Source organism: Crassostrea angulata, chromosome 7 (genome assembly GCF_025612915.1).
Source record: "Crassostrea angulata isolate pt1a10 chromosome 7, ASM2561291v2, whole genome shotgun sequence".
NCBI classification, from domain to species: domain Eukaryota; kingdom Metazoa; phylum Mollusca; class Bivalvia; order Ostreida; family Ostreidae; genus Magallana; species Magallana angulata.
Window position 1 is genome coordinate 11,801,691 of NC_069117.1, and position 571,429 is coordinate 12,373,119.

General features: G+C 34.1%; 31 protein-coding genes, 2 long non-coding RNA genes and 3 pseudogenes across 60 annotated transcripts in view; 14 read left to right on the forward strand and 22 right to left on the reverse strand.

Annotated features, from left to right (window-relative positions):
* Positions 1-5,498, reverse strand: part of LOC128193067 (heat shock 70 kDa protein 12A-like) — a 16,596-nt gene extending 11,098 nt beyond the window's left edge. Inside the window, exons 1-2 of the mRNA XM_052866291.1 lie at positions 5,107-5,498; positions 4,783-5,010 (exon numbers count right to left, since the gene is read on the reverse strand). Of these exons, the coding sequence (XP_052722251.1) occupies positions 4,783-5,010; positions 5,107-5,487 (609 nt within the window). The 5' untranslated portion in view covers positions 5,488-5,498. The remainder of the gene's footprint in view (positions 1-4,782; positions 5,011-5,106) is intronic.
* A 6,166-nt stretch (positions 5,499-11,664) lies between these two features.
* LOC128155636 (heat shock 70 kDa protein 12A-like) lies at positions 11,665-23,780 on the reverse strand. The gene is made up of 5 exons (XM_052817447.1): positions 23,547-23,780; positions 21,076-21,470; positions 16,709-16,936; positions 15,514-15,679; positions 11,665-15,027 (listed from the first exon to the last, which is right to left on the reverse strand). The coding sequence occupies exons 2-5, from the start codon at positions 21,454-21,456 to the stop codon at positions 13,955-13,957; spliced, it is 1,848 nt and encodes a 615-aa protein (XP_052673407.1). The 5' UTR covers positions 21,457-21,470; positions 23,547-23,780; the 3' UTR covers positions 11,665-13,954.
* Positions 23,781-33,850: 10,070 nt separating this feature from the next.
* On the reverse strand, positions 33,851-37,371 carry LOC128157229 (heat shock 70 kDa protein 12A-like). The gene is made up of 5 exons (XM_052819681.1): positions 37,258-37,371; positions 36,649-36,995; positions 36,310-36,531; positions 35,422-35,572; positions 33,851-35,319 (listed from the first exon to the last, which is right to left on the reverse strand). Exons 1-5 carry the CDS (start codon positions 37,313-37,315, stop codon positions 34,253-34,255), a joined length of 1,845 nt encoding a protein of 614 aa, XP_052675641.1. The 5' UTR covers positions 37,316-37,371; the 3' UTR covers positions 33,851-34,252.
* A 2,541-nt stretch (positions 37,372-39,912) lies between these two features.
* LOC128157287 (heat shock 70 kDa protein 12B-like) lies at positions 39,913-43,647 on the reverse strand. Of its 2 annotated transcripts, none has more exons than XM_052819764.1 (5): positions 43,518-43,647; positions 42,694-43,269; positions 42,257-42,475; positions 41,698-41,851; positions 39,913-41,462 (listed from the first exon to the last, which is right to left on the reverse strand). In XM_052819764.1, the coding sequence occupies exons 2-5, from the start codon at positions 43,219-43,221 to the stop codon at positions 40,393-40,395; spliced, it is 1,971 nt and encodes a 656-aa protein (XP_052675724.1). In that variant the 5' UTR covers positions 43,222-43,269; positions 43,518-43,647; the 3' UTR covers positions 39,913-40,392. The 2 variants fall into 2 exon arrangements, with proteins under 2 accessions (XP_052675724.1, XP_052675723.1); XM_052819763.1 differs by having other exon boundaries at positions 42,694-43,283.
* A 2,454-nt stretch (positions 43,648-46,101) lies between these two features.
* Positions 46,102-61,063, reverse strand: LOC128157288 (heat shock 70 kDa protein 12B-like). The gene is made up of 5 exons (XM_052819765.1): positions 60,893-61,063; positions 60,265-60,712; positions 59,920-60,138; positions 47,757-47,910; positions 46,102-47,501 (listed from the first exon to the last, which is right to left on the reverse strand). The coding sequence occupies exons 2-5, from the start codon at positions 60,637-60,639 to the stop codon at positions 46,420-46,422; spliced, it is 1,830 nt and encodes a 609-aa protein (XP_052675725.1). The 5' UTR covers positions 60,640-60,712; positions 60,893-61,063; the 3' UTR covers positions 46,102-46,419.
* Positions 48,417-50,705, forward strand: LOC128157289 (uncharacterized). Its single transcript, XM_052819766.1, has 2 exons — positions 48,417-48,485; positions 49,026-50,705. Exon 2 carries the CDS (start codon positions 49,295-49,297, stop codon positions 50,246-50,248), a length of 954 nt encoding a protein of 317 aa, XP_052675726.1. The 5' UTR covers positions 48,417-48,485; positions 49,026-49,294; the 3' UTR covers positions 50,249-50,705.
* Positions 61,064-61,783: 720 nt separating the features above from the next.
* LOC128157286 (extracellular matrix protein 3-like) lies at positions 61,784-91,927 on the reverse strand. The gene is made up of 25 exons (XM_052819762.1): positions 86,735-91,927; positions 81,254-81,343; positions 77,020-77,163; positions 76,684-76,764; positions 75,607-75,756; positions 75,257-75,385; positions 74,586-74,834; positions 71,137-71,286; positions 70,513-70,722; positions 70,026-70,223; positions 69,541-69,708; positions 69,199-69,381; positions 68,757-68,887; positions 68,284-68,439; positions 67,846-68,053; positions 67,475-67,639; positions 66,957-67,245; positions 66,716-66,815; positions 66,308-66,500; positions 66,052-66,165; positions 65,538-65,662; positions 64,998-65,259; positions 64,552-64,739; positions 64,103-64,246; positions 61,784-64,010 (listed from the first exon to the last, which is right to left on the reverse strand). Exons 1-25 carry the CDS (start codon positions 91,755-91,757, stop codon positions 63,537-63,539), a joined length of 9,324 nt encoding a protein of 3,107 aa, XP_052675722.1. The 5' UTR covers positions 91,758-91,927; the 3' UTR covers positions 61,784-63,536.
* A 194-nt stretch (positions 91,928-92,121) lies between these two features.
* On the forward strand, positions 92,122-128,829 carry LOC128192400 (uncharacterized protein K04H4.2-like). Of its 11 annotated transcripts, none has more exons than XM_052865034.1 (49): positions 92,122-92,221; positions 92,535-92,630; positions 96,484-96,535; positions 96,624-96,692; positions 96,798-96,837; positions 99,345-99,442; positions 102,108-102,233; positions 105,616-105,741; positions 108,516-108,635; positions 108,811-108,933; positions 109,226-109,354; positions 109,610-109,765; positions 110,195-110,285; positions 110,486-110,613; positions 110,728-110,883; positions 110,987-111,013; positions 111,234-111,359; positions 111,501-111,620; positions 111,994-112,122; positions 112,311-112,430; positions 112,681-112,800; positions 114,828-114,947; positions 115,260-115,508; positions 116,491-116,634; positions 117,799-117,936; positions 118,054-118,209; positions 118,360-118,515; positions 118,651-118,788; positions 119,156-119,290; positions 119,385-119,525; positions 119,958-120,116; positions 120,220-120,363; positions 122,012-122,155; positions 122,407-122,586; positions 122,669-122,839; positions 123,028-123,059; positions 123,310-123,373; positions 123,718-123,885; positions 124,010-124,051; positions 124,169-124,324; positions 124,794-124,976; positions 125,382-125,540; positions 125,686-125,922; positions 126,035-126,125; positions 126,462-126,525; positions 126,727-126,828; positions 126,960-127,166; positions 127,277-127,327; positions 127,590-128,829. In XM_052865034.1, exons 6-49 carry the CDS (start codon positions 99,385-99,387, stop codon positions 127,656-127,658), a joined length of 5,655 nt encoding a protein of 1,884 aa, XP_052720994.1. In that variant the 5' UTR covers positions 92,122-92,221; positions 92,535-92,630; positions 96,484-96,535; positions 96,624-96,692; positions 96,798-96,837; positions 99,345-99,384; the 3' UTR covers positions 127,659-128,829. The 11 variants fall into 11 exon arrangements, with proteins under 11 accessions (XP_052720994.1, XP_052720993.1, XP_052720992.1 ...); XM_052865033.1 differs by having other exon boundaries at positions 92,132-92,329; XM_052865032.1 differs by having other exon boundaries at positions 92,132-92,256.
* On the reverse strand, positions 127,757-134,903 carry LOC128192402 (epidermal growth factor-like protein 8). The gene is made up of 8 exons (XM_052865041.1): positions 134,608-134,903; positions 130,728-130,850; positions 130,524-130,642; positions 130,164-130,259; positions 129,958-130,077; positions 129,755-129,843; positions 129,464-129,647; positions 127,757-129,117 (listed from the first exon to the last, which is right to left on the reverse strand). The coding sequence occupies exons 1-8, from the start codon at positions 134,715-134,717 to the stop codon at positions 129,059-129,061; spliced, it is 900 nt and encodes a 299-aa protein (XP_052721001.1). The 5' UTR covers positions 134,718-134,903; the 3' UTR covers positions 127,757-129,058.
* A 3,423-nt stretch (positions 134,904-138,326) lies between these two features.
* Positions 138,327-150,326, forward strand: LOC128155497 (telomerase reverse transcriptase-like). Of its 3 annotated transcripts, XM_052817230.1 has the most exons (31): positions 138,327-138,471; positions 138,681-138,798; positions 139,267-139,317; positions 139,522-139,634; positions 139,839-139,924; positions 140,532-140,639; positions 140,831-140,999; positions 141,120-141,187; positions 141,519-141,696; positions 141,919-142,054; positions 142,153-142,240; positions 142,411-142,481; positions 142,711-142,821; positions 144,623-144,719; positions 144,927-144,964; positions 145,153-145,281; positions 145,415-145,471; positions 145,595-145,695; positions 145,789-145,885; positions 145,996-146,175; positions 146,520-146,594; positions 146,746-146,953; positions 147,076-147,174; positions 147,546-147,626; positions 147,759-147,828; positions 148,066-148,108; positions 148,370-148,499; positions 148,615-148,676; positions 148,785-148,831; positions 148,928-149,042; positions 150,182-150,326. In XM_052817230.1, exons 1-31 carry the CDS (start codon positions 138,377-138,379, stop codon positions 150,251-150,253), a joined length of 3,093 nt encoding a protein of 1,030 aa, XP_052673190.1. In that variant the 5' UTR covers positions 138,327-138,376; the 3' UTR covers positions 150,254-150,326. The 3 variants fall into 3 exon arrangements, 2 of the variants coding, with proteins under 2 accessions (XP_052673190.1, XP_052673191.1); XM_052817231.1 differs by lacking the exon at positions 140,532-140,639; XR_008239609.1 differs by lacking the exons at positions 148,928-149,042; positions 150,182-150,326 and having other exon boundaries at positions 148,408-148,499; positions 148,785-148,833.
* LOC128155496 (uncharacterized) lies at positions 150,184-160,047 on the forward strand. Of its 2 annotated transcripts, none has more exons than XM_052817228.1 (14): positions 150,184-150,281; positions 151,971-152,180; positions 152,457-152,612; positions 152,741-152,875; positions 153,170-153,241; positions 153,443-153,581; positions 153,892-154,063; positions 154,267-154,371; positions 154,703-154,805; positions 155,101-155,301; positions 155,673-155,815; positions 156,252-156,386; positions 156,510-156,728; positions 158,115-160,047. In XM_052817228.1, exons 2-14 carry the CDS (start codon positions 151,979-151,981, stop codon positions 159,435-159,437), a joined length of 3,105 nt encoding a protein of 1,034 aa, XP_052673188.1. In that variant the 5' UTR covers positions 150,184-150,281; positions 151,971-151,978; the 3' UTR covers positions 159,438-160,047. The 2 variants fall into 2 exon arrangements, with proteins under 2 accessions (XP_052673188.1, XP_052673187.1); XM_052817227.1 differs by lacking the exon at positions 150,184-150,281 and adding an exon at positions 151,151-151,323.
* A 1,216-nt stretch (positions 160,048-161,263) lies between these two features.
* LOC128193276 (uncharacterized) lies at positions 161,264-175,220 on the reverse strand. Of its 2 annotated transcripts, XM_052866623.1 has the most exons (4): positions 175,119-175,220; positions 172,717-172,895; positions 162,632-162,731; positions 161,264-161,838 (listed from the first exon to the last, which is right to left on the reverse strand). In XM_052866623.1, exons 2-4 carry the CDS (start codon positions 172,723-172,725, stop codon positions 161,417-161,419), a joined length of 531 nt encoding a protein of 176 aa, XP_052722583.1. In that variant the 5' UTR covers positions 172,726-172,895; positions 175,119-175,220; the 3' UTR covers positions 161,264-161,416. The 2 variants fall into 2 exon arrangements, with proteins under 2 accessions (XP_052722583.1, XP_052722585.1); XM_052866625.1 differs by lacking the exon at positions 172,717-172,895 and having other exon boundaries at positions 175,119-175,193.
* Positions 167,166-170,098, reverse strand: LOC128193278 (dual specificity protein phosphatase 1-B-like). 2 transcript variants are annotated; one of them, XM_052866629.1, is made up of 3 exons: positions 169,795-170,098; positions 169,567-169,692; positions 167,166-168,010 (listed from the first exon to the last, which is right to left on the reverse strand). In XM_052866629.1, exons 2-3 carry the CDS (start codon positions 169,643-169,645, stop codon positions 167,589-167,591), a joined length of 501 nt encoding a protein of 166 aa, XP_052722589.1. In that variant the 5' UTR covers positions 169,646-169,692; positions 169,795-170,098; the 3' UTR covers positions 167,166-167,588. The 2 variants fall into 2 exon arrangements, with proteins under 2 accessions (XP_052722589.1, XP_052722590.1); XM_052866630.1 differs by lacking the exon at positions 169,795-170,098 and having other exon boundaries at positions 169,567-169,783.
* Positions 169,084-176,608, forward strand: LOC128193277 (dual specificity protein phosphatase 1-A-like). 3 transcript variants are annotated; one of them, XM_052866626.1, is made up of 3 exons: positions 169,084-169,156; positions 176,018-176,089; positions 176,206-176,608. In XM_052866626.1, exons 1-3 carry the CDS (start codon positions 169,099-169,101, stop codon positions 176,592-176,594), a joined length of 519 nt encoding a protein of 172 aa, XP_052722586.1. In that variant the 5' UTR covers positions 169,084-169,098; the 3' UTR covers positions 176,595-176,608. The 3 variants fall into 3 exon arrangements, with proteins under 3 accessions (XP_052722586.1, XP_052722588.1, XP_052722587.1); XM_052866628.1 differs by lacking the exon at positions 169,084-169,156 and adding an exon at positions 173,810-173,916; XM_052866627.1 differs by lacking the exon at positions 169,084-169,156 and adding an exon at positions 174,989-175,069.
* On the reverse strand, positions 173,273-174,970 carry LOC128193275 (dual specificity protein phosphatase 19-like). The gene is made up of 2 exons (XM_052866622.1): positions 174,615-174,970; positions 173,273-174,026 (listed from the first exon to the last, which is right to left on the reverse strand). Exons 1-2 carry the CDS (start codon positions 174,826-174,828, stop codon positions 173,611-173,613), a joined length of 630 nt encoding a protein of 209 aa, XP_052722582.1. The 5' UTR covers positions 174,829-174,970; the 3' UTR covers positions 173,273-173,610.
* Positions 176,609-177,782: 1,174 nt separating the features above from the next.
* Positions 177,783-180,237, reverse strand: LOC128193279 (uncharacterized). Its single transcript, XM_052866631.1, has 4 exons — positions 180,120-180,237; positions 179,665-179,761; positions 179,371-179,454; positions 177,783-177,998 (listed from the first exon to the last, which is right to left on the reverse strand). Exons 1-4 carry the CDS (start codon positions 180,209-180,211, stop codon positions 177,903-177,905), a joined length of 369 nt encoding a protein of 122 aa, XP_052722591.1. The 5' UTR covers positions 180,212-180,237; the 3' UTR covers positions 177,783-177,902.
* An 875-nt stretch (positions 180,238-181,112) lies between these two features.
* Positions 181,113-184,198, reverse strand: LOC128193274 (inhibitor of growth protein 1-like). Its single transcript, XM_052866621.1, has 4 exons — positions 183,942-184,198; positions 183,458-183,661; positions 182,810-182,973; positions 181,113-182,270 (listed from the first exon to the last, which is right to left on the reverse strand). Exons 1-4 carry the CDS (start codon positions 184,081-184,083, stop codon positions 181,983-181,985), a joined length of 798 nt encoding a protein of 265 aa, XP_052722581.1. The 5' UTR covers positions 184,084-184,198; the 3' UTR covers positions 181,113-181,982.
* A 4,024-nt stretch (positions 184,199-188,222) lies between these two features.
* On the reverse strand, positions 188,223-192,986 carry LOC128157164 (cilia- and flagella-associated protein 97-like). Its single transcript, XM_052819586.1, has 2 exons — positions 191,907-192,986; positions 188,223-189,524 (listed from the first exon to the last, which is right to left on the reverse strand). Exons 1-2 carry the CDS (start codon positions 192,900-192,902, stop codon positions 189,168-189,170), a joined length of 1,353 nt encoding a protein of 450 aa, XP_052675546.1. The 5' UTR covers positions 192,903-192,986; the 3' UTR covers positions 188,223-189,167.
* Positions 192,987-193,000: 14 nt separating this feature from the next.
* On the forward strand, positions 193,001-198,602 carry LOC128157161 (dentin sialophosphoprotein-like). 2 transcript variants are annotated; one of them, XM_052819582.1, is made up of 6 exons: positions 193,001-193,062; positions 193,976-194,557; positions 195,103-196,555; positions 197,042-197,395; positions 197,493-197,587; positions 197,928-198,602. In XM_052819582.1, exons 2-6 carry the CDS (start codon positions 193,980-193,982, stop codon positions 197,998-198,000), a joined length of 2,553 nt encoding a protein of 850 aa, XP_052675542.1. In that variant the 5' UTR covers positions 193,001-193,062; positions 193,976-193,979; the 3' UTR covers positions 198,001-198,602. The 2 variants fall into 2 exon arrangements, with proteins under 2 accessions (XP_052675542.1, XP_052675541.1); XM_052819581.1 differs by having other exon boundaries at positions 197,493-198,602.
* On the reverse strand, positions 198,108-203,111 carry LOC128157165 (zinc finger matrin-type protein 2-like). Its single transcript, XM_052819587.1, has 6 exons — positions 202,953-203,111; positions 200,232-200,384; positions 199,572-199,642; positions 199,355-199,428; positions 199,115-199,260; positions 198,108-198,807 (listed from the first exon to the last, which is right to left on the reverse strand). Exons 1-6 carry the CDS (start codon positions 202,968-202,970, stop codon positions 198,673-198,675), a joined length of 597 nt encoding a protein of 198 aa, XP_052675547.1. The 5' UTR covers positions 202,971-203,111; the 3' UTR covers positions 198,108-198,672.
* A 172-nt stretch (positions 203,112-203,283) lies between these two features.
* LOC128157162 (protein FAM114A2-like) lies at positions 203,284-210,634 on the forward strand. Its single transcript, XM_052819583.1, has 13 exons — positions 203,284-203,442; positions 203,854-204,612; positions 204,844-204,931; positions 205,094-205,225; positions 205,453-205,676; positions 205,892-206,141; positions 206,479-206,640; positions 206,834-206,928; positions 207,925-207,987; positions 208,148-208,287; positions 208,611-208,683; positions 209,150-209,200; positions 210,449-210,634. Exons 2-13 carry the CDS (start codon positions 203,857-203,859, stop codon positions 210,536-210,538), a joined length of 2,124 nt encoding a protein of 707 aa, XP_052675543.1. The 5' UTR covers positions 203,284-203,442; positions 203,854-203,856; the 3' UTR covers positions 210,539-210,634.
* Positions 210,635-211,261: 627 nt separating this feature from the next.
* On the reverse strand, positions 211,262-234,060 carry LOC128157163 (sodium- and chloride-dependent taurine transporter-like). Of its 2 annotated transcripts, none has more exons than XM_052819585.1 (13): positions 233,477-234,060; positions 223,851-223,982; positions 223,063-223,414; positions 222,739-222,877; positions 221,918-222,052; positions 217,819-217,922; positions 217,530-217,654; positions 216,815-216,927; positions 216,555-216,692; positions 216,325-216,424; positions 213,394-213,494; positions 212,836-213,015; positions 211,262-212,593 (listed from the first exon to the last, which is right to left on the reverse strand). In XM_052819585.1, the coding sequence occupies exons 1-13, from the start codon at positions 233,655-233,657 to the stop codon at positions 212,414-212,416; spliced, it is 1,980 nt and encodes a 659-aa protein (XP_052675545.1). In that variant the 5' UTR covers positions 233,658-234,060; the 3' UTR covers positions 211,262-212,413. The 2 variants fall into 2 exon arrangements, with proteins under 2 accessions (XP_052675545.1, XP_052675544.1); XM_052819584.1 differs by lacking the exon at positions 221,918-222,052 and adding an exon at positions 222,125-222,259 and having other exon boundaries at positions 233,477-234,059.
* An 8,664-nt stretch (positions 234,061-242,724) lies between these two features.
* LOC128157424 (uncharacterized) lies at positions 242,725-244,399 on the forward strand. The gene has a single exon (XM_052819970.1). It carries the CDS (start codon positions 242,818-242,820, stop codon positions 244,303-244,305), a length of 1,488 nt encoding a protein of 495 aa, XP_052675930.1. The 5' UTR covers positions 242,725-242,817; the 3' UTR covers positions 244,306-244,399.
* Positions 244,400-244,466: 67 nt separating this feature from the next.
* On the reverse strand, positions 244,467-274,802 carry LOC128157423 (sodium- and chloride-dependent taurine transporter-like). 2 transcript variants are annotated; one of them, XM_052819969.1, is made up of 17 exons: positions 274,635-274,802; positions 265,589-265,828; positions 263,397-263,528; positions 261,615-261,918; positions 259,293-259,425; positions 258,619-258,753; positions 255,660-255,763; positions 255,331-255,455; positions 255,126-255,238; positions 254,846-254,983; positions 254,385-254,484; positions 253,130-253,230; positions 252,572-252,751; positions 252,161-252,367; positions 245,688-245,798; positions 245,365-245,488; positions 244,467-244,590 (listed from the first exon to the last, which is right to left on the reverse strand). In XM_052819969.1, exons 1-17 carry the CDS (start codon positions 274,690-274,692, stop codon positions 244,493-244,495), a joined length of 2,403 nt encoding a protein of 800 aa, XP_052675929.1. In that variant the 5' UTR covers positions 274,693-274,802; the 3' UTR covers positions 244,467-244,492. The 2 variants fall into 2 exon arrangements, with proteins under 2 accessions (XP_052675929.1, XP_052675928.1); XM_052819968.1 differs by lacking the exons at positions 244,467-244,590; positions 245,365-245,488; positions 245,688-245,798; positions 274,635-274,802 and adding an exon at positions 267,324-267,478 and having other exon boundaries at positions 251,454-252,367.
* Positions 274,803-281,606: 6,804 nt separating this feature from the next.
* Positions 281,607-291,188, reverse strand: LOC128191773 (uncharacterized). The gene is made up of 4 exons (XR_008244459.1): positions 290,905-291,188; positions 283,469-283,545; positions 282,774-282,824; positions 281,607-281,749 (listed from the first exon to the last, which is right to left on the reverse strand). It is a non-coding gene; the product is annotated as an uncharacterized LOC128191773 (long non-coding RNA).
* Positions 291,189-295,646: 4,458 nt separating this feature from the next.
* Positions 295,647-345,944, forward strand: LOC128156939 (eukaryotic translation initiation factor 5B-like). Its single transcript, XM_052819280.1, has 25 exons — positions 295,647-295,843; positions 297,763-297,873; positions 298,325-298,424; positions 298,702-298,824; positions 299,906-300,424; positions 300,868-300,958; positions 301,445-301,560; positions 301,698-301,814; positions 302,188-302,338; positions 303,035-303,124; positions 303,229-303,441; positions 304,098-304,312; positions 307,565-307,672; positions 307,814-307,924; positions 312,356-312,423; positions 313,038-313,179; positions 313,520-313,651; positions 319,384-319,566; positions 324,756-324,917; positions 325,883-326,014; positions 329,978-330,109; positions 330,452-330,528; positions 332,264-332,567; positions 339,836-339,997; positions 345,385-345,944. Exons 1-25 carry the CDS (start codon positions 295,797-295,799, stop codon positions 345,490-345,492), a joined length of 3,714 nt encoding a protein of 1,237 aa, XP_052675240.1. The 5' UTR covers positions 295,647-295,796; the 3' UTR covers positions 345,493-345,944.
* A 2,162-nt stretch (positions 345,945-348,106) lies between these two features.
* LOC128156940 (protein sprouty homolog 2-like) lies at positions 348,107-351,386 on the forward strand. The gene is made up of 2 exons (XM_052819281.1): positions 348,107-348,609; positions 348,874-351,386. The coding sequence occupies exon 2, from the start codon at positions 348,883-348,885 to the stop codon at positions 349,642-349,644; it is 762 nt and encodes a 253-aa protein (XP_052675241.1). The 5' UTR covers positions 348,107-348,609; positions 348,874-348,882; the 3' UTR covers positions 349,645-351,386.
* An 8,847-nt stretch (positions 351,387-360,233) lies between these two features.
* LOC128191643 (uncharacterized) lies at positions 360,234-369,824 on the forward strand. 3 transcript variants are annotated; one of them, XR_008244446.1, is made up of 6 exons: positions 360,234-360,398; positions 361,141-361,213; positions 364,156-364,258; positions 368,125-368,263; positions 368,434-368,551; positions 369,368-369,824. It is a non-coding gene; the product is annotated as an uncharacterized LOC128191643 (long non-coding RNA). The 3 variants fall into 3 exon arrangements; XR_008244445.1 differs by having other exon boundaries at positions 368,125-368,241; XR_008244447.1 differs by lacking the exons at positions 360,234-360,398; positions 361,141-361,213; positions 364,156-364,258 and adding an exon at positions 365,634-367,255 and having other exon boundaries at positions 368,125-368,241.
* A 13,890-nt stretch (positions 369,825-383,714) lies between these two features.
* LOC128191558 (uncharacterized) lies at positions 383,715-385,898 on the forward strand (annotated as a pseudogene).
* A 4,713-nt stretch (positions 385,899-390,611) lies between these two features.
* Positions 390,612-467,100, reverse strand: LOC128156088 (triple functional domain protein-like). 4 transcript variants are annotated; one of them, XM_052818086.1, is made up of 65 exons: positions 466,928-467,099; positions 465,860-465,934; positions 465,405-465,519; positions 465,057-465,147; positions 464,790-464,891; positions 464,309-464,422; positions 463,136-463,361; positions 461,379-461,554; positions 459,080-459,202; positions 458,156-458,347; positions 455,195-455,326; positions 454,232-454,360; positions 453,948-454,049; positions 453,660-453,782; positions 453,378-453,569; positions 452,521-452,690; positions 447,393-447,451; positions 444,463-444,578; positions 443,535-443,696; positions 439,686-439,868; positions 438,595-438,714; positions 437,728-437,919; positions 437,186-437,332; positions 436,849-436,966; positions 436,576-436,691; positions 436,231-436,353; positions 435,807-435,995; positions 435,531-435,640; positions 435,289-435,355; positions 435,054-435,163; positions 434,729-434,798; positions 434,498-434,587; positions 433,967-434,101; positions 433,413-433,478; positions 432,221-432,481; positions 431,325-431,599; positions 430,689-430,815; positions 422,500-422,740; positions 421,209-421,266; positions 420,727-420,835; positions 410,063-410,242; positions 409,353-409,430; positions 406,808-406,926; positions 405,500-405,566; positions 404,769-404,872; positions 404,173-404,242; positions 403,902-403,991; positions 403,565-403,657; positions 403,114-403,242; positions 402,556-402,753; positions 402,198-402,375; positions 402,027-402,063; positions 401,532-401,916; positions 397,281-397,492; positions 396,833-396,962; positions 396,495-396,710; positions 396,113-396,209; positions 395,429-395,731; positions 394,511-394,595; positions 394,219-394,419; positions 392,599-392,737; positions 391,813-391,988; positions 391,282-391,461; positions 390,965-391,100; positions 390,612-390,772 (listed from the first exon to the last, which is right to left on the reverse strand). In XM_052818086.1, the coding sequence occupies exons 1-65, from the start codon at positions 466,992-466,994 to the stop codon at positions 390,740-390,742; spliced, it is 9,009 nt and encodes a 3,002-aa protein (XP_052674046.1). In that variant the 5' UTR covers positions 466,995-467,099; the 3' UTR covers positions 390,612-390,739. The 4 variants fall into 4 exon arrangements, with proteins under 4 accessions (XP_052674046.1, XP_052674047.1, XP_052674048.1 ...); XM_052818087.1 differs by lacking the exon at positions 433,413-433,478 and having other exon boundaries at positions 466,928-467,098; XM_052818088.1 differs by lacking the exons at positions 463,136-463,361; positions 464,309-464,422; positions 464,790-464,891; ... (2 more) ...; positions 465,860-465,934; positions 466,928-467,099 and adding an exon at positions 462,523-462,539.
* A 35-nt stretch (positions 467,101-467,135) lies between these two features.
* LOC128156089 (U6 snRNA-associated Sm-like protein LSm5) lies at positions 467,136-473,881 on the forward strand. Its single transcript, XM_052818090.1, has 5 exons — positions 467,136-467,267; positions 468,719-468,814; positions 469,283-469,310; positions 469,496-469,568; positions 473,716-473,881. The coding sequence occupies exons 1-5, from the start codon at positions 467,225-467,227 to the stop codon at positions 473,746-473,748; spliced, it is 273 nt and encodes a 90-aa protein (XP_052674050.1). The 5' UTR covers positions 467,136-467,224; the 3' UTR covers positions 473,749-473,881.
* Positions 473,882-478,810: 4,929 nt separating this feature from the next.
* LOC128155845 (probable G-protein coupled receptor 158) lies at positions 478,811-498,295 on the reverse strand. The gene is made up of 10 exons (XM_052817723.1): positions 496,591-498,295; positions 492,053-492,161; positions 491,546-491,884; positions 489,806-489,874; positions 486,739-486,848; positions 486,207-486,442; positions 485,495-485,633; positions 482,557-482,662; positions 481,484-481,663; positions 478,811-480,882 (listed from the first exon to the last, which is right to left on the reverse strand). The coding sequence occupies exons 1-10, from the start codon at positions 497,397-497,399 to the stop codon at positions 480,565-480,567; spliced, it is 2,415 nt and encodes an 804-aa protein (XP_052673683.1). The 5' UTR covers positions 497,400-498,295; the 3' UTR covers positions 478,811-480,564.
* A 14,847-nt stretch (positions 498,296-513,142) lies between these two features.
* LOC128155906 (heat shock 70 kDa protein 12A-like) lies at positions 513,143-517,919 on the reverse strand. The gene is made up of 6 exons (XM_052817792.1): positions 517,611-517,919; positions 516,709-516,828; positions 516,166-516,462; positions 515,834-516,058; positions 515,072-515,231; positions 513,143-514,973 (listed from the first exon to the last, which is right to left on the reverse strand). The coding sequence occupies exons 1-6, from the start codon at positions 517,662-517,664 to the stop codon at positions 513,922-513,924; spliced, it is 1,908 nt and encodes a 635-aa protein (XP_052673752.1). The 5' UTR covers positions 517,665-517,919; the 3' UTR covers positions 513,143-513,921.
* Positions 517,920-531,715: 13,796 nt separating this feature from the next.
* Positions 531,716-532,653, forward strand: LOC128155907 (uncharacterized; annotated as a pseudogene).
* Positions 532,654-533,151: 498 nt separating this feature from the next.
* On the reverse strand, positions 533,152-534,685 carry LOC128155908 (uncharacterized; annotated as a pseudogene).
* A 5,768-nt stretch (positions 534,686-540,453) lies between these two features.
* LOC128191595 (glycine receptor subunit alpha-2-like) lies at positions 540,454-556,646 on the reverse strand. Of its 2 annotated transcripts, XM_052863738.1 has the most exons (9): positions 555,859-556,646; positions 555,742-555,762; positions 555,465-555,529; positions 555,315-555,382; positions 549,169-549,392; positions 542,201-542,283; positions 541,858-541,989; positions 540,970-541,394; positions 540,454-540,866 (listed from the first exon to the last, which is right to left on the reverse strand). In XM_052863738.1, exons 1-9 carry the CDS (start codon positions 555,942-555,944, stop codon positions 540,690-540,692), a joined length of 1,281 nt encoding a protein of 426 aa, XP_052719698.1. In that variant the 5' UTR covers positions 555,945-556,646; the 3' UTR covers positions 540,454-540,689. The 2 variants fall into 2 exon arrangements, with proteins under 2 accessions (XP_052719698.1, XP_052719699.1); XM_052863739.1 differs by lacking the exon at positions 555,742-555,762.
* Between the last annotated feature and the right edge of the window lie 14,783 nt (positions 556,647-571,429).

Genomic DNA, 571,429 nt, shown 5'->3' on the forward strand with positions numbered 1-571,429 from the left:
AGTACTCTAGCCTCGCCTTCTATAAAAGTAAAGTTAAGCTACATGTGTATTCGGAAAACAACAAAACATTGTAAATTATGCAATTTGATGCATGTCGTAGTTTCGGCATAACATTACCTTATTTCATAATACTGACAGTTTATATCACATGCCGATCATTTCTTTAAGAGGAATACTTTGTTTCTGTAATGTTTACCAACAAAATGTAAAATTTCGACCCACCCTACCCCCGTTGTCAATCATGATTTTAAATATTTTTAATCCACACTACCTGAGGATGCTTTTACATAAATTTCAGCCTTCCCGGCTGATTAGTTTCTGGCAAGAATTTCAAAGATTTTCTCAGTATATTCCAATGTAAAAGTCAACCCCTCATTGTGCCCCCCCCCCATTCCTTGGGGGACATGGTTTTCACAACTTTGAATCTACACTATCTGAGTATGCTTCCACACAAGTTTCAGTTTTCCTGGCCAAATTGTTCTTGAGAAAAAGATTTTTGAAAATTTCTCAAAAAATTTCAATAATTCCTAATAAACTACTTTTGAAAAAGGGCGTGACCCTTTTAAAATTTTCACAACTTTGACTCCCCTTTACCTAAGGGTGCTCTGTGCAAGGTTTGGCTGAAATTGGCCCAGTAGTTCTGGAGAAGATGTCTAAAATGTAAATCTAAAATGTTATCAGAATAGCTCACTTGAGCTTTCAGCTCAGGTGAGCCAAAAATTGTTGGAGTTAAAATTTGAAATGTAAAATTTGAAGAAAAAAAAACAACCACAAAGACATGGCCATGCATCTTAAACATCCATCAAAATTATTTCATTTTTTTAAGAATATATTTTTAACTTTTTATTTTTCTTTAGTTAATTGTTTATGTTTTTTACAGTACTTTAGATCCCTAATTAAACGTGAGGAATTAATATCCACGTAAAATCGCGAGAAACACCCTTTGCGGATTTTAAAATCTCACCATTATTTTTGGAGAGTTGAGAACAATAAGAAATAAGGAAAAATTAAGTTCCACATTCGCAATTTTACATTCTTGCAATGTGATACAAAACAGTGAGATCGCGGAATTAAGTACTCGCGTTATTTAAGGAATTTACAGTATACCCGGTAATCAACCTTATCTGTAGACACCTTTCATTAACTGGATCTTGATCTTGCATGAGCTAACAGAAACAGAGTCTGACATTATACATTTATTATACTTTTATGTAAACTACTGAAATCTGATTGGTTTAGTCCCGCAGTTGATAATCCATTCTATTACCCTCAGCATTAGCAACACACTTGGCAACGGGTAACACAACAAATTGTTACATGCGCATAAATTCGGTTCGCCGTAGAATTCACGTCATTATTAAATGAAAGCAGTAAAATTTTCTCTAATATTAAGACATTCAGTATAATATAATAAATAGTGCCTGTTTGAGAGGGTAACAATGGTTTTCTCGGGGTGTCAATTTCAACAGTTACCCTCCCAAACAGGCACTATCTCTCTAACATTACATGGTTTTGAGGGTGACATACCAGATTGTTATACCCTTATAAATATTCGTCCTTTTAATTTTAACTAATAACAAGAGGCCCAGGGGCCACATCGCTCACCTGAGCAACAATTGCCTTAATTCTGATCAAATTAGCATTACAGTATCAAAATATCTTGACAACTGAGTACAGTAGATCTTGCTAAAAAAAAATTGATAATCTGCCAATTTTTATCCACCTCTTAATTTTGGGTAAATACCAAGCCCCTTTTGCTGTTGTACCTGTAAGAAGATTTTTCTCTATTCCTATAAACCCCCCCCCCCCCTCCCCATTTCATGGCCCCACTATTCTCTAGGGAATCATGGTTTCATCAAACTTAAATCTACCTTTAATTTTATAACCTGTGCTTTCACACTAAGTACTGAGTTTTGGACCGAAAACTTTCCCAGAATATTTCTAAAGATTGTAAAACTTGATCCCCCAATTGTGGCCTCACCCTACACACAGGGACCATGATTTGAACAAACTTGAATCAACACTTCCTGAGGATGCTTCCATTTTAATTTGAGCTTTTCTGGCCTAATAGTTTTTGAGAAGAAAATTTTTAAAGATTTTCTCTATATATTCCAATGTAAAACTTGATCCCCCAATTGTGGCCCCACACTACCCCCGGGGACCATGATTTGAACAAACTTGAATCTACACTACCTGATGATGCTTCCACTCAAAGTTGAGCTTTCCTGGCTTAATAGTTTTTGAAAGAAATTTTTTAAAGATTTTCTCTATATATTCCTATGTAAAACTTGATCCCCCAATTGTGGCCCCACCCTACCCCCGGGGACCATGATTTGAACAAAGTTGAATCTACACTTCCTGAGGATGCTTCCATTTTAATTTGAGCTTTTCTGGCTTAATAGTTTTTAAAAGAAATTTTTTAAAAGATTTTCTCTATATATTCCTATGTAAAACTTTATCCCCCAATTGTGGCCCCACCCTACCTCCGGGGACCATGATTTGAACAAACTTGAATCTACACTACATGAGGATGCTTCCACTCAAATTTGAGCTTTTCTGGCCTGATAGTTTTTGAGAAGAAGATTTTTAAAGATTTTCTCTATATATTCCTATGTAAAACTTGATCCCCCAATTGTGGCCCCATCCTACCCCCGGGGACCATGATTTGAACAAACTTGAATCTATACTATCTGAGGATGCTCACATTTTAATTTGAGTCTTTCTGGCCTGATAGTTTTTGAGAAGAAGATTTTTAAAGATTTTCTCTATATATTCCTATGTAAAACTTTATCCCCCAATTGTGGCCCCACCCTACCTCCGGGGACCATGATTTGAACAAACTTGAATCTACACTACCTGATTATGCCTCCAGACAAGTTTAAGCTTTACCGGCCTAATAGTTTTTGAGAAGAAGATTTTTGAAAAATACCAACAAATTTTCAATAATTCTCAATTATCTCCCCTTTAAAAAGGGTGTGGCCCTTCATTTGGACAAAAATTGAATCCCCTTCACCTAGTGGTGCTTTGTGCCAAATTTGGTTGAAATCTGCCCAGTGGTTCTTGAGAAGAAGATGAAAATGTGAAAAGTTTACAACGACGACGACGACGACAACAACAACGACGACAGACAACGGACAAATTGTGATCAGAAAAGCTCACTTGAGCCTTTGGCTCAGGTGAGCTAAAAAGTCAAATAATATGAATGTTATTGTAACCGATCTGACAATTCGATGTTGATTGGTCTACCTGACAACATCGTCCCAGCCAATTAGTTTTCGACAGAACTTGGCAGCTAGAACTGAAATAGCTGAAGTTTAGTGCAGAAAGAGTTGTAGATTGATATGATACAAAAGGTGGCGTCACAAGCTTATATTTACATTCACTTTCTTTCTTCCTATTAAATTGCATTGATAGATTTGAGAGATATTTACGCATAACACAGAAGACCCAATCACCAAATCTGGTGCGTATGAATACAATCAGTCTTCCTTCAGAACATGACAGACTCTCCTCCCGACTTCAAACCGGATCACGACCTGATATTATACTTGGGCTGATTAATATTTCATGGATGTAAATATTTTTTAAAGATTTAAATGAATTCAATTGATTAATTTCTTAGTATACCAAAATTAAAGTCAGCAAATCACAGAATGAAAAAAAAATCGTGTTATTGGAATTTAAAATGCTGTGCACTATTTTTGTCAGCATAATTCGGCTGTTCCAATGGCTCTTCCGTAAATTGCGCATTACTCGTTGAATAAGGCCAAGATTTTTTAAAATAAATCATATTTGCAGAAAGAGAACACATGATAAAAAACGTAAATATAAGCATTGAATCATTATTTTTTGAAAGATGTGGTCTCATAACTGCAACGGTGTGTGCAAACAAATATTCATAACGCGCTAGCGTTATTCAATTTGTATGCACACACCATTGCAGTCATGAGACCACATCTTTCAAAAAATAATGATTCAATGCTTAATTAAGGGCATATAATTTAAGTGAAGGGTATAACAAAACAGTTATTGACTGGGATTCGGGCAACATATGAATTCTTAGACCTGAAGGTGAAAATTTTGCTTTGCCTGAGACCTTTAGGTCCAACAATTCATTTGTTGCCCTCATACCCAGTCAATAACTGTATTATAGATATATTTGCCCCCACGTGACAGGAAAGCCCTGGAGCTTTATGCTGCCTGATGCCAAAGGTAGAGGGCGACATAACACTCCAGGGCTTTCCTCTCACTGAGGAACAAATACTCTGGTATTATCACTCTAGAAGACATGTAAAAAAAATATAACATTTTTAAAAATCAAAATCAGTTTAAGAACATATTTACCTCATTAACAAGTGTATTCTAATTATTAATGCATCTTCATATCTTATTTCAAATCAATGTTTTGTAAAATGTCCATTGGGGCTTTCAATATTAAACTAGATAATTTTTCAAATAAATTAAGTACAGGTAAGTTCCTCTGAATACCAGACACTGTCCTGACATTTTTCAAGGAATTGTTTTGCTAAGCTAAATTTCAAACTCAACGAAATTAATATGCAGAATTATTGCATGTGAGGGTGATACAACAGTTTCGGGAGGGAAATATAAGTAAACTAATATTTCCTGTGATATACAACTGTTTCCAATAGGGCAATATAACTATTTCCAGTGTGATTCAGCAATTTTAAATTTCAGGGCATAGTAATAAAATTATCTCACTTGTGACATAACAAGAAAACTTATTCAAAAATGTTATATACAATGTTTATGTATAAATACCTTTTCTGCAGCTTTTCTCATGAACTGTTTTGCATCGTCATCCCAAATAGCTGGAACTGTCAAAACCCAACGAATACTTTCCGCTTCCTCTGCATTCTCATCATTTTCTTCTTTAAGCTCTTTAAAAAGGCAGTCCTTCATGTAATTTATAGCTGCAGAAAATACATCAATGGCAGGCATCTCATCTCCTTTGATGTCACGTATCATTGACTTAATAGTGAGACCCTTCTGATAAAAGTAGATGCACAAACAATAGAACATATTGGGTTATTAGATTTTTTGGAATTTTTCTTAAATTTGTTTCCTTATTACATCACTTATTACCTTTTTTCTCCTATCTTCGCTTTCAGTAAAAAGATTCATTTTGAATCTTTGGAAATAATAATAGTCCTGGTGTTTGTCGTCATCTGTTAATTCTGTGAATTGCTTTTCAGCCTCATATCCAAATGCCACTAGTTTCTTATCTTTATTGAACAAAGCACATGTTGGAGTTTTGTGTGATTTTAAACTTTGACTCCATTTGTGTGCCTTAATATTGAGAGGATCATTAACAAAATCAACTCGTGATGAATATGCATAACCTGAGTATGCGGTTCCAAAGTCAATGGCTGCTACTAGAAGATTTGGGGAACATCTCGGTTTTTCTGTTGTTTTTGTATCAAATTTTTGATCATCTGTTTGACTTTGTGGATACTTTTCAGCCATATTCCTTCTTGTATCTAGATAAAGAAATAATTACAAAATTTAGATTTAAAATAATAGGCTATCATAAAATATATTGTATTTAAAATGTATTTTAACCCCCATCCAATTTACACATGTTAGGATGATGACACAGAAAGGACCAATTATCAGTACATTTCAGCACAACAGTTTAGCCCAGGCAATCTTTTTTATGAATTTCCCTAAATACTGAAAAGGGGTAAACTTTTACACAAGTACAAAGCTGTCATGCAAAGTACAATCTATGTCAGATACACCTAAGTGGTATACACACAAGATATTTCTTAAGTGAACTGTGAACATGCTTTTTAAAGGGGCATGGTCACGATTTTGGTCAAATTCTATTTTTCTGTTTTTATGCCTTTCTAAAGCATTGTAAATTATAAAATCAAAAAAAATAATTTTTTGACCAAAATTGTTACCATGCCCCTTTAAAGATGGTAGCTCCAGAAAAGTTTCAAAAAATTGTTTTGACTGACCCTTATCCAATTCAATCTTAATAGGCGGAGTTAAGACATTACCGCTTGTGACTTACACAGGAGAGAGGAGAGAGAAAGAGAGTTTTAACATGAGGTATATTGTAAAATTATAGGTGATTGTATCATGCAGAGGAACAAATTATTTATCATTAGTATATAATTAACTGGTATATAAATAAAGGTCTATCATATTTTATATTCAAATAACTAAGAGGCCACAACAAAAGATTCTTGATCCCTTACGCAAGATCAGATACATACAAACATTCCTTCTTCCCAGCGACCATCAGGCTGTGGAACAGTTTACCAACATGTGTAATTGAGTGCAGTTCCATCAACACCTTCAGGAACGAGCTGCACAATGTCCTATTTCAGTAACCACCATCTGGATGATTTTATGTGTATATAGTGCCACCATGGTTTTTAAAATGCACCTGTATATAGATGGTTCGCTCACACCGCGCATTAGCGCAACAGTTCGAAATTACACCAGATGGTGGTCTGAACTATACCGGAAGAAGAAGAAGAAGAACTAAGTGTTTTGCAGTAAGAATGTTGAAATTTCTTTGCCTGATGACACCAATGTCATAGGGATAACATAAAATAAAAACATCTTAACATATTGATAAAATGAGCTCTACTTTCCCTGAAAATATGGGCATTGAACATTTTTAAATCAAAACAAAAGGTGATTAATACATTTACATATTGTGTTTCAGAAAAGACAACACAGGTGCTAACTTTGTGAAGGAAATTAAGCAATGGCACTCCTGAGCTATAATTTTGAAACCAGAAGGGAATAAACACAACAGCTAGCCTGAAGAATTAAATGGTACTAATTTACGAAAATTCAGGGAAACTGGAAACGAAACATAAGTGGAAGCTTAGACCGTCTTCGGTTCCGACATTTACACGTTTTCCAGAATCAAAATATGAGGGTGTGCGAAGAGAAGTGGATGTAGGCTATGCCTGTCCACATCTCAAAAGAGAATATATAATTTCAACTAGTGTATTTTCAACATTTTTTTAAGCTCTAAATTTACAGAACTTTTTAAAGTTAAATTTAAAAGTTTTGGAGGTGAGAAATGAATAATATTGCATCATGAAGTCCTTTAATTGCATATATAAAATTGAATTATCTTGGAATCCTCCCCCCCCCCCTCCCCACACACTTTTTGGGGGAGCATGTAATAAATTGAACAGTTGAATATAGTTGAAATGAAAAGTCTGAAAATTAACAGTGAAAATGAGTTATAGAAGGTATACACCCACACACACAAACACCACACAGATGGGGATTTTAATGATTTGTAAACTTGCCTTTTTTTTCTCTTTGTACTTACCTTTTTTATTTTTTTATTTATTTAATTTTTTTTCGCTTGTCAATAATAAGTCTACTCCCGTCCCCTTCAAAAAACGATGCTATTTGCCTAAAGGTACAAGCACTGAACTGAACAGGTTTCCCCCTTTTTAAACATTGCAAAAAAAGTAACAAATAGGCCTATTTGGTACGAGTCATAGATAGGAGGGTAGGGTGAAATTAAACAGAATCACTATACCAGTGTATCGGGTTCATTCATGATTGACCCATGAACGTACACTTAATAATGATTTCTTGACTCTTTTATTATAAAATAAATAAGAGTAACGGAAACTCCAACCAGTGTAAACCGAAAGTAGAATTTTCATAACACTATATACAGTGGGAATATAAAATAAACTTGACAATATCAAACAATGCCAATAACAATAGCTTTAATAAATATTACTTACAATAATTTAGAGCTTTCAATCGCTACACGGCCTTATTATGAAGTCAAGCTACGTAGTACGTGCATACAGAATACTTACATATTGAACAAGAGTTATCTTCTCATGTGGGGTACGCGACGGGTTCAAATATCATAACTATAACGAATGTGTTATAAACAACTGATAAAGATAACAGATAACAGTCGAAATATTTGTTTTAAAATTTTATAATTCAAGAAAAAATATAGGCATTAAATAATTGTCGCTCGAGGATTTTCCAAGCAGCAGATAAACGAAAAATATTTTCCAAGTATTATGAATTGTGATTTTCCATTGGAAACGCTTTTTGACTTGAAAATGTTTACAGTTTATTTTAAAAATGAAGAAAGGTCCAGTTTCTGCCCACGCAGTATCAATATAAAGCTTTTTTATATGATTGATGAATTTCTAGCTCTCTGATTGGCTCACATCCAATTTATCTATCTGCACGTGCCCTAAGAGGTCCTCTACATTGAACTAAAAATAGATCGTCCAATAAAATATTGCATTTCTCAATTTGTTCGGCTGTGGCTTCAAACTAAAATGTTCGAATTGATACAGACATATATTAAATTGGGTGTTATCAAACATTTTTTTAGTCTGAAGCTACCTTCGTTTATCTGCAATTCATTTATATAAACAGTAAACTTTTATAGGGCTTTACTAGATTACTTTATACTTCAGGGGCCCGTTTCTCAAAAAGGCGTAAATTTGGGCCTAAGTTAGTCCGACTAACAAAGTTACGCCAATATTTAGTCGGGTCTAAGTTGCGTTTCTGAAAGATGCGTAAGTTAGGGTTTAAATGTTTAAGAGCTTAGACATCTCCGCTGAGTACTAAGCATGCGCATATCGTATTTTGTTTTGCTTTGAGGCTATGATTATATGTGGTGGATCAATTTTCCAATTCATAGTACATGTAGTACCCGAAAGTACGCATGTTATATCACTGAATGTGCATAGTTCAAGCTGTTCATGACATTTTATATTAGTAAAAGTAGAACAAATGCCTATACACTTCTTAACATAATGAAATGTTAGAGAAAAACAGTTGATATGAAAGCGTCATATATAAGAGGTTTCAGAAACCAAATATGTGACAATTAAATGCATTGTAGATGATATTGAGGCACAATCTTACATATTAATTGAACGAAACAATACATAGAAATTAACTTCAATGTTAAAGTAAACTTCAAATATTTATAGAATACAGGGACAAGGTACAGTGGATATGCCCCAATACGTCTGCAGAATAAGAAGTATGCTTCATAGACACTGTAGATCTTTAGACATGTTCAGATGCTGGGATAAGGCTTGATTCTTTTTTATCAATTCACTATATTATTTATAGAAAATAATATGACAATGAGTAACCAACAGCAACCAACTGAAATTGAAAATATCTTTTGTATAAATAATATTACATGAACCTTGTCCATCCTCTGTTCCAATATTGAAAGAATGTAGTCAATGACATGGAAACGATTCTTGATTTTCTGCGATTCAAATGATAATAGTTTCGAAAGATATTAATAGTCAACAAGACAGGAATTATCAACATTTGAGGCCGAGGTCTCCCCATCTCCCTTTCCTGTATTTTGGTTTAATCGATCGATTGTTTTGTTTTGGGTTTTTTCGGGGGGGGGGGGATTGAAAGTAATATACACCATACATAAACAGGGAATAATTCGCCCTGTTTAATTTACAATCATTACACCCTCGTTGTCAGCGGGCGAATTTATGTTGATTTTCAATATCTAATATTAAGTAACTTAAGTAACAGCTGTGACTGGGCGAAGTCACGACAGAGTGAAACTGTTTGCAAGTGTAGAAGGACGGATATTACACGGGACCAAAATAACCCTGTATACAGTATCTTGATTAAAATAAAGATATAAAAGCAGTTATCTAAGAACATCCTTCCTATTTAAGGAAAGTTTTATAAATAAAAGGTTTTTACAAGTTTAATGGAAAAGGCATCGAAAAATCTCCAACCCCCTTCCGGATAAGACATTTTGCATCTTTGCGGTTTTAACAAGTGCATGTGAGTTTTACTTTTTTTCCTATTTGCTTTGGGTTATTGGGGTGGGGGTGTATACAATTGGTTATATAATAAGTATGACAAATGCAAGCTAGTTAAATTTGTAAATAATGCACACTGTTGTAAAACTGCTATAACAACGCTTTTGTATTGCAAGTCGACAACTTCGAAATTAAAAAAAAATCCCTTGATATACGTACATTTTAAATATGATGAAACAAAACTATCATGAATTCATGTAATTAAAGATCCATTCAATTATATGAGTACAAATAAACAATGCATATGAATATGCACGAAGATCATTGATAGTACATGTGCCCCATACCTATTTTAATAGAATTACGATCGATGTTAAATATGAACGCAATTGATCATTTCATCCTAGAATTAATAAGATAAATGAATTTGATTTCCAAAAATTCAAGGTGTGCATGTAAAATTTTATAATATTCGATAACCTTGACAAACGCTTGTCAACAGATCTAAAATTGATGCACACTCTGCACGCTTCTAAAACATATTTATAAGTAATATTTTAACAAACAAAAATTGATTGTATCTAAATGTATGCGAGTTCATAAACATTCCAAAATACATGTAGCTTTCATACGATTTTGTAAAGATACTAGGAGTAAAAAAATGAAAATGAGAATGCATACGTGTTGTAAAGTTTTCAGTAATACATGTATAGGTAAAGAACAAACAACCACACACAAGGACAAATTACAAATGTAAACGTTTTGAGTTGCTCCTATTCATAATTTTGAAATCAGTTTCGTTTCACTGGTTCAAATTTGATTAGAAACATTAAATTCTAGTACATGCTTACTGAGTATTGATTAAAAACATCAATAATATATTCGTACTTATATACATCTATCTTGTTGGGGAATACATGTTTAATTTAGAAATAAAGCATCTTTTTAATTATTGTGTTTATATCATTTATCGGGGCATACCCATTCTTCACACTTTAGGTAAACATTACGAGTAGTAATGTATATAACATACGTTTAATGAGGTGAGCCCATTATTTATCAAATTGATTTAATCTTAATTTATTTAGAAATAGAAACAAAAGGTATTTTCTAAAGTTATATGTACATGTACAAATATTTAAATAAATGTGAATGTTTTCTTTAATAACACATAAAACAAACCAAAAAATAAAATTCTCCGTACATTTTGCCTTAGAAACAAAACACTCGCCATTTTTGTGCACAGACTAAGGACTTACGCCTACCCATTAGCAGGCGTAGATTTAAACCCGAATTTAGTCCCGACTTAGTTTCCGCCTTTTTGTGAAACGCAACTTAGTCTGGTTTTGAGGTTTAGCCCTTGATTTAGTCCGGACTAAGCTTACGCCTGGACGTAGGCCTTTTTGAGAAACGGGCCCCTGTTGTATAGTGCAGGTCTAAAATAATTCGAAATTAATTTGAAACAATAGGGACAGCGGTAAACTTATTATTAACGTAATACGTAGCCCTGGGTGATATTTAATAAAGAGAATAACATTTCCTCGAAGGGTAGAAATAACATGTCGAATATTCCCCGCTTTGATTTCATTGAATCATGGATTTTATTGCCGATCAGTCGCATGGTGCCTAAACTACCTTGCACTATTTTTCCATTTGTTGGACAATGGTTATCGCGTGGATCCAAATTATTCAGGAAAAGCACGTAGATAAATTCTTTTACTAAAGTAACAGTTTCAAGGATACGTATAATTTCGTAGACAATGATCCTATTTATATACAAAGTTTTGTTTGCTGCACGACAGTTATCAAAGAAAACCTAGAATTACTTGACCCATTTCCTGTATTTGTTAAAATGGAATGACTTAACTACCGGTTTTCATCATATTTATTGTGATATTTTAAAAAGATTAATTCAATGAACATAATATGGATTAAAAGTGTGATTCTAAATATACATAAAATGTAAAACAAAAACAAAACGTCGTCTTCATTATTTTAAACACATACAAAGGAATGCGTGCATTGTAAGCCAATGGCAATGGGACAATAAAATGCAATCAAACTCTTTAAAGGTACAATATCAAAGTGAAAAATGATTTCATTTGATATTATTCACGATTTGTACTTTGCAAGACATAATTATTCTTTCTTGGTAAATGAATTAAAATTATTATAGGAGAAACACTCAAAACTCAGAAACCATTATAAGTGGATCGGATCTTGCATGAACAAATATTTACAGTGTGACATTCTTATGCAAACAAATGAAAAACTATTACGTTGTTCAATATATCAATGACAATGAAACCATAACAATATAGTATAGTCAACAACATAGTAAGATATAGGAAATGTATTAAAAAAATGAAAAAAGCATAGTACTTTAAGGCACAGTGTTGTTTTATCAAGCTTTAGAGACCGGTCCCTGTACCTGTATAATAGAGTACAAAACTACTGAAGAAACAGAGTCATAGAGAATACAGATGGCTGGGTTTTGTGTACATTGATACCGTAGCTAACATATGTAATAACACCAATATAATAAATTGTCAATAAAGCAACAAAATTTTGAATTTTGTTGCTTTATTGACAATTTATTATATTTTTCAAGTAAAATGAAAGAAAAAGTGGGCAAGCACATATACCCAACGCTCCCCAATTACTTGACAATGATACACAATCATTATGAATAGCAAAGTTTGCATTGAATACACAAAATAATTTGATAAGGGTATAACTCGCAAAAATGCACATCTATTCCTTTGTCTTTAACAACTAAAAGCATTCTAATTTCAAAAGGGCCAAATCTCCAGATAAATAACAGAATCTAAATTTCCTGTTAATATGCACTTCTACATGTTGTGTCGTAAATGCCTACAAAGTTCCACTAAATTCCACGCAGCAGTTAAAGAGAAGTTGTGCTTACGAACTATTTATTACTATATTCAACATAGGGCCAAAATTCCAAATTCAAAAGGGCCGAAATTTCCAGAACAAGAGATGTTTGTGAAACACTTACATGTATGCCCCCCTCCCTTGGAAACATCCACAAAGAAAATGAACGTAAACTGCAAATATTTGGAATTTTTCTAAGTCCAAGGGGCATAACCCTGTTGAAAATTGCTCTATCATACCCAAAATCAAACTTGACCAAGATATTATTTAGATAAACCTGCATACCAAATTTACTACATATCAATATGTGCACCCTCTGCGAAGAAAATGAGCGGAAACTGCAAATAACTCAAATTTTTTTAAGTCCAAGGGCTATAACTCTGTCGAAAATTGCTCGATCGTACCCAATATCAATCTTGACCTAGATATTATCATGATAAAAATGTATACCTAATTTCATTTCAATATGTTTATCCTATGCTAAGAAAATGAGCGGAAACTGCAAATAACTCGAATTTTTCTAACTCCAAGGGCCATAATTCTGTCGAAAATTGCTCGATCGAACCCAATATCGAACTTGACCTAGATATTATAAAGATAAACCTGTATACCAAATTTCATTTCAATATGTTTATCCTATGCGAAGAAAATGAGCGGAAACTGCAAATAACTTAAATTTTTCTTAGTCTAAGGGCCATAACTCTGTCGAAATTTGCTCGATCGTACCCAATACACATTTAGTCCTAAATGCCTATGAAGTATCATGAAATTCCGAGCAGCATTTCAAGAGGAGTTGCGCTTACGAAAAAACATGACTGACGAACTGATTGACTGATGGATTGATTGACTGACTGACTAACCATTCAAAACACTTACCGGTACATTGTATAACCCTCGCAACTTTGTTGCGCGAGGTTTAAAAATATAAACAAAAATATAATGAAACTAAATTATATAAATTGTACACCTTCCAAGTAAACTATAATAAAATGCATCCACTATTATAGCAAAAATCATTACAATCATGATCATACATCAGATTAGTGTTAAAGCTTTTCTGAGTGATGGTCCAAGTGAGCTAATTTTTTGATGTGATGAGAATTTTAACTGTGTGTTAAATGGGAAACTGATAAATTTCTCTCTATTCTCTTTCCCTTCAATTTTATGTAGTACATGTAAATACAAATGATTTTGTTGACATAGACAGAAACATGGTGAATTGTTTCGATTACTATTAAAATAAAAGTAAAATAGCTTTCTCATCAACTTTCACCCCTTTCAACTGCCATGCCAAAACATTCTTCTTCTGCATTTTCAGACCAATCAAACGTGTAAGGTGTGATTTCCCCATTCGCATCTTCACATTCAAATTTGATTTCTGTTCCTCCAAATATAAATCGAACAACTACCTTTCGATCAGTGCCATCTGTGGTGTATGGAATTTTTACATCAAAACTTCCCAACCTCTTGCAGCCATCTACATACTTGGGGTTTTCCTCTTGGGAAGAAAATACACTGAACTGAACTGATTTCTGATCTGGGTATATAGGGAAGTAGGTTTTTTCCTCTTGAGCCTGACCTATAACCAAGTCATCACCCTTTGTGACATGTTTGCTGAAAACATTTTTCTCATACTTTACTCCATTGATAGTTCTTATACGACTTTTGTCTGGAACGTCTCTTTCATCTTGAATTTTTGATAGTGTATTTACACCATAAGTTACTTTGGCAACCCTGGAATCAACTATCTGAGGATTATGTCCAAACAAAACTGCACCTTTCAAAACAGCCAAACCAGCTTGATTTGGAACAATAATATGTTTATTAGGAAAAGCTGTTTTTACTGTTTCTTGCAGAAAGGAGGATTCAGAAAAACCCCCAACCATTAAGATACTTTCAATATTGCGTTGCTTTTTTTTCTGTTCTTCAAGTAACTCTTCCACATGGCTTACAATAGAATCACATATTTCAGAAAACCATTTCTTTATGCCCGGCACCTTTAACTCCAATTTTCCTTTTTTACATTCCAATATCTCAGGGTTGTAATCCTTTGGTATCACTTGAGCCAACTGATTAGGAATTGTAAAAGAAATTTTGGTGCTTTCAGTGTTAATTTCTCGTTTCTTTACTTCTAAATCTTTACGTAAGTCATTGTAGCCGGCAAGGTCCTCTTTTTTGAATGATTCAAATTTTTCTTTTCCTACAGCTTCTTTTATAATATCAAAGAAATTTTCATCCACATATGTCCCTCCCCAGGCTCCTCCGCTGGCTTTGTGTAACTCTTTAATACGGTCACCACTCAAAACTTCATGAACTGTAATATCCACTGTTCCACCTTAAAAAGAAATGATAGACTAATGGGTCACATCACTTAACAGAGCAACAATATTTAATCTTTGATTCAAATAGCTTACCATGCAATAACAATTTATTTTAATATCTACCTGTCTCTATATTCACCTGTATAGATGAATTACTTGTTCATGGGGATAAAAGCATGCTAACCTCACTTTTATTCCCATAAAATTTTACTTTTACAAAAGGGATATAGTGGGAAAGTAAGACTTAGATCAAAACATCTATGACAAATCTTGAAATTGTCTTATGATTTTAATATGTTGTTTCCATAATTACTGGTAATTCATATATAGTAGTCTTAGACTGTATTTTTCATTGAATTTTTTTTTCTCAAAATAGATTCATGTGATATTAATATTGACTCCATTTGTGGCCCCTTTATGACCATCAATAATTATCACTTAGAAATATTTTGACAGAAGCATACAGCTCACTCTTGGCTAGTTTGATATGTAATGCATACCTCCTGCATCCAAGACGAGGTACTGATTGCCCTGACTGAAGAATTGAAATCCTTCATTCTGAACTCTTAAATTGTCATTTAACATCTCAATTGGCAATCGTTTGCAGTACATCGATGCTGCTTCTGGTTCTAATGCTATGGTCAAACAATCACCTCTTATACCTGCCTATAGTAAAGAGAGAAAACATGCAACAAAATTTGTAAATCAAAACAAGATCAGCAATCTTATTCAAATCAGACACAACAGGTTTTGCTTTATAAGAATCATTGCTAATGATAAAAAAAAATGTCAGTCATCTTTTGTTAATATTTTTTCAGAATCCTTCATACCTCACATTCATTATTTCAGGTATAAATGCCTATATATAAATAGTAATTAATAAGTGTAATTATAGAGTGTATGGCTGCTCAAGTACCGTACCTTTTTCACATAATAATTTTCGTTAATATATTCATAAATAATTTAATTATGGTTGTAACGCAGCATTTGATTGGATAGAAAAATTTAGTTAAATTTGTATAACCTGGTTTGCACGTCACAAGACACGTCACAATGCACCAACGTATTAATTCACTTGACGTTACGTTTGAATTTTGAACAGATTTATATCATTTTTAAAAGTAAAACGGACTCAATTTGTACAGCAAATTCCAGAAAATTAAATTATAAGGAATGAACTCAATATCTACCCAAGTTATACTCGTATAACCTGGGTTGGAGCAATTTACGCTTTTTTATAATCCGCTTCGCGGATTATAAAGCGTAAATTGCCCCAACCCAGGTTATACGAGTATAACTTGGGTAGACATTGAGTTCATTTCTTAAATAACACATCATACATGTAGTAAAAATAATGCTTGAGTAAGCATGCACTTGATGTTTCCTTTTCAAAAACATGACATGAGATGTCCAATTTTTGCTCAAAAATATTAATTGATTTATAAAAGATATCTACATTTTGGTGTACTTAGGATTATTAATTAATCAATTATTTAATTTAGTGTAAAATGCATAATGCCACGTAGTCCTTTGTGTGTCCCTGCGGTGTTTCACATATTAATAGTTTATGCCATCTTTAGTAATAAGAATGAGATACCTGACAATGTTTGATTAGATATCACGCACATGAACCTCACTTGTGAGTCGTGACTTTGATTCTGTTGAGCTTATCAACAGGGACAAGTATACAAATACCTTTATGGCAGATTCTCTCATGAAAGACTTTGCAGTGTCATTCCAAATTGCAGGAACTGTCAGTACCCAACGAATTTCCTCTTTCTTTGTTTCTGTATCTCCTGTTTCACTTAGTTTATGCAGAAGATGCTCCTTCATGTATTTTATAGCTGCAGAGAACACATCCATGGCAAGCATTTTTTTTCCACTAATGTCACTTAGCATTGACTTGCTGTTTATGGGTAGTTGCTGAATGAATAAATGTGTAAGCTTAAGGGTAAAATACCATAGATTATGTCTTTAGTAAAAATTTATGCAAAGGATGAGAAAATTAATATCATTAATATTCATTACTAAAAAGAACTAGAACTGTCCTAATGGGACTAATACCCCCGCAAGGCTAATTTCAAATGGGACAAATACCGGTAATTGAAATGAATAATAAAGGTTTGGAACACACACAAATAACAAAAATTCTAGAATTATAAAAAAAAAATTAGTTAACAAAAAAAAATTAAAATCAAAATTGTCAGAATAACCCCTCCCTTTGCAGTAAATGGAAATAAAGGTAGCCAAGCAATGCTCTTCTGTTGATAAAACTTTGAATATCTTTCTAATAAGAGTCTTGACAGATGCAGTTACATGTAGTTGTTTCAAATTTTCCTCACTTTCTCCTATGGTACAATGGAACTCCATATCAGAAAATTGATCCCATAAGACTATGATTTTTTTGATGAGCTTGTTAAATTCAATAAACTCCCAAAACATTACCATAATTACCATACTATGTAAAAATATGTAAAAAAGAAAATTTAATATTACAAACAATTTTAAAATTGCCAAAACACTACAATCATATCAGTAATTTTGAATTTTATTTAAATTAATGCCCTATAAGGTCACTTCAATTTACTTGACTAATAAATTTAAACAACTTCTAAAAATAGTTAACTTCTTTATTAATAATGATATTATCTATTTCCTTATAATGATAGAAACTTTTGGTTTACATGAAACAGTTTTAAAATAGCCCCAAAACCACCACCCATTTTACAGATTTTCAATTTTCCCTAAACACATGCTCCATCTAAACCATGGCTCAGATAATAGCCCCCTTGCGACAAATGAATTCAGCCACACTCATCTTTGATGTTCTTATTAGCTCCTAAGAATTTATCATTAACAAACAAAAATTTTGCATTGTCAGTTGGTAGAATACTTATAAAAAATTAATTTAGTTAAGACATAAAGACATAAAACCTCCATCTGGATGTATTTATATTAATAAATATATTTTAGAGTGTTTTAATACTATTAATTAATTCATTAAATCTGTAAGGATAACCCGTTACTTTTCAACACCAGTGTACAAAATATAGACTAAGGAAAATGAAAACTGTCATAAAATCATTAAATCTTGTCTGATCTTAAAAAAAATTGCAGGTGCACATCTTCAGATGGTGATCAACATATGCACAAATTTTCAGATTTCCATATGATATACATGTATTACAAACAAGAGGCCCATGGGCCACATCGCTCACCTGAGCAACAATAGGCATGATAAAATCAGCTTAATGGAGTCATAATATATGTGGACAATGAGGTACATGTAGATCCTGAATAAATAAAAGTCCATCCCCCCCAATATTCTTGTGTTTATGATCCAGTCCAAGAAGATTTCATAGTCATATTATGTTGAGCATTGCAGTTCTCAAAAAGATCCTAAACAATTGTTTATACACGGGATATAAACCTTCAACACACTCTGAACCCCTTGTGAGGCCCAAGAATCGTCCATGGGCTAAAGTCTAAACAATTTTAAAGAATCAGCAATATGTCAAAATGCTTGCATATAAGTAAAACTGTACATGATTTAATGTTTTGCTTTGTACAACTAGATCCCCAATGTGGCCCCACCCTACTCATCAAAATTTTGATTTTAACAAATTTGAATCTACACTATGTGAAGTTGCTTTCACTTAAGTTACAGCTTGTTTAGGCAAATTCATAGAAGATTTTAAAATTTTTCTTTATATATTACTACGTAAAAATTTGCCGCCCCCCCCGCCCCCAATCCTACCCCGGGGATCGTGATTTGAACAAAATTAAATCTACACAACCTGATGATGCTTCCACACAAGTATCAGCTTTCCTGGTTGATAAGTTTCTGAGAAGAAGATTTTAAAAGACTGTTCACAACATACTCCTATGTAAAAATTTGACCCCCCATTGTGGCCCCATCCTACCTCAGGGAGGCATGATTTTCACAACTGTGAATCTACACAACCTGACAATGCTTCCACACAAGTTTCAGCTTTCCTGGCCAAATGGTTCTTCAGAAGAAGATTTTTTAAGGATTTGCTCTATATATGCCTATGTAAAAATTTGACACCCCCCCCCCCCCATTTTGGCCCCACCCTTACACCAAGGGTCATGAATGATGATTTTTACAACTATGAATCTACACTACCTGAGGATGCTTCCACACAAGTTTCAGCTTTCCTGGCCAAATGGTTCTTGAGAAGAAGATATTTAAAGATTTAGTCTATATATTCCTATGTAAAATTCAACCCCCAATTGTGGCCTGACCCTACCTCCAGGGGTCATAATTTTCAAAACTTTGAATCTACACTACCTTAGGGTGCTTCCACAAAAGTTTCAGCTTTCCTGGGCAAATGGTTCTTGAAAAGATGATTTTTAAAAGATTCATCAAAAATTTTCAATAATTCCTTATTATCTCCCTTGTAAAAGGGTGTGGTCCTTAATTTTCACAATTTTCTCCTTTGCCTAAGGGTGCATTGTGCCAAGTTTGGTTGAAATTGGCCCAGTGGTTCTGGAGAAGATGTTGAAAATGTGAAAAGTTGACAGCTGGACGGACAGACGGACGACAGACAAAATGTTATCAGAATAGCTAGCTCACTTGAGCTTTCAGCTCAGGTGAGCTAAAAATGATTTAATATCATATTTCTATAGACAATGTATAATATTTTACAATATCATATCATATGATACAATATCATTTGATTCAATATAAATAGGAATTATGATAATATATATCATATATCAACAATCACATCTATCAAGCAAGTTTGTGGGAGGTAGGACAAGGTTTTCTCAGCATCCTTGATGATGGAGATCATGCCCTGTATCTGGGGCTAGCCTTACATGTATGTTTCAAAACCAAAGTTAAATATACCGTTAAATCTAGTCATGATAATTTTTTTCCGAGAATCAAACCTGTATTTAACTACTCAAAAAACCTCTGCTCCAGCGTAAAGATCATGAAGATCAAGCTCAAAATCTGAAGCTATCTCTATTTACACACCCATAGTTATATCAGCTCTTTAAATCTGACTAGGTACGAACAGAATTTACTACATTTTGTAACCAGCACCAAGACCCAAACACAATTTATGTTGTTCTAAAATTTTAGAACTGCCTACGCATCTAGTTAATTAAGATCACTCCCTGTATCAGAAGCTACCTCTGTGATTCATTTACATAGTTGAATTTATACCATGTAAGTTTGCATTAGTACTATTATTTACATAAACATGTGACCAGCTCCAAAAACCTTAACCTCCTCCAGCATCTGAAACGTTTGGTTCAGATTCAGCATCCAAGCCTGTGGAATGCATCAGTATAACAAGATGCATTATCTACCCATATCTGGTAAAGATTGAATCAATAATAATTAACAAACATTTGTCTATCAAAGGGCGCCTTAAACTCCTCCACCATCCAAAACTTTTGCCTCATATTCAGCATCTTAGCCTGTCAAGTGCTTAGTATAATAAGACACACTATCCATGAAAGTATGATGAAGACAGGACCAGTAGTAACTGAGATACTGTCATCATAGGGCACCTGCTTCAAAAACTTTAACCAGCTCCAAAAACCTTAACCTCATCCAGCATCCAAAACCTATAGCTCAGATTCAGTATTTAAGGCTGTATAGTGCATCATTATCACAAGATGCACAATCCATTCAAGTTTGGTGAAATAGAACCAGTAGTAACTTTGCTATGGCCATCAAAGGGCACCTGCTTCAAAAACTTTAACCTGCTCCAACATCTTAACCTCCCCCAGCATCTGAAATTCATGGCCCAGATTTAGCATCCAAGTATTTCAAGTCCATTATAGGTCCAGATGCATCATCCATGCAAGTTTGGTGGAGATAAGACAAGTGATAGCTTAGATATAGGACCTGATCCAAAAACTTAAACCAGGTCCGGACACCAACGCCAACGCCAAGGGTATAGCATAAGCTCCCCCAAACTTTGTCTCGTTGAGCTAAAATTGAATTTCCATGAAAATTAAAATCACCATGAATGGTACCATCACAGCAAATCATGAAATTTAAGACAGTACATCATTATAAATACCTTATTTTTGGCATCTTTATTATGATGATAAAGTTGCATTTTGAATCTTTGGAAATAGTAGAAATCCTCATGTCTGTTGTCATTTGATAACTCTGTAAACTGCTTTTCTGCCTCATATCCAAATGCAACAAGTTTCTGATTATTATCGAACAAAATGCTTGTTGGATTTTTTTCCGATATTAAACCTGAGCTCCATTTGTGAGCTGTAATTCTTAGTGGATCATCATCAAAATCAGCTCGTGATGAAAATGCATAACCTGAGTATGTGGTTCCAAAGTCAATGGCTGCTACTAGCAGATTTGGAGAGCACCAAGGTATTTCTGTGGTTTTTTTACCAGATTTTTGATCATCTGTTTGACTCTGTGGATTTTTTTCAGCCATATTCCTTTTTGTATCTAAATGAAAAAAATAATTACAAAATTCAATTTTAAAAAAATAGGTTATCATAAATTATAATGAATTTGAAACATAATTTATCTTCCCTTTAATGCATTTGAAACATAATTTATCTTCCCTTGTCCTCTATTAGCCTGAAAATATAAAAAGGCTTTTATAATTATAAAAAATTTAGCACTTACAACTGACAAGAATTCATAAAAGTATTTGGTCTTCATATAAGTTTAGATTGCTCATCAAATGCTACTTTACAATGAAGGACTTCATTGTAGGTCAATATGTGGTTATATGGACCCATGTCAAGTGATATTGATCAAAGGCATAGAAAGCACAGAAAGTGATATCAACTGAGCTTGCAAGGACGATATCACTTTTTGTGTCTGAGGTAACCACCACACAGACCAGAAGTGCAGGCAATCTCAACCACATACAGGATATAGACTTTATCTAGAGGAGTTTTTGTACCTACTGGAATACTAGGTAGATGTGCTACTCATCAACGATCAGTTGAAGTCATGGAGAATATTGTTCTGCATGGGACCTTACTACAATAGGGTGGGGGTAAGAGGCGTATTTTTAGTAAATTTGCTATGTGAAGCTTAAAGGTCCAAACCCTCTAGGCCCTTCTCTAGATCTGTGCATGGGTTGGAGAATGCGAAAGGCAAATTCCTTGTGAATGAATAATGATAAACTGATGTTGCATTTTTACATTATGATGAAATACAGTGAAGTCGCCAATTCCATGTCGTCCCCAATTCCGGGTCACTTGTGTGTATTTCATGTCACCTTGTTTAAATTGAAGCATAAAAAACTTAATAAATACATTTACAGACCCTCCGAGAAACGAATTTAGAAAATCAAGCGCTTTCGAGATGGAGATTTTCACACATCTTTGACATGCTATTTTCATTATTATTCATTTATCATTATTGCAGCATGGTTGATGTGAAAGTTGTGGGAGGGTGTTAATGGATTAAAAATATTGCACATGCATTCAGTTATATGTCAACAGTTATTCAGAATGATAACTGCTCAAATAAATTTACACCAATTAGTTAATCAATCTAAAGGAATTTCCCCAATTGCAGGTCACTATACCTAAAACATATTTTTCTGCAGATTTACGAAAACGTGAAAGAGAGAAAAAGAAATTCAATTGAATAAAATGATCCATCCAGCTCAGGTGTCATGTTATTTTTCTTTTTGTCACAATGATGACATAATGACGATCATTTCATTCTGAATCACGACTGTCATTTACATTTAGAAATTGGTCCCTGTTACTTGACAAGACTGTCATTTACATTTAGAAATTGGTCCCTGTTACTTGAGTATCAATAGTTGTAAATTTATTTTCTGATCAGCATTATTTTTTATATGCTGCAAATTTATAAAACTATTGTTCTGAGACGATTACCAGACATTAATGACACTTTGAAGTCACATGACCCGAAAATGGAGAGAATGATTCGAAAGTGGGGAAACCATGCCTTGTTGAAATGCCTCTGAAAATATTGTTTCCGGGAATCTATTTTCAAAAACAAACAAGATGCTTAATAACTCGATAACAAAATGTACTTTCAATATACATATTGTATAAAATTTAAATAGAACAGTTTTGCAAAATATCAAAGAAACAGTCTGATGTGATCCGGAATATGGTGACTTCACTGTATGTTTTCATTTGTGTCAGTTTCTCTGGGTTAAAAAAAGATGACATGATTTTTTCCCGTTGTATTGATTTCATTTTTGCTTCCTTCCACAGATACTTATAATAAAAGTGCGTCGGTTATTATGTGCTGAAATGACAGCAGAGAAAAATCTAGTGTTTGAGTTTCGAAGACACACTACTATATATAGCTACATGTATATAGCAAGATATAGAATATAACATGTTAAAAATGTGTCGTCTAAGCAGGCACTGAGCAGAATTCTTCTTTTTTAAACGAAAAAAGTTACCAATATTAAATCAATGTTTAAGTTTTTGTCAAATGAATACCCTCTTTGGCAATATAGAATAGATGCACAAGGCATGCAAACCGAAAGTACACTTAAAATTTATCTAATAAACTTACTTGAACACCCTGTTTACTTCTAAAGACTTTTCATTGCTACTCCAAATTGCATATCAATAATGTCATAACAATGATACCAATGGTTTTCAGGATGATGGACAAATGAATTAACGGGTTTTCCACTAACATACAAGAACTACTCGGCTGTCTCCGTTTATTTACGATCAGCTAGTGAATCTAATAGCGGAAATTGCCGAGTAGTTACGATTGTAGATAGCTCTACCAATCGCAACTTCTCTGGCCTTTCCGGCAGACTCGGACTTCTCTGGCCTTTCCGGCAGGCTCGGGAATCTTACTATCTAGGACTAGGCCTGCCGCGCATGCGCGAAATTTTGTAAACATCCTGTAGTTCGAGTTTGTTCAGATAGAATCGAGAGTATGTCGGTATGTTATGCTACATCCATTTTAATGATTTATTACACATAAACCTTATCTTAAATAATAAATAAACATTGTTGGTAACTCAGTGATCTATATAATGTACCCTTTTCGATCTCGAATGACCCTGCTCGAATGTATTAACGTTACCGGATGTTAGAATTTTATACAAAATGGAGTCGCTTCCTATTAAAATAAGTTTCGGCTAGAAAACCTTAAAAGTCGCTTCTGTGTTATATTTTAGGGTATATCATTTACTTTAATGAAGTCCAGCTTACATCTCAACAGATCGTAAAATGTGTTATATTTATATCAAGTTTTATAAAAAGGGGGGTTGTCATGTTTTTCCGAGCCTGCCGGAAAGGCCCGAGAAATTGCGATTGGAATGTATAATTAACATTCGAGGTGTTTTTCCGAGCCTGTCGAAAAGGCCAGAGAAGTTGCGATTGTAGCCCTACGGACCCGGTTTAAGACCGCAGAACATTAACTGGCAAGTTTGGAAATATGTACAGCTTACGTCAATTTCACATTTGAATTGGCGGGGATGAATTGACGCTGACGTCATTCCATACATAATTGCATGTGTGTGTGGGTTTTTTTTATAATGAAAGACCATGCACTGTCTAGAGAGTTTGTAATAAACGTAAACCGCTTCAGTTTTATTTTAAAAGTCTCACCTGACACGTGCCATGGTATATTTATAATGTTCCATAGGAAAATAATTTCCGTAGGAGATATTTTCAATAATTTAATCTTCCTGCAGGAAATATTGAAATTACCAAACGATTATCTATAAATCTTATGTAGGAATTGTGTATCCTTACGAAATTTTATTCAAACAGGTAGTGTTTCAATGGGAAATTAAGATTTCTTATCGGATTTTAAAGTTTTGTTCAAATCCAAATGGAGTTTTGTTGAAATTCTATCGGTATTTTAATTAAATTCCCAAACGAATATCTTTTTATTCGGTTTGAAATTCCAATTAGCTCGATCATATGAAAATTGTTTTTCTAATGGGAAAACTTATTTTCCTGTACGAATTTATGGTTTATAGGTAATTGTACCATAGCTTGGCGAGATTTCTATTGTTAACAGTGGGGGTTATATGTACACACCCCGCACTTTTTTTAAAACTTCGCCCACTATCTCGAGTAAAAACAACATCAACAAAGTTGTTTTTTAGCGCATCCATAACAGTCCACAGTAAAAGCTTCCTCCAGATCAAAATTGCCAAAACTCAACACGGATAAATGACTCGACTAACTTAGTTCGTCAAATAAATCTAATTTTTAGCTCGAGACAAAACAATATCGGCAATGGCTTTGTCAAAAAGACTTATTATCGTTTTACTAACAGCGTGCCAGTTGGCTTGTCGGGCCGTGCTAAAATTTCGTATGCTGATTATCATATAACTCATCGATTGGTTGTTCGATTTCATTGATGTGAATGCTAATTTGCGTATCAAACACCGAACCCTGGAACGCACTGACCAATGACATTCCATGATTTTTGTAGTGAAAATCAACACGTGGACAATCCGAAGCTTGTTGTTTTTTAAAATCTATTAAATGTACAACCAGTGAATTCCACCATAAGTATACATAAATCGGTATCATAAAATCGGCCATCCATCTATCGTTAAATAAATATAAAAAAAATATGAATTATAATTAAGTGATCTTTTTTTTATCTACGAATGGCATCGGACGAACAAACAGAAGTATTTTTCTATCATGAAAAGATTACACTTTTTGCTTTTGAACGTTAAAGAAAACAAGTAAACATGTTGCGGGACGTTTATTTCATTTGATTACATTGACCATCTTCCCTTTCTAACGCTTTTTTAACGGCAGATGAGGAGCAGCAACTGAAAATAATTATATAAATATTATCTATAACATCCACAATTTTTATTTCAGCTGGTTTCTATTGCATGAACAATGATTGAAATTTTATCTTTTTTATATGAAATATCTATTTCAGCTCTTTGTTCAGTTATAGAATTGATACATAATATCAAAATCACATACCTTTGTTTTGATAAGTACTGTCAGGGTTCGGATGAGTCGAAACGGGAGGACGTCTTGGGAACTTAACAGGGAAAATTGTATTTTCCTCTAGGATGCGTTTTGCTGAATTGCTTCCAGTGTTTCTTGAAAATTGTGCGTGCTCTCTATCAACATTAGAAATGATATTTTCGAAAAAATTTGACGCGATGTCCAAGTTATCGGGACACTTTCCCTGATAGTATAATCGTTTTACTAACAGCGTGCCAGTTTGCTTGTCGGGCCGTGCTAAAATTTTGTATGCCGATTATCATATTCCTCACCGATTGGTTGTTTGATTTCATTAATGTGAATGCTAATTAGCATATCAAACACGGAACCCAGAAACGCACTGACCAATGACATTGCATGATGTTTTGATAGTGAATATCAACACGTGGACAGTGCAAACCTGTTGTTTGTTAAATTTATTTCTTTACGTTTATAACTTCGTAAATATCTGATAGTTTTCGTAATACATGTATTTGGTTTACTTCAAGACTGGTTATTTCATGCAAGAGCGCTTCCGCTCCCAGTATAAATAGATAAACCGGGGAGTATTCGATGAATGCGACGTTTATTTCATTTTATTACATTGTCCATCTTCCCCTTTCTAGCGTTTTGTTACCGATATGAAAATTGATGAAACAGTATGTAACTTTTAGTACCATATGCAGAAGACCCCGTCAAGGAGGTCCGAGTAAAATGGTGTAGGCATACTACTATAAATCACTTATTTCTAGGCATATACATTCAATACATTTAACAAACAACAAGCTTTGGACTGTCTACGTGTTGATATTTACTATCAAAACATCATGCAATGTCATTGGTCAGTCCGTTTCTGGGTTCTGTGCTTGATATGCAAATTAGTATTAACTTCAATGAAATAGAACAACCAATCGATGAGTAATATGATAATCAATATACAAAATTTTCGCACGGTCCGACAAGCAAACTGGCACGCTGTTAGTAAAACGATAATATTTTTCAAGTTTAGCTATATCGCAATTAACGATTCCTGAGCGAGGAAGAAAATTTCCATCCGACACTTGTACTAGATACTTTTGTTTGTTACTGTTGATTAAATGACATCTAATTTTTTCAGAAAATGAGTTTTTGACAGATTCGGAAGCTTTAAATTTCGTTTCGTATTCTACAGTTTTTGTTTTGAGTTCCTTTTGTATTTTTCTCAACACATCATTTGCTGATTCAACCAGAATTTTTTCCTCCTGATGTTTGTTTATATCTCCACACTGTTGACTAGAGACACACTTCTCCAGTCTACACTGTCTTGAGTTATGGTCTAATTTTAAATGACAATTAGAGCATTGTTTCCCAAATCCGGGAGTAATATTTCCACAAAATTTGTCTTTTAAATTTTGTAAATGCTCCAAAGCACTTTCGCTTTGAACTTCAAGCTCCAAAATTTCTTGATTTAGATTATTCATCGAATGTTCAATGGGCGTTTGATAAGTGTAGTTTTGGAAAATATCTGGAGCCTTTTCCTGCACATATATCTGAGTTTCAGGCATACTTTGAGGAGTTTTCTGCATGACTGGCTCGGAACACCCATCTATGACTTTAATATTTATATTTGCATCCGTTGAGGATACGAATTTCAAAAATCTATTGTAATGATTTCCTGTAAGGTCAACGTAATCTCCTTCTTCATCGCGGTAAGCTAATATCGGTGAAGACATAATACCTATAGCTTTTATTTCAGCATAAATGGCACTTTTTAATCCAATAAAGGAAGTAAGTTCAGAAAATTCGACCGACACCGGAGACACGCGTTTCACTCCATTACATTCATGATGTATTTTCAAGTAAACCTCCCGAACACTTTCTTCGAACACCGCCATAGTTTTCACGTCCTATTTTTCCTGCTGCTTTGTCATTCAGCTTTTTCCTTACTATGAGTTATTGTGAAACATTCTATTGAAAAGCAATGATTACATAATATCCAACCTAGTTTACCTTGCTAAATCCGAGCATAGCAAGCATGAAAAGGTTAACCATCCGTAAAAAATAAACAGGTATGTAAACGTATATCGTAGTAAGTTATTGATTATAATAGCTTTATTAATGACAACAGCAATTATGTAGATTAATATGTAGAAATTTGAATTAAGGGGGTCGGATGAGTTTTGAAAAGCAGGAGCGTTCGAATAATTGGTTCCCCCTTTCAATACGTTGAATACCCCCCCCCCCCCCATCATGAAAACATACTTATATAATTTTATACACCCTTTCCAATATTATTTAATTGCATATACTAGAGTGATATTGAATGATTAAGTTGTATTATACATTATTGCACATTTTTTCAATTTCATAAGAAGAAATCATCATGGAAAATAGAAATAAATTAGGAAGATTTTTTGTAAACGGAAAAGAACTGAGTGAGGACTTAAGAAGGATTGTAATGGACAACTTGGTAGAAGGAGGAGCCAATGTTTCTGATCTTCAACTGCCGAGAGGTCTACGCCAACGGGTCTCAAAAAAATTTGGTATCAGTGCAAACTGTATTTCCTCAATTTGGAAACGTTATGTAACTGTTGGTACCGTACGCAGAAGACCGCGTCGAGGAGGTCCAAGTAAAACTGTGCAACAGGAGGATGTAGATCATATTGCTGTTTTGAAAACTATTAATCCAACTATGTCGCTAAAATCAGTCAAAGACAACATCTTACAGTACTCAAATACACTTCAAAATATAAGTTTGCCTACAGTGTCAAACATTATCAGAAAAGATCTACATATGACACTTAAACGGGTCACATTTTGTCACGGTAACAGATTTACTCTTCCAAATTTACAATACACTCAAAGATTTTTACAATATGTGAACAACGAGGACCCATTTACACTCAAATTTATGGATGAAATGGGATTTGTTGTGTGTGATGGAAACAAAGTTTATGGTCATTCTGTAAAGGGGACCCCGTGTGTCGCTGTTGCTAAATTCAATGCGAAAATTCACTTTACTATCAGCCTGATAGTTGGTGTATCGGGTGTAAAATTTGTAAAAATAGTTGAGGGTTCCTCGAATTCTATCGAATTTTTGCATTTCTTAGGGGAGGCAGGAAATGTAGCTACGGATGAAGGAGAAAGGGTTCTGCAACGAGGAGACAGCCTCATAGTGGACAACGCACCCACGCATCGTAATATGTCTGAGGTGGTTCTCAGGAATTGGCTACCTACAATTGGCGTTCAATACATATTCCTCCCAACATATTCTCCTGACTTAAATCCAGCCGAGTTGTGTTTTAGAAAAGTAAAAATCTTATTAAAAACAGAAAAATACACCGCACTTTTAGCCCAGAATATAAAGGTTGCTTTGTATAGTGCATTTAGCGAAATTACTGTTCACGACACATTGTCATTTTTTCGAGCAACGGATTATATAGATGTTTAATTTCTAAATGATTTATTAAACGATGATTGTAGATGCTTTTCTGACTTTGGTATTTTTTTCTAAATCATTATGACAATTTAATTTTGTTATAAATAAATAAAGCAAACCGGGGTTTAGACTGACCACGTGTTGATATTTACAACAAAAATATGTAGTAAACAATCTTGTAATATCATTGGTCCATGCCATCTTGGGTTCTGTGTTTGATATGCAAATTAGTATAAACATCAATGAAATCGAACAACCAATCGATGAGTAATATGATAATCAGCATACAAAATTTTAGCACGGCCCGACAAGCCAACTGGCACGCTGTTAGTAAAACGATAATAATATTCCTCTCCATGTGTTCGGACAAGTAGAGAAACGCGTGTTAAATGAAATAAGGGTATCCTGTTTAAAGGTTTTATAGAAAATCAGTCACGTGAAAAGAAGGCGTTTGAATAGAAAACTTGTTTTGTGGACTGAGTGAATAGCAGTAGCCAATCGAATTTGACATTAACCATTCACGGTTTCGCGACATGCATTTCTCAAATAATTTTTTTTGGTTTATTAATTGATTTTGTTCAAAATATACATGTACATGTTTTTTCAGCCACTTAAAAAAAAACATACATTGATACAGAGTATCAAATAAGATTTAAAAAAAACTAATTACCTTCAACAATTTAAATTTAATGTCAATTATTTAAACAGATGCATTGCATAATTTAGGGTTCGTACATACATGTATATAATTGTGTTAATAAGTTTAATTCTTTGAAGCAAATATCGATACAATAAGTCGGAAAATGAATGAATATGAAATAAAAATATAACAATGAGAAGTCGATCTATTCATTAGGGCTATGAATGTTTTAATTCACGAAGTACAATGTACATAAATAAAGACCAACGATTTGGCACCGTATTGTTTAGACGCAAGTGCCCTCCCATAATAATAAGATATAATGAATAATCGTAAGCTATAGTACACGTAACATGCCCCATATAATATTGTTGATTATGTGCAGATACCCGATGGGCGTGGTCATAACGACACTAGGGAGCTTTCACCTGACGGATAAGATACATCAATAACAAACGTGGTTCAAGCAATGGTCTATCATATATATGATATATGACATATTTCAATTTTTTCAATTAATACAAGCACCTTACACGGGCACAAAAATGCAAATGCTGGAGAAAACGTACCCAAAAGTAAATGTACCCAGGAGAAAAAGTACGCAATTCCTAGGGTATGTTTTCGTACCCAGTTACGTCTTCTCTTCTCTTGGAGTACTCTTTGAAAATCATAAATGATAGTTTTTTTCTTGGATGCATTAAAATGAATTATACAATAAATATTTGTATCATTCCTTGCTTTTATTTTCATATACACAATTACGTAAATTAATTAATTAGACAATAGTTGTGTTATATACACATGCACAAACATTGCCTGTCACCTTAACATTGTCAAAGTTATCCGGCACACTGTTAAAGATCAAGCTCATTCCTGATACACACGAACCGTATTTCGTATTTTTAAAATTTGAAGTAATATAATTTTCTGGGATTTAATATTTGTGTAATGTTTTGTATATTGTTCCGCCAGTTAAAGGGGCATGGTCACGATTTTGGTCAAAATTTATTTTCTGTTTTTGTTATTTGCAATGCTTTAGGAATGCATTTGTAATGATTACCCAAAATTTTAGAGTCGGTTGTAAAGTTATAAGCAAGATACAGTGCCCACAAGTCTTTGTCATGTAAACAACGCTCGTGCCCTGTTTTTGTTTACATATGTTCAATATACCACAAAGGCGGATCCAGCAATTTGAAAAAGGGGGGGGGGTTCCATTTGATGAAAACCAGTATGTGCAAAATTCATCATTTGTCAATAAACAAGGACTTTTTAAACGTTTTCCATGCGGATACAACTGTATTTAATAAACATTTATCTCATCACTATCTATTTCACATCTATTTCAACAGCAGAGTGCACTGCATTATTGAGCGTTTTGCCGTTTTGGTTTAGGTAAGGAAGATTTGCATAATATCTAACCTCAAGAAACTCAAGTGTCCAGCAATGAGAAAGTGCGTCTATGCTTGATAGAAAAGAAACACTAAGAATAAAAAAATAACTCAGACTAATTACGACAAACTATTATAAAAATGGATGTTTTGGTAAAAAAAAATTATGTCTTTGATGTTTTTAAATTAATTCTGAACTATTTATCAATTTTGATTTTTTAAATAAAGGTCTAAATGATAGGATATGACAAAAGAATGGGAATAGTTTATCTGCTGAATAAATGGTACGTGTGTAATACAGTGGTAAAAGCAATTGTCGTCCCAGGGAACTTGATGTCATCTCTGTAATGGGTGCGCTACATCATCCGGCACTAGTACAAATGCGATCATATTTAGAAAAGTTTTGAAAAGTTGGGCATTTTCATAATGGTTTACATATAAACCCTTTATACGGTATTTTTGTAACAGAATTTCGGATTCTTGGGAAAAAAAAATTCTTTTGTGTTTCATGTGGGTATGAAGGTAGCTAGCATTCCAGAAAAATAGCATAACCCGCATAAGCGGGTCATGTAATTTTCTTTGTATTTTTCGTATGAAACGAAGTAAAACTCATCTATTATAATTACTTTAGTTAGTTAACTAAACAATACATTTGAAATCGGTTTTAAAGTAAAACGAATGCGTGTACTCGTACTTGAACGTCGTTTTACTCGATGGCTTGACAGTTCAAAACTGTATATGAACTATAATAAAAAAATTTTAAAGAAATAGAGTAGAAAAAACATTGTGGATGTTATTATAAATCTGTGTTTTTAGCCATACTGCTTATCTTTATGTATTATTTTCTTTAATTTTCCACATGTTTACTCAGTGTAGTAAACACCAGATGCTGAAGGGGAGTACAATGTACTTTATTTCGATACAAAATCGGTTAGTTTTTTTCATGTAAGAACAAAATTATGGGACGCAGTACGAAATTCTTTAAATAAGCAATTTTAAAAGCATTTATTTAAGATGATAACAGTATTTCTATTGTAAATGGGAAAAATTGCCTTTAACTAGGCATTAAACGTTTTCAAAAAAATTCATATGTCCCAAAGAAAGGGGGGGTTCCGACCCCCGGAACCCCCCCCCCCCCCCCCCCCTGGATCCGCCAATGTACCACTAACAATTTTTTTCAACCTGATATATCTATTTTCTTATTCATTCTAAGCATAAATAAACAGTTCCTAACGTTTAAAACATTCATTTTAGGTCTAAAACGGGCATTTTCTTTTCAACGTTCAAAATGTAAACAAAAACTTTGTTTACATAGCAAAGAATTGTAAGCTCTGTAACTCGCTTATGACTCAACAAATGACACTCAAATTTTAGCTGCTTATTAAGAATGCCTTACTGAAGCATTGTTAACAATAAAATCGGAAAAATATTTTTTGACCAAAATCGTGACCATGTCCCTTTAAAAAAAAACGGTCTCGATGAAAATAAAATAAAAGAAATTAAAGGCATCTATTTTTAAAGTGTCAATAAACAGTATTGAACAATACAGAACAATACAGATGAAACACAAATGTTGAATTCTCTGATTGTGTCTTTCATGAAACTGGAAAACACAGCCCACCCTCTCGATGTAGAGCTCACGTCTCGGATCAATCTAATTAATTAAAATTATACTCTTAGATTGCCTCACTACGATAGACATTACACCAATAAAATATTCATAATATCTTCATCATACACAATGATCTATTCTATATCACCTCGGTCATTAACTTGTGCATACTAATATGCATGTAGTAGTCTAAATAATCTTTTAATTAATTAGATTTATGATGTAAAATCCTCATCTATTCTCACACGAAGTTTCAAGGACAGTAAAATTTATCCCCCGTTGTGGCCCCAACCCTTAACCCGGGGACCATGATTTGAAAAACCTTGAATCTACACTACCTGAGGATGCCTCCACACAAGCTTACGCTTTTTTGGTCTAATAGTTTTTGAGAGGAAGATTTCTAAAGATTTTCTCTTTACATTCTAATGTAAAAATACATCCACTCATTGTTGCCCCACCCTACCCCGGGGGCCATGATTTGAACCATCTTGAATTTATACTACCTGAAAATGCTTCCATACAAGTTACATCTTTTCTGACCTAATAGTTTTTGAAAAGAAAATTTTTGAAAAATACCAACAAATTTTCTATAATTCTAAATTATCTCCCCTTTAAAAAAGTTGTTGCCCTCCATTTGAACAAACCTGAATTCCCTTCACCCAGTTATGCTTTGTGCCAAGTTTGGTTGAAACTGGCTAGTGGTTCTGGAGAAGAAGATGAAAATGTGAAAAGTTTACAACGCCAATGCCAATGACAGACAACGGACAAATTTTGATCGGAAAAGCTCACTTGAGCTTTCAGCTTAGGTGAGCTTAAACCAAAGGAAGAACCCTATTACAAAAATGATATTTGCACATTTTATTTAAATCATAATAGATATAAGCAAAGAGTCACTCTCTGTCTCTGTCTGTCTCTCTTTCTCTCTCTCTCTCTCTCTCTCTCTCTGTTTATTATTTTTTTTTATCAATGATATAGGTAAATGATTAATGAAAACTAGATGTAATATATGATGCGATTTTTTAGATAAGAGGTGACATATCTTTAAACATTTTTTAAAATGTTTGTGTCCTCTCCCGACTTCCTTTTAAAATTAGGTTAGTAGGTTGGAATTAAGAAACCTTGGTTGGGAAAACAGTATCTTTTTTGTAGAAAGTTCAAATATCACACTTATTGATATCAATACCGGTATAAAGACTGTGGTAGTCAAACAAGGATATTAGAATCATTTTGTTTACTATGGTTGATTTCCGAGGAAATTAAATGTAGCTGATGTCTCTGCATTGTTACTTCTATTAACTGCTTTAACGCAAAGTTCTGTGCCTCCAAAAATCATGCAGATAAAGACACCTCTTTTCTTTCCTTTCACGGGTTTAGGAAGGTCAACACTCAATGTTCCCAGGTACTGACACCCTGGATCCGTCACGTATTTGGGGAAATCTTCTTCTTCTGACAAATATACGTCAAAGTCCATTACCATTTGGTCGTCACGATTAGGTTCATACTCTTTTTTAGACTTTATTTCGTCGTTAAACACTAATCTGGAACCTTTTCTTACGTGAACATCAAATACATCCTTGCAATATTTGTTGTCTTTCTTTTCTTTTTTATGAATTGTGTGATCAAATTTTTCAAATGACGCAATACCATATGAATATTTTGCCACCCTCTCTGAAATTATATTAGGGTTGTGTCCGAACAATACTGCACCCTTTAGAACGGCCAGTCCAGCTTCATTGGGCACTACAATTCTGTGGTCGGGGAATTCTTCCCGGATACGCTTTTGTAGAATCGGGGACTCGGAAAATCCACCAACCATTAATATTGTATCTATTTTATGATATTTTAGTTTTTCTAACAACAGATCCCTAACGTGGTCAACAATGCCAACGCATGCTAAAGAAAAGAAATTTTTAAAGAACGCTGGTGTGATTCGCAGTTTGTCTCCCTCCCACCTCATGCTTTTGTTATATATAGAATTCTTAATTGCTTCCCTTAATTTCCGATCTTTCCGATCCTCATAGAATCCAGAGAGCATTCCTGGCATTCTCATTGTGACCATCGTTTGATTTTCAGATAATGGCGTCCTCTTTTTCATTTCAAAGTCTCGGAAAAGTTCAATATATTCCCCGGTATACTTTAAACGAAAGTCTTCCATGAAATCGTCACCAACAACCTCCATCAGTTTCTTTTTGTAGTCGTTGTCCACAGAGGTTCCTCCCCAGTCCCCGCCGCTTGCCTTCTCCAGCTCCTTCAAATTGTTGTCTTTTGTGACTTCGTGTACAGTGATATCTACAGTCCCACCTTAAACAAATTTAAAACAGACATGCGTTTTTGTTGACAATAGTTCATTACAAAATGGGAAGCTACATGTCACACGGTTTCAATTTCTTGAACACAAATTACCTCCTGCATCAAGGACCAAGTATTTTTTGCCTGCTTCAAAAACACCCAGACCACCTGCCCCTTCCAGTTTGGCTAGTGGTAGTCGGCTACAGTATATGGAAGCTGCTTCGGGCTCCAAAGCCAACATGAGCTTGTCTCTCGAAATTCCAGCCTTAAACAAAAACAAAAAACCAAAAAAAATTATGACTTGAAGATATACTTGGATTTAGATGAGATAGCTGAACAAAGTTTATACTTTAATGAATTCGAATAAGAAAAGATAACTGGGATCAAGGCCAACATGAGTTTGTCTCTCGAAATTCCAGGCTTTAAAGGGGCATGGTCACGATTTTGATCAAAAATTATTTTTTCGATTTTAATGTTTACAATGCTTTAGTAAGGTTTTTTTATAGGCAACCAAACTTTGAGTGTCATTTGATGAGTTTTAAGCGAGTTACAGAGCTTACAATTCTTTGCTAAGTAAACAAAGCGGTTTTTTTACATTTAGAATGTTGAAGTAAATTCCAGTTTTAGACCTAAAATAAATGTGTTAATCCTAAAAAACTGTTTATTTATGCTTTAAATGAATAATAAGATAGACAAACCAGCTTTAAAAAGATATTTTACTGGTATATTGAACCTATGTAAACAAAAACAGGACACGAGCCTTGTTTACATTACGAAGAATTGTGAGCCCTGTATTTTGCTAAAAACTCAACGACTAGCACCCAAGTTTCATTTGATCATTAGAAATGCATTCCTAATGCATTGCAAATAATAAACACAGAAAAATAAAATTTGACCAAAATCGTGACCATGCCCCTTTAATGGACAAAAACAGAAAAAAAGATTTATTAATTGATGCAATACTTCGATTGAGAAGAGCTAGATAAATAAAGAACAGTCTACCTTCTGTGCTGCTTCAGTCATGAACTGCTTGGCTGGATCTGACCACATGGCAGGAACGGTCAGCACCCACCTGATGTCCGTGGTTTTCACTCCTATACCTTTCTTATCCACCGTGTATACCATCAGATCTCGGAAGTACTTGATCGAGAGACTGAATATGTCGATGGCCAACATTTCTTTTTTTTCTGTTATGTCTTTGATCTTTGTGTTCATTGTTAGTCTCTGTGTAAAGAAAATTGAATGTTAAAACAGAAGTGACAATAATACTCATTGATATATCATATGTTAGTCATGCCATTTCTTTAGTGGTTCAGATCCAATGTGTAAAAAAACTATTACCTCTACTCCTTTTCTTAGCGTATCGTACAACAACATTTTGAATCGTCGACAGTAGAAATAATCATCATGTTCTTCGTCTTCTGCGAACTCGGCATATTTAGACTCGGCTTCATATCCAAATGCCACAAATTTTCTCTTGCTGTCCAGAAGAATGGTTGTTGGGGTCTTGTAAGAAATCTGTACAGATGACGGGGCACTCCAGTCATGGACGGTGATTTTCGTTGGATCGTCCCGATATTCGCGTTTTAATGAGTAAGCAATACCAGAGAAGGTAGTCCCAAAGTCAATAGCACAGACTAAGGAATAGTGATCCGACGATATGGCCATGGAGATGTATTCTACTAGTTCTATATTTATAAATAAGCAAAAATAAAAAGTTTAAGCTGTGTCATTATTTTAAATCAAAACTTGTAATGACATACACAAAATTAATGACAAATATGCCTGGGCATGTTGCCAGTTTCTCTTCAATACTATATAAATTCTATATTAACTGATATCATTACTAAACCATTAGATAAAAAGAACCTATTTATCTTAATTGCTAATGATTTTCTAAATAAATGCTAATATTTGTAGTTTATGCTTTAATATTTAATAAATACTTACCTGTAAAGAGGGTAAAGATTTTCAAAACGAAAGTTGTGTCTTCCGGTGCAGTGCGCATTACAGGTAATACCTGTCAGTAATTTAGTGATTTAAATAACCTATGTAAATAGTGCATATCAGTTTAAAAACAAACAAAGAACCAATAGAAACCGTGCACAGAAATTAAATCACCATTTCAAACTCACTAATAAAAATATATCAGCAAATTATTTTACTACCATACTCGTACTGTACCATTTTTGTCCATTCTTAAAATACGTGTTCTCCAGAGACTTATGTAAAAAACTGAACTCTATTTATTTTACAACGATTGATAAGCAAGTTCTACAACTTATATTAATTAAGACTTATGTATAAAGACATTTATCTCTAACCAGTAATGCATAAAATTAGGGTGGATCCAGGGATTTATGATTAGGGGATTTTTTTAGAGTCAGTGGGGTCTTTGAACCGTCTTGAGACTCCAAGTTAGTCCATGGCAAATGAACGGATTTCAATTTTTCGAGGTAATTTTTGCAAACTGTTGCATTATTGTTTAAAAAAAAACAACTTTTTAGTTAAAGAAGATATGCAAGTGAACAATCGGGATATTTTCAGTCTGTTTAATTATGTGAAACTGAAATTACATTATTTTTATGTATAAAGGACATCTTTCCTTTATATGCATCATAACTATGATTTCAAAAATACAAAACCTTATTACTTGGTTTATTGCATAACTGCATAACAGTGAATCTTTGGAAAACCTTTGTACACGAAAATCCCTGCTATGTACTAGTCGTTTGTATAACTTTTACGGGTTTGTATATATTTCTTTCTTCATCACACGACATATCTTATTAAGGCCTTCCGTTTCCAACGGAAGACCTTATAGTTTTCGTACTGTTTCTTCTTCTTATTATTTTTTTCCACAAATTTTGTGCACGCGATATCTCGATAACTATTCGGCCGATTTTGACAATTTTTTCACAGATGATTGCCAGTGGTCATAATTCTATAAGTTTTTTTAAATTTTAAATCGTCACTTCCGGTTCCGATTTACGGCCGATTTTGTAAATTTTTACGACAAATTTTGTGCAGACATAAACTCAGAGACTATCAGAGATATGAATATAAAATTTTCAGGATATGTAGACTATAGTTTGAAGTTGTGCACAATGCAGTTTTTTATGCCAGTGGCGCAAAGTTTAGGAGCTCGCCTGGGCTCGAAAATTGGATACGAATATTAAATCAAAATTTTCATACGTTTTGATTTGTATCTTTTTATCAGTTAATATTTTGTTAAGACATATAAAACAAAAGTGGTAGATAATCATAAGTTCTTTCCAACAAATTCAAGAAAAAGGGGCTGGCCCTTTTATTTAGGGGCCAAGACACTTGTAAACTCTAATAATACAAATAACTTAAATACGATAAAGATTTTGTAATGCATTAAAGAAGAAAAGTTGTGGATCGTAACAATATCTATTGGGTAAAATCATTGCCACGCCCACTTATTACGTAATTAGGGATTTTTAGGGGCCAAAGTACTTAAACTCTGACGCAATATATACAGAGAGGGAGACATATTTTGTTTTTTATTTAAAAAAGCATTGTAGAAGATAAAATGCCTGCATTGATGATATTAAGCGATTCCATTAATCAAAACACCGCTGTCTATCCCCATTAAGGATCTAGAGGGCTTGCCCAAAAAATATATAATCATTTGTATCTCAAAAATGATCAACAAGTATAGATAGGTGTAAGAACACAAAATGTTAGTATTTGTGAGACTTTTCAAATGAACTCAAGAAAAAAGGGTTGGCCCCTGAAATTAGGGGACAAGACACTCGTAAAGTCATTAACCATATCTTAAAAACGATCAAGATTTTGTGATGCATTATAGAAACAAAATTGTTGATCGTAACAATAGCAGTTTGAAAACATCATTGCCACAGCAGAACACTTTGTTAAGCATTTTAAAGGCTATTGACAATGGTTTACATTATTTGAAAGGGAGTGGTTGAGGGGAAATTTCATTGATATTTTAATCGTATCATTTAAAAATTGAACGGAAGACCTACTCGTTACTCGTAACGAGATCGTATCTAGTTACTTCTTATAATTATATCGAATATTTCTGAAATAATTTATAATATTTCATGTTACAACTCTTTATTTTTTTTTTATTACCTTCATCATGTTCAACATAGAAAAATCACGATAATCTAAAGGGGCATGGTCACAGATCAATTTTTTTTATTAATCGTCGAGTTCTTAGTGAAATACAGAGCTCACAATTCTTTGTTATGTAAACAAAGCTCAAGTCATGTTTTTGTTTACATTTTTTAATTTTTTAGGTCTAGACACCTAAAATGAAGGTTTAAAATGCTAGCAACTGTTTATTTATTTTCAAAATCAGCAGTTAGAAAAATCAGTATGAAAAAGCCTTTTTATGAAATATTGAACCAATGTAAACAACAACATGGCCTTGTTCACATAACAGAGAAATGTCAGCTCTGTATCTTGCTTATAACTCTACAATTGACACTTAAAGTTTATTTGATCATTAGAAATGCCTTACTAAAGCAAAGGCATAAAAAAATTGACCAAAATCGTGACTATGCCCCTTTAAAACAAACTACCATATTCTCAATCGATCGTTGAATTTCAATTAAAACAAAACCAGGAAAGTCGAAAATATTTTTATTATTTGAATTGTTCTTTGCATTATTCGAACGATTGTCAAATATTTGGGATATTTTCTGGTAAAAAAAATGAACTTAAATACCATTCTTTTACATTCTGGTCTGTGAATTCATAATATATTTACAAAACAATTTGCATGGTTTACATACATGATACATTTCATCAATCTTAATATTAAAATCTTAAAAGCTGCTTTTTTATTGATAAAAAATCTTGAGCACCCCAACCCCCGTTTATATAAATGAAGTTGACAAGAATATTAAACCGAAGTTTTCAATTGCATGTACCATAACCAGTTGTTTCAATAATTTTCATAAAATTAAAATTCTTTGATGAATGAACATATCATATATTTTGTCAAGATGATTTTTTTTTTCATTCAAAGTTAAACATGTTTAGAATAGCAAAAATTACTAGAATATATATGCATCATAAATATTCAATTCATCAAGGTTCGTCGTCAAGGAAATTAAATTCTGCGGCCGCAGTCTCATTTGTACGAACGTTTCTGGCACTAACAGTGATCTCTGTTCCCCCAAACTGAAATTTTGCTTCAAATCCTCGCTCCAACCCGCCAGTAATGTCGGAAATGTCCATTTCCAAAGTTCCCAAAAGATTACAACCAGGTTCATCTGTGTACATCGGGTTCGGTTCTTTTGACGTGTAAACAGGGAATGATATGGTTGTTTGATCGGCATAAATTGGATGATAGACATGTTTTCCTTGATCTTCATTTAAAATCAGAACATCTCCCGCTTCAACGTGCTTGCTAAATATACAATGACATCTCTCTTTTCCATCTCTTTTATCCTTCGTTTTTCTTTTGGGGTCGTGTTTTTTCGGATCAAATAGTTCTGAACAACCTATTCCGTAGGTGAATTTTGCCACCCTAGATGCAACAACGCTTTGATCATGTCCAAACAACACGGCGCCTTTTAGAACAGCTAGTCCTGCTTCATGCGGAACCACCACTCGGCATTCTGGGAAAGCTTTTCTGACAGCATCTTGTAGTATTGCCGATTCAGAAAAGCCGCCAACCATTAGAATTACTTTTGTCCCTTTTACTTTTGGATTAGATAAAATCTCTCCAACGTGATCGACTATGTGTTTACAGGACGGAGTGAAAAAACTTTCAAACAATTCTCTATCCATTCGGATTTTGTCTCCTTCCCATTTCAATAATTTTGCGTACTTGGTATCCTTTGTTTTTTGTGAAATGCTTTTACTATTTTTCTTCTTAAAGTTTTCCGAAAATGTCGGTGAAATTTTCAAAGTGACCAGTTTTGTTTCTGATTTTTCACGTTTCTTTATTTCAAAATCTCTCAATACATCAATGTAATCCGCCGTGTTAAAACGACAATATTCCTCCATAAACTCCTCTCCGACTATGTCAATAAGCATCTGTTTGAAGGTTTTGTCCACCAATACACCGCCCCAGTCTCCCCCGCTGGCTCGACTCAGTTCGTGAAGTTTCCCTCCAGACTTCACCTCGTGTACAGTCATGTCAATGGTCCCACCTTCGCAAAAAAATAAATGATTTATAGAAATAAAAAGCAAAAAATATTTCGAAATTATCTTAGAGGACGAATCTATCTCTTATTATTACTAGTATTGTACGACGGTAATTATATGTTGCAGGCATGCACATGAACATTCACAACACACGAATTTTATTTTATCAAATTAAAGAGTTTATGATAACATCCCTTTAGCAAATTTTATTTAGTTTTTGAAGAGTCGTTTTATTCTTACCTCCTGCGTCTAATACGAGATATCTCTGTCCAGGTGAAAACACGTTAATACTATCAGAACCATCCTCATATTTCGCCAACTGCAACTCTTTACAGAGGATAGATGCTGCCTCAGGCTCCAACGCGATCACTAATCTATTGCTGTCTATTCCTGCCTGGAAAAAACAAAACAATGAAAGCCAACTGATCAACGACCCCAAAGTTATTTGAAAATCATAAAAACATCAGGACATCACTTTAACCAAAATTCACCGCGCCAAGTGAGAGATTGTCAATGAAACAATAATTTTTCTTGAAGGGAATTTCTATGTCAAATTATGGTAATGGTAAAACTATTTCAAAGGCTAAACATTACACTTATAACACACATGATAATTTATAAGTTCCCTACATTTTCGTCCAAAATGGGTTGTATAAATATTGTGAAAAAAAACAACCATGAAATCCAAAAATTTTGTTCGAATGATATTGTTGATTTTTTTCTCTTACCTCATGCAATATAATTTCATGGTTGAACAGAGTTCTAGATAATAAGAATACTTTAGAAATTGCAGTGTTACCTTTTCTGCTGCTTTTCTCATAAATTGTTTCGCCGGATCGTCCCAAATGGCCGGGACAGTCAGTACCCAATGTATATCCAAGTCTTTTATTGACGTGCCTCGATCTTTGTGCTCCTTCAGCAAGTGGTCTTTAAGATATTTAATTGCATGGGAAAATACGTCTACAGCTAGCATTTCTTTTCCTATTATGTCGGAAACTGTTGTCTTGGTAGAAAGTCTCTGAGAAAATAGATAATGATTTTTAAAATAAAGACCTAATTATCAGATAGACAAAAACCATGGTCATAAAGAAGTAAATTTTAAAATGTAAAGATATTAAAATAAACTGTTTTAAAAAGAATTTAAGGTTTTGTATCGATCAAGGGGTTTTCAGGCAAGTTTACTGAGTTAATTATACAATTTATCCACTGATATTTAAATATCGCATGAAAACGTACTTCTCCTGATCGTAGTTTATCATACAGGATCATTTTGAATCTTCGGAAATAGTAGAAATCATCAGAAGCATCATCTTCAGCTAACTCAAGGTATTTCTTTTCAGCTTCGTAGCCAAACGCTAGAAAATTCATCTGTTCGTCTAGAAGTACAGTAGTAGGGGTCTTGTAAGAAATGAGAGTGGTGCTGCCTGAATGCCAATGAGGGCAATATATTTTAATTGGATTTTGCCTCGTTGAATATGCGTAGCCAGAATAGGTTGTTCCAAAGTCGATTGCACATACAAACAACTTTTCTGACGCAACAACTGGTCTGTTGTCGTCTCTTGCAATTACCGGTCTGTTGTCGTCAGAAACAGCTACTGGCCTGTTGTTGTCAGAAACAGCTACTGGCCTGTTGTTGTCAGAAACAGCTACTGGCCTGTTGTTGTCTGACACAGCTACAGGCCTGTTGTCTGAGGCGATAACTGGTCTGTTGTTGTCAGACACGGCAACTGGTCTGTTGTCTCCCTTCTTTGGTAACCTCGACATTTTGGTTTATATGTTGGTATTTTAGTCCATCTCTATTTTTGTTCTTCTCTTTAATGAATAATCTGCGAGTTAATAAACTATTTATTTGTCTGTGCAAAATATGACATAATCATCTAGAAAGAATGAAAGTAGCAGCGCAACGCTAAATACACGTATAATACTCGTTTTAAAATATGCAATATTTTTTACTTTCGTTTTAGCCAATTCTGTAATTACTGAGATTTGAAGAGACTATTGTCCCAGTCAGACCAAACGACACAACATATAAAATAAAAATAATTAATTTATGTGCTTACTAGGAAGTCCAAACTTCTGAGGTGGTTTTTTCCTCACTGGGGCTTGGTGTATTTTGGACTCGGTTGTCACACATTAATTTTGCTACCTGGTATACCGTGTTTATATCCACGTGACAGGAAGTGCAGAAAATACGGTACGCGAAATCGATCTTGATTAATATACCTTTATTAATGTACCTTTAAAATCGCACGAAAACTAAGAGCAGACCTAGGTATTTTCGTATGGGAGCCAGTGTATCAATATGCGACACTTTATATGCAAGTTATTGAATAATGATGCGTGTTACCGATTGTGAATCTTTTACACCTCATTAATCGTAAACCAGGTAAGCTGTTTGCAGTGTCATAGCTGATGGTCTAGATCTGTAGCTCCCGGTTTAAAAAAAAAATCGTCCATAGATGGGAGCTACAGTTCCATGTTAAAAAGTTGCAATTTTACTGCGCATCAAAAATTGCGCTAGATTTGAACTGATTCGTATTATTTCCACACAAATTATGCGGATCGAATTTTTTTTAGTATTTTTCAATTCTTCAGGCAATTTACTCCTGATATCGTTACTTTACTTATTTCAGACTTTTTCTTTAAAAAAAAAAACACTCTTACCTACCTCAAAAAATAATTAAATTTCGTTAATTCGTGGCCAGAGTTGTTTTTAACATTTAATCAACGCAATTTGTTGTGACTGAAATGGCTCAGTTGTAAAAGCACCACGCTAGATACTTGGTCTAGGTATCTTATATAACTAGACTTTTAAGGTTGTAGGTTTAATACAACCAAAACGTAAGGCAATACTTTTTTCTTATCGTAGTATAATTAAAAATTCTGCTTTTGCAAACTTGTATTATAACGCAATTAAATAGATTTGAATGGAAAAATTATTTGTTATGACTTAACCAAATGGTCATTTATCGTCTTCAAATAACCTTAAGTTTTGGTGGTATCGAATTCACAACCTAACTAGTTACATAAGGGCTACAAAATGATGTAATATTAAATATATATTTGCACGCCTTATCCACCTATCTAACGTTTTGTATATACAAATCAGTATATCTTCAAATCAAACTAGGGTGATTTACTGTTCCTTACAGCAAAAGCTTAAGATTAATAATCCCCCCCCCCCAAACAAAAAAAAATATCACATAAGCCATTATATTTGAGCTCATGCCATAAACACATTGGACATTAATACAAATACACCAAAAGTAGACAAAAAAGGTAATATCATGGCTAAAAAATTGATAAAGCAACATGCAGGCATTGATAAGATAAATACAGAGCTTCTCACTGGCAAGGAAAACTAGTACTATACATCTGCCATTTTGATAAACATCTACAAAAGATATGGGAATCAGAGAGGACAACAACATTCTGGAAAACAGATCTTATCGTTAAAGTACTTAAAAGGAGACCTCTCTAATTGCAACAACTATAGAGATACATGTATAATGCTGTTATCGGTCACCATAAAACCCGAATATAATCTCCAATGAATTGCTGTATATAGAAAATAATATCATCCCACTATCCCAGTTTCACGGTACGTAAGAGAAAATGAAAGTGGATAGAACGTGTTTGTAGAATGCACCTAAACTCCGTCCTAAAGGTAACAATGAATTGGACACCAACTGAAAGGAGAAAGAGAGGAAGACCAAACGTGACCTGAAGGAGATCAGCAGAAAGAAAAAAATGAAAGGTAACAAATATTTTGGCATGGGGACAGGTCCAGAGATGGACCCAAAACAGACCAACATAGACGTCTCTGGGGGATGTCTTATAATCTGTAATATATGTTCTGACCAGCACAAAGAGGACTAGGTAAGTATAGCTAGAGTTCATAATGTTCTCATTTAAAGAAAAGTTGAATCTTCACCTGGCTCCTCGAAACTTTAATACATGTTTTATTTGCCATACTTTATTTTTTTACTGCAACGGGTAAAGAGACTCGCATATTGTTTCTCATTCCGTTTTTAATATATCATATTGGGGTCTATCTGCATTGTTTTTGTAGTTTTGTTAACGACTTACTTTTTAACTCTTTTTCAAGTGTTTAATTTTTCTTTATTTTGAAATCTCTCTATAAGAAATGTTAGACTAGTACTTGGTATTCATGAAAATATATCTGTCTATATTAATTTGCATCGGTTGAATGTCTTGTCCACTACTGCACATTCAATCACGTTTTCACATAGGCCTTTCTTTTCACAGATTATCTCGATTTCTTACTTTTGATTTTGAGTAACAGTTACTCTTAACATGGACTTTTCTTTTTTATGATTTTGTTGTATATTAAACAGTGTAGCGCAAGGCATGTAAAGTATAAGTTCAAGTCATCGGAAGTTTTACGAATACACATGTACTTAACTACAACATAGTTACCGCACGATTTCTTGAGAAAGTGTTTGAGCAAACCTTTTGGGGGAAAAGGGGTATTTGCATTGGAGGATTTATGTTACCATTTTCAGTACTATATAATAGTATCGTTTTCTTTCTATCACAGTACATCGTAGTATTTCTGGTGTATATCCTGACACACCATTCACTCTTTTTACTGACCAGTGCACATATCAGTCTCCAAGAGTAAATCTCTCATTGATAGTGGATACGATAATTTATTGGAAAAAAATCTAGTATTCAATAGATAACTAAATAGAAAAACACCATTATTTAAATAATTATTAATAAACAAGTACGTGGAAAAATGCATATTTAAGCTTTTTAATTGATACATTTTAAACTTTAATTATTCTCTTTCATCATTCCTTCTCGATGTTGAATGAAATAAAAATAAAGAGTAAAAACAACAAAATGTGTTAGCATTTCACAACCACGTTCACTCTGTTCGCATTCTTGCATAATGGTCAAAATTAAACAAGTTTTGCAATTGACAAAAAATCAAAATCAAGGTTCGTCACTTAGAAAATTGAATTCTGCGCGCGCAGTTTTGTTTGTACGAACGTTTCTAGCACTAACATTGATCTCTGTTCCTCCAAACTGAAGTTTTGCTTCAAATTCCCGCTCCAACCCGCCAGTAATGTCGGAAATGTCCATTTTTAAGGTTCCCAAAAGCTTACAACCGGGTTCATCAGTGTACGTTGGATTCGCAGCTTCAGACGTATACACGGGAAATGAAATGGCTTTCTGGTCGGCATGTATTGGATAATACGAATGTTTCCCTTGCTCTTCATTCAGATAAAGAATATCTCCTGTCTGAACGTGCTTGCTGAATATACAATTACATCTTAATTTGCCATCTTTTTTATCTTTCGTTTTTCTTTTAGAGTCATGTTTTTTTGGATCAAAAAGTTCCGAACATTCTATTCCATATGTGAATTTTGCAACTCTAGAAGCAACAACGCTTGGGTCATGTCCAAACAACACGGCACCTTTTAGAACAGCTAGTCCTGCTTCATGCGGAACAACCACTCGGCATTCTGGGAAGGCTTTTCTGACAGCATCTTGTACTATTACCGATTCAGAGAAGCCACCAACCATTAAAATGATTTTAGTTCCTTTAACTTTTTGTTCAGAGAGTACTTTTTTTACATGACTTACAATTTCCTCACAAGATGGATTAAAGAAACTCTGAAATAGGACTTTATCCATTCGCATTTTGTCTCCTGCCCATTTCAGTAATTTTCCATAACGTGTTTCTTTTGTTCTTTGTGAAATATTCAAACCAATTTGTTCTCCGTATTTCTCCAAAAAAGTCGCTGAAATTGCCAAATTCATTTTTCCAGTTTGTGATTTTTCATCTAGTTTTTGGCGTTTCTTCATTTCAAAACCTCTAAACAAATCAATATAATCCGCAGTATTAAAATGGCAAAATGTTTCCATGAACTCCTCTCCGACTATGTCAATAAGCATTTGTTTGAAGTTCTTGTCCACCAATACACCGCCCCAGTCTCCCCCACTGGCTCGACTCAGTTCGTGAAGTTTCCCTCCATCTTTCACCTCGTGAACTGTCATGTCAATAGTCCCACCTAGGCAACAAAACCAAAAAAACAAGTACATTGTATACGATAAAAAGTACAAACACACCTTGAATACAACGAAGAGTTTAAATTTGGTCTCGGGTTTAACCAAATTTAATACTTGGTTAATTGCAACAAAAAACAGAGAGCTTCAATATCAACTAGGTCCCTCTGGAGTTATAAAGAATATTGTAGTCCAGCAAATATTTTAGGTTTCAATTCATTACACGAAGACTCCCAAAATATTGTTGAAGTTATTTTTACCCCCGGCATCCAAGACAAGGTATCTCTGTCCAGGAGAAAACACGTTAATGTTATCGGATCCACCCTCAAACTTCTCCACCGGTAACTCCTTGCAGAAGATGGACGCCGCCTCCGGTTCCAACGCGATCACTAGTCGGTTGCTGTCTATTCCTGCCTGAAAATAGAACGAAATGAGATAAAGGCTTGCAATACTATAGTATACTATCACGGAGTGAAATTTCAATGAACTATAATTCAAGACATTTTGTATAAAACTTCAAATTCACATTCCATTATTTGTTATCAAATTGCTATAATATCTTTATCACATTTTGTCTTTCAAAACATTAATCCCAAAACATATGTTTACGTAAGGCGTAATTGCTTAATCGTTGTAAATTAACTCTTAACTTTGTGGACTTGATATAATTGACTCACTCAATTTGAAGTTTTACTCCGTGTCATCTGTCACTCATGCTTATAGTGCTAATTACTATTGTTTACTATTCTTATTTATATCATTTGTTCATTATTATCATCAGTCAAGAATTAGGCTTCGGATTGTTCGGGTGTAGTTTTTGGATTTCCAGAATTCACCCTACCGACCTAAAGTTCAAATAAAGTGCTTTTTAACATCTAAAAAAAAAAAAAAAAAAAAAAAAAAAAAAAAAAAAAAAGAGGTAAAAAGGTTGTTTGTTTATAATACATGTCTAACGGGATCATAAGTGTTAGGATGTTCGCATTAAAATTGTAAGTTAAACACTTTATTGATTGCGTCAAAAAAATTGTTAAATCCCTTATTTCAGAGTAAGATTTATTAACCTCTTCGAGCTAAACGAGTAAATATTAAAGGAAAGTGGTTAGATAGCGAGATGTTTGTAGTTCGAATTGTCTCTATTGAATTATTGAATAGGCACTGCGAGACTGTCAGCTATTATATAACTTTTTAGTTTAGTTGAGTTAGTTCATAGTTTGTGTGATAAAAAGTAACAATTAGACGGGTTGCCGTTTTATGAATTTAAGATGATTTTCACTTATTATAGTTCACTATGATCATGTAATTTTAATTAATATGCAGAGGGATTTTTGATAATTATTGTTTTACCCTCTGTACAGTCACCAGATTTTATTAAGTATCATTATACGTAAATTTATTACATTGAATACTATTTTGTAACTGGTGACTGTGTGTTTATAAAGATATTTTACACTTCCATCGACTGACGCCATCCTAAATAAAACATCTGATAACAATTATTATACTTATATCTCCTTTCTTTGGATTTCCAGCCACCGTAGAGGACGAGCCATATTTGGAAAGCTCCCACGAGTAGAGCTGTTAATTGATCCAACAAGGATAATATCCCTCAAAGCGAGTTATTTCCCCTTTTATAACGAAAATAATAATAACACGGGAAAACACCCAAAGTAACAACGTGTTAACTGGTGGAGAATCCGGGTAATTCACCCGGGGCTGCTGCATAAACTTTGTAGCAATTAGATTCCGTGTACCAACAACAAAGCGAGTTTCCCCGAGATTGTTATTCAACGTCTCAGAAATGCAACCCAAGAGCAGAGGATTTCCCCGCTCATTTCGACCATCAAACCAGCGTCGCTGCTTTTCGAGTTTCTGGACACCCCCAGGACTTGCACGACTACACTCCAGACCTGGATCCTGTCCAGCATGCTACAGGTGCGGGAATACTTTTACCCGCGGACACCTGTACTCGTGTCCAGCTACACGTTCGGAGTGTTTCGTGTGTGGATTACTTGGCCATTATGCTAAAATGTGCTTCTACGCAACCATTCCTTGCCATTCTCATCCGCGGAAAACTTACCCGGTGGCGACCAACGACAAACGTTCGTTCAAAAATGGTTCGGCCAAGGATGGAAGGACCTGCAATCGGACAGTATCGTCTGTAGGATCGACTGATACCCAAGCAGGATCAAAACTCGACCCTACTGTAGGAATTTCTGAGAAAAAGCCTCAAGAAGTTTGTGTTGCAATTGCTGATATTTCGCAATGTAGAATGCACCTTGCACAAACCAAGACCTTAAGCAAACGACGCCGGGACGCAAAAAGAATTAAAGATTATTACAACCGACTGGAACTTGTGAAACAGCTGCCGTTCCAGCACTTGAGTCCAGAAGACATTCAAAAATTATTTAAGCCTGTTGTAATTCAAGACCACATGACAACGCTGAGAAATCAAAATAAAATGCTAAAGAATGTCGTTAGCAATCTAAGCACCGACTGCTACGATTTAGAACAGTGTCTTAAAGACCTAAAGCAAAGACAGACCATCGCTAACCAGAAGATAGCAGTCTTAAACGACATCATCACCTCTCAAGAATGCGACATTGCGGCCTTAAGGAAAAACTCAAGTTCAAGAAACCGATTTCACAACACTCCCGCGCCCAGACCAAGGACCACGGAAAATAATCAACGACAATTTTACCAGTCCGTCTACTTCGGTCAAAGGCCGCGTGCACCCAGCAATCCTCATTGGTGAGCTTTGAGACGAGGACGTCTCATTTTCCGGAGCGAGAGGGAATTATCACGGAGTGAAATTTCAATGAACTATAATTCAAGACATTTTGTATAAAACTTCAAATTCACATTCCATTATTTGTTATCAAATTGCTATAATATCTTTATCACATTTTGTCTTTCAAAACATTAATCCCAAAACATATGTTTACGTAAGGCGTAATTGCTTAATCGTTGTAAATTAACTCTTAACTTTGTGGACTTGATATAATTGACTCACTCAATTTGAAGTTTTACTCCGTGTCATCTGTCACTCATGCTTATAGTGCTAATTACTATTGTTTACTATTCTTATTTATATCATTTGTTCATTATTATCATCAGTCAAGAATTAGGCTTCGGATTGTTCGGGTGTAGTTTTTGGATTTCCAGAATTCACCCTACCGACCTAAAGTTCAAATAAAGTGCTTTTTAACATCTAAAAAAAAAAAAAAAAAAAAAAAAAAAAAAAAAAAAAGAGGTAAAAAGGTTGTTTGTTTATAATACATGTCTAACGGGATCATAAGTGTTAGGATGTTCGCATTAAAATTGTAAGTTAAACACTTTATTGATTGCGTCAAAAAAATTGTTAAATCCCTTATTTCAGAGTAAGATTTATTAACCTCTTCGAGCTAAACGAGTAAATATTAAAGGAAAGTGGTTAGATAGCGAGATGTTTGTAGTTCGAATTGTCTCTATTGAATTATTGAATAGGCACTGCGAGACTGTCAGCTATTATATAACTTTTTAGTTTAGTTGAGTTAGTTCATAGTTTGTGTGATAAAAAGTAACAATTAGACGGGTTGCCGTTTTATGAATTTAAGATGATTTTCACTTATTATAGTTCACTATGATCATGTAATTTTAATTAATATGCAGAGGGATTTTTGATAATTATTGTTTTACCCTCTGTACAGTCACCAGATTTTATTAAGTATCATTATACGTAAATTTATTACATTGAATACTATTTTGTAACTGGTGACTGTGTGTTTATAAAGATATTTTACACTTCCATCGACGCCATCCTAAATAAAACATCTGATAACAATTATTATACTTATATCTCCTTTCTTTGGATTTCCAGCCACCGTAGAGGACGAGCCATATTTGGAAAGCTCCCACGAGTAGAGCTGTTAATTGATCCAACAAGGATAATATCCCTCAAAGCGAGTTATTTCCCCTTTTATAACGAAAATAATAATAACACGGGAAAACACCCAAAGTAACAACGTGTTAATACTTTAACAAATGTAAACTCGGGATTAATTTACATATTGCACATAGCAGAAAATTGTTAATGTTCAAAAAAAGCTCTATCTTGTAGTAAAATATTCATTCTTGTATCTACTTATTCAACTGATTTCACCTATTCGAATAGGTGACATCAGAGACAATATGATTTATGTCGCTGGTGACATTACCTAATCAATAAGTGATATTAACTACTAGGATTTAATTACGTGACATAACCTTATTGAATTTTTTCGTAGAGTTACGGACCCGCAGCTAGTATACAATAAAACATTAAAAATGGAATCCTTTGCTTCGTCGTGCGGTAAATTTATTTGTAAGCCATTGTCTTAAGCGATGTATCTATTATATTTTAATGACATCGGTCTTCGAATTTAGGTTGTATCACCGATTCAAAACTAATGGGTGTTGTAATAAATTCAAAACGAATGATATTACTTACTCGAATATGTACATGTAGCAATGGCATCGGAAGCAAATTGAAAGGGGGGGGGGACTCGACTAATCCTAAAAAATATTGAAGAAAAAAACCTAATTCCCAAAATCATCAAAATCCTAATCCGTGGGGAGGGGGGGGGGGGGGTTTCAAAAGAAAAAATCTTACCTACCAAAGTTTTATTTCTCAAAACATGAAAATCCTAATCCGGGGGGGGGGGGACCTATTACACCAATAAAAAAAATCTTACCTACCAAAATATTTCTTTTCCAAAATCATGAAAATCCTAATCCGGGGGGGGGGGGGGGGGGGGGGCGCTAGTATGCCTATTACTCCATCTTCTCAATCTTTCAAGGTAAATGAAGGAACAATCATATTGCCAGCCAAAAAAAGTGGGGGGGGGGGGGGGCTGAACCCTCTATTCTGCTATGTGCCTAATGGTTACGTTTAACTTTGCAAAAAACTTAAATAAAGTGTGGGGGGGGGCTTGCCCCCACCCCCCCCCTACCCCCGGTTCCGACGCCTTTATGTAGTATAACCTTTTCAAATAGGCGATATCAGTAAATGACAAATACTTTTAAAACGGCATTTTATAAAAACGATTCCTACGCGTATCGTCTTCACATTGGATATATTTAAGGAACAATGAATCATTCTTTGAGTATTATGAGGTGATAATTTCGGTCGGGGCCAGGCGTGAACAAATCCAATGATAGATAACAGATTTGATCACACCCAACCGAAATTATCACTTCATGACATTAGAAGAATGATTCCTTATATTTCTATAATTTTCAGCAATTGTACAATTTAATATTTGAATTATTGGACTGTGTATTACAAAATCGATACGTAGTGTTATCAAAGAATATTTACATTCAGTGTATATTTCCCCTTATGTTTGCATTGAAACTCTGCAACGTTCAATTTTCTATATTTCCATCTACCAAGTATTATTCCCTCTATTTCTTACGGAAACTTAAAGTTAATTTATAGCTCTATAGAAACAGCCAGACTGAAATCTACACGCCCCGTTTATCTATTGGTCGAAATTTACACCGGCTGAAACTGACAAGAAAGTGACAGAACGAAAAATGACACGCCCTGTTGATCGATTGGTCGAGACCTACGACAACCTATGAAAAATCACGGACTGCACGAAATAATCATGATGATGTCAGACTCAAAGTCTCACAGAACTAACGGGGTTTATGTATTTTTTCTGCAATGTCGCTACCTTCATATCCCGAATGAATCACCAAAGAAGGCATTTTATTGTTTAAATGCTAATTCATGCGCCGTGAGCACAAATAATATGTTTTACGGTGCTACCGTTCTGGCGAGCGCAGCAAGAATTACACATACCTTGCATCATTGTCAACTTATAGTTTTATTTCGGTATCAACAAACGTCAAAGAATTTTTGCTCTACAATAAGTATGCCAAAGGTACTGATTTTAATGGTTATGATACATACAGCGCAACCCCCTACCCAGAGAGAGAGAGAGAGAGAGAGAGAGAGAGAGAGAGAGAGAGAGAGAGAGCCCTGTACCTGTTTGTAGGTGTGTAATTTCCCACTTTTAAATTTAATTGTCTGACTATATGCAATATCTACATAATTTTTTACCTGTTTATTTTTTCATTTTATTCCTTTTTATTTAGTTCTAAATGTCCTATTGTTTATTCCCTCCCTACTCATATACTTACCTGCCTACTGTACATGCATGCACAATTAGCTTAAAATGGGTCGATATGACAGTAAAGTATGGCTTTTGCTAGTATATATATATAAAATCTCTATATAAAAAAAAGATTAAAAACAAATCATATGTCAATAAGCAGATAAGGCAGGTATCGCAGTCTATACTGAAATAGCCAGTACACTCATTACAGATGTTTGATCCACCTCTAAATTTTTCGCGGGAAATATAGCGCGAGTGCACTGTGACGTCATCCACGACTTTGTTCGTCTTTGTTTACGTTTCTCGACTCAATACGAACGTATGGAAGCATGCAACAAATCTTTTGAGTCTGGCCAAAGCATATGCGGTACTCAAAACGTGTCTTCAAACTTAAAGTCACCGTAAATTACGCGTTAAAAGTCGGCCATTTTTGGCATAGCACCACGGGTGAAAACATTAGAGAGCATTATGGGACGTAGACAAAAAATTTTGTTTGATGAACTGTAGGTTTAGCTCGTTCTTTTTCCCGCGCACACTGGTTCTTAGAGCTCGCTTCGCTCGCTATAAACGTCTCCAGGCCCCGGGGCCATAAAACTTAGCTAGCTCAGATCTGAGACCGAAATTTGACACGGTCTCAAATTTCGGTCTAAGTCTCACACTTGGTGTGCCATAAAAAATTCTTGTCTCGGTCTCAGTCTCGCTTTCTTAGTTTGGTCTCACTTTTGAGCTCAGAAAGTTAGACAAGTAAATAGGTGTCTAACTTCTTAGTTTTTGCTCACTTTCAATATGGCTTCCGTGGGTGCGAGATTGAATTTATACAACATCATTCAGCGAAGAAGAAAGACGCCCCGTCCAAGAGTTTTTAAGGACAGAAGCAATCCACTGGAAGAACTCCCCGCAGATGAAGTTTTTAGGAAGTACCGTTTTAGGCCAGACACCATTCTATTTATAGTTGGTATGTTCTTCGAAGACTTGGTTCATCCAACATTAAGAAATTCCCCTCTGCCTCCTTTGCTACAAGTTCTGGCTGCCCTGAGGTTTGTGGCGACAGGATCATTTTATAACTTAGTTGGAGAGTCCCTGGGTGTAGCCAAATCTACTCTTCCGTATAGCCAACTATTTTTTTATACGACACATTCACTGAAAAGCTGATCTTGTCATATTCACGATTGCATCGAGCTGCTGAACCAATAGAATATGCATATGAGAAAATTATTTTGAAAATAAATATTGTGATTATACTATTTTATTTTCAACAAGTTTAAAAATAATTAAGCGACTTACGCATTAACAACGTCCGTTACTTCAAGCCAGGCTCGGTTTTTCTCGGCCTTACCGCTACTCGCCCCTTTGAACTTTCCATCAATGACTTCAATTCTTTTGGAAACTTCTTCATAGAGAACTTCCCTCTCCAACGGAGTCCAGTATGGCTCGTTTTGAACCTGGTTCATCGTTTGTTCGACGTTTTTGCTTATGAGATAATCAATTTCCCGTTCACCCATATCGGCTGCTACGTTGATTGACGCTGATGACATCAATTAACGTAAAATGACGTAACAATATGCATACGAACTAGGAAAAGATAACACTGAATAGTATTTACATTTATAAAATTTATTTTCATACTTTTTCATGCATATATTTTTATTGCGCAATATAGTGGGCGTGGCACTGCCATGTGTCAAACAAAGATCATCCACAATTCACTTGATATCCTGCTAAGTTTAGATCTCACTTTCTGTCTCAAATTAGACATTCTTAAGTGAGCTTAAACTTCCTTTATGGCACACTCTAAGTGAGACGAACTAAGTTGAGATCAATATCTGAGATTTTTTTTTTCGGTCTCAGATCTGAGCTAGCTAAGTTTTATGGCCCCGGGGCCTGGTCTTTGAGTATATTAATTTTTGTAAGATTAAATGAAAATTTCAATCTTACATAACCAATTTGATATGTACATTTGAAAAACTATCATATATATATATATATATATATATATATATATATATATATATATATATATATATATATATATATATATATATATATATATATCTACTCCTTAATAAACAAGGTTTTTCTCCAGTAAGTTTCTGACACTATATTTAGCTCACCTGAGCTGAAAGCTCAAGTGAGCTATTCTGATCACTTTTTGTCCGTCGTCCGTCCGTCCGTCCGTCCGTCCGTCTGTCCGTCCGTCTGTCTGTCCGTCTGTAAACTTTTTACATTTTGAACTTCTTCTCTAAAACCGCTTATCCAATTTCAACCAAATTTGGCACAAAGCATCCTTATGGGAGGGCGAATATAAATTGCAGAAATAAAAGTCCGATCTGTATTCAAAGCGGAGAAAACCTTGAAAATGTAGAAAAAGGGGGGTGCATTTTTAAAAATCTTCTTCTCAAGAACTACTGATTCCAATTCAACGTAGTTTAGCATAAATTATCCTTATGGGAAGGAAAATATAAATTGCAAAAATTAAGGTCTAATTCTGTTTCAAATCTGAGTTATTACGAAAATAATAATAAAGGAAAGGCGTATTTCAATCAGTTTAATAGCCTCGGATTCGGCATCCGGTAAAATGGGTAGACAAGACTTGGCCTGGGCAAAACAAAAGATAAGCAGTTATTAATCTGCCAATCTCATTAAAATTTCAGGATATTTGATGGACCAGTATATTTGTATTTGCTGTAATTATTGCTGCAAAATAATGCGTATTTGGAATTGACGATTGCCGATCTGCCCCGGCTTTTATTTTGCCACTGCCCGGTTTTGCTTACCCATTTTACCAAGACTCGTATTCCATACTTCTAAAACGAGGTTCTTTGTTGAAAGCAGCCATGACATTATACGAAAAAGGGTCGATCTGACTATGATGAATTTGCTTGTTGTAGTTCGCGTATGAAGGGAAATTTTTGAAACATGAAAAATATATTGGTGCCGATTTTGTGAAGTAAATTGAGGCTAAATATTTCAATGCGTTGACAGTTTTCACACATGACGTTGATGTTAGCTTGTTCTGATTTTCGTTTCGTTTTCATTATTTATGCTTTGTAACCTGGAAACTGTCGTCTGTATTTCGTGATTTTTACGTATCAAATCAAACAGGGACTTCGGTAAATCAAACAGTTACGTTAACTGTTTACCTGCGCAAATTAACCAAATCTGATGTAGGAGTACTGAAATACAATTCATTCTATCGGTAATTCGGCATTATTTTTTGCGTAATGGTAGATTAATGCAATAGGTTTTTGTTGAGATGCTCGGCATTTTCTCTAGTTTATTCAGTTCAAATAGAGTTTGATATCGCTTACGGAAATATGTAGGTATATACATGTATATATATGATTCATTTCGAAAAAATAAATTGTGTTCTTTATTTGTTATACATGAAGTGCATGTTTCTTGTGTTTAATTGTTAACAATTTCTATTTACTAACCATTTTTTAGTGTTTGCTTCGAATTATAAGCAAGATACAGAGATCTGCTACAATTCTATGTTTGTACACAGATCTTAAAAGCTAAAGATTAAATCAAAGTACTGATAGTACTGAAAAGCGCTAACCCAGCTTCTGTATGTATATAACAGATATATGTATATAGCATTTCAGCTTCTGTATACGCACTATATTTCCTCATCACTGCATGACAGTCCCTGCAATGATGTATGTAAGCCCCGTACATTAATTTCACAATAACCCATAAATTAGATTCACAATAGCCCGTGCAGTTATGTGCATAAACCCCTGAAACTGGTTCCCTAACCAGTTTAAATGATGTATACTTTTGCTTATAGGGGGCGGTTATTCGATGCACCGGAAGTTGAAGTCTAATGACAATAAAGGGCTGAGCTATGCTTAGCGCTTTAAAAAGTAAAAAAAATTGTCAATATTTATTACGAAAATTTTCAAAATCTGTTCTTCCAGAAACCAACTTATTGAATTGTAAACTTAACCTTTTTAGCTCACCTGAGAATGGGGCCACAATGGGGGGGTCGAAGTTTAACAAATGAATATATAGAGTAAATCTTTAGAAATCCTCTTCTCAGAAACTAATCGGCCAGGAAAGCTGAAACTTGTGTGGAAGCATCCTCAGGTAGTGTAGATTCAAAGATGTGAAAATCATGACCCCTGGGGATAGGGTGGGGCCACAATGGAGGGTCGAAGTTTAACATATGAATGTAAAAAGTAAATCTTTAAAAATCTTCTTCTCAGAAACTAATTGGCCAGGAAAGCTGACACTTGTGTGGATGCATCGTTATGTAGTGAAGATTCAAATTTGTGAAAATCATGACCCCCGGGGGTAGGTTTGGGCCACAATGGGAGATCGACATTTTACATAGGAATATACACAGTTAATCTTTAAAAATCTTCTTCTCAGAAACTAATCAGCCAGGAAAGCTGACACTTGTGTGGATGCATCCTCAGGTAGTGTAAATTCAAAGTTGTAAAAATCATGACCCCCGGGGGTAGGGTTGGGCCACAATGGGGGATCGAAGTTTAACATAGGAATATATACAGTAAATCTTTAAAAATCTTCTTCTCAGTAACTAATTCGAAGGCAAAGCTGGAACTTGTGTGGAAGCATCCTCAGGTAGTGAAGATTCAAAGTTGTGAAAATCATAACCCTGGGGGTAGGTTGGGGCCACAATGGGGGATTGAAGTTAAACATATGATTATATACAGTAATTCTTTAAAAATCTTCTTCTCAGAAACTAATTAGCCAGGAAAGCTAAAACTTGTGTGGAAGCATCCTCAGTTAGTGTAGATTCAAATTTGTGAAAAGCATGACCCCTGGGGGTAGGTTTGGGCCACAATGGGAGGTCGATGTTTTACATAGGAATAAACAGAGTCATCTTTAAAAATCTTCTTCTCAGAAACTAATCAGCCAGGAAAGCTGGAACTTGTGTGAAAGCATCCTCAGGTAGTGTAGATTCAAAGTTGTGAAAATAATGATCCCCAGGGGGTAGGGTTGGGCCACAATGGGGGATCGAAGTTTAACATAGGAATATATACAGTAAATCTTTAAAAATCTTCTTCTCAGTAACTAATTCGAAGGCAAAGCTGGAACTTGTGTGGAAGCATCCTCAGGTAGTGAAGATTCAAAGTTGTGAAAATCATAACCCTGGGGGTAGGTTGGGGCCACAATGGGGGATTGAAGTTAAACATATGATTATATACAGTAATTCTTTAAAAATCTTCTTCTCAGAAACTAATTAGCCAGGAAAGCTAAAACTTGTGTGGAAGCATCCTCAGTTAGTGTAGATTCAAATTTGTGAAAAGCATGACCCCTGGGGGTAGGTTTGGGCCACAATGGGAGGTCGATGTTTTACATAGGAATAAACAGAGTCATCTTTAAAAATCTTCTTCTCAGAAACTAATCAGCCAGGAAAGCTGGAACTTGTGTGAAAGCATCCTCAGGTAGTGTAGATTCAAAGTTGTGAAAATAATGATCCCCAGGGGTAGGGTGGGGCCACAATGGGGGGGGGGTCAAAGTTTAACAAAGGAATTTATAGGGTAAATCTTTAAAAATCTTCTCAGAAACTAATCAGCCAGATGATTCTTTATAATTGTTAAGACTTTGGCCCCAGGACAATTCTTTGGCCTCACCAGAAGGTTGAGAGTTTACTGTACGTTTATATCCCATATATAAACTATTGTTAGGGATCTTTTTGAGAACTGCAATACTCAACACATGATATGACTATAAAATCATCCTGTTAGAAAAGGGACTAATGATTATAAACATAAGAATATCCAGGGGAAAATGGATTTTATTTATACAGGATTTACATGAATTATTGTATATTGTCCAGATAGTTTGTATTATGACTCCATTGAGCTGATTTTATCATACCTATTGTTCCTCAGGTGAGCGATGTGGCCCATGGGCCTCTTGTTTTTTGTCGCGGAAGCAAACTTAATAACATATATTGATATGGCTGTTCCATGTATGTTTCATATCCCTGACTAAGAGCGTAAAAATGGCTTTATAGCAGTGATACATAGTTATATTATATTCAAACAGACATCAGTATAAAAATATAAATATATGCATTGAATGCTTAACAAGGACACAGAAAAATGTAAATATTTTGATATAAAATTATGGAAATTTAGCGTCGTGTAACTTATGTATTCCATTTGTCTCATTTGACTCTTACAATATATGAGCATCATATACTTTCAAAGTGACAAAGGTTCGTATTTAAAAAAGATGTGAACAATTGGAAGAGCATGCAAGAAAACACGTTAGAATTAAGAGAATAATAATGCCGTACTGAATTTACCTTTTCTGCAGCTTTTCTCATGAACTGTTTCGCCGGATCATCCCAAATTGCCGGAACGGTCAGCACCCAATTTATATCTGAGTCTACTATTGTTGTGCCCCGATTTTTATGTTCATTGATCATATGATCCTTTAGATATTTGATGGCATGAGAAAAAATATCCACCGCAGGTAATTCTTTTCCATAGATATCTGCAACTGTTGTTTTGGTAGAAAGTCTCTGGAAAAATATTGAACACTTATAAAAAAAAACAACCCTTCACAATAAAAACATACAACAACAACAACAAAATAGTAATAAGGACGTTCAAATACAGAATATTACTTGTATTGAGTAAGATCATACTTCTTTTCCATCTCTCAGTTTATCGTAGAGAATCATTTTGAATCTTCGAAAATAGTATAAATTATTAGCCTCTTCTTCTTCTGCAAATTCCAAAAACTTTGTTTCAGCATCAAAGCCAAATGCTATGAAATTCTTCTTTGCGTCTAAAAGCACGGTAGTTGGAGCTTTGTGGGATATGAGAGTGGTACAGGTACTCGCTGAATTCCAATTTGGACAGAATATATCCCCAACATCTTGCCTCGTGGAAGACGCGTAACCGGAATATGTTGTTCCAAAGTCGATTGCACATACAAACAACTTACAATCTGTGCGACTGTCAGGCACGGCAACTGGCCTGTTGTTCCCCCTAGACTGTGTCCCTGGTTTACTCGACATGTTGATACTATCATTTATATAACTTCATCTCATGATTTCAATGGAAGAGCTGGTGATACCAAAAGGAGCTTGGCTACGAGTTAACATAAGAGAAATGTTACACGTTATTATGTCATCTATAGAAAGCTAACTATTTAACATAATCCAACTATTATTAATTTATTAATTTACTTTCGTTTTGAAAATTGTTAAAAATTATTTATTTAATACCTGTTTTACTAAATCTATGCGGTACAACAGATGATGTACTTACTGAGAAATGAACGCCCTGTGGTTGTTTCTTACACTCCTGGGGAGAGAATGTCTTTTACCCTTTCGTCACAAACTTAAAAATAGTTGAACCTTTATTTACTTTCGTTTTGAAAAACACCTTTGAAAGGTGTTGTTAACTATTTATGTGACACCCGCTTAATTCAATCTAGACAACACAATATATGATTTTACTGACAAAAAAATCAATGTTTTGTGGGTTTTTTTTTCTTCCTTCAAAAAATGAATTGTTCGATTTAGTTAAACAATGTACGCGTACCATATTTAATGCACTGTAAGAAACGTGACTTATTCAGTTACAATGTATGTGCAGTAGTCTGATATTCTAGCTTTTGTGTTTTAGCGTAAACATTTACAAAGTAAAAGATACAAATAATGCAGTATGAACTGAGGCATGAAGAATTGTAAGAAAACTACAAGACATATTTTGTAATGTGTTTTCGTATTGATTACTACGCACTTTAAAAACCATATTATAATCACCAAACATTTTAATTCAAAGGTTTATACAAATCTATTTCCTTTCATCCATATAAACTCGGTTATATAGACTAATTACGTTTCGATTACTCGCAATATAATCTACGAGTATTCAACTTTGAAACAACATTATTGGTTTCAGGAATTTGAATAATAAAAGCTGTTTCTTTTGAAGGGTGGCAAATGATAAACTGAAAAAAAATCAAATCTGTACATTGTTAGATTAATGTGGATGCAATCCATCTGGATGGTCATTGTTCGCCATTCAGTATTTTCTCCTTCCAAGAGTTATATTCCTTCTTTCATGAGGTATGAGCAAAGTGGCCAGATTTACTAAAACACGTATTCTACATTTCGTTACTTGTTTTGTAAGCAAAATAAATCAAAAAGTGAATTAAATTTTTATGCATGTAATTTATTATCATTCATAATTGACAATTCAATACACCATTGACAAGTGTACATCGCAGCATACAACAAAACAAATGAATAATGCATGTGTATAGCACTTCATCTTACAACAAACACGCTGATTTCAAGAAAAAATAATAAAAAAAGACATACATATGTACATAAGAACAAATAAAAATAAAAAGAGTTCATTGTGCGTTTTGTCTTCTCACTTGCACTGAACACTACACACCATTCCATATAAAAGTTGACATATTTCAATGCGGTTAAAATTAAGCAAATATTATATCTATCACCTTAGCTGCATCAATGTAGGTAAGCTAATACACATGTAATATGGGAACTTTGTTGATTTTAATATAATATTTTAAAAATTGGGAAAGTCTGACAATACCATAATCAATTTTAATTAACAATTTTAGCATCAAACGTTTTCCCTGTTCCTGATGTTCTTACCCCATGTTGAATGGCACATGGTCAATAATTGCAGTTCACATAAAAACATTTGATACTTATTAAGAAGGAAATGTAATTAATTTTTTTTTTTTTGTCAACCAAGAAATGAAGTCAGATGGGTTGTCAGGTTTGAATTCTGTAAATAAAAAACATGGCAATCATTATCAGTATATTTTTAGCTGCGTTCAAACACAAACTGTAAACATATATTGTCCAACACCAATGCAGAAAAAATATGGCAATCAAATATCAAAAACAAATATAGTCTTTGGTTTTGGCTTAAAAAAACACCAATAGGCACATATTGATGAAAACACAGTTTAAATACATTTCATATTATACAACCTTGTGTAATTAATGGGATGAGTGTACATTTATATATCACTTAGACATACTTAATTTTATAAAACAGTAGCCTACAGTTCACATTATAAATAACAAAGAGAAGATCTTAATTTATTTACTATGGCGCTAGAGATATCAATGACTTTGTATTCAAGAAAACTTCGTAATAATGTTAGAGATATCAATATCTTGGATTCAAATCATAAACAATCATACAACATACAGAGCCAACTTTCCTCTGTCAAACATCATTTCAAAGGAGTTAAAACATTCATACAACCATGAACATGAATTATTGGTAATCGCTGTTTATCTTGGAATGCAAAATATTTCAAATCTGTGTCACATGATCATGAGATATCAACAGCTTCTACAAATATCTGACATCTTACATATAATTACTTAACACAGCAGTTGATCTACATTATGTTCTTATAAGCATACATTTATGAATGCATATATACATAAACATATAAAACATCACAGAGACAAAGCCACATTCATCAATTAAGGCACACTGACAATAAAGACAAATACCAAACTAGGTTTGAAACATTATAACATACCACACAACAATTTACACAAACAACCAGTGGAATGCAGACTAGTAGATCATCAATGCTATATGTAGACTTAAATACAACAAAACAGAGTGGACTTTAATTGTGGTGTTAATATCATGAGGTATCTCTTGTTTTTGTCTTTTCTGACCACCAATATCATGTGACAATAATCTAATTACTAATATGCGTAATCTTTTATGGTTAAAATATCTGGATTTCAATATCACTTATAATATCAACATTACTTAAAATATCATTTCTAGATTAAATCAGAATTTGATTGTTGCATCAGAAAATATGAATTTTGAGCTGATTTATGAGTATTAATACATTTTCTATGAAAGATCTGTTGATAGCAAGCTTATATTTGTGCTACACTTCTGTGAAGTCCCCATTAGTGTCAATTTTCACCACAACCTTGCGGGGCCCCGAAGAGACCACCGTCATCGTACTGTCTGGTGTGGGTGGGGGTGAGGAATCCTTCCTCTTTTTTCGGATAATGAAAACCAGCAGTATAAGAGTAAGACACAGTAACACCGCTATTCCTACGAGTATTGGAATGAGTGAGGACCTCTCTCCTCCCTTGTCCTCAGAAACCTCGGATATTCCCGCTGTGGTGTCTTCTTCTTGATGTTCCTCTGTGAGGACAATTCTAATCATGTTTGTGCCCTTTCCAGCCACACCCAACGCCTGCATGACATCTGGAGACCTCCTTTGTCTCTTTTGCCATGGGAAGGATGCATCCTCCCCGGGCAAGGAATGATACGGTACAACCCTGTCGTCTATGGAATTTGGTGAGAGTAAATTGTAAATGACGTGGATGAACCAAAGTCTGTCTGGGTCACTCTGTTGTTAAAAAAAACAAAAACAAAACACCTATATAATAAGTTTGACAACTTTTTAGATCAGTTACAAGTATATAATTGAACAATTCTGACCTCAAACAATGGCTCTGTATCAATGACAAAGCCATCAGCCCCAGGTTGCTTTATCAACGTCAGGGCACCTTCATCTTCAGCCAATTTAGCCGTCAAAGGAACTCCATTCAAATCTCTGTCGACTGTAAAAGGAGCCAAGCGGTCCTGAAAAAAACCCAGTAAAATATGAACCTGTTCTCCCTTTTTAAATCTACAGGGCACAGGTACAATGAATACTGTATACAGGGTTAATTTCACCCAGTGTAATTTTCTCCTTTTTACACTTGCAAGCAGTTTTGCCCCGTCTTGAATTCGCCCAGATGCAGTTGTGTTAAAAGATATATCATTTGCAACCAAGACTTCGCTCAATCTTAAATTCACCCTCTGACAACGAGGGCGAAAGGGGCGAAAAAATAAAACGGGGGCGAATATTTCCCTGTACACAGTATAAGCTGCATTTGGATACTTACAATAACTTTAACCTGGTATTCTAGATTTTCTGACTTGGACAGACAGCCATACTGCCCATTTTGAGGGTCGTATGTTGGAATGTATCCATCCTTGCCCGAGCACAGGAACACCTTCTCCAGCGAGATCTTCACATGATCTCCCATCGTCTCCACAGCATTCATGTCTATACGCCCATAAATTTTCTCCCCTTCAAGAGCATTGAAAATACATGCGATCAGTAAATATTAATTATGAGTCAGTTTCAAAAACTGGTGGCTTTAATTTATATCAAATCAAAAAATTAATCAGTTGTAAATATTTTACTTAATAAACTCTTTTATTTTGAAATTTATGAGGTTGCTTCTGTGAGATCATTATCTAGCATTCAAATTTTCTTCAGACAGTCACAATAGTCAACTGCATATTATATAATTATATTATTAATAATGATGTATTTTGAAATTACCAGGAGCAAAAGAGGATCCAAGTTTATGTCCGTATTTCAATGGTTTCTCTGAGATCCACTGGTCTCTCTTCCTTGTTAGGCTGAGGTCTGTATTGAGTGTGTACTCAACAGGTACAGGGTTACTGATTTGTTGGAACTGGATCGGGAGGGAGAAAGAAATTGGGGACTCAGGATGGCAGGGAGTGTCCAAGGTGTAGGCCTCGTACACAGGTGTGAGGCAGGGAATCAGTGTGATGTTGTATATACCTGTATAGTCGTCAAGCTGTTTAAGAAAAGAAAGTCACGTTCAGTATTCATAATGGCACAATATTATATTTCATTAAACAGATATTGAAATTCTAAATATCAAGTGTCATACTTGTATATCAAAAGTAAATAATAATGTATAAATAAATACAATATTAAGTAAATTTTCCTTTTGTCAAATTCACACATATAAGAGGATACAATTAGAAATTTTAATCATATTTTTTGGAATGCCGGGTATTTGTTTTTAGCAAGCCCCTGGCAATATTTTATGACATAAAAGTATTTCCTTACTGCAGTATCTGACTCAAATTGCCAGTGCTGTTCTGGCTGACTGAATGTGGAGTCCCCCCCGAGGAGTTGGAGGGACAGACCTAATCCTGGGCGGTCAGGAGACGTCACAGACGAGGAGGTGAGACCTAATATAACACAAATATATCACTAAATTCATACTAAGATGTCAACTGTAAAAAAAAAACCTGCAAATAAACCTCTTTTAAAGTGACACAACTAAAACATGATATGATTACTGGTACATTCCTAAATTGTGCAAACTCAGAGCACAATGAAGTAAAGATATACCCATTATTTAAAAACTTGTGAACTATTAACCAAAAACTATATATATGTTAAATTTATGATGTCATATTTCTAAACTAAGGGCATTTGGATCAAAATGAAAATTTTGAGCTATTTCGGAGATATATCTGTACAGAACAAAGAATTACAGTAAATATGATTACTTTAAGGGGGCCATTTTAGACCGTTATCATATACAGTCCTTTGCCATGAATGTATGAATGGATACCTTGAAAGGTGGAATGCTGCATAACAAATTTTCCATTAAAATGAGCTCTGGTAGTAAAAGACACATGAAGTCTGCCATCTTTGAGAACTCTCATTGCTGACAGATACAAATTTCCTGAATATGCAAAGAAAAAATATTTAACGAATGCATGCAATACATATCAAACAATAATTTGATACAATTAATCTAAAATATTTGGTGTGTCTTATTTCAGACATTTAGAAAATAATGAAAAGTAAGCAACATATAAATGTACCTTTAAGGTCTACTTTTGAAGGGGACACAATGCCATTTCTCCACATGATGCCTGTATTGTACACGAAGGTGAGGGGTAGGTTTATCTGGTGATCCTGGTGGAACCACGCCCCTGGGACAGAGGGGGAATACCGCACATAGGACACAAAGAGCCAGACATCCAAAGTAATGGCAGACATCGTGGAGGAGATGGACTGTAATGACAGGAAATATATTGGTATTCATTGGGCAATTTGTGAGGAAGACATACATATACACTGGGTAACATTTTTATGGCAAACTGCCAGAAAAACAAATTTGGATTCTAACAGTCAAAGAATTTGAAGGAGTGAAACTTACTTCACCATAAGCAGAAAGTCATTGTAAGAATTAAGTTTTACCCTATTTGATTGTATTATGCAATGCATACCTGTCCATCAGACCTGATGTGACCTCCACATTTGGACAAGAGTTCTGACATATCAAAGTAGCCTGTGATGTCCCAAACACAGGACTCTAGGTCCAAATTCCTGTCAAAAATTATTCAAGCAAATTGATAAAGTAAATTCAAATGTACCTGTACATGTAATGAGCAATTTATGAACAATATTTTCTTGTTTGATTTATTTTAGAGTAGTATATAAAGGATGCAATTCATCGATCTTAGTCACCTATAAAATCTCAGCGTTCGGGCTGTGCGTAACTCCACGTCATGTTGGTAAGGCTCAGAATCTCTTGGCGTATTCCTGTGGCGTGTGGCATTCGAAGTGAACCCTCCCTGGTGTTCTGTGGCGTCCAGTAAATTAGAACACTGGTGCTGAGCCACCCTCAGGCTGCTGGGGGTCAGGATATAGTCAAAGTTGGATGGCTGGTATGTGGAAACCACTGGTAGGAGCCCGTCATTGTGAGGAATAGTGACAGATATCTTTACTTTGTTGGGGTGATCTGTGCTTTTAGGTCCTTAAAATATAAAGTTTTTACATTCATAGAACCATCTTTATTTTCCTTCACAGTCTGATTACCAAATTAAAAAATTCTTTTATATCAAATGTTTAATCAATTATTTCAGACATTAAAATTTGGTTTTCAAAATGTGGTTTAGAAATTTAAATAGACATTAAGAAATAATTAAATAATTGCTTGAATTAATAAACATTTTAAAAATGTACAACATATAGTTTCATTGAACCTTGGTATCTGATGGTTGCCTGGTAGGGACTGTTCCCAAAAACTCCATTTTCTTTAGGCATGCAGATTCCATTTTCAGAATCAATAGTAACTGGCTCACTGTCCACTTCCTTGCCTGGGTGACCCTGGGAGTTGAAGGCTCGGGCAATACATTGTACTCTGCTTCCTGTTAGAGAAAGTCAATAATTTCTCTAAAATCTTTTTCAAATATTCATACTTTACTACCAAATCTTAAATTGCATTTACAACTTTTTAAAAAAAATTAATTACCAAAACCACTGTACCAAGACTACAGGAAACAAAAATATATCATTTGTACAATTCATCAAAATTTAATTTGTTATACATTTTTATTTCTCTCCTCCATAATACCTGCAGTAAAGTATATGCTGTCAAGAGTAATCCCAGTTGAGGATGCAAAGAAGGTGGTAGATTTAATGTCCTCCAGTGGATAGGTCACTCCACTCTTGTGTGTTGGAGCCGCCACTTTCCAACGGAACCGTGTGGCATCATCATTAATTCCAAGGCTTCTGCAGATCTGAGACAATTCTGCATACTTAGGATGCTTTGGATTACATGCCTAGTATATAAAAGAAGAAAATTTCAAATTAAGGTGTTTAAAGGGTGAGAGTTGGAACAGCAACAGTTTTCCAGCTGGTTTTAATAGATTTCCATAGCTTCAATTAGAATCTGTACAATACTTTTCTTATGCTGAAGATTTAAATACATTAAAATACACAAACTTATCCAGGTATAAATTTCAAAATAAATTTAGCACATGTATATGATTTAATTAGAACAACTGCTTACCGTGACACAGATGACAGGGTATCCATTGATTGGATTGCTCTCCGCAGTGGCAGCTTGGTCATAGTCACGAAGTGACACCACGAGCGGTTTAAGTGGGAACACCACATCTGCCAGGCGGTTTTTCTCCTCTATCACCACCTGAGCTCTGTCATTACGCTGTAAAAATGGGCAAAACTTTCATAAATCTAATGTTTGATAACTGCCTAGCTCTGTAATATCAATGTCAAAAGATGTTAAACTTTAATAATGTTCAATGCTTCATTATAATGCTATATTTTAATACTTAAGCTTTACTGTAACTGCAAAACATCAACAATATTTATTTAATATTATCCAAATATATTCCATTTTCTAAAACATGTAATGTAAAAAAAATTATCATATGAATGTAAAATAAGGATCTAAATAAAAAAATTTGTAATGTTTTCTTATTTTGCTTCTCTAAATCAAAACCTCTCCTTAAAACATATTACCTTAACTTCTGCTATTAGATTTCGGTCTTGTCCAAGATGAACAGTAAAAACTTCACTTATCTCCCTTGCAGCATCATACAGGATAGAAATCTCCATGTGTATGGTAGTCATACCAGGATTAAACAAAAGTTCTATAAAAACAAAACCAAACAAGTTTATAAATCCATCTTCTGTATAAAATTATGGAATTAAAAACAATCATTAATCCATTTTCTGTACAATATTATGGAATTAAAAACAATCAATTAAAATTCCTAAATTCATTTTCTGTTTACCAGGAAATACTTAGGATTAAAAACAATCAATTAAAATACCTAAATTCATTTTCTGTTTACCAGGTAATACTTAGGATTAAAAAAAAAATCAATTAAAATTCATAAATCCATCTTCTATATATTATGGGACTGATATCAACGTATGAAGAGTTGTGTGTAATTATTACCATTAGCAACCGGATCATAATCAGTCCCACTGACCGCTGAACCATCCTTGGTGTGGAACAGAACCCTGGATACACCAGAGGTGTCCCCAAGCCTTAACACTGGAATCAGCACCTTGGACACATCCCCGGGAAGCAAGGGCTCATTAACAAAATATCTTGGCCGAGAAAATTTGATAATGGGTTCTACAAGAAGAAAATGCTTCAGATTTTTACCAGGTGAAAATTTCATACTATGTTTTTCTTAGTTTAAGAATAAGATATTTGAGTGTGCATTATTGGTTATTTCATTTTTTATGTACTGTTAAAAATGTTGAAAAGCTATGGATAGAACAAGTATCTTACTGTCTGAATCATCATTAATCCTGACTAATGTTGAGTTCATTCCTCCAATTTTAGCTAATCCAGCTGCTTGGCTCTCTGGATTACCTAGCACAAGCCTAAATACCTCTGGATTTGGCTCGAAAGTGTTGTCATTCACAATATACACTCGGCATCTCTTCTGTTTTTCACCTGTAACAACACAATAGGAATGTAATTGTAGGAACTGAACAGCAATCCAATCCATACAATGGTTGTTACTCTGCACAAATACAAGAATGCTGTCAAGTATTTCAATTATATAACTGGATTTCCTTTTTCTTAATTTACACTGATGTTTAAAAGATACAAAGACCATTTGTCAATGATTCTGGTTAATCATAAGTTAATAAAAATTTATTTGATTTGTAACAATATCAAATTTTTGCCAGAAATGAATTTGAAAAGATCATTTTTTTTTAAAATTCAATCAGTAGAATATCAAAATTGACCTCAATAAAAATGTCAACCTTGTTCAAAATGGACTCTCGAGCTGTCACTGTCCATTCTTTCAATGAAGTCCTGAGTGACCTTGGCTGTGTACTGCCTGGTGTAGCATCTGACACTGGAGTCATGGGTTAGGTCCCCTGACCTCACAATACGGGCCTCCACGAAACCCTTCTCCTCATTCACAAAGTACTCCGGATCCTCAAACTCCATGGAGGGAACTGACAAGATTTACAAATCAAGTGAAAATCTATGTTTGTACTACATTTTGTTTTTATATATCTGAATCTTATCATAAAATCAAAACTGTTCATCTTATACTTATGCAAAATAAAATAAATTTGAGAACTTATGTACATTTTTCTCATCCATAAGACATGGTCTTAACATTTTAAAATGAAAACACATGGGACAATAAATACAGTGGCACTTCATCACCTCCAATATATTCTATTGGTTTACAATAGATGACAGGTGTAAAATAAATATATATTTGAGGGTAACCCCTACCATCTGATACACTGTCGTTTATGTAAACCATGGCTTTGTCTGGTGACCCCAGTAACCCTCCAATTGTAGACTTCAACACAATCTGGAAGTGCTCGACCCCTTCCAGATGGGGTCGGCCCAGGTCATCCAGGATCTGGATTGATATTGTGTTTAAGGTAACACCCGGAGCAAAGTCCAGGATCTTATTGACTGCAATATAGTCCAGACCAACTGAAATAAATAAAATACATCATTTTACAAATTAATGCATTTACTGTTTACTCTCCTAATAATAAAAAATTCAGAAAACTTGAACACATCTTTCAGCAAAAGTTCAAAAACTGATTTTTTTTCTTTTGGAGTTGTGTTTACAACCAAACTTTGAAATCTTTTATCAGGTCAGATGTTTAATCTCTGGGTTTCTTTTATTTTTTTAATTTCACACAGTTTTTCTGTCAGACTGTTTTCCTGTCAGACTCCAGGTTGGTCAGTTAACACGATGGTATGAACTTCTCACCTACTGTGTAACATACAACTGTCGGCCAGTCTATCTCCCTCTTCATGATAACTATCTCCCAATTTGATATATTTCAACCCAATTAACTCTTTTTTATTCTTCAATACAATTCAAGCTTAGCTGCTGACCTTGAGCTGATTTGGGATTGGTCATGCGTGAGCGAATGGTCACACTGGACGGTTTGGAGAGGTCTGTCCCGGTTCGCCGGATCCCCACTTTTAGCTGCTGCTCGCTCTCATCAACCATGTATTCAGATCTCTCAAATGAAAACTGGGGCTCTGAATTAAGATTGACAAAATTCATCAAGATAATGCTTTAAAATTCATTCAAAATAAATTAATCTAGAACAAAATTATATTTCAATGAAGAATGGGAGGATTTTATGTATTTATCTGCAAAAAATGTAACAAAATTGTAATGTACATGTTTCCAATTATTTTATTAATTTGAAGACCATAATCAATACATTTGTGACACTCACTAGTTTTTCAAACCATATGACTAAGCATGGCTTTGTAAGTGGCAATTAGTTTTTCTTGCTCATATATTATGTTCATTAAAATTGTATGAAAGGGTGGAAATTGAAAGTATTTCCTCTCAATAAACTTTGAATTTGCACGTAAACATATTTCTAACACAGTTTTAAGTACCAAGGAATAAAAAGCAAGCACAAATAGAAAGAGCAGTTCAGACTGGATGAAGTGGTAGTTGCATAATATAAGTACATTTCTTCACCAAGCTCCTAATGACATTTGAATGCTAGTGTTACCAATTAAATGCAAGATTTTTTCTTCCATTTTCTCTTCCCTTGTAATTAAGTTTTGTGTTCCTGTTTTTTTTTTCTAACAAGACTGACAAAGATACCAAACATTTCATCTCTACGTTCCCTTGTCATACAAAAATCTCTTCATCCGGAGAAAGATGAAATAAAAGTTCTCCTGCGTTATCTAAGGTCAAATTAAACAAGGGAGAAAACTGCGACTGATCCCGATAAATCCCAGAAGCAGACGACAGTTCTCTCAGTGAATTGTCAGCTGCTCGTCTCTCACACAAATTACCATCACAGCTGCAGACTGATGGCTCCCAGCCATTGTCACAGATAACCTCTATCTCAATTCTTATTTTCTATCATTTTCTTGGATAAACTTTTTACCAACTTGCCATTCACAGTAATTTTTCTGAATTCTTTTATTTGTAACCACTGTGGCTAATCGCTGCCCCCTAACAGCAGGGTGCAAATGAATTTTTGTCTGCAAGCAGTTCTTTTATTATACAAATAAATAATCTTTTTTTTTTTCATTTTTATGACAGTTAAAGCAAAAAAATATAATATCAGAACTGTCTTAATTACCTCAACATGAATCGACTTCTCTCCAAGGTTTTCAACATACACCAACTTTATGATTTTTTAAACAATTATGAGAACAATTTTTCAAATTTTATCTCGATGCTTTACAGCAGTTGACTCATGCCTCCACATAAGTAAGCAATTTTAAAAGTCATAAAAATATGCTATAAGTAATACAATACCCGTTAAAAGTCACAACTGTGGGAGATAAATATTGCTTATCTCTATATATTTTGAAGTTTTCTATTTCATCTTGCCAATACATATAGCAATTCAAAAGATAATTTCACTGGTTTGCACTTGAAGAAATATTCTTTAATTGCGGAATACAGCCCTAACCACTAAGACTTCTCCTCCATGAGCACTGAGCCAAGAAAATTTATAGAACTAGGTTCTGATCTGCTTGTCAAGACTACTTCATTTCAAAAAGCAGCAAACGGCAGATATAACACTAGAAAAAAGAAAAGTCAGGAATTCAGCGGAGATAGCTTTGTCAATTCTGCCTGACAAGCTTTTTTGTTTTCCTCTCTAACAACAGGCAATGCTCACCCAGACCATCCCACATTGTGAATACAACAAAAACAAAGGATAAGGAGAATATTGGAAAAACATATGTATCTTCTCTTTGGATTTTTTCTCCCTCTCTATTATATATACAAGATCTTTGCAATTCTTACAAAAATATACAAAAAGACAGAATCAAAAAAAGCTGTCCTTGGAATCACACAAGAAGCAGTTCATTTTCTGTTTTAATGAATAACTTTTCTCACCTCAGGTGGTCATAACATTTGTTTAACAGAGTTCTTCTCTGTGGTTTATCAAGTCATGAATCACACCCGCGAGGTGAGAGGGGAGCAGCAGATGGGATATGTGATTTCTGGGATCCCCCCATCAATCTGACACCTTGATTCTCTCCACTGTTTGCCCTATCTCATCTTTTCTCTGCCCGTGACTGACCACACACTAATAAATGGTTATCTTGTCCCCTCAAAACCTGAATCCTTTATCTATGGCAGTTGGCATTCAGGGTTAATAAGAAATTAATTTCCAATGATAAAATATCAAATCCTTCCAAAAATCGGATAATTTGCATGGGGAAATTTTTCATATGCAGGTGTTGGAAGATATTTCAGAAATAATTATGGGCTAAAAATACATCTCTGAACCTTAATATTTCTAGGGGAAAAAAATATCCACCCTTTTCCCTGTAGTGCTACAGTCAGTTAAATTAATGTCAAGTTGGAACCCACCATCCATGAATATCGTTTATCTAAAGTAGCATAATCCATGAATATCCCTTATCCAAAGTAATGAAACTGACAAGCCCATTCAAATGGGACCCTTATAATTGTCTAAACAATACAGTAGATGCTGTGTCATTTAATTAGTGCTATATGAAGTGTTGGGTTGAGTGCATATGCAGCACAGATGTTATTACACTCAGGGGCATTATTTAATGTATCCAAATCAACTAAACAGGTCAGGACATTTATCAAAACATCTTGGGGGGTTTCCTGCAATTTAGCCAAACCTTGTAATAAATATGATGAGTAATATAATCTTTAATCTCTCGTTCTCTGCCTCTCGTTTTCTTTCTCTCTCCTCTAGTTCTCTCTTTTTATTACATACATCTCTCTTTAATATTTTTTGTTGTGAAATAAAATTTGCAAATTTGCAATCTATACTGAGAAATTCACCTGATTTTAAAACTTGGCTTTAACTCAGGCATTTTGCATGATTACACTGTCATTTTTTGGAGCATCAGATTCTATGTCAAGCTAAAAATATTCCTCTTTGATAGGTTTTTTTACTTTCTCTTAATCCTTTCCAAAAGAGAGATAAGGACAGAAGAAGAATAAACAAAACCCAAAGCATGACATTACCCGTATAATTCAATAATTGCTTTATCGTTTTACAATCCTCAAGATCAAGCTCACTGAAAAACTGCAGCAACACAGATTAAATTCTTTCTACAGTTATTTAACATTTGAAAAATATGGGACAAAAAAAAACATGTGTCATGAATTTAAAGGAAATCAACTGGGGCATGGAAAAGTGGTCCCAACCCAATTTCTGACACACAGCAGACATCATTTGAAAAATTGCAAGAAAACTTGCACTTTATAACAGTAAAAACTTTCATCTAACTTTTTTTTTTCTTAAAAAAAAAAATCAAAGATTCAAACAAACTGTAGTTCTAATATCAAGGTTCTAACACAAAGTACTTACCATCTTTTGAATCTGCTTCTATGAAGATAATGGTTTCATTTTTAATTCCAATCAGTCCACCCATGACGTCTGTCAAAACAACCTTGAAACTTTCCTCCGCCTCATAAAGAGAGTCATCAATGATGGTCACCCTGCAGTGTCTGTCCCGTTCCTGGGGACCAAACCTGACCACGCTGCGCTGATCAAAGGGTCGGCTGAAGAAGTCCGACCCAGACAGAATATGTCCTGGTGGGGATCCCACTGCCGTACCTTCATAAAAGTGAACACAAAATCAAATGTTTTCCTTTGTTTAAACCAATCATTAAGCATCAGACTATTTGATCTAAGGAGGCTGGGTGCTAAACAAATTGCCCACAAAATCCACATACCAGTATTAAATGATTTTTACATGTAATCTACGGTAATTCTTCTGACTATAAAATATCATTATGCAAGAATAAATATTTTGCTTTCAATTTCAATGAAATACGGATATTTTACTTCATTTTGATGCACAGCTGTTTTTTCCCACAAACGTCTAAAATTGTCAAGACCATCTAGCTTTTAATTAAGTTAATGACACATATAATTTTCAAAGCCTTCTATGACATACATTTCTTTAAAGATGAATACTATTGTATCAATTAAATTCATTGATAAGTACATGTAAGTGGTGCTACTTCTGTCCGTACCTGAAACCGTTCCACAAATAACGGTGAGTTCATTTCGTAAATCGCCAGATGTCCGGCGAACAGGGACAAAGATTTCTCCAATGTTTTCAGCAACGCGTCTCTCTTGCCACATCAATTCCACCACTGGTTCTTTAATAAGATATAAAATGTCACTTTCTGTACAGTGTAATTTTATTTGAGCAAAAAAAAGTTGAAAAATTAATTCAATTAATGAATTTCTGATACACTTAATTTAAAAAACAGAAAATTCATAAAATTTCTTAGCTATTGTGGTCATGTAAAGTTTGTGAAGAATTTGAGTGCACTGATTAAATGTGGAGGACATTGGAATCAATATTTCATTAATTTACCATCCTCTGGGTCTGTAATGAAAAAGTTGGAAATTTGTGGGTACTCTAGAATACCCAAAACAGGGTCACTTAGTCTCAGCTGAAAATCTTCTGTCCCCTCATATCGATTGTCATTCACTATGTGGAGAGTCCATGTTTTTAATGTTTGGCCTAAAATGATATTGTTAAATGCATGACTTGAATGGATAAATTCACCACTTTCTGATGAATGGATAAAAATACAAATTGTTAATGGATGCATGGCGCCTTTCAGCTTCTAACTCGTATGAAACTGCATGGATTACTCATGCATTACTTCAAGATTAATAATAGAAGAACAGATTTTTCTCAGTTTATCTGAAGTATAAATTGACACCTACTTTCTGCTATTTAAAAAAAATATTCTTAATGAAGAAGTCTAAAAGATAAACTTTATTTCATAGAGAGGAAACTGAAACTTCGGCCCAAGGCTAAAGTATCATGAAGTATCAGTCTGGTGGTAATGTTTCTCTGTGGCTCTGCATAAACCAAAGCTCATGTTTTCCTTACCTACAGCTAAATATTTACAATAAAATTGGATACAAGGCATTCAAATGTTTCATTGCATTCCCTGAATGAAGCAGCTGTTTTCACAGACCAGAATGACACAACTGGTCTCGTTGGCATGCATAATTAGTCGACTGAATCATCTCACCCATTTACCCCTTTCCTTATTGATTCATTCACTCACTTTTTCCACTCCGGGCAACATAACACACCTTTGTGTATGTGTGCCCAGGCAATCACATCATGTCAACCCCTGCCAGAATAAGCAGCTGCTTATTTCTGATAATTCAGCAATTGGCAGTTGGCAACTGATCTTAATGTAATGCATAGTCCCTGCTCTTGATGATTTAATTTGATAACTGTCCAGACAATAGAGATTGCAGGTTCCTATTTGTTTCTGGGTTCTTGAGATCAAAGGAGCAGTAATTACTGGCACTAAATCTACGACCCTGTGATCAATGTCAGTCATCAGCTTTGTCTGCAAGTAGCTGCCATCCAGGATGAATGCAGTGAGCAGAAAATAAGGATGAATTAATTTTTGATGAAGCATACCTGGGTTAAATTGAATTTGAGGATTAAACCATTTATGCGTATCAACTCCGACTTTGGCGCTTCCATTAACTGCAATTATTGCTGAAAATAAAAAATCAATAAATACAATCACCAGCATTCAAAATTACCCATTTGATTTTTTCAAGATGACACATTAAGGGTGAAATACAGCACTTTTTGTGCAATGAAACTGAAAATTTCTTTTGTTGGCTTGCAAAAAAATTCAAAGACAGGAAATTATGTTTGTGACGGGCTTCTGCTTAATCAACTTCTCAAGGAATAAGAGAAAGGTTTCCAATTAATAAAACAGTGATGTGTTTGTATATTGTGACGTACTGACGAAGACTGTCTCCTGAAGATACCCCCTCCTTTGTAATTCTATTACTAAGGTGTCTGTTTCATTAACTTCCTGTCTGTCCGCAGTAAATGATATGAAGCACCAAGTAAGATGGAAAGGCTGGTTTGGTAAAACATTTCCTCCTGAAACAACAGAATTAAAACACATTGATTTATCATTTGTTTGCCAACAAACCTATATTAAAAAAAAGAATTTCAATTCAGAAATGTTTTCGCACCTACAGCAAACTCTTGTTCCCATTTTGGGGATCAATTAAAGGTTCTTGGTTTGAAAAAATCTAATTTTTTTTAGTAAAACTATAATTATAAAAATACTTCTTTTTACCCAGAATTAACTCATCTGTTCTGACCCAATTATAAAGAAAGCAAATAATAAAATGATTGGACACACAGCTACTTAAGTTGTGCTGTAGCTACTTTATGCATCTTTCTATATATATGTCAGATATGGATGGTTCAAATACATGATGTCTGTTTTTGTGATAGAAAGCTGCCATAAAAACCAGGTTCTGTGTGACTGCATATCAGATACAAATTATTGTAGCCAGATTCTACATACACCACATTTTACTGTGATGTATTGTTCGATATTGCTGATACCCTGGACATTTATTTTGTATTTCTTGCCGATTGTTCATCTGTTCTTGATGTTGGCTGCAGTCCATTTGTCTGGAGATACCTAACCCACATGTTTTCTATTTTCACATGTCGCCAAATATCTGCAGGTGCATCTCAATGTGTATTGACATAAAAATGTCTCATAATTAAAATACATGTTGTGCATCTCAATGCGAAATAACATAAAAATGTCTCGCAACTGCAATACACGTGCATTTCAATGCAAAAAAACATAAAAATCTGTCATGATTGAAACGAGTTTCAAACAGAATTCCAAAGAACAAGCATTACACAGCATAAATTCTTGACTCTGCCAATGTCAACCCAAAATTCTTCACATTGAATTACCTATTTTTTCATTGATGCTTGATTTTTAATAATGAGACGCTCATTCAAATATATGCTTTCCAGACAGACCAATAGTCAACAAAATCAAAACCTGACTAAAAGCATTTATCCATCGGAAAGTATGCATGAACATTACAAGAAAAAAGAATTCACAAAAACTCGTCTAAATACAGGGTGTTGCATGAACACAACGGTAATTAAGCTCAGCATAGACAAATTTCCTACTATCAAGGGTGATAGTTATGTAACCGAGAGGAAAATTAATTCCTAAGATTATTTATGATTAGATGACTATTTTGCAAAATAAATTGAAAGCAGGAAAATTAATTCACTACCTACAAACTTTGGGAATTAAGTATGATAAGAAAATGCAGTGAAATTTCTCTGATGAATAGTAGCATGCTTTTTATTTTTCTGTAGTGTGTTCAAATGGAAAATTACTCTCTTTTATCTTCACAACATTTCTAGATTTGACAGTATATATATGATTATTATTTCTTCCACCACATCAAATAAACACTCTCAACCTGCATTTATTCAGATAAAGAAACATCATGAACCATTTCCATTCCTACAAATGAACACTTCAAAGCACTACATAAATCTTCCAAATTTTCATTAATGCATTCCATAGTCCAATAAACCCCTTTCTTGTCCTTGATCATCAAAACCTTGTATAATTTCATATTTCATTTCTAATTCATATCCACTCCCATCCTAAATGATCATAAAGATGTTTTCAAACAGCCATTGAAATTACAGGAAGATTCTCCCCCAAAATCCAAACGAATAATAATATTCAACAACACCCTGGTCACTGACATTCACCTAACGTGTAAGCAATTACCTCCCCTTGTCGTAGTTAATTACTTTGTGGCAGTGACACACTTTTTTATCTAAGTAACTGTCATTTTAGATTAACTGAGGTAGACTTCTTTCCCCCTGTATCTCTTAGTCACTTCAAAGCTACATAAATATTTACTTGCTCACCCCTTGGCATAGAGTACAATTCTCCTTTAAATCCATTCATTACCTTCCAAATGAAAGCTGAATACTATGATACTAGTAAATAACAACACATTGTGTGGAATTAGCAACGACACGCTGCAGCTATTTAATATTTGGCATATTAAATGTACACACACATAATTATGGCATAAAGTTGGATCACATGATTTATTGATTTTAATAAAACAATTCTGAAAATTTAAACTTTCCGCTGTACGTGTCGTTCTAAACTGGTATTTAACACCTGAGTAATTCTTTATATAGCCTTGCTAATAAACCGGTTCTTAAGAACCAGGTGACACAAACAGGTATTCGAATGAAAACCTTATATATCCGGATAATTAATTCATTATTATACCAAGTAGAAATTGATTTCTGTCTAATTCGTCCCTCAAACGAAAGAAATCATATTTTCAGTCAGAATTCATTTCATAACGTTCCCTAGTGTTGAGGGGTTATGATTGAGTTGCAATTTCCAGTATATACAAAATAACCACAGGTCCACTTCAGACATGAGGATCCATTAAAATGTTATTAACTTGTATACATTGTACAGTCACTCTAAGAAGTATTTTTTATTCCCTTTTGACAGTTGATAAAAACTTTAGAGTTTGTTTTCGCATTTCCCTCCACCTTATGATTATAATCTCACAAATGATATAAAGTCACTGACTAAAGACGCAATGCTCTTATTTTATCAAATCTTTTTAATATATGCTGAGGAAAGATAAAAATAAACAATATTTTGAATTTAAAAAAAAACGAGAAGATGAAATGTAATTCTGAAATTTCAATGAAGATTACACCTTGGGGATGTTGACAGACATTTGCGATGGTTGATAAAAAGAACTCAAATATTGATGACAGGTAGGTAGAAAGATAGATCTGCAACTTCAAACAGCCCCTGTAATCCAGTGACAGACAAACCCGATAAAATTATCTCCAGCGGTCCTATCTTTGTAATCCGCCTTTTTATCTGTTACAAAAAAGCTTGTAACTGGTATAGATACATGTATAAATTATTGATTGAAAATATTCTCCAAGAATGTTCCCCCGAAATGAGTCAGCGTTAACAACTCATGGAATTGTCTGATCTATCGCACTGATTTTCTTCTTTTAAAACATTTTAACTACTACATGTCACTTAAGTGTAATAAAAAAGTGCTGGCACCCTGCAGTTGCCAAAAGACCCCCAAAGAACATTAAACAAAATTCAAAAAGTGCATTAGAAGTTTGGATGCACTCCATGTATTTATTGCAACAAAACTGAATGGAAAAAAAAATACCCACTGAAGAAGAAAAAATATCAGCAATGAACACCAACATAAAGATACACATCTCCTAATTGAAATTCAATGACCAAAAAGTTTTGGTTCTGATAAAATCTCAAAACAAGCCACTAATAGCACAATCAATGTAGATCTTGAATGTTTTGTGTAATGTCAGACCAAGGGAATCATGTGCAATGGAGAAGACCTCTGAGGAACAATACTATAAACTAGGGCATCAGCTAAACCTCAATCACCACTATACACCTTATTGTAAAATTTTAAACAACAGTGTGATACAACAGATTTAAAGTCTAAGTAAGATATGCACACATACATTTTTTCTTACATGTATACAAGCTTAGGTATGGAATATATTTTGGCCCTAGCTTTCATAAATGAAATATATTTTCTAGCATAAAAAATGAAAGCGCATATATATACATGTATCTGTACATAAAACTCGCTGTAACATCCTCTGATTTGACTCTCATTTCCTTAATTCCAGTGGGATTAAGTGGGATTATTTGCAGGGAATATCATAGGACCTCAATGGATTTCAACTTTCTGTTCACTTCTGATATCTATGGAGAGAATCATTACCCTCCATAAATCTCTATCTTTTATGAGTTTTACACTGAGTGAAGGATAAACATTAGTAACTTCATTACATGCACTTGCAAAACCTTAAAATATTGCATCACTTGTGTTGACACACACGAGTATGCAAGAACTTTTAATCATTTAACATTTGTACTGATATAAGCTAACGGAATTATTCGGTACTTCCAACACATCATACTAAGTTGCAACATACAATATAAATAATTGTGTATCAATTATCAATGGCCTGTCAAACTATTTAAACAAAATTTTTAGCATGATATCTGGATAAATTGACATCTCTTCCTCTCTTAAAAGGTGTGTGTGGTTCTGTGATTTCTTTAGATTATTGTATGAGTAGACTATACCTTTATCTCGGAGCTTGAAAAAGAATGTATCATCAGTAGCATTGGAGGCTGCGTTCAGCAGGTAGTAGATTCGGCCCTCGTTTATGTCTTCTGCAAGAACAAATCAATATTACAATACATGTATTACATGTGCTTTCTTTTTCAGCAACTTCAATTTAAAATCTGCAATTTCGTCTTTATTTCTATCAATTATTTTCACTCAGTATTACAACAATCTATGCTCTGCCCATTGCACAATCTGTTTTATTATTTGATATTCAAAACTAAATTTTAGAGATCAAGCAAAATCTAGTAACTAGAATTTAAAAAATTCCAAGATTTCTATCTTGAAATTCCCTCTCTCGTGTCAAAATAAAACTATAGATGCATCTAAAATTAAAAGTCTACAAATGAAGAATTGAGTAAGCTGTGTTAGAGAACTTCAGAAAGGACTAAGGATGTAAACTTTTTTTCATTATCAATTCTTGTAGTCTTGTCAATTTCTTCAGGAAAAATGGGGGGGGGGGGGGGGGGGGGGCAAAATATAAATGAAAAATATCTTGTCAATTGTTGTTAATTGGTAGGCATTTGTATTTTTCATGAAAATCCACAAAAAGTGAAGGAAATAAAAACCGATGACAGGTATAGATAGACTATAACATTTTTCAACCCCCAAACTTTGTAAAACATAATATGGCTTATCTTGATTCTTTTAACATTGATACCATTAGTTACAATCTGTATGTCAATTTAAAACTTACATTTCATGGTCATGTCATTACCAATTCGAATTACGTAATCAAAGGTCATAAGATTATCATGTTTTAAACCATGCAATTACATCTACCCAGGAGATTTGAAGAATTGCAACATAATCATGTATGGGGACAAGTCAACCAGGTACAGAAATGTGAAAAGTGGCACGTAAAAAAGGGCAGATACAACACCAATCTCCTCTCAGAATTCAATAAATTTCAGTAAGATATGATACTGATATTGAACTTTCTCAACTCCACTGCCCATTAAATCATAAATGCGTAACCACCCTTACTGAAAGAATCTTGTCATATTTCAAACTGATAATTACTGCTCTTTTCCCTACATCTGCAATCAGTCATATGGGTACAAGAAATAAAGCTCCAATGATTAGAAATAGAAAAATTCATATAACAGCACTTCAGTACACCAATGGTTTATGCAGAGAAGAAAAACACATTTCAAATATGTATCCGAAATGCACCGAAATCTACAAAGTTTTAAAGTGATTGTGACAAAGGTACGCATGGATTCGCCACGGATTAGATATCTTTCACAGTTTTTATCATCATGTTTTGTCACAATCTTGAATTCATCAGCTGTAACAGCAAGGAAAAAATAGATTTGGGAATGCATTGAAAGTTGGCGCGATACAATACCTCTTTATTGCCATATCACGTAACTCGGATACAGTTTGTCATATTTCAAATTATCTGACAGCAAATATTTTTTCTTGACTCTTTTTTTAGCTTATTAAAAGGTTACAATCAACCTTCTGTTATACCCAGAGAAAAGAATGCAAAAAAAAATTCCAAGTTATTAAGAAATTCCGAAACAGAGGGAAAGTTTTTTTTAATAATTTATTCTAACAAGTAAGTTACGGACAAAAACTTGTCTAACAATCAGAGATATTCCTGTAAAAATTTGCAGAAACAGATGACATTGAGGTCACTGGGGACTGAACCAAGCATCTGTAATCTACATACATTGTAGAAACAGCAAGAGACAAATACAAGAAGTACATTAACCCGATGTTCAGTCAGTGTGTATTTATTCAGGGACATCCACACAAAACACAGAAAAGACTGACGATAGAAGAGAAGAGCACCACAGTGCATTAACCATATATATTATTTACAATACTATTTACAATAACATTTATGTAATCACATAATGTATTGCAAATTGGCAGAAGAAATGACTGCATCTGAGTATTCCTGGAGGGATCAAAGCATCCCTTTCTAAACATAACTCTCCCATCTAGAGGAAAAACACAAGTGATACATGGTCTACCATCTGCTCTTAGCCCTGTGAAAAGTGTTAAAATTAAACCACAAAACACTTCTTTATGTCTTTTAAAGAGTTTTGTAACACTTTAAATGTTAAAATTCTATGTCTTTTAACACTTTAGATGTTCATATTTTCAAGATTTTTTCTCTTCAGTAAATGTATTCACTTTTAAAAATTGGATTTTATTGACTAGCAGTTTATACCAGGCATTTTCAACAAGAAATGTATCGGAGATAACATAATCCCTGTAGATATTTTTAGATTAATCTGGCAGCTTTACCATCTATTTCACTAACACAGTACATAGATGCAATATTTTAGTTCATGGAAAATGAAATCAAATTCCATGCAGACAGAAAACTTTGGTAGAGATTTTCAAGTTCAAATTTATTTGAAAAATTTGTTACTTGTTGAGGCACATGAAATAGTAGGGATGCAACATTTGACTTTATTATTTCTGAGTACATCTACATTAGACATCAATTTTTGCATATAATGCAGTATTAAGAATATATAAATACTCTAGTAAAATAAAAAAAATTAACTTTAATATTTTTTTGCAAATAATTTACTTTTAAGCATTTGTTCAGTTTGGATATAACCAAAAAAGATGTTTCAAAAATTCCATAAAAAGGAAAAAATAATTTAAAAATAAAGTGTCGATGGAAAAAATCCCCTCAATTTCTTGATAATACATGTATATAAGTATTTAACAAAGTTGTAATTCTGATGTAAATTCACACCAATTTAACTGACGCCAGTAGGACTTCTTATGGGGGGCTGATTTAGTGCACTGTACAACATTATCACTCACTATTACACTTTGCTGCAAGTCGTTATAGTGCAAGAATATGGGTGTTCTAATAAATAAAAAAATAAGGGGAATAGTTACATGTGTAGCTATTAAACTGCAGTGGCCCAATAATCTTAATAATTATCCAGGACACGCAGTGCTCTACAGTAAGAAAACCTCCCACTTATCAACACCGTACTGAATGATTTCTTTGCAAAGTATTTAAAAAGTTTTGATAAACGACAGGTTCCCCCTGTAAGTGAAAGATTGCAAATTCTAGTAGTCTTGGAGAGAAATGGAAGGTCATGAATCAATTGTAGAAACAGTCGAAAAAAAATTTCTTTTTTTTTTGCCTTCACTGTGGGAAAGCTGATTCAAAACCCTTCCTTAAATAATCAAGCACTTCACAATGAATATACTGTTGGTAAACCACTAGACATCGTAAAAACAATGGCCAAACTCAAAGGAGCTTGTAAAAAGATCTATGGATACTCTTTACTCTAATCTGATTGTTACATAATGTAGCCAAAAAGTTTCTTTATTAATGACAGCCCTGTCTAAAACTGCTGTAATCTTATTTATTTTTCTCAAACTTATATAACAAAGTCAAGTAATTCAAGTCCTGGGTTATTTCATCAATGCAAGGCAAAACTTTCAATTTAAGGAATAAATCAAGAAAAATAAAATACTTTGAGGTACTTGAACAGTATTGATGGGTAACTAAGTAACACTAAGTTTACAATAACAATAACAAAAACTCTGTAATTACAAATAGTGAAAATGGATGAACAATGTGCATTTCAAAAGTGTCTAGATAAGAAATATTTTGCAAAACACACATTTAGACAGAATACGTTTTTCAAGTAAATGGATAAATGTTACATTGCAGTCTGCTTTAAATGAACTTTATCATTGTTTGTTCACATAGATAACACTCTCTCCACAAACAATTTGTGATGAAGATAAGCATAATTAATTGTCATGATACTGAAACTACTGCTCTTGATTTATCTCCATCCCTCATTTTTGTTTTTCCCCTCTAGATTTCAAAAATAGGAGATTGATTCAGTATTTGACACACTTAAAATTCACATAACATAGATTGATGCTGGATTGAGCTTATGTACCCAAATGACACCAATGTAAATGTAAATTGGAGACAGATTACGGAATTTAGGCAAATTACTGGCCAATCTCAATGGACTGACCTTTGGGCATCGAAAATTGCTTAGGTCATCATCCATTATACTTATCATGTCCATGATTAAGTTTTGATGGTCTACCTGATGTTCATGTAGAGTCTGTGTTATACAGTTAAACCATACAACTTACAAGGACTATGAAAAAACTTTGCACTATCCAAGGATGAAGAAATTGAGTTTAAAACTAAACATAGAAATTGCAATCACATTATTGAGAAACTTACCTCTTTTTTTGTTGTTTTGGAGTGTAATAAATTAGAACAACATAATAGTAGATATAAGAATTGTAAGAGACAAGATCTAGTGACTTAATTTATATCCTAACTACCATCTGCAAAACAAAATGTTGTGAATGCTGATTAAATTCAGTTTATAATTAAGTTTCTTCTGCACCATTCTCAATTATTTTCTATTGTTTATTCATATTAAAAGAAAAATTTCAATTGCAAATGATACAAAGTACCATGCAGAATATGCAATTTTTATTTAATTATGGATGTTGAGTGATATAGACCATAATAGCTAGCCAAGGGTTTACGATCCCTTCCTTCTCTCTATGGGATGAGGAGCAGCCCATAAACCCTTAGGTCACAAAGATGAATATAAACTTGTCAGGACTTTGATGGGGAGGGGGGGGGATGAAATCCTATTGCAAGATCTTAAAAATAAGCTGCTTTTGAAAAATCTGCTACTTCTTTGAAAAAAATGAACTTAAAAATAAGCTTTTTTTTTTTAAATTAAGACAAATCGGTTTTTAAACAAATAATTCTTGCAATTTCTGTTAATTTGTAAGAATCTTCTTTTTTAATATAAACTAAGCACCACCAAAATTGGCCGAAAATTGGGCATGGCAAATCTTTACAGGTACAACTATTATTTTCAGAATAATTTCTAGTAGTATCATTTTGCTTCATGTCAATATCTGGGCTTATACAGTAACATAAGGTTCTATCAGGGATAAAGTATGATCACTGAACATTTGGAAAAGATTGGAAGAAGTTGCACTGGGGATTTTAAAAAATCATATTAAGCCCAATCACAACTTTGCAGAAATTGATTAAGATTTAATGACATCAACGAAATTGATTATCCCCAGTCCAAAGTTGCAAAAATAAGAATACTGCTTTTACTCAGTGCTCCATCAAAATGGACCCAAAGGGCAAAATAAACTAAATTTTGTAAGCAAACTCTTGCTTTACATAACTTCATTAAATCTTTGTTAATTTAAATGATGAGACAATGAAATTGAATATGATGGTAAATTCATGTAATGGAAAATGGAGTTCAGAGAATAATGCAGGGATACAACCTTGTAACAATTATAGAATATATGAAGGGTACATATTATCATAACAGCAAGAAAACTTTACAGATTATGCAATAGAGAGAGAGAGAGAGAGAGAGAGATCTTGTATACCAGTAGTTCTTTTTGGGTATGTTACAAAATTTACATATATTTACCTTGAGTCCATGAGCTTATGGCTTCACTGCCCATATTCATGTTGATGAGATGCCCATGGTCAGGAAGAACAGTCAAAAGAAAGGTTAAACTGTCTGCTGAGCTGTCCCTGTCTTCTGCCTGTAGTACCTTGCTAGTAATTTTTGCCCCTATTCTTCCATTAGGCAGGTAACTCAGGAAGGTAATTCCTTTATTTATGGACACATTTGGAATTCCATTGTCCACAGGGACAACCTCAATGGTCAGAGTCTGAGGAAGTCTAGTAGGAATGGACATGTCCGACAGGATGTAGAAATCTACATTAGTGTTATCTGTGATGGTGAACGAGAACTCATCTTTAGTCGTCTCAGTTCCGTCATGCTGATAAGTAATAAGGTTTCTCACAATGTCATCATAGGTAAAGGTATTCACAGTCTGGGAGAAGTTTTTCAAAATATTGCCATGTAGAGGAACCTGTGTGATGTAAAATGTGATTCTTTTGTTTGGTGTGTCCAAATCTTCAACCCGCAGTTCGAAAGGGGTAATGATTTTATATCCTCCTTCTTGAATTCTGAGATTATTGCAGAATAGCACTGGCTTCTTGTTGTCAACATCCGTGATTGCTATTCTAAAAGTTCGCATAACAGGGTTCCTCCCATCTGTCACTTCAAACTGGAAACCATCCATTTTGATTTCTGAATTTGAACTGTGAACATATCGGATCTTGCTACCAGCCAGGTCAAGTTGAGTAAATGTCAGTATGGGAATCCCTGGTCCGTCGGTAGATTCAAGAATACCATGGACGGGAGCTTGAGTAACAGTAAACCTCAGGTCTTCATCAGGAGAGTTGATGTCAGTGCCACCTATCATGTCTGTGGTCAAGGTCACAAAACCCCCCTCTGGTAACTGCACCCCTCGGCTTATCACCTGGGGATAAATGGTGTCCAACTCTGCAATGGTCACATAAAAGTAACGGTCCACGATTGGGTTCAAGCCATCTGTTACGTCTAGCTTAATGATGTCTTGTCCACTTTTACTGCTAGTGTGGACATACCAGATTCTGTTGTTGTCTATGTCAAACTGGGTGAAGTTCATGTGCAGGGTTAAATTTCTCACAACCCCATCATGTCCTCTCTTCATAACATATCCATATCTAGGATAGCCTCTTATAATGAATGTGATTTTTGAATCCTCTGAATCAATGTCCTCTGCTCTCAAATGATTATTAGTGATCAGTTTTTTCCCTCCTACTACCTCAATATCCAGTCCATTGTTTACAGATAATCTGGGTGTCTCATCATCTATTGGTAAAATCATTATAGGAATGGTACGGGTGATGTTAAACTTGCCATCAGTCAGGATAAATTCAAAGGAATCTCTGAGCGATTCAGAATCATCATGTTTATACATAATAGTGGAAGACTTAGCTATGTCAGTTTCACTAAAACTTGACACTGGAAAAATGCCTGCAATGGTCCTTTGTTGTATGATCTGACCATGATGTGGTGGCCTTGAAATGATATAGGTCAAGGACCCTTTGGGATCATCTTTGTCCACAGCTTTTAGAATAGGGGTATCAATTTTCAACTCCATGCCTTCCATGACAATGAACTCCCTAATATACACCTCAGGTTCTTCATCGTTTTCTGGATACACAACAATTGGAAAACGTTTAATGGGAGACTGGTTAATTCCATCGTTGCAATAAAATCGAAACTCATCCCTTCTGATTTCAACACCTTTATGAACACTTTGGACATAGTTTATGTTTCCTAGCCTCAGATCCTCAACATAAAAGGCAGATATTGGGATTCCTTGTTGCGATTTCTCTGATCCTGCAGCAGGCGACATATTTTCCAAATAACCATATGACGGTTGGTTTGTAATAATGCACTGTAGATAATTGTATGAAGTATCCTCATCCATTGCATCCAAATGGCGTGGTAATATTGGGGATTTCTCACCTTCATTGACACCATATTGGGCCCCTAAAACTATGCTTGGGGATTTATCATTGACTGGTGAAATTTGGATTTGAACTCGAACAGTCTTTACATTGTTATTTTGGACTTCCAATTCCTTAGAACTGTCAATCAAAGCAAGCTCAAAACTATCATTTGCAGACTCCATTCCTATTTCTCTACTTGTATGTCGATAGAAAACACTTTTGTCCACCAAATTCTTTTGTGTAAAAGTAGCTATTGGTTGGTTGTTCAGCACAATTCTACCTAGTTTTGGTCGAGATTTGATGGTGAAAGTCAGATCCAGATCGTTTGTATCTGGATCTGTTGCTCTGATTTCTTTGTTCCATTCAGCACTGCTTCCATCTTCATTTATCTGAACAGTGACAAAAAGGACATCTGATTGGTTTCCTATGAAGATTGGGGGTTCATCATCCACAGGGTCAATTTTGATTGGAATCGCTACAGGTACATGATGAATACCATCTGTAACATACACATAAAAACTGTCTTCTGTGGCTTCACTCCCTGAATTTTTATAAATGATGTTTCCACTCATAATATCACTCAGTGTGAGATTGTCATTTTGAATTAAAGGTTGCTGGAATTTTTTTAGAATTCCGTGTTTTGGTAATCGGGTGATAATGACTTTCAGCAGAGAGTTATCGGTGTCTGGATCATTTATATTAAGTACATTTTGATTGATGGCAAATTCTTCATTTTCTAAAACTCTAAAACCTCTGCTTTTAACTCTTGGAGGCTTATTGTCCACAGGGTAGATTGTTATTACAAATCGTTCATTATTCAGAGTATTTTCATGCATATCTTCCACTGTGAAATAAAAGAATATAATTCTTTTTGAAATTCCTGACTCTATGATGGGAGGCATATAACAAATTTTCAAGTGGTTTATTTGGGATTGGGTAAAACTGTTGATTGCGGTTGAAGGAGTATCACACAGTACTATTTCTCCTGCTGGTATTTGGGCATTTTGATCCGTATCAAATGGCTGTCGAATTATCCGATATCTGAGATTCCGATCCTCGGTGCTCTCATCCGTGTACCTAAGATTCTTTTTCTTGATCACTGTCATTTGAAATTCGTTAACATTAAGCTGAAGTGTAGTTGCCTCTGCGAGTTGTGGAGGAGTATCATCAACAGGCAAAATTTTCACCACAAATGTGTACTCTTGAGACTGGTTTGGAGGGTCCATTCTATCAGACAATATCAATCTAATTTTGTCTACAATTGTCCTTGTCATTCCAGGCCCAAAATGTTCATAAAATATTTTGCCATCAACTATATCTTCTTGCGTAAATTCATCAACAATTTGCTGGTATACTCCATTGATGTATTGCCATTTTGACAGATCTGAAGGCGTTCCAAACTGCCTTTTAAGAAATCTGCCAACTTTGGAATATGGAGGTTGTAATAAATAAAGAATTTTAGCATCTTCACTGTCAATATCTGTCGCACCCAAAACAAATCTATTTACTTCAACAATATCTCCCTTTTTAATTTCAAGTCCAAGATTTCTATTTAAGATTGGGGGTTCATCATCAACTGGATATATTGTTACAGGAAATAAGAATTCTACATCATGTTTGCCATCAGTCATTCTGAAAATGATATTATCACTATAGGTATCAGTGCCATCATGTTTATAAAATACTGTCCCATCCTTGAGATCTCTGGGAGTAAAATACTCTCTGTTTCTAGGAATCTGCAGATGACCATGTCTTACTCCATCTACTACAAAAACTTTCACTTCACTCAAATTATTTTCATCAGAAATCTGCAGATTATCTGAGTGAAGAAGCTGTCTAGACTGGCCTTCAAACATTTGTATCCCTTTGTTAAGAGTGACAATGGGTGACAGCGTATTCATTGGTTTTACAGCAATTAGGAGAGTAAAAGGCGCAGACTTCATCCCATCCCCATCAATTACTTGCAATTCAATTTGGAATGACCTTATATGGTCCGAGTCAGTTTTTGGTGGTTTGTAAGCAATTTTCAAATCAAAAACGTCTTTTTGGTAGAATGATCTCAGTGGTTGATTCCTATCATTTGTGCTGACTAATTCACCTTGATCAGGTCCTAAGGGCTTAGTAACATTGAAAATCAATTGATCAGCGGGCGTTTCCTGATCCTCAGCTGCTAAAATTTTAGAGGAAATTGATGTCATTATAAACTGATCAATAGTATTACCTTGACTTACGTCCATGACTAGAAGGGCATTAAAGCTTGGTCTGGGCCTTGTATTTTGAAGACCTGATTCAATAATTACTGGCTTTTGAAAATATTCTTCATGCATCACATCACCATCTGTGTCTATAATTTGTACCACTAACGGAATGAAATCTCTGTTTGGTGAACTAGCAAATGCAAAAATTTTGTACATTATGCTGAGTTGTAAAAATTTATCACAGTCCATCACAGTTAACTCTGAGGTGTCATTAGCAATGTATCCATTCCGAGGTAATCCAGTTTCGAGGGATACAAGCATCAGCTTGCAGTGTTGATTGTCTTTGTCGTAGGAAAAAACTGTATTGTTGTTGGATAAACCATCACTGTATTCTGACAAATTTCTCACATAAAGTGGAGTATTTTTGGTCAGTATTTTATATTGCACATTCTCAATTCGAACATTAAATACAAACGGAATGATAAGGGTTTGATTGGAAGATTCATAATGAATCATTAAATGAAGATAATCTTGTTGGGGTTCTTTGGCTCCGTAATGAATGTAGTAAACTGAATTTTCAGGAAAGGCACAAGGAAATTCTTTCGGTATTAAAATCCCTGGTCTCTGAGACAAAAGATCACTTTGCAAAACTGTCACCCGACATTTGTCAGAGTTACTCACATTTATTTTCAAGTCATTTTGAGGACTCACAAACACACGGCGACCAAAAGGGACATTCACACCTGCGTTTTTCACTAATATGTCTTTTTCTGTTAATGTCCCTTGACAGTTTTGCACACTAATCAACAAAAGGATTGGGTAAAAAACCCAGAAGTGAAGTTTGGTCAGCGGCTCGCATTCTCTCTGTCCTCGTGTGACCGCTCGAACTACGGTTGACATCGCGTTCCGCACATCAATCCAAAATGCAATGTTTACATATCACGCGCCGCTAGTCGAATACGCGTGCACGGATGAGTATGTAAACAAATCGCCACATGCAGTCTCTTGACTCCTCCTCACAACTCAGCCCATCGCTCAATCTGATTTGTTGACATCTGCGCATGAATATCCGGCTAACACCTTATTGAAATACATTAGCATTTAAATAATTAAAATATCTAAGGTTACTATATTTAATTCCAATACTTTCAATTTCCATATTTTTAGATTACAAAAGAATTTGAGACATACAATTTTTTCTTTAAATGAACAGAAATTGATTTTTATTCTATATCTTGCGTAATGTTTGTGAAAAGTCTTTTGAACTCGAACCCGATTTTCAATTGAAACCGCGGGAAAAGTAGACTATTGTTTGGAAATGGGACATGTCTGACAGAAACAAATTAAGACCTTCATGAAAAGATGTAAAGGCGTAGATCTCTATCTTGTTTACTAGAAAGTAGGCCTTGATGTGCATATTTAAGGGGAAGCGAGAAAATCATCTGATACCAATGGATAATGATTTAATCTGTGTATGATGAAGAAAATAATTTGAGATGTCTGATACATTAATTATGTCATTTCAATCAGTGTTTATATATAAACTTGTTTATAAAAAAGGGTATACAGACGGAATCTTTATATTAGAATATGAATGCAATGACAAGTAATTGAAGTAGTTGATGAATATTTCTAGGAAAAAATAAATGGTATACTAAAATTCACCATTTTCTCAAGACACAATCCAGAGACTGCATCAGAAAGAGGATTGATCATTGTGGGCATGACTATGAGCAGGGATAATTGAACAGTGCCATGAGAAGAGTAAGAACGGTACGGTAAAACATAGCATTTTTTTAAGGGAATTAACAGATAAAGGGAGGGCTTTGATTAAGAATTGCATATTTTTTTTCAATTATTTTGCTCAAACTGCTGCTAAAAGATTGTCCTGTAAATGTTTGTTCATATCATTGTACATTGTGTGACATAATAAATTAACTCAAATGTTTATTTCTTAGAACACATTAGATATTTTCAGCATTGGCATCACAGCAAGAAATATAACTCTTAAAGTGACTTGTATGTATTTTAGTTGAACAAAAGTTATCCCCCATTTGTAGATTGTTATGCTGATCGACAACCTATTTATCCCATATTTTCACAAAATTATTCAGGTGACCCATTTTATTTCATTTACATACTGGTATCTATCATTTTTGAAATTGAATTTCATTAAGACTGTGTTTTAGAAGGGGATGGCACCTTTTTAGGTAAAATTATGCAAGCATCATTTTAATTATGGTGAATGATACTCACAGGTCATTCAAATAGTCAATCTATATTTTCTAGAAAAATGAACAAAAATCTACCATCTTCTTGAGCAACAATCCAAAAATTAAGCTAGACAACACAGCTGAAGAACCATGTATGATAAAAATCAATGTTTCTGTAGGAAATGTTTTTTCAACCATTTTTCACTTTTATTTGGATTCAATGGCAGGAAACTTTTCTTTTATTCTCTCCCTTATCTGACAAAAAAAATATTGCAATTTTTTCAGGAGTTTTCCATTTGATTGGATTTGAATTGAATATAAATTGCAATCATTTTGATGATGTGAAATGAGATCCTCAACTGCAGACTTCTTCTTTTGTTACTGTTAGTACAAAGAGCTGACAGCAATCATTTTATGTGTATACAGGGAATATGTAATGAAAAAGGACTATGTGCATGATAAAGTGTTTAATGCCCCAAAATTCAGAGTTATGAATAGAGCTTTAGAAATTTGATGAAAGATAGATGAAAAGATTTCTAATTAAAGTTTATAAAGATAAATCATCTCATCGATGTTATTTAAACAATAAAATGTTTTCTTTGGTGATTCATTGGATATGAAGGTATAGCGACATTGCAGGAAAAATACATAACCCGCTAACGCGGGTTATGTAAATTTTTCCTGCAATGCTCGCTACCTTCATAACCCGCATGAATCATCAAAGAAAGCATTTTATTGTTTATATTAACATCTTTCTTTCACTAATTAGTAAACTGATTATGAAAAGTTAGTAAAATTCACTAAATTACTGTTAATGCACAAAAGAACGTTAGCTAAAAGAAACAGCCAAATCGTCTCCTGTGAGACTTTGAGTGGCATCATCATGATTATTTCGCGCAGTCCGGGATTTTACTAAGGTCGCTGTAGGTTCAGACCAATCGATAAACAGAGCGTGTCAATTTCAGTCCTGTCACTTTCAGCCGCTGTAGATTTTGACCAATCGATAAATAGGGCGTGCAGATTTCAGTCTGGCTGTTTCTATAGAGCTATAAATAAACTATAAGTTTCTGTAAGAAATAGAGGAAATTATGCTTGGTAAATGTAAATATATAAATATGTAATACAGTGTATATTAATGTGAGCTAATTTCACAATAGGACATATTTTAGCCATTATTGGGATATTTCCTGGGAGTTTTTGGAAAAGGAAATGTCAAGTGCATGCTTGCTCCAACACCATTATACCATATGCAAAGTACTATGAACATAATAAAATTTATTATTATTAAATGTGAAAATTGTTTGGAGCAACAATGCGCTCTATACTTTCTTCTGTTGAATATGAAGAAAAACTGATGAATTTTTCATGCTTTTAAAGAAGTTGGGGGAAATGGCCCATTTTCATGACGTCATAGAAGCATGATGAAAGATCGATGTTGTAAAACTTCTAGATTTCTGTAACTTACACAGTTTTATGTTTTGTTAAAATATCTATATGACCATTAAAATTAAGGAAGATTTCATAACTACAGTATGTTTCCCAGTTCTGCATCCAGGCTAGTTTCTGAGAGAAAAAAAATGACATTTGAATTTTACATATACATGTATTCTATTAATTATTGTATCATGTATGTGGAAGTAATTTTTGAGAGTAAACATTTGATGTCATAAATTGAGTAACATTCTTGCTAAAGCTTAATTCCATTGGCATTGAGGAAAGACTTAATTTGTATTCATCTTTTTATTTCATCTTCTAAAACTCAACAACCTGGATGAGAGAGAGAAAAGGTCAAAACAAGCATTAGGTTGTGTCTATACTACACACACGTAATTCATATGCTGTATTTTTGACTAAATTATCATAACTTTAATAGTAATGATAATTCTGATTTTAATATCTTTTGTTTAAGAAAAATAATTACAAGTTCAAAATGACTGTTGGATGATGAATGACTTGAAATAAATTAATGAAATAAAAAGGACAATTTTACTGGTAATGTTTTAAAGATTGTCTTTGAAGCAAGATTTTATCTGTTATTCAGTAGAACTAATTTTAAAGTAATTTTAAAGCCATGAGAGAAATTAACATGATAAACTTAGTCTGTATAAATAGTTAAAAGTAATCTTTTTCATAGGCTACTGTTAAAATCAGGCAGTTCAAATTCGTGTGTGAGAAATCAAGTTGATAAAGTGCTAATCATGGATTAATGTATTTCTAATGGTCAACTGGTGACTGGAAGGCTTTTGTTTACTGCAGTGTGTAGGCACCTCTCCCACTCCATATGGTATCTTCCCTAAAAGGCCTGGAGGATACCTTTCTGAGATCTTCTGATAAAAGGGACTGAGAGTTTGTTTATTCTAAAGGCAGCCATGGCTTGTTATATTTTAGTGACTCATGTTAGCTGGCATGCTGTGAAATAAAAAAAAAATGGTGTTCTCTCTCTCTCTCTCTCTCTCTCTCTCTCTCTCTCTCTCTCGATAGATTTACATAGAAAAAAAGTTATCTCCCTTTTTTAACCAATTTAACTCTGGAAAGTAAGTTCTGAGGTCTGACAGTATTAAGTCTGAAAATAGATCCTTCTAGGGAAATATTTAATTTTTGTTTTTATTTGATTCCCTGAGACTGACTTTTATGACTTGCATTTGGTTTTTAACAGTTCTGTGAAGTCTGAACACCAACAATGTTTAATTGTAGGGAAATAACTAAGTAAAGTTCTCTTTGAGTCTGAAATTTGAAATTAATATTGTTTGTGATAGTAATTTATTATGGGTGAACTACAGTTATTTTTCTCACGTATTTTTCTCGCTGAACTTGTAATTCTTGTTTTCTTTTTGGCAGAATCATGTGTAGGGTTGGTTTCAAATTAATACGTAAAACATTAATCTTTCAAACTTTAGTTTGCAGTACATGTATTATCATGGCCATAATGAAAGTTAACTTTTTGGATAAAAAGGAAAATAAAACAAGAAAATCCAGTTTTATAAGGGACTAGCTTTGTTATATAATGAATCTATGAAAGTAATGTGCAAAAGATTAATACATGTATTAGTATTCAGTCACTTTAATGCCTTGCCCAGCTATTATTTATGAATAGATATTGAATAACAAAGTTGTGAACATTTTTGTTTTTCTGTTGTTTGAAGTAAATGTAGTCAATTAAATACAAAATAAAACTTATGATTTAAATTAGTTAAAAATGTACAAATGCTAATTAAGAAGAAAACCTGAGTTTTCTAATCAAACAAATTAGCATGTGTATTATATTTGTGAATGAAGCAACAATGTATGAATGAGATTTAACCGTAAAGAAAAGGAGACATCAAATAATTACGGTATGTAAATTAATGATTATTCATTATACTGCTGTGATGTTAAAAATTTTCCCAAATTAATACATAATAATTTTATTTTAGATATATGTGTAAGAAGGATTTTGATTCTGTTGAACAAGAAGTGCAATAAAAGGTAACAATTAATGCATGAGATTTTCCTGGTTTAATTAGAGAGTGGAATATATATTAAAAGTCAGATGATATTCTTCTCTTACTGGCAGGATCTAGAGAAATCAGTCATGCATAGCTGTTGAAGATTTACTGGCCATTGGCCTACATTATGGTCACAGGTAAACGAATCAACCATATAACCAGTAGCATCAAAGTCCTGTCCATGTTTACTTCAGCTTTGTTTATGTGTTTACTGCAGGCACTGTGATTTTTATTTTCTACAGGAGAGATTCTCATTTGTGTTGTTTCCTAATTAATTGGCAGGTAAGATACTTGAATTTTGTGCACTTTAATCTTTTTGTTGCTGTTGTAGATATTTACTATAGAGTAGCTTGAAGATGTCAGTTGCAGAGTTGATAGTAGACTATGTAGGGTATTGAAAGAAGTTATTAAGTTGGGGATTAGTCATCTAGGGTTCAATAGAAATGGGTAGCTGACTTTTAAGACCAGCTAGGGTATAAACAAGAGTATCCATATATGTGAGTCAGAGAGATGTATTAGTACATTTCTAAGATGATTACTAGATGAACAATTCAATTTATTCTCTAAAACCATTAACATTCAATGGTACATGAGGTACATAAACATATTTGTGTTAAATATATTGTCAATGGTATGAACTTGAGTAAAAGACTTGATTAGATAATTATAAAAACAAACCAAACAAACATATAAATTGATAGTTATATGCATCATACCAAACTCTGAAGTTTGAATTTATTTTCTTTCAGAGGCAAGATTTTTTTTTTGAGATTATGAGGAATGATTGCATTGAGAATACTGTAGAAGCATCAGTTATCACACGAAGCTGCATTGCGAATCTGAAACTTTAAGTGGCTTTGCTATAAATATCAATAGTCAGCCATATAGAATAGTATGTCTTAGAAAAGATTGAATTCTGGCAACAATATCCATTTAATGAGATATTTTTATTTTTAAAAATGAAAACGTTTCCTGCAAAAGTGTGAAATAAAAATATTTGATATGAAATTTTGTACATGAGAATTGAATTAAATAAAGGTAAACTGTCAGAGTACAGTAGTACAATGTTTAAGGAACACTGACATATTTTACTTAAGTGTGGCCTTGTTAGGATCCAAATTTAATATCTTTACACTCCACCTACCTTTTGTTTCTATCATCAGACATGATGATGTATCCGAAGGATCCAATCAATTTGAAAATAATTAACGTGTAAAACATTGATTATTATTTACCTTGTAGTGCATGTTAATTTGCTTAATATGAAGAAGCACTTCTGTTGTCAGGTGAAAATTATCTGGTATTCTACATTCAATTAAAATATCCTATTACAGAAAATTGTGATTATACGTTTTAAGAGAAATAATACTAAACTGAGGACAAAGTCAGTATACACAACAGATAAACAGGCTTTTTTTAAAATGATTCATTACGCAGGCAGTGGCAATTTATCAATTTGATGTCATCATTTGATAAGCTTGGGACACTTGTTCAGAGGTAGATCACAAATTGTGTTACACAACACATTCAGAAGGAGGCCTGTATGATTTTATTCTCTGATTTTGATCATTGTTTGATCGCCCAGGGCTGTATAATGGATAGTGTTAATTTTTATCCTGGACAAGATCTCTCATATAGAAATTCCTGGGTGCTATAGGCGAGATATGTCAGGAGCCAGTTGTGCTTGTTTATGAGGGATTTTTGATTTTATTTGCTTGAAATTTCTTCCAGATTTTTTTAATGTAAGTATTTATTTTATATTTTAAATCTGATATCTTTTTAAAAAATTACTTTCCCCCCCCCCCCTAAATTATTATCTTAAAATTAAAAAGAGTGTAGGAAGACCTTTCATTCCTCATCCTCAATTTTGGAAGCATTATTTAGGATTGTGATTATGAATGTCAAATAACTGATGAAAGTAATATAAAAATAGTACGTCAATTGTTACCCTTTATAATCAATGATCCAATGCAATATTTATTTAACACATAAAAATCTCAACAATATTTTGTAAATATGTATAAAATTTTTTTTAGCTTTGTTATATAGCTTTATTTACTGGAGGAGGGGTGTGTGTGTGTGACAAATTACCAGAACATGTAAAACTTAATCCAAAGCATGTGACAATTTTGTGAATCGCCTAAGCTCATAACATTGTATGTGTACTGGTATGTCTTTACATTCTAACCTGCAGACAAAGACAAGGACAGGTCAGGTACAGCAAAACTATTATGTCTGACACCTGTCTCCTGTACCTGAATTCACCTGACAACATGCTGTCTTCTTCAAATTATATGTTTCTCTTTCTCATAAATTCAGTTTGTTTTAATTATCTGTAAATCGTTTTCTTGATGAGTAATTAAATTATCACAAGTATAAGAAACTTATAAAATAAGGAATATATATACATTCCTATACTCTACTGTTTTAGAAATGAAGAACATATCAGAAAGTGAAAAATGAAATAAATTTACCTGAGAGTGGTATAATTAAGGTGTCTGAATACTCCTCACAAATTGTTTTCAAACTGGGGAAGGAATCCTGGTATAATACCATTATATTGGTGGTACATCTGCACTAAAAGGGACCATGCAGTGCTACTTGTAATAGAGTTTTGTCATCTATAGGAGTCCATTTAAAATATTGCTTACCATTTGTCCATGGCTGTGTTAGGGTTAATGTTTTGCCAACATTGTGTCTTTTTATTTTAGATGTGATGCATGGTTTCGGGGTTTGTTTTTATTATTGAAATATGTTAGTTTATAGAAAATATTTTTGTTTCTTTTCAGTTTTTTAGATCTAAGAGATTTCCAAACTCCACAGAAAACCATGTGGAGAAAAGTAGTTTGGTGGAGTTTTCTTCTTGGGTCAGTCTCAACTGTGCAAGGTAAGTGCATAATTTACTTTGTTGACCATCCCAGCTGCCTCTGATTCCTTTAGATTATAACTGTGTAGGAAAGCCTGGTCATTTAAAGAGTTCATTGTATATTGAAATATATTTGTATATATGAAAGTAAAATGCTGTGAATGTTGTAGCTTAGTGACTTAATCTCAGTGATGCTGTGTTCTGGATGTGTAACTTCAGTCACTAAAGATCATTATTGTACAATTTAGGGGTCCAGTTTTGTCTTGTTTTCAAACCCACTGCACAAAAACAAAATTTCCAGCCTTTGCATAAAATTACACATTCATAAAGGAGAATGTGGTATGATTGATCATGCATTTTCTTTGAAATCCCACTTTTAAAGAATATTTTCTCGGAATCATAAGTTGATCAGAGGGAGGAGGAAGTCAAATATATAGCATGCATCCAATTAGCTTATTTTGTGTTGTGGAGACAGTCTTAAAAATTATATTGCATAAATCTGAGTATTTTGATTTAAGTACCATATTTGGTTTACTCTCTGACTCCGAGCAACCACTGTAAGGGTGTTGAAGGTTAAAAGTTGGAAAAACAACCTGTGATAATTAATTACCAATTGTTCTTAGTTTTATTTTATCCTATTCATCTATACACCACTCTGCAAAGGGGGGATACTAGGACCTTGAATCAGTCATATTGAAAGTCAAGGTAGAAAAAAAATGTTTTTTTTAAACAGAATTAACTCGAGGTTTATTTTAGTCAATGTTCTGAAGCCATGAGGAAGTAGATTTTTGGTGTAGATTTTATGTTTGTAATTGTAAGAAACATATGCTGTTAGATTACAAATTATTTATTAAGATCATTTTGTTGCCTCAAAGACAATACCACTTGTATTTTTTCTTGGGTCCAATTGCATGTTCACAGTTTTCATTAACTGATGTTAAAAAATTTTTTGCCTTAAGAACACTGATAAATTCCAGTTTATATGCACAATTTATGTACTTTAAATTCAAGGTGTTGTTTTAACAATTAGCAGCAGAACTGCACAATTTTTAATTCACATATTCTACTTTGAATTGATAATAAGAAGAATTACCTTTTAACTTAAAATGCAAATTAATGAATTGTTTACAGGCATTTGTGCTCTCATAAAAAATCATCGTTTTTGTCTTTTTTTTATTTTAGATTATGTTCCCTCATGCATCATAAATAATGCATTCACAATGACAAATGAAGTAATTTTTCCTCATTTAAACAGGGTGCTCCTTTTAGTGACAGGCTATCCTCCATCTTCATCAATCATAATGGCCTGAAAGTGTTGAACTTGATAAACAAGCTACTCATGATATGATCTCAAAGGTCATAATTAACACCTCACAAATTATTAGATAAATGTATTAGCATTTTCAAAAGCCATAGTTTAGGTTTGCTTATACCTTATACCTCTAATAAAGCATGTCCACTCTGTCTTATTTTGTGCTCCACTTTTCCCACAGTGACATCCTCTGGATACCAAGAGGTCAAGGCTTCAACCAATGTGAAACTAAATCATGTCGGTATCACTATGTCAGTAGTTTCTACCATTTCATAATTGTTGCCATTTGGATTAAGTATGCTTGTCAATAGATGGATGTGTTAAGGTATATGGCATGGTTCAAAAGTTGTAGGCAAGATTAAAGGTAGAGTAATCAAATTAGCACACAGACTGCTTATTGAAAGAGCAAGAACTCTACAATTTTCAAGGGCAAAAGCCATGGTAGCTCTAGACTTGAATTGAAATTCCTTGTCTTTAAACCATAGACAATACACAGACTATGCAGACACGGATAGGATCATACTTGAAGCATAGGTTATTTATGGCCACAGAATGAATCATTTTGCGTTTAAGGTCAAAGGTCAAGTTCATGCTGTAAGAAATTCCTTGTTTAGAAACCTTGTAGGCAAGACACAGACTATGCTGAGGTCATACTTGTACTTGCTACACTGGTTGCTTATGACAATAAGGTAAACCCTGTTAAATTATTTAGCGTAGGTGAGAGTTTAAAGGTTAAGGTTTCAAGACTTTGCTATTTCCCTTTGACAGAAACAAACGATTGCTGGCACTCTAGATCATTCCATATCTGGGTGACAATATGATTTCAGATGTCTAGTAATATCTTGCTCCTAGGCTTACTGTTATAAAATTCTGTTGATAAATCTAGATAAAAATAAAACTAATCTTATTCATGCGCCTTACCCTTAAGGAATATCATGAAAAGCAGTCACTGTTTTACATGTACAGATACCAGCCAGTACTTTCATTCAAATAAAAGTTACCATAAATTTACAATGTCGGTAATCTTTGATAATTCAGTATATGCCTGTATCAAAAGTGATTTTTGGACCAAAATGCAATTATTTCATTTGATCCATTTGAAAAGCTTGCCATAAGAGTAAGATTTTACTGATTGCTAGTATTATAACATTGTCCAACTTGAATATTTTATAATCAAAATATCCTTAGTTAGGGATTTTACAAAATGCTTAGCAATTTTTTATAAAAGGCCACCCTAAAAAAAATATTTGTTTTGCACTTGCGCTTTATCTTCCAACTCAGTGATTACATTAATGAAAGTCACCTATAGTAAACTGCTTCTGCAAGACTTCATTTAATACTTTATTCATGCTGTATAAATCTGTTAATTTACAGCTAACACACTGTGTCCCAGTGGAAGCCCTTTTATTGTCAAAAAGTGCTCAAATGATAGCGCATGTTCCACTGTGTCGGAATATTGTCACCAGGGCACCTGCTGTCCCAAAGATCATGTTAATACAGGTAAATTAACTATTTGTAAAGGCTTTCACCAGTAATAAAGCATAAATGAACCAGGTACAGAGCAATAGGAGGCCAGTTTTTAATCAGTTTACCTTACTTTCTCATGAGAAAATTTTTTGTTTTTCTTCTGGGTCTTTAACCCACAAATAGTAGCCAGTCTGTGCTGTGTTTTTGTTAGGTCATAACTAGTACATGTATATATTTAATTTAAAAGGTGCACTAATTTACACTGTTCTGTTTTGTAAAATAATTTGATTTCCAATATTGTAGAAATAACATGTCAAAATGTATATATTTTAAAATACGTTGCAAATTAGTAATAGCAAATATGTGTGTCTGTCTGTGTGCAGTGACCTTGAACTAGTTTCTAAGTCAAATAAATGTCATGGAATTGGCATTTTATTGACTCTGTTATCCTTCTTCTTGACTGCATGTATGTATATGCATTATAATTCTTGTATAGAAAATTGTGCATTGATCTTGAATTAAATTTTTAAAACAAGGCCCTTCGAGAGGGTCACCATCTAAATAATGTCTAGGTATTTCATGTAGGGTAAGGTTAATGTCAAATTTAAGTTATTTTCTTTATTGGATTACATGTACAGTAAAACTTGGTCATAGCGAAGTCCGTGGGACCATTGGATTTACTTCGTTATATCCGTAATTCATTATATCAGTACACCGAATTCGGAATAATAACTATAGCGAATTCACTATATGCATGTTTTCTTTCACCAAACTATGATTTTTAGGTCACCTGAGCTGAAAGCTCAAGTGAGCTATTCTGATCACATTTTGTCTGTCGTCCGTCAGTTTGTCTGTTTGTCTGTCCGTCTGTAATTTTTTTTCTCATTTTCAACATCTTTTCAAGAACCATTGGGCCAATTTCAACCAAACTTGGCACAAAGCATCCTTAGGCTAAGGGGATTCAAAGTTGTGAAAATGACCACGCCCTTTTACAAGGGGAGATAATTAGGAATTATTGAAAATTTTCGAGAAATTTTCAAAAATCTTCTTCTCAAGAACCATAAGGCAAGGAAAGCTGAAACTTGTGTGGAAGCACCCTCAGGTAGTGTAGATTCAAAGTTGTGAAAAACATGACCCCTTGATGGCAGGGTGGGGCCACAATGGGGGGTCAAATTTTACAATTTTTTATAAATATATAGAGTAAATGTTTAAAAATCTTCTTCTCAAGAACCATTTGGCCAGGAAAGCTGAACCTTATGTGAAAGCATTTCCAGGTAGTGTAGATTCAAAGTTGTGAAAAGCATGACCCTCCAACATTGGGTGGGGCCACAATGGGGGTCAACTTTTTACATAGGAATATATTGAGTAAAGCTTTAAAAATCTTCTCAGAAACTATTTGGCCAGGAAAGCTAAAATTTGGTACAATGATTGCTTGTGACCTCTAAATATGTCTTAACTTGAGCTTTGGTCATTGGTGCTAGTTCAATGTCACTATAAGAAGAGGAGCATCCCTTATTTTCTAATATAGAAATACTTCAGTTTTGATAATTTTATGAGCAGGGGTTGTCATTTGTGAGCTTGCTAACAGTACCTCTTGTTTTGTTTTTTCAATGAAGGGATGGGCTTCTATTTAAGTTAAAAAAGTAAGAAAAAAAATTTAATTAAGTAAACGGTCTCAAAAATTCATTATTGGGAATGGTTAAAAATGATATTTGATTTTTGCTATGCAAGGCCATATATAGACTGAAAATGATAAAATTTAATTATAAAATTCTGATTAAAAATGTTTATTGTTAGATTAAAGCTGTTTTGTCATATCAATTTGACAACATAACTGAATCAAGGTCATTTGGTAAATGTCAATAAACATTAGATTTCAATCTGTCTGAATTGTGTTTGGTTCATTACCTTATATTGGAGCAGAGTTAGACAGTAGGTACATACACCTGGAACAGACTGCTTTTAACCTGAGGGTGGGTGGTGACCTTTTACAAAATTTACTTAGTCAATAATATGCTGTTGTTTGAATCAATTTTTGATTTCATTTACAAAAAAAAGTTCTGAATACTTGAATTAGATTAAGAAATATCACATGACCTTAAACTATGATCATTTAGTGCTTTGAATCTGATCTGACAAAGTCTGATTATAAAAACTGTCTTTTGAGGATAATTGTATTAACATTCTTTGTATATTTCTTTTTTATTAACCGGGTTTTCCAACGGAAAAATCCGGTTATTAAAATGGTGAAAATGGCGGGCGGGCGGATGGGCGGGCGGGCGGCTGCCAAAAGGGTACCCTCATTGTATGGATAACTCCTCCTACAGTTTTCAAGATAGGAAGTTGTTCTTTTGCAGATCAAATGTGCATATATCAGAGGTGTGCATATTGCTAGGATTTTGATTTCCAATAATTTATAGAAAAAATACCAGCTTTTGAACTTAGTCATTTTTTGGCAAAATATTGCATATAGGGAACCCTCATTGTACAGATAACTCCTCCTACAGTTCTCAAGATAGGAAGTTGTTCTTTTGCAGATTAATTGTACATATATTAGAGGTGTGCATATTGCTAGGATTTTGATTTCCGATAATTTATGAAAAAAATACCAGCTTTTGAACTTAGCCATTTTTTGGCAAAATATTGCATATAGGGTACCTTCATTGTACAGATAACTCCTCCTACAGTTCTCAAGATAAGAAGTTGTTCTTTTGCAGATCAATTGTACATATATCAGAGGTGTGCATATTGCTAGGATTTTGATTTCCAATAATTTATGAAAAAAATACCAGCTTTTGAACTTAGTCATTTTTTGGCAAAATGTTGCATATACATGTAGGGTACTCCATTTCACTGGATATGGGTTGACATGGATTATGGATACAGTTTACATAAAAGAAAACCCGGTTTGCTGTCACATTGACAGCTTTTCACTTGTATAAATTGTAAATCAGAGACATTTGTAATTCCATTATATTTGTCAAACCTGATAATGTATGAAATGTATTGAATAATATACATGTAAACATTCTTAAATTTTACTTTCTCTATACATTTTTTGATAAGTTCTTGTTTTAGTTAATAAAACTTTTGATTTTATTTATCCTAAAAGTGTATGTATCTTTGGGCTTCAGATGTTAGAGCCTCAGTTTTCCAGACGCTTCAGTTTTTTAGCAAATTTATTTTTGAGACCAGTATTGTCATTTCATAGTTGAAAGTGCTTTAAAATGACTTTTGTAGAATTTATGTAATCTGCAAATAATATCTTGGTTCAGATATTTCATTAAGTGTGCCTCACTAGTGACTATTCAACTGGATCAGGGTTCATGGTCGCTATTTTTTCAACATACTGCTTTGAAAAGGAAATCTATGAAACAAACGCTCAGACTTAACACTTACTGATTTTTTCTTTCAGCTCAAGCCCGTTGTTCCTATGATGCCATGTTCGTACCACAGACAGAGTGTAAAGCTGATCCCAATGTCTGTCGGGCGGGGGATATATGTGATCCAGTGACAAAGTGGTGTTGTCCCCCTTTGAGAGGTATAGGCAGATATAATGTTGAAATAACTTTGTACAATATGGTTGTCATATTACATATAAAAGAAAGATGGCAAAAATACACATTTGGTAATACCAACATAGTTGAATAATTGGGGTTTGCAACATCTACTTGTTCAAGAATCCAACTACAGATGATATTGCTGTCAGCTATTGTCAATACCACATTGTATTGGTATTTCATACTAAATAAGAAAACTAAAGTAATTTGCATGTATTACATATTTTTTTTTAATCAACCACAATCTATAATATAAGTTATTTTCTTTTAATCAACCAAAATATATAAGATTTGATGAACAACATAAAATGACTGCATTGTAAACAAATGGGATCAGAGGAAATTTACCTACAATATACCAGGGTAAAAATCATGATGTAACTGACATCACTGTGTGAAAATCCCAAAATATGAAATTGAGATCAGATGACATTTCAAGTTCATTTGTTAACTTAATTTCAAATGATTGCACCTTAACTATAGGTGGTACTCGAGTACTCTAGAAAGGTGTATAGGAGTGGAGGAGGCACCAAGCAGAGTTCTTGAAATCTTTCGGTCCTGTCTGCAAGACCGATAAAAATAACCATGGACCAATTACTTGAGGTTGCCTGTCAGTCCAAATGGCCAGTAGATGTTGACATAGAAACTTGCAAAAGTACGACTAAATTCGTACAAAAGCAATGAAGTTGATGCAAACTCTTTTAGTAATCACTGAGGAGATCTGAATGCATACGATAATCGCAGATTTTTTGCTCTCTCAAGACTGATCATATGTTTTCGGAACATCTTAGTAATCTATACTACTATATTAAAATAATAGACTCGAATTTTTGGTCTTTAATACCGAGAAATCGGAAGAATACTGTCTTTTGTTTTATATATTTTAAACATCATTGGTACTTGAAGATTACCAATTTGTTTTTATTTTTTCTCAGTTAAGCTTCGCTAATTAATAATCAACGAAAATTCCTCAAAAAATCCCGGAAATCACCTTGACTTTTTCGATTTTACAATCTTGCGCTTGCGCAATACATTTACGCTAACGGGATCTTTAGTTTATGTTTCCACAATATCACATCTGCATGAATAAACTCAGAAATGATAATACAAATACGAGTAAATTTTCATTGGACTTTTGCTAATATATACACTGTATTCTGTTCATATAAATTATTATATTAATGATTTCTAATGAGAGAAAGTATAAAATAACAAATATACATTTCAGCTAAGTACTCAGTCTTACTTTTATATTCGTGAATGATGACAAAAAATATTTGATTACATGCAAAGAAATTAAAGTTACATTATATTTGTTAGGAGAGTGAAGATAGAATATGTTTTATCGTAAAAATGAATAATGTCCTACGGACCCAGTTTTACAAAGAAAATACCTGTACGTTGGTGAAAAGGTGTTGAATTCTTCCATTCTATGGATTAAATTTTTAGTTGAAAGGTATTTGCAGACTCAGAAAAGTTTGTTGGGATGAATTTGACTGTTATTTTCAAGGCAACCTTATTAACTCTCTCCAAAATCGTTCCGGAGAGATTCTGCAATTTTCTGCTACATTACGGGTATAAGGGAGGCATTCTAACTGTGGTGAGGGCTATTCGTTATTAATACACAATTAGATTATTCAAACAAAGGAAAGAGTAGTGAAATTAACAGCATTATTGTAGGGTTATAGCTTTGTTATGTAAATTTCAAAAATAAGGTATGTCGATGTACCTATTTCGTAAATGTCCGATAATATGCAATGTCAACCCGTGCACGCACGGGTCAAAATCTAGTTATATATAGAATTTACGTCACTTAAATGTAAACTCCTGATGCTTTCGATAAGTTTGTGGAGTATTTAGTACAGACTGACATGGTGCGTTTATAATACAGCTAACAGATGTAGTCAGACAATAGGAATAACTTGTCTTTTGAACATTTTCCAACCTAGATATCGTCAGAAATCACTTAGAGAAATAAGAACTTGTTAAAAACATAGCGTGAACTGTGGGCCCCCTACAAAATCAAAGATGGCAAGTGTTGTCTCTTTACGTTTTTATAATGTACATTGAATACACTAAAACAGGGTTGCCAGTGAATGTTTTTATTGCAACACACACAATGATACCAATTTTAATCATTTTTGTCCTCGGGAACACATAATCAGAACTCCTCTATCCGACAACCAAACCCCTGTGGCATGATGTGTGCAGAAAGAGAAAAAGAGAGTGAGAAAGAAAGAGAGAACAAGAGGAAAGTTAATAATGAGAGAGAGGGAAGGAAGTTAGAATTAATGAAGTGATAAATAAGAATGTGTACGTAGGAGCCACAATGTCAAAAACAGGAGGAATCAGATCATGGTAAAAATGAGAGAAATATGAAGGCTTGTAAGTTAAGAATGAAATAAATTGATAATGAAATTCAAACATAGTTTTTTTTTCATCTTTCTATTAAAAATCTGTCTGGACTGAGAAACTTCAGATGGTAGTCAGTCAAAATGACTGACAGCAGAAGAAAAATTTCAAGAACTCTGACCAAGGATCTATGATTTGTTAGCACTACACAATTTTGTATAACACGATAATCACTCAGAAATATCAGGAACATATACTGTAAACAATATCTGTGTCTTAAATAAAAAGTTCTTTCATTGTGTTGGTAATTTAGAAATTTGTGAAACGATAAAATTTCCTCTGGAGAGTTTAATGATGTATGTTTGTGTGAGGATTTCTAGAGGCCAACAAATTTCTTTTGCAGAAAAGCGTTGTCCAGAAGGATACCAGGTTCAGACATTTTGTCGGAATGGTGAGGCTTGTCCCGGAGGCATGGATTGTATAGATGGCTCATGTTGTCCTGTTCCCTTGAACTCAGGCCCAGGTATACATAAATATAGTATGAGTCATCATTGATTTGTCTAGTTATGAAATTGAAAATGATATATTGTATGTTTGTATTGGCATTGCATGTAAAACAATGTAAATTTCCTATGTTACATATTGCATCAATAAATTTTTGTTCATTTATCAAAACCTATCTATCTGTTACCTTGCAGTCTTTACTTGCCCAGGAGGTAATCCTGTGATCATAAAGTCCTGTGCTAAAAATGAATCCTGTTCTCAGACAGAGTTCTGTCATCTAGGAACATGCTGTCCCAGCGCAATCAACAAGAAAACAGGTACATACATTAAGAGTCACATTTAGTTTATTCACATTACCAAAAAGAAGCCCAAAACTCAGATGTATATCATTGTGATTCAATTTTCCTTTATTCATGGGTACTCATTATGAAAGCAACTTAAGGCAGCAGCAAAAGAGCTTAAAAAATTTTAACACAAATTTGAAATATTAGTTCCTCCGTTTTTATGTAGATGAATTATTTCAGTTTTAATTAAAATTATTTAACTTTAATGAAAAGACCACCTTAGATGACTCCCCCTCTTGATTATGCTATAAGTATTGTGTTTTAGGAGACTGTCCTGCGGTTGCTGATGGTGTCTTTGGTATATGTGTGGAGGAGTGCTCTAATGATGCTGCCTGTGACAGTGATCTGAAATGCTGCTCCAATGGATGTGGTCACACATGTCAAAAGCCTACAAGTATGTGGGAGAGTTCTGGTTCACTTGTCTAGTCTTGATGTATATTATGGCTACATTGTATGGCATGTTGAATTATTTGGCACTTGTTAAGCAGAATTTATGAGCTCAGTGAACTGTTTGGCCTGTTTCCTATTATTCTGATAACTTGTCAACAGTTTCTGTTTCTATGTTAATGAATTGCCTAATACTTTAAATTCATAATGAATGAGTTGATATTTGTCAAATTATGGGAGTTTTAATGTTTACTCTTCAAAGTCTTGAAGACTGGTAAGTGTCCTGCGAGCCTGAACAGACTGGGTGGGCTCTGTATTGGACAGAAGGATGTGCCCAGCTGTAAGAATGACCAGGACTGTCCAGGAAAGGAGCTGTGTTGTAGGAGTGAATGTGAGGTCAATGTCTGCTCCTCACCAGGTACATATAGTATATGTATTAATTCTACACATTGAAATGTGGTATTCATGTTTTATCCCTTCCCTAGCTTTTAGTGGACACTTTATATATGAACATGACTATTGTATACAGTAAATCTCAGTTTTAGCAAACATGATTATAATGAACTTACATTTAAAGTGAAATCAGTTTCAATTTCTTTAGTCTTAAAACCTATCGTAAACTTATCTGTACTGAGGAATTACTGGGAGTAGTTCAATAATGAATCTAAATTGATGTTGTTGGCACTTTGTTATGAGTATGGGTTACAGTATTTAGTTTAAGGATAATGATTCCAATATGTTGATATAATGAGATTTCCATTTAAATTGAATGGATAACTGTTTTAACAGATTAATGATAAGATCATTTTGGTATTGTTAGCCATACATTCCATTTTTCAATTTTCAGAAGAAAAAACACCATGCCAGAGAGAGCTGGAGGCTGCCACCATACAGGTGTTGTCCCAAGTAGACAGTTGTAACCCAGTATTCATACCCAGGTCAGTGTCCAGATCCATTATCGGAGTTGAACACTAATGCAAAATATATTTCTAGTGTTTGTATTTATTGATGAATTTCCTATTTATGTAAACAACCTGAGCAAGTTTAATGTCCCTCCAGCTTTTCTGTTGATGTTTATATTCATCAATGTAATATTTTTTATTTATTTGATTGATGGTTTCAAAATTATTTTTTTCAGGTGTGACTCAAATGGGAACTTTCACAGAACTCAGTGCTATGATCATAATGGAATGTGTTTTTGTGTTTTCCCTAATGGAACAAAAATTCCTGGAACTGAAGAAAGGGGAAATCCCGATTGCTCTCGAGGTTTCTTTCAGCAAATATGAGCATTAATTTTTGAACATTTGAATGGTTTACATTTTTAATATATATAATTGTGTTGATACAAGTTTTTCAGTAGTTTTCCTTCATTATATTTAGCAACTAAACCAGGAGTTTGTCCTCACTACACCACTCTGCCAGCTATAGATCTTCGGTGTATGGAGACCTGTCAATCAGATGACAGTTGTCAAGGTGACCAGAAATGCTGTTCTAATGGGTGTGGCTACCATTGTATGGGACCTGTGGGCCACAATAGTAAGTCTCTTGCATGATGTAAAGTTGAATTAATTTTTTTTTAAATCAAATAGAATTTTTTTGATTTTCCATGCTTGTTTTGAATGAATGATTTGTTTTAAAGGTGTGACAACCAGGAGAAAAAGAAATGGTGAGTTGAATTGTTCTGTTTTTATTTTTATTATTTGCTTTTTATTTTTCATCAGAGTGACATTCAAGTGTTAAACAATGCAAGTTTTGGTTTTCTCAATGAATTTTTTCATTTTAAATGGTTAACCCAAGTACCAGTACATAAAAGAGCTTTGTATTGTAATATGTTTCCAAAGTTTACAGAAGTGTTGTTCTAAGGACAGTTATTCCTTTTATTTCAGCTCAAGCCCGTTGTTCTTATGATGCCATGTTCGTACCACAGACAGAATGTACAGCTGATCCCAATGTCTGTCGGGCGGGGAATATATGTGATCCAGTGACAAAGTGGTGTTGTCCTCCTTTGAGAGGTATGCAGAGAACATAACATTGTACAATTTGGTTTACACTGTTGATAAAACACTTTTTGCTAAAGAAGAACCAAAACTTGTAATACACAGAGAAACAAGAGCAATTGTTTGATAGTATGTCCCGACAAATTCCTTTTGCAGAAAAGCGTTGTCCGGCAGGATACCAGGTCCAGACATTTTGTCGGAATGGTGAGGCTTGTCCTGGAGGCATGGATTGTATAGATGGCTCGTGTTGTCCTGTTCCCTTGAATTCAGGCCCAGGTGAGTGGTGCTTCCTTTTGTTTAAGAACAGCAAGTGTTTTTGGAGGTCATTAGCTAAAGATATCATCTCATCATGCTTAACCAAAGAAACCATTACATATTGTTTAACCAGAGAAATTATTACATAATGTTTAACCCTAGAAATTATTGAATTATAGTTAAACAGAGATTGCTTAACCAAAGAAATCATTACATTATGTTTAACCAAAGAAATCATTACATTATGTTTAACCAGAAGGCGCACACAATGTTCACTTTCCTATGGACACCTTATGACCAGATTAAATGAGATTCTCCTGTTTATTATTGACCTCTAATCCCAATAATACCATCATTTTTTGTTCCTTTCCTTAATGACTTCTTTTTTTTTTAGCAATGTTAAGCTACTCCTGTACGGCAGATGGTATGGTGACATCAACAAGGTGTGACCTAGAAGGAGGCTGTACTGGTGCCTTTCATTGTGAAAGTGGCTTCTGCTGTCCCACCAGGCTGAACGATGGAGGTAAGTTGGTTTGAGTACTATGGCTTGATATTGGGATAAGTCTTCTTGCGAAATGTCTTACCTACAATTAACACCTTAAAGATATTTATGAATATTTTGCTTGTTTTGCCTTGAAACTAAATATATGTGTGTTGTATGAAATATTTCAAAGAACTGCTAATTTATAAGTTAATCTTAATTCCCTGCAGAACATGTTTGTCAAGTGGACAGCTACAGGAGTACACAGCGCTGTGATTCAGAAGGAGGCTGTGCCAGCGGCTCCCACCATTGTGAGAGTGGATACTGCTGTCCTACCAGGCTGAATGAAGGTGTGTTATTATGCCAGAGTACTTTATTTAAATAGTCCTCTTGTCAATTGTTTTACCACAATTTTACTACTAATTAATTGCCAAAATGTGTGAACTTTCACAAAGAATTAAAATTTTCTGTAAATTTTAATTATATAGATTTATGTTTGACAAATACAAAAGTTATTTTAAGTATTTTATTCACTTTGCCATTGCATGGAATATTTAAAGTTGCTATAGATATCTAAGTTTATATTTATATTCTCCATAGGACACGTTTGTCAAGTAGATAGCTACAGAAGTACACAGCGCTGTGATTCAGAAGGAGGCTGTGCCAGCGGCTCCCACCATTGTGAGAGTGGATTCTGCTGTCCTACCAGACTTAATGAAGGTCAGTATGTCTGTGTAAAGTGGCTTCATTTTTTAATAAGGCTTGTTTTTTTAGCTCACCTGAGCCAAAGGCTCAAGTGAGCTTTTCTGATCACAATTTGTCCGTTGTCTGTCGTTGTCGTTGTCGTTGTCGTTAACTTTTCACATTTTCATCTTCTTCTCAAGAACCACTGGGCAGATTTCAACCAAATTTGGCACAAAGCACCACTAGGAGAAGGGGATTCAAGTTTGTTCAAATGAAGGGCCACGCCCTCTTTAAAGGGGAGATAATTGAGAATTATTGAAAATTTGTTGGTATTTTTCAAAAATCTTCTTCTCAAAAACTATTTGGCCTGAAAAGCTAAAACTTGTGTGGAGGCATCCTCAGGTAGTGTAGATTCAAGTTTGTTCAAATCATGGTCCCCTGGGGTAGGGTGGGGCCACAATTGGGGGATAAAGTTTTACATAGGAATATATAGAGAAAATCTTTAAAAATCTTCTTTTCAAAAACTATTGGGCCACAAAAGCTCAAATTAAAATGGGAGCATCCACAGGTAGTGTAGATTCAAGTTCGTTCAAATCATGGTCCCCGGGGGTAGGATGGGGCCACAATAGGGGGATGAATTTTTACATAGGAATATATAGAGAAAATCTTTAAAAATCTTCTTCTCAAAAACTATTAGGCCAGGAAAGCTAAAATTTGAGTGGAAGCATCCTCAGATAGTGTAGATTCAAGTTCGTTCAAATCATGGTCCCCGGGGTTAGGGTGGGGCCACAATAGGGGGATGAATTTTTACATAGGAATATATAGAGAAAATCTTTAAAAATCTTCTTCTTAAAAACAATTAGGCCAGAAAAGATCAAATTAAAATGGAAGCATTTTCAGGTAGTGTAGATTCAAGTTTGTTCAAATCATGATCCCTGGGGGTAGGGCGGGGCCACAATGGGGGGATCAATTTTTACATAGGAATATATATTAAAAATCTCCTTATCAAAAACTATTAGGCCAGAAAGCTCAAATTTAAATGTAAGCGTCCTCAGGTAGTGTAGATTCAAGTTTGTTCAAATCATGATCCCTGGGGGTAGGGTGGGGCCACAATTGGGGGATAAAGTTTTACATAGGAATATATAGAGAAAATCTTTAAAAATCTTCTTTTTAAAGACCTTTTGGCAAGAAAAGCTTTAACTTGTGTAGAGGCATCCTCAGGTAGTGTAAATTCAAAATCACAGTCCCTAGTGGTAGGGCGGGGCCGTGATGGCGGTTTGAATTTTTACATATACATGTATAGAGAAAATCTTTAAAAATATTCTGGGAAAGTTTTTCGGTCCAAAACTCAGTACTTAATGTGAAAGCACAGGTTATGCAGATATAAGTTTGATGAAACCATGATACCCTAAAGAAAAGTGGGGCAACAAAATGGGGGGGGGGGTATATAGGAAAAGAGAAAAATCATCTTACAGGTACAACAACAAAAGGGGCTTGGTATTTACCAAAAGAAAGAGGTGGATAAAAATTGGCAGATTTTCAATTTTTTTTTAGCAAGATCTACTGTACTTAGTTGTCAAGATATTTTGATACTGTAATGCTAATTTGATCAGAATTAAGGCAAATGTTGCTCAGGTGAGCGATGTGGCTCCTGGGCCTCTTGTTATTGTTTTTTTATCACATTTTTACAAATCTTTTGACTTTTGTAAATTCCTTATAGTACACAAGTACTTAATTCCGCGATCCCGCTGGTTTGTATCAAATCGCGAGAATATAAAATCGTGAACGTGGAATTTTTCTCCTTATTTCTTATAATTTAACTCTCAGGATATAAAATCCGCAAAGGATGCTTCGCGCGATTTTACGTGGATATTAATTCCTTGCATTTAATTAGAAATATACAGTATACTTTGAATTTCATACTTTAGTACATTCTTCACTTCTGAGCAAAGGTTTTATAAATCTCTAAGTTGTTTAGACAAAAATAGAATGCTTAAGGTAAACTGTATGCAATGTTTAAAGGTTTTGTTGTTTTTTAAGATATATATATAAATTCTCTGCAGAACATGTTTGTGAAGTGGACGGCTACAGGAGTACACAGCGCTGTGATTCAGAAGGAGGCTGTGCCAGCGGCTCCCACCATTGTGAGAGTGGATACTGCTGTCCTACCAGGCTGAATGAAGGTAAAAGTTGCATTTATTTCAATCCTTCTATTTTTATCACAAAGTTTGGATGGGATTTTTTCAGTTAGAATTTGCATAATCAATTGCATGGTTAAAATTCATTTTTGGTATTATTTTTATCATTTTTCTTTGTTTTTCATGTTTTCTCTGTATCATTTTGAGATATATTGTTTTTGCATGTGAGGATTTGTTTTTGCAAGAAGATAGCCGTTGGAGCCATGATTTTTAAAATGGCCAGATTTGGAAAATAGGAAATTGTTTTTTGAAGCTTATCTTAAATCTTGTAGCATAATTTGAAGTGTTTTATTTCAGGCACAATATGTTTATACCGCCGTTACATAGCAACCTCTGTGACCTACATAGGGTCAGTTGCCTCGGGAACCATGCCTTCTGTGGAGGCATGCAAGGCAGCCTGCGACCGTGACACAATTAGCGATTGCATCGGGGTCGTGTATCAAGATAATACTGACAAATGCACAAAGTTTCCCGACACAAGTCATTTAACAAAAGTGGCCAGTGCCAACTCTGAGTTCTATGAGAGGCATTGCCAATTTTCAGCAGGTATTAAGTGTATAGATGGGGACCTAGCTAGCTATCCTGCAACTGTCTCATCTCTGTCAAATCTGTCCTGCCTTCTTTGTCCTGGTGATTGCTATTACATGTAAACTTGCAGATGTAAACATGTTTATTTTAAAACTACAAAATGATTCTAAGCCTTTCTAATTCTAGTCTACAGGTCATTTTGTTTAATCGTTTAATCAAGTGGACAATTGCCGAAATGGATACAAGACATTTCCTATCTCATCTGTTTGTGTGATAATATTGTGGAGTACTGTGGAATCACTAGATTTCGTGGTGGCTCAATTTTCGTGGAATTTGTGGGTACCTCTCATCCATGAATAAACATCCTCCACGAATTAATAAATTAGGATAATAAAGTCATATTTCCTTTGTACGCTAAAGAGAATACACGAATTTACGTCCCCACAAACCTGTAAAATTTAATCAATCCACAAAAATTGACCCCCATGAAATTTAATGATTCCACAGTAGATACAATTTCCTTCTCTCTCTTTCAAAAATTGTGCATGTATTTTTTGTGCATGGTTTTGTGATTGAATTTCATAAACATTCTGTTATTCTTTGTTATGCATGATTAAATCTGGTATGGGAATATACCGGTATATGCATGATTAAATCTGGTTAGGGGAGAAATGGTCCTGTAAAGAACATTACACTATGAGAACATCCTTTTACTGGATATGGTAAATCTATCAGGAGGAACTAAAGAGCATAGAAAGTTTTAAGCATCATGTTTCACGCCAAGCCCCAAAACATTTTTATATATAACAACATATCAAATTTTAACTTACAATTCCAGATATCATTTTACTTTTCTTGAAAAAATATTTATAACGTTTATTGTTTGGACATAAATGTTAAAGGAACACATGTACTTTCAAGTACTTAAGTCGACTATGTCTTTTAATAAGAAAATGTATGCTTAGTTGGTCCACTGATGACCTCTATACTTTGTTAACAGGACTGTGCCCAGACCAGGACAATGTGCTACTGTCGGACGGAGTCCCCAAGACCTGCTATGTGGACACCGACTGTGAGGTCAACAGCTTCGGCTGTATCAAGGGTCACTGTTGTCCCAAAGGTCAAGTCAGCACTGTGCCACCAGGTACATCTAGCTCATATTTTAAAAGTACAGTGAAACTTGTCAAGCTTAATGTTGTGCATTGTAGCATGTTTTTTTATCTATCTAAATTATTTAGTCCCTGAACATGTCCTTATCATTTCTGTTTGATAATATTGTTTTGAACTTCTGGATCTTCTTTAGTCTGCAATCCATTGGGGACACTAATACACTCACTACTCCCAGTAAGTGTAAATTATCTCCCATATCTGGCTGTGTTTGATGAGGATCCACAAACAGACCTCATGCAGATTATTCATCTGGCAATTATAGTTTATTCTCTCTCTCTGCATTAATAATTCAAAAACATTGAATTCAAATCATGAAATCTGCAGCGGTGCTTTGTAAGCATGCAAGCAATCATTACACTCATTTATAACAAATTCTTTTGTTAGAAAAAGAACTAAATTTATCTTTAGAACAGAATTAGTTTTATTTATTATCATTGCAAAAAACCCTAAAGATTTAAAAACCTTATTTACAATGATCCACATACATTTTGAAATGGCACTAGTCTTTTTGCATTAAAAGTTGGAGGAGAGACAATTTATATAGCATCACTGATTTAAATGAGGATAAAATTCTTAGATTAATATGAGAGCTTTGATTTTTAAACAAATTTACTGGTATGGGAGAATTTGTATTACAAATTTAGTAAACCATTTATCTAGCATTAACTTAGCTTGGAAGTACATAGAACCATTTTAACAAGAGCTTGGACTTTGGATAGTAGTGTCAAACAGCAATGTGACATAGGCCTGTCTATTTCATTGCTAGCCACTCAGCCATAGCTCTTTGAAATCAACAAGATTTGTCTGGCTTTTGAACTTAGACTACACAGTAGGTGCATATTTTGCTTGAAACTGCGCCATTTTTAACTTGTTAAGATGCAAGAAATAGATAGCTATGTCCTACTGAAGGTCTTGTATGAATGGTCCTATATACTGGAATTTTTCAAAGGTTAAAATCAATGCTTTTCAATCCATAAGTTGTTTAATCTGGCAAAACATTATAGAACTGTGATCCTTGGCTGCCTGGATTGGGCAAATTGTAGAATTTGGCTGAAGCATTTTGCAAACATATTGCATGATGGTCTGTAAAACACCATGTTGCTGTATTTACACATAATTTGGGACAAATTTTCTTCAGTAGTGACAACCTGCTCCAATGGGGCAAATCCTGCTAAAAATGTGAATGGATTCACTAAGACATGTACAGTGGCAAGTGACTGTGGAGAACCAGCTACCTGCGAGAACCAGATTTGCTGTCCAGCTCCTATACAGGAAGGTAAGTTTCTTGGTAAATGGAGATGTTTTAATAGAATTTGAGAGGATAATCAGATGAAAATTGTCTTTTAGTACAATGAAAAGCCCAGTAACATATCAAAATGATTATGATTTACAGAGCTTTGTCCAAACAAAAGCTTGCCTTTGATGGAGAATGGCAAACCCAAAGCTTGTATGGGCATTCTGCAGTCGGAGTGCGGCAGTTCTGGAGACTATACCTGTAAAGGGACTGGAGACTCCAAATACTGCTGTCCTGCCAGGCTGAATAACAATGGTAATTAAATCACTCTTTAACATCTACTTTCAGAATGATCACTTTAGGGTTAGAGCAATATGGGTTTGAATAAGTTGAAATTAGTATTTGAAAAGAATATTGTGATCAAAGTTGTAAGAGTTTTAATTGTAATTGGGTATTTCCTTTCAGAGCTTTGTCCTAACAAAGGGATGCCTTTGCTGAACTCTGCAGGGAATGCCCAGAGATGTGCGTCGACCATGGATTGTGGAGATGGTACCTACAGCTGCCAGAGCTCCAATATTGATGGCTACAAGTACTGCTGTCCCGCCAAACTGCTCATCACTGGTACTGTAATTTACTACACACACAAAATTATGATCCCATTAGTTTTGCCTGTCTGCAAATTTGTATACATGATTATCCCCATTGATCACAGAGATGTGTAATTTTTTCTTGCAATTCTTTTGTTTTTCTTGTCAGAAATGTGTCCAAACATTGGGTATGTTTTGGTCCATGATGGACATCCAAAGAGGTGTAGCCTGGACTTTGAGTGTATCAGCTCCAGTGGAGAGTTCTCCTGTGTGAAGAATTACTGCTGCCCCAAGGACCCTAGTCAGGGTAAGGTCAAACAGCAGTCTGTCTGCTTATTCATGCTTGTAAAAATTCCACACCCTTCAATGCTTATGTTCCCCAATTAAATAAATTAAGCCAGTCAGGTCAATTAAGTTTTAAAATTATTACATTTCTTCCCTTTTTAGTTAGAATTTATTTTACCACTAAATTTCAGACATTTCAAGTGTTACTGTTGGATCTGATATTTACACACAGTTTACAAGTTATGATAAACATCTCATCCTTTCACAGAGGTTTTGACAGTTGAAAAACTGCGTTATCTTTCAATCCGTCACTCTGATAAATGAAAATTTTCTGTTTCTCTGCCCTCTTGCACATAAATCAAGTTAAAGCTTTGAGCCCTCTCTTGTAGCTGTGTGCCCCAACAATGGAGGACTGCTGTTGGATGAGGCACAGCAACCTAAACTCTGCATGGAGATTATTGAGTGTCAGGGATCAGGAAAGGGAGCCTACTTTTGTAATAATGGCTACTGCTGTCCCGAGTCAGGTAAGTGGGTCAATCAGCTGATTTTGATTGCATGATTTCCTATATACTTGTGGTGGCAACTAAAAGCGCATGATGTTATAGATTTTTTTAACAGGTTCTCTTGCTGTGTGCCCCAATAATGAGAAGATGAAGCTGGTTAATGACAAGGCAGTGACTTGTGTCCATGATGCAGACTGTGGAGAGACCTTGTGGTCGTGTCAGGGGGGACATTGTTGTTCCCGCCCAGTCAATACAGGTGTGTGGCTAGGTCTAAATATCAGCCTATATTACAGATTCAGACAGCCATAGAAGATATAGTTGTAGACTAATTCTAAATTGTCATAGTTTCGTGTAAATTAGTTTGAAAATGGTCAAAAAACGTTTTAAAAAAAATGTTTACCTCTTGAAAATACTACCTTACTCTTCAAGAGGATATAATTTTAGAACATAGCAACAGAAAATACTACATAGCTCCAGGTATAATGTTTGTACTTGTTAATGTAATGTGATAAATACTACATACTAGTGAAGATTACATTGGAAATCTTTGATTATTTTAAAACTTTGTTAGGCCTTTGCTTGAACTTGGGTCAGGAGTGGTTATATCCAATATTCCCTTCACCTAGCATGCAATGTTTATTTTTCACTCATTTTTGTCCAATTTATGTTTTGTATTCTGTCTTTTCAGTTTGTCCAAATGGAACTGCCCCTATGTGTTGCAAGCTAGATTTGTGTGTTCAGAATTCTTGTCCATCAAATCCAACCGCCAAGTGTCGAATTAATCCGTGTGGCGGGTGTAAAGTGGAATTCTATGATGACAAAAATACCCCTGTAGATTGTGATTCAGGTATTATGCTTCCTGAAAAAGTTGATCATCTGTCTTTTATTGCATAAATATGCATGATATTTGATCATTATGAAGTCTTTTAATATGATATTTTCTGTATCAGCTTTATCCAGATGTGAAAAGTTGAGATTAAAGGCCCTAACAGTTAATGCCTTCTGGATGGATACTGATGTGGAATATTCCAGAATGTATCTTGGACAATTGGAATCACAGAATGTTCAGGATAACAGTTTGCAAGTTGCAGAAAGTAAGTAATTTAGTTTGCACCATTGATTTAGAAGGCCAGTATTGAATGTCCACCCATTTTATTGATTAAAAAGTTTACAATGTTTATTCTTTTATGCCTAATTTCCATTAATAAATAGGGATACATGTGATATCTATGGTAACGAAAATTCTGTAGTCTGTACAAATAGTATCCTATCGTAAGGACAACTTCGTATAAAGGGTCTTCCGTCTTCAGCGGAAGACCCTTCTATTATTCTATTGTTTCTTTTTCACTTTTCTTATTATTCTTTTTATTCTTTTTTTGTCTTACAAATTTTGTGCAGGCGATTTCTCGAAGATGGCTCATTCGATTTTCTTCAAATTTTAAGGGTTGATGTGTCGGCATCTGAAGTTTGTACCGCCATTTCAATTTTTTGATAACCACTTCCGGTCGGAAGTTATCGCCCGTTTACGATTTTTAAAAGTCAATTTTGTCGGCTAGAGATCCAAAAAACGAATAAAGATATAGGGCTGAAATTTTCAGTGAGGATAGACATCAATTGTACCTGTTGCAACATGGTCATAAAAACGTCCGCCGTCACTTCCGGTCGTCACCGGAAGGAAAGATAAAAAATCAATTTTTTCAACTTTTTGCTTTTAATATATTTTTCTAACGGGTTGATAGAGACTCTTTTACTGATTCAGAATATGTAATTTGTTTTGAAATTGATTGATGTGTTCCCGAGATATTAAGCATCAAAGTCCTGAAGTGAGAGTCTGAGTAGCTCGGTCATTAGAGTCGTGGACTTGTGCCCAGGCGACCCGGGTTCAAGCTTCGGGTGCCAAAATTTTTTTTCCTAATTTTTTTTGTGTTGATTAACAATTTAGTCTTAAAAATAAAGGATTTTATCTCATTTATTCAAAAATCGGAGGGAAGACCCACTCGTTGCTCGCAACGAGATCGTATCTAGTTATTATTCTTTTTTTGTCTTACAAATTTTGTGCAGGCGATTTCTCGGAGATGACTCATTCGATTTCCTTCAAATTTTCAGAGCTGATGCCTAGTCATATAAATTTTATACTGCCGGTACAATTTTGAAAAATTCACTTCCGGTCGAAAGTAATCGTCGTTTTACGATTTTTAAAAGTCAATTTTGTCGGCGATGTTTCTCAAAAACGAGTAAAGATAGAAAACTGAAATTTTCAGAGATGGTAGATCTAGCTATTTCCTGGTGTACCTCGGTCAAGAGAATGTTGGCCGTCACTTCCGGTCGTCACCGGAAGCAAATTTAAAAAAGGAAAATGTTCAACTTTTTGTTTTTATATATTTTTTCCAATTAGATGATAGTGACCCTTTTACTGATTCAGAATATATGTTATTTGTTTTAAAATCGATCAAGGCATTTTTGAGAAATTAAGCGTCAAAGTTCTGAAGCGAGAGTCTGAGTAGCTCAGTCGATAGAGTCGTGGACATGGCCCAGGCGACCCGGGTTCAAGCCCGGAGTGCCGCAAATTTTTTTTTTACTATTTTTCGCTTAGATCTACAGATTTATCTTTGAATTGATAAGTTTGATCTAATCTATTCAAAAATCGGACGGAAGACCCACTCGGTGCTCGCAACGAGATCGAATCTAGTTATCTGTATTTTTCTATTAATTGACTAAGATTAATTGGTATGATTTCTGTAGGGGTGATATCCTCAGGTAAGCCCGGGGAGTGTATGGGTCTGTCTCCCACAGCTGTCAGGGGTTTAATCAACGACTGTACGACTGATGAAGACTGTCCCAGCACCAGTAAATGCTGTCTCAACAAGTGTCAGGTCCCCATTAACAGTAAGAGCATTTTTCATTGAAAAATATGTGTTTCTTTCTCCATACCAGATTCTTTAGATTTATACAAGTTGAAAATTATAACCAATAGAAATTCTCTGATGTTACATGTATTACATGTTTCTAAATATATTTTTCATCAAAGATTTAGATCATTTCCCATTTATTCACCATTCACTGCCCATTGCTCATTAAATATCATTTTTGGATAAATACCTTTTTCACCTCATTTGAATATCTCTCTCTATTTGTAGTTTTACCGCGACAGAATGCATGCGATTTGCTCCCAGTGGCCGGCCCCTGTAAGGGCCGCATGGTCCGCTATTTCTTCAATTCAGCCAACAAGCAGTGCCAACAGTTTGTGTATGGTGGTTGTCAAGGAAACGATAATAACTTTGGGTCTCAAGAAGCCTGTGAGAGAGCCTGCTCTGCCGGTAAGATATGGTAAAATTTGTTAAAATTGTACCTTGATACTCAAATACATGGTTATACTTCAATAATTACAATATTTGATAGCTGGACTTCCACCCCAGTGCTTGCCTGCTCCAGACCCTGGGAGATGTAAGGCCCAGATTCCAATGTACTTCTACAACATCACCAGCAATCGATGTGAGAAGTTTGATTATGGAGGCTGTGATGGGAACAGAAACCGGTTCTTGACCCTGACACAGTGCCTCAGTACATGCAGTGAGTGACATTGGTGCCCTTTAGCAGCACCAGTACTGAGTAGTATGAGGAATCAAAGACCTTAGTTTATTTTCAGTTTTTGTCAACTTGTAAAAGGACATGTTTGTTTGTTAGTTAATCAGAATGGCAACAATTTAGTTTGTGATAAATGGTTAACACAGATTGTTATATGATTTCTCCTTTTGCAGGTTCAAAGGATGTACAAGCTGGGCCTTGTGAGGTAAAGTAACTTTGTGTTGTCTTAACAGCTAACTGAAATTTATAGCATAAATTATTAAAGAGTTAGGAAATATATTGAAATGTTACATTGAAAGGAAAAGCTATTTATCAGTGCATTTTCTTGATATCAGTTAAGCCCTACTAATATGATATTCAATCAATTTAGATAAAATAGTGGGTTCTCCACATAAAATGCATATACTTTTGAACTATTTTACACATTACTAATTATTGACAATATTTTGTTTCAGAAAATACGATGTGCAGCTGACACCATTTGTTTGCCTGTCAGTGGTACCGAAGCCAAGTGCATATGTAAGTACAATTTGAACAGATTTCTCTGCACAATACATGTATTTGTTGTCTGTGATATCATATATTTGAGCCTTGTGTTGTTTTGAAAACTTTTACCAGCAAAAAATTTTATTTTTTTACTTACGAACTGTACAATATGAAACTTTATGTACAGTTATACTTAGGATCAAGGTTTAAGGTTATTTGAATGATTGGCTACTGTTAATTATGATCATACTCTGCATATATACTGCTACATCTCATTTAAGTATCTGTGATAAAGCACCATGTACATGTATGATTAAAAAGTATAGATACCTAATTTAAACAATATCAAATGTGACTTCACTGATGTCTGTTTCCAGCTGACAAAGTTCCCCCAGTTGTGGATGGGAACTTCGTCCCAGACTGTCTGGAGAATGGTGACTTTGCCGAGATGCAGTGCTTGGGTTCTCTGTGCTGGTGTGTGGATGTTCATGGGGACATGAAACCCAACACTATGAGAGTGGGGAAGCCACCTTGCTACAAATCGGGTAAGTTTACATGTGGAATATTGTATACAAATTATAACTTTTGAAAAGTCTTTATATGATAAACTTGTCATATAATAGATGGATATTTTTTCAACAGCTGATAAAGCCTTTGTTTTATTTACAGTTTCAGGGGTCACAGGTGCTGATGAAATTTCCAAAGTACCAGGTACGTGTAAAAGAATGTATTCAAATGCAAGCACCAACAAATTTTATCTAAATAAGAAAAAACCTTCTGTTTATGATCCAGACTATTTTTATGTTTCTGGATTTTAATACTTTACAGTGTGTGCTGATGGCAGTGCTCCAATGCTGTGTGATAAGAATGAGTGCAGGACAGCTAAGTGTGAGGGTCGGAAGGACGCCACCTGTGTGGTGGACCCCTGTAACAAATGTCAGGTCTCCTTCAGGGACTCCAACAACAAACCAGTCACCTGTGAAGGTAAGTAGTAAAAAGTCTGTGGAGTGACTAAATGGTAGCTAAAAGGAGCAATAATTTTGGCATGTCTGTTCATGTTTGTTTACCCTTTAGATAACTATGTTTTTGTCGAACTGCCTGCAACTTTAACTTTACAAGATAGAGATGAATCTGAAAGGTCAATGTCAATTTAGGGTCATGGCTATTACAAGGTCATATTTGCTTCCTTAAGACTTTGTCATTGCATCTTATAAAACTAACATTTTCTCAAACTTAATTATTTGTTATTTTGATTAAATTTTTCATGAAGAACAAATAGGTACTACTCTAATTTATTAGAAAATGTAACTTGATAATTTGTCACTTTGAATATGACTGGCATCTTATCCATCTATTATGTTTATACATGTACTAATTGTACTAAATTCTGCAAAAAGCTGTCTACGCAATTTTTCATTGAAATACTCATTTCTGTTGTTTTTCAACCTTATAGTCGACAAATGTTCTCTGAAGATTCCTATTTCTGCATCTCGGAATAAGCAAGGCTGTGGAAATTTGGTTCAGCGCTGGGTGCATGATGCAAACACTGGAAAATGTGAACACTTTCTGTTCTCTCCTTGTGATGGAGAAGATGTGTATTATACGAGTCAGTGGGAGTGTAGATCCAAATGTATAGGTAAGTTGGGCACTTCACTCATTCATAATTACTGGTAAGACCTACGTTAGCTTAATTTCATAATGTACAAAAGTTTTGACTTTTAATTTGTATTTCCACTAAAATGTTAAGGAGAGACTTGGGAATCATTTAAATTCATGGGGGCAAATTTCATGGATTGTGAAATGTAAGATTATTGGTGGTGTCCAGGATGTAAATTTGTGTGGGAAGGCTACCCTCGAAGTGAGCCACCACGAATTATAGCTCCACAGTTTGCAAACAACTTTTTTTTTCTCAGCATATTATTTGTTGCATTTTTCTTTTTCCCCTGAGAATGACAGTACTTTCCTGTTATTGTCCACTCAAAACTGAAACAATTTTCTACTATATGTGTAATGTTTATCTTAGATTTGTTGTTATTTTAAGGTACCATCTGTGATGGTAAAGGTCCCAAGAGTTGCAGCACTAGTTGTACTGATCAGGTGTGTCGTCGATTTCCGGCCGCTCAGTGTCAGGTACACCCCTGTACCTGTGATGTGGTCTTCTATGACCTGGTCTCCAATGTACCTGTAGACTGTGATTCAGGTATTAAGTAGTCCTTTCAAAAAAATAAAAACGTTAATAATTTTATCATTTTGTAAATGTACAATGAAATCAAATTAACTAAGTAGGGAATAAAATCGTAGAATTTGCCTAAAATGATATTTCTTTTGTTACTTATGACCCACAGTCACTCCACTATGCCAGCTGAGACGATCACAGGAAAAACGGAAAGCTTTGATGCAGGAGATGGACAGCTCTAAGGTGTCAGAGTCGGTGCCCATCTCTGTGTGTGATGCCAAGGGGGAGTTTACTCCACAACAGTGTGACACAAAAGCAAAGAAATGCTGGTGTGTGGATGGCCTGGGGAACCAGCTTCAGGGATCAGAAAGAATTGGAACCAGTCCAGGACAGGACATTGGTTGCAGTAAGTTATGTTCTTGTGTAATTTATTTGTGGCTAGAATTTTTGACTGTCAGAATAAAACGATAAGTTTAATTTTATTGGTTCTACATTTGTGAGCTTTCTTTATTTTACAGAGCAGAATAAAACCACTTCAGCAGTGGTATCTTTGTTATTCAACTTGGATTATAATGTGTATGTCCAAAGCAAAGAAGACAAGCTAAAACAGTAAGGCTTTATTCCTATTCCACTAAAAGCATTCTACGAATGGAATTTACAATTTGACTTCTGTATTACAATTTGGTTAATTCTGTATTCAATACTATTTTCATGGATTTCATGAAACAAATGTTTATAGAGTTAAATGTGACATACCGGTATTGAAAACTAGTGACAAGCCAAGTGTCCTTAAATTTTAATATGCATCATCTAAAACTTAACTTACATGTAACTTAATCCATGAAAATCAATGCAAAAAAATGATAAATCACAGTTTAAAATGAACTACTTGTAGTTGTTTAATGTTTATGTGGTTTTTACAGTATGGTTATTTGGTCATTTTAGGGTTGTGATGGCAAAATTAAAGGAAATATCTCCAAAGATGGTTCAATATGTCAAGTCAGTGAAGGTAAAAATTTGTTGATTCATGTATTAAAGTTGTAATATACATGGAGAGATTAACAGAGCAGTCATGACTTACAGAGAAAATCACATCATGAACCTTGTACAGTAACTGTAAATGCTAATAGCTTTTAAATGAGGTAAAGTCTTGAACAATATAAGACATTTAATTGATCTTTGTTTAATGAACCTGATACTTTCTGTGTAGATAAGGAAGGGCAGTGTGTATGTTGATGTTGAGTTCGGACAAACTATGGCTTCTACAGAACCAGTGGACATTGGGAGCCTGGTGAATGTCCTGGAGAACGAGGTAAACACAATGAAATCAGAGGCTGAATATATTGTTAGACTTGACTATTTTAAGTAAACTTCAATGAATTCATCTTGAATACTGTTGACGCACTTCTGAATATAAAGTGTTTTAAATTTCCCATATTGTAGGTATACAGCGGACTGGACATGAGATTTGAGGGCCAGACTATAACAGCGGAGCCCTCCGTGTCTTCCTCTTTTACCTTCCAAGCTCAGACGGCAGGAGATGTGTCCAAATCTCCAGCAGACGGGAGCAACGACAGCCAGACAACAACCATTGTTGTTGTTGTTGTTATCTGCGCTGTTGTTTTAATCGCCATACTGGTGTTCTTTGTTGTATGTATTACTTTGAAACGTCGCATGCTAAAAATATTTTATTGTTTTTAAGTTAATTTTCATTTTTTTTTAGAATATTTTTAATTACTTCGAAAATTTTCATATTTTAGATTCGTAAAAGGAGAAGTCAAGAAAAGGCATTTTCAAACCTTAATACAAGTGTAAGTTGTTCAGCTTTCATTGCAACATTTTACAAGATTTGTGTTGCTTTTGTTTTTTTTCATTGTATATAAATACACGGCAAAGCTAAATTATAACTTATTTTATTTTTACCAACCGCATATTAAATCCTTTGTTGAGATTGTGACATATGTTGTTTTTATAGTTAATGGTGTAATATTATACTTTGATGTTCCAGAATTCAGTCATGAAATCATTTTAACCAATCATATCGGTATATAAAATTAAATCTGGATGTTGCAGGATCCTGAAGGAAGTCCCATAAAACAGAATTCAGTGTATTACCAAAACAAGGCTTGTGACAGAAAATAATCCCTAAAGGGGAGCAACTCTTCAGAAATCCAGGAAATCCAGGAAATCCATCATTGTTTGAGACCACCTTGGAAGTCATCATTTTGCTCATAATGTGCTATGTATATTTTTCACATGATTGTAAATGAAGTTTATTATATTGGATTTTTCATGATGAGAAGTAAGATTCTGAAATAGAGAATTTAACTAAGGGAAAAACACAAAAATTATAAATGATAATTTTTATTTATTAAATGAAAATTACCATATATATACAATGTAACTTAGGTAACATATGACTCAATATATGAAATAAATAGATAAAATAAAATGCATTATTATATTAAGAAATAAATCAAAGAAGTGCAAGTTAATACACTTTTACAGATAAATAATATGTTGATGTCAAAATTATTTTGTGTTCAATTTATGAATATGAAATAGTTCTTCTAAAGAGCATTTAATGGTTAAAATATCCGTTTGTATCAACAGCCTGCCATGATTTAATTGGAATTTAAAATGTCAGCATCTGTTATGCGTAATAAGAAGTAGGCTTGAAGCTTATACTGAAGTGCATCTACTTATTTATAATTAGAGCTACCAAGTTTTAGCTCTGACAGTTTTCAAACAATGAACAAATTTACATTTGAACAAGAAACAATAGCTACTTTGATTCTGTTTTGTTTTGTCTTATTACAGGCAAATTTCATTTTTTGACAAAATATTCATTGATTCAAGTATATTACAGTATATACATGTAAACTTAAAAGATATTTCATGACATTTTTGACAATTTTAGTATCAAAATATACACAAGTTGTTTGTATAATAAGCTTTACAGCACTTATAACAATTTATAAATTCTTGTGCTAGACATGTACTTTGTAGCTTTTGTACTTTTCTATCTCTTTGTGATGTTTAAATCGTTTACATTCCCTACCAAATTGTTAGATTTTGTGTTGTAAATATGGACATCTCAGATGTATACCTCACTGTGTATGTTGTGCTATATAATGTAACATTTACATGTGGTTGCTGGTTCATCCTAGTGCATAAACTCATACACAAAACACACATACATACATACGCTATTGATGGCATGGGTAAGAAATCATTTCTAAAATTTGTTGAACTTTATTTAATGAATTTGTGATGTTTCAAAACAAATCATGTAATAAATTTGGGTATCAAACTTGTTTAGTTATAGTTGTCTATGTATTTGATACGTACAATTTTTAAAAATCAAAATAGGCAAATCATGCATCCAATTTTGATCTTAAGATATGCCAATATGAGGGATTGCATGGAATGAAATTAAATTTCATTTCTTGGTTTTTATATTGTTACGTTTTGAATTAAGAAATAATTATATAATTGACCATCATAGACTAGAATATATTTATGGAACTCCTCTGTTTTATTCATCTTCCATTTCTGTATCTTGGCCTTCTTGAGTTTCTACCTCTAGAACCGCAGTCACCTGTTAAATAGAAATTTTGAATGGTACTTGTTGGTAGTGTAAGTGCTTGAAACAGGTACATGTAATATGCTTTTATAATAAAAGGGGGTTGGAATTGAATAATTTCTACTTAGCTAATTAGGAAACGATTTTTGACTTTCTCAATGTCAAAGAAAAGAGGATCAAATTGACCTGGAATCTTGGCTCTTATATAACCCACTGGACTATTAATTAGTCTGCCAGGCATGTTCATGAACCATGCCTTCCTTTCTCTTGGATTTGGATAAAAGGTTTGAGTGGCGAAAGGCACTTACATGGGGATGTGTGGTGATAGGGACCGAATGTGTATTCTGTTAATTGTACTCACATGACCCAATTTTTTCTTCTAAGTGAGAAATCTGATCACTGAGGGAAGAAATTATGTCAAATTCGTATGGGTCTTCAGTTGTGGTCGTTGGTGGCGGTGTTGTGTAGGATTTCAGTTCCTCCACTTGCACCATGGCATCATTGTAGTACCTCTCTAACACTGAGAAATTACCCCGCATCTCCTCCTGCAAGAGTGTGCACAGTTGTGAAATACCCTTAAAATGTACCTGTAGAAACCACTATTATATCAAGTTAATTAATTAAAAGGGTGATTATAATTACAGGTACTTACTTTTTCTTTCTCTACCATGTTTATTCGACCTTGCAAAGTGTTGACTTGGTTCATCATCGTTTCCAACTGAGGCAAACACAATGGGCAAACTAACAAAGACAAATATGAGTAACTGTAAGTATAGTATAGATATTAATGATGCATGGGTAATGTAAGGATGAAAGGTTACTTTATAAGTATATTTTTCCAGGTTATTTACTTACATTCGCATTTATAGCTATCAACTGATTTGAACCCATGGAAACATCCACATTCAAATCCACCGATCGTGTTTTTGCAAATTTGTTGACAACTGCTTCGTCCTGTCAAACACTCATCTACGTCTACAAGGAAGACAGTCCAAATTTACTCACATTATCTTAATAAAACTCTCCAGAAGAGAACATGGTGGGCTGTTATGTAACCTTACCTTTCTCGCATTGATGTCCGGTGTAATACGGTGGACATTCACATTGGTTTGGTCCAACACAAATTCCGCCATTTTGGCACCCGTGTCGACAAATTGCTATAAAATTGATATGTAACGAATTTAATGTGTTTCAATTATAAAAATACGTTTTGCACTGTAAAACGAAAGAAAATATGTGCGATTTAAGTGTTTACACTTTTGCATACACCAAATGTATATAACTAACAAATAGACCAACAAAGCTTTTCAAGAATACATTATTTTATAGATTTCAACGATGTGCCGTTTTAATGTGCGTTACTAGATAATGTTGTTAGAAAAGTAACAAAACTCCATATAAATTAATAGGTCTTTTCTTACGCGCCAAACAAGCCAAATCTCGTGGGTTCTCTTTGGTCCATCCCGGACAGCATCGCTTGTACTCCCCCGGAATCACTCGTTTGCGGAACACTGTTCTATAGGCTATCCTCATGTAGACCCTGATAATTATGAAATTAAGATTAATATCAAACATATTCCAATATCGTAACCCGTGATGGTGCATCTGTTAAAACTTGGAAGTACCTTGTGGAGTTTTCACAAGTATCGTTATTCGAACACAGCTTTGGGCCGTAAAATGGCCGTCGGTAGGATTGCCTCGTTGGTATTAGTTCGATTCTATCGCCTTGGTACGTGCAAACCCGTCTCCTACAATAAAACAAGACCACAATCAACTGAATTGACGATATATACGACGAACACTCGGATAGGACAGTGGCAAAAAACAAAACCAATAACGAAACTTTTTCCATGTTTGTCTTTACTTTTTATAATGTTATAATTTAAATAACTTAAAGTTTTTGACATTCGCCAGGTGTGCACATGTAAAGGTGGTAAGCTAAGCGCTGTTTTGGAATGTTTCTTTTTAAGTTGGAGGATTTATTCCGTCAATATGAGAGAGAGAGAGAGAGAGAGAGAGAGAGAGAGAGAGAGAGAGAGAGAGAGAGAGAGAAGAAAGATGGTGGTATATCTGCGTTGTCTTGTACAGTGACACGGCTTCTGCGACCTCTAGACACTTCTACAGAGAAACAGAAAAAGGCACTTGAACTAATTAAAACCACGATGAAGTGGCTGCTCCGTGGCATACTTCAATTTATGGGGCATATCTCTAGCGGGCCACAGTGTGTTATCGACTTGTTGCATTTACAATTGTGCACCTTTCAACCACAAGGTTAAGTGCAAAACTCCAAGCATTCCAGTACTGCTAGTCCGACTTACAACAGATTTCTAAATTAGAGCTACTATCCTACAAGGAACAAGGAACATTTGTTCTCGTATTCAAGTTGAGTCGTATTTTGTGGTTAGATACTCGTTCATTCGTTCAATTAGGGATAAAGTTCGATAGTTGGTACTACTTAGTCCCAAAAGTCTGCCGAACCTGACCAATTGAAATAGTGCCTATTACTGGCCAATTGTGGTATTTCTGTGGAGATCACATGAAATATCACATGTAATATTACATCATGCTTAATGTGAACGTGTCGTTACCCACCTACCCAACCATCCACCCCCCCCCCCCCCCTCGCCCACACACACACACCCTTTTATATGATTTGATGCTCACAAACGTGTGTGTCATGTCACACTCTCCCTACCCTTCGCTCTGGTTCAAATACATTCAGTTTATTAGTAGATCCCCTTCAATTCGAATATGTCCTCTTTAAACAAATTTCGATTATTGGGAATTAAAATGTGTTTGTCATGTACAAATTTTGATTCCTCATAATCTAAATTTATGTGAAGGACATATGGTATGCTTTCCAAAGTTCATACGTTATAAAGAGTGTCGGAAAGCTTGCCTCATACCCAGCGACCCCTTTATTTAGGCTTATGTCATGGTCACGGAAGACGAATAGTGTTACTTACATGTAAGAATAGTTTAATAAATAGTATCTTGTAATTACATATAAACAGATCCTTATTACGACACAAAAATTTAGACATTTATACGAGACGAGAATATAAGAATTAAAACAAGTCTTACATATATTGCTGAAACAGTGCACATGGTTTAAAAGTTATTGTTATTTTGACAAAACGTGCATAAGAAAATGTTGCGTCCCGACAATTCTGGCAAGCCATGAGGACTGTACTATCTTATATTAATTTTCCAATTCAGCGCCACCTTGATCAAAATATTTCGCACTACATGGTTTATTGGTTTATCATTTTAAAAAAAGCCAGGTTGTTAATTTCATCTAACATATTTAATTCAAGATTTTAATTTACAGCACACCTCGTATGTATTTTAGTATCAATATGTTGAGAACATGACTTAGTTGTCGTATTACCTGAAAGTGTTGAGGCAGAGACCCCATAGGTACCTGGTTTGAACCTCGCTGTGGTCACTTACTGTTGTGTTGTGTCATTAGACAAGACACTTTATCTACATTGTCCACTCAGTTGCAATACCATTGCACGTATCGATTATGTAATGGTTTAATTTAAGATGGCACGGTGGCACCGACTTCGGGAGCCTATTGGCTCGTAGGAGGAACTACATGTATTACAATTGGTTATTATTGTGTTACAGAAAAAGTATTCAATCCATTTGAATTTTTAGTGTAATGAAATATATTGATATCAAGTCAAATACTTAAACCGAAATTGTTTGATCAGAAAATTGTATGTTTTCATTTTTCAGGTACCGTTATATTCCATGGAAGACAGACTTTCATATTTTTAATATATATCTGGTACTTACCGCATTTATTTATAATATATATATATATTCTTAGAACTTTCCTATAATTTGTGTTTAATGTCCCTGAACACAATTTCGAACATTATGTTTCAATCGCTTCGTTAGCAATCTCAAACTACGAATTTCAATTATACTATCTAAATTCTCCCCACAGGTGAACATTCTTAGAACTTTGCATCTAGATATATTAAAGTGTACCGTAGCTGTAGGAGAACACAAAATAAATAGTCTTCTATCTCTACTGTCTTGTGTTTATGTCGTGGTGTACCAAGATTATTCTATTTGATTTTAATAAACATATATTACTATTGTCAGATGTGTGAATGCCTATAGGGAATGTGTTGTTTGAAACTTTAAAATTAGACATTTTTGAATTGATTTATTATCTTTGGGAAATTTCACTTTTAAGTGCAAAGTTTATCATCGTATCAAAAATTTCAAAAATAGCAAACTTTTCAGAAAATGTAAAAGATATCAAATTTAGTGGAACGAAATCTCATTAATGTAACGGGAGAAATCTATCTTATTTATGACTAAAGCGTATGGGTGGGGAGTCAGAGTAAACAGGAAAGAATATTTCAAACTCCGTTTACGAAATTGTTCATTAATTAATCAAAACACAATGAGCCTTTTTTATGCACACGCCCTACATAATCGTATTTTACCCCCACCAACCCCTTTTTGGGGCGATGAAAAGGGAGGGGGCGGGCATGCACTTTATTCCGTTTTTTGAATATGCTGTTATTGACACTTGAAATAGAAAAATAACGCTGTTATTCATGATCATTTCCGACAAATTATTTTATTTTTCTTGATATTAAATGTATTTTTTTTCTATCACGAGAGATTGTAAGTATGTACACCCACGTGTATTGTAGCCATGCATTTCCGCTACTTTGATACGTGTGTTGCTCTTGATATGTTCAATATGGTCTTTTTCTTTTCTTAACGCTAATTACGTGTAAAAATATGTTCAAAATCTTAACAATCTCTCTCTCTCTCTCTCTCTCTCTCTCTCTCTCTCTCTCTCTCTCTCTCTCTCTCTCCCTCTCTCTCTCTAAAAAAATAACGAAAAATTATTAACCGCCTAAATACAAATTGTTCTAAGAAAATTTGTCGAGACTTTAAATTCAAATGATGATGGCTTTCAATTATCCAGAGCAAGAATTATTTATAATTATATTAATTATGTTTCACATATAGTTCATAACCCCACCCCATCCCCACCCCCACCCGCACCCCCTCCAAGAGATACTGAAATCCTATTAGACAATATTTCAAGATTATCAATATTCGTCACACTACCGTTTTATCCGTTCTTAACAAAAATAAAAGACATTTCATTTTACGCTTCTAATAATTGAATAGAAACAATTTACATGTAATTGGGGCTGTTTTCGCCGATCCTAACAAATCTCCTTTAAAAATGTTCTAAAACAAATATGCATGTACTGCAAGACTTCCGAATAAAATTGAACGCGTTTATGTTTTACCTTGACATATTACTACTCTGTATTTTTGTTTTGCAATATGCCATATTTTCTGGTTGGTTTAACTTAGAATTTAGAAAATATGAACTGGCCACAAAAGATTTTTTTCACTATATTTATTCATTTATTTTTATTGATTTTTTTTGGGTCACTTTTAAAAACTAAAAGCTAAAATTTTCGAGACAGTTTAAAGTGAAGCCTTTGTACCTACCCATCAGAGTGCACCTTCTCCTGGGGTAAACTGTCCACAGCTTCAAAGGTGAACACAATAATCAAGAACCCCCAAATCAGCATCTCTTTGTTCACTTCCTTTTGCAACATTTTCCTTACTTCTTCTCTCCTGTTAGAACTATGGATGTGTGATGTCGACTTACTATATTGCTTGCTAGAACAACCTTTTGAAAAAATAAGCGTGAAAGCGTAGACTGCTTCAGCAACTTGAACTTATCTGGTTACGCATGACTACACGTTTGGTAAAGAAGTCTGCCCCCAAAGCTACAGTAGAGGGACCTCCTCATAACGTGTGTGTGATACGACAAGGGACGACGTACTCTCTCTCTCTCTCTCTCTCTCTCTCTCTCTCTCTCTCTCTCTCTCTCTCTCTCTCTCTCTCTCTCTCTCTCTCTCTCTCGTGTAAAAGAGAATGGTAATATTGCAGAATAAAAAAAACATCAAGCACGTAGCATCTGTGGAGGGTGGTGGGTGTGTAGGAGAATTTCGTTTGAGGCATTTTCCGTTTCTTAAATAAAACAAGGACGGGAATCATTTACAGGTATGAACACATTACTTATAAAAAAAAAAATAAAACGTAGTTTACAATACTATACATGTATATACCCTTAAACCCCCCCCCCCCTTCAACACACCATGGAAATTTATCTGTTGTAACATGTACATGTATGTTGATGTTGTTCCTCGTACCTCTGTATTGTCATTGGGCTAAATAAATAATTAAGAATAAAAACCAACAACAAACAATAAATTAATGGAAAAAAGAACATCCTGCAATCATATCACTTGACAAAAACATCGTAAAAGTTGTAAAATCAAAACATTAACGTAAAGCATAAGCGATATTTCCTCTAATCTAAGTTTGTGGTTTGGTCTTTGGATAAGTGTTTATATCAAAAACACGGATACAGATGGACTATGTGTACATAGCGGAAGCTGAAATATCTGAAACCAGTTTCCAGAGAAAAATCTCGCGGCCTTAACCTTGATGACCCAAATAATTTGAAGGTCACCCCTATATCTACGTCTCTACGTATCTCAAAATCTCTTGACGACAGGAAATTAAAAAATCTAATTTTCTAGGATAAGAGAAATCTAAAAAGTGAAATTTACAAATTTATGATCTGACCACCCCCAAGACCTTATGGAAGGCCAAATATGAAAAAATGGTCAATTTTTCAAAAACCTTTTTCGCTTCTCCCACACGTAAAAATGCATGGTTAAGATACCCATCCCCAGTGAGCCCTAGATACCAAAATTGTGAAATTCGTAGCCCCTATGTCAGGGGTTCAGGCCCATTGGGCGGAGCAAATATGGCCATATAGTGAAAGAGTATTTAAGGTGGCCACATGCAGTTTATTCCAATTTTCAATAGAAGACCATAAAACATATACTTATCAAATATTAAAATGATGATAGGGTTACTATAGGTATCTTTAAAGAATTTTTTAACGTTTTTTCGTGTTTTTGTAAAATATTTTTTTAAAAAGACAGCTATTAACAAATTGAGAGATTTTTTTTTGTCATATGATGGATATTTCCCTCGGACACATAAAAAAACCCCACTTCTTAACATTCAAAATTGTTATTATTGCAATTTTTGTTAGTATTTCCCCAAAACATAATTTTTCATATTTTCTTACTCTGTTGACAAATCATCTGAAAAAGTTGTTTGGTGTTATAAGAAAATGTATTTTAATAAATGTGACATAAAAAATTGAATGAAAATCATTGCAAATAAACACCAAAAATATTTTAAATTTTATTTGGTATGAAAGTTCCTCAGGTAAGGGTTATCGTTCCTAAGTCCCAAGGCCCAAACACCTTGGGGACTTTTCATTTCTGAGTTGAAGAAAATTTCCTAAATATAATGTTGGAATGATAAATACATACATATTTCATTATTGGCCTGTATAAGTGAATACAGGCACGTAGCATCAGGGGGGGCCAGGGGGGGGGCTGGCCCCCCCACTTTTTCTCGCAGCAACAATTTTTTTAAAATTTACATATAAAAATATGAATTATAATGGAGTTGGCCCCCCCACTTTTTTGGAAGTTAGTAAAAAATTGATATGAAAATAAGGAAATGAGTAGTAAAATTGAAGTACCCCCCCCCCCCCCCCACGGATTAGGAATTTCATGATTTGGAGGGAAAAAAATTTTGGTAAGGAAGAATTTTGGAAGTATAGTTGAGCCCCCCCCCCCCCCCCCCCCCCCCCACGGATTAGGATTTTGAAGATTTTTAGAAACTTGAAGTTTCCCTTTTTCTTTTTTTTTTTGCTTGTCAAGATTTTTTGGATGGGTCTGGCCCCCCCACTTTCAAAAACGATGCTACGTGCCTGGAATATACTCGCTTTAATGCAAAACTAAGTCAAATAGATAAAGGGGGAAATTGACTAGGCTAATAGGATTTATGTATCCCAACCTGAGAAAAATTCAAAGCAACGTACCCTCCCATCCCCTTAAGGTGTCGATATTAATGTGCATTAAAGTATATTATTATTGAAACATTTTCACCGGTTTAGAATTTTCTTTCACAGTATTCAACCAAAAAATACGTTTTAGAAAATTTTGGAAAGTTAAAAAATTTATTGTTCTTAACGGGATTCGAATTCATGACATCCAGATTTGTAGTGAACCCACTAACCCACTGCCCTACGGTGTAACATATCGATAATGAGAAAGAAACTATTTAAAAAATTATGCTTGATTTTATTGTTTATTTCGATAAATACCACACAACGTGAAGGTGTCACATACCACATTACTTGTATGTGAATTTTCCAATTATCAAATTAAATCTATTCATTAAACAAATTTTTGAAAAGAGCGGTCCCCATACTATTCGCCAGTTTCAGCCAGTACCGGAATTGCATACTTCCAGATTTACTTTTTTGCGTACTGCGACATCAAAAAGTGGTGTATAGAGCCACCTTAATCTCACTTTTTTTTTCTCCGCTTCCACAGCAAGGGGTACGAAATAAACTGAATGCACGGTTACGGTGACATGAAGCCCTCTACGTGTATATCGTGGAATTCATGACAGTTTACAATTTTTGGCCCCTGGAACTGGTAATCAAAGTATACCACAGTAACATCTTTTGTCCAGTAATATTTACATATTTTTAAAGGAATAATTGAATTAATCATAAAGAGCAAGTGAAAGTAAATGAAATATTAATTGTTAACAGTGGTTAAGGTACAGTAAATTAGACCGAGTACATTAGAGGGAAGCAATAGTTAATTATTTTGACATGGGAATTTGAGTCTGAATTCCTCGTAATTTATCACAGTCTGCAGAGACATAAATGTTATTTATGTCTCTGCAGTCCGTTAATTTCTATTTCGTAAATTTTGGATTATATGTCTGGTTGGAACCATCGTCGGAGCCCACGGGTTTTCTATCCGTTACACTGCTTTAGAAAACCCGTGGGTTCCGACGATGGGTTGGAACTGGACCGTGTAGATTTCAACCTTGTCTGTTCAGTTTATAATGCAATGAATCACAATCGGGTTTCTTTAAAAAACAAAAATAGGGGAGAAAATGTTCAGTAGAAGTAAATATGAAAAAGTACCTATATATATGTAGGCCTAAATATGTAACAACAATTTTTAACCGTGAATTTTTTGGGAAATACTGGAGATGAATTCGCGGCGGGTATTAGCAGAGACGTACGGGCGCCAAAATAAATAGCATCCATGGCACAAACGGGAAACCGTACGAATTTTTAGCGCCATACGTTTAAAACATGGACATCATAGGCTCGATGTTTACATTTGCAATGCCTCTCCAGGAGTGGTTGTGTTCGTTTGGAACCGTGCACAGCAGCAGTGATTCCGACAGGTAGATACCTGACTAATTCATGTTCGTAATATTAGCTATTCAACTAATCCAGGTACTACAGGCTAGGAATGGGTGGGGGTAATCATGGTAATGGACTTATAAAAACATAGTAATATAACTTTACCTGTTTTTTAACTTTATGCCGACTCATACTCCCTCCCTTTGTTTATACAATCAGACATAAACTGATTCACCAGTATGTCCTCTAGTTACATAAGGAACCTTCAGACCACCATGGTAGCCTTCGATGTTGACGTCAGAGACAAGCTGGTGGTGAACTCTTCCCCTCCCTCGGACACCACGGAACTAGTGCTGCGGGTGATTGAGGTAAACACACCTCAGGTGTTCCCTCTCTTTGTAAATAAGGTTGTATGGAACACCTCCATATAAACCATACAATCAAGAAAAAATTGATAAATGTTATCTTTCTCAATATTGTTAGCTCTAAGGGCTAGAGCATTGACTACTAATCAGTAAGTCATGAGTTCAAATCCCACTGGGGCTTTTATAATAAAAAAAAAAAATCAAACATTTTTTAGACAAAAACATTTTTTGTTACAAATATTGTAAAATTTGAAAATTCTATACTTGTGAAAGTATTTTAATTTTAATGTTCTTTTATCCCCATTAATATCGACAGGTGTCCTGGCCATACCACCTTAAAGACCCCAGAGAAAAATAACTCTGTATTTGTTTTCTTGTAACTTGAATAAGACTTTGCACAAATTAAACTGTAGACTGTATTTGTAGTTGTATATAACAATTTGTTACTTTATCATATATTGATTATTGTAGAAAAAGATACGACAAGGGGAAAAGAATGTCCTGACTCAAGGGTTTGGAATGGTAATTAAGTTCACCAAAGTTAATGTTAACTTAATACATTGTACATGTACTGGTTGTAAAGACATCTAAATCTTTCGATGGTGTTGATTTTTAATCTTTTCAAGGGTGAAAGAAAACAATACTAATTGCTCTGTAAACCACAACCGAATAAATGTGTAAACCTTATGAACACTTTCTTGACTTTATAATTTTGGTTGTCAATAGATGTCTGATGACCCAGATGCTCAGGTGTCGTGTTTCACCAACATAGAATACAGACACCCCAACTCCAGCGTGAACCTGCTGCAGCGCAGTGTGTGGAAGAAGCTACACCACTGGTGAATTCATAACTTCTCATAGGTTTCATGTTGAATGCTGCAATATTATTGATAGGGGCTTAAGAGATTTCAAAGTTGAATATTGAAATTAAAATATTGAACTATTAAGATTTTTTATTTAATTTGTCAAAGTGAAGAATATCATATTTATGTATGTGAAGAGAATGGTTTTCACAATTCCTGTCTCTTGTTTTTATTGTACAGTATTGGTGATGTCTGGATGAGAGCATTACTTGAGGAGACTGCCATCTTTACAAAGTGTAGTCAGACCTGTTACATTCAACTGACAGGTAACTGTTACATTCAACTGACAGGTACTTGTTACATTCAACTGACAGGTAACTGTTACATTAATCGTACAGGTAACTTTTACATTCAACTGACAGGTAACTGTTACATTCAACTGACATGCAACTGTAACATTCAACTGACAGCTGACTGTAACACCCAACTGACAGGTAACTGTTACATTCAACTGACAGGTAACTGTAAAAATTTTATTGACATGTTACTGTTACTTTCACTCAACGGGTAATAGTCACTTTCACTCAACAGATTACATTCAACTGACAGGTAACAGGTAACTGTTACATTCAACTGACAGGTAACTGTTACAGTCAACTGACAGATAACTTACATTCAACTGATAGGTAACTTTTACATTCAACTGACAGGTGACTGTTACATTTCACTGACAGATGAATTATTTAGATCTTTATAGTTCTAAAATTCATTTTTACATAACATCAATGGTAAAAATTATTAGTACCTATACTGTATTAGTGTAAAACTATATAAAAGTATTAGAATTGGTGTCATTACATGAATGCTCTCTTTTGTATCATTTAAAATTTTTCACAATGACTTTGCTTTAAGGGTAGATTATTTTCTTTTAAGGTACTCCTGTTTTTGTGAAATCCAAATCTGAAACTGGATTATTTGTAAAGAAAAGTGTCAAGAAAGATAATCAGGGTACTGGGAAGCATCACAGGAAGGGAAAACAAGGTCATCAAGTTGTGTGATTTATTGTGCTCATAACAATTCTGAAATTACCAACGAAGATGGCTTATAGGAAGAAGCTTGCATTACATTTTGTTGTGTTATGAAAACAATGATACCAAAATCAAATTTGCTTTCAGAAGAGTTATCAAGGAGACCAAAGAAATTAAAGCCATCATAAAATGCTTTATTTAAAGATTGGCAAGCAGAGAGAAGAAAATGTCAGAAGAGACGGAGGACAGAAGACTTGGAGGAACCATGTGCCAAAAAGATGAAGATGATTGATGATGAAATTGTACTTGTTAATCGTCCAGAGGCAGAGAAATTACCTGCTCAAGAACCGACACCTTCGTTTAATCCCTACAAGTAAGAACTGTGTCTTTATTAGATGTACAAGTACAATGTAATTGAAATAATTACAACAAAATAAAAAACTGACAATGAAATATTATAAATAAAATATTGGGGAAGATTTTCTTCTTACAGATATCACTTGTACCTGGCCCAGTCATACCTCTACTCATCCGATTATAGAGAAAAATTCCCAGCATCTCGTGAGTTTTCATTGCTCTGTTTTAGTTTTATTTTGATTCATGTTCATAGTTTCTTATTTCCTTGCAACACAGTTAGAGGGGTGTGGAATGAGCATGTATATGATTACCATAAGTAACAAAGCAGATGAATGAGTAAATGGAAATTTCATCAGGATCAACTTCATTTGCAAATCTAGTTGTGTTCAGTGATGTTTGGAACTGCACCACTTGTGGTGCCTTTCTTGGAAAAAATGCTTTACATATTACATGTATACTTTATAAAAAATGATAACTAGGTGTCAACAGCCAATTAAAAATTTTCTTCTCTAAAACATAGCTTTTTTTTTTTCAGACGTCCTGTCACAAGCTCACTTTTGTCTCTATGAGGAGATATGTACCGTCGATGTGACAGGTAGTATGTCTCCTCCCTATGATACCAATGGCCATCCCCCAATATCTGCACCACGTATCACTGTCCCCCATCTGTTATCCTTGGAGGAATTGCTGCAAAGTCTGCAACAGAATCACGAGTAAAATACATTTGTTGTATTTCAAAGCTTTTGTCTGTTAATTAAACTCAAATAGTTTGAAATTTTGGACTAGCATGCAATCCTTATTTCTAAGTGTTGTGGTCTTTGCCATTTCATAGCATGGTGCTTGCAATAAGATTGTAACTCTCAATTATTGAAGGGAACATGATGGTTTTAAATGGATTCAATCAAAATATTTCTTTTATTTTTTAATTTTCTCAGAGCCTGTATGTACTGGACCTACTTAAATACATGCTGTCCTGTTGTCTCTGTGAAGAAAAAACTTACAAAAGGACGGAGAATGAACCTTAAGATACCTGATCATGTTCTCCTTAAGGACTGTGTGCCGCCTCAAAAGGTATCACTGTCAGATTCATAAAGCTGCATACCTGAGTATTTTAAAGTTTCCTGCAGTACGATAAAAACTTTTTGAGCATATGCTTCTATTCTGAACAGGTGTACATTTTCTTAAGAAAAGTTTTCATCGAAGTAGTTCCCCTGCAGATAGTTGGCTGTCTGCATAACAGAAACCATTTCCTGAAAGGTAACATTGTACTGGTACTCTGTACCATATACCATACATGAATGAAAGACATGCTGACTGTATTGAAAACAGCAGAATATGGCCGAACTTGTTGTTTAAATTCTAATTTCATACAACTACAGGTATCCTACATACAAATTTCACTGCTTCCATTTTCTTATAATTTAAAGCTATCAAGACATTGGTGTATCTAGGGAGGTATGAGAAAATGTGTGTAGGTGACCTCTTGAAAGGAATAAAGGTATTTAACCATGGAATTTATTTTACTACCAATCTTTTCTTACCGATTATAACACTGATTGACTAAAGTTTTAAAATATAAAGGTTGAAGGTCATTGTGCAGACTTACATCTCTATCTTCTCATCTTGCATCTTTGTTCACTATTATCTTTCTTGTATTAATCTCCCATTTGTATTAGCTAAGCCTAATAAAGATTTGTGTAATTCAAGTTTAGTAAATTTTCTTTCAGACAAAGACAATTCCATGGCTTAAAACTGTGTCTCCTCACTGTTTAAAGCTTCATCTACTGGCCAAAGTTCTCTACTGGTTAATGAATGACTTCATAATAACTTTAATCAAGGTAATCAGATTCAATAATACATATTTAAGGATTATATAGTATAACATTCTATATTTAGTACAGTGAAGGTGTGTTCTAAGCATTTAGATTCATTCACCACAAAGTTCAAAGAGGAATGCATTGACCTAGGCCTTTAACCTTGACCAGGTCAAATGATCTAGAGCACCAGGTCTTGGATTCTGTAGTCATACCTGTTAACCTTTCAAAGCTGCTATGTGGGAGAATCTCCCCCTTACCAACTTGGCTTAGGGGGAGATTTTGCGTAAATGACGTTTTGTCACGTGAAATGCAAATATATATTAAAAATACTGTTAGATACCTTATTTTTCCATTGTAATTAATGCATTTGCAATCATTTTAAATTTTATTATTTCTATGACTACCAGTGTGCAATTACAACTTTTGTTGCTGTACAAGTTCAGAAAACTATTATTTTGTTTGCTTGGTACAATACAAGAAGTCAATAGTGCCACTTTTTATATTAAGTCTTTCTATTGTTCAGTATTGAACCATCACTGCATGCTGACATCTAGGGTAAACACAGAAAATTTATTTTGCCTATTTTGAATTTGCAGCGAAACCCAGAGAAAATACCAGAAAATAATATTCATTAAAATTAATTTTTGCCTTATATATAGGATACATGTAGATTTTTAATTCACAAAACAATTTTAACATGTATTTCTCCAGTATCATTTAAAAATGATCTCTGTTGTAATGTCTATAGCATCCCTGTAATTCATAGTACCGGTACTATAAACTTTAAAAACTCTTGTGAAATGCTTTTACACTTTTTCCTCGAGCTTCACTTTATTGGTAGCTTGTATAAACACTCACTTTGATTTTTACCGACCGTGCTGGCCAGACAGAATTAGTCACGACTCACTGCACGTGGCTTGGGTGCTTTACCTGTGCGCCTGTTAAGGTGCCTCACTACACCTTGAAATAGTTTCTCAAATCAGCAGAAAATTACTTGATATTGATAGAAAGCATGATGGATAAAAAGTACCGGTATGTATATCAAATAGGCGAAAAAATGTGCAATTTTAGATAAAAATTAGATTTTCAAAAATTTCATTCAGAAAACATAAACAAAAACCCCAGGTGGATTCAAACTCATGAGCTGCGGTTCACAAGTCTGATACTTTAACCACTGAGCTATGACGATATACATCTGAATCGATTGATACAGACAGTTTAACAAAACATTTAAATCGCCATCTTGTCACGGACGTATTGTCTTAAAAAGTATAAGTCTCGGTGTAGTGAAGTACCTTAAGTGACACCACTGGCTGTTATTGTTTTCTTTGGTGTTACAGGGTAAAATCAAGATGTTTTAAGCTTTCACTTATTTTTTTATAAGGCCTATGCATAACTAAAAACGTAAATGATTTAAGTCAAAACCGAAAGTAATCGTAAAAAGTAAACTGGGCTATAACATGTCATACTATGATCAGGGTAGACAGTACTTGGATAGATTTTGATACTAGTATATTCAAGCTACACAGCAGCTTTTTGAGTTCAAAATCAGAGAAAAACCCGCGGTGGATGTTGAAATTTGCATGTAAAGATTCAGAATTGGGGGGAAGGTATGGGGAAGACAAATACGATTGAGGGAGAAATTTGTCTCCCGCGCGGGAGATAGGTTGGATGCGGGAGATCTTAGATTTTTAGGTCGTTTTGCGGGAGTCTCCCGCGCAATGCTGGAGGGTTAACAGGTATGTGTAGTTCAGGGATGTGAACTCTGTTGGAATTATGACAAGTTGTGACTTGTGAAGCATTTGATTGCTATGTTTTACAGGTCTTTTTCTATGTGACAGAGACAGCAACATTTAGAAATCAACTTCTATTCTACAGGAAGAGAGTTTGGTCAAAGTTACATTCTGATGGAATTAAAGGTATATAGAAAGTTCAGTATGTTCTATCCACCTGCAGTGTGAAAATATAGATTTAAGATCATGAGAGCTTCACCTGCTTATGATAAGAGAAAACCTATTATAAATCTTGTATTTTAAAGACTTCATTCAAGTTCACTTGGGTTGCCTTTTGTTGTGAAGGATTTTCTAAATGGAAACTATAAATTATTCTGTATGTTTGTCTTCCAGATCTCAGGAAAAAAGGAGTTCTCACAAGTGTTAAAAAGGTATTCCTTTGGTTTAATCAGGTCTCTAAGGAAATGTATTGATTATAATGTTAATATGGTTTGTATGAATTAATTTGTATATTAGTATCAAATGGTATAACTTGAATTAAGATATGTAGTGGTGACAGAGAAATGGCTTGGATAAGATATGGAATTGCTGAGACTCATTTTAATCTGATTTTCTGTAGACTGCAGTGACAGCATCATTACAGAATGGGAGCTGTCTAGGAGAGGCTTCTATCAGATTTCTACCCAAACTGAGATCTCTACGTCCTATTGCTAACTTGGGGAGACAACCTCCCCCCATTGCAAAATCGGTCTGTTGTGTTTTTAAAATGACTTAAATTAGTAACTGATAGAAATTGAGTTGAAAACATGGATTTATGTGCTGGTAGTTGAATTATACAATAAGCGTTTCACATTTAAGAAAATTGATTTTTTAAATTTCAGGCTTTGCCAATTAACAAACAACTGATGAATGTTTTGACAGTTCTCTCTTATTTGACAGTAAGTTTTTTTTCCTGTAACAAAAATACATAATGAAATATTGTATCAATAGATTTGTGGTTCAATCCTGTATAGTATAAGCAAAGAATTAGATGTTGTACACCCCGAAATGTTGGATTTTAGTCATGTGATCCATCTTGGATTGGAGCTGCCAAATTTGGAACTGATGACATCTTCTTAGACTGGAAAGAGTTTGCTTTAAACTGGAAAAAAGATCCAGAGAGGTTTTGTAATTTATTGCAGTGTTTATGAATCCAGTTGTGCTGAATAGGCATCTATCGTGAAATAGTTTATTCTTATGAGTTTTCTTTTTTCAGGAATCATTTATATTTTGTCAAAACAGACATAAAGGCATGCTTTGATGGTATTTTACAAGAAAAGCTTTTAGAAATCATAGAAGATTTCCTATCACAGGTATAACAGATATAGTAGAATAATATACATACCAGTGGTATATCTAAGCTTGTAGTGCACATTTGTATAGTCTTTTAATAAATTTATTTTTGAAATATCCTGTGGTCTAGGCACCAGATGAAGATGTCATTGTAAGGAAATTTGTGTCTCACTATGCGTCAGACTGTAAAGTGGTGTGCAAGTTTAAGAAAATTGCCTCTGGTTTTGATGGATATATATCAGATTTTGAAAAATTCATCCAGAAGTTCATAGAGGACAACAAGCTTTGCAACATAGTCTTTGTGAATCAGGTATTGAATTTACATTAAATCATAATGATTGGTGTAAAATATATTATATGTTGATTAAGAAAACAGCATCATAATTATCTCCAAACATACCAGTATTCTCAATATTCTTCAAAATGCACAAAATGAATGTGTGCTGAAAATCAGATATATATTATCTGTGATTTGCATGAAACACTTGAGAGCTTGAAAACTAGCTCTTTATGGCAAATATTTTAGATCTAAAACCTTAATGAATTCCATTGAATGACATTTATGACATTTAATGTATGTAAAACATAACTGAAATAAGTTTATGGTATGCTATATTGTGAGATTTTTTAAATATATATAATTTTTCCCAACAGATGATTAATCAGCAGATGCATCTAGAAGAAGTATTTGAAAAACTTAAATGCCACATACAGAATAATATAATCAAAGTAGGAAAAATATTCTCTCTTAAACATTTCCTATGAATGATAAAAAGATTTTGTATTTAAGTTTAATGTTGCTTTTAAATGATTTTCATAAGATTAAATCAATGAATCTTATTCTAAGCATTATTCTAAATAATTTTTAATGTGCATGTAGATTGGAAGACAATACTTCAAGCAGTCGATTGGAATCAGCCAGGGATCAGTGCTGTCCACCCTCCTGTGTAATATCTACTATGGACAGATGGAGAGGACGTTTATGCCTCCACAGGACGATGAACTTTTGATGAGAATGGTGGATGATTCTTTATTTGTTACACCCTCAAGAGAAAGGGCAGAGCTTTTCTTGTGCAAAATGATTAAAGGTATATTGAATGTTTTTATAAATGAATTTCTTTCAAATACAAAATGTATAAGCATGATGCATTCTTTGACTTCAATTTCTTGGATATTTTAAATGCCAGATACAATGCTATGTTTTGATTAGGGAATTCGGAGTACAATTTTTCCATCAACGCAGACAAAATTCTAGTCAACTTTGATTATCAGCATGAAACTTGTGGAATGATGAAGAAAAATCCTGGAGGTATGATGTTAGTAGTTTTAAGGGTCCTCACACCCCTCTAATCATCACTTAAAATTACTGATATTTGCACTTGAGTGCAAATAGAAAAAAAGACAAAAAAAAAACTAAAAAAAAAAAAAAAGAAGCAGCAATTTTGAATGAAAATCAAATTTTTTCAAAATTCTACTGCAATTCATGTCTGCCACCTTTGAACTTGAATCGGGGGGTCCAACTTACAAGACTTCATTCACTGAACTATGAAGTTAGACAAATCCATTCATGTTAACAATTTTACTAGACATTTTAAAAATCTCCATGTTATGAGGCATGATCATAAAAAGTATAAGTAAGTATGTGGAGATGATAGTTAATAAGTCATCCATTGGTTTTAGATTGGTTCCCTTGGTGTGGAATGTTATTCAACACAAAGACATTAGAAGTTGGCAGTGACCTCACAAGATACCAAGGCATCAGTATGTATTACTTGTGCTGTTTTCATAGATCTATGCAACATGACGTAGACCCAATATATTATTGGAACCTTTTACATCGATTTTACTATTGTTCCTTTTATATATATTTTATATATATTTTGATTTCCACAGGAATGAGGCACACCCTCACAGTGGATGTCTCGGTGAATCCAGGAAGGACAATGAAGAGAAAATTGTTGATGTAAGAATAAGATACTGTGCAATTAAACCTCTAGTACTTTTTTTTAACACAATAGTTAATGAGTAAAACAATGTATCTAGAAGTTTGGCTCCAATGCCACTATTGAGGAAGATTGTGCTTAATTTTGATTGTACTGATATACAGTATCATTAACATTTTTTGTATCATTTTGTATCATTTTTCTATAATTCTCTTTTCAAATCTTCGCTACATTTTCATCTAAATTTTCTTTTTTAGGTCACTTCGTCCAAAATGTCATGCCATTTTTCTGGACACAGAGGTGACTATCATATTCTTTTAGATACCTTTGTACTAATAAGATATAGATACATTTTGATATTTTCAATTAAGACTATATCAAATTTATTTTTGTATGAAATCATCTTTAAATGTTTTTCGGTAGTTTTTACCAATTTTATCAAAACTTGCTAGCTACTAAGATTCCATGTATAAAGAATTTTACAGTAACTTAATGATTTATGCCCTTATTCTTTCACCTAACAGTGTAAATACTTTTACCAATGTTTGGTTCGTTCTCCAGTTGAACTCTACTGAGGTTTGTGTGTCTAACTGCTACAGACTTTTGCTGCTAACTGCATTCAAGTTCCATTGCTATGCTTCATGCCTACCAGACAAACAGAGGGTTAAAGACAACCCAGAATTTTTTCACAGTAAGTTAGTACATGTATTCTGTTATATTTATGTCAAGAATTGAAGTTGAAGTGCAAATTTGTGTAGTTTCTGATTGTGTTATTGTTGTAACCTGAAAAATTAATTTGTTTTCAGCTATGATTTATGACATTGGTTGTTACTTTTACTCTCGGGCGTCAGTACAGAGTGTGCGAAAGGTGTGTATGATGCTTTCAAACAAATTTATATGCTAACAGTTGGGAAAGTTTGCCAGATAGTTACTCACATATATATTAAGCATCATTTGTATTTTTTTTTCTTTTCAGTTTGGAGACAAATTTCTCTTTGATGTCCCATCAGATGTGATGCAATGGTAAAAAAGATCTTTCTAACAATTGAAATTTGCACTATGTTTTGTGAAGGTAATAATGATTTATGATTAATGATGAAAGGATATTTCTTGTTAAAGGTTGTGTTGGTATGCTTTTATCATGAAGATGAAATGCCACTCCTCCAGTTACAAAAGACTCATTCAGATGATGAAGCAGTCTTTGAAGTCTACTGAAAAGTTGCTGAGAAAGAAGGTACATATGTGTATATCAAAACTGAGTTTTACATGTAGTCTCAATCTGTTATATCTCTGAATGTGCTTTGCAGGCACCATATAGTCATCATTCTCTCCATCCATCCTTAAATCTGTCCATCTGCCATCTCTTTTTCTGAGGTATACTTACCTGTACTTATCTCTTGGCCCAACCTGGGTTATACTTCACCTGCATAGTACCTTTGGGTAAAGAATGTGGAATGATCTTGAACAAAAGTTAAAGGTCAAAAGTCAATGTTATGTCAGTATCACATTTCTTTATAATATCCTTGTGCTGATCATGTATTCTCTCTCCTTGATTCTACTTGGCTCATACATCAAAATTATAAAAGTGTTTGTGTAAAAAGGGCATGCAGTGACCTTGAACCAGTTTTCTATATCAAATTTGATTATAGAAGAACCCTTTGAAACCCAGTTTTGAACCATAATTTATCATTCCTTTTTTTCAAACTATATCACAAGACTAATTGTATGTATGTGATATGCAGTGATCCTGAATCAAGTTTCTTTGTCAAAGGCCAAGGTCATTGCAGACCTCAGCATAAAATCCATCTTCTCAACCCTATTGTTCTCCTCTTGACCCTGTCTGCTGTATGCATCATCCATAGATTGTTTGGTCAAGGATGAGCAATTATTGTGCATTTAATGATAAGGTGGAGGTTAAGTTCAAAGCAAAATTGTCTAAATTATGCTTTTCATCCTAAATGACATCTTCACAAGCCAAGGGTTTATGATTCACTCTGTTCTTCTAGAGTGGATCGTAAACCATTGGCTTTCAATGATGCCTAAATTATGTCCTATATTGAATCGGTGCTCTTTGAGATGGGCTCCCTCTCAGTGATGTTTAGATTAAGAGATTTTTATCATACTATGCATAATCTTCTCTGTCTCTTACATGAGTATGTTTTGATATATTTAGCAAAATTTTTCTGAATATTTATTGAAAACCAGTCCTTTAATGACAGTCATATTTAAGATTATCTTCATTGGCTCAGTTATGAAAATAAGCCACCTCAGACCTGTTCATACCAGGTCAGTTGTGAGTCAAATCAATTTTAATTGAAAAAGGTGGTGGACAATCTAACAGGTACTTTTTGATTCTTAAAATTAATTTTTCAGGACAAAACCATTGCCAAATCCCTCAAAAGAGTGTGTGGAAGAAATATTCCAGTAGAAGTGAAGGCTTTATAATTCAATAATCTTTATAATTTTGCTGTTGGTAAATATGTTCGATGATTTAAAATAAATTTTACTGAATTATTAATAGATCTGTTATGTTTGTTCTTGGCCTTATTATGACCTTCTTAATTCTGTTTCCTCCTCTAAAACCAAACTTTGTAAAAGGCATCTCTGGGGACATTGGTTCATGTTGTTCAAATAAGGGACCATGTCCTCTAACAAGGGGAGATAAAGATGTACCAAAATTGGCAAAATTACTTAGCTAATACATGTACCATTGAAACTGTTGGGGAAGCTTTGTTATATAAGACATGATTTGACACCATAACTGTAACCCTCAAAATTTGAATGGGGGTGGGCTAGTCATTATATAAGCTATTTTAGCTTGGCTATAATATAGTTTACATTCTACAAAGTAAAGGTGTATAACTGGTTATAAAACCGTCATTTTTAACTAATTGTACAATCATAATAGATAATACATACTGCTCTTGCATATAATAATATAAATATTTATTTTACTATTAGAACACTATATATTTATATAATTATATTCAATCATTCTTCTATTCTCAGCTCACTTAATTCCTAAGGATCAATCTCATCAGTAAAACAAAAATTATTCTTCAAAAGTTGTAGGAACAAACCAAAACTTTAATTTTCATGCATTTTACAAATCATTTTAACATGACAATTAAGTCAAACCTGCACTGCATCTGAACAAAGTTTTCTAATAATTCACTGATATTTAAAGAATTATCCAAAACTAGATTGTAAGTACAATGATTGTAAGCAAATAATTCAGTTCTATGATAATTTTATAAGTGATCTAACTCATCAATACTTGCCCAAGCTAAAAACTAATTTCCAAAAATTTATTTTAAAAATTCAATAATTGTGTCAATTAGGAAAAAGAATAAATATTTGATTTTAAATTCTCTGTTTTACATGTTAGATAATTTCTTTAATAAAGGATAATTCTACATAGTATGCATTTTAAAACTATTTTTATACATCGGGCTCGATGTACCACAAATTAAAATCGCTTGGGAGAATTTGACTTGAGGCAAACGAAAACAAAGGCAAGATTTTCATTTTAAAGGCTCTTTAGCGATGCATCTAGTTACATATATGCATATTAATGCACAAGAAGCTGAATAATTTAATATTCAATCAATAAAAAAAATGGAAATGCATTATTTACATGGTAATTTACCTAGAAATAGGGCGTGTTTATCATTTGGCCATGTGTATCATGTATGGTGTGGCAAACTGGCAAGAAGGACCCCCTTAATGATCAATTCCACAACCAGACTTAAATTAACCCAAAAACGTGTTTCTTCAGCATGAAAAAGCTTCTAAATTATTGGAACAGACGATCTGTTATTTTTCTATCTCCTGTTACCTTTATGAGTATATAGTGTGTGCCCTTGCGCGGATCTAGATTAGGGTCCAGATTCCCCTCCCCCCCCCCCCAAAAAAAATTCAAATTTCTTAAAATTACATTATTGAATTGCGAAAAATATGCCTCAGACCCCCCTGGCAAACTCAAATAATTATTGGACCCATTCCCCCAACTTTGAAAATTTTTCTTGATAGGGGCATGGGATCTACATGATATTCATTGATTAATACTACTGTAATATGTAAAAGGTGTAAACAGAAAATAAATACCAGTTTGAATCGGTTATGAAAGTGTATTCATTGTGAATTTGGTTTTAATAATAAGATTTCAACATGGAACATGATGAAATAACCGATGATGCTACAGATGAAGACGATCAGAAACCACAACCAAGTGAAGACATTAGAAAAAGTGGAAGGAAAAAACGCCCTCCTGCTTCATATTCCCCTGAGCGAACAGAGATAAAAAGAAGACGTGTATTTAAAAAAAATGCCGTCAACTCTACGAATAGAAAGTGTGATTTGCTTCCAAATGGTGGGCTGCTGACATCAATATAAAATTTATGATTATGTAAATAGAGAAATGTATAATGACATTTTAATGTGATTTAAAGTTATTTTCTATTATTGACATGTGTATTCATTACTAAAAATATTAGTCTATCATTGATTGAACAGCAATAATAATCATTAATGCAGCACTAATTTTTTTTCTTCAGTTGGGAGAATTTGTTACACAACAAGACATTGACAAGGATGTCAAGGGTACAAAATATGTTTGCTTTTTTTGGATTATTTTGATCTTGTATAGGAGAACCATTTAGCTGTGGCCGATGTGGATCACCTTATGTGGTAAACAAGAGAAGTAAAACATCCTTGAAGAATTGTCAGTCTAGACATCGACCAATGCCATATGAGATATATGACCCTATTACTAAAAAAAATCTCCTGATTTGTAACTTTTGCTGTAAGTAGCAGTACTGCATATGTGTTCCAATTGTTTTTTCAGTAGTTAACATCAAACATGCACATCACATCAATTATGTCCAAATCATATTTTGTCATATTAGTTCTCAGTGTTTTTCTGGATTTCAGACCTTATTTTTGTCAAACAGAGGGCCAAGAGAGCTTCTTTGACCAAGAAGCCAGAACCAGAAGTAAAAGAACACTATTTACAGACTTGTCAAGTAGAAGCTCAAGCACTGGCCAACAGGCTGCAAAAACCAGAAGGTATACATATAGAAAAGGGGCAATAGGGTACTGAGATGTGTTATTGAATAGTAAGACCCTCTTTAATATCTGTGTAGCATGTTTGCTGTGGTAAACTACAATCAGCAATGAACTCATCAATATAATCAAGCGTTTTCAAGAGAATGATAATGTATGCATAGTTCACCATATAAGAGATGGGGTCAATGTTAGTCAGATATGATCTATATGATAAGGCCTATTTGATGTACTTTCATCTATTTTTTTGTCTTAAACTGTCTCATTCCACCCATATTGCTATCTTTCATTTTTCAGCTAATCGGTTGTTTTGTCCTGAATACTCAAAGGAACCATGTGGCTGTATACAAAAGTACTTAAAGAATCAAGGTAATTCCAAAATCAATACCTGTATATATACTATATATACATGTAAAAACTTCACCTTTTCAATTCAATTTTCCTAAAATCACCTGTTTTTCTGAATAAATGGTTTTATGAGTACTAGTAAATACATGAATTTATTTTAAACAAGTTGCATCTTGATATTAAGAATATGTTGAAATTATAGAAATTGTAAACACTATACAGGAGACCCAGGCCAAGCAGATGTAAGAGCAAGAGAATTATGTGATTTACTGCAGAGAGCACTTCAGCTGGCTAAGCTGAAATTTTATCCACTTCCTGAGTTGGACAGCAATGATAAACCCATCCGGAAGAATGCAAGAAAGTGAGATTTTTAACTTAAAGTTATGATATTCTTGGATAATGAATTTAAATTCAGGGGAACGATTTATTAAAACAGACTCTTTTCATAATTTTTTGACTTACACAAACTTAAACAAATTACTAGTATTAAGATGTCAAGTTAAAAAGTTTAGTGTTTTGTATACATATACAAGTGAATTGTAAAATGTGACATTTCCAGAAAAGTTTAAACCGATGACCTCTAGGGAACTTATTTTATATGAATCATATTTTAATACATATACTACATGTAGTCCCCAGTATGTACCATATGATCAACGTCTTTTTTATAGGAAAAACTTTGTGGGACTTGGAATGGGCCACAAGAGGTCCCGAGCCTTTGAAGCATTTGTAATGGAGAAGCGTCAGTATTTGAGGAACATAGTCAAGTTGTGCGAGAGAGGATGTCAGAAAGTTCTTGCATACTCAAATAACTTTCTGCATAAGCGACTCAGAACAGAAAAGGTATATGCCTGTGTATATATATAAATGCAATAATTTCTTCACAATGTTTAAATTGACCTTGAATTTGATCATTGAAAGTCTTGGGATTTCTCACCTGCATTTTATTTTTCATCATTCCAAGACTTACAAGTGTATCTAAATCCTTTTCTCCACAAAATATTTTTGCAGGAAACAAATTTGAAATTCATTGAATTTTTTTTCAGGATAACTGTCGTGTGGTTATACAAAGAAGCAAAAGAACAATGGGGCTGTTGACTGCCTTTGAGGAATTTTCCAAAAATAAATGTTGTGTTGATAATTGTGTCAAGGTAAAACTTGCTTTTGATACATGCGTTTTGTGAATGTACATGTAAATTGGTTTAATAGCAAAGGTTGTTTGTTATATGTACTGTTATGCAATTAAAATACCTTTAATAAGATGGAAATTATTGTCCAAAAATTACTGTACACATAAATCTAAAATGAATCTCTGTATTTACATACTGGCCATACCAGTTATTTAGCACATTCCTCAGTGAATTAAGTCACATAGTTTACCAACTAATACCAAGTATATCAACATTTCAGTATTCTTTTGTTTTTGTTGTTTGTCAAATATGACAAAAGGTACCTTTAAATTATATTTTTCTGTGTTTACAGATGGCAGATACTCATAGGAAGTTACTGGCAGACTGGAGGGAACGAGCCAGAACCAGCCAGATAGAGGCCAGGAGGGTGATCGCCGAAATGTTGATTCCTTCAGGTATCAACCTCAAGTTTTTAAAATGTCCCGCAATCATGTTTTGGCACAATTTATTTTAGGATTTTCCTTATTGTTTTAATGGACTGTAACTGACAAAAAAGTTTTCTTGCTATGTAAATTTTTAAAGAATGATTATTCGTCAAGTTATTTGATACTATTTATTCACAGTTACATGTAGATACCCTTTTAAAACAAATGCCAGTGATTTTTAGAATCTCATACTGTGCTTTATTTCAGATACCAGTAATAATTCTATGTTCATATTCCGTAACATAAGATTTTTTGTAACTTTTAGCTGGGTGCAGTAAAAACTGTTACAACTTTATTAACATGGTGACTGGGTCCTCTAAGGGGGTCATCTCAAAAGTCAGTCAGCAGATGCTGTGGACGGGTGGAGACAAAGAACCTCCAGTGCATGGTCTGGTCAAGAAAGCAAACAGTATCAAGGCCGAGGACCATACACAGAGTCAACCCCAGTCTCTCATAAAAGCAAATAGTGTGTTATCCAACGTTTAAAATATACCGATGAAAAAAAATTTTGATGAAAAAAAAGATAAAAATTTCTTTGATAAGATTGAAAATTACTTTGTGTACAAAATGTTTTATGAATAACCATCAATCTTTGTGATTTAGATATACCTGTATCAGTACATGTAAATGAAAAAATTTAGAAAATATATTGGTTATGATATTCAATATGTTTTAAATTTCAGTGTAATCATGGAATTAAACAAAACTAATGACATATAATTCTAAAAATAATTCATTGAATTCTTAATTATCAAGAAAAATTTGTAAGTACACACAGTAGTACGGTAAGTGCCTTTTCAAGTTGTTTATATAAATTTCTATATTTTTAATTTGCAGCTGATGTCTCTAATGTTGTCAATCCTAGTCTTGATGTTCAGGACATCTATGGTCAGCCCTCTGGAGAGCTAGAACAAGTCTCAGGGCATCCTGAGGGTCAAACTCACAGCCAACCAGATCCCAAACAGCAAGCTGTTATCAGTGTAAGCTATGTTTTTTTTTTTAGTGTAAGCTATGTTGTTTGTAAGACTAGGAAGCAGTTCAGAGTGTAACCTTTCAGTCCTTTATCTATTTTGTTTGTAATACCGGCTTTGTTTGTACACATGCATTATGTGTAAAACACAGCTGACAAAATTCTTTCTACTCAGAGTTTATTCATTTTAATTTTAAAAAAAAAATAGAGGTTATTAAAAAATTGCTTTGGTATACTTGTAAAAAAAACAAAAATTTAAATTATGATTACATAATTGCATCAACAAATAGAATATATTGCCACTACAGATAGCAACCTTTAGCTGAAAGAGAATATGGTAATAAAATCTAATTTGCTGCTGATACTTTGAATTGCTGACTACTAGTCATTATATATCCATTGATATACATGTACTATATTGACATGATGTCCCCTCTGTCTGACAGCCGGATTCCCAGCAACAGCAACTCCTGCAGCTCCAGCAGATATTTGAGCATCAGCAACAACAGCTCATCCAGCAACAGCTCCTGCAGCACACGCTGCTCAACGAAAGAATGGATAACTCTCCATGTACTGCACAGGTAGAGAATTGTGTGAATTGAATCTAAAAATGTTTAGTTTTCTTATGTAGACTGGACAATTTGCATTATTTCTTTTGTGATTTCTGTTGTGATCATAGTAAAATGCAAGATTTATTTTGGCAGAATGTTATCTCAATACAACAGTTAATGGACCAAATGAGTGTCCAGGTAATGAATACCCAACTACAGCTTCAGCAGTCTTTGCAACAACTGATTGCCATGGGAACCCAATCCAACCAATCAGAATTGTCAGTACCTACTGTCAATCAAAGTCAGCTGATATTGCCAGCCAATCAGCAGCATAGAGGTGTGATAGTTAATAACCAACAGGAAAACTTGCAGGTATTCTTCTTATTCATCTTACTGTTTGGTTGTATACTGAAAACGTCTTTAATTCCATGTGTCTAAAAATTCATGATTTCCTGTGTAAGTACCTTTCACAGTGTTTTTAATTTCATGGATAATCGATTTCTTATCCTATAGAAAGGTAAAACCTGATTGTAAAAAAGTCTGATGAGTGATGAACCTGCATCATGTATTTGCATTATTTTCTTTTGAATAATGAAAAATAAAGCCTTATTCACGTTAGGTGCTATGAGAATACTGTGGAATCATTTAATTTCATGGGGGCCACTTTACGTGGATTGTTGGATTTTTGCTTGTTCGTGGGGATCTAATTTTGTGGATGAGTCAGTTTTCAGTCTCAGTAGGTAAATCAAACCTTTTATGAATAGTTTTCGTTGAGGATGTAAATTCGTGGGCGAGGGCTACCCACGAATACCACGAAAATTGAGCCACCACGAATTCTAATAATTCCACAGTAATAAGGCAAGTTTGTATTGAATGTAATAAGCACTGGTGTAAAATGCGCAATTAATATTTTGGGCATGACAATTTGGGGGGAAAACATACATGTAATCTGTACATGTACACCTTTATAATCAATCAATCTTAAAATGAACTGCTCAATATGAATGTTAATCGCAGACAACGTCATGGTTGTACAGGATGTCCGAGATAATAAATGACAGTTAGCAGCTGATTACCATTTATGTTCACAATGGCTTGGATAGGGCTGCAGAGATAAAGGTGAAACGAATCTTCCGTTATAAATAGTTGTTTAATTATGATATTAATTGTATTAAATTAAAGTAATACTCATGCTTGCTATTTTTAACAAGTTTTTAATTTTCTATGATTACAATAAACAAGTGGTAACTTAGGCCCTGCGCATCCACACATGCATCTGTAATGGCGGCGTACACGGAGATGGTTAATGTACAGCTCAATATTCACGGTGGCTTAATGTTCAAGGAAAATTGTCTGACCGTGAACATAGTGAAATAAAAAACACCGTAATGTTTTCCACGTCTACGGTAAACCAAGAAAATATTCACAAAAGAAATTACTGAACATGTTCAATGATTTAAAATTTAAAGTACATGTGTATACTTTGTTTAAATTTTATGGGTATCACTCAAAATTTGATATACTGAATAACTTATTTATGTTTGGGGAATTTTTTGAATTTCATTGAAAAAGATAAGATTGAAATATTGGTGATCTTCAGGCTATATAGTACATCTTTTAAGACATTTCATTTGGCAAAATATTTTGATCTACCGAAATGAATACCGGTATTTTACAGCAGTCCAGATTAATTCATAATAATAGTTTTCTTTTAATTTTAAGTTTTTATTTCATACCTAATTTTTGTTGTTATTCCAGGAAAACACCTTGATTAGACCTCCACCAACAGACCAGCACACCACTGTAGACCAGACTCCACAGCCTGTGTACATTCAGCTAAATCAATCAGTGGGACAGACCTCTTACATCCAGGGACTCCCCATGACCCAGCCTAATTATCTGACCCCAGTGGGTACCTTTGTATATTCCAGGGGAAATTCCACCTTCATACCTTACAACCAATCTGGCATCAGTTCAAGTAATAGTGCCCAGACAGGTGTGTCAACTGTCAATTCTTCTTTCAGTCAGACTGCAAACATGCAATGTACTACAACAGCTAGTACTGCCAGAGCTATCAATGGAGGTGACAGAATTCAGAGTAGTTCATCAGGCTCTGCTTTTGTGACAGTGTCTAAACCTACAGAAAATGTGACACCAAATGTAGTGACATCAGTTACTAAGAGTCAGCCCTCACAGATAACAGTTGTGTATCCTGGAACTAAGAGTTTTGTTAAGCAGAAAGTTCCAGCGTCTACAAGTTCTAGTTCTGTGGCCAATGACTCTACTGTGGGAGTTCTTAGAAGTGGTGTGAGAGCACTGGGAGATACACAAAATATGAGGTATTCAGTTGCTCCTACTGCCAGACAAGTCACAAAACCTGCAAAAGAATCATTTGCAACATATGCAACTTCAGTGCCTTTGAATCCAGCCAAAACTTCTGACCAAGGGCAAACAGTAGCATCATTCCCCATTTCAACCCCGAACTGTGTTCCTCCGTCTTCAGACAAAGTGATTCAGGTGCAAGCTATTACAGACCCAAACATGCTACTGAAGCTGTTGGAACAGTCCTCTTGTGTTCAGACACCTAACAGTACAACGAGCACAAAACCTGCTCCAGTTACTTCAACTTTTATGGGTGAAGCAGACAACACAAGAATAAACTCTGTTGTACATATAAATCCCAATCAAGGTAACATTCTTGTTCAGGAAAACCACTCACAAGTGATTCATGTTTCCAGTGTGCCAACTGGGATCACAAATAGCACAAATGTAAACCCACCTTCATACACCTACATATTTAACCCCACGACCCCACCCTCCCAACCTGTTACAGTCGATGTTGGTCATCAAATAGAGCAACCCCCAGCAGCTGTTGCAACAACCATGAACTCAAACATAGCTCCAAATTCAGGGGGTGCAATGAACTGTGTGAACTCGCCGAATACTGGCCTTGCTACCCAAAACCTCCCAAACCCTCAGTTAGTGGCCATTGACCCTAACCTGTTAATCAGGCTGTGTCAGCAAGCCTTCTCGTATCAAGCCCTTGATCCCAGTAAAGACAGGCCCAAGAAAACGCAGTGAACATCTAGGAATTGTTGAAGGTATATTTTTGTAAATCATAAATATATATGGAATTTTTGTTTATATAGATCTGTTGTGAATAGGTTTATAAATCAATAGATTGTTAAAAGTATTTTTGCCAATTTGTATTAACACACTGTTGCCAAGGTGAATCAATATTAATAATTTCATGATTTTAGTATTTGACATTTGTTAGTTATTCATGTTTTGTTTTTAAAAAAGCTGTTCAACATTGTTATTTTTGTGCTTTGATATTTTTGGTTAACGATTGTAATCAATAATGAACATTTAAATATGGCACATATGTAGACTATGTCTAATTGCTTTGAAGTTAAAATACCTACATTCGTGGACAAAGGAAGGGCACCTATATTATTATATGTGTACGATTTTTAATCAGAGTATTTTGTAATGGTTTAGTTGTATACATGACTATTTTGCCATAAATATTTTAAAACAAAATTTGCCTTAATTCTGTTTAATTGAAGAAATTCCCAAACTCATGAAATAAGCTTAAATGATATGACTCTGATAAAGCATTGGTTTAAATTGTAATAATCGTGTCGAAAAACAAGAGGCCTATGGGCCACATCGCTCACCTGAGCAACAATACATGTAACAATAATATAATCAGTTTTATGACTCATATATACAAAATACCTGGACAATGTAGTAGAATAAATGCTTGTATAAAAGGGTTTTGAATTTTTCTTCATATATTAAGCATATACTAGTAGCCCTTTTTGTGACCAGAAGATTTTGTTGGCTTTTGAAAAGAAGATTCGGGAAAAAAAATCTCTATATATTCCTATGTAAAATTTCGACACCCCCCCCCCTACCGGCGGGCCCTTTCGTACACCCATGGATCATGAATTGAAAATCATCACTATCTGGGAATGTTTCCAAAAAAAGTTAGGGCATTTTTAAAGACGATTGAAATTGTTTTTCTTTATATATTTCTATTAAAAAAAAATCAACCTCCATTGTGCTACCACTCTTTCTCCAGGAATCATGATTTGAACAAACTTACATTTACACCACCTGGAGATGCTTCCACACAAGTTACAGCTTTCCTGGCCAAATAGTTTTTGAGAAGGAGATTTTTGAAAAATAAGAAATTTTCAATAATTCTTAATTATCCCCCCTTGAAAGAGGGCTTGGACCTTCAATCTAACAAACTTGAATCCCCTTTACCCAAGGATGCTTCGTGTTAAGTGTGGTTAAAATTGGCCCCGTGGTTCTGGAGAAGAAGTCGAAATATAAAAAGTTTACAGACAGCTGTACCTCATTTTGACCTTTGCGAGTAGATTTTGACGGACGATCGAAGACGAAAAGAAAAGCAGTCTCAATTAGACATATCATAAAAAACCATCATCATAAGGAGTTTGCATGTCCTCTTCCATAAAATACTATAGACTGAGGATGGTACTTGCCCGTGATCTGTTAAAGCTTTCCACGCGCATCTAATGTACATTATCTTGCATTGCATTTTGTTACAAGATCTCATGTGTCATAAATAATCCTTTTGATGTGGGAAAAAACCAGATGCTCTCCAAACCTCTAATTGCAGTATGTAGCTGTAGACTGAAATTCAGTTAGCGTTGTATTTGCTGTGTCAATATTGATAAAGTTATAACTTCATAATCTGGCTCGATTCCTGACCGTTTTATTTTCTAAGAAAGGGTCTTTGAAATAATAGGGTTATCGATTGTTTCCCTGGATAACGTATCTACCTAATGGTGCTTCCCTCCACGTCTCCTTTGAGGTTCTGACAGCTACTTTAGACAGCTAACAAGGTTTTTAATCTAATTGTTAAAACAATACAATATTTTTAAAAGAATAATTTATTGCATATACATGTATACAAGATACATTCATACATATTTTGTTCTTCTGTGTTTTAAAAATATAAGTGTTTCCATTCAAGCCTGTCCCTAGAATTCATCTTTTAGAGTGAACTTGAGGAAAACAAGCGAGTTTCATTGTTGTTTTATTACTTTTGCTGCTTTTAACATTTCCTCATACTTTTTCAATTGTTTCATGAATCCTTCGTTAGGATCAATGGGATTCATCCTACGTTTTGACTGAGCAAACGACATAGCTTGCGTCATTGTCAGTCCTTTCGTTCTCATGAGGTAACCTGTCACCATAGTTCCTGCGCGGGAAATTCCAGCGTTACAGTGCACTAGTACCCGCCCATCTTTGCCCCTCGCGTCGTCTATGAATTTGAACGTTTTCTCAAAGTACTGCAATAGATTGGAATCTTCTAGATCTTCCACTTTGATTTGGTGGTATGTTATTAAGTCTGGGAACTGATTATCGAAGTAGGACGCCATATTGACGATGTGAGTTATTCTGAAACTTTCTAATACTTGTTTGTTTTCGGCAGGGTTGCACCCAGCTGAAAAAAGCAATGACAGACATGATAAGGAAGATTTTCATATTATAAGCATATAATTTTTGAACCGCATTGTGCAGCATCCCGCCCCAAAAGTGTTAAGCTATATATGCCGTTTTAACGCTGTTTTTGCTATGTTGGAAAACTCGACCAAAACTTTGTCAGTGTGATTGCAAATTATACAACTTAATTCAAACGCATTTAAAAGTATTGAATATAATTTCCCGTTATAAATATGCATAAGAACATTTTTATTTCTCCTTCCATAAAATCATCATAATATTCAATTAATACCGATGAATAACCTTGCACATTCTTCGCAGTGTTTTCGTTTATACAGATCATCACATTAACAATGTTTTGGTCGGGTTTCCAACAAAGCAAAACAGCGTTAAAACGGCATATATATAAATTTTGAAAATGATTTTACTTGGAAAATAAGCAAATATTGTGCTAGATTACAAGCTCTTGGTCTTTATCAAGATACAGTCCAAGCAAGAATTTTCATTCACTAAAAATTTTAAAACAATATATCCTAACTCTCTACTGGTTGGGACTTTAAGTTATCTGTATATCAAAGTTATTGTGTAACACGATATAATCTCAATTAAAAATTGATATCTCTGTGCTCCAGCGTTTCAGTTGTCAGGAGATGACAGATTCAATGCAGCAAGTATACTCAGAGGAAACGGGACAAAAATCGATATTACATTAATTCACCACAAATCTGACAATCCGAATTTAAAAAAATCAAGAAAATTACATTTTTTCCCCTTAAATATAGACGTATACTTACATAGATAGAGACCTGGTAGAATTTCGTCCACGTCCATTCGTTGATATTTGTCATACCGCGTTTGCATCATCATTTGAGGCTTGGATGAGTTCGCCATCGTCTGCAAAGATGTGCAACAGAAGTGTACATGAAGAATGTAGATGTAAGTAGGGGTTGCGCGGACCTATTGATTAAGTCAATGATCGGAACCCGTCCTCAGCCGTCGTCTTTCGGCGTCCTGCAGTGTTAGGCCATGCATCGGGGGGAAAACAACAACAACAAATGTCGTCAAATTCAAGATTTGACATAAATATCGATCACTCAGCAGTCAACCAAATGGTGAAGTTTTCTGTGGAATTGATTTTTACATCAGAAGTTCCACAATTTCAACAGCTTTATAAAACCTTAAGTAGTCAAGTGTCGGGAAATTGTTGATGGCCTTGCTAGTTAATGGTTCGACATTCTATAGCTAATGTCTTTTGATTTTTGTTCTACAGCTCTCCTCATAAAGAAGCTCTTCAAAAACCCATCGCATGGTAATTTGCAAAGTTAGATGGACTTGAAGAATAATTGATTTACCTGGAGAGAAATGAAAGTACACGTATGTACTGAAAAATTATGACTTGTACCAGATAGATCAGAGGAGTGTGGTATATGGGTGCGTTTTTTTTCTTATCGCGAGTTCCTTTATCTGTGGCAGTATCATGGGGTTTCCATTTAACACCACTTGCACGAAAGCCCTAAATTAGAACGTCAATTGTGCTGATGGCCAGTAAACTAGTCAACAACCAATGGTCAGTGAACTAGTCAACAACCAATGGTCAGTGAACTAGTCAACAGCTGTCAATATCCATACCCCGCTTCCCCGAATTAAAGAAAAATAAAAGTTAGCCGAGGCGTAAAAATGCTGTGCAAAAGATGTTGCGGTTATTGGGGATAAAAAATAACCTTAATCTTCACTATGCATTTTTGAGCATCGGTTGAATTTGGTGTACAACATGAACACATCAATTTTCTGTAGTTTTATGAAAAGTTCGTATGCTGGGATGAAACGCAAATAATACAGTTAGTGTTTGAATATATGAAAAAGTGAACAAGGCTCAGATCGCTCAACAAAACAGAAACGAAACATAGTTCTTTATCCTTTAACTCCTTGTATTGAAAAGGAGATGAAGGACGAGGACCAGAGGAAACGGACAGATTTAGCAAGATAACTAAATGCCAAACAATACCAAACTGATACCATAATAAAAGAAAAATGATGAGGTGTTTGCATAGGGACGTCCTGATTTGTGGTCAAAATGAGAATTCTTCAATCCTTAATGGTTTGAAGTAAGGGAGACCCCTATGGGCGGCCGAAAGGGTAAGAAGACATTAATGCAAAACGAACAACTATATATATATATATATATATATATATATATATATATATATATATATATATATATATATATGAAATTCGAAACAGACTTGTTTGCAAAATTAACATACACCGATGCAAAATCAACAGTCATTCATTGTATGAATTGACGCTACATGGCTCGCAAGTCTCTCTACGTCATCAGTCGAGAAACTGACTTTTTTTTCAAAGTTACATAGTAATATTTATCCTGCAACTACTAGTACTCCTTGCATTGACCGAATAAAGGCTATGCCTGTTCACTTCTCAAAAGAGAATAAGGGCAAGCCTCGCCCTCTGTCACGTTTTCTCACCCTCGCCCAAATATATAGTCTGTCCCAAGATATTTATGCAGCACATTTGGACGATTTTTAATAAAAATACACATACCTGTGAAAGAAGTGCATTTGAGATAGTTGAAAGGGATATTTTCTAAGATAATTTCATTGACACATTATCATCTTTCACTCGGAAAAATTCACAGGAACGAAAACAGATTCCTTACGGTGATTTATTATGGAGAATGTTTACATCTTTTCTCCATTCGGAATACACTCGGAATGCATCGCGCAATTTTTCAACGTTATCATCCGGGCTTGTTGCAATACAAAATCTCCGTAGACATCACATTTTTTAGCATTGTATTAAAACCTGATAAGCTACATGTAACAGGGGCGTTTTGACTAAGAATTCTTGGAAATTTTTTTATACTTTTGAATGAACATCGTTTGAACCCTGAGGTATTTATGAATATCAAGCAATTAAGCCAAATGTAAATCCAGAATATCTTGGGACAGAGTATAGCTCATATTTCAAGACAGTAACCATATATTTGAGAATTAAAGAATGGGCTTAGCCCCCCCCCCCTTTTTGGGGGGGGGGCAAAGTTAGACCTAACCATTAGGCACACGTACAGCATCATAGAGGGTTCAGACCTCCCACGTTTTATCGCAGCAAAAATACCGGTAATTGTACCTTGAAGATACCTTAAAAGATGGGAATATTAAGAAGTTAGAGGCATACTCTCTCTCGGATGGCTCTGCTCCCCACTTTCAATTTGCTTCAGACGCCACTGTTTCGTATTTCAGTATGTTTTTTTTTAAAACATTAGTTGTTCGTTTTGCATTAACCTCTTTTTTTTTAACTTTTCCGTCGCCCATACACCACTCTAAATGTATTATGAAGCGTAAAATGCCTAGCTCAAATAATCTTGCTAATGCCCTCCGTTAGTTTTACTGCAACAATTACTCGCTTCACACTCTCTTACAATGCACTTCCAAGGGAGTATAAAATGAAAACTGTCGGCGAAAAACGTCATATACAATTTAGAGAACTCGCAAATAAATTTGATCTATCGTTTAGTCAAACTTTACAGAAAAGGTGGGGGGGGGGGGGGGGGGTATAATACACATACTGAAATACAAGTACGTTAGCACTCATAGGCGTCGGAACCGGGGGGGGGGGGGGGAGGCTAGGGGGGGGGGCTTAGTTTGCCAAGTTAGACCTAACCATTAGGCACATAGCAGAATAGAGGGTTCAGCCCCCCCCCCCCCCCCCCCACTTTTTTTCGCAGGAAATATAGTTGTACATTAATGTACCTTTGAAAGATTGAGAAGTTGGAGTCATATGCATACTAGCCCCCCCCCCCCCCCCCCAAGTAGTAGGATTTTCATGTTTTGGGGGGGAAAAAATTATGGTAGGTAAGATTTTTTGTTTCGGAAGTATAGGTTTATTTGCTTCCGACGCCAGTGGCACTACTACTGGCCCCCACCCTACTGTAGATTCTAATAATCAATGTGGCAATTATAATGCGGGTGGAGTGTGCCTGAAAGTGTTAAACTGGAATTAAAGCGCTTCCCCTTTTTATGTCTAGATTATTTGAGATGTAAATGAAAATTAAACACATTTTTTCTTCATATTTTATTATTCTGGAAATTGGTCAAGCCCACGCAATTCAACACTTACCTGTACGAGTTAGTAGAGACACTTTAATTTACAAGATAAGTATGTATTTACAGTAAAATCTGTATCAGTAAGAATGCATCATACTTAGAGAATTATTTATGAAATAAGCAAAAATTTAAGACTATCACCCTCGAAAAACCAAGTAAGTTGGAGGGACGATTTCCATTTAATGTCGATCATTGCTATTTCGTACCAAGCGATATATACAATGTATTTATGAGTGCCGATTATGCTGTGTACATTTTATACGTTGTTTGATAATTTTTTTTAAAAATACACTAAAATCGTAAAAAGAGGTGTCAAGTTTTTTTTTTTACAGTACAGCAAAATACCATTGTGCACCTTATGTACGCAACAAGTTATTTCTGATGAAGTCATTGTCTTTTGGCGAGCACTTGCTCGTTTGACCAATAAAAAGATCCAACCATAAACGGCAAAATGTACATTGAACATGTGTGAATTTGTAAGTGCATTGTCTGTTAATGGGTTGTAAAACAGAGATAAAGCAGAATTAATTTAGTGAATGGGGGTTACATAGTGGTCAGCCATTGAACTGCTTAAAGAGGAGACAGTTTATCTTCAGTAGCCGTAGAACATTGTAAACGCGTTTGACCCAGTTCCGCCTCACCATAATTATAACGCTTTCAGACGTCCCGGAACGGATGATGTTACGTCGACAAAACGTAACCCGTTGGTTGTCTGTGGATTGACGTCGTCTCCGCGCTTTTAGAGATTCTCGCCACGAGCGTATTTAAATAATTTTGAAAAAAAAATAACCATCTTTAAAATCAGACTTTAAAAAATAAAAATTCGTCATGTATAGATTTTTATTTTAAAGAACCTAAATATTTGTATAGGACATTTTAACTATTAAGCGCTCAACGACAGAAAGACGGAATGGTTACTTAGGGTTTGTGGCCACGTCATATCTTCATCACGGCCGACCTAGGGCTGTGACTCGGTCCAACAGATGTGTACGGTCATCATTGCAAGCAATACAATAACATGCATGAAAATAACCGCAAAATGTCTAATGCCTGCAAACCCTATTCTATGTGGCGGATATCCATGTCCGCTGGTTTCCGTTTCAAGTTTTGAACACATGCTCAAAGGATTCTGCTGACATCAACATACCTATACCCCCCCCCCCCCCTCCGGACATTTGACGTATTTGCCGAAGAACAGAAAATGCATATAAATGACATCCATTATTCGTCCGTTATCGATATCGATGGTACGTTGAGGAAAACCGGGAAATAGTTTCTGCAAAGAAACTTACCGAAGTATAAATGACAACTTATTTTGATATCAGCAATTTATTTTCATATCGTCAATGTGACAGTGTTCTATCGTGCCATTACTGTAGAGGTTAAACTCCTGAGGTACATTCCTAACACTTGCCCATCTTGGAATAAGCAATGGTTGTCTGGTTCGAATTAAAGAACCGAACCTAGTTTTCAACTTCCATCTCAGTTTGCTCTGCAGTCCCTCTCAGTCAGTGCTAAAACGAGTGGGGAAAACGCATTGCATATTGTACATGTGGTAACATGCCGCTTGTGACGTTGCAATAAGGCGTGGGGTACCTGCATTATTTTAACTTGCATTACCACGTCTTCAAGTCGTCTTTATCACTTTCACTGCTACAAGCTGTTTTTCAAATTTCTTTAGGTCTCTTAAAAATCCATCGTTTGGAGTAACGGGGTTGTTTCTCCTTTTGGACCGCACAAATTTGAGAGCATCTTTAAGTTTGCAGCCCTTGGTTTTCATGACGTAAGCTGTGATCATGGCTCCCGCTCTTGATACCCCAGCATTGCAGTGGATCAGAACGCGGCCCCCAAGGGTCAGGGTACTCTCAATGAACCTAAGTACCCTGTAAATAGGCTGCTTAATGTCTACATCGTCAGAATCCTCGATTTCTATCTTTAGATAGGTAAACGATTCCGGAAACCTGTTTCCAAACAAGGACGCTAAGTTGACTATATGGGTTATCTGAAGTTTCTGTAGGGTTTCCTTGTCTGCCGCTGGACTGCAACCAGCTAGAAAAGAAATTATGTGATTTCCATAATGAAATATAAACACTCTTTATAAAGGATCTGTTTCTTTTTCTTTGAAACGAATCATCCATGTTGATTTGATATTTACCGAGTTCCTTCCCATAAATAGCAAGTCATTAATAGTCATGAAAATAATTAATACGGCATTATTGAATATCAATATAAAACATATATCTATATTTAAATAATTAAATTCGACTCGACTTATTTTCCCTCTAAATAACGCACTGGCAAATGTACGATGGAAAATAGACGAGGAAAAGAAGGGTCATATATTAGTGGAAGTTTATGTTGATAAAAATATACATGTGTGTAAGGCTGAATAATGTCAGTTTTAACTTTACAAAAACAAAAACGTTTATCCCCCCCCCCCAAAAAAAACCCTATAAATCTGGGAGGTCGGCCTTTGGTCGACTTGCTTAATTAACACGCATGGATATCTTTAACCAGAACGACATACCTACGTTTAACACACCTTGCCGACTGTAACTACTTTCCAAAGAGGCAAGATTTAATTTCGATTAGGGTCGACATTAAATATTCACTATTAATCAATGCTGACGCCCGAACGATTCTCTATGTCTGGTCTAAGTTTGCAGTGGTTGCAGCCATAATTAAAGTTAAAATTTAATGAAGTTTACATTTGTTGCAGCTGCCATGCAGCCCTTTCTACGCAGCCATTGCAGACTGATGTGGGAGTATATCCCGCAGACGAGGAGTATTCTATAGCAAAAATAATGAAAACTGTACCAGAATTTTATCCTATTTTTACGGGTGACAAATACAATGTTTTTCTTCTTTTTACATTAGTTCGCATAAGCTTGGTTGTCATTGACATGTATACTGTATATGAAATCAAATAACTCGTTTGAATATTGTGTAAACATGAAACAGTATGTCTTATTTAGTATTATTTGAGGATCTAAGAGGATTTAAGAGTCGATAGTGATAACAAATAACAAACCCCACCCCTAACTATAAGCCAACAGGGCAGCTTACAAAGAATCTTTATGATTCCTGCTAATCTTTAATGCTGAATGTAATATTTCTTGATATGCTCATTGAAAGGTATGGCACTTATGTGGAATAAAAAAAATCTTCAAGAACTTGTGCGCCTTTATTTACAAGGTTAGTATCAAAGTTTTGTGAGACTTCAGATTTATATATATATTATTTCACACGTCAACCTTTAAAGAGGTCCTCTTTCTTCCTTTTGTCAAAATTTTGATAACATGAAAATTGCTCTAGCTTATGCATTGAATGACTAATTAGTTACAAATACATTTACCCTAAAAGAATACGATATCACATGCGTGCAAGTCAACTATTGTTTGTTTGTTTAAGGTTTTTTGTATATTTATACTAAAATATTATGTACATATGGTTCTCGATTTTAGAAACTATAATTCCTTTTTGCTGAGCAGTAAATTATTTATTTCAAAAATTTCACATGCGAACATACGGGGTTCAGACATGCTACCTATTTATCAAATGAATAACGTTGTCAATGTTAGAAATTATTTGTAAAAAAAGCTTACATATAAAAACACCTGGCAAAATCTCATCCACATCCATTTTCTGGTAATTTACACGTTGCTGTCTCGTTAACCAAGTCATGTTACTCGTTCAGAGGAATTGTCAAATCCAAAAGAGCTCTAGATCTTCTGAAATATATTCAAGAACATTCAATGCCTAGAATACCCTGTTGAAATTAAAGAGGTCAGAGTCAATAGGCCTTAAAGAACATGGATTCCAAAGAGCCTTACCTTGAATGAGAATATGCCGTATTTAACTGGGGGTCAATCGTCCAGAAACTATAGACGAACAATGAATGGAACCGGCTGTGTACACAACATACGTATTCAATTAATCAAGCCAAGTACAGAGTAAATGTACGACCCCCGCCAAATATTTACATACAAAAGCCACGCACTTGTTTGTCACGCCAAGGTGTATATAATGGTATTGCCTACGCTAGATTGCTATGGTATACAATAACGGCGTCAGATCGCTTACCACGTTTACTAAAAATAAAAATTACTCGTACATTAAAAAATATTTTCACAATGCTCTATTTTTACACAAACATCGCTACGTTTGAACTGCATGTGAACAGAAACACCTGAGAGAATAATTTGGAAGACATGTAACCAACCAATAAATCTTTCATGCTGTCATGAAATTATGTAATACCTTTGTCAACACAAGTGCACATATATATATAATACATGTATATTAGACATTTTCGTGCGATAATCGTAGCTATTACGCAAGTGGTTTTTTTTTTTAAATTTAAGAGCACAACTGTAATGTACAATGCAGGGCTACGACTTACGACCAAAGTAATGAATGCTATCACGAACTATTTAATGTTTTATTCTATGTTGTAAAATATAGTTATGAAAATCCAAATAGTTGTAAATATGTGGTTTTATATTAATTTTCACTATTGTTTAGTAAAGAACATTCCTTGAGACTTAAAATATTTACGACTTTGTCGTAAGCTCTTTTGTAAAACGCAGTCCACCAAATTACAAATTATCAGAACAATATACAGATGATGGACGAATACCCGAGAGAGAGAAATTGTTTGATTTCCTGTAGAGGATTATAATTACACGCTAAGTACATGTAAATAACTGCGATTTTACTGTAATTGGAAGAATTGTGTTCTAACTCTGGACGTCGTTGCCATTAGCGACTGTTGACCGGTAATTCCTATAACTTTGATATTTTCAGAACCATAATACTGACACGAAAAATTACTTTCAAGACAGCAAAGAGAGTTTTGAACCAAAATATGAAAGCATTGAAAAATCAAACATATTACACGTGTATTATCACAGAGATCATTTTAGATATTATTGATTCGATAAAGAAAGTGATGAAAAGTCAGTCTGTCTGAGGCTAATTAAATAGAGAAAAAGATCATGAAAAGATGTATTAGAAATGATTCTAAAAGAATATTTTAAAAGAAACTCGAATAGCGGTTAGTTATTCAAAATCCGTGCTTTTTTATATACAAGTGGTATCTCAGACAAGCGAAAGTTCAATTAATGGCCAATAATTTTGGCAAATGGGGATCATCTTCATTAAAAAAGGTCACTGGGAATTTTGTTGGGTAGTGTATAATACATATACACGTCCATTTTTACGATGCACGACCGTGTAGTATTTCAGTAGATGGTATAGCACGTACATGCAGAAATATAACATCACCGTCAAATACCGAATACCCGTAGAACATGTAACAAAAGCGGAACGTCACTAACTCCAAGCAGCTACTTAAACACTCAGACTGTCCATTTGTATAACATTTAGTAGAAATTCTAAACAAAATCTACTACGATTTTTTTTTTTAGTGAAACGTTTAAACTTGATTGTGATATTTAGAGCAGAATTTAATGTTTTGCTTGTACTAGTATACCATTGTTACCATGTCATCAAAAAACTAGTCTTTTACTATATCCAAAAAAAAATTATATTTTGAGAATGTGTAGGGTGCAAGTAAATACGTCATAAAAAGAGTAGGAAAGTATTTTAACATGTTGAATTAATTGAGACGAGAATAACATCCAGTTTAATAAATTACTATATATACCTGCCCAAATTTTCCTTTTATTCAGATACCGTAATAGATTAGAAATAAAACTATACTGGAAATGACGTCATTAATTAATCAGGAACCTTATCGTAGGCACATAAAACAAAGATAAATACTTTGTCAAGAATAAACAGATATTATCTAAAGCGATCTAGTTCAAATCTCATTAGATTGCGGAAAACGAGTACATTAAAATCCCATTGAAGAGATGTCATCAGGAAAATGTGTACTCTGATACTTTCTTGAATTCTAATGCATTACAGAACCAGGAAAGCACAGAAAACCCAGCACACGTGTAAACATAACGTATTCATTTGTTAATACATTTCCTTTTAAAAGCATTGAATAATACCGGTATATCAAAAGTACGGAAGGGGGGGGGTGTCACATAAACATCTCCTAAAATGCTTCATGACATTTGATAGAATGGACTGGTGTTCTCAAATACATGTAGATCTGGCTGCTACAACCCTCTGGAGACGGCTCATGTAGCTATATCATATCCTCTTGCGCTATGGTGCGCAAATTGTCCCGCTCTGAGCATGCATCAAAAATTAATTTAGCTTCAATTACTGAGGAAATCACATCTTATTCTTTTATGGTTTGTTTTCCATCTCGTATATCTTAATATATTTTCTCTTTCCTTGATCCAATTTGAATCATCAAAATGGTTTTGTTTTTTGTTAAAGGTCATAGCATTTCTGTATAAATTTATACTGCATGGCATTTTTTAATTTTTCTCCCTTATTGTCTAATGTTTCATCCATAGAGTGATTGTGGGTAAAGGATGTGCAATTACCTTGAACCAAATTAATACTTATTCATGGGTAAATGTCAAAGCACATTCAGCATCTTTTTGCAGATCACAGCCCTTTGAAATGGTGTCCATTTCAATGGTGACTAGATACTGTAGATTACTTTATATTTAAGCAAGTATATATATATTCTGTGATTCAGTCGTTTTGTACAAAAATCATGAGAATTGAAATTTTTTGCTAAATTTTATATACAACTGTCAAAAAAATTAAAGTAAGATGATAAAATCAACAAGGTGTGCTTCATTCAATTTTACATAAATACTAACTCCTCGCATTCAATTGGGAATCTACAGCTCACTTTCACTGCTATGTCCCATTGATAAATAGACTAGCTGAAGGTATATTGCTCCCGGTCTGAAAACACACAATTTTTTTCAATGGATGGCACTGTAGCTCCCTGATCGTCCATCTGAATTTTTCCAGACCGGGAGTTACAGACCTGCACCTATAAATAGACATACATGTATGTGTACACACCAGCAAAAGTATTTTCTTATCAATGCATAGCAGACATTTCTATTGCAAGAATTGATTTAAGCAATTGAGATTATCTGTAATGTCAAATTCTTCAGCCATACAAAACATTACACCTTACAATTCAGTCTCTTTAAAAGATCACACTTTTCATGCCTAATGCTATCACTCTAAGAACAGCGTGTTGAATTATCCCATAAATTTCACAGTATGAGTATGGGAGTGTTGCAAACTACTCCTTTCAGAATCGATTTATGTTGGAAAACTTCCTTTTCTTGAGATGATCACAGTAAATTGACTAGTCAGAGTACATATACCGGTACTGGAATATATATATGATGACAAATGAAAATTTTAAATAAAATTTATTTCTTTACATAATGAGTATTACAGGGTCATGTCCTTAAATAAATAGATATATTTGTATACAATACTAGCATTGCCAATCTTTAAAAAATAAGATATAAAACAAGTATTGGTAATACATCAACAAATTACAAAATTTAGCCTTTAATGAATTATAATTAATGCTCCACAATAACTTTAGGTAGCTCTGAAATATAAAACTTATAGTTGTGTTTTAGGCTCGAAGCCGACATCCATCAATTATTTTTTTAAATATACATCAATGAACATCAGAGTAATTTATACTTGGTACATTCATCTTTGGAAGATAATGTTAAATTTCAACAATCATTAATCTGTCCTGAACTTTTAAGCTGTTGTTCAAAGGTTTGAAGTTGTTCTTGAAACCCTGCATTTGGTCTAATTTTTGACCTTTTTTCTTTAACATATTGATAAGCTTTGTTTAAAGGCCAGTGTTTCTTCATCATGAGATAAGCTATCACAATTGTAGATGATCTAGAAATTCCAGCATTACAATGCACCAATACACATCCTCCTTTGTCCATTCCTTCGTCAATGAACTGAAAAGCAGTTTCAAAGTGCTGAGCAATATCTGTTTGAGGGATGTCCAGCAGATCAATATTCATGTAAGTGAAATTTTCTGAAAAGGAATTCTTTACTAAAGTGGCAACATTGAGAATATGTGTCACTTTGTATTTTTTAAGCAAATCAAATTCCACTGCAACATCTTGAGAGCCTGAAAGAAAGGGGCACACATTATAAGGGAAATCTTCATAAAATTTTGTTATTAAATTATGCAATAAATACTTTTATTTTATACCCATCAACTTTCCTTTCTTGATACTGTCAGTTTTACAGAGAGTGATCCAAATTTTCGGATCACCACAATGTGGGTTTCTGATTCTGTATCACCACTCTGTGAAACTGATGCCAGGTGCATATCATCAGATAAAACTCAACACTTCGCAACTTGTTCGATCTGATGATCCGTGCCTGGCATCTCAACGCGATCTGACCCTTTGGATCAAGTCACTGTAATAATAATTTATATATATCTTTTAGCATTATCTGTACTGTATAAAGTTACAGTACTATAAATTATTATGGATTTTCATATTAATCAAAGTTAGCCTAAATATACGTACACTACTGATATTTCTTAATATTTGTTGTTCTCTCTATCCTCAGTATCCTGAAACATTATTCTTCTGTAAATCTCTGTACATGCTGTCTTACAAAAATGAGTGTAAAAGAAAGCTTATTTCAAGTTGTTTTCTTATCTTTTTTTGTAACCTATTTGCATGTAATATGATAGATAACGTACCTAATATAAGCCCTGGTAAAATTTCGCCAACTTGAATATCAGCAAAGAGGTCGACAACAAAGCCTCTGAAGTCTCCATTCTCTGTCACTTTTCTTCTCTCTGTCAATCCTTGATCGTTTTTGAATTCCACGAACTGATCCCCCGTTTCCGTTGTTATTTTTGTTGCCGTCTTTTTTAAGGACGACTTGTCGAACGTTTTCAGACTATTTAACATTGTTTGTCGGTTTTAGGAATCTCGACTCTGAGTCTTGGTGAGCAAGTTATTTGCAATGAAAATTTGAAAAATAGTAAAAACAACGAACTTGTCATTTCTAATTTTGTACACAACATGAGCAACGTACTTTCACTTTGCATACGACACAATCTTGTTTTCAATACAGAAGAGTTACCTTGAAAAAAAGATAACCCGTGAATATTGGCGTGTGATTGTGCAAGTTCTATCCCCATTTGTACATGTAAGAACATTTTGCTTTGAATTGAAAATTTGAGAAAAGGGTTTATTACCTGAACGTTTTATTTTCACTCCTCAATTATTTAAATTTCAGTGAATTGAGTCATGTACATACATAATATGTACCGACTTGTTATGGTCGTAACCAATGTAAATAAACATGGAAAACTCCATTCTCTCGCCACTAGAAAAAACTCCAAAAAGGAATTACAGTGATCACCTAAAAATAATTCTAAAATCATAAAAATGATAATGAACTTTATGAATGATTATGAAGCCATTCCAATGATAAGATACGAGTCGATAAAGTAGAGGCCTAGTTTTATTACATTCCCTTTTCAAAGTCTTAAATTCTTACTATGGTCATTGGTATTTTTAATGCTTCGTCAAATATTGAATTACAAACGAGTTACAGAAAAAAGAAAGCTCGAATCTTGTTATCATTGGCATTGTTTTCTTTTGAGAAGTGGACAGGTATAAAGGCTATGCCTAGTTTATAAATAACTTGATCTAATCTGGCTAAGGTGGCATCCTTTATATAAGCTGCATATATAAAAAAAAAATTCAAAGTATGCGATATGATTGACAATTGCTCAACGAGTTATTACTACATTTTACCATACATATTTACCTTTAAATCTAAATTCACACAGGAAACCAATTTTCCGATATAGAATATTTGAAATTTCCTACCAGATTGAAAAAAAACTTCCTGTAGGAATTTAAATTCCGATAGGATTTGAACAAAACTTCCATAGGATTTTCAAATCCAATAGGAAATCCCAAAGGAAAACTACACGTTTGAATCAAATTCCTGCAGTATTTTTTTTCTCCAATAATAAATATAATTTAACATGATTGTAAGAAAACCCTGTTTTTAGTGAAGTCTTTCTGTTTATCACATTTTAGAAAAGAAAAATTAACAATAAGATATATTCTATATTTCTTTAAGCGTTGGACGCAATGTACTATGACGGATACGATGAAGAGGCCGTGGATGAAATTCTTCCAAATCTCTATATAAGTACGAAATTAACTATTGTAGATTTTTATTACATGTATTCCTTATTTCACTTGAAATTATATATTTGATTGAAAATATGTTTATGCATCGTTATTTCATACTTCATTTATTTTCAGGTGGTTTTGTTCCCGCAAATGACTTAGATCGGTTACAAAACATTGGAATAACACACATTGTGAATTTGTCATCTTACGAAAATAATTTCCATGGAAGTTTTCAATACCTTAGGATCCCAGTGGAAGACATTCCAACCGAAGATTTGTCGCCATATTTTGACGAATCTCTTAAGTTTATAGAGGATGCTCTTGCAGGAAATGGTCGTGTATTAGTGAACTGTAACGCAGGCCAATCCAGAGCGGGGACTATTGTCATTCTATTCATCATGAAAACGAAGGATATGACTTTCGAAGACGCTAAAAAGTTTGCGCAGAGAAAGAGGAAATCGAACGAAGTTTGTCCAAATTCAGGGTTTCAGAAACAGCTCATAGCTTATTTCAAGAAGTAAATCATAAAACCATGCATGTAAAGTTATAATTTTTTTTCCTTCAGTAAAATGTATGTACATTCATTGAGTATCATAATGAATGATACATGTTGATTTTAAGACAATTTTCCATTTAAATTTTCAATGGAATTGGAAGGGGTGTCCGCACGAGTGTGTCTGAGTGTAAAAAGAGCAGCAGGAGTGATAACATTTTTTAAGGGTCCTGACACACTTGAAATCTTTCCTCTATTGGGTCGACCCCACCATCATAATCTTTACAACAACAAAACCAGACTCGTTTATTGTTTTAAATTCGGAAATTGACATAGACCAACTCTTATACTGTCTTTCACAAAAGAACGTATATAAGAAGCGTAACTTAAAACTTTCATTTACTAGTACTAGTAAAACATGTTTTAGTCACAAGCAATGATTTCCAATGTGATGAGAACTGACATGTAGCTGTCACATTTATATTATTTCCACTAAAAAAAGCTCAAAACATTGTTAAAATACTAGTAACCTTCCTTTCTAAATATGAAAATATATTCTTGAGCTCAGGTGCGATAACTCCAAAACGAGTAATAATTCACATTTATATTATTTCCACTAAAAAAAGCTCAAAACATTGTTAAAATACTAGTAGCCTTCCTTTCTAAATATGAAAATATATTCTTGAGCTCAGGTGCGATAACTCCAAAACGAGTAATAATTCAACACGCAGCTGCATGTTAGCTGCTTACTGTTCTATAGAACTCAATGCTAACTTTGTTATCATACTACACTACCAAAGCAACACGGCATTGCATGGACTAGTCTTGTTCGTGCAATGTAATTAAATAGAGATCTACATGGGAATTGCAAATGTATTTTAAAAAAACAAACTACTAGTATTCAAATAATGCAACGACATATATCATAACACGTCTTTTGACCCTCTGTGTTCGCAGAACTACATGTATCATTCAGGCTCCACCGTCAACAAAATTTTCGAATCCCTCAACTCATTTCTCAACTCAAATCCTTTAAAGAAAAGTGCATTAATTTGAGGTCAAACCTCAGATTAGAAGCTGAGTTTTTGACTTGAGGAAAGTTGGTGACGGCGGGGCCAGATGGCAGTTTGCAGTCTGTTCTTAAAAATAAAAAAAAATAAAAAAATAAAAAAATGACTTCTATCAGTTTGAAGATTTTTATGAAGTGTTGAAAACTTTATTGAATTGAAATTCTTCAGATTAATTTACAAAATATTAATTATCTGTCAGTTCTTTAAATCGACAATTCACACAATTATGCTCATTTTAAATTTAAAAAGTTCTATAGCAACGATCATCAGCCGATTAGACTTTGTTGCGCGCTCTGCACAGCTTCTGTAACAAAGTCATTGATGGCACTCTCTTCCTCCTTGTTAAATTTGAAAGCTTCGGACTAAATGAGAGAATAAGAGGCCATAAATAATTATATATATATATATATATATATATATATATATATATATATATATATATATATATATATATATATATATATATATATATATATATAGGAATGTTTGTTTTAATACAGTGAAAACATTAATTTCTTTCTAAAAAGCAAATACCGGTAATACAAATTTATGAATTTAGACTGGAGAAATGGTGAACATTTGACTAATCTGCATAGCGGTCATATTGTTATCTCAATGGCGATTTTCAGTACAATAGAATATATAGAAAGGAATGAGAAAAATCATGAATTATAAAAAATAAGAATTTAGGAAATATTTTCTCCTCATATGGTTTTGTTATTTACTACATCCGGGATCGGAATGTGCTTGTTTTGTTTACATTAGATATTGAGATGGCGGTTCCTTTCGAGTCTGAAAAATCGAAGCCCGCTTCGATTCCTTCATTGTAGGAATAAAGTGTGTTTTAGTGATGAAAGACGTCATGAAGGGATTTTGGAATTATTTTCAAAATACTTGCTATTCATATTAAAGTAAAGTTGTTCCTCATATATTTACATTGCAAACTAATTTGTCTCAGAACTTTTGACTCAAATTAAAAATGTCTTGTCGGTTCCTTTTTACTTTCAATTTAGCATTTTTCAAGATTCTTTCAGTGAGCTATCGGACTTGGAACTACAGGCATTTACGCTTTATATTGAATCATTAGGCCTATTGCATATTTTTATTTAAGAATTTTCAATTTAAATTGAATGAGATATGGTAGGTTATAAATCTATTCTGTTTCAAGCTGATTTTTTTAAAAACTGTTTATTTATTTATTTACTCATTTAACCTATTTTTAGATAATCTAATATTGTTGGATAGGGAGGCATTCAAAGTGAATTTGAAGTGTGAATCACTGATTGTAGTGACAAAAAAACATGCACAGATAATTTATGCATATTGCCCTAACTCGTGCTCGCATTCAAGAAATGACGTAATTACACAAATTTCATACATAAAAGGTATGTAATTTTCATTCGTAAGGGAGACAATTTGAAGACATGAATATTAATGAGAACAGCTAGTGTCACGTGGAATTTAGCTCATAAATAAAGTGTACGTGATTTCTCCATATGATTGAAGCGTATTCCAAATTGTAAAAGGAATCAAATATAATTTTTGATAATTTATAATACACTGTAATCTGTTTTCCAAAGTTCATCTTATAATTATCAAATCTGATGAGATAATTAAACGAGTTTATACGTTTGAATGTAATTGCATAATATAAAATATAAAATTCTTAAATGAAGCCGAAGCACGGGTCTGATCTGATATTATATCATTAGATATACTGAGTATAATACATACCTTGATTTTGCGCAGTGGCCTGCTGGGTTCCGTTAGAATAAGAACTATCCACACAAGTTCTATTATGATTAGTAATATCAGTGGCTGCAAAGAAAACACTGCCAACATGTATGGTAGGTTACAAATAAGTCAAAAAACCAGAAGTGTTTGAAGAGGGATACAAAAAACTAAATAATTTGTTATAAATTTCTATAAATGCGAATACTCAGTATAATGAAATATAAAGCTATATATTTCATTCGGAATCCAAACGTAAATAATGAAAGGACAAGGGTGTGTGTGTTAAAGACATACCTTCCACACCTCATTTCCACTGCGACATTTGTAAACTCGTTCTTCTAATCCAAGAAAATACAAAAGTGCCTCTAAAAACGATGGATCGTCTTCTTGACTGGATAATGAAAATGTGTGTATTATTATAATAATTGTATATATACTGCCGTGTTATACATAAAATTTCACATTCATTCAACGGCTGTTCACGAATTTTTTATTCTCTTACAATGAGACCACCCCTGTACTGTACTGTAAACTACACTATATGCTCGTCAGAAACTTGTTGTCTTCTAACTATTTGACCTTCTTTGTATTATAAAATACAGAGTATTTAATAGTAAGGGGTGGTCATATAGTACTGTAAGAAGACAAAATGTTCGTGACGATTCAATCAGGTCCGTGTAAATTCATCTAAAATCAACACACAATATATGTAACTCATAAAATGACTGGTAACCTCATAATGTACTCACCATTGTAAAAATTTTATCAGCGGATATAATAAAACGCCAGTAATACAAGTTTTACAAATGCCAAATGCCTCTCTAAAATCCAGCCTCATCATTTCACTTTGTTGTGGTTCAACGAAGACAATAGTATGACGTCATAAACATTAACGTCATAGATCAGAGAAGTTTGAACTCGATTGAAATTTGAGATGAAAGACAATTATTTAATTTTTGGGGTAGATCTGGAATTGTTTTCATAATTTCCTAACTTCATGAAAAAATAATAGTTTTTTTATTCTTGTTTGCCTCAAAATTCTTTAAAAATCTACCTCTCTTCAAAAAGTATGCAAAGAACTATATATGATAAGAGTTAAATTTGGCCCCCATAATTCGCCATTTTTTAAGTGTTTCGGGTACAATAAAATGCTAACTAATTTTTTAGAAGAGTTGATATAAAATATATTTTTCATCTATTTATTTGATTTATTTGCACTCACTGGCAGTATATGACGTCAGCAGTGACGCCATTTCTATAATTCAATCAAAATCAGCCAAAAATTGACATTTTTCTTATCTATTTACGAATGGGAAATATAGAGCGCATGCTTGAACAAGGAAAATTTTTTTGTCACTTATTAGTCTTGGCTAAATACATCTCTGATTAAAAAATTTTATTTGTTCAAGAATGCGCTCTATGTTTTCGGAAGGAAAAACTGCTTGAAAACAAGCTATTTTACACTAAAAATGCAAAAATGGCGGGAAAAGGTTGTCTTTACAATGTCATATTTCTAAATTGTGGGCACTTGAACCAAAATGAATATAATGTAAAGACATCACATACATATCTGTACAAAGAAAACAAAGAAGAATGATAGTAAAATGATGATGTTCATTTTAGGGGGCCATTTTAGGCCCTTATCATATATAGTCCTTTGTGGTACATTACATTTAACATGCATATTAAAATTTGACAATAAACCAATGCACTATAAAATAATGAAAATAACATCATACAAATGTGTGAAACAATATTTTTATTTATATATATTTGTAAAACTATTCTAACTGAACACATTGACATAGTAAAACATATACTATATTTCATAGAATCATTAAAGTTCTGTAGGAATATACCATACTTTTATTTTTTGTTTTTAATACATCAGTAAAAGTGCATTATACTATAAACTGAAGATGATCTTTCATTTGTTCTTGTAATAACATTAAATTGTTTATAGAGATGTTTCCATATCTGCTGTACTTCAATGATATATATATATTTTACATACAATCTGTTAAAAGAATTCATAGCTTTAGATAACAATTTCATTTGTTGAAAAGCTTAAAGGAAATCTAAAACGTAGCACTAATCTTTCAGTTTCAGCTACCCACATAAATATTCCTTTTTTAATATCAGTAACGTATAGAATTTGATTTTTATTAAAAGTGTTTTATTTAATTACTTGAAAACACCAGTATACTAGGTACATACTTGTTTCTTGTATTAGCACCTTTTACTTTGCAATTAAAACATTTTTTGGTTTTTTTTTTTACCACCAAATTTTTACATAGATCTTTTAAAAATTTCTGTACAGAATATTGAACCAGACCATGCAATAAAAGGTACATGAATATTAAACACGGAGGAATGAAAAAAATTCACAATTATGGTTTTTCTTACATATACATTTTGTGTATATAGAATTCTTTAAATATGGCAGGGATAGAAAACAGAACATAAATCTCTCAGTTGTGGTATTAGATACCTTCTTTCCATAACTGCATGAATGAATTTAACAATATACTGATTTCTTTTTCTTAAATAAGGACATTTCATGACTTCAAAATTAATATTGAAACACATTTCATTCCAAGAACCTAATTTAATCACTTGTCAAATTTTCTCATCACTTTACTGTTCTCTCCCCGGCAGTTTGGACAGAACCACTTTCCTTTTGGCTTGTTCACAAGTCCAACACAATTGAAGTGAAACCATTCAATATCACAAACATCATTGTCACAGCCTATCATTTCTCCATAGGACACTTGCTGACACAGGCAGTAGATAGGTTCATCAGGATCAATGGGAGGTTCAATAGGACTGGCAGGTGCTTGCTCTTTCTTTGACGCCTTTCTTTTCTTTTTCTTCTTTGGGCCTTTGTCAGGGATCATTTCCTACAAATCAAACCCAGTCAAATGAATTGTTTAATTCTGATGATTCAATATAATGTTGCCTAGAAGAATCAAAATCCAGGGCTAATGCCTTTCTAAATCAATCTTTTTGATATGCTTACATTCTTGGCATGCAATTGAGTACATGTACCAGTATAATAATAAGAGCAAAAGTAACAACTTATCTTAATATTCAGTAAGAAAACACACTGTATCTAAAAATATTTCAACTGAAAAATTATGAATTGTTATCAATATAAATAAGTACCGTATATCCAGTAATTTTCAGGATGATCTAATTTTTGCTTTTTACATGTTCACTTTTACAAAGCAAAATATTCAGCACCCAGAAATAATATCCAATATTTTTTGCGATAAGTAATATTTTATATCAAAAAATACAGTGTATGACTGACACAAATAAAAAAAGTTTTTATAATTTTTGCAAATTTTGTGACACACAAAACTGGATGTACAGATTTGATACATGTAGTTGTCATGACATTATGAATACATGCAAAGATATAATTTTCTCCTCCAACCTTCTTTTCTTCCTCCTTGGTTATAGATTCACTTGTTGTCTTCTGTCGCCGTTGTCGTTTCATCGGCACTTTGTCTACCTTTTCTTCTGTCTTCACAGGTCTTGATTGAGTCACTATGGTAAGTGGTTGCTCTTCTCTTTCAATTTCTCTTGATGATGTTGGATCTAAAATATAAAAAAATCTCTCACTCATCAATACACAAATAATGTAGAGTTTGTTATTGTGTGTTATAGATTTTAGATATCTATTTCCTCTTTTTTTGATATGATCATTTGCATATTGTTATACATTATTGGCCTTTACTTGCAAAAATTTGCAATTATTCACAAAAATAATACAACAAATAGACTTTCCAAAAGTACGAACCCCCCCCCCCCCCCCCTTGATTTTTTTTTGGCCCTGACATTTGCACATGTATTATATAGTTTAGAAAGAGCTGCATAAAATACTTAGCATCTTCTCTTCATTTAATTTGAAGAACACCTAACATAAACTTTAGGTGATATCAATCATAAAATCTCAGAAAAATCCATTTAATACTTTATTCTGAATTTTTACAAACCCAGCCTCAAAATTCACTGTTGTCAGGTCTTCAAATTACTAATTTACAGTTTTTATGAAGACAGGACCTGCTGCAAGGCTTCTTACCCAAGTTTTCTCTATCTTGCTCCAGCTGCCGCTGTCTGTTTTCAATATGATCTGCTATAACTGCCATAAGTCCCAGTTTTTCATCCCCTATCTCTTGACACCTTATCAGTGCCCTTTGAATAGACATCAATGCCTTCTTTTTGGTAACGCCTTCCACCTCCTTAGAGTAAATATCCTGGTGATATTCAATATCTTGCATGATATCTGCAATGCAAAATATAATTCAAAACATTTTGTTTGTAAGAATTATACAATTTTTGTTTTAACAATTTTGTTTTACTTACTGGTTTACAATTTTATATCAAACATATTACATTATAGTCAATCTATACAGAACACGTTTTGTCGGTTTGGACGCATAGAGGAAATTCGAACATGCATTGATCTACTGTCTACATTACTTTGCCTGAAACGAAATTCCGCAAACAGCTTTAAAGAAATTAACTGTAAAAACAAAACAGATGGTAAATGAAGTAATAGATACCTCTGCATTGGATGTCCAACTCGCGCATTTGTGTAACGACTCGCTGTAGATCGTTAGGTAGGTTTTCCATGGTATCGAGGTAGTTTTCCAAATACGTTGCCGAACAAAGGGCTTCCACGGCAGCTTGGTTTAACATACTCATTATGAAACTAAATTGTACGAATCAAAAAATTCGAAATCAACTAAGACATAATGATCATCGCCAGAGTTTCCCTCCACTGTTTATTTTTTCGCATATGACCTAGTTGCCTCGTTTTGGATCAATTTGTATTTGACATCGAGGCTGGTTTGGGGAATCCTTGCAAAACAAGTGGGTGGATCAAAGTTTTTATTCATATATAGCATTAATTGGTATGGCGGTTTGTATGCAAGTTATCTTTCTGTCCAATATGTCTACATATCGACAGTCATGTTAGTTATGTCAGCATGCAACATATTAAACTATGTACATTGTAGATTTACATGAATTGTATTGAATTGAACATACATGTATTTTATTGATTAAATCAAATGAATTAGACACACGTTCTAAATAACTTAGATAGTCTTCTCCTAATAATGAAATTTTATAAAATTTAATATTGCCAGTAATTAATAACGTTAGATATGAATACAAATAAATATACACGAATAAACAATCTACTACATATATAATGATCACCTTATCAATTCAGAAATATTTTGAAAAGCGACCACATTCACTCAAAAAAATTTGTACCGTCTTGAAAGTTTCAGTGTTCTGTGTATTTGTCAAAGAATCACCCCCCCCCCATAACAGTAAATGTGCATCTATAATGTCAATAGCTTATTCATTTGAGAATTCCGAGCTCTTGTACTCTTTTTACAGACAAAAAACAAATGATATGCATCTTCTAATAAGCCACACGAACAGTTTGGACTGGCTATTAAGTTACAGCAGAATAAGACAGAATTTAAAATACAGTTGTGTCTCAAACGTGTATGAGTTATGTTTAAAAATCTTTTTCCAAATGAAAGATGTTTCTGAGGCTTTACCGTATCATTGTATAAACATTTTTTAAATATTTTAATAGAGGTTGCCTCCCTTGTATTAAGACTTGGGGCATTCCATCTTCTGACAGTATCAAGAATAAATGATTTATTAAATAGTTCTAATCTAAATTTTGGAACAGAATAATCAAGAGAGTTTCTAGTTGTGTAACTTGAAACACTGCCTCTTGTATATGGTACAATGTTTTGTATGTAAGTAGGTACTAAGTTATTGTGCATTTTGTACATATTTATTAATTTAGCTCTATTTCTTCTGTATTCCAAAGGTTCCCAACCTGTTTCAAAATAAATTGAGTTTCTTGAAGCAAAACTTGTGAACCCAGTTACTATTCTTGCGGCATTTAATTGAACCTTTTCCAATTTTTCTATGTCCATCTGTGTGCAACCAGTCCATACTTCGGCAGCATATTACAATAGATACATACATTTGTGATAGAATATCCCTTGAAACCGAAAATTTTAGCTTTTTAAGTAACCCCAGTTTTTTATAAGCTTTTTTAACAATGTTATCAATATGTTCTGACCAACTTTAGTTTGAAGATAACTGTATACCAAGATGTCTGTGTTCAGTAACATATTCCAATTGACAATTTTCAAAAAATAAATTAGGAAAATGATGTACATTTTTCAAATGGAAAAATACAGCTTTGGTTTTCTGTGGATTGAATTTCAACAACCATTTTTTTACCATTCATCTAAGGTTATGATTAAGATTGTGTTCAAAAAGATTAATATTATATGTTACAATATTAATATGTACTATCTATATACAATTAAAGAACAGAGGTATGACGCCATAGTTAATATAGATTTTACAAATTAAAAAAAATTCAAGAAATTATTTGCTTACATCATACTTACATTTATTTTGTAAAATGGCCATTTATTTAGTAAATAAATGCTCTTTTTGTGATCTATGGAGTAGTAAAGTGGGTTATTGTGCGATCAGTTAAATCGATCGCTCTACACAAAGTCATGGACGTAGCCTTTAATAAAGCTGATGACACAAGAACCCACGGTAGCTCAGAGCGTATGTCTTCTGACCATATCGAATTTCTCTGTTCAACATGCCATTATATAAATAGTGCCTGTTTGGGAGGGTAACAGTTGAAATTGACACCCCGAGAAAATCATTGTCAACCGACGCGAAGCGGAGGTTGACAATAGTTTTCGAGGGGTGTCGATTTCAACTGTTATCCTCCCAAACAGGCACTATTTATTTTGTTATACTGAATGTGTTAATTTTTAAGAAAATTGTACTGCTTTAATATAGGAATAACGTGAATTCTACAGCGAACCGTACGCGCATAATTTTCGCGCATGTAACAATTCTTAATGTTACCCGTTGCTAAGTGTGTTGCTAACGCCGAGGGTAATAGAACGGATTATGAACTGCGTCTAAACCAATCAGATTTCAGTATTTAAGGTATTCAATGTATAATGAAGGGATATTGAACAATTTTGAATCATTTTAAACTAGTTAAATATGTATTGCGAGATAACAATGAAAGCGAAATGAACCAAATTCACATGACTGACAACATATAAGAAGCCGGTCATTTTGCACTTCAAAATTTTTAAAGAGTTATCTCCCCCTTGACAAAAAAAAGAAAATTTTAATTTCGTCAAAATATCTGCGGTAAGTTTTCCATTTTCTTTAATATATTAATAAAGAGAAAGTTTATGCATGTATTAACCAAGAGAGTTCTATGAATTTTAAGTTACTTTTTACAATATCTTAATAAAACATATGTTGCGCATAGACTTTAATGCAAAATTCAAGGTGTAATTAGTTGGACCATAATCAAAATTTTGAAAATTCCTTTGGTGGAGTATTTTTATTTGATAACACTGTCAAAATGATATCATGATTACGAATATCGGACCATTCATTTATTAGGTACAAAATGTGGTCGTTATACATGGAATACCTTTTTTACGTATTTCAGAACACGGGTATGTTAATGTTACACCCTTTCGATAGTTCTCATGGAATGTATATTCTTTTACATAGACGCTGTTTTAGTACTTCGTGAAACCAAATTCAATGTTATCAAAATGGAGTATCAATTAATCAACAGTTTTAAAGCCTCATATAAGGTAAAAGACTACATGTATTTAAAATCTAATGGGTTGAAGACCCCGCCCCCCCCCCCCTTCTTTGTGTAAACTAATATTAAATTGAGATGTTGTAATGCATGCAACAGGTTTTGTGCATGTTAAAGATGAAAAAAAAATAAATCATAGTATATTGCATAATGGCACGAAAACCATCTGCAATATGCAAATTGTAAACCCCGAAAATTAAAAAAGGAATTAGGTATTAAAACAATTATTTAACGCTTGAACAGTAAATAGACCAGAATTTTTTTCCCTTGGTGCAGATCTATTGCCCCCGAGGCCAACAGATCATACTGAGCTGTTCCCTGCACCTCGGGAAAAATATTCTGGTCTATTAACTGCTAAAGCATTAAATAATTGTATACTATCAACTTGAAACTGGAACCATGTTAAGGGTACCGTGTTCACTCGCTCTCACTTTTTGGTTGACATATCAATTAAAGTACATTTTCTAGTGAGTTCTATCTATCAAAGCAAAAAATGCATCGTTCATTATTCACGTGTTCCGCCTTTTTAATCTTTGATCGAGAGACAAAGGGGACCGCGTAGTTATCCGGAATGGACGCTATCGTTACGTTTGTTATGTCTGTTACAAAATATTTTAGAATACTTTCATGTTAAAAACTGAAGTATGATTGGTTCAGACGCAGTTGATAATCCCTTTTATTATACATGTACTTTCATTTATTATACTTGCTTAAAATCTATTTCTTAACTGGTTCATTAACTATGGATTCTGAAATATTGCAATTATAAACCTTTTAATTAAGCCAGATGGCATATTGTGCTCACCTTAATATTGCATAACATGGCTTTATGATGGCATGTTTGATAAATCTAGAAATGAATTTACTGGAATTAATGAATGTTTTTCAAATATCTAAGCAAATTTTAGAATAAGGGAAAATTAAAGAGTTCTGTTTTATGCAATGCTTAATAAAAATAGAGAATTACAAGATCCTTCAGCAAAATTTGTTCAACATTCAAAATATAGACACATTTGCTTGAGAGCTGGCAAACAGACGGGCAAATATACAGGTAATTTAAACACCACTTTATTATTCCAAGACCTCTGTTTTGAACAGCAACCAAGCTAGGAAACAACTTGTGGAATGATAAGAAAAGAAAAACTAACTAACATTTTCTTTATTTGAAAACGAAGTTGTTGCTAAGACTTTACAATGAAAATTTTCTCCAGGAAATACCTTCCTTTAATATAAAAAAAGCCCCGTTTACATTCACAAATATATACAGAGTTGTGGCCCTTACCCTGGTTTACTACATGTATTTCTCAATGATTACACAACCACCAATGAAAAAAAGGTTGAGCTTTAAAAAGTGCATACAGTTATATACATAATACATTACAATGTGTTGCATTTATTTACTTAGCATATGCATACAACACTCTACTCTTTTTCGAGGAAATAGATTTCAAAGAAACATTACTAAACAAATTATCCACCTGAAATATCTTTTTCTATACTGGAACTTTATGGACTCGTATCAACTAAACAAGATGAAATTTATAAATTGATTCATGATTCAATACTAGTATTACATTGATAATGGATGTACAATATTATCTTTGACAATGTATAATGATTTATCTACTAAATTCTTCAATAGAGTTATAGCCAACCTAGCAACTCGTGCACCAATAAATTACATGTAACATGTCACAAAATCTTACTGTTCACAAGGTTACTTATTTAAATCAAATCATGATTAAGTGGCAAAGAATCAACTCACAAAACACAATTCATTCATAGTTTTAACAACAAAAAACACTAATGCCTATGATAACAATCATGAGAAAACAAAATTTGTATTAAAGATCTGTACAAGTATAAATGCATTCAGGTTACTAGTCTGGGCTGAGACAGCTAAACAAATATTGGGACAGCTTATTCATATCTTTTGCAATAATTGAGCCTTATACATGTACACTGTACAAACAAAAGCAACTCTTGAGCATGCTACTCCTATTTTTGCTGAAGCCTGAATCGAAATAATGACACAGTTCATAAAATCTTAAAATCAATCATGGTGATCACAACAATAAAATTTTCCATTTTAAGAAAAAGCAAAACGATCATTCCATGCTGGACGATTGTCTACAGATCTGGATGTGGACTTTGCACTGCAAGGCCGACTGACAACACTACTAGCTATGGATTTTGCACTTCCTGGACGAGATCGGATAGTGCTGGCATTAGATTTAGCACTGCTTGGCCTTGACCTTCCACCTGTGCTCCCCATGGTAGAGCCTAGGGTAATGTTCCCCTCCCCAAAGGTCTTGTTTGGTACAGGGGATGTGTGCATCGCTGCTATAGGGACTCCGTGAAGGAGTGTGTGCTTGTATTCTTTGAGCTGTTCCGTCCTTGACAATCCCCTGGTAGGGCGGGTATGCTGCAAGCGTTGCAAGAATTGCTGGAGAGAAAAAAAAAAGTAGTTTAGTGATAAATAAAATGCCTTATGTATTGGTGTTATAGAACACATAGTAAATATACATTTAACTAGGAATTGGTTTTGATATAAAATATTGTAGTTCCTCAAAATAAATATTCAATATTAAAACAATTGGAAGTAAAGTATGCTCTGAAGTGTGGTAATTTTACTCTCTGATCCTGCTGATGTCACAATTGAGTCAAACTCCATTGAATGTTTCAGAGAACTAACGCTGCAGTGTTTTATATGGACTTTGTTCAATATCGAGTACCACTAAAATCCATTATCACTAATGGAGTGTCAGAGGAGATGGGACTAATTTGATTCCCTGACTTGTGTTGATTGAGCTAGGTCCAGTTACCATAGAATTACTATGACAACATAAAATTCTCCTGAGGTAATCCTGCTACTGCTAGATGCTTAATTGTGAAGATGGAGCTACGCTGATGTGAAAATTCCATTTTTTTTTCAACTTTCAAATCATGATACACAGAATACCATTAATTATGAGCCAGTTAGGACTATAATTTTTTTCTTATTTTAACAATATGTAACCCCCCCCCCCCCAAAAAAAAAGGTCACAAGGTTTGATCAGCAAAATGAACTAAAATTGAGCATGATTTAAGAGCTGTTGCCCTACTCTAATCAACAAAGTGGTGTCCAAATAAAACAAAGCCTTTCTACTAAAACATATCCTGACTTAAAACACTTGTGTACCCACACTAAATCAACCACGGTCCTTCATGATCTTTAAAAATCTCACAAAGCCCCATAGATCGACAGGTAGATATACCTGTTTATATCTTGGAATAAACCATTACCACAACAGCTGAACAGTTCAAATAAGGTTCCTATTTACCCAGCAATTAATACATCTTATGATTGTCTAGCTTGTCTGCAAAGATATTGATTTAGAAATTACAAGCATGAGGTAATTTAGGCCTTTTAGATCTATTCATCAAAATTTATTTCGTATTGATTGTTTAGCAAACCGGTTTCCAAGATCATTTAAACTGCAACACAGCCATAAAGATAGGTATATCTATGAACTGAAGTCCTCTGAGACATTAAATTTTACAAGGCTTTCCCACATATTGCTTACTAGTGCCATGATGCTTCAATGAGTTTTTATAGACTTCAAATTGAATTTCTTTTCACTGAGAACACCATATTTTAATATTGCTTGCAGAATGAGCGTGGGTTCAAAAATAAATGTTTATAATGCATACAAACATGATGTTACCTGTCTGAATGCCAAGCAAGGTATAAATGTATATTAAGTAAATATATGCTCTAAAACAGGTTATTCAGTCAATAAATCTTTTACACATACATTATATGCCAATTTTGTATATGAATTCTAAGTATTAAAGTACAATACACTTGTAAATGTTCGTTTCACATCAAAGCTGTGTGTGACTTGATAATTTACACTTGAACCACAGCCATAACAGTGTCACTTTTTAATCAATTTTTCTGTAAAATCTGGATTGAAAAATATATCAAAGCCATTTTTTTTCCTTCCAAAGAGTAGAGTTACCATCATAGATTAATGTACAATTCTTATAAAAGAAAGAAATGAATAACACATTTAATATTATTTTACTTCAGTTAAAGATCTACACATGGAATATTTCAGATTATATCTGCTCTCTTATTACGGTATTGATTCTAAAGTTAGACCATAGAGGTGCCAAATTCATTGATCTCCTAAATATGGACTGTGAACACTCAGTCTATTTCATTTAAATTACACTATAAGACTATTGATCCTCTAATCCCTTTGAAGCCAGAATTCAAATTCTCAGCATTAACTTTTAAGTCCACTCTTTTTATTATGCAGATATAAATAAATGGGCAACATTGTAAGAACCAGTTTTCCTCATTTTTTATTTAGACAGCTCTGCTGTTTTTGATGACAGCGTTGTTAAAAGGACTGAATACTGTTAGTAACACTAAGTAATCCCCGAGGAAATTAAAGTCATTCTGCACTACTGCTCATAGAAACTGAAAGAAAGGACCAGTATCAGAACATTCAGAGCATACATGTACAATTACGATCAGAGGGAAAAAAACCATAGAGATCTATTAACTATGAACATTTCCCACAACCATATAACAAAATTATCTATATTAATGCAACATTTCATTTCAATACATGCATCGGATGCATCCAGAGTTATTTCAAGAATTACTATCAAATATCAAAATGATTCAAACTCCACAAACAATATATCTTAAACAAAACTTTTTAAAAAGTTATTAAAAAACCTGCCTGTAAGGGGGCACCATCTTTCTTGTAATTAAAGTTTAAAGGATACATGTATATCATATATATACTGCAATACTATCATGCATACTTACCATGTTTTCACTTTCTATTCTCCTTTGGTCTCTCTGTCTGTTAATTGCTGAAGGAGTGACACGCTGTGCGCTTACTGCATGAGGTTTTGACCTCTTCTTCTTTGGCTGATTTGGTCCTATATGCCTCATAATTTCTTTCAAAAGTCTTTGGTTTTCCTTTTCAATGAGCTTTGCCCTATGAGTATCAAATGTGAAATTTGACTTGTCATTACAGTGGGATTTAGGAGGCTCAAACATCACTCTCCTATTGCTCTTAAGTCTTTGCTGTTTATCAATTTCAGACACAGCGTCCATTAAGATGCTCAAGTCCAACTGTTTGCTCTTGAGTTGAACCTCACCAGAATAATCATTGACTTGATCTGAATATTGCACATGACCATTGTCTAAATCCCTTGGGGACGGCAAAGGAGATACATCAGTCATTTCACTATCTGATCCTGATTTGCCGTTTGACGATTTGTTTTCTCTCTTGGACAAATCTTCTGTGGATGGTGTTTTCTTCGTTATATCTATTCTTTCAATTCCTTGTCCCCAGGCTTCTTTTGTTTTATCATTCGGACGATTATATCGCGACTCTTTCTTTTGAGCTTTTCTTCTTTCCTCCTCAATGATTCTACTTTCATCCCCTGATGAGTCGTCGGAATATGTACTTGAATCACTAGAGTAACTGTAAGAACCCCCTTTTTTGCTAGTTTTCTTTTGCTTGGTCTTACTTCGGATTCGTGCTGTGGATCCTTCTGAACTATATGATTTATCAGATTCCGAGTCTACATCACTATCAATCTCACTGTCACTTGATTCAGAATCAGAGTATTTCTTTTCTTTCGCTCTAAAGCTCACGTCGCCATGTTTTTCACTGCTTTTCTCAGAGTGAGGCCCTTCGTAAATTCTATTGTTCTCGTCTAATGATTCCAAAGACTCAATATTGTTTCTAGGTGTATCGAAGAAATCAAAATCAACCCTTTCTCCAGCACTCGATGTGATCATTGAAGCCATGATTGCCGGTAACTTTCTATTTATACTATTTCACCTGCACATCTTTCACACAGTTGTTTGATAGCAACACCGTGATGTCATTGATCAAAATCTCGCGAGATTTGAAGGACGAAATATCGTGGAGTCAACGAAGGCGGTAAAATACGATCAAACATATTCGGTAGAGTAAAAATCAATATTCCATTTACAATTTCTTTGTATGTAGTTATTTTTCGGCGTTATATACAGTGTTTATTTGTAAGATATTGTAGACTGGCATTACCTGAATGATGTACACGATAAGGATTAAAAACATTGGTGTCTTTATGGAGGGTACTCATAGGTGCTTGTGTGTAAAAAAGTGAGTACCTTGGAAGAAAAATAACTACTTTTCCTCCAAGGTACCCACTTGTTTAATTATTTTTTTTCTACACAAGCCTCTGTGGGCCACTTACAGAATTTTTAATACATGTATGAATAATAATTTTTTGTCATAATCAAAATAATGAACACATTGTGTGGAATATAGTCCAATCCACACTTAGCAAAAGTTGTTCCCCTTTGTGGGGTCAACCCAAAGGTCAAAAGGGAAAAAACAACTTTTCCCTTATTTAATCAACCAAATATTTGGGCTTCCTGTGAAAAAATCTCTTGGAATTTAATTTATTCCTTCGATGTGTGGGTTGCCCCAACTTGGGGCAATCAACGTTCACAGCGGAAACGGATTTCTAATGTCATATGACGAAGTTACAACACTCTAAAGTACAAAGGCTACAGTGAGAAATACATGGGTTTTTCCCCAAAGATGGCGGCCATGGGACATAACTTTTGTAAAGTGTGGATTGGTCTATTATGAAGGCTTTATACCTGGACCTATTCTAATCACAAGAGTTCGAATTTTTATCAATAAAGCCAAAAAACTTACTTTATTGACTGACCCATGAGCTATGCGTAAGCAATAGCTCATGGGTCAGTCAATAAAGTAAGTTTTTGGCTTTATTGATAAAAATTCGAACTCCTGTGTTCTAATCTTGTTACTTGAGCCCATGATTCAACTGCAGCATTCTTCCTTATGTACATCACTTTTATTTCAGAATAATGGAGATTGAAAAATGTGCATCACAAAAAATCAGCTTTAAGGTGTTTTCCAATGAACAGAAATCAAAGATGCAGACAAAATATCCATTTTTATGCAAGTCTCAGATTAATAAAAAAATTAAAGATCTCTGGAAGAAACTGGACAATGCTGAAAAATCATGCTACACAAAAACAATACTCTCACCTCCAAAAATCAAGAGAGTTAACAAACCACAGACAAAGAGAGCACAAGCAGGGGCATTCTCTCAGAGACAGAGTGACTCTCCATATGGAAGAAGATTTGATAAAGAAAAAAGAAAAGACAAATCTTTATTGTCTAATTTGCAACAAAATCAGATAAGAAAAGAGGATGGAAGACATAGCAGAAACCGGTTTACAGAAAAAAGAAAATTAGGAGAAGGAAGTCCAAAAGATGTTGTGGCAAAATCTTGCAGAAAAACAGTGCCTTGGAAAGGAAGACCAAGTTTAGGAAAGGAAGATCTATGGAGTGATTCATCGTCCCCAGAGAATGTTGGGGGAAAAGTGGCAAAACCAACAAAGAGGCAGAAAAAAGTTCAGGGCATTCTAAAGCCAAGTGGGTAAGTTGAATGACTGAAATTGAATTCTACTGAAATAAGGCTGGTTAGGGAATGTTTGTGGAGGGTAAATTAATTTACAGTAACTTAATTTTTGTCCATTTTGTCTCGATGCAAACAGTTTTGAAAAAGGCAGGGTAATGTACAAATGTACCATGAAAGACACATCTTGTTGTATACCCCTGAAAACAACCACAGTGTAAATGACTGGTACATGGAAAGTGAAAGATTTGAACTATGTGACCAAATTAATAATGCTAAGTTTTCTTTAACTACTGAATGTTTTAACAGTTTTAACACAATATCAGTGCAAGTAAAAGAAATGTAAAGGGTTAAGAATAGTTTTGAAAAGATAATTTGAATAAATAATGTACATATGCAATAAAGGGATAACCTCACATAAATTTCTAAGCAAATGTTGCATTTATTTATAAAAAGTTCTTTTGTAAAACACACTCTTGAGTTTTTATGAAGACTGGATACTGTGTCCTGGTTTACATTAATACCTCTTAATTACATTCAGATAAAAATAATTTTTCATCTTTCAGTGATGCTTCCCGACAATTAAAGACAAAGAATAGAGTATCATTTGGGTCTCCACAAAACAAAGTTCCATCAAAAACATCATCCCCAGGAAACTTTGGTGATCTAAACAATACAGCTTCCTCAGATGAAGATGACAACAGAGCAAGACTTTTACACAGAACTGATGATGACATGTATGATTTTGAAAGAATAGAAAGGTATGACTTATGTGTAGAAGAGGAAGATATGTATGTCACCATGTTTCAGCAAAACCCAGACTTAATAACAAACCAGCATTTATCTAAAACTGACAACCAACAACAATCTGAAAATGAAACAGACTTCAAGATTCCAAAGAATATCATTTCTAAAAGAAAAAGAAAAAATGAAGAAAGAGATGAAGATAAGAGAGCTGACCAAGGAAAGAATTTACTTTCTCCATTGACTGAAGAATCTTCTCAGAATTCACCATCAGACATAACTACACCAAATGTAAAACACACACTCACCAATTCACTTATAACTCCTCAAATGAATGAATCATTAATGCAGCTAAAACTAGAAGAGGTAAAGAAAGCCCCTCAAAAGGCCAAAGCATTTTCTCCTAAAGCTTCCAGTGGAACTGAGCCTGTCAGAAAAAGCACCAGAAGAAGCATAAGTTCAGGAACAAACAAGAAGTCTGATGTTGAAAAGGAAACTTCTGACTCTGAGAGCTTATCTGTAACACCACTGACAGAATCTTTGCAATCAGAAAATGAATCCACTGCCAGTCAATGCTCACAAGGAGACATCGAAGAAACCGCAAAAGTACTGTGTACAAAGAAAAAAAATCTAGGAAATTCAAACAGCCTAAGAAATCCAGAAAAATCTACCTTAGAGAGAAATAGTTTTGCTGACTATAAGTGCAAAGCTACAAATTTAGAGAAAAAAATTAACCCACAGCAAAAAAGAAAGAGGAGAGGTCAGCATATGGTGGCTGAGAAACCACAAGACGCTTACTCTACAAGTTCATCATCAGAATCATCCTCAAGTCTGAAAGAAAACTTGGAGAAAAGACATAAAATGCCCAAGCTGTGTAAAAAAGATCAGACAAATATAAAACCTCCACTGTCTGCCAATAAACCTGAAAGACAATCAAGAAAAGAACAAAGAAAAATTGAAGAAAACAGTTCACCAAAGCCTTGTAAGAAGTCAAAGAAAGTTAAAAGTCCAGTTGGAAGAATGGATGCTGACAGATTAATTTCTGAATCTCCAAACAAGATTGACAGCATCCAAAATTCCCCCATGGGAGAGTCCTGTTTATATTTTAATGATGATCTTAGTAATGACAGTGACAATTCTTCAACAGTTATGGATGATAGAAAACAGACAAATCAAGTTATAATGTCAGCAATACTTAGAATGCAACAAGCGATACAGTGTCAGGATACCACTGATACTGATGCTAGTTCTCCAAGTCTCTCAGGGATCAATGAGGTTTGTAGTTTCATTTCATTTGAATTGCTATTTAAGTTGACAATATACTTGGATAATTTATGTAACATGATGGGAGAAATAATGACAAACGAGACCAGGATTCAAATCCTGAATCTCTAGTCAGGTGCTCTAAGAAGTTAGTTATCTGGTGGCGGTAGTTGAACTATGGTAGTCTGACTACCATTATTTCTCCCATTCGGTTATATTTGGGATATGGCCAACCTCGGTAGTGACATGTTAACTCTGCCAGGGGAAAAGCCTGGGGTAATCTTTGAGGGCGAAGATCATTTAAGGAGGGAGAAATGTAAAGGTCAGACCTGTTCAAATACTGATGCCAAATACCTCAGTAGGTAGAGCTTTAGGGGGTCTGAGTTTATATCCCAGTCTGGTCCATCATTACGGTATTTCTCCCATTCAGTCACAAGTACTTCTACTTATTGTTCATATGAAATTTATTCATTTTTGTCTATGCTTTTTTTTCTGTAGCCTGTCTCCTTGACTTCTGAGGAGGATAAATTTGTGGTTACACAGAGTAGTGAGGAGGAGGGGGAGGTGGAGAAAGAGGAGGAGGAGAAAGATGATAAGGAGAAGGAAAATGAGCTGAAAATGTGTGAGGAAACAGTTCTACTTCTGAATACTCAGAATTCAATTGATGGCTCCCAGCTTCAGAGTAGTAATTTGAGCAGTCCTAATAATAGCCAGGAAATTGTAAATAGTACACATATTCAGAATCAAACTACAGCTCAGGAAATCAGACAAAGTGAGATAGAAGACAAAAATGTACAGCAAATACAAAATGTTCATCATACAGAAAAGAAATTGGACTCCACAGGAATCGATGTAGGTTTTGCTAATTATCATGTTCTGCATATCAATAAATTTACCATTTTCATAAAAAAACAAAGCAATGAATTCATGTAAAATATGTCTTTAATAGCTGGAGCAGGTTTGTGCTGGCGATGAAAAGAAAGATGTATTTCAGATGTTTTCCAAACCAAGTCCAACCACAGAAACAAATATGCAAACAAGAAGGCAAGTAATTTTTGTGTGTTTAAAAATTTCTCTAAGCAAGCCAACAACTGGGGAATCACTTCCTCATCTAATATTTTTTTACCTATTAAACCAAGGAATATATTATTGACTTGAATACCCTTTAATATTAAACTGTAAACTGCAATTCATAGAGTATAATTAGACAAATTTTATATTCCATTCAATATTAGACCAAAATAAAAATGTAAGCTCTGACACATTTTTTTTATATTATAGCCATGATCTATTCCTTTCCTCATTTACAGAGAGGAGTAATTTAAAAACCCTTGGCTTGTGAAGATGAATTTTTTCATTACATGTCTAATCTCTATGATTCCAGATTCATCTCAAGCGCCAAGCAAGAGAGCAGAAGCAACTTCACAGATTTGTTCCATGAGGATGACATTTTTTAGATTCCCATTTTACTCAATCATATACTTTTATTATCAATTATTGTATAAAAATAAGGATGAATTGTTGTTCTTGAAAATTGTTTATCAATAAATTCCAATTAAAGTATCTTACATTAAAGTAAGACGCATGTACTAACAGTTTTTCAAGTGATGTTTGAATTTGAACAGGATCAAAGTACAAATGTACATTTTATATAAATACCATAAATTCACATTTTATCAATTGTTGGTGCTACTTTGTATTTAGTTCATTACCCATGTATGGTACATTTATAGGTGGACTCCTCTACTCAAGTTGAGCAGATTTACATCACTTAATACATTGTATGAATTTTAAAGAACACACAAATTATTTGAAATTGAAATTTGGTACATTTTGTATTTGCATAATTTATCATACCACATATTTATAAACTTACTTAACTTCTAACTTATCCATAGTAAAATGCTACAACATTCAGTTTTGTACAACATTTTGAAATATAATGATTCAAAATGCTTTCAACTTGCCCACAACTTTACACACTTTTTAATAATGGTGTTTATTTTTTATGACCATTGCAATCAAAACATCCACGATAAAGTGATGAATAAACTTTTTTTTTTAAATATTTACACAATGATAACAAAATGTCAATGAATTTATTTATTGGAGTCTTTCATTGAACAACGTCACTTTTTAGACCCCCCAAATCCTGAAAATCCCATGACAGCTGCCATATCTGAAGGACCCTCGGAATCATCGGGTTCAGCTTTGCGTTTCCTTTCTTTCCTTTTTTCTTTTTTGTAGGCCTTTTGTTTTTCTTCCTATGAAATAATTTAAAAACTGTCTGTACTCTATACATTGCTTTATTACTGAATATCTATCAAATGATATACCGTAACTATGGCAGTACAGTTTTCCAATACACAAGTTGAAACGAATAATACCATCAAAAAGTATATTACAGTGTGTGATATACAATGTATATTGAAATTCATGTATACTTTTTGGTAATTGTTGTCTAAAATCTGCTTTCAAAGAGTTGCTGACTCAAAGATTTTTTTTAGCCTGATCTTTTAGTTGTCCCTGTACTTCACTTATTTTCAAATCTATAATGAGTTAATGACATACCTCTTCTTTCAGCTCTTTTAATCGTTCTTCGAAATCATACTCCTTCTTTTTCTCTTCCATTTTCTTTTTGTTGATTTCAAATCTCTTCTTAACTTGATCTAAAGATGATCTTTCGATTTTCATGGACATTCCCAAATTTCTTTGATCTTTCAAAACAATGAAAGTATGTTAGAATATTAATATAATGATAAATATGTGTGTTAAATACTGACCAAATACAGTAATTCCAAATAAACTTACGTTTTTTGCCATTGATGTGATCTAAGAAGTTAATGGAGTCTTTTACGACACAATCACAGACATTGCAGTAGTATCTATGAACAGAAAAAACCCAAATATATGAATACTGTTTATAATTCAATGTCTGTAATAAATACCTACAATACTTTTAAAGCATTTATAATCAAAACAGACTGACACAATAAATTAACTGAATCTCTGAGAAGGAGCCTCTTACCCTCCCTGTTGTGAAGCTGGAGTTGTTTTTGTGATGACTTGTGACTTTCCAAGTTTTGAATCCAAATCAACCTGTAAAAATACATATTTTTTAAATTTATTTAAATCATCTCCAAGAGCTCTGAGATAACATTGTATTTTTGTTAACAAGTGATATTTTTACATTTACAACTTTTCTTTTAACAAAATTTTACAAATATTGTGACTTCTACAGGTTTCATATTAGTCATCAATTCACATATTCAGATCTAGAGGGGCCAATGATCCCATCCCCTGATATTTTGGACATACAGATTACAGTATGTTATACACTGAATTTACCAAACAAAATGGCCTTGGGACTCCCCTTGTAAACAAAAATATCTCTCCAACCATCCTACTAAGAAATTTGTTGTGTTCTGTGCCATATTAAGAAATGGCAAGTGATAAAACTACCTGTATTGGAATCAGAACTCAAAAATTAGCACCCACAGAATAAAGTTGAACATTATTGAATGCTCTTCATTAAGTTGTTGTCAAAATATTTTTTAAGTTTGGGAAATCAGGTACAGATTGTAGAAAAACATCAGTACCGGTATTTTATGACAATTTGTCTACAAGCTTCATCTTCTTGCTTTGTAGTTGAATTTTGATACATTTTCTATGCCAGTAAAACCCTTGCCTTATATTCTCTTGGTTTTAGGAGCTCCCTTTTTTGATGAGGTTCTCTGAGCTCTTTCTCAAGCTGTTTTCTCTCCTCTTCTTCCAATCTTTCCTGTGCAAGACGTTCATATTCATCCTTATCCCACTTGCGTCTGTGGTCTCCAGGATTTTTCTGAAAGAATTTCAATTAATTGGCCTGATAGTTTGAAATATTGTTGATGATTTGACTCTTTAGCTTGACATTGAAAAGTGCTTGTTTTGTAAACCAAATGATTCCAGTTTACCAGTTGCACAATCAACACATACATGTATTAAAATAATAAGCAGACAGTTGCTGGCACTCCACACTAATGTTCTGAAGAAAAAGAATAGATGAGGATGAAAAAAATTATACCATAACTTAAATCAGTTTAAAAGTATAGGTTAATAACTTAGTTCAACCTGTACTAGCGTGCGACCAGTTCTCCCCGAGTACCATTTCTTGCCAGTACATTTTTTATATATAATTTATGTATTGATATAATGACGTCACAATGACTGGCGAGAATTGGTACTCAACGAGAACTGGTCGCATGCCAGTAATATAAATTAAAAAAAAAAAACATGCTTAACTTGGGTCACATTCCAAAATTACAAGCGATTATATAATTTAAATGTTGATATTAACTTCATTTGCCTTAACCAAAGAAGTTGAGTTATAACAATAAAAAAAACTAAAATTGAACATAATTTAATTCTAATTGTAACGTGGCATCTGATTGGATAGAAAAATTTAGTTAAATTTGTATAACATGGTTTGAACATCACAGGACACATCACAATGCATTAACGTCAAAAATGTACTAATCCTCCTGACGTTACTTTTGAATTTTGAACAGATTAATATCAACTTGATTAGATATTGGGTTCATTTCTTATATAATAAAATATATTAAAAAAAAATAATGCACCCTCTACTTAAATAAAGTACGAGTTTTCGTGAATGTTGCAGAATAACCTCCGAGGTCGAGAAATGTTGTTTTGAAATATAAAAGCTGAGGCTTTTATATTTCAAACAACATTTCGAGACCGAGGAGGTTATCCTGCAACATTCCTGATAAGAAAAACTTTATTTCTATTCTACTAACAGCCCAGTATTTCTACAGATTGTTTCTCCTTTAGACACGATCTAGGTCATTTTGACGGCTGTTCCGTGTAACCCCAATGGTTTTGTTAGTAATGTTTACATGTGTATCGATCAAAGGAATCACATGCAAACGACAGAATTTTTCTTTGGATTTTTAATACTCTTTACTTATTTATAAAATATCTTTGAATCATATTCCAAATATTTTAAGGGCAATTTAATACCATTATTACTAATACAGTTAGATATTTTATGTAAAAACATGCAGTGAAAATGTGCTAGGGAGGTCCTAGGAACGGTATCAGGAGAAAACGTACCCAAGAGAAAACGTACCCTATGAAAATTATAATTACCTGGTATACTACTTAATAGTTTTTAATACTTTTAAATACTATTTTGCATAATAAATATACAGAAATGTAAGAGTTTTATAGATACTTTATTGTTTTAAAGGGGTTGGACATATTAAATAATTTTTCAAATGCTACTTTAATGCATATTTCAATGCATAGATGTATAGAAATATATTCATTTTATGAATAATATCTTTATAATAATTGTAGCAACTTTTAGTAGTAGTTTCCATATAGACTTCAGTGGACTTGGTTTTATTAAGCAACTTTGTTTTAAAGATAAATTTCAAAAAAATGTAAAAAAAAAATAAATAAATAAATAAATAAATAATGCGATATCGACTTCTTGAGATACTAATCATTTAGTTTTCCAAATGAGATTGCAATAAAAACTAATTATTTAACGGTCTCGTTTATGGTGTATTAATTGTCAACTAATTAAATTGCTCAGGCCATGTTCGTGTATATGTATGTTACATATTATTGTCTTAATAATTTAAGTACGTGACTATGCATTTAAAAACAACAGCAACAAATGCTACAAATGTTCATTGTATATTTTATTTTGTTTCATTTAAGAATATCCATGAAAACCATTATTAATTATTTTCATAGGGTACGTTTTCTCCAAGAGAAAACGTACCTGGGTACGTTTTCTCCTGGAGAAAACGTACCCTATAAATTGGGTACGTTTTCTCCAGCATTCCTAGGAACAGCCGCATTGATCTCTTAAAAATAAACATTTGAGGCAATACAGCATGTTTTGTCTGTAACTATCACGTGAAATTGACAAAGTTTTAAAACTTTTTACGGTTTGAAGTTGTACTTTCATGGTCAGTGCGAGACAAATAGGTATTTCTGATCTGATAATTTACTGATGACGTTCGTGGTATATTGGAGAATAATGTCCGCGGCATCTCTTTGATCTCGGCAATAACTGTAGTAGAATACAGTGTACTGGCTTTGTACATGTATAGTATGAGTAAGCAAAAACAGGATAAAAATTAGGATTTTTTTTTCATAAAGCTATACTGCTTTCAATTTTTTGGGGGGGAGGGGGGCAGAAGGGACGTATATACTAACTTGTAAATTCACGCATGTTAGTTATATTGTTACTTGTAACGTCATACTATATATACAACTTAGAATATAACCTCACGTCCCTATTTTCTGCAAACAAGCTGTGCCAAAAATGTAAAGCAGATTCTTCATAATATCATATAAAAATGAGTTAAATAAAGTCATATCTAAACTGAATTACCTCATATGCGCCAGCCATCTTGGTAAATGAAGTCGTTTGTCTTTGTTTTTATTTTGGTCGACCGAATTTCCTTTCAAATCTGAAAACTAGTTAACTTGTACTTTGTCACATCGAGAAGTATAAATATATATTTTTAGAATTAAACGGAAAATATACACTCGTCTGATACATCCCATCGTAAGTAATTGTCCAGACATTTGTCTGAAAGATATGAAAATAGTATAACTATGTATTTTAAAGCTCAAACTTGTTTTTGTATAAACGTTCTTGGTACGAGTTCTTTAATATTAACCTTGACCTTTAATTTTATCGGAAAAATCAGCAGCATTTGTATGTTTTTATATAGGAACTTTAAAGAAGCAACAAAACCATCCCTGTGGTATCGACGCAATAAATATATTTGGTGGATTGACGTGTCAAATGTCAGTTTACTTCAAACATATCTGGCTTTCGGAAGAAGGAAGCCTAGTAAACATTTAAAGTGTATACAGTAGGTATTCTTTCACATGACAGCATCATGCATTATTCATTTAAAAATTGGATTGAAAGTAGAAATGAATACTTAATTTGTTTATTAATACATGTATTCATGTATATCCTCAAAATAAAAGAAACCCAGTGTGTACTTAATGATTCATTTGATTTTCGGACATTGTTTATAGAAATCTTCATAATGATGGATTACAGTATCTTAATGTTGACTTTGAAGGGGTTTTTTGGTCACTTAACATATGTGTCAATGTCCAGATGTTAATCACATGCTATACTCTAGCTAAATAATCTAAATAACAATTTCTGTAGTAAATGACTGATGTTATGTCATACTGCAGCAACTAGAAACTACTGTATAAGCATCAAGCATGTGCCTGGTAATGTAAAGATTCTGTTTTGATAACTGTAGAGAATGTCGGACTCTGAGGATGATGCAGCATTTGCCAGTGCTGATGAAGGAGAACCAGAAACTACAGCTGTCAGCAAATCAACTCCAGCCTCAGAAAGTAAAACAAAAGATTCAAAAAGGGAAAAGAGGGCAAGTGAGGACAACAACGATAAAACTGATAGTAAAAGTGGCAATACATCTAAATCAAGTGGAAATGAAAAGAAAAAAGAGACAAAGACTTCTGTTGCTTCCAAATCTAAGGAAAGTGTGAAATCAGAAGTTCCACCTGTGAAAAAGCAGGAAGAGAAAAGTAAAGGAGGAAAAGGTAAAAAGAAAAAGGGAAAACAGACAAAAGCAGAGACAGCAAGCCAGGATTCAGGGAGAAAGACAGAAAAGAATTCAGCTGGGGATACAGAAGAAAAAGAAGAGAAATCAAGTCCAACAGAGGCTGCAGAAAATTTACAGAAGAAGGATGAACCAAAAATTGACAGTTCAGAAATTGAGAGAAAATTAAAAATATTTGACTCCGATAAGTCCTCAGTAAGTGAAACAATATCAAGTGATGATATAGTATTAGCACCTGAAACAAAGGAGGCAAAGGAGAGTCATTCAGAAGAGGCTAATCTAAAAGTAAAATCCACTGTCACAGAAGAAAAGATAACAACTGAAGTGAAAAAAGAGGAACAATTTACATCTGATAAAGAAAGGAAAGAGATTTCAAAAGGTGACCAAGAAGCCAAAGCTGCTTTGGACAGGCTCTCTCAACCTTCAACGCAAAAGGTAGTTTATAAGTTACTGAAGTATAAATAATTATAATTCACTATAGTTTAATAATTAGGAAACATTATATTACACGAAATAGATAAAGTTGATTTGCAAGTTAGCTTTACTTGATAGTTGATATATTTACTTTCCAAGAAGAAAAATTCTCCTTTAATTGATAATTGACAAAGTTTTACAAGAACATTCTATAAGGATGTTTCTTTTTAACATATTTTTTTTTATATGAAGTCTGACAGCTGGAGCTCCTGGGGGAATTGGGGATCATCCTTTATGAATGTAGCCTCAACATCAGTTTCAACATTCAGCAGTCAGTTGGGTAAGACACCTGATACACAACCTTTAGCAAAGTACAATGCATGTAATTTAGAGATTTGATAGATGTTGGAAATAAAGGACCAATTGTTTTGATATTTATTTAAATCTAGTATCTCTTAAATTTGATTATTATATTGACTTCTAAATTTAATTTTGCCAAAAGGTGATGGATTCACCACTATTATGGATACAGTAGAAACAGCACTAGGAGCCCCTCCTGTAGATGAATTGGTGAAAGAAAGAGGGCCAGACTCACCCCCAGATGCTGAGAACATTGAAAGAGAAGACCAAGAAGGTATGAACAATTTTTTATCTCTGTAACAAAGTAAAACTTCGTATAATGAGTACATGTACTTATAAGTGTTTTAAGAGGGGAAAATCAGGATACAGAATATTAATAATGTGCAAAAAAATAATATTTAGTATTTTACTTAAAAGGTGTTATGCCTTGAATTGTTTTTTCATTGAATTTACATATGTTATTAGTACATTTATAAATTAGTGATTCAAATTTTTAAACAGAAACACCAGTGCCAACAAAAACAACAGATACAGGGATAGAACCCCCTGCAAAACAGGAGAATCCCCAAATAGAGCCTCAACCCCCAAAAGGAGCCGGTGGAGGGGGTGGCTGGTGGTCTGGGTGGGGCATGTCAAATCTGTCCAACCTCTCCTCAGTGGTCCACAACACAACAAATATTGTGCAGAAATCAGTCCAGAATACCAGTAATATGGTTCAGAAATCTGTAAGTTATTGTATTTTGAATTCTCTGTATTTGCATGTTATTCACTGAGATATTTAGTTGGATAAAAATATGATATGATAGATCTTAACATAATGATAATTATTTTTCATTGTCATACACCCATGCATAATTTGTGAAATGCATCTACTGTAGTAATAAAAATTATGATTTCTATACACAATGAAACATCTTTTCATCTGCTGTTCATTTGTTAGAGTAAGACTTTGGTAACTGGAGGGTTAGATGTGCTGGAAACAATAGGAAAGAAAACATTTGAAGTGATAAAAGACCACGACCCTGGACTTAGCAAGACTAAAGGAATTTTGTTTGAAAAAACGGATAAACCAAGCCTTTCACAGCTCTTGCGTGAAGCACAGAAAGAAGAAGAGGCTAAAGAGGAACGAAAGAAGGAGGAAGATGAGGCTCGACTTTCTAATTTCAAGGCCTTGTTTGAAGAAAACCAGGGTATCCAATTTGTAAACTGTATTCATAATAAAAAATTTTTTGCCAAACTTTGAGATACTGTGGAATCATCATTGTTCGTGGGGGACCAATGTTCGTGGCTTTCGTGGGTAAACCTTGCCCATGAATTTACATCCCTACGAACCTATACACAATCATTTGCTTAATATTTGTTAAAATTATCCCGATTACACTACCAACAAAATTACATCCTCACGAACCAGAAAAACTTTGGCTACCCACAAACATTGACCCCAAAGGATTTAAATTGATTTATCAGTATTAGTATACTAGATTTAGGGTCATTCTCAGAAATTGATCTGTAACTTTTCATCTGTAGGTTATGCACATCTGGAGGCCTTGGAGATGTTGTCTAACATGTGTGAAAAGACTGTGCATTCACTGCTTGAGGACATGTCTGATCGTAAATTGGACTCCATTAAAGCAGAGTTAATTCGCATCAAGCAAGTCTTTGAAAGAATGCAAGAAGAAAATGATAATGGTGAGGATTTTTAAAGATCAGGTTTAAGTTCACTTCATGGGAAAATTGATGAAACTGAATTTCAGTAAGAATGTTTTCTTTTGGAATTTGTATTCTAAATGTATATTAAAGTTGCTTTAATTGTTAATACAGTACAACACAAGTACATGTACAGTATATGAACAAAATAGGATTTTGGCCTTATTTTGTACAGATGATGATGAAGATAAAGAGCATGAATTTGGAAAACTAGTTGCTGAGCATTTGACTGAGATTCACTTAGGGACCACCCCTGATAAACTTAATAAGGTAATTAATGCCCTTATATACCACTCCCCCCTTAATAAAGAAATATCCCACTCACTCCCTCTAAAAAGATAGAAGGGAGGTTATTGTATATTTGATCAAGGACCTCTTATTAGTCCCCTACCGGTTTCACCAGAGGGGACTATAGCTATCCTCTGCGTCTGTCAGTCCGTCTGTCAGTCCGTCCATCCATCCGTCTGTCTGTCTTTCCGTCCATCCGTCCGTCTGTCTGTCCCACTTCAGTTTTCCACACTTTTTTCTTTATGCATTTGAGGAATAATATGAAACTTGCTGAACAGCTTCAAAATGTCAAACTACAGATCAAGTTTACACTTTTGTAGCGTCTGATTGACATATTTTTGAGAAAAGTAATTTTTTATATTCCAATTTTTTAATGTTCGGGTTCGTTATAGGGTTCGGAGTGTATTGAATAAACGAGGCCAGTATGTAGTCAGTAATAATATCGTGCGTTACTTGTACCATTCCTTTTATCATTTCTAACAAACAAATAAATTTTGTAAAATAGTGTTAAACATTGTGTTGTAAATTTAATCGGCAGGGGTTTTTTTTGTATCATTACAATCGGGTTCGTTGTCGGGTTGGGCTGTTTAACTGTTTGGTTTGATTCGGGGTACAGAAGACGGTAAGAAATGATATTGTGCATAACAGTGCATTGTTTTCACAAATTTTTACCAGCGAATACAGAATAGACTTGGCGAAAATACAGGAGATGAAATAAAGAGTATTACTTTACCTATTTTGTATTTAATTTCTATATCAACTATATAGTTTTAATTTCCTCTGTTCTTTTTTCTCTGATTAAAGCATGATATCTTGTTTACAATAGCTCTGAAATAGTTGTGTGCTTGGAAGCTTTCATAGAATAATACAAACCGGTAGGGGACGTGTATTGCTTATGCAATACTCTCAGAATGCTTGTTAACTATGCATTTATCATAAACATTTTTCTAATTTATGAAGTTTGATTTGATGTTTTAGACACAACAGAAAATTCGAGAGGTCATAGCCAAATACTTTACCTCAGAGGATATATCAGTTAAGGTATGTAGAATTGTGATTCTGTATATTATTGTCATTTTGAAAAAAAATTGCTAGTAATAGTTGATTCATTTTGTCAAATTTCTCTTGCGTATGATATTATGTGGTACTGGTATATAATTCTGTCGTGCTGTATGATTAACATCTTAATAACTTATCCCAGGAGCTTCATCGAACAGCCATTCAGTCATTGGCAGAGTTCACATCTAAGTCACTGGAGCAGTTCCACAAGGCTGGAGAGCTCATCATTCTACAGAGGGACACCAGTAAACACTGTGAAAGCAGGGCTCACAGCTTAGAGAAGTAAGGATGACAGAAAATTGGAGCTGCTGATAGTCTTTATTGTTTTATAGCAGTAGAGATACTTTTGTCATTTTGTTTGAAACTATTTCCCAATATGCAAGTACCGGTACATGTATTATAAATTGACAAAATGCACACATTAAAAATATTGATCTTGAGACCTGCAATGGTACAATTTTGTGTACATGTACATTCATGCATATAAAAAAATCCACAGTTTGCGAGTTTTGGAAAAGGTTCTTGGTTTACTTAAAATAATCTTCATAACTTCGATTTTTTGTGTTTTGTATTTTTTGTTTACATTTTCTTGTGGATATTTTCAGATTAGCAAAAGTATTGAGCACAGAAGTTAACATTATTGCCACCAAGTTTTGCCAATGCTTAAATAAATTGGATGTAAGTATTTTATTATTGAAAACATATCACTTAGACACATACAGTATCCAAGATAGCTGTAACAAAATCACACAGTACAATGGGTACATAGTAGGTACACAGACCATTGTATTTCCATGGCATATGAATTCAAATGAAAAGTGTACTTACATAAATTTCATTTTAAAAAGCTAATTTCATGTTAAGTAGATGAACAATGATTTTGTTTTGTAATATCATGTGAAATTCAATAATGTGCAGTATAAAAGAAGGGAGTTGGGTGGTAAATAATTGGTACGGTACATACAATGATCTTGAAACTTATTTAAATTGTCTTTACTTATTCCCACTGACATCTTTGAACAGTATAAGAAATGTACAGTAACCAAGAAGGATATTGTATAAAAATTCTATTTCAAAGCAATGCTGAATTTTTTACTTTTGACTGTTCATCAACAAGCTTTCCTATCTGTTATTTCTCTTGTAGGAGAATGAACATCCAGATATCACATCAGTGGTTACCAATATCTACTTGGAGGTATTTATTACACAATTAAACACATATCTGGTAGAATTGCATGCATTTTCTTTCTGAAAGTAAGAATTTTTGAAAAATTTTATTTAGGAAAACATGGATATACAATTAATGTTTACCTTGAATTTACTGGAGTTCATATTGGTTGTAGTTTTTTTTTTTTCAGGTCACTTGAGTCACTCAGTCGACCTATTGCTTTTTTGTCCCTCGTTGGTTGTAAACTTTTGATCATTTTTAACTTCTTCTCTAAAACCACTGAACCAATTTTAAGCAAATTTGACATATACAAGTAGCATCTGTGGGTGAAGGGGAGTAAAAATTGGGAAATTCATGGCCCCTGCACCCCCATCCCATGGGCATGAGGGGTAGAGTTAAAACCATAAAAATTCATGCAATCTTTTAAAAATCTTCTTTACTCCTGAACATCAACCAGTCAAACTGTTGGCATGATTGTAATAAACATTGTGGTCTCTACCAAAATTGTGAAATTCATCATGGCCCCTGGGTAAAGGGTTCTTGTGTTAAGGTGATGCTTTAATGATTACCGGTATATAGTGAAAATGCCTTAATTCTTTGAAAATCTTCTACTCTGCTCGTGGGTATTAAGCTAATGAACTAAGCACATGTACATAGTTATGATGAGGAAGAATGCCTCTTCCAAAATTGTTAAGTTCTTGGCCCTTGGGTCTGGGAATTTGGTGTTAGGGTAGGGCTCTAAATGATTATATAGAGAAAATGCATGAATTCTTCAAAAATCTTCTCCTCTGCTCCTGGATATTAAGCCCAAGTACTAAGTGCACACATGTAGTTTTAATGAGGTAGAGAACCTCATCCAAAATTATTAATTTTTGGGTCACAGGCTCTGGTGTAAGGACAGGGCTCTAATTTTTATTAGAGTAAAGTGATGCAATTTCGACTGATTTATTTTATTGTACTTCAGATTTTTTAAATTTAGTCACTGTATGTTATGCTACAATTTTTAAATATTTTTTTAGTATTAATAAAGTTTATTTGATTAATCAATTCTGGAATACTAAAAATGATTTTATAGCCCTGTAATTATAATGCACATGAATATACATTGCAAAAGCCACACTGCAGTTACTCAGGTGACCGATAAAGCCCATGGACCTCTTGCTATCGTTTAATGTTTGCTTTTATTCAAATTTCAAGGTTTTATTTACCAACACCTGCAAAAGATACATTCAACCCATGCTATGGATTTTAGACAATATTGTTTTCCTTTTATAGTCTTCCAACAGTATCATGTACATCCAAGACGCGCTTCAGCTCCTGTTGCCATGCCTACAACAAGCTTCGATTCAGCGTTCCTTGACGTGATTGATAAACTGACATTTGGATAGAGATACAAAAATATATCATATTTATAAATTTTGTTACAAGATTTTGGTCATTAAATTACATCCTAAACACAAACGGGTTTCAGTTCTTAATACAAATTTACTGAATACTGGTGTAACTTTAAAATACTGAATGTGTATTTATTAAGTCATATATAACAGTGATAGATGTGAAATTGTTTATGTTACAGGTACCATACAACAAGTAAACTACTCTTAAATAAGACTGTAATATATTTGTGTGTTTGAATAAAACTAAGTCTTGATGTATAAATCGATTTATATATTAGAAGGAATAGTTTTACCTGGTTCTTCTTATTCTTTTCACACCGACACAGATGAATGTGTGCTCTGGTATATAAATGAGGAAAGTTGTAAACTAATTTTTATAGAATCGGCATTGAATTATATTTAATAAAATGATTGGAAGTTTAACTTTTCGACATAAGTTCTTTTGTCCATTGGTGAGATGCACCCAAACAAACTTCTGGAGAAGATGTCAAGACATCATTTGTTGTGATATGACAAGTTATTTATCACAACAAGTTATTTAAGATCCAACCAAAATGTGAACTGACAATTTTGTGTAGGCATTTATGCTACTTATACTAATGTATTAGAGAAGTTGATGTTATGAAATGTAGTTGTCAAGCTGATTAATATCTGTAAGAATGAAATGAAAATAAAAACGAAACATAAAAGCCTCCATAAAAAACAAATTTTATTACAAAAAGAGTATATTATTATTAAAAATTGTGCTAAAATATAAACTTTCTCATCTACATTATCCCTGTATGTATATTTCTACAACCTATACAATAGATATGCAAACAAATCCATATTTTAATACATGAAAAACAAATATATTATTGCTAGGATTTAAAAGAACAGGTAAACTGTTACTGCAGAAATGTATTTCAACAGAAAAATTTGAGGGGTTTTCAGAACATATTACCCGAATTTCCCTGCAGAGCTACAATTCTACAACAATATACATTTGAAGATAGAACAGGGAAAAATTAAGCTTACTACATATAATATATTGCATAAAGCCTTGAGGTGACAAGTGGATAAGAGACAAATCCTTTATTTAACACCAAGCATCCACAGTGGATAAAGATTTCAACCCAGCAACCTTTTGGTTACATTATAACCACATAACCAGAGTTCAGGAACCCCATATAGAAATAGATGGTGCTTGTTTTATATTTTTGCTTTCTGGATAAAATTTTACAAATTTGTAAGTTGTAAATTATGCGATTTTGGGACATATATCCTACTCAGGATGAAAAAGTTTTTAAGGCTGCTCATTTTTCAGTGATTTACTTGGTAATGCGTCAGACATTAATTAATGCCCTTAGAATGTATGAAGATTTTCTGTAATTTAAAGTTTTATACAAAAAATACAGTCGGAATGCCTAAAGAGTATCTTTTTTTTAAAGAATGTTTTTTTTTAAATTGATACATCAAGGATAGATATTTTCAAATAATATTAATTAGTTTATATGATATGGATATAATACTTCAATCCATTTATTCCTTGACATGCTACATTGTTATTTGATAGGATTTCAGAAACTTTAATAAACCTAAATAGTACAGTACAAAATTTTTTCATTATACAAAAAAAATTAATTAATAACCATGATAGATCAATTATCATTACACTTTGAACTTAAAAATTGTACATACCAGTCATAAATGGAATGTAATTTAATACAAATAAAATCTTCAATATCATAGTGTTACTATAAAAATATATAATTTGTATAAAAAAAATCTGAGCAATTGTTAGTTGTATGAACACCAATATACATTTATTTACACGTAGTTATGAAACTAAAGGCTTCTGAGTTTATAACTTGGTGTTGTCGAGCGTAGAGTTGGATTGGAATCCTTCATTAGCAGTGCCCTTCTCCTGGTAGGGCGGGGGGTTGGAGGTGCGGTATTTGTCGGCAGAGGTCCCTTCCTTTTTATCCTGAGGGCGAAGTTGATGGTTCTTCAGTCCTTGTGGGGTTATCAAATAGGTGATTGTCTTTAAAAAAGAAAATGTTCAATGTTTAGAAACTAGACGAAATTTTATCAGGTGTCAATAAATATAATCTTTCTTTTTTAATAAATCTAAAACATACTTAAGGTAGCGGTATCTTGTTTGCCTTTGTTATAAATCCATATAACTTTCTAAAGATAATTTTTTTTTAAAATGTACCAACATATTACTATTACCATAGAATAGATATTAATATACATGTAACTAGAAATTGTAAAAGTCTTTACTTCTCTTGATATGCCCCTCTCGTAGAATCGATACAAAATCATCAGAGGAATCCAGATGGCAGCAAAGGCAGCCATGCCCCAGCCAATCCCCACTGCCCAGGTGGGGAACTTGTAGAGTGGCTTTGTGGGTCTCTTGTAGTCTAGTTCAGAGTAGTTGACCACACTCATGATAAAGACACACTGGAAACACAAAGTAATTAGTATTTATATATAGGGGGATAGGGGGAAAAGAAACGAAAAAAATGACTACATGGTAACCAGGTGTTCAAAGTTACCAATTGCGATTTGCATCAACCAGTTTAAAGAAACAGCGACTGATATTCTTTTAATCATACATTAAGGTCATGGAGAGTTTGTAGTTGAAGCTATACCTTTAAGAAGTATATTTCGGTGTCATGAAAAAATTCAAAAGATCGCCGACCAGTAAGTTAACTTTATGAACACCTTTTTCAGCTAAATCAAGTACCCCATTCGGTTTTTCCCCCAAAGTTACTTTACATATAATTATGGGTGGTTTCGGTTTGAAGTCATTTAAATTTCTCCGAAATGATAACATACCATACAGAAAATAGGCGAGAGAACGGTCCAGGATACCATCATGTAGGGGTTGATTCGGAACCCAAGCATCATCTCAAGGTTGTCATAGAAGCGCCTCACTCCTAAACAGGAAGATGAAAGTAGATATGTAGAAATCGAGAAAAGATTTCCATTAAATTCAAAGACTGTAACTACCGGGGTATATAATCTGGTCCAAATGGTTTTAAGAAGGTTTAAGGAAGTTTAATTCGTTATAGATATTATCTTGTGAAAACGAATTCGTGTGTTTCTCATTTTAACTAACATAGATTCCATTTACAATATAAGGTTGTTTTTTTTTGTTATAATGAGATATTTTTACACGTTACAACGAGTTCATTAAACACAAGAAAACTTTTTAAAGCAACACTATAGTGGCATATCTATGGTGGCATATCTCTGTCCTTTGTGTGCAAGATATTTTTCTATCAAATATGTCGACATGAAAGATAAATATGTTAAATGCAAGATATATATGTCAACATGCAACATAAGTATAAAGACATGCAAGAAAATTGCTATGAAATGAGAATTATAAAAAATATCACCCACACGTGACAACCAAAATGCTAGATGCTTCCTATTTATGTCGACATGCAATTATTTATGTCAACATGCAACTTAGTTATGTTCAAATGCTACTTATTTATGTCGACATGCAACTTATTTTTGTTCACATGCTACTTATATATGTCAACATGCAACTTAGTTATGTTGACATGCAAGATAACTATGTTGACATGCAACTTAGTTATGTTCACATGCGAGATAAATATGTTGACATGCAACTTATAAGTTGCATGTCAACATAACTGAGTTGCATGTCGACATAAATACCTTGCATGTCAACATATTTATCTTGCATGTAAATATAACTAAGTTGCATGTCGACATAAATAAGTTGCATGTCGAAATAAAGAAAATGCATGTTAGCATAAATAAGTTGCATGTCGACATAAATGAGTTGCATGTCAACATATTTATCTCGCATGTAAACATGAATAAGTTGCATGTCGACATAAATAAGTAGCATCTAGCATCTTGTTTGTCACATGTGGATGATATTTGGGATTTTTGCGATTTGTCAAAATTCTTTTTTGATTGCAATTTTCTTGCATGTCAATATAATTATGTTGCATGTCAACATATTTATCTTTCATGTCAACATATTTATCTTGCATGTCGACATATTTGATGGAAAAATAACTTGCACACAAGGGGCAGAGATATGCCGCCATACAACATAGCACATAATGCGACAAAATAAAGCATAGAATTGAAATCACAGACGAATCTATCAGCATACATGTAGCATCGAAAATTCATAGCATTGAAACCATAAAATCGCCTTTGTAACAAAATAGAAAAACATTCCATATCAATTTTTAGGACAGAATTTAGATTTAAATGCGCATTTGAAACAAGTATTTACCCTCTCAATATCGGGAGCCGTGTAGAAGAAGAGTGAAATGTTTTTTTGCTGTTTGTCGGTTTTTTTATGGGGTTTTTTTTTGCTTGGTTATGAAATTTTATGGAACACTGACCAGTATGCAGAAAGTTTTATCAAATCTTATAGCAAAGTATTGCATTGTTTAGCACAGTATTTTGCATGTCACTTTATAGTCAACTGGGAGATTAATGAAATGATGAATGTGTAGATGTAAAATAAAAATTGATAGATAAAGTGCTTGAACAAATACTATTCGGAAACAAGCTTTCAAGACTTAAGACAATTTTAAAAGGTTTTTGGAGGAAATAAACTATTTGTTAAATCAAAACTAAACAAGTAAATCAGTTCTAGAATGCTACGCAAGCACAAAAAAAAATTATGATTGACATGAGGACGTGAAACGAACGTCATAATGCCATTAAGTCACAATCGCCTTGCATCCACGCAAATTGGATGAAGCAAAAATGAAGCGCTGTCTGTCTTCTGCCCTTTGCTCTGCTTTGGCTTTGCCATTCTGTTCAGCAGGACCACTATCAATGCATGTATTTGGACATTTTAATGGACAAAGTGGCAAGTTTTACATTAATGGATTGCGCGACACAACCACAGGCTCAAGAAACGACGTAGTTGGAGACGGAGAATTCACTACTGTAAATTCCTTATATTACGCGAGTACTTAATTCCGCGATCCCGCTGATTTGTATCAAATCGCGAGAATATAAAATCGCGAACGTTGAAATTTTCTCCTTATTTCTTATAGGTTTCATCTCTCAGAAAATAATGGCGAGATTTTAAAATCCGCGAAGGATGCTTCTCGCGATTTTACGCGGATATTAATTCCTCGTGTTTAATTAGGAATTTACAGTATGTGGCAGGATGCCTTGATCTTCACGAGCATTCTGATGGCGATAATCTTAGCTGGAATCGTGGGATATTTCTTTGCAAAACTGAGGGAAGGTTGCAGTAATGGTGACAAAAGCGGAGCAGAAGAAATGGGTTTGAGTAGGGATCCAACATTTAAAGATAATATCGTGGATTTTACAGCAGAGATGTTTGAAAACGAAGTGGAAAAATAATGTCATTTCCGTGTGTCCTTTTTTACGAGAAACCAACGTTTCATTTCAACTGAAGCATTTTAATGTTTGAAGACTGCGATTTAGGTAATATCAGAGTTTCATTGTACTTATGATAGATAATTACAATTTGATTCTGGTTGTATCGTTGTTGTTGTTGTTGTTGTATTTATACTGTTATCAGCATGGATTGCAGTTCTTCATGTGTGTATATATATATACAGTGTTTTAAAAGTTTTTTATTATATATATATATATATATATATATATATATATATATATATATATATATATATATATATATATATATACACACACACAGACACACACACACTCACACACACACACACACCGAGAGAGAAGAGAGGGAGAGGGAGATGGAGATCTTACCGTATATCCATGCAATGGCAATGCACTCGAAGAATGCAATGAAGAGAATGATTTTACTCCCTGAATAGTAGTCAAACAGTTGGAAGACGTACATTCCGCCCTACAAACGATGTGTTAAATTGGTTAGAAAAAGTAAAACTACAGGTGATCTAAGATACTTTACTGTCTTTGGAACCTTTAGCAGAATTAAAATTGTGTCGAAGGTAGTAATTTTCTCCATAACAACTTACCCGCGAAACCATGGAAAGTCCAATAAAGAAGTTTAATATACAGACAATCCCGATGAAGATTTCCTTTCTGTAACCCCTTCGTAACAGGTTCGGCCATTGGTCGACCACGGCAGAAATGACGCCTTCAACACCCACAAACTGTAACCAGCAGATTGAAAAAAAAATACTGAATTCCACATTTGAGTAATTCTATGTGCATACACATTATTACAACAAAAGACTTAATTGAACCTCCGCTTCCATATATGATAGGCTCTCACCTGACTGTCCAGTCCTAACAGAATCAACATCAGGAAGAAGAGGATGGCCCATATCGGTGCCCCCGGCATAAGAGACACGGCTTTAGGGTAGGCAATGAACGCTAGTCCTGGACCTGAACAATAGATGCTAGCCATCAGAACCCAGTGCCAAAACATAGCAATAACGAAGTACAGTAAGCTTCTATCTTATACTTTCTTAAGAGGGCTCGATGTTCGTAGCCATTTTTAGACTTTAGAAGAAATCTAAATACAAATATAGAAAAAATACGAAAATTTAAAAGGTAAAATGTATGGATTTTTCCTTTACCAACTGATAGTTTATGGCTAAACAAATCATATCTGAACATTTTAGGAAGATCGGATGGTTAATTTGTTGACCATTCAGCCTCCATAAACAAATACGTCCAATCATCATGAACCTTGATACACTTGCAACTAAGTTACAATGTACGTTTGATAGCTATATAGAATCCACTACCGATATGAAATGACTGGATCTAAATACAAACACTGTCAGCGATAAACCGTATAAACCAATCTTACTAAAAAAAACAAAAAACAAAAACAAAACAAAAACCAAAATACAACATTAAAAGAAACCCAGTCGTCATGGTTTACTTGACAAAAACATCTTTTTATATAAAAGTTTTTAAGAATCTAACCATGCAGAGTAAACATTAGGGCACAGATTATAACAGTAAACGTGTGGACCTACCCCCAGCCGCCACGTCCTTGATGTCCACCCCTTGGACCTCCGCCATATGTCCTAGAATGGTAAAAATGATGAATCCAGCGAAGAAACTCGTGCCACTATTTGCACAGGCAAAAATGATACAGTCCCTGGAAAATAACATGGCTGTGTATTCATTTGTATATTTGCTGTTTGCTGTAAATGCATGCCACAGAGAGAGAGAGAGAGAGAGAGAGAGAGAGAGAGAGAGAGAGAGAGAGAGAGAGAGAGAGAGAGAGAGAGAGAGAGAGAGAGAGAGAGAGAGAGGTGTTACCTGTAGGAATTATGATTGAACTTGTTGTAACTTCCAAGCGCTGTTAGGGCACCAATGGCAATTGAATACGAGAAGAAAATTTGAGTTCCCGCATCAACCCATACCTAAAAATGTGAAATTCTTTAATAAAGATGCAGCATGTTATAATGAAAAATTCAAAATAACATAAAAACTCAATCTGCATGGAGATTATGACAATAAATTTTTGCTGGGTTTCTCATTTTTATCTATTATTAATTAGCAGATCTGACGTTTAAGCGAAGCAAATATATTCCGGTATATATAAAACATATAAATGAATTTTTTTAATGTTATTGGAAAACTAAACAAACGTAAAAAGTGAAATTGCAGTTAACACCAGAGTATAAACTCGCGCAGATCCAGCTGTTATCCCTCACGGGGATCCAACCTATTGACCCAATGATATGCTGTCACGCGAATAATTAACAATTCGGAAACCCCAACAGTGAAATTTAGAACCATTCAAATGATAATTATCCACAATTCATCGACAATTTAAATTGAAAATGAGACACTGGGACTGTTTAAGTCGTCACAAAATGGCTGACCTCTGATCGAAACGACATTTCGTTTTATTAAAAGGATTTTATCGATGTTAACATGTAACATACTGAATAGCCGAGTGGATAAAGTGTCAGGCTTGTGATCCGTACAACTTGAGTTCGAAACGCGAAGGGGCTTTTGTTTTTTTCTTACTGAACTGAATTTTTTAGATATTCAATTTTTATCTCCAATCTGCAAATTTTTCGCTTATTTGACATATGTACAGTTTATTTATAGTTGTATCTTCATAAGCAAATAATTTACTGTTAAGTGACTATTTCGAGGTGTGTTATTCCATCGTAAAATACTTCACATTGTTATATTCAGTAGTATATTCTCACTATATAACTCTATATAGACGATTAGTCAATAATTGTAATATTAGCTCGTCCGAAAAATATTGACTGGTCAATATTTTTTTGATATTGACCGGCTAGGAATAATAACTAGAGAACATTCCCTCTATTTCAAATAATCGCCTCTGATTAGTTGATTCGCAAACGATGACGTAAATAACTCTTCACGACTCCAAAACAAGGTGACGTCATAATAGACAGTCAGTCAAGGCAAGTAAACAATGGACGCGCAATGCAACGGTTTGCTATCATAACGGATATAAGGATTTGCGAATTACTGTGAAGTAAAATCAGGTACATCTGTATAATATGTTTTACGGTGCTACCGTTCTGGCCAGCGCAGCAAGAATTACAAATGCCTTGCATCATTGTCAACCTAGTGTTATTTAGGTATCAACGAACGTTAAAGAATTTTTGAGAGTATTGCTCTACAATAAGTATGCTTAAGGTATTAATTTTAATGGTTATGATACATACCACGCAACCCCCTACCCCGAGAGAGAGAGAGAGAGAGAAGAGAGAGAGAGAGAGAGAGAGAGAGAGAGAGAGAGAGAGAGACTCTGGTCCCTGTTTGTAGATGTGAAATTCCCCACTTTTAAATTTAATGGTCTGACTATATGCAATATCTACATAATTTTTTTAAACTGTTTATTTTTTCATTTTATTCCTTTTTATTTATTTCAAAATGTCCTATTGTTTATTTCCTCCCTACTCATGCATGCACAATTAGCTTAAAAATGGATCGATATGCCAGTAAAGTATGACTCTTGCTAATATATATACATAAAATCTCTATATTAAAAACGATTAAAAACAAATCATACGTCAAAGAGGCAGGTATCGCAGTCTTTACTGAAATAACTAGTACACGCATTACAGATGTTTGATCCACCTCTAAATTTATCGCGGGAAATATAGCGCGAGTGCACTGTGACGTCATCCATGATTTTGTTCGTCTTTGTTTACGTTTCTCGACTCAATACGGAGGTATGGAAGCATGTAACAAATCTTTTGAGTCTCGCCAAAGCATATGCGGTAATCAAAACGTGTCTTCAAACTTTAAGTCACTGTAAATTACGAGTTAAAAGTCGGCCATTTTTGGCATAGCACCACGGGTGAAAACATTAGAGAGCATTATGGGATGTAGACAAAAAATTTTGTTTGATGAACTGTAGGTTTAGCTCGTTCTTTTTCCCGCGCACACTGGTTCTTAGAGCTCGCTTCGCTCGCCGGCGCTGCGCGCCGGCGAGCTGCGCTCGCTATTAATTCTTTCTGTCGGCGGAATATCACCAGTGACCGTTTGATGCTGAGGATATTTTGGAAATGAACTTTGCACAGAATTGAATTCGTGAGTTCTTTGTTGAGCCGAGAAAATTACAGCGATCTGTTTTCAATTACTTTCTTAATTTTGGTTTGTTTCTTCATATAACAAAACAAATGTTGACTGTGTTTTCGGGCAACATTGATTATATTAGCCCCCTTGGGACGAAAATATTGCCCTCCGCTTCGCGTCGGGCAATATTTCGTCCCTCGGGGGCTAATATAATCAATGTTGCCCGCAACCCCAGTCAATATTTGTATAATATTTCACGTCCAGTAGGCATGATGTTCACAAAGTTTAGAACTATGGTACGTCCTTAGTACGTCTTAGGATACGTCTTAGTCTAAAGTATGTTTCTCGAAGCTCTTCTTAAAAGGTTATAAAATCATGTTTTGGGAATCTTTGGATTTTTGTTAAGACCGGTAAATAGAACAATCTTTTTTACAGCTTCGGCATTTCCGACAAACATCCAATTCTTAATCCGGGAGGGGGACATAGTAATTATTCTATCTTGTACGTTTGTTTTAACATAATCTATGTGGAGAGAGAACCCGAACCCCGCACCTTCATGGGAGCTAACAAATTAAACAATTTCTTTTTTGGTGTTTTTTTTGCAAATACTGTCTCTGTTTGGCAAAAGAAAATTATTCTTTTATTCCAAATATATACACTAAATAAGTTACATTCATTGTTTTGATTACTACTAATACTAGTATAGGTAAAATATATTCAAATGTCCTTGGCTTAAAGGGTAAATCTACATCGGTTTATATAAGAGTAATGCATGATCATTCTTAATTTTTATCACCTCATTCTGAAAAATAATCTTTAAAAAATTCGTAATGTATTTTCGAGATCGATTACAACTTATTTCTTATTTAACCTGTACGTGTATTCTATATATTGCAGATTTAAGGGTAATTGGTTATTTTTGTACGTGTAACGTTTTTAATGAAAAGCGTGTGCATATGTGTTACTTGAATGACAAAAGTATCAAATGTTGATTTACACTCAAAGAATACACACGAATAATTGTTGTTTAAAGAATAATAATATCTGCTTGTAAGCCGCCCTGATATATATTTTCCATACCAACAAAAATACCCGGTAATAGTTATTTGGATTTCTGGGTTTTTGTTACTGTTCACTGAAATACCGGTATGTCTAAGTAAATAGATTTAAAATTACTGGGTTTAGGTCTATCGTGTTATAGATACCTGTAATTTTCTCTGGCAAAATGTTAAGGTAATGATTTATCCTTAACAAGTCACTCAAATTTTATCTGAACGAATTGATGTGAAAAATAAGAATGATTTTAATAGGTTAGAATATCCTAACTTAGATTTTCCTAAGTTACCATCGAATTACATTATTGATCTAAGGATGTTGCTAACGTTTTTTTAAGTCATACCTGACAGACTTAGGTCATGTCTTTATAGGTAAAATTCATGAACATTCCTGCAGGACTGTAAAATGATCTAAACTGGATCTGCATTGTACACTCTTTATAAGCATCTACATAGTCAATACACAAAGATAGAACTATCATTTTCTCCTTATGTTAACATAATGTTTTGTATTTGATTAAAAGCCTTATATAGCTGAATATGTGAATAAAGAATTTACTTTGCATAAACACCACTTTCTTTTTATTTTTTAATAGTCATAAGCTGTTCGTCACGTTTTATTTGTTCTTATTGCTGATTATAAGAAACTAGTTTAAGCCTTGTTCTATTTAAAAAAAGCAAACCTTATAAAATGTTAGTGCATGTAAATTTGTAAATTTCGTGTTTAACTGTGGCCAGTGACCATTGTTTCATATACAAGGTGTTACTGTTGCCATAACAACAAGATCTACCTCCATGTCGTTCAGTTTTGAGAGATCTGGCTTTAAATAGAAGATGACCCCATTCAGGGAGCCCGGAAGAAGAGCGTTCCGGATAAGCAACGCCGCCATGAACAAATATGGCGAAGTAGCAGTCACATACATGACCTAATTAAAACGAGAAAAAGAAAGAAAATCTTCCTCAGTATCTAGTTTACAAGATTCAATATAAAAGTTTACCTCTAAATCGTTCAGTCTACTCCAGTCTGGAGTTAAATAAAACAGAATTCCGGTCCTTGCACCCGGCAATAAGCAGTTTCTGATGAGGAGAGCTAACATAAAGAGATATGGAGATGTTGCCGTGATGTACATCACCTGAAATAGTCAGACTTGTTGGCTATGGAAACACACATTCATACAGAAATATACCAAGCAGCAAATCTGCCAACACCAAGAAACCCCTGTCTTTGGATAAATCGCAAAATTGGAGGACTTCAAGGTACATCGCACTATAATAGCGTCCGGATCAAAAAAGATTAATACAGTCTTTTAATGACAACACTTCCAGAAACGCTATCTGTATAGTTTAACAAAGCATTGTATATTTTCAGGAACATTAAATTCTATATAAAGTAAGTTCCTCGGGTTATAACAAGTTCAACTCTAGGTGAAAAAAAAATCAAAATTTATAAGATACGATGATATGATTTAAACAAATATTCATGGTTCAAGTGGTTTGCGACTGATGTGAATACCTGCAACCCCGACAAGAACAACAAAAACAATACGAATTCATTGAATTCAATTCAACAATACATCGAGTGGATGCTAAAAAATGTTCGGTCTATGAATACCTTTCCTGAAGACTTGATGCCTTTGCAGATGCAACAGTAAACAACCACCCACGCAAATAGTAAGGTCAAGGCCAAATCCCATTTGATCTCACCCATATTCTCAGGTTCGATTCCATCAGATATATTGAGGACTTTATTTCTGCAATAAATAGAAATTCAAAATTAAATCATGCAGAACTTGGATAAATTCTAAGAAATTGGATCAAGCTTGTTGCTCAAAAGAGGACTCTCTCTCTCTCTCTCTCTCTCTCTCTCTCTCTCTCTCTCTCTCTCTCTCTCTCTCTCTCTCTCTTCTCTCTCTCTCTCTCTTAGTGAAAGACTTACTCCCAGAACTCTTGTACGGAATCCAATCGTAAATGGCTTGGCACACAAGCAGTCGAATAGCTTTCGTTACGGATGGTCCCACTCTCGTTGAAAATCGCATAATACGTTTCTGTCGCATTGCTACAGACAAGTTTTTGAAAGTTGTCCATGCTGGAGATATTTTTGACAAACGGGCTTTCAGCCGCTTCGCTTGAGAAGTCGGTACAATATTTCGAATTCCAACTATTTCCACATGATACCCATGGAAGCTCAAGGGCGAAGGAACTAAACATGTAGTAGAAGGACCAGCAGAGAATAATGTTGTAATAACAGTTCAGGAAGAAGACAACTATTGTGGAAGATATTCCAATGCCTGAAAACATATTAAAATTATCTTTAAAAAAATTAACAATATTTAAAAGCAATTATATATTTTCAAAAATTATTCTTACTTATTATAATGAAAATTGTGTTTATTTCTTTAACTTAATACTTTTACAATACACACGTTCTGTCAAATGCAAATCCTTTAATTATCATTAAGTTGGACAAAATTCCTGGGTCAAATGATACAAAGAATTTTAGAAAATCAGGTTTGTAAAAGAACTGCCATTATAAAAATCCGTTTTTACATTTGTCCGCTATTTCTTAAACTTTTATTTTTCTCCTTTTCTGGTCAATTTCAAAAAACTTAAAACAATACCGGTATTAGTACTTTGTACGATACCATGAAACAATGAACTAAAGCCAAGTATACATATTCATTGGATTGCAAACGAAAAACAGATAAAGAGGTTAAGATTACTGACCTTGAAACAAGGGACAGATAGACCAGGCCCTGAACCCGGACACGCCCATAAACTGTCCCACCGAGCATTCCAGGAAGAACAGGGGCACGCCTCCAATGATGACCAATATAAAGTACGGAATGAGGAAAGCACCTGCAGAAAAAGGAGAACCTTTAAAATAGTCTTTGCTAATTGGTTATATTCATGCTCAAAATCAATTCATCAAATAGGATAATATGTTTATAAGTATGATCCAGTGTGTTTGCAATTTATGTCAATAACCAAAAAACAGGTCATTTAACAAAACAGGTATCGAGTGAAAAGTATCTTTAAAAGTATGTTCGAAAATCTAAAATACAGGACTATTTTCTTTATTGACCAAAGTAGAGTATGACATTAGGACTCTGCCACCTGCAGATAAAGACACATTTTCATAGTTCATCCAAAAAATAAGCGATTCAATGAAGAATCGGTGGGGTGAAGTGGAACTGAAACATTAATTCTTTTGATACATCAATATCGGTTGTTTTCTTTAATCTTATCAAAATCACATTCATCTTTCTTTGCTAGGTTTTGTGTTTTCTCTGTATTTGCAAACCCAGACAGATATTGTCATTATTTACTGGCGCGTAACTAGCTTTATTCTTCTGCAAGCAATTATATCCAGAGAATATTGTTCAAAAGAGAAGAAAGAACCATGCAGTACCATGACATTCTGTATATGATATTTTTTCCGATTTTGCAACGTATAAACGTTTTATTTTAAATAAGTCCAGCTTTTGAACTGCATGCGATAGGTACATCTGAAATACCACCTTTGTTTAAATATACATTTGACCAAAAAAAAAAATCACGAGTATGCTGTACAAACGAAATTTGAGAGGGCGGAGTGGGTTAATAGCATAAGAATGATATTCAGGGCATAACCAGTGACAATGAAAATGCGCCGCCGATTGCTTTTTTAAAAGACTACCAGGGACTATTCAAAGAGCAACAGTTCATCTTAAGTAGGGCACTACTGTATTTACAGTGACCTGCAAGAACTCGTCAACAACTATTGCTATCAACATGCGAAAGATTTTGTTGTTTTCATATTACTTTTGGTAATTCTTCTATTGACTAAAACTTTTGTATGAATGGCTATAATTTCATTTGTCTCTGATAACTTAACTAAATTTTATGCAACGAGTAAATGCATTGTACTGGTCTCCTTTCAAAGCAATGACAAATGTCTGAGGGGAACTCTCTAGAAATGGAACAACGCGCTGTATTTAGTATTTAGTTCGTATTGTGTAACATAAATAAATTTTGAACTTAGATTTGACGTACTGAGTAATTTATTTAAAAAAAAATTGGCAACAGTAGCTCAGTTGCAGTAGATCTTATTTTGCTTTATAGGTTCTCTGTTTGAGCTTCGGCTGCTCAAATCACGACAGCAGTGAAGCAACGCACTTTGAAATCAAAGTACTGAAGTACTGACGGGAGTTGATTTTATCGATTATCATTTATTCAAAATCAACGATATGTGATTTTGCATGGCAAGTAGTATCAGTAATCGAAATATTTCTAAGAATTTGTATGGATCCAGGCAAGATATAACTCTTGTCTTGTTCAACCAAACGCTCGACTGTCTCCGTTTATCTCCGACAAGCAAGATAGGCTCTGTTGTGTTGGATATTAACGGAGACAGCCAAGCGTCTGGTTGAACGAGACTACATTGAACTCTAGCGTAGGAATACATACAACTTTAAAAAATATCTAAATTGTTTGTACAATTTAAAATCTTACTATTTTCATGGTATTAATGAATAAGTTTTCTTGAAAAACAATGCTTCAGAATACATAGCATCGAATTTATCGATTATTTTCAAGAACTAAGCGTTGTTAGCGGTATTGATTTGTGCTTAGGTCTAAACACTGTTTCACTTTAGCTTTGCCCGAGTAAGTGCAGAGGAGAGTTGATTAAAATCAACTCCCAAAAATTACACACTTTGAACAAAAATTCAAAGTGCGTAATTTTTCAAAGTGCGTTGTAACACAGCAATTAACATTTTTTCGAAAATCCAACAATGAAACTTGATTCTTAATTCTGTTAAATTAGAAGATAAAATGTGGAAAGCTCGGGTTTATGTCTATGCCTGTCTATACTATAGACTATAGTTTGCATTGTCAACATCCAAGGGCGATGTCAGGGATAGGCTCATTAACCTCGGCTGCGAGTTACAAAAGAATTTGCGACTTAAGGTTTTACTTTAAAAAACATATACATGTATACATAAAGAGATTGAAAAAGTATAAATAAATCGTTTGATCGAAATCTTGCGCATTGGGATAAATCTCGAGACTGAATAGATATACGAATTAGTCGTAAGTTTTCTAGTCTAAGACATTGACTGCACGAGTCGTAAGTTTTTTAGTCAAAGATATATTGAGTCGTAAGTTTTTTAGTCTAAGATATATTGACTGCACGAGTCGTAAGATTTCTAGTCTTAGACACAGACTTGCACGAGTCGTAAGTTTTCTAGTCCAATACAACGACTCGCACAAGTCGTAAGTTTTCTAGTCTAAGACACCGACGTATGAATAAAAGGGAAGAGTCAAACTGACATCAGATAAATCTCTTAACCGTGCGCCATGTATTCAAATTTAACTCGCCCCAACCTAGATACCATAAATTTTGTCAAAAAGAAATTCTGTTGATAGTCCTAAATATAATTTGTTCTTTTGAAACGAAGGTCAATGAAAATTAAATGAAATAAAACCTACGGCAAATGTTTGATCACAGACTCTATGGGTACAGACCTGAAAAACTATGATCTACATGTATGTTCAGGAAACTCCCATAAATAAAGGCATATTTGCTTTTTGCACTGCATTACATTATATATTTTCTAAATAAGTTCTACAGTCTTCCGTTTTCATGATTTCATGGTTATTGAATTTTCCATTTTTACAATGTCTAAACCTATTTATATAAAAAAAGAAAACTATATGATCATTTTATGTATGAATGCATTTGTTTTAAGTTCGTTGCGCAAAACAAATTAACATATCAAAGTGGAGCTTCGTCGGCCTAACAGTCAATATTCAAGTAATTATGTACATGATGCAAGTACAATCGCTTCGTTTTGATTACGTCATATGCGTCATTGACGTGTTATCAAGTCAAATTATGATCGTTGACCTAAAGACAAAAATGTTGTCCACTGTCGATAGTAATGTAATGTCAACTTCCAAACTATAACTGTTTGGATCTGTTTTACCCTTTATCGGGGTTCCAGCTCTGCTGCTAAATCCGTTCCTCCGAGATTGAACGAAAAATAATGCGGTCCAACAATTCTGGAGGAGACCGATTTTGTTCATGTTTCGAATTTTTTATTTGGTACAAAAATATGTAGAGTTATTAATTATAAGACAATGCCAAAAAAGTAAAATACGACATATGTAAATACTCAAGGTTAACGGTAAGGTACAGTACAGTATATATTTTGGTTTAGGAAGCTTAATAACCCATCTATCAAATTGCTAAACTGTTGAGGACATTGCTATAAATAGAATAAACGACCTATAAAATAACGAAACTGGGAAACATCTTAACGATGTTCATGAAACACAATCCTAAATAACCTGACGTTGGTACAGAAATTTACGCCCGTGCTTTGTATTTCAGAGAGATCATTGCCTTCAAACTTCCTGGGTTTTTTTTTTTGTGGGGGGGGGGGGGGGGGGGCATTCAGCAGCTGTAGCCTAGTGATATTTCAGTCATTGATGAGTAGTTAGTAACATACTCTGTTGCCAAAGAGTTTTACACATTCTAGCTTACTATTTCAGGAAGGCGTTCGACTACATCAAGGAAGTACTGAATACAGGGAAATATTCGCCCCCGTTTTATTTTCGCCCCTTTCGTCCTCGTTGTCAGCGAGCGAATTTAAGACTTGATGAATTGTACAACGAGACAGAGTTGTCTCTATTGACAAGACTGTGTCTTGGCGAATTTAAGACGGGGCTAAACCGTTTGCTAGTGTAAAAGGGCAAAAATAAAACGGAACGAAATAACCAAGCATACAGCATGCAGGGCCTACTTTTCATATAACTTTGCTCTTTGTGGTCATATAACCACCAATTCAACGAACTTAAACCAGGAATTAAAATTTCTCTTTAAAGGTCCATTAACCATCTTTAACATAACTCAGGTTTTTACGTACATTGTCCACTAAATACTGTTTTGTGCATTAAAGAAGAAAAACTGTTTGCCAACTTTTATATCTTCAGGGTAAATGGAATTATTCAAATTTCAATATCAGATTCAGATTGAAAAACATTTTTTGGAGGTTATATTATATGCTGTTTGGTGTATGTAAATAAGAAAATAATACCGAGACAATCTCCTCCATCAGCGTAATCCAAGAAGAAGAAAATAAAACTTTTTGTCAGTTTCACAGAGCTTTGAAACTACAATTTGGAGTTTTATTTTCGCATGCACCCGGTAAAATGAACAATTTTACTACAAGGCCATCCGTTCCGGATGGATTCAAGTCATAGCTGTACTAATGTATCAAGCTTATTGATATTCAACTCTAACCTAAATCAGGCGATATTTCATGGAAAAGAAAAATTTGCCAAATCTTTGACAAGTTCCAACCGATGAGAGCAAAGACCGTTGAATATGCTTAGTAAACTTGAGAGACTCGCTAATCCATCAATGTCGGCCTGTTTCAACGTAATATTTATTTAAAGACGTATGTCAAGATTGGAGTGTTCCGGTCCATGATCACAGCTTGGTTACCAGAACTAACAAGCTCTATATCGGAAGCTACACATCTCCATTTTACCGAATTCCAATAAAGCCCAAGAATATGTCTATTTCAGGTCGCCATAGAGTTAAAATAAGGGCCGGTAGGTATGTATGTTTTAAAAATTTGTTCGAATAATCACATCACCCAGAATAATAAGCATTTACTGTAGTACATTGTACATGGTGTGGTTTATAGTTTTGGGCAGGTGGTGAATGTCCATTCCGTACTTTATGAAAGGACGCTTCAATTCGCAGACTCCTAAACTGGACTGCTTTTTACAATGAAACTTAACTAATCCTTGTATCTTTAACAAGTAGCATTTCAAATGGCTCGATGTACGAATAATGAGTATTTATGAGTTTTGTCTAAAGTTCTTTTTGTAAAACGCATTTCAGCTCTCTCAATGTTTCTCAATAAAAATGTATAAAACACGTCTTTTTTCTTTATTTTTAAATACAGCCAACTTAGGCAGTGGCATAGACGATGCACAACGATAGCAAAGCTGTTAAAAGTTTTAATGCCCTCATTCGTTATAATGTGGTTTTGTTTTTCTTAAATATCCTTTTCTTTATGACCAAATAAGACTAAAATGCAAATGGACAACTATCAGATGCATGTCTTTTTATGTTGAAGGAGTGATAAATGACTTTCTTTAAAGATGAAACTCAAAAATGACAGATTAACCATATAATGTTAAATAAAACTGCACAAAGTTAAGGTGCAAAAAGGATTTTCAATATGTTCGCCCTTTATTCATTATCAGATGGCGAAATAGATCGTTTCATGATCAATGAGCAAACTGGATTTGAGTTGGCATCCATTTCGATTTTCACAAATGTTAAATCTAACATGCGAAAAATATGTTACTTATTTTTATAGATAACAATACTGAGAAATAATATCGCAAATCATAAACCGGTCATAAAAGTCGATAACATTCACCCCCTCTGGTTTGGTACCGGGGGCGGGGGATCACTGAAATAATCGTAAAATACACATCCTAGTGACAATTTCTTTGATAAAATAGTCAATATACAGGAATTCTATAAACTATTGTGTCGATATCTTTACTGCAAAAATAAAATCTTAAGCGAAAAAATAATACACATTACAGCATTGCAAAAAACTGTCCAGTGAATAATAAAGTTAATCAAATACTAGTCCATCCTTTTGTCACATTAATAGTTTTCTGGTACAAATAGCATTCCCGTTTTCAGATGTATTTACTCTTAGATTAATACTCATTCGATCAGTTTATCTGGACCATGCCTCTATCCCAGTCATGCAAGCTTTCATTGTTTTACATGTAACTCTGTTCACGTCACTGCCTTTTTTATGTGTTTTAACCCTTGGGATTATGATATACGAGGGTTGTCCCAAAATAATGTAGACAGGACACATAATTTATAAATTGTTCACTGCAATTTCATTAGACTTATATGTTTTCTTAAATGACCCTTTGGCAAACAATACTGAAAAATTCAAATATGTACTTTATTCATTTCTCGAGAAAATAAATAATTATTAACAACAAGTTTTGTCAGGCGGCGCAATGTGCGACGTCGAAAATTTCCAGTTTTACGTTGTTGCTAAACCCTCCACATCGTTTTACGATAATATTTACGTTTTATTTCCGAAAATGTCTTAGAAAAAAAAATCATCTTTGAACATGTACCCTGAGTGCACAATCAACATATATTTCTAGTTTGTTTTTTTTTACGATTACGTACAAACGATCTGTCGCCTCCAAACTTGTCCTGTATTACTTGTTGTCTAACGTCCGTCTTACCGAAATGTGTCGTTCTGCATTTTGACGTCCATTGATATCGTTCGAGGTTTCTTTTTTTCATTTATTGTCATCATACTTGTTCAAATATTTTCAATGATGTTTAACTACTTATTCACAAAACGCATTTCTTATCGATTTTGTTAATTTCATTCACTTCCAAAGCCGCTTAGGATTTATTTTATGGTTTTTACAAAATTGTATCAGTTACTGCTGCGCTGCCTTTAACGCTGACATCGTCATTTATTACGAGTTAACTTTTCAACTTGTCACAAAACGCGCTATATAATATTTAAAAGTTTTGTTATAGCCGAAACATTTTCTGAGTAACTAATAGAATTATTATCAAATATCAATGTATGTTTTATTTGAATGTTTTCATTCAAAAGTACTTTTCCTCGCAATTTTCATTTCATTATGTTAATTTTAACTTTTTGTTTTTGACATTGCGCCGCATGTCGAATTTCTGATCTAACATGCTTTCATTTCACTAATTTAATCTCAAACAATATTTGATTTTAAAACATCATTTGAATGCAAATATCTTGAACCCTTTGTGGCACAAATTTCATCTTCCTTTGTCTTCAATTAACTGAATAACGCCACTTATCTACGCTATTTTGGGACAACCCTCGTAATAACAAAAAAAAATATTCTTTTTATTTTACTTTTCAGAAAAGTCCATAATATTTAAAGAGAACCAATTTAACCCCAGCGCATAGAAGAAAGCAGGATAAATTTCTACCCTGGAGATTATTACACATTCAGCCTACTTTTAACTACATGAAAGATGACTAAACACGCCTGCTATTAAATCGAAGGGGCTTAAATTAAAGAAGTTTTGTAAAGAAATACAAGAGTATGTTTTGTAAAACAGCGATAATTGTCTGTGAACTTTTCAACTGGAAAGTAATACTACCTATTCATCGCAATTTTATAGACACCTTCAAAAAAGTTTCTCATTTGCTCCACTGGCTCTTAGATCGTTCTATAAAAAACTGCATGTTGTACATGAACACCGCATGCTATAGGGTTATGTTTTCGTAATATATGGGTTGAAAACAAACTGTTCCCAATATGCTCAGGAAAACCCCCAATATTTACCCACGAACTTGTTTAATTAACTCTCAAAATCACGTGCAATTTTAATGCTGGCTGTTCATATACACCACTAGATATCAAGTGATACATAAATTGTTGGCCAAAAAAATGTTCGGTTAGAATATACCCTTCCTCGAATGAGGCTAAAAAAAAAAAGTTAAACTGTGAAACGTAACGGATTGCGATTGCAAGCCTTTTCTCTTCGTGCCTTTGACTTCGTGTCTTTTCAACTTTTACTTATCAACACCCCCTCTGCATACATCATTGTTATTCAACCCATGGACAGCGCGAATGACTCTCATAATTTCCAGCCGAGACCGAATGTTTAACGATCTCAGGTCACGTTTCTTCTGAAGTTTACCCTGTATACACAAATATTATTCATCGAACCAGACTTGGAACGGGGATCTGAATATTTTATATGGGTACATATATCTGGCAAAAATTTTACGAGATTTGTTAACTTTGATGATTTTGCAATTCAGCACATAAGTTTTTTTTTTGGCAAACCAAGGAAACAGTGTAGTAATGTACTTTATATCCTTAAGTACATTTAGAAAATCATAAAATAGTACAACGTTCGTTTAAGACGTTTTCAATAAACCATGAATTCAAATTTCATTACTTTTATGTCATAGCTTGTATGCATGTCAAATAGAACAAGCCAACGAGATGCCCATTAAATTGTAATATAGCAGCAGTATACAAGCTCTATTAAGATGTCATTTAATATCCAAATGGGTTCTATGTGTGCTTTAAAGCACTCCATAGCCAACCAAAAAGGACATAACAAACAAGAGAACAAAGGCTGGACAATGGAGAAACGTGAGACCGCGAAGCAAAGGTTGTTCCCCAACATAAACGACGGGTGTTGGGTGGAATACTTTTGGAAAAGGTAGTCAATCGACCATGAACCCATACTGTGTTTGGTGGTGATGTCAAATTCTTGCTGGGTCGTTGGGGAAAAACCTCACTTTACAAAAGAAACATATACAAGTACTGGATCTTAAGTCAAGGTTTCTCCAGCGAGTCGTGCAAAAGAGACCGTGCAAAAGGTCAAGATTGTATTAAATGACACTGAAATCCCTCGCTTGACCTACTGAAATATTGCTTTAATCCTATTGGCTGCCAAGTGCAGAAATAAAATAAAAAGATTAAGATATGTTTCAAAAGAAAAAATTAGCGCTAAAATGAAAAATCTTTACAACAAAATTGAACACGAGAGTTTCAAATAAAAATGCATTCTGTATTTTAGCTTTCCAGTCAATCTTTATTATCATCCAGTAACCATGAAATGCAGACTGTTGTAGAAGAACTAGAAGACTGTCCCTGTTAACCTTTAAGTTTTCTCTATACGGTTTGTTTATCTCTGCTGATTAAACCCTATTTTCAATTGAGGAAGAAAAATAAAATTCGCCTGCAATAAAACTTAAGGTGCAGTATTTTTACGTCATGTAGATAAACTTTCATGACTGGTAGAATTCTGTTGTCAATCGTGCCACTGTGATTTAGATGGAAAAGGTAAAACAAATAAATGCGGATACGTCACGACAAAAAGGATCGTCAAAACATTGCTAATAACATATGGCTTTTCAAGAAGTCATTAGTTAAAAAGCATTTCCCTCTTTCACTCCTTTTTAGTGTTGCTCTCTATCAAATGTACTAATGTGTAGAGTATAAATATGGATGACCGGTGGCCGCTGTTTGGACATCCCATTATTTATACTTATGGGACAGCGCGCACCTCATCTGAATACGACATTCTGCTTAAGGCTACAGCACGTTATATTTACATATTTTAGGTATGAACACGTGTTGGCGTCCCAAAACAAATAAAATGTCTTTTTGGTAAAATATATTCATCTAAACATGTAATTTGTTATCCCATATTGAAAAGGTAGAATAATTAACAGACTCTTAATTAAAGGAAAATGAAAATATATACACAAACACACAAATCTTACCTCCACCGTTTTTATAGCAAAGGTATGGAAAACGCCACACATTTCCTAATCCCACCGAAAACCCAATACAAGCGAGCAAGAAGTCGATCTTGTTGGTCCAAGTTTCCCTCTTTCTGACACCATCAGCATGCTCTTCTTGAATTTCCATATCCACACCATTGCTTTTCTTATCCTTTCCCATTTTTGCGAAGTTTAGGAAACACACCAACAACGACAACCACCCCTAAGCTAGTCCCGTTAAAAGTTCTTGGCGTATATATCCACAATGCGATATTCCCGATGAAATTAAACGAAACCTTTAGTCACTTGGTATATGTGTGTGTAAATTTAATATGCACAGATAAGAAAATCAGCCAAGCTTGCAAAAGGGCTTCTTTCCCAGATTTTGACGCCCTGGAAGCTCAGCAAAGCAATCCACCCATTAAAGTGAAATGATCTATTGATACTTTTCCGTACATGAAAAAATGTTTAAAACCGGTACACAAAGAAAAAAAATTAAATATCCCAAGGAAGGGAGGGTCTACTAGATCAATACCCTACACAGTGTCCCTAGTGCTCCGTTAGTTTACCTGTGCACGGCGTAGCGTGCAGTCAAACGTAAACCTTCGATCAACAGGTTATATATGTAATTATTCAAAACAAGGACTCATAAAACATTGCAAAATAATTTATTAAAATAAAACATTACTTTAAATATTTTTATTATTTCTGCTAAAAGGTAAGTTGAGTTGCATAAGCGACGCAAGATTGACAGTAGATATATTCTACTTATGACGCTCTTTAACAGGAAAAGAGTTCAGAGTCGAATGAAAGTTTCCATTACGTATCGCATAAATACAAATGCATTGATGAATAAATACAAAGCGTAGAAATTTGTATGAACTCTATTCACAAATTTCTTCGGACATTTAAATTTCGAATCTTAGGAACTATGAAAAGATCCTTGATGCTTTCAGTTCTATATTGAAAATGTATGCTTTAGAAAACAGCATACATGTCACTCTTTACAGGGTAGGAAAAAAACGACCAGCCGATGTAGACAGAATCTAATCTTTAAAAAAATCTTAACCTTGCCGTTCAAATCGCATGCGCCTACCTCGTGTGTTTTAACACATAAACAACACATTGTACTCTCATGAATATTAAGAATTTAAATCTATCCACAAAGCAGTTTGATTGAAACTGTTATTTTAAAAGTACGGTCCGATATAAATAATTCAATGTTTGAACCAGCCATTGTCTTTGATTGTACAGTACAGCAACATTTGTAATACATTTCAAAACAATGCCAAAATACAGAGTCATAAACCGACATAGATTAAAAAGCATGGCATAGTGTACCGTGTGATAAAAACAGAGTAGTTGAACAGGGCCCAATACAGCAGAAAAGTACGTGTCTGTCTAACGTGTAGAGAGAGTCAAAGTGAAATATAGAAATCTAAAAGACAACGACAACATATAAACAAAATCACAAAAAAACGGACAACAACTCGAATGCCAGAACAGCTTTTTTCATACATTGTACACACAAATTACTGAACTGTGAAAGACCTGGCTCCGGGATCATGAAAGAATCTTAGACTTAAGTCTAAAATTTACGGAAGCCCTGGGAGGACATTGACTTACTTCTTAATTGTTATGAGCCCTGGAAGGACATATTGACTTATTTCTAAATTGTTATGACTTATTTTTATGACAAACATGTACATGTAACTATTATTTGATAAAAAAAAATTGAATTTCTAGCAATGAATAACACGTGGCGGTGGCGTACCGCTCAACATGGACACTGATACCAACACTAGTTCCAGCAAAGAAGATTGCTTTTTATTGATATAAAGAATATATTTTTTTATAAATGCACCCGAGATCGAAGTAATTTTATAGGGGGGCATATATGGTTTTGATAATTCAATCCGTAATTCTGTCACTGTCATGTGCCAACAAACTTTACCTTTATTTTAGAATAAATACAGTAAAATTTTGTATGAGAACTGAAATATTTTTTATACTACACCGGTCTTCAGTTTTGTTCATTTTGAGGGCAAAAAAATATTCAGTCTAGTATTGTCTTTTGTATTAACTTGTTCATATATGTAGATGGCTTCTTTCTGGGACACTTTGTTAAATACAAATTCATCTTAATATTATTCTTTCAAATTGTTAAAAATCTGAATTTGCTGACTTTCTGAGGGTAAAAAAGCAGTAACTGCTCTACATTCAGGATACTGTCTAGCTTATAAATCAACTGATATGTAAAAAACCAACTGCTCATGATATATTATGATAATTCTATTTATTTGTATATGCATTTATTTTACAAAATCTTGAATAATAATTTACACTTACTAACAGTTATTCATTTGAATATTTTGAAAAGTTCTTAAACAAGGATAAAAAATATTAGAAAGTCAAAAGATAAAAAAAAAACCAGAACATTTTATACCCAAGAAAAGGGGTTATCATACATGAATATTTTTTAAGCGTTATTTTTAAACTTTGCATGCATGTATCTAGAAGGTTGAAGATCTATAAGACAGATTAAGATTATAAGTTACCCTCCCTTTTGAAAAATTTGAAATATCAAATTTGCATAGTAAATTAACTAAAAAAGATATTAGACTCCAAGCCAACCTCCAGTAAAAAATTGTTTCAAGCATAATTTTGGGTAAAACTGTAATGGGCTGTACTTTCAAAAAAAAAATACTTTTACTATGCATACATTTACTAATTGGCTCGTACGGGAAAGATGCTTTTTTTTTGTTATCCAAATGAGATGTATTTGAAAATTCTAAACATAAAAAACCACAATAATACATGCATTATTACTTAAACATTCTTATTCTAAGATACAAAATACATATGCCAATATCTATAACTTTTCAGACAGCCATTCAATTAAATTGAAATACTCATTAACTTGGACTGTCATCACACGTTTAGGTATAAAGACCTTCTATACGAGGAGTATTTATGTTCAAGTTGAAACACATGCTTATATCAGTTAATAGTAAACTGGCAAAGCAAGTCTTAATTAAATATTTGGATTTCTAATCATGATATTGGAGCTGATTGTCGTAGAGATGAAAAATTAAAATGAAATTAGAAATAACTAGAAAATAACAAGTAAAACAAATAAGCATTAAGAATTAATAAATAACCAGTAAATAATAAGTAATAACAATTAAGAAATAAAATTTAACAATTAAGAAATAAAAGTTAACAATTAACAAGCAAGTATTAAGTAATAGGTAGTAAGTATTAAGAATTAATAAATAACTACTAAGTATTAAAAAACAACAAGTAAGTAATAAGTACAAGCAAGAGACAAGAAGTATATAGCTTGAGTCCTGATTGACTTTAAATAACTTTGATATATATGTAATATCCATTTAATTTATTTTGAAAATTACTGTATTAGTTCTTTATCATTTTCAGAAAGAGGAATCTGATAACATTTTTTTCATAAATATCACAGAACAATGAATAAATCAAGATATATCGCTTGGTTAATTCAAATTTACGCCATTATGAGAGCTATGACAAGATAATTTTTGGCATGAAACAGCTCAATTTCATTTGATTTGTTTGCTCCGAATTGAATACAGCTTTTGCTATTCGTCATCAAAGTGTAGTACAATTATTTTTATTTTTAATATAATTTCCTGATATTTTAATTACTTCATTTCATTTTTTTTTTTAGATTATTATCTTTTTTTATCATTTGAGATGTACTTTTGAGGTCAAACTTAAGAATGTGTAGATGATGTCTTAACCATGATAATTCCTGTGATTCGCTATTCTCTCCAAATCAGTTTGCAAGACGTCCATAAAGAAAATTGCAGACACTCTTTCACAACTGAATTGTCTAAGTCGAACATCTCAGTATCCACGATATCTTCAAATAAATTAATCCACCATTGAATCCCAAGCTTCTTAAGAACTCCACACCACGCCTCTATTCTTTGGTCGAACGTACTTTTTCCATACATAAAACGTTTAACACCATGCAGCCATAGAATCATTTGAATGGAATTAAAAAAGAGGTTGCAAGCAACTAACACTTTTATTTTTTGTTCCCCTATCATCCTGTAAAACTCTTGGAACAAATTTTACATGATGTATACAATAAAGAAAAAATTTGACAATAACAGCCGGACTGTTATTGGTAAATGCAGCTAAATTCTAACTACATAATTCGTCTACTGTGTTACTGTATTATAATGTATATCCTTATATTTTATTATAGCTCTATAATTCACAAATAATATACGTAATATGTTATTATTTAAATACATGATTACAGTTATATAAGTATAGCGTCCTTTATAATTCTAAAAATTTATATAACATGACCTATTATACAAGAAGAGGGTATACATAGGGTATGCCTGTTGTCCAATCCTATTGAATTTATTCAATAAAATATGTTTTAATTTAAAAATTCGTCTACTGTACCTAAAAAGTAACAAATAAATAAAAATTAATACTGATAAAGAAGTAAATCAAATGTCCTTCCAGGGCTCATAACAATTAAGAAGTAAGTCAATGTCCTCCCAGGGCTTCCGTAAAAATTGTATACTGTCACAGTGTCTCTTGAATAAAAATTCGGACATAATTCATAGGCTATTAAAAGTGTCTTAATATAATGCTGTTAATTACAAATTTCAATTGTCATATGATAAACAATCATTTTATGACCGACTGAATTTTTTACTTAAGTCTGAAATTCCTTCATGATCCTGAGGCCAGGGATGACTTTCGAAATACTTAAAAAGAACAGCACAACCAAGACCTGAAGAACGTGAATGATGCTTATTACATAAGCATAAATGCATTGCAAAATCTTCATGTGTGTAGTTTCCAGACGATTTCCCCTAAATTTATAACATGTTTTGAACAAGGTGAAGCCCCTTCAAGTTTGACTCTGCATGATATTAAACCATGTGGGGTCCTGTTCACTCACCTGATTAAATGTACATTGTGTAATACTAGTACGTATTCTCAACAGTCGATGTGTTTTCAACTAAGCGATTTTTTAAAGTTTTATTTTAGATTGACACTCATGTAGTTTGTAGATGTACACCTGGGGCACCACTGCCAAGTATTATGACCTAATAAAATTAATTATATTTCAAATTATTCTGCTACACTCAGGACCCATTCTTTTACACAGGGTCACAATTCATCTGTACTTATAAATTAAGACTTTTTGCAAATAAACTACAAAATGCTGCACCAGAGTAACTGCTTACACATTGATATTCCAACACGTATGAGATAATGCCCATAAACTATAATTGAATCGTGCCTAATAAGTAATTTTGTGAAATTAATTAAAAACATACTTTCATTTTCTGTAAACAAGACCGAAATAGCAAAAATTAGAGTAATATAAGGTGGTGGACACATTTTGGCGGATCAAGTCAGGGGAAGTTTGCATCAAAATGCATGCTTGCAATGAAATAATCTTGAATGATTACGCAAAAAGTAAATACTTATTTAGAGTATACATATAAGTTAAGATTTGACAAATGTTGAATTAGGGTGGTAACGGACACTTCCATTTTGTGACGCGTGGTTCATCGTAATAAACAATAAAACCAAGTGTAATTATACAAGTAGTTTCTTTTCCAACATCGTTACCTATCAGCGTAGTGCAGTGGATTAGAGCGTTTACTATGAATCTCTAGGTCAAGATTCGAATACCGATGGGGGTTTTTACAATTTTTACCTTTCCAAATATTTTTAAAAGCTATTTTTTGTTACATATATTGTATAGTTTGAAAATTCGTTTCTTGAATGCGCAATTTTAGTTTTAATGTGGAATAACACACCTGGAAAGAGTCACTCAAATTAACAGGATTTTTTTTTTTTGATAATGAAAGATATAATGATAAATAAACTTTACAAAGGTCAAATAAGCGAAAAATTCACAGTTTGGGGATAAAAAATGAATATCTAAAATAATTATCCCAGTAAGTAATAACAACAGACCCTGTGGGATTCGAACTCGGGATGTACAGATCACAAGTCCGACACTTGATCCACTCGGCTATGGAGTAACTTATATAAATAATAAGAGTAATAATCTAATCCATAAAATCCTTTTAATAAAACGAAATGTCGTTTCGATCAGCGGTCAGCCATTTTGTAATGATGTGTTATTCCACCTTAATCGCTTGCGATGCACGACATCTGGCGAGAGAATGGGATAGAACTTTCCAAAACGGGGGTGCTTTCCATTTAATCGGCATCGCCGGATTTGCCCTCGTTGCCTTCGTCGCCGAATGACGGAACGCGCGACGCCGGCGAGCGATTGTGGCAACGCCTTCTATCATTGCCGTGTAGACTTTGTATACCCTTTCGGATATAGTTTGAAAATTTTATCTACCGCAACACAATGAGATACTCTTGTGTTTAAAAGATTAAAGATTTTGCAAATATTTCTTGAGAACATTAACATTTTTAGACGGTGCTATGTATACTGGGTAATTTATTTCAGTTTTATGCCCTTTTCGTTTATCTTTGATATTAAAAATGTATCTTTATTCTTTATTGACCAAAGGAGCCATGCGGCTCATAGGCATATAATACATACAATTAACAGGAGAATGGCGGGGGATTCTACATGATATATATATCAAATGGTGTACAATATTATTAATATATAATAGATATGTAAATATACGTAAGACAGATAACATCATAAGGAATTAACATAATAAGTTTTCTCTCAGCTTCGAAGCTTTCAATGAATATTGGCAAAGTTTCTGAGAAGATTTGAAATTATCATAACTAAACAACTGTATAAATTTGAAAAAGGAAGGTTTCTTATAGTAGTAAGGTTTTATGTATTTTTCTCGAATATTCGAAAAAGCAGGACATATCAGAACAAAATGAAATTCGTCTTCTATCTCTTGAGAATTACACAAAGTCATTTCTAGGTATGTTTTTATACCTTCCGTTTTCAACGTTTAAGGAATGCGCTGATATTCTATATTTACATAACAGACTTTTCTTTATGTGACAGCCGTTTCAAAAGATATTTCTGTAAACAAAAATGTGAAGCTATTTCCTTGTACACTGTACATTTTGAAGAATTTTCAAAAACACTATAACAATTCTGTATGAACGCGTCCGTAAGGCGCTGTTCAACTAGTAGAACAAATTGTATAACATTAGTAACTTCTTGTTGTTCCCAAAAATTTCCAAGTCCCAGACAATAAAGTTCATTCCTAACGAGACTTACCCATTTTTTACATTTTTGCTGTTGTTTTTCATATTCATATAACAATTCCTTATAACAGTTCTGAAGTATACAATTATTTGTTGTCACCAGTATTTCAAAATACGAAGTATTCTTTGTACTTACATAGGATATCTACCAAATTCAAAGTAAACCATAAAATTATTTGTAGATTTTCGAAGCGACATAATTCTTTTCAAAAAATCAGTATCTATTTTTTCAACTTGTGGGGCTTTATGAAAACCCCAAGTTTCACACCCATAGTTCAGAACAGAACTAATATATGTATCAAATAAAGAGAGCGTGGTCTCAACATTTAGACTATTTTCTTTAACCCTTTTCAACAGTAAAAACAAACATTTTTTTGCTTGTATTGCAATTGAGTTTTGAGTAGAGTCAAATTTGCCATTATACTTGAAATTAACACCAAGATAAGTAAATACGTCAACAATTTCGAGCTCTGTGTTATCATAAAAACATTTTTCAGAGCTTTTTATTTTACCACCATATCGAAAATCACTACATTACACACACACACACACACACACACACACACACACACACACACACACACACACACACACACACACACACATATATATAACCACTTTCACAGAACAAAAAATAGCCTTTACTTTTTCTCGGGGGGGGGGGGGGGGGTTGGTAGATTTATGTGCAAATTTCATATCTAGATTTCGAGTTTTGCACCTTTCAGATAATGGATTTAGAAACCAGAATACCCCTATTCCCTATGATAAGATTAGTAAATGACCCAATCCTTTTCCTATTTATCGACTTTCAAAGGCGTTTGATTCTTCATTGATTCTTCATCCAAAGTCAAATGGCGTCATCTATGGAGAGTAGTTGATCTGTTTATGACGATGTATTTCATAATAGTTCAGATGAGATTTCTAGTAAAGTAAACAAACTATTAATCATGGAAAAAGCTAAATAAATTTGGAGAGAGCAAGAGTTAGAAGATTGATATGTTGATGTTTCTTCGGATCTCAGAGAGAGAGAGAGAGAGAGAGAGAGAGAGAGAGAGAGAGAGAGAGAGAGAGAGAGAGAGAGTATTTGTCATATAATAAGAAACCAGTCTTTCCCTGCTACCCGGCTTCTCCTCATGTCAGCTCAAACTATAAAAAAATCCTAATCCAGACTGATATAGGTATGAGGTATTTTGGGCCGTGTTTTATTTCTGGTCTAGTACTGTTTTAACAGCGTCACTGCAGATATGTCACGGATTACCTGCAAAGGAATATGAAATTAGATTACTGGTATATATGTTATTACTACCTGAATCCATTATAAGACCTTTATCATTTATTTCCTGCTATGTTAAAGATCTACATGTGTAAAAGGGGGCTTTATGGTCAACAATTAATCTATCCTATTATCTTAGTGCAAAACTTGTTTAATCCACTTTATTTGTTACAAACTGACGTAAAAAAAAATACGCATCATGCATGCTATAGACTCTACAAGTACATAATTATATGTGAAGCTAAAATTCGTCAAAGCAGGAAGTTTAAAATAGGATCCCTGCCCACGTGTAATATAAACACTTTTGTATGATCTATGTTTCATATATCTGTTCATTTTATGATAAATAAATCAACGACCTTCCCACATTTTTGTCGATATTTGAAGGTTGTGGTCAGTATGATACGGATTCTATCATAATCACGCACGTAGCAACATGTCGAGGAGGGGCAACGCTTTTTTTTGCCAAACAAATTTTTCCTATCATTTTTTCCATATAAAAATATACAGCTTCTTCATTTTAATAGAGCCAGTTAAAAAATAATACTCAAAGTTGTTAGAAACATCAAATTTTAAATTGTGAGGCAGTAACTCGCTCCCCAGGTTTTCAAGATGTTAATGATGGTTGGTACGCCCCTTCAAACGATGTTACTATGCCGAATCTTTCCTGCTTTAAATAATACCACCCAGCCCCCAAATTGTTATTAAGGGATGTAGCTTGAAGCGCGCTTTTCCGGAAACATTTGAAAAAAATATATCCTGTTATGAATTATATTAACAGTAATCTCTCGATCGTTGAGTCAAGATTTATCTAGAAACTATTAACAGTATGGCAGAATCAGATGTTAAACTCAGGTTTGCACAAGATGTTGTACCAACTTGTGAGACACATTATGAACAATGCAACAACTTTTTCTGCAACGACTGCGACAAGTTCATCTGTATCGAGTGTGCCAAGAAAGACCACCGCGAACATGACTGGAACACAGTGGGAAACATATCAAAACAACGCAAGTCGGACCTATCTAGGAAAAGTCAAGAAATCCGAGAGGGGCATCTTCCTAAACTAACGGAGAAGATGGCAAAAATAGATTCCCTGATGGAGCAAAACCGTGCACACCGAGACGCCGAGCTTTCTAGACTTGAAACCCACTATCGAAACATTGTGACGAGTTTGACACAGGTTGTTGAGGACCGAAAGAAAGAACTGAGTAGAGGACTGGAAACGAAGAACAAAACACTGGCGGAAATTCAAAGAAAGTTAAAGACGAAGGCCGTCAAACTCCAGGATACGATGGATGATTTGAAAAAATCCAATTTTCTATCCGACTATAATTTACTGAATGTAGATTGTGCGCTGAACAGGGTTTTGCCGATTTCAGATGGTGAAGATCTTGAGGATCTTAAATACTCACTTCATTTTAAAGAGGGGTCATTAACAAAGGAGAGTGTAGAATTACTTTTGGGTACAGTGAAGGACTACGACGATTTTACTTTGACCAAAATCCGCTCCTTCCGCCATGACAAGAGTGACATCATCTGTCTGGAAGTTGACGTCTATTCTAATGCTGTGTTGGTGAATTCAAACCAAACCTACTGGGATACAGTAAATACAAAGGGGAAATTAAAGAGTCGGAACGAGTTTTACAGCCAAATCAATGATTTTGCGGTGCTTCCCAATGGCGATATCATTTTTTCGGAGAATGAAAGCCACTCAATTCAACTCCACACCATTCAAATGTCTGCCAATGACGCCACAAGAACTGTGGCAGACACTTCCCCGCTTACACCGGAAGGAGTTTGCTTAACAAGTGAAGGGGATATATTGGTCACAATGGCCGACCCAGAAGATGAGAATGCCACAGGTTTGGTAAAAATGTTTTCTATGCGAGGAAAAGTCAAAAGAAAATACGAATATGACAGCAGTGGAGAGAGACTTTTTAAGCTGCCTTTTAGAGTAGCACAAAACAAAAATTCTGATATTTGCGTTTTAGACAGCCTAGACACTGAACACGGAGTACTTCATACGATTTCGAGTGAAGGGCACACCCAATTCATCTACAAGGGCGTGAAGAGCCTTCAGCACCCGCTCTATGCTGCAGACATAGTGTGTGATGATATCTGCAATATCATACTGATGGATGCTAAGAACCATCACATCCATCTTCTGGACTCGGCGGGGAATTTCTTGAAGTTCTTGACAAGGGATGAAGGAGACAGAAGACACTCTCTGTCCCTTGCTCTTAGTGGGGATATATTGTGGGCCGGTGGTCACAATGGCTATCTCAGTGTGTACAAGTACACCAACAATTCATGATTTATTTTTACATTATATACTAACTGAACAAAAAATTAATCATTAATGAAATCATCATTGGGTACTTCATTTAAAATAAAATCATGAAAGTGTCTTTTCTTCACTTTTTTAAAGCTCGCTGTTCTGACTTGATCCAATAAAATCAAAGAAAGAAAAGAACATTTTCATTAAAATAATTTAATCATGTTCAGTCATCATAGAATGCTGGGAATCTTTTCCACATGAAGTTTGAAACAGGATACATTCTCTGCCTTTTTGGTTGGGGTCGTAATTCTGGCATCAGCCCTGTCAAGAAAATCAAAACTCTTATAAAACTTTGAGCAAGAAGTTTAAACTAGTTGAATTAAAGTACAATAGTTTTACTAGCAATGCAAGTCTTTGTTTGATTAGATCAGTTTCAACTAGCACTCGGTTACAAGCTTTCCCTATCTAATTTTTTTGAAAATGGCAACTAGACACAAGCATGACAGAACCAGGCATTGACAAAATGAGAAAAACCAAAATAATTTTAAAAATCCTAAAACTCGTATAATTACTGAATAATTGATGATTCAGGAAATAACTTTTGAATTGACAAGATGGAAGAAATTGAAATATGTAAGTATTGCTCACAATTTCCTTGTTTTCTTCATACTAGTATTTTATACCAAAATTGAATGAAATGGATTTATTAGTTACAGTCATTGATTGTTTACAATCTTTCTTCAAAAGCCCCATTCCCAACCTAAAAAAAAGTAATTCTTTTCAAAATTGAATGTTTTAATTTTCCTTAAAGCCATTTCTCCCCAAAATTTATGAAAACATACAAAAAATGCAGTTAGATGTATAATAAGCAAATGTTCTATTCTTATTCCTCTGCATTCAAAAACAAACATTCAGTTCATAACAAAAAAGTGATAATTATCAAAAATTCCCAAAAATTCCCTATTTTCCTAATCAACTCCAATTCGGTCCCTCAAAACATTGAGAGAGCCCCATTGGTTTTTCATCAGAAGTTTCAAGCTGATTCAAGATGCTGTAGAGAGACGCTCAGTTTTCCTATCATTACTAGCAACATACCTGCTCTTTGGGCTTTGTGAATGGCATCTTGAAGTTCTTTCTGAGATTTCTTACATACACCAGTAGCTCGTCTTGGAAGCATACCCCCCTTTTCAGTCATAAACTGTCTTAAAATTAACACATCCTGAAAAATCATAACTAACTTTAATTCTGCCATCTTAATAAACATTCCTGGTTCTAAATTAATTTTACAAAACATGGAGGATAAAACTACAATCTACATGTAATTCATAAAAACAGGATTATACTGTTTTCTATACCCAGTAATCCATTTTTATTTTTTATCATTTTGTTAACATGGTTAACAGAAGTTACAAACTTACTGTGTATTTAATATCTAAATTTAATCGACAGATTGGACAGGCATCATTGTTCAGTTCATCAGATTTCAAGACTTTGCCTTTCCAGGGAGACTCAACTTTTTCTCCTTCAATCTGAAAAATATGTTTTGCAGGATATGTATAGGTAATTTTTGCATAAAACTATTAAGGTTCTCCAACCCTCAGCCGCAAAATACTTTTTTTATCATAAAAATGTTACTTGTCCTTCATACTTTGTAAATGAAATGAAATAAAAAGAAATTTATTGATGGTATCCATGCATTAACAACGTTATTGCAAATTTGTTAACAATATGGTTAAAGTTAAAGTTGAGATAAAATTAAAAAAAAAAGGTTGTACTGGTGCAACGGAAGCTTGAACCCATATACAGTACCTATGTGTATTAGATCTCTGTTGAACCACTGAGCACTGGATTAGAGGAAAATGCAATTAAAAATACTGCCCATATTTCCATATTATTCCATGAATTTTGGTGTCCTGTGGGGACAGTGTGATTTGGGTTGAAAAAAAAAACTGTATTTTGCTAATATATATCACATGTTTGGGGCAAAACACCCACTTGATAATGGGCTGAGACAAGGAAATACTGCACTGAAGGCTGATGATACTGCTAGCTTCAGATTGCTGTCATCTATAGTCCCAAACAAGCATATCAGGGCTAATACACAACTAGGTATATAATACGGAGCACAGCGAGAGGCGGGCAAAGCCCGCCTCACGAAGCAAGGATTAATGGTAACATGTTTACATAAGAAAATCAGTTAAAAATTAAAGTTGAATCAGGGGTACTAAGGCCCAAAAAATTTTCTTCCAGCCCTGGGCGCCGCCATATTGGCAACCTTTTTGTTTTTAAAAAGTTAGTTTGATCATTGATTGACTGGTACTTATCGATGTTTATTGCCCCTAAACTAGATTAAAATGTTCCAGTGTTTCAACAGAAGGTAATTTGAATTAAAAGAAATAAAAGAAGACACAAGATCGGTTTCAATAGTGCTTTAATCAAGATCAAAACATGACCAGTTCTATGTATGCCTTATCAAATTATCAGATGGAAAATAAAAACATTAAAATCAAGGAACTGATCTTTTAGATACTGAATAAATGTATTCAATTTTATTACCGCACATTTATTTGAATTAAATTGATAAACAATGAAAGAGGAAATAAAAAAGTTCCGAATAACATTACTCTCTTCGGCTATTTCCGAAGACAAAACGTGTACGTTTTAGGTCTGAAACATGACGTCATAATGTAGACTGGGCACGCAACGTTTAGTTAAACTTTGGCTAAATGATTTGAGTAGGCAACCAGGCGGATCCTACTGTGCGTTTCAAATAAATTTTGTTCTAAAAAAACCAATCTGCACTGTGTTAAATCTGCGCTCGGTCCAACAGTCACACTGTTTACATATTATATAATTCTTTTACTGTTTCATTGTACACTGACACCTCTAATGTTGGCATTTTATACACATCAAAAAGTTTTAAGGAAATCATGGATTAGGATACCCTTGTTTCAAGGTGTCAGAAAGACGGTGTGGGTTTAAGAACAGGTAGAAATATATATTTAAAAACTTACAATAATAACATCTTTTGACTCCCTCGTCTCTTTTACTGTAAATAAGGAAAGAAACAGATAAATGCTATCTTTACAATGTCATAGTGTACGTTAAAATCCATCAAAGTATTTCTTTTAAACATATAAATTCTAATAAAATGTTTTATGTTCTAAAGACACGCACAGTTTATCGGTACACAAACCTTTAATTGCAAATACACTCTGTGACGTCGAAAATTGTCTTATCATTGAACGTTGTAAAACATTTCTAACAAATCTCACTGCCATTTTCTAAGCTTCACGTCTTATGCGCGTTTATGTTCACTGATATGCAACGGTATTCGATAAAACATATTCATGAAAAAGATGCGGTCTACATAAAAGAAAAACCTGATTCGGTCGTACTCAAGACGAATAAATGAATGTTATAAGGCTTAATTCATCGAGTCATCTGTGGACTTTAATATGAAGTAAACCATTATTTGCCACGGGATGGAAATATTTGGAGTCTATTAAAATGTCTTTAGGGTGTAAAATTTATTTTTAATAGTTTCTGTATAGGCTATCTAATAATTATACATATAGGCCTATCTTTCCACCAAAGCATTTACTAATAGTTTTAGTATTTACTTTTTCATTTAAAAAGGTGCTTGTTGCAATAGATCTTAATGCAATCTTCATTAATTAATTACTGTTTAGTTAATCACTACGTAATGTCTCTTAATACAAGAAGCTCACCCAAAATACAACTGAACCAGTGAATGGAAAGGATGTCAAAAGCACATCCCATTTTACATACCTTTTTACATGCCTTTTACATACCTTGGAAGGTAAAGACATCAGAGGGAGGTGCTGACAAGGATATAGTAGGAAGATTAGGTAAAGCCCGAGGAGCCTTTGTCAAGCTTAAGAATTTATGGAAATCAAGCAGCATCAGCAGACGCACTAAGATCAAGATATACAACATCTGTGTACTATCTGTCCTATTGTATGATGCTGAATGCTGCCAGTGGATGACAGAAAGGGACATAAACAAACTATCAAGTCTTCATAATGGCTGCCTCAGAAAAGTGAGAATCATATGAGAATCATATGAAGGGGCATCATATATAAAAATCACATGAAACATACATAATCTTAATTAAGACATTACTTAGAAAATACAGATGAAGATGGATAGGTTATGTATTAAGAAAGCCAACAAATGACATCACAAGAGTGACACTAAGATGGACTCCAGAAGGAAAAAGGAAGAAAGGCCGTCCAAGAACAACATGGAGGCGAACTGTCGAAAAAGAACTTAAGGACATGAACCTTACCTGGGGAGAAGCGGAGAGGATAGCCAAGAGCAGAGAAGAGTGGAAATCCCTAGTCCTTGCCCTTTGTGCCTCCGGGTGCAACAAGGACTAGGTAGGTAGGTAAGTTGTTTATCATATTTTTTGAAACTTTAGAAAAAAATATTTAAAACATAGTGTATATTCAAGGTTAGAAATATAGGTCCTGATATGGATCGGATACCTTAACACGAAAATTCGTTTTGGATTTCTTATCATATTAGTCAGGCAAAAACCAAATGGTCTATCTTAACGAAAAGACATAACTTCCTTTTATTGTGAATGTGCATCCTGGGTTATTGATATGTAAAAATATCTCATAATGAGGAAATAATGAGGGAACAATTAAGATTCCCAGAACGTTACATAACGTACCAGTCTTTCCCTCTAAAGGGCGTATTATGGCGAGACAGAGCAGCGCATTGGAAAATAAAGAGGTTTTCTAACATGTTATTAACGAATTATGAATCATATTTAATATTTTAAAGGGACTTGGACACGATTTGAGATCAAAAAATTTATTTTTATTTTTTATGTATAAAATGGTTTATTGGTGCATTTTAAATGATTGACAAAAATATTTAATGTTAAAGTCAAGTTACAAGCAAGATACAGAGGTAAGAGTTGATAGTTATGTAAACAAAGCTCGAGTCTTATAGTTGTTTACATAAAATGTAATGTAGAGAATTATCATTTCTTAGACAAAATGACATGTAAAAAACAATTTAAACTTATTCAATATCTTCTTAAATAATATTATCAACAAAAGAAAGTTACATTTGATGGAAATTTACACCAATACAACGAATATGTAAAAAATGACAATATTCGAGTTTTGTTTACAAAACAAAGAATTATAAACTCTGTATCTTGCTTATAACTTGATATTTGAGTTTCAAATTTTGACATAGCATTATAAACTTATAGATTTATCATGATTAACATTGAAAATGGAAAAATAAAATTTGAAAATTTTAAGTCAAATCGTGTCCAAGTCCCTTTAAGTAATGTCTGTTCTTTCTTATATGGTGTGGAGTCTGAACTTACTAGGAATAAGTTGACGGTATGTGGTGACCTTGGCCGTGGACCTCAAAGACTTTTCCTCCTTCTTCTAGATGGCATAGTAGTCTGTATCTTGCCCACAACGTGTGGCGTGGACAGACGGACCGACAGTAAATGCTAAATACATATTTACGTTGGTAAAAATACAGACACGCACGAATTTACCGGTGAAATATAAGAGGAAAGGGTGGGAATTAGGAAGACTGCAATCGTCAAGTATGAGCAAAGTTGTGCAAAACTCCAAGAAATCCAATCTCGTGATAGGGGTTTAGGATATATGTAGATTTTGATGTACATGTATAAATAAACATGTAGTTTTTGCAATATGATAAACAACCTCGGCCTAAGATTGGAAACGCTGACAAAGGTTGCCTGATTTTTTTATTGGTAAAGGCCGTTTACAGTAGCTTATTGTAAGGATGTTTAAAGAGATTTTTGAAGATAGCATTTACTTTACTAGTACTAGTGTAACATATATTGTCTATGGTAAGGGTCAATAATTTAAGATTCTCTTTTATGTATGCATGTAATTACTAATTTTGGGCTTCGAAATCTAGAAGTAAAAAATCTGGACTTTATGTCTGGATTAAGAAGTCTGAATACTTTCGCACCTGTTTATTTTAGGTTCAGTTTATTCACGATGTCCCCCTTCATAGATGCACTGAAAGAAAAAGACAGCAAGGTCCCCTATATCTTGACAATGATAAACATAATGAATGGCAAAGTATGCATTAAATACACAAAATAATTTGATAAAGGGCATAATAAATAAACTTGCACATCTATTTTTGTCTTTTTTTTTGTCTTTTATTACTGAAAAATTTATTTATTCAAAAAAGGGCCGAAATGCTAAAAAAAAAAAAAATCATTAAATAACACATTGTGTCCTAAATACCTATAAAGCAAATGGCCAAAATTCTACGTCCAAAAGGGCCAAAATTTCATAAAAAATAACGCAATCGAAATTTCTTGGAAAATATGCACATCAACACATTGTGTCCCAAGTGCCCATGAAGTTTCGCTAAATTGCATGCAATGATTTAAAAGGAGTTGCGCAAACTGGTCATTACTATATTCAACTTAGGCAAAAATTCAAGTTCATACGGGTCGATATTCTGAGAAAAATAACGGCATTGTGATTTGCACACCCGAAACCTACGTCTCAGATTCAGCTTTCAAGACTGTCAATTGAATAAGTAAATAAAATAAGACGCACCATCCGTGCAATTAATTGAGGATAAGACTAAGATCTAGTAATCAAAGGGCACCTGCTCCAAAAAAACATTAACCTCCTCCAGCGTCTGAAAGTCACGGTCCAGATTCAGCATCCAAATCTTTTAATTCCAAAAGGAGATCCAGATGCACCATTTATGCAAGTATGATGAAGATAGGACAAATAATTACGTAGATACAAGACCTGCTCCAAAAAACTTTAACCAGGTCCGAACGCCGACGCCGAGACGCCAGGGGTATAGTATAAGCCTCCCCCTTCTTCGTCTCGGTGAGCTAAAAACATGCATATGACTGACGGTCTGTCTGACGGACCAGTCAAAAATATATTTATAAATAATGTGTACATTTTCATATCACAAAGAAAGTGGTACAAAAAGCGAGTTTATTACCGAACGTGGAGAGGACATTGAATCATTATTTTTGATGTGGTCTCACAACTGCAACAAACTGAATAACGCGCGCTAGAACTCCATATCTCTAGGAACATTAAAGTTTAGAAATGCATTCGAACTTTTCCCAAGGTGCAGAGAACCCTTAATAAAATATAAAACAAAAAGAACAATGAAAAACGCAAACTATTTTTATTCGGAGAGAATTCTCCCTCATAGGATATCAAAATTAAAATAACGATTAAAACTTTTGGGAGTGATTATTCAAAACGAACAAAACGTTATTCATGGAATGCCCTACAAGCTTAAAAAATTGTACATAAACATATACTGTTTATATGGTATAAAATCATACTGTATTAAAATATGTTTAGTTACGAAGGAACAGAAAGTCTACACATATCATTAAAACATATTACAATAGTGCAGGTTCATAGAAACCACTAAAAATATCGTCCAATATAAAACAGAGCACAGATCTAAAATCGTTGTCAGTTTAGAAAATTAGGAAAGTGTTATAAGACAAGGGAAACGTAATTAAAAGAATAACATGATTCATTACAAAGTTCATTAATTACTGCTACTATCAACACGTCTAGAGTGTATGGAGATCAAATGAAACAGGTCCTTGAGTTTCCGGGGAAGCTCTCAAAAGCAGTCCAGCAAATCTGTTGTTATAGGAGATATTTTTCATGTTTACGAGGCATCTGCACTACACACAATCTCACTTAATGCTGCTGCCAATAAACGTTTTTAACAGTTTCCTTCGTCACTCCTTTGAAATGACAACTGGTGAACATTATCAATTGACTTTGTACATGTGAATGATGAACAAAAGTTGCATTGAGTTTTTTGTACAAAAGTTGAACCACAACTATACACCATTCGTCTCATTCCTTTTTGAGTTCTCAATCTTCTGTAGTTCAACACTGTTAGCCAACAAGGGCTCGTCACGGGGGTCCAACCCTTGCAGAATGGGGTCATCAGGGTCAAAAGAGCAGCTCTCGTCCAGGACCACTTTAGTCAGGTCCTCGCCCTGTCGGAGCTGATGGCGCTTCAGGATGGGCCGTGTAGTGGACAGGAGTCGCTGTAAAGGTCCAAAGTATATATGTATCACGATTAGTATACCCAATATACAGAATAAAAGTACACTGGCCTAAATTATAAATCTGCACAGTTTTAAGAAAATAGACCATTGATTTTCCGAATGAATACAAAATTTAACGTTTATTCATTCAAAGATCTATAATCAAATATAAACAGACTGCGGATATTTGGCCGTTGAGTATACCTGAGCAATTGAACCCTCAGCGTCTATCACTCTCTTGAAAAAGGTAATTGGGATCCAGATAACGGAGACCAGGGCCAGCATCCAGCCAACCCCGATAGCCCAGGACGGGTACGTGTACTCGTAGGTCTTCCTCTTGTATGTGAGTTCCGAGTAGCTGATGGCCCCCATAATGAAGATCGTCTACAACAGATAGCCCCGCTGTGTCAAACCGGAAGTTTATAATTCATATTTATATCATTTTTACCCAGTTCTTAAACAGTTGTTTCTTGTACTAAGAAGTACAAAAAGCAGGTTTGAACAAATGGAAATAAATTTTATTCAAGACGACCGTATTTGCGAGAGTTTTCAAAATTCCTTATGTCCACAAAACGTTTGAGACTGGCGATCTACAGTACTAGTACTTCTCTTAGAGGGGTTTTCGGTAAATTTTAACCAGAATACTAATATACTTGTTGTTATAAATTGGCTACGAAATTATGACATATTTGAGCCAACATGCATTATTTGTCTTGGATGATTTGGCATAACCTGATTTGATCTGAATAGCTTGTAACTTACAAGTGAGAATAGAGGCGTTACAAACATCCAGCAGATTTTCATGACTGGTGCGATACGGAATCCGAACATCATTTCTAAGTTGTCATAGTAACGATTAATACCTAAAAGAGAAAATGAGAAGTGTGAGTTCCTTGAAAATGGATGGTACAGAGTTAAGCTCATTTCAGTCTGTAAATAATGAACCAGTAAAGAAATGTTGTTATTCGAATAATAAAAAGTGTGGTTTCATAAACGGTAAATTTCGTTTTTAAAAATCTGTAAAATCAAAAGCAGGATCTGTTATTTGCTACAAACAAGCTTTCACAAAGGTTTTTTTCCTAGAATATTTCGGGGAAAAAACCAATGTTGCATATAAACATAATAGTAGTCTGTGGTTACTTTGGTACCTACGTACTCACCCGTGATGTCTGACGCTTGATTAGAAAACTACATGTAGTAGCCCCAACAATTATCAGAAGTGACAAGAAACGTGAAATGTGTCAGAAATAATGTTAACCAGACACCAAAACCACTGTGTTTATTTAAATTTAGATCTTTTTTTTTATTTGAATGATGACAACTGAGAGGAGATGAAGACCTGTACCACTGATGATGCTTGACAACGTCTGGTGAGGACTGTGGTCTCTCGCCACAGTTCCTCGATATCCTCAAGCTTACACCAACAACAAATCGACTCTCAATCCCCAGAACTGTGTAGATTACATGGTATAGTGAAAGCCACACAAGCACACAATTAAAAGGGGGGTTTTGGTTGGAAACTGAAAGGTGCTCCAAAAAGAATAAAGTGTTAGTACGATATATAATTCGTCACTGTTTATACATGGATGTTATGCAGAGTGCAAACTGTTAATGAACCAGAGACTCTCATTAATTGTCCTAATACCCTCTACCAAAGTACATCAAAAGTAACACAGAATCCATTATGCAAATATAAACACATTACGTTAGGCCTGGCGAAATGGGGGACCTCACAGTCCAGGGGTTAAGTTGGACTATGCTATATTCTAACTTTTCAAAAGGCGAAATGGGTGACTGACCAAAAAGGGTAGGCGGCTGGCGAAAGGGGGACTTAAATGGGGGATTTAAAAATAATAATTGCCGCCAATATTAGAAAATCCTCCACACTTCCCGTTTTATTTAAAAAATATTTGGTATTTATGAAACGTAAAATGATAAAAATTCTTAATTTAAGGGGAAATTTTAAAAATTCTGTTCGTGACCACGGTGGTGGAGGAATTTCTTGGTGGGAACATACCGTAGATGTAAGCTACCACGATGCACTCGAAGAAGGCAACAACGAGAACAATTCTGCTGGCCGAGTAGTAGTCGAATAACTGAAATACATACATTCCGCCCTATGTGGACGGAGTTATCTTTTAGTGTGAACATTTAACAATTATTTGACTTTTTTTCAGTGAACAGCCTACTTTGAAAAAAAATTCCCCACCCATTAATATTTTATCTATTTTCTACGATTCTTTTTCACAACCACCCATTAAAATTATATCTATATTTCTTTTCTACGATTTCATATTCCTTAAAAAAGGAAACCTTTAGTCACGATTAAAAAAATGCAGCGCCAAAAATTTCATGAACTTACCTTACACATATATATGTAAGTAATAATTATTACGAAAAAAAATGTAAAAATGAAATTTTATTTAACATTCATGATATTTTGGTAAATGAATCGCAATGCTGACGGTTTTTCTTTACCTCTGTCACCATGGATAGTCCTATTAAGAAACAGATGAAGCAGACGATTCCAGTAAAAATTTCCCGCCGCTTTCCTATACGCAAATAGTGAGGATACATATCAACGCATGCAGTAATGAAACCCTCAACACCAACAAACTGCAAAAAAGCAATATATATCACATTTACTGATTTTCAATTACTTATAAAATGTAGTGAGAAATCGACTGAAATTTTAGATTAATTCTTATTTGGTTAGATGTAAATTTCATTTTGTTACGTCACCGATAGACTGTAATACCTGGCTATCAAGTCCTAACAAAATAATCATCACAAAGAACAGGACCGACCACAGGGGAGCTACAGGCATCTGAGCCACGGCCGTGGGGTAGGCGATGAAGGCTAGGCCAGGACCTGCATTGAAGGAGAAATACAAACCCTGATCAAAAACCAATGCAATCTGCATTATCAAGGGAGATATGCATACGACATAGAATTATACCGACCCGACTCAGCAACATCTTCAACGGATACCCCCTGCTGTTTCGCCATAAAGCCTAAGACGGAAAAGATGACGAGCCCTGCCAGAATACTGGTGAAACTGTTGACTCCCGCAAAAATCATGGCGTCCCTGAAATCAAAGACCCAAGACACGGTGACATTACATTGAGTATACTCTTTATTCTTTCCTTAACACTTCATTTTATGCATTTTTGAAATAACAAAAGAGAAATCAATGTTCAGAGTTATTACTTTTATTCTTAATGGGGGTGGGGTGGTCTTACATTACTTTAAATCATATAATTCCAGATAGATCATCTGAACTCAAACACACCTGTAGCTGTTGTGCCTGAATTTGTTGTAGCTTCCAAGAGCGGTTAATGTTCCCAAGCTGATTGAATAGGAAAAGAAGATCTGTGTTCCAGCATCTACCCAAACCTGTTTTGATCAATGTCATAACAATACACATGACTATGTACAATTGTTAACGATCTGTCAATGATGCAGACCATTTAAAATCAAAGACTTTTCTTGAGCTCTTTTTCAGACATCTTTCAAAATACAAGTATATGCAAGTAAGCGTATGATAAAGATTTAATTTGGCTTCCATATTGCACTTATGTACAAACTAACTTTTGAGAGCATTATTAAAATGGTTACTATGGTAACGAACCAGTATTCGCACAATCCGATCTATACATTAGTCATAAAGAATATTTATGGGCGATCGATACATCTGATCGTCTTTGCTATTTAGGTCTTTCCACCTTTCAGGTGAAAGACCTTTTGTTTTTCTTATGTTTTTTATTATTATTATTATTTTTTTTTTTCTTCTCTTTTTTTCCAGGGACAGCTTTTTTGTTTCAAGAGATATTGAAGCATTTTTTTCTTTATGTGACTGGCCATTAAACGTTATGATACCAAATGACCCTTTGGTTGATCACTCCCAGAACTTACAAAGTTTTTGCCCTTTGTGTACGAAGTGATTGTTATCGCTACTCCTCTGAAACCATAAGAGATAGAGACTTGAAACTTTTATTAACGTCTGTAAGTCACTTAGACGCTCTTTCAATCTATTCATACCGAAAGGTTCCGAGACCCCCTTCTATCAGTTATTGCCCCTGAAAGTATTTCAATTTCCATAAAATCACTTCCAATTTTTTTACTATTTGTCACAAAGACTTCGGACCACTTGGGATGGAAGCGTCTTCCATGGCCGATCAAAATGACGTAAAGGTCAAAGGTCAAGGTCATCTGAAAACCTGTGTATTCATGAGTTTTCGTATCTCTTTTGTTTAGGGTGATATAGAGAAATTTGATCAAGGATGTAGTAGGACGTCTTAAGACATTTCAAAATGTAGCCCTTCAGCTCCCGTCTTGTAATAGTTAGTGAGTTATTGCCCCTTTTGTTCGAAATGCTTGTTATCGCTACTCCTCTGAAACCAAAACAGGTAGAGACTTGAAACGTTTACCAATGTCTTCATTACACTTAGAAGTTTCTTCAATCTATTGATCCCAAAAGGGTCCAACGTCCCTTTCTGGCAGTAATTCCCCTTTCAATTTCATTGATTTCACAAACACAATAGAAATAAACACCCCCCCCCTTTTTTTTTTATGAGTGACCTTGACCTTTGACCTTGACCTTTGACCTTTGACCTCTTAGGACTGGTGTGTTATAAGTATCTGCAACATCTATCATATCAGATTCATTTATATGTACGAATAGCTCTTTCAAACACAAATTCACCCCCCCCTTTTATTTTTAGGTTTGACCTTGACCTTTGACCTGACCTTGACCTTGACCTTAAAGGACTGATGCGTTACAAGTATATTTAACATATACATTTCAGATTCATTTATATGTGCAATAAGCTCTTTAAAACAACCAACCCCCCCCCCCCCTTATTTTTAGGTTTGACATTGACCTTTGACCTTGACCTTGACCTTTGACCTTGACCTTTGAACTCTTAGAACTTATGAGTAATAAGTGTATGCAACATATATATCGGATTCAGTTTTATGAACAATTTGCCCCCCCCCCCCCTTCTTTTATACAAGGATTGAATTCTTATATGAACATGACCCTCGATATTTGAACTTGAAATTTAATATTCCTTTTTAAAATAAAACCTAAAAAAGCGTTACAACCGTTTGTCAGAATTTTTTAAAAAGGTGAAAAACTGCCTGCCATTTGACTCCAGACCGCGTTTTAGACTACGCCTCCAAATAAAAATTCCAGCTCCAGTAAAACTCTGTAGAACTCGGCGAAAATTCATGGGACTGTTCCCCACACCTGAATCTAATTGCCTGCCAAATTTCAAACGAAATGAACCCTATTGAAGAAAGTTATCCACCTCAGCGGCATCGAACCATCGTCCCGAGAAACGAAATTTCAACGCTTCGATATTTGTATCTAATAAATTCATGCTCAAATTTCACTGAAAATCTTTGTTTACATTTCTATCGGCAACCTGTGACGACTTGTGTTGAAGTGCAACGAAAGATAACTCTTCCTTCCCAGACCCCGATTTTAGATGAATTAAATTTACATTTTCTTTCAGTTTGTTTATTTCCCGACTTGGCTGAAATACATGACTGGCCTTAATTCAGTTCCGATTTTCCGTACTTGTAATCCACGAATGCATGACAGTTAGTAGATTTATAAGCACGTGCATTTCAAATCACAGGGAGAATTCGCATCAGCTGAGCAAAAGTGACGTTCCCACACCTTCAAATACCCGCCGGCGACCAGAGTTTGACCTGACCTGTTGATTTCTTAGTCAACGCTATCCGGCCACATTGTTTACAAGCAGCACTGATTTTTATGAATAAACTGGTGAACAAATACTGCCCTCCCAACCAATCGCTAAGCCCCTATCTATTCTAAAGGTTCCTCAGCGTTGGGTATCAATTTTAGATGGACAGAAGAACGCTTCATCTCTTCTTTCTATCCTCATCCAAATTCACTACACAACTCAACAAATTTTACCTCCGATCAGAAAACAAGCGAAATAGCGTAGTGGAAACACACTCGCCTAGGAATCTAAGGGCACTCGGATCGATACCACTGTGCGGAACCAATTTTTTTTTTTTTTTTTTTTTTTTCCCTTCAAATTTACAGATGTCCCGCAAATGATTTGAACAAAACAAGAGGGCAAATGAATGGTGTAAAGACCTCCTAATTGTTCCATGAACAATTAGTCTACTAGTTTTATAATTATATTCGGTATGTTGCCTTTTTTCTTTAATGTTGCCAAGCTCAATCAAATGTTAATACTCCTAGACATTATCACCTGAGCTTCCTGCAATTTTGACCAATCAGGAAGCAGATAGAATTTCAATCCCTCAGCAGCTCCGTCAAGTGTTACCCCACGGATGAGTAGAATCAGCATCAGAATGTACGGACTGGTGGCGGTAAAATACATGACCTAAAAAACCCAAGACATTGGATGAAGACAAATGACTCAATAATGTTACACTCTTTATTTTGAAATGTCAATTATTCCTCAAAAGATGGATCAAAGTGATTTTTATTGATATGATAGTTATAAGAAATTATAAAGATGCGAGGACTTAGCAGGTGATTTGTTTTAGGTATTGTCTTATTGCTTTAAGGATTGAGGAGCCAACTTTATTGTCATGCAAATTTGTATCGGGAAGCATCTTATTGCTTTAAGAAGCAAAAATTGAAACTGAAAACAAGAAACAGTCCAACGATGCAGGAGGTGTCATAGAAAAATACATTCTTGACACAAAAATTGTGGAACCTGCTCAAAAAACAATTAGATTAACATCAAGTAAAACTGGAAGACATTGGATGTCTTGGTCTTGGGGAGATGTCGAATATTGTATCAGAGGGTTTGCTTAGCTCTTGGATACTGATTCACAAAGGGAGTGAAGAAGTTTCCGTGTCGTTTATGAATCCCTCATATTCGAGAGGGTTCTATATGCCGACACTAGTGATCACCTTTCCCGAGGATTTAATGCCCTTCCAAATGCAGCCATAGACGACTATCCAAGCTAAGAGCAGACAGAGAGCCAGATCCCACTTGACGGTCCCAGCGTGGTCCACACCGCTGGATAGTTGCAGCACTTTTCTCCTGAAGAACGTGATTTCTGTGTGTTATCTTATGCGCAGTAAACTTTTGTATACATGCGCCTTTTTTTCAGCCGCGATGAATACATCGCTTGCAATTAATCAGAAGGATATTTAAAATATTTCAATAGCTTCAAACCCCGACGGATAATGCTGTACAAAAATTATTCAGAGTCAAATTCTGAAAACAAAAAGATATCTCTCGCAAACAGAATTACTACATCCCTTTTTCCCCCCTTCACGTCAACCATTTTGTTTTCAAAATTGCTGGTTATGAAGGTTTTATATTGACAGTGTTTGAAATATTTCTGCAATTCCATTTAAGAGTAAACTGAGAGATTATAACATTAGTACCTTTGAGATTAAGTTTACAATATTATTATAGTTTATGTACAGTGTACACATTAAATATCTGCTAAATAGTTTAATATTTCTCCTCCTGAAATACATTTATCATAATTTTAAGGTGGACCGTTAGAAATGCGGTGTTGAATAGCAACTTGTAATTCAATCTTGTTTTAGAAAAAGGGTCACTTTTCATGAGGAGAACTATAAATAAAACTGCAGAATCTCCCAATTTACTGTATGAAATTTCTAACAATGGGTAGCAGAAGGCTTGATCATTTTTATTATTTCTAGATATAGATAACATCATTATTTCATCAAAATTCCAAAACTATAAATATCCGATTCTTTTCGGAGACATCGGAGTTCGATCTCCATTACCATTTGGAATCTAATCATTCCTGGCAAACATGCTTTCAAATTTATCAATCCAAGATAAACTTCAAACTCTGAATAGTTCTGCATTTCACGCTTTTGAAGATGATGGCCAAGAATGATTATTTTCCGCTCGCAAGGAAAATTGTACTGCATCTAGTGGCCTGGGGAACGGTTAATGCTTACACCACACAGCGCCAACCATCAAGTCTGTTAACTATTTGCGTTTGACTACATCACATTTATAAAGAGCTTGTGGGGGCAATAAAATGCCAAAAATATACCATTGATGTCTTCTGTTTTTCCTCGGTAATCATAAGAAATTGATTAAGGTTTATTGATCGTTGGCGTTGAAGCCGTACATATAACGTAAGCATTAACCAACTTGCAGGGACGAGGTTTTTCTATCGGGTTTTAATCTGGCCAACAGAAAAAAATTGAAGACTGCTTGCAATTAACTGTCATCATTCAAAACTAACGTACATGTAGTAAGACACTCGCACATGGGGCTTATATTCAAGTTCTGACCAACGTTATGTTTAATGCCAGTTTGAATATCATCGAGACAGGGTATCTGTAGTAAACCAATAAGCAACATTTTAAAAATTCTTGCAGCTTAATATACGCTGCATTCCCTTCTTTTCTAGAGACGAAAATTTGCCAATATCCCTGCTTTCTGATTAAGCTTTAAACACAAGTTAATCAAAACCTGGCATGCCAGATAGCGTATAAAATTATCAAAATGCAAACCTTCATAACCAGCGGTTACTCTGACAAATGAAAAAAATATCAACATTTTTTATCATACATGATAAAATGTATAACCGTTTACAAATTATATTGCTCCATCAAGTCTTTTGATACATTCAACAATAATAAATTTAATTTATAGTACAATGAATATGATAAATCTGACTTTATAGAATTCTACTCTACTTATTGAATAATTGCGTGTGATCATGTCAAATGATCAAATAAAATGGCTGATTGTCACACAACAATCATCACATCCCATTTCACTAGAACAAAAATAAATTGCTATGTAGTATTCACAAAAAAGTGAGGGAAGAAAGGGTGTCTCATCGGCATCATCTAGCTACCAACGCGATATGATGTAGTTTGCGTTGTGCTGTGAGAGTATGAAACACCCTTCGTGTTAAGAGCCACAGATCTCTGCCCACTTGTCGATGTTCTTACCTTTATTAAAGGTAGTAGCTGAAAAGAAAGGGGGACAGATTGCGACTCTCAACACTTAACTACAAGAAAACAATCATTAATATTGTATCCATATATTTATATACATTATCTTTTGCAAGCTTTACAGCACTATCCGTCAACTTGTTTGAAGCAAATGAATGTGTTTTGAATTTTAAAACACAATTTAGACAAAAAAGCCTTTGATGATATTTCCTAAAACCAAAACCCCAACACCCTGAATTTAAGCAGGTAAAGAGATGAGAAAATAATACGTACTCCCAGAATTCCGTGACAGGATCACACTTGGTCGTGTTTTCAGTAGCAACAGTGTATGCTACTGTGGTCATCGTGTCGTTAAGTTTAGATACGACACTGGACGCCATCTTGGAGGAGTTTGACATGAGACTGGACGCCATCTTGGAGGAGTTTCGACAGAGCTCGGAGTTCCACTCGTTGTCTCCTTGTGACCATGGCAGCACGGTGTTGAATGAGGAGAACAGGTAATAAAACGTCCACGTGAGAATGATGTTGTACTCACAATTCAGAAGAAATACGATTATGGTGCAAGCGTAACCGATTCCTGAAAATAACAAAACCACGCATGTGGTTAATTAATTTTATTCATTGATTCAACGCTGACCGAACTGTTTGTAGAATATCATTTTTATTTCACACTTCTATTCATTTTTTAAAAATTAAATGTGCCTTAAAGATGGTCTCTGAATTTCTTCCTATTTTTGCATTTCGAACAATCTCCCAAGGTGAACTTCAAGCTGTTGCTATTATGATTAATTAACAGATTCTACTAAAATCGACGCTTAACTTCATATTATACCAAACTGAACTAACAACCCAGTGACTTTTGTCTGTTATTTTCTGACGTTTCGTTGATAGCAATTTAGCTTCATTAGCAATGCACATGCAGAGTCTACCTCTCATCGGTATTCATCGGTCTTTTTTTTTATTTATTTATTTTTTTGAAATACGTCAAACTTTGGACTCCCCTCCGAGTCTCCATCTAGAAACCTAAAATAATCGCGTATAAGTCGCGCACCGGCGATGCAATTTCAAGGATTACAAAAAGTGCAAACAGCATAATATTTTGTTTAAATAGAAGGCGGTTTCGTATAATTTTTTTCAGATATGGCCTAGAGTTCATCAAAGTTACCTAATATGCAGGTATTTAAAAGAGAGTGTCGTTTCATTGACAGACACCGACTTCACAGTGAATGGTTGCAAAAAGGAAAGGTAAACACTATCTGTGGCATCCCTGACGATGTCTCACCCCTATAACAACAATCGTCAACAGAGGCACGGTCGCCACCCTCAGATAATGTAATATACGTACGCATGGAAAAGATCCAAAAATATTACTGTAGTATAGAAGATAATTTTTTTTACGAAGTTTCAATGAGTTCTTTTGAAGAGACCAGCTAAAATCGATCAGCTAAACGGTTCGATTATTTTAGATGTTAAATATAAAAAAGTTTCTATCACAAGATTATGTATGGTATCGAAGCACATTTTGTTTTTAATAAAGGAAAAGTGGAAGCCGACTGTGGAATTTTTTATACCCTTGAATTCTAAAAGCGTCCTAGAGACAATGTTATTAAATACCCGTTCTTCAGAGTACATAGAAGGATTGGTATAAACACTGACGTCAGAGCGACGAAGAGGGTGTTATTGTCTTTTCCAAGAATGCTCTGATTATACTGGTTACGATATCAGTTGATATACCACATCAACTTCTCATTTCATCAAAACAGTTCGAATTTATGACAATATCTGGTCTTGTCAGTCCTCACAGAGGATAACAACACGCAATAATCGACTACAGTCCCATACATGTCTATGCGCTCAATATAGTTGATGAATTCACTTAGTGTACTCCGGTGTTAACTTGTTCAGATTGATTATCGAAGAACCAATTGAAAGCATTTTTTCAAACTGTCAATTATAGAATCTGTTATGTGAAGCAAACAGGAGAGAATAGTCGACACACTGAGCCTGCAGAGTATAGATTTTTTGTACGAGACTTGAGTTAATTGGTATACTTGCCTTGGAACAAGGGTGTAATCTTCCATGTTCCTATTCCACCCTCCGACATAAACTGTCCCAATGATACTTCCAGGAAGAACACGGGAATTCCACCCAGCAAAACGGCCGTAAAGTACGGAATGAGGAAAGCACCTTAAAAAACAGAGAAAAAATTATAATATTTAAGCAAAACCGACTATATGTAGTTTCTGTAATGTCAGATGGCTGGACGGGTTGGGAGTCAAGTACTCAATTTGTTGACGGTAATATTGACAGCTACTAGTAGTTATCCATTGCAAATATGAATTTGTTGGTGCATTGAGCATGTGTCATGCAGTTGTTAATTATCAAACAGCAGGGGATAACCACATTGTAACGAATTTAACTCTTCAATATTTACACATAAAACAGTTAATGTAACCGATATATGAGCTTAGAAAAATTAGGTCATAATATGGATCAGATACCTTAAGTAACATGTGATACTACGATGAAACGCACACGGTGTATATGCATTAGTCAAGGTAGACTAACTTCAACGAGTTCAAATTGATCGACAAAATGAATTGTTAATATGAGCTTTCAGGTTTGAAATAATGGATGTCCACAACTCTTTTTTTAAACTTCAAAACTAAATGCATTCTGTTCATTGATCTTTCAAGCTTTTAAATTAGTGGTCCTGGGGAAATGAGACAAGAATTAACTACGTTGGACCTTTCAAAGACTACTGAATGCGCCCAGTCATAACGTTTAAAGCATGGTGCACCTGCAACAGACGTGGGCTCAATATCTAGTGGTTTTCCTATACCGGATAACACATCTGTCACTTTCAGAAAACTAAATTTATTCATAGATTTAGTGACTGCGATTTTCACCCAAATGATCGAAGAAAAGTGAAGCGATTGGTAGCAAAAGGAAAAATTAAATACCATGCATAGAAACATAAGTACATGGTTATCAGACCAAGATTATCTTAAAGTCTTTTTTTTTTCTTATATGTTATTAGCGTCAGGGTTGAAATGGTAAATCCTCATCGTGAAGGTAAAACACAAATAAAAGCAATTGGATGGTCGACATTTTTTTTTACTCGGGCCAATAGTTGAAATTATGGGCGCATAAGTGACAAAAACTATTTACTGGAAAGAAAAGTGGGGAAGGTCCTTAAATGTGACATCCGACAGTGCTAACGTTCTTAATTACAATGCTCATCCCTGTGAGTGCAATTAGATTTCATTGCCTGTTAACGCATATTTAACAGAGTAACTAATACCTGTGCCTGTGGGACAACCCAATGTTACAAGGGTCAGGGCAGGGTCTTGTTAATGACATCTCTTATTTATTGGATGCAGACAATGGATGTCAACAGAGCAAGCGCCGAGGTGTAACCTGGTTTCATCGTTTGTCAGTGTCTACATTGTACTCATAACTTAACGTTCATCTACCTCCAAGTCAGCTTTCAAATACAAAGAACGCCCCATATTTTTCATTAATTTTTTTATATATATAAACGATAAAACATATGAGCTGTTGTGACACATAAAAATGTTAATGGCCCTGACTTACAAAACATTCTGTATTTTTCCATACGTCCGTGACTTTAAGCTACTTATATTTGTATACCTCATAGATGTATCATCGCCATCCGTTACACAATTTCAATTATCCATGATTAATTTTGCAACCGAGTTTATTACACAAGTGCATGCTATTTTTTTTTAGATCATACATCTTTAAAATCTTCGAAGATGCATATCTTGTGACTTGTGCGAATATAAACAACATATGCATGCAATAATCACTTGTGTGTAATTACACTCACAAGCGCGTGCAGCATGATTTCCTTATATTTTCCCGGCCCGACTAAGTACTGCCTTTGTGTTTTGTTCTTTTAATATCGCTTTAAATCGGCAAACTTTTCACTTTTATCAGTACACGGTATTCACAGCATGCTTTAATACCGTGAAGGCAAATTTTCTGTTTAAATACGTCCTGAATATTCAAATTTTTTTTGGTAAGATTTGTATACCTGGTATAGAGCTGAGCAAGACAAACATATACAAACCTATTTCTTAAATGTTCTTTCAGATTTCTTTTCTCAGCTTTATATTATTGATATCAGTAAATTTGATAGGTAAAGATTCCATAATTTCATTCCATGACATTAAAGAAAGAACTGATACTCCCCTCCCATGAAGTGTACATGTAAAACATACCTCCTCCATTTCTGTAACACAGGAAAGGGAATCTCCAGACGTTACCAAGCCCCACTGAGAAACCAATGCAAGCCAATAAAAAGTCCAGCTTGTTGGCCCACACTTCTCGCCGCTTCATCTTCGGCCCCTCGCTGGACGTGGTAGCAGAATCGTCTGATGACAGAGCTTCCGCTTCTTGTTGTTTCCATGACAACGGATCTCCATCGGAAGAATAACCGTTTTGTTTGGAATCATTCATTTCTAAGTGAATAAAAAAGATAAATTGACTAAATCTAGTTTTGATGTACACAACTCTACAGTATCTGCTATTGATCAGGGTTTATTTTTCCCCGAGATGTGTAATATTGATTTGAGGGTAAATCTACTGTCGCTGTCTTTGGCATCGATAACCTGGCAATAAGCAGTGTGAAAGCTTTAATGTCATACATCCTGTTTACCTAGTAAATATTTATTCTGCTGCTGAACTTTGGATAAAAAGCTTCAAAATCGCAACAAAATGGCATTGTTGATACTTCTATTAGAGTTCTATAGCGTCTTTACATAAACACCAAAAGGCCATTTAATTATTTGCAGAAATAAAGTCAGTCTATTGATTTTAACCTGAATTTTTGATATCATTTATCAAGTACGTGGTTTTGTTTTAGATTAACAATGTAATCGACTGAATCGATGCAAACCACAAAACAGTCAAATTATGGTTAAACTGGTATCGATATGCAGAATTGCTACACCAACTTGTTGGGTACTGGACAATTCAAAAGGTATGTTCCGTGCCGTCAAATGGAAGCCAAGAAGCCATAATATCGTAAACCAATGCAGTTGGTTGTGTTCATGTTTGTGTGTTTTTACGCCGTGTTCTTTTATTCAATGGTTTATATCGGCATTTAAAGGACTTAGAGCATTATTTATATGTCCACGGGTATAGGTAACTTACTGAATGGTTTTAAACATAGTTTTCTCCACGCAATTGTTATTCTTCAACGTTACACTATTCATACACATTGTAGATATCTTTGTTTACTTTGAAGCAGAAATCATTACGCAAATGCAGTTGAAAGAAAAATTAAAAACGATATATATAGGATTGATTACTGGTGTAAACAGTACACGATAGATGATCACGCTATCTATGGCAATGCATGGAGGAATAAGGAGAAACTGTAATAACAGAGTAAAATAGTAACAATAAAGGGAAACTCTTCATGATATCCTAGTCGATACAACAGTTGTACACTGGCAGTTCATTCTTCCTCGTGTTAGGAGATCTTCTTCCTTTGTCAAAATATGTAATAACACGCACAAAAAAACCGATCATTCAGTTATGGATGAGAATCATCTATTCTGTGTTCTTCTAAGTTATACAGAGAGAGAGAGAGAGAGAGAGAGAGAGAGAGAGAGAGAGAGAGAGAGAGAGAGAGAGAGAGAGAGAAAATGAGAGAAAGTGTTCTATTTCCGACACAATAGCCAAATATCCTCTACACCCTGACCAGCTTAATGAAATCCCCATTGACGCCTAGGTCAATAGTGGGTCGTTCTGGACAAGAGTATTAATATAGTTGATCTTTTCGGGGGTTTTCTTTTTTGCATACATGCTTCTTGACGCGGAGTGGAAATTTACCGGCGTTTTGTGGGAATATATTAAAAATCGATTTCGTATACTTAGTAAGGGATTGTTTTTAAAAGTACAGAATATACAAAAAAATATTTTTTATGTTATGAATGAATCTAATCTTACCGATGTTTACAACAGCGTAGTCTTCCTTCGGACGGTCTAATCACACTGCTCGTCAATTTACGCTGGCAACTCGAAGCTGCGAGGTATTATAATAAATTGCTCCACTCGCGCAAGCTTTTATAGTCACGTGGTTTCCATTCACACATGTGTAGGTTAACACAAAGGGCAGTAAAATGGGGGACCGAGTGCTTTCTGTTGGAGTACCGTTTTGACGCATTAAGTATGAATATGAATAGTAACTAACTAGTCAGTTGTGTTAAAACATATAACGTATATAACTTAGTTATTTTGAAATGTATGTGATATAAAACCCGCATAATGAAACATATACAACAGTGGAGATCTGTCCTAATCCCCTCTTCCTCCGCTACACAAAATTTTTTGCGGATAAAATACCAATTAAAAGCTTTAACTGATATAGTTTTGTATGGAAAACCATTATGATTAAGGTTGTAATTGAATGTATTGCAACCCATTACTTATTTGAATAGTAAAATTGACAAGTTTAAAGCTAAACTCCATGGAATACAATACATAATTAGAAATATTAAAAAAAACTAGACCCCATGTGACAAAGTAAAGACTTTTCATGAACTGAGATTATTACTTCCGGGCGAAAGTTACATGTATCTGTAAAATTAATGTTTCTCAAGATATTAAGTACACAATATGTATTAAATTTTGAATGTCCAAAAAAGTTTGATCTTTAACCCAAGAATCAAAAGCCGTTCAAAACCTTTAAGGGGTTCCTCTGAACTCTTTGAAATATAATGTATGTTTAGCAAATGGTTCTAAAGATATAAATGGGACAACATGTAGTATGTCAGTCGATGTCCAGATATGTTTCACCTTTGACCTCTGAACTTTTGACTTTAAAAAAAAAGAAAGGTCATCTAAGGGGTACGTGTGTACCCATTTTTATGACTGTATAGCAAAGGGGTCTCAAGATATTGACCATGTAACACCTAGTGATCAAAGAAGTTGATCCTAGGCATCTGCCAAAAATGTTCTCTATAGATATTAAGTCGACAACATCTTTCTATATCCAAACAATTTCTGCCCTTGACCTCATAACATTTAAAACAATAGGAGTCGATGTCATTTTATCTGTACACAAAGTACGAAGGGAATCTAGCGTAGAGTAATATGCACCGCAAAGCGCTAACTATAATGGTTGATGTCTAGGGTATTTTGACCCTTGACCTCGTTATATAAAAATAAGAGAAACCATATTCATTGTTGTGCAGCAATATTTTGATTGAAGTAAATTATAAACCAAAGTTGTTATTTCATTGCAACTACAGAGAAAACAAAACGTCTTGAATTTAAAATACCTATTGTTTAAATGGGTCGTAGGTTGAAGAGAAAAATGTTTTGGAGGGACAATTAGTAAAAAAGTTTAACATGCACACGCTATGGAATCGCGTTAATGGAATGAAATCATGCTAAAAGAACAACGGTTGCACTCATTTCTATGAATGCACATGCCCTACATGCACACTCTTTGACATCAAAGAGAATACGGATAGGAGTACATGTGTAAGTAAACTTGAAAAGCATTGATCCAAATGAAGATATGCTAGATATGCATTGGCCATACAGGAGTTCCATGTAGGATGTCTCCCGATCAATAGCTCACTGTTTTCTCTGGAATACTGATGCTTCCAGACTTATCGATTTCATCATAGCCATGTTCGCCAAGGATAGAAATTCCAGATTTTTGACAGTTTTGCTATTCAAGCAGTTTTTGTTTTGAACATATTTTATTGATTTAACAAAAGGATCAGAAACAAGTTCTAACAACTTACAAGTTCCTCTCCTTAAATATAACAATAGCTGTCATGCATATGAATATAGAACAAAAGAAAATGTAATATAGATATACACAAAGAAATATTATTTAAATCTCAAGCATTCGTCTATAAACTTTTGTACAGAAGCAAAAATGCTTTTGTTGATATGTAAAGGTAGGTTGTTGTTGCCATATAAAAGTAAATAAGTATCAATTTTGACTAAATCTAACATAAACAATTGATCAAACAGGTTGTTTCTCGCTCTAGAGTATTTTTTATAAGAAAAAAAGAAAAGAAATGATACACATCTTCTGTTTGACCACATAAACACAACGGATTATTTATAATATTACGTTTACAAAGATCATAGTTTAATACACAGTTATGTCTCAGCTTTGTATGAATAATGTTGGTACAGCGTTTACCAAGAGAAAAATAAATAGGGGGTTTCGTAACCTTATGCATATGTTTGCAAAACAAATTGATTGAGGTGGCTGTTCTGGCTTCTATATTTAGTGAAGATCAAGCAGTATACACTGACAAAAAACACAATCCTGCTAAATTTAAATAATTTAAAGAATTTTTAGTCGGCCTACTTGTATATGACCTTTAATGTTTAGAAAATAAACAGTACTTGAACTACAAAACGCAATAAAGGCCTTTCTGGTTGCATTCAGAAATCATCGAAATGTTTCAACATGGATGATTAAAGGCGGCTATGTCGGATATTATGTTAATCTAATAGAGAAGCTGTCTTTACTGCTATGAACCCTGCTTCAGGATTGCTTCTCCAGATTTGCACGATAATTGCTTTTGAATGAATTACATGTACAAGTGTACACCTTATATTTATTATTGTAAACAAGGTGTTGTATCAATAGAGGGTTGACCTCCATTTTTCCGCATACGGATCTATTCATAGTCACACCTAATAAAAGTTTGTGTTAGAAGTGAAACGGTTACCAACAGGAAGATAACATTTGCTCAAAGATCAGGTATTTAAGAAATGAACATAAACATAGCAGATGGGATGAGGGGGCGTATGATTATTTCGAGGAAACGATATGCTGAAAATAGCTAAAATGCTAGACAAAGAAGACGTATAAAGTTAAATTGTGTTTCATTACTTTTAAGACTAAAGGATTTAAAATTCAAACATTTAATAAACTTTCAACCCGGATACTAAAATGGAGTGCTATAACTATATTATCGCTTTGATAGTGTGTGATTTATGGTTCACCTTTGATCATTTGATAAAACAGACAGTACTACGTATTTTAAATAATGTGTTATAAAAAGAAAGAGTGGGATGAAAGAAAGAAATAGAACAAGAAAGACGGGTACTAGAAAAAATCCTAGGCAGAAATGTAATATTCTGAAGCTCTTAGAAATGATTTATTGCACTCAGTCTTAATCAGTCTTTTGAAAGATGCTTTCAGTTAACGTAATGATTACCAGAAATCGTTCATTTCTACAGAGATGCTGCAATGATCATGCGTCAATGAACCATTATAGTTACATAATAATAAAATGACAAAGCAGGGAAAGATACTTGTAACAGTATGATGTCATATTTAAGATGAACTTTCTATCGAACAAAAAGATTTTCTGTTCCAGATGTCTTGAATGGAATCGACATTAACAAGATACAATATATACATCATCCAATCAAAATTGATAATATTGAGACATAATGATGTAGTGGTTTCCTCATAAATCTATATGACGATAACTGCAACTGTATCATTACTGCGCGTTTCAACAAATTTTGTTTCTACAGCTTCAAACTGGACACGTCATGAAAACAGTATGAATCTAAAGATAAACGTAAATTGTTTTTGCTGTCATGTTTACTTGTTCTTTCATTCAACCAACTATTGGACTATATGATCTTGAGGCGACCTTATGAGGATATGAGAATTGATGCTAAGATGGTGTTTGGTGGCATTAAGGTCTTTTTTCTTTATCCCACAAACAGTAAATCATAGTTGCTGACAACAGTTTGCTTGATGACACTGTCTTTGTTTGCAACTTTCCATGGTCAAAAACGCTACCCGTTGGTTTTGATCTCAATTCAAAAATAGATGTTATGCATTAAAAATTTTTTTTTAAACTTTAGCAGAAACTGTAACAGTTTGTTAAAATTGATTTTGTAAACTTTTAATGCATCACATACACTGCAATCTGTTACTGATGTAAACAAAATCATTCGCATATATTTCACATGGAAGTTGAATATTTTACGTGTAAGTTGAAATTTTCACGTGATTTCACTTTTAATATATGAATTCAAAGTAAATGTCTTGTGAAAAATACACATTTGAATTTCAAATGAGAATTAATCACGTGTAAATTTTAATCTGAATTATGCAAGGGACAACTTTTGTCTAGTTATTGAATTGCTTAATTCTGAACATTCAATCTCAGACATAGGTCATCCCTATCCTACGAATGTTTTATGCATTTAAAGATTATCATTTTCTCTTCTTTTCCACTGTAAATTAGTTCATTGCTGTTAACCATCTTGGTAATCACAACCCAAACAAGGCGCTACCTTACTATCATAAAATCCGTTTATCAAAAAAGGATGCCTGAATAGTATGGAATAATATATATATACAAGTATAATACATACAATGTATTGTTGTTTTTGAGATCTATTTAAGGTGGTATAGGACACATCCATATTATGTCGTACTTCCAATCGAAATAAACAGTAATATCAAGCATAATTTATAAACTTTTTCTTTCCCGATATTGTAACCTAACAGCGTAGCGCCATGGTTTAGAGGTGTAAGTCATGAGTTTGAATCCTGCTGGGGCTTTTATAAATTTTACCTTTCCACAAAATTTTAAAATAGTACTAGTGGTTTGGTCAAACATTTTAAAATCTGAAAATTTTGACAGGGTGAAAGTATTTTGATTATAATGTACTTTTATCATCAATAATATCAACATGTGTCCCCTATATGTTCTATTATGTCCCATATATGTTCTATAATGAGAGGATCTCAGCCAGCTGAGGTCGATGATGTAATTTATGATAATTGAATTTACGGTCACATCAACCCGGCAACACCAGTGGTGCAGGGTCCACTAAGGCTGTTGGCCCTATATAGTTTATTTGAGGGAACTGGACCTACATAGTCAGTTGAAGTCCCTATGCCTGTCTACCTTTTTAACGGGATAAATTCTGTGGTGTTTGACACTGAGAGGAAGTAGTTACAATAACTTAAACTTCTGTACTAAACAGTAGAAAAGTTACATGTGACAGCTGTGGAAAAAACCTATTGATTGCTTGTCAACTGAATACAAACGCGTGCAACTTCTAGTATTAGAAAGCACACACAAATTTAAAACCATGTGTGCAATTTTTCAACACTGCGTAAAATGAGCAAAAGTTTAAAAACCAAGTCGATATCAAATGTGGGACAGGCCATGCTGTTTGCTGCATTCTTAACCATGTCTGTGCAGTGTGATTATATAATAGTTATTTTTCAAAGTTATAAGTTATTTTGAAATGTTATGTCCTTGTTCAATTATGAAGTTAAAAGTGCAAAAAATACTTCTTCCTTGAAATTGTATTTAAAACTCCACAACTCCACAACAAATTTTTAACGCATAAACGTTTTTAATATGCCAGAACGTATTATGCGCTCAATTTAGAAACAAAACTAATATGATATCATTTTATTTGTTTACAGTCATGCTGCTAGCCAATGTGCGATGCATAACATACAAACAAATGCAATATGTACTTAGTAAGCCACTGGCACATGTTATTTCTGAAAATGTTAATTATCCGGCACAATTTTTTTTTTTGAAAATAAGTAAATATTACAAATCACGCAATGTACATTAGGAAACAATATGTTGTAAATACATGCATCTTTAAAAGTCAACAGAATTCAATGGTATTTTATTGCAATTCATTTGAAATGATGTAATGATATTGATGTGCCATTGTAGAATTCATGAAATGAATGAAATTGATCTTCACTAAATATAGAAGCCAGAACAGCCACCTCAATCAATTTGTTTTGCAAACATATGCCTAAGGTTACGAAACCCCCATATTTTATTGCAATTCATTTGAAATGATGTAATGATACTGATGTGCCATTGTAGAATTCATGAAATAATTTTATTTGAATTCATACGTCAAGCTTTATGTAAGCATTTGAATATCTAAATATGATGTTGACAAAACATGATGTAGAGTGAATACATAAACAATCACTCACCCCCCCCCCCCCTCCTTTATCTGTCTACACACGTCTTTGTCTTTCTAAAAAAGTATGTCTGATTCAGAGGTGGCATTTAAATCAGCTTGAACTCTGCACTTAAGTCAATGTCTTTTTCAGGTCAGGGCCACTCGGAAGAGAAGAAAAAGCCTTGGCAACTTTAGCGAGCGATTGCCTTAGCTGTCATTACTGCGGTAACACCCCCCCCCCCCCCCTTAAACACAAAACAAAGCATTATTTACACCTACGTTCGGTATGTATGTAGTTACGTACCAAGGAACAGGTTCATCAACCGAGCGATGAAGAACACAACGTACAGAGCAGCGGAGAGCAAGTATAGCAACCCAAACTTACACAGAGCTACCCTAGTGTAGAACAGCGTTGGATTTTGTGTTTGTAGGTTCGTTAACCTTTTGCCTTGTCTCCATACACAATCATCACGTATTTTTTAGTGTAATGGGGTGTAACCATAGTCGAGAAGTAATAAAGTGTGCGAGTACAGCAATGCCTCGTGTGTTTATTTTCAATTAAGTTCATGTTATTTGAGTCATTTTGATTATCCTTGAGTTAGGGTGTTTTTCTTTCGATTTCCCTTAATTTTAAGCTTTATTGACTGAAATTAGATTTTTCAAAGGAATTCTCTGAACACACATTTCCGTGACTTTTACAAAAAGAATGATCCATATTGATAATACTTGTATCTGGCATACAATTGTTTCAAAATACATTTTGCATCATTAAGAACTCTATGATTCTAGTGTATTTAAAAATAAATTCAACTGATGAAGCACCAAATCTAGATTTTAAAATGTCCAATGTCACACTTTCAAATTTGTTATAACCTACAGAACTTGAAAATTGGAGTTTAGGTAAGTAGATCCTTTCTTGTGTTAAGGTCAACAAAAAAAAAATGAAGTTCAAACATGTTAGGCTTGTAAATAAAAAATTAAAAGAAAATGTATATATGATGGAATTGGTAGGCTGGTCAATGAAAGGGATATCTACTTATACATTGACACCTAAGAATTTAGGAGATGAATGGTGTAAACAAATATCACGAAAATATTTATCAAAACAATTAAAACGCTATGAAAGACATATTCATAAATCTTTCGAAACCCGTATCAAATTGCAGCTCCATTTCAACGATAAAAAGGCTAAACAAAATAAAATCTTAGAAAAGAACACACTCTAACATCGCCCATAGTTAACAACTATGACGGGGGAGCAATGTATAATCAACAGAGGACACATTTCTAACCAAGTTTTCCTACCTGCAATGAGAATTTCATCGTCAAACAAAATTTGTTTGTCTTTTGATTTCGTATCCATTTTTACTTCAATTCTTTAAGGAGTCACAAAAGCAAGATCTTTTGGGAAGGTTGTTGATAACTATGCAGGAGTATCTCTTCAAATCGTTCTATGTAAACAATGTACCTCTGATGAAAGAACACTTGGTTATAAGACTGGTACTGTCAAGTATTGCTTATGTACCCTTGAGTAAGAGGACATTAATTGTTATTTTTAGATGGCAAGGTAGCACACATTTCTGTTTTGATCACGAAGAAATGCAAAGGCATGCTTCTGTTTGGGTTGTTGCCTTCCACTAAATGCCTAGAGATTATTTTGGGCAAAATATGATGTTGATGTTTTGGTGAGGTTTCCGAGCTTGTCATACTTCTGTAGATTGCCATTTTGAGGAACATGGTAAACAATAAGTTAGATGGCGGTGCTCAATTAACTGTATATATATATACTGTTTTTCATTGGGGGTAAAGAAAATAATGAACACTTTAGATAGGTCTATAGTAGAAGACTCTGTGTTCACAAACAAGAGGAGGGCGCACCCAATGAGAGAAGGTGAGCCGTGTCAAGATAACATGGATACCTCATATATTAACCTAAATTATATATCCAATACGAGAATACAAAAATAAAAACATTTCAGAGAAATGGAGCACGGGTGACCGACATAATGATACGTCGCAGTTAACTGAAATCCACAATACCATAGCTTCTGGTCTAGTCTTCTTCACTTCTAATTAGTGAATTAACTGAAACCCACAATATCATAACTATTTACTTCTAATCATCATAGCAATTGATTTGTACTACTTTACTTCTAACCACTGATGACTTGTAAAATAACTGAAATTCATGAGCCCATCACAGCTACTCGTTTAATCTACTGGGTTTAAACACAATCTGTGCTACAACCAAAAAAAAAATCGTATAATACACAGATTCACAGATTGTGTCAAAACCCTGTGGTTTTATCTACTATACTACTAATTACTGATGACTAAAAAAAATGAAATCCACTACGTCATAGCCAGTTTAGTCTATTTTACTTCAAATCACCGATGATAAGTAAAATGTTTTAACTCTGCCTGCAGTTGGAAACCTAGGGCATCATTACCTTCCACCAACTTGACAGTACATAGTGGAAGTGTGGCACTACGAAAATAAATATTTCAGAGAAAGTTTATTTAAAAGTTTTAAAATTTGTATCGCATATTAAGTCTAGTACCCCAAATTGTATGGTTTATGGGGGAACTGATTATCTTAATCAAGGTACGAATAATTACTTTTTGTGGTGAACTTTTAGTGGCGCATGATTGTAAACGTATGTAATGTATCGCTATTTTGTAAATGTTTATCTGAGGGTTCGTTTATGCACCGATAGTTGAAATATGTGAGATATATACTTCACTCCTGTGTTCTTTTGTTAGTTTTTCTAGTATCAAGTTGCTGATAAAAATCTTTTGTTAAAAAACGATCATAAATCAGTTTTTACAAATTTGGTTCAGAAATGTAAAAATTCATCCAAATATTTGGATTACAGAATTTTCGATAAAAGTTTTGGACAGGAAATTTATCTAAGAAACTTCCAAACGATTCAAGAGTCATATATTAATAAAATTTAGAACCTATAATCATAAATTACCAATTGAGGCTGGAAGATGAAGTAACATAGAAAGATGTCATAGAATCTGTTCATTATGAAAAAAAAAGACTTTGGGTGACGATCGCCAGGATGTTATGGAATGTCAGACATTTTCTTTATTCTGCAACAAATTAATTGAGGAAAAACACTCATCAAATGTTAACACTTAAAAAATTTGGGAATCTTTTGAATACCATTGATATCGATTCCTTAAAATTGTCAATATTTGTTTAAAAAATGTTAGCTCGATTTTCTAATTTCTATACTCTTCCTAACTTGACTCTGCAATTGTTCATATTTTTGTTGTTTTTTATATCTCAAGTGCCATTAATATGGTTTGAGAGAAATAACCATTTATTCAATTTGAACCAATGTCGTATAAAAGAAATGCTCGTGTAACTGCACACATCTCTTTTTCAACAATAGACCAACTCAACTTAATTTGTCTTATAATGTATGGATACCTCCGCCATTTGAAATTGTTTCTCGCAACAAGATCTAGTATGATTCCAATGATAATCATTGGACTTGCTTGATGACAGAGGGAATCCATCTGCCAATGTTAACTGTCCCGTATCAACTAAACCAATCCCAATCATAGAAATTCGAGGTTTTGAACACTTGGTCATTACATTTCTATGGCCTCTAAGCGGATTTTTTAGGGGTTTATAATTTCATTTTCGTTTCTAGCATAAACTTATTTCTAGGAGAGAAGGTACCCATATTTAGAGTGGGGTATGGATACCTTCTCTCCTAGTAATAAGTTTATGCTAGAAATGAAAATGAAATTATAAACCCGAACAAAATCCGCTTAGAGGCCAAAGAAAACATTCATCGAAACAAACAAGAAAACACTTACCGAAATATACACAACAAGCAAAAACAGAACAAACAAGACCAAATCAAAAAGAAATATTGACAAAGAATTTAACTAAGGATTTAACTAAGGCAAGCACAACTAAAAAGTTGGTGGCACAAATGTAATCCACTGTTTAAAGTACCGATTGTTTGTCTTGTTGCTCTCAGATGACGTGTATTACCATAAAAATGTATCTATATACATTCCGTGGGAAGAGAAGGCATAAACGATGGGAGACGTCATGAGAGGAGTCTCAAAATTAACGATACAATGTGCAAGAACATTCCCTGTATAAATAGGTTTTTATAATACCGATGTTCTAAATTCTTTGCCCAATAGGTAATTCTTTTCTCAAAGTAAATAGCATTTACACCAACGATACATGTAGTCGAGTTTGGGAAACTGTGAGAGTCAAAGTCAGGGTATTTAGTTAAGATGTTAAGGGAAAAGAAAATACCTATATTGATGCCTGTATTACACACTATATAGCAATGATACCAAAATAGCAGAAGCGCTGGTTTGATAAACGGAATTAAATTCTGCACTTGAATGAATGATCGCGCTAAAACAAGCACTGCACCAAACCACCTTGTTATTTTCGTCAATGTTTATCGTATAACCTGTAGGACATTATCTTGATATGTGCAACCTTGTTGTGATTATCTTTATCTGAAAAATACGATTCAGATACCGACACATTAGGAGCTGAAGTTTTCTGGGTTTTCTTTTATATCTTTGGCAGTATTGCAATTAATACTTCATGTGGCATTTACATCAGCAGTTTCTATTTTATCCTTAGCAGTATTGCAATTAATACTTCATGTGGCATTTACATCAGCAGTTTATGAAATACCGGTATGACACAATATTTCTTTTTGGAATCCCAAACTAAATCCTGTTTTGCCTTTTTATGCCTATCTCTTTATTTATATTTCACAAAGACAGGGTACGGAGGGAGAATATATTGCAATCGACTAACTGGAATTAGAATGAAAAAAAAATCCATCGATAATTATAGACCTCAGGTTGTAGTAATATTTTCACTTTGAAAAAAAAAAGTTATCATGCCAGAGGCCTTCTAAATCGATTTTGGCAGACGATTTCGTCGAGTTCCTTCATACAACGCTACGTAGGCCTTGATACCTGAATGACAATGTTAAAAATGTGTGCGAGTTCGTCAATAAAAAACAAGCAACGAAAAAATTCGTACACCGCTGATTCAAATAGCTCAAACATCAACTTGCCAAAACAAAGTATCTTATTAACTCTATATTGTGATATAACAGACGAAATATATCATGAATCATTCACCATACGCTCAAATGCTCTGAAAGAACATCAAAGAAGTGTTCATTGATTCTCTAAATTCGTTCATCTGAAATGATCGACATGAAACAATTTTCAAAGACAACGCCATATACGTCACTGTCGGCTAGAGTTTTATGATCAACACGTCATGAAAATCGACAATTCTCATCATATATTATGGGCAATAGAAATTGTCTACAAGAAGTCTGTCATGCGGGCTATCGTATCTACTTTACAAACAGCTACAGTTTCAATTTTAAAAAGCATCTATCAAGAGAGAAGCTTTCAATGTGACATCAAACCGGGTTTTCCTGTGTGTTAACAGTATCCATAATCAATTTGTTGACTCTAAACTGAAAAAAACACTACTCATACAAAGAAATAGGATACTCTATATGCAATATTTTGTCCAAAAATAATCAAGCTCAACAGCTGGTTTTTTTTTTTTACTTTATCCAAACTCAAAATTCAAGTAATATGCACAGCCTTGATAAACATGCATGTACAATTGATCTGCAAAACAACAATTTACCTTGAAAACTATAGTAGAAAGTTATCCGTACAATAGGGGTACCTATATGCAATATTATGCCAAAGTTGACTAAGTTCAACACAGCCAATATTTTATCATTAATAATCAAGAAACAAAATCCAAGTAAAATGCACATCTCTGTTATATGTACAATTGATCTGCAAAACAACTTCTTACCTTGAAAACTGTAGGAAGAGTTATCCGCACAATTTGGATACCAAAGCCAAAAATAACTATGTTTAACAGCTTGTATTTTATTATATTTTTTTTCGGAAATCAAAATCCAAGTAATATGCACATCTCTGATATGTGTACAATTGATCTGTAAAACGACAATTTCGTATCTTGAAAACTGTAGGAGTTATCCATACAATAGGGGTACCCTATATGCAATATTTTACCCAAAATGGTGAAGTTCAACGGCTGGTATTTTTTCTGGTATAAAAAAAATCAAAATCTAAGTAATAAGCACATCTATGATACGGGAATGCAACTAAGTCATGGCACAAATTTTTGCTTCAAATTTTGTAGTTGTACTCTGTATTATGGAGGTAATTTAACATCGGGATACTCTCATTCCTATTGCAATGTAAAATTTCTGTAGACATTTTCTAGCCGTGTATTGAAAGCTGACAGGCTAGAAAAGAAGTATCAAAAGAGAAATTTTAGGATTTCTTCATTTTATTGAATAAACATTGTTTGAACCCTGAGGTGTTGATAAATATCGAAATATGTAAAATGCACTGCATAAATATCTTGGGACAGACTATAGTACGTTATATATATTGCAGTAATGAAGTATAAATACTTTGCGGTAAGTATGTAAAGTGTATATTTCAATCTCATTTAGAAAACTACGTAATTCAACCTCTAATACCTCGAGTGAACACGAAATACATGTATGTACTTTGCAGCCAGGACTAAATACATACTGGTACTATGCAGATAGAACGTAATTTAACCTTTATATACAATTCGTTGAGATGCAATTCAACCTCATTTTTATACCATGCAGTGAAGACGTAATTCCATCTCATTTAAATACTTTGAGTGAACACGAAATAAATACTTTTCAGTGAGGACAAAATATATACTATGCAGTAAGAACGTATTTCAAACTCATTTACAATGTATAAACTTTGCAATGAGTATGTAATTTAACCTAATGTTTATACCTTGCAGTAAGGATGTGATATTATGTACATGAGGATGTTTTATTTAACCTGATTTATACATTTTTCGGCGTGTACGTTATATACACTATGCAGTAAGGGCACAATATATATTATGCAGTGAGAATTTCATTCAAACTCATTCAAAAACTTTGCAATAAGGACATACATGTAATTATGTGCAGTGCAGTGAGGACGTAATTCAAGCCTGTTCAAAATCTTTGCAATTCAACCTCATTTAAATGCTTAGAGTGAACACGAAATAGTTATATACTTAATAAATATACTTTGCAGTAAAAGCGTAATTTAATCTCATTTATATATATTGCAGTGAGGATGTAATTCGACCTTATCTAATAATATGTACTGCAGTGTGTATATAATACAACCTCGTTTATAGACTTTGTTTTGAGGACATGATATATACTATGCAGTAAAAATGTCATTCAACATCATTTATTTACCATGCAATGAGGACTTAATTCAATCTCTTTGTATATTATACACTCAAGATGTAATGAAAATTTCAACATTTTACGATGAGGACTAATATACTGTATATTTATATTCCATATACGAAGACTGCCCCACAATATCTGTAGCTCCCGACCTGATCGTCCATCCGATTTTTTCCAGACCGGGAGCTACAAACCTGCATTTAAAAGATTAACAGAGCACATTACTTATGATTGTTTACTGCACTTTCATTAATTGGAATTAAATGTTTTGTTCCATGACCCTTTGGTAAATAATACCCCAAAATTCAAATTCATGATTTATTTATTTCTTGAGATAATGAATAATTTTTACGTAAAGATATAATTATCTTTATGTTACGGTTTTTCCCGCGTCTTGTTGAGATTATTTTCTATATAAATCACGTTGCCGCCTATGTATTATATTCTCATGATAAAAGTGGACAGGAATAGCATGTCCACCTCTCTAAAGAGATAAGCTAGGTATCAGTAAATCTAATGCAACTGCAAATCACGGAAACGTATGATAGCTACAGGTCATAAAACTTAAACCAGCTCACTTTTGATCCCAAACTTTCTTTTACAGATGGAATACATATTATACATAGTGGAAAGAGAGACTTGGAACAAAAGTGAGCTTTTAAAAGTTTTATAGCCTAAAGGTCAGAAGTCGCTGCGTCTGCAATTTGCATTTGAAATTGAAGTGTAATAGACAAAAAAATCGAGGGAGAAAAAATAAAACATTTAATTAGTCGCAGTGCCGAAATTACAAAATAAATTATTTATGCAACTTTTAATTCTTTATTTTTGTATCGCAATGCAAATTTGGATATTTCATCGTCTATTTAACGGAAGGCTGACATAAAATACTAAGTATGCGTTGCTCCAGCTTACAGACATAAATGATACTTATGTCAACTATAAATCATTTCTACTGGGTTAACGTAGGTACAAGAGTCGGCCCACATCCTGTTAAAGCCGGAGAGAACCGGTTTTCGTTGGATTTTCCATCTCGAGAAAGGTGTACTAATGTACTTGAGTTTTGACCATTTTGTCGTGTCTGTCTCGTGATCCCATTTTCGCGTATGCAACATTCTGCATAAAAAATGTGCATTAAGTGTAAATTTTCAGTGCAATTCATATTTATACAAATGAGCTGTAATTAAGTGAGATGTTGCACTTACTATTGCGCTTACTTAACTTGCTTATATTAAAGAAAAAGGCATACAGATGTCTTAAAATTAGGATCGAAGAAGTTTTTTTTTGTTTTGCTTTTTGGACACCATCAATGTGGACAAATTTATGATCAAATAAATTTTATTGGGAGTTGATTTTTAATCAACTCTCCTATGCAGTCACTCGGAAAAACCGAAAGTGAAACAGTGTTTGGACCTCAGCACAAACCATTACTCCTGACAAGACTTAGTTCTTGAAAATAATTGATGAACTCGATGTAATGTATGCTAAAGAATTGCTTTCAAGGAAACTTATTTACAAATACCTTAAAAATAGTCAGATTTTAAATGGTACGAACAATTTTTTGTAGTCGTATGTATTCCTACGCCAGAGTTCAATATAGTCTCGTTCAACTCGACGCTCGGCTGTCTCCGTAAACCCCAGTCTGACTAAAGCCAGCCCCTACTAATTCACTGGCTTTAGTCAGACTGCGTAAACCCTTGTCGGAGATTTACGGTGTCAGCCGAGCGTTTGGTTTAACGAGACTAGAGTTCAATATAAATTAATTGCTTGGATCCATACAATTTTCGAGAAATATTTCTACCACTGATACATAGTTTGATTGAATTAATTTTATCTTTAAATATTATTTAACATGATTCATATGGAGGTTTCTCGACATTCTAGTCGAAAAAGTTCAAAAATTCATATTATAAAAATATGCGTAATTCAAATTAGAAACTACGTATACATGTACTTGTCATGGAAAATAACATATCATTGATTTTAAAATAAATAAACATCGACAACATCAACTCAGTTCTTCAGTACTTTGATTTTTTTCGCTAGTTAAAATTTGTTTTCATCCAAATCATTAAAACAGATGGCTGTCAGTTTGAATTTTCAAGAGGTTTTCAACAAAAATGTATCTTGTCTACTTTACCATACTTCAGTGATGCTATCGTTCACCAAGGCATATTTCTCTTGGAATCTGCTAAAAGACCAAAAGAATAAACAATTAGTGGGATTTTTTGGTTCAGCATTTTTTATTCGTTTTTTTATTCGTTTACACAAACATTAAGCAAAATCGAGCTTATTTAACGCTAAAACAAAGGCCTAAATTCATACGTTGTAGAAATGTTAAACGTCGAAACGATTTATTATTTCAAATTAATATCCTATATCTTTTCATAGCTAAAATGATTTCATTCCTTACGAATGAAAAAAGCACAAAAATACAACTATCAAACACCCCCCCCCCCCCCACCCATCCAAAAAAAACAAAAAACAAAAAACATCCCCAACAGACAAACGCCCCCCCCCCCCCCCAAAAAAAAAAGCAAGAGGCCCATGGGTCACATTACTTACCTGAAGAACAACAGTTCCTTGTCTCATATTATTTTAAAATTTGTAAATATTAAACTCTTTAAAACTGTTGTAATATACTAATATTCCTATATTTGACAGTACATTCTTGGTTGAACTTTAAACTCATCTTGATGCCCCAAATATTGGTTCGGGGTCACAGTTTTAACAATTTAAAATCAACATTATCTTACAATTCATGCAAAGTTATCTCACACATTGTCGCACTGTAGTTTTTAAGTGAATTTTTTTTTTTAAATTCTTTATACATACATATTTGAATTTGAATCTTTGAACCCTTCCAGGGGCAGCAGATTGGCTTGGGAGTCGTGGTTTTCACAATGCAGAATCTACAATGTTTGAGGATGCTCGAATAGTAATTTTACAAATCGTAACATTGTAGTTCTTGAGAAGGAGATTTTTAACCATTTCCCTACATATTTCTGTATTGAAATTTGAACCCCTCTTAAGGCCAAGGAATTGGTCCGGAAGTCACTGTTTTAACATTTAAAATCTACATTATTTGAGGGTGCTTGCATGGTAATCTCACAATTTGTAGCATTCTATATTTTGAAGAGAAGATTTTAAAACATTTTCCTTATATATTTCTATATTGAAATATTTGAACCACTCTTAAGGCTCCCGAATTGGTAGTAAGGGGCGGGGTATTACGATTTTAACCAAATAAAATCTAAATTTCTTGAGAATGCTTGCATATTTATCTCACAAAATGTAGCATTCTATTTCTAGATGATTTTTAAACATTCTCTATAAATGCATTTACATGTTGATCTATGTTTAACTTTGAACCCCTCTTGGGGCCCCAGTATTAGTCCAAGGATCATGGTTTTAACATACACTATACTTGCTTGCATACTAGTAGTAATATCAGCATTTGTAGCATTGTAGTTCTTGAGAAGATCTGTAAACATTTTCCCTATGTTTTCCTATGGATCCAAGTATTCGTCAGGGGGTCACGGTTTTAACGATTTCAACAGTTTATAACCTAATGTTAGGATGCTTGCATAATAAATGAATGATAAAACAATTTTTAGCATTGTAGTTCTTGAGAAGAAGATTTTTAAACATTTCCCTATAGAGACTATGTTAAACTCTACAGATCTGCTGGGGCCCCAGTATGGTCCGAGGTAAAGATTTTAACAACATATTATCTACACTATCTTAGGATGCTTGCATAGACATAGTAGTGTCATATTTGTTGTTTTATATATATATATATATAAATATATATATATATATATATATATATATATATATATATATATATATATATATATATATATATATTATATATATATATATATATATATATATATATATATATATATATATATATATATATATATATATATATATATATATATTTGGTCGACTGGCTCTAACTAGAGGTACTGTGAGCAAGCTCACAATTGATACCCTCCGCTAAGAAAAAAAACATAACTCATGTATTTTTTCTATTATAGAAAATATTGGATGAATCTCTTTCACCTTCCTTTTTCTATAAATAACAACTGCTCTATTTTTTAAAACTGTTAATGCTAATATGAGTACACAAACCAATTTCTATTCTTTAAATTCCATTTTAGTTCAAGTTAACTGTTAATGCATGAGGACATTTGCATCCTTATGTTAACAAACATGAATCGAATCAAACAAAATTCCACATGCCAAGCAGCCATCTAATATAATCATTTTGAATTACTGGTATACTAAGCCCGATTTTTTATTAAAACAATGACCTTGAACTTCCTAAATTGACCTTGGGTCAAGGTCATGACACACTCAGGTTATAAGCAATCTTGATGTGAATTAAGAACTTCCAATATTTGTCCATTAGAGATATGGACTGGACATGTATTTTGCTCTTTTCTGCCAGTGACAATGGCCTTGCCCAAATGACATTGGGTCAAAGTCATGACATACCCTTAGGTCATAAGCAATCTTTGTGTGAACTGAGAACTTCCAATGTTTCTCCATAAGAAAGATATGGACCGGACACGAATTTTGCATTTTTTCTTCCAGTGACGTTAACCTTGCCCGAATGACCTTGGTTCAAGGTCTTGACACACCCTTAGCTCATAAGCAATCTTTGTGTGAAGTAAGAACTTCCAATGTTTCTCCAAAAGAAAGATATGGACCGGACACGAATTTTGCACTTTTTCTGTCAGTGACATTGACCTTGCCTGAATGACCTTGGTTCAAGGTCATAACACACCGTTAGGTGATAATCAATCTTTGTGTGAAGTAAGAACTTCCAATGTTTCTCCATAAGAAAGATATGGACCAGACACGAATTGAACAGACAGACAGACGGACGGACAGACAGACGGACAAGGTGATTCCTATATACCCCCCCCCCCCAAACTTCGTTTGCGGGGAGTATTAAAAAGAAGTCAAAAATGTGCAAAGTTTACAGACTGATGTACGGACGACGGAGAATAGGTGATCAGAAGAGATCACTTGAACCTTCGGTTCGGGTGAGCTAAAAATGAAAAAAAAGATTGAAATAGAACGTTAGAAAAAGGGAAATAGAAACCCCAGACAACTTCATGCGACGTTTTGCTATTTGCCTCAGAAATAATATTAAGTAAATAAATGTTACATGTCGGGAGTGAAGACAGCATAAAGATTGAATAAACAGGTCCAGCTATGGAAAGTGGAAATGTAACTCCCTTAAATGGGCCCACGTGACAGTTATAACTGATAAACGTCTGTCTGGTCAGCTCTAGAAATAAATGACCCCCTCTCGGAAGACACAGAATCACTCGGCGGTAAAAATTGTGTGAAAAACTGTCATACTATTGACGTCACTGCCATTTTGATTTTTCTTTTATTTTCACATATCTTTATAAAAATAAGATGATGAATTGCTTCCATCTAATCAAGTATCCCTAATAGTGTCCTCTTAATGTTAAGATGACTATATAGCAAGAAAGACAAAAACAAAATTGAATGTTATATGACAATTTTGTTCAAGTCTCTTTGTTTGAAATAGAGTGCGTCTTTTTGCGATGTAAATATTCATATTTACATTTTCCTGTGTCTTTGCCTGTGATAACACTAAGTATTGATTCTGTACTATATAACTCATAAAGCCTAATTGAGGCGCCAGCGGGGTTTGCTTATTTATATTTAAATATTTAATCGTAAGATGGTTTAAAATTATATAAATATACAATAAAGCGCATTGAAGTGGTAAATGTTTTCGTTTGAATGGAATGTCCTAAAATTTGTATCGAACGTCAGTTGTTACATAAGACACGCCAATTTCTTTTATAACGAGGAAAACAGTATTCGTAACAATGCTTTTGGAACAGCTCATCTTTTAAACAACACAAGCAGGGCTGTGGACCCTGGAAATGAATCCTGATATTTTCTTTGTATATGTTTTTCGTGCCCCGCGCATATCCTCAGTCCCCTTACCATGCTGCGAACACAGCGACAAATGCAGAAGAGGACAAAGAACGTATAGCTTATGAGGTGATAACTTCGGGCTTTATTAGATTTGATCACGCCCCGACCAAAATTATCACCTCATAATACTCAAAGAATGATTCCTTATTCCTTATGTAAAACCTTCAAAACCGAGCTCCGGTTGGTCAGTGAAAGTTGAGACATCCGCTCCAAACAATGACAATTGACGTCTTTAATGGTGATTAAAAACTACATAGATCATAAAAAAGTCAAGTTTTAGTGGTCATATTTTATTTATGATTAAAAATGAAAGTCAATCACATATATAGTCAAGCATATAATATACTATTTTTCAGTAAATAGCCGATAGGCTATTAAAAACCCAAAACTATCCCCTGTTTTCATGTTGATCTTACATGTTCATCTTACATAACTTTATCTTTTCAAAACTGAATTACGATTGAATAAATCAACTAATGTCTCCGACATGTAGGCCTAAATACCCAAACAAGACGGGGGTTTTCCTGTGCCATCTGGCCATCTGCGTAAAACAAATGTTTTCGAGGTCTATCAAAATACATTTCATTACGCGCAATTAATGAGAGACTATAGGGAACAAACATGTGTCATAATTGTTTCATATGTACAAATTAGTGAGTGCTCGTATTTGATTTTGTTTACTTTAATTGAAGTGACGTTTCACCGTCGGTCTTTTCATTGCCTATTGCACTGTCCATTAGCAGTTATTTTGGAACTTTGAAAGACAGATGCTTGCTTGGTCGCGAACTGTCCTAATAACCGGATAAACACACCGACCTTGACTTTCTTGGTTTTTTCTCGTAACAAGCAAAGAAATCAGGTGAACATGTAGGTCATAACGCAGATATTTGAGAAGGTTATGTGTTCCATTTTATTCTACTACATGTCTCACGTGACTGAGTGTCGCATGCCGTGCAAGAAAGGGCTTTTGACTGCCCCACCTAAACTAAAACACCTTGTATTTGTCCCTCTTCGTTTTTTTCTTATTTCAGATGTTGTTGGTTTATTCTACTTTTTTGGAGTGCGGCGCCAAGTGATATCTGAGGTTTTTTTCACAATTACAGCCAACGTTTTTTTAGGTTTGTTTTACCATTTTGTGTGGTGTTTTACTCTGTTTTTCCGTAGCTTTTTGGTCCGCTAATTCATATCCCGTGTATACCAAGTAAACTCCTAATCAAAGCCTAACAAACAACTGTAAATTGGTATACCTGGTCAGAACCTCGTAAGTTGTAATAACCTGTGCTCGAATCCTTTTGTATATGTTTGTGCAATAACATAAGTTCAAACCAACCAAGGCCTAACATCTTCATCTCAATTCATACATAAAATAAACTACAAGCTCATTGACAATGGGCGAACTCTTACGATTAACAAACAGGTTGCGTCTAAACTTTTACATTGTAGTCCTTGAGCGCATACGACTAAAACACATGATATGCCGTGCTCTACTAAATAGTATTACATATCAGTAATATAAGGTAAAGTCATGTCTTGGATACATGGGGAAAAATTGAACTTTTTCAAGAAACACGTTTCAACAAATTTGAAGGGATAACACGGTGACTGAAAGGAAAGGGTTAAATGTTATCTTACATTTTAAATGCTAAATCACAATAAGGGGTATATGTAAATGCATATTTCCTTTTTAGGATGTTATCGAATTCCTTTGTTATCGGCATTTAATTTGGTCACAATATTGTTGTTTGCTAAAATGTACACCGTAATTCATATTTGAATTGCATAAACTTTTGTGACGGCTGCCATGCGGAAAAAACGTGAAGACTGCGTGTTTTGAAAGATATGCAAGGATCTAACATATTCAGTGCTCTTATGACGCTTTTCATTTTTCATTTTCCCCACTATCAATTATCATCACTACCATCATGCTGTCTGCGCTGAGTCTGACAAAAATATAAGAATTAAATGTAACCAAATTTTTTTGCGTCGAAGACTAGGATGTCAAGTTGTATACAATGGTCGACTTGACTAGCACACTTTGTCTGCAAAGGATGCGCATCTCCTGAGCAAGTGACGGGCAGATAGGAATTAGAACCATTTTAACAAGAGTTTGGACTTGGGGTAGTTGTGCCAAACAACATTGTGACGTAGGCCTGTATATTTCATTGCTGGCCATTCAGCCATGGCTTTTTGAAATCAACAAAATTTGTCTGACTTTTGAACAAGTTCTACGCAATCGGTGTATATTTCGCTTGAAAGCAGCGTCATTTTGAACTTGTTTTGACGCAAGAAATAGAGAGTTACATCCTACTGAAAGTCCAAGGCCTTATTAAAAAATGGTTCTATCATTAATTGTACATTCAATCCATTCCCGTAATGATCGAAATAAAAATTGGTACGCTGTTTTGCGCAACCCAGTGCATCCCAAAAGTGTGATACACTTTTTATCATACTTCATTAATTTTCCATTTGATCTGATTGGTTTCAGTGGTACATTTCGCAGCGGTCATAAACTATATACATGTATTTCTAATTTTTTTTTTACAGTAAACAATATGATTTACGTCATCAAAACCTTTGTACAGAACGGAACGGAAAAACAACGTTCACCAAAAAAAAATCATATTCTAAAACAGAAAATGAAGTGTCTGCAACACATAACAAAATGCAATGAATTCGGTATTGTGTAATATTTACATTTTTTAGCAGTAGAATTATTTACATATTTTTCGGCAGTAGCCATATAACATGTGGTTTAGTATTTTAGCCGTAACAACAATGCTTTGAATTCCTTATTATCATTTTGCGACAATATTTACAAAATTTGATGGCGAGATTCTATTTTTGGTATCTGAAATGCTGAAATTGTAGTGGTTGTAAGGGTTGCTCTTATTTACTTTATGGAATTATTTAAGGCCAACAATAAAATGTTACATAACATTTAATGTACGTGTTAATTTGATTAAAAAGCCGACTTGGTATAATTAATCACGAACAGAATGTTGGAGGGTTCATTGTGTAATTTGATGAATCTGTCTACAGTCAATCTTAGCTTTAGACAGATAGGTAATTTAAATGGATGAATCTGAAAGCTGCTAAGTTAGAATACTCTTAAACTATTGTATTGTAAAAAAAATATCAACATAATTAAAATTTAACATTCTGGTAACTCAGAAGAATCAATATGATTTCGGTTAAATTGTAATGAATGTATCTCTTTTTAAAAAAAGGATTTATGTAAAATATACGTGACATAGATGATTTTATACAGCGGACTTTATTTTTCTCTGTCAGAACAATGGAAATTTGCTAGGGAAACAAATGAATTTGAGGCTAAATCCAAATTTACATTCATAATGCACGCAAATGGTGTAAGAGAGAGTTTAGTTTTAAGTTCAGAGCAAAGAGAGATAAGGCAAAATTTAATACTTATACAACTACCTAAATCTCCTTTCACAGAAAAAAAAACATGCATAAACTTTGATCTCACAAAAATTTTTGATTCTAGGAATCCTCTACACTCTATTTGAAGTGCAAGTTAAAAATAATTTTATAATTATCATCGGGGGGGGGGGGGGGGGGTGGGGGGTGGCGTGATGATGGCATAAATTGATAAAGCTGTAGTTAATCGATCTTGCCATAAACTTGAATCGTAGAAAGAATCGGCCTCAACGTGTCTCAATGATTTGGAACCTTATAGCTATAACATTGCTTTGTTTGTTTTGTTTCGCTAGTATTTTACTATAGAAGAGGTGTTCAATATTGGACATCTTAAATAAGACGGTTTACTTTTCGTTTTTGTATATACTACATGCTGTTTAAAAAAACATGTATTTTCAATACCCGATTTTTCAATGAGATATTACGTCGGTGCAAGTCTATTATAGGACTGAAAGAGAGTCAATCAGTTCTCTGTCAACTTTACTGTAGTTGGTGGGGCTTATCCGAAAGAAATAGATTAAAAGAAAATACAAAACAACAACAACAAAAAACCAATACAAAAACAATCAAACAAACAGACAAGAAGAATGTAATATATTGTGTCAGTTGATACGCACTTTCCAAAAATTGAGTTGCGGCCCTTTGCGGGTTCAACAGAGCGATGTCACCGTGTTTCCCCCACATTTTGCGCCTCCTGCTTTTTATAGGTCTGTGTCTCACTCTGTGCGTTTGTCACTGAATATTTACATGGAATGTACTCTTAATGCTAGTTACGCCCCGGACCCCGAATCAAGGGGGAAAACTGAGATATTATGCAAATATATTTGAAAATTTACCTTGTTATCCATATCATATGTAAGCAAAAACATCTGCTAATCCATCCATCAACTTTGAGTTCTTTGCATTTTGGTATATATCTTTAACTTCATGGTCATGGTCTAGAAGATTTTGTTCAAATCATACCAACTAGCAACTTTTTCAGGTATGCCCCATCGCGTTTTCGGTCTCTCCTGGCAGCAACATCTATCGGACCACCTCGCCCTTTGTCCTCGCAAGCTTCAACAATCGTAATTTCTCGGCGTTTTCCCAAACAACAAATAATGGTGACGGATACACAACAAACTTGATCTATTTTATAGAAGTATTAAAATTTCGAAAAACTTAGACATCTCCGCTGAGTACTAAGCATGCGCATATCGTATTTTGTTTTGCTATGATTATATGTGGTGGATCAGTTTTCCAATTCATAGTACATGTAGTACCCGAAAGTACGCATGTTATACTTTACCACTGAATGTGCATAGTTTAAGCTGTTCATGACATTTTATATTAATAAAAGTAGAACAAATGCCTATACACCTCTTATCATAATGAAATTTTAGAGAAAAACAGTTGATATGAAAGCGGCATATTTAAGAGGTTTCAGAAACCAAATATGTGACAATATTAAATGCATTGTAGATGATATTGAGGCACAATTTTACATATTAATTGAACGAAACAATACATAGAAATTAACTTCAATGTTCGTGTAAACTTCAAATATTTATAGAATACAGGGACAAGGTACAGTGGATATGCCACAATACGTCTGCAGAATGAGAAGTATGCTTCATAGACACTGTAGATCTTTAGACATATTCAGATGCTTGGATGCTTGATTCTTTTTTATCAGTTCACTATATTATTTATAGAAAATAATATGACCATGATAATAACAGCAACCAACTGAAATCGAAAATATCTACTGTATAAATAATATTACATGAACCTTGTCCATCCTCTGTTCCAATATTGAGAGAATTTAGACAGTGACATGGAAACGATTCTTGATTTTCTGCGATTCAAATGATAATAGTTTTGAAAGATATTAATAGTCAACAATTAACAAGACAGGAATTATCAACATTTGAGGCCGGGGTCTCCCCAACTCCCTTTCCTGTTTTTGGTTTAATCGATCGTTTTGTTTGGTTTTTTTCGGGGGGGGGGGGGAGGGGGGGTTGAATTTAATATACACCATAAACAGGGAATAATTCGCCCTGTTTAATTTTCAATCATTTCACCCTCGTTGTCAGCGGGCGAATTTACGTTGATTTTCAATATCTAATATTAAGTAAATTATGTAATAGCTATGACTAGGCGAATTCACGACAGAGTGAAACTGTTTGCAAGTGTAGAAAGACGGAAATGACACGGGACCAAAATAACCCTGTATACAGTATCTTGATTCAAATAAAGATATAAAAGCAGTTATCTAAGATTAGAAACATTATATAAATAGTGCCTGTTTGGGAGGGTAACAGTTGAAATTGACACCCCGAGAAAACCATTGTCAACCGACGCGAAGCGGAGGTTGACAATGGTTTTCGAGGGGTGTCAATTTCAACTGTTATCCTCCCAAACAGGCACTATTTATTTTGTTATACTGAATGTGTTTTTTAAAATCTTTAAGAAAATTTTACTGCTTTTATATAGGAATAACGTGAATTCTACAGCGAACCGTACGCGCATAATTTTCGCGCATGTAACATTTTTTAATGTTACCCGTTGCCAAGTGCGTTGCTAACGCTGAGGGTAATAGTAAATATTATTAACTGCGTCTTAACCAATCAGATTTCAGTATTTAACATGAAAGTATAACAATAAATTCTAGTTCATGCTTACTGAGTATTAGTTAAAAAAAATCAATAATCTATTCGTACTTCTATACATCTGTCTTGTTGGGGAATACATGTTTAATTCAGAAATAAAGCATCTTTTTAATAATTGTGTTTATATCATTTATCGGGGTATACCCATTCCTCATTCTTTAGGTAAATTTCATTACGAGTAGTAATGTATATTACATACGTTTAATAAGGTAAGCCCATTATTTATCAAATTGATTTAATCTTAATTTATTTAGAAATAGAAACAGTTATCGAACAATAGGTATTTTTTAAAGTTATACGTACATGTACAAATATTTAAATAAATGTGAATGTTTTCTTTAATAACACATAGACAAACCAAAAAATAAAATTCTCTGTATATTTTGCCTTAGAAACAAAACACTCGCCATTTTTGTGCACAGAGTAAGGACTTACGCCTACCCATTAGCAGGCGTAGATTTAAACCCAAATTTAGTCCCGACTAAGTTTCCGCCTTTTTGTGAAACGCAACTTAGTCTGGTTTTGAGGTTTAGTCCCTGTTTTAGTCCGGACTAAGCTTACGCCTGGACGTAGGCCTTTCTGAGAAACGGGCCGCTGGCGCCTGTAATATTCTCTCACGCCAATGCAGGCATTTCAAACGACTCTCTCAATAGAGCCAACAACTTGATATCATGATTTTATAGTATAGGGGTCTTGTCTTATGTATGGGAAAACCAAACAATATGTAGTTATAACTGGCTTAAGTCTGGTTAAAGAAATGTTACAAATTCAATTTATACAAAATTGGAAAAGTATAGTAGATAATTAACTAACCAAAATGTATTTTAAAATTAAAGAAAATTTAAAACAAATTTAGAAAAGTACTTGTTGAATTTACATTTGCCTACAGATCTACGGATCATGTTTACAAACAAACACGTTGTTGGTAAATATCTTATACAACGTCACATGCACCCATGTAACCATCGATTCCCAATAGAAACTATGGTGTTCCGATGGGGCCACTTCGACCTTCGCACTTTCGCGTTTAGGGCGAAGATGCGAGAGTGCGAAGTTGCAACCATCTCTCCTTCGCCTTCGAAACTTCGCACTCTCGTCTTCGCATTTCGCTTTCGCCTTTTTATAGTTGTGGAGCTCTCTATCGTTTAAAGACAATTTTAGCTGTTCAAAATGACATCTAAGGCAAAAGACGAACTTTTTAGAATTCATTTTCAACAGCCTGCGCAAATCCATAACATTTTTTAGGGGGGGGGGGGGGGTCGAGGGATATAATTGTTTTTGTCGGGGGGAGGGGGTCCGAGGCATAATTTTGGAAATTTTATTGTATAAGATTAATAATATTAATTTTTTCAGGGGGTGGGGTCCGGACCCCCTCTCCCCCTTACTGTGTGAAATTATTAGTATTGAATTTTCGGGAGGGAGGGGTGTCCGGACACCCCTCTCCCCCTCTAGATCCATGCATGAGCAAGGAATGTCGCATAATGAAATTAGAATGTAACTGTGTTTAATCCACGGTAAACAGACATTTGGTAAGTGACAGTAGTCTGGAAGTGCATGTGTACACATAATGATGGCGGACATTACATTTTATGTGGAGTATATAATGATTAGGCATAGCCAGCACTGGTAAACATATATGTCACATGCACACATTAAAATATTTATAAACATTCATAGGAAGCACGATGGCCTACTGCATGCGTACCAATAGAACCATTTTAACAAGACCTTGGACTTTGGGTAGTTGTGTCAAACAGCAATATGACGTAGGCCTGTCTATGTCATTGCTGGCCACTCAGCATGGCTGTTTGAAATCGACAAGATTTGTCTGGCGTTTGAGCTAAAACTACGCAAATTTCACTTGATACTGCGTCATTTTTAACTTGTTTTGACGAAAGAAATAGATAGCTACGTCCAGCCGAAAGACCAAGGTCTTGTTAAAATGGTTCTAATATCATGGATTAATTGGAAAACCTTCACGAGCATCAAATGCTATGTAATCGACCGAGACTTGCTCAATGAAACTAAAAAAGGCGAAGGCGAGAGTGCGAAGTTGCAAAGGGGAAGGAGCGATAGTATAGTATCACTCCTTCGCCTTCGCACCTTCGCACTTTCGCCGTCGCATCTTCGCGCTTCGCCGTCGCATCTTCGCCCTTTCGCTCCTTCGCAACTTCGAACTCTCGCATCTTCGCCCTAAAGGCGAAAGTGCGAAGGTCAAAGTGGCCCCATCAGAACACCACAAGAAACGGGTAGATAAACATAGAAGAAAATGTACAATTTGTGACTTTAATAGTATTTGGGATGAATTTCATTATTTTTCAGAATATACACATTCTGTAAACGATAGAAAAATCTTTTTGTCCAAGAGATACTATGAAAACCCAAATATTATAAAATTTATCGAGCTAATGAATAATTACAATGTAGAAAAACGAAAAAAAAATCTCAAGATTTATCAAGAAAATTTTCAAAGTCTGTTCTTCCAAAAACAAATTTTAAAAACCCACTTTATTGGAAAGTCAACTTTTTTTTATCTTTATTACTTCTACTGTACATGTGATCCTTGAATGCTTTTTGTATACATTTGTATATTTTTGTCTTATTTTGAACCCCAAATACCAGTGAACTGGTCTTGAGTAAATAAAGAATTTAATTGGAATTAAACTTTACACATTTCTTACGGAAATTATCGGCGGATTGCATCCATGTGTTGTGAAGCAATTCATCTGAACATTGCAATTCGTCTGTAACCAAAAATTTAAAACGATTAACCTATTTAAAAAGATGGACATACAACCAAGTTGTTGAATTTTGATGCATTAATTTGTTTTTATATTTGTGTCTTTAGGTACATATATACTAACATATACTGTGGTGTATCGGAATACCAAACCGGGAAAAATATAGGTCGATCTTGTCGACTCTGCAAAATAGAAAAATCTGTGAACCGGAAGTAGCTGATCCATGCTTTGAGCAGTCTGACAACAATAAGTGAATAGCAGTTGTGTCTGAATTTTACACTATCAGCCGTATGCTGATACATTTTTATTGTACTACATGATTGCGAAACTTCAACCATGGTCAAACCGAAGAACAAAAATAAGAAAAATCAAAACGAAGACTCGTAAGTGTAAATGAAATGGGATGAAACATACTGCGCTGAACAGATGAATGACGGTTACACGTTGAAATGCATGTTCATCGTAGTTGTAGTATTTTCGATTCCTTTAGAGTTGTAGTTTTTTTTATTCATAGTTGAAAATTTATGTTTTATTAAAACATGCATTTTTCAACTAGTTAGTCACTGTTAGTTCAAACTATTGTCAAGTTGTGAAAATGTATCCAAGAGAAGAAGGGGATGCTGGAGATGAGATAAATCAAATGAAAAAAAAAACCTCAAAAACTAATATATAAACGAAGGAAAGTTTATTTGGATTTCCACTATCATTGTAATATTGTATGAAGATTTTAAGAATTAAGATTGGTGTTGTAATAGTGGAGGGGGAAGAATTAGTATAGACTATATTCTCTTTTGAGAAGTGGACAGGCATAGCCTACATCCACTTCTCTTCGCAAGCCCTCATATTTTGATTCTGGAAAACGTGTAAATGTCGGAACCAAAGACGGTTTACACTTGGAGCCATATTTCGACTCCAGTTTCACTGAATTTTCGTAACAGACCTATTATTTCTACATTTTAAACATAAATGCATCCATATATCACAAAAAAAATCATCACTAACCCTTTGTCAAATCATTTTCTCAACTTCTACATCCCGGGTTTAAATTTTGTGTATCACGGTCAGCGCAGATTAAATGTTTGTGTTTCGGATAAAATTGGAAACCTAATAAAGACAATAATGTCAAAAACGTTACTTGATCAACTTAATCTTACAATGTAAATACCAATACTGAGTCACAAAAATACAAAGTGATATTTCTTCCCTTTTTAAGCATCTCTGATGGTGACAAATTTTGCTCTACAACTGTTTTTAAACATTGAAACGAATTTTGATTAGTATAGCATACAAGAAAGATTAAAATGAAGGGTTTTTATTGTTTTAAGTGACTTAATTATTTATTTAATCGTATGAATTTTGTCTATTTGTCTTAGAATGCAAAACCATTCTTTATACCTCTTTAAATTAAAATAAAAACACCTTTTATCTAATGTCTTCAATCAGAACAATATTTTCCGTTTTTTCCGACTCTAAATTTTCTACTTTTTAAACCTCCTATAGCGAGCGATCACATAATTTAAACCCGGAATGAAGAAGTTGAGAAAATGATTTGACAGCGGGTTAGTGTTGATTTGTATGTGATATATGGATGCATTATTGTTTCAAATGTAGAAATAATAGGTTTGGTACGAAAATTGAGGGAAACTGGAGTCGAAACAGCGGTCGAAGCGTAAACCGTCTTTGGTTCCGACATTTACACGTTTTCCAGAATCAAAATATGAGGGCTTGCGAAGAGAAGTGGATGTAGGCTATGCCTGTCCACTTCTCAAAAGAGAATAGTATAGACTATAGATCAGTCTGACAGCCTATAGATGTTTTTTTTTTGGATTAAAATCAAAATGTAAAATTTTGTTACCTTTTACTTTGTAAAGTTCAGCTTATCAGTGTCACTATCCAGTGTACAATCCATGCCATTAAGAATATCTATTTTTAGCATAAATATTGCACAAGTATCAGAAATACATGAACAATTTCAGAGGCCATTTTCATTTGTTAACTTGGTTTCAGTAGGTATCCTTGTGTTTTGCCGTTTTATAGCTAATGTCAGACTTTGTTTTAATAGTGTAAAAAATGCTAGTTTTAAGAACTTTAAAACAGTTTTGGTGATTTGAAATTGATTCATAAACAAATTGCTGGTGCAGTGTAATGTGTATAAAATCTATGTACAGAACTGAATATAAATAATCTGCTTTGTGACATATGATAAATAAACATGATAGCTAATATTAAAGTCATTTCAAACGGAAAAAAAAAACCAATTTATCTTGTATTAGTTTTGATGTACTTGTACTTGTTTTAACAGTGAAGACGAAGTTGATTTAGACCCTTTAGCAGGAAATACTGAAGCTCAAGATCCAGCCCCACAAAGTAAACAAGGCGGGAAAAAGAAAAAAAATAAGAAAAAGGATGATTGGTATGAAATTAGTATACCTTAACTAAGAAATTGATTATAGCAATTGCTAACTGTTAAGTGGAAGGGGGTTATATTATCAGTTTTAAATTTTGTTTGGCCGCAAATCCAGGATTTGTTAAGAATTTTGTTAAGAAAATTGTTAAGAATTTGTTTTAACAGCCGCAAATCCAGGATTTGTTAAGAATTTTGTTAAGAAAATTGTTAAGAATTTGTCACTAATTTTCTTTATCAAGGAAAAGTCATACGTATAACTACATACTGGATAAACATTAATGTACACATACAGTTTATTAATTTTTTGATAAACCCACATTTGTTTTCCTGAAAAATGTAATTTTTTTGTATATGTTTAGTTTCACATATATATTAGTACAGCGTAAATCTTTATTAACTTTATTCAATGTCCTTATATTCTACAGAAACAAAATGATGGATTAATTTTTATTCACAGGGAGGACGATGTGGCTTCTGAGATACAGGCTTTATCACTTCAGACCAAGGGAAACGAAGAGAGTGAGGAGGAAGATATACAACCAGTAAAAAAGAAAAAAGTACTTCATACACTGAATATTCACATTGTTAAAACTCTGTTAGGGTGCTACTAATGATACAATATCTTGTCATTAATATTAAAGAGAGAGAGAGAAGAGAGAGAGGCCTAGTCAATTAAGCAAATGTAATATAATAAGAGTATGGTAAGGATTAAAACATCAGGTAAAAGAAGGAGTAATTAGTCTCCAAAGAAACATTTACCTACTTCCATAATGGAGTAGACTGAGTTCTTTTCTCAATGTTTATGAATTAGTATTCTAAATGGTGTATTTATAGGAGAAGAAAAAAAAGAAAAAGGCTGACTCAGATGAAGAAGAGGAAGAAAGCATGGGAAAAAAACCAAAAGCCACATTTCAGATGCTGATGATGGATGATGATGACAACGATCTTCCATCAGAGGTTTGAAGAAATACATTTAGACTCTGTCGATAGATATATATTAAATTTGAAAAGTAAGAATTTAACTTTGATTATCACAGCTCAAACAGTCTGGATGAAGGGAAAGTTAAATTTTCATACTAATATGTATAATTTTTCTATTACATGTATTGAACTCTGAATCTGATATGTAGAGGAATAGAGCAAATATAACTCATTAAGAGTAAGAATGATGATATCTAAGATTATGTTATATTGATTTAACTTAATTTTGATACCTGCAAAAGGCTTTTCATTTTCTGACTTCCTGAACTACTGTAGTTTGAACCTCTTAAAATTCATACTTATATAAACTGCTGAGAATTAATTAAGAAATTACATCTAACACATCCCTTACCAACAAATACAATACAACAGACTTGACAATTACAGCTGCTAGCATGAAAATATATTTAGTGAAATTGAGTATGATTAGAGAAGTTGAGATTTAAAATGTGTACGGGTATGCATACGTGTGTTAAAACTACACATAAACGTGTATGTAAATCGACGCAGTTTTGTTACATGAATTTATTTAATTAGTAGAGAGGCTGAGATTTAAAAAGTGTACGGGTGTGCGTACATGTATTAAATCTACACGTACACGTTTTTGTATTTTATCAGTTGAGATTTCATAACTTGTAGGATATAAACGTGTACGTAAATCGACGCAGTTTTGTGACATGAATTTATTTAGTTAATTCCAAATGAATGGTAAATTTCTTATTAATTTTTTATGCAAATGAAATTAAAAAAAAAAAAAAAAATCTATATAATGTATCACAAGAATACATTCATTCATCAATAAGATTTTATTTGTTGTAAAAAGCTACATGTTTGTACCTACGTGTAGACGATACTCGCAAGTTTAGAGAACGTGTAGAAACCTTGTCACAAAAACTGATGACGTAAAACGCGAAGAATTTAGGTGATTCCCCTAGTTCACGTACACGTACCCGTACACGTTTGAAATCTCAACCTCTCCATTGTTATTCAATAAATGTTGTTTCCACTGTTATGTGCAGACCAGTATATATAATTATTGAAGTCAATTCTTTGGTAGAGTGATCATGAAGAAGACATTGAAGTTGTTCTAGAGAAACCTAAAGAGGCACCAAAGAAGGAGGAGACCAGTAAAAAAGACAAAAAAGGGAAGAAAGGAAAGAAGAAGGGACAGGAAGAGGAGGACTTGGATGCTTTGTTGGCAGAACTGGACAAACCTGCTGAGAAATCCTCCAAAAAGAAGAAGAAAAAGAAAGGTGGGGAGGAAGAGGAGGCCATGGAAACTGAGGATAAAACTGTCGAAAACGGAAACCAAGAAGAGGAAACGGAGGCAAAGTCAGCGGAGGCCAAGGTTGTGTCAATAGACGATATTGATGATGATGAGTATGACAAAAAGAAGAGGAAGAAGAAGGGAAAAAAAGAGGAGGCAAAGAGTGAGAAGACAGAGGAGGGAGAAGAAAAGCAGGAAGATGGAGAAGAGAAAGGGGAAGATGAAGAAGGGGAAGATGGAGGAACAATCAAAACTGCTGCTCAGAAACGGAAGGAGAAGAGGGAGCGAGAGAAACTCAAGAAAATGCAGGTATTGGGTGGTTGTATTCTGTCATTTTAATGCACCAAGATTTGCAATATTGGTTTTTCTGAAACACTCTTGATTTGGATTTGGTTGGGTTCAAAATTAGATTGAATCTAACTTAAAGGTATTGAATTTAGATACACTATAAAAGACAACATAATATATCCATTTCTTTTATTTTTTAGATTACATGTTCATTACGCTCAAAGTGTGTAATATTAATAATGCAGTGATATTTTAATAATGAAAAATATGACTGGCTTAAGTTCAAATTTATTTGCTTAAAAAAAGAAGTATTTTACATATAAATTGAACTTAACTGGGTGAACCTTAAAGTTTCTCAAATCAGTTTAATCTATGAATATGTCTTTCATATGTACCCGGTACATTCAAAGCATTCAGCCCCCTGGCTCTGTTCATCTTATACTAAAGTGAATTGTTTGTTTCAGGAAAAGAAAAAGTCAAAATCCAAAGGAGAAAGTAAAGATTCCTCTGAGGCTACCACAGAGTCAAGTCAAGATAAACAGGAGAAAACTGAAGGTATGGCTTAATTACAGAGATGTAGGGTTTCTTTGGATAGCAATGGACTGTTTGATTGACTAGAGCAAGTAACTTTTAAAAAAGGAAATTTTTTAAATTAACACATGTATTAATTGATTGTGAACTTGATAGATAAGAATAGCTGTACTTAATTAAAGCAGTAGCAGCATATAATCTTTATATTCGCTAGCGAGAAATTTTCAAGAGGTTGGCTAGAAGTTTTTTGTCGCAAATTTTTCTTGCAGTGAATCAGTTCTCAAATGTTTCCTGTATATATTGTGAAAATTAGTCATTGATAATCAGTTAATCGAAATTAAGTTGTAGCAAATAAAAGTTAGTTTTAATTATGGTCTCACCTAGACGAATAAGTAAAGAACTTTTCGTTAAACATCATTTGCATAAAATTTCAAATATATAATATTAATTCTGTGTTGAACATTTTAATGTTGAGCATTTGATTGAAAACTTTACCATGTCTTCTTTAAGCTGAAGCAGAGCCTACAGGAGATGGAGAGGAGGGAGAAAAAGAAGGAGAAAAAGATGAAAAGAAGAAGAAAAAGAAAGGAGAAAAAGAGGAGAAACAGAAGAAGAAGAAAGCTCCAGTTTGTTTTGATTTTTTTGCATTTTACTCTTTGTTTATTTATAATTTAACTATATGATATGCATTTAGACACATAAGAGACTATTTCTGAAAGTATTTTAATGTATTTGATATGTATTGATTTTATGAAATTTTTAGGTTGCTGCAATTAAACTAATGCAACAAAAATTAAAAGAGGAGGAAGAGAGATTGAAAAAGGAAGAAGAAGAGAGAATTCGTCAGGAGGAGGAAGCTATACGGCTTGCTGAAGAAAAGGCATGCTTAATGCAGTTCATTCATAAAGGATGATACAGTCATTTACCGTAGTTTTGTTAGGAAGTTAAGCAGATGCGATGTTTGCTCTCTGATTCAGCTTATGTTGGAGTTTGTCTCTGACATTTTGCTGCCAGTGTGGGCAGTGTTCGCAGACCCATAGTGAAAACAATTCAACACTCCCTTGCTTTTCAATTGATAACAATATTTGCTCACTATTAACTGTACATATTACAAAGTTTAATATACTATTTACTAAAGTCATTTTTACTTTACATAGACATTTTTGAAAGTCATCATTCATTGATTAGTTAATTCCTCTAATCATAATGACTTCTAGTATCATCTATTATTTATGATTGATATGTATTCTTAGAAACGATTGGAAGAAGAGAAAAAGCAAAGAAAGAAGCAAAAAGAGAAAGAGAGGATAGAAAAAATGAAAAAGGAAGGAACATATTTAACAAAGAAGGAGAAACAAGACAAAGCAAGAGCCCTTCAGATGTTGGAACAGATGAAAGCTGCAGGTACGTTATCATTATGTACCCTCAAATGTGTTTCCAAATTCTAGTCTATTCTATGTTTCGAGTACTAGTTTGTATTTTATGATCCATTGTGTCTTGTGTATTGAATATGTCATGTAGTATATCAATTAGTCCTGTAGGTTAATAGCATATTTTCAGATATGAAGTCGATACCTTTATACCTGACACCTGACTTTTATAACTGACACATACACTGTAGAACTTTTTTCTTTTATTAGTTAAAAAATAAACAAGTTAGAATATGTAATTTTGAAGTTGTGAAATATTGTTTACTTTTCAGTTTTATTTTGCTTTGAAACATTCAAAGAAAGATCCAGTGAAAATTTTAAAAACAACAATTCATTGTTGTAGATAGATGATCTGAGTGGGATACTAGTATTTATACATAATTTCATTCAAATGTTTTGCTTTGATTTAATGGTTAAGTAAAGTATAAATCTGTTTTTACATTCAGTCCATAAATTGTCCTTTCCAATTATTAAGCAACTGAAATTCACTTGGAAAGAACCTTACAGATCTTACAAATATATCTTTAGCTAGCTTTTCTTTTTGAATAATGTAAATTATAATTATTCTTGTAGAGAACCCAAACAAATGATAATTTTTTAAAGATTGTCAAAAGATAAAGGTGTCTAACATCTGGAGTCTTATTTAACGTTTTTCTTTTTTTTTATTCAGGAATTGAAGTTCCTAGCAAGGAGGATATGCCCAAGAAAAGACCTGTGTATGACACAAAAAAGAAGAATAAAAAACAGCAGCAAAAGACAGGTACTAATATTTCTTTCCCTCCATTATTTACATGTTTGATTCTTGTTTTTCCACTAGGTTTTCCCTTCTCTTATCTTATATTCATTTATTATTTTTTCTTGTAGAGGATGAAGAGAGTTCAGAGAGAAAATCAGAGAGTGAAGAAATGACCCCAGAACCAGAGGTCAAAGTTGAGGAGAGAAAAGAAGAAGAAAAGAGTGAAGCCAGGCCTGCAAAGGAAGAAAAGGAAGATGATATTAAAGATGATTGGGCTGCCAGTAGCGAAGAGGAGGAAGATGAAGAAGAAGACGAGGAAGAAACATCAACAGAAGATAAAGGTATCCATGTCTTTTATAATGACATACTGTGAACCAACTTTTATTTGCGTGTGAGAAATTTTTGTGATATTCACAAGAGCAATGTCGTCGTGAATATTTCTCAGTGGGAACAAATTTTTGTCGTATGGTTGTCATCAAAATGGGTGTAGACATGGCTTGATCTTGAAAATAAGTTGACGCAAACCAGATTATCTCCTATAAATCGCAGAATAAGGTCATCGCGAATAATAGTTGATTTACAGTACTTTGATATTTTTATGATATGATATTAGATTGTGTATTATTTTATGCAAAGATTATTAATGTTATTAAATGAAATTCAAAAACTTTCAAAAGAAGAGAAGATCATGCCTGTTAAGTCTTGCATCAGTTTACAATGAGCAAGCTCAAAGAGCTCTTGTAGCTTTATACATATTCATTATTTTTATCCCACTGTTGAATTATCACTTCTGAAAGCAAAACTTTTGTAATTTGAGGCATAAAATTGGAAATAGTCTTCTGATTACATGCAAGTGTATATGATTTTATTATGTGAAGGAGTTGATATGGATAGAAAAGTTTTATTTGTTAGTCCACTATTTGTAAGCATAAATGCAACATTGGCAAAGGGTCTCCTCAAATAGAGATTTATACCAGAATATTATTTCTGAATTTAGTTGAGCCCAAGAAAGTACAAGTGACTGTCAAAGACACAAAAGAGAGTAAAAAGCAAGAAAAAGAAGAGGAGGAAGATGTGGAGGAGGAAGAAGATGATGAAGATGAGGAGGAAGATGAAGAAGAGGATGAGGAAGAAGAGTCTGAAAGTGAGGAAGAGTCTGAAAGTGAAGAAGAAGATTTAACCCCCATAGAAAGAGCAAGAGCCAGAATTATGGTAATAGAGTTATCATAGAGATGCATAATAGGGTCATGAAAAATTACTCTATAGTAGGCAGTTCTAAATTTTTTAAATAAAGAATGCTGTAAGGTGAATGTCTACAAAGCACTGTACCTATAAAATATAGTATTGTTGACGGTTAGAAGACGTTCAAACACTGACGTGATTGGATGCTGGCTAAACTGTCTTGTAGAATTTAAAAAATGTTAGTAATCTACAGTTACTGTGTCAGTTAAACTCCATTACATGGATTTTTTCATAGATGCATTGTAACACTTCAACCTCTTTTAGAGTTTGTTACAATGAATACTTTTGTGGGTCTCTTGTTTCTGAATTTTACCCAGACACAAATGCAAAGTCAGGATTCGTAATGTTTATTAGTAGTTATGATAAATTATGGGTCACCAAATCTATATGAAAGTGTACAGATCTATGGGTCACCTGGATATATGACAAAAAAGGGACACGAGTATTTATGGGTTAGCCGAAAGTATGGATCTTAAATAATCAGTTAAAACTGGGAATTGTACATTCAATGGCACCAAATCAAGCTAAATGTACAATAATGATATTTGAAACAGCTGTTTTTAAAGGTTTTGGTATCTAGGACCTCTTAACATCAAGCACAAATTGAGCGGTACCGCCCTGATTAGCACCATGTTTTACAAGTATAAAAACGTTATGCTAAGAAACGAAAATAAATGTAAAAGGTAGTACATGTATTATGGATTGACAGAGGCAGAACTTGATAAATGATGCCATAGTAAATAGAGTTAAGGGAAAAGGTTTATAAGCTCAATAACATACTGGTACTCGTGTGGGTGATCTGATTTTCATAATGGAGGAAATTTGCGTTCTCCATTTCTTTACAAACCTAAACATTGATTCATAGTTTAATGGTGATATTCCCAATGAATACATAAGTATTTTTCGGGGCATATGTCGATGTGGGGCATAGGCCGAATTGCTCATTTTTAGACAAAATTCAAGAAAAATCCTTAGACTAGCCGAATTGGGGGATAAGCCGATTTTCAATCGATGATTACTATAGTGAAAGTATGACCGCTGATTAAGGAAGTCATCGTATTAAGTATATACTTTCAGAATATTGATGTAGAAAGTCAAAAGAGTTATTAAAGTTATTAAATTTGCTTAACATATATATTTTAAGCAATTTTTAAAAATACATCTATGTTTTGTGGCTGTTTGGTCTCTTCTGTATTCGTCAGTATATCGTTACATATCATAATTTTACATAGTGTAAATTTAATTGCAACACCTATCTCCATGGTTCTGTCTGGTAGAACTAAGTATAATATTTTACCAAACCTTTAATATTTTATTAATACCTTATTTCTAAATTTCATTTAATTAAGTTATACTTTGAAAGCTACTTGTAAATACGGGGTATGGCGTCCATTAGCTCAACATATGGTTTCATATTCAAATAGAGTTATCCCCCATAATCGCTATGAATGAGAAAACAAAATACCAAACATAAAATATTTAATTTGTGTTCTTTCCATTAAATAATTAAATAGTGACTTGCCGTTATGCAGAGAAGTTGTAATGTTAAAAACACAGTTAATGCAATGAAGTGTAACGGTGTACACTACGTGCCCCCAGGCTGTGTTTTAGTCACGGGTTTCACACCTTGGTATATACACACAACACCGGAATACCGTTATTTCATCCAACAGAAAATTAATTGTAAAAACACAAAGCATTTGATTTATTCTACACCAAAAACCAGTGATTCCCACGAACGCAGACATGAAGAATTCACAAAAATTCAGTCATATTACATTCTACCCGGTTTCGTTTTCTTTTTAACTACGCAATGATAGTTTCCAGGGTTCATACACGAACGTGGGAAAAAAATTCTTTTGATTGGAGTTGTAAAGAAATACCTAGTACAGTACTGTACATTTTTTTACTCACGATGTCATTACAAAAATTATCAAGGGGACAACTATCGAACATTGTTTTCCCTCGGACTGAAATGTCACATTTTCATTGGATTAAACATGGCACGTGATTGCCTCATATATCTCTATGTAGGTTCTGTGAGGATTAATATTAGGCAATATGGCTGTCATTGGCCGCCGCCTCACCTATTCATCTCGATATTTCATATTATTTAACACAAAAATCGTGTTTAGTAAGTCATTAAAATATTTAGAGTAGTGGCCCTTTGGAATTATTTTTTAAATTAGAGTAGTTGCCCTTTGAATATTGACGTCACATTGTTGTGTCTGGAGCAGAACGAAATGGCAGCGTCTAAATTTGCTCAAATCTCTGCAGAAGTTTAAAATTGAATAGCAACAAAACATTGTAAGTAATATGGCTGAAGCAAAGATTTTTTAAGCGTATTTGAAAGGTGGTATTGATAATTTTGAAGAGTTTAAATGAGTTTAATTGGACGAGATGTAAGGCATCTTGTACATGGCTTTGCGCAGATCACCGCTATTTGTGAATGAATATGTCGCTTGATAGTCCTCGGGAAAACAAAACACTTATTAGGTTAGTTACTGACTCACTACGGAAATATATTGGGTTGATCAATCTCATAGACGGCTCCGTAGTGAGTCAGTAACTAACCTAATAAGTAATAATAGTTCAAACGGATAAAAAAAAACAACCCTCATAATAAACTGCTACAACAGTACAATGGATAAAAACAGTGGATTTTATATTTTACTGTTAAATTTTTTCAACTTTGAGTCTACGATTAGCCGATCCCGGGGGATAGGCGGGGCTCGCTCATCGGAGAATATCGCTCATGCCCCGAAAAATACGGTATATGGAATTTATTATAACACAGCAGGGGGTATAATCATAACAGTATTATGAACTTCCAATCCCACGTTCAGTCTTCCAATAGGAGCAAGACTGATGGTGATCTTGGTTTGACCCAAACACTGACCAATTTTATAACTTTACAATACTTGTATGCATCAACTTCTGTAAATTCCTAATTAAACACAAGGAATTAATATTCGCGTAAAATTGCGAGAAGTCCGTCGCATGAATTTTAAAATCTTGCTTTCAATTTTTTTACGTATGTAAACAGCATGAAACTATGATAATATATCTGCATTCGGGATTTTATGTTCTGGCGATTTGATGGAAAACCTTTGAATCGCGGAATGAAGTACTCGCATAAAATAAGGAATCTACAGTATTTGCCATGTGGTATCATGCTTGAACATCAGAATTAATTTTTGGTCACTTTTTTTGTTGTTGTAGAAAAGAAAGGAGGAGGCAGAGAAGAGGCGAACCACAGATGTGCTGAGGGCACCTGTTATCTGTGTGCTGGGTCACGTAGATACAGGCAAAACAAAGATACTGGACAAGGTAAGCAGTGTGCTGTACTAAAATGGTCTAAAATTCTATCTACATATTGGACCCCTAATGATTAGGATTTTCATTGTGTATTTAGTTAAACTATGTGACATATTGATCAGTTGTGTTATTTTATTCTGTTTTGGTTTTAAGCTACGGCGGACTCACGTTCAGGATGGAGAAGCAGGAGGAATTACTCAACAGATTGGTGCTACTAATGTTCCAGAGAGTGCAATCCGTGAACAGACCAAGATGTGTAAAGATGTAAGTACACATATTGGTCAATATCATTATTTTTCAATTTTATTCTGGAGATTCAAGTTTATGGCTGGTTTTCCATCATAGTACATATACTGACAATCTATCATATACTTCACAACTGTGGGTCAATACTTTGCTGACGTTTTATGAATTATTAATGCCATAGTTTGGTTGTCTTCCACAAAATTTTGTGAGGGAAATCACAGATAGTATGATTGCTAACACTCTCAAAAACAGGAGCATGTTTTGATAAAGTGATCTAGATGCTTTGGTGCCTTTTCATTGCATTGATTTATTGTTTTTTTTTTTTTATTAAATTTTGAATTTTTAAAAAGTGTGTTATTTTTTAATAGTTTCTTGAAAGAAGTGGTTCATGCCTTCTTAAGTTGATGTTTCAATCACTTCACTAACAGTAACTGAAGTTGCCTTTCTTTTGTCCTTGCAAGTTTTCTTCTATTTTAAGCTCGCTCAAGTGGGCTTTTCTGATCACATTTTGTTTGTCCTCTGTCTGTCCATCTGTATGTCTGTCTGTAAACTTTTCACATTTTCGACATCTTCTCCAGAACTACTGGGCTAGTTTCAACTAAACTTGGCACAAAGCACCCTTAGGCAAAGGGGATTCAAAGTTGTGAAAATTAAGGATCACACCTTTATTCAAAGGGAGTTAATTGGGAATTATTGAATTTTTGAGAGATTTTCAAAAATCTTCTTTTCAAGAATCATTTGGCCAGGAAAGCTAAAACTTGTGTGGAAGCATCCTCAGGTAGTGTAGATTTAAAGTTGTGAAAATCATGACCCCCCCCCCCCCTTTTTAAAGCCCCAATGGATTCCAAACTTACACCTACTCTGACTGACACTTTATCCTATTTGGGTACTCTGTTAGACATCAGGATTGGCAAAATGTAAAAGATTATAGTTAGTTTTTGTTAATTTCAAAAGAAAGTTAACAAAGATAATGCATCTTCCTTTAAATCTTTGGACCTCTTTGTCAAGGCCACTTAAGGTACACATATTGGTAGTTTTAACATCGATTACAGTCATGGAAAGAGTTCCATTCATAAAAAAAATTCTTTCCAAAAAATCAATTTCCAAGGTACAGTTGATTTTTTGATGGACCCACACTGTGGGTGCCCTATAGTGATTAATCTGTCCATCTGTTGATTGTTCTGTCTATCCAACATTAATAATCCAAAGCATATTTTCTCACAATTTAGCCAAACCTACCTTATTCTTCAAAGAGTGTCTTTTGGTAAGGGGTGTGGAATGACCTTGAACCAAGTTTCTAGGCCAAAGGTCAAATTAACAGCAGATCTCTGAGAAAAATCCATGACTGACAATATTTTCTATCCTTGGACCAGTCTTGCACAAATTTAACCAAAATACTGCCCGTAGGTACGGGGTGTGCAGTGAGTTTGTATGCCAATTGCCAAGGGCATTCATAGCAGACCTCTGTGTAAAATCCTTGTTCAGACCATTTATCCCCCCCTGTACTTTTGGTCCTATCTGCCTTATACTACACCAGTAGAATGATTGCTAGGTAAATGATGTACAACAAGTTGTTGTCCTTTAAAAAAGGACTACAATACGTGGACCATTTGCATGTGTTTCCAACGAAACGTGAAAGCCTTAAGATTATCAGAGATTCCACCGACTCTAGCCCTCTGCTTTTAACCACTAAATTTGTACGTTGGATTACGTATATGTATAGCCCTGACTTTTTATCTCAGAATTTAAAGGGTTCATACTTCTAATATAATTATGATGTATCTATTAATGAAGTCTGCATGTATAGTATCAGGCATTCGGCGAATTCTACTATTTGTGCACACATTACGATTCGCACTACTTTGTTAACTATGCAGTGACAACTTTGTTTAGATTAATTTCATATTTTGATGCATTTTTCTTGAGATTTAAACTTTTATACAGTGACATAATTATTCAATCACACTTAAATGCTTAAAAAATTTTAATCGGGAAGTACTCTAGAATCGCCTACTATAAAAGTAAAGTTAAGTTACATGTGTATACGGAAAACAACAAAGCATTGCATTTTTATGCCATTTGATGCATGTTGTAGTTTCAGCATAACATTAACTTATTTCTTAATACTGACAGTTCATATCACATGCCGGTTATTTCTTTAAAAGGAATACTTTGTTTCTGTACTAACTACTGTTTACCGACAACTTTACAATTACAATTACAGCGCCTTTGAACTTATGTGTGCATATGGTATGGAATCCCGATCCCGATTCAGATAAACTTGTACTAGCCTGGTTCCCTGAGCTACCCAATACGCACAGGAACCAGGCTAGCTCATGCGCAGGCTGAATTTTCCCCATAGCATCCGGTTTAACCTCGCTTGTATATTTTCTGCGTGGACCTCAGGGTCCACGCAATGATCCTGAGCTAAATTTCTAAGACAAAGGTTGAGGTCACAGCATATTAAGTATGCTAAATATGAAATGCTTTTCATCTTAAGGTGCCTCACTACACCTTGAAATAGTTTCTCAAATCAGCAGAAAATTACTTTACTTTGATAGAAAGCATGATGGATAAGAAGTATATATGTCAAATAGGTGAAAAAATGTGCAATTTTAGATAAAAATGATATTTTCGAAATTTCATTCAGTAAACATAAACAAAAGCCCCAGGTGGATTCGAACTCATGACCTGCAGTTCACAAGCCTGATACTTTAACCACTGAGCTATGAAAATATACATCTGAATTTGATTGATTGATACAAACAGTTTAACAAAACATTTAAATCACCATCTTGTGACGTACTTTCTTAAAAAGTATAAGTCTCGGTGTAGTGAAGTACCTTAATATTCTTTGTTAAAGCTGAACTTTTTGAGATGTTCCTCATATCAATGATGTCTTGTTACCTGTAGAGAAATTTTCTTGACATGAGAATAGTCTTCATTATGTGAAGTGGTGAAAAAAATAAAACTGGCAAGTATGAAATACTGATCCTCAACCTTGAGTAAAGATGCAAGGAGCAAATAACGTCGTCAGTTAAATTGAAATGCTCTTCATTATAAATGAGTCATGAGTTATCTTCCTTTTTTCGCTGTGCCATGCTCTCTGCTTGCATTAAAATACTATGTTGTGTTAAAATGTGCTGCACCTGAAAAGGCATCAACATCATTAACAATGTTGGACTGAATTCAATCAAAATAATGTAAAAACATCAAATTATGTTCTGTGAAAACTGAGGATTATGTAACTTATCAATCTGAACGCTTGAGTAATGTGCTATGGCCTTGCATTAGTGCACAAATGTCAGTTAGATTATTGTGGATAACCAAAATAACTACAATGTATTATATAACAGGAATTTCTTTGAATTTTGCTTACTTTAAAACTGTTTTTGATAATATCTTCTAACATGACTATTTGGGAAAAATCATCCTTTTTGATATAATCATTCATGACTTGAATTATAATTATAATTTTTTATTAGTTTTTTTTTCAAATTGTGTTTTGATGAGTATTAAGTTACTAGTTATCTTAAAAAGCTTTTTTGTTTTCATGATTGTTCAAGGTATTCTAATTATATTGAGATTATCCTGCAAGAAAAATCAAAACAAGTGGAAATGCTGGGGCAGTTTGTATGTGTTTTTGAGTGTACCGGTTGATAAATGACAGGATAAACGTGTCAGCAAACTTCACCACAGTCATCAATTGTTTTAATTTATGGTCGTTTCCTCTCGTTCTCGATGCAGTCCACACTATATCTTTTTCACATTTAGTTTTTGGCATAGTTTGCATTTGGAATAATTTTTCATTCTCCTTTTTCTGCACTTGAATAACTCCGTCATAAATATTTTTTCAATCGATGTTGAGTTGCATGTGCAAGACAACCAAGATTGTGTTCAGTGCAGTCTTAATCTGTCTGGAATAGTAAATGCAGAAAAGTGGGGAGGTGGAGAACATATCATTCTTTGTATTCACAGGCACGTAGCATCAGGGGGGGGGGGGGGCCAGGGTGGAATTTCATGATTTGGAGGGGAAAAAATTTTGGTAGGGAAGAATTTTTTTTTGGAAGTATAGTTGAGTCTACCCTAAGAACTTGTAGTGCATTCAATACACTGAAAATGAAATGCTATACATGTAATAGGTCAAGGTTTTAATGGTACATATGAACTGAATGGGGGGGGGGGGGGGTTGAGGATTGGTCAAGAATAGAAAATATAGAGAAAAACCCCCCAAAAATATTGCATATATACCTTCACAAACTGTAAGAGATGCTATGTACATATGTCTTTGGGCATGCTTATTTTTGGAGAACGATCCGTTTCAAACTGTTCAATGTGGGGTCTCTGAGGTTGTGAAAAGATGTCTGAAGTACTTTTGGACAAAGAAAATACTGCATGTTTAGACTTACTTATCATCAATTAAAAGATTTTGTTTATTGTGTTTTGTAGTTCTCTAAAATAGAATTAAAACTACCAGGTCTCCTTATTATTGACACACCTGGACACGAGTCTTTCAGGTAAGTCAGCTGGTAGCTGCAGAAATTATTTGCATCGGTAAACTTTAAGTATTTTATCACCCTAACCAACTTAAAAAAAAAAGAATTTTTTCGAAAAAAAAAAAAGGTAGACTTAACAACAATTATCATTTTCTGATGAAGTTTGGGGCATTTAGATGAATTTCTTTAGCAAGTACAGTGAAATTGTGAGGACATTGGATATTCAGTATTTGAAAAAACATGAAAATTAAAGGAATAAATCTAAAATCCTTAAAAACTAGTTTATGTTTAATGGCACAATAAATTGCAAGATTTTTGCTGGTGCTGAACTGTAGCATACTGGTCTATTAATCTAAAATCATAAAGAGATATACATGTTCTAAGCTAGCTAGTGGACGAAAGCCAGAAAATTCACAATGTTTACGAGATTTGATAATCTGATCATTACAAAAGTATTCTAGAACATTATAGCTATTGTACTTATCATAACCCTTAACTCCATGAATTTGGTTTATATGTATTATTCCATAAATTAAGGTGGATGTGCTACATTTTTTCTATAAGCATTAATTGTACTTTAATTTGTCATGAATGAAAAACTTTATTAAATTGGACTTTTCTGGTGATGTTGACAGTAATCTGCGTTCTCGGGGGTCCTCTCTGTGTGACCTGGCCATTCTGGTGGTGGATATCATGCATGGTCTGGAACCACAAACAATAGAATCCATCAATCTTCTCAAGGAGCGCAAAACACCATTCATCATTGCTCTAAATAAGGTGAGAGAACTGGCAGATACTTCCATTTCTGTGTTAACAACATCCTGTATTTTTTGCGTCTCAGTTGTTTTAAAATTGTGTGAAATGTATAAGAATTAGGTTCGTATTTAATTTTTAACATGCCTTAACTTGAAAATGAATGAGTTGTCTAGATATATGAGAAAGTGACATGATTTATAGAGAATTTGTTAACACATGTACATGTTTAAATGTGTAACCTACTGATCATTATGCTAATGACAAAGCATAAACAAGTACAATATTTCACATAGAAAAATGAAGGGAACATTTTTTATAAGGATGATAATTTTGATGTTTTTGTCTTGACTTGGTTTTGCAGATTGACAGACTTTATCAGTGGAAGCCAATGCCCCACACTGATATTGTGAACACAATAAAGAAACAGAGCCCAAACACCAAGTCTGAGTTTGACACGCGGACCAGTGAGGTCGTTGTACAAATGGCAGAGCAGGTCAGTGTCTAAACACCAGCATACAATGGGGTCGTGTGTTGTGAAGGAATAAAGTATCACAATGCATCATGTTTTTTCAGAAAAATATAAAACAATATCGGTATATATTTATAGTTCATATGAGATGAAAGCTTAACTGAGCTTTTCTGATTACCTTTTGTCTGCATCTGCCTGTCTGTAAGTCTTCCTACTTTTTCCACAGAAAAAAATGGCTGAAACGTGTGTGGAAGCATTCTTTGTTAGTGTAGATTCAAGTTTGTTCAGGTCATGATTTCTTATGGTAGGGTGGAGTAAGAAGGGATGTCACATTTTTACCTAGTTAAAGCTGACATGAATTCATAAAAGCATATATTTGGTCGCCATATTAGTTTCGATCGCTCCTCTACTGTCACTGGGGTATATATACAGGTCGAGAAAGTTACGGTCGGTTGCTTTCTGATCGAGGCATTCAGGTTGCACGGACATCTAAATGCATGATTTACACAATGTAGTAAAATGTTTATAATAAATAATAAAGGAAACAACAATCAATAAAATACAAAATATATTTATTCTTTGAAAGAATTTCCAAGGTATCTGTAATATTTTGCACAGATAGTGCTGCCTTACTTCGCATGCACATCAAACACGTGTGTCGTTCATACAGAATGCATAACGTCTGCATCATTTTTAAAACCCCGGCGGCAGTACATCCAACACAATAGCTAAATGATAGTCAATCCAAGAAAGTAACAACATAACATCGTTTCCATCCGTTCCTACAAAAGCGCTCCGTTTCTAAAATCCTTGCGATCATTGACATTGCTCGATCTGCCACAGTGTGTAATTTGCGCACGTGCGATGTTATATATACACAGGAAAACGGTCTACACTTATCAAGGATTTTTGAAGTATCTGTGGCTGGATTTCAGTCTGTCTTGTTTCGTCATTCATTGGATATGCCTTGCCAGTGAAGTGGTTGTCATATTATTTTTGTTCCCAACGTGTTTCTACACGTCTTTTCGTCCAAGGTAACGTGTTCGGGTGAATGAAATACCTAAATGCGGTGAAGCATGAATAGTGGTCTGGTCCTTATATAGGGGGTGTGTAGCGATGAACAGAACAATAGAAATCGACAACTAATATGGCGGTAGTCGGAGATAAAAGGGAAATAATGCGTATTTATGAATTCATGTCAGCTTTAAAGCTGCAAAGTTAGAAATATTTAAAGTAAATAAAATAATAGCTTTATGGGTATACAAAAAAATAAACCAAACTGCATCATGGGAATGTTTAGAAAACGGGAACCATTTGGTTTCTTTCCTGAATGATTGAGTTTATTCAACCCATATGCTATCATTGTAAACAAAGCAAACTCCGGAAATATTAATGAACAAAATGTACATTGGATTATTTTTGATTTGCCAAAACATTATGACCTTTATTTATAGCAATGTCAAAGTCGTAACACAATCGTAGCCTCCTCCACATTAGTGGCGAATTTTAATATGAGGAAAAATAACGCAGTACCCTTTTGTGTCGTATGTGTTGTAAAAAAAATTTTGTACATCATTTTTTCATTAAAATATGGCTTAATTTAATGGGAAGACTACAGCAATGTCTTTTATTATGCACATACTTAGCATGTTCATGGCTTTCATGAGTTACCCTTGCCCATGAATTTACATCCTCACAATTGTATAAACAGGCATTTGTTTAATATTTATTTTAATGAAAAAATGTCCCAGCAAACCAGGAAAATTTTGGTTACCCTTGCACATTGACCCCATTACGGTAATAAAAATTCAACAGTAATTATGCAATAATCCTGTTTAAGTGGAGATTTTTAACTGTTTAAACTGTTAAACAGTGATGGAGAGGTTAAAAAATTGGTACAGTAAAACTCGGTTATTGCGAAGTCCTGGGACAGCTGTATTAGCTTAGCTATATCCGTAATTCGTTATATACGTTTAACGAAATCGTAATAATAACAATAATGAATTCACTATATACATTTTTTCTTTTACCAGACTATAATTTCTGCTAATTGAGAATATATTCTTTTGATACCTGTAAGGTTGCTCTATACACCCACAGGTTATTCAAATTTTCAATAGAAGACCACAAAACATATACTTATCAAGTATTAAAATGATGATAGGGATACTATATGTATTTTTAAAGAATTTTTAATGTTTTTTCGTGTTTTTGTAAAATATTTTTTAAAAAGACAGCTATTAACAAATTGAGAGAAATTTTTTTGTCATATGATGGATATTTCCTTCAGACACATAAAAAAAAATATAACACTTCTTAACATTCAAAAATGTTATTATTGCAATTTTTTTAGTATTTTCCCAAAACATAATTTTTCATATTTTCTTACTCTGTTGACAAATCATCTGAAAAAGTTGCTTGATGCTATAAGAAAATGTATTATAATAAATATGACATAAAAAATGACTGAAAATCATTGCAAATAAACACAAAATTTTTTTCAAAATTTTATTTGGTATGAAAGTTCCTCAGGTAAGGGTTATCGTTCTTAAGTCCCAAGGCCCAAACACCTTGGGGACTTATCATTTCTGAGTTGAAGAAAATTTCCTAAATGTTGGAATGATAAATACATACATATTTCATTATAGGCCTGTATAAGTGAATATATTCGCTTTAGTGCAAAACTAAGTCAAATAAATAAAGGGGAAAATTGACTTGGCTAATAGGATTTATGTATCTCAACCTGAGAGAAATTCAAAGCAACCCTCCCATACCCTTAAGGTGTCGATATTAATGTGCATTAAAGTATATTATAATTGAAATAGTTTCACCGGTTTAGAATTTTCTTTCACAGTATTCAACCAAAAAATAAGTTTTAGTTAAAAAATTTATTGTTCTCAACGGGAATCGAACTTATGATCTACAGATTTGTACTGAACCCACTAACCCACTGCGCTACAGTGGAACATATCCATGATGGGAAAGAAACTATTATACTTGATTTTATTGTTTATTTTTTATAAATAATACCACACAACGTGAAGGTGTCACATACCACATTACTTGTAAGTAATGAATTTTTGCATTATCAAATGAAATCTACCGGTATTCATTTAACAAATTTTTCAAAAGAGCGGTCCCCATACAATTCGCCTCAGTTTAAATCGGCCAGTACCGGAATTGCATGCTTCCAGATTAACTTTTTTGCGTACTGCGTCATCAACAAGTGGTGTATAGAGCCACCTTAATAATCAGATTGTGACTTGAAACGTTTATATGAAAATAAATTCATTCAAACTATATGTTAAATGGTAGGGGAAACTTTTTAAACTGTAAAAAAATTCATTATAAAAGTGTAGAATTTCGATATTATTCACCTCTACGGGACTCAAAATCAGTTTGCTATATCCATAAATTCGTTATATCCGAATTCATTATAACCATAAAAATTTGCAAAGATTTGTTAAGAATTTTACCGGGGACTCAAAAAAGCTTCGCAATATCTGAGAATTCGCTATATCCGTGTTGGTACCAAACGAGTTTTGCTGTATAGGAATGCATCTTACTCATGGGACTTTTCCAGAAGGGAATAGGGGATGAGAATCTCAAAATTCATCTTGTGTACAGCATCTGTAGGGACTTTTCAACAGAAGTAAAGGAACTCTGGGCCAGTGCATGATATATTCAGTTCTAGATTGAACTATTGACAAGTACTGTCTTGATGTTTTAGGAGGCTAAGGCTAAACAAATTACCCATCAGATCTTCTTTTCACTTTTAGAATAGCCCTAAACATAAAAGATAATTCCAGATATACCAGCAGTAGCCATATCTCTATATAGAGCTCTTCATCATTAGTGTCTAAAAATAGCCACTACATCTTTGCATAATTTGAATTAGCTGGTCTTTAACTTTTTTGCACCAGGAACACCCTTAAGTTCTTGGCCTGTGGGGAGATGACGCCAAGTGAAAGATTTAAAAGCTAATTAAGAAAGTAAAAATATTGTGAATAAATAGATTTAAACAAATGACAGTAAATATTTACTGTAATAATTTATTCATGCCAGCTGGTATTAAAAATCTTATTGGATGCTTCAACATTTTAAGTAAGACTTTTCTAGTGATTGAAGATGAAATTTAATATAATTAGGATTTAGTTTTTCTTAATTGCTTTGCTGTGCCCGATGCAATATATGAGGCATTAACACTTTCTCCAAGTATTATAATGTCAGAATAATTTTGTCAAATATTGACTTTGTAGTTTTACATCAAGAGATTAAAATAAGATAAATTTTGCTTTATAAAGATTGTTTTTTTAAATACATGTATCAGCAAAAAGTTGTCATTATTGATAGCTATACTTTACATTTTAATGCAGGTAACTGAATAATACTTGCTTTATGAAATTAAAGTCATGCTTTCAATCAAAGCACTGATGAAAGCTTAAAAATTAAGTTGTAATTAAGATTGCACAGCACATCATCCATTACCCATAAAAGCAAGTTAGTAACAAAAGCATTGGTTATTTTGTGTATTAAGTACCGTATATACTCGCCTATAAGTCGGATTTTTGGGAGTAGAAAATTGAGTGAAAAGTGGGGGTCCGACTTATAGGTGAGACATAGTAAACAAATTTTTACAAGAGAGAAGTAAGTTATATTTCTTTTTAAATAATAAACAGATAAATGCAGTGAAGTTAAAAAGAAAATTCAAGCAGTCTGTTTTTCACACCTAAGGTGATAATAGATATAAGGGTCATGTCATCTAAAACAACACAAGCCAACACCCCAGTTTAAGGGGCTAATTACCAACCTAATCAGTCAGTAAGGAAATAAATCACTATCATCAAATTTTCAATCTATTTAGATACCTGTTTTGAAGCTATTACCAACTTGTAATTAGTGTTATAAAAAATAATGGCATTTAAATCAAAAGTTATTAACATCATAGACCCACGATAGAAATAGTCAAGAAGCAATTATGGGGTGAAAAAAGGACAATTTTTTATAGAACTCAAAACATGTATGATAAAATGTGGTATTTTATTGAGAGTATTTGTACATCAATTGTCCTGAAAAAGTAACCCGACTTATAAGGGAGTCAACAGCAAAATCTTCAAATTAAAGCTGGAAAAAGGCAACCGACTTATAGGCGAACCATACTTATAGGCGAGTATATACGGTAGAGCTTTTTCAGAACTGACTGCATTTTTGGACTTTTTGGACTTACCGTTATGTTAGATGTGTGTGTTCCCAAATAAAGATATTGAAAAAGAATTATATTTGATGGATGCATCTTTAAAAAATGATTTTGCAATTAAAAGATCAATATTTTCCATTGATTTTATTTTAGGAATGTTTGGTATTTTTCATACTTAAAAAAATTTGTTTGATTTTTAATTGGATGTAAAATTTTTTATATTTTTACTGGCTGTAAGAAATTTAAGCGACTCAAATTTGCTGTTAATTATTGTACAATTAAATTATCTAATGCAAAGTCCAAAAGAGGAAGGTAGACTTGAAAAACCATTGTCACAGTTAAACAGATATAATTCTTGAAATTGTCATATATTTCCATGCTTTATGTTGGCTAAGATCATTTTAATTAGATTTATATTATTTGCATGTTAAATATTAATGTAGTATTTGATTTATATTTGAAATAATTTTTGGACTATCAATCTCTAAATTATTTTTTCTGTGAATTTTTTTGTATACATTTATCTTGTTAGTGTTTAAAAAAATTGTATCTTTTACAGGGCATCAATGCAGCATTATTTTATGAAAATAAAAATGTGAGGGAATATGTCTCTTTGGTGCCCACCTCCGCCCACTCTGGAGATGGAATGGGCAACTTGATTGCCATACTTTGTGAGTTGGCCCAAACCATGATGGCCAAGAGACTGGCATACAGTAATGAACTGCAAGCCACTGTCATGGAGGTACGGAAGAGTTATCTTTCTTTGTATTGCTGAATATCAATTTGACACGTGTGATAACCAATCAAGGGCCCTCTAGGGTCATGTATAAATTGAACAATATATTCATTAGAATTAATTTTCACATTAGTCTTAAATTGTCTTATGGAGTGAAAGTGTATACCGGTAATGCAATATGAGATGCAATATAAATGGCCGGAAGTTAGATTATAGAGATGTTTGATGACAAGTATCAAGGGACAGTGCCTGTGTACAGTCAATCAGACTGGTGGACTAGGCTCAAAGATGTCCGGTCAATCTATTTATACATACATTTTTAGAAAAAATGATATGTATCTTTGAAACCAATATTGATAATTGCGTGCTTCTTGGAAATGAAGACTTCTAAGGATGGACACCATGATGAGTGATGTAAGATAAGAGAATGAGCAGGAAAAAATGAGCGGAAATCGTAAAACAGTAATATAATTGTAAAGGCATGATTAGATGCAGAGAATGTTTATATGGGAATTTGAAGTGGAGTTCTCCAGATGTTACATAGATAATGTTGTGATGGGTGGGGGAGGGGGAGATAATCTTCCTCAGTACACTGAGAGAGACCAGTTTGGAATAATCTGACCTGTGCTGTAGTTTAATTGCTCCATAGTGCCTTATCAATTCATTCTAAACTCAGATAGTGGGCTTACCCAGCCTTAAGATCTCCCTCCTCTGTAATAAGCCTTTTCCTCTTTAACTTTGATGAGCCAAGAAACAGGAAATGAATTGATAAAATGTTACGCAAGCCCCTTCACTCAGGTGTAAGCATTTCATTCATAAATCTCATTATCAGTACTCAAGATTGTGCAAGACCCAGAGCCTCGCTAGATGAATTCCTCCCTTTATTCATGTCCATTGAAGAATTCCGTGTTTATATCTGATTTATTGCATAAGACTTATTGCCCTATTGTTGTGTAGGACAAAGTATTGGTGGGTTTTCACCCAAGACAGTGTAAGCTTTCAATTCTTAGGAACCAGCTATTTAAGGGGAGAATGAACTTCAAACGCTTTACTAGAGTCTTATTTGACGCTAAACATTTGCTTTCTGAAGTGTTTCAAATGTCTCTCTTGCTTTAACGATTTGTACATATTTGACTTTCCACTTAAAAAGTCAACAATAAATGGTAGATAAATCACAATATTGATATTTACTTTTTAAGAGGTGCTAAAAAAATACTGAAGTATAAGATTCAGTATCAAAGAGTTAGTATTTTTATTCACAGTATCTGATAGAGGTTTTTTTTTTTTTTTTTGGCAATACAAGCCTTCTCTCTATTATTTTTTTTCTCTTTTTTTTTTCTAAAAAAATACCTCAAATACAAGATCCACAGGCAAGATAGGGGACAAGATAGAGTAAAAGTACCTGGGCAGGCTTGTTACAAGATGTCTGTTGTGGAGAGGAAGTCTGCTATCTGATGACCGCTAAAATCTGATCTTATCTCCGCCTGGCTCTTCATTTCTCATTCACAAACGGGGCACCTTTCTGAAGTGAACTTTGTGCCTGTTATAAATGCCAGTGCATTTAACATACTTATAAGACTTTGCTAAATTCTCATCTCAGCTGTTATCGGAAATGTATCTATAAATTGAAATCATATTTATCTGTAGATCAATAGTACTCATGCGATCAGTGATTAGGGAGTGTCTTCATCTTTTATTACTGTTTGTAGATAACATATCATGAGGTGATGGTTTGATTCCTTAGAAGCCTACAGGAGAATCAACTTTTTATTTTAGTGGATCATTACAATTATATTGAAGTATTGATTTGTTCATTGGTATTGCAATATTTAGTCAAAGTATGCAATTGAAGGAGGAAATTGCCCTTAAGAAGTTCTTGTAAAACGTTATGTCCCAACATGGAGTGAAGGCATAACATCATGCAGCCTACATTGACAGAGGTGGCCGCTGGGATTGATCTCGTGAAACTCAATAAGTGCCAGTGCCGACACCAACTACTTCATTCTTGTAAAATTCATCTCAAATTCACCGAAAGTCACCTGAATTCACAGACAAGCTGCCCCTACTGTTTCCGGCCCTGACCCTCTTTCTTTCAAGTAATTGCGTACATTTCCATTTCCTGCATTCAACCATTGTTAAGAAATGTGTCTTTTTTTATATATAAAAATGATGGTAAAAGTACATGCAAAAGTTTTTTTTTTTGTGTGTGTTCATTTATTAAAAAGATAATTTCTATTTCTTAGTTTGCTTTTACACCAATTCATCAGTATATGGATAGAAACCTTTTTGATTCCATTTTCGGGTTTTTTGCAATAAGTCAGGGACTGGTGTTTTCCAGTGAAACAGTTTTATTTGTTTCACAAGGATATTAGATTTGACACCAGAGACTTGCACACATCAGATTTTAGATGAAAAGATCGGGGCTAGTCTTCAACAACACATCCACACATGCAAGAAGAATACAAAATGGTGGGACAAAAAGTGCAGTATCATGCAAGCAGCAACTAGGGGATTGTTTTTCTAGCAGAGAATCTATGGTGACCACACAGGGAGACTTTTGATTTAAATACTGGCTTTCAGAAATAAAAATCTAGGAGCCACAAGATTTACAAGAGTAGGATGGATGGGTGGATGTTAAATGATCGCCTTTATATAAATTTGACTGAAATTCAATGTTTCATTCATGAAAAATAGTTGGAACAGATTTAAAATATGTCCCTTTAAAATTTTGTTTTTAATTGAATTCAAGTTTGGTTTATTTTGATACAGTACAAAATTCAGCAAGTTAGCTCACAACAAAATATTCATTGATAAGTATCCAGTTAATTTACAAACTGCCATTTAGATTCCTGAATCGATCTTGTTTGAGTTTGTTGAATCACCTTGGCAGAATGCTACTTACAAACATTATTCATTGGGATAAGTTATTGCTTTTAGAGAATGATTCTGCACTTTAAAGTTCTAAAGCTAATGACAACAAACTACAGGCTGTTGTTTCTTCTGGAACATTAGTTTCTGAGCAAAAAGTACATGTAATGTTCACTACTCCTTTGGTCTAGGTGCTGTTATCAGTGATGTCTACTTCATGCCAAAAATCAAATTAATCAAACGTTTCCCTGACTTTGGATCCAGCTAGGTGTGGTGTGCTAGCCGCCACAGGGCTCTGTTCTCTTTGAGTTGCTAGTAGGTGGGTCGACCATGATCAGATCCCAGGAAACATCAATAAATTTCTCTCTCTAATCACAATTACCAGGAACCAATGTATTTTGATGCCGAAAGATTACTCTACCAGGGAAAATAAAGAAGATTATTGGAACAAGTATGAATGAAATAGCAGTAGTCCTGATGGGAGGATGGCTGAAATTCCAGGATTTCTGGATCAAATAATGTTCCATCGGTATCAAAAATGAGTTCACTCAAGGACAACCTAGAAAGGAAACCTCTGCCATAGACAGTCTGCAATCAACCAACACAGATTACATTCATTCAATTTGATATGTTGTGGAGTAATTTTATGGTACAGTAAAACAGAATCTTTGGAGCCAGGGCTTTCTTATTTATGAATGAAGCCAACAAAAAAGAAATAATGCCTCACTAGCATATCAAAGTACTATAGCAACCCCAGCTCTAATATAACAATTATAACCACCATTGTGACATAATCACCATCTGAATGGCAAAATCGTTTGGCATGCTCCCATTAAAAAAAAATTCTGTAAGTTTTTCATAAACTCAATATAAAGAAGAGTTGAAAAGACCTGATGAATGCAGAGATTTGGCGTCAAATTTTAATTGGAGGCTGGACAGAGATATGAGGTTTTCTATTTCTAAAGAAAAATCATGTCTGATGGATGTTTAGTTTATAAAAAGAAAAAGAAGCATGCTTCTTTTTTTCTATTTAATCATAAAATGTTGAAATATGATGCCATGGAGCTGTTTATATTTCACACTTATATGGGATTTTATTCACAAACTAGATTAAGAATAGAACCCGGTGTACTTAGGATATGATATCAAAGTACATTTGGCTGCAATCTTCAAATCAGAGACAGTAATAACACTCCAATATTTATACCACACTTAGAGAATATACATTAACCTTGAAAGGATTTTATGTACCAAAGATAGATATTGAATTGACTTTATTTCACACTTCCTTGAAACTCAAAACATACTTCAAACAGTGATAGAAAGGTCTGATATTACACTGAATTAAGTGCATTTAAGGAGCATTTCATTAATCAACACAAATTTCTTTAAAGTGTATTTTTAATGTGTTGGAAGACCTCATTTCCTCATTTTTGTACGTTGTAGAAGCTATCCAGTATGCGCGTGAAATCCATGTTGTCAGCGATGACTTGTCTGTTATGCACGTACTCTAAGACATTGTTCGGAACGAGAGCATTTCCATGTTAACAAGTAGCTAGAGCCTTGTCTAGTTAGCTAACATTGACCCAGGCCTTAGATCTCCTGTCATTTCCCAAATGCAGAGCTTATAATCATCAGGGTCCTCTAACACAAACATACTGCTGCATCCTCCAGGTACAAGTCTGTTCTCTTTTCTAGGTGAGTTGTCTGGAACTCCCACTCATTTGACACTTTGAGGAGTCTTTCCCCTGATTTACAATAAGAGTTTACAAAGTTTCTGGTAAGATGACTCAGAGGGAGAGAGCCCTGCGGAGCTCTTGAAGGCTTTTGAGTTAAATCTAGACACTACTGGCCCCCTGAGTTTATCTTGTCTCGCACAATTTGTGAATGAGGGGTCACCCCACTTTAGTCTGTTGACACCACTACTAAATCATATCCAGAGTGTATCAATCTGCTGAATGGTTGTGAATCATACTCTAAAAGAATAACTATGGAGAGTATTCGTGTGCATTCAAGGTCACTCCATACTGGGTCAAGGTTAGGAGTTAGTTTTATCATGAGTGGTGTAGACGTTTATCAGCAAGTCATCTAAATTAGGGAGGACAGTTATGACAGAATTCATTTAAGAAAAGCGGATATCCGTATAATTTTAATGAAATAATTGTTCACAAGTCAATGTGGGCCCTCATATTAAAACATCACTTAAAACAACAAAAAATATCATCGAAACTAAAGTGCAAAATAGATGTTGAAACAAAGGTGTTTTTTCTTATAACACCTGTGTAATTGTTTTGCAATTTACATACAAAATTTTCTTTTTCTTTTAGGTGAAAGCCCTGCCTGGCCTGGGAACAACAATTGATGTGATACTGGTCAACGGGAGCATCCATGAGGGTGATCAGATCATAGTGCCGGGCACTGAGGGCCCCATAGTCACCCATATACGGGGCCTACTGATGCCTCAACCAATGAAGGAGCTCCGAGTCAAGGTATGTCTTATCAAACAAAAATCAGCACAGTCCTGCATAGATTTGATTTTTTTTTTCTTATTTAATTTGCAATGAGTTGTTCAACAAAAGTTCAATGGTGTTCTTTTGGTCACTAGAGCTGTGTTGCTATCTGATTTGCTTAAAAATTCAATCAAAGATCAGTAAAACTGTGTGCACGTCAGCTTATTTCAATAAAAAAAAAAGAGAGATGAAATAAGGGATTGAAAGATTTCATTCATTTGTAATAACAGAAGTCAGAAATGATGTTAATACTCAGGTCTTTTTCACCACTTTAAAAAGCCACTGTAAAATATGCAGAATTAGACGTTAATACACATCCTGTTCATTGTGATCAGCCTTTGTAATGTGTGATATTTCAAATTTAATCATTCTCTAATAGCAGTTTTATGCAGTGTTTGGCAGTTTTTAAAACTTTACTGACTTGATTTTTGTGCATGGAACTGTAAAATAGCCCTTTTAAGAGGTTTCACAAATACATGTGATAAAAGATACTACACGAGAGCTTGCAATAGGAAATAATCTGCATTAAGTACAATGTTAACATAAATGTATTAATTGGGAATTGGCCTCTATACTTAAGATCTAATATGCTATGCAGTAATTCACAGAACTTTCTTGGTTAGTTATAGAATAGAATGCATAAAGTGCTGAAATTAAGATTAAATTGGTTATGGTAGGTTTGCTTGATAACGGATCATCAACAAACACAAAAAGCTAAGGAACTTTTAGAAGTAATTAAGAGAAAAAATTTCAGTAGGCCAGTTTTTGAAAAAAATATTGTATTGTTTCTGTTGGTCATTCGGTTTGTTGGTTGGTTGACCGTGTGTTTCCATATCAATATCTAAAGAACACTGCAGAACACACTTCAGACTTGGTATGTGGGTTTCCCGAATTGAGTACAAGTACACATTTTTTGAAATTTACTGTTAAATGTGTTTTTGCAGTCCAACTGGGAACATCACAAGGAAGTGAAGGCAGCCCAGGGAGTAAAGATCATCGCCAAGGAGCTGGAGAAGTCCCTGGCCGGCCTCCCAATGTATGTGGCCAAAAGGGACGATGAAGTGGAGTATTACAAGGTACAGAGGAAACCTTTTCGCTTCAATGTTATAGGTTTCAGGTTTTAAAAAATGATATTGACATAAATGCAGAAGGAGTGGCAATATTTACCCAGTTACTCATTCAGTATTATGGTTATCTGTGAAAATGTATGTATCTGGTTAGTTTAAAAAAAAAAAAACATAAACCTTGTCCTGACCCTATTTTGTCTCTCCTTGACTCAATGTGGCTCAAACCTTCCAAAAAGACTGGAAGGAGCAAAATTTTAGGTCAAATGTCAAGGTCATTGCAGACAGTAAAATTCTTGACCTAGCCTTATGTTTTATTCCCTTGGCCTTATCTGCCTTATACAGCATCCATATACATTATCCTTATCATGCTTGTTGGATGAAGGATGTGTAATGACCTTGAGCTAGTTTTCTAAATCAGAGGATAATGTCAAAGCAGGGTCATCTCAGTGATGTCTAGCAAGGTCATTTCAGTGATGTTCAGAGTATAATGTCAAAGCAAGGTCATCTGTGTGATGTCCAGTATGTCAATGATTTTGATTAGTGCCAGGTAGGGTCCTAGAGGTGGGATCAAGGGTATTGGTCATTGATTATGATACTGTAGTTATTGTTGAAGCTGTTCAGCTTTTGAATGGTAATACATCATATACTAAAAGAAATCAGATTGTTTCAAATCCAATCCTTAAGTATAATGTCAACTTTTTATATAAAAAGCTGGCACAAACTGACAGAAAGTTTATAAGATTTCAAAGATATAGACACAGAGTGTTTTTTATGAACAGCTTGATAATTATTGTTTATCTATTTGTCTTATTGTTTGAATATGAAATGTTGATGTATCCTAAGAAGAACTGTTAAGCCTTATCTAATTCTTGCTGAAAAGTGCATGGAACTCACAGAAACCCTGATATAGAATCTGAAACAGACTGCGGCCGCTTTGGAGTGCACAATATTTCACAAAATGCACCGAAGAAACACCCAGCACACCAAAAAGGATCTGCAGGCAGCAGGCTGGTTGTACTTGTTGCTAAATCAACCTAGAAGTGTGGATAAGGACTCTGAGGGCCGAACTGTCATCCTTCATATGTTAGGGGAAATTAAGGATTTGTCTTCTTCTACTTTAAAGCACTGGTGCTGCACTTTTATCTGCCTCCGTTGCATTAATGCACTATTAAGTCATAGGTTTTAGTCGAAACAAAAAGGTCAAAACCAGTGTTTAGTGTGTGTATATATTTAATGGTAGTCAGAGCACATGTAACTGTAACTGCAAAACTGAGACAGATTGCGTGCACAGTGACGATGGGTTGGTTTTCTGATTTTAGCAAGATGAGGTACAAGTACTATTCAGTCTAACCTTTTCTCTTTGTGCAGCCTAATGGGCGTTAGTGCAGGAAAGTCATTGATCTTGGTGCTGTTAGCCTAGCGGGAACTTTTGGAAGACATATTTTCCCCATTCACAAGTGCTTTGTCTTTTTGATTTTGTCACCCCCTAGACCTCTGCCATTCTGTATCAGTAACAGTAATTGGTGGAATGTTATTAATGGTTTACTTTCATCTTTTAATCGATGTCTTGTGACAGTGTGATGGCATGAAAAAAAAAATTAATACGTTTTTTTAAGGGCTGTAAAGACTTGAAAAGGATGGCTATATCTGGTTATTAATTAACATATTAAACAATTTTTACACTGTAAATGACCGAACAACTTTTGATCCTGTGGTCAACAATGACGGATCTTGGAACCATTACAGCAGTTGCCACAAATTGCTTGGGAATTCATCTCCCATATGGGGAGAATATTTATAACTGCCTACTCAGCATTTAAACAAGCACACCTGTCCCTGTCAAGGGATTTACATATTATTGCCTGTCAAAGAAGAATTCCAGCGATGAATAGATATTTCAAATTACCCGGAATGTCAATTCATTGTTATCACCCAGTACTAGTATATTACACATGTATATTTATGTAAATTTTTTCTAGATGTGTATAAATTGTTATAGAATAAATAATTTTACTAGAATGACAGAAATTACAATAAAATTCTACATATTTACCACACCCCAAATGTGAAAAGAATTTTTTTTGGTCAAATATTCATTCATTTTGAAGTGTTTGCAAATTCAAACACATAGTGAAGCAATTGAATTAGATTTTCTCATTTCAAAAATCGAACTAGGGGCTTGAACAGCTGTCAAACTGAAATTGATTAGACTGCTTTGGTATGTTAATGTTTTAAGGTAAAAAGAGTCTACAGGCCATTTTATCAATGAAACCACACACATTAATCAATACAATCAATGGACGGTAGCTACATTTCCTGTCGATTTGTGTTGATTTTGTTCATTCTCATTCACACGATTAGAATTTAATGAAACGTGCCAGCCCTAGATTTTTTTTCTAAAGACTAAAGGTTAAGTCAATATTTCTGCATAATTTGGAGTCATCTGCACTCTTCTACCTATGGTGTGACCTATATATATGCCACCGGTCATTTGCACATTTCTGGGGACATTCAATTTCTCATTTTTTTGTTCTTATTTCACTTAAAGTGCATCAGCATAAAAGTGTCAGTATTCTGGTTTGCGAATACCATATGCGTGTATACTCAGTCCCCCTAGCCATCAGTGTCTGCATTCTCAAAATAGTCACTTCAGCCGGTCTATTGTGTTCCATTCATTCTTTTTTCACTCCAAAATTTGGGAGAGCATATTAATAGATATAAACTTAGAGAAACTGCAAAACAGGGTCTTTGTCAGATAAAAAAAAAGTAAATTAGGAAATATATTCAGGTAATTGGGGGGTTACTTGTATACTTTTTGTGGCAGGTGAAACCACAGTCTTCTCAGACCATCGGTTTTAAATAGATTGCTTTCTGCTTTTTCATAGTATACTTGAATGTATTTAGTTATTTTGATTTTTTTGTCTTTTGATAAATGTTGCCAAAATCTCATAACGTGTCACCAGTATAATCCCCGGCCATTAGATAAATTACAAAGTTGGCGGTAATTTGCTGATTGTGTGGTATATAGATGCCACTGATAGCCTTGCCATGAAAGCTTTAAAAATCAATTTCAATCTTAATTGTCCATTGAAGATTTGTGGGAAAAAAGTTGTTTTCTGTCATGTATAAATATATCAAGTGTTTAAGGTAACTACAGGTATACATCATTTTTTACTATTGCTTTAATTTTTTGGTAATTGCAGGGTCATATTTTATTTCATTTTCATTCTAAGGGAACCAATTTCAAGATGTATTGATAGTAATTGAAGCATAAATCAGGGGATGACTTTCATTCATGCGGCAGTTTTCAAGACGTTCACTCCCAGTCCTTTGAAGGACCTCTTTGTAGTCCCCACTTTATTTCAAATATTAATTTCTTTTATGATAGAGTAATGGACCTCTTTAAGGTCGGCCTTATTCCACTTCGTGGAATGAAAAATCATTAATTTAGAGAAAAATAAGGTCTAATGGATCACTTTGTGCAATAATTATTTTTACACCACATAATTTCATTTTCGTTTCAGAGGAAGAAATCTTGTTAACCTTGCTAACCGTAAATTTAGAATGATAAATCCTTTCAGATGTCAAACAGTTTCTGCCCAATTTCAATCCAATAATCAATCTCATCTACCAAAGCTGGCCACATCATAGAGTACTCCTGTACTCAGGCTTTCCCAGTTTGATCAAGCCCAATTTTCTTCAGAAAGTTTTTATTTCTATTTTTTTTATTTTTCCAATAAATAACATATGATATTTGTAAGACTTCTCATTCATCAAATAAGAACACTCAATATTTAGTTTTCATGGCTTTTATTGGGACTTGTTTTTTGGTTTGTTTTTTTTTTGGAGGGGGGGGGGGGGTCCTCATCCAAATAATATTGGATCTATAATACATGGCACTGTTCTTTTAATAATAAACTATGATGTCATATTACATTTTCATTTCTGACATTGCTGATTTGTTGTTTACAGGAGGAGCTGTCTACGGCCCTCAAAGAGGTGCTGAGTGGTATCAAGCTGACGGAGAGGGGGGTCTTTGTACAGGCCTCCACCCTGGGATCTCTGGAAGCCTTGCTGGAATTCCTCCGCACTTCAAAAATACCTGTAAGCATCACTTGCTTAGAAACATAGAACAATTTTAACAAGAGCTTGGACTTTGGGTAGTTGTGTCAAACAGCATTATGAAATAGGCCAGTCTATTTCATTGCTTGTCACTCGGTCATTGCTCTTTGAAATCAACAAGATTTGTATGGTTTTTGAGCTATGACGACGCATCTGTGTATAACTCACTAACTGTGCAAAAAGTTAAAAGATTAATGAAAAATTGAAGTAAGAAAATGATATTGCTCTTTCTTTCTTTTATTACAGTTAGAAAACAGAAGATACCAATGTTCTTTTTTGAGGAAACTTTTCATAGATTAACTTGTTAACTTTGGTGTCTTACAGTATGCAGGCATTAATATTGGTCCAGTGCACAAGAAGGACATAATGAAAGCATCCATTATGTTGGAACATGACAGTCAGTAAGTGGACTCTCAAAAAAAAATGGAATAAAATTCACCTTTGTGTTCTTGTAAGGTAAAACAGCAGCATTTTATTGCACTGCACTTTACACACAAGTTTCCTATACAGCAATGTCGATGGACCATTGATAATGGCATCAAATGCTGCAAAGACTTGATTGACACAAATTTAGTCTAACGTGACATTTTATTTTGGAGTGTCATGTCTCATAGAAAACTCCAGCCAAAAGTATGAGCATTTCCTCTACTTTATTGCAGGAAAAGACAGCCATTAAATTGCTGGCAAAACTTCATTCACACATAATTGAAATTTTGAAGCGTTTGAAGAATATGGCAGCTTGATAATGCTGTAATGGTACTCTACTGGGAAATGAATTGATTCATTTTAGGGGATCTGGAATTTTAATGTGATGGGTTTTTTTTTTCTTCTCCCCATTGATTAAATATCAGCATAACAACTCCATGGGAATTTATCATGTGTCTTTGCATTGAAAAGATTGCTGCATCACTGAAACTAATAATTTGTTCATTTCATACCATTGATTGAATGAGAAGAAAGGTGGGGGCTTTTCCCGCCTGTACTGGGTGTTTCCTTTAGAAAAAAAACGAAAATCGATTCAATCAAGGCCTTTGGTAGCTTGGGAATGGGTTGTTGTACGTGACTCTTGGTAAGGGAATATCTGATCAATGATCAGAGCGTTTGTGCCAGATTAACTGTAAAACAATTGGTATTCATTACATCAAACAACCCTACATGCACAATATCTCCTGAACATGGGAGCATGTTTCTAATGTCAAGATACCAGGGTTTGGCTTCAGAGGCCACAGCAGACGTTTGATATTGATCCTGCTTGATGGGTCAGATTTCTTGCAGACTTGCATCTCGGTCCATTTCCTTCCTGTCTTGGCTGATTTGCCAGAACCAAGTACTTTTTTGTGTGGGTAACAGTGCTGTACTGGACTTTACTGCAGTATAAGGGAGTGAAATGATTTCACTTGAATAACCATGCCTGCACCTCTCCCCCACTGCCTCAATGCTCCACAATATTAGCTAATATGTATTCAAATGAACTTTACAGTGACCGAAATATTTGTTTTGTTGCAATGCCACTTTGCTAATAAAGAGAGTATCATTCTCCTCCGCAGGTGTTTTAAAATGACAGCTTGACAGTTTAGTCTGTCACTGTGTATTGTTGACTGCCACCAATTGAAGTGAAACCCTCAGGTTTTGGGGCTGGTCTTTTTTGCACAACATGCACATCTTTTTTAAACTGCCTTAGGGAGTTGTTCTAAACATAATTGTGTCAAGCGATTAGTAAAAACTTTTCTATCCTGTAATGAAATGTGATGGTGGGTTTCTTTTACATGATCTATGATTTTCCATGCATTATAAATAAACCGTCATTCTATGTAATTGATGTGCATGCTGTTCTGATTGTCAAAGATATTACTGGTACAATTCAATATCAACACTACCACCTCTCCCCCCCCCCTTTTTATCCTTCTAAAATATGAAATGAACTGTTACAGTGCCAAGCACTGTAATTAATGTCAAGTCACTTTCATAATTTCTAATTTTAAGAAAAAATGACACTAGAACCCATATAAATAACATACCCTGTAGATGATTCATGCCTAAATTGACAAAGATATAGGAATCAAACCAAGATCCTTTGAACACTAGTCCAGAGAAACTACACCTTTCATTATACATGTACATCTTTTGTACTTTCAGATATGCTGTGATTCTGGCATTTGATGTGCGGGTAGAAAGGGAAGCTCAGGAAATGGCGGACAGTTTAGGAGTGAAAATCTTCACTGCTGACATTATTTACCATCTGTTTGATAAATTCATGGCATTCAGAGATGAACTTAAGAAAAAGAGACAGGATGAGTTCAGACATATAGCAGTGTTTCCCTGCAAAATCCGAGTCCTGCCTCAATATGTGTTTAATTCTCGAGACCCCATTGTGGTAGGTGTGTGTGTGGAAGCTGGATTTGTAAAGGAAGGGACTCCACTCTGTGTCCCAAGCAAAGAGGTGAGCTCGCACTCAGCAGTAGAAATCATGTCATAAGGGGTATCAGCAGTGCTCTGTTTCATCAATGTTGGTTGAACACTGATAGTTGTTCAGTCGATGTTCATGGAAGTACAACATCTGATACCATAATGTACCTATAAGACTATTGTCCATGATTTTACCTATGTTTGAAAGTGTTAATTTTAATATTTCCATGAAAATTGATGCCAATGGATATTGATGAAACCATCAAATTTGGCTGGTTTTTTTTTCTATTTAAAGTATTTTACGGAAAGCAGATTCTACAAAATTTGTACGTTGCACAATAATATGTAAATAGATAAGTATGTTAGGAATGGCACAAAATCAAATCTGCATTGACTTTATTAAGATTAATATCATATATCATATCCATAGTACTCTCTATACACCTGTTGAGAAGTTCTTATTATGTCCGTTTGCTTTTCTGTGCCGTAGATATTGTAGAGAGACAATTGGTTTCTTCTTAGTTTGGGGATTTTCTTGCTAAAGCTGTTGGAGCTACTTCGAAATTTTCTGTGAATAAGAAGAGAAATACACAGTACTCTGTAGAGATGCATCAAAAAATATCCATTATCTCTCTTAACAGAATCTGCATAGCAGATTTTTCATAGTTTAATGAAGTAAATATTATTTTATTGCCTCATTAAGATTGTTTTGTATAAAAAAAAAAGGAGTCTGTCATTTTATTGAAAAATCCTCAGTCATTGATGAAATAAATTAAGAAGTAGCTTCAAAATGACTACCAGGCTTATGTTGACCAAGAACTTCAGAGAAGCTTGTATAACTAAGTAGTACATGTACTGATCAGTCCCATGTAGACCCAGACGAGGTCATGTAAAGGAACAGTAAGATCAGCCAAGCTACAGTCTCTTTCATGTTACATAGATGATGATCATTAAAAGAATCCAAGTATTGGCTTTTCCAGTAATGTGCAAAGATGCTGATGCTGAGATGCCTTCCGGAAGCAGTTATTTATTAATCGATGCCAAATAATAGGTTGGCTGACTGAGGAAGATGATAAAGAGAACAGACAGTCAAATTGTTGGGTTATCTTCCCTAATGGTCCCAACGAGTGGGGAATGGTTTTACACAGTCATGGTCAAGACAACCGCAAACCACAAGAAGATGTTGAGTTCTCTTGACACATGATCAATAGGCAGACAGTAGTTTGTAAACATGTTTACCTCAGCTCTAGATACCAGTGTTGGGGCATAGGGTGCACTGCATGGGTAAATAGCAAGACATAAGCTGGTTTTAAATCTTACATGATGTAGTCCATCACAAAACCTAGGCTTATAATGATTATGTTTAATGAACAATAGATGGGTTATGAGGCCCTCATTATGCAATATGCTTTAAAGCAAGTGCAGTTTTAATGATTAAGAACATCACATTTATGATGATATATACTTTTAGAATTAACCGTTAATGGGATTGAGTTTTTTACTTATCAGGAAAAAAGACATCAAATTCTGATTGGGCTTCTGTCCTCCAATTCTGCTGTAAAGATTTTTATGTTATTTCCATGTTGGAACTCTTAAGAATCTATTTGCAATGGAGCTCTCTAATTCCATTAATTTCATTCAGGAGTTTGGAAGCTATGTTTTCATTTCTTAAGGTCGTTTAACATATAATATTTATGTGGGTGGATTATAAATCACAGTAGTTCTATTTGCATTTTTGGGTCTTTAGTGGTCCTTGTACAGAGGCGCAAATTTGCCTGCAGACTGTATTGACCATATATGTAGTTATAAATCTTGTAAATGTTTTCATTTTACTGGCCTCTCTGTTGACAATGAAGACGTAAGAGGGTGACATAATAGTTCCTCAGTACTCTTAAAAAATCCAATGCCAAGCATGCATTTCTGACACCATAAATAATGTAACAAGAGCAACAAATACTTCAGCCTAGCATTAAACATTTATCAGGAGGGCATGTAGAGAAAATAGCTCTATCCTATTATCACATTACATCAGATGAAAAGTTGACTTATCATGCCTGCAGTGTCTGGTGTGTAAGGAACTGAGATTTATTTTCCTTGACTGTTTTTTTAACATGAAAATAAAAAAATAAAGTGTGGAATCATTTAATTGGATTATTTAGGCTTATATCTAGGACAGGGGTTCAGATTCACCGAACACAGAGAGTGCAGAAATTAGTAGGTGAACAGCTTTGCTACAAAAAACATATATTTCTGATTTATACAAGTTATCTGTTAAGATAGCAGATACCCACAGAAGTCGGGCATTTACATTCCCCACTCTGAATTCTCTGGAAGAAAATGCCAGAAAGACCTGCCTACACTTTGTTAAAAATGTTATTCTTTGGGGCATTCGAATTGGAAAACCATTTTGGAATTAACTGTACAGATTGATCACCGCATAGTCTTTGGTCATTGAATTGTAGAATGCACCAAAAAATAAACAAAAAATTAGGGCATGCCGACATACCTGGGGAAATCCTTATGGAACTAATTTTTTGTAATACTTAATGAATCTAACCATGTGCATATCTAAGCAAAGGTCATAGGTTATATATGGTATTTGTGAAAATATGAAAATATTTTTTAAAAAATACAATGAAATATTTAGACACTATAATAGACTACCAGTACCTTAGTATCTAGAATTTCAACAGGATTTGGTAGGGGATTACCAGTAGAATACAAGAATAGAGTTCATGTGTTTTCAAGTAAAATATGGGCATTCTATCACACCTGGAGGTAGCGTTTTATCTAGGTTTATTAGTGACCCACTTATCTTCAGAGTGCGTTCATTAATGAAGACAGCAGTTATTAGAAAAAGGATGCAGTTTCATACAAAGAAATGCTGAATCTTTCTTAAGTGCCTATCTCAGAAGAAAAACATTATAACACAGAAAGGAAAGGAGGATTGGTTCGGAGAATCTGATGCATTTTGATGTTTTTTAGCCCATGTATTTTACTTCGCCCTTTATTCTTTTCCAATGATTTCTTCCGATGCAAATGAAAAAACTAATCTGGCAGGATGAATGGAACTGCTCTGTAAGCCAACAGGAAGTACAGGCTATGGCTGAAATCTCCTGCCAAATTCTGCCTCTGTAGATCTGTCCTCTTCCAGATTCATCTAGATATTTACAGTATTAAGGGAAGAGTTTCATTTGAACATTCATGAATAAATTTCTTTCACATTTATGCTTATGATACACTTATTTTACACTACTTCCATCATGTCATGGTCCAATACAGTGTTTGTGTACTGTTTGAACTTGTAGGTGTTTGAATTCCATGGCAGAACTTTAAAAAGGTGTAAAGTTGTGTATTGGTAATAAATAAGCATAACAATTGATGTACAAAAATTTTATCTGAAGAATTTGCTGCGTCATGCATAGCACATAGACTTAAGCCTCCACGTAGTTGCAATAATTCAGAAAAGATAAGAATGCTTCATACAAATTTGAAAAATGGAAGACGTAGCGTTGAGAATTTTGAGCTTAATTTTGATGGGGGCACTATTGATGTTGAAGTTTTAGACAAAACAGCTGCTATCTCTCAAGCAAACATGGTACTGACGTCAAAAAATGCTTCCGGAAACACATGCTGCTAATCGTTACCACTTCCCATCCTTAGCCAAATTTCAATTTACCTGGCAAAATTTCAGAACTTCTAAAGTAACTCTCCACTGAAGAATTCACCCGCCTTGATAATATAAGCCTGAATCTGGCATGCACAAATTTCAACAGCATGAAGTTTTGCTGCAGATATATTGAAAAGAGAGAATTTGTCATTGATATTTGTGAATGAATCTGTCTTCTGCGTGCTGCCACAGAAGATTTTTTGTTCTACCCTCCCCCCATCCCTTAGGGTCAGCTGGTGCAGTGGCAGTGATGTATGAAGTTTGACATAGCATAATGAAAAGCCAAGGATGCCATGATCTGATGATAATCCATTGTTACTCGTTTTGTATTGGAACATAAAAAACCCCATCTATGCCTGCAATACAGTAAGTTTACTGTGTTGAAATAACAGGAAGCAAAACCTTCAAATAACAATGAACAACATTCCAGTGAAATAAAAATATCATAAATCTATGAAAGGAAAGCGTCTTGTCAGCTATAGATGTCACTGAACCTTTCATAATATCTTGAATCAAAGAAGTTATTGATATGCAAACCTAATCAGCTTCTCTCTTTGAGATTTCTGGTTTTTTTATTAAGGTAGTGACATAATATGATTTTGTTACATTACTGATTTAGAAATGAATCCCCTCTTACTAACATCATACAGTTTTTCTTTGATATTGTGTCTATCTGTCCTTGTACCGTATATTCGGTAATTTTTGCGGTGATGTAATTCTCGCTCTTTTCGCAACCCCTTTTAAATCGCAAATATTGGAATATGCAGAAATTATATCCTGTATCATTTTCTATAAAGAAAACTTTTTATATCACAGAAAATGTCTGCCGCAAATTAAAATTGTTACAGATTTTGTGTCGCAAAAAAACCTGGATATATGGTATGTTTATATTGCTATTATGTAGGGTGTTTTTTTAAGGAACTCTATTTTTTGTAAAATGATTAAATTGTTAATATTTTTCATAAATATATAAAAGATTCTTTTAGAATGTACTTCTGTTTCCTTATATGAGACCTCACCATTTTCATTTGTCCAATCAAAAAATAAAGGCATTTGATGTTTGTAATGGCATGTGGTACACTGATATATCTTATTTTACCCCAACAAAAAAAAAAAAAAAAGAAAAAAAAAGAATGAAAAGGGTAAGGAGGCTTTCATGTATTTGTGAAATATTTTTGCTTTCATTATGTCATGGGACTGAGATATAAAATATCACAGGTAAATTTGTTTGTACTTTATCGCAGCTAGAACTGCATGTTAACTTAAAGTGGTTGAAATAGATGCTAAGGGTACGGGATCAATAAGTCATTAACAACTAAAGGGAAACTTCCTTATGTAGAGGTTGTAAACTGCAATCATCTGTGCTGCAGGGCATGTTCATCTTTAAGAAGTATTTTGTTGAAAATCTACCAGTATCTTCAAAAGTTGCAGTAAACAGCTCTACCATTATGCCAGGGGGCCAAGAGCAGGGTGACACACACTAGGAGAGAAATTTGCATTTTGATAATGTGTGGAAAAACTGTTTTCAATGGGGTTTTTATCAATTTGACTAGAGACAAGAAAAAAAAAACAGCCCTGGAAACTGATTCAAGGTCGACCAACTTCCTGTGTTGTTCTGGGCATGAGGATGTCCACCAAGAAGGTGTAATCAAGTCTGCAAATGATCAACAGCAGTTCATTTTATTGGAGTCTGCAAATAAAACTTCATGCTATTAAAATCCTGTTCGAGAAAATCTCTCTCTCACTCTCTCTCTCTCTCTCTCTCTCTCTCTCATGATTTTGTCCTTGGTTGAACCTTTTGTTAAATTTTCATTCTAAATATGCTTCTGTAGGAAATTTGCCTCTTGTTGGTTTTTTTTATTGCATTACATTTAATTGTATTTACATTGACTGTTAGTTCATCCTTTCTTTTTTGAGGAAAGGTGGACCACCCATAGATAACTCTTTTTGGTGTGCTGCTTTAATAAATTATTTATAAACAAGAGAGAAACTAATTAACATTGTAAGGATGGAAAGCAAACTTTGTTGATGTAAATGGAGTGCAATTGCTGGCAAGGCTTTTCCAGTTGCTTCTAGAACTACCTGTAAATTGTCTCATTGTCTGGGAGTTTGAATCCAATGTCAGGGTCAACAGATTAATCTCTTAATCTCCCTCTGCAAAAATACACATGAAACTATACTAGATGATTGAAATCAACTTCTTTTTGATAAATTGGGAAAAAAGAATTTTAATTATTTTTTCAGTTCTTTATTATATTATAGATTATTTTTAATAAAACTAAGAGGATTAGGTACCGCTTCCATTTTGTTCATTAAAAAAAATCTGCCTGTCATGAAGAGAGGAGAAAAAAGGGATTATCCTTTCAAAAATAGAGGGTTCTAGAGTATTGACTTCCCCCAACATATTTTTTATATCCTGTATGTCCGAGTTAAAAGTTCTGTTGTCTGTTTGGCAAAGCTTGGATTCTGACAACACCGGAAACAGATGCAGGAGGCATCGCTCACGGAAACGCTGATGGAGGGAATAATGGTGTAAATGATCAGAAGATGCTTCTTCTTCTCCCTGTTCTATAAATAAGCCCGTCTGAAGGCGCAGGAAGAGCAGCGGTTGTAAGCAGTGGAGAAGGGCGTGTTCTGTCTGTGTCTTATCTGGTGGAGATGTTTTTTAATCTGATCAGAAATCAAAGACAGGCCCAGACTTTATTCAGATAAAATTACCTTGCCTGTAGTAGCCATAATCATGTTAGAAGTCATCTGATAGCGAGTCCAGGAAGGCTAAAGTTTTCAGTTGAGGTTTTCGTCAAGGTTTTTTTTCCCCTGCGTGTATTGAACTGTCAATGTCTTAAAATGATGGTGCTTGCTTCAAATGTAAAAAAGTATTAAGATAAGGAAGAACTCAGAAAGCTTGTTGTAAATGTCAAAAAAATATTTATATATGCCTCCATAAAAAGTTTTTATCCTATTGGAGGTGCATCTGCAGGGTGTCATGTTTATAATTAGCTTGTCATAACTAAGTCTGTATATTTATTGATTTAAAACACAATTCCAAACTTGTATGGAAAATATAAAAGTGAAATTTTATATAGATGAAAAAAAAATATTAGACTTTTTCAAAGTTCCAAAGCTTATATTCTTAAAACCATTATAACAGGAGCTTGGACTTTGGGTAGTTGTGTCAAACAGCAATGTGACGTATGCCTGTCTATTTCATTGCTGCCCACTTGGTGAACGCTCATTGAAATCAACACGATTTGTCTGGCTTTTGAGCCATGACTACGCAATCGGTGCATATTTCACTTCAATCCAGCGTCATTTTTAACATGTTTTGACGCAAGAAATGATAGCTACGTCCTACGGAAAGTCCAAGGCCTTGTTAAAATGGTTCTAAATGCCTTGGGATCAGAAACTTTCTGGAGAAAATAGTCACATTGAAGCCTAATCTCATCTATGTACATATATATATATATTATATATATACATGTATGGTATATATAAACTCTAATCATTGATCTATTGGTTAAAGGAACCAATCTATTTCTAAAGGCAGTTTTACATACACATGTATAGGTGTATTTTCACATGCAATATAATCTGTTTTATCATTTTGGTTAACTGGTTTCATCCATCTTTAGTTCATAGATATTGGCCGAGTGGTGTCCGTAGAAAATAATCACAAAGCAGTGGATAAAGCCACCAAAGGAATGGAAGTCTGTATCAAGATCGACCCCATCCCAGGAGATGCACCCAAGATGTTTGGTCGACACTTTGATGAAACAGATTTGTTATATAGTAAGGTAAGAAAGAATCATCAGATGTCCACAACATGTATACAGCAAATCATGATACTAGGAGTAAGGTAAGACAGGGTATCAGATATCCACAGCATGTATACAGCGAATCTTGTATACTAGGAGTAAGGTAAGACGGGGTATCAGATGTCCACAACATATATACAGCGAATCTTATATACATGTACTAGTAGAAAGGTAAGACGGGGTATCAGATATCCACAGCATGTATACAATAAAACTTACTTTAAAGTCAAAATATTCACAAAGTGTACTATAAAAGTGAGATGAGATATGACACAGAAGTAAATTGAAGTGGCCATAGGGAGAGCTACATACATATAATGATGTTCAGAGTCCTGATACCTCTCATTTTTCCGATATCTATGTATCATTTTGCATCTACACTCGCATAGCATATCTGTACTGGTTGACCATCAAGTTCCAAGTCCACAGAAAACTTTCATTAAGGTGCTATAGCCTCAGTACTGGCACTGAGATTGATCAGGAGAAATTGATGTGTTCTGCAAACCATTTATCATTATTATACTCTACAGCATTGCAAGCAAGGTCATAAGAAATATATTTTTCATTTTTTCTTTTTTGGCTTGACAGCAACGGAAGTAATTCATCTTGGATATTATCTATATAAAACAGGACAAGTTAGGGCTCCCACCAGCTTTAGTTTTTAATAGGAATCCTTGGTAGACATTTATGGCAATAATGGAGGGCTTATTATGCTATGACATAAACAGAAAAAAATGAGGTAGCAGGCTGCAGCCACTAGGTACATTGCTAATGAGGATTCACTTATTGTGGTCATTAACATGTCATCAAATGCGTTGACGAATTGCATATGTTGAATTTGAACCAACCGTCTTCTCTAAGCTCTCCTATAATCTGCTCTGCGGTTTGGGTCGCCCAAGAAAATTATTCGGTTGGCGCTGTTTTGCCCAAGTCCAAACTGACCCATTCAGTGCAATCCAGTTATTGGTCTCTAGTATAGAGGCTTTTTCTGTTTATCTGGGTCTAAATCCTCAAGTGTTTGTTTACATTGCCTATGTCTCATCTCAAACTTACTTGACATTTTTCTCTGCCTCCTCAGGGATATAAACATCTTTTGAATAAGTGTCAACATAACCTGTGTATAGACCTTGCTATGGTATCACCTGTCACCAATAACAGGGATACATCTTTAATCCTATAACAAATCCCTCCAATTGTATCTTACAAATAGGCTTTTTTGACCACCTTATCTGTTTAGATGCAATGCTTAATTAACTCTATAGTCAGGAATTAACTACAGTCTTATCTTGGCAGGTATATAACCTTAGCTCTAGTTCATTAATTAACGTGATTCTTCACAAAAATAAGCCTAGAACGCCAATAAAGCGGAGAAATTGTATGGGCTCATTACTACCAGAGCTGTTCACAATGAATTAAGACTGCCATAATAAAATTGTACTCAACACACTGTGGTTTAATTGGACAGATTGAATTTTTATGTTGTGTTTTTGGTTTGTCAGTACAGTCGTTTGGGGTTGACACCGGAAACACTTGTTGGACATTACCATGATTATTGTCATACATCACTCTCCTAGTACAACTAAATCATTCAATGTCATGGCCATAGCGGGCAAAGAAAGTATCTTGTAAAAGTTGACCAGACTGTGAAATCATTAAAATTCATTTGGACAAAAGTTCATTGATAGTCAAAATTTGCTTGTATTATGAATGATTTAATACTGTTTCACAATTTGTTGAGGATGGAAGTTTGTGGGTGAGGGGGCCCCAAAAATCCAAGAAAATTGAGCTTCATGACCACAGAAAAAGATTTCTTACATATGCACCAATATCTAACTATATGAAAAATGTGAGGGATTTTCAATTTTTTATGGATAAATACTTTATGTTGAATAAAAAAGACTGTTTTAATATGTTGTTAGAGATGTTGATTCATGGGTAAAGGGTACCCACACAAACCACAAAAAATTTTTGTTCCAACAAACAATAATGATTCCACAGCTCACAGCAAGTTGGTAGCTGAAACAGTTTGATATTAAGGCCTAAAAACTTTCAAAATGAAGGTGGAGATTGTACTTCTTTTTTAAGACTTTTTGATAAGAAGATTGAGAAATAAAAAGGGAGTTATCATCAGTCATGATGTTGCTAATTATGTTTCATAGTAACTAATGTGAACCTCTAACCTAGTGGTGTTTCCAGTCATCTGAAAATGTCAAGTCTTGTCTTTTTATTTCAATCGGAGGGAAAAACAGGGTTTTTCTGCTCTGAGGTGATTAATGTCCACTCTGACCCCAATGAGGCAGGAAATCCTTTATCACTTTAATCACCTTGCACAATACTCTTTCACAATAAAGAGGTTAAGGGTCAGAAGTAAAGGTTGCCCAGTGGGAGGAGCAGCTATCCTGCCCCAGACTATTGCTAGCTTCTGTTTTTATATCATTATGGTTTGCAATGGAACAGACATAGGTGGGGTAAAAACTAAGAAGCCTCTTTTCTCTAAAATTATGTTTTCCCTTTAAATTGGCTGCTGTTTGCTGCAAGCAGAATCCCTTTTTTTTTTCGAAATGTTGGGAGATGTAATTCATGATGTGGGCTTACACTATGATATTGATTTTAGCAGTCTATGAAGTTTTATCTCTACTGCATCACATCATCTGTGTGCCATTTTAGGTACATGCACTCCCATAAGAGCTGGGTGTGTTTATATATATATATATATATATATATATATATATATATATATATATATATATATATATATATATATATATATATATATATATATATATATATAAAAGATGTCAGCCAGTGAACCTTGTACTTCATACATGCTAGAAAATGTTTGTTACTTTATTCATTGTAAAATACCAGATTTAACCCTTCATTATCAACTACGTTCCCTTGGTACATATAAGACCTACATGTAGCCACACTTGGGTGCTTTGGTGCACCCTGTCCAGTGACTTTGGGATATTCCACCTTGCTGTGCCCTTGTTACAGCATCACCCAGTGCATATAGAAAATAACACTACAGTCTTTGTCATTATCACTTCATTTAACACCACAGTATCTAATTATCAAGCCTTTATAAGGTCACTGTGTACAGTCTGTGATGCAGCCTAATTTTGTCACCTCCTACAGCTTAAAAAAAGAAATGTGGGATTGGACATTAATTAAAGCCAATTTATGTGTATAAATTGCTCTATTTCAGTTCTTCCTTGAATTTATAACTTAAAAAAAAAAAAAATCTATATGCCATGCTAGTATTTATCAATGAAAAGGTAAACCGCCAAAGCTTCAATGTAATTAAAAAAATATGAGGAAAAAATAAGAAACTTGAGAGTCCTGTGCCCAAAAAAGGGTCAAAGACATCCTGATGCCAAAAAAGAGACGTCAAGTTTACCTTCGGGACGCCTACTGTTGGACAACATGAATTAATGGTTTCCTGACACACGAAAACAGTATAAACAAAACTTCTCTGGTGTCACTTCATTAACATTTTAAGATGGAAAACTGAATGAAAACTACTGCAGGCAGTATTAGATCAGATTGCAGTATTTAAAACGGTGAATGGCATCAAGCAGAAATTACACAATATGTATATATTTTCTCACTTTTCTCTAAACAATTTTTTTTGCAAATTGCAACCACTAAACGTGACTGGGAGAGCTTCTATTGGGTTTCGACTCATCATTAAGAAAAAAGCTTATAAAACGGAGGTGAAAGGTCCTTGACTGTTTGTTTCCAAGCTGTCATTAAATTATCATTAGTGGTAGTACACTGCGGAGACTGTTGTTGGGGTGACAGTCTGTTTCGTAGGAGTCATTTACCGAAATTTAGCTATGTAACAGGCCTATCTGTTTTTTTCCTGTATCAAATTAAGCCTATAGAACTGTTCAGTGAGACCATTGACACCAAAACAAATTGTTTGAGTTCTGTGTGATTGGAAAATACCAGTCTGGGCTTTTTGTATGATAATTACTTATATTCTTGAATCTTCTTTCCAAAATTAAACTGAATACTAGTATTAACCATCATAACTCAAATCAGTTATTCATTTTAACAAGTGCAATTAAAAAGGGAATTGCAGATATGCAAAAAACAACATATATATGGTACTGCTAATGCAAACTGTTTTCTTTAATTACGCTTTCACAATTAGGTTATCATAAAGGGATATCAGTAAGCAGCCACATACTACACCCCCTTTTTGGGGTCAATTCAATTTAATTTTGTTAATTATTTTAAAAAAATCAAGGATGTGATTTTTTCCTCAGAAACATGGATTTCCAATTTTTGAGGTCTGCAGTGCAGACAATTGCCCTGACTGATTCGATTTCCTCCTTTTTCTCATCTATGCTAGCCAAGGGTCCGATTTGTTTATCTGGACCTAGGCTAACAAAGATGCCTTTTTTCTCTGTAAATCACATCCATGCCAAAATAAAGAAAAACAACAAATCTCTAGTTGTGTAAATTGCCCTGCCTGAAAAGCTAGTGTTATATGGTACTCTTCTTACCAGTTGAGAATTAGTGGAAAGCTAATGGGTTGTACTAAGCCACGTCTCAGTACCATTCATCAGCCCCTCTAGATTCCCCCATTCATTAAACAAGGACAGTTTATTCAAATTAATCACAGGTAGGTGCATTTGCCGTCCGCAGTTGACCTTGAGTGTCAAGCCTTTCTTTCAAAATAGATGGTTGCGTATATTACAGAGTTTCTGAATGTGACACCATTTCTTGAGTTATAGAGCCCTCTCAGCTTCAGGACACTATTAACTGATTTTTTTTTCTGTGTTGGGGGTGCATCTTTCCCCTTGTGATTTAGATCTTGTTGTGATATATAGGTGTAGATTTATTGACACTACTGATCATCATATAATGGGTTTCGCACCCTATAAACCCCTGCCATGTTTGGTTTCTCTGTTCTCATTTGGTAATGGGATAGATTTTGCCCTGCACCAGCCAGATGCATTAAGCCCTGGTTAGAGACCCTGTGACAAAGCAGTATTGAGACCAAGGGGGTCTCTCTATCATTCAATGTGTGTCAGGAGATTATTTAGACACTCGTGATACTCTCAAATTAGCTTTGAATTTTCTCTTCCATTCAAAAGTGTATTTACCTTTAATTCACTATGTCTGTACTTTTTAAAGCCTAAGCCATCTTTTGTTATTGTATGTCAGGAGATAAGCTGATTACGGGATGATTGGTCTTCATTTACATATTATTAATATATTTAAACAAGTCCATCAATTTTGGTGACGGACCTTCATACTCTATTTATCCACAAAATGAGAGGGATATATAGATATCTCTGAATTACCCAACGTATTGGTTTATTTCTTAACCGCTTTCCACTTTCTCTTTGCAGATCTCAAGACAGAGTATTGATGCAGTGAAAGATCACTTCCGTGACGAAATGACAAAACCGGACTGGCAACTTATCATGGAAATGAAGAAACTCTTCCAGATTTTATGAAAATCTCAGGAGGAAAAAAAAAGACAAAAACAAAAAAAAAGAATCAAGCAATTTTTTTTTAAGTTTGAGAATAAAGTGCTACAGAAGACTGGAACCTTGTGGTCTAACCACCAGCTCTTAATCAAACAAAAACAAGGAAACGAAAAATCGGTCCAAGTTCACACAGGACTCATTAACATTAATATAATTCTACACATCTATATGTGTTATTTGAGCTGTTTTACAATGGTCAATATACTTTTAATAGTATATCTGCAATTTGAAATTTGGCATCACTTTATCTTTGGCTCTAGATTGTATTGGGGTTTTTTTCAGCATGGAGTCCAGATATATCAGTCATCCATTCTCCATAGTGGTACTGATACATGACTTAACAATTTGATTGAAAGTAAATTGTTGTTAGACAGATGTGAAGAAGTTTATTTATATGTAATAAAATTAAGATCTGCAAATTTTTGTTTTTCCTACAATTTGTGCACCAATTCAGGAGAGAACTGACATTGTCTAGAAATGTGTGTTTAAAAAACAGGTAGAAATTGGATTTGAATTTCCCATCACACTAGTTTCAAAAGAGGTGAATCCGATTGATAAAATGCATGAATTAATGTCACTTGTGGTTTCAGATTAGGTTTTTTTTTGGCGCGACTGATTTGTTACACATGCATAATTGCTTGACAAATGTGTGGACATTGTTTTATATTCTCTGTTGTCTTGGTCCAAAGATTCACTTGGTTAGTTTCCTTTTCTAACAATGTAACTTGAACAGGTTCTTTTATTTTATTGCACAAACATGGATATATTGATATTGTGCAAATTTTTTTTGGAGAGAAAGATTCAAGTTTGAATCTCTAGTTAGCTGTATTAGTGAAATGGCAGCATTGTGTTAGAGCAGTTAATTCTTGACCAGTCTGTTCAAATTTTTGTTTTAAAAAAAAAATACACACACCATTTCTTTTCCAAGCACTGATCTTTTACACCAAGGCAAAATAAACTTAGTCACTCGCCAATTGATACACAAATGAATTTTAAGTAATGCAAATGCAGTATAATCATACAGGTCTGCTGTTAATTCAAATCATCCACAATTATTCAAAATGCAGTCTGGTGATTTATTGCAACTGACCCAATGGAACAGGAAACTGATGGCATAATTGGATTGTTGTACTTGAAAAATGACAAGGCCTTACACAAAGGGGGATGTTTCAAGGTAAAGGTGGAACTAATTTAATATGGTCGCCACAATCAGGATTTCCTTCTTGCTTCTCCAGAGAGGTGTGAATTATTTCTGAAAGCCAAGGAAGTGGTCCACATGGGTCTACAAGCATATCCCCCATTCAAAGGCCGGGTTGATCCCTTTCCCATACTGGCCTATCTTGTGCCATCTGGTCACTCCAATGCAGTTGTAGGAAGTTTTTGTCAATAGTAAAGGAGGCGACCCTTCGTCCGCCCAATAGAGAATATTAGTCTCGCTCAATGGTCAGTATTAACTTTTGAATGAACGGAATGACAGGTGGGTTTTGTGTGAGGGACAGGAGGTCAGCTCGCCAGGCGTGGGAACTAAGCGTGGCATCCTCGGCTTCAGACAGCCTGTTTTGTCAGACGAGCGCGTGCACACCTGTCCACGATTGCAATTGCAGACGACATGCTCAAGTGATCACATGCTACAATAACCGGGGTAGGAAAAACGAGAACGCTCAGTTGGCCTTCATTCTATGCGTACACTTAGATAGATCTAAAAAAAAAAAAAAACAACCTAAAAATGTTTCTTTGCGAAGATAGGATGTACCCCCATTACTTTTTATCTAGGTTATATAGTGATTAATAATGAATCTTAAAAGATAGTTTATAAACAATACATTCGAACAATGTCTCATTTGTAGCAGGAACGTACTATGTATACATGTACCAAGCGCATACATACATTTCGGTCACAAACTGAATAAATATATTAATTTACTGTGTATCTATATATTGATATAATTAATATTGCAACTATTGAACAACTGTAAAATGCATTAAAAATATGTTATTTGAAATCAATTAATTCACCAGAGTAATAATTATACATGACAGACATTGTGTATAGGTGAGAAGTTACATGTAATTAATAAATTTGCTTTTACGCATTAGATGCGATACCCCAAGGTCCCAAGTTTTAATCATTTGGAAAGTCGCTAATTGTGTGACGTTTTTTGTTATAGATCGATCTATATATATGGTCTTAATTTCAGGATATTTAGTAAAGCAATGAAACAGTTTAGAAGTCAGATGAAAATGTTAATTTGAATCCGATGAGGTAGGCTTAATAAATGCATTTCTTTTTTCAAAACGTCCATAGTTGATATTTAGGTCACGCGAGTAGTTTTGGCGGGCACTTTGTAGTGTTGTACTGCATCTGGTGCCACGCAAATGCTGTTTTATGTCAACCTTTTTTTTCTTTTCTGTTGATTCGATATTATTGGGATGAAAAATGAATACTATGCAACGTGAAAAAAAAAAATCGTCATTGGAGCGTTAAACTGTAATATTTACGCCTTCCTTGCGATGTATGAATGAATAAAACTCTCATTGATATTTTGCATCCTGTTCCCCCCTATGAATGAAAATGAGCTAACCAGGCCGGAAGTCCACGGGATTGAGAAGGTCAGGGTGTCGAATTACACACAACCTCAGCCATATACGGATTTTGAAGCCATAGGTAAAGTCAATTCAACGCATTTTACCTGAAAGACAGTGCTCTAGATTTGATAATTACTTTCCATATCAATTAACGAGAAGTACCACAGTTCTGTTTCAACAGAGTGTGTTTAACGTGGTAGATTCGCCTAAAGCACAGTCGTTTGGTTGGCCGCATAATTTTTTTTTCGCAAGGGAGTTAGTAGTATTTCAGCTGCACGGAGATAGCGGGCGCGATTTCAACAGACATATTTTTCGTGAGGAATTATATCTTTTTTGCAGTGTGAACACGGGATGTGAATGTTTTTTCTTGGTTGAGGCGGGAGAGGTGATGGTATTTACGTCATTATAATCGGCTACTTGACATAATTTTTGTGTCGTCTATCATATTTGGGACTTGGATTGTTTTAACAAGACGCTGTTCTGTGGAATACATCGAAGGTCTGTTTGATTTTATTTCTTTATATATTTAGAAAATATTTATGAAACTATTTTCAATCGCATAATTGGAATATGTACATATTTTTTTCTCCCTCACTTTATTTATTCATTTTTTTATTTGAATTTACTTTATAGGTTTTCGAAACCAATTAGAAAAGTAAAATTTAAATAGAAAATGCGTTCAGTTTTCCCTCAGTCATTTTTATGATTGGGAGCATTAAGTTGAGAACAACACTTAGTAACAAAAATTTATCTCTCCCCCAGAATGGGTCAATGAGAGCGGCAAGGGCCCACCGAACTCTGCCACCTCCTGATGGCGATGGAGGCATTGTCACGCTGGACCAGGTACGTCCTCATCCTCGAACCCAGAATGAGTATGTAGAAGGACCAAAGTTTCCCCAGCGTGAAGTATCGCAACAACCCAGCCATGGAGTCCCAGTCATCAATAGGGTAGCTTTGCCAGTGAGACAACAGTCTGGACTGAGAAATCTAAATGACACACTTATAACAAGGCAACCTGTGTCTATTTCGCCACCTTTAAAAAAGGAACCTATTTTGGAAGTGGACAATGACATCATTTGTGCGAACTGTGGAAAGTGCAAGTGTGGATCATGCACAGAACCTAAGAAATTACCACAACGCTGGTGCTGCGGGGACTACTGTCAAGTGTCACCTGATTGTATTGTGGACACCTGCACATGTTTTTGTTGTGTGAAGGCAGTGTTTTATCACTGTGGAAAAGACCAGGACGATGACGAGGACATGTGTTACATGCATCCCTGTGCGGGGTGCACGAAGCCGCATTGTGTGAAACGCTGGACTTGCATGGCCATGATGGCCTGTTGCCTGCCATGTCTTTGCTGTTACTGGCCTGCACGAGCGGTGCTAAAAGCTTGCACCTCGTGCTACAACAAGTGTCGGAAGAAAGGGTGTCAGTGCACGACAAGGCAGACAAAAAAGCAAACTGTTGATGAGAAAAACGGGTCACCTCTTACCAGAGGACTACTTATTGAATCGGATTCAAGTAGTGCGTAATTTGAAGAGGGCAAAAATTTATTAAAGTTATAAATGAAAACTATAAACAAGCAACCTCTGATGAATTTGTTAATGTGTGATATAAGCCATTTTACCCTTTTGGGAATTTGCTGTTATAATGTGCATATGTCCCATTGTTATTACAAATTGTGCATTGTTGGATTTATTAACATATTTGTAGATGTTTAATGCATCTATGGAAAAGTATTCATCTCCATCTGTTTTTTGTTTTCGGAGTATTATCCAGTAAAATGCTTTTTCCCCCCAAGTGTTGTACGTGCCAATGTGAACGGGGAATCTTTAGGGGACATTCTGTTGTGGATTTTCATCATCATTTTAAGTGTAATTTATTTGTCTACATCACATCTCGCCTTCTCTCTTAGTGCTGGAATTACACTTGACTTTGAAGAAGAAAAAAACAAAACCAAACCTGGATCTATGTTGTGTTTAAGTGTTGATATTGATTTTATTCATGGCGTACAGGATTTATAATTCTTTGGAATAATTCCTACTGTGCTAGAACATCCACTAGTAAAATGGATCGTATCATGGTATTGATTTTGGGCTTTTACTTTTGCATGACAAATTATTTTTTTACTCGCAGCCGAATTATGTTTTAAGTCAACATTTAGCCATAATCAGGTGTTGTCCTTTCTTTCAAAGTTTTCAACAAATTTATGAAATTGATGACAATTATTCTCTTTCCTTCATTTTTTCAAACTGGAACAAAGAAAATTTACCCATAATACATCATTCATCTAGTTACCGTACTTGTTTCATCTTGACCAGTCAGTGTTCATTTACATTATTATAGTACTCATTTTATTTATCAAACCATTTTTTTGTTACACTGCCACAGGATTTTCCCATGAGTAAATTGTTAACAATGATTTTAATTATATCCTGATGTTGGATTTTAACAAGAAATATTATCAAATTTCAGAAAGTTTCTCAGAGGCTTTTTACTGGGTTTTTTGAATAAGCCGAGTAAAATTACATTTTACAATTTGATTCTTTGTTTTTACACATGCTTCAAATTTACTGTATTATTTACAGTGAACTAAAAATATTTTAGATCATTTGTTAAGTGGGAAATAGGATTAAAATAACAGCAAACAATTTTTTTAAAAACACAGTAAAAAGAAATACAAAGCAATTTTTTGTACATTGTATCAAATACGTGTGCAAGGTTGGTTGTTGTATACTGTATTGATATTGAATTGTTAGTTTTGGTTTCATGTGCATTTCAAAGGTCTGTGATTGTATTACTATTTCATACAGTACATTGTTATATCAAAACATTCAGTATGGTTCATTGGATTGATCAATCATTTGTTCACTATTCTCAAATTGAAATGGCAAAACTGAATAAGAGTTTGTTCAAAATAAGAAAATTACATCATCATTTTGTTTTTTTGTTAAATTATCTTCAATATTGTAATGTATAGGTACATTTATGTGTTTCATAAAATGATGTTGAATTTTTTTCTTTTTAAATCTTACCACAATTAACAAACTTATCTCTTTACAAACAAAATTGTAGAATGTTTATTGTTTTATCATGGCAAAATTAATATTGTTAAATGTTTTGAATATTGACGTGAGAAGATGTAAATTTGTGTACCTCTGACACGTTTTTTGCAGACTGCATCATTGTTATATAGTGAACAGCTTATAGTAACAGCGTTATGCGATCAAATTGTTGTATATACAATATAAAACATCCTTATGGAATTGAAAAACTGTTTTATTATTATTTTAAGGATTCAAGATATGTAAGATTGAGTCTGAAACAGCGAGACAAGAATTTGTCCCAAGATTACGTAGAGTTTGTACTTGTATATACTTGAGATATTTAATGGGAGGATTTTAGTCCAGAAACGCAACTACGTTTAATCAAATTTTTGCAGACTGATGAAATATGATTCCTGTTGGGGGAAATATGAGTTTGAGTGCATTAATGTATGAATTGCTTCTGTCAATTACTGTTAAAACACCATGTGGGTCCTCATGTCTGCCCCGGTCATGACAGTATTTTAAATGTGATGTATTACAACAATTACGACCACACCCATTTTGCAAAGCATGATATTGTATCTGTCTGCATGTCTAGAAATATTTGATGTGCCATGAAGATCAAACCCAAGCAATGAAAGCAGATGAGTGGCTTTGTGTACATAGTACACGACAAAAAACATTGAAAATGAGGTTCCGACCACTATTTGACAGTTGTGTTACAGCCAAGTTTCCTTATATATGTGTGTGATATAGATATATGATGAAATTGATAGTACATGTCAAATGGTGCTTCCTGTCAGACAGGTTAAATATGGTACATTATCATTTCACATTTACTGACTCAATCGGATCAAATTTTGGTTTTTTTTAAATACTTTTTTGTTGTTAAACAACATGCTAATTTATTTGATTATGCTTTTCTGTCATCATATATTTGGAGGTTTTGAAATATTTATGTCAATGCACTACAGTTACAAGATTAATTTTTTCAAAAAGAGGCAAGAGTGAGTTAGTTGCAGGGTAAATGAAGTATGAGAATTATGTCCGTTTCTTTATGTTGGCATTAGAGTTGGCACAATGATCTTGCTTTGGGACTCAGTGGGTGTAGTTTATTGCTTGAACTGTTCAAGAAGAAATACTGGTAACTGTATAACTTGAAATGGGTCCAAATCAATGAATCTTGCTTAGTTTCATAGCAGGGGAAGTCTTTATTATTAATTTGGACCATAGTTGTAAAATTGTAGGTGGGAATTAGTTTTCAATGAACAGGTAACGCCACACATTACCATTCCATTCAGACGCGCTAGGTCATTGCTCAAACCTTTAAGACTAGTCTTTGAATCATATTAGTATGGTCAATGGGAGATTGTTTGCACAACAGCTCACATTAGACCAAGGTTTGAATAATCTCTTAAACCTTCAAAATCCACATGGAGAAGTACAACACAGGAAATATTAAAATATTAGACAAAATAGCTGTTATTGTTCATTGGAAAGCTTGCTTTTACTCTTACAAATTCTACTTTCATGAAAAGTGGTTTTGTCATAGAGTCATTGACCAAATCCTATTCCCTTCATACAGGGACAGTTCTTGTGTATCTTTTTGTTCAAATTAAAAAAAAAGAGTTCAGCAGGTTTAATACCTAGTTAAATATCCAACTGCTTGTCAGGGGTATTATTTTTTTTTTTTAAATTGGACAGTCTTGAGGTTAATCAGAAAAGTGTGTCAGTGTTTCCTCTAAGTTTTCTTCATCTTCTGTTTAAACAGCAATTTGTAGAGGGTTTTTTTCTGCGTGACGACTGAGCAAATTCCATCCCAAGTTTCTTATCTGTACATTCTGAAATCGCAACTTAATGGTATTCAATTTCAATAACGCCAAAATACTTTGAACCGATGCCAGTGAAAATAACGGCAATCTGCAGAGTTATATATGTCATTTGTTTCTATAGTAACTGTAAAATTGCTGGCTTTCTCATATATTCCTGTCCGTTTTGCAAAACTGTATTATTTAAATCCAATTATAAAACATACATGCATGACAAAACGAATAACAACTTAGCGGCGATACTTTTTATCATTAGAAAGACGGATCTTGTTAATTTTTTTTGTTTTGTTTTTTACTATCTGCTTATAGATATCTAGGAAAAGTCTGGTTAAGTTTTCTGACATGCACTTAGATTTCCAGTAATTTTTTTTTCAGGGAAAACAGTTTCAATATTACTGATAAAAGTTTAGCCTTATCACTATTAGATCAGTTCCTCGGGGATTCAATTAATTGTATCCCTTAAACTTTTTCAACTATGAAAAAAAAAACCAAGAGCATGAATGGACGATTAACATAGTCTCTTATTCTTTTGGGATTTTTTTGCGAGCAATTTTACTACCTCAACCTTGCCTATATTTACTACATCATGAACAGTCCGAAAAAGTCGCACTATGTTTATGAATTACTGTTACACAATGACGTTTATTCAGTGTATTAAGGGGCATTAGAAAGTGTTTTAGTCATTCCAGATGGTAGCCGACATTTTCTGCCCGTGTCTGATAGTGTCCACCCCTACCAAGATTTTATCAAGAAGCTGGAATTTCGACGAGAAACTTGTAATGGCTGGAAGGTTACCGATTTTATTAAGTTCCCCAATTGGTAAACAAGGCCGCATAACTAGACCAAACTAGTTTTTCACAGTTCTAGAAAAAAAAAAACGATAAAAGCTTAAATTTGCTGAACAGAATTTACCGACCATTTGTAAAAAAAAAAATTAAATCTATAATTCTTGGACAATACATCGCGCTTCCAAATTGTAAAAAAAAACACCAAAAAACACATGCTCTTAATTTTGTTTCAAAATTACCCTGCCAGCTGATATGATCAACGGTGGCCTATATAGGTACAGAGCTATATAGGTAAAAAGCTATTAAAGTGAAGATATATATATGAACGGGTAAGGCTTCTTCACATAGATGACGAAGCAAGATTTTAAAACACCTTTGACAGAAGAGAGGCGCACTTAACTCAAAGAAAACAAAAAAAAAAAAGTTTTTTGAATGCGACCGAAACAAAAAGGGCACCAGACATATAAGACACTTACATCATAATGCATTGATTATTGTACCATCATATTTGTTTGTTTTTGAAAGATGACTTTTTGCGATTTTGCCTTCGCTTAAAAAATGTAGATCGTTCTCGAGATTTGAGTAGAAAAACCTTTTGAAGGTCGCACGGCATGTGCAGATGATGAAATTAAAACCTTTGCAAAACGTCCCGTTTTGTTTCAACCCAGAGTGAACGGCCTGCGATCCGATTGTGCCGAGGCACGGTATTAACCATGTGCAGGGAGAGAGAAAAGAACAGAAATCGATTATATTTGTTTATATATTTCATGCTTTGTCATGGTATTGAAATTAAATTTCTTCAAAAAATAAAATTAATATCAAATTGGACGAAAATATTTTGATTGGTATTTTTATAAAATTATTAGAGTAACAATTAATATAAACTGGAAATGGTAGAAAATAACAATTAATTTTAGGATCAGAACTGGAAGGGAAAAATTGATAGGCGTGGGATTTGAATATTAGAAGAATTACACCCACACCCTAAAACACAATCAGTACGCCACGTTCAGAAGTGCCAGTCTGCCTCAATCAATTCAAGCTGCACTAATGGCATTATTGGAAATATCTAACGTGCCAGCGCGTTGCCAAGGAGTTCTGTTTGAAAGTATCGGTTTCCATGCCAAGGAACATTTTTCCGCTGGTCGACAGAAATATTGGCATGTGTGTGAGAGAGGCCTACCAGTGCTGGATGCTGTGTCGAAGTCAGTTGTTGAATTTCTTTTCCTAGAACAGGTGTTGGCAACAATGGGGTTAGAATTTGCATACTGCTTGCATAACTCCAAACTTCCTTACGTTTCAAAGCTTGGACACATTGAACGATAGATTTATTATTTCAATTCACACAATTATGTTAAAGTACGTGAAATTAAATGAACGATGAATTTTAATTTGCGAGGTGTGCATACAAGTTGGACTACATGTACACGAAATCATTAGACACGTTAGTAAGGCGCATCTGGAAGAGAGGTTAAATGAGGGGAGAGAAGAAGATGAACCGAGTACAATAAATCTGTAGTTTTTAAACGAGGCCCATGGGCCACATTGTTCACCTGAAAGTCTATAACCATAATTTGACCAAAGTTGCCATAGAAAATTAGAATATAATACAGTTCCAAAATAAAAAATTATCATATGCATAAGAGACTTTTTATCCCTTGATAAATTCATAACATAAAACTTATGAGTATGTAAAAAAGATGCAAATAGTTTGTATTGCAGGTTTTAAGACATTTTCAAGGGCATTCGCTGATAGATTTGAAGATGTTAACAGGGAATTTTATGTATAAGTATATTTTCCAAATATCGGAAGAGATGACCTCATAACACCTAATAAGAGAATTTATTGTTAGTCTTACATAACTAAAGGTTTTGACCTTGATTTGATAAATGCAATTTCTTTTCTTCATCTACTTAGAGAATATTTTCTCATATTTTCAAATTTATAAAATCTCAATATTTTCTTTTGGTATAACATTACCATAAGTATTATTTTCAGTTTGTGCAACATGACCTTGAGTACTAGTATTATTTTCAATGTCAAGGTTTTGTGCTATATGGTCACACTCTCTAAAGCATCATTTATTGCACTAAGACAGGGCTAAGGTTTTGTGATTGAATGTCTAATTGCTTGAACTCGGATCATGATGCTATATCATTACATCTTTTTCTTTTCCTTCTTTGAGCCCCTCAAAAAAGTTCCTGGGCAATGATCATGATTCTGTACCCTGTGAAGCTAACCTAAATCTCCAAGGCACTGACCTTCCATACCACTGTCGTAAATATATTGGCTGACCTAAAACGATAAAGCATCTTTTATTATCATTTGATAAATTAGAGGGTTACTCATTTTTTAACTCAGGTGGCATGTAGATATCCTTTTAAATATCAACTTTGTTAAATATATACTTTTGATTGAAGTGTAATTTTATAAGCAAGAGATAACATTTCCATGTTGGTAAGATACAGAGGGAGGGAGAAGGCATCTGTCTATCCATCAATTGCCTTATTCAGCAAAATTTGTCAAGAATATATTGTTTATAGTGGCCCAGTTAATCCATGCATAATTTGTCTTGGCTGTATTTTCAAACACAGACTTATCTCTTGTAAAGTGTTTGTGTGTGGTTTCAGTAAAATAATAATTAAATAGATTGGTGAAGATTTTAAGAATCAGGAAAAACACACTTCAGTCACACTTGAACTCTATGGAGATGGATGATAATTAGTTTTTTTGCACCTACGTGTACTCACATTTTGTGGTTGTAAATGACCTGATTTTATGACCCAGCATAGCTTTCCAGAATTAAGACTACAGATATGACATAAGTTTGGTAAACATTAAGGCATATCATCCATTCAAAGATGATCCACTTTTAGAATTGCCACAATTCCGATCAAGTCACCACTGTTTTGCATATTGAGAGCAGAGAGTGCAGTAATGACAGGCGGTGGTAAGCATGTAAAGGGATTTTCACATTTTTCTAAATATCAAATTGTGAATATTTTATCAATGATATACTGATACTTGGTTATAGGTTATTCAATGAATGTCCTTCAATACTGCTTTGAATTCATTATTCATTATGTATACCAGTTATTTGAGAAAAGTTGACTGCAAATTCAATTCTTAAATTTTGAAAAATAATTTTGTAAATCCATTCCAACCTTGTTTTGCCTCTGAAGAGTTGATGAATCAATATACCAACTGAAAATATAACCATAATGGATACAATTGGTATTTTTCAATGATTTGAGGGTCAATGCAATCTGCATGCCATTGCATTGAGTTCAAAACTTCAAGAGCCAGAGAAAAAGCCCATTACTGGTATACATTTTTGAAATTTTTTTGATCAGATGAAATTGTGAACATGAAAGTGTGTATACACACATATTATGTAAGATATGAACGACAGTGATGATTTTTAATTTATTGGCGATATGATCATACTAGCTTGTAATAAGATTCCATTCAATTACACTTTCTATGCATGTTTGTCTAAGAAATTGAAGCTCTATTTTTGTGAATATAAGATGAAATCTTATTCGATTATCTTTTTTGTAGGTAAGGAAGATGAAATTAAAGTACTGAGACTCAATTTATACACAAGCTATAAGACAGGTACACATATACTTTTAAATGTTAGAAGAATTACATGTACATAAAGCAGAATGCATGTATTACATGTATGTATTGGGTATTACTGGTGATTGTGATGGCCATGCAGTGGCGTCAGAAGCGAACTGAAAGTGAGGTGGGCTAGACATATAAGAAAACTTCCAACAAGGAAAAAAAAGGGGGGATGGTTATGGATATGTCTTACTTTGCAAAAAAAAATGGGGGGGGGGGGGGGGATTCCAACGCATTATTCCATTGAACTTTCATAAAATACACCACTACCAAGTTTTTCAGTACACGTGTATGTACGGGTGAACTTGTAATGATTGACTGACATACAAAATATTGATTTAACTTCTGACACTCCTGGATTAAAAGTTGAAGATGGTGGGGTGTGCCTGAAATATTGTTCGCACATTGTGAACCGAACAAGCAATAGCTAAATTGATCTATGACAACTATGTTAATCTAATTTGTACTGCACTGACAAGACAGAAATTCTGTGAGCACAGTTTGTTCGGTAGAAAGGAGAAGGTGTGTGGGCGTCCAGTGTTTCCGACAACAGTCCCCAGTGGCATTGTTCAAGCCTATGTGTCAGCCATGTGACTTTGGTGACAAGATCAATATTTCTCCCTTTCCTCCTTCATTTATGACCATTAATGCACAGAAATATAAAATTAACGCCTGGTAATGGTTGATTTATTAATTAAACATTGTTTAATTCTAATGATAGACTGAAAATAAATCTTTAAAAAATATATGGAAAAAATTTCATTTTTAATGATATCAATTTTAGACAGCTTCAACTCTTTTTTCACTGTGTTAATTTGAGTAGAAGTGGCTTTTAAAATATCTAAATTAATATAAAATAATCAATTATAAACGAAAAACAAGCATGAAGATGAAAATGGTATTCATCGTTTGTGTAATTACAGATCATACTTCAGAATCCATACATTTTTGAAAACTCATGAAAAATTAAATACATGCAATCCAGACAGGTATAAATTGAATTTTTAAATTATCGGTACAAAGAATATAGACACTACATGTTTAGGCTGATGTTGGAAGCAAAGATTATACAAAACTGATCCTATCCATTCTGCCAATTTCACAAGTTTTGATATTGCTGATGAGGGCTTGGCTGTTCTGCTTCAGACAGGGATGGTAGATTCATTGGTTCGATGCTGTGTTGTTGGAATTTACAAAAGAAGAGGGAGAAAAATCAATGCCCGCCTTGATAAAGAATTCTGTACTGTTAGCGTAATGATGAAAAAAAAGTAGGAAGGTGAAAATAGGAGTGGGTTTGGTGTAATTGTGTAAAAAGTACAAACAGTGATGTGGTCATTTATATTTACTGTGTTAAAGTTATTATATAATATAGTTCAATGAATTTAGAAAATTACCAGTTTTACGGGCAAAACAAACAAATTTTCTGGTATTTTAAGTAGATAAACATGAGGTCAGATATATATAAATATATTGTGCCAGTACTGTGCATATTGAATGAAAATACTCGATCAGGTCAAAAATTGGTGTTGGTAGAAGCAACCTTTACCAGACCTTTACCAGAAAATTTTCAATAAACACTACCACTACAAAGCAAGAGAGAGAGAGAGAGAGAGAGAGAGAGAGAGAGAGAGAGGAGAGAGAAAATAAGTCAAGGGACTCTGGTACGTACTTAATGGCCGTGTCTCTTTTCACACCACACAGTAATGAAAAAAAAAAACCATAATCAATTTCAGTGCATTTGCACTAAATCATGATTATATAAGTTTTTTTCTTCAAAAAAGGTATGAATAACAATCTAACATTTTTGTAAAATGTTATGCAACGTCCATTATGAAATTTAGTCTGCTGTACTTTCAACGTGGATTGATAATTACAGCAGCTAGTACACAAGTACTTTATACAGATAATGAAATTTGACATCCCTCTAAATGGCATGTAATTTGGGCAATAAGGGATGTTTACTTCTTCCACTTGATTTGATATCCATTGATCTTGAATTTGGGAACCTAAAAAACCTCTCCACTTCCTTCTCCTCTTTATAATGTTCTTCTATTTATCTTGCATCTTTCTTGGAAGAAATACATGAAATTACTAGTAATATATTAAATCACAGAAGAAATATTTGTCTAAGGGAGAGGAGGGGTTTGCTGAAAAAATTGTAAATCATCAACCCACTAACCCATATCTTGTGAAGTAGTTACTCTTTTATAACTAACAAAGTCATAAAACAGGAAATCTGTCTTTTAATTGAAAAGGCCCGTTAAAGGGGAGAAAAAGTTATATCTTGTTCGATCTTGTGGTTTACCAAAAAGGCTTTAAAAACACTTAAATTACAGTAGTTTTTCTTTTTGGTCTATTATGATGTTGTTCAGAGATGTAAATGATGATTCTTCAATGACACCTGATACTTAACTGGGGATTTATTTTTACCTGTTTGTCATTTTGTAAATGGACAATCATAAAAATGGAGAAAATGTCTCAAATGACTTTTCTTTCACAACTTTTTTCACATCCTGTGAAGATATACAGATAATTTTTTTATTTCTTGATATGTATTTATTACTCGCTAATAAAAAAAAGATAGAAGACATAGGAAATTCATCAATCAAGTTGATCCCCCCCCCCCAGCATACAAAAAAAAAGGAAAAATGCAAGTAGCATGATTTTTAAAGTTTATATTTTGGCTTATGTATGAAGTATGAATTTCATGTTACAATCATAAATAGAAATTTGATACCTAAAATGAAATGCAGCAAGTTAAAAACCTTCAAAGGCATGATAAGGAAAAAAAAGAATAGAAAATTTATTTGATATTTGCTTTGGTTTTTCCATAGGTGCTGACACTAAGATGCAACTAATCCTCCATTTAAAGTTCTTATCAAAATATGAAGAATATGATGATGAAAGATCAAACGGGCTCCTCTGACAAGAATACCACCAGGTTTGTGAAGGGAAAGAGATGCCCTTTGCCCAGCAGACAAGCTTTTGCCCCAGGTATGACGACTTTGAATGCAACTGTGTTATAACTACATGACTTCAAATGCAAAATGGAAGATATAAATGGTTTTATACAGGCACACTGATAGTGATTCAGGTTCAAGTTTCCTGACTTTTTGTCATTTGCCAGACTAATGGGACCAGTAGATATTGAAATAGTTTTTTTGATTGGTGAACATTCTGTGAGGAGGGTGAAGGGTTTATCAGAAATGACATATGGTCTGTAGAAGGGATGCATTGTGGATAGAATTTTACATATCTGATGAGGAACTTAGAAATGGATATTGTTGATATAATCAACAGCTTTTATTTTTGAATATATCCCCTACATAATAAAAAATAAGCACAGTCTGTATTCAAGATAAAATTTAGGAATACTGTAGCAATTTTTGGGGTGTTGAAAGAAATTAATATGAAATTTTATAGCTAAAAACAGATTTCATTTGCAATATGAAAGTTAGCCACACATTAAGATCAGCAACCAGACCTCAACAGAAGATTAGTAACAAGATTAAAACAAAAGCAAAAATACATGAAACTGAAAATAATGATGAACTGTATTGATAATTTAAAAATTCCATTTGCATTTCACAATAGTGGATTTTGATGAGATATAAATCTTTTTTATCTATATTTTTAAAGGTTAGAAAATGTCAGAAAAAAGTTAATGTGATAGTGTAGGAAATTTTGCTAATGATTAGCTTTTCAAATGAAAAATTTCCATTCTGTTCTTTTTCAGATGCCATGATTTAAGCAGCTAAAAACAATCCATAAAAAGTGGATGCATTTTATTGCAGCAAACTTCTAAACAGGTCAATATTCTCTAAGCCAAGCTTCTGTTCTTAAAGCCCCCTTGCTCTACAATGAATTATTTTAGGTACTCAAAACACCATCTGCCTCAATTATGTTATGATTTTTTAAAAGCTTTTCTTGGAATGCGTGTTTGCCAGTATTGATCCTAAGCATCAAGTGCATCAAAACAGACATGCAAGATCAGGCCCATTATATCATTGTTAAATGATGGTATCTAATGCCACAAGTCACTTAGGACATATCCAATGCATGCTACATCCAACTCACCATCAGCCCCAATGCACAGCACTTTGTGGCAAAGTTCAGACTATAGAAAATAGCAGGCTTGCGGGGCTCTGCTACTCCCTTTGCAGAGGATGTGCACTTCTTCCTTCAAAAAACCTTCATTTTGACTGAAAGGTTTTGGAGAAATTCATGCAGATGTACACCTGTAAATCAAGTATATGTTGAGAGAGAGAGAGAGAGATATCGTGTGGTCTGATCATCTCATTCACAGCTTAGGTCAAATATTTAAATTGTGCAGAACCTGGAAATCAAGTGCACAATCAAGTACATATTTGTTAGAAATTGAGTTTAAAAGATATTTTTGACTTTAATATTGTTCATTTCCTAGGGCAATACTTAGCATATCAGTCATTTTTATCTAAAAGCTGATAAAATCCATGAACTTGCATGCACAAAATCACACTTTAATTGGCAGTTAAGACTCATTCCAAAAGCAAGTGACCACATGATGAGCATTAAAAAATAAAATTAGAACAAGATGGCAGATGCAGATACACAGGTACCCACTGTCGCCAATATTGACCATGATTGTCACTATGTGTCAAATCTTGATCACTCTTGGTGGCAACACATGACATTTTCATCAGATTATCAGCCTGGTATGTGTTGGTGGTAAGTTGTGAGGTGCAGATAGAGGGAAAAACAGCAGTTTTCACTCCATCTTGCTGAAAGTTAAAATCTTTATTTTTGTAATTGACTGATCGGATACTGTAAAACATAAAAAATAACCCATTGTTTTTTATAACAGCTTCAACTGCACGAAATAAATCTGTGCCTAGGGTCAGGAAATGGGAATGTCTCAATCAGAAATTTCTATTCATTTAATTCTTGCAAATATCAGTGAAAAGAGAGAATTAATTAGAAAAATAGTACAGGCTATTGATTATAGATTTCGACCGTACATTAAGTGCAATGGCTCCTCCAGATGTTTAGCTTCGATAAGGGAACTCTCACCAACAGGAAGTTGAGCAGTATTGCCATTGTTTAGGAAGCTTTCATTCCTAGAGTTCAGGACAGACACTTTGCAGTGGGTCTTTTTTCCAATTACGAGGTTACAGCTGCAATTATCCTAAATGATATTTGAAAAAAAATCAGGATTGTTAAGAAATGAATGATTTTGTATGCAAGTTTAAAGCTCCATGCTTGTTCATTTATTACTATGCAGTTGCAAAATAATGGCAAAGTCAATTTTAACCATTTTCCCTCCCTCTTTCAGTGTCATCAAATTAAGTATGTGATTTCAATGGAAAGAAACCCAGCAATTTTACACACAATTACTTTGTGCAACAGGTGTGTGACAGTAAAATTGAAGACGAAGTACAAAGAGAACTTTTTCTCATGACACTCGTATGTTGATGGCTATTTGTCAGAACAAACTGTTCTTTCTATCAAAATTGCGGTCACCAAATTGCATGCAATTGCCTTTTTGATGGGAAGCATACAAAGTAGAAATGATCATAGGTCAACCAATGAAGGCTAATAGCAAGGTCTAATACCTGTCTGTAGGCATGTGTTCTTTTTCAGAAAGTTGCCAGGACAAAAGATTTTTTTTAATGGAGACAAACTACATAGAGGCTCCACCTAAATAATAATGAAATGTAATTAAAATATATGCCCCCTGCTAGGAGACACCCCTGTGATCTGGTGAAACTTTAGTCATTAGTAGTGTATAATCTGGTAAAAGGCCACTTCACAGGAGGTCTACAAATTACTAAAGCAAAAACTAGTACAGATAGGGCTTCCATAGTGCAATTGTGCAATCTGGAAATTAATATGAAAATAAGAATGACTTTGAATGGATTTTTTAGGACATTAACCAAGTGTATGCTATTCTTAATAAATTGTGTCCTTGACCTTTGATGACAGTTTTATGTCTTTTTTCATTATTCTTTGTTATAATATCTGTCAGCACACAAGTGTCTCTCTTGAAAAATAATTGTAAAAAAAACATGATAAACCTATAATTTTCCTTTTCTTAGATAAAGAGTGCCAGTTTTATCAATTTGTAAACTACCGGTATGTTAATTCTTAGATAACTATTGTTTAATTTTAATAGTTAGTGGAATTTGATAAAACATAATGTCCTGCATACAATATTTACTGGTAAGAGTAATCTGCAAACCTCTTCTTTACCAACTGTTAGATTTAAATACATTTTTACAAAGTAATCCAAACGATTGCTATTTGCTGAGCATGCAGCTAATATGGCTGAATCCAAACATAAGTGAGAATGTTGGATCAGTGTCCCCCCTTTCCTTCCCTTTTCACCCCTCAACCTAACCCATATATCACACTACATAAAACTTTGATGACTTTTTCATTCCCAATAAGAAACTAGTGAAATAGCAAAAACTGTGTGTCCTCTTGGTCTTATAATTTTACATTATAGTTAGTCTTGGATATTGATTTGAAAACTCCAAACATTTTTTTCTGCTCATGATTTATATTACAAGTTTTTTCAAATCAGGAACTCCTTGCATGTTTCAATCATTCAACTAATTTTGGAGTGTTCGATGAGTTCTGATTGTTGCATTATGTGGAGACATTTGATGAGTTCTGATTGTTGCATTATGTGGAAACATTTGATGAGTTCTGATTGTTGCATTTGTTCTACATTAATGGTGGCCTATTTACTGATTGTGTGTTTTACCCATAGGTCAAGCTCTGTACCCTTGATGGCAGCTGGTGTCACTACCTGTCCTACCCCAGGTGAAGCAAAGTGCATGAGCTGATGGATAGCTCCGACATCCTGTGGGGGAGTATGAATAATTGATCTCAGTATGGTTTTATGATCCATATGTAATCAAAGCTCACTTTGTCATTTTAACAAGTTACACCTGTACTTTTGATTCATCATTCATTGATGGTTTCATAAAGTACGCATTAAAAGTGCAACATTCACTGATGTAAATTCTAGAGGGTATATATGAAACAACTGATTACTAGAAATTAATATGTTAATCGAAGGTTGTATTTTTCTTTCCATTCAATAATATATTCATGAATGAACTTTTCCTTTGTCATTAAAAAATGTCTTCTATAGTGAATCTGTTACTAATGAATCAGTCTGAGACAAACCATTCATGAATGGGTACTCACGCATCCATTTTGCCAAGCCCAGCTAAGATTTCATCTGTTTTCCTGATCTTAAAACAACAATTTTCATGTTCCAATGCGTATATTGTACTCATGTTGGGAAAGTTCAATTTTTTCCAAAGGGACAAAAAGTCGAGCATTATTATTAAATGCAGTTAATGAATGGGGGCGTTCATTGACTCTTTTATAGATCCTTTTCCTGCTTCTTACACAATTGTGAATTGGTTTGATTTGCATCAAAGTACAATGAACAACAGTTAACTATCACATAACATTAAGCATTATGTTTGATACCATCACAGTGTGCATTCATTTCTTTGCTTTAATCAGGCCTTTTATAACTGTAATTCGAAACATTATATATTCATACACAATGAAATCTGTTTTCCATCTGAGATAAAGGGCAAAGTTGGATTAATTAATTTTTTTTTTTATTAATTGACCACTTTTTCACCTCTACAAACGTTCACTTTTAGCAATACATGTATGAAGATTGATTGTATTCTAATCATAAATCTATAATTTTAGGCTGAAGAATCTTTCTTCTTTTTAATTTTTATTCAATTCACCGAGTGCATATGCACCCTGTATATCATATACATTTTTTAATCTGAGTTAAGTGAGTTTTATATGCTATGTGACACAGGAAGTGATAAAAAGATAATACATGCACATATATGCATTAGAATCTGATTTGTTCTGCTTTATTTTCACAACAGTGTAAAGTTATAAATAGGGATTGAGGTCAACGATGCTAAGAAAAAAAAGTTTTGGAATGAAATGTAACGGATGACATCTTGTTGGACTATATAAACACGTGTAACCACCCACATATTTACTGACACACTTCAGATTACATTATCTGATGTCAATCATTCAAATTGTCAACTATTCTTAATTTCTTAATCAAAGGACTGCTTTTCTCCCAAATCATGTTTTATACTGAAGGGCAAATAAATTTTTTCCCTGGCTTTTTTATCAACAGACGAAGATATGGAAAAAAAAATTATGGCTACTTGACTTAGATCTTGTGCTTGATAATTTGATGTAAATTTTGCAAATATTTGGATATGCTTTTCCTATAACTAATTTTTCTTGTATGATTGGATTTAGTTCAAGTTGGGAAGCAGCAGGGGGTTGTGTAAACATTGAACCAATACAGAGACTGGTGCAGACTCTGTGTAATGTAAGGAATGTGTTCCGGATACTCTCCAAGTAAAAAGCAACCAGCTACCAGTTCTTTTGTGTTTTTACCCCCATAGAGTGCCACTTTCAATATAAAAATTACAGTGTGAATCAGAAGAAACTCATCACGGTTTAAGTGAAGGTGTTTCTCTCTTTTCAATTAGAAACCATATTCTCTTTACACACAAACTGTGAGATTTCCAAAGATCAGTAGGAAATCAGCAATCCCTGGTTCTCTTGCACTCAACTAATCACATCCTGTCTTAGAATAACTTTATTAATGGGATCAAGGGTAAGGTAAGGTCAAATCATGAAGACAGACACATCCAGGAAGGGGGGGATTGGGTAAAGTGGTTCATAAGGTAACAGAGGAATTGTTCTTTATGATTATATGAACAGTTTCTTCATGTGAATCCTTGAAAGCAGCAATGTTTATTCAGATTCTACATTTAATAGTTATACATGTATGTATATGCCTGCTATTTATCTGTTCATGAGCTATCTGAATGTAATCAAAAGTGAAACATGCAGGCTTTTCTTTTTGTGTCTTCCAAAAAAATGTCTTGAAAAAAATACAATCTAAAATGCATTTACCAGGTAAAATAATGATAGTTCAATTTCAAAAATGTATACTGATCAAATATCTAAACCTGACTAAATTATTCAATGTTCACAGTTTGTAAGCTTGACAATTTTGTATACCCATAATTAAGTAAGATCTACTTCATATTTCAAGTTCAAACAGATCATCTCTCTAAAATTTGAAATGCAAATTCAGCAAAATGCACTCCATCCTAAAGGAAATTTCATCATGCTATATTTTAACTGCCAAAATCCACATGGTAATGATCAATTAAGTTATTGAATCAAAGTAAATTCAGCTCACTCAAGGGAAAAGAATGCTAGTGTGTTTCATTGTATGTTTCAAAAGATGCACTGGTATATAAATTTTTTAAAACATTACATAAAAATTAAAGAACTTGGAATTGCATGCATTGCAATTTCTATATATACATGAGGTCTTTGCTGTCAACTTTTTGGAGTTTATCAATTAGTAATTGAATGGTCATTCATAGTTTCTGGATTTGAAGAAGACGGGGAAAGTGGGACAGCCATGTTAACGGCATTGTGTTTAGGGTCAGATTTCCTGTCAACTAGGTGTCAGTGACCTCTCCTAACAATGTAGGGGAGGGAGGAGAAAGAAAAAAAAAAGGAGTCTACCTCAGCAGAATATGACTGATTCAATCCGGTCAGAGCACCCAAAGCTTACAAATGGCCGTCGTTTGTTCCCCATGATTTTGGTGTGTACATAGGCACAAAATGCCCATGAAATTCAATATTTGCTTGACTGTTTATCTCACTTTCAATTATTGAATGATAATTATAGAGTGCTGAATGAAGGCCTTAATCCGAAGAAAATTGCTACATGGGGTGTTTAAATTGGTGATCTTTACCCATTCCTTTGTGTACACAAGGTAAAAGAAATTCTAATAAAATCCGGAGAAAAGTTGTGAATCGAAGTCAGGGGAAAAAACTATTTCGAGCACTGGTCGTCCTCTCATTCTGATTGGCTAATATGAGAATCATACATTTTATAATTGACAGTGAATTTCATATTTTGCAAAATTATTAAATTCATTTCAATTTAATTAAAATAGCTGGACTTTAAATTTTGCAGTTATCTTTGGTCAATTTTATCAAATTAATTTGCTAGGTCATTAATTAAAAGACCATCAGCTTTCAGTGTAAATGGATTTGATCCCTGTAGTTAGCCATTGGCTACACCTGTTTAATGCTTGCACATTTTTCTTGAGCTGTCCCAAGTTGACCCTTTCCTACAGCCTGCCCTTTGTTAACCTTCAATAAATGTGACAGATTTTAAAATTATTATCAGTGACTCAAAGATTCAAACATGCCCTTATCTGCTTAATTTCCTGTGTAAATGAGGGCAGCTAGACTGGAGTAAATCAACACAGCACACTGGTAGCTATAAGATACAGTTATTCCATCCATAAACCACCTTTACAGCTTTTATACATTTTGAAAGTGATTTTGCAGAACTAATTAAATTTTTTGCACTCAAGTCATACTTTGATGCAGTATCATACTTGTAGTCTATTACATGATTTTTACAATAATTGATTTAAGAGGTAGGTCTAAATGGAAAAAACCCTATTTTTGGAGGCAATTATTCTAGGTTTTTGTCTATAATACAAAAGATTTGGGATCCTTTCTACACTCAATTGTTCTACATTTATGAAAGATGCCTTTCCCTTAGCCTGCTTGTGCGTCCTTTCTTTTTAATACAATATGCTGTAAGATAATATACGTTTAATCTTTTCAGTGCAGACCGATTGGTTACAAGTAAATGATGTGATATGTGTATAAATGTGCTTTGGGAGCCATCACCAAAAGATACATTGCAATAAAAGCCATGATGACTGTTGGACACTGTACAAAGGTTTACGTTGTGTAACTTGTTTGTAAGCCATTAAAAATCAAAACTTGTTTCGTTTTGTTTGAAATGGTTATCTTCAGAATGCTGTTGCTGAGTTCGATAAACATGTTGTTTTTCACGAACTGTTTTATACAAATTCTTCACATCTATGATATTTTAAGATGTTCAAATAATATTTTTTTTTGCATTCCTTAGATATTGCTGGAGACTTGTGGGAGATATCAGTGATATATACAAGAAGGGTGTTACAGAAGAACAGCATTCAGTTGTGAGAACGTTCAGTAGATTTGATAATTACTGAACTTCCAATGTGGTATGCAATCAGTTCTAGCAAATTGGCTGTAGGTGAAATAATTATCAGTCTTTAACTTCAGTTTCAAGTATACAACACCTGTAGACATTTTTTTTATAAATGGGAAATTAACATTTGGAACATATGCAAATAATTAAGACTTTTTTCAATTTCATTATTCTTATTTGGATATGTAAGACTTTTTTCAATTTCATTATTCTTATTTGGATATGTAAGACTTTTTTCAATTTCATCATTCTTATTTGGATATTTTAAATGGGTGCATGGTAGAGTACTGTGCCAAAACCATTTCTTACCAAATTTTGCCTTCTGAGAATTTGATTTTTTTAAAAGCAATCAAGTTAAAAAGAAATAAACCCATAGATAACAAAGTTTTCATTTATAGCTTATTGTCAGTTAATGCATACTGAGGTACTACAGTTTTGTACATGTAGTTGTATGCAAAGTAGTCCAGTATCTAGACTATAAACCTTCCAATCAGAACTGGAGGATTTGGAGTTATCTATTTCTTTGTACTTGCACCTTTCAAACAAACAATTTCTGTTGGAAGAACCATATTTGATGTTAAATTGTTCTTTAAATGGAGTGGTCTTATAAATTGTTCATCCAATTGACCCACGATATTGAGACCACCAATTCACCAGTATATATACATGTGTGTGTTTATGAATTAAAATAAAAAAAAAATAACAACACTAACCATAAAATGTAAGCACTTTCATTTCTACGTTTTCAATGTCTGAGGAAAAAATAAATTGCCGGACACTCTGATTCTTATTATATATTTATGAAACAAAGTTCTATATCTTTTTTCAGGAGAAATGGTGATGTAGAATGGAATCAGCCCCAACATGTATCTTCCTCATTCTAGTGATTATCAACTACAATTAAGAATGCCACTTGTTCTTTAGTGAGGGCCTGCCAATTTCTCCTATCCCAGGAAGATAGTGTGGAGCCATAGAAAAGATAAACTGACCACCCTGATATCTACATGCAGGAGGAGGAAAATAGCGAGGGAGGGTGCTCTGTCAGCTCATCAAAATTATCACTTTTGCCAGAGTCTAACTCCAGAATTGTTGAAAGAGGCTGTTGTTGATAAAAAGAAATGCAGCAAGGATTTTTACATGTGTCAATTTGAAAGCATTCATTTTGACCCAGCACATATTTTCTGTTCATTTTTTCCATTTTTTGTGATCAAAGATAATTACATGCTTTTGGGTAATTTTAATGATTTTTTTAAATGTTAAGAAAATTAACTATTTATAATGTTCTATTTTAGGGTGGTTTTTTTTTATCTGAAAAGGTAAACAAATTACCGGTACAATATCTATAAACTTTAGATTGCTGATGCTGCAAAAGAGAGCATTTCTACAAGTTGACATGATCTTATATCAAGTTACTGAGAGGATACCTTAGACAGTGCACCTGACTTTAACTCCAGCAATAAATTTCTCTTGAGAAAAAAAATTAAGGTATGGTAAACCTTGTGAAAATTAGGAATGAAGGAAAAGAATGGTTCTGTATTATCTTGATGTTTTAAGCATTGTCAGGTTTTCACCTTAGTAATGGGAAGGACATCTGTTTTATTTGAAGATGGGGCTAACACCTGTGAAGGTCCTTATTGTTCGTTTGATAAAACAGACGTGGCTCTGCAGGTGTAACTATATGGCAGTTATATCCGTTACAGAAAATTATAATATTCATTTCAGGGGCATTCATATATTACCGCCAAGAAAAAAGGTTATGTATGTACCAGTAATCTTGTTTGTTGAATTGTTTATGGAGGAATTCATTACATCTAGTTATAAAATTAAATGTTTAGATGGGACCTTGGATTCAAAAGAGAGCTGGAAATGAAGATTTAGAAATAAATGTACTGCAACAATTTAAATAAATACAATAACTAATTTCTTACCGGTAAATGATTGTTTTGAAGATGTCAAAATCTTCTAAGCTTACTTAGAAAAAACTAAATTCTTGAGAATATATTTGACAATTCATGGTCTTAACAAGATTAAAAGATTAACCCTTGCCAACTTTGTTATCTAATCCAGGACTAATCCTGCTTGGGCGTATCTTTTCTTTATGCATTTTATGCGATTCCCTATATCCTGCTGAAGGTTAAAGATATAATAAAAACCACACTGATATCTACTGTAAATTCATTCTCTCTTCTTCAGTGACACCTGTTTCTTGAATCTGGGCATTCATTGTTCTCAGTGTTGTAAAACACATCCTTTAAATTCTGAACAGTAGAGGTCAAAGTTCAAGGATGAAAACAATCTCTCTCTCTCTCTCTCTCTCTCTCTCTCTCTCTCTCTCTGCACTAACTTTGAATGATTTCCAAATGTGAATTTTGCACTTGATGTGCTTTATATTACAAAGATGTGTTCATATAATGAGTTTCAGAGGGAACAGGCCAGATTTTATTTACCTTTTATACCAGTAATCATTAGTTCCCCCCTGTCTGATTTTGATTATTTTTTTGACCCAGATAGTGATATAATTTTATCATTAGTTTTGAGAGCAATGATTTAATTTCTATATTTAAGCATATCAAGATTTTCAATGGTACCACTAGATACCACCTTTGAGCACTAAGAAAGTGTGTATTACTATGTATGATGGTCGTTAGTAGTCTCTCATTAATTCTGAAGCAGGTTTCATTCATACCAGTGACTTGATGTGGAAGAGTTTGCTGGAATTTTAACTAGATTTGTCATCTAGATTACCATAATTCTGTGCCAGAATATGCATTTTTCAAAAAAAAAAAACAAAACCAAAAAACTAAAAACTTTGCATGGAATAGAAGAAAATGCTGCTATAGTAAATGATAGATTTAATTAGTGTAAACACAATATAAGTGTCATAAAAATGCTGCTATAGTAAATGATAGATTTAATTAGTGTAAACACAATATAAGTGTCATCTTGCTGGGTTTGGTTGAGTCATGCTAGTGGACTTATATTCCTGTGTGCTTGGAATGGATTTGTAACTGTCCTCAATATTTAAACTGCATGTGTAAGTGTTTTTTTTTTCATTTTGAGTTCCCAGTGGAAGAGGTATTGAGTACAAAGTGTATGAACTAATTCCAGCCTCATCCCTAGGATCATTATGTTTTTGTCTTATTATATTTCTCAAGATCTGATTATAACACTCAATGCTCCAACAGGAAGGTCCAATGCTGGGATAGAAATAGTGTTATCAAGTCAGAAAGTCCATGGAAACTGAAGTGTTGATTTTGTCAGGTACTGTTAAAACAAAAAGCGTGATAAAAATGGCAGTCTGAGAAAGACCATTAATAAATGTCACAAGAAACAGGTACGATTTTGACCTCATGACAGGCCATTGATGAATGGAGGGCTGCCGGGGATTGGGGGGATTAGATTTGTAAATAGAAATATCCCCTGCATTGCTCAACATCTGTATCACAGAAAAATTTTAGGACCAAGAGATTTGTCGAAGGATTTTCTTGCTCTCCCAAAAACAACATATACCCATGTAAAGCAAACACTCGTAAGACACTATTCCTCCACCATTTATTTCGGTGCGGAAATAATCAAAAGTTTCTTGTCTCCTTCCCAAAATCTGAAATGGATGTACGTTAATCCTTTGTAAATGTCTCGCATCCACTATGTACATATTCAAAATGGAATACATTCAAGCACTCAACTGATAATGACTTTTCATTCAGGCGGGAATCGTTCCCCCAAGTGTGTAAAACCAGTTGAAGGGGGTAAAATATTGTAAGACATGGCAAGATATTAATGAAATATGAAGTGGTCTTTGAATTTTATCTGCAAAATTAACACACTGAGTCACTTTAGTTGTCTCATAAATTAGATTATCTTTGAAAAGATGCACAAAATGGGCTATCTGAACTAAAGACATTCCCCACATAAATTTCACACCATAAGTCAGTTGTCAGTATTGATAGCTAAATTGAAATCTTAATTTCACCGTTTATTTCTTGCTAATGATCTTATATCTGAAGCCTTTCCCTTATAATTACTTCCTATTTAATTGACTTGTCCTGATAAAAAGATGGTAAATAATTCTTGAAATGGTCATTGTGATTTTTTTTTTCTAAAAAAGGAAATAAAGTATTTTCTTATAGCTATAAATCTTATTCTATTGCTCTAAAATAAATTTCAAGACAGAAAAAACAGGACATCTGACCTGATGTCCTAGAGAGAGAGAGAGAGAGAGAGAGAGATATCAATTTTCACAACTTAAAGTTCATACTTCTCAGTAACATGATGCTTTATTTAAATTTTTCCCATCTATATGAACAGGTTATTAGTTACAAACTAATCACAGTAATCCATGATAATCCACGAACTGATGGCGCCTATTGTTTCATGATAATTATATACTTTTGATAAATGGGACATATTTTATTGCTTGGGCACATTTTTGTTCATGTATAAGTATCAGTACTTGCTCTAGTTTGCACGATAAAGGTAATAAGTGCTTCCATATGATAATTATTGTATTATCAGCATCTGATGTATACATTATGTCAGTACAATTGGGTCAAATAGACTGAACTAGCTAGTGTAAAAAGGGTATTTCAAGTTGACATTTTCTACATCTCAGTCACATTACAGCTAGAGGTTACTGATTTTTAGTTCAAAGAACTAGAAATTGAATTTTTGGATTCGTCTTCACTGGTTCGTTAACAGAAAAAATAACTTTAAGTAAAAGATTTTTTGCAGGACCATAATTTCACCTAGTACATCTGAATCACTGTTATGTAATTTGCAACCTGTACTTATTTTATATACTGGAATATGTTGAATGTGGTAAGACACAATTCTGTGCCATATTTAGTTTGGCCTATATAATTTAAGTGTTTTATTAATTGTGATGTCAACTTCTTGTGTTATGAGAAGCTATCCCTGTGTGAATTTCCATTTATCATTTATTTTTGTAGATGTCACCAAATTAGGAGACACTATAGCCATGTCTAAATATAAAAATTCAAATTCTGCTGATTTTCTTTTTTTTTTTTTACAAATTGTTCTTTCAAATAAATTCTTTAAAACACTTAAAAGCTAGAAGAATAATTACATTCTGGTAAAATTTATGAAATGCATTTAATCTGCTATCCTGGTTATATGGTGGTAATCGTTCATGATCGGGAGGGTAATTAAAATACTTGCTGATATGAATCATCCCTCTTTTTAGTTCCTGTAATGAGTGAATTTGGAAAGTTTTTGTCAAGGATGTAAGTGGTCCCTGTGTTTAGCAGGCAGACACTACTACTATACTCCTGATATGTCAAGTGGGTCTTCAGGCGACTGAGGTTCACTTCATTTCATTGTGTCTAGCTCTCTACTTGAAACACAAGGAAAGAGATCTAAATCACTTGGCATCAGAATGTTTGAAATGTAGCAGGATGGGCCATCATGCATGATTCTTGGGTAAAACCCTGAAGGTTGGGGTGGTCATTTTTGGGAAGTGTGTGTGTGGGGGGGGGGGGGTTGATTTTGTTGGAGTAGGAATAGTTGCACTAAATAGTTTTTAAACTTCCATTTTTAAAGTTAAAAAAATTCTAATACCCGGGTAACAAAAAATGAAGATCCATCATGTGAGAATCTGTAGGATGCTTTGGAGATGGTGGTGATAGTGGAACAATGTGGAAGCATGGTTTCCATAAAAACACTTGTGAACACAGACACTGCCTGGTCCCAAAACTCTCTTAAAAGCAATAGCAGGTGTTTCATGGTATATTTCTGCCACATAATAGTGGCTTTGTAGTAAATATGTGACATGGGAGTTCAGACGTTCAACATCAACCTTAAAGCCTAAATAACAAGATTAGAGCCATATGTTAGCTAATGCTTTTGATGGTGTTCATCTGCTAATTGCAAACTTTTTTTTTTATTTCGAATAATTCCAGCCCTCATAGTGAGTGGCGTAGAGCCTGCTTGAAGGTGGGGGTAAGATGCACTGTACATCAGATGTGTAATGCTAAGGGCTTACACCTTCTCCTTTGCCAACAAAAACCAATGCAAGTTTAGCACGTACTTGTCTGCCTTCTGATTGAAGGAGAATGCCCCCATCAACAAATTATCCCTTATTGTAGTAACACAATGAAAATTTATTTTTAAAATCTGAGGATTGCTTTGAAGTTAATTATTGCATAATAAGACTTCTAATTCACTATCCTTCATTTCTGGAAGTTCATTTTCTTCCTTTCAAAATTTCTTTTTTATATATATTTTATTAAAAGAGAGAAAAGGGATCCAAAGACTGTTGTTTTTTATTTGATTAAACTTTACTACATTTTTTATTCTCTTTGTGTCCTCTTTCTTATTATAGTATGAGAACTTTTTTAATTTAGTAGAATTTGTGGTCACTCATTTTGACATGTGGATTTCCTCTCGGTTTCCTCTTTGACTTATCCCATCCCCTTATTACATCCGACACAATGAGACTTCATCTTATGAAGCAAAATTGAATAGAAGCAAGTTAAATTTAGATCAATTATTAAATAACACATATCTTATGAATTGGGTTTTTCCTTGAAATAAATTGCTTTAAAAAGCTAGATTACATAACATAACAAAATGATTACTAGAATTGCATAATTCTATACATATCTTAATAACATGTAATTAAAACTTGGATGATAATTGAAATTAAAACAGTTCAGGTTGAATTCAAATATAGATTAAGGCATAAAATTGATTTTTATGATTTCTTAATCAAACTGAGAGGAGCATGCACCAGCGACCAAGCAAAACTTCGTTTCACCAAGAGACGGGAGGAAAAACCCAACAAAACAATATTTTTTCCTCCTTGCTAGTTAACATTTTGCCATGAAGTCTGCATCCTGCATTATAATAGCAAGAGTTCAGAAGCACAGGGTCTCTGGCAAATGTCTGGGAAACTTTCTCACAATTCTTATTGTGATTGTCCATAATTGATACACACAAGAGTCATTTCCTGCAAGTTAGGAACTAATTGTGATGATTTGAAATTCGAGGCTTCTGCTGCTGTCATGAATATTTTGAGAACATTGAGCAGTGGAGCATAGAGTTTCAGTCAAGTTGGTGCTATTTTAAAGTTAATAAGAGAAAGGAGTCGATTGTTTGTGCAGTGTATACGTATTGGTGCCATTGCATCACTTTCAATAAAAAAAAGACTTCTTGCTTATAACAAGTCACTTCCTGAATGCAGAAAATATATACTAATCTATTTTGAGTGCATACTGATCTTTGATGTGTATAATACTATTTACATAATTTATTTTTTTCCCCCATTCTCTCAGGTCTTGCAGCAAGAAAGAACTTTTGATCTCACCTCCACTGCAACAAAGTTAAAGCTTTAGTTATGGTGTGTTTGTTTCATTTTTATCTGCGGAATTTTTGTGTGATTTATGATTTTAGTTAATGCTCACAGTGGCATCAAATGGGAATTGCTCCCCAAACCAAGTGTTATGGCAAATTAATTTGATGAAATGACCATTTTATTGAAACATGCTAAGGGTCAACATAACTGAATTCACATTTTTCAGTGCTATATTGAATTCTGTCTATGATGGATGGGTTTTGCCAAAAGGAAGGTACATACTGAGGTCTTTTAGACTATTTATATGTCACTTACAATTTATTTTCAAGGATAATGGGTCATAGATACTGCATTTTCATAAAAATGATGGATGTTGGCTTTGGTGCACATGCTGGTTTACATATGCAAGTGGCTTAGACTCGGTGGGTTTGTTAATCCATTTGTTGATGTGAAAAATCTGATGTGCCTTATCCATATTAATTTGGTGTTTGTCAATGTCTTCTGTGGGGAGTTTTCTGTCAGATATTTGATGAGTAATGACCTTCATTTCTTCAAATATCGGATTTTGGTAAATGCAGGGGAGAATATGTTTTGAGTACAGAAAATGTACAAGTTTTTTAAAGCTGTTTTTATGTTGTTTAAAATTTTGCCGTCTCATTGTTGTAATATGTTAGTCGATGCATTTACACTTTTTTTCCTGAGAAATTTGAATAGACAGATATAAGCATTATGATATCACAGACATAGTGTTAAGATGTTGATGTGAGTTGAGAAGATTTATTCACCATTCAAATGCAGGTCATTGCATTGCCATTATTCCTCTTTACCTGCCAATTTGTTGTATAGGCAAAGCCATGAATGATAACACTTGGAGTTTATTTTTGGTAGATTGTTATTGAACATAAAGGGTATTCTGAACAATGGCCGTGTCAAGATTGTTGAACTATCTGTGCATTTTCCACTTGTAAGATATTGATAAAAGGGTTTTCCGAAGCTGTCGGTTTCCAAGCAAAAGACAAGCTTGAGTGTATGATTCACTCTTCAACAAATCTCATTCAACCTCATTTCTGAATCACAGAGGGATCGGGCAAGAAGGAAAAAATATTTATACTTCTCTTTTCAAAAATAACAACTGTTGGCTGTAATGGACCAGACAAGTTCTGAAATCCCAAAGTCTTAATTCAAGTCTTCTCTTGTATAAATGATGATTTAAACATGACATCCATCTAATCAACTTCCTGCTTTAGAAAAAGGGAAGATATTCGTTGGATGTTCTTGTAGCAGTGTATTGTAAATACAGTGAGGAACCAAGAAATCTGCATTCTTCTCTAATAATGGTTGCAGTGCCATCTAGATCTTCTTAATATTGGATAGTTTGGTTTACTAATAGTCCCTTAGTCCTTTCTACTGCTCTGGAAAAAATACATATAATAGATGTTTTGTCATATCTTTTGATTTGAAATGTTAGCATATATTTTATGAATTTTTATTTGCAGAAATGTTACATAATTCAATATTTAATGTGCTGAAGTCAAATTTAAAACACAAATGATCAACCAAATTTTATACGTTTAACGTTCATGTACATGCAGCAACAAAACGTTGAAGAAATGTAGTCAGGATATGAGTTTGTCAAAAGAGAAATATTCCAGTGAAGTATATCGGTAAGTGTGTGATACATAACAGGTCACCGCAGTATATGCAGGTGGTTTTGGGTGGAGAACCACAAAGACCTGAAACACTGAAGAGTCTCCTTCCCTTCCATATTGTATTGGCTATAGGCGGGAAAAGCCCATTTCCCAATGAATAAATGGCGTAATCTTAAGAAGCTGAACGTGATTGTATTCACGAAATTCTGCCATTGACAAGGGTGGAGCAGGCACATTTAGGGGGAACAGGACAGACTTTGTACAGCCAAAACATTCATTAAATTGTTTTATGTACATGTATTTTACTTGGTAAACAGTTTGGAGACTTTCAGTGAATATTGGGAACTACACAGGGTTGTACAATTTGTTTGAATGCGTGCATACCCTTACTCCGGGGCGTTGTTAATCAATTATACAGTGTTGCTGAAAACTCCCATTAATATTTAGAGCGAATGTCTTAAGATGGTACAGTTTGATGTTTTTTTTTTCTTTCTGTATTATGTTTATAATAAAGACTTTTTGTGTTTCTGTTATAAGTAAAGCCAATATGCAACACCATCAAACTTGGACTCAAAACTGTGAATAGAAATGTAAATTTTAATTTGTCAAAAAAAAAAATGAAAACAATATTCATAACTATTCATAAATGGCACTTCCTGTGCGACAGAATTTTTACCTTCTCAAATTCAGGATTGTTCTTTTTTATTTTTAGAATGGGACGAGCCAGGGAGGGGCTAATTGTAAAGGGAGAATGCAGGCTTAGGGGGATAAGGAGGGTTAATAAACTCAAAGTGTGTCAACATGTCAGAAACTGCTCTATTCCCCCGATCACTGTTGACCCAACAAATTATCCTTCGAGTGGACAAGTGCCACTTCAGAATTTAATTTAGCCGGACAATCCCTATTGTTAGGGCTATTTTCACTGGTAAACGAAAGTATATTTAGAAACGGAAATGCAAACCGTCAGGCTGATTTACTTTTATTAAAGTTTCTCTTATTTCATATTTTATGTATTATTTTTTTTTTTTAAAGCATTCAAAAATATTTTCTATTGAGAAGGAGTTGTACACGATAGGATTTGCATTGCAAATATCCGCCCGTGTAAAAACATTAAGATGTGCACGTGCATTACCCCGAGTGGTCAGAGAATGAACATAAATTGAAAAGCATTAGGTAACATGTGTCACTTTCATTCATAATTCTTGTAAAAACTCTAGTGATTATGCACAGAATTTCATAGCTCTCGACACGGACTAGCAGTCGACAACCTTACCTATACAATCTTCTTTTCATTCAGAGAGTTAAAGGTGTCTTAAAATTGTTATGGTTAGTTTTCTAATATTATTGTTTTGTTATCAAGGTAGACATATATTAAATAATGGGGTTTTTTTTTTTATCCTAAAATGTTTTTTTATTTATATGAATTCGGGAAAAGAAGCTTTTGTCATCGAAACGTACGGTGAAGAATCACAAATATGAAATCTATATCGAATCTGTCCTGTATTTCTTATGAAGTTTAAAAAACAACAACAACCAAGCAGCAAATATTTATCATGATTAACTTGTTTTCGTTTTTTAAGCGATTAGAATGTTTTTGAAAAGAATTTAAAAAAGAAGAACAATTGTAAAAATCATATTGCAAAATTTTGCTTTGCTTTAAATTCACGTTAGTTAAAAAATTAATCTGATGCGTGCACCTGTGATCCCAGGGTCAAGTGCACGTGTTCGATTTAATAACAGGGTGTGTTTCTCGGAAGTTCAATTAACTCCGGAGAACTCTTTGGTCATCTGTTTTATTATCCCTAGCTTGCACCTTTTCCTTTCAAACATTATCTCCTCGCCATTATCAATCACCCCACCTGGATGAAAATTCTTTTTATCAAGGATTAATTTGAACATGAAAACTGCATTTGAGATTGAATTGGTGGAAGGGTTAAAGGTCGCTGACAATTTCCTGTTAACGTGTCCTCGATCGAGTCAGGTGCCATGACTGCGTATCTTGTCGTCTGCTAAAAAAATAAAGTGACCGTATGTCGACGTTTACAAAATTCTTATATTGAGCAGGCCGTGCAAATTCCCATTGATTTTCACTAGCCATTATTAATTATCATTTTCATTCAGAATGTTCTGTCAACAATTTACTGCCAGCATCCGGTACAGAGAAATGGATCTTCAGCAACAAAACGAATTAAGTTCACTCTCAGGAGGAAAGTTTGGATGCATAATTAGATTAATCTCTCTCTCTCTCTCTCTCTCTCTCTCTCTTTTAGAAAAGAGAGGGAACAATTATCAAACAAACGATCTTTTGTTGACATACTTTGGGCACATAAAATTGTTGACCTAGATAGCAAGGGAGCTGGACAACATGGTTTTACACATCTTGAAATGATTGATCGAGTAGAAACCCTGTACTAACACATGAGTAGGGCTTTTCCATTTTGGCGAGTTCAAAGGGAGGACCAGGTCTTGTTTACTACAAAAGCTGAATGAAATTGTAAGATAATAAAATGCACCCCCTCCTTGACCTAAATAAATACATAATTCGATGTGACCCGCTGTCACCTTAAATGAAGGCGAGAATGTAGGCTGATGGGATTTGATGCGAAACAATATGGAAGTTTATTACGTGTGTTTTGCATTGTTTCTTGGAAACGGATGCAGGATACATTCTTAGATTAGAAGTAACTTGCAGTGAATGAGGGAAGAGTGGCATTTTCTACATTTCACAAATACAAACCGATGAATCACTCTTTTCTTTCAGTCACACGAGCAAAGATGTGATGTAAGGCTGCCAAATGGGTTTTTATCCTTGAATGAGATTCTTTCTTTGTTATTAACATACGCGGGAGGGTCTATTTAGATGGTGCTATATGGCCCTGGATTTAAATGAATCAATCAATAATTTGTAAAAATTAAACTTCAATAACCTTGCATGTTTAAATTGAGGAAATGCATAGTCGTTGAGAGAAGATAGCTAGAAAAATCTAAATAATGTGCATTATTGAATCCCTTCTATGCCAACTACTAGTATTTTTAAATACATATAATTAGGTTTTGCATATCTTTATGGTCAAATTTGAAAATAAATTTTTGTTTAAATCAATGAATCATTTTTCAACCTTCACTAATGATTAATATTACATTTTTTATATATTAAAAAAAAATCTTTAAGACTTCTAAGTAATTAGCGAAAAGCCACTGATATTGTTTAAAGCTGAATAACTCTTTTAAAAATTCAAAAATAAACGCATGGTATTTTAGAGTTACCCTTCTTAACACCTTTTTTTCGAGCACCCTTGCTTTAGTTAATTCTTATGTAGTAACACCTGTAGTCCTTTTCATAGATAGAGGGCAGTATTTTGACGATGTGTCTGAAGAAACAGTCTTGGTTAGTCATAAAGGTGTATACTAAAAAATAATGGATGCATGTGAGTGTATTCTCTTTTGAGCCTACATCCACAAGTTATGCCTGTCCACTTCTCACAAGAGAATAATGTGAGTGTATCGTAGATGCAATCTGATTGACTGGAATTCATCATCAACTTATCACCTATCACAGACTCGGACTTGAAAAAGCATGCAATCGGTTTGCACATGTATACAGTCATCGTATTTTAAAAAGCAAACCTGGGCCCTGGTTTGTTGATGCGAGTACAGTAGCTCAAACCGTTGGCAGAGGAGGGAAACATTTTTAAAAATGTATTATGTCTATACCAACCTCCTAGTACAAATGATATAGTTCATTGTCCTCAGCACGTAACCATCGCAACGATTAGATATTTCCTTCTATCTTGACATTTCACTCGTTATCAGTTGTTGTTCAGTGACAGTTCCGTTAATTAATAACGGGTATCAAAGCTAAACTGAAATCTGTTGCTCATTGATTTGTTTGAACCCACTAGAAATGTTCGACCCAGGCATGTAGCATCAGGAAGCCCCCCACCCCCTCCAAACGCATCCTTTTTCTATTTAACAAATGATTATTGAAGGAATTCTTCCCCGTTTTATTTTTGGAACATATAAAAAAATTTAGTGTTATTAACAAATTTACATTTAAAGACGATTTAAGTACTTCACCCCCCCCCCCCCCGACACACACACATTAGGATGTTGAAGATGGCGAATTTGTGTCGTTTTTATTTCTATTTATCTTTTTTTTGGAGGGGGGGGGCCTTGATTTTGGCTAAGTCTGTTACCAAAAGTACTATGTCTCAATAAAAAAACCTTTCATTTTTATATTATTATCAACACAGGTGCTTGAGGACAGGATCGACACCCCCCCCCTTCCCCTTCCACCCCCCCCCCCCCCCCCCCCCAGTATATAGACCCCCGGGGCTTTCATTTTCTTTTTTCATTAAATTATCCTTTAATGACATATTTCTAATATAATTTATTCATCCATTACCCAAAATTACATAAAACAAACATTTAAAAAAATCAGACCCAGTGTACATATAATACAATTATATAATTAGATTAGAATTATGTCATAAAAGGATAATTTAATTTAAAAAAAAAGAAAATTAAAGTCCAGTGGTCTATATAGTGGGGGAGGGGGGGGGTGGGGGTGGAAGGGGAGAGGGGGGGGGGGAGTCGATCCTGTCCCCAAGCACCTGTGATTATCAAAAGGAAATCGTTTTGTTCAGATTATTTTTAGTAGTTTGGGTGTACGTCCAAACCAACTATGTAGGAAAAACTCCATTACCCTCGTTTTACTATGCTTGCTGGCATTCAAGTCTAACTTTAGTTACTTTATACATGTAGCAGTTAACCGGCTGAAAGCGAAACTGTATATGGAGGAAAAGCTAACACTAGTACATGACAGCAAAACTCTCGCCAATGCAGAATTTTTTCTGCTTTATTGCAAGTTTTACCCGGCATATTTACTTGAAATTGGCTATATATACAGATAGAATCTTTAGAAATCTTGATTGATATGAATCACTGGAACCTTATACTTTGACGAGTAAAACTCATACGTTTTTAATCAATCCAGGCCCAAAAGTTAGGTACACGTGATTCGCAAGGGATTGCTCATTAAGTTTCACCAAGGACGGAAGTGTCTCCGACATGTCACCGTCAGATAAAAAGGTAAGATATTTATCTGTATCCAGGAGACCTCATTGCTCTCTTTGCGTTGCTTCTCATTTCTTTTATCGTCAGAAAAGGTTAAACGACACTTCCATTGATTCATAGAGTGTACCTGGCTATTTACAAATTATATCTACTTGCACTGGCATCGGAAGCAAATTGAAAGGGGGGGGGGGGGGCTAGACCGATCCTCAGAAATATTGAGAGGGAAAAACCTAATTCCCAAAATCATGAAAATCCTAATCCGGGGGGGGGGGGGCTAGTATGCCTTGGACTCCAACTTCCCAATCTTTCAAACGTACATTACGAAACAATTATGTTTCTTGCGACAAAAAGTTGGGGGGGGGGTGGGTGGGTGGGGGCTGAACCCTCTATTCTGCTATGTGCCTAATGGTTAGGTCTAACTTAGCAAAAAAAAGTGGGGGGGGGGGGGGGGGGGCTAAGCCCCCCTAGCCCCCCCCCCCCCCCGGTTCCGACGCCTATGACTTGTACTAGTATATACTGACTACTTCGACGCAGATTTGCTAGGTTATGGCCAGTTCTTGATTGTTTCAAACTCCTAAACTCAGCATTACAAACGGAATATGAAAACTTTTTATTAAGATGTACGCTGTGCAAAATTCAACTGCATAATAAAGTTAAACCGGAATTGACAGTTTGCTTTCACTACTGTGTCACGTGAGCAAATGGTTGCATTGCGTACTCGCCCGGTAAATGTTGTTTGTAAAAACATTAGACCATAAATTTACGTTTTTGCAATAATGGCATTAATAACCATTGTTACATGTGCATACACAATGTTAAATAGTAATTATTCGTATCATTCTAAGATTTCGGAATGAATAATTGTCAAATACCTTTTGCCCATTTTACCACCTGTATTTAAAAATATTATGATAATATCAAATTTTAAAGCTAAAATATATGAAAATTTTCTTTATTAAATAAAAGTATACAGCTTAAAAATCCAGTTCTAAAAAAATCAGCTAGATCTGATGGTTAATCAGTTGACGATCTGTCCTCCTTAAAAGAACGTTGATTTATAAGGTAAAATTTTCTTTTCATAATCTCCTTTCATTACGTTGTCGTGCAAAGTCTTGACAACAATACTTCAATTCAATTTGCTTTGAAATGCTTCCCGTCAATAGCTAATCTGTACCAGACGCATCTGTTGCGTATTAATACTGTTGTACTTTACACGCTCACAGTTATAATTAACGAAGCCCTCGGTGAAATTGATAGATATGGAAAAATTCTTAAACATAACAGTATGTTTAATTTTTTTCGTAATTGTCACATTTTTCTATGAAGATGGTTTTAGTAAGTTATACAGTGAAATATCAACCACTTTTGAGTACCAGAAAAGCCCTTCAACGTGGGCCCATGATGCACTGTATATTGTTGATACACCTGGATGTAAAATTCCTAATTACGATGCTTTTGATCTTTCAATACGGAAGAAAATTAGACCTGGTCAGTTCGAAACCTGTGATAATAACTTATCGTTTGTGAAACTGAAAAGAACGTGTCTAGAAGTAGATTGGAGAAAAGTAAACATCTCTCAATACAAGGACTCGTTTTCGCACTGTCGGGTCCATACCATTTTCAGGCCACGGTCAGGAACAACACACGGCTATTTCAAATATATGAACGAAACCATTCTGACGAAGAAACCGTTATGTCTTACGAGTGAAATGGTTCGCGTTCAGTGTTTGGACAAAAAGAATGCTACTATATATACAGATTTTCTATGGATATACCAAAGGAACGAAAAGATAGAGTCACAGAGTGAGGAACGCTTGAAAACCAGAAAGAACAATCCAAACATCACAGAAACACTTAGTGTTTTGCTTCTTGGCGTCGACTCGACTTCTAGACTAAACTCGCAGCGTTTTTTAATAAAGTCAAGGCAAGCATTGATTCAGAACTTGAAAGCTATCGAATTTAAGGGACACAATATTGTAGGCATGGATACGTTCACCAATATGGTTCCAATGCTAGTCGGAAAAAGTATATTTGAACTGAAAAAAGATGGCGATTTTGCGAAAACACCAATGGATGGTTTTGATTTTATTTGGAAAGATTTCGAGAAAAACGGTTACCGAACCTTATATGCCGAGGACGCCGCGTGGATAGCATTGTTTGATTACTTCAAGCCCGGATTCAAAACGTTTCCGACTCACTTCTTTAATCGTCCATGGTCGGTGGCTTGGGGGGCAGCTAATCAGAGGTGCATGAATGGCAGAAGTGAACCACACGCCATTATGGAATACCTGGCCAAGTTTGTTGATGAATATACATCGAAACCTTATTTCGCTTTCACCTTCCTGACGTCACTGACTCATGACAATCTGGAGTTAGCTGCTGAATTAGACGAAGTAGTCTACAAATTTTTTCATGATGCGTACAATTCGAACGCGTTCAACAACACTATTGTGTTTTTCTTCAGCGATCATGGCCTCCGCTATGGTGCAATACGTTCCTCAGACATCGGATCATATGAAGTACAATCTCCAGTGATGTTCATAGCCTTTCCCAAATGGTTTTCAGAAAAGTACCCGACTATAATGAAAAACTTAAAAAGTAATACGCGAAAATTGACAACCGTGTATGATGTCCACGAAACTCTACGCAATATATTGAATTTCAGTGGTCATGTAATAGAATATAGTTCTCCGGAGAGAGGAGAGAGTTTGTTTTCTGACGTGTCCAATACAAGAAATTGTTCAGATGTTGGTGTGCCTGATTCCATGTGCACATGTAGCATGTACCGGAAGGTTGTTGACTTCTCACCCATTGTCTCCAAACACAACTTATCTCTGACCATCGTTAATAAAATAAACAAACTTTTAAAAGGTCATATGACATTATGTGAAACCCTGTCACTATATAAGACGGTTTCTGTTTATAGTGCCAATTCTACCATCAAGTTACATTCGTATAGGATAAGAATTCAGACTACACCCGGGAAGGCACTGTTCGAAGCACCTGTTTTCTATGACTCTTCCAGAAAGAAATACCAAGTAGGACAAATTTTGCGAATCAACAAATATGGTGACCAATCTAAATGTGTTAAAAATTACATACTTAGGAATTATTGTTTCTGTAAAAAACAATGAAATAATTGTTTTCGTGCAGTTTTAAGGCAGTATTTACGATAAACATTCTTTATTCATAGAATCGCGGGAAAAATTCAAGTTTATACTGCCTCGCCTATGGAAATTCGCTATGTGATAGCTTATTTATTTATTTGCTTAACATGTAATGCATAATAGAAATTCTAAATAAGCATATAATTTTGTTTTACATGTATGTTGTTGATTTTTTTTGAAAATTTTATCGATTTGAAACGTCCGAAATAGATGAAAAACGGGAGTCTATTGTGCAAATGTACAAGAATTGAAACTACAGTGATTTAAACCACACACACAAAAAATCACAAACAAAAAATATAAAAAACATTCTTTTTTAGAAATGATTTTGAAGGAAAAATATATTGTTGACATCGCAAAGAAGTGTATTATTTTAGCGTTTAGTGTTCTCTGTAAAACTTTTTTTAATTTGTCCCATGTAGGGTTTTAGCCGCGACAAGCTCTAGACGCGGTGGCAATCGATGTTAGCTGTTTGCAAGTCTTTCGAATGAGACCAGTCTCTATACAGAGACTGATGTAACACATTTACGCTATTTGAAATGAACCAAGTAACGACCTGAGCAAATTTGTACAGTGTTTCATTTTTGTAATCAATATTAATTAGATCTGTTCTTATTGTTCTTAATGTTCAGATTTTTGATCGGTAATCAGTCAATCAGGCAATCAATCGGTCGGTCACTCTATAACCCCTAATTGTGTGTTCATAGTATAAGAGATATCGGTTTAAAATATAAGGTAAAATTCAGTAAAGTTTTAAAACCTATAGATGCCATCATTTTCAGTAGTGATAATTACATTGACATTTCTATATTGCGAAGAAGCCCAGAGATCCCTCTGTTGATCTAACATTCTAATAGGAAATACTTATGGACCATCAATAATTGCTCGCATCTCAACTAGATTTTTTCACAATGGCAGTTAAACGTTTTATTGAATCACAATCAATCTAAGTATTTCATTGTATTGTTTATTGGCTAAATTCAAATGAATTATAAGCTGTTGAAACATATGTACATAATTATAAATATATAATGCTACACTCTATCCAATCAAAATCAAACAATTCGCTATTGACGTTAAACAATATTCTAAAAAAATATTATTCATACATGTACATTCATAGGAGGAGAGACCCTATAAATCAATAAATCAAATGATTATAATAATGATAATAATGATAATAATAGTAATATTAATAAAAATAGTGATAGTAATAATACATCAGTTGGATGTACTAGTTTTCCGACATCCCGTTTTTTACCTGCCTCACGCAGAAACATTGCGAGATGGCACAATTGTTTGCGATTATGAATGGCAAGGAGTTGAACTAACTTAAACATTGAACTAACTTAAACATTGTCATCCTGTAAAACTACAGGATGACAAACCAGCAAACGAAACTATGCATATGGGCTTGATCAATAATGTTTAAAATCACGAGTCCCAGGGGCAACATCTTTCGGCTGAGTAACATTTCTTTAGTGAATTTTTGTAAGTCGTATTTTCCCTATATATAACGTAAAACCTGAATCAAGGGGGTGGAATTGCACAATTTTAAACAAAACGAATATGCACTTTACATTTCAATCAGGGTGCTGGAAAAGTAACACCGCAAACAATATATACATGCATTTTTAAAGGAATATCTGTACGTACATATAAATTTTGCACTCCTTCTTAGTGCCTATGTATTTGCTTAGGGGTCAAAAATTTTGCAAACAATTTTTGACATTGTATCAAGATGCTTGAAAGGTAAAGCCTCAGTTTCAACTGGTCGTGCGTGTTTGGTAACCGTGCGTGTGTTATGTGTTTTGACAGTTGTGGCTCCCGAGGCTGGCCATACCGTTAAAATTGCATTGAAATGATTGAGAATGCAACGTAAAACTAACGGACGTTCGACGTGCCAGTCGTAGGTGTTACGTACAATGTTTCTAAAAACGGGTAGCCACTCGCAACGTGATCTTTCTGTAGCGACATCGAATCGTCGGAGCGGATCAAAGATCTGATTATAATCAGATTGCAACCAAAAACTTCGTCCAGTGGAATGTGTTGTGGTTTTTGTGTAGTTGGTTTTTAATTAGTTCAAAATATGGTTCTGCGCGTAAAGATTTTTCCTTTCCTTACTCCGAAAATGTCTTTGATTTTACTTAGCACGCGTGCAGGTTTAAGCAATTGGGAAATCTTATGATTTTTTTGACTTCTGCTACTTCTAATATCTTCTTGTTCCGGTCTAAATATTTACTGTCCTTTGTTTAGACTGTTCATAGTTCTAAGCACTTACGACCAGTTGTGACGAAGGCTTAAACTCATATTTTAAGCCCTGTATACTAGCATACTGAAAAGAGGATTTTAAAAAGTTTCTCCCCACTTTCATTTTTGAATTTACACCCACTTCGGAATGCATTATTGATTCTAGAACACGGTTTCAAATACTTTTTATTAAATCAGAAAGTTTGCTAAGTAATTTCACAAATTGTAACATTGTTAAGATAGAATTCAATACCTTTTTAGCTGTTATGTGTGTTGGACTTTGTTTATAAGAGATTGGTTATACGGATCTAGTCATAATTCTTTAGTCTCAGGCACGTAGCATCGTTTTAGAAAGTGGGGGGGGGGGGGGCAGACTTATCCATAAAATTTTGACAAGCAAAAAAAAAAAAAATTTAGAGTTTCCCTTAATTTTCAAAATCCGAATCAAGGGGGGGGGGGGGCGTGGTATATAACTTCAATTTCACTCTTCATTACTTATTCTCATATCAATTTTTTACATACTTCCAAAAAAGTGGGGGGCCAATTCCATGTTCATTCAATCTTTTATATGTAAATTTTAAAAAACTTGTTGCTGCGAGAAAAACTGGGAGGGTGGGGGGGGGGCAGGCCTGAATCTTAAACAAGAATATCATATCTTATAGATACGATCTGCAGTTTCTTCCTTTCAAAGATACCCCCCCCCCCCCTTGTTTTGCAATGGATTTTTATCAAAACGCCTACAACATGCTTTTGAAACAAACTTGGGCAGATTCTACTAGATCTATATAGTATAATACACCTTTTGTGTAAAGTATCAATGATCAGATGATAAATAATTTGCATATACTGAGGGAAGAAAACAAAAGAACAAAACAGTTACTATGTGTTAATTTGATACACCGGCGAGTTATCAGATAAAAATCGTTATCCTCAGTCTACCGCTGATACAAAAGAGGTTTTTTGTATGGTTTTGTTTTGTTTTTTATTGTTTTCTTTGTTAGCGAACTTCAATGGCATTATAGATTTGTGTTATACTAGTTATTAACTTTATCAAATCTAAAAACTGTGGCATGTACTACAATAAAAAAATTTATTTCTGTTACAAATAAAGAAGGTATTAAAAAGTGGTATATTATTCAAACAAACCAGAATTTCAAAACTAACTGAATGTGGTCTACCAACATCACTTCTAAAAAAAATATGAACTTATAATGGTAATAAAATTAATTAAAAACAATTGTGAAGGGGCAAGCTGGAGGATTGAGATCAACAAAATACATGGAAAGAATAAAATAAATGAATCTGATTGATCATTTAAACTACTTTGTATATAAAGCATTGTAAAAGCATAAAATCTATATTCCGATAACGCCGCTTTCAATTAAGGAAAAATGTTTAATTAAACTCATTCAAAGACGTCATACATTTTGTTCAAATAGAAAATCATTTTTTTCTTTCAACTGGCCTTCGTTGATTTCTGTATGGAACAGTCATCAGGATCAGACGTGAACATATATAGAATGCTAGACTGGTTTGTTTTCAACGTATCACATAACCCAAACAATTACTTCGTGAAACTGACAATGAACAAAGGCGAATGCCAAAGCAAATCGAATTTTTTCAATATAAAAGAATGTGCACAAAAGTTTTCTTAAGTTTCAGATTTGATTTTTTCCCTGAATAAGTAAAACATATAGATGGCCGACGTCTTTTATGTTTTAGTGTAACATACCGAGAATATAACAAAACCCTAAAAATTGACAGGAAAATTGCACGCAAACAGCTGCAAGGAGAGAGAGAGAGAGAGAGAGAGAGAGAGAGAGAGAGAGAGAGAGAGAGAGAGAGAGAGAGAGAGAGAGAGAGAAAGATTAATTCTTTGGTTTTGAAGGAAACAATATCAAAATGTTAATTAAATAAGACATTTAATTCCTAAAAAATTGCAAAAAATTATTTTTCCTCCTAGCCAGAGAGAGAGAGCGAGAGAGAGAGAGAGAGAGAGAGAGAGAGAATTCACCAAGTGGATACTATGAAGTTTCTGTTTAACAAGAGTTTAAACATGAATGTTCGTCTATTATTCCAGAACATCTTATCCTTATTTGAACATAAAACAACGAAGGGCTTTATTTCTAAATCAACAACTTGAGGTTTTGGAAATTTCAAAGTCTACATTGAACGCTTCGTCAGTGATGATACATTTGCTATCATGAATACGTAAATGAAACATAAACAAGTAGTATAGACAGATATGTAGAATAATAATAATAATATATGGATCATATATTGAAACTCGTCTTCAATTCCATTACTCAAACATAATTTACATAACTTTGTACCAGTAAGTAAAGATTACTTCAAATCTTGAAGCTTTATAGAGACCTAAAGGAATGCATTATCGTTAAAACTCCTCCAAAGAGAGCTGCGTTGTTATCTCACAAAGCAGCATAATCGATAAAAGTTATTTTTAATTAAGATACAACAAATAATACAATTTTTTTGTCTTTTGAATCAAAAGAGTAAGAGAATGGAGTAAATATATTTTAGAGGGCATATATTGTGGCGCTTCTCATACGCATTGATATACCTTACCCATCCAGGACAGTCAATAAGACAACACAAGTGTTTTAACATGATAATTTATTTACAATTCCATTTTATTTGAGGTAATAAATATATGCATCTTCAAACAAATCACATTAGTCAATATTATGTAACGTATGTAGAACTTTATTACTTCTTCTCTCTGTCGATCAGTTGATGGAAGATAGTAGGCAAGCTTCGCCCTGCAAAAGAAAACAACTTACTGTAAACAAAAATTTCGTCACCTTGCATATATACGAAAGGACGCGGAAACACTGGATATAAACTTTTTAACCAATTAACCTTGATTGCAAAAGCTAGTCAAAAATTCTTCCATCAGCAATATAAATACACTAAACACGAGAATGTCAACATTTTATAGAGTACATATATACCTGCAGTTTCTTCCTTTCAATGAAATCCACAAGTCGGTTCGTTGCTATGGGTTTTGGTCGAGACGCAGACGACCGGGGTATTGATGCACGATGGATCCAGAGGCTTTCTAAACAAACTTGAGCAGACGGTCTTGATCTATCGTAGAAATGATACATATTGTTAAGCTATCAATTTATGATTTTGATCATCAATGACTTTGCATACTGTGAGTAAAAAACCAAATCAACAAAACATGATAGTCTTATTTGCACACTTGACACATCAGCTAAAAGGTCAAAATGTCTGCGCAAACTGTACTCTATTTCTTTCAACTTACTGAATATGGTCAACCAACATAACTTTGATAAGATCTATGGCTTCGTTGGAAATTTCTGAGAAATATTCTTCCGGAAAACAGAAGTCGTTTTTGACAATGTTTGCGCAGGTTTCTTCTTGGCTTTCATCAAGGAATGGCGACACGCCACTCAGCAGAACATACAGGATGACGCCAACACTCCTGTGAATAGTCAAACATCGGGCGTCTTTAAACTTCGTACCAAATTAAGATATAGAATAAAAAAGCATTCAAGGAAAGATGAAAAATAGGTCAAATTTTTAAAGAAAAGATAGAAAAAATAGTTAGGTGGAAAATTGGGGTCAATGGAATACGATGGCTGATATTATATATAGAACTTCAAAGTGTGATTATTTAACGCAGTACATGTATCTAGAAAGATTTAGTACTCTTTTCACAGGATTATTCAGCGCAATTATTACAATAGATATGAAATAATTGATATATATCAATGTGAAGTTATTTTTTTGCATAATAAAGAAACAAATGAATGAACAGACGACGTGTGTGTACCAGACGTCGGTGAGGGTAGAGACGGCCTGTCCACGGATGACTTCCGGGGCCCTGAATTCCGCGCTCCCCGCGTACTCATGTATGTAATTATCGTTGTATACAATCCGGGCATCTCCAAAATCAATCAGCTTTAGACAGGCGGACCCCATCACGTTCTGTACCATCAGGTTCTCCGGCTTCAAAGATGGAAAAGTAGGGTAAAGTAAAAATCACATTATCTAGAGTATACAATACCAATTCTAAAACATTCAAGTTCAAAATGAATATATGAATCAGTATATAGAAGATAAAGGGACATAAATAACCTTAAATAGATCCTGTTTGTTTGGTTTGTAAACTAATTAGTTACCATAAGAGTAGATACTTTATAATAAATATTACTGTAAAATATTCAATGTATACAATTTATGACTTGTGAATACTAACTATATCGCAACGTTTTTTGATCTCAAGAAAACAATATTTTTATATAAAGCTTATTAATTCACGCCGCTTCTTTATAATACCTTGACGTCGAGATGAACTATCCTACAGTTGTGCAGGTATTATTTATATATAATACCTTGACGTCGAGATGAACTATCCTACAGTTGTGCAGGTATTATTTATATATAATACCTTGACGTCGAGATGAACTATCCTACAGTTGTGCAGGTATTGGTTATATATAATACCTTGACGTCGAGATGAACTATCCTACAGCTGTGCAGGTATTATTTATATATAATACCTTGACGTCGAGATGAACTATCCTACAGTTGTGCAGGTATTGGTTATATATAATACCTTGACGTCGAGATGAACTATCCTACAGTTGTGCAGGTATTGGAGGGCAGTCAAAAGTTGACGGATATAGTCCGCCGCCTCGATTTCGTCAAATATTTGCCGCTGGCAGATGAACTCGAATAGTCTACCAACCTCCAAACTATAAGAGATAGATAGCATTTCCAAACTTTTTTTTAAATAGACAAACATATTTTTTGATGTAGGAAATAACATTCATCTGAAAAACTTACTTTTTAAAATTCGAAATAAACTACGTATAAAAATGAATTAAGGACGTTGGATCCTGCGATCAAGTCTTTAAGATATAGTTGATTTGGTATTGTAAAATATGAATTTACAAGTAGAATTAATATATGATGCATAATTTCCACACTAGAGGAGCTATATCAATCGATAAGAATAATTCATTTTTTAATGAGACATAATTTAACAATATCAACACTATTTCCCATTTTCATTTTAATTAAAAGGAACAACAGACAAGGTACAAGAAAATCATTTTTAGAACAGATTCAACGAAGGACTCATTGGCGAGGCTTTAGAACCATTTTAACAGGAGCTTGGACTTTGGGCTGTTGAGCTAAACGGATATGTGACGTAGGTCTGTCTATTTCATTGTAGAAAACTCAGCCAAAGCTCTTTGAAATCAACAGGATTTGTCTGGCTTTTACGCGAAGTCTACGCAATCGGTGTATATTTCGCTTGACAAATGCGTCACTTTAATTTGTTTTGACGCAAGAAATAGATCGTTACAACCTACTGAAAGTCCGAGGTCTTGTTAAAATGGTTCTATTTTGCCAGATGGTGGTTTGGTCTATTGTTCATTCGCCGACAAATTACAATCAAAAAGGGTGAATCTTAATAAAAATTTTCATTAAAAAAGGATGGATGGGTGTATATATATGCATCTCTCTCTCTCTCTCTCTCTCTCATTATTAATCTGTAAACTTGGAAAAGTTCTTGATAAGCCCTACATGCATTTTCATTACATCCTTTAATTTCTTAAAAAAGTACTGTCCTTTATTTTAATAAAGTTGAAAGCCTTTGTCTAGGGATAAATTGTATCAAGTTTACTTGAAATGACCAAGTGGTTCCAGAGGAGATAAATTCCTCGCAGGCAACCAAAATTTGAAATGCCATAATGTGCGCATATTTTTTTTCTAAGTTCAAGGGGGATACCTCTGTAAAAATCATCGAACCTAGACCAAATTCAAACTATATACCGAACCACAATGAAAACTAGTACATTGTTACTAATTGTGCTCTCTTGTCTAAATGAAAGACTTTCTAGTCTGTGTAGGGGATCTTCATTTGTCATCAATTTCATCGATAAGGGTATTTAAGGTTTTACATACGACCAGCGCTAAACGCTTGGCAAAGGAACCGGTGCGCTGGTGTATTATAACAGAAAATGATATTCATAACTTATTTTAAACCAGGTAATGTCATTTAAATATTTCAAATTCGCATGATAGATAAGAATACGAAATATTCAAAATTCTATAGAAACACCAACTCATAAATTTAAAATCTCAAAGAATCTTGGGGTTTTTTAAATAAATATACTCATTTATTTTTAACTCGAAATATTTTTTTTAACACTGAAACATATTCACTCACAATTCCATGACAATAAGTAGGTTGCTAGCCGTCTCGTAGAGGTCATACAACTGCACGAGATTCTCGTGCTGCAGAAGATGGAGGATGTTGAATTCCATCTCTACTTCCTCCTTCCGTGTCTGTCGTCTGTTCAGGTACTTGACGCTCACATACTGGTTGGAACACTTCTGTAGACATTTCTTCACAACTGCAAATCTTCCCCTATACATCAAAAGTCAAATTGAATATCATTTCTTATACGAAAAAAACCCTGTAATTAACATAGCATCTGTTTACACTTTTGGGCACCAACCTGCCGATTTCTTCCAGTTCTTTGTAATCGTTATCAAACGTTGACTTCCATATTGCCTGGGTTCCCTCGTCCTTCTCGGGCATTTCTGTAAATATCATGAATAGTGGAACTACATGTATTACATTTGATGGTATGCTTGATGGTTTTGTGTATGTGTGTGTGTTTTTTTTTGGTTGTTTTTTTATTTTTTACAAAATATGGCATGCAATAATTTTCCTTATGGTGTAAATCACGTTATTAAAGTACATGTATAAGTACATGTGTATTTGGATTCCAGTAAATTTAGAGGATCTTAAAGACCATCGATGTATTGACATGTACCAGTAGCTGTCAAAAGGATTTAAGCCGATTTAAACTGACAAAAAAAAAACAACAACAACCCAGAATCATTGTCAGAGTTAGACTATACCAAGCAAAAATACATGTAGAGTGGGTTCTCTATAACTTCGTGGACATACAAGAGAACTGTTGAAGTGTATGAACAAGGACCTGTCGAAAAACTCTTTTGCTTCCTGATTTGATTTTGCTTATGAATTTTCTCGCATTTTTTCTCAATTTCTGACTAAAACCATCATTTCATCTCGAAATACTTTTTAAAATTTTCTGACAGCAAAAGCTATAAAAATGAACATTTAACGGTTTGAGAACAACCAAAGTGCTCCGTTGTAAGTGTTAGGCAGATTAAATGGCTATTAAAATGTATTTAGATTGCTTTCAGCAGACAGCGATTCCGATAGATTCCGATAGATCACCATAATATAAAGCTCATTGCAGGACATTAAATCCGCTAACAGTATCCTTATCTTCATATTTGTAATGTGTTTTTATCTAGATATACAATATATAATAAAATTGTTAAACAAACGTCTTATAATTTTAATTACCAAGCTTTTTAGAAATTTTACTCAAATAATCTACCATTTTCTTGGGGAATGATGACAAAGTCGGACTCTACGCTAGGCTCACTCATGCCCACGCTGTTGTTGGAGCTGACCCGGAACTGGTAAGCACAGCCTGTCACGAGGTCACCTATGACCTGTGACGTATTTGGCACATACGGAATGGCAGCTTGCCACATTGCCATTTCTCTCTCTCGTAATTCGATTGTATATCCCTGAATCTGACCACCGGACAGTGGGGTAGGGGGCGGGGCCCACTCCAAGTGAACGGAAGTACCGACTTGGTTACGGATTAGTGGCTTTCCAGGCGGTTCAGGCCGATCTGCATTTACAAAATATAACATTTACCGAATGTTTACGGGTTCTCTTTTTTATTTATGTTAGAATCATTTTAACAAGAGCTTGGACTTTGGGTAGTTATGTCAAACAGCAATGTGACATAGACGTGTCTATTTCATTGCTAGCCACACAGCCTTGACCCTCTGAAATCAATAAGATTTGTCTGGATTTTGAGCTAAGACTACGCAATCGATGTATATTTCGCTTGAAACCAGCGTCATTTTAAACTTGTTTTGACGCAAGAAATAGATAGCTACGTTCTACTGAAAGTCCAAGGCCTTGTTAAAATAGTTCTAATGTTTTACTCAGTTTATAGCTAAGCTTCCAACATTATTAAATATTGTTTAGGTCTTGACAAACTTACAGAGAACCGTCACGTGGGTGCTTGTTGTTATGGACCCTAGTTCACTGTACGCTGTGCAGGAATATTCGCCGCTCTCTGCAAGGGAAATACTGTTAACCTGAAAGCATAAAAGAAAAAAAAATGTTTTCCCAATCTTCATATTTTAAAGTTCTTCGATCCTCAGCTTCAAAATATTTTTTTTCATCATAAAAATGTTATTTATCCTTCAAAGTTTATAAATGAAATAGAATAAAAAGGAAGTTGTTGATGGTATCAATGTGTTTTACGAAGTTATTGCAATTTTGGCCTTGATGAATATAATCTAGAGTTATCGATCATTGATGAGGATCGAAGTTTATTGACGGTTGTTTCTATCTAGAACTACACATGTAGTTATAGCTACCGCAAGGGAGACAAATCCATCCTCGCTGCTGGTTATTTGGAAGCGCTGTCCAGGCTCAAGGGAGGTGGTATTTTGGAACGTCCATTTGATATCTGGACGGGGTCTGCCACAAATCCTACATGTGAGGACCGCGGTATCTCCGGCCTGGACAGTGATAGGGGTCAGCGGCTGGAGAACTGACGGTACCATCTCATACAGCAGGTCATGGGACCACACCTGTCATACATAATCAAATCAAAGGCTTAATTCAAATCATACAAAACATTAAAGAAAAACACCAAAACAGCGCGTATAGAAGCAATAGAATAGGCGTGATCGCGTTATACGTGTATGCTCACCTTCCTATCTCGTTCATTGGCTCTAGGCAGGGTCTTGCACTTCCTCTCGGGTGTCCTCTCGGCTTCCATCACTTTTCTCTCCGGTCTCAGTCCTTGCATTTTCATTTTGAAGAGTTGCCAAGAACTTTTCCTAAAATAAAGGTTACAAAGTAAGAATTATACACATTAGTCTGTTTGAAAACTGTTTTCAGGGTAACTTTGGCCAGAACTGCCGCTTGCGAATTTTGATTGGATGATATTAGATACAGAACTTAGAACATATTACATTGTACATGTATCACACATTTAAATATATGCACTTTGGGTAAAAAGAAAAAAAAAAGAATATAGAACTCGTACGTTTTCAATGACATTACGCAAAATTCCCACGAAGATAATTTAAATATTAATTCTCCATAAAGTTTACACATGTACATTTATGTCTGCAGATATATTTTGCACTCTTTACCTTAGACTACTTTCATCTTTGGGTCCTATTGCCTGCATGGGTATCCATCCCTCGGCCGCCGGGGAGTGGGCGTTGGCGGGACGGTACACCAGGAACATGTTCTGTTGGTTGGAGCAGACCACCTGTACGATCTCTCCCCGGGACACCGAGATTTCATCCTCCTTCACGGCTAGGTAATCGTACATCACTTTGCCAATGTGTACGAGGTTTCCCTGTTTCAACAATTCTTTCTATTATCTTCTCAATAATGAAGTGATTTCAAAAGTATACGTTACGTTTTTCGTTACAGACTTAATGCATAGGCATACCGAATAGAGGAAAACTAAACCAATTTTTATTCACCTGCAAGGGAACACCGCGAGGTTGTAAGTTGCCTCCATATTCACATGCATTTGGTGTACATTGTACATATTCGTTTTAGTTGCCGCGTAACTGTTAACTCGCTTGTATATTGTGAAATAAAGTACAAGTAGCTGTAAAAAATTGGTTCACAGTATCCCCTTTGAAATATAAAATTATGGCCAAGTAAAATTGAATTTGAACAAGATAATTTTATGCTCAAAAGACCTTCTTATCTTTAATTTTGTAATTCTGGTCTAGACTATAAACAAAGTACATTTGTATTTGTGAAGTATGTTTAGCTTAAAGTATGCAAAAAATTAAACCTATTATAAACAGTTTCGTCGGCTTTTCCCTTAAAAAAGCATATTGAACTGAATGAAACGTCTAAATATAGTGTGACTTGTTCCTCTCTAAAGATTTAAAGCTACTCACCTCCAGCATGTTTCTTCACATACCATGCGTTAAAGAGCAAGATGCACCATTAGCCCTAGTTCCCTAATGTCTACATGCACATCTTTCATTCTATCAGGGTTAATGACAGTTATGTCTGAAATATTATCAATCTTCTACACGTTCTGTCAGTCAATTTGATGCTGCGAAATTTACAGGGCAATATATTATTTCATAAAGTGATGATTTTTTGTGATAACCTATATACAGATACAAAATGAAGTCGTTTATCTACGTTTCTCTCTGTATGTTATGTTTTAGGGGAGAATCGTGGTTTGTGTCATATTCTTGATTACAGGAGAAATGCGACACCTAGCTCTATTTCGTGACATACATTATTTCGAAATTAATTATATATACCAAAACCTGATAGTTTTTACCTTCCTTAATCGTGATGTCAAACGAATCTATTGACCAAAGGGTCTTCTAGTGATTTGTAAATCATGAGCTCAAGACCAATTTGAGTTGTAACAATTTTATCTTTGTGCCGAGATAAATGTATTTGGAGTTTTTAATATACTTTATAGACAGTGACCACATTTTAAATACTAGTATATCAAATGTACTTGCATCCGTATCAATATCTCCCAGTGTCCCATTCCTGTTTACCATCTTCTTCCGGTACATCTTAACTGGCCTTCAGCTCAATTCTATTTCACGTAATATGTCGCGGCTAGTTTTTTATAGGCATCAGTTCATCAAATAAGTTCTAGTGGAAACAAGTGGACCAACTAAACAGTTTCTATACATATCCCAATTTCTGGTTTAGCAAAAACATTCTAGAACATTAAAATGTTAATTATTTTTGCAAAACCAGTTATATTTCATTTCCATGCAGCCTCTCAAATATCATGCATTTAGATCTAACTCTTGACATGCATGTTAAGCAGTGTGGGTTTAAATATATAATGCAAAAAAATCCTTTGTTGGTGTCCTTGATTCCATCCAACTCAATTTCTACATCTTTCTGCTGCTTCCCCTAGTATACTGTCCCTTCACTGATTGTAGAACAGAAAAAAAAACTCACGTTCGATTCGTATGAGAACAATACTTTATTGTCAGCCAATGCAGAATAGAATTCTGATAACAACAAAGCATCTTGTAGCCATATAATCTACCATTGTTTATCACATATACGTAACCACCCACGCAATTTCAGCACCTACACATGTAGAATATGCAATCAGATCAGTAAGTACAGATCTAACTGGAGAAAAATGTTTCCATTGTCATGTCATTATGGCTCAAATAGTCATTTTCAAATCTTCGTGGAAATATCACCAACAGAATTGGATAAAATTGTTCGGTTTATCAATTTTAAGGGCACAACTTTAAAATTAAGCTTAGTCTTTGTGCATATTCTACATGCAAGGTGAATTCAAATATCTAATCCTTCTCATAAAAAAAATGCACACTCAGCACTATCAGATATATAATATATATATATAATATATATGATGTAATAAATTATTCAGTAAGGTACATCGTAGTTTTAACCATAGAAATTTTTATTTCTATTCAATTAAAATCCTTGAAGAGTTACATAAATTTTCCTGAAAAAGATTACATCTAAATCAATATTGATAACCTAAACCTTTCAAAAAGCAGAGTCCAATGAAATATCTCTGCTTTTCCTGGACATATTCTTAAATCCAAAGCTGAACCTTAGGCTTTAACAAGTTAAAGAGAAAAGTTTCACACAGAATACAAGAAAATGGGAATGTTATCAGAAACATGCTGCTGAAATGAAGTATGCGAATTACAGTTCTGGGTATTCATTTAGTTGAGAGTACAATTACTCAGCCATAAAAAAAAATACATACAGCAAGTAACGAAAGTATTCATGGAAAACTACACATTAAGACAATTTCAGCTGCTTTGTATAATACAACCTTTAGCAGTGCTATAATTATAAAGATATAAAAGATAAAAGATTGAAAATTAAAAACTATCATGATAGATGAAGCTAGAACAAACTGAGACTATGCAGTTACCCGGTACATATATGTTGACCACATTAAGGGAATACTGAAGATTCTAGGTACATCTGTACTGACATGTACTCTGACTAGTAGATCAAAAATCTGATTTCTTAGCTAGCACTTTAAAATAACCTTAAAATGTAATATTGCACATAGATCACTCTCCAACAATTAATTGATCACCATTCTACATATAAGAAATTACAGTCCTTCTGATAATTTTCAATGACATGAATATTTCTACACTGCTAACGATAAGAAAATGACACATAGATCATATTGTGAGCAATCTATTCTAAGATGACCTTCACATTATCATAAATTAATCTAATAGAATAGATGTCAGAGATAACATTTCCCATACAATACAATGATTAGTTTTGGGACTGTTCCCTTGAATACTGTCCGATTAACACTCTTTAAGGTGACTATATAAAACCACAAGGGGATCACATGTTCATCATTTTACAGAACATGATTCAGTAGCATATCTGTTGAGCAAAAAAAAAAATCAAAAAAAAAAATCAACAAAGTAAAAAGCAAAATACATAGTGACCATACATACTATACACCCAGTCGGTACAGAAGTCAGATAAATTACATCATGATAATAAATAAATGGACATACAATATCACAGCAGATATCTGTACACATATACATCTACTTTCACTTCTAGACTTTCACTTCAACACCTTGGATGTGTTTTTCTTTGATTGCCTGCTTTTTAACTTTAAGTTCTGCTATCAATTAAACTATTCAAATGAAATAACATACAACACTGGTACACCATTTCTGTTATAATGCCTTTATAAATATCATAAAATATGGAGAGTTCTGATTTGTTTTTTCTCCCACGCTCTCATATCATAATGAAAGATTATTCACACAATGAATAAGATCTATTACTATAAATCATTTAAATATCAATTAATGGTTTAAATGTAAAACTGTTCAAAAATGCACATTTGCATTTTTCTGTTCAAACTAGTAAATGGTGAACACAAGACTTATGGATTTCTTCTTTTGTTAGTAAATGGGAATGAACATCGTTACAAAGAACAAGATCAAATGATTAGGGGGAGGTAACTGCGCTTGACTGGAGTCGTCTTATCAGAAACATACACATGCCTGAGCAACACAGTGTGCATTGATAAAAAAGTGCACAGTCCTTTTAATTTCACCAGATCTGTGAATCAAGACCCTGAGATATAGCAGTTCATAGCTCTGTGCAAAAATTAATTCTCCCCTCCAGATTATATAACGCTTTAACAAGTCAGAGTGATTGCAGGCAGATCTGATGCATCAATTTTGAACTTCACACAAAATGCATATTTTTGGTGTATATATCTACAAATCTATCATTAGATCTAATCACAGAGAATCCACATCACGTGTGAGTTTGTCATCACAAAGATTAGGAACGCTGTCTAGAAGCCTATCAGTGAATCACGATGCCTTCATATGCTGCTCACTTACCACAGGCTGTTGTTGATCATCTGTGTTGTTGACATGGTTACTTGAACCTTCAGAAGTCCTTGACCCACCAAGGTCATTGTTCTCAAGGTCTCCTGAAAACACAGAGTCACTGTTTGATTTTTTGTACTTGTGTCCTTCAGATTTCTTTGGTTTGGGGGTTGAGTCCTCCCTGTCTGATTTGACAGGAGATTTTTGGACTGCGTCGCTAGAGTAGTCTTCGAGGTCTGGTTTTGATGACTGTGTTGGAATAGACTGAGATCTTAGTGTGCTGTTGGGGGACCCTGACGTCGTCCCGTTGGTTTTACTTGTCTTGGGGGAAGGTTGAGACATAGATTTGTGCAAGGAATAATCTTTGGAAGGGTTTGTTGAGATGTCAGGTGATGACCTTAAAATAAAACAAACACATGTACAGGTAAAGAAAGAAATTTTTGAAAAAATCCTTTGTAAGAAAAGGTTCTATTAATTTAATATTCATCACAAAAATGTTATACTTACAAATCTGTTGATCGCATTTTTGTAGGATTGGTAATGGCTAAAAAAATAATTAAATTGATGTTAAATATCAAAACACAACTGCATTTCTAGATAAACATGAAATACTATCCTTACTTCGATCACATTTGAAGCATGAACCTGAATTGCACGTCACTTAAATGAAGCGTTTACCTATGGTGAAGAAGCCCTGCATATCTAATATAGATTTAAGACTAGAGACCCAGTTGTTTTTGACTTCTTCATTGGGACACTGTATGAGGTATTTAGCATCAGAGCCAGGAGACTTGTCTGTCAGCATAAACCGCAGTGGTTCGTCTGGTATGTTAGGCTCCATTACCATCTGATTGGTCTGAAATTTATAAATGAAATTAAGAAAATAACTAGAAAGTCACTGATTTAATTTCTATTTAAAAAAAACTCCCATATTTCAGAGATACTGATATATTTTATTTATTTACCGCTAATATGATTTAATTCATCAAGAAAAACCCAAATTGCAATTTGTATGAAATTTCCAACTTATTTTTACCTTTAAACTGTTTTTGTAAATATAGTTGGCATTTGAGAAATTCCCCTTCTTCCTTTCTATCTTTTCACTAAAAATAGTGATTTGATCAAACTGAAACACATGGCGTTCCTTGAACTTGTAGTCTGTTTTATTCTTCTCCACCTCTGCCACCTGCAGTGTGTCTTGTAGGAGTAACTTCCCTTGTGCTGTGATCCTTCCCTGTACACAGAGGAACAGAATGAAATCATGTTTTCAAAATATCTACTTGTACTGGTAATTCAATTCATGCATATGCATGTGTAACTTTCATTATTGTCATTTTGTAATTTTTATTAATAAAAATGTTGGTTTTTATTTGCATGTTTGTAAAATACTAATAATTTCCCTTCTTTTATATTATAAACTTTAAAAAGTATCTTTTGGTTAACCATTTGGAAAATTTTGACTGGATAGATTAAGTATTTTATAATGCTACATGTTTAAGTTCATTTACAAAGCATAAGAAAGTACATTAAGAAGTACAAGAACAGGAAATGAGTCGTAAGGAAATACATCCGTCATTAGTATGTAAATGCTTACATCAAATCCCTGCAGCCTCCCTACTTGCATCATATCATTGGCCGCTTTAGGAACCACACACATGACATGGAGAGCTTTTTTGAGGCTGTCCGTGGATTCCCCTGCTCGTTCTGTATACTTAAGTATGTCCTGGTGAAGACAAGTAGGCAGTCATTAATACTTGGTCTTATTTCAGCTCAAAGAAGTTTACCAACGCAGTGAATATAATGTCATTGTAAGATACAAAAGAATGTAGACAGCTAAGATATTTGAATGATTTTATACAATATGTCTTAACCATTGTAAATTTCATCTGAGTTTGGTCATAACCCATTGTGAGAGCAATGTCAAATTAATCTGGGCGAGCCTTTCTGTGTATATAGATTTTTACAATGGGCATTAAATCTTTCGTTTTCCTTTTCAACAGGTTCAAGCAAATCAAAATAAAACAAATCAGAACAAGTCAACCTACCCTGAGCAACAGTTGGTACTTCATGATTCTTTGGACTGGTTTGATCAGGAGGTCAGACAGCTGCAGGCGGTGCTTCAACTTCTGTCGAATTTCCTGAAATCGAAAAAACATTCATCAGTCCCTAACATAAGTAAAAATAACACTTGTTCAAATGAGACTGAGGTAACATTTTAGCTCATCGTAAGTTTTCTGGCCCAGGGTTCTGTACAGGTTTTATGGTATACAATAAACAGGCTCAAGATTTTGATGTTTGAGAACATTAAATTCAAATGATCAACAGCTAGTTTGCTCATAAACATATTGAAAATACTGTAAATTTATTTATTATATAACATACCTCAAAGTATGTGTCGCTATATTCTGCCACTATGAACTCTGATTTGGGTTTGTTTTCACAATACTTGACATACATATGAAGTCGCCTCTCCTAAAATTGAAAAAATGAAACTTCAAAACAAACTTAGACTTCATCCTGCCAAGATATTTATCAATACAAAGAGTGAAAGTTGAAAACTAGCTAATGAGGCTGGCGCATCTTTTTAAAACTCCCAACAGTGCTTTTAGTTATCTCCAGTAGATGACATCTCATCCATTATTTTCATACTTACATATCTTGTGAAGAGTGAGCCTAATTTCTGTGCATCATCAACACATTTCTCCACCTCCTTACAAAATGTTCTGAAAACAAACAAAAAGCTGCTGATAAATTGGGACCCAAGAGAGTCTGTTTTTGCTATCTTCTATTTATTGCTCTGACAGGAATACAATAATTCACTACAAGGCAACTTAATGAGCAGAGTAGTTTTCAATGTTGTTTTAACATTATAATTATGATCTGAGAATTTTCATTTTACATCAATCAAGTGATCCTGCCAATAAATGTATAAAACAATTTTGGCAGTCTCTCTGTTTCATCGTTTAATATTAAGTAGCTAAATGAATCGATTGATTTGGGTTCCTCAGTATATGAGAATGATTAACGAGGGCAATTCTGATTTTTTTATAACCATGATACGAAAATATACCGACTTATGGAGTGAAATGACTTATGATTCTCCCTTCCAAATGCAATAAAGTGTGTAATAAATGATGTTGTAATCAGACTGGGATTTGAAATTTAAAGTTCTGGGTAAACATTGGGCACAAAAACTCAGTAAATATTGGTATCATGTGTTGCGTCATGTCAAATTTAATAACGCCTTACTCTTTGTGCCACTCGTAAATCTGGTGAATATTTCCAAACACTATTTTGTCCTTTCCTTCCATATCTGGTGGAATAGGGTTTTCTTTCATGTATTCCATGTAACCCTGAAATATATGCAATTAATTACGTAAACAACCAGTCCTTCGACAATGAAAATGATTACATTTCATAACAGTCCTTCCAATGTTAAATAATTTGGGGCTTCAAAATTTATTATGAAAATATGAATCTGTTTTCTATGACCTGAATTTCACAAACTTCTTTTTAATAGAGTTAACTATATATAATTTTTGTTGTTGTTGCATAAAATGTTGCCAAACAATATATCAATATACCCTTATTACAGGGTTGTCTTTAAAAATTGAAGTAGAAGGAGGAAATGAAAAAGTAGCAGGGGGTTTGGGGGTCTTCCTTATAGCTACATTGTGTTTGAAATGCAAAAATAGCCAGGTAATTAAGACATTATAGGCGGGGGAATTCCCCGCCTCCCGGGTCTTAGAGACAACCCTGACTTATTAAACAAAGCAAAATAATGGTATCTGCAATTCTTTTTCTCAAAAGTCCTAAAAATTAGTTAATGTACATGTATATAAATAGATACAATCTGTAGTTTAATTACTTTAAAAGTATATCACATGCATGTATTTCCAGCACATGGTTTTCCCTACAGAAGAATAGAGATATAAAGCAGTTACCGGTAAATGTATACATGTATTGGTATATATACTTACATCAACAACCAGTCCCAGATCCTTAACATAATCATTTTCTGTTTCCAACAGTTCCTGCATCACAAACCTGTGTAAGAAATTAAACTCTGCATGATTAAAACTGCTGTTTAATTGATCTGTTACTTTAGTTAAGTGTCTTTTCATTCATAATATTGGAACTTCTTATTAGACAGATGCCCCCCCCCCCCAAAAAAAAATTAAGTTTTTGAAAGGTTTATAAAACATAAATGAAAAATTTCAGATAATTATTTACATCTAACTATGTTGTTCAGAATTCACAAAATGCTTGGGTGTTGGATAGCAGTTAAAATTCAATTTCCATTTTTAAATTGAAAGAAAATAACTGGAGTAAATCTCAATTAACAGGCATCAACAAATGCAGACACAGATAGAAGATTCATTAACATTCAAGTACGGGGGTGTTTCCACTCTTCCTTTTTGTTATGTAACAGTTCTAAATCCCCAATAGTGAGTTCACAGCTGTGTGGTTTATCTTCTATGTTTCAGTGATGAAATTACAAAGAAAACTCAATCACATCATTTAACTGCTATTTCCTTCTTTTAATGTGGCAATTAAAATTTTTCAAAGTTAAGTATTGTTGGCACTTCAACTGCAAGATCATACTGTTCAACATCACTTACTTAATCTATGTAGCATGCTCCAAATGCATTCAATCAAGATGAACAAAGGATGAATTTATCAATCAATTGATCTGTTAAACTTTTTCCCCATTATGAAATTGTGGTTAAACCAGAAAAGGGAGCATATCTCAACAACCTTGTTTTATGGGCATATATTCTGCATCATTTATTTCACATGATACCTCCATTTTGTGGAGGCGAAGATGCAAAGGCTCATTTCAATCTCAAAATGAAATAAGCATGAGGAGCGATAAATGCTTACCCCCATGTCAGACAGTATATCAATCCAGCATTGGAAGCACTTGTAGAAAACAACATTATATGTATATATAAAAACCTACTAAAATGATAAACATCAACCATAAAAAAACCTTGAGGATGAGATTGGGGGTATTTTTTATTGCGTCTTATCTGCCCAATGTCTGCTGAGTCTGTTTTGATTTCTTGACAGAAAACATACAGTTTAGAAAAAAACCCTGTATAGAGCATTCAATGAAAATGTAAAAAGTAACGGCATCCTTCAATTTCATAAGAAAAAGAATTCAAATGTGGTGCTGTGGTTATAATGAACATTTCCTATGGATATAGTCTTGTTTTGTGTATCATTTGTATATTGTATTTTTTTCCCCATGGATTAATGGAATCTGATGGACTCTCCTCTCTTACCTCCGCTTGGTCACATTCTTTTCCCTCTCTGCCTCCTGATTGGTTTCACTCTCCACTTCCCCTCCTAGTTCTGAGGCACCCTGACCTGCAGCGTCCTCCTTGTCACCATTATTAATGTCCTGTAATACAATGTTTATAGGTACATCTGGACATTTTCAATAGAAAGTAAACATGTTAGATTATTGCGAAAGGATGTGTAAACTAAACAAATAAATTTCCATATGGTAGGTTGGTTCTGAGGAGCACACAGTTTCACATGTTACTTTATTTCCAATTGTGTCTGTCATTTTAGAAACCATTATTTTTAACACCCCCCCCCCCAAATGAATTTTAACAATGTAGCTGCACCATGTCACTTTCCCCAGAGTTTATAATTACTCTACAGCTAACAGATTGTATTGTTTTTTATTTCTGAAAATTGTTTAATAACTGGTACTGAGTTCAATACATATATTCATGCATTAAAACAGGTAATGGTTGCTGATGATCTGGAAAAAGTAATATAACAAACTCAAGTCTCATCAACTATACATTGATCCTTTGAACATTGAACTTTTACAAAGAAATGTATTAAAGGTTTGGGTTTTTTTTTTACTCATGCACAAAACAGGGACTAAATATACTTGAGTAAAAAAATTGTGTGTCAGAATACATCTATTACTCACAGGCATTAAAAAGGTTGAGAAAAACTAAATTTGCATCTAAAATATGAAGATTCTGGTAATTAAAGTAGGATATTTTGCCTTTATAATTAAAAACATCTTATGCTTGGCTTTAGCAATTTATGCCAGTACTGGGTAAAAAAGACGGAAAAAAAATGAAGAATGCGTTGCCAATGCCTGTATTTTGCCTAATAACCAAAGGGTTTGTTCTTATAGACAAATAAGAGGTAAGTGTTTCCCGAAGAGTCATTAATACATCATACTCATGATCACTGTTAATAGAGGTATAGATAAAGTCAAGATGAAGACCAGCATTATTATGATTGACACGTATCTATTGTTGGCCAGGCTGTTGACAAAACAGTTGCCAATGATGGCTTAAGACAGCTATCAACAAAGTGTCATACAAACATCCTACTCATACCATTAACCCTTTGTTTCAAAAGTAACACTAAAGTTTTGATGGCTATATTGATAGTCATTACAGAATTTTTTTTTCAACTTTGAATTATTTTCTCTCTTTTCTAGTTAAAGAAAAATTACATGTCTGACCTTTTGACAAAAGTTGGTCTTTCCAATATTAGATACAGCATGGATTGCAGTATCGTGTAGAAAAGCATGCAAGAAAATGAAGTGGTAAATGCCATACATCCCCCCAATTTGATCCCACCCTACATTCATCTCTCTCTCTCTCCACATCATGCCAGCATTGAACAGCATCAGGCACTTATATTGTTCAAAAGCACATGTACGCAAATACATGGCCAGGAATGAATGTCAACAATGTACAGTTGCCAGAAATACCGTCTTTTTTTCAGGAGCAAATTACCTCAAATTCCATTAGACATAATAGAAGGGTGATTAATAAATCTCCCTTTTAGCAAGCTGGGGAGAGAATAAAGGCATGTCGCTATTGTACTGTTAGAAGTCTGTAGAAAGTCTGCAGAGGGTGACTGAGCAATTGATCAATAGGGCAAAATATTTTCACTGCTGTTTTTCCAAAAATTCTATCAGACACATGGATGTCTGCTATCTCAAAAACAAACATTGGCAGCTTCAAAACAATGTTTTGAAACCATTGTGAAGAATTCTCTCTTGTGAGTAAATATAGAAAGTGTGTCATATGTAATATGATCTAAAGTCACTTGAATGTCAAATAAAGGTCACTCAGACAATTTTGAATTTTTCCCTTAATCCCCATTTTTGTTGAAATTATTTTGCAACACCAAAAAAAAAAAAAAAAAAAAAAAAAAAAAAAAAAAAATAGAAATCTAGGCTATCTATTCCAAATATGATCCTATCAAAGTAATAGTTGCATTTACGCATAATAAACATAACATAAAGGTTAAATGAAATTGTGTTCATGACAACGCCAGTCGAACATAAATTCTATTCATGATATAAGGTGGATTTCTTTCAGTAAAGTTTTTTTTTTCTTTAGGCTTATTGCAAGAATGTTGGTGATTGTATGCACATATATGAACACAATTCCTATTCTTTTTTCTTCTCTGAATTGTTAAATAGGTTAATAAAATCTTCAATAACATTTTCTTGTGGTGAAACAATGATTTACTAGTATGTAATATGCAAAATTTTTTCTTCAGGAAGTTTTTTTGTTCAAACCTATCTTTTGTTTATCAAAAAAGAACATTTAAATTCTATTAGGCAAAGGGCATAGAAATGATGTTCCTTTTCAGTGATTAGGATGCTTTGAATTTGCTCTCTTCATTTCATTTCAAAGATTACGATGACACACAATGCTAAATCGTTTACTAATATGTAAAATTCTACTTTAAGGTGTTCAGTAGCGTAGTTCCCCAAAGACAGGACTGTTCTTCGGAGATAGGCAAACCAGAGCCAGAATTGTAAAAAATTACAATTACCATGTCTTTGAACATTTTCTCCATGGTGGCAGCCGATGCTGGTCCAATGGAGGCCGAGTTTCCCTCAGAAATTAGGGGCTGAAAAAATAAATATATTGACTGTATGACTGACTTGGGTTGCATTATAAACTACTTTATATGACCATTAGACCTAAGGAAAGAAAATAGTGATAAATATGTCACACAACTGTCACTTACAAGATTATTGCCTGTTAATGATTCTCTACAATAATTATAATATGTGTACTCTACTACTGATATTAAAGCTTAATAAACAAATAAAATATATTTTTTTATTTAAAGCATATATTTCACAGAATCTTTTTTAAACTGCCTTTGAAGAAAGAAAATTCTAACATCTTTACAAAGTATGCTTGAGGTACCTCGATTTTTGTGAAATAAAATTTGTTTTAAAAATCATTAAATTTATACGTCAAAATATCACTAACAACAAATATATCAAATATTTGAAGTGCATGGCTGTTTCAGACATGATCAAATGGATCACAAAATCAATACAGATTCTGTGACATACTAATATAACACAAACATTGTTCAATATTGTTATCATAGTCATTTTTTTTGACTTGCAATAAAATGCAGCAACAGATGTTGAAGTTCAACCACTAACCAAAAAAAAAAAAAAAGGAAACAAATACACACGTAACAATAACTTGAATTAGCAATTAATGATAATAAATTTCACTCACAAGGGAATCAAATGGCTGCATAGGTGGAGGCATGGCAATCTCCTCGGTCTCATCTGGAGACCTATCCCCTTCTGCTTCCAAGGGGGACTCTGCCGCTACACTGGCCTTGAAAGGTAATGGTTTTGGAGCCTGGGTAGGGACTGCATTAGTAGCTGTTATCACTTCCTGTTCTCCTTGTTCCTAAAAATAATAAACTTTCTTATTTTTTTCCTCACAAAATACCTAATCATAGAATAACTAAAAACTAATTCTTTACATTTTCTAAGGACTAAGAACAAAATATATACATTTGTTATCAATTTGTGATTTAATTTTTACGTTTGGTTCATTGATTGTTTTATCTTTAGCACAATGAATAATATATTTTGATCAGGACTAGATAAGAGAGACATGCTTAATCATAAGCATTGTTCCAAATCAATGTTTAAATAACATGAGATAAAAACACAATGAAAGATTCAATGAAAATTGGGTCTTTGGCCATAGCAGCAGGAACACTTCATAGTTTAAACACATGCTGGGCTTTGGGGGCCATAAAATGAGTTCAGCCCTATTGTCAAAGTCAGGCTAAAATCAAAAGTTAGCTAAACTCTGTTATATGGCCCCGGAGCCTGATATATGTTAAACAAATTCCAAAAGATTACACAACACTGGTTATTGAGCTGTGAAGCTATACATAAACAGATTAACCTGGAGTTAATGTGTTCTTACAACCACGGTTCTGTGTCTGCTTTGATGAATTAAATCCATTTATCACATAGTATTTACACCAAATAATTAATGACTCAATTACTTGCACATGTCACACTTGGGAGCAAGCTTCTACTTTATAGTTTTGAAATGTTTTTTATAATCTTTGACAACCAACTCCAGAGTGCTGTTTTGTGCTGGTTTTACGTTTATTTATTGACTAATATCAGGCAACAATCAATATTTATTGCTTATCTAAGCAACGAATATCAACTTATTTAAGTAGGACCTAGAATTTTATTTTGAAAGTATATCATCAATGGCAGAAAAATGCAAACAAGACATTAATGTGATCATATATATCAGAGCTTGGAGCACAAACCTCCTGGTAGGGTGCATGTAGTATGCACTACACATAGAACAAAATCATATTTGAGGTCTAAGATGATCTTTTGATGAAGTTGTCAAAAAACAAATTAGAGCTCAAGTGCCAAGATGGCAAGAAAGCCTATGTAGCCATAGCACTTTGAGACAGCAGTGCAAAAACTATCTAAAGGTCAAAATTTCAGTCCAGTTGGTTATCATATCCCACACAACTGTTTGAACTACCAAGACATGAACATCTTTATCAGTACATTGAATGGGGCAAACATTTCAAAATTCTCACGATTTTTGCTAGCTTTGAGAGTGTCATCCCCAAAGAGCAAAATAATCATCACCTATCAAAGAACTCTTTACTTCTTGCATATCAAGTCATGACAATTTATATCAAAACAAATTACTGTTACATAAATCAAGCTTCAATTTCCAAAATGAGAAACTATAAAAATACCTACATTTGGTACAAAATTAATCTGGTACTTGGTGTTTTGTTTTCGCTGGCACGGGCACAGTAGATGAAGAATCTGAACAAGCACAGTGTTGTTCTCCATTATGGCTCTGCAGTAACCTCAACCATACAGATAATCACACCACCCTATAGTGAAATGCAACACCTTTTTTCCTGAATATCAATACTTTATTCCTGAATGCTTGTCTCCATGACAAACTGCCATCTATTCCCTTTATTAGACCAGATATACTTTGTCACCATTAAACATTTACAGTGTAGTCCAGCTCTACTTGAATTTGACATGCAAAATGGGTTGAGTGTATTACACAAGAGGTTCCCACTTCCTTCTTAGTGACTTAAGGGGGGTACACTAAAGAAGTGAACCACAGAGTTTAAACAACACTAGTTAAATAAAAAACATCACATACACGTGTACTAACACTGGTGTCAGAGTGCATAATATGCAAATCATTGGCTTAACAATATTATCCCAGAAACTTGACTTTGCACTGTGAGATTCATTAGTCCATCACCCGTCATTGTTTAATTAGCCATGTCCTTGTGACAACGACAATAGATAAAATCATGATCTAGGCAAGCTTTTAAATAGGTTAATGGCAGGAATTCCATATTTAGACTGGCCTTCACCATTCGACGGAGATAATTTAACAGTACCCGGTTTACAGCATTACAATGTCTCTAAATATACCTGACCCAAAAGGGTTGCTGAGGTCCATTAAATTTTTCCAATACACATCACACACTCCATTAAAATCTTTCTTCCAGAATTCTGAGATTTCAAAATACTTCGTTTTTTCTGGGGGTTAGAAAATCACAAGTTTGGGTGGTACGTTACAGAGCAGCGTTTTGTGTGATCTGACATCACTGCAACCTCACAGGTATTTGATACGTTGAGCTGTCTGTATTTTCTCACTGGCCTCTATTGATTAGTTTGGCTGTTTTCATACAATTCACTGTCTAAAAGAACTGTGACAAACCAGTTTGATTCCAACCCAGGTAGATATATAGACTACCATACAAAAAAACTCTACAATATATCACACAATATCAGACTCAGCAAGCTGGTGATAAGTTAATCTGAAAACACTGTTTTTCATACCAAATAGATCTATATCTTGATATTTTCTTAGTGTGGCATTTAAATGGACCAATTTCATGTATAACTTTAAATGAAATATAAATTGAATATGTAAGCACAAATATTCTCTTCAATAAACTTGGTTTTCATATCATTCACAAAAGGGTTTCAATTGTATGGGTGTAAGGTTTCTGTGTAACTTTCACAAGTATAATTTTTTCTACAAAACAACCCCCTTTTGAATATGCAAAAAAAACACACCAAAACCCCACAAAACTTTGCATCCTTCATAAAGACATGTTTAACGCCTGTTTTCCTTAGTGGATCTGACACAGGTTGAATATATATAAAGTACTATTGATGTTGCTTCAGGGTTTCTATGTTAAAACAAGTCTGTTTCTTTTGAAGTGGACTTCTTAGAGCCTTTTAAGACAGAACAAATACTACTCATAAAAGAATCCTACTTCCTTCAATTTTTTTTTGTTCAAGCTAAAAACTACTTCAGGGTAGCATATATTTCTGCTTTCTGCTGTAAAAAAATATTTTTTCTCCCAAGCATTTAGTAATAATAATGATTCATGGGCTCTAATAGAGGATTATCTTTTCTTTCAAGGATGGCTTGAGGTTTTTTTCAGGACTGCACAGTGCTAAAGAGGATGTTTATGTTCCTGTGCGAGTGTACGTTTAGCATTTTTTTCTCTCTAGAGCCAGCTTTGGTGATACACAGAAGTCATTTAACATTCACTTCCAAAGGTCAAACTGCACCTATGCTGTACCAGTATTGCAGACAATGTCTTCAGAGTTCACAGCCGAAATGATCCTGATATAATTGCAACCATAACAACTTACATAAGTAATGATATTATTTACCTCTAGCTCTGACCAATTTATGTCAGATTGGTTTTACAATACGCCACCAGATATATGCAAGAAGGCACTAGGATGGATATCTAATAAAATTTCTCTGGTTCTGCAGCATCCACAATGATGGTAATATTGCCATATACTGTGTATAATGTTTCAAAAATTATCTGGTTAAGGTGATCAATAAACCTCATCATGTGATGCTTGTGTGCCACACAACTTGCATAATTTTCAGACAGTACTCCTATCGTCTCTCTTTACATTGGGGTAGTTGTGTGTGAATGGTGAGAAATGTAAACATCACTGATATACATGCACTTTCCAAACTTATTTTCTAACATATGCACAATTTATCTGCTTCAGCTAATCTGAGATCAGTCGGTCTGTTAACCTTATGGTACTAAATGATGTGCAACTAAATCTTTCCTACATAATTCTTGCAAATTATCTTTCCACCTTTTGCTTTTTGGGCAATGTCTGTGGAATGTTTTGACATCAAAAACACTTCTGTAATATTGTTGATACCAGGTCTTGAACCTAAGCGCTTACTCAGACTTTCAAGTGCTCACAAAATAATTATACCACAACCTTTTCAATTTAAAAACAGATAAACAAGGTAGTGTCTCTTATTAACTAATTGCTATCACCCTCCATTTCATGCTGAGGGCCACATAAGAAAAAAAATCATAATCTTCTTCTCTATATGACCAACCTCACACAACAATGAGGTTAACACAATTTTGATACTTAAAATTCCAAACTCGTGTGCACTCGCTTAGGCTTTGATTCACATGTTAAGAATTCCCTGGCAAAGAAGAACACCATCACTATCTACTAATGGTATCCTCTGAAAAAAGGGTCTGTTAAAGTACGAAGTCCATTGAGGTTACTAATCTTTAATGACATCTGAGGAAGACACTACGGAAATGGTTGGGAACTTGTATCTCCTGTGTACTGAACCTACTGTAACAATAACTTGTAACAATAACTTAAAAAAACCATACATGCTACAGTTGTGTACTGATCTTATCTTATGTAAAAAAATCATATGTTATGGCTATTGCGCACTCACATCCCCCACTCGTAAAAATCCCCCCAAAATGTAAGAAATCTTTTAATATATCACCGCTGGATCAAGCAAGGAGAAAGAAAAAAGATTAATCAAACTTTGATTCTTCAGAGAAAACCCTCCATTTCCTAGACCATACTCATTTTAACAGCAGGAACATAGCTCATGTTACTACAAGATGAAATCCACTTTGGCAGGTTGGCATAGGTTTCTGTGTACACCTGCTATGACTTTCTCTCTTTCCAGTGAAGCTCTACGTTTCATGATGTCTGACTCTGGCACAAACACAACAATACAAAAACAAAGGTTATTATGTTGTCCTGGTCATACCCTTGAATTCATTTAAAAGTACAGACTACATAATTCTCTGAGGCATAGATAAATTAAAACCAAAAATTGACAGAAACATTACAGTTTTTAATAGAGAAAATTCCTTGCATTAATTTGTTTATTCTTACATTTTGGCAAATTTGGAGCATACCAAACATTACTAATTCACTTCAACACAAGGTAATTTCTTAACCTACTCGAAAGAAATTTTTTTTTCTTTTGCCTCAACCAGTTTTTGACAATTTTTCAGAGCGAAAAAATTTCTTGCTCCAGGAATGCGAAACAACCTGCATGTGCTAAGAGATCTTTGTTTTAAGTAGGGATGGTTTATTTCTAATGTCTGCCGATTTATTTTGCTCTCCTCATGATCTGACAGTTTTCCAATAAGTAAACAACTGCAATATATTTATCTTAGGTCTCTTATCTCTACCAATATTCTTTTGTAAATAACGTAAAAACTTTCAAGATGCCAAAAAAAATGAAAACAACAAAGTATCAATTTTTAAAACAAAAAACAAAATTTGACCAAACTGTGTAATGAGATGGGAAATTCTGAAATTGCCCCATTTGTCACAGAGGCAAAAATTCATTAGTCTTTGATCATATGCGATGATAGACAAGATATGAATTATCCATCAGGTTTCTTCTGGTTCAATGTCAGATCAACAGAGCAGTACCAGTGGTCCCTAATGACTTCAAACTTTATAGATTTTACACAAGAGGGAAAGAGAGAAATGGAGAGAGGAGATGGAGAGGCCTCTTTCTTAATGCTGTCAGCCTCTCCGAGTTGCTTCCATTAATAACATGCCTGTACATTGTATATACAAGGACACACATGAAGGCTTGACCAGATAAATCAGCTCTGGTGTCTCTACATCTATTGATCTGGCGTTTTCCTTTTGACACTGATTGTCCCTATTCAAGAGATGGAAACATATTGATTTCTGAGTGTGTTTTTTAAGTTTATGTTCTATTCTAATGAGTGCTATTCCTAAGGATAAGCATTGATTTTAATTTTTGGTTGAGGGTGAAGGGTAATAAACATCCCAATATTTTCTGTCCTCCTAGGAAACTTTTCAAAAATCACTCACCTCTTCACTATAGAACATGGAGGTGGGCAGTCCTTCCTCTGTCAGGGAACCCCTCCGGGATGGGCTTTGAGAGGAAACGTCCTGGCCCATCTCACGAGAGAGAGAGAAAACAAGAGTCTCACAAAACTAATCTGTGGCCACCACAAGGCTGCCCATTCAAATGGTATAGATAGATATCCCAAGAAGCTTGCTACATGTAACTGTCAGAGTGAAGCTCACATTCACTAAGGTCTGTTTCTGTATTGATTGTCTTATCCCAGGACTTGTATAGTCTGCTTCTCTCTGTCTCCCACAATACAGATCACAGCATTATAACGTAGCACTTCAGCAGCAGCAATAGCAGCAGCAGAATCAAGCAGCGATTCAAGGGGATTACTTCAATGCAACTACTTAGTGATTAGCTCAAGATATAACACCAGGCAGAGCAGATAATACTAAGCTTGCCAAAATAATTAGTACTTGTCATAATGTACACACTCCTAATTTATTCACTTTCAACTCACAGCTCTGCTGCTTTTATTTGTTTACATTTGCAGCACATACACATCTCTTAATATTTCATCTCCTCCAACCTTGAGTATGCAGATTATCAATTCCAGATAAAGCAATCACTTGGGAGCAAAAAAAAGTAAGCACCAGTTTCCTCTGGGGAAAATGTAAACATCAAAATTTATTTCAAGGTCCTGGTAATATTGTTTTATACTGGTACTCTGAATCTAAAAGTCAGATGGATTTCGTCCAATGAATTTTTAAAAAAATCCCAGCATAACCACATCATGAAAGACCCATTGAAAGAGTCAATTCAGAAGTGCACGTTTTATCAGAATTGAGACATTTTTCTTCAACCTGTCACAATTCCTTTGTACATACAAAGATCCAGAGAATGAGTAATGTCAAGAGAAAAAAGTAGAATGCACCAGAGCTGAGGTTTTCATCCTTTAATACTTCCAATGGCTTTGTACTATGTCTACCACCTACCTCCTTGCCATTTTTCGTTACTCTGAAGAAAATCTGTCATTTCTTTCAAAACTGCTTATCACAAGGGTTTTAACCATGTGAGAATGATATCTGAGCAAAAATAAAAACATCTTGACCTACCAACTTTTGTTCATTCTTCAAAGAAAATTTAGAGATGAAAAATAGGAGAAGAAGAAGAGGAAAAAATTGGCAATTAATACCGTGAGAGGAACGACGCAGGAAGATATAAAACAGTTGTAATGACAAGGGAGGTAGATAAGATGATGCAGCTGAGGAGCTTGATGAAGAAGGTCTGGATTCCCTCAAACTTTAACAGTACAATTCCACGCCTCTCTACCACGCCGACAACAAAAAACACAGTACAGGTACAAAAACATTGACTTTATCATTAAAGTGATTAATGCTTGTTGGTTAGCATCTTCATCTTCAGAAATTCTGTTTTCAAATTCACCTTAAATTATTAGAGATATATATAGGTAAAAAAAAATCAATTTATGAAATGGAAGGATAAACACACAGCCGCTACATCAGTATCACATCATGTCAGACATTTTATAAAGTTATCAATTCAGTATATAAATGGAAGTCAGAAACATCTGGCCATAGCTTATATTGATAGCTGTCACAAAACCTCCTGAGAGCACGATCTCATGACTGTAATAATTACAGGCAAATATGATGGTCTTCTTCAGGCAGAACAATATTTACAGGTCTCTCCATCATAATTAGTTCACAGGTTAAAATATGTGCATGTCAAACCAGCATACATTCAGCTCTATAATATTGATTTTCAAAAAATGTGATAATCTAGGTATTAAAATAGACTAATTCTGTATGTACTGGTACATTTTAACACAATCTCGAAATCATCTAGGTATTGTTGGGCAATATACTACATAAATGTAAATGCAAGTCATATATCCTTGTATTACATTATTTTTTGCATTCAATGGAGGGTCCTATTTTCTAGTTTAAATTAAAAATTAATCTAAATGCTATCAGATGAGTAGCTATTGGTAGTTTGCTGATAACCAGTGATATTTTACGCAGGCAGAAGTCCCAGATATATATGCTGGGCCTGATTGACTTAATGACCCGTGACATTTCCCCTAATCATATTTTGATAGAGATAAATAACACAGGTCCAGGAAATGCTGTGAATGAAATGAGTGATGTTAACCAGTCAAAATCTCACTGACGTTATCTTAATTTTTAAATTTGCTACTCACAACTTTGGTGTAAGGTTTACTGTCATATCTGTAATCATCTTCTTTCACTATACAAGTGCACATGCGAAAGACCGAGATCTTCTTCTTAACTTTTTGATGCTTCCCTACATCCATTGGCGCTGATTTTTCTTTGAGTTTCAAAGACAACACTGTTTCAGTAGATGAAACACTGATATAAGTCTGCTTCCTAGGCCTGTCTGCAGTCCCAGAAGTTTGAAGTACTTACTGCAGTAATTATATTTAACAAGGACTTCCTTCTCCAAAATGTTGGGTTTTTTCTCTGCTGGTGTACTGTTTCTGAGACTTAGTGTCAGTTTTCAGCATTTTGTTCTCACAGCAATGTTAACATATATACCACAAAGCACGTTCATTCCTCAAAGGAAGTTATTACAAAACTCATTGTACTGGCCACAAAAGGACAACAAAACTGAGCGAGTACTCACATTTTGTACACATCCATGCAGTAACGACCACTAAGTGTTCCCAATCTTTAAAGATCATGTATTAATCCAATTAAACCAGATCAAGACTTACATAAACACATGTGATTGTCCAATTCACTTGTGTGCCCTTTTATTACAAATGTAGACAGCAGATGAATGCACCATTTTCCACGCTTGATCGACTCGATCAAACAGTATCAAGTAATGACTGATACAGGTCAACCACTCAGAAAGTCACTAATCTGATTAGATATGGGAGTAAAAAAATCTCAATATTTTGTTTTAAAGCTTTACAAGGTTCAATATGCAGCCGTTTCAGTACATCAAAGCTCACATGTTGTTAAACTTCCCCTCCAAAGTTTGTTTTTGCTGAAGATTACAGCACGATAAGGCAATAGAGGGTCATCATTTAGGTATATGCCATCAGAAATATCTCAAATCCTGCTGAGACTGGCACCAATTAAAATCACTGACCACTGGGAATATCAGTCTGCCACACATGGTCGGGATTTAAGGACTTGAATGATAGTTAATCTGATGTCAGAGAGGTTCTCATCCCTGTGCATCTAACAGCTGTTGCATGTGTGTGTTTAAGCCAGTACACAACCCAGAAAAACTGGTCCTTACAGCTGATATACAGGGGTGACCAACAACTTGAACATTGCTAGGCAAGACTCCCTATTAGTGACAAGGTATCGGCTCATCCTCCTCCAAAAGTACCTGCCCATGTCACCTCTCTAAGAAGTTGCTACGATGATGTCCTCTCATTATTACATTGTCCTTGATCCAATGAAAGGTCATTCAAATAGAATGATATCCCATATGATAAGATTGAGGGGGAGATTAAGGGTTGTTAACCCAGACGTGTCTTTGTCATGTCATTGGACCCTAGACATTACTGGGCATCAAACCCTGCTTGCTAATTAACCGTCCACTTGTATGGGAAAGAAATTATATAAGTATATCTTAGTAGGTACTCAATGTTGTATTTTATTGCTAGAGTCCATTTCCTGTGCCCCTCAAAATAAACATACATTGTACATGTACTTATGAATTCAGTAGAAATAAAATTTGCTTTAGATGCTAATTGATAAGGCATCCACCAGAGATAATTCTACAGCATAAAGATAATGATTGCTTTGAGATGTCAACCTATAATTACCAACAGGTTTTTGCAGACCATCATACTCTTTGCATTTTTGTGAATCATATAGCTACATTTTAAGATTGTTGTGTATGAAATAATCATCATTAGACATTGGATAAGGATTAATTACATCATAAGTTACTAGATCTTCAGTTTACCAATACATGTACAACTGTAGAAGGAAATATTTTTATTACCTGAGTTATATCAAGTGCACATACATATGGCATTTATTCATCGTGCTGTTGTATTACAATGCATCTATATTTCTATTAAGAGATGTGTAAGTTTTATTTTTCCATCTTTGTTGGGAACCAATTACACTATTGCTTCATCCTATAATGTATGAAAACATGTGTTGCTTCTTGAAATTTTTTGGTCAGAAACATGACTGTCTTATGCAATACATGGCCTCTCACAAGTCTTTGTTTTATATGGATTATTTTTTTTTCTAACTAGGATTGACAATGAGGATGAAACAGCACCTCTGGAGGAGTAAGTACCTCTGTGGGGTGAAAGGAACAACAACCTAACAAATGGCCTGTCATTACTCAGACATCAAACACACAGCCAAACTCTTCTTGTGCTGGGTGTTTTTGAACTTCAAGAAAATAAATTTTCAGCATGACTATTTTGGCTATATCTGCCATGATGCCAATTTGTGCGGTATACTACTGACAGGAACAATGCCTGCACAATAATCACTCCTTGTTGAGGGGAAAGACACAGGAGAGCAAATTGGCAACCTCCCACCTCAAGATTCTAACATTAGCATCTCAATGAATTCTCTCAGACACAACACGCTTATCTCCCTTTGCGCTAACAATTGTTTTGCAGTGTAGGAGTTACCCTCTCCTTGCGGCCAATGACAACAGAAATAATGATGACTTACCAGTCTCCTATGCAGCACTGGTTTTATTGGTAGCCTTGGTTTGTTTTCTGACAGGGGTGGGCCTGGTAGCTTGCTCTGACTCACTCGTTTAGGAGCTGTCAACCATTTTCTATCAACAAAGTATAAACAGTCAAAATCAGATAAAGAAAATCTCATAATAAGTTATTTTCTGACACAATGTATAATTTATTTTTAATTTAATGACACTGCAGGTTCCAAAAATAACTCTACAAATTCTAAAAATAAATGATTTCAGTATTAAATAGATATTTCTGAGTGCAATGAGAAAGGATCTAGACAGTATGAACAGATTTTAGGCTGAGATTTATTTAACACATACTTCTTCTGGATAACTAAAATCTGATTAGACAGACAAACATGTTCAATGCTTCCTAAGCCTTTTACAGATGTTTATCTGAAGAAAAATGACCAGATACATGAACACACTATTTATTACAGCCAATCAATATCCAAGGACTCACTTAAAGCTGGCTGCTCTTCTCTTTGGAACAGGGGAGGCGCTGGTGGATCCTTCAGTATCTGTAATACAACAGGAATTTCATATGGCCCATTAAAAACAGCAGCCATACTTAATATGCAATCATGCACTGTAGTTTATCAGAAGACGGAAATAAAACTCATACCTTACGCAACATGACACAAATCCCTACATTAATAACTTAATAAACAACAAAGTCTTCAGTTCTTAACATCTGTGGTTCCTTACACATTTTTTCTTATTCAATACAGCAAAGAATGTGTGAATGACAGTTATGAATGCAAATCAATATGAAGTAAATCAATATAAAGTCAGTTATCTTTCACATGAGGTTTAAAGCAAAATGAGGTTGTAGTTATGTTAAAAAAATGTGAATATACCCAACGAATGAAGTAAATCATAATTTGTTTTAAAGGAGATTAATATCAGTAATTCATCATCAACAACAGTTTTGAAAAGGATAGACTTTAACAAAAATTTCTATTTTCAAAACTTGTTTCCAACTTTATTTGAAAAACTGGAAGACATATCAAACAATGTGCCTGGGATTAAAACACAGTCATTTCCTGACAGATATCTCTAGACTTATCAATCCAATCACCAAGCACATCTATTTCACCTAAGTATATATCTGTACAAAATAATTTAAAACAAATCTTAGCTTTCTAAATTGATAAATGGTTTTGCAATTTACAAATAGTGTGACCTTAATTTGTAGACAAGATAACCTGCTCATAAAAACTAGGTATATATAAGGCTAACTCGGTGTCAATAAGCTTCCTATATTAATCACAATATCCCTAGTTTACATTGTATTCTTACAAGATAAACAACTGTTTAATTAATCAGCTTACTGACATTGGTTATTGGACTACAATATCAATAGGGTCTTACAGATAATTTCCTATACATGCATGCAACCAAAAGACCTTTCCTTTTACCATAAGAGCATATTTATTTCAAATCATAAAACTGGCGATTACTGTTTCTTATTTTACACAAATACTTATTTCCTCGATTCAACCATTTTGCATCAAATCGCAAGAATATAAAATTGAGAACATCAAATTTTTATCATGGTTTCATTTAGTTTGCATCTTTCCAAAAAACAAAAGTGAGATTTAAAATTCGCGAGATATGCATCTCACGATTCTACACAGGTATTAATTCCTCACGTTTAATTAGGATTCTACAGTATCCATTGTTTTGGTTTACAATGGAAAAGTTCTACACATTCATAATGTCCATTAATATGGAAGATTCTCTTAATATACCTTCATCTCCCATACTGTCTCGGTTTCCATGTTGTTTCAATGCAGGAATCGGTTTGAGGGATGAAATGGGGACCAGTCCCTCTGCTGGTTCTCCATCTTCCATATTGAGCACTCGAACAAGGCACCAGTTGGGTTCTCCTTTTGGTGCCGGGTCCAGGATTTCCACATGCTGACCTTTAGATACAGTGACCTCTGAGTTGTTGCCAGCGGAGTAGTCTTCAAGCACTATAGTGATATCACCCTGGAAAAGAGCACACATTCAATCAGTCATAAATGTTGAAGAATTCTGATCATTCTTTTAAAAATTTTGGTTCTTTACAAGAAATGCAATTGTTAATCAGTTTCATTAAACTTAAAAAGTTTAAATGTATATCTGAACTCTGCAAGTTTGTAACTACTTCATCAATTTACATTAAATTTTTGTTGGCTTATTGAAGAGTTTTGGTTTATAATATATTGTTCTACATAAAAGCTATCATTCATACAGAAATGTTGCCATTTCAGGGTCAACAGTAAATTCTTTATGGCAACTTAGAAAAGAAAATATATCAGCAAAATCTAATGCATCCTTGAAATACACACACATTTTTTATTTTTTGCCTTAAAAAAAATTGTGAAGTTTTGAATATCATAAAAAATAAATGGTTCCCATTCCACATTTCCCCTTTATCAGTGCTAAATGAATGATGAAATATGGACCAAAAAATTGTCACTGAGACTAACATACTCTGTTAATCAAAAATTCATTGAAATAAGACAGTCATATATTTTACAGAAATAATTCATATGGTTGAAAAGTTTCTCTAGAGAAGTGATTATGTAACTGTTCACACAATCTGCCAGCTCTCTCTGAAATGTGTGTGCTTCTGTGAGCCCACTTCTACTTTAAATCTTACAGACATCTGGCAGTTATCTATTTTTGGTCACTGTAATTAGCAATAACAAAGACTCTATGTTTCAAGTAACCAAAATTATAATCTATTCCTAGGCATGAAATTTATCTAAAATCTAAATGCATATAATACATTCAGGTATCTAATTGAAAAAAGATTAGCCGAAAAATATTTACGTAAGTTTTATACTATCTAATTCTATTGGTTATTTATATTGGCATTGAAGTGTTCTATGTGCAAGAACAAGTCAGTTGTTCAATAATAATCTCACATTAATGGATCACGAGCCTTCGTTGTGAACACACTCATAACAACCTCATACAATCAATCGCAATCAATCTGCTAGATGATTGATCTCACACTGAACTCCCATGTATTCACCATCATCTGAAGTGATACAATGAACCAACACTATCTTTTCTCTTACTCAATACTCTTAAAAATAGACACTCCAAACGTCTTTCTACAGCATTACTCAACAATTCTGCAATTAGATCACTCGCTTTTTACAAGAGAAGTTGATATTACAAAATCTGCAATTACATTGGTAGCTTTCACTGCTGAAGTGGATTTTACATAGCCTTAATTTCTTAACACATGTGCTTAGATTAGAGTTTTTGTTACATTAATAGTATCAGTTGAAAGTTTTATTTTATGTGAAAAAAATCAAATACATCTAGTTAACATTTCCAATTAAAAATGTATTATTTAAATTTTATAAAATCTGTGCATTTATTTATTAGATGCAGTAAATTGTCTTAAAAAGTTATGGTAAATGAAAAAACTTTCATAAACTTAACTAAACTGTTACATTAATGAAAATTTCAATTTTTGACAAAGGCTCAAATAATATTAAGTAAGTCTATCTCTATTCACATCAATAAATTTAAACATATAAATACTAAAAATTTAAATGGATTTTATTGTCATTTTTCTAGATCTAGATTACAAAAAAAGAAAATTGGAAAATATATTAAGATATCCAATTCATTCAAAATTTTAAGTTAAAATATTGGAATTTCTTTTCATTAAATCATAGTTTTGAATGTTTATGTATGGTAAGCAAATATAAATTGCACAGATGTGATTGCTTCTTTGATGACAAACACAACATCCTTTGAAATCTTATTATTTCAAAACCTCTTAAAATCTTTAAAACAGAAGAAAACCTTTTTATATTCTTCCGTTGACTCCCTCATGTAACAAACTGACCTTTTTCATCTTGGAGTGTTTCCAGTGAGCAATTCGAACAATCATCATTCCTATGTACTGAAAAGCCATATTACTCTCTAATAGCAGAGAATTTCCCCCGAGTTATTAAAACGATTTTTTTTTTTCGCAAAGGGTAGAATCGGGCTCACATGAATTCACAGCATTATCCAAGATATGAGTTTATTCTTAAAATCACCCAACTTAACACCACATTCCTTGGCAAAATAAATGACAGAACATGTTTGTAGCATAAATTCTTCAATATCCAGGAGGCAAGAATATATCTTCACACTTTGTGGGATCAGTTCAGATGTACGAAGGATACTTTGATGGATTCTTTATTCCATGCGAGTAATTGCGGTCGGTGTAGTACGGTTTGTCCACTGAGGTGCCTGAGCAGTGGATCAGTGAAGCCAAGAGCAGACACTGAGACTGAGCAGCAAATGGTCAGCAGACACTCCTCAAATTTTTAGAGATATATTTTGCTGTGGAAATTGTCGGCAGGCTGGAACTGCTGTTAATCCTTGACAATCTGCCTGTGCCACACCAAATAATCCCCCATCAAGAAGCTCTTAATGAATTAGACAAATAGACAATGTGATCCTTTTTACTGGCTAACATACCCCCCTCTGCTACCAAAGAGCTGTGTCATGTTCTTTATCAAGATATTACACAAGTCCTGTTAAAAAAAAAAACTATTTCCAATACTGACAAAAGGCCTGGAAGAAACAGCGTGTAATCAGTCAATATGTATGCCTACAATCTGTATCCTTTTATAACATAATAACGCGGAAAAAATTCCTCAAGCATTGACTCAAGTAACCTCTTTTCGATGAAGAAAAAACATCAACAAACTGACTGATGACTTCAACACATTGACTGATGATCATAAGTCATAAACTTCTAGAGGTATCACATGCTTGCTGAGGAGATCTTCATAACGTACTTCACGTTTGTTTTTCTTCTGTATCTATCCCCTTCTTATTTAACTTCTCCTCCTCTCCTGGTACTTATGTGAAAGACAAAATCTGTATAGAATGGAATAATTCTGTCTCTCCCAAGGGTTTTGCTAATAAGCACAGGTATACATAAAATATGCTGTGTCAAGGTTCTCAATATGAAACATATAGCTGGAGGTCTCGGCTAGGATACACATTGATTTCATCATATGATGGACTATTGTGAATCGGCCTCTGCACTGTCGAGTTTAACAGTATTGACAAATAATAACGTCAGATGCTACATGCTTGACGTCAAAATTTCCTATATGCCTTCATTTTTGCCCTCTCACATTTTCTCTACACAAACAAAACTGACAAATCTTCAGGTAAGAATAGCTCTATGTCCCCTACATGACAGGAGAAAAAATAAATCTGAACTAAGTCAAATATTGAATTTGTGCAAATGATCCCAAATTGAATGTGAAATATCACTTTTCTCTTGAGGACAACTGATTAGTGCAATATAGCTGAAATCAATAAAGGAATACATTATGTACTGTATCAAATTCTTCATTGTAGTCCAATATTAAAATGAAGAACGGCTAAACTCTGCTCATTGTAAACAGGTTTTCATGCATACAGTTGCTTTTCCAAGAATTTAAACACGAAGAATTAAAGAGGAAGAAGGCCATAAAATAAATATTATAAATAGCATCTTACATTTAGGATGTCAATAGCAGGATGAGCAAAATGGTTTTTTCTGAAGTGTTTTCCTTCCCAATTTATTAAAAAAAAGACTTTACGATAAAATGGGGTCACCAAAGAATGTGCCCAGATCACACCTATTTTGCTGCATATGCTAATTAATCTTTGCCTAGCACAAAGCACAGTAAAGGACTGTGATTGGCAATGAATTGGGAGAGAGATTGAAACTATAATGATTGATGTCATACTATTCATCAAGATGTGCACTTCAACTCCCTCATTCTAAAACAAGCACTGGGGAAGGGTACACTTGATGATGTGTGTGTTTTTTGAGTCTGTGATTGTAGGAGGAGAAAGGATGATGCTTGCAATGTTCAGCTTGATTTATTGGGTGACTGGCGCCTCACAGTTGGACTAGTAAATCTGAAAAACGTGTTAGTTCCCCTCAAAATCATCTTAACCACACACTTATGTAATTGGATGTCAGTCTTGCATCAGAAAACTTACACAAGGAAATGATATCAGGGACACACTTTTCAATCAGCTGTTTCCACCCCCCCCTACCCCCCTCAAATCAGCATTCAATGCAGACCATGTGTTTGTATCGAGTGCATATCAATACTCCTTTTATATCGAAATGTCTGAACTTCTAACATCGGATCTATTTCATGCTAATTTGAGATGGAATATTTTTATCAGCACTCCGTTCATAGAAAACCAATAAAGGTTGGTAAAACTGTCAATTAATAACAAAACCTGTGTGAGAATATCACAAACCTTTTTCTGGTAAGAATTCAATTAAGATAATACCCTGAATAAGTATATTTCAGGTAACCTCTAAACAAGCAATCCGAAACATCTACTCCTGGACAATTTATTCTGGGCACTACATTGGTCTGTTAAATATATCTACGTGAGCTTCGTGTAGGAGAACACAACAGATGTGACTGGCTGATATCGTAACTCGACTGAACATCACAGAAGACAACACAATTTTGTCTTGTTACTATGCACACTTCTGTCCAAGTCAAGCAAAATCACTTTTTGTCTTTAGCAAGAAAGCAACCACTTGAATGTAGAAAGTGCCTGTAGATAGCCTGTATTGCTGCCAAAGAATGGTGGCATATAACCGACAGACATGCTTGGGTCCCGTTTATCACCAACACAATCTGGTCCAGACATGGAAGGCACAGGGATGACCTCTCCTATGATCTGTGACCCAAACAGCCACATATAAACATACATGTACATACCCCTGTACATTTTGATATCTATTTGTGTACATATATCAGCTATCACATGTACTGTCCAGCACTTACTGTGTAAAGAAAACTAATATTGTAATGTGTATTGTACTAGGTACATCAAAATATCAATCCAATGATAAACTGTACAGGAAATATACAGCAAGAATTTTCAGAATTTAGATGCATATTTCTAATGGTGATTTATGAATTTTGGAAATCTGTAGTTTAAGAGTGCCAAATTTATGAAAAAATATTTCTTGTTGAAAACATTTCAGTTGCAGTCTATAATATTAAGTCTTATCTAGCCTTTAGCAAATGTCTATTCCCTTTTTCATGCCCCCAGAAAACTCTTGGGATCATAACACATAACAATCAAGTTTATGGGGATGATATGGATTAAATGTACTTCGTTTTGGGAAGTTAGTAGATTACTGACCCTGGCTCATCTTATTCAAACTCTTGGTCTTTCACTGCTGAATGTTACAAAAGTCAGCTTTTGACAGGAATGGGAAAGCTTCAGTCAAGCAAAGGCATAAACCCTGACCACAAACAACTGAACTTCATACCCTCCAAACGAAACAGCAAAGTAATGAAAATATTAATGTCTCCATGTGTTTCTGGCATATGAGTTCCAAGTATGTTTTTCCTTTGAACCCAAATAATTTGTATCATTCGGCAATTGTTATTGAAAAGAATCTGTACTCCTAACAATGAGGAGGTAAGAATGTTGTAGTGGAAGAATTTATTAATGCAAAGTACTTGACACCTCTACAAGATTGGTAATTGGAATTACAAACAATCCACCAAAGATATAATGTAAGCATTCTTTTCAGTGCAGAAGGCAAACAGAACTCTTCTCCTTTCTACTTGTCAACTCTCCAATACATTCCCTGCCAAATTAACTAAACAACTCAACTCATAATGGAGACAAGATTTTGATCTTCTCATTTGGTTTCTGGCAGGACTATCATTACATCAATCACTGATAGCACTCAGCACCCCCCTTCAATAGCTTCAGATTCTGGACATCAGCTACCATTCTCAAGGTCCTATTTGTATTTTGACCAGCATTAAGCTTTCTTTCAAATCATTACTTTTCCTCTCAGGAAATTATGAGGCTATCAGATAGAGTAGCAAGCATCTTGTATTCTGAAGGATCCCTTTGAATTCACAGACTTCCTGAGAGTGGAGGGGTTTTAATTCAGTGCTGGCATCAGGCCCTCCTTCTCCCCCCTCACAGGCACAGTTTGTTTGGAAACACACCAACATTAGGGGGAGATGGTGTAATGAAAAAATACCAAATAAATTGCATTCCTCCAATATAAAACATTCCAATCAATTATGCAATAGGTGTCCGAAAATATTTTGTTAAGTAGCTTGTTGTAATTAATTATCCCAAAATTTTGCATTGACAAAAAAGTTGTATACCCTCACTTTGTAAATGCACAATGCATATTTTGTGTGTGGGGTCAGGGTTTCATAAACTCTTAATCTTTTAACGAATTTTATAATGACCACTTTATTTTGAAGACTGATGATAAAGTCCATTTCAAAATAGCTTCGGTAGATCCTTTCACAAGCTTGTTAACTGGTCGCTTCTGGCTACTAACATCAAACAGAACTCATCCATGTCTGATTCTATGAAAATGATTCCTGCATCATAGCTCAGGTAATTGAGAATTTCTTAATCTTGTTTTTCATTCAGTACAAATTTTGTGGTCTCATATTTAAATGACACAATGCACTTCGCTGAAAATTCAAACTAATCAACAACCATAATATTTCACCAATAATTATCCTATACAAAGAGAAATTATTCATTTAAAAATTAAATTTAAAAACATTTGAATTTGAAATTAATTCTCAGTGCAAGAGTGTTATATTCCTAATAACTGGTACTCTCAGTTTCCATTTGAATATAATTTACTTAATTATAAATATTTACACAAAATATGTATCCAAAAATTAAAACAGTCCACGAGATACTTGGATTACTTAAAAATAGCGGACATGTATATAATTACACATTGGATCAGAGATTGAAGGGTATGCTAATATAATGAGATACAGACTTGACACTTGTGCTATCAGGCCTAGTTTACATCACACACTTAATTTTTATAAGATACCAGTAACATCAGAACCTGAGCCTCTCTGACTGATAAGACTCCACAAGATGAGGATACCTGCCATCTTTTATTGCCAGGAATTATCAAGATCAAGGGCGGTTCACATGCAGTTATGCCTACTTCACATAATCATATTTTCTTACATAATGCAATTAAATTATGAATCCACTTTACTGTTTCTGGGTTAATGAAATGAAGGATCATAGGCCATCAGAATGTTAACTTAAAGAGAAGTACTGTATAATATCAATGCAATTTTAGCAATCAAATTAGATCCTGAAAGAGAATTATTTATCTTTTTTTGTAATGGTCAGCTGATATTCCACAAAAGCTTTGATAGATGTATATAATGATAAACAAGGTGGGATAACTATCGGTTAAGACATTAACTTTTTATCATCTTGTGGGATCTTCAGATGAGATCCACATATAGGCCCCTGAATTAATTATCAAAACATGTAGATTCATGTTTAAAAAATGTCGAGTAGATTTGTGTAACTATTTTGTGTGCATTACTCTGAAAAACATTTTTTCCTTTTTAAAAGATTTTTTCAACCAACTTTTGGGCTGTGTTTTCTATAAACTAGTGATACTCATGTACATTTTCAAACAATTTTTCTCCGTCTCACAAAAAGGAATTAATTAGATAATGTTTACTCATCAAAGATTTAAAGTTGCACTTACCTTCATGAATATATTGCAATGTATAAGTATAAATTTGCAGGAAATAATTTAGTTATAATTGTTTATATCCTAAATATTGAAATGAGTTTGGTGACTTTTATCTCTGCAAGAGATTCAGGGATGAAAAGGTTATCAATCAATAAAACAACACTGCCATTGAGTTGATGAACATAAGAATTATACAAATTTATGAATATGCAAGGAAAAATGCATTTGAAATCAAATCTGGTTGAACAACCCTGGCACCATCTTCCTTTTCCATGGTGACTCCTTTATGTGACATACATTTGAACACCCTGTATAGATGGGACTTTAAGTAATTAAAGAGTCAGAGTCAATTATTAGTGTGAATTTTGAGAGTTGTGTCCCTTGACTTACCCTGTTGGTTTCTCCTCCACTACTGCTGCTGTCTGTTGTCATGGTGGTTGTCATGGAGATCATGGAGGTCAGAGACCCTCTCCTCTCAATGGGCAGGGAGTCATCAAAGGACACATCTCCAATGTCCCTACAAAGCAACCACAGCTATGGTGATCATTCAAGATTTTTAAAAAGATTTTTTAAGATTGCATTACATAAATGTACAACATGCATGTATTATGTGTAATCATGTACATATAATTTTTCTTAATATGTAAAGAAGAACATGCTTCAGGAAGACAATCATGATCAACACTTCTTAATTCACCAAAAATAATCAGATTTGGAAACAAAAACAGGCATTAATATCTTCAATATGATTTAATGTGTTTTGTAATGCATGTACATGTATTTGCATTACAAAAAATATAACATTTATTACTATTGCAAATCATTTTCTAATGTTTCATGATAATAGTGCCTCTATATTAACTTTAAAATATCAAACACGTACTTCATATAATTATCACCTTGTGTACACTAAACACTGCTAGTTTCCAAAATAAAAATATATCATTGACCAGATCCTTTACAGTTCTCACTTGATTACATCATAGCATTACATGGACCATTATTAGTACATTGTACTTTACACACCTATTCGGGAAGGCCAGTAGATGTGCCTTTGAGGCCTGCAGGGGTTTAATATTGGAAGGTTTGAACAGCATGGCAGGCTTGTCCTTTAGGGCCTTCGGTATGAACTGCATTCTCTCCGTCATAAACTCACGGAGCTTCTTGACCCAGTTTTGCTTGGTGTCTAGGTCCTTGGCCTTGAGGATGATTCTGTAATCTGACATGGGTACTCTGCCAGTCCAAAGTGCGAACTTGGTCTCATCACCCTCAATGTGTTCTGTGATGTTTATATCAGATATCTGTAAAATAAATTAACAAACCATATTTGTCTTAATTTGATCAATATAACTGATGATCACTGGTAAAGATATCTGCATGAGTTCCATAAGTCACAATCCTAACAAGCTATAATCATTGACATTTGGATCATTAAGTTTGGTTTCTTAGGCTGGTCGTTTCACAAGATTAAGATTCCACATTATATTCTTAATATTCACTTATTAATTTTCACTTAAAAAAATATTCCTACAGTTAAGGTGTTATGGGACATCTGTCAATATTACAGTAATGTGGATTAAAGTACATTATAATTAAAAACTTTCACCAGTTTAGAATTTTAAAATATTCAACCAAAAAATACGCTTAAAAATCTTTTGGAAATGCTAAAATTTAAAAACCCCTGGCAGGATTCGAACTCATGACTAACAGATCCATTGTGAACCCTCTAACCCACTGCGCTTCTCTGTTAGAAGACAACATTGGGAAAGAAACAATAAAATTATACTTAATCTTACTGTTTACTTCTAAAATAATACATCACTACATGGAAGTGTCCCATACCACCTTTATATTCAGTGACTGTATTACCGGTACTTGTTTCCAGTAAAGAGGAGTAACTGCTACAAGACTGCACTACTCACCATGAGCCTGAACTTGTATTGATATTTGGCCTTCCCATTGCTGTCCTTCATCTCTTTCGAGAAGATGACACACATGTCAAACAGGAACAGGTGTCGCTCCCTGCCCTTCTTGATCAGCTGTTTGGGGTCCCACACGGTGAACTGGTCCTGGAGGAAGACATCCCCCAGGGCCTCCGGCTTCTCCTCCAGACCCTCCAACAGGCTCAGGTGCATCGCATCATTGGCCCGCTTCGGGACGTTCATCATCACCTCAAGTCCATCCTAGGGAGACAACCACAAATACTGTTAAACATAACAAAGGAATATCAATCACAGTGATGTCGGTGTACTTGTTTAACTGTAAAATTATTGGGTTTGGCTATGAAGGTTTTTTTTTTAAAAGAAATTTTCTGTTTTAATGAATGAAGTTAACTTCATGGCTAGTTTAGTTAAAATGACCACGATCCAGATGAAAATAACATGAGTATGAAACAATGATCCATGATAAAGACTGCAGAATTTGAAATTAACATGTATAAATGAATGAAATTCTTAAATTTATGATTTTTAAAGAATGAAATTAGTCAACTTTTGATATTTGCATAAATTTCTAGTGTAAATACTTTTATTAATCAGTTATTAAAAAAAATATATATATAAATCATGAAAAATGCAACATCAACAGCTTAAAACTAACTAAAAATAGAAATAACGGTAGAAAAAGAAATAGCTACCTAACAAAGATAACTCTAAATAAACTTCATGCAAGATGAAGATTAACATGGCAAATGAATACCGGTACATGTTAGTAATGAACAGAGAGATGCATGCTTTCTGTTATGAGTGGTATTGTGTACCACAGTATGCAACACTTTTGAACAAGACCTGTATGTAGATGTGACACTGGTTTTGATAATCTTCAATCTTCAAAGATTTTATGAATTATGATTTTTATCTTTGAAATTACTCTTGTCCTTGATCAAACATAATTTTTCATTTATTATTCCAGACCTGAAAAATCTTCACAACCAAGGTACAGCTTACACATTTACGCTACTTAATTTAAAAACAAAAATCATTCTTCATATATTAAAAATTGATTATTCCCACCCAAAATAGAGACTTTTTTTCAAAGAAATATAAGATTTGACAGGTTCACAAGATTTTTCATGTCTCCAAATTCAACAAACCGACATGGGAGGGCACTGCTTACCAGGATCTCATAGTACCTCAGTGAGTCCTTTGTCTGCAGGGCTTTCCTTAAACTATTGTACGAATTCTACAATTCATATTAGTACAGGCATAAAACGGATTAAGTCAACAGAACATATACATGTTCCATCATGCAGGACTCTTTATTTCTTATTGATTTGATTTCTAGTGGTTCATCACAGTAATCTTGTCTCAGTCAATGTACATGTATCTACTGTTATGTACATGTACCGGTAAGTTCCTCAGGGTGAAAGCCAGGGATGGAAGGGTAGAATTTTGTGTGTGTATATGTCAAAATAAGGAATAGAAATACATGTATACGTAAAATAGTCTTGCATGATGAAATTGGAAAAAAAAATAACAAAATTGAAAATTCTATCAGAAATGCATTACATAGACACAACTTGCATAAATCAATAAATAAAGGAAGAAAAGCTATTGGCTTCAAAAGATTTCAGTGGGAAAAAAAATAAAACAAACGTAAACAAATAGTAAAGAAAAAGTCAAGCCATGCGATAATAAATCCAGCTGTTGCACCCCTCAAGAGCCCCAAACCTTGATTTCCCCGTTATGACCCTCGCAGCATGACAGTAGATCTTTGAGCAGCAGTTGATACTTGGTGATTCTTTGAACAGGTTTAATCAGGTATGAAGCGAGCGGCTCATTCAGCTTGTGTTTGCCTTGGACTTCCTGAAACAGAAATCACAGTCCATTTTTCTCATGTTCACCTCACAGGTGCCAAGCCCGTTTTAACATTTATTTCAATGTAACCATAAATAAAGAATTTTTATTTATGGTTACATTGAAATAAATGTTAAAACCGGCTTGGCCCCTGTAGTACACCTAAAAAAAAATCTGGTACACGTGCATCTGGCTGTGTGTGATGTGAAGACAAAAAAATGAAATGGTAAGGTCACATTATAAATAGGCTCTAAATCTGGTTTCTGTTGACACTTTCTATGCATCTTTCTTCTCAGAATAAGAAGCCCTAATCCAGCATAATGGACAACAATCATTTAAACTGCTTGTATTTATCAATAAAAACCCTGCATTAGAATTTCCCAACATCTTGAACATTTTTGTTACCTCAAAAAATGAGCCTGCATTTTCGACCAGCAGCTGATTGGAGTCCGGTTTGTTTCTACAGTAGGTTACGTATATGGAGAACTTCTCAGCCTGTAAACAGAAATCAAAGGCATCCACTGATTGGTTATTCTCATGAGCGATTGCATGTTATCAATTCAAGCACAATTTTAATCAATTAGAAAAAAAGCTTCTACTTGATATCACTAGAGCATACGGAGCATAAAAACATACCCAGGTAACAAAACAATGGCCGACATCTTCAGGAATTGTTTCATATTTCTCCAACTCTTTTAAAAAGATACTAAAATAAAGAATTTAACACAATGTGAGGGAATTCTTATGGAGTTTTGGTGAGGTGAAACAAAGATTATTTTGATAACCAAAATAAATCCTCATGTTTGCTAATGATACAATTAAAACAATCTGTTTCACAACTTGTTTGGCTTAAAATTCTCTTTTATTTTCCTGTTGTTTGTTCACATATTATGTAGTTACAAAAACTGTTGCTTATGAATATCTGTACAAAATTGACAATCTATGAAAAAGAAAAACTCACTTTTTGTGGAAGTCATAAATTTCTTCTAGGTTACAGAAGATGATTTTATGTTTTCCCATTATGCCTGCAGGGACATTGTTGTCTGGTTCCATGGCTTCATTCAAATAAGTCTGGGGGAAAATACATCATTTCACTGACAACAGTCATTTACTTTCATAGCATCTGTTACTTTTTTATTTCATTAAAAACAAGATTTTAAAGCAACAACTAAGGCTACATGTCACTTCTCTCCTACCTTGACGCAAACTTCTAAATCTTTGACATATGTTCTTTCTGTCTGTAAAAGTTCTGCCATCACAAATCTTTGAAAAAAATAATCATAATTAGTTAAAATCTAAGTGCCAACATTTCATTCATAAAAAAATCTTTGCATGTCAAAAACATGTTAGTCATGAATCTGTATGTCTGAATCTCAAGGGGGCAAAGATTGATATGTTGACTTGCTGGGACCTCAGTTTTGAATGAACTGTTTCTTACTCTCTCTTCCTGGCTGATCTGCGTTTTTCCTCTGTCAGTTCTTTGGGAGCCTGATTTAGAACTTTGTCTTCCAGTGAAGAATCACTATGTCTCTGTTCTTCTTTTGGTTCCTGCAAGGAATGTCAACAAATTTCAGAAATCAGATTAATAAATGCTTTCATAAAAATATTCTTTATTGGACAATGGGCAATCAACTTTCTAATGAATTTTGCAATGAAATTTATTGTTATATAAATGTATGGAGATAGGAGGGACAATTGTTGTCTATATACATACAGGCACCTGTTCCTTGACTCCCAGCTTGGACTCCAACTTGTGTCTATATCTGTCCATGCGAGAGGAGAAGTCTTTGTACCGCTTGTCCACAGCTGTACACCATTGTCTGATGCTTGCTGCATGGAGGTTTCCCTTGGCCACAAATCCATCAGCCAGTTGTAAGAGTAAATTAACACTTTCTTTTGTATCCTGAAATCATGAGAAATGATACCTTGTTGTTCATTTGTTGTGAGATAAACATTTCCTACACTTTGTCTTACTTTTTAAATATATTTTAAGGGTTATAGAAATCTTTCATGTGATTAGAGTCATTTTTCCTTCAACATCTTTACAAAATAAATAATACAAATACTTTAATAAACACTATACGACAAGTTACAGTACTGTGGAGGTAGACAATATGATAGTATGGAAACTAGAGTACCTTTGCCCTGGTTCTGAACTCGTAGTGCTCCTTCAGTAAGGTCTCTGTCTCCTGTTGATTGGAGCCCACAGTCTTGTGACTGTCCAGGTAAGCCTCCCCATAGTCACAGATCCAGTCTATGGCCTGTACACAGTAAAACAGTATCTTAGAGATCACACACTCATTTGAAATTGAGATTTGAACTATCATTTGAAGGAAAAATAAAATCATGACAGCACAGATATGTTCAAAGCATGTCATCCCATTGAGAAAATATCTCTCTCAGCTACCACTGCCAAAATTTTCTCTATTTAACAATGTTTCAGTTAAAATTTCCGTGCTTATTTTGCATTTCCATAACCTGACCTGTCTAGCACTCTGCTCAAACAGGATGTACTGGTGACACTGTTCCAGCTTCTTCTTCTTCTCTGTCCAGTTCTCCAGCACGTAGTCCTCTTGATGAAGTAACTGCTCCAGGCAAGCTACATTAAACAGTGATAAATCATTAAAAAATCATTAAAAGTACTTACCGGTAAATAGACTAAATATGAAATGCCTTTTTTCAACGAGGCAAAAACAGGCTAACAATTCCCAGTTTCCTCCTCACCATACTTGTGAGCTGATGATAACCAGCCATACCTTTGACATGTTTTCCTGGATCTGGTGTCCTGTATTTGATCTGAGCTCCAAATGTGTACAAGTTCCTGTTGACATACTTCAGGAAAGCTTCAGCAGTTCTTCTGGCCAGGGTACATGCCTACAAAAACAATTTAGTCCATTCTGATTAAAACACAAAAGCACCTTGTATAAGGTACCATTAAAAGACATTTCAATTTCATTTACAGTTTCAGTAAATTGCTTACTTGGTTTACTATCAAAAACTTCATTATCTTGTGAAATGCTTAATTTAATGAAATACTTCAATCTCAATCACACTATACACCTTCAAACACTACTTTTATGACATTGACCATACCTTGAGGAAGGCCTCCTTCTGCTCATTGTGTTTGTTGATCAGCTGTAGGAGGAAAGCGGACTTTTCTCCAGCGGCCACTCGCTCGTTAGAACACCAGTCCTCGTCCCTTCTGTAGTCCCTCTCAAGACTCTCCAGCACTGACCACACCTACAGACACAGGGCAATATCATACAAATATTGACTGGGATTGAAAGCATCATTGATTATATTAGCCCCCGGGGGATGAAATATTGCCCGACGCAAAGCTAATATTTCAATTATTCATTATTCATCTAAATAGAGTTATATAGTGTAAATACTACTGAATATAACAATAATATACTTGTTATATCAAAAGTCATGTATGTTATGCATTATTGTAAATTATACATCTATCGCAGACTAGTGGTAGAATTTCAACGTTGTCAACATTTTTTTTTTTCAATTTAAAAATTCAACATTTTCATAAAAGCAAAATTCATTCCCTTACAAAAAGAGGGAAAATGTTGATTTTATAGAAAACCACATTTAAAATTGCTTATTTCTTAGAGACTTGCCCTTACCTGTTCAGCAGTTTTGTACCAGTTCATGGAGGCCATCACTAACTTGTGCCTCTCCTCTGTGTGGTACATGAGCTGCTGCCACGCTACTGTCACGTTCTCCGCAATGGCTCGCACCAGGTCCGAGTTGTAGTGGTTGTTCTGAATCATATTCTCCGCCCGGTTTGTCACTTGAGCCATACTTATGTTGGTTTTCTATAAAATACATAAAAATCATCATTTTATATGGAGTTTAGAATTACCTTCAATAAGATTATGATTGGAGATGAAGTGAAATCTTCACATCAATTTTCAAAATACACGTTTATTTATTGGTTACAGGATAATCTAATTATTGAAAAAAAACAGTTAACAAAAATCTATGATCAATCTATTCATTTTACTGATTTCTAACCTTCCAGGAAGACAAATGATAAGTGTCAATTTTGGCCCCATATATCAACAATATTTCATTCATCTTACATTGAGTTTTTTTTCAGTTGACAATAGAAATATTTTTTATCCCATTGTGTCATTTGTTTGCACTCGATGACAATAAAATATAATGTTGGTTCAAGATTTAAGGAAAAACTGCTTGGAAAAAAGCACTGCTATGAAAAAATATTCAAATGGTGGGAAAGCAAAACTTTATGCCATATTTCTGAGCTGTGAGCATTTGGATCAAATAGGGAAAACAATCCACAAGATATCTGTGCAAAGTAATCCTACATGTAAAATGTTAATTGAAATTAAAATGTTCCTTTAACAGGCCATTTATCATTCTTATAATGTACATATAAATATACTTAAAATTTTGAATGAATTTCTAGAGTTTTAAACATATTGAAATTACGTGACGTTCACACAAGTTTTCTAGAACTAACGACTCACCTCAATAGCCAGCATAAACTGTTCGTGTTCCTTCCTCAACTGATCTGCCTCCATCAAGGAGTTCGGACAGATAAAGCTGCTGACCAACATAGATTTTCCGTTTTCTATCCAATAGATCACCTAAAATTCAAACCAATCACTGAAATCAATCTAGATTTCTTGTAAAACAACTTTCTCTACATTAAGTTTAACAAACTCAGTGCAAGCACACTGTATCTTACTGTTCAACGTTCAATCTCCCAAGTATATTATTCTCAAAAACAATTCTGATGACCGCCAAAACGTTCAATCTCCCAAGTATATTATTCTCAAAAACAATTCGACGACCGCCAAAATCAAACTTATTATGTTTAGTTTACCCGCCAGTTTTATATTCATGGTTCTCAGCCAATGATATTCAGAGTTATAGTTAATCTTATCAGAAGAGAGATGTCAACATTCATTACATCATTAACATGCATTCTGTTTACAATTACAACTGTCCACCAACTGCAACATGTGAGGATTTTAGTTTAGTTTGCCCGCCAAAAGCTAACTAATGAATATTTACTATCATAACAACCAATCCGCTTCGCGTTCTTGCTATCATCAAAGACCATATTTAATTTCTATAGTCTTTGTCATTTACAGAGAACAAATCATTTTGGCGCTCAGATCCTTGCAATGTGTTTTTGATTGTTCATTTGTACATAAATGTTTCCTGGCTGAATTGCAAAACAAACAGATGCAATAAAACTCACTGTGTATTCTGTAGTTCACTTATATACAGTGTATTCACCATTAAAGATAGCAACAATTGCAATTTTCTGAGATGTTATATCAGACAGACTGTGAGACTGAAATTTCCCTCCAAAATATAAATGCTAAAATACTCATAAACTCCATAACTAAACAGGTCTTCTGTCCTTTGGATATACATGTATATGAATTCCAAGAATTGACAGCAATAACTAAGCATCCCATTATTTTCAGTGTGACGTGTGATAGGTGATACTTTGGATATTTGGATGTGAACCCCATAAATTGATACTACAAACTGATTTGGGATCCATATTTCAGTGTATGTGACAGTTGATTGTCCCTTAGCTTACCTGTCTGGCCTCCACCTCAAAGTTCTGTAGCTGCACCCCCTGCTCCAGCCTCAGCCTCTTGGACTCGGCAATAGTCTCCAGATCCAGCTCTCGCTCTCTGAGGTACTCCATGAGCGCCTGGATTCTGGACTGAGCATCGTACTGAGGGTCAGCCATCAACTGAATCCCACTTGTTTCAAATATCTACACAGAAAAGAAAAGCTCATGCTGAATTTGGTCTTGAACACAATAAAATCCTCTACTATTGTATAATCCTGTTTTACAGATTATCATATAATATGGAAAAATATTTTATCAGCTTACAAATTCTCTCAGTCTCTACCATATTATTCACTATACATTAAATAGAAATCTTCACATCCATCTCTTTGACAAACAACTGTACGACTAACAAACTGTGTATATTTAGTAGATATCTTGAGTGATATCATAGATGGGTGGGGACCCAAATGCATGGCACTTCCATATTGTACCATTACAATGTAATGTACTAAGTAAGTGGAAGTGTAAAAAAAAATCCTACTTGAATTAAAGCCTAAAGTACTGGCAGTTTACAACATTCATATTTCAAATAATAACAAAAACACAAAGTTGATACACTTTTAAATAGAATTTCAAAAGCACTGCGAGGCCTCTTTTTTGATAAATGTTATGGTAATGATAATATGACCTGAACCTTGATCAAATGATCTCTGATCAGGATAAATGAAATATCCTTTGGTCATGTATGGGCAACTTTAATGTCAAGTACGAGCCCACTATGTTTTTAGCTCACCTGAGCCAAAGGCTCAAGTGAGCTTTTCTGATCACAATTTGTCCGTTGTCTGTCGTCGTCGTCGTTGTCGTTGTCGGCGTTGGCGTTGGCGTTGTAAACTTTTCACATTTTCATCTTCTTCTCAAGAACCACTGGGCAGATTTCAACCAAATTTGGCACAAAGCACCACTAGGTGAAGGGGATTCAAGTTTGTTCAAATGAAGGGCCACGCCCTCTTTAAAGGGGAGATAATTGAGAATTATTGAAAATTTGTTCGTATTTTTCAAAAATCTTCTTCTCAAAAACTATTCGGCCTGAAAAGCTCAAACTTGTGTGGCGGCATCCTCAGGTAGTGTAGATTCAAGTTTGTTCAAATTATGGTCCCCAGGGGTAGGGAGGGGCCACAATGGGGGGATCAAGTTTTACATAGAAATATATAGACAAAATCCTTAAAAATCTTCTTCTAAAAAACTATCAGGCCAGAAAAGCTCAAATTAAAATGGGAGCCTCCTCAGATAGTGTAGATTCAAGTTTGTTCAAATTATGGTCCCCGGGGGTAGGGTGGGGCCTCAATGGGGGGATCAAGTTTTACATAGGAATATATAGAGAAAATCTTTAAAAATCTTCTTCTAAAACATTATTAGGCCAGAGAAGCTCAAATCAAAGTGGAAGCTTCCTCAGGTAGTGTAGATTCAAGTTTGTTCAAATCATGGTCCCCAGGGGTAGGGTGGGGCCACAATGGGGGGATCAAGTTTTACATAGGAATATATATAGAGAAAATCTTTAAAAATCTTCTTCTAAAAAATTATTAGGCCAGAAAAGCTCAAATAAAAGTGGAAGCTTCCTCAGGTAGTGTAGACTCAAGTTTGTTCAAATCATGGTCTCCGGGGCTAGGGTAGGGCCACAATTAGGGGATCAAGTTTTACATAGAAATATATAGACAAAATCTTTAAAAATCTTCTTCTAAAAAACTATCAGGCCAGAAAAGCTCAAATTAAAATGGAAGCATCCTCAGGTAGTGTAGATTCAAGTTTGTTCAAATTATGGTCCCCGGGGGTAGGGTGGGGCCACAAGAGGGGGGTCATGTTTTACATAGGAATATATCGAAATTTTTTTTTAAAATCTTCTTCTCAAAAACTATAAGGTCAGAAAAGCTTAAATTTGAGTGGAAGCATCCTCAGATAGTGTAGATTCAAGTTTGTTCAAATCATGGTCCCCAGGGGTAGGGTGAGGCCACAATAAGGGGATCAAGTTTTACATAGAAATATATAGACAAAATCTTTAAAAATCTTCTTCTAAAAAACTATCAGGCCAGAAAAGCTCAAATTAAAATGGAAGCATCCTCAGGTAGTGTAGATTCAAGTTTGTTCAAATTATGGTCCCCGGGGGTAGGGTGGGGCCACAAGAGGGGGGTCATGTTTTACATAGGAATATATCGAATTTTTTTTTTAAAATCTTCTTCTCAAAAACTATAAGGTCAGAAAAGCTTAAATTTGAGTGGAAGCATCCTCAGATAGTGTAGATTCAAGTTTGTTCAAATCATGGTCCCCAGGGGTAGGGTGAGGCCACAATAAGGGGATCAAGTTTTACATAGAAATATATAGACAAAATCTTTAAAAATCTTCTTCTAAAAAACTATCAGGCCAGAAAAGCTCAAATTAAAATGGAAGCATCCTCAGGTAGTGTAGATTCAAGTTTGTTCAAATTATGGTCCCCGGGGGTAGGGTGGGGCCACAAGAGGGGGGTCATGTTTTACATAGGAATATATCGAATTTTTTTTTTAAAATCTTCTTCTCAAAAACTATAAGGTCAGAAAAGCTTAAATTTGAGTGGAAGCATCCTCAGATAGTGTAGATTCAAGTTTGTTCAAATCATGGTCCCCAGGGGTAGGGTGGGGCCACAATTAGGGGATAAATTTTTATATAGGAATATATAGAGAAAATCTTTAAAAAAATTTCTTTTCAAAACTTTTTGGCCAAGAAAGCTCAAATTGTAACCATCCTCAGATAATGTAGATTCAAGTTTGTTCAAATCATGGTCCCTGGGGGTAGGGCGGGGCCACAATGGGGGATAAATTTTTATATATAGAGAAAATCTTTAAAAATCTTCTTCTCAAAACTATAAGGCCAGGAAAGCCCAAATTTAAGTGGAAGAATCCCAAGATCGTAAAGATTCAAGTTTGTTTAAATAATAGTCATGGGGTATGGTGAGGCCACAATGGGGGATGAATTTTTACATAGGAATATATAGAGAAAATCTTTAATATCTTCTTTTTAAAGACTATTTGGCCAGAAAAGCCTAAACTTGTGTAGAGGCATCCTCGGATAGTGTAAATTCAAGGTCCCTAGTGATAGGGCTGGGCCGTGATGGCAGTTTGAATTTTTACATAGGAATATATAGAGAAAAATCTTTAAAAATATTCTGGGAAAGTTTTCGGTCCAAAACTCAGTACTTAGTGTGAAAGCACAGGTTATGCAGATTTAAGTTTGATGAAACCGTGATTCCCTAGAGAAAAGGGGGGCCACCAAATGGAGGGGGGGGGGTAAATTGGAATAGAGAAAAATCTTCTTACAGGTACAACAACAAAAGGGGCTTGGTATTTACCCAAAAAAAGAGGTGGATAAAAATTGACAGATTTTCTATTTTTTTTAGCAAGATCTACTGTACTTAGTTGTCAAGATATTTTGATACTGTAATGCTAATTTGATCAGAATTAAGGCAATTGTTGATCAGGTGAGCGATGTGGCCCCTGGGCCTCTTGTTTTTAATCTTTTTAAAGTTATGGAACAGGCATGAAAAATGGGAATGAAAGAGACACAGATGGGCATAATGCCACCCCTCTGTTGTAAACTTTAGCATTAGTTAGAAAAACCTTTAAAATAAATGCATATTGTATAATTATCATGAAAATATCAGATGCATAATTTTAAATGAGGAATTTTAAAAAAAAAAATTCATGCGCTATCATGAGCTAAATAAATGTACATAAATTTGAACATTTACATTGGTAACGAATCATTTTTATAGTCTCTTGGCTATACGGACCCAAAGACCGCTCCCTCAATTTCATTCCCCTGGTTTTATTCAAAGCGTACCTGTATGATATCTTGTCCCCTCTGGAGGACGTCAAATGTACAGTTCTGCATGTGTAGCACGCTGTCATTATGGAGCTGGAGTTGTTGTTCTGACTTAGCTCCGTCGGACATCAAGTCTTGATGTTGAAGCTCCTCCGCCCATAGCTCCAGCTGAGCAGATACCTGTCACGGGACAAACCAAAAAATGTCACCTAACTTATCTCAAAGATATCTTAAATGAAATTTTTTAAAATGTGTTTGTTCGGTTTATAATCACTGATTAAAATTTTTGGATTTTGCAGTTTCAAATCAATATTCAAATATTATTAAGTTTATAAATAATTATTTTTGTTCCTCAAAGTTGACTAAAGCCTTAAATAGCTGTTACATATGACTATGATATGAGGACAATCCCGAAATAAATCTGAATTACAACAGAATGCCAACTGTTACACACAAAAAGAAAATAATTTGTAGGAAGGGATTAATTACCTTTTTTTCTCTCAAAAAGAAATCTGGCAGTATACCTTATTTTCTATACACAACCAAAAACTATGGCAGGTTATAAAACAGTTTAAGTTCCATCTAGCACCAACAGAATGGATTTAAATATATAATGTTTTACTCTTTTAAGCTTTGAAGGTGAGGTTTTCACTTAAATTGGGTTCAGTCAGGTAACAATAATTAAATAATATTCTTTTTGGCCTAGTGCTTTATGTCAGATGTCCCATCAACACAATAGTGACAGTACAGTTGGACATGGTTATAGTAAAGTGTCAGCCCGGGATGACCATATTTGATTGGTGGAAAAAAGTAATTTATTAAATCCATAAAATTTACAATACATCTTTAAAAGATTTGAGAGAATGAAACCGACATTGCTGTAAGTGTGAATTTGTTTTAATTATGTTCTGTATAACCACGTTTTACTGTAAACTTAGCTAAATACCTCCAAAGCATCTCTCTCAAACAGTCTGAGCTGTAGACACAGGTCCAGCTTCATCTTCCTGTTGGCCCACAGTTCTTCTAGCTGGGTTCTACTGTCATTCAATTGCCTCAGGACACCTACAGATTTTATTATACATCAATTTTCAATAACAGTATTTTTAAAACTCAGGTCTTGTAACTCAAGTGTACCTTTAGGTGTTCAAATACTAATTGATGGTCTACAAAATCTGATCACCAGGTAATACATTTCATCTCCAACCCCACTCCTCCAAAGTATTTTTAATGTTTTGAATTCAAATTTGTTTTTGTTTTACAAAGTTATAACACTGAAACAACACATCACATGTTGCACTTTTGTAGCAAAAATGAATCAAAGCATGTTGGAGAACAGCAAGAATTTCTGTTTATTAAACAAATCAAGGAACACAAGAAAAATGTTTACACCGACAGCTTGTTTGATGCTACTATGATAAAACGCAAAAGGTACGATAGCTAACTCAGCAATGCAGAAATCACTACAGATCATTAGTAGGTATGAAAACATATCTTTGAAAAATGATATGAATGTTTATTGAAAACGGGAGTTATGAAACTACATTTGTATGTATTAAATGTGTACTCTGAGACAGACAGACAGATACACTGAAATTTATGAATTTGTTTACAAATATCTCTAGCTTGAAATGAAGATATGCAGATAAAGACAGATTCTGGAATATAGTAGTTCTGATTGACTCCATGCACCTACAGAATTCCATTAATTTGTCACTCATCTATTTATCTCACAGCCACAGAAGCACTTCCTTATCACAAAAGAGAGCATTAAATTCATTAAGGCAGGTCTTAATAACAAAGGCTGTCTGCCAAAGAAGGTTACATAATACAGAAAGATAATGCCAGTGGGAAATTGTTGAAACAAGATTGGCATGCATGAAATAAATATGTTTTCAAAAAACAAACTCTCTCTCCCCCCCCCCCCTCTTTCTCTCATGAATACACTATTAATAATTTTTTTCACTTCTCAATTGTACTCATTAATAATACATGCAGTTTGAAATCTCAGAACATTTATAGATATGTATGACTCAAAAAGGACAAGGCCTACTTTGAATTATAGATAAATGACTATCACCTTTGTTTATATGATTCTCAATTATTGATTATCTACCCTTGGGTTGGCCTTTCTAAATCAAATAGGAACACAATACCATTTTCTAGCAGAATGGACTTGCATGGGCATTGATTATCAGTGCTTTGACCATAAAGATAACCCAGACGGGGACTTCCTATGCCCAGAATACTCTAGATACTATGGGAGAGATCGCCACTGATATCTCTTATTGGTTCAACGGACATCTGAAGCCAATCTATATTGAATCAGATACTACGTTACCAATAATTGGTGATGTAATATTTAAGTTTATTTTGGGAAAGGGCAATTCAAAACACAACCAAGAAAAATACCAATCCTGTCCGTTTGAGAAAAAGAAGTGATATTTACATCAATACATGTATTATTTATTAAATTTCTGCTACATTTATATAATTATTCAATGAAAAGAAATTTGGTAATGGATGTTTCTGATGCAATCTTGAAAGAAACATTACCAAGAAAACAATAACACAGTTCTAGAAAACTTCATTTGAGCTCAGCATCCAAAGAACATTGTAAACAACAAATGAGTTCACAGAGAAACGATGTGTAAGAAAAGAGGAGTTTTCCTTGCAAGAGAATGATAAGTGCATCTGAAAGTAATTAGATCCCAGACTCAATAAAACAGCAAATTTTGAAAATTGAAACCACAAGGGATCAAACTGAGCCACAAGTACATGAACAAGAAACCTAAAATAAATTGGGTGTGTCCTTGACCTTCTGTTACTTTTGAATTTCTTTATACATGAATAGTGATATGACCTTAACCTTTGGCACTAGAATTTCTGTACATGACCTTAAATCTTTTGCACTAGAATTTCTGTAAACCTTGGATTCATTAAAATTCTCAGGGGCCAATTTTCATGGATTGCTTAAAATTTACAAGTTTGTGGGGATGTAATTTTGTCTATTATATTATACTTACAAAAGGAAAAAGACTTTGTAGCCCTAATTTATTAATTTGGAGGATGTAAATTCATGGATGAGAGATACCCATGAATTCCACAAAAAAATTGAGCCACCACGAAATCTAATGATTCCACAGTACCTGAGAAGAGATATGACCATGACAGTCTGCAAAAGAATTTCCCTCTCTGCTTATTTACAATTTACATACAGTAGACACAATAAAAGTGACACACTGTCAGTGAGGAGCATGCAGCCACACATGTACTAACACTTGAGAGTGATACATGCACTATCTCTTCCAGCCATCACTATTTATTTCCTGGTTTTGTCCCACATACTGTGTTTTGGGGCACAGACCATAGACAGGTACAATAACAGGTACAATAACATCTACACTGAATCTCCTGCCTATAGGTAACACTATCATCAGTGACCAAATGGGCTGGTCACCATGTAATTGGATTTTATAATGACATCCATTAACTTGTCATATAAAAGAGACACCCTACTCTCTTTAATGTTTATCTGACATGATGCTATTTTATAGATTGACAAAAACAACTGTGTTCAACTTGAAAACATACCGGTTTTAAGACTAAAAGTTCGTAAACATCTGAAGAAGTTATGGGGGTTAAGGGTGAGGGAGGGGGAATGATGGGGAGGGGTGGTTGTTTACATTGATGTGTACTTAACGATTGTGTGTGTGGAAGGGGGGGGGGGGGGAGAGTCGGTAGGGTACATACAAGGAGATAAAGCAACTATATAACTTAATTCTACAGCAGTGAATCAAAATCACACATTATAATAAAAATTTAGCATAAAACATTATAAAACTATCATAGAACAATATGATATGACATTTAACTTACCTTCAATATGTGTATAATCTGCATTCTGGTTTATCTTGTCTGGCTCAGCACTGAACACCCTACGAAAAACGTAAACAATAAGTTCCCACAGTTTCATCAGTCTTATCCATAGGAAAAGACACACCACTGCCACAAATCGTAGAATTTTTGACACAATGATTAACATCATCAATACAAAGCTCATAATCTGCATCACAATGATGTTAAAATTTTGGTCTGGCATTTTATCAAAGAGTTTGCTTCGCCACTGGGTGAAATTGACCCTTCTTTGAGAAGGTCCTGGGGTCCAGGAATGTCGCCATGATTCCCTCCAAGAGCGACGCTGTCGTACTGGTACACTCTCGGAATCGGACCCCGAGCGTCTTCTCGGGATAGGAATGTTAGATGGCATGATGGAATGTTTATTTTGAAATTTCAGGAAAAGTATTTCACTCTAATTCCATAGTATACTTTAAATTCTTGACTAAATGTTCAAGAATTTCAACATTTCTTTATAGGTTGACATTCTGAATTGATTTGAGTTGCAGTTACATCATGACCATAAGCTGGTCAACATCATAAGTGATTTTCTAAAATATGAAAATCTCCCCAGCTTGTTACACAAATCTGCACAGATGAATGTACTTGTTCCTTCATACACTATCGGACACAGAATATTGAGCTGCACTATGACTAATTTCCTTACATGTTTTCCCCACTTGACAAAAACTATGTGATTTCCCCTTTGTGATTACCACATGCTTTCACTCAAACACCGTCTCACAACCAGTGAGGCAGGAGAAATACACATCCCGGGGTCTCTATCATCTCATAACATGTACACAATAGGCACCAGGGACAGTTAACCCCGATGAATGGCCAGGCGTAACGACATCTCCTTATTTCTTAAATACTTTCACAGCGATTTTCATCAGACAAACACCTGATAATCCCATCAATTTTATCACTTGCTTCAGCCATATTCTTCATAACAACACATCAATGGACCATGTGTCATTTGTAAACAATACAAACATGGATGTAATTTCCAATAGTTCCCACTAAGTCCTGCAGACACAGAAACTAAAAGAGCACATGTCTGAGATACTCTCTCCTCAGAAATCAATACAAACACTCAGCTGTCTACAGGGGGAAAACTCTCCTCCAAAAACAACCTCCCAAGGAATGCGATTAATCACCAAATGGTGTAACAGCCCTGTTTATAATCATGAAATTATTACAGATCAGTTTCAATCGTCCTTTTTTCCATGTAGTACATGTAATGAGTCATTTTTCCAATGGAGTGAAATATAACACAGTATATTCGGGCCGGGTCGATCATGACATGAAGTCTGTGACAGGGATAGTCTCCCTCTTTAGCAGCTGAATGTTACGCTTGTTTCTTCTCAGTCACTGACTATGATTTAGATGCAGTGCACCTGAGCAAAATAAACTCCTTAAATCCCACGTATAACAGATTCCTACTAGCAGTTCCCCTGGAAGAACTTCATTGTGCCATTAATTTTACTACATGTATTAAGCTGATTAACTTTAATTATTTGCATTCCTTCTAGCTTAATGTCTTTGATTAATTCTTGGTTAATTCTAATCCACCACATATTTTCTCATCAGCCCCATTTAAATATACAATTACCAGATAACTACACAGATTTTTTTAGAATATTTTTCTCTACAGTTAAAAATTTGGCCATTTGCTCAATAAATTAAGAAAATATCTGTGTCAATTTTTCCCTTTTCTTCTGTAACTTGAGAAAAAAGAATTCGTAAACACATTTTTCTTTTCTGCGCCCACACCTGAGATACTTTCCTGAGTAATGCAACGGGGCACAAGGTGATTATATTTTAAAAACTGGAAAGAAAGGAGTGACGAAAATTAAAGTTTTGAAATAATTCACAATTTGATGGTATCTTTAGGCATGTACAATTCTGTCACATGCTGAACTCAAAGACTTAAAGCAGTGGATTATCAGGACTCCACCTCATTTTCCGAGAAGATTATCTTATCTTTTCTAACATCCCAAGCCCTCTCATTGCACAACTGTGTAGTAGAGAAAGCATCCTCTGATGGAAGCACCTGGTAGTCAGGCGTCAGGGGATGTCAGCTGATAGATACATAACAATAGGCTGTATCCCCCTTCCCGCAAACATGTCAGGCAGAAAAACAGAAATCAGTCAAGCATGAAATGAAGATGATCCCTCATAATCAGAAAGATGTACTTCCGACCTAGTGTTGAGCTCTCAGTAAATCTGTGATAATTAACATATATACAGTTCAATAACTTAGCTAATATTTATTAATAATCATTCAATTATAATACTAGGGTATAGTTTGGTCAGCAATGACATAATTCTGACATCAAGGAATTTAATGTTTATACTGCTTTTTTAATTTAATTTCAAGGAGTTTCAAGAGTGTTTGTATAAAGAGATTGTAATAAAAGAACTCCGATTCAATAATTATCATTTCATGGTTGCTAATAAAAACTTTTTTCTATTTCAATATCACGTGTACACTACTGAAAAAGTTCATCATCGAGTTCAATCCACACAACATGATGGTGTTTATTTATCTTCCACCTCAATGTAACTTCTCCTCACATATATAATCATGACCAATAAACACTTGTAGTAAATAAAACTCCCCCAGACAGACATGTTTTGGCTCTTTATATCTCTAATTATTACCCTTCAGCAAGACCTGATCAAGGCCTCATAAGAAAGCAATATCCTCTTGTACACACCATCTTTCAAGTGTGCATCAAAAGGCGGTAGATCCTGGCTGAAACGGCCAGTCCAAGTTATAGTATATTTATTACCCATGTCAGCTTTTGACTAATCTTGCTAACACATGCCCCTGTATATATACACAACAGCCATGCATGTAACACATAGTGAGGTCCCCTCACAGTCTGATAACTGAAGTTCACTCACACAGCGGGAAATCTTGAACAGCATCCAGAATCAACCATACTTTTTACTTGAAATATTTCCAAGCTACCATTTGCACTGAATAGCTTCGACAGAGTAAGCAAATTTACTACAATCAGTTCTTTGTGATGACTGAGGGATTGCATTTCTGTCAATTAAAAGGGGGAATGTTGTGAATTATGATGAACTTGGCCAACTAATTGGATTATCATCTTTAGCGGGGCATAGATCTTCAATTCTGAAAGCTCACTTCAAAGATATCGTTCGAGCTATAATAATAATCATTTTACTTCCTTTTACTAAAACTTTTTTCCTTAATTTAAAAACCACTTTGTTGTCTCTAATTTTTTTATGTGCACACTTTTGTAGAACTAATTTGGTGCAACATCATCTGTTTCTGCAATACGCTGACATTTTTACAATGCATTCTAAAGTGCATAAAAGAAAACAATGCACATAAAAATTATTATCGCAAGGAATTTTTGTGCAGATGAAAATCTTGGGAGGATGGAATGCAGGTCTTGAAACGTATCAAGTACAAAACACTAATGATATAAATGTCTCCTCTGTGTTCACTGCTGTAAAATCCAAAGCAACTCCATTATTCCTACTCATTTCAATTACAGCCAACTGTTGGCTTCTCAACACACGAAAATGCAGACATAAGCCTAATTAACAGCTTCTTCAAAGGTTTAACAAAGTAATACCCTGCAATCTAGTGCATTTAGTCAGTGGTACATTTTTAATTAGGCCAAAAGAGAATTACTTATTATTCAAAGAGAGATAACTCACACATAGTTTTAACTTAAGGTGGCTCTATACACCACTTTTTGATGACGAAGTATGCAAAAAAGTAAATCTGTAAGCATGCAATTCTGGTACTGGCTGATTTAAACTGAGGCGAATTGTGTTGGGACCGCTCTTTTGAAAAATTTATTATTATGAATAGATTTAATTTGATAACTGGAAAATTCATTACTTACAAGTAATGTCGAATGTTACACCTTCACGTTGTGTCGTATTATTTATCGAAATAAACAATAAAATCAAGTAAAATTTTTTGAATACTTTCTTTCCCATCATCGACATCTTACATCGTGGCGCAGTGGGTTAGTGGGCTTACTACAAACCTGTAGGTCATGAGTTCGAATCCCGTTGAGGACAATAAAATGTTTAACTTTCCAAAATTTTCTGAAACGTATTTTTTGGTTGTAGGAAATTTGCTTCATCTCAGAAATGAAAAGTCCCCAAGGTGTTTGGACCTTGGGACTTAGGAATGATAACTCTTACCTGAGGAACTTTCATACCAAATAAAATTTAAAATATTTTTTGTGTTTATTTGCAATGATTTTCATTAAATTTTTTATGTCACATTTATTAAAATACATCTTCTTATAAGATCAAGCAGCTTTTTCAGATGATTTGTCAACAGAGTAAGAAAATATGAAAAATTATGTTTTGGGGAAATACTAAAACAAGTTGCAATAATAACATTTTTGAATGCTAAGAAGTGTTATATCTTTTTTAGGTGTCTGAAGGATATATCCATCATATGACAAAATTTTTTTCTCAATTTGTTAATAGTTAACTTTTTAAAAATTATTTTACAAAAACACGAAAAAACATTAAAAAATTCTTTAAAAATACCTATAGTATCCCTATCATCATTTTAATATTTGATAAGTATATGTTTTGTGGTCTTCTATTGAAAATAGGAATAAACTGTGGGTGTATAGAGCCACCTTAACACTAGTTCTGTTTCTTCTTCATTCAATTGTGGTTAATTACAAATTCATTGTACCAATATATCATCAAATCAATTTCATATCGGGGCTATTCAAAACAAATTTCAATATATAATTGTTTACCAATCAAAATAAGTAATAGGAAAAATGTCAAGAGTTCAAAAGGTCAAACAATTATTCATTATAATCCCAATAGTGACTAGTCCAATGATTGGGTAGTAAAATTGGCAATCAAATTGTGCTTAAATCAAATTGTGCTTGAATCAAATTGTGCTTGAATCAAATTAAGCTTACATCACATCAAAGATTTTTTAAAATCTATAAAACATTATGAAATTGAATGTATCAATTATGAAATCATTAATAAATCCCCCACCCCCTTAACTTAAATGAAAAAGAATCCAAATTTGTAAGAATGAAAGAAAATTGGTAACAGAAATTAACAGTATTTTTACCTTATTTCTTCCAACAGGTTTTCCCCCTCACTGACAGTGTTGATGGCGGACTCTATGGTGATCTCCCTTTGCTGATTGAACTGGTCAAGCAGCTGTTCTGCCCCTTCCACCGTGTCAGCTATCTCTGAGCTCTGTAACTCCTGCTGTAGGTCCTCCAGCCAGGATGTCAACTGGAAGATAGGCACACATCTCTTTGTATTGTTATGTTCTGTATATTTCCATAGTTGTACCAATTATGTTCTTCCATTTTTTTCTAATACTGCAGATTTCTTATGATTTATGCAAAGTACTTAATTCCATGATTTGATTGATTTGTATCAAATCACGAGGATTGAAAATCTCAAGTGCCCAACATTTGTTGTGATATCACATACCGTCAATAACAATTAATAAAAATAAAAGTGAAATTTTATAATTGGCAAGGAGCATTTCCCACCAATTTACATTGGGTTGGTTTCAATATTTTCATTTTGAGGCCATCATATTTTGAACCTCTTCCCCAATGGGAATAAAAATCAGAGGGGGGTTCCCATAGGGAAACTTTTAAAACTAAAATTCTGAAAATTTCCTATTCTATTAAAAGAAAATAAGAACATATTACTTTAAGTAGACTACAAAAGAGTTACATTTTTCTTCACTTGATCAAGTTAAGTTTATTTCTATTCATAAAAATAAACTAATTTCATAAACTGACGAGATTTCTGTTTACATGTACTGGTAAATAATAAAAATAGAAATCAAATCCATTCATCTGATATTGATTGACAAAATTATGAATTTCCTGTCAAAAAGGATCAAGGTTATTTCCTCTTTGTCAAATAAGCACCAATTTAATCACATATTTTATCAGACCCTACCTCATGAACGTGTGTGTAGAAATCAACGGCCATTTGAATGGTGGCCTTACGCCGCTCCAGGGCGGTCAGAAAGTTGCCCATTCTCTGCTGTAAATCCTGGGCCTCGCGGTAAATCTCCTTGGGGTCACACTCTCCTGTGTGGGCAAGCTCATCAGCAGCTGATAAAAGCTTGTCAGCATTGGTGATGGTATTCTAAAAAGAAGGATAACATATTGTATGATATGAAGAAAATGAAATTGGACAAAAAAAGTTATAACATCTAAAAGCTTTTCTAAAACTTACTTTAGCGACGGTTTCAAAATGTTGGTGACTCTTCTGCAGGGCTTTACTTCTTTGAAGACTTCGACCAATTGAGGTATTTTTCTTAAGAAAGACATCTCCATGGTTTTCTAACCAATCTATAACCTATATTCAAACACACAATTCCACTTCATTACATCAATAAATCATTTGAAAAATTCTACATATCAGAAGCCGAATAAACTGTTGCATATTTACTGTGAACATTTCTCTCTTGGAATGATTTTCACCCTAAGATAGAGCTCACACAAGATTGATTCCAGCAGTTACCTGTTTCACGTCCTGCTGGAACAGCCTCAGTCCAAGTCTCTGGTGAAGTTTCACTCTCTTTGAATGCCACATCTGTTCCAAGTGTCTCTGGTGTGCTAACACCTATAAATGTGGTGTGCAAATATTGTATATATCTTCCACAAAACCAATTACATTAATAACTATTGATTTTCAACAATACGTTGCATAATAAAACACTTGAGTATTAAAAAAACCCAACTTAGATCCTGTATCTTGAAATTTTCTTCATTTAATGAAATGCTAAGCAATTACGAATAACTTACATCATGGATGACATCCAGCACATGTCCTGATGCTTCAGAGTAGTCTGCCTTGGCGGTGATACTGTTGATGCTGCTAGAGGTCACTGGTGTCTGCAATGTCTCCAACAGCTGCTTTCCATCTCGACAAACCTTAAAATAGATCCAAAGTCAAAAATGAGGAAAATTTCAACATGAAAATACTTGTACATGCATTTTATCATGTGAAGGAAACTATTTTAATTACCAATCACATATGACCTGATCCACACTTGACCTACACAAATCAATCATAAATTAATAAATTGAAACCTATATACATTGTCCTGCACTTGATATTAACAAGCCCAAGTTATACGATTAACTACAATCTCATGCTAAATCATTTAAGAGCTTGACTAACACGTAAAGTTGACAGAAGAAAAGATGAAATAGAGTTGACAAAGTGTTGGATGAGATATAGTTGATAGAGTGATACAGTGTTAGATGAGATAGAGGTCAAAGAGAGCAAGATGAGATAAGTTAAATGAGTGCTATTTGAGATATAGTTGACAGATGATAAAAAAGAGTTAACAAAGAGCTTGATGAGACAGAGTTGACAGAAGAAGAGATAGAGATGAAAGAGTGCTATTAAATGAGATAATTTGACAATGCTAGGTGAGATAGAGTTGACTGTGCTAGATGAAATAGAGTTTACAGAGAGCTAGACGAAATAAGTTGACAGAGTGCTAAATGAGATAGAGTTATCAGAGAGCTATATGAGACAGAGTTGAGAGCTAGATGAGATAGAGTTAACAGAGAGCTATATGAGAGATAGAGTTGACTGTGCTAGATGAGATAGAGTTGACAGAGAGCTATATGAGACAGAGTTGAGAGCTAGATGAGGTAGAGTTGACAGAGAGCTATATGAGATAGAGTTGAGAGCTAGATGAGATAGAGTTGACAGAGAGCTATGAGATAGGGTGTGTAGAGGTAAGGGACACTCACATCGGTGTAGCACTGTGAGATGACTTCAGTCAGGTTCTGGTGCTGCTGTAGAGCCATCTCCAGGTCCTCTATCTCCACAGGGATGTGGTCATCTTCACAGGCTTGTCTCCAGCCAGCCACCTGGGCAAGGTACTGTAAGTAAAACTACTTGATTAGAAGCAAGTTCAAAGGTTGAATATTGTATGAACAAAACAACTACCTGAGGTACATACTTCAGGTTCAAACCTCATAAAAAATTTACTATACATGGAAAAAAGTGAATTGCCTAAATCGGTTTTCATTTATTACAAGATCATGAAAATCCAAAATTAGAGGAAACAATTACTACACTTTTCTTTTCTAAGAATGAAAAAGTTTACTACATATTACATTTGTCAGTGCGAATGAGTGGGTGTCTATACTAAAATCAAACCTTTCCTAGAAATCAGTCTAGCCTTTCAATGGATCAATGGATAGCACGATTTACACATTCACTTCTGAAAGGTTACGTAAGGACGTTTGTTTGAATTTTGTTCCTAGCTTGATACAAGTTGCTTCAGTACCTTACACTATGTGGTATTAACCACTTGGTGATTTCCTGAATACTGCCGTTTATAAATTTTTTCATACTTGTATTTACATTTTGCGTAACATAAGCTTTTTGGGGAATTGAAACACTTCAGAGTGAGTTTCAAAAGTAAACGTACTCTGCACTTTGCGGTCAACAATTACCTCCTGAAAGAATTTTCCCAAGTATGCACTTGTCTTATATGGATTGTATAGCCAAATCAATTATCAGACATCACATTTAGCTTATTTTGAATTTTTTTTTTTATTTTACTGAATGAGATATCCAGCATGTATGTGTAATACTGTTTAGAGTAATAGCGTAATACAGACTGTATTTTTGTGTGCTTTTCTATTTATTTTTTTGGAGGGGGGGGGGGTGTCTGGGCAGCACCATGTAAAGGTCTATAAACTAATTTCAATGACCAACTTTGAAACAACAAAAAGGATGAATCACTTAAGGACATTTACAAACTGTGACAAAATAGATGTTAAAAATGGACATATTTTTTTTAATTGTAGGAATTGCCAATGTCTTATTTACAACTTTATGTAATTACATTTACAAAGAATGAAGTCGTTTTTCATAGGTAGGGGTCATTACATTTTCTTAAATCCCCTTAGGATGAGGATGCCCACTTTTTTAAAAGACTTAATACCGGTACATAGTCAGTGCATGTTTGTCTATTGCTCTCCTTTTAATGGTAGTTGTATATTTATATATATATAAGCTTATGTCAAAAGGAGATTATAGACAAACATGCCCACATGGTTACATAAAAACAGACAAAAAAGTGTTTTATAATGATGTCGCTTTCTCTGTTGTAAACAGTATACTTTGACCTGTTGAATATTATAATTCACCATGTGATTTCTAAGCCCAGGTAACTTGGTGAATTCAAGAGTCCTGTCAGGTGTTGTGTAAGGTAGCACGCATTCTGCTAGGCAGTATTATTTGTCTGCTAGGCAGTATTATTTGTCTGCTAGGCAGTATTATTTGTCAATACCTATTTCAATTCATTCCAATCGAGTGATGGTTTCTTCATTTCTCTGAGATACATGTATCTTTAAGAGATTATTAGTTCTGTGCATTACTGATCAATTTACTTGATAGTTCTTTTCGAATACGTAAGATTTTAATAACATCAGCTACTGGTTTATGATCATCAATTGCTTCTTGTACTGACCAATATTATATGTTATATATTATTTTTTGAGAGAGAGAGAGAGAGAGAGAGAGAGAGAGAGAGAGAGAGAGAGAGAGATTATAGTACCAATATTTTCATTTTAGACAACTCATTACAATATTAGATCAACTCTCAATGCATATTTATGATTCTTATCTTCAATCAAGGGCAGACAAATCTAAATTCAAGATATTTGCAGAGCAGGAAGGATAAGAAAACAATGAATTATTTTATTGCAACACAGTTTAAAACCATTATCTAACAATAAATTTCTATTGGAAATGGTCCAAATTCATTAAACATATGACTTGAAGTAAAATTGAGCAAGAAATAAACATAACAATAGTGACCAAAAAAGGACCCAAAATGCAGTGTTTAGTGCAGTCATCCTTCTTGTTTGATTAATTGAAAGATTTGACACTAAGGTTATCCTTTCCCCAGCCAAATTAATATTAAAGTGTTGTTATTACTGATATCTTAAAGATGGTGTTTGTTTTTCAGACTTTTCCAATAAAATAATAATCACAACCAAAAGAAATATTACTAGAGTGTTTATTTTAAACTATTTATTGCATTTTTGCCAAACCCATTCTTAGTTATGAAAAACATTGGAAAAGTGAAGCTTTGTGTAAAAGAACTACATATACTAGGAATATAATGTAGAAATGCCCCAACATTTTCTATTTAAATAAATTGCATGTATGGTTTATTTTTTTTTTCTTTTCAAAGTTAGGATTAAGTACTTTGTATAAACCTGCTTTTGATTTCATCATTTCTTGTAAGATAAATTTAGCTAGATATTCATGGAAAACAATAAGTTTTTGGTACTCCTTAATTGTTATTCATGTTAGAATATGAGGAAAACCTTGAAGAAATTGTGTGAAATTTTATCAAAATCATTTTTTGATGGTGTAGCAAAAGACTTCCACTTAATAAGTGTTCATTTGTATATAATTACAAAAAAGATGTATGGAAAGGTATCGGTAGGGCGTTTGAATTCAACACCTTTACCATAAAGATTTAATCAGATGTTCCATGTTCGTTTACCACTCAGCCAAAATCATTACCATTGTAATGGACATATTATTTCATTCGATTCTATGCACTAATACATGTAAGCTGGAAACAATTCTCAGTAATTTTTGATAACTTTTGATCCTATGTCTCTTAAAGTTTTATAGGCTACTAGTATTTTGAAGCTATTTTGTATGATGAAGAAGGACCTCACCTGTTCGGCTTTTTTGTAGAAGTTTACTGACATGTTCAACACCACACTACGATCCTCCACCGCTGCTGCTAAGCTTTTCCACTCCCTCTCTAACTGACCCGCCTGCATGCGGATTGTGTTTGATGCATAATGTCCGGCATCACACAAGCGCTGGGCCATTCCCAGGATTCTCTTGATGTTTACATAAACATTCTGAAATATATGTACCGGAAGTTTCAATATCCAAACTATTGTTCATCATTTCCTCATTCATGGAGCAGTTTTAGAATCTGCACACGAATGTTTTAAGTGTTAATTTAGAAATAGGGTCATTTAATTTCTCAGCCTGCAATCTTCAATTACGTTCGAAAAATACTCCTCTTCATTTAGTGAATGGAAATCTTAAAGACATCAATGGTTTAGTTCTTCCTTGTTTTTCTAGGAAAACAAACTGAAGAGCTTCAAGTATTCTCATTAAATTGAGGATATTTTTTACTTTCAATTTACTTCCTTATTGTCAAATCATATTAATAAATGACATTCATAAATTTATGCCAAATATCAACCATTTAAACGATATGCAAGTTAAAAAAAGATCACAGTTTCACAAAATGTTTCTGTGACCTATTTTTAACCCAAAATCTCATATCCTCGATCAACAGAGAGAGACAGGTAAAACACAAGACATCTTTCCAAACATTCTACGCGTTTTATTTCTATTGAATTCAATATAGCTGATTGGGATCTTTTAGAAAAGAACTGATGTTTTCATCAATAGGACTTTGATAATAATTAATGAAATTAATAAAATAATAAATGAGTATCAGTAAGTCATAGGTAACAAATAATTCTACCTCCATCCCAATTGGAATGTCAAATACCTAGCTACATAGTACATCTGTAACACACCATTTTGTGATGTCATGGTGGGTAACAAATACATACCACAGCACTATTGGCAAACTGGGTGTGTTCACTGTTCAGTTCTACGGCCATCTGGTGGGAGTTTCCAATCTCAGTGTAATTGACCAAGAATAAATCTCTGTTGTTGGCAATCCAGTCAAACATCTACAGAAGTTAAAATTCAAATGAAGTTACTGAATTCTTTTTGAAACACACCATTTAATTGGTTTTAAAACTGTCATCACCATAGGATTTGCATCAAAAGTGTATTAAAAGTATTAAAGTATATCTGCTTAATATATCTGGCATTATATTAAATTTTCATACAACTTAATATTTTGTATCAATATTGTACAACTTTTGGGTTGAAAAAAATTCAAAGAATTTATTTTATTTTATTTTCATTCACTGTGTTGAAACCGTCAATATTTTGAGGTTAATAAAAAGTTACCGTAACTACATGTTTAAACTAATGTTATACATGTATAACTTAATAACCACTCAAAGGAATATAAAGATTTCAGTGAATGGTTTACTGCTTAATCAGAGTGATATTACTTCTTTCAATGCAGTGTATAAATATTTGTTTTCCTTTGGACTGAAATGTCACAGTTCCATTGGTTTAAACATGACATGTGACTGCCAGATATATCTCTGTCTGTTAAGTGAGAATCGGTATTCAGCAATATGGCTGGTGCTTCACCTAGTCATCACGACATTTGGATAATATTTAATACAGAAAACGAGTTCTGTGAGTTTTTAAAAAAAAACATTTGGAGTAGTTGCCCTTTAAAGTAACTTTTAAATAAGAGTAGTTGCCCTTTGAATTGATGTCACATTGGTGCATATGGAGCAGAATAAAATGGCAGCATTGAGATTTGCTCAAACTTTTGCAGATCGAGGAAAGAAAGAAAACGATGAAAATTGAATAACAACAATACACTGTAAGTAAACAAGGGTGTAATCTATTGGTCGAAACTTACATCGACCTAAGAAAAAGCACGTAATGATCATGATGATATCAGACTCAAATTCCCATAGAAGACGATTTGGTTATTTCTTTTAGCTAACGTACTAACATACATTAACAATAATTTAGCGAATTTGACTTACTTCTTATAATGAATTTATCAATTTGTTAAAAGCAAAATGTAAATATAAACAATAAAATGATTTCTTTAATGATTCATGTGGGTAATGAAGGAAGCGACCATTGCAGAAAAAAAATTACATAACCCGCTAACGCATTTTATTGTTTAAATATTTCTGTAGTCAGTCAGTAACAAATCTATTGTACGTAAGCATAAACAATTCAAGAACACTTTTTAAACCACATACAAATGGTGTCCAAACATGTGTACTGGCATCTACTGAAAAATCTTAGCTAGATACCGCATATAATTATAAAATCTTTTTAAAGAACCAAACTTTCAAGTCTTCAACATTGCAGTATACATCATTTTTTTCCTACTCGTTATTTAAACAACTTGCATTGATTGGCTGAAAATAATCTGGCAGACAAACCAGGAATAAATGGCACTTAAATCCTTATTTTTAACAAATCAACAAAGGAACTATGCATGTGTTTTCAAGATACAGTTTTGAAAATCTAAACCAGGAAAAACATTGAGGCCAACTAGCTCAATTATCAGATGTTTAGCATTCAATTTGTTGTACATGTATTGGTAATATCATGTGAAGGATGGGCATGCTAAGGACTTATTCATATTGTTTAAGATCACTGTTGATATAAAACTCTTTAATTTTTTTTCGAAGTACATGTAAAAAATGTATGTACAGGAAAATTATTCTGATTGTTATATTTGTTACTTTGCATTTTGACAAGAATTTTGGATAGAAATAAAAATAAACATGACCAAATATGTCGACAAGACAAAATTTTAGCTCTGCAATGCAATCAAGTTGGGCAAGGAATTATTTGTCAAAAATCAGCTTACTGCTATATGTCTCGATTCTTATGTAATAGATAATATCAAAGAAAAGAGAATTTAACAAAAAAATTTAAGCAATTTCAAGGTCAATTACTCTACAGAAATAACAAATATGAAAAACTCAAACTTGGTGAATTTTTGGTCATCAGTATAATACTGTGTGTAAAAGTTCTTGGGTCATAGTTAGCTTGGTACCCAGTGTAAACAATATTAAATAAACCATGTTGTGAAAATTCTTTCTTTCAGCCCCTTGGACCGCTTGTTAAATTTTACCTCATAAAAATTTCTGGTAGTAGCATTATACAATTAAACACATTTTATATGCATAGAAAGTCAGGAGCAATATTTTATAAATGTAATATGTTTCAAATACAAGCTACGGGTAATACCTTCTCTACATCTTCCTCAAATATCCTCTGCTGTAGGCACTGCTCGAGGCGTAGACGTTTGACCTGCCACAGCTGGTTCAGGTGTTGTTTGGTGCCGTGCATCCTGTCCAGGAGCTGCGAGATCTGGGGCACGGAGCTCTGGAAATCAGCTGTTCCGGAGATCACAAACCTCCGACCTTCAACAGACACAGGACCCTATTAGTTTTCTGATACTTATACCTAATACAGGTGGGTGGATATTGAAATGAATTACTGACATGAAATCATTGGTAAAAATTTATTTAATATAATGACTGTGTTATACAGTATGTGCACTGTTTAAAAGACCTGATACCTTTAATGAGGGCCATAGAATGATACACAGTTTACAGGCCAACATTGAACATGTTAGAGATGTTCAAAATACACATAAGCACTCTAGTCTTCATGGATATTATATTTACTTTCATTAAACATCAGAGACATTCAAAGTAAAATTACTTAAAATTTGAAAGAATTGTAATAAATTACATCTAATAAGTACAATTTTGATGACAATGTATCTCTGTGAGACTGCCAGAAAAATCTTGACTATAAAGCATTTAGCATTGCTTTTCTACGAAGTATCATGGAAAGCATTATAGCATTATTTCTTTCCTTTCAAAATAAATAAGTACTGTAAAACAGGCATGTACTGAGGCAAGGAATCTAAGACATCACGTTAAATATAAGTGGTACTTCATTGCTTACATTATTTTTATTTGAGAATAAATATTTGGTCATTCTTCTTCATTATCTAAGCTTGGAATAAATACTCAATATCAAACATGCTTTATCCATAGAATGGATGTTACTTAGCACTAGCATCATATAAAGCATCTTGATTAAAATAATAAGTAAAGTTTTATTTGGTTCAAAAAAGTTGTACCAGTATTTCTTGAAAAGTATCTCATACCCTTGTTTATGATGAAGAAGACAGGAAATGCAATAGTACATTATTAAACAGGCTTGCAAAGACTGAAATATGCCAATTGATATTAACCATCCAATGAAAGGTTATAAAAGATGAAGCATTTAGGCATAACCTATAGGATATATGTTTAAATAAAGAAACAAAGTAAAGTATCAGGGAACCAAGGAATAAATTCATTAAATGAATAAATACCATAGCAGCTTACATCTCTAAAAAATTCACACAAGTTCAATGTCAATTGCTGAAAATGTTCAAAGAATGCTTTAGATATAGACATCACTTTCATTACTATAGTATTTCTTAGCTTGATTTGTTTTGCTTGCATGGCTTTATGGTCCATTATAATGCATGTTCCAACTTTAAAAAGGTATCTTTTTCTTCAAATAAATATATAACTAAACCTGTTGCTCATGTTCCTCTGAATTCAACTAATGCAAAACAGAAATATAGTGCATTAAAAAATCCATCAGAAATCTAAACCCTATGAGTTCTAATGCATACTGATCTTCCCTATATTCCAAAAAACATCCCTAATTTTCCACATTTTTGGCCCAAGTCCCAGTACTACAATGAAGTGTTACAGCTCTGCTCTGTGTTTTTGGTTTAAAAAAAAGTTGATACTAATATTTCTTTGGTTTTATCTTCTCATGGGAGATGATGATTTGATGATGAAGAGTTAGCCTTTCAATGCAACTAAATTTTCCTACAGAATTTCTTGTGCAAATGTAAAACACTCAAACAGAAAACACTTTTCAGTGCATTACAAAGCAGGACAATATATACCCTTCACCCCATGTTGACCTACCATGCTGCTGTCCCTCCCCCGTGATTTCCTGTAAGATTCTGTGTCCCTCCATTGCCAGCTGTTCCACAGGGGCCATCTGGACCCGCCTCTTCAGGTGGTTGTGTTCCTCCAGGCGGTACTGGGCACCACTCAGGTCCTCAGGAAGCTCAGGATTGGTCAGAATCTCACCAAGGTCATCCAACTTGTCTAGCAGGTCTAGAGCCTTCCATATGAATTCTTCAAGCATCTAAATATGCAAAAATATGGACCTTCAGAACATGATGATCGCTATATTTTCTCTCTTCTCCTCTTATCCCATGGAAATCAATTCATTTTTTAACTAGTAATAATTATAGTTTAAAATGTCTATTCATTCCTTATAACAAAATTGATTTGGAAAAAGCATACATGTTGCATGAAACGATATTACTTAAACAGAATTGTTGTGGCTCAAAATCTTCGTGTTTTTAAATCAAATTTGGTATATCATGCATTTTCAAATTCTGCAGTTGCACAGTTCTATAAAAAAATCAATTTGGTAAAATACAGCAGAAAATTAAACAACTGCATAAATACCCATTGTAAGTAAATGAGGCATCATTAGGTTACATACACTAACTTTAAACCAGAAATTATTATATATACTGTTCCTATTCTATGATACTTCAATACCTCAGCTCTACTGATGGTGTTGGTAAGAGTAACTGTACTGAATAACTTAACCTGGGGCTAAATAAAATAAATATTGAAGGTTTTTCTCAAATACACTGGAGTTGAAGCTCAAGATCTCTTTTGTCCTTTAATAAGCCATTAAGGTGATGATTACATGAATGTGATATGGTTCATTGAAACTTAAATAGATCAGGACAGATAATCAGAATAAATCATTCATCAGTTAGAATTCTCCACCCATGACCACTTAGATTAGTCTCATGTCAATGCACATGTCACATATATGTAATGTTATCTTCATGTTAGTTTAAAATACCTGTAATTCAAATCTTAGTAGAGATACATGTACTGTAAACAAAATCACTTATTCACGTTATAATTTATCAACCAAGTAAAGACATTTAGTAAGATTTTCATTCATAAACAACACACTACAGAAATCATTTTCACTACAACAAATTAAACATGGTGTGTGTTGTTAACCGATCAGCAATTTCTGAGTATGCAGGTTAAAAGACTAACCAATCTTAACTGTATCCACTGTTCATGGTTGTACTCTAAGCTCCCTTCAAACTCTCGAGTCAGTTGTGAACAGTCGATGAACTTTGATAAACCATCAACTGAGATCATACATGTCTACAAAGAAATCACTTGATCTATAGTGTAAATAAACATTTCCATATCTGTTGTTGAGAATACATGTATCTACATTTTGATATCTACATCATGCATCACATCATGTAATGTCAAAACTTGACCCATCATAATGCTGGATCCATTTTTTCATGTCAAAATTAATATGTATCTGAACATCATTAAGTTTTGAAAATAAATTGGTAAAAACTGTAAAATAAATGATCAACAATTCAAGATTCTCTCAAGCTTCAATTTCAGGACAATGTGAGTTTATACATAGCTTTGTTTTATGTACATTTTTGTTTTTTTTAAGCTGTAATAATTTCTTTGAATTATGTAATTGTTCTATTTTTATTCTACAACTCACTTCAAAATTATATTTGGCACTTCCAAGACTAGTTCTCTTCTTCTCCCAAAACTTCTCTGGTTTGATTATATAAGCAATGTTTATACTGTCAGGAAAACAGTCCTGTGGAGAAACAAGCGTACAATCAAATTTTATATATAGGGCATTTAATTCATTAAGTGACAAGACATTTGTTTCTCACCATTGCTGGAAATAGTGAAGCAACATTTAATTTTCATATTTTCTCATCGCGTTTTAAATGAGCTGTCAAAAAATGAGTCCTGATACCTGCAGTACTTTTAATATAGGTTTGACGATCTGCCATGTTGATCCTCTCATGTCAATGATCATGGTAAACCCCCTTTCTCGAACCTCATTGCTACAAAAAAAAAAATCAAAATCACAAACTCAGAATATGTACGGTAATACGTCATTCAATCATTACTTTTTTTCAAAATATAAGTTAACTGTCAGATGAATGCTATATAATAAATGCATTATATTGAATTTTAATACATACAACAATTTTGATCAAATTTTTAATGAAATATAATCATATTTTTTTCTCAGTTTTTTTTTAAAAGAGAGAAAAATGTTTTTGTAGTTTATACAAAGATCTATGTTAAGGTATTTTACCTAGGTACACTAGCCAAATAGGTCATGAGGCGTCTCAAATCATCTGCATCAAGTTTTTCTGGGTGGGTGAGGGAGGGAAATGTCAAAATAGCCCCTCCTCGCCTATCTCTTCCCCCTGGAAAATTTCATAACACAAATTATTTAATAGAGGTCTAATATTCTATAATGCTAAGACCTTTATTCTGTAGGAATGTGATCCCTTGAAGATTTTTTACAAACTAAAGAATTTACAGATATATGCTGGTCTTAGGTACCGGTATTTAGTTATAATGAGAGTCTTATCCAGGCTATATGTAATAAGGCTGTCATTTTAAACAGACATAGAATCTAATACACATAGGTTACATCAACATTAGAAAAATATAGATCAAGACAACAAGAAGCTTATCTTGAATTAGGAAATTCAAAATCAAAGCAACTAATCTGTGAAAGCTTTAGAATTTGATTATTAATACCTGAAAGATAAGCCACCCGTTCCCGTAGAATAGGAACGATGTCTGCTGCCTTTAACCCATCTGTTCTTTTTCCGCCTGTACAAAACAATAATTGCATAACATTATGTGTCACTTTAGTTATGTTTGCACTCAGGCACTCTCTTGAAACGTTTTTTCAAAGCATTTGCAAAAACATCTGCAGTTAATCATCTATCATACATATAATAAACATTTTGAGATCATTTGTGAATACGAAGTTGTAAACAAGAAAATTGGGTCTTTATTTTAATCAAAGATGGTCAAGTAGATTAGTATATGAACCCATAGTTTCATTAAATTAAAATTGATATGCATGTTTGCATTACTCTCAACAAAAGAAAGCATGTCAGTGACAAAATTTCAGAGTAAAAATGTATAAATAGAAATAGAAAAGTCAAAACACTACCAACTCCTGAACATACTTAATGAAGAAGTCATATCTTATTATATTCTAAACTATATATAGCAAATTTGGTGTCTATTTTCACTTTAAGGGTAAAATTTGTAACTGCAAATTTATATAATCAGCATTGTGAAATATCCCAAGAGGTTTTTGCTAATGTAACAACCTAATTTGTTATCAACACAGCCTCTTAAGAAAGTCTATAAAACCTTGAACATCTGCATAGCCATAGTTACAACATCATTTGTGCATCAAAATTTGTGCATCAAAATTCCTAACATGAAACAAAATAAAGCAGGATCTTGTTCTGTTTAAAAAAAAATCAAATATGAACTACAAATAGAAGTTTTGGCAAATCCCCCCTGATAAGAAATACGGAGGAAGTGGGGATGATTCATAGGAGATAAGTTGCAGACCTATTTTCCACTGACGTTTTGATGTTGGAAGATCAACAACACTATTCTAGTATTCCACTGTTTTCAATGAATGTTCATAAAACCATAGCAAAATCAAACTACAAAAACGATTAGGCTCACAAAGAAATGATAAACCCGACATCATAAAATGATGCTGGAGCTGATACACCAATATACAAATTCAGCATCACGATGCCACAAAAATGGCCTCAAAGACCAACAGAGAGGTACCTGGTCGATAAAAAAATTCAACATCTCGGTCATTTAAGCTCTCATTTTGCTGCTCCTTCGAATTCATCTCCTAACTCCTTTAGAAGAACGAGAAATCATGATGTAGATCCTCGCATCATTGTTTATTCCTGACATCTTTTGTCGGCCATGAATTCGTAATCATCGTACACCTTCGTTCAATATCGGAACTGTTCGCGAAATGTCGTCACCGGAAGTAATATGTATTCGGAACTTTATTTTCGGAACTCCTCATACTTTATCATTTGAATCTCACGTGTGAATACAAATTGGCAAAATATGACAACAACATTTTCAAACCCATCCCAGCTCTTGCCTTTAGGTTTGTGTGACATTTTATTGCTTGCAAGACATTTAGGAAGTCATACACTTTTCTGTGGTTTACAATGTACTTTTCTGAGCTATGTGTTTTCACTTACTGGAGTGAATAAATTGATGCATGTATACAACTATGTAATGGACAATCATAAATCTGAAAATATCAATATTTTAAATATACCTACCAGATACCACAGCTCAATAAAATGTACTAAGGCCTATACATAGTTAACTTTGGGTTTTAATTTATCATCATATTGCTTATTGCTAAAATTAAGATGGTACTGTATGCATGGTATGTGACACTTAATTAAGAAATCTGTAATAGTGTGTATTAGGTATATAATAAAATCTCAATACTGCCACGCTCCTACTGGCACTAGCTAGTGGGTTAACCCTTAATCTCAGTCAATTGAGCGTTGGTTTTTAAACTGAAGGGTCCCAAGTTCGAGCCTAGTTGTGGTCATTCCTCGTCTTCTATTACATTGGTGCCCAACAAAATAAACAACGTGAAGTTTTTTAGAGAGTCTCGTGTGAGATTTTTAAGGGATAGAAATCTCAAAAGAAAAGGTAGAAGAGTATGATAGTGTGTATTATTTATATGATAAAGGCTCAGTACTGCCACGCCCCTACTAGCACTAGCTAGTGGGTTAACCCTTATGCTCAGTCGGTAGAGCGTTGGTTTTTAAACTGAAGGATCCTGAGTTCCAGCATAGTTGTGGTCATTCCTCCTCTTCTATTACAAATCAAATTATTCAAAATATCATCAAAATGTACAGTATTTGACCATAAAATGCATTTTAAAAATTCAGATTAGATAAAAATGTATAAGCCCCCATAGTTGAAGCTTAAACTTTTTGAACCATGATGTTAATAAACTTTGAAAATGGAGAAAAAATGTATTAATGTACAGTAAAATTTTAATGTTTATTTATTAAAAAAGAGCATCACATGAAAGAGGTGTCCCATATGACCCTTTATCACAGGCACTTGTTTCATTCATAAAAGTTTAGCCCATGGTATAGTATTGGGTGAACATTTAATTCATCACAGAAAGTCAAACAATTATTGTCTTAATTTGCTCTTTAATCTTAATACTAATTAATGTACAAGAATATGCACTTGGATGTGTTGCACCATTATGTAGTAAAACCATTCATTCACATCTTTTTGTGTAAATTAAGTGTTCATGTTTTGCTTAAAATAAGTAAAAATTAACTGCAGGGTTGAAATACTTGTAATATACTTCATCATATAATGATTGTTCAATCTCTTTCCCTCTTGCCTATGGTGCTACAACTAGAGGTGGAAGAAAGTGAATGACATACAGTTCATTTAAATCTTGTCAGCTTTGTTTAGCACTTTACAAAGACATAAATTCGGGTGTCCAAATCAGTTAAGAGCATAAAAATATCACATTTAATTGTGTAATGGAGTAAATTTTGTTTTTTACAGAGTTGGTGGATAAATGTATTGGATCTCGCATTCACATCATCATGAAAAATGACAAAGAAATTGTAGGAGTGTTGCTGGGTTTTGATGACTATGTCAGTATCCTTTCATACTTGTTTGAGTTCACAATCATAATTTCAGTTAAATGTAATTAAAATCCAAGGTTTTGGATCCTCTACTCGAACACCAAGTAATGGTAGCAAAACCAAACTTTTAAATTTTGATAAAAAGCTTTTCAGTTACACACATGGATTAGATTTTAGTGCAGGTCAATTTGTCAATAAAAACACAGAGATTTCAATTTTTTTTCTCCATATTTTAATAGTATCAATATTAATGTTCATTGAAAAGGGGACTGATGGTTGGCCCTGGGCCATAAAAAATCCCAAATTTTGAATAATACTCAATCCTCAAAAATTAATGTCCATGAATGATTATAAACCTGGCTGTACACAAGTACAATTAATTCCTTTTCATTAAAGAATCTAGAACATGTATATTCATTTAAAAAGGAAGTTAAAACATATATATATGCTAAGAATTTTTTGACCTTTAACTTTTTGCAAGATATGGTGTTGGAAGATGTCACAGAATTGTAAGTAAACATTACATGTATTACTAAACTGAAAGTTTCATTTACCACAACTGCTTAAAATCTAAACAGTTGCTTATTTTTATCCAAATTTTGCTCTGTATGATTTACCTTATTGCTAATTTGCGTACCTTTTGTTATGTAGCTATATATTAATAGCAATGTTTTATCCATTGTATTAATGATAGTGAAAGCACACCAGAAGGAAGAAGAGTGACAAAACTGGATCAAATTTTGTTGAATGGAAACAATATCACTATGGTAAGTCTTCACTGTTTTACCCAAACTAAATGATAAGTTTGAACGTGTTCAAAGTGGGGGGAAATGTCCCAAAAATCCATCGCAGTGCACAATAAAAAGTTTATTACATGGTTGATATCCACAACATTTTTGATGCAAATATGTATGGAAAAGTTTTAATGATAGGACCATTGTCCACTAAGAACTATATATGATATGAGTTAAATTTGGCCCCCATAATTCGCCATTTTTTAAAGTATTTTGGGTACAATAAAATGTTATGTTATTTTTTAGAAGATCTGATATATAAAATATATTTTTCATTTATTCGATTTATTTGTTCTCACTCGCAGTATATGACGTCAGAAGAGACGCTATAATTCAAACAAAATCAGTCAAAAATTGACATTTTTCTTTTTTTTTTTACGAATGGGAAATATAGAGCGCATGCTTGAACAAGGAAAAAAAAATTTGTCACGTAATAGTCTTGGCTAGATATATCCCTGATTAGAATATTTTGTTTGTTCAAGCATGCTCTCTGTTTTCTGAAAGAAAAACTGCTTGAAAACAAGCTGTTTGTGCTAAAAATGCAAAAATGCGGGAAAAGGTTGTCTTTATGATGTCATATTTCTAAATTGTGGGCACTTGAATCAAAATGAACATTATGTAAAAACATCACATATATATCTGTACAAAGAAAACAAAGAATTACAGTAAAACGACGATGTTCATTTTAGGGGGCCATTTTCGGCCCATTTCATATATACATATTCTTAAAAATGTGAATTTTACACAAACCTAAAAAAGTATATGCTCATATAATGTAATGAAACCATTGTTTTATATTGTTACCCTTGGTTAGTAAGTACAAATTGTTAAATTCTGCAAATTGAATATCAACCTAGACAAAGTTTAGCCACTAGTATACCAATCATGATAGTAATCTATGGAAAGACATTCTGTTATAATAATATCAGGTATAACGACATTCACCCAAAATCTTAGAAGTATGAACAATGTCATTGTATGATGCAATGTTTCAATGGTAAAGATATGCTTGTAAGAAGATGTTAAAAGAATAATGGGATTTAAATTTTACTCGGTTAGCTTAGTAGATTAATCGAGTGCTTTAGTTGAGCGATAGTCAAGTACCGTACTTGTTGATTTATTTGAAACTGTGTGTCTTGTACAAATCAAATAATGCTACTGTCAAATACATCTTAAACTAAAAACATTTAAAAACTTAATATGATATTAAATATGCACTAAATGTATTTGATTTGAAATAAATTAAAAAGTATTTTATCTAATTATCCATTAGCAAATGTCTTAGCGTTTTTCATGTGAGACTTGCAATTACTTGAACTCTATATATTGTCATCCTTGGCAAATGTGACCTATTCCATGTGATGCCATTGTCCCATACCTAATCAACAAGGATTAATGAATATCAAAACAAATGCTTAAGATGATTATTGGTATGATTAAATTGTTGTTTACACAAATATCTAACCCAACAGATAACTAATTAGAAGAAATAGTTCGTTTCGATCATCAAGTATGACCGGTATACCTAAGTACTTCTATTCAAAACAATAATTTGATATACAAAATCAAAAGAGACCAATTAATAACCGTTCAAAAAAAAATACGCCAGGGACACATATGAAACAGGGTGTAATTTTCTCTTTATAACTAATAAAAGACTAAGAAAGTTTTAGTTGATGATCGGTGTGACCGAGCACTAATCGAGTGATTGGTGACATCCCTATTAGTTGATCAACAAAGAAAGTGAGCGCACAAGATTGTAAATTTGCAGGAATCATCGACACGAATCAATTGGGATTCAAATGTCTATAACCTCGAAAGGCTATGTACAGGTTTCAACAAAAATATATTATGTTGAGAGTCGAAGTACATGGCTATTCCGGTAATTAAAAAACTCGCAAAGCTTTCAAAAAATGGCAATGAGAGGTAAACCGATAACTAGTTGGAAATGTTAATGAAAACATATTTTAATGAAGTTATATTGTGTATATCCTAAAAAACTAGTAATAAGAAAAGATTTTATTTATAGTGTTCATACAGCAGATCTAGAAATAAATAAAAACAAATTAAAATATACCGGTATATTATAATTCAACATCATGTTATAAATAACAAACATTTAAAACAAAAAAGTTTTTTAAAAAGACCACCAGTTGGATTTGAACCCAAAACACTGAATGTATGTATTCACTAAATCCAGGACGAAACCACTGAGCCACGGAGACTTGTCAATATATGCTCTATAACGTACTGTTTGAAACAACGCTGTCATATCAATGGACTTTGTTTTTTATCCTTCAAAAAATAATTCAAAAAAGTACATAATTAGTCATCTCTGGGTCATCTCTCCATCTTTTTTTAAAAAGCGACATTTTTAATGTTGAAAAATGTTACCTTTACACTGTTCAAATTTGTGGAGAGAAGACCCAGAGACAACAAAATCATTTAAAAAAAGTTGTAAATAAGTAGGGTTTTGCATGAATTGCATCGTGTTGCTATATTTAGACCCATATTATAATAAAACCTTTTGCATTTCAAATATGTTTCCACTCATTCCACATCCAACAGAAACCAAATAACGGTTATAATTCGAAAAATATTCAAAATTAATTGATGAAATTTTCACTCTCTTTGTGCGCCCAGATTCCTGCCGAATTTACATCTTAAGCGCCCACATTCTTTAAATATTTATTGATGTATTAAAATTGATAATAAAATATATTGTTTGAAAATATGTCTACAAATTTAGCTACGTCAAATCTGAGAAAATTGTTAAACTTAGGAAAATTGACACCCTTGCAAATTAATGAAATCACAGTTTACCTTTTAGCTCACCTGAGCTGTCTGTCATCGTTGTCGTTGTTGTAAACTTTTCACATTTTCATCTTCTCCAGAACCACTGGGCAGATTTCAACCAAATTTAGCACAAAGTATCACTGGGTCACCCGGTGAATGGGACTCAAATTTGTTCAAACAAAGGGCCTCTTTAAAGGGCAAATGATTTAGAATTATTGAAAATATGTCGGTATTTTTTTAAAATCTTCTTCTCAAAAACTATTAGGCCAGAAAAGCTGTAACTTGTTTGTAAGCATTCTTAGGTAGTGTAGAATCAAATTTGTTCAAATCATGGTTCCCTGGGGTAGGATGGGGTCAAAATGGGGGGATGAATTTTCACAGAAGAATGTATAGAGAAAATCTTCTTCTCAAAAACTATTTGGCCAAAAAAGCTTAAACTTGTGTGGAGGCATCCACAGGTAGTGTATATTCCAATTTGTTCAAATCATGGTCCCTGGGGGTAGGGCAGGGTCAAAATGGGGGGATCAAGTTTTACATAGGAATATATAGAGAAAATCTTAAAAACCTTCTTCTTAAAAACTATTAGGCCAGGAAAGCTCACATTTTAGTGGAGGCATCCTCAGGTAGTGTAAATTTAAATGTGTTCAAATCATGGTCCCCGGGGGTAGGGTGTGGCCACAATGGGGGGATGAATTTTTACTTGGGAATATACAGAGAAAATCTTTAAAAATCTTCTTCTTGAAAACTATTTGGCCAGAAAAGCTCAAACTTGTGTGGAGGCATTCTTTAATAGTGTAGATTCAAGTTTATTTAAATCATGGTCCCCAGGGGTAGGACGGGGTCACAATTGGGGGAGGGGGTGAATTTTTACATAGGAATATGTAGAGAAAATCTTTCAAAATTTTCTGGGAAAGTTTTCAGTCCAAAAAGCAGTAACTTTTGTGAAAGCTCTGGTTGTACAGATTAATGTTGATCAAACCATGATTCTCTAGAGAAAAGTGGGGCCACAAAGTGGGGAGGGGTATATAGGAATAAAGACAAATCTTCTTACAGGTACAACAACAAAAGGGGCATGGTATTTACCATTAAATATGTGGATAAAAATTGACAGAATTTTTAAATTTTTTGAGCAAGTTATGTGTACGTAGTTGTCAAGATATTTTGATTTGATACTTGGTATACAGTGTTAAGGCTATTGTTGCTCAGGTGAGCAATGTGGCCCTTGGGCCTCATGTTATACAATATTTATTTATTGTACATGCACAGTATTTTGCATTTTTCAATCTATCAACTGATTACATGTGAGTTTTTCTATTTTTTGCAGTTGGTTCCTGGGGGTGAGGGTCCAGAAACTTAGGAAAGAAAGATCTCAGCATTTTATCAGGGGAGCGCCATCTTTCATGGAACATTTAAACATTTTTTTTTTACACCCAATTCACTTTTGTCAACATCATGTTATACAAGATTGAAATAAATGTTGTTTAATTCAATTATTCACTTTATTAATTCAGCTAATTTAGAAAAAAAATGCATATATGATTTCTTTTGTTTGAGGGACGAATTAGACAGAAATCAATTTCTACTTGGTATAATAATGAATTATTTATCCGGAAATATAAGGTTTTCATTCGAATACCTGTTTGTGTCACCTGGTTCTTAAGAACCGGTTTATTAGCAAGGCTATATACAGAATTGCTCAGGTGTTAAATACCAGTTTAGGACGACACGTACAGCGGAAAGTTTAAATTTTCAGAATTGTTATATTAAAAAAAATAAATCATGTGATCCAACTTTATGCCATAATTATGTATGTGTACATTTAATATGCCAAATATTACATAGCTGCAGCGTGTCGTTGCTAATTCCACACAATCTGCTGTTATTTACTATAGTATCATAGTATTCAGCTTTCATTTGGAAAGTAATGAATGGATTTAAATGAGAAGTAGTGTATTTTCTAGTTATGACCACAGGGGACATCGGGGTATCAAATGATCTTATGTTTGTCCAAAAACCAAAATTATTTTTTTGGCACTGTCCTTCCACATTAAGCAGATGTCCCAGTGATATTTTTTAATTGTCATACTAAAAGGAGAAATACATGTAACTAAATATTTCTATCCTATATGCATGTATGATCATCTACAATGTTGATCATCTGTTTAATGAAATTTGAGTTATTTCCCTTTTCATCTTGTTATATACAAAAATTATATTCCTGCCCTTATTGGTCTGAGAAAATAAAGATTGATTTACTGTGTTGATTTTACCATTCACCTTTTTCCGAACGTAGCATCGTCGTTTTATAAAGTGTATGGGAGGTGGGGGGGGGGGGGGCTCATCCAAAAAAATCTGAATAAGAAGAGGTACATATAATTTCTTAACCTTCAAACAATTATGTGCCTGGGAAAATTATATTTTGAGCAGATATGAAAAATCCTCTCAGATGTACGAACTTAAGACCGTACGGGTCTATAAAATGTTTTCTTCCTATATTGTTTCTGAATTATTTCATGTTGGAATAGGAGAAACTACGACGAAGTAAACAAAAGAGTTCTACACTTTCTACTATACTGATTTGATGTAGAATAAAAAGATTAAATCAGAAACCATGTGTTCTTGCACTCTTGATACCCGTGAAACCATACTTTACTCAGAGAGGGTGTTAATTGGATTTGGGTTTGTTGATAATTAAGGTTGATATTTTAGAAATAGGAACACATTTCACGAAGAATAAGCAAACAAAAAATAGCTTTGAAAATAATACAGGTAATCTCTAAAATCTAGCCTTATTTTTGCAATTACAAATAATAGGCACCGCTTAATGTCTCAAGAATAGCCATCCATCACAAACTCAATTGCTTATAAATACTTCATAACATTACATTTTTTGCGTGTGCAAGTTCAATGTGGTTAGAAGAATGAAATAGGGTTAACCATAAGTATTTATCCATGCAAAAATGATGCTTTAAGTTAGTCCTTTTAGTTTATTGTTGGCCAAGTCTTAGCTTTATTAAACATGTAGTAAAAGAAGCACGTACGTTTTACTGCCAAAGGTTTAAGTGTACGTGATATTGGGTAATGTTTTTTTTTAACTTCATGAAATAATAATAAAAAAAAATTATCCAAAAAGAAATATTAGTCGCAACAATTCTTTAAATCTCGTAGCAATAATACTGCAGTGATATCTGGGAAGGTTATCTGAAGGATTTATTAGATACAACACCTAGTCAGTCATTTCTTAAAAATATGCTTTCATTGACTTTTGTTGCAATTGTATAAAAAAGCACTTTTCTCAGTAGATGCCATCCGTTTGCCGCTGCCCCTTCTGTGTTTTTGACTACTCCTGAGATTTAGGCTCACCTTTTTGACTACTCCTGAGATTTAGGCTCACCTTTTTGACTACTCCTGAGATTTAGGCTCACCTTTTTGACTACTCCTGAGATTTAGGCTCAACTTTTTGACTACTCCTGAGATTTAGGCTCACCTTTTTGACTACTCCTGAGATTTAGGCTCACCTTTTTGACTACTCCTGAGATTTAGGCTCACCTTTTGCCCGCTGACTAAGGCGGATAATATAATGAATAGGAATACGAAATCTTGTTTAAGCAATGCAAACACATGGCCATATAGGCAAGGTTTCAGTATCATATTTTGTGCATGTTTCTTGTAATCACGTGCAATTGACGCAGAGTGAGAACTAGTGACTGACCAGACTGTGCGAGATTCGATCTGAGCCCTACGATCTCTTATGATGAACTCAATCTTCAGATTCATTAAGCTTCTAGGTTTTTCTCTCAATCTGTATCTGACAAAAGCACCGTAATTGAAAGCTGGGGGGGGGGGCATTACAGAGTACCTGGTATTGGTACACTTTGACACACTAATATTATGTGAACACTTTGACACACCAGTACTATGTGAACACTTTGACATCCTAGTACTATGTGAACACTTTGACACACAAATACTATGTGAACACTTTGACACACTAAAACTATGTGAACACTTTGACACACTAGTATTATGTGAACACTTTGACACACTAGTACTTTGTGAAAACTTTAACACACTAGTACTATGTGAACACTTTGACACACTAGTACTATGTGAACACTTTGACACATTAATATTATGTGAACACGTTGACACACTAGTACTTTGTGAACACTTTAACACACTAGTACTATGTGAACACTTTGACACACTAGTACTACATGTGAACACTTTGACACACTAATATTATGTGAACACTTTGACACACAAGTTCTATGTGAACACTTTTACACACCAATACTAATTGAACACTTTGACATACTAAATTTATGTGAACACTTTGACACACTAGTACTATGTGAACACTTTGACACTGTAATACTATGTGAACACTTTGACACACTAGTACTTTGTGAACACTTTGACACACTGATACTACGTGAACACTTTAACACACTAGTACTATGTTAACACGTTGACACACTAGTGCTATGTGAACACTATGACACACTTATATTATATGAACACTTTGACACAAGTACTATGTGAACACTTTGACACACCAATACCATGTGAACACTTTGACATACTAAATTTATGTGAACACTTTGACACACTAGTACTATGTGAACACTTTGACACACTAGTACTATATATGAACAGTTTTTCACACTAATACTATTTGTACACTTTGACAAACTATTACTATGCGAACATTTTGACACACTAGTACTATATGAAAACTTTGACACGCTAAAACTGTATGAACACTTTGACACACTAGTACTATGTGAACACTTTGACACACCAATACTATTTGAACACTTTGACACACTAGTACTATTTATGAACAGTTTGACACACTTTTACTATAAGAGCACTTTGACACACAAGTACTACATGTGAACACTTTGACACACTAGTACTATGAGGCTTAAAGGGCGGAGAATAATTATCCAAGTAAATTATGTCAACATGTTGCAATACAGGAAAAATGTGATCATTTAAGAATAAAGAAAGAAATATTACATACTGCTTGTATAAGAAATATCGACCAGACGTCAACAGCAACGTCTTTACGTTACATGACATTTTTTTGTTACTAGTACATTATTCTTCTTTATATAAAAATGCACTATCCTTATGTTTAAATATAATTTCTATGTGTTTAGATATATCTTTATCTTGCAACGTAGTTTTTCTTATGTAGGCATACGAGTCCTGGCCCCAGGGCCATAAAACTTAGACGAGCTTACTTTTGATCTAAGTCTCACTTTTACAAAAGGAACATATAGTGAAAAGGTGAGACTGAGATCAAAAGTGAGCTCGTCTAAGTTTTATGGCCCCGGGGCCAGATTCTTCTTTCTTAGAAAAAAATCAGATTTTCTCGCATGCTGCATGATAACACAAATAATTTTCATGCCATTATGAATATCGAATTAAAGTTGCACATCAATTATATTTATATATACATAATTTGCATGACAACGTAAATAAGTTGAATGTTAACCTGAAAAGTAACATATTGCAAGATGGATGTCACATATTGGCAATAGTCGATAATGTTAATGAATTTCATTAATTTTTATCTGATAACAGTACTACTTAACATATTTTTTAACATATCAATGTCATTTTGCATGTTGACTTAGAAATGCTTCACGTTGACTTAATTCATGTATGTAAAAACCTAACAACTTTAATATAAGAGGAAAAATGATGCCACCATAAAAGTTTGAAAACCACTCAACTTATATGAAGAGACTTGATAGTCAACAAACTATTCATCAAATCTACTTTAAGATTTTATATATAAATATTTTAATCATTTGAATCATGTCTCTCTCTCTCCCTCTCTCTCTCTCTCTCTCAAAAATGTGCTTAATATGTATATTTTTTCTTAGTAAACGTTCATTATATATGCAATATTGATTTAATTGTTTCGTTGCATTCTCAAACATACTTTGTGTCCTTAAAAATTTGTGATGTATGTAGAAGCAGTTGGCTTATTTGTTAAATTTTTGTATCATATAATTTGAATAAAAAATATTTTAATCATAAACGTTGAATAAATAAAGAAGAATTGCTTTAAGATCTGACTATTTGTCCATGTCTTTAATACAGAGCTCTTCTCGTCAAGGAGATTATTTAAGTTTATAATAATGTCACGATCATCCAACTCCCTTAATAATTCATAATCGTTGATCTAAATATTTTGATGTGCAACGTAGCGAATACTTCAGTCTTTATTTTTATCAATTTCTCGTGTTTGACCGCCTCTTAGATCTACATGTATTTCCCATCCCAATATGCTATAGTGACATTTCAATAGAAGTTGCACATGTTAATTAAATCAGTAATATGAACTCTCCTGTTTTGGAGTGTTCATGTTTTCGAGGGAAAAATCAAACACATTTTTAAAAGATTGTATCATATATAATTTATTTATCCTACACATAACTAGATATTATAAAAAAACCAAATCAAATGGTTACACAATGTGTTGAACAGAACCACAATGCTCATCATATTATTTTCCTTCGAAAAAAAAACCCCAATTCAACGGAAATGAAACTATTTTGACAATAAATAGTAATATATATAAACAGAAAAATATATATTTAGAAAGTAATATAGTGTATCACATCAACAATCAGAAACATAGACCACGTGGGTGTATGAAAGTTATACAGCCATAAACCACATGTATGTATGAAGTTTACAAATTCATACGTCACAAAAGTAGCGAAAAATTAAAATGGTCAATGCCATTATCAAAGAAAGGAAATGTGTAATTTTTTGTTTTTTAAGAGAGAGAGAGAGAGAAAGAGAGAGAGATTGATTTGCCAAAATCTGTAAACATTGTAATCTAGTGTGCTTGTCAATAAAACACTGCCATTTCTAGACACGAGCAAATATAGTTTTAAATTTTATTACAATTTCTTTTGACAGAAAAAAACTCTTTACACTGAATTCACTTATAGTATACATGTCCGTTTTGAGTGTACTGGGAAACATTTTGGATGTTATATTATTGTGTACAAATGCAGTGTAATGGGAGAGAAGTGAGCAAGATGAACGAAGTACAATCCACCCTTTCACTAGTATCTGAATTACTCAACAACCATCAATCTCTCACCAGAGGGCGCGTTCCACAAGCTTCACTGACAGCAAAGCGTAATACGCCCTCTGGTGAGAGATTGAGCAACCATATGCTTGATGATGACGTCGTATTTTAATTTGTAGAAATTTCTGTGAAAAATAATAATCAAAGTCACGCAAAAGTTTCTTGATCTTGATGATGATAACAGAAATCTGTAAGCTATGAATCTATAAAGTATAGAAATGACATTTGAATGTTAAGAATTTATTAATGCATGGAAAAATATTATATTACAGAAAAAAACGTTGCCGTGACATTTGCTGGAAGTTCTAACTAGACAGTGTATTTTTGCGACAGATTTCACAAAACGAAAATAAACGAAGCACGGGCTGTTGTCCTGTTCATGACTTTGATCTACAGATGATCACATGACTGAACTAGATAGACATTTTGAGCAAGTCCTATCATATACAAACTAAATCCAACTAAAAATAAATAAATATACAAAACAAGACACTGAATACAAGATAAGAGTTTTAAAACAACACGAGGTTTGGTATATATATATATTTTTTGAATGTGTGCAAGAATGAAAATCAGATTTAAGTATACTGAATCAAGGGAAATGTACATTAAGATATACGTAGAACTCTCTTCTGAGCACTTTCTGACCTCCCTTTCTCTGCAGTACATGGCACCTAGTTTGGCATATTTATAATATCGACCCGACCTGCAGACTTCAGTTTATAATATCAGAATAATAACATATGACATATGAAAAGGTTAATAACAAACCCCTTACACCGTGATGGGAACAGACTAATAGTCATAATATAACTGACCTGACTTTTCCCGTCATCGATCATGATTCTAGTAAAGACATAAGAGCCATGACTGGCCGCATGCGATCTCCTTCTCCAAGTACCTACCCACGCGATGGCAAGAGCACCCAGTAATAGCTGACCCTTTTTGGGATACAATCTGTCTCTAATAACTAATACCCTGATTCCAACCTCAGTTACACAAAAACCTTAGTAAGAGAATGAAATATCATAAATATTTTGTTTAGTCTAATTATCTCATTTTAAATGTCACTGTGCAGTGTTCCTTTTTATTGTCCTTTTCTTTCTCTAGATTTTCCTCTTTAATCCCAGGTTCAAATATTGACATTTCTGCGCTATTAGTAGACTCTTCCGGTGTCTTGGAGATCTCATGCTCGTGTTCGACCGGACAGTTGCGCTCGTGCCGACTCTTAAGGTGAAACGGTTGTATGGAGAACCTCCTGTGAGTTTGCTTCCTGCCGCCCCGGCGTTTAGAAATATGGGGATTGTCCTTCCTCATAATTCTGGTTTTGTAGACCTGAAGCTGAGTGTAGAGCCGTTTTAACTCCGCCTGACAAAGATATCAATGAGATTGTACATGTATGTAGATGATGAGTGTCATGAATTCCATGACATATATATAATCAAGGACAAACCCGAATATACAGAACGCAAATATACACACTGACCACAAAAAAGTAAGCTATACTGCCAAATTATAAATATTTAAATTGTTAACATTAGTCTCGGATGAAGTGAATGACAACTATTAAGTTTTAAACATAAGCTATTTGCAACACCAATTAAAGAAAACATATACTACTATACAGGATCTGACGTTATTAACGAGAATATTCGCGCTTGACTTTACAAACGAGTCTTTTCAAAGCTATATAAAGTTGTCATCAGTACATCATTCGATGCACTGTATTACAAAAGAAAATACTTGTCAGTTGAATCTCGAGTCATGCTATTCTAAAATATTTTAAGTATAACTTTGTTTGAGGACTGCCTTGAAGCATTTTTACTTTGATTCTTAAAAATCAATCTAATTCTGTTTTAAGTCACTACTTCTTTGACAAAAAGATGCCAAGTACTATAGATCTAAATTTAAAAACAAAAAGTTTGTATATCAAGAGTCTGAGAAAACCTTCTACTATGCGCATGCTTACTCGAATATCTTCAGGGTCCATGTCGGCCAGGCTGATTTCCGCCACGTCCACGTCGCCATTGGAGCTGATGCCCACATTGAGCTTCATGGACTCCGGGGACATGTTTTCCTGTACGTCCGAGGAGGAGTAAGCTCGGTTCCTGGGGTGGTGGTCATCGGGAGGTCGATGAGCGTACAGTAACTGTAAGATCAGAGACCAAAACGCCGTGAGATTTAAACACACTGAAAAATAAGTGCACTTACATTCCTGAAACAAGAGCATTCTGTGACTGTACAAGTCAGCACTGGATAAAATTTACATGACAAATACTTTGTATTAAAAAAGCAGAGTACAGATTGTATATTGTAAAAGCCGCGAAAGCCGACAATCATTCTTGTAGTCCGAAATTCTTAGACACTTTTATCAATAAAACGATTTACCACTTTCTACACTAAGCTTTTTCCCCCAAGACAATTCCATTGGAAAATGTTAAGATACTGATAACCCGGTCACAATGAACCGGAGATCTATCAAGTACAGTTCTCATGTACTAAAACTGTACCAGGAGATAAAGATCAATTAATTACTATCAAATATCAATATTTATGGCAACATTTCGGAGATATCTGTGAATAGCAAATAAAAAAAGTGAAAACCAAAAAAGATGATAATGAGAAAAAAATTAAATGAAGCCAAGTCAAAAGTCCGCGAAATCGATTCTCACCCAATGATATCATTCCGCTGCTCATGCTAGCAACTTTGTGCAGTTTAACCTTGCTACTGAAACATTAACTAAGTGCGAAGCTAGCTTTGCATTTATATGACGTGATTAATCTGCAGTTGCTTAAGAATATTGCACACAATCACTTTTGATTATAAAAAAATCGTAAACAAAGAAAAAGTTATCCTCTTGCTTTTGTGCTCAGCAGGAGACTTAGGGCATGAAAAAGAAGTCGAAATATTGACACACAATCAAAGAGTGCTTCGCCTGTTCATTGGTCTCAATAAAAAGCATATTTGGTCCAATTAGCTATCAAAAGCTCTTCAACGATTTTTGATGAAGTAGTTTAATCCCTTCGCTGAACCTCACTTGCCTTTGGTCCAAATACAAGCAACAGCGTGATCGTCACTGTAAGCTGACACCGAACAAAGGACATAAGGAAAAGGTAGTCGGGATGCAGGTCTGTCCAGTACACGTGTCTGCAAAATAAAAGAGTAAGACTGTTACGAAACCAGCAGCAATCAGAAACACGTGCAGAACTCATTTGAGGGTTATCATCGGCAATTAATTTTTGATAGGACTGATAATATAACATGCCTCACATCAATATACCAATCATGCAAAAAGATAGATCTCGCTATATATTGACAAAATTAATGTTTGATTGGTAAATTGCAGCATATTGTGAAAGCTTCCTTTTTTTAAAAGTCATGTTTAACGATGTCAAAATACTGTTGAAGTAGAAATATGATACAAGTTCCAATTCACAATCTTGACCAAAATGTATGCACAAGTATACCAATATCAAGGCATCACCAGATGTTTGATTTAATGTCACAATTCCCTGCAGACTAATTCAAATATCAAAGTCAAGTCTTTAATCAAGTAACTTATTTACATGTTAACAAAAATAAAGGCCACGTAAAGATTGGTCAGGAATTTTAAACTTCAAATATAGTATACAACTGAAAGTACAGAATATAGTTGCTAACTGGATTATGTATCTAACTCTGCTGACGACAAAAAAATCTAGCACCAAATCTTAAATTGTTCCGTCATATGGCAAGCTCCCTTAATCAGTCTGTAGAGATCATTACTTGATGCGTACCTCAATTTTTTTGTTTTCCGAACTGCAATAATATTTTGTGTTTAGTTGAGTACGACATTCTATGCGTGCTCCAAATTAGATTTCTTTCAATACCAGTAGGTATAAGAAGTCGTGCGACCAAATACTTGCGATTCTTCCAAAATCACATTTCTGATTAAAGAGCCATCTAACTTACATGTAAAAAAGATACAATTTCTAAATCATATTTAATAATATATTTTCATACTTGTAACAAACATTAATTTTTTAAAATTACGTAAGTGTCTTGGGTATTAAATCCATTTTCCTATTTCGTGCATCCACGTGACCCAATTCACTGCGTTCCCAACAACAAGCCAGAGTTTACGTCAAATGGTTTTTTTGTGTTATAAGACGTGCAAGAGGTCTTAGAAATCATTAATTAACAAGTTTTTTTTATATAACGCAAAGGTCATTTTAAAAGGTCAACGTCCTACATGTTTGACGTACTCTGCTTGTAAAATCATGCCTTGTTTTGATACAGCTTACGACCAATGAAGACTTTGGCCCGTAGTGAATGTTGGCATGAGTAAAAAAAAACCTGCCACGGTACGTGTTGTATTGGATGTCTTTGTTTCGTTGTCCAATTGCTTAGTCTTAATTCAGTGTGGATATACCATACCTGTCCTTCAGGTAGGGTAAGGTTACCTTTTCCCTACCTGAAGGACAGGTATGGTATATCCACAGTCTAAGGTACTCTACCCAAAACGGTTTTAACAGTAGAATATCATTCCATCCCAATCCCAGGTCTTACCCACAAATAATGTTTTACAAATACTTTCTGTTTGAGATATAAAATAAAATGAATGATTAGAAAGGGCGTTTCTGTACCAATGATAATGTATTTTGTCATGCTATTGGTACCGAACAACATTCTAACCAATGTATATGACAGTGAATTGTAATTTTTGAAACAGCCCCTCGTCATAAATTCAGAACAGAGAATCTTTTAATTATTCATAATATGATACTTTGAAAGTTGTTACCTACTATCAAATAATACGAAATCAATGAGAAATTTGAGCAACATGTATTTCATAAGTGACATGAAACATAACCTCATTTTAAAATAAATTATTGGGTAACCGCTGTATCCTTTTGACACAACTGTTGTACGGGCTAGCTCGATTGAACAGCCATCACGCGACATCATCGAAACCAATTAACGTTTTTCCCCCGATATACTGAATGGTTTATGGCAGACTGGACTCGAACCCGTGTACCCTTGTCGTACCGCACACGAGACCCTACCGCATTACCTAACCTCTGACAGAGATTTAGTTAATATGGACATCAATTCAACTTGATTTAAAAAAAAATGTCGTAAACTGTTGCACTCACTAGCAAATGATAATTTGACATATGGTTGTTCTTGCACTTAAAAAAGATAATTATGTATACGCTGCAAAACTAAAATCTAAGCAGAGGATGCTCCACCAATTTATAATGATGTAGCTTTGCAGACTTTCAGCAGCTGAAACCCAAAAACCAGTGGCAGCTCTCCTTCCGACCGACTGACTTCTAATAAAACGTCGTGAAATAAGATATCAAAACATAAATCTATGTACTGCATATTTGCGGCGAGAGAATTGTCACAATTATTGTTGTTTACATCCCTGCAAAAATGTTTTCAAATACATTGGAGTTGTTTTAAATTTTCATTAATCTTAATTTCTATAATGTCAATTTACGATATACATTACTGTATATATTAGTATGTTGAGAACTGTGTGGAGAGAGAGAGAGAGAGAGAGAGAGAGAGAGAGAGAGAGAGAGAGAGAAATCTGTTTAAGCACACATATTGCTTTGGAATATATGTAGCTACAGCGGTTTTTTTAATCTCTTAATCACATACATGTAGTTCTCTTTTGATCTTATTTCAAATGATACTTTACTACAGATTAAGTTACTAAAGACCTTCGCATTTAACCGGATTTAACCGGAACCACTTGGTTAAAAGTTCCCGCACCCCAAGACGGTCACAAATGATTCAGTACATTACAAAGCTAGTCGGGTGGTGACGTTCACAGGGTGAGCCTGTTTCATTCAGTCAGCTACAAGGTGACTGAAAGACCACAAACAGGTAGCATAACTCTTGTCAGTCAGTCACCTCTCAAAGCGTTTCAGTTTACCTCCAGTTGACTGAATGGCAAAGATTGATCATGTAGCAAGTCATCGAACGAACCTGAGAACATAGAAGACAATGGAGATGACTGCTTCGTAACAGATAGCTGCTGTGATGTAGGTACCTTCTGCGAAGTCTGACGGCGCTGATCGCACCCGGTAACACAGATAGATGCCGAACAGTAAAAACAGCAACTCGGCTACAACAGAGAAACCATACAGATAACATGCTCTGCTTAGAATAGAAAAAATATATAAAAATGAGGTAACTGCATCGTATCTTATCTAGTTTAAATAATATGGTTTGCGCAGTTTGAATTCTTAAAAAAGAATTTGAATTCTTGACAATTTTTTGTATGTTTATAAACAATATTTAATGTGGCTCACTACACCTTAAAATAGGTTCTCAAATCAGCATTAAATTACTTTATAATGATAGATAGCATGATGGATAACAAGTATATAAGTCAAATAGGCGAAACAATGTGCAATTTTGCTTAAAAATTACATTTCTAAATTTAATTTAGTAAATGTGAAGTTCCATGCGGGTTCAAACTCATGATCTGCGGTTGACAAGCCCGATACTTTAACCACTGAGCTATGACAATCTTTAACCAAATCGATTTATACAAAGAATTTAACAAAGCATTTAAATCGCCATCTTGTGACGTGGTGTCTTAAAAAGTATTAGTCTAGTTGTAATGAGGTACCTTAACAAAGAAGTACAAAGACGGGGGTTTACAAAGTGTACTACTAGTGAACTGATGACTTACCTATTTCTACCACATACTCCCACCAGCCAGATTTGCACACAACATATTTTAATTTGTCTTTGGTAAAACCGTATTCTAATATAACTTCTCCGTTATCTATATGGTCGTAGGTCACTGTTGTCCAGGCGGACATATACCCTAACACAACTATTATCACACAACACAGATATTTGAGTAAGTCTTTGTCTCGAACGTGCACACGATGGGCTTTTCTTGACTGGAACTCTGATAAAAGCCTTCAAAGCAAAGGAAAAGAACAATTACACGTGAATCAAACATTTCAATCACAGATGACCCTAAAACTATCGATAATTTATTATACTGAATTCTGAAATACACATGTATATCTTGTACCAATTATTGTAAATTGTTATGATTGAATAGTTTTCTAAAGGAAACCATGTCCAAGGCGTGCGGTGTGACCCGACTATTAACAACGATTATACATATATAATGAATGTTTGCTTAAAACATGACTTCAATATTAATTCCGATCGAAGGTGGCATTCATGCATGTAGGCCAGGAACAGACCTGTATACTTTGAGAACGAGCGATCCGTACACCACTGCGAAGCCCATCTCTCTGAACCACGGAATCATGATGCAGATGGTCGTCGTAGGCTCAAAGTACTGTATTATTATCTGAAAGAACCAATGGTCTACCATAATACTGGTATGTACATCTTGTGTAACAAGTCTCATGTATTGGTATATATGATTACAGCATTTCATTCATGTAACTCAGAAACAGAATTCCCTCCAAACCAACATCAGATATTAAAAAAACCCATTTCAAACTTCATTTAAAAAAAATTTCAGATCACAAAACAATGAACTTTACCCAAAACTAGCATTAAGATTGTTATAACAGTCTTTTGAATTATAAAATTTTAATGTGTAATATTAATGTGTCATATTGTCGTATCTGTTTATTGAGAATATGGAGATAGATCCTTCAGTAAAAAATAAATTTTGGATGTTAACATTTTCTCCAGTATATCTTTTACCATGTCTACATTAGTTTGATATTTTTCTTTTTTCAATTGACGGCATTTTCGATAAGCAAAATTAAAAAAAAAACATGATTTTTTCCAGTCAACTAAATGAATGCCAGACTAAATGCAGATATACCATAATGTTTTGTCAAATGATATATGATTTTTTTGTATATGCCGCATCGGTTTACTGTGGAAAAGCGTTGGTGTTGAATAATCCATATGACAGTAATTTGGATGTATCCTTTTTACGAGAGATGCTAAATTTTGTGTGGGGGAGGCATAAAAATATAACGAGATGTTTGTGCATTTGACAGAGATTAAGTATGGAACGTGGGTAATTAACGGCACTTGTTTGCTGACCATCTGTAAGAGTTAGGATCGATAGCTCCCACCACTTTACACGGATTGTCAAAGCTCGATCGTTAAAGTCATACACCCTCATAATACAGAGGCAAAATGATGTCGCAGATCTTCAGCGAGGGCGTAAGCAATATAAGCCGTGTCTAGGCTACCACACTGTTTGTTTGTCTGTCTGTCCGTCTGTTTGTATCTCTCAAACAACTACCGCATTAATTTACCTGAAAAACAAGAAAATTCGAACCAGCGGCCACCGACCAAACACCACTGACCTCTGAATCACAATGAACAATCTCTGTTTACTTTGAATTCTTTTAAAAGTGTTTGAATGGCATTTCCTGCTATCGTGTCTATATCTCTAGAGAGTGATACTGACTCATCCAGGTTCGGATGGAAATGAGAATTCAAGTGCTTAAGAGTTATTTCTTTGCAGTGTTCTTGACTGGATCATTTGTTTCAATAAAAGATATCTGTAGTCCTGATACGTATACATGCTACATTTCAGATCATTCAGAACAAAATGATACAATGTGAACCTCTTCCAAAGAAATAAGCATCAGGACATACTTGGGTTTTAGGTGCAACTATTAGAAAATCATACTGATGGCAACATTCTTCTATCTATAATATTACCTTTATAATACACGAGAATTCTACAATATCTTATCAAGAATCATTGGTACCACTTTTGTTCTACAACCTTCATATATGAAGAATTTCAAACTACCAAAAAAATCATTTCAAACAATATTTCATGAATACTAGTATTATAATGCGCGATGCAAGTTTATGGCTTTTCTATTAAGGAGACCTTCGTTTTCACAAAAATAGAACAGTAACCCCTGCTCTTTACATAATCAAACGTTTAACTCAATTTTCGCATCAGATCCACAGCCCACCCGTATAATGCTAAAACATTCTCCTCTTTTACTGATTTACCTTTTTAAAAAGCCTACTAAAAATAAAGAAGAGGTCTCGGATGGACTGTGTTTCTTGAGCATATTTTGATAAAAAAAGGTTTGAAGCATGTGTCAAAAGTATAGCCAAAGTGCACACGAAAAGATCTGTCTAAATTCAATGCGTTCCGACAACCTAATTTTGACTCAAATACGACTCGTATTTACTCAAACTACACTTAATATATAAAACCATATAATTTTCAGATGTTAGCCATCTTTCATTATCATCAGTTGTTGGGAAGAGTATCTAGACCTGTTCCTAATTGATTTTTTTATTTCAAACAAATTTGTCTTCATCCCCTGATTTAGTGTGTTATTCAAATCTAAACTGATAACTGATAATTTTAAAATACTAAACCGGTCGTTCTTTGATTTCAACTAGTCTAGACTATCGATAATCACTGTAAGTACATCGGTACTTGTTATTTAACCTACTTAAAACAGTTTTAAAAATTGAGATATCAAATTGCATCATGCCCTATCAATTGCTTCATTGTGACTAAAAATGCTTTACATGACCTCGTTTATATATAACATTAAATACGGTAAAAAAAAATATTGAATAAAAAAATGCGTGAGTGAACCCACATATTAGTTACAATTTCCAATATTAAAGCACGGTAATTAATATTTTTTTATGGTTTTGATATAGAAAAAATTCGATTATGATTAAAATTAACTTACATGTATTTCAATATTTTTGCTTGGGATGGAGTAGGGCTTGCCAGAAACGTAGAATTTGTTGCTGTTGCTGTTGTTATTGTTTATTGTTTTTGTAACAGATCAAGACTGAGAAACGGTTCCCCATGCTATATGACGGACACTTGAGTTAATATTAAAGAAAGCTTCAATCTTCTTGTGTATAGAGCCCTGACGAACTGATGTTTTACTAGACAGATGGTTGGATGGATCTCAAAAAAGCTATGGCATGATTCAATTTCATTAGGGACTTCCTATGCATTTGCACAAAGCATGTTACGTTCTTCCTTGATCATATTGCGCACTAAAAGTAAACTTTATCAGATAATAGCCTAAAACCCGATTAATTGCTTTATAATTTACGTAATAATTAGTATAACCCTCTTGATTTTTCTGTTAAGAAAATATAACATCATATTAGTTGTTAATAACACTCTTGCATCTTCATTTACCCTCCCTCCTTTTCTAACGCATACCCGCACTTTCATAAGTAATTGTTTTACGTTACAGATCTTCCTTTATAAACAAGGAATCAGTATAAACAAACAGTGGCCCGGAGATCGCTCCTGGCCAGTGAGCGGCTTACCGTAGCGTACAATAAGACAGCGCCAATAAGCACCATCTCCAGAAGGATCCACATGCTTGCTACCATCACCTGCAAATAATTTGTAGAGCTGTCAGTCATTGGATAGTTTCCATATTTTGGTTTTTAGATTTTGCATTTCTTAACAAATTTGAGTAAATGTGAGTGCATTGAACACGTGGAATTGTATCGCATCTCCCTGATTAAAATACAATACGAATGCATAAAGCTCCACCAAAAGATAAAGAGCATATAGAGGTCTATTTGTAAATTGTATAGCCGGGGACGATAAATGAAAGTTTCGAAATTTCGTAAGAAGACACCAGTACATGTAAGTTTTATACCGTAGTACAGTACAAGCTTAAAATACAAGCTATACTAGACAAAAGCAACCAACCTCCACGCACTCACACATACACACTCTTATAGCACAGAACAGACTAATTACATTATATTCAATTTGTGGAATGTCAGAATGACTTAAATTTTTATAATGATATTCATCACAAGTAATAGGATATTAAGATTTTGGTATTCACTCATTCACATCAATATGATTTGTTAAGGAGGATCGATTGTATACAAATTAACCACCACATCTACAAGAGTCTTTCAGATATGATTTGTTTACCTATAAACTAATATTTAATAAAGTTAAAATCCATAAATTTTGCATTTCAAATTTGGGTATTTTCCTATATCTTTATCAAGAGCTCATCTCCTAAATGAGATCAATAGCCTAAAAATGGACCCGGCCATCGAACCCTATTAAAATCATGTACTTCATCTTCAGTAACATAATCAAATTATCAAGACATTTCATAGGGAATCAGGACAAATGTTTTGAAATTACTCCACGAATGCACCTTTCAAGTTTTCTTGGCTCCTGGGTTTATTTTTCTTTTTCTTCGAAAGGTAGAACGCAATGACCTATGCTTGATTACCAGCAAAACGCATAATTTAAGGGTTTGTACTACTTAAGAAAAGGAGGAAAGGAATATGTTTGTTTGGTTCTGAAGTAAACGAATTCTATCATTTTTGAAAACTGAAGGAGAGAACTAGCTTCGAAAATAGGAAGAGTGTGTGACATTATCATACATGTATCACTAATTCATACAAAAGACTCTGGAACAATGATCTAATTTACCTTAGAAAAATCAGAAGAGTAAAATCTAAAATTCATAATGAGCAAAATACTCATCAAAAGCTATTTTATTGATAACTTCAAATTTGTCAGAACTGATAAAACAACTTAAAATTTCCCTGAAATGACTATGAACCTGCAGTAATATTAGAGCTTTATTGACCATATGAGCAAAACTGGACAGTGTTTGTAAATGAGAGAGAGAGAAAGGGAGATAGAGATTGAGAGAGCACTCTGCATTGTTTTTTGTCAAATTAAGTATGAATTCCTTGGTATGGTTGGCCAACCATACTAACCAATACAACAGCGATCTGAGAACACACACTAAGAGAGTAAGCTACAGAACTAGCTCGCCGTTGCACTTTGGGTGTCTGGCTATCTGGTCAGCCTGTATTCATGTGAGCGTTTTTACAGCTTTGATAATGTTTGACAATATCTTTAGGCTGATGTTGATTTTTAAACTAAATGACCATTTGGTCAGTAACCCCCCTCCCCAGTCTCTAGTTAGACGACAAACCAAAATGGATACTAGTATTCTTCGTGAAATTTTTAAAAGATAGTTACAGCCACATCTTATAACTGATATAAGATGCATTTACCTTTGATTTCCGGAGTCGTAACACAACGATCCCAATCACGATTGTCACTGTTATACAAAAACTTTGAATCCCTAGCGGTATTCCCCGTAATAACACGTTATATTCCGCCATGCATCGCGTGTCGTCGACACAGTTTTCACAGCCTCGTGGACATGGAAGACACTGATACTCAACGTTGGAAAAGTTGGTCTTGTTGTTCCAGAAATTCAAGAAAGCTTGCTCTAACTCGGATCCAGGAAAAGACTTAGTGGTGCTATTTTTGTCCGGAAAATAAAATCCCTTTTGACACACGCATTTATAGCTCCCTGCTCTTAATCCCCCACCAGGGATATGAACACACTGTAATCAACGAAAAGAGCAATTATTATAATCATTTTTTTTTCATTTGGGTAATCGTTATCGAAAATTATGAATAAGCATGATATTGATGAACTGTGCGTTTTAATTAAGAAAAAAATATTTTTGTGGATGGCGTTTAAATGTTTGTATCACAATACAATCACTCACTTGTGTCGTTTCCGGCAAACATTTGTTTGACTCGGAAAAAAGCTGTTGGTCACTTGCACATTGGTTCACATCTGATTGGTTAATGTCAATGTCAATCATTATAACTCCACTAAAAAGTAGAAAGTTATACATATGGGTCAAACATGAAAAATGTCACAATTTGCATCTCAATAAAATTATTTTTTTTTTTTGCATTTCCGGAAATCTTTTGGAAAAAGGCCATTCTACTTCAAAGAAGTTTATTTAAAATGAAAACAAGCAACTTGTTCTGCCGTTTTTGCTGCTCGTTCGTCTACTTAACTAACAGCTGTTAACACATACGCTCTTTCAATTGCTGTTTTACTTCTAAATGTAAGGCTATAGTATTTCGTTACAAGAAAACACCAGAAAATCATTACTCGCGACAGAAGCTATTACACGCGCCATAAACATGGCAACATATAAAAGCATTGACAGTGCGGGACCCTTTTTGAAAATCGCCGTCTAGACAATCCATAACCGTTTCATACATGTCTATAGCTTGATTATTCGTCAGACAGACAAAAATTAATGCAAATAAGCTAAAGAGTCAGGTGCAGCATTTAAAATATGATAAAATGAATTAACGTTATTATCTCCCTTGGCGAAAAACTGCAGCAACTAGATCTATATGTACATTGTATCATTGCGCGTGGAATTGTGAGTTATGAAACCAAACGTATGAGAATAAATACAATACATATCTCGAAGAGAAGCTTGTGCCTTGAAGTTGTGGATACTATACACCTGATGGCAGATGGACTTACTAAACAGTTTACAAAGAATACTGATGGTTTTAGAGAATAAATCACCAAACCAAAGAGAGAAAACAAAAAAATCAAGGAGCAAAAGAAACAGTTGCGGAAAATAAAAATGTGTCTGATATATCTAAAATATTCTGATGTTATCAGTGACATTAAAGCACTGAAGGAAGAAACAATCACTGGCAAAGACTTTGAGGATCAAGCCATCAGTACACTAGCTTTGCTTCATTATTGGCTTAGATATTGGAGCAAAAACACTGCTACGGCTCTCCCATCACGCAAATAGTTATTGCAGAAAGAAGTACAAACTGTACAAAATCTGCAACTCATTACTTAATGACTGCTATTGTCAAAAACCTGGTTCTATGTCATATCTAACATGTACGCGGGAATTATTTTATAATAGAAAGGACAGAATGCACATTTGAAACCCACAATCAATATTACTGAACACCAACTTTCTACGAACATGTATAAATAGACCATAGAACTATTCTAGGTAAAACTCACATATGTCCTAAACCAGTGTAGTTGAATACGCAGTTTCCCCTTTTATTCAAAAGGTTTTTACCAAGTATCAAAATTTATTCTATCAATGAAAACTATTTTCCAATCCTTATGAAATAATGTGAGGACATGTTTGGCATTCGTAAGATTCGTTAAGAGATGAAGACGAGTGGATGTCTCTAAATCCGTTTCTAAATTATCTGATCCTTGTATATCATGCCAGTCAGTATTAGTGGAACCAAGGCAATGTAGAACGTACAGGTTCGCCAAACGTCATCTCCTTTTAAAATGCCAGATACTATTATCAACATAATATGCGATATTTAATGTTGCAAGAGAGGGGCAAATTACAAGTAACATGTTTTATGTAATATTCTTTTACAGAAGATATACAAAGGTTTAAATTTTATGATATAAAAATACTAACACGTTTATAATAGCCGCTGAGTTCAGGAGCAGGATTTTGACTGGGTGGGGTAGGGCTTTGTTTTGACAACAGATGACCCCCCGATGGCATAATGTAACCAATCACAGAGCATCATATCCTTGTAGATGACGTGATTTTGACTTGGTGGGTGCAGGGCTTGGTTTTGTTTTGCTAGAGCATATACAAAATGTCTCAGCAATCAATCCCACAGAATCGCCGATTCTCGTACAGAAATCAACATGATGAATAAGAAACGGTAAGAAAAAAAAGTCCTCATTTTAGAGCGTGAGGTAAAACAGAAAATTGTTAGTTCTTCAGATCTGAGTAAAAACACGGTCGTTCACGGACGTGTCAGCAACAGTCTTGGCACGTACAAAGTTATATTAATCAGAAACAGCAGTCGGCATTGTGGGGCTCCATATCGCCAATCGTTCATTTTATTACTCGACCCCTAAACTGACGGAAACACGGTCGAAAAAATCGATGAGGTCTTCTTCTAACTCCCTGTGTTGTACTCTCTCTCTCTCTCTGTTTAATTTACATGTCGGGAGTGGTGTTGGTCATTGTCTTTTTTCCTCACTTATCTTAACACGTATGCCCTAAGTATATCACGACCTGCGAAAATATATTCCCATAGGATATGTCGCGCAATTCTGTATCGGAAAGTCTATTTAAAGTTAGTACATGTACTAATGATAAATGAATCACAGCTGAATTCGTTTTAATGTCACGTATATCCGATTTATTTTAGGTTTAATGCATTTAATTATGATGGTTAACATTAATTTTCACAAATGTAAATAACATATACATGTATCTAGAGTTTAATTTATCAAATACTGGCCCTGCCCCTGTCCCCTTCTGAAACAGTCTTGCCAAAATAATGGTAATTCCACATGTTGGGACCAAGCCAAAGATTTCTTTTCTTTTCCTGGGGATGAATTTAACGAGTCAACTGCTTCGGTGCAAAATGACTCCTAGTATTTTAGGTTTGGGTGAGGGTGTAAGCAATTGCCTCCTTCATTTTATCTCCATATTAAATCCAGTCGGTGGTGTAATACAATTTTCACAGCATATAAAATTCGATACTGCGCGATGGAACATGCAAACAGACAGATCACTCAATTAAAATATTGAAATCATATACTAAGATTTTTCTTCATATCATTGCTTTTCGGAATATCGAAAAAAAAATGTACATTACATCGACGTCACCATTACGCTATCTACTGGCTATCACGCAATGGCGACCTGCTATTATCTGTGGAGTGTGTTCTAAAGAGAAATATTGAGCATCACCCCGCTCTATTCAATGTATGTGGCGGGAGGTGCAAGAAACGGCAACTGGTTCTTTCCCTATAAATGTAGTTATTTGATTTTATCGTATTTTCCCTGTGTCGTTTTTCTCTCCCTGTTCACGCGTCACTATAGAGGCTATATACAGTATTGATTCGCACGTAGAAGTATGCAGTGTGACGCATATATCATTTGTTTGCAACTCGATAAGTATAAAATCGTCATACAATTATGAAGCACGAGTCGATACCTAATAAGGGCGATATAAAAAAAGAGCGTGGTCAAAGGAAGCAGACCTGCAATGCAAAAGTAGAGGAAGTAGAGCCGACGTACGGTTTATACCGTCTTTAAAATAGGTTAATACTTAAGATTCCGTGATTTATTTACACATGGACCTTTTATACCCCCCTAAAATCAACAACGGCTTAATTTATTTATTAGATTTTGAAGAAAAAAACTTGTGACTCCTGAGAGTTGATTTTTCTTGCATTTTGTATAATCTATTCTTGACGAACAAAACTAAATCGAGAATGAACTTGATTTACTTTTAAAACCACAATAAGAATTTTCGTGTGCATGGAATAAACTCAACTTGGCAAAAATAGAAAATCAATTTTCCAATAAACATCACAGCATTGAAGCACAACAACAACAACAACAACAACATAAAACAACCCGAAAAGATCAAAACAAACAATCCAGATCGAACGCACAATAGCTCAGCATAGTGAAAACCCCATTAAACGAGGTAAAAATGCTCAATAGCGTGTATACCTCTGGAAATAATAAAAAAATAAAGAAAATGTTTAACTATCGTTAACATGAGATGAATCAGAAAAACCAAGTATACGCGGAATGTATCAAATTCAAAATCAAATGTTTGTTGAACTGATTAAATGGATATATAATTTATCGGATTAACGAACAACGCTGGTCCTTGTACCGGTGGTATGCAGATTGATTTTTGTTAGGATGTGTAAAGTGATAAACACAGCTGCTGTATATATATATAACAGTGTGCATCTCACAAAGGTCTCTCGTAAACATAGGATGGAACGTCGGAAATTTCATTTGCTAGGCATATGTTACATACTGAAAATTAGATCAAGTTCCATATAGTGAAAATAACGTGTAACGTGGTCATGGAGAGAATATGTATGTCATATGGATAAACCTTTCCTTATCAAAAATGTCGAGTCAGCATAGTCTACTTTACTTTGCAAAACATCTTTGACAAGGGCCAAAACATAATAATGCAAAGGAAGAAACTTGAAGGAAGTTGGGGTGGACGTAGTCAATCAGAAGCTACCAGATGATCTAAAAGTGCAATTAGTTAAATTAAAAGGTGTTGCTCCCGTGACATGGTCACCGAATATTATAGATGAACCAACAAGTATGACAATGCAAGACCTTTCATTTACGATCCTTAATTGCAACTGACATATCCAAGTGCTTTAGGCCTGATCCTGATATAAATCCCAAACCAACACACGGCTCTTAAATAGATACACTCATCGCTGAATTACCTGAAAACTGCTTTTTCTCTTGGTCGGTGAAAGAAAGGCACCGAATACGTGATAATCCATTTTTCTAGGTTCATGCAATCAAAATAAGGATCGGTCCAATACCCATCCTGAACATCTAGCGGAGGGATATTCATATTGTCAAAGCTCTCGTTTCTCTGGTTCCACACCTCGGTGTAATTTCTTTTTGCAGGAATCGAGTAGAATCCAGCGTCTGTAAAGTTATACTTGTTAGACAAGTTCTGAAAGCCTGTAGGATTATCAGAGTCAGACTTTGCCATGTAGAGAAATGTGTCGTTGTCAAAAGCAATACCGCTTCCTGCTATCTGAGTATTGTCAAAGAAAGTTGATTTTAATAATTCATACAAAATTTTTTTATGAAAGTTGATCTGATTTGCTACTTTTATTGTGTTGTGGTCTTTAAGTAATCCAGTCAACGCTCTAGCTATCCACACAACCTGTTTTGCATGAGACTTGTACAATTTGCAGAAAGACGAGTTCACTATATTTAACTTGTATGAATCCAACGTTACGGCCGACCTGTTATATAGACAGTTTTTACTAGGATTTTTAATCACAGAATCTATATAATGCAAAGCTAGAGAGGATTGTATGGAAATTGGACTAAACGGCACTTGCCCATCTTCCGATGAATTGGACTTGCCTGTAAATGGCACATAAACTGTATTTTTCCTTGAGTCCCTACTCTGAATCGTTTCTCCCCCAGTGAGGTGAAGGACATTGAATAACATTAGCTCCACCAGAAGCGGAACGTAATATATATTCTTCCAGACGAACCCGCACAAATCCATGGCGGTGAAGATGAGCAACTTTTCCAGTGGCGTGTGTAATTCATATGTTTAATTCGTCTCCACAATCTGCCTCGGAAGAAAAAAATCTTGTATCAGTCCAGAACGTCGAAACGTGTTCCAGATAACCACACATCAAAATATCCCTCTTTATTGACGATCAAAATCAGAAAATGCCGAGTTATTGATCTGGGTTAAAGCGGCGCTTCTACCACACTTCCTTCTCTCCGATTTGAGCCTCGTACATTCTTCATCAGACACAACACATCAATATTTCCAATTATTACACATTTCATAATACTCGCCGGCCGTCACCCGGGCAGAAATGCCTCCCTGAATGCTGTTCTCGGTACTCCATTCCGCACCTGGTCTCACAATGCGTTATTTTTTTCTCTCACAGCAACAAACTTTCCTCTTGAAGTCTGTTTATTTTGCTGCATCCTCTCTCGCCATCTTCCTTGCGGTTAACATTCGATCAATAAGCACGACCCGTATATTTTAATAGATGTTTCCTTTGATTCTCTCTCCCTACCTCCTTATCAAACTTTCTACATATTCAGTTTGCCGTTGTTTTCCTCCATATCTTTGTTTTTAGAACTGATGGTTCTTCTTCACCTCTAAAACGCCGATGGTCGCCACGGGTTAACTCTTTCGCTAGAGAGTGGGAAATAAATTATAATAATACACAACACTGGTCTCCGACATTCACTTTTGCTTCGAGCTTATTACTAGAGTCTCTTCTATGAGTTGATTGTCATTTTATTCCTATGCCTACAGCCGATATAAGCAGCTTGAACGCATAATCGCATGTCGGAATCAAAGTAGTATACAAATGGAATCGGAGCTCACAGTCAAGTATGGGGTGTTCTCAAAAGTAAACTGCTTCATTCCTCTAAATGTATCGATGTTTTCAGACCGTCCTGATCGATAATATGGAAATTATAAAAAAAATCTTATATTCATATTGTTTGATATATAATGAGTCATTACGGAAAGTATTTTCTTGTTTTCTTTCTATTTTTCTTAGGAGAATATTTGTTCAATCGCTTTCTAGATTTTCATTATGATAATTCTGTCTTGGAAAGTGGATCGATACGCTACCATCGCGTGCTGTGTATGCCTCATGCAACTGTCATGTCTCTCTACATATTGATTGCAGATCACGTGATAAGCCAAGATCGGACTGAGGAAATAATACATATTCATTAAAGAAAATGCATCTATAATACAAGTATCAAATGATATTTAAATCTTAACTACATGAACTGTATATATATTTATTTTTAAAATCACGTTCTGTCTGCAAGTCTTAACTGTTTTCTAACATTTATAAAAGAAAAATCCAACTCTTCGCAAAAAAATATAATAAATGCAAATCATTCTTTATTAAAGGGAGGTGGACGGGTAACGTTTGAAATAATCTTACAAGTACACGTACATGTATGTGCAGGCTCGTTCTAACTATGGATACTTTTACAACAATTTATTAAATTAGAAAAGGACATCCTAATGGTTGATATATTTTAACTTGTCATGTACAAAAGTGTACTGTAATGAAATGAAGGATAACTCGAGAATACAATTTTTACGCTTTTTATACTTTGCCTGATTTGTATGACCTTCATATTCTTATCGTAGCAGAGAATGAAAAAATATTTCAACTTGCACCGTTAAATCGATTGGCTTTTTTCGATTTGAAAATATATAGGTACTCAATGAACGAATAATTTTAGCACGCTTGGAAACTAACGTTTAATTTTCATATTTTGTCAATCATTAGTGAGCTGAGTTTTAAAAAAATATCCAATCAAGAGAGAATAACGTATTGACTCGTGACTTGTTTGTTTTTAGAGTATCTAACAACGGAAACTAAAGGAATGAACTTATAACACCGAGGGTATGCGTATTTAAAAACATTAAAAAAACATTTTTAAATAAACATTTGTAGAGTTAAACATTATAACGCGGTATGTTTGTATATATGATATATGTACATTTCCGGGATTTCTCCGAAGTTTCCATGTCGCCTACGGCTTTATGCAATAACCACTGACATATAACATGACAACTTATAAACACCGATTGTCCTGAAAGAATCCGCCAGAATAAATTTGAAACTCTCCATAAAGTCTTGTAAAATTATTATTTATTACCTTAAAAGAGACAGTAACGATAGTCAATTTTCATAAAACTGTAAATATAATTTAAAATTGTTGTATATTGCATTGGTTATGACATCAACCAAGTGTAGTAAATTTTTGTTGCATGTATTTGTTCTTAATACTAGGCCCAGTATTCAACAATATTAGACCTCAAAGTACAATGCGCTTTTTTCTAGAAAATCTTCAAAATATTGTTCCAGATTATCCATATTTGTCAATTTTCCAAAAACTTACATTGAAACTGAAATGTAATAGTGTTTCGAAATGAAAAACAAAATAATTATGAATGAAAATTGTATGATTTTCATTGGAATCCACATAAATATGAAACTAAAATAAAAAAAATTATCTTTAAAGGGCAAACAGCTGGACGAAATCTCATAAAAATCTGAAATGTAAAAAATGTTCGTTGGTTAATGAGATAAAGAAAGGAAATGGAATGAAATCGAAAAATTAAAAGAAATACTGAATTATTTCAAAAACCTTGGTATGAAAGATACTAACTAAGAGTATTCTTTCTTAATTTACCTTGTCTCCAATATCTTTAATTAAAATCACGAAGAAAAATTAAATAGGTACAAGTTTTTAATACTGTGCCGGATAATTATGCCAGTGCCAAGGTGGCATTTTTGCACCCGCTTCGGAAAAATCGATATATACCAAATGATGGATCATTGTCTAGAGAGTATATAACCACTTCTGTTTTTAGTGTGTTTCACCTGACAGGTGAGATATTTACCTTTAAAAATTAATATCCCAAAGGAAAATGATAATTCCCATAGGAGAATTTTTTTGTCACGTGACACGGAACAGGGTGGACATACTATCCCAGCTCTCGTGTTTTTTGACAGTTTTTGCGAATATCCTTTTTTCTGTGGATTTACTATCAACCCAGATGACACAGGAGGGTATTTGGAATGTGTATATATGTTTTTTGAATTTTTGTTCTTCAGTTTATTTGTGAATTTCATACATTTATTTACCGGCTTACTTAGTGAACACTCGGTGAACACCCTTCACCACGCAAAATTCCCCGACTGTCTCGCCTACATTGTGCATTCAAACTCCGTCATGGGTGAACAGGTAGAGAACCGTACGATCAAACCGTTATACCTTAAGGACTCTGAGATCCAGTGCTCTGACGAGGGAAGGGTAACGGATTTTGATCTAATGGACTGTGTCGCGAAAGTTGTCGGTAATTCTTTACACTGTCTACAGCTCGACCGTAATTTATGGCGGGTTTACCTGCGGGATGTGGCTAGCCGGGAAAAGCTGCTAACCGAAGGGATTCATATCCAAAATGTGTCTATATCATTCTTTGATACTAACCCGTATTCATCGGGCATTCATAATGCCTCAGAAAAATCTCTAAAGATTCGGCTCTGTGGACTACCCTTATCTGTAGACGATTCTGCTGTCCTCGAGCTACTTGAAAAGCTTGAAGTAAAGCCCACAAGCAAAATATTATATGAGAAAATACGTCACCCCATTACAAACAAGATGACAAGTGTGTTGAATGGAAATCGCTTTCTATACATTGAACCCTTGAAAGAAGGAAAGCATTTACCCAGAATCAATTACTGTGCCGGCTTGCGCTGCAAACTTTTTCATTTTGGTCAGCCAAAATTCCAGCGACAACTGACATGCACAAAATGTTGGGCCACAGACCACACTATGAAATTTTGCAAAAATAACCCACGCTGCAAAGTTTGCAATCTGGAAGGGCACAAACCCGGGGATAAAACATGCCCCTCTTACGAATCGCAAAACAACGTCATTGCATTCAATGGAGAGGACAACATCCTATCCAATTTTTTTCCGTGTGAGCTTAACATGTATGGTTTCACGCACAAATCAGCAGAGCATGCTTTTCAGTATACGAAAGCGGTAAGATGTGGAGATCTGGACACGGCGAAAACGATCCTAGAGGCCAAGGATGCTTTATCTGCAAAACGATTGGGAGACAAACTACGGCCCAATGAACAGTGGGCCGACACAAGGGAGTCCGTCATGACGGAAATCATTGAAAACAAATGTGTACAGGTTCAAAGATTCAGGGAAAAGTTGAGATCGGTTAAGAAAGACACTATCTTTGCTGAATCCACTTATAACGATACCTGGGGCACAGGACTGAACAAGGAAGCAACGGAAAATACAAAGATCGAGGCATGGCCAGGGAAAAATCTTCTTGGTCAGATCATAGGCAAGATAAGCAAAAAAATCCGTAAACGGAAAAAGAGCGACCAATGGAGCAAGCCCAGCCAAAAACAGCAGTCGAAAGTCAACACCAAACAAAGAGACATCGCGCAGATGCTTCGCGAATTACGCTACCAGTCGGAATCGGAGTCGATGTCGGGATTCGATGCCTCCACGGAGTCCGACTCAGACGAGTCAACATCTGCTAAAAACAAGGGCTAATCGCACGTTGCTAAGGCCAGCAACTCGGTCAATCAGGACACGGACTGTTTCAGGACTTTGGTCATGATCTATGGACTGGATTAGTATGCACGGTATATATATCTGTATATTGCAACTCTTTTATTAAATGTATTTAATTAAGTAGTTGAATGGAAAAATTAGAAATTATTTCAGTTAACGTAAGGGGGTTAAATACCCCCGAAAAGCGGAAAAAAATTTACTCTTGGTTAAAAGAAAGTAATACTGATATTGTTTTATTACAAGAAACACATTATATAGAAAAGAATGAAAACTTATACAACTATAACTGGAAAGGCGATTCTTTTCACGCTTTTAGCGACTCAGCTTTTAGTAAAGGTGTGTCCGTATTATTCAACGATAAAATTAAAACAAATATAATGAATGTTAGAAAATCTATAGATGGTAGAAGAATTTTAATCAATATTGAAATCGACAGTAAAATTTTTACATTGGTAAATATTTATGCTCCGAATGATGCAAATAAAAGATGTGAATTCTTTAAAAAGCTAAAAGTGTTTATATCAAAAAACTGTATAAATGAAAATATTATATTATGCGGTGATTTCAACTGTAATATGTCTAACAGTGCTGATAAAAGTTTACGCCATTTACAAGATTTGAAAGAATACTTTAATTTAGATGATATGTGGACAAAACTTAATCCGGAAAAGACAGGAAATACCTGGTGTGATGCAAAAAATGACCCTAAAAGTCGAATTGACTACATATTTATTAATAACTCATTCTATTATATTCCAACAGATTTCAAGGTTGGGAAAATCCGGGGTACTCATTCAAATGGGATTCGAATGACTGATCACAGATTTCTAAAACTCTATTATGATATAGATAAAACAAAAAAGGGACCCGGATATTGGAAGCTAAATGTTTCTTATCTCGAAAATGGTAACTACAAAAAGGGAATTAGCGATATCGTTCATAACATAGATCCATCCTTAAGCCCACTTACTACGTGGGAATTGATTAAAAGAAATGTAAGAGAATTTTCCATTAAATTTGCAAAAACTGAGCAAAAATCATTTAAACAGAAAATAAAGACAATAGAACATGAAATAGGTGAATTAGAAAATGAACACGCTGACAGTTTCAATTACAAAAAACTAAAAACATTAGAAGCGGAATTAGATTCCTTGTACGATAAAAAAGCCAAAGGGGCTCAAATAAGATCTAAAATCAAATGGATAGAAGAAGGGGAGAAAAATTCTAAATATTTTTTGGGCCTAGAAAAACATAATCAGGCGTCAAATGTAATTAAAGAAATAAAATCAGAGAAGGGATTAAAAATAAACAAAACGAATGCAATATTGGGGGAAATGCTTATGTTCTATCAAAATCTTTATACAAGTAAAAATATTCCAATTGAAAATATTAATACATATCTGTCGGAAATAAGCGAAAATCCTACGCTAAATAACGATGATAGAAATTATTTAGATAATTTTCCCTCATATGAAGAATGTAGAGAGGCAGTAAATAACATGAAAAAAGAAAAATCGCCTGGTTTAGATGGCTTACCTTGTGAGTTTTATCAATGTTTTTGGGACATAATCGGTCCTTTTTTCTACAAAGCTCTTAATGAAATATTTCAAAGAGGTGAAATGGCATACTCTCAAAGACTTTCTGTGATATCTTTAATTTACAAAAAAGGGGAAAAAGATAGCTTAAAAAATTACCGACCAATTAGTTTAACAAATACAGACTATAAAATCATTGCTTTCATTTTTGCGAAAAGATTACAAACAATATTAACTAAACTAATTAGCGAACAACAAACTGCATACATTAAAGGGCGGTATATCGGAGAAAACGCTCGATTAATTCTAGATGTTTTTGAATACTGTGAAACAGAAAATCTTGATGGCATATTACTCTTCTTGGACTTTGAAAAAGCATTCGATTCCGTGGAGTGGAATTTCTTGTTTAAGGTTCTAGAAAAATTTAACATTAGCAATAACTTCATAAAATGGGCCAACATACTTTATACCAATCCAATATTTAAGATGAAAAATAACGGCTGGTTGTCAAAAACATGCACAATGACTCGTGGAATAAGACAGGGTTGTCCGCTTTCTGCCTTGCTATATCTTTTTGTAGCTGAAATTCTAGCTATTAAGATAAACAGTAATCAGAACATAAAAGGAATAACAATAAACAACAATGAAATAAAAAACATTCAACACGCAGATGATCTAAGTATAGCCCTAAGAGATGAAATGTCAATGAAACATGCTTTAGACGTGCTTAACGAATTTTGTAAACACGCTGGATCTAAAATAAACATAAACAAAACAGAATGTATTCTATTAGGTACTCTAAAAAATCTTTATGACGAGCTCTATGGTATCAAAACTACAAACAAAGCAGTAAGATGTTTGGGAATCTTCATTGGGCACGATAAAGTAGAATGTTATAATAAGAACTGGATGAAAGTTTATCATGATGTGGAAAAGCTTTTTGAGTCTTGGAAAAGAAGAAAATTAACTTTATTTGGTAAATCATGCATTATTAACACACTTGCTTTATCCAAACTCACATACGTTGCTTCAATACTTAATTCTCCCGAAAATGACTTTATAAAAAAAATTCAACGCTTAATCTATAACTTTATTTGGGATAAAACCGAAAGAATTAAACGTAATACTTTAATAGGTAATGTTTTAAAAGGTGGGCTGGCAGTTGTTGATATTGAATGTAAAATAAAGGCATTAAAAGCCTCTTGGGTTCCTCGACTCTTAAAAAACAAAAACATTCTGTACAAAATTTTTGATTCTTACTGTAAACAAATAAACATAGATGTAAAGTACGCATTACAATTTTCAGAAAAAAAGATAGAAAATATGCAAAAATTAGGAAAATTACCAATGTTTTATCAACAAGTGTTATGTTCATTCAATGAATGTAAGCCTAAAAACTCAGAAAATATTTCATCAATTAAAATTGTACAACAACCGATATGGAACAACTGCAATTTTTTGTATAAGGGAAACTCCTTATTTTTTAAAAATTGGATTACATGTGGAATTCTATATGTAAACGACTTGTTAAATGATGAAGGAAATTTCAAGTCGCTTTTAGACTTCAAAGACTGTATAAATAATAAATCAAACTGGATATGTGAATTCAAGATTCTTTCCTCTGTTTTCAAGCCTTTATGTAGGAAATTTGATTTTTCAAATTGTAAGTTTACTAATATACAAAATAATAATTATTTTAATTTTCATTCAGGTTATGAGAATGTATTAGGGCAAAGATGTAGTTTTTTCTATGAGAATTTAGTAAATAAGAAGTTTACTAAACCTTGTTATCAGACTGTTTTACAAAAGGAATATGATATTGATTCTATTGATTGGAAATATATCTACAAATGTAAATTATCAGATATTTCTGATAAACGTCTAGCAGAATTCAATTACAAAGTATTAAATAATATTCTTTGTAACAATGTTTATTTAAGTAAATGGAATAAAGAAATCCACAGTCAATGTAAAATATGCCAGGAGAATGAAAATACAAAGCATCTTATTTTTGAATGTGATAATGTACTTGAAATATGGAATGCTTTAAATGTTTACACTAAAATTGATATTAAGTGGAAACATGTACTTTTAGGTTTTTTTCATGAACAAAATAGAAAAATTGTATCACTGAATACCCTCATTTCATTTATAGCATACAGAATTTATAAATATAAGATGTATTGTCGGGTACATTCCTTAGAAGAAACAAATTACAATATTTTGAACCATGTAAAGGTATCTACTGTATTCTATGCTTCTGTTTTAAAAAAGTCACAATTCATTCGTAGACTATAGAATTTTCCAAAATTTTGTAAAATCAATTTAGAGCATATGTATATTCTATATTTTGTTGATGTTATCTCTGTTTGTTATATTGATGTAAAACTGATATACTGAATAAATCTATATAAAAAAAAAAAAAAAAAAAAAAAAAAAAAAAAAAAAATTCCCATAGGAGAATTGATTCTCCTACAGGCAATATTGACAATCCTATGGGATTATTAAAAAGCCCTATAGGAATTATATTTCCTATAGGAGAATGGTATTTCCTGTAGGAATTTGATTCAGACATGTAGTTTTCCTATAGGATATTAAGTTTTCCTATCGGATTTTATCAAATCCTATCGGAATTGAAATTCCAATAGGAAGTTTTTGTATTCCGGTAGGAAATTTCAAATTACCTATAAGAGTATTGTTTTTTTTCTATCGGAAAAATTATTTTCCTATAGGAGTTTATTTTTGAAAGGTAAATACCTCACCTGACAGGTGAGATACAATGATAACAAAGGTGGTTGTTAACTCTTTATGCAATGGTCTATCATATGGCATATTTGAATTTTTCGATATATGCAGCTTAGACGGGTCCAAAAATGCCACCTTGGCACTGGCATAATTATCAGGCAGTGTTCTATTCTAAATAGTCACTACTCAAGTAGTGCTTATAATTGTGTTTGAACCTGACAAATAATATTTTTGATGAATGCATTATATATATTCAACTTTTAAAACAAAATTTTGTTGTTAAATTGCCAATATAATCTCGGTGAACAAGCATTCCAAGAGTATTGCATAAGCAATACACGTCCCCTACCCGTTTGTAGAAATTTGTGAAAACAATGCACTGTTATGCAGAATATCATTTTGCAGAATATAATATAAACACCAGTCGATTAAATTTACAACACAATGCTTGACACTATTTTACAGAACTTATTTGTTTGTTAGAAACAACAAGCATTCTTAGAGTATTGCATAAGCACTACACGTCCCCTACCGGTTTGTAGAAATTTATGAAAATAATGCACTGTTATGCAGAATATCATTTCTTACCGTCTTCTGTACCCCGAATCAACAAACAACTCGATAACGAACCCGATTGTAATAATACAAAAAAACCCCGTCGATTAAATTTAAAACACAATGCTTGACACTATTTTACAGAACTTATTTGTTTGTTGGAAACAATAAAAGGAATGGTCCAAGTAATGCACGATATTATTACTTACTACATACTTTCCTCGTTTATTTGATAAACACCGAGCCCGATAACGAATTCGAACATTAAAAATTTGTATATAAAAAATTAATTTTCTCGAAAATATGTCAACCAGACGCTACAAAAGTGTAAACTTGATCTGAAGTTTGACATTTTGAAGCTGTTCAGCAAATTTCATATTATTCCTCAAACGCATTAAGAAAAAAAGTGTGGAAAACTAAAGTGGGACAGACAGACGGACGGACGGACGGACAGACGGACAGACAGACGGACGGACGGACAGACGGACTGACGGACGCAGAGGAAAGCTAAAGTCCTCTCCGGTGAAACCGGTAGGGGACTAACAATGAGACTATGGATGGATGGGCGGGAGATTGGGGTCAATTTAAATCAACCAAAAAATGAATAACTTTTTATCGCAAAAGAAGGGGTTCGAAAGCTAAGGAACACCTAGGTCCTAGTTTTTTGTAGTTATTACAGTTTTTTTGGCATAATCATCAGTTCATTTTAGAAATCACTGCTTATGCTAAAAAGAAACATATTTCGACCATTGCTAAGAATATATCATTCTGTATTATACAAATTGTTTTAGTTCTGTGCTCATTTGAATACGAATGCCCACCAGTTAACTGAGAGTTACCTGCCCCTGTCACATTGAGTGATCAAAATTTAGTGGTTCACATAATGTCATATATTAGCAAACAGTGTAGACTGGTGGATGGTATCAATTGTAAATTATCAAACATTGTGTTTACCATGTGTTACATTGTGCCAATGATTTTTATCGTTTTTTGTTATATGTTCGTCTACTTTATTTAACATAAGAGTTATCGGTTATAGATTTATCGTTAATCTATTTACGCTTTATGGTCACTGGGTCGTTACGTCCTCGATGTTACTATATTTAGATTGGGATGCTCATCGAACTTGTTTCGTAGATGTTTTAAATATCTTGAGTAGTAGAACTTGTTTGGTTAGTTTGATGTCTATATAAACAGGCTGTGGGCTGATTTTTGGAAGAAGAGGTTTGGACGCTGAGCAGTATATTCGAGTATTTTAAGCCATTGCTGTGAGAACTTGGATGTGTCTCCCCTACTGTGTGAACTCGGGAACATGTGGCTAGCCTGTGTGGATTTTGTTAGCGTTGGCAGTGCGAGTCTTGATTGTCTACATTTTCTGTATTTTCATTGCTAAACTTATTGACCAATGTTGATTCCCATTTTATTGTTAACTTGGTGGGACGAGATTTGAAACATTGAGGGGTGGTGGATCTTGATGGATTGTCCTAAAGCGCGGTGAAACGTGGTGGAACGACCTGGACGATGGAGGCCCGTAGAGAACAAAAAAAATTCTCTGTCCATAAATTATTATGTAGATAAATTTATTGTTTTTATTTTAAAAAAGAAACACTGATTTGTATTGAGTTAAATCTGGAGAGTCAGCTTGTAGTTCAGGTCTTGCTTCGCAACGGCTTGCTAAATTACCAAATTTAACTCCATTTAATGAATCTAGAGATTGTACTGATTCGTATTTGCAAAGATTTGATATGTTTGTTTCGTGTGCAAAGTAGGACAAATCATCTTGGGCGAAGAATTTATATGCTCTTCTGACAGCTAAAGCCCTTGAAGTGTATTCTAGAATTCCGGTTGCAGAGGCATTGAATTATGAATCATTGTAAGGGGCATTGCTAGAAATTCCAACTTACGGAAGAGGTATTTCGTTTGAGGTTTCGCTCCAGCAGACCTGGAACAGGCGAGAATCCTACGTAGTTCTTTTCTAGACTTGATAATTATGCGGAAAAATGGTTCAGTTTAGCAGGAAGTCCTAAATCTTATCAGAAAATTAAAAACTTATTTTTGAGAGAAAAATTTCTAAACAGCTGTATTAATCAATTAGGAATGTATCTTAAGGAGCGTCATCCAAAAACCGTAGAGGAAATTTCGAATCTGGCTGATCAGTTCATTGAAGCTCATGGTTATTCATCATTCGTTAAAGGCTTTTTAGTTTTTCAGAAGCAAATACCGAGCAACAGTGGTTTCAGAAGCGCTAACAGTTGAACGGACCCAAAGCAGCAACCATATTTAACCTCATCAAAGCAGAACTACGACAGAAGGTGTTACATTTGTAATAGAAATGGACATTTGGCAAAAGACAGTAATACCTAACAGAAAATTTCACGCATATTTACTCCTTCGCACAGCACAACAACCAGAAAGCAGCAGCTTTACAGACTCATCATGACTGATTAAATGTGATGAAACAAATGACAGTTCTAGTTTTAGTTTGCCAAACTCTACAGAAGTCACAACCAACGAAGTCATATCATGTCCAAATCAGCCGTGTATCTAAAATTTTGGAACATGTACATTAGTATGGATGAAAAATTTATTGTCTTTAATGAGTTCTTTGTTTATGTTCCCGTGATGATACACTCATCAAATTCACAGATACAGTTATACATAATTCATATTTATTTTCATTGGAATTCATTATCATCGGTGGGTTGAAGTTGCATACTAATACTGAAAGTGTAAGATTAACTCATTATTTACCGCTGTATTAAAATGGGTGACAAAGAATCAAACTGTTGATAAAATAGCCACAGACATGTCACTTTCATCAAGTGAGGTCCTACAGTCGTCTAGAATGTTTCGATTTGGCTCCATTTCTGACTAGGCACTGCCTACCTACAGTGGATGAACCCCTGAAAAAAATCTTGATTCAAAATACCCCGCCAATCAACCTATTGTTGTAGGACCAATCATAATAAGTAGTGAAGATATGCAACAATTGCAGAAGGAGTAAACTTTAGCCCCATATTAAACTAACATCCAGTAGTACTGAAATTACAGTTGACGGACTCGAACAGAATAGACGCTGATCCTTGGTTCGGGTAGCAGGAATACATAAAATATCCACTTAGAGGTTGTTTCAGAAACTGACATTCTTCTAGAAAGTGTGCGGATCTAAATTTAATATTGTCAAAAATCTAAAAAAGTTTTAGAAACAACCCCCCAAAAACCAAGAGATATCACAATAAACAAATATTTGACCAAACACCAGGATAGTTAGATCCATTGAAAATATTCTTGACATACTCCTTTTAAATATGTACCGCATAGTGTATACAGGGTTATTTTCAGGATTATTTTTTATTTGCAAACGGTTTCGCCCCGTCCTGAATTCGCCCGGACACAGGTGTGAAAAAAGAGAAAGATAGTTAAAGACAAACGAATCCGCCCAGCTATAAATTTGCCCGCCGACAACGAGGGCGAAAGAACGAAAAAAAACGGGGGCGAATATTTCCCTGTATTCAGTAATAAGATCGATTTTAAAAATTTCAGTTGCTCATGATTTTGATCTACGTGTACTATGTTTTACAAAAACAAATGTATATAACAAGTATTAATTTGTATTGGATATTGTTAAAAATATTTTTTCTTTAATGATGTTGAAGAATACGTATACATTCAATGAAAAATTCAGGGAACGGAAATGCCAAACTTGCCAACTCTAACTTTGATAAAATTGAAGTACATGTATTTAAAAATGCATATTTTCATCAGTTTCAATCCACCATCTTATAAAACACAACTTACCAGGCTTGTTTAATTTATGTACCAAGTCATAAAGTAATATCTTCAAAAAGGAATAACAAGTGATAAAATAAATGAGATATTAAAAATGTTACGGCATGAATAAAGTACCAAAAATTATTAATTTACATTTATTATTTCAGCAGGTTCCTCAAAGGTGAAATATATATATATATATATATATATATATATATATATATATATATATATATATATATATATATATATATGTGTGTGTGTGTCTTATATATATATATATATAAGACACATACTCAATGTACCTTAATAATGTTGCGTCACAGACATAACAACAATATGTATGTTCATATTTATGATATTTACAGTACATGGTCATAATACAGTATGCAAAATGGCGGTCTTTAAGCAAAATAAACACATTGCCGTTTTCGATGTTTTGGTTGTTGTAAAGTAACAAGTTTTGACAGTCGCATACATCCATAAATGAACGTCATAACAAACGTCACCTGCAATAAAGGCTCCACTTGTCCATTCTAAGAATAGAAAATACGTCATACAAAGTGGCTCCTATAGGGTAAAACCTGTCAACAGAGCGAAAACAGACAATTGTTAGTATTTGTAAAATGAATTTAGTAGCCGGAAAATATCAGAGATGATTTTAATTAGACAAAATACTGTGCTAAATGTGTTAAAACGTAATTCTGATGGGAGTTCAGTGGAAAAAAATTAAAGATAGGGGAAGAGATTGTTGTCGGACAGGTTGGATCGTGCTTTTGAAAGATTGGTGAAGAAAAATCGACGACAGGCTTTGCCGGATTTAACCAGGTTTAAAACGCTTCTGTACCCGAACAAGTTCTTAGCAGAACAGTTTGGCGTATATTGAAGGAGCAGTTTTACCAGCAATGCTCGGTGTCCAAGAATATTACGACTTCAAAGAACAATCGTCGATCCCGAGTCTCCTGGTGTTGGTCTAAATTAGCTTGGACAGTTGAAGAAAACTGGTCCAAAGTCATCTTTAGCGATGAAATGAAAGTGTGTTTTTGGCAAGAACAGGAAACTGCACGTTTGGAGAAAACCGGAGAGCAATTACAACCAGCATGTCTTGGTATACACACTCCGGCATATAGGGCATGTTTTGGGGCTGTTTATCGTACAATGGTGTTGGAACTTATACCGAAGTTTAGGGGGAAATTAATTCCGAGAAGTATATGTTTCTGTGTTTTGGATAACAACTTGTGGCCAATTGTGGCGAAAGAATTCAATGACAGTCCATGGATGTTGCAAAAAGAAACCGTCCCGTACATCAGTCTAGACAGACTGTTGCACGGAAAGACGAAAAAATATACATATACTTACTTGGCCAAATCAATCACCTGATATAAACATTATTGAAAATGTTTGGCGAACAATTAAGATTCGTTTAGAACACCGCCTACATGAAATCAAAAATAGACAGGACTGTTGTAAAAAAATATTTACCTAGATAACTTCCGATGCTTATTGCACGTGACGTTTGTTATGACGCTCATTAATGGATGCGTCTGATTTGCGATCAAAGTCCGTATACGCCAATTCCCAAAAGAATGTTTTATTCTTGTGAAAAAATAACAAAAGAAACTGCAAAGTGTGAAAAGGTTTTACTGACACAGCCGCCATTTTGCTTACTGTTTTATGGCCAGATACTGTATGTTAGAAATATTATTTTTTACCTGTTCCAACTTTGTCGAAATATTCTGTAAAGTTATGAAGTATACCAGTTAATGTTTTCAATGAAAAACTTTGAAGTTGATGAGAATAATAGTTTTACAATGACACGGTCTTAGTCGTTGATAGAAGAAAACCGTTCTTTATTTCATTTTCAATTTATGATTCTATGACAGCATCATTGTTGTTGTTAGGTGTAGAGTATAGACTTCATATACATTTAGTAAACAAGTATTTTTAGTAGATAATAAGTACACAAATTTTTCGAAACGAAAAGAAAAATGTACGAACTGACCCTTCCCAATAAAATTTTGGAACCGTAATGGAAGTTTAAACTTCTCTAAATACCTAGACTGTAAACGCTTACTGTGACGTTTGGATCCATTAAAACGGTACAAGAGGAATCCTCCTATGGAAAATATTGTTAATTTATATACATAGTCGCGGCCACACAAGCCAAGGTCATATAAAATATACTTTTGACTACATCAAGACCTGCAGTTTCCAATATATCTCTTTTCGACTTCAGCTATCTTTGATTTTACCGTATTTTTAATCCTAGACCCATTCTGTTGTTACAACTACACAAACGCATCTGGAAGCATCTTTGGATCATTTTGATGATGGATGCTCAACTGTTTACCATCTAAGCATATTAAAAATCACTGATAGAGCTGTTGCTTCATTCAAATTGGTTATCGAATGGGAAAACTTGCTTCTCTAAATATCTCCGTATTTTTTTTGTATCTTCAGACTTCAAAGGATAGCTAATCGTTATGTGTACGATGAAAGACAGAATCGATGTTTTTACATTACCAAAAATATACGTGTCATTAATAAGCTAATTTTATTTCAGTGTGCTTCCAAACAGTTAAATTTTAGAAAAAACAAACAAAAAATAACGCAAACATGAAACTTAAAATATAACAAAACAAAAATGATTAACATTGTAATATATCGGCATATTTATACTACCTTTGTTACATACCTTTTCAAAAAACATTAGCATGTACAATAAATTCAAAATACTGTCATGTTGTAAATTTTGTATTAACACCCACACAGTAAATTCAAAATTTACAACATGACAATTCCCTAACATATGAAATAAATTCAAAATATCCGTTTAACTGCTTAAACCCCCTGTAAACAAGAACTCTATATAAAGCAAAATATTTACATCTCAAAGCTAAATTAAAAGATTTTTTTCCTTCATTAAATGATAAATTAAAGATCCAAAAATTTAAGGAAGATATAATGGTTAACTAGGCCTCAATAAATTCTCTGCAATTAAACCCTTAAACACATTCATTTCATCGTATCTTTTTCCAGGTTTTAAAACAGAGTTGTGTATCCTTGACTGAATTGATCAAGTAAATATCTTTAGTTCCTTATCAATAAACTACTTTCAAGAAAATAAGAGATTCATTTACATTTTCAATCTTTTTAAATTGTCTCCAAGACTATATTGTTTATCAATAATGTTTATGAAATAAAACTTTTCATATATTCTAAAACTACTCGTCTTTAACATTATGGATTTTCTATAGTGACTTTAAAACTCAAGCTGTGGCAATTTTTCCCAGAAAATCGGAGCTGTACAGTAGCAATTTATCCCAGAAAATCGAAGTAGGTTTTTGTTTCCTGTTTTGTTCTGGGGTTTAAAGCAGACACTCCCAATTCAGTTCCACTATAATACAACAATACAACAATTTTATCGTTTGCCTGTGTATTAGGAGGCACTTCCAAAACCAGCGAGCCCAACCTAGTACACCAGTTTTCAGTTACATATTTAGGATTTGGAACAGAAGATGCGTAAACTTCTAGCAAAGAGTGTGTCTGTCCGCTTTGTACATTATATTGTTTTCCAGTTCTGTTTTCAGAAAGGGACACTTGTTCGCCAACACGCAAGTGGACATCAAATACATCATCACAAATTTCTTCTCCATTGATGACACGCTTCTTGCTCGGATCGCTAACGCCTTCTTTATATGGAACCATCATGGCTATACCATAAGTGTATTTACAGACTCGAGCGACAATGGCCTTTGGGTCATGTCCAAATAGTACAGCCCCTTTCAAGACAGTAGAAGAAGATTCAGGAGGATGAATTATTTGAAGATTTGGAAAGTGAGATACAATGGCGTCTCTGACAACGTGGCTTTCGGCATACCCGCCTACCAACAGAAGGACACTTACACCAGAAACAGTGTTCTTTTCCAATAGAGACTGAATATGGTTCACAATGCTCGAGATCGATTTGTTAAACAATCGAATAAAAACTTGAGGAGAAATCTGCAATTTGTCTCTCTTTATTTTTATTTCTTGATCAAATTTATTTTTCAAAACTTCTTGGATATCTTCACCACTGCGCATTTTGTAAAGTTCTATCAAAGAAGCTGGTAACTTAATTGACAAAGGCGCGTCTTTTCCTGGTTCAAAAGTTCGTTTCTTTAAATCGAATTCCTGAAAGAGATCGATCACATCAGCGGTAAACTTCTCTTGAAACTCCTGATACACATCGGTGCCAAATATGCAAACGAGAAGCGCACAGAACTCGTTATCTACTGTAGAGCCTCCCCAGTAGCCGCCTGTTGGTTGATGTACTTCTTCTAAAGCGCCACTTTCAAGTACACTGTGAACTGTGATATCAACCGTCCCACCTGGTATAAAACAAAAATGTCGTTGTAAAGAAAACAATTCTCTGATTGATTTTAATTACATGTTCTATTCCGATTTATTGGACAATTTTAAAGCTTACCACCGAGGTCGATAACCATATATTTTGTATTTGGTCGAAAAATGTCAAATGTTTGGGCATTTCCTTGTAGATCTGTCCGGTATGTTGGAATATATCGACAATACAAGGAAGCTGCTTCAGGTTCAAGAGCCAGTGTCAAGTTTCTGCCTTCAATACCAGCCTGAATTTAAAAACAATAATTTAAACACCCAATTGTTACACTACCATGTTGGTACTCGTTAAAATATTCTTATCAAATAAACTTTTCATCCAAAGATATTCACGTTTAAGGACAAGATTTAAAACTACAGTACCGATCAGACCCAACCTAACACCAGAGTAAACCCCAACTAAACCCCGGGTTTACTTTTGGGGTTTGCTTTGGGTTTACTCTGGGTTTACTTTTTGAAAATTTGGGTCCACTCGGGGTTTACTTTGAATTTACTTGGAAATTGCTTTTGGGATCAACCATACGCACTGAAGTGTGAAGCAGACCCATCTTTTATCTTAGCATCCCACTGCCTGTTATTTCTGCCCCTTGTGAATTCCGAATACACAGTTAGCGTCTGTTTTCAGGTTTATACTTCCGACTGGGTTTACTCTCTGTGTCCACTCTGGGTTTACTCTGGGTCCACTCTAGTAAACCCGGAGTAAACCAAGAAAGTAAACCGAGGGTTTAGTTGGGGTTTACTTTCTGTTAGGTTGGGTCTGATCGCTACTGTAAGTATAGGCTTTCCGTTTGGGGCTGAAATTATGTCATAATTGATTTCACTTAAATTTCACCTTTTCTGCTGCTTTCCTCATGAAAAACTTAGCTTTGTCGTCCCAAATAGCCGGAACGGTGACAACCCACTGTACGTCTTCAGGAGCCAACTGGATTCTTGAATCCAAACTTTTCACTCGGTTTATCAAATGTTGTTTAAGATACCAAATGACCTTTGCAAACACATCGACGGCTAACATTGTTTTACCAGAGATGTCATGCAGTTTGAAGTCTGTCGAAAGACCCTGGAAAAAGATCTCGGATACAGTATATATAAAACAGTGATTTTTACATTAGTATTTATGGACTAATTAATTCGAAAGAAATAAAAATATCCTCTCAAATAACTTACACCTTGTTGATACAGATTCATTTTGAACTTGTTGAAGAAGAAGTAGTCTACGTGCTGGTTATACTCTGCTAAATCACCAAAGGTTTTGATAGCTTCATATCCAAAAGCTTTCACTTCTCCTTCGGGGTCCAGCAATATTGATGTAGGTGCTTTCATGGACATTCCATTATTGTGCGGCCAGAGATTAGTACTAATTCGCAGACGATCGGAAAGGTACTCATGCCGAAATGAGAATGCATATCCTGAAAATGTGGTCCCTAAATCTATGGCAGCTACTAAGAGTCGTGTTGGAGGCCCCTGTATAAAAAATGTACATACAAAAATCAAGCAGGTATATGTTTTGAATATTTTTTTTCTGCAGAAAATTACATAGTTGATAAATTACAGATGCCATAAAGTATATATTTATTTTAGTTAAATTAAAAATGTTACCCTTAGTGGTAATTAAAAGGATATAATTATTACTGTGAAATAACTGTGATATAAGTGTGTATTGTGTAATATTTACTCAACGACAGGGTGGCAAAGAAGGTGTTATAGTACCTGGTTTTCTGTGTTTGTAGTTAGCTGTTCTTCCTGTGATGTTGAACCCGGTGGGTCAGATATTTGTAGGTAAGTCCTGCAAGGGACAGGAGGAGGGGCTGCCACGGGGGTAAAGTTTACCTTAAAGAAATGATGTTGCAAGTAAAATTTACCTTACAGATTAAAAGAAACAATGTTGCAAGTAAAGTTTACCTCACAGATTAAAGAAATAATGCTGCAAGTAAAATTTGGCCACTTTCACGTGAAACGGGGAGGAAAAAATGGTAAAATATTTTTCTAAAAGATAATCTGCCCTGTCTGTTAGCTATGGTTAGACGCCAAACATGATGTTCGCTGTCACAATATCTCTGCAAATTTTTACTGAAATTATAGGCTTAAGACGACTGGTCCCGATAAAGCGTTTTCAAGGACACAAGGTTGAATGTATCTCTTATATTCACAGTCTTGCAACAACTATTCTTTCATACACAATAAATTTACTTTTAAAATGTACTAGGATCTGTTACTCTACACTCCGATACCCGACGACAGCTGCATACCTGTGTTTGCATTGGCAGAAAAATTACGCAATATTGATTATAACGCTTATATCAGTTTGTGCGCATTTAAAAATTCAAGTGGTGTTACCAGTTACGTTAACCTCAAGTCACTGCACACTGATATGCTTTTAATTATTTTTATTAGGCCTTCTTTAAAAATCTACATAAGGTCAATGAACAACGTGATATAGTTGAATATAAATTTTATCACAACAAAAACCTACAAAATGGTTACTTTAATGATAAATTGGTATGAATTACGATTGAACAGTTGTCGTGCAACATGGTTAGTGTCATAAAAATCAATAGCATGAATGCAGGTAGAAAAATTTAATAATCTCCTGCTGATTACTGAACACTTACAGAATGTTGTGGTGTTCTCCCTCCTGAGTCTAAGCGACCTAAGCATTGTCCCATTGTGATCTATAAGCAATATCTCCGTTCAAATACTTTTACCCTAAACAGGTAAAGTAGAAAACCGTTTTCGGAAAATACTTTAATTCCGCCAGAACATCATAAATCTTTACGTTTCGCGGAAATCAAACGAAAACTAACCACAGCTAAATTGGTTATCCTTATCAGTATTGTTGTTCATTCTTTAAAGTCACCGTACTTCGTAACAAGATAATGTGTATTATGTTTAAATGTGACCGTACTTTGTACATTTATAAGACCATCGGCGTGTAACGCCGTGGTTTGCGTGTCTACGAAAAATATACTGAATGTTAAAATGATTTAAATTATGGCAACCCACTCCAACAAATTGTAAACTACAAACATTATCTTTTTTCAAAAATGGTAATTTCGGCTAGCCTTTGTCAATATCTTTGATGAAAGACAATATTTTTTCAAACTTTGCGTGTATATACTGTTATATACATTTATATACAGAGAAATATTTTTTAAAACATCACTACCGGTATATACCGAATCAGCTATTTTTCTTTAACAAAAACAAATCATGTTGCTGAAAGCTTCATCAAATTGGTGTGTAAAGTAAACAAGCATTCGTTGTGCATACCATGTAGACCAAATGTGAATATTTTTTTAAAAAATGGGTTTTAGTTCGTATATATTACATTAAATATGACTCGCAGATCAGATATTACTTGAATTATAACCTATGGAACGCCATAGCTGTCCTGTGTGATAAATTTCCCAGTGGCGTAGCGTGACCTAAAATACATGTATATGAAAAGACAAGGGGCCTCACTGACGCGCGAAACGCGAAATGGTGGTTACCTGATAGTACGGGAGGGTGGGTGGACGCTACACCACTGTATTCTGATAAGATGAGCCACAGAGCTGCTTAAATTTTGAATTTATGAAAATTGGTTTAGTGGTTCAGGTAATGGTATATGGAGAACTTGGAAGATACCCCTTAACAGTTAATGTTAAAGCTAGAATGATTTCCTTCTGCGGTACATTACTTAATTTCCAGAACTCAAAATTGAATTAAAGAATTTTAATAACCCATGGTGCAAAGCTATTAAGAAAATTATAAATCAATGTGGATTGATATCATTCATTCTTTATTTCTTTAAGCTTTGCAGCTCATCAGATTTTACAAATTAAACAGTAAAGTATAGAAGTGGGTATTTTACAGGAGACCCTATTACATTGTACATACATAAATATGAAAAATTGACATAAGTAAAGGCGAAAAGAATCAAAAGAATAAACATCCAACGTTAATTACATATATCATTTCTTAATTTCATACTATAATAAATGTATTTGCCGAGGTTACACATATCTTTAAAATTTTCGTTATTAAACAATAGCAACAGCTTGAACATCGATTGTATCTCATAAAAATACTTTTTAATGTATTTTTGACGGTATTCAATATATACTGGACACACTTAAATAAAATGGAATTTATCTTCAACATAATTTTTACACGAAAAGCAGTTCCTTTGGGCTCTGTGTGTATTATTGTACCTTCCAGTTTCGATAGCTAAACGATGAGAAGACAATCTTAATTTTGATATACACTGTTGAAATTTTACAGGAATTAACTTCTAAGATAATATTGAAGATAAAATCCATCCACTAAATATTTATAAAAATGACATTTCTGCGAATTTTCTATATTACTAAAAATATCTTGTTTAGCCCGGTCTGCGATTCGTTGATTTATGACTTTTGAAATAAGTGAATCAGTTGTTTGTTTATTCCAAACTTCATTGAACCCAATTTCATTTAAAATTTTCTTTACATCCAAATGATGTAAAAATTGAAACACTGTTCAATGTCACAAACATAAACCAATTTACCAATATTAGTAAACTTAGATACTATTTTTAAAAAAGTTAGCTCTCTTGGTTAACTTGAACCAATCATCTGTTATCATTTCATCATACCTTGACCAATGATTTTTATCTATTATATAGTAGTCTTTACATAAGTATTATCTCTACACTGTAAAGTCAGTTATGAGAATAGAATTCATTTTTATTGTTCGCCGACAAATAAAAAGCAAAATATACACGGTATTAGGAGGGAAATTATGTTGGAAAAACATAATTATGTAATTATCTCTGTTTTTCTAAACAGTTATGTGTCTATAGTATTTTGACTTGTTGAACGAATATTTACAAGCATCTTGCATGTTCTTAGTCACCCCTCTTTTTGAAAAATTAATTGACTAATAACCTGAAGAGTGCCCAAATATTAAACGTACTTTTGTTGTATCAGTTGGCTTCATTACAAAATCATTGAGTATGAGTTTAAATCTATTTACCTTCTTTAAGCAGAATCTTACTCATTTTTGGTAGCTTTTTCTCTTTGATTATTCACCCAATTGATGAATTTAGTGTATTGAAAATAATATATTCTCCCCTTAGGCTGATATTAGTGGCTTTGTTGATAAAAGTTGTAATATGAAAAAGGCAATGTATTTTTATAAATATTAAATACTAAGGAATAACACAGTAAATACATCTTTTCAAAAATACAATTGCCGAAGTTGCCATCAAAACTTCTATCATATAATTATCATGAATTTGAATTCAGATTATCTTTATCAAAGTAATATGGATTCAAGTAACAATTTTAATTCTAAAGAAAATATGGACGAAAAAATGTACAATTACACTTCATTTCTTTGTCTTTTTTATAAAAACCTGCAAGCCGCAATTAAAATTGTGTCAATAACTTAATATATTTACATGTAGCTATTACTCACAGACATTATTTCCAGTTTTAACTTATACCATATGTACAGTCGCGTGCCATAAATGAGTTTGCAAAATGACCGCCGTCACATTGTTTTTTCTGTATGGTACGAGGGTCAATCAAAAAATACGAAGACAATGTGGCTGTCTATCATATATCTTTCATGTAAGTCATACTTAACAGATTAATCTGTGCACCAACACTTTTGTTATTGATATGCAAAGTTTTAGTCCATTTGATGAAACGGTATTTTTGTTACCCCTTTTTAAAAACAACATGTTTTGTCACCACGGCGCACGGTAACGTTCAAAACATGACGTCAAGATTAAACACGCACAGTTTATAGATATACCCCATCTTTATATCACACTTATTCTCTTGTGCCGTTCTCCTTTCAATTTAAAATGGCACTGAACCACTTAATGTATTATTTGCACACTTTTGTTCGAGAATCATAAGTTAGTTCTTTAAATTTTTCATTTTCTAACCGTGTATCTCTTAGTTTACAGTAAGGATAACCCTGAAGGTCGGTTGACGTTACTTATTTTTTGACCAAATATTTACAGATATTTACTGATATTCTACTCTCTTTCGGACTGTTTTATATTCAAAATACAATTACCACCACCCCCACAAAATTTATTACAGTTAAACACAAACTTGCAAATAATTGTTGACTTATTTTTTGAACCATTGAGCATTTTCACAGCTTGTATCGGCTTTTTCCTGAGTTAAATCCATTTTGTGTGTACTTCTCGTTGCGCCGTGACGTCCGGTGACGTCGATGTTTTTAGTCAATTCTAAAGAGGACTGTATGTCTTTAGTTACTAATATCTGTTCGACGAAACAATATATCCCGTCATTATTTGGAACGTAGAATACCAAGACAAAACTTAATTTGAGGTTTCAATATTATTTGGTTTTAAGCAATTTATAGAGGTATTACTTTCAACATTATATGGTTTATTGTTGACATAACACAAATTTTGACCGTGCGCCGTGACCTCATTTTTGCAGGATTAGATTCTTAATAATTCTTAGAGATAAAGAAATTTATTAATTTTTTTTCTTGCAAATTGTTTGAAACTATTGTTAAATTATGTCTACCAAATTTAGTAATGACGTTAAGTAACATAGCTATGACAAAAGTCTTCGTATTTTTTGATTGACCCTCGTACATTTTAAAAATGGAAATAAGAGCAGGTTTACTTTGATATTTTCTGCTTTCGCCGAATTTTAGTTTTAGAGTTATCCCCCTTTGGTAAACAAATACCGTCGGCTCCTCTTAGCAGTGAGTTAAAAATAGAGCAAAAAGAAATAATCATCCAATTGTCAAATGAGAGTTATTCAAGCCACAAAATACAGGACTTAATTGGAATTTACGAAAGCCCAATGAGCTCATAATCGTAGGTAAAAAAATATATTTTTCGCGAATAAACGCGAAACTTTCGCGATATAACGCATAAGTTCCGCGAATAAACGCAAAAGTTTCGCGAAATAACGCGTTAGTTTCGCGATATAACGCATTAGTTTCGCAATATAACGCGTTAGTTTCGCGAATAAACGCAAAACGTTCGCAAACAAACGCGAAACTTTCGCGTATAAACGCGAAACTTCCGCAAAATAACGTGTTAGATGCGAAACTTTCGCGAATGAACGCGAAACTTTCGCGTATAAACGCAAAACTTTTGTGACATAACGCGAAACTTTCGCGAATAAACGCGTTAGTTTCGCGAATAAACGCGACACCATTATATAAATATTGTCATTTCATACATAACCTTTATGAAGAAAACCGATTGAAAACAAACACATTTTAAGTTTTATATCATAACATACTTATTAAGGTCTTCCGTTTCCAACGGAAGACCTTATTGTTATTGCTTTGTTTCTTTTTCCCTATTATTAGGGTCTTCCGTTTTCAACGGAAGACCCTCTTGTTATTCTATTGTTTTTTTTAAGGTCTTCCGTTTCCAGCGGAAGACCTTATTGTAATTGCTTTGTTTCTTCTTCCCTATTATTATTATTTTTTTTCTTACAAATTTTGTGCACGCCATTTCTCAGCAACGGCTCTTTTAATTTTTATGAAACTTTCAGATCTGATAGGTATTGATCTGAACCTTGTTGCAAATTTTTTTCATTGATGACGTCACTTCCGTTTTTGAGATATCGTCGATTTTATGATTTTTATAGGGGTATTTTGTCGGCGGAACTCCTCTTTAACTATTGCAGATATAAAGTTGAAATTTTCAGGGTTGGTAGACAAAAGACTGAAGTTGTGCATGAAGGTCTTAAATCATTTTTATCTTGAAAAACGCCGACGCTCGCCTGGGCCCAAAAATTGAGTTTAAAAAAACGTCGTGAATTTTCGTGCTTTTCTTTCTTTATCTCATTTCTGGAAAATACTCTATTAAAACATGTAATGTAAAAAAGGTTTATATTTACAAGACCTTTCATTTGAAACCAAGAAAAAGGGGCTGGCCCCTTATATTAGGGACCTAGAGAGCTCTAAAATCTTTCATCTATAGCTCTTTACTGAGGTATATTTTGTAATAAATTATAGAAGCAAATATGTTTATCTTACAGTTATGAAGCCCGACAGCTTAACGATTTTTTCATGTGTTACGTAATTAGGGGTTTTAAGGGGTCAAAAGTCCAAAACTTTGATCACCTATATCTCAAAAAGTAAAAATATTTTGAAATGCAGTATAGAATAAAAGATGCTCAAAATGATGAAACTAACAACATGCAACCTTCAAAATTTGGTTCAGCGGCCCCAATAAGGAGATAAGGGACCGGCCCCTAAAACGTTTTTCTCAGATATCTCAAAAACGGTAACGAATTTCTTAACAAGTGTTGAGCAAAATGTCTTTAAAATTAAATGACCTTTCATTTGATACCAAGAAAAAGGGGCTGGCTCCTAATATTAGGGACCTAAAAGGGCTCTAAAGTCTTTTTCTATAACTCTAAACCGAGGTATATTTTGTAATGTATTATAGAAGCAAATATATTTATCTTACAACCTTAATTTTGCAGCGTTCAAACTTTGGTACAGTGGCCCCAATAAGGAGATAATGGACCCGCCCCTAAAACGTTTTTTCTCAGATATCTCAAGAATGGTGACGAATTTCTAAACACTTCTTGAACAAAGCTCTTACACCTGAAACAAAATAGTATCTGGCCTTTAGAATGTACATCCTGTTCTTCTATTCTTACACGTGTTTAGCTGTTCACAGCAAAATCAAGATCGAACATATATCTGAAATTCTAAAATCAGACGGAAGACCTCCTCGTTGCTCGCAACGAGATCATGTCTAGTTTATTATTATTATTCTTCTTGTTTTTCCTTCTGACTTCTTTTTTGCTTTGTATCTCAAAAACTATTCAACCGATTTGCAAGAAATTTTCAGGGATTATGTTAAATTTTTGTCCCTTAGAGCTTTTAAAGTTTCAGTCATTAAATCACTTCCGTTTTCTAGTTACGTCATTTTAAAAAATTTCAAAAAGTGATTTTGTCCATGACTTTTCTCGTAACCGGTTGTTTATAAAGACTTGAAATTTTCGGTGATTGTTAATATATGGATTTACTTAGGGCATTTGACAAAAAAAATGTATTTTGTCACTTCCGGTCGAAACCGGAAGTGAAACAAATTTTTCGAAAAAATGAATTTTCTGATCAAATCAAAAATGAAAATGTGTTTTGTAGAGCTTATCAAGCTGAATCTAACACCGAAAGCCGTTTTTAAATCGGACGATGCATTACAGAGATATCGGGGTTTAAAAATTGATTTTTCCGGAAATTTTGATTCCGCGTCCTTGGTTTAAAAAATAGCGTAATGTTCAAAGTAAAATTAACTCGTACCAAAAATAATTGCTAAGTCGTACTTGAACACATTCGGATTTTTTTTGTTAAGTCGTTCTTGAAATCGGAAAGGTTTTTGTTAAGTCGTACTTAAAATCTTTCGGATTTTGTTAAGTCGTACCATGAATATTCGATTTTTTCATCTTTTTATTTTAGTTACTCTTGTTATTGGTTTAAGAGCTCTGCTTCTTTCAGGAACTTCTAGCTTTACTTCCGACTTTAACGGAAGACCCACTCGTTGCTTTGCAACGAGCTTTGCTCTAGTTATTCTTGTTTTTTTTTCTTACGCATTTTTGTGCAGGCGATTTCTCGGAGATGGCTCAATCGATTTTCATGAAACTTTCAGATCCGATAGATATTAATTTGAACTAAATACATATTTTTTTATTTTGATGACGTCACTTCCGTTCTTGAGATAATGACGTATTAGCGATTTTCAGAGGGTCGGCTTGTCCAGGGATCTCCTCCTAAACGGTAAAAGATATTGAGTTCAAACTTTTAGGGATTGTAGACAAGAGATTGTAGATGTGCTATTTGGCATTCATATTTGTCATGCTCAAACGGCGTTAAAGCTCGCCTGGTCATGAAAATTGAGACTAAAAAAACGTCGTAATTTTTCATGGTTTTCTTAGTTTATCTCTTTTCTGAAAAATATTTTGTTCACACATGTAATGCAAAAACAGTTTATATTTAGAAGACCTTTCACTTGATATCAAGAAAAAGGGGCTAGCCCTTAAAATTAGGGGACCAAAGGGCTCTAAAGTCTTTCATCTGTAGCCCTTTACTGAGGGATATTTTGTGAACAGTTATAGAAGCAAATATGTTTATTTTACAGTTATGTATCCAAGCAATGTAATGATTATATTATGTGTTACGTAATTAGGGGTTTTTAGGGGCCAAAAGTCCAGAATTTTGATCAAATATATCTCAGAAAGGAAAAATATTTTGAAATGCAGTGAAGACGAAAAGATGCTCAGAATGATGTATTAAATTATATGCAATTTTCAAAATTTCGTTAAATGGCCCCTATAAGGGGTTAAGAGATCGGCCCCTAAAATGTTCTTTCCCATATATCTCAAGAAAGGTAACGAATTTCTAAACAGTTGTTAAACAAAATGGGTTGGGATTTCAATGACCTTTTATTTGATATCAAGAAAAAGGGGCTGGCCCCTATAATTAGGGGACCAAAGGACTCTAAAGTTTTTTATCTGTAACCCTTTACTGAGGGATATTTTGTGAACAGTTATAGAAGCAAATATGTTTATCTTACAGTTATGTATCCAAGCAATGTAATGATTTTATCATGTATTACATAATTAGGGGTTTTTAGGGGCCAGAATTATAGAATTTTGATCACCAATTTCTCAGAAAGGAAAAATATTTTGAAATGCAGTAAAGAAGAAAAGATACTCAGAATGATGTACTTAATAATATGCAATTTTCAAAATTTCGTAAAACGGCCCCTATAAGGAGTTAAGGGGTCAGCCCCTTAAACGTTCTTTCCCATATATCTCAAGAACGGTAACGAATTTTTAAACAGTTGTTGAACAAAATGTGTTGAGATTTAAATGACCTTTTATATGATATCAAAAAAGGGACTGCCCCCTAAAATTAAGGAACTAAAGGGCTTTAAAACTTTTCATCTGTAGTTCTTTACAGAGGGAAATTTAATGAAAGGCTATAGAAGCAGATATGTTTATCTTACAGTTCTGTATCCAAGTAATGTAATGCTTTTTTAGGGGTCAAGAGTCCATAAACTATGACCAGCTATATCTCAAAAAGGAAAATATTTTGAAATTCAGTGTAGAAGAAAAGATGCTCAAAATAATGTACTATACAAAATGCAACCTTCAAAATTTGGTTCAGCGACTCCAATAAGGAGGTAAGGGACTGGCCCCTAACACTTTTTTTTCAGATATCTCAACAACGGTGACGAATTTCTAAACACTTGTTGAACAAAGCTCTTATCCCTGAAACAAAATAGTATCTGGCCCTTAGAATGTAGACCCCGTTTTTCTATTCTAAATCATGTTTAGCTATTAAATAGCAAAATCAAGATCGAACATATATCTCAAATTCTAAAATCAGACGGAAGACCTCCTCGTTGCTCGCAACGAGATCGTGTCTAGTTATTCATTATTATTATAATATCCGTGTTACGTTGATTTATGAAGACAAAATTATCTTTTTTACATATAGGTATTAAATCTGATAAAACTTTATAGCATTTTTATATGTTATATGTCCAAAGTAGATAATAAGTTTGTGCATCATATTACGATTTTCATTTGTTCGCCGACTCTGTGTTCGAACAGGCATTCATTGATTATCTTTTTCTTATAAAATTGATATAAATTCACCCGTCGGAAACCTTTAAAATCTTAGTATTAATTTTCAAATGACACATATGATAAATTTGGAGGACGAATTTACGTCATATAGATTGGAACAAAAGCTTAAAAATTTCAATTCCCAGCTTGACTTATCTTTCTGATATTAAACTAGACGATATATAACATACATGTATATCATAACCTTTCAAACAATGATATCCTTTAAATTCTTAATTGATACTTAATAAAACGTTTAATTAAGGTCTTCCGTTTTCCAACGGAAGACCTTATTGTTTTCGTTCGGTTTCTTTTTCCCTATTATTATTATTTTTTTTCTTACAAAATTTGTGCAGGCGATTTCTCGAAAATGGTTCAGCCGATTTTCGTGAAACTTTCAGATCTAATAGATATTAATCCGAACTTAATATACATTTTTTTATTTTGATGACGTCATTTCCGTTCTTGAGAAAATGACGTTTTAACGATTTTCAGAGGGTCGGCTTGTCCAGGGATCTCCTCCTAAACGGTAAAAGATATTGAGTTCAAACTTTCAAGGATTGTAGACAAGAGATTGTAGATGTGCTATTTGGCGTTCATATTTGTCATGCTCAAAAGGCGTTTAAGCTCGCCTGGTCCCGAAAATTGAGACTAAAAAAACGTCGTAATTTTTAATGGTTTTTTTAGTTTGTCTCTTTTCTGAAAAATATTTTGTTAACACTTGTAATGCAAAAAAGATTTATATTTACAAGACCTTTCATTTGATATCAAGAAAGAGGGGCTGGCCCCTCAAATTAGGGGACTAAAGGGCTCTAAAGTCTTTCATCTGTAGCCCTTTACTGAGTGATATTTTGTGAACAGTTATAGAAGCAAATATGTTACTCTTACCGTTATGTATCCAAGCAATGTAATGATTTTATCATGTGTAACGTAATTAGGGGTTTTTAAGGGCCAAAAGTCCAGAATTTTGATCACCCATATCTCAGAAAGGAAAAATATTTTGAAATAAAGTATAGAAGTAAAGATGCTCAAAATGATGTACTTAATAATATGCAATTTTCAAAATTTCGTTAAATGGCCCCTATAAGGAGTTCAGGGATCGGCCCGTGAAACGTTCTTTCCTATATATCTCAAGAACGGTAACAAATTTCTAAACACTTGTTGAACAAAATGTGTTGAGATTTAAATGACCTTTTAGTTGATATCAAGAAAAAGGGACTGGCCCCTCAAATTAGGGGACCAAAGGGCTCTTAAGTCTTTTATCTGTAGCCCTTTACTGAGGGATATTTTGTGAACGGTTATAGAAGCAAATATGTTTATCTTACAGTTATATATCCAAGCAATGTAATGATTTTATCGTGTGTTACATAATTAGGGGTTTTTAAGGGCCAACAGTCCAGAATTTTGATCACCCATATCTCAAAAAGGAAATATATTTTGAAATGGACTATAGAAGTAAAAGATAGTCAAAATGATGTACTTAATAATATGCAATTTTCAAAATTTCGTTAAAAGGCCCCTATAAGGAGTTCAGGGATCGGCCCCTGAAACGTTCTTTCCTATATATCTCAAGAACGGTAACAAATTTCTAAAAACTTGTTGAACAAAATGTGTTGAGATTTAAATGACCTTTTATTTGATATCAAGAAAAAGGTGCTGGCCCCTCAAATTAGGGGACCAAAGGGCTCTAAAGTCTTTCATCAGTATCTCTTTACTGAGGGATATTTTGTGAAAGGCTATAGAAGCAAATATGTTTATCTTACAATTATGTATCCAAGCAATGTAATGTCATGTGTTATGTAATGAGGGTTTTTTAGGGGTCAAGAGTCCAAAACTATGACACCTATATCTCAAAAAGAAAAAATATTTTAAAATGCAGTATAGAAGAAAAGATGCTAAAAATGATGTACTTAACAACATGCAATCTTCAAAATTTGGTTCAGCGGCTCCAATAAGGATATAAGGGACCGGCCCCTAAAACTTTTTCTTCTAAGATATCTCAAGAACAGTGACGAATTCTAAACACTTGTTGAACAAAGCTCTTACCACTGTAACAAAATAGTATCTGGCCCCCTAGAATGTAGACCCTGGGTTTTTTTTTTATTCTAAATCATGTTTAGCTGTTGAATAGCAAAATCAAGATAGAACAAATTCTAAAATCAGACGGAAGACCTCCTCGTTGCTCGCAACGAGATCGTGTCTAGTTCTAATTAAAATTGTTATAATTAAAATATGTTACTGCCTCATTTTCAATAATACAGAGCCCATTAGAATGTGAGAAGCGCGATGCATTTTGTCCTTTGAAAATCAGTACTAAGATTTTAAAGATTTCTTACGTTTGAATTTATGTTAATTTGTATAAGGTTAAATCTTATTCATTTACATCTTTATAAAATATTACTTTGTTTTCTTTAAATTAATATACTTGTTTTCAGTAATTATTCTTCACAGGGGTTCTTCTATGAAATAACAATATTTATATTTAAGTTTCGCGTTTATTCGCGTAAATAACGCGTTATATCGCGAAAGTTTCGCGCTTATTCGCGAAAGTAACGTTATATCGCGATAGTTAGGCGTTTATTCGCCAAAATTTCGCATTTATTCGCGAAAGTTTCGCGTTAATTCGCGAAAGTTACGCGTTATTCGCGCAAGTTTTGCGTTTATTCGCGAAGAAATAGTTTTTTACCTACAAAAATGAGCTGAATGGGCTTTCGTAGGAATTAATTCAGAAATTTCTGTAACGTGTTTGGGAAAGAAGATGTATATAAAACTTACCGCGAAGTCGAAGGAAAAGAAAAACAGCGCGCGATGAGAGGTATTTACTACGAAGTGTTAAGATTTAACAAACAGGTTTAGAACAAGAACAGGATGTGATATTTCTTGTAGAACCGTGAAAATGAGATTAAATCAAGGGGGATATAAACGATGTGTTATTTCAAAGACAACAATTTCTCAAATTAGTCGTGAAAGGAGAAATCGCTTTTGTAGACAAAAATTATATTGGACAGTAGCTAATCATTTGTCCTCTATAATATTTAGTGATGAAACAAAAATTATGCTTGGAAATAATAATAAAATTTATGATTGGAGAAAAGCAGACGAGAGATTGCGACCCGAGTGCCTTGGTGTACGCAGTGATAGGGAAACAACATGTCGTGCGTCTGTAATGTTTTGGGGTTGTATTACCTTTTATGGAGTGGGACATTAAAGGGAAATAAAGGAAATATGAAGTTTTGAACGAGTGTCTGTGGCCAGTAGTTGTTAGACATTTCAGAAATCAACGCTGGGTTCCAGGAAGACAATTCCCCATGTCATGTGTCCTTAAGATCTAATTAATGGAAACAAAACAACAACATAGAAACACTTCCCTGACCCCCACATAGACCTGTTATAGAAATTTGTTATAGAAATGTGTGGAAAGTTCTGAAAGCTCAATTGCAAAGGCGAATAAATGAAATCCGAACTGCCAATGACCTGAAATAAGTTGTTCTTGACATATGAAATAGGCTCCCTTTGGTGTATATTCGCAGCCTTTACCAGAGTTTCACGATGAGAATTCGGACTGTATCGCGTTCTCGAGGACATATAACAAAGTACTGAAGAAGGTAGACAATTAATTAAAATTTTATTTACTTAAAAACTCGTAACAATATTTTCACATAAGCGACTGTTTTGACGTAACGGCGGCCATTTTGCGAACTCATTTAAGGCACGCGACTGGACATATACAATGTTTTATTTTGTAACTAACGACCTATAACAAAATCGTTTGCTAAACTTAATCTGCAATGATGAACGATTAAAGCAGTCCCGCAAGAGTTGTGGTATGGATCCGTTTCAGCCCTACTATTACTCATTCGGTTTGTTACTGACTGACCACAGAAATATTTTGGGTTGACAAATCGCATAGATGGCGAGGCGAGGACTATCTAGTGACATTTGTAATCACAAATAGCGATGATGTATGCAAAGCAATGTTCAAGATGCCTAACATCTCGTCAATTTTAACACATTTAAACGTTTCAAAATTATCAATCTCACCTTTCAAATACTCTTTGAAAATCTGAATGGAAAATTGTTGCTATTCAAATTTTAACGTTTTATCCCTTTTCTCTGCAGATACAAGTATTTGGGCCGACGCTACCATTTTGTTCTTCTCCAGCCATAACAATGTGACGTCAATATTCAAAGGGCAACTACTCTAATTTAAATAATTTCAAAGGGCAACTACTCCAAATATTTTAAGAACTTACAGCATTCGGTTTCTGTATGAAATAATATGAAATGTCGAAACGAGTAGACGAAGCGTCGGCCATATTGCTTAGCCTAATATTAATTCTCACCGAACTAACATAGAGCGTTTTTATCTGGGACCCGAGTTCCGTCTCGAGTCGAGACTCTCCAGGTAAAAACACAAGAGTTCCGACCCGAATTCTACCGGGGTTGATATCGAGGTCGACCCTGCTCTGACGCAGGGTTTGTATGGATTCAAAATGGCCGACGGCGGCAGCAGTCAAAATCTGTAAGTTTAAAAATTATCGAAAATGTAATACAGAGGTTATTAAAATGGCTGAATTTGTGAAATTGAACATGATATTATTTAATAATACATTGCTACAGTTATAACTAATCTAAAAGCATATAAATAGTCAAAAGACGAAAGAATTTCATTTACTTCACAACTCAGATTATCAAAAGTGACTCCAGTAAGCTTTCGAGACAATATTTACCAGGCTAGGCCCCCAGTGCCCCCCACCCAATTTTTCACAATTACAAATTACCATAACCAAAATCTTTTTTGTTCAAGATTTCTAGCCCCCCCCCCTTCAATTTTTTTCCGACACACTTGGGTATATATGTGTGTGTGTGTGTGTGTGTGTGTGTGTGAATGTGTGTGTGCTTGTACTAATCAGTGTAATACAGGAAATATTAAAGATTTGACCATGAAAGTAAAATGATTATTTAATAGGACCTCAATTTCATTTATTATTGAATGTTTCATATGAACTTTTCCATTTTAATCATAATTAACAATTGTCATAACTTTCAGTGTCCTTGTAACTACACAGATTGACAGTACCACTTACACTGCTCTAATGAGTAAGGAGTTAGCAGAACTGTACAGGTCCCCCCAGTGTGGTAAGCACAATTATATTTATAAGTTACTACATTTTTATTTTAGTCAAATTTGAATATTTTAAATATGAAAAATATTTGTTCTTCTATTTCTTTATTATTTAATCCTAAATTTTAGATCCGATGACTAGAAAAGCTTTGGCAGAAGGGCTCAGAATACTGGGAATGAACCACCATGTACCAGCACTGAAATGCCATGTACCAGTAATGAAACTCCGGTTGAAAATGAATCACCTTGCAGCTCTTCAAGGTCAAGTTTCTCCTCCACACCAGAATTCTACCAGTGCCTCATCATCAACATCAGAACAGGTAGACAATTATTTCTGGCCAAATTTAGAAAAACATCACAGAAACAAATGTTTAAACCCTGAGAAAAATTTAGATATTTTTTTTTTTGACTCGTCACCTGAGAGCACAAAATGTTTTTCTGAACTTTATTCTCCTTGGGAGAAAGAAGAAAAAATAATGTCAAAAGAGAGTATTCAAGTGTCAAATGATATGTGTGTGTCTTTGGAGGAATTTCACAATCTCCTCGTTGAAAAACTTGACAAGCTACATTTAGATTAATGTATATATATTTCAGTCTATTCATATTTGGACGATCGCAGAAGAAAAACGCCTTATAGACTGTCGATAATCCAAAGAGGAAGATTTCTGTGGTAACAAGTCGCATAACTCCTTGTGGCAAGCTATTACAAAGGAATTGAATGGTGAGGGGCTGAAATTGACAAACAGCAGATAATTAACAAGTGGAAAAGTTTGAAGAAAAAGTATAAAGAAATAAATGACCACAACTCAAAAACAGGGGCAGATCGTATGGACTGGAAACATAAAGATGTATTTGATGGGGCATATGGGAATAAGGCATCAACAAAACTAAGTGTGTCTTTTGACACAGGTCGACTGAAGGAGTAACCAAAAACCAATGAGTGTTTGAAAAGAAAATTGGAAAAGGGAGATAGGAAAGAAACATTGGAAACAAAAGCTGAATTGCCAAAAAAGAGGATTAGGCCCAATTTAAAATCTGATCTGATGGAAAAGTTGGATGCGCAAAATTCAAAACTAATGGATCAAATGGAAACACAGCACAGAGACAAACTTCAAAGAATTGACAGAATGCTCGATTTGTTCGAAAGAGCATTGGACAAAAAGTAACAAATGTGATCTCATATCAGTCACGTCATATGATTGTCAGACTTTTTTTTTATATATCAGAATATAGGTATATACTGATACATATTATTTAAAACTTTGTGATATTTTTCTTAATTTTGTGGTTTACACTTTTTTTTTTTTTTACAATTGTTATGTTATTTATACACAAGCAGTGTATTGAATTTTTATGTTGATTTGTTATGAATATTAAAACATAAACACATTGCTTTTTTGTTTTTCTATTTAATATTTCTTAAATTCACAGTAATGCGTTCATTATTTCATTTCTCCTGGCTGCTCCACACCCTCCATCCAGGTATATGTTAGGATAAAAATTAGCATCTACATCATGATCTTCATCTATAAAGTCCTCAACATCATCATGACTAAGAACACACAAATTGTGTAATATGCACCCGGAAATAATAATTGCAATTATCTGAGGTGGTTTCCTGACAGTAATTTCCCTCAACCTCCGAAACCTCCCCTTAAGATGACCGTAGCATCGTTCAACTATTTGCCGGGCACTCGAAAGTCTCCTGTTAAACCTGTGCTGCCTTGGAGTAAGGTGTCCTGTGTTCCTAAATGGAATGATTAGCCAATTTCTTAAGGGATATGCACTGTCTGCGATGATAAAGTTGCGTTGACTAATAGCATTTCCCTGCTCCCCATCCTCAAATAGTGACGAGTTGCGCAAAACCCTTGTATCATGAGTGCAGCCTGGCCAGCCAGTGTATGCATGACGAATGACCATGTCACTGTCACATACTACCTGAAAATAAGTGACAATACGAAAAATCAGTTTATTATTTACATGTATTGCTTTTATTCACAAGAATTAATCATAAAAACAAACATTTAATTAAATATTCAGGAAATATACAATACCTGCAACTGAATGGATGGAAACTGTTTTCTGTTAAAGTAATCTCGGTCCCCTTTTGGTGCTGAATAAAGTCGGATATGGGTTCCATCCAGGGCTCCAATTATGCCAGGAATTCCACTTTGTAATTGAAAGTCACGGGATATGGCTTGCTGCGTTTGAATCCTAGGCCAGTCAATTATCTAATAAAACAAAATATAAAATTTTTGAGAGGAAAAGCAGCAATATCAAAACAGTATACCTAATCCATTTGGGGATCAACTGCAAAACAGTGTGCAAAACGAAATGAAATGAAACATTTCTGTAAACAGTTAATTGGTAAGAATTAAAACTTAACAATAATATTTTTAAAAAAATTAAAAATATCATGAATTTATAGATACCATTATAGTTTGATTTACAGCATACCGATATCCGCTTTAGGTTACCGGTATCCATGGTCTTGGACCATCATTTTCAAGTTCATTTATACTTACTCTTATTAAGAGAGTGTTTATTGGCTTGCGTAGGACATGGATTTGACTACGTCGTGGACCGTCTTGATCCCAACTCCAAACTGCACACTTATTTCCCTCAAAGATTCTTGACTTGCCATATGTGCAAGATAAATAAGTAACTGTTTACTTGGCTCAATCTGCTCTGTTCCTCCGCCATGCTTTGATACGATATAGCCTTGCACTTCACGAAGTATAACGTCATACACAGCTGGTGTTACCCGAAATTGAGATCTAAATAATGCTGCATCAAACAATGGCACGATATTTTCGGCATAATTGTTTATCCTCGGAATAAATCGTTTGTGATTCAGCAAGGCAAAAATTGTTAAATTTCTCGCTAGGTATACTGCCATGTCATTGACATTTTCGTCCAAAAACTATTGCAGCAAAATAACCTCCATATTGCGAGTACAGACTCCGCTGCAAAACGTGTTTATCTGGAGAGTTGCGTGCGCATGAATTGTTTACGTCCTGTTCTAACTAGAGTCAAGACTAAAGTTTCCAGATAAAAACGCTCATAGAGACATATAATGCAGTCACATGTTCTGGCTAAACCAATGAAATTGTGACATTTCAGTCCAAGGAAAAACAAAAATTTATATCATCCTGCAGGATTCGTATCAGCCTTGCTTGGAGTCTAATGCGGGGATTGCAAAGCGGCATAAGAGAGTTGCTGCCTCTCTTTGGTTGTTAACGGTCTCGTAGAGCTCCAGCTAAAACATGTAATTTCTCCTGAATAACTTTTGTGTGTGCTTGTGGAACGGACTTCGAGTTGATTGAGGTAAAGAGACTATCCCATTCAATGTAAACAGTCCAGTAAAACCTGACTTAAACATGTACGTTTGTCATATTTTATAGCTGAACTCACTTGGTTGCTAGACTGTGAATGCCTTTACTGATTGTGACCTATGTTGTTTAATCGCCGAACAATTCGCTATATATGTCTAAGTCACAGAAATGAGCACTAAATGATTTCTCTAAATCATCTGAGGTCGATCAATTACCACCCCCTTCCTCCAAAAAAAATTCAAAAGTAGGTTCCCTTCATAAAAGCTATATGACACACCACCAACTGGTCTATCATCATCTCCATCGCGCATCGGCATGTCAACATTAGCTGATCATGACTTCCAGTTCGATTCGAGCATACAGTGCTTCCACCCTCAATATGTCATCCTGTAACCATCTCCGCAGATGACATAAAAATAGCAGAGGCGGTTTAAGGGGCCATTAAAGACTCCCTTTGCGATGAAATTTCAAACATGATCGAAGAAAAGACTGAGCAAATACAGTTACAAAACATGAATGTTTGTAGAAATCTAGAAAAGCTAGAGCAGTATTGACGACGCTCTCTTATAAGATTATCTTGCATCCTTGTATCCAATTCAGAAGATATCAAAGCCAAAATACTAGAAGATAGCTCAAAAGCAGGAACCAAACTTTCCCCAAATGAGGTTATTAACCCGCACCGCGTTGGAAAACAATGAAGACAAAGAGCTGGACCCCGCCAGATAATCGCGAGACTCAACTCGGGCGACACCAAATTTCGTTTTCTACGGATTCAAACTATGCAAGAAAATCGGCCAAACCTAGGGAATCTCGTTAAACGAAGGCCTCAAAAAGTACAGAGACAGATTCCTGTTTCTGTGCAGGCAGTAGTGTCCTAACGGCAAGCTTAAAGGGGCATGGTTACGATTTTGGTCAAAAATTAATTTTCCGATTTTAATATTTACAATGCTTCAGAAAGGCATTTTTAATTGGCAACCGGAATTTGAGTGACATTAGTTGAGTTATAAACGAGTCACTGAGCTTGAAATTCTTCGCTATGTAAACAAAGCGTTTGTTTACATTTTGAACGTTGAAGTAAAAACTTCAGCTTTAAACCTTAAACAAATGTGTTAAACGTTAGGAATTGTTTATCTATGCCTAAAATAGATAAAAAGATAGTCAAATAAAAAAAAGATTTTTTACTGGTAAATTGAACGTAATAATAAAACTATGTAAACCAAAACAGGGCACAAGCCTTGTTTACATGACAACGAGTTGTGAGCCCTGTATCTTGCTTGTAACTCTACGAAATTTTATTTGACCATTAGAAATGCATTTTTAAAGCATTGTAAATAATAAAAACAGAAAAATAGAATTTGACCAAAATCGTGACCATGCCCCTTTAAAGCTGAACATCGTTCGTAAAAAGGCACTGTCACCCTGGCCAAGTAATCGTGGCCGACGTGTAGAATTCCTTTCGCGATCTTTGGATTCTATGCATTCATTTCTTAATTGATGTGCATATTTTGTTTGTTAATAATGCATTTACCTGTTTATTTAATGTTAGTATTCTTTTGGCTTGACAAAAGTACGTAAAATTAAGTAACATGGCAAGGCAAGGTGAACGTCCACATAGGCGTCTGAGACCTCTTCAGCGAAATACTTCAACTGTTAATAGGTCTGTGGTTTTAATAGGGGTTATAAGGATTGCGGTGATAAAGAAAAATGGCTGACAGTGCATATTTGCGAGTGGTGTTCAGCTTTAACCAGTTGATTTGATGATAGTACTCTCCTGGCTTGAAAAAAGTGCGTAAAACTTGATAAATTCATTGCAACTGAGTAACACGGCGAGGCAAGATGTACGTCCACACAGATGAGACCTATAGAGGGAAATACTTTAAACTGTTAATAGTTCTGTGGGGTTGTAGGGAAAGCGGTGCTGAAAGAGAAATATGGCAAACAGAGCCTATTTACGAGCGGTGTTCAGCTTTAATGCATTATTTACAAACAAAAGATGGACATGAAATAAAAAAATTGAATGCAGAAAAATCCAACAACTAAAGGAACAAAATTGTCTGCAACAAAGATAACAAGGGCACAGGCTGTGACATCACCAATGTCATCAACAGTAACCATCATTGCAGCAGGAAATGCTATTAGTAATCATATTCCTCCATATTTCATCCGGGTAAGCGTTGGATGCCTGATTTTCTTGAGGGAGCACCACCAGGAGCCTCAGGTGAGATGAGTGAAAGTGGTTGGTCAAATGGTGCAGTGTTTGAAAACTTTGACCAATCACTTGGCACGTCATGCTGGAATTACCAACGACCCAGACCAGGACCCAACTTTAATACTTTTTGATGGTCACAAATCACATGTACGTTTGACCTTGACAAACGTGGTCCGCCAAAGGAATGTCACTTTATTTCTCCTTCCACCTCACATTACTCAGCCACTCGATGTATCCATATTTGGACCATTCAAAAATATGTATTATAGAGAGTGTTCTAGTTATATGCAACAGAATCCAGGAGCCACAGTAACTAAATATGAAATAGCCAAATTAAGCAGCAAACCTTATCTGAAAGCAATGTCCCCAGATAATCTTGTTTCCTCCTTCAGAAAAACTGGAATATTTCCCTTGAAACCTGAAATTTTTGACACAATGCCTGAATCGACAGCACCTGCGACCATATACGCCCATGATGAGACACAACCGACAGAGTGCGCAGAGCAGACGGGAGGTGTGGTAGCACAGCTAATAACAGATGATAAACAAAATAAAGAGAATATTGATCCTTCTGATTTTTTAAAAACAAGACAATCAGAAAAGAATCTGTTAAGAAAATCAAGAGGAAGTTTGTGCCACCATTCCTCGCCGGAAATCTTCTAAAAGAATCCAATATTCAAATTTTAGAACCCTATGAGATTAAGAAGCAAAAGTTAGAAAAGGAAACAAAATGTGAAAAAAAACACAAAAGGTAGAGGCAAAACACCGAGTAAATCAAAAGGAAAATCGACCGCAACAGTCTGTGCAAGTCCGAAACCAGGAACATCTGGTGCACAATCAAAAACATCTGGCCCTATACCCGTCGATACTTGCAGTTCAGATGACAATTTTACTGATGATGAGGAGGTGTGTTGCATTTGCAACAAATGGCAACCAGAAGAACTTTCCCATATGGCAGGAATCAGCTTTGTAAATTGGGGTCAATGTGACATTTGTGGACATTGGACACACCTAAAATTTTGTTCACAGGTGAAAGTTCTTCGGAGAGGAAGTGAGTTTAAGTGTCCACACTGTATCTAAAGAAATAAACTTCATAAAAAGAATAATAAAATGCACAATTCATATCATATTACCTGTTTGATTTTTATTTTGGTTTTCAAGTAGTATCATATTTGAATTTAGAAAATAAAACTTTTCTTATAACTATACCAGGCTTCCATACTCTCAATACCGCGATACAATGGAACTCTCTACTTTTGAAGGTAAATAAGACTTCTGGTTTTAAAAATAGCACACAATTAAACGAAGAAAGATTAGAAAATGATGTACCACTGAAAAGTTAGTGTAATATAAGCTTTTTTAAAAGCACTTGATAACATGTTAAAATGACAGATTGGAATATCTTATTTTATGGAAAAGAAATAAGTACCGCGATATTATGAGACACCAGTATATATTTTTGAATATATTGATTTAATAACATGTAAGTAAAGCTATCAAATTCTTCTTTTAATCCGATGGCATGTCTCAATTTACTTTTCGGAGTAAGTGTTATGTAACATTACATAATTATATTATTTACCTTCCACAGGGTTGCTAAAATCTATGTTTTTTATGTTTTGTCATCTATTACTCTTGTAAGGAATTGATCTGTTAGGTAAATTGTGTAGGTGAAAACGTTAATGAACAAAAATCTCATTAGACTGTTCAAAGCTAGCTAGCCTCTGTGTTCGGATTAAGTATAGTCCGAGTTTCTATCACCACTAATGTGTTGTCAAATTGTTCTGTAATCAATTAGCCATCACCATGCGCGCTTCGTATGAACACATGTGCGCTGGTGACTTTTACACCCCTAAAGAAAAGAATAATTTAAAGAAAGAATTTCATTGGTCAATTTTTTCACAAAATCACATTTTCGGCAAACTGGGTACGCGTCCCCGTGTCGGTCACTTTTCCATATTGAATAAAACCGCACGGACGTAAAACCTTATTAATCTTCATTTTTCATCTTTATTCAGGCAAATATGACTATTTACTTTATTTTATATTGGAATTATTATTGGTATATTATACTACACATGTTTTTATCATGGTGAATAGATAGCTTTATACATTGGTATATAAATTTTATAATAATTTTCCTATGCATAAAGAATGTAAGTCTTAATTATTTTGAGTTGTATATTGCTTTTAAATATTCTTTGTAAGTGCCTAATATAACATTAGATTGATCATGATATGCACTTTTATTGTTTTAATTATGTACATATGTTATTTAGGTCTTATGATTTAATTTTTTAAAATTGCTCAAATGATGTAGCGTAGAGGTTACGCAGGCAAAATTTGTTGTACATAGATTTTTTAGTAGTAATTAGAATCGGGCTCGACATTTTTAAAATATATTTTCCTTGTTTACAACGACTGTCACTCTACCTACTGTTATTGTCAATTGACTTACATACGTGATGTTAACATTGTCTGAAACGCAAGTAAGCTATTGATTGATCGTTTTTGTTAATCGGAAATGTTAAAGTATATTTAGAAATTGTCGATCGTGTGCGATTTGTGTGATAACTCATGTGCGCCAAGTTACGATTCTGTGAGTAGATCACGCCCGACCTAAATTAGGTGTTTGCGTTAGGTTAATATTCGATGTTTGTGTTTCTTTTTATATTTTCAATGTCTCTTTTATAATTTTGAATTAAATTAAATAATTGAAAGCATAAACCTAAATTCAAGCTATTTCTTTTAATTTTTGGTTTGGTATTGAATATTAAATTGAAGCTTATTTGAATTTATGAATTTTTCACATTGTATAAATTACTGTTAGGGACATTGTTTGTGAGGATCTTGAGCCACATCTAGTTTCATTTTATTGTATGTTTCATAATACACTTTTCCATATTGAATAAAACCGCACGGACGTAAAACCTTATTAATCTTCATTTTTCATCTTTATTCAGGACTTCTCCTTATCATTTGATAAGAAGCGCCATTGGTCAAAAAAAGGGAAGATCACTGTGTCCAGTACGTTGTTAAAAAGTCTACTATATTTAACAGTGGACAGTTTTTATAACTTATTGGACAGCTACAGGTAACTTATTACATTGTATTTGTTATTTCAAATAATGGAAGGTATCAAAAGAACAAAGGGTAAGGTGATAATGATGTTTTAAACTTTAATTGAAACTAAATACATATGCATAAACATCTTCAGTTAAATTTCTCAACCAAAGGACATTAGACCCAGCACCTAGAGGATGAAGTTAAGAGAGAAAAAAAATGTTTCCACCGAAAAAAAATATGCCTTTAACTTTGTTACAACAGTTCCATGGAGGCAATTCGTGCTTAAAGAACGTACTGCTTGGGTATATAACGTATTCTGTTATGTCTGCGACACATCAATGCACCAGTTTCGGGTCGTCTTGGACTGGTTCCCAAATGCCATAAAATGACCAATAGACTATGTTGAATAAAACATAGGACATGGGAAATACTATTCGGGCAAGTCGATCCACTTTTCTACCATTCTTGTTATCCAAATCGATTACATTGGGTGTATTTTTCTTCTGTGATCCCTGAAAAAAGAAAGAAATAATAGCCAGACGGAATAACGATAATTACAAATTAGGACGAACGACGTACAATTTAATTATGTACATGTATGTGTATGTGTGCTACCTGTGAAAAATTAGTATCTTTTTTTGAAATAGAATAGATACTGCCATTCAGAATTGGGTTGTTGCCATTCATGGAAAGGTTGCTGGTCGCTCTGTTTAGAGACCTTCTAACGTGTTTTCTCGTTTTGACATTTATATATGCATATTCAATGACGCCGAGAAACACAAAAGCCAAGCTTGCAGCGGTCCAGACGTTCATAGCTGTGACATAAGAAACGTGTTGAACTCCTGTGAACTTATTCTGGGTTGTCATTGCTAACACAGTGAGAATCCCTAGGGATATTCTGGCAGCAGTAGCCTCGATGTCAAGCCAGAATGAAATCCAGGACAGCATGACTATGAGGATGGACGGCACATACATGTGGATAAAGTAGAAGCCGTTCATCCGGTTCAGGTGGAAATTTACTCCAATGCAGGAGTAATTATCTGTAAAATCAATTTTGTAAGTAAATCTTGAAACGATTAATCAAATCATGAAATTTAAGATGGTTGACTCACAAGTTCACATTAGTTAATTGGAAATTGATTTGCCGCACCGTTGTTATTTCTCCTAACCAAGTATACAATAAGACAAGTTACTGCTACTCTGCACAATTCATTGACCATGCTTTGTTTAAATTCAGTGTTATTATTTATTTGATACTTCAAGAAAATGTTGTAGCTTTATCCCTGGAAACAGGGTCTACTAATACATATAACTGTAACTTTTTCAGCGTACGCAGTCACGATGTTTGGACCCGATAGGTCCTGCCCTTTCAAAATATTGACCTTTTGTATAAAATTGCCACAATGTCCCTCATTTTTATTAACATTTTCACAGGGCATGTATGACTGTTTATTGAATTAGTTAAGTTCCAGTCAACATAAACTTACATTAACATAAACTTACATTCCATATACTGCTGATCACATATAAATGGTACTGTTTTCTCTACACTGTACTGGGTCATTTTGATGTTTTTGCTCAGTAACACAGGTGGAGAATTCCAGCGAATCTTTAAGGAGTTCGTGCTGTGTCCATCTATTAAAAAACACATTTTCTGAGTCTAATACGAAATTCAAGCTTTGATCGATGTTATTATTGCTTCAATTCCCGGGGGAGTCCGAACTTCGTAGATTTTTTCAAATTAGTTTTTGAAAATTTTTCTTTTTCAAATTTCGTTATTCTTAATTTCAATTTCATTAACATAGCCAGACGCAGAGTTAATTCATGGGTGCAAAAAATTACGTACAACTCTCTATTTTGATGTGGCATGTTTGTTTGTCCAGCGGATACTTCCTTAAGTCCATTTCACAGGTGTATGTACCGGTGACTCTGTAGAAAAGAAAAATTGAACTTGATGAATTGAACGATAGAGCTTTAATAAATGTTAAAAAATTTGAATATATACAGTTAAATGTAAGGTCTCATTTCTGAATTCTGGCTTAGTGATAGAGACATTTTAACAAGAACATGGATTTTTGTTGGAATCTAACTATCTAGTTCGCTCATCGAAACAAGTTGTCAAATAATGACCTATTTTATGATTTGTAAAGAGCACAAGGTAAAACTTTTTGAATATCTCAAGCAGCCTCTACGTTTCCTTTTTTGAGAATTATAATGAAAACAACACGAATTCGTCATAAGTAAAGCACAATTTTTATTGCATTGTCCCTCTTTTCTGTTTCCTTATCTTTGATGGTTTCCTATTTAACTGTGTACTTATCTAAACCTGTTTTCAAGATTCTATTTTGCTACTATTGCATTTTCTGCGGCATTTCCTATTTTCAAATGCGCTCCTTCTTTAGTCGAATACACGCACGTAGCTTCTTTTCTTTGTCTTTTAGTAGGCATCAAGCCATACTGTCAATCGTATAGGTTCATTCAGATTCTGCGGTGTACTCTGTTTTCTTATATCATACGCCAAAAAAGTTGATCTTCGCACCGCTTGACTTAACCCAGACCTTTGGTGACACGTGACAGGTTTTTATTCATTTCACTTTCGCCAGGAGATGTATGTCTTCGGAACACTGTGACTAGAATTTTCTCAGTTCCCATTCAGCACAATAGCTTTAATTCACTCATTATATGACCTATTATAGTAGTGATAATTGAAAGACATATTATTCACATCTGGTTCGGGGTTTGATAAAAGTCAGCTGATCAGGTGAGCGAAAATCGGGCATTTGAATTGTTACCCAGATTAAAGACGGCTGTTCTAGCCGATCCTGTGATATTGATGCAATTGACCATAGTGAGTGATATTAATTCACTTACTGGCCACTTTGCATGCTATAAAATTTCACCTTTTACATTATTGGTGTCAGAAGTAATCGTTTTCTACGACCTGTAAGATCTAGAGTTTGGCGCCAAATACGATATTCTCTGTTTCAAGTTGGTTACGTTTAGATAATGTTACAATATAATAAAGTATTGGTGGTATTTTTTTTTTATTTTGCTCTCTTTTTTTTGTGTCATATTTTCTAGCAAAAACAAGCACACATTTGATTTTGTCGTCGGGTTGTCTGATGACATAATTGATACACATTTTTGTTAGGAAGAGTCTTCTATTCTAGGCAGACTTAGGGTATTAGACCTAGATCAGGACTATCCTGAATACTTAAATGTGAATGCAAGATTTGAGGAATATCTAAAGATCACAATCATGTGTACCCCTACTTGTTCAGTCATAGACATAAATAAAGCAAATTTAGATGACCCTATGCCATTAGATAATATTGGAGAAAAGAGAGTAAAATCAATTATTGTCCTATGTAAATTAAAAGAGTATTAATTCTGGAAGATTAAAAAAACAATGCCTGGTTAAACAAGTGTAATTTAAAAAAGAGTTCAAACAACCTGAAGAACAAACAACTAAAGAACTCATACACACACCAGAACAACAACAATTGGTAACTTTACAGTCAATTAAGAGAGAAAGAATGTTGAAAGAACTGAGTGGAGAGATATCAAAGAGAGATGAGACGAAGAAAAAAGTGGAGAGAGTAATCCAAGAGAAAAATGTGAAAATAGAAGAGATGGAGAGAGAATGTACAGAGCTTTAAAAAAGTTGAGACAAAAAACACACAGAGTTCGACTAGAACAAGAGAGGATATGGATTTAAAGATTAAAATAAAAGAAAGTGAATTGATAAAAGGATAAAAATTAACGAGAAAAAGAAAATCAGATTGTCAGATAAGAAAGAAAGATGTGAACATGAAAAGAAAATTAGATAACGGTAAAAAGAAATGGAAGTCAAAAGAAAAAAAGAATTGGAAAAAAGAGAGAGAATTGTTTAAAACAAAGAGAAATCGAACATAAACATCCTGCTTCAAAAATTGACAAACTTGCTCCACATAACATCTACACAAGCAACAAGGGTCAATCTGACAAGACACAAACACACAATCCTGCCCCTCCCAAATTATCAACATATGATGGCACAACAGAAAGGAGACCATGTTTGATACAGTTTGATCACATCGCCAAAAAATACAACTGGTCAGATGCAGAAAAGCTGGACAAACTGATTGAATTTCAGCGAGATAGAGCCTTAAACTTCTTTAGTTAGAAGCTGTTTAAAACTATTACATTTTATTGTACCAAAACGTTAAAAGAAAGATTTGACAAAAAAGGATAAGCCTCATATAATTCGCCGGTAGTTACAAGAAATCAAACAAGATTTAGATAAGACGATGAGTTTGCCGAGAGAATTGAAGATTAAGCTGCAGAGGGTTACATTGGGATTCCAGAGTATTTCAAAAATACTGTCACAATCGATGCCTTCCCGCGAGCTCGAGGTTGCAGTGAGAAAAGAGCTACAGGACTAGTGATATTATACAAAGACCTACAGAAACTTGACGAGGCTGTAGGGCACGTGAAAAGTGCCACCACCAATCAAAAACTTATAATTTGGGATAAAAGAGAGATAAAGATGGTGACAATTGATGAGTCCTCACCCGAAGAACGATCTGTCCGTGTGGCTATGACAACATCAAGACCAACAAATGGTATCGAAACAAGAATTTCAACTTTATAAGAGCAGCAAAAAGAACACACCAGATTTTCAAATAAGACAATTAAGGTAGCTCGCGGGTTTACCTGCTTGTGAGAAAACCTACCTTGAAAATTTGTCCACGTGATCCATAAGTTTTATAGTTTTATTTCTAAATTTTATTTAAGATTCGTCTGCGCGGTAATAATGTTATCGTGTTTCAAATACAGTGTCATTAATAAAATCAAGCAACGCCATTTCAATGAAATATATAGTAAAATGCACATTTTAACCGAGAAACGCATTACAAAACTATGCTCCAAACTTTTTAACGATTCAGACGAAATTATTCATACTCAACACAAAAACAGAGGAGATAAATATGAATCAATTCATAAAAAAATATCAGTATGTGTTCTCGGCCAATTTTTGGCAAGAAAACTTTAAAGATTTAAAAGATTTCTCAAGACCTTATATTTTCATTACGACGTTAGCCTGACGTCACCTTTTCCTTACTTCTTAGAACACCAAAATTGAAATGCATTTATTGACAAGACTAGCTGTTTAACACATTTTAGAACATATAAATGCTTATTAGACATCATCGTGAATGTTATCAAATGCAATTAATGTAAGGCTGTAAAGATACAAAAAATTGCTATTTTTGTTTTTATGAAACTCAGAGTCAATCAATGCGAAAATAAAATGCCAGGCAACTACTGACATTATAAGTATGTAATCGAATAAAACAGTTATCTCAAGCCAAAAGAAATTTAAGAATTTAAACGGTAGTACATATTACGGAAGTTATAATTGTAAAAAAAAAAAAAAGCAAATTTAATGCATATATTCTATTTTAAAACATGACTTTAAATGGAAGAGTTCTAACGCACACTCATTCTTGATCTTTGTAGAACAAAATGTGACAATGTATGTGACATCTTTAAATTTTTAGCACTTGATATTATAAATCTTTGTATAAACAGTCATAAACCGCATACAAGCTTTTTAAAATATTTTCTTTTATACTTCTAAATATCTCATTTGTCATTTTAAAATAAAATTATGAGTTTACTATGACGGTCAACTCTTTACGTCGATTCCTTTTGTGACGTCAGCAAACCCGCGAGCTACGTTAAAAGATTACCTGAAAAAGAACAGCAACAAAAAATAAGTCTCCTGATATTAAAAGGAAGCAGTATATATCTCAGCAGTACAATATAAATCTCCATCACCATCAAGAGTAGAAAGCTAAAGTGAGAATTATAAATGCGTGAGGATCGGTCACTACGCAAGAAACTGTCAAAGGTCAAGGTCACCATTATTATCCTCACACACATTTCTATTCCGATCTTAAAACTTTCATAGGCTGAAGAAGTAGAACATTCCTCAGCGAACTCGAACACTACAAGGCCTAAACCACAAAGTTAAGAAATAATGTTAACAATTTAGAATTAACACTTTCACAAGATGGAGTAACCATTAATCTGTTTTTTGTTGTAAGAGATTAATTATAAGGAACTTATGGATGTATTTTGGGAGTACAAAGGTTCAATGCTAACATTTTTATGGCAAAATGGATATGTCGTACCATTTAACTTATGCATACACATGATACAGGTATTTTAAACATATTGTTCTAATACCAGAAAATATTTCGTTCTGAACTTAATGGTTTCGGATACTTTGATTTAGATTTTAAAGATTTTTTCCACTTCATTTATAGCTGGTATCAACAATTAAATGGAACTTTGAATATAAGGGTTCAGAGGAAGCCAGAATACGAGTATATGGATGTGCGCACTGTATACCTCGTGCTGATTAAGTGGCGCAAATTTCTCCCCAAGCGCTTTAACTAGCATATCGAACTGCTGTCCTATTTCTGCTAGTACGTTTCCTGATCCCCCTTGCGCCGCTACTCTTAACGAAACAGCTACGTTTAAACTTTTAAAATTATAATTTCAGTTATTTTGAACCGCGCACGCATCAAAATTTATTTAAAACCTAGTCCGGAATGTCTCCTATCAAGATGTTACAATCGGCCGAGGTCCTGAGCATGTTAAAGCAAATAAGAAATAATCTACGCTCTAAAACTGATTATAAAGAGATCCACTATGACCTATTCACTGACTTGGTTCAAGGCCACTGCACATCATTGACCAAAAACCCTGTTTATTTAGTATTAGCCAAATATGGCCAAGTGGAGAGTATATGATCTTAAAAAGAATTTTAGTGTGATCTGATATGTCTTTGACACTTGACCCACACGCATTATATAACGTCACTTTATACCCTTTGATCAAAGGCACCATATGGGTGAAGTATGAGCCAGATTTGAGCAAAGGGTTAGAAGCTATATTCTGGACCAGTATTTTTCATATGTCTGCTATAACCTTCACGTTTGACCTTGAAAATCAGTGTAAGGTCACAACACACTCTTTACTTAAAAGCTCTGTTTATGTGAAGTGTGGACCAAATAAGGCTAAGTGGAAAATATGTATACTCTGAAAAAAGGAAATTTGCGTGGTCCAACATGAATGACTAACAATTTTCATTTAAGGTTTCTACACATCTTTTGACCATAGACACTATGTGAGAGAAGTATGGGCCAGACTGGACCAAGGGAAAAGAAGATATGCTCTAGACGTGGATTTAATTAAGGTCTTCCGTTTCGTAGGTTTCTTTTTCCCTATTGTTATTTTTTTTCTTACCGATTTTGAGCACGCTTTTTCTCAGAAACGGCTCAACCGATTTACGTCATATTTTCAGATCTGACAGGTATTGATCTGAACCTTGTTGGAAATTTTTTGTTGATGACGTCACCTCCTGTCTTGGGATATCGTAGATTTATCGGTTTTTATAGGGGTATTTTGTCTGGAGAACTCCTTTTTTTACCATTTAGGACATGATGTTGAACTTTGCAGGGCTGATAAACGAAAGACTGAAATAGTGTCTAGTGGTTTTTAATCATCTTTATGTCAAAAAAGCGCGTAATCTCGCCCGAGCTTGAAAATTAAGATTAAAAAGGCATCGTGATTTTTCTTGGTTTTCTTGAATATCTCTTTTCTCGAAAGCATTTGGTTGAAACATGTAGAACAAAAACATTGTGAACACTTATAGAACCAAATGTGTTTGAAATGACAACAGCTTTCATTTAAAATCCAGAATACGGGGCTGGCCCTTCAAATTAGGGGCTGAAAGGGCTCTAAAGTCATAGGGTTGGCCCCTAAAGAGATATCTTTTCCAGATATCTCGAGAAGAGTACATAATTTGTAAACACTTATTGAAGTAAATAAGTTTAAAAAGACAAAAGCTTTTATTAAACACCAAGAAAACAGGACTGGTCCTTCACATTAGGGGCTGAGGGGGCTCCAAAGTCTTTTAGTAATAATTTTTAGCTGTGAAATATTATGTGATACGTTGCGTGATTCTTTATATTTGGGATCAAGAGAGGTCTAGTGTCATTCATCCATAGCTCTTTTAGATCTCGCCCCAATTTTCCAGATATATTTCGTACACGAAGATGAAAAGCAAGGTCATTTCACCTTCTAAAAATTGGACCGAAGACCTCGTCGTTGCTCGCAACGAGATCGTGTCTAGTATATAATTCTGTGTTTTTACCTAAACCTTAGACCTAGACACAAGGTTCAAGGACACTGCACACCCTTTATCCAAAAACACTTTGGGGGCGAAGAATGAACAGGATTGAGTCAAGGGGAGAGATGATATGCTCCAGGCTGCCACCAAGGTTATGTAACTTATTTGAGTTCTTATTCGGATGATCTTCCTGAGCTATGTAACATTAACCATTTTCGCATTCACAAATTAAAGTAATGACTATACTTAATTGTGACTATTCAGCGCGACTTTCTACTGCGCCCTTAAGTCAACCCGCACTGTAGAAGCGCAACCCTGATTAAGGTAAAATATCTTCAATCACACGGTATCATGCTTAACAGGTCTCGAAAGCCTTATTTGGGCACTTGAGACATAACTTTATGAAAATACCCACGGTTTCAACGCCAGACTGCCGCTCAGAGTTCTGTCTTCGCTTTATATACCTTTCTGTCACGTGACTAAAGCCTCGGATAACAGTTCGGAGTTTAATACAGGAAATCATAAAATAAACTCGATAGAACAGAAATGGATACTCAGTAATTGTATTCTCTTTTTAAACATCTTAACATTAAGTTCTAAAAACACACAGATGGTTCAGTTTGAATTACCTTATGCTGTAGGAAACTTTTCCATCTGGGAAAACGTTGAACATTTTGTTTGGAACAGAAACATAGTGGAAATGAGCATTCTTCTCATTGACGAAGTAAATATCAGGTACCCAGACTTCCTCAAGGGCTTTCCGGTGAAGTTCAAGTACGGGGACTCCACTAGAGTTGTGAGCAAGGCGGGCATCTCTCCATCTCTGACGCAGAAAAAAGTTCATCGTAAAGTCCTGAAATGTAAACGACGTAATTTATCAGGCATTTTAAATATTAGTAAATTGACATGTATATGGCAATCAATTTATGAAACTGGCAAAGAATATTAACATGAATAGATGTTCTTCACAAGCATACGGAAATATCTTGAAAATTGAAAGTCAAATATACTTAAAGTAAATGAAAGTGAAACAAGATATCTGTGAGCCAATGCTCACTAGTGATACCCCCGCACTGATGTGAATATGCAAAATAAGCAAATTCGACATTTAACAGAAAGCTGGCATCCGATTGGTACAGAAATATATCCCACAATATGGCATGCCTATACAAATAGTGTGTTAAAATTTCAAGCATCTGCGATAAACAGTTGCTGAGAAATCTTTGAAGGAAATTTGTTTGAAAATTTTGGCTAAAATAAACAAAGTACTCATTTAACAGGAAGTTGACATCCGATTGGTACAAAAATATATCCCACAATATGGCATGCCTTAAAAAACACTGTGTAAAAATTTCAAGCATCTGCGATAAATAGCTGCTAAGAAATCTTTGACGAAAATTTGTGCTAAAAATAAACAAAGTCATTATTTCACAGGAAGTTGACGTCCGATTGATACAAAAATATATCCCACAATATGACATGCCTATACAAATAGTGTGTTAAAATTTCAAGCATCTGCGATAAATAGTTGCTGAGAAATCTTTGACGAAATTTGTTTGAAAATTTTTGCTAAAAATAAACAAAGTCGTCATTTAACAGGAAGTTGACGTCCGATTGGTACAAAAATATATCCCACGATATGGCATGCCTATACAAATATTGTGTAAAAATTTCAAGCATCTGCAATAAATATTTGCTGAGAAATCTTTGACGAAAATTTGTTTGAAAATTTTGGTTAAAAAATAAGCAAAGTCGTCATTTAACAGGAAGTTGACGTCCAATTCATACAAAAATATATCCCACAATATGGCATGCCTTAAAAAACACTGTGTAAAAATTTCAAGCATCTGCGATAAATAGTTGCTGAGAAATCTTTGAAGGAAATTTGTTTGAAAATTTTGGCTAAAATGTACTCATTAAACAGGAAGTTGACGTCCGATTGGTACAAAAATACATCCCACTATAAAGCATGCCTATACAAATACTGTTAAAAAATTTCAAGCATCTTCGATAAACAGTTGCTGAGAATTCTTTGACCAAAATTTGTTTGAATATGTTTGCTAAAAATAAACAAAGTCGTCATTTAACAGGAAGTTGACGTCTGATTGGTACAAAAGTATATCCCACGATATGGCATGCCTATACAAATACTGGGTAAAAATTTCAAGCATCTGCGATAACAGTTGCTGAGAATTCTTTGACGAAAATTTGTTTGAAAATTTTGGTTTAAAAAATAAGCAAAGTCGTCATTTAACAGGAAGTTGGCGTCCGATTGGTACAAAAATATATCCCACAATATGGCATGCCTTAACAAACACTATGTTAAAATTTCAAGCATCTGCGATGAATAGTTGCTGAGATAAATGCGACAGAAATTTTTGTTACGGACGGACAGACAGTAGGACAGACAGACAGACACACAAGGGTTAAACAGTATACCCCCATCCTTCGGAGCGGGGGTATAAAAATAAATGATTACGAGTATGTGAAAGGAAACAAGCTTGTGGTTAACTTCATTGTTGGTTAGCAAAAATTTCCTCTTAATCAGCTAACAATGGCCATAACGGTATTTACGTTTATCTAAGCAAGTTATTTTAAGTGGTTTAATTTTCAGGATTTATCAGTTACTCATAAGGGAAGCCTTTAAGCAAGTTCAGTTGTGGAAAATTCATTTTTATCGGTTATATGGAAGTATTTGCGTTGCATTACTTCTTATTTCAGGAGACAAATTCGTCTAGGCCATATAACCGTAAAATCATATTAAAAAGTAGTTTCAAACTACATGTGTCTGTATGCAAGCTTTCAGCAGCAGCAGAGCATTCCAAGAACTCTTTATAGGTCATGTTATATTTCTTTGTTAGATTCATGAAACGATCCACCGCTTTCTAAAAAAAACTTTTTTCGTTTTTCGTAAATTTTCGAAACGCTGTTTTTTTTCAGAAGTTGTTGCTCGCAGATGGTAATCTTTTGTAAATGAGAACAGATCCAAATATTGTATGTTTAATAAGTTTTAAAACCTTGTTTTAAATGAGGTTCACCAAATCATGTTTAAAAGGGACTTAGACACGATCAAAAGTTTATTTTTCAGGTTTTATGTATAAAATGGTTTACTTGCGCATTTTGAATGATTGACCAAAATTTGAATATTAGATGTAAAGTTATAAGAGAGATACAGAGGTAAGAATTCATTGTTAGGTAAACAAAGCTCGAGTCTTATATTTTTTTTTACAAATGATGTAAAGAATGGAATTACAATTTCATTGACAAAATGAGTCATGACAAACAAGATAAACTAATTCAATGTGTCCATAGATAATATTATCAACAGAAAAAAGCCAAATTTGATTGAATTTATACCAATAAAACTCATTTGTAAAAAATAACAAGGCTCGAGCTTGGTTTACAAAACAAAGAATTTCAAACTCTCTATCTTGCTTATAATTCAATATTTGACTCTCAAATTTTGACAAAGCATTAAAAATACCCATATTGATCATCCTAAATATTATGAATAGAAAAGTAAAGATTGATATTTTGAGCTCAAATCGTGTCTAAGTCCCTTTAAAATATCGTACATTAGTTGACTGTACCAACGAACGGACAAAGCTTATTTGAAATATCCAGCATTGTAAACACCACATTTATATACGTCCAATGAATCCTTAACATAATCATTATCGTATCCTTCTCATCCAATTAAAATCGCTTGGCTCACATATACATGTTTTTAATGGTGTAAGTTGTTTTTTGTTTTATTGACATCCAAAACCTACCTCCCCCTCCCAAAAATGTAAAATAAAACATCGATAAGGACCATTCAAATTTCACGATCAACATGATATTCAATTCTTTTATCAGGCAATTTTTGATTTTTAACACTACTAATTTGGTGAGCCCAAAAGGACATGAAAATGGAGGATAGGTCATCAGCTCGCCATGGCTAACCTGTACATTAAATTCACGACAGTCAAGTTAATTGGTTGCGCAATGAATAATATAATAAATGTATCGACCTAAAAAATCAATTAACAGTTACTAAGGTACATCTACTGGTTAAACTTTGCAAAATGCTGTCAGGCTGTTGACTCTGTTTTAGGTGGACGCTGTTTACATGTACCGACTAAACAGCAATTTGTCTTATTCGAAGGGATTATAATTATTTGTTCGTTTAAATGTATTATTACCCCAAACTATATGTCCTTAAGTTTTTAATTTCCAATTTCAGTATATCATAGAAACGAAATAATGCAAATGAACATTTAAGACTTTAAATTAATTAAACAAAGCATAATAACAACCACATCTGCTTCAGTATTTATTCAAAATGTTAATTAAAGAGCAATTCAGTAGGGTAGGGTACACATTCAGAATCGAAACGGTAAACTGTTAAATACTGATAATACTGTCACGTGTTTAAGTATTCCGATATAATCTACTCCAGAGTTTATTGAATTATTATACACGTAAGTGAAAGGACAAGTCATGAGTGCCCGGATTCACGCTCTAATAAGAACTAAGGAATAAGTCAATACAATCACTGAAATGCTTATAATGCTCTCTGGATCCGCATCAGAGACCTGTTTGAATGAATTATTAACGTTATATACAAATAATGTACATCGCTTGTTCTTCTCATCAAATGAGCCAAAGAATATAAATGGAAATGTCTTTCGTGAATCAGATAAATCGTGCTTTTGAAATAGAACTTAAAAGGTATTCTTGAAATATTATGAAAAATTGATTTGGTTGAAAATGTTTCGACATTGTTAGATCGATTTTTTCCTTATTTGACAAGACACGAAACAAAAGACTTCTGAGTAATCAATTTTATCGGATATTAGCCAGTAAATAAATATGGCCTGGTTTTAAATGAGTATCAATTTTGGAAAATGTAGCTTAATCAGATAGCTTTATTAGGGCATTATAAAGTATTTAAATAACCACCTTAAAAACGTGTTTTCAACTGTACTTTTCAATGCAAAAAACAAAATGAAATAATTTTGGGATTTTTTTTTCGAAGACACACAAAATTATTAGAAAGCCCGAAGTGTCCGTAACTGTACGCTTATGTAACTTTAATCTTATCTTTAGAATCAAAGGTAATGTAATGTGTATGTTAAACATTGGATTCGTTTAACTAGTACTAGTATAACAGGATGCTTCATTTCTTACATTATCAACTAAAAATGTATCAAACAGGGTCAATATGAATTACTTATGACGGCTTTCAGATCCGAACCAATCTTAGCTCAGATCCAGTGTTTATATCACAATAGAAACATTGATTTCCGACATAAATTCCTGAACTGCAAGTAACTACAACTTATATATAAATTACGAGAAAAACAACTTTTACGTCTTTTTTCAGAATTGATGACAAAGTTGGCGAAATGTCATTTTTAGCCTATCTTTGCTGAAAGCAGAGTCCTGTCTGTAGTCGGGCAAATCTCCAATGTTACTGTAAATAGCACAACTTCAAAAGTAAACAAAGGAAGGCTTCCGCTCTACCAAATAGTTGCACAGAGAGCCACGTTTTTTCGTTGAATTGTTTTCCTTTCTTTTAAATTACGTGTTTTTTTAAACAAGACTGCGTTTTGGGCAAATATATACAATGCGCATGAATATCCATGAACTACTTTTCAAAGCATCGGTATTTGGCTGCGCATAGAAGTAATGAGGGGAAGGGGTTGATCTTATAACTTTTGTTTAAAATTCAACTTAATGTTGATTTTTTTTCTACTAGACAGACATATTTTTGGGAGTTGATTTTAATCAACTCTCCTATGCAGTTACTCTGGCAAACCGAAAGTGAAACAGTGTTTGGACCTAAGCACAAATTATCGCCGCTGACAAGACTTAGTTAGTTCTTGAAAATAATAGAAAAATTCGATGTAACATATGCTGAAGCATTGTTTTTCAAGGAAACTTATCTATAAACACTTTGAAAATAGTCAGATTTTATATAATACGAACAATGTAGATATTTTTGAAGTCTCATGTGTTCCTACGCCAAAGTGTAATAAAGTCTCGTTCAACCAGACGCTCGGCTGTCTCCGTAAATTTCCGACAAGCAGAGAGGCTTTCTTGCTTGTCGGAGATTAACGGAGACAACCGAGCGTCTGGTTGAACGAGACTAGAGTTCGATATCAATAGTGCTTGGATCCATTTGATTTTTAGAATTGTTTCGATTACTAATACATAGTTTGAAATCTTTTTTAAATATTACACAACATGATTCAAATGGGGTTTCTCGAAATTCTTGTCGAAAAAGTCTAAAAATTCATATCATAAAAAAGAGCGTAATTCAAATACAGACTACAAACTAATTGCCATGCATGATTAGTTGATTTTAAAATAAATGATAATCATAAAATCAACTCCCCTCAGTACTTCAATTCTTATTAGCCGCTAACAAAACAATTCAGTAGCTCTCTGGCACATTTCCGGCATTAAAAGCAAGAGAGAGAGAGAGAGAGAGAGAGAGAGAGAGATTTACTACAAAATATGCATAATGACACAACATAAGAGCCTGGCTTTCAGTGCTTCGGTACTTTGATTATAATAGTGTTTAGGAGCGGTAAAGTAACGTTGATCCCAATTTACCGGTATTTCATTTAGTCTTAATGCTAAAACATACGAGTCTGGAAAATATTATCTCGTAGAAGAATGCGAATTTTTAAAAGGTCATGCATTTGTTTTTGCTTTGAGAACAATTATTTCAAAAAGACTCTTATTCACAAATTGGAGGCAATGTTGCCGTGATATGGGACGTTACCGTACTATCGTCCGATGAATCTAAACTAAGTATGTACAGTTGCACAGTGTCCTCTACTGGTCCGTCTTCTACAAGGGAAAACAAAATCATCAATTGTCTTAATTAACAGTATAAAATAAACATCCAGATTACTTCGGAAATATTCCTTACCCAAAGCATCTGTAGGAGAAACCCGCCCATCATAGCTGCTCAGGAGATCGTCAACAATTTTTTGTCTAAAATTTTAAATAAATTTGCATCCGGTAGTGAAGTTTGAAATATCCGGTATTGATATGCACTGTCTTGTGATTGTTTTTAAGTTTATTATTATAGATTATAGGTTATTGTACATTGAGTTGTGAATAGTTATGTGGATGAGTACTTTTTTAAATTATCTTCATTTCAGTTTTTGAAACGGTTTAAAAAATTCAAATAAAGTTCTTCTTACCCTCTGCTCCCATTTGATGCACTAAATACATTTTTAAAACAGTGGATGTAAATAAAATTTTGATAAAGATCATCGACATTTTCAGTGAAAAGAAAGCATAGAGCTGATGATTCTTACCTGCTAGAATTTCCAGAAGAAGACACGATATGCGTCCAAGAACATACCATCCAAAAGAAGATACTACATACAACTGTTATCCCCATTTACTTTGTTTCGTTTGTTAAACTTTGAATAATAAAGGGTAACATAAAGGCACTTGTTGTTACTTTCTATAAGATCAAGATCCTTGTGTAGTATTAAGAAATATTGTCAAGAGTGTTATATTATCGCTTACTTATTGAAAATAAGTCAAATTTATTAAATAGAAGTGTTCGCTGCTAAACAAATGACACCATTGATTTTGCAGGTGAAAATTTTCATTGTTTAGCGCTCGAGAACTTTGATTGGTTCATTGCAAATCCGATACAAAAGATATATAAAATCACCCACAATAAAAAGAAGCACACAGAGAGATAATTTTTTACGAGTAATATTGCGTTAAGAGTGTCTCTCAAACGTTTTAGCTCAAATAAAACAAAACAAACAACGCAGAATTGTGTTGGTTGAAAAGCGATAGAATTGATCAATTCCTGTAATAAGAGGTAAATGTAATGATGAATTATTAATAGTTCCCTTTCATTTTATTCGCAAAACCCTTTCCTGTTATTAAAAACAGAGGACAAAAATTTAAAGCATTGGCAAAACTAATGCACCCAAAAAATTTGCAGACACTAATGCACCAAAAGATTTTCAAATAAATTAAAATAACACATCCTGGCAATAGTACCTAAGCACCTGAGACAAGTAACATCGATAACATGGTGAGGATGGAATCAAGTGTGTTTGACAAAATATTCATATTTTGAATTATTCTTGATTAAGTTAGATTGAAAGATAGATACACACGCAGAGTTTATATATACAATTATATACTTTTAAAAAAATGACCAATTTTCTCTCTCTTTTTTTTTTTTTTTTTAGTAAAATCAGAACACATTAAACCTATTGGACTTGATAATCATTGAACCTACTTGTTAGTTTAAAAAAGGCGTCTTTCAGTTTTAATGAACAAGTTATGTCCTCAGTAAGTTCATCTTGTATAATGATCACCCCTCACCAATAACTCATTATGAACTGACATTTAAGGTAAATAAATTGATTTTTGTGATGTTTACTAAAATCCCAATCAATTACGGGCTATCAGATATTGCACTGTTGGTAGCGATACCTTTTGTGTTGCTCATATTGTAGTAGTAACCTAACTAATATAAATATATGACCTGATTTTTATAAGGATTGTCGATTTTGTTTTGTAAATCTAGTACATTGAACAATATATTTCGCAACGATTCTATTGTACAAGATCCAGTAACATTTATATTTTATACGTCAAATGAATACTCAATAAATTTTATAAAATAATAACGAATATGCCATTCAGACTCAATAAGTGTATGCTTTACGGTCTAAATAACATGTTTTACGGTGCTACCGTTGTGGCTAGAGCAGCAAGAATTACACATTACTTGCGATGATCATTGTCAGCTTAATGATATTTTGAGAGATTTGCTTCCCCCTAAAATCGTTCTTTACTTCTGAAGAGGATTGATTAGTCTGTAAAATGTAATTTGTGTTTAATCTGGTGAAAAGTGTAAATGATAAATACATTATTATTTTTCTTTTGTACCTTGTTTTCTGACTTTTTTTCCTGGTTCATATATTTTTTTAAATTTCGTTTATTTTTGCACTCTTATTACACAAGTTGCATCCGTGTCCATGGTCCCTGTTTGTAGGTGTGTAATTCCCCATTTTCCAATATAATGGTTTGACAATAAGCAATATATGCATAGATTTTTTTAAATTCTTTATTTCTTTCTTTTTTAATTAGTTAAAATGACTTTTTTTTTAAAATTTCCTCCGTACTAAAACTTACTATACGTACATGCAAAATTAGCTTAAAATTGGATCAAAATGACAACAAATATGGCTCTTGCTTGTATATATATAATCTCTCTGTCAAAGCCAAAAAAACCCACCATATCAACTTGGGAAGGTATCGCAGTCTAAAATAGCCAGTACACGAATTACATATGTATGATCCACCTCAAAATTTATCGCGGGAAATACTCAGTATAGGGCGCGACCACTGTTAAAATCTTGAATCATTTGTTTACGTATCTCAACTCAATACAAAGGAATATTCCAAACTACACTTTGCAAAAGTTGTTTCTCTTTGTGGGGTCTACCCAAAAGTCAAAAGGGAAAACCAACTTTTTCCTTCTTTATGCTACCAACTATATGGGTGTCCTGCGACGACATCTTTTCGAATTTAATTTATTCCTTCGAAATGTATGTTGCCCCATCTTGGAGCAATCAAAGTACTAGTACACAACGGAAACAGATTTTTAATGACAAAAGACAAAGTTATAAACCTCTAAACTACAAAGGCTACTGTGAGAAATCTATGAGTTTTTCCCCGAAGATGGCGGCCGAGAGACATAAGTTTTGTAAAGTGTGATTGGTCTAGTGAAACATGTAAAAAGCATAGGGTGCTTTCCATTAAACCGGCATCGCCGGATTTGCATGTGTTGTCCTCGTCGTCGAATGCTGGAATGCGCGTCGCCGGCGAGCGACTGTGGCAACGCATTTTATTATTGCCGATTAATAGGAAACAATGTAGATGTAAAAAGTCTGCATGAACTATTCACCAAAAAGTTGACCTGCCATTCTGAGGATCTCCTTTCTTTTCATATTCATATCCTGCAGAAATATTTCAAAACTATGGTGGAAAAGAAGGCAATGTCAGTCGCAACGTCAACAGAGATTGCAGCATCTGGTCTAGGATTCCGGCATATCATACTTGCTCATAAGCGGGATGAACTGAGTGATGTTAAAACTCTTTTAGGAGAGCATGATTTAAAAAGAACAAGAGGCCAATTGGCCTTAACGGTCACCTGAGTAGCATATAACCCATACACAAACTTGTCGAGTAGTCTCATATATGCATTTAATTAATTAGGTTTCATTCTGGAGTAGAAAAATTATAAATTTGTAATGACGACCACCTCCCTGCCTGAAATCCTTCAAAAAGAACTATGAAACCTATAATTTTTGCAAAAAACTTAAAGATCTGGTCTACAAAATCATGAATTCAGTTTTCCTTTCAGGTGTGTGGGAGTAAAGAAGATAATTTTTTAACATTATATGCATTAACACCTTTACATCCATTTTGGCCCTGCCCTAGAGTCAAAATCCATACTCATGGGGAAATGAAAATTAAAACTTCAGTAAAGGACTTCCTGGTAAACATAATTATAAGTCAGTTTTTAATACAGATGTGTGAGAATAGAGAAGAAATTTTTTAAACATTATATGCATTAACACTATATTGCCATATTGCCCCCCTCCTCCTCATGTCCTGAACCCCTGACCCAGAGGCCATGAATTTCACAATTTAGGCAGAGGAATTAGTGGACATCATAACCATTTATTCAGTTTTTTGCCTACATGTGTGAGAGTAGAGAAGAACATTTGTTAAGGTTTAAAACATTTTTACAATATGGCCATATTGGCCCCACCCTAGAGCCTGAACCCATGACCCAGGGGTCATAAATTTCGCAATTTTAGTAGAGGGCTTCATGGACATTATAATCAGCATTTAGTTTTTAACAAATATGTATGGAAGTAGAGAAGATTTTCTAAGATTTAATACATTTTTACTATATGGCCATATTGGCCTCACCCTAGAGCCTGAACCCATGACCCAGGGGTCATGAATTTCGCAATTTTAATAGAGGGCTTCATGGACATCATAATCATGCATTTAGTTTTTAACAAATATATATGGGAGTAAAGAAAAAGATTTTTCTAAGAATAAATACATTTTTACTATATGGCCATATTGGCCCCACCATAGAGCCTGAACCCCTGACCCAGGGGTCATGAATTTCACAATTTTGGTAGAGGGCCTCATGGACATCATAATCATGCATTTAGTTTTTAACAAATATATATGGGAGTAGAGTAAAAGATTTTCCAAGATTTAATACATTTTAATTTTATGGCAATATTGGCCCCACCCTACAGCCTGAACCCTTGACCCAGGGGTCATGAATTTAACAATTTTGGTACAGGGCCTCATGGACATCATAATCATGCATTTAGTTTTTAACAAATATAATTTTTTTGCATATTTGGCCCCGCCCGTGGCACCCCAGGGGAGGTAGAGCCATGAATTTCACAATTTAGATTCTTCTTACCATAGAAATGCTTCACACCAAAAATGGTAACGATTGGTCTGGTCGTTTTCAAGAAGAACTTAAAAATGTATAATTGTTAACGCATGACGACGGACGAAGACCAATTGCAATAGATCACCTGAGTGACTCAGGTGACCTAAAAATTGTGTCTTAAATGGTTCAGTATTTGAAAGCTCATGGAGAGTAACTTGATTGTTATGTCTTTGTATCCAAAGGTTAAGGTGTCAGCTCTTTTTATCATTTGATGTCTGTCTTCTGCCCATTGTTCTGTCCAACCATCTCTTAACTTTTCACTCTCTGATTACTTCTTTAGAATCGCTATACCAATTGTTAAAACCATAATCCCAAGACAATTTATGAGAGGTTCAAATAATTACCGTTATATGGTAAAATTTCGTTTCAGAACTTCAGTGCTGCTACAATTTGTAATACATTGTCACATACATTTTGCAGATTCCAAAAGAGTTTCTGTTGTTCAGGTAACTATGCATCGTCGGAAACCCACGGCCAGTCTCGCATACGCTTACTGTAAGCGTATGCGAGACTGGCCGTGGGTTTCCGACGATGGTAACTATGTGGCCCAGTGGTCTCCACATAAACTCTGCCCTTTTACATTTCTGAAATCCAGTATGGAATATATAACATACAGGTGTGTTAGTTTTCTATTTATATAAAAATGTTGTGTTGTACATGTTCTATGCCTAAATAGTAGTCAGGGTTTAATACATGGTGCACGAGCCGGAGGCGAGTGCACTATGTATCAAACCCTGACTACTATTAAGGCATAGTACATGCACAACAGTATTGTTATTATTATGCCGAGTGTTGTATATACTGACGTGCTTTGCTATAAGTAGCTGTGACGTTTGAGTGATGTCTTATCCCCAAAAATAATCACCGGAAAAGCTAGCGTTTGTTTTTTCAAATTAATCAATTGATTTGATTGTTTTTTTTTAAATCAATAAGTTGTTGTACAATAATAAAAATTGCCGTCAATAATGAGATGTTTTTGGAAAGATTAACAATTTTAATTGCTTAATGTCAATCGTATGTTTCTACGTTTTATATATAAAAATACCGTCAAATACATCATCGTCTTGTGTAGCGTAACGGTAACGCATTGGGCTTCAAGACGCATTGATTTAGGGCCAATAGTACGAAACCCGATGCGAACAAGTGCACTTAAGCTATAGAGAATGGGCACAGGGGCCAATCCGTTTTAACATTAATTTCAATGTCACCATAAATAAATAAAGGGCTCGAACTCTGACCCAGATAAAAAAACTACCAGCTCGCTTCAAAAGCCTAATAAATCAATTATTTATTAAAACACTTGCAATATGCATGTATTTTTCAGAAAAGTAATGTCTAAGATACACTCATGCCGAATTTCAAGTTGATGGGTCTTAAAGTAGCGGAGATATACGTCATTATTCTCTCGAAGTCGCCAGTTTATTTTTACTCGGATAAAATTCCTTAATTACTCTTCAAACTGAACTTTTATTCTGCAGCCACATCAACTTCTGACCAGACCGGCCATTGTGATAGAAAATGTTAAACTCAATTTCATTGGTTAATATTCCTGATGGTCCAATCAGAATCAGTCTTTCTGAAGACGTCAAAATGGCTGGCCCTGTCAGAAGTCAATGTGGCTGCAGAATAAAAGTTCAGTTTGGAGAGTATTTAAGGAATTTTATCGGAATTTAACGATGAAAGTAGCGTGCGTTTGATGTGAGATTTTAAAAGATTAGTGCGAATGTTTCTCGACTTGTTGCAATACTGCTGTTCTCATAGGCAAATTCCCATCGTGAGCACTGGACCGGTAAATGTCCGAGTAAAAATAAACTGGCGACTTCGAGAGAATAATGACGTATATCTCCGCTATTTTGAGAGCCATCAACTTGAAATTAGGCATAAGTGTATCTTGGACATCACTTTTCTGAAAAATACATGCCTATTGCGAGTGTTGTAAAAAAAATAATTGATTTATTAGGCTTTTGAAGCGAGCTGGTAGTTTTTTATCTGGGTCAGAGTTCGACCCCTTTCTTCATTTATGGTTACATTGAAATTAATGTTAAAACGGGCTTGGCCCCTGTGAGAATTGGCCCTTTTTCAGTGCCGATTTTATGTAGAAAATATCAACAAATTGCTATTTTCTCGTAATAGTTAAACACTAATGGATACTTCTGATTTATATGCACGCTTAGATTTAACACTGTGCCGGATAATTATGCCAGTGCCAAGGTGGCATTTTTGCACCCGCTTAAGCTGTATATATCGGAAAAATTCAAAGATGCCATATGATAGACCATTGCTTAAAGAGTTAACAACCACCTTTGTTATCAGTGTATCTCACCTGTCAGGTAAGATATTTACCTTTCAAAAATAAATTCCTATAGGAAAATAATTTTCCCCATAGGAAAATCAATATTCCTATAGGTAATTTGAAATTTCCTATCGGAATACAAGAACTTCCTATAGGAATTTCAATTCCGATAGGATTTGATAAAATCCGATAGGAACACTTAATATCCTAAAGGAAAACTACATGTCTGAATCAAATTCCTACAGGAATTACCATTCTCCTATAGGAAATATAATTCCTACAGGACTTTGAAGAAATCCTATAGGATTATCAATATTTCCTGTAGGAGAGTCAATTCTCCTATGGGAATTATCATTTTCCGATGGGATTTTAATTTTTAAAGGTAAATATCTCACCTGTCAGGTGAAACACACTAAAAACAAAAGTGGTTATATACTCTCTAGACAATTGTCTATCATTTGGTATACATGAATTTTTCCGAAACTGCATCTTAAGCGGATGCAAAAATGCCACATTGGCACTGGCATAATTATCCGGCACAGTGTTATTTATTAAAATTAGCATACAGTTTAAAAAATAGAGAATTTTTAAATGCCTATAAATAATATAAATCCGGTCAATTCGAACCGAACCTACGTGAATTGTGTCTTTTTAAATCAGAGGGAGGAGACATTTAAATCAACATTGTTTTGTTGGTGGATCATTTGGCGCGTTTGCTGAATTATACTTTATGCATTACTAGTTATTTACGTCTGAAAAAAAAATCAAATAAAGCTTTAAAGTTTCATATTACCATAGTGATCAAACAAACATTCCTGACCATACAAAGTTGATGGAAAGCGATTTAAAACGTCAATGTTTTACAGTGAGCACATTTGACAAACATCTACCTGGATAGAACCCACGTGATTGTTTGAAATAATTTATTCCATGCGTGGGTTCAAACATGGGTCACGCAGGTAATAGCTTTCGCTTGCTATAGGAAAAACATTGAGATTTTCATACGTTTTTCATTTTTAGGTACCAGCCTAATGTAGTACAGGCTTCTTATTTTCACAGGATTTTTCAAAATGTATAATACGTATTTTGTCTTTTCCACAAGTTTGTACTCGGTTACGCTGACAATAAACAATGGCCTTGAAATGAATGCCCGTCCTCGATTCACTATACAAAATCACGAATGTCGGCTGACCCCCACTATGTTGTAAAGCTTCGTGCTTTTTATATACAGTAAATTCAGCGCTAAATTAATCAAAGATGTGGTTATTTATGGATTTGGATTTTTTTATTACTTTTATGAAAAATCCTGGTTGTTGAACTTCGCTATTTTCTTGCAAAATACTCATAGAGGGTAACTCATTTCTCTGGATATGTGGTCTTTAGGGTTGACAAATGGTTATCTGTTTATTTCACACAAATACCCAGTTTGATGTCACAGAGGCATTTTTCTTCTTGTTGTATTAATTAACTGGTATTGTGACAATTTTTGTTTAATGTTTTAAGTTAAATAACTTTAATGTGAAACATATTAAAATGACCGTTTGCTTACTAGTATATAATCTTCCATATCATACACAAAAAATGGAATGGAATATGATTGAAATACTATATAACATTTAAAATTGACTAGACAACCAGAAGGGTTGGGTAAAGGGGATACACGTATTGTGAAGTAGTCTAAAAGGTAACTCGAAAACCTCACTTGATATTTTAAATTAATCTTACTGCTATGTTTAACATTTATTAAAATTAAGAGGCTTGACTGGTTATTAAATTTTTGAGGATCAAAAAACATGCCTCAGGATTATAAAATTTTGTTCAAATTATGACGAATACCTATTATTCAAGGAAGTGGCATTGTAATTTGTATGGTTAATTTTGAAAAGCTATATTTTTATTTACTATGAATGGTATTAAATGGTATCGATGGTAATAATTTATTTTTTGTAGTTTATAATTTTTACCGGGCTTATTTAATACTAATCAAATTATTACAGACAATGAGGACAAGTGTAAAGTTCATTAATTGTTTTATTCTATATATTTTGGCGATTATGGCCACAACCTTCATAATATAATCTATATAAAATTCACAGGTATTTTTGTATACAATGTTACAACATATTTACCCTTATAATCCTTATCCTTATAACATATAGACCCTTATCCTTATAAACATTATCCTTATAACCTTATCCTTATAACCTTATAGAAGTTTTATAATACAATGTACTTAAAAACTATGACAACATTCATACTGGTACTGGGTGAGCAGATACTCAGCAGAAGTTGTAAGCTATCTAAATTAGATAATATGCGTCTCGAATAAGCGCCAAATGGTTGTCTATTGAAAAGACAACCACCGCCAACAAAGTTTGGTGGAATGAGAGACGCTTAACATATATATGTATATATACTTATGTAGGTGTGGCCACAAGCAAAGTCAAACTAGTTAATATATTTTTTCTGGAAAACACACTTGTTGCAAAGCCCTTTGTAAGTTAAATAGTAATACACAATTACCAATGTTTGACAGATGAACACCATTACTACGATACATCTCTTTTGCACGCCACGTGATTTCTGGGTATTTAAAAAAGAACCCACCATTTACCGAGACTAAACGATTCATAAAATTGTTAAGTCTAATGGCAGCAAGATTTTGAGATTTAACGTCGGAGCTGATACGCCAGGATATCCTTGGCAAATATTTGACCACCCTATAGTTGTATTGGGAAGAATTCGATTCAATTCTGTTATTGTAGATTGCATAATTGCGCGAAAACGTAGTAATGGAATTTTGCCTATATCATGATCATTAGCACCACAGTGAATAACTAAGATTTCTGGAGGAGATTCATACCTTAATAACAATCTGATTAAAATAAGATCTTTGATCCGCTCTGACAAATTCGATGTCGCTACATTGTGTAGCGACATCGAATTTGTCAGAGCGGATCAAAGATCTTATTTTAATCAGATTGACCTTAATAATAGCTTTATTTTTGGAATAATGTCGAACCAATTCATTCCTCCTTTACCTTGCCAAAACAAACTGTAGTTATGTCTTTCTAATCCCAAATTCACACCATATATGGAGTTTTTGGCGTAGACGAATGCCCATTCAATAATCGATGAACCAACTTTTCCACTACCTATATAAAAATATTAGAAATGACTCTAGACGTTACTGAAGTCTTATATAATTCTGAAAAGCAGTGGAACTCCATCTACCTTGTTTTTTAATTTCTGATTCTGAATGCCCGTAAGAGAATCTATCTGAAGCCGCCCAAATACCATCCCTGCGAATGTGTTCGGAATGTTTTCTTTATCGTTGCTAAGTATGTAATAAATCCAGAGGTGCTCGAATGAAAGTTCACGAGACTTCACCGAGATTTGTTCAGTTCCTGTGAAATTTCGAGCGGAAGTATAAGTGTTCGGATAATATTCTCAAAATACGTAAGTACTGGTCGTTTTTCATATCGTATCCTACTTTGGTTTATGTTAAAACATGAAATTCTTTTTAATAAGTTCGTCTTATTTCACCATTTAACGGATTTTTATATTAAACGATAATATTCAGAACAGAGTTATCGTTCGTGTTCAATCGCGTGTTGAGTGGTTGAAAATATAAACATTGCGTGGCTTAATAAAATCATATCCATGTTTGATGCTTGTGGTGTGCAATACCATGTTTTAAAAAAAACTAGAAAACTGACCAGTCAGGAAGGGCCCCGCTATGACAATTAATATAGAGAAGTGAAAAAAACTTTGAATTCCATCCTCTTTATATTAAAGGTCATATGAAACGATATTCTGACCATATTGAGTTATATACGGGAATGAGTTCATAAGTGCCTATTTAATAAGACTGACATTGTTTTTTGGATATTTTATGCAAAATGTTAGCGCCACAGTCGATCAAAATTACTTAATCGGGAAAAGGAACATTGACTTACGCGGCTTACCTCCCTTGCTTATGACGTCAGTAAGACCCAATCGCCTTATAAAGCTATGTTGTGAATACAAATATCCATGTCATTTTGCAGCATTTTAAAAGAAAAAAAATACTATTTTATATAAAAACTTGTATAATTATACAATAATCAACCACGTCAGTATTTTTTCTCTCAAGAAATGAAATCGTGTGCGTTTTTATTTACATGTAATAGCGTGTACATAATGATATTCAGTTTCGAGACTGCAGGGAGAATAAATGATTTTCTTCATAGATCCACATGCAAGTATAATATAATTTTAATATAAGCATTTATATGTTTTATTTTGATCTTTTTAATGAAATTGACAAATTCAAAAATAAGTCTGATCGTTTTTTCCCATTTGCACGTTCATGCAATTCATTAAGATTTTTTTCTAAACAACTTGTAGGCCTCATTGTGCCTCATTCGCTTCGCGATTATATTGTTTGTTTCACTTTCAAGTTCACAAATGTGTTACCATTTAATTATTTTTAGTCTAAGAGAAATTTCTTCAAATGTTTTGTTTTTGAAACGTGTACTTGAATGTGCGGTGTTTTGATTTTAAAACGTGTATGTGCGGTGTTAACTCACAGATCCCTTTTATCTCACTTTCTCCCGCAATGTTTTCTTTCGTTTTTTTTTTATCATTATTGATGCTTGTTCTTAATAAAATCTGTTGATTATCTTCACATTCGTTCACAACTATTTTTATCAAACAACCGATTTATTTTACCGATATATTTCTAAATCCTTAAATGCCATATTTCCGCGATCTAATTTAATAAAACGTTAATGCACGTGTACACAAAGTATTTTCTAAAGATATTGCTACTTGTATATATCAATAAGTCAGAAATTTATATTATTTTGAAATAAAATTTAAGAATAATTTTGCGGCATTTTATAGCAGCTCTTAAATACAAACTATGTACACAATGCCTCAAACATTTTCATTGGCCTGCCTTATATACTTTTTTATGTTACAAAATAAATCAAATCAATTTAAATGCTTTAATTCCCTTTAAATGTAGCTCAATCATTATACGTACCGAAGAAGAAAAGGATGTTTCTATTTCAAAAGGATAAGGATAATTCATTAATCAGCAGTAAATGTTGGAGCATTTCTTTCGTTAAATTTTCACTCCAGTACGGGATCTTCATCATGATTTTACTTTTGTGAGAAGCTGATATTAGATTTATTCATTAACGACCAATTAAAACTAAGTCATCTGTAGGCTACTACGAAATCAAATGATCTCATTTGAAAAGAAAGACACGTTCATATATGCAAAAATTACTAAAATTTAATCGATAAACTACTGTAAAATTACACTAGTTTTAATGCATTGTTTACATCGGTGGGTCTTTGTGACGTCATAAATCCACAAAATCAAGAACGATAAGCGGGCAAGAATTTTTTGAGGTGCTCAGTTTTCATGGTTATTTCTCAGTAATGCAAAGGCAAAAAAATCTTACATCATGTATTTTAACATTTGTTTATACCAAGCTTTATATTCATGAAAGTAAATCATAGTGTTAAAAATCGTTTCATATGACCTTTAACAATGATGAAAAATAAATGCCCAGCATAAGATGTAAAGAACTGCAATATATATAAGGTGGTAAAAAAAAAAATGAAAATTATAAGTAACAACTGTATTTTTAAAATTTCAAGATAATTCCTAAATGTCCAAAAACTCTAAATAGTAACCTTCTATCTGCAGTAAACAGGGATAACCTCATGTCTTATAAAAAACTTAATTAAATGTGTATTTAAAAAAGATTTACACAGGTGTTTTATAAAATGCAATCCTTCAGTGAATGCAAATACATTGTATCACCCAGGGTTGGCCTCAACTTCAAAACAAAATCAGTTGCAGACAAAGGTGTTCATTAATCTTCATATGACATATAGAGATCAGCCTCTAAATTTTCTGCAGCAGGCAAGATAATTAATCCCAGGGGATTAATTGTTCTGCTCTCTCATCCTTTTCTTCTAAATTTACAATAAGATTTTTTTTTTCAGAAATGACAGAATGGGGTTATTATCTGATTACATGTTAAAATTAACAGCATTAAGGCAGAAAAAAATAAAATAAATAATTAAAAATAAAATAGTGAAAAAGGATATCTTAATATATATCTTGATTTTAGAATTCAATAATTTAATTCTGGTTGTAACGCGCTTTCTGATTGGCTAAAATTATTTTAGCCAAGAATAAAGAATGTTGCCTACGTCATCGTAAGACTAACGTCAAAAACGTATCAATACGCCTGACGTTACGTTTGAATTTTGTACAATTTTACGTCATTTTAAAGGTCAAATGACCGTTTTTATCTACAATGAAGAGTTAAAAAAATTAAATTATAAGCAATGAATTCAATATTTATTAGGTTTACACGATATAAAATGGTTTGGAACAGTTTACGCTTTTTTATAAACCGCTTTGCGGTTTATAAAGCGTAAACTGCCCCAAACCATTTTATATCGTATAAAACAAATAACTATTGAATTCATTCCTTAAATAAATTATCATAAATCATTGTGTACAGTATTTTAACCAAAATAAAGTATGAATATTATATTTTAAATCCATATTTCAAAGAATGTACACAATACTACACATCATTCAAAATTGACCTTAACTTCAAAACAAAGTTCATTTGCAGACACAGGCAGTGCAGTAATTAATCTCAATGTGACAGATGAAGATAAAGCTTAGGATTTTCTTCCTGTGGAAGGTTAATTAATCCCAAAGGACAAATATTGCACAGCCTTCCAAGTATACAATGGTAACATTCTCAGCAGTTATCTCTCTTTGCCCATTCATTCTTATGCATAGTTAAAGAATCTACCCCACCACCCCAGCTCCAAACCAGAAGACATAGAGAACCAAACTTAGCATAAAAAAATGTATTTCTGCCTACTGAACTACCATACCAAATTTGAACTTGATTGGGCAACCGTAAAAAAAGTTATTAGAAAAAAACAGAAAATTTGTGGACAGAAGAGTGACAGACGGACGGACAGAAGGACAGAGTGACTACTATAGGGCACCCGCAAATCCTTGCGGGGCCCTAATAATGGATGTCTGTTTTGCATAAAAACCACAGGCACTTGTTTCTGAGAAAAAAAAATTACCCTATGGTATAATAATAACACAAGGTATCTAACTCCGAATGAGGTAAACCACCCCCTCCCGTGTGTTGCAGTCGTTTTCGCTTTTATACGAAATGCAATGCAAAAGTGTTTAGTACCATTTTCTTCTACAATAAATTATCTAAACAACCATATATAGCATGCTTACTTTTGTTGTATTCTAATGTGTATAATCTGCGTCAAAACATGATAGACTCCAATTGAACCGTAGGCACTGACATGATAGTATCGCAGAGAAAAAAAAAAATAAAATAACGTGATTTAAAAAACATTTTCAGTGTCTAAAATTTGCAAAAAACTAATGATGTTTAAATAAAATAAAATATTGCAAAATAAACGTTTCGTTAATTAAATATGGATTGATGATCTAGCTGCTATTTTTAGCTATTGGTGAATTCCAAGGTTTTCGGTATACCTCGGAAATTTTCATTGCGTTGAAAGAAAGAAGAAGACAATCACCGGATAGTGGATTTTGAAAACATTTCAGGCGGTAGAATTTGAAACACAATGGAGCATGAAGGATTTTGTTCATGGTATGAATTAAATACAACATTTAACTATGAATTAAATGAATAACTATATAATAGACAGCTTACACATATAAAGAAAAGTACAAAAACATTTTTTTTCAATATAATTAATGTTAACGTTACATTGTTTACAATGAGCTGTGTGTATTTTGCAATTTAAAAAATCACAGCCACTCGGTTCTGACTTTACTAAAAAAAAACCTACAGCATACGATGCTTATAATTCTGTATAATACCAAGGAGGGTTTTTTTTTAATCCCAGTGCCTGTCAATCTCACTGACAATTAACTGACTCTGTGAAAAAAAAGTTTGCCACATATATAAGTTTAATGGTATTCCTAAATAATTTAAATAAACTTTGCTTTTTTTTTTACAGAAACTGGGGGGGGGGGGGGGGGGTTTAACACCAAGATCCAGAGCCCCCCCCCCCCCCTTATTTGGTTGGGGTTGGGGTGAAACAAACTAATTAATTAATATCAGGTATACATATCCATGGGCTTCTTATTTACGCAAATGTATTGAGCTGAGAAGGACCTCTTGAATGATTCAAAATGGGTAAAATTCATCTTATAAATTAGTTATCTTTTTAAAGTGAATTAGGAATACTGGACATTAATCATCACTAATTTGAACTTTTTTCATTTAATATAACTGTTTAAAATACATGTAATGTGTCGAAAATAGATGTATGCATACTTTGCCCATAGACTCTAATCACAGGCACTTGTTATTGAAAACAAGTGACTTTGACTCCAATGTTTAAATTAAATAGTCAATAAATTACAAATGAAACACAATTTAAAAAAAAAAATTCAAATGGTTCACTATACTTCTATAACTTTAATAAGTACATCTCTATAAAAGCCAGCAATCAAATTCATGTACTATGACAACTTGTGATGCATTGAAAAACTCAAATGACAAGAAAAAATGATTGTGCTACCTATACATTTAAAAAAAGCAATTACAAAAAGGAAGATTATGAACCATAATACTAAATTGAATTAAAAAATGTTCATTTTTTTTTATTCACAAGAAGGAAATTTATATATTAATTTTAATAAAGAAACCAGCCAATTTTTATTCAAAGAAAAATTGAAATTGCAAATAAAAATACTTAACGCTGTCATTTTAATGTTTTTGCTGGGGTGGTGGGTGGAGGGGGTTCCAAACTTCACCCACTTGATTTGTGCATGCAGTTATATAACAAATAGTAGTAGTAAATGGATTACCTATAAGCTTAATATTTTTTAGCATAACAGTTTATTATGACACCAGTATTTAACATTCATCACATTTAATTTTAGGCTAGCTGAGAATTTGGCAGAAGACAGAAGTAGATCACTACAGTTAATCAACATCTCACTCGAACAAATATTTACTGAAGCTATTTG

Excerpts from the sequence above, each read along its gene's own strand:
- LOC128155497 (XM_052817230.1), top strand. The coding sequence starts at position 138,377 with ATGGACATCATAGGCTCGATGTTTACATTTGCAATGCCTCTCCAGGAG. Across the intron at positions 145,282-145,414 it reads CTCCCCCCATTGCAAAATCG|GCTTTGCCAATTAACAAACA; the intron begins GTCTGTTGTGTT and ends TTTAAATTTCAG. Across the intron at positions 146,595-146,745 it reads TACAGAATAATATAATCAAA|ATTGGAAGACAATACTTCAA; the intron begins GTAGGAAAAATA and ends ATGTGCATGTAG.
- LOC128157423 (XM_052819969.1), bottom strand. The coding sequence starts at position 274,692 with ATGGATACGAAATCAAAAGACAAACAAATTTTGTTTGACGATGAAATT. Across the intron at positions 263,529-265,588 it reads GTGTTACAGAAATGGAGGAG|GTGCTTTCCTCATTCCGTAC; the intron begins GTATGTTTTACA and ends CTGTTTTTTAAG. Across the intron at positions 245,799-252,160 it reads AAAGGAATGAGACGAATGGT|ATTGAAGGAGAAAAAGTTGA; the intron begins GTATAGTTGTGG and ends CATATTTTTCAG.
- LOC128192400 (XM_052865030.1), top strand. Across the intron at positions 114,948-115,259 it reads TCCTACCAGGCTGAATGAAG|GCACAATATGTTTATACCGC; the intron begins GTAAAAGTTGCA and ends GTTTTATTTCAG. Across the intron at positions 127,328-127,589 it reads TTTCAAACCTTAATACAAGT|GATCCTGAAGGAAGTCCCAT; the intron begins GTAAGTTGTTCA and ends TGGATGTTGCAG.
- LOC128156939 (XM_052819280.1), top strand. The coding sequence starts at position 295,797 with ATGGTCAAACCGAAGAACAAAAATAAGAAAAATCAAAACGAAGACTC. Across the intron at positions 303,125-303,228 it reads AAAACAGCAGCAAAAGACAG|AGGATGAAGAGAGTTCAGAG; the intron begins GTACTAATATTT and ends TTTTTCTTGTAG. Across the intron at positions 303,442-304,097 it reads AACATCAACAGAAGATAAAG|TTGAGCCCAAGAAAGTACAA; the intron begins GTATCCATGTCT and ends TTCTGAATTTAG.
- LOC128157424 (XM_052819970.1), top strand. The coding sequence starts at position 242,818 with ATGGCAGAATCAGATGTTAAACTCAGGTTTGCACAAGATGTTGTACCA.
- LOC128156089 (XM_052818090.1), top strand. The coding sequence starts at position 467,225 with ATGACAACAACATTTTCAAACCCATCCCAGCTCTTGCCTTTAG. Across the intron at positions 467,268-468,718 it reads ATCCCAGCTCTTGCCTTTAG|AGTTGGTGGATAAATGTATT; the intron begins GTTTGTGTGACA and ends TGTTTTTTACAG. Across the intron at positions 469,569-473,715 it reads ATGGAAACAATATCACTATG|TTGGTTCCTGGGGGTGAGGG; the intron begins GTAAGTCTTCAC and ends TATTTTTTGCAG.
- LOC128157288 (XM_052819765.1), bottom strand. The coding sequence starts at position 60,639 with ATGTCGAGTAAACCAGGGACACAGTCTAGGGGGAACAACAGGCCAGTT. Across the intron at positions 60,139-60,264 it reads AACTGAGAGATGGAAAAGAA|AGACTTTCTACCAAAACAAC; the intron begins GTATGATCTTAC and ends ATATTTTTCCAG. Across the intron at positions 47,502-47,756 it reads CCTTGTCTTGGATGCCGGGG|GTGGGACTATTGACATGACA; the intron begins GTAAAAATAACT and ends TTTGTTGCCTAG.
- LOC128193277 (XM_052866626.1), top strand. The coding sequence starts at position 169,099 with ATGGCACTTATGTGGAATAAAAAAAATCTTCAAGAACTTGTGCGCCTT. Across the intron at positions 169,157-176,017 it reads TGTGCGCCTTTATTTACAAG|CGTTGGACGCAATGTACTAT; the intron begins GTTAGTATCAAA and ends TATTTCTTTAAG. Across the intron at positions 176,090-176,205 it reads TCTTCCAAATCTCTATATAA|GTGGTTTTGTTCCCGCAAAT; the intron begins GTACGAAATTAA and ends ATTTATTTTCAG.
- LOC128156088 (XM_052818086.1), bottom strand. The coding sequence starts at position 466,994 with ATGAATTCGAAGGAGCAGCAAAATGAGAGCTTAAATGACCGAGATGTT. Across the intron at positions 439,869-443,534 it reads GGGGACAAGATATCATACAG|ATATTTGAAACAAGTGGGAT; the intron begins GTACGCTTTGAA and ends TTTTCTGTGTAG. Across the intron at positions 403,658-403,901 it reads ATAGCGACACATACTTTGAG|GAAATTCGACAGAAGTTGAA; the intron begins GTATGTTATATA and ends TTTCGATTTCAG.
- LOC128192402 (XM_052865041.1), bottom strand. The coding sequence starts at position 134,717 with ATGTTGCAAAAGGAAGTGAACAAAGAGATGCTGATTTGGGGGTTCTTG. Across the intron at positions 130,643-130,727 it reads ACTTGTGAAAACTCCACAAG|GGTCTACATGAGGATAGCCT; the intron begins GTACTTCCAAGT and ends CATAATTATCAG. Across the intron at positions 130,260-130,523 it reads AGATTTGGCTTGTTTGGCGC|CAATTTGTCGACACGGGTGC; the intron begins GTAAGAAAAGAC and ends TCAATTTTATAG.
- LOC128155496 (XM_052817228.1), top strand. The coding sequence starts at position 151,979 with ATGGAACATGATGAAATAACCGATGATGCTACAGATGAAGACGATCAG. Across the intron at positions 154,806-155,100 it reads CGAAATGTTGATTCCTTCAG|CTGGGTGCAGTAAAAACTGT; the intron begins GTATCAACCTCA and ends TGTAACTTTTAG. Across the intron at positions 155,816-156,251 it reads AACAGCAAGCTGTTATCAGT|CCGGATTCCCAGCAACAGCA; the intron begins GTAAGCTATGTT and ends TCTGTCTGACAG.
- LOC128193275 (XM_052866622.1), bottom strand. The coding sequence starts at position 174,828 with ATGTTAAATAGTCTGAAAACGTTCGACAAGTCGTCCTTAAAAAAGACG. Across the intron at positions 174,027-174,614 it reads TTTACCAGGGCTTATATTAG|GCTCTCAAGATGTTGCAGTG; the intron begins GTACGTTATCTA and ends CCTTTCTTTCAG.
- LOC128157289 (XM_052819766.1), top strand. The coding sequence starts at position 49,295 with ATGCAACCCAAGAGCAGAGGATTTCCCCGCTCATTTCGACCATCAAAC.
- LOC128157165 (XM_052819587.1), bottom strand. Across the intron at positions 199,429-199,571 it reads CCAGCTTCACAACAGGGAGG|ATACTACTGCAATGTCTGTG; the intron begins GTAAGAGGCTCC and ends TTCTGTTCATAG. Across the intron at positions 199,261-199,354 it reads TCACATCAATGGCAAAAAAC|ATCAAAGAAATTTGGGAATG; the intron begins GTAAGTTTATTT and ends TTGTTTTGAAAG.
- LOC128193276 (XM_052866623.1), bottom strand. Across the intron at positions 161,839-162,631 it reads TCTACCAGGTCTCTATCTAT|CTGGGTGCAACCCTGCCGAA; the intron begins GTAAGTATACGT and ends TGCTTTTTTCAG.
- LOC128157287 (XM_052819764.1), bottom strand. The coding sequence starts at position 43,221 with ATGTCGAGGTTACCAAAGAAGGGAGACAACAGACCAGTTGCCGTGTCT. Across the intron at positions 41,852-42,256 it reads TGAGAAAAGCAGCAGAAAAG|GCAGGAATAGACAGCAATAG; the intron begins GTAACACTGCAA and ends TGTTTTTTCCAG. Across the intron at positions 41,463-41,697 it reads TCTCGTATTAGACGCAGGAG|GTGGGACCATTGACATGACT; the intron begins GTAAGAATAAAA and ends TTTTTTGCGAAG.
- LOC128193278 (XM_052866629.1), bottom strand. The coding sequence starts at position 169,645 with ATGACTTGGTTAACGAGACAGCAACGTGTAAATTACCAGAAAATGGAT. Across the intron at positions 168,011-169,566 it reads TTTGCCAGGTGTTTTTATAT|CTGGTTGCAGTCCAGCGGCA; the intron begins GTAAGCTTTTTT and ends TTTCTTTTCTAG.
- LOC128157164 (XM_052819586.1), bottom strand. The coding sequence starts at position 192,902 with ATGGCTTCAATGATCACATCGAGTGCTGGAGAAAGGGTTGATTTTGAT. Across the intron at positions 189,525-191,906 it reads GAATAGAAAGTGAAAACATG|CAATTCTTGCAACGCTTGCA; the intron begins GTAAGTATGCAT and ends TTTTCTCTCCAG.
- LOC128193279 (XM_052866631.1), bottom strand. The coding sequence starts at position 180,211 with ATGATGAGGCTGGATTTTAGAGAGGCATTTGGCATTTGTAAAACTTGT. Across the intron at positions 179,762-180,119 it reads CTGATAAAATTTTTACAATG|TCAAGAAGACGATCCATCGT; the intron begins GTGAGTACATTA and ends TTCATTATCCAG. Across the intron at positions 179,455-179,664 it reads GTGGAAATGAGGTGTGGAAG|CCACTGATATTACTAATCAT; the intron begins GTATGTCTTTAA and ends TTTTCTTTGCAG.
- LOC128191595 (XM_052863738.1), bottom strand. The coding sequence starts at position 555,944 with ATGGGGATAACAGTTGTATGTAGTATCTTCTTTTGGATGGTATGTTCT. Across the intron at positions 555,530-555,741 it reads GCATCAAATGGGAGCAGAGG|ACAAAAAATTGTTGACGATC; the intron begins GTAAGAAGAACT and ends TTAAAATTTTAG. Across the intron at positions 540,867-540,969 it reads AAGATACTAATTTTTCACAG|GGATCACAGAAGAAAAATAC; the intron begins GTAGCACACATA and ends TTCTTTTTTCAG.
- LOC128156940 (XM_052819281.1), top strand. The coding sequence starts at position 348,883 with ATGAGAGCGGCAAGGGCCCACCGAACTCTGCCACCTCCTGATGGCGAT.
- LOC128155906 (XM_052817792.1), bottom strand. The coding sequence starts at position 517,664 with ATGGGACAATGCTTAGGTCGCTTAGACTCAGGAGGGAGAACACCACAA. Across the intron at positions 516,829-517,610 it reads GGAGAACACCACAACATTCT|GTAAACTTTACCCCCGTGGC; the intron begins GTAAGTGTTCAG and ends CATTTCTTTAAG. Across the intron at positions 515,232-515,833 it reads TGAGGAAAGCAGCAGAAAAG|GCTGGTATTGAAGGCAGAAA; the intron begins GTGAAATTTAAG and ends TTTTAAATTCAG.
- LOC128193274 (XM_052866621.1), bottom strand. The coding sequence starts at position 184,083 with ATGAGTATGTTAAACCAAGCTGCCGTGGAAGCCCTTTGTTCGGCAACG. Across the intron at positions 183,662-183,941 it reads GTTGGACATCCAATGCAGAG|ATATCATGCAAGATATTGAA; the intron begins GTATCTATTACT and ends TTTGCATTGCAG. Across the intron at positions 182,271-182,809 it reads CCAAGGAGGAAGAAAAGAAG|GAAATGATCCCTGACAAAGG; the intron begins GTTGGAGGAGAA and ends TTTGATTTGTAG.
- LOC128157163 (XM_052819585.1), bottom strand. The coding sequence starts at position 233,657 with ATGGGAAAGGATAAGAAAAGCAATGGTGTGGATATGGAAATTCAAGAA. Across the intron at positions 222,053-222,738 it reads GCATCAAGTCTTCAGGAAAG|GTCATGTATGTGACTGCTAC; the intron begins GTATTCATAGAC and ends CGTTTTAATTAG. Across the intron at positions 213,016-213,393 it reads TCTCGCCTATTTTCTGTATG|TGTGTCTTTATCATGAGTGT; the intron begins GTATGTTATCAT and ends TTGTGTTTCCAG.
- LOC128157161 (XM_052819581.1), top strand. The coding sequence starts at position 193,980 with ATGGAGATTGAAAAATGTGCATCACAAAAAATCAGCTTTAAGGTGTTT. Across the intron at positions 194,558-195,102 it reads GGCATTCTAAAGCCAAGTGG|TGATGCTTCCCGACAATTAA; the intron begins GTAAGTTGAATG and ends TTCATCTTTCAG. Across the intron at positions 197,396-197,492 it reads TGGACTCCACAGGAATCGAT|CTGGAGCAGGTTTGTGCTGG; the intron begins GTAGGTTTTGCT and ends TGTCTTTAATAG.
- LOC128157286 (XM_052819762.1), bottom strand. The coding sequence starts at position 91,757 with ATGTCAACCGTAGTTCGAGCGGTCACACGAGGACAGAGAGAATGCGAG. Across the intron at positions 74,835-75,256 it reads TATTTGTGGAACGGTTTCAG|GTACGGCAGTGGGATCCCCA; the intron begins GTACGGACAGAA and ends ACTTTTATGAAG. Across the intron at positions 69,709-70,025 it reads GAGAGTCCATTTTGAACAAG|GTGAAAAACAGAAGAGATGC; the intron begins GTTGACATTTTT and ends GTGTTGTTACAG.
- LOC128155845 (XM_052817723.1), bottom strand. The coding sequence starts at position 497,399 with ATGGATTTGTGCGGGTTCGTCTGGAAGAATATATATTACGTTCCGCTT. Across the intron at positions 491,885-492,052 it reads GTTTGCCGGAAACGACACAA|TGTGTTCATATCCCTGGTGG; the intron begins GTGAGTGATTGT and ends CGTTGATTACAG. Across the intron at positions 486,443-486,738 it reads CTCGTTCTCAAAGTATACAG|GCTTTTATCAGAGTTCCAGT; the intron begins GTCTGTTCCTGG and ends TTTGCTTTGAAG.
- LOC128157162 (XM_052819583.1), top strand. The coding sequence starts at position 203,857 with ATGTCGGACTCTGAGGATGATGCAGCATTTGCCAGTGCTGATGAAGGA. Across the intron at positions 205,677-205,891 it reads GTAATATGGTTCAGAAATCT|AGTAAGACTTTGGTAACTGG; the intron begins GTAAGTTATTGT and ends TTCATTTGTTAG. Across the intron at positions 206,641-206,833 it reads GCAAGAAGAAAATGATAATG|ATGATGATGAAGATAAAGAG; the intron begins GTGAGGATTTTT and ends TATTTTGTACAG.
- LOC128157229 (XM_052819681.1), bottom strand. The coding sequence starts at position 37,315 with ATGCGCACTGCACCGGAAGACACAACTTTCGTTTTGAAAATCTTTACC. Across the intron at positions 36,996-37,257 it reads AATCTTTACCCTCTTTACAG|AACTAGTAGAATACATCTCC; the intron begins GTAAGTATTTAT and ends TTATAAATATAG. Across the intron at positions 36,532-36,648 it reads CGCTAAGAAAAGGAGTAGAG|AGACTAACAATGAACACAAA; the intron begins GTAATAGTTTTT and ends TTCTTTACACAG.
- LOC128155636 (XM_052817447.1), bottom strand. The coding sequence starts at position 21,456 with ATGGCTGAAAAAAATCCACAGAGTCAAACAGATGATCAAAAATCTGGT. Across the intron at positions 16,937-21,075 it reads ATAAAGATGCCAAAAATAAG|CAACTACCCATAAACAGCAA; the intron begins GTATTTATAATG and ends TTATTCATTCAG. Across the intron at positions 15,028-15,513 it reads CCTCGTCTTGGATGCAGGAG|GTGGAACAGTGGATATTACA; the intron begins GTATGCATTACA and ends TTTCTTTTTAAG.